Source organism: Lissotriton helveticus, chromosome 12 (assembly GCF_964261635.1).
Source record: "Lissotriton helveticus chromosome 12, aLisHel1.1, whole genome shotgun sequence".
In the NCBI taxonomy this organism is placed as follows: Eukaryota; Metazoa; Chordata; class Amphibia; order Caudata; family Salamandridae; genus Lissotriton; species Lissotriton helveticus.
The window spans coordinates 567901295-568478010 of record NC_136073.1 but is presented as its reverse complement, the minus strand read 5'-3'; the positions used below and the strand labels follow the sequence as shown (position 1 = coordinate 568478010).

At 45.6% G+C, this 576716-nt stretch overlaps 2 protein-coding genes and 1 non-coding gene across 5 annotated transcripts; 1 reads left to right on the top strand and 2 right to left on the bottom strand.

The window, feature by feature from the left end:
• Positions 1-204479: 204479 nt before the first annotated feature.
• Positions 204480-307859, top strand: LOC144799189 (endonuclease/exonuclease/phosphatase family domain-containing protein 1-like). Of its 3 annotated transcripts, none has more exons than XR_013603772.1 (9): positions 204480-204672; positions 218915-219745; positions 295945-295996; positions 297599-297703; positions 298679-298813; positions 301534-301648; positions 302114-302449; positions 303976-305668; positions 305858-307859. XR_013603772.1 is itself a non-coding variant. In XM_078670439.1 (9 exons), the coding sequence occupies exons 3-9, from the start codon at positions 218919-218921 to the stop codon at positions 304089-304091; spliced, it is 1686 nt and encodes a 561-aa protein (XP_078526565.1). In that variant the 5' UTR covers positions 204567-204672; positions 204872-204962; positions 218915-218918; the 3' UTR covers positions 304092-307859. The 3 variants fall into 3 exon arrangements, 2 of the variants coding, with proteins under 2 accessions (XP_078526564.1, XP_078526565.1); XM_078670439.1 differs by adding an exon at positions 204872-204962 and having other exon boundaries at positions 204567-204672; positions 303976-307859; XM_078670438.1 differs by having other exon boundaries at positions 303976-307859.
• Positions 307860-324191: 16332 nt separating this feature from the next.
• Positions 324192-572177, bottom strand: MATCAP1 (microtubule associated tyrosine carboxypeptidase 1). The gene is made up of 7 exons (XM_078669490.1): positions 572092-572177; positions 568393-569054; positions 469848-469991; positions 468985-469117; positions 443534-443839; positions 387833-387930; positions 324192-326451 (listed from the first exon to the last, which is right to left on the bottom strand). Exons 2-7 carry the CDS (start codon positions 568978-568980, stop codon positions 326287-326289), a joined length of 1434 nt encoding a protein of 477 aa, XP_078525616.1. The 5' UTR covers positions 568981-569054; positions 572092-572177; the 3' UTR covers positions 324192-326286.
• Positions 374473-374579, bottom strand: LOC144801100 (U6 spliceosomal RNA). The gene has a single exon (XR_013604976.1). It is a non-coding gene; the product is annotated as a U6 spliceosomal RNA (small nuclear RNA).
• Positions 572178-576716: the final 4539 nt, after the last annotated feature.

Sequence of the window (576716 nt, the reverse complement as noted above, 5' to 3'; positions counted from 1 at the left end):
TCGCCAAAACCACTCTCAAGAAATTAGTATGGAAAACAGTAAAACTCCAATCACCGATCGAAGACAAAGCTGCACTATCGAAGAGAGCTCACGGCTGGGTGACTTTGAATACCTACACTGCTCTGGTCCCCCAATAATACTTCAACTTAGGATACACAAAACCCATCAAAATCCAATTCCTGAAATATCGACTGGGGCAGCTACCGTCCACACAGCATCTCCAGCACTGGCTCAGAGAGCACGGTGGCTCCCTTTATCCCGTACGCTGCACAGCACCAGAGGACATGCTGCACCTCAAATGCACCTGCAAAGATCTTCTGAAGGAACAGAAACAGCTTTTGAAACCTCACTTCAACCAAAGAGGGATCCGGACACGGAGGCAAGCCGTATTGGCAGGTTTCGCACCAGAGGACACACAGCTTAACTGCCGACTGGTAACATTTTTTACACCAGTGGCCAAAAGATACCGGCTCACTGAAAGGGGGGTCCAAGGCAAAAATAACCTACGGCAAACCCAAAGCACTCTTGAGGAAATTATTGAAGCCACGCCCCACTTTTCACACCTCCAAGGGTCCTACAACAACATTAAATAAATCTTCGTGGGAAAAGGGCACCCCACTGATGGACATTCCACTTAGGATGAACAACTTGAAATCAAAACTTGAATTCACACTCATAACGGACTACAACCTATTTAAACAATACTTCATTTTTGTTAATTTCCTTAGAACATTTTAATACACTACATATTATTTGCAAGTTTTAAGTAACTATGCTAATAAAATGAACTTGAAACTCTTTACAAAAAAATAAAATCTAATAGGTATGGTTATGGAAACGATACAGCTAAATAATACTGATAGAGCGCGCAGGTCACCCGACTCACAATTTTACCTTATACGCACTGGGCCCATAAATTCAATCTTCCATATTTATTAATCGGGCAACCTTACACTCTACTACCAGTATCCCTGTTCCTTCCTATTGTATTTCCAATGTACCCGACTTACCACTCCACCGTTACGAGTACCTATGATCTCAATGGATCAGGGAGCTAGCTGTGAAGATAAGGGCAAAACCAATAATACCATATACAGTTGAATAATGTTTTTGTACTCGTAAATAACCACACACTCGGGAAGTTTTCAAAACCTTTATCTATTCATCAGTATCTTCTAGTGTCATGAGCCAAAGGTTAACACCAATCAAGCTATCTATAACGATAATCATAAAAATGGTATAACTTTGTATGAGAGTAAGAAACATTTAGAATCATGAAAATAAAGGAAGGGAAAATAAGGAACACGCTATTTAGATAAACAGAACTTCACAACTTCACTAAAGGCGGGTAAAGAAAGGGAACATACTAATCAGAGTGGACTTCCGAAACTCACTAACGATTCAGAGAAATGATACTCAGACTATATGATTTATCCAGATATGCTTATTCTCTATAGGAAGGGTAAGAATGGAACAACCTTATATGCAAACAGTTTTAGCATTTACTAAAGGTAGGTAAAAGTGGAACACGCTAATAAACCATAAACATGAAAATCTTTATTTGAGGAGAGAAAGGTTAAATGACATATGTAATGTATACTTCGTTCAAGACAATAGGAAAGCGTTTAGAATGACGGACACCCACATGGATTATATTTACCTAGGACAGATTGTAGAACTAACCCTGGCCACGGGTCAGTTGGGAAAAACGGGGACAGGACCCTCAAGGACTTAGGTTGCGGGTAGGCGAACAGGTATGGCTCATGGACAGTCAGGACAGGATAACCCCAGGATTTGGATCAGGACCGGATTCGTCTAAGGGTACGACCAACACCTGCAGCTTCGGATGCAACGCCTGCGCTACTCCCTCTCTGCAAGGAATCTTCCAATAACCCCGATTGGGTTCTCAAATCTCCCAACAAAGTGCTTCGCAAGCACTTAAGGTTTCAAAACCCCGATTGAGTTTGTGGAAATTACGGACAGAGTGCTCCGCAGCCCTCTGTATTTATCACCTATAGAGTTCGTTGGGTCAGTGACAAGTCAGCTATTCGGACAAGTCGGACGATTTCTCTAGCTAAACCTAGGCTAGTTATACTGTTTTCGGGTCAGTGTACCACCCACTAATGTTGCAAGTGAAAGGGTCCCCAAGTTCTGATTGGGCAAAGGAGAGGATTAGGTCACCATTTACCTAAGATTTCGACTTTCCCCAGACTTAATATTCAGTTCTCGTACCCACCCCTCAAGTTCTAGCTTCCCATGACACTAGATTTACAGAATACAATAGAGTATACAGTAGTGAAATACAATTGTAACAGTTTTAGGTACAAGTCGGCTTCTGCAGCTGGGTCGCAGTTCACGTTCCCAGGAGCATCTTGGCTTTGGCTGCCAGCTGGCTGGGTTCCACTGCCTCATGAGGTTCTATCCCGGTAAACAGCCTTTACAACGAAACTTTTACAACGCACTACCATTACAACGCGGTCATTACAACGCAAACCATTACAACGCATTGCGCTGGGGGGCGCTCTAGGATAGGGAATAAGTTTAATTTACTATCCAACACCTTCCCTAGTGTCCACGGGGACTGGAGTTGGAATAGTAAATTAAACTATTCACTATCCAACACCCAAAAGCACTATGCGTTGTAATGGATTGCGATGTAAAAACCGCGTTGTAAAGGCAGGCGTTGTAATAGCCTGCGTTGTAACGTCATACATCCTTCTTTCCCTCATCACGTGACGAGTACCAGACAGACTTTTCAAGATGGAGTCACGAGTGTTCCTCAGGCCCCAAAGGATGCAGTACATGAAAAGTATGCGAAAACAATTTAGAAATACAGAAAAAATGAATACACTGTATACCATGAATAGCTACTCTACACCCCTTACTTTATAATACCTATAGCGTTAGGATGAGTGCGTGACAAACAACTTTGCAATAGCAGCTTTGCATGCACGGAGCATATGTGAAAACAAAGCGGCCATTTTTAGCAGTATTGGGCATGAGCAAACATTTCCCACCAGAACTGCGAGTGCGTCACGTCACGTGATTATGACCGACGCATGCGCAGACTAAATTACCGCGAAGCAGCGGCCATTTTAATGGCAAGCGTTATTACGGTTTAGTAAACACATAGGCAAGTGTCTCTGGGACACCCCGTGTAGTGTAAAAAGTGCAATATTAGTAAGACAAATATTTTTATTAGACTATTAACACTATTCGAGGTTCATGAGTACAAGCAAGTCGCATAACGTGCGAATCCTTGCTCCATCAATCCCCTCTTTGATGATATTTACTATCATCACTATTAATGGAACCAGATGCCAACTTCTCACAGCTTTCCCAATTCTATTTCTTCAAGCATTCGATTCAATTTTTCTTTTACTTCTTTGTTAGGGTGAGAATTCTTCACCCTTTTGTAAATTTGATTATTCATTTCTTCCAATTCTAATTCATCCACATTCCGTTTCACTCCTCTTTTATTCATAACATATTTCTTTTTGTGTTTTCAACATTTGCAGCAGATTACGACAATTAGCACAAATAAACCTATACCTGCTATTGACATCAGTATTTTACTCACAAGATTTTTACCAATGTTAGAAAACCAATGACCTACAGATGAGAGACCATCAGTTAGTCTCTTCCAGGCACTGTCAACCTCCAGTGGTTTGAGCTCTTTTTCCAAATTTGTAATGTTCCTCACATACCCTTTGATTTCAACACTTTTGTCAGGTATGTAAGTGCAACAATGTTGCGCTTTCAACATTCTACAGACTCCGCCCTCTTTTGCTAATAAGGTGTCAAGAGCAAGTCTGTTCTGCAAAACCATAGATCTGATCGCAACCATTTCGGTATTGACCATCAGGAAACCTGCAGCAGTGTCAGTAGATAACCGATCCACTACTGTTGACAATTTGCAAATTCTGTGTGTGTTCAGAGTCACTCCCACTGCTGGTATCAATGCACTAAAGATATCACCTAGTATTTCTCCTACGCTTTCTCTTTTACTACGCACTAATTCATTAGTGTTTTCATTGCTTCCAGCAATTTTATTCACATGGTATATTTTCGGGAAGACAATTCCAAAAGAGCAGCTTCCATACCAGTGATCCGGCAATTTGAAATAAGCCTTGTTTCCACATATGTAATAAATTCCGGGGAACACAGGTTCTGACCCATTTTTGAAACCCCAACCTCCAATTACCTTGTAATTGTGTTCACATTGACTGGAACCAATGAAAATGTTATTATAATAACTAGTCTTTTCTCTGTGAAGACAGAGTTTCCCCTTCTTTTCGAAATCCAGCAACAAAGCAGGATTAGCTCCACCTTTTGAGGTGCTTCCCATGTTTTCAGCCCACTTAGGAGTTTTCTGTCTTTTATCATTCGCCTTTCTTTGGAAACTCTCTCTTCTTTTCTCTGCCATGTTTAGAAATATTTTCTCTTGTTCATGTAATGAACAGGTCAAGTTATCTCTATGTGCTTCACCTAAATCTATGGTACCTATAGTCAGAAAATATTCTCCCATATAACGTGTTACATCACTTTTGGTATGTACAGGGTTCAGATTTCCACGTATAGGAAGTTCAGAAAATATCACGTCTGAGTTAGAGTAATAGTACTGTAACGGTCCTCTTTTATAGAATAAGCTAGCTAAAATACTACAGGAAATTCCATATGTTAGTGGCAAGTGATGGTAGGTCACTCCCTCAGCTACAGAAGTAGGTAGCTTCATGCAAACATAACAGTCTTCTATTTCCATGGCTTCTACATAATGTACTAAAAGGTTTACGAATACATTTAAATGAGTCCTGTTTTTGATTCTGTGATAATGTAGTCCTTCCTCATCTGGTGCTTCTAAGTCCATTTTAGCTTGTTCAATGCTAAGTGCTTTCCCATGTCCTTCTACACTTTGTGGTGTATTTTTCATTTGCAGCTCTTCTGTGTCTTTTGTCACAGTCTTTGTAGAGTCAAAATTAGTATCTTTACTCATTATATAAGGAATAGTAATTGTTAGTCCTATCCATAATATTAATACTAAAGCTACACTACATACACATACTTTGCAGCATGTTTTACAACAATTGCGTCTAGGTCTTCCATTCACATTGGAATCAGACATTTTCGCTCAAGAGAAGCTTTCCAACCCCTCTTTGTAACTTTGCACAGGTTGCTTACACAGGGCAACTTCAGGTTGGTTCTTCTTCTTCGGTAGGCTGGTCAGCAGTCAATTCTTCATCACTTTCGTCACTTATATCAAGATCCCTGAATTCCTCCAACACCAGGTAAGTCCATTCAGGATCCTGATACTTTTCGTTCAGTCTTTTTATTCGGGCACTTCTTCGCTTGGTGTTTTCTCCAGTTGGCTCTGTTTTACTGGAACCTTGCTTCCTTTGCTCAAGTTTCTCTTCTACTGTTTTCAGTCTTAGTCTTAGTCTTTTGATGTACCTTGGTTCTCTATTCTTTTTCTTGAATCTTTTAACTGGCACTGTTGTTTGGCTTTCTTCTAATGCTCTTTTATTTTCGTTCTGTTGTGGCACTTCTGCTTCAACGTCTTCTTCTTCTCTTTCTGTCTGACTAGTCCCAGGTCTTGTTTCAGTTTCTTCTGCCTGGTTGCTAAGCTGGCCCTGTTCAGGTGTATGCTGGGTTTGACTTTTGGATGTTTCAATTTCTGTGTCCTGACCACTTTCGTCTATTTCTATCTGATCCTGTTCAAGCACTTCGAACCTTTGATTTTCTTCTGCTTGAACTTTCGCCCTAATTTCTATCTGTCCCTTTTCAGTCTCAGGAGTTCTTGGAGGTGTGTCGATAGCCTGTTCTGTCCCTATATGACCTTCTTCCTCATCAGATTTTACATGGATTTCGATAATCTGATTATCTCCTTCTATTCTTGTCTCCTCCTCACTATCCCACTCTCTATCTGAGTATGTTTGGCTTCTGGTTCTTATTGGATCGAGGGTCAGGTCGATTACTGGGATCCATTCATCTTGACTGGTGCTCGGTTGTTCGTCATCAGCTACTTCAGGACCAACATCTGGAGACCCCCCAGCTGGACAACCTTCAGCGTCAGTTTCTTTGTCTTCAGTTACCTTTTTCGTATGGCTGGCATGGATCCACTTTGGCACACCGGCACACTTCACTGCTGTTGTGATTACCAGAATCACTTGTCTTGGTTTTCCCCACTTGGGTGCAAGGCAACTTGATCGGGTGTGTTTCTTTAGTACCACCCAATCACCTGGATTCAGATTATGAACTGGAGTTGCTGGCCTGGCGACGGCTTCTTCCCCAATCTGGTGAGAGATAGAACGCACTTGGTCACCCAGTTGCTTGCAGTACTCTAGTACCAAATCATCAGAAATGCTTATCAGTTTGTGTCCTGGCACCCATGCTTGTCGCATTACTCTTCCCATCAGGATCTCATGGGGACTCAGGCCTGTCTGTCGGTCTGAAATACTTCTGATTCCCATTAGGACAAGCGGTAAAGCGTCTATCCAGTTCATGCCAGTAGATTCACACATCTTTCCTAATCTCGACTTGATAGTGCCATTCAGTTGTCCCACCACTCCAGAAGCCTCTGGGCGATATGCACAGTGCAATTTTTGAGTAGTTTTGAATGCTTCACAGATTTGACTCATTATTTCATTCTGAAAATGCCCACCTCTGTCTGATTCAAGTGTGACTGGAAAACCGTACCTAGGTATTAGTTCTCGCAATAACAATTTGGCTACAGTGATAGCATCATTTTTCTTTGCAGGATAAGCCTCTACCCATTTTGAAAATAGGCAAACAATGACAAGGACGTACTTCATTCCTTTACAAGGGGGTAACTGGATAAAGTCAATTTGTAACCTTATAAAAGGACCTTCTGCTTTCCCAATTTTACCCAGTGAAACTACTGTTTTCTTCACGGCATTATACTGCTGACATGTCAAGCACCTCTGGCAGAGTCTCTCTGCTACTTTCCTGAATTTCAAATTGAACCATGTCTGTTTGAAGACACGAACCATGGCATCCCTACCAATGTGCGTATTTCCATGTATTAGCCGGGCCATAGGAGCAAGCAAGCTGTCAGGCAATACAGGCATACCATCAGAGCAAGCAATGACACCATCCTCATTTCTCTGTTGACAACCAAACTTTCTCCATCTTCTCCTTTCCTTTGGTCCTGCTGCATTTTGTAAATGTCTCAGTTCCTCCCATGTTTGTACATTCTCAAACACCATAAGTTGGCAACTGTTTCCGCTTCCCCCCAATTTGATATTGACTGACATTTGATGTCTTGCACAATGTTGGGCCAGTTGGTCAGCATATTGATTACCTGCTGTCACATTGTCATCGCCAGATTTGTGAGCAGCACACTTGACCACTGCCAATTCTTTTGGTAACTGGATTGCTTCCAGTAATTCCTGTACCACTTTTCCATTTCTGATAGGAGTACCTGAAGAGGTCAGGAACTCTCTTTGCAGCCATAATTGGCCGAAGTCATGCACAACCCCGTAACCATGTTGGCTATCAGTAAATATGATTACTCTTTTATTTTTCCCAAATTTACAGGCTTTTGTCAATGCAATCAATTCGGCTACTTGTGCAGACTTTACTCCAAATAGATAGGATGCTTCTACGGCACGTGATATTGTAACTACAGCATAGGCAGCACTTAGGTCTCCATTCTCATGTCTCAGACATGAGCCATCTACAAACAGCTCGAAATCTTTTTTGGCAGGGGCATTTCCTTGGTATCTGGGCGTGGTTTGGTACTAAACTCAGTCAGGTCAATTCAGTCATGCTCGACTTCTCCCTTTGCTTCTGCAATCAGTGAATTTGGTAATAGGGTAGCTGGATTCAGTATGTTACATCGAGTAATGGTTACATTTGCTGCACCCACAAGGATTCTCTCATACTTAGTCAGCCGACTAGGTGTGAGATACTGGGTTTTAGTTCGAGTCAGTAGGATTACAACTCCATGTGGAACATACACAGTTACAGGATGTCCCATAATGATGGATTCACTCTGTTCAAGACTCATGCAAGTTGCAGCTACTGCTTTCAGACATCCAGGTAATCCAGCAGCCACTGGATCCAAAGTAGCAGAGAAATATGCTACTGGACGTCTAGTCAAACCGTGCTCTTGAGTTAGGACTGACAGTGCACAATTGTCTCGGGTATCACAAAACAGTGCAAATTCTTTCGAGTAATCAGGCATTCCTAATGCGGGAGCTGTACACAGACATTCTCGTAATTTTGTAAAAGCTGTCATGCTTTCCTCATTCCATTCCACTGGGTCTTTTGCTCCTTTCTTTGTCATTTTTATCAAAGGTTTTGCTAGGACTGCAAATCCCACAATCCACTGTCTGCAGTATCCTACAACTCCAAGGAACATTCTGATCTCTTTCTGAGTATTGGGTAAATGCATGTTTTGAATTATCCTAATTCTTTCTGACGTAACTTTCCTGATACCTTTTTCTATCTGGTGCCCCAGATATTTTACTGATGAGGTACAAAACTGTAGTTTTTCAGGTGATAATTTATGTCCTCCTTCACCTAAGTGGTTCAGTAAGGCAATGGTGTCAACAACACAGTCTTTCTGACTTTTAGACGCCACCAAGAGGTCGTCTATATATTGCACCAAAACTGATTCTCCAGGTAACACCAAGAATTCAAGGCACTTTTTCAGAATCTGATTAAAGTTTGAGGGGCTTTCTGTATACCCCTGAGGGACGCGATTCCAGACGTACACGTGACTGTCGAATTCAAATGAGAAAAGAAATTTGCTGTCTGGATGCAATGGGATTGAAAAGAATGCGTGACATAAGTCAATGACGGTGAACCATTCAGCATTCCATGGAATTTGATATAAAATCACAGCTGGGTTCGGAACAATAGGACAGCAAGGAACAACGATTTTATTTACCTTGCGCAGGTCCTGCACTACCCTGTACTTACCACTAGGTTTCTTGATGCCAATTATCGGGGAGTTACAAGGACTACTCAACACTTCTTGTATGATGTTTGCTTCTAGCAATCTTTTTATTTCAATGGCAACTCCTGCTTTCACTTCTGCACTCATTTTGTATGGTTTAGTATTTGGGTAAACTGCATCTTCTTTTATGGCTATTTTAATTGGGTCAACATTTGCCATTAATCCTACATCTTTTCCAGTAAAATCCCATACTTCTGGTTTCACTGTCTGTTGGAGCTCTTCAGGTAAGTCTTGTATTGTCAGTCTTTTAATTTGTGAGTCAGGTCTTATTAGCATTAATTTGTATATTCCATCTTCGTCTGGGGTTTAAATTTCGACGCCTTTTGGTGTGCACAAGATGGTACAGTTCATTTTACACAGCAAATCACGTCCTAATAGGTTTACAGGACTGGAATCACAGACAACAAATCTATGCATTTCTTTGAAATTCCCTATTGTAATCTCCATGGGCTCGGTAACTGGGGTACTAATCAATTGATTAGCTACACCCACTACTTGGATTGCTTCTCCCGAGAGGGGTAGGTTTGGAACGTCTGCTGTTCTCACAGTAGAACGGGTGGCCCCAGTGTCCAACAGAAAGGTGACATCATTTCCTTCAACCTTTCCTTCAATGTATGGCCCTGACTGGTCCACCGGCAAGGAGGCGCCAAGCACGCACTCCTTGTCCTCCCCCCTCAGGCACCGTCAGTAAGGTTCATCACAGAGGAAAGTATCATTCAACAAAAATTGCGAAGTTGCTGCATTTCTATCCTCCTTTCCTTCCCAAATCTCGATGTTTTCACCCTGCTGTGCTTTGCCCTTAAAATTCGGTCTAGGTGCACGGGGCAACTGACTCTGTTTTACCTGTTGCTGGGTCTTTCTTGGTTTCTCATTCTGCGTCTGTGGATTTAAATCATTAATTTGGATGTTACCATTTTGTGCATATGGACACTCGTCTCTCCAGTGCCCTATCTGTCCGCACCCGTGACAGGGGAACTTCTTTTTGGCCTCCTCTCGGCTCATTTTTACTCTGGGCTTCCCTCCACCCCCAGAACCTTGGTTTTGGGTATTACTATTCATTTTACTCAACTGCTTTTCTTGTTGTTCAGCTAATTTTACATGTGCCCACATGACCTTTTCCTTAAGGCTTTTCGTTTGTCAGCCATCTCATCTTCACAGTATTTGGCATACCTTAAAACCTCATCAATTTTCTTAGACTGCCAACAGATTTTATTGTCTTTGATCCATTGGCAAATTTCAGGTCTCAAACCTGTTACAAACCTGTAAATGAAATGGGTCATGTCCTTCATCTCAATGTTATCTAGGCCACTGTACGTTTTGAACACCTGTAACAGTCGTTCATAATAGGAATGCACAGTTTCATCTCTATCCTGGGTAGTTCTATCTATTCGGGTCCAATCAGTTTCTTTTGCAGGCACTTTCCCCTTCAAATGTAACATTACTTGATGGTATTTTCTCACTACTTAATCGGAAGGAGCTCCTGTAATAGGGTCCCTCGGGAATTCCTCACTAGGCCAATCAATAGCAATTTTACATTCTGTCCACAAATCTACGGGAACTACGATATCGAAAAACCCATCCAGATCTTTCCACAGGCATTTTTGTACCTTCACAAACCTTTCTACCTGTCTGTACCAATCTACAGGTTTTTCTCGTAATTTTGGGAAGTCATTGGTAAAGGACAAAATATCCTGTCGGGACCATGGAACATGCACATATTTTCCACCTGGCACTTCTCGCATAGGATATAATTTTTCTGCCTTGTCTGCTTCTTTTAAGACATACTCTGAAGCCATCTGTTTTTATCTAATTTCCTCCTTTTTCTTTGCCCATCTGGCTTTCCATTTTTCCAATTCTCCCCGTTTTTGCAACAGGTTCACTAATTCTTTGATCTGTACCTTTTTCCCTGACACATTCATATTTTCCAGATCTTTGTCTGAGACCTCTGCTCTGTAGGGTTTTTGCAACGATTTAGATTTCCCAATATCTATTCCCATACTAGCCGCAGTATCCATTAATTTCTCATGGAACACTCGGGTATTACGGGTGATGCTCTTACAGATAAACAGCAGTTCTTCCTCAGAAAAGGTATTTAGTCTGTCTAACCCCACCTTTCCAGCCATCAGTTCTTCAATTCTATTCTTAATTTGTAAATATCTAATGTTTTCGACGGGGGATTTGGTTTCTCTAATTCTCGACTCCATCTCTCGATTTCTTCAGGAGTCACTACAGTGGCACTTCTAGTACCAGAGGCTGACTCAACCTGCACTTCTCCTGCACTGAAAGGAGTTTTTTTCTTTCTTGAACCCCTTTCTGGGTCCCTTATCGGTAAGTCCATCAAGGAAATCACAGACTCACATTCACTTGCTTGGTCATCTACAATTAGGGGTTCTTTTCTCGGCTGCACTACAGCTGGGGTAATAATTGGAGTCTTTGGACACCCCTGTTTATCCCCATACAGAGGAACCACTGGTCCAATAGTTACTGGAATTGTCAAAGCTTCAGGACTTGTATTTAGTTGTGAAATTTTCTGAATTAATTCTGTTCTCTGTTTAGCTATAGCCTCTCGCTCTCTCTCCTGCAGTACTCTTTCCAGGTTTGTTTCATGTTCTATTTGCGGAGTCAGGGTTGGGGCAGTTGGATGCGTCATACTAGGTCCCTCACCATAATTAGGTTTCAGATATGGATTCCCTGTTGTTAAAGGTCTCGGCTCCTCCTGATAAGGAGGTATTTGACAGCTGTCTCTTACACTTACTGGTCTTGATCCCTCCTGGTAAGGGGGTCTTTGGCAAACATCCCCTACACTTGAGGATCTGGGTCCTTCATTATAAGGAGGTGGATTCTTCATGAACAATTCCTCCAAATAATCGTCATCTGAATCCCCACTGGTCACCCAATGTTTGTTTTTTTCTGTCTTTTTCCCTCCCACAGGGTCTCCTAGTGCCATCATAGGATACAGTCCTTCTACTATCATATTCTGTCTCCATTGTTTCATTCTTTTCTCTCGGGTTTCTTGTTTCACTTTAGGATACCATTTGGTTAACCCTTTATCCATTCTAGGTTTGTCTCGCTCAAAAGCCTCTATCTCCCATTCTTCTAAGGCCTCATATTGCGTTAGTCTGGGTCTGGGATGCAAATCATTCATTCGAGTTCTCAAATTGAACAGAATCCTGCTATTAAATGTACCATCTAACGGAAATGCCAAAATTCCGTCATTCTTTGTGTATTCCACCCAATTTTCCAACCATACACAAGAGTGGTACCCTTTATCAAACATCATAAAAGATGCGGGAGTATTAGGCGGTGGGATGACAACTCCTTCTCTAGTTTTGATAGGCTTGTCTCTCTTGAAATAATTTTTCACTCTGCTTACTAAGGTCATTTTCCTCTTGTTTCCGTACATAATGTCGTATCTACAACTTTTCCACTGATCTTTTCCAAACCCTAGATATCTGGGATCCGGTCTAGTCTCTGGAGTATACGAATGCCACATATACTTTTCCACTAGCGACTTTGTTTACAAAATCACTCCTAATCCAAATGCGTCTTTTATTCTTCAAGAACCAATCAACACGGTGGTTGCAAAATGTTCTGACCAATGGGTGCGCGGCCTTTTCGTGAGACAAGTTCTCACGCTTCTGCGCTCACCCCTCCTTTACAATACCAGCTCCGCTACACACCCGCTGTCTCTACCAATACCAGCGCGGCACAGAGTGACGTCAGAGCAGCTCCGCAACTGACTCCCTCCTTCACAAGGTAACGGAAACTTGATTTCTTTCTTAAAGTGCAAGTGCTTTATTTAATTTACAACGTAAAACATTCGCCACTGTACTCGAGTGTCTAGAAAGGAAAGATTTGTTTCACTGCAAGTAAACCTCTTCTGTCCACTTTTCATACACTACGGATAGATCTCTTCTGCCTACCCTTCACTCAAGCATTAGAGAACCTGCTACTTCTTCGACTCATCCACTCTTTTCGGGATATATACTAAGTCTAAAGTTTCACCAGTGAACTCTTTTGCTATCACTCAAGCTCCGATGAACCTACTACTCCTTTCTCGTGTGACCCTTACTAGGTTATATAACAACTGAAGTTTCATTAGCGAACTCGTTGCTATCATTTATTCAACTGTTCATACAGAAACCCTAATTAGCGCTTCCTGTTCTGCCTAACCATGCACTAATTTTCCTCGAGCCACTGACCTCAGAGCGAAGTGGATTCTCCTCACCACTCGCTATTCTATTCCCCGGGGATTCCAGACAAACATATAACATTCACCAACGAGGTTTGTTAGAACATATATCAATATAGCAGCAAGAAAAACAATTTAAAACATTTCATAATTTTCAAAACAATAAGACATTTGTAATTCGTTCCAACACTTTGACAGTAATATTTTCACAGTTAGCAGCAAATAACCTACCTACCTATCTTAACTAGTCCCTAACCATCCTCTGGCTACCAGAAAAATACTGATAGAGCGCGCAGGTCACCCGACTCACAATTTTACCATATACGCACTGGACCCATAAATTCAATCTTCCATATTTATTAATCGGGCAACCTTACACTCTACTACCAGTATCCCTGTTCCTTCCTATTGTATTTCCAATGTACCCGACTTACCACTCCACCGTTACGGGTACCTATGATCTCAATGGATCAGGGAGCTAGCTGTGAAGATAAGTAGGCAAAACCAATAATACCATATACAGTTGAATAATGTTTTTGTACTCGTAAATAACCACACACTCGGGAAGTTTTCAAAACCTTTATCTATTCATCATTATCTTCTAGTGTCATGAGCCAAAGGTTAACACCAATCAAGCTATCTATCACGATAATCATAAAAATGGTATAACTATGTATGAGAGTAAGAAGCATTTAGAATCATGAAAATAAAGGAAGGGAAAATAAGGAACACGCTATTTAGATAAACAGAACTTCACAACTTCACTAAAGGCGGGTAAAGAAAGGGAACATACTAATCAGAGTGGACTTCCGAAACTGACTAACGATTCAGAGAAATTATACTCAGACTATATGATTTATCCAGATATGCTTATTCTCTATAGGAAGGGTAAGAATGGAACAACCTTATATGCAAACAGTTTTAGCATTTACTAAAGGTAGGTAAAAGTGGAACACGCTAATAAACCATAAACATGAAAATCTTTATTTGAGGAGAGAAAGGTTAAATGACATATGTAATGTATACTTCGTTCAAGACAATAGGAAAGAGTTTAGAATGACGGACACCCACATGGATTATATTTACCTAGGACAGATTGTAGAACTAACCCTGGCCACGGGTCAGTTGCGAAAAACGGGGACAGGACCCTCAAGGACTTAAGTTGTGGGTAGGCGAACAGGTATGGCTCATGGACAGTCAGGACAGGATAACCCCAGGATTTGGATCAGGACCGGATTCATCTAAGGGTACGACCAACACCTGCAGCTTCGGATGCAACGCCTGCGCTACTCCCTCTCTGCAAGGAATCTGCCAATAACCCCGATTGGGTTCTCGAATCTCCCAACAAAGTGCTTCGCCAGCACTTAAGGTTTCAAAACCCCGATTGAGTTTGTGGAAATTACAGACAGAGTGCTCCGCAGCCCTCTGTATTTATCACCTATAGAGTTCGTTGGGTCAGTGACAGGTCAGCTATTCGGACAAGTCGGACGATTTCTCTAGCTAAACCTAGGCTAGTTATACTGTTTTCGGGTCAGTGTACCACCCACTAATGTTGCAAGTGAAAGGGTCCCCAAGTTCTGATTGGACAAAGGAGAGGATTAGGTCACCATTTACCTAAGATTTCGACTTTCCCAGACTTAATATTCAGTTCTCGTACCCACCCCTCAAGTTCTAGCTTCCCATGACACTAGATTTACAGAATACAATAGAGTATACAGTAGTGAAATACAATTGTAACAGTTTTAGGTACAAGTCGGCTTCTGCAGCTGGGTCGCAGTTCACGTTCCCAGGAGCATCTTGGCTTTGGCTGCCAGCTGGCTGGGTTCCACTGCCTCATGAGGTTCTTTCCCTCATCACGTGACGAGTACCAGACAGACTTTTCAAGATGGAGTCACGAGTGTTCCTCAGGCCCCAAAGAATGCAGTACATGAAAAGTAAGCGAAAACAATTTAGAAATACAGAAAAAATGAATACACTGTATACCATGAATAGCTACTCTACACCCCTTACTTTATAATAACTATAGCGTTAGGATGAGTGCGTGACAAACAACTTTGCAATAGCAGCTTTGCAAGCACGGAGCATATGTGAAAACAAAGCGGCCATTTTTAGCAGTATTGCGCATGAGCAAACATTTCCCACCAGAACTGCGAGTGCGTCACGTCACGTGATTATGACCAACGCATGCGCAGACTAAATTCCCGCGAAGCAGCGGCCATTTTAATGGCAAGCGTTATTACGGTTTAGTAAACACATAGGCTAGCGTCTCTGGGACACCCCGTGTAGTTTAAAAAGTGCAATATTAGTAAGACAAACATTTTTATTAGACTATTAACACTATTCGAGGTTCATGAGTACAAGCAAGTCGCGTAACGTGCGAATCCTTGCTCCATCAATACCATGAAGCACACACTAAAGTAAAGTAAAGTAAAGTCCACATTTGTAAAGCGCACAATCACCCGTAAGGGTCTCTAGGCGCTGGGGGCCGTCGGGAAGATTAAGCGAGCTATTGCCCAGAGTCACATGGTGCTGGGCTAACCTGCCGCCGGAGCCGGGGATCGAACCATGGTCCCCAGATTCCAGCGTCAGTCGCCCTGGCCGCGGCGCCACACCTCTCCCTGCACTAATTAACAAACAATTGTGTGATTTTTGTCCCAAATGTTAAGTGCCTGAAGAGAAATGTTATCTGGGGGGGTGGGGGGAGTACTCCCTGGTAGTCATTGACTGGGGTAGAATAAGGCTCATAGCTTCACCTCAGACACTCTGACATCATCCCGTTATTTACTGCACAAAGCAATTTATGTAAAGGTGGTGGGGTAAGGAGGCAAGAACAGCATAAACATGCATAGGTTTTCAAGCAAAGGCAAATAAAATAAAATAGTGTGACCCGCTTTGTGTGAAATCCTAATGCCAAAGGAAACCAAGCGCTAACAAAAGGCAGTACGGTGTGGTATCCCTGCACATAAGCTGCTTGATTACACATTGTACCCATCTTAACCTAGGTGGTTGTCCTCGTCTTTAAATTTGCCCTACATACACATCTCACACAAGATACCACTGGGACACCTTTGCATTGCAGTTCATGGCCTTGCGTTGTGATAAAAAAACTGCTTTTTGCACAGGCTTAGCCAATTACAATATTGTCATGGGCCTATTAATAAACAAGGGACAGCACAAATCTTAACCATTCACGCAATGTAGCACATCTGATTTTCATACAGCGCTGTGTGCATGTTAGTAAATCTGCGTCTTAATTTATCTAATTAATAAAGTTAATTCACTCTACAGCTGTACCTGCTTCATCACTTTAGGAGCACAAGATTGATAGCTTCTGGTATCAAAGCCTAGATTTACTGATATTGAGCTGCTTGGGTGCTACACAAACAGTTAGTAAACAAACCTCTGCCCTGTTACTGGACAATTGCATATAGGTTAAGTAAACTCTGGATATCCCATACCGTGTGCAGGGGCAGAGCTATCACCAGTGCAGCATGTCCAGTGGCACCGTTAACTGGCCAGTGCCACCGAACCCCACTTATGCCTGTATTTTCCTACCCATTCAGGGGACTAGGGACTATTTCCTTGCTCCCGCCATGGCACCTTTATCCGCACCACAAACCGTATGCTTCGGTGGACGCATATTTAGCATAGCTGAGGAAACACACGAGAGGCTCGCAGCCCGTTCTGAACTGCAGCAGAAAGGCGTGCTACATCCGGAACATATGTCGAGCATATGCAGACCATCCGGACGCAAGAAACGACATGCGTGGCAGGGCCGCGCGCAACGAGCGTGGAGAGCTCGTGCACATTCCAAGCGTCCTCAGAATGCCAAAGCTGCGGAGAACTTTACAACGTAACATGGAGGATTGTCCCCTTCCGCGTGACGTGCGCCGGTTCGCTGATATTCTACGAGCCTGCACCCAAAAAAAACATATCTCTCAGTTTTATTCAACCGAGTAACACCCCGCTGGCATTTTTAAGATGTCCAATTAAACACAATATTTTACAAAAAAATATTATATATTTTTGGCAATTTGCCCTTCCCCTAATCTCTGGGATGTTTTGGCTTGCTAGCTTTGCCTGTCAATGCTATGCAGAAACATCACGCTAATTTCTCAGGAATAATGCTGCTCTGGGCTCAGGCGGCCCTTACTTAAGTGACCCAAATATCTGTGCCTGCTATGGTGTTGTTCCCTAGCACCACTTACCCAGCCTCATGCTCCCTGTGCTCTACATGTGTGTGAGGAAAGGTGGCACTAAGGACTGTGCCAAGTGAAGATAACATTTTCTTTGAGAATGTGACTTTTGTCCTAATGCGATTCCCTTACAAACAAGCATTGGAAACGCCATTAGGTCAAGCTGGTCTTTTGAGCCCTGACTAAATAATTGTAAAAAGTCTGCTGCAGCGAAAAACAAAACAATTAATTTTAATCTGTATGCAGTTGATCTACGTCGAGATAGTTAATTTAATGTGTGATGATTCAAAGCCCTTTTGATGCGTAAAATAGTTCCTCATAAATTACAATGCAAGCACTGTCTAGCACCCAGAAGTATATTTAAAACAATTGGTAATAATTGGTTTTGCAGATAGCTATGCTGTCAAGCCAGATCTAGAAAGCATTGGCAATGTCAATAGCTGTAGCTTATGATTGAAAGTGCCTTGTGTGTCATTGGTTGGTTTAGATCACAGTTTTCCAAACTTTTCATGTCGGTGACACACTTTCTAGACATGCATCATTTCGCGACATCAGCAAAAAGAAAAGAAATTAAAGCAAGCGTTGAAGCCAGCAAGGTGACACTTTCCTATGGGACTACCCAAATAGTAACGCCCAATTTAAAACATGATAAGAAGCCCCTAGACAAATGCTGGCATTTTAACTATTGCACGTTTCCTGATCCTGTTTTACTTCTATGAATTGTGATGTCTTTTTCTTTCTGTTTTATTGTAATGCAATGGTTTTAATTAACGTATGCAATCAATTAAATAAATACTAAAATACTTCATCATGGCTACTGTGCAGGTGGCTGAACAAAAGGTGCAGGATTAGTACTGGGAATGTTTTCTTACCAAGCTGATGTCAAAACACAGGCCAAGCTCAAGGTCTGAGCTTCCACTGCCATCTGACAGCTTATGCAGATGTAAGATCTGGGCATACAGTTCTCCTGCTGTTGCACTTAACACTTAACATGCATCGGATCAAATCACGGGGTAGTGTGACAAGCAAGCAGTGAGGTGCTGAAACGTGCAAAACCAGAGTAAGCTAATGCTGCGCTAATTAAAGCACGCACCCACTCTACAGGACATGTTGTTCATATGGATGACAAGATACTTCCCAAGTGCACCCCCTGCGACAAAAGTAAGACCTCTAACAGAGGTGGAGGAGCCAGAGGTCTGTGGACTTGGCAAACGGGCATATGGCTGCAAAGAAAGCTCTGGGAATTGTCTCCTGCTGTTTATTGACAGCCCTGTAGGTATTTAAATGTCCCCCATTTGCATTTCTAAAGACGTCTTTAGAAATGCATTTGGAAGGGCAGCAGCATCACCATCAGCTGCACTGAAGCATTTACTAAATGCAGTGGAATCCTTTGAAGTGCGCGCTGATCGTAGAGGGACCCATGATAGCAATCTCAAACCTTGGCAGCTATGCATCATCCAGCGACACACCCACGCATGGCAGGCGACACAGTACTGTGTCCCGACACAGAGTTTGAAAAGCTCTGGTTTAGATAGTTAATAGGTCATCAAATGTACTCTGTCACTCATCTTTATACTCATGTATTCTTATCTGTATTGTAATGTGCACTATCACCCACAAGGGCATCCTGGCGCCGAGGATGTGTGTGTTCCTAGCCTTTCCTATGGTATGTTAGTTAATTGAAAAGCAAAGTCTTTAGCTTCTTGCGGAATTCAAGAAGAGAGGAGGTGGAGCTGATCTGGAGTAGGGGGTCGTTCCATGCTTTAGGAGCATTGTAAAAGAACACCCATCCTATCTTCAGGTAGGTGGGGCCTACGTTCTGTAGTGCCTTGCATGTGTGTGTGAGGAATTTGAAATGAGCGTGTTTGTGTATTGGCAGCCAGTGGAGGTCCCTGAGGTGTGATGTGAGTTCTGTGTTGGAGGTTGAGGATGAGTCAAGCTGCCAAGTGCTGGATGATTTGTAGTTTTCTGGTGAGTTCCTTGGTGATACTGGCATAGAGGGTGTTCCCGTAGTCCAACTTGCTGGCGACTATGGCATGAGGGACTGTTTTTCTGAGGTTGCTTGGGAGCCATTAGAAGCTCTTCCTCAGCATTTTCAGATTGTGGAAGCAGGAAGCATTGACGCTATTGACTTGTATGGTCATATCCAATTTGCTTTCCCTAATGATTCCGAGGTTCATCATGTGGGTGCATGGTGTGGGTCTGAGTTCAGCCAGCCACTAGTTAGCGTTCAGTGGTGAGGAGTTCTTGCTGAAAATCAGAACTTTTGTCTTGTCAGTTTTGAGCTTGTGACAGTTGGCTTTCATCCAATTAGCGACTTTGATAACACAGGTGGTAAACTTATTTCCTGTGTTGGGGGGGTCTTGTCCGAGAGAGAAAGTATTAGTTGTGCTGTCGTCGGCGTAGGAGGATGTTGTTGTCATGTTGTAGATGTGTAAGAGGGATCAGGTATGCATTGAAGATGGTGGCGCTCAGCGATGAACCTTGAGGCACTCCGCAGATTGTGGGCTTCCAAGGAGTAGCTGACAGCTTGTGTTGTATCCATTAAGAAGGAGCAGATCCAGTGGAGAGCGGGTCTTTGGATGCCAATCTCATGCGGGCGCCAAATGAGGGTGGGGTGTGAGACCATGGCAAATGCCGCAGGGAGGTCCAGGTGAATGAGGAGGTGCTGTGTCTCCTCTGTCAAGGATCATGCGGATGTTGTTTGTGCCGGCAGTGAGTGCTGTGTCAGTACTCTGGTTAGACCTGAATCCAGAATGTGTGGTGTTGAGGATCTGGTGGTAGCTGTGGTGGCAGATGAGGTGTGGGTTTAGTAGTTTCTCTAAGACCTTGGCTTGGTTTGCTAGTTAGAAGATGGGTCTGTAGCTGGAGAATGTGGCTGAGTTAGAGGATGGTTTCTTATGCAGGGGTGTGACGGTGGCGTATTTCCAGGTGTCTAGAGATATGGCTTAGCAGATGGAGGAGTTGAGGCTGGCTGCTAGTGCTTCGCTGATTGGTAGGAATCCTTTGGTGAAGGTGTGGTGGGGCAAGGATCAGATTGGGCGCCTGAGTTGATGGTCATCATGTTAGCGGTGCTTTTGACTGTGGTGATGGTGGGCCATGAGATCAGGGTTCATTCTTTGCCTATGATGGGAAGATATTTATATTTGAAGGTTTTATATAGCCCAAACAAGACAACTGAAAAAGCTCCCTCTTGACCTATAAATACTTTTATCATGGGAGTTACCTCTCAAACACAGGGCATACACCAACAATGTCTACACAAAATGTGAATTTTTTCTCATTTTATTTCATTTTTCAGTAAAAAGGTCTTTTTTTCTTATATGATATTTTTCAAGTGCAACAATTATAAAAATATATACATTCTTCAAAGAGGCTTCATGGAAAAAATATTTTTCAACACAGCAGAGCTATGAATATATATCCTTAGTTATTCAAATTCATATAAAACACAGGATCAATTAAATATGCACAACCAGGTAAAGAGCCACACACACACAACACATACATACTTCCTAAACACCCATCCCATCACAAAAACAACAAAAAAAGGTATCCTATAGCGTTGAATCTGGTGTCCAATTGATGACCAAAGTCATTAGATTTAAAAGGAAGGAGAAAGGTCGACGCGTTTCGGTGGAAAGACAAGCAGTAAGGACCACCTTCATCAGGACCAGTCAGAGACAGTGCGGTATAGGATCTCTAAACCTGGAATGCGAATCTGAAACAATATGCACAAAAGGTAGTAATTTACAAGTATGCCCTATAATACATAGTATATTCTCATTTACATTTGAGACAACGGCATGGACCAACACACACACTCAAATTTCACACAACGTTACACCACCAGGTGAAACCTTATAGCCCACAAGATAAAGTGTGATACCCAGTAGCTAGGAAGAGAAAGAAAGGTCGTTTCTATGCCAAAGATGGTTATGAGGTCCAATGGCAAGATAAAAAAGCCTATTGAATAAGTACCTTTCTGAGGAACGAGGGTACATATAGAGGTACTCCTACAGGATTACGACACACTGTAACACGATCTAATATTGGAAGGACATAAATATTACTCATCCTTACTACGTTTAATATTAACCTCTACATTTGCTGTTTATTAGGTAAACATAGTCACCATTGGTTACCTGGAGGTTTGCCGAGATCCGCGGAACCAGATTTATATTTCTTTTTATTAGAGTGGTTAAGGCAGCTGTATGCTGAAAGGTATAACAATAAAAACAATTGCTGTTCTGCCCTGATCAGAATATAGTACATACAATAAGTATCGGCCTACAAGAAAAACCTTTTACCTGTAAGGTATACAGGAGGGCAGAACGAGGCAGAGAACGACTATTCGCAGTCTCTAAATTTGGCTTATTCTTCATTAAAGGTGTGGAGGGGACGCCACATCTATAAAGGTACAATTAAAGGTGCATAACATACGCATCCTTTCAAAATAGATGTGAGAGCCATTATTAAGAACAGACATAGGCCTACTTAGTTTTAAGTGTTTTTTGGTTGCAGTGTAGAAGTCACATACGTCACCATAGTACAATGTCTCTTTGAAATGCAAGTCCCTGAGAAGAGAGCATTCGTAAAGTAAAAAAGAGGGAACTATCTCTTATGAGACTGCGACACCCACAATAAAGAAAAATCTTATGGTCCCAGGTGCAACGATTTACTGCAGCTCAAATACAATTATTTATAAAAATATATTGCATTCATGTTGCAAAAATAACGGGATGTAAGAAAACCGACCAACATTTCCTCGAGTATATACATAGATACACCTTCACCTGCACCCTCCTTTCACTAACCGACAGCACAAAAGTTTGGACCGACATACTGAATGAGTCTCGCAGTGCGAAGGGGCAAAGCTTACAATAAAGCATATTTGCTCAACCGAGCATAAAAAAGGTTGCACCCTCGTTTAAGTTATTTTATCCCCACCATTTGCAAGGCGATACAACAGTGACTGCCTACAACAGAAATCCGGCACCTGTCCAAACAAGTGGTAAACCTAGACCTCAGCATTCACTTACGTTTCGATTGCACCCTCGTTTAAGTTATTGTCTCCTCACCCTTTGCAAGGCGACACAACGGTTACTGCCTGCAACAAAAATCCGGCAATTGTCCAAACATGTGGTAAACCTAGACCCTAGCATTCACTTACGTTTCGAAGGATACGAAAAGTCCTAGTCCCCATCACAAGCCGCCTCCGCCATCGTCCGCAGTTCGCTCCATACTGAGAAGTAGGTAGCGAACCTCCATCTTAAGTATCCCGCGGAAAGGTTAATAAGACGTTACAGCTGTGTTAACTGCGTATAGTCCTTTCCACGTCATAAAAGACTGCCCTAAGTTGAAAACTAATAATAGACAACTGACTAAACTTGGTGCCACCATCTTAGAGTGGTGTCGGCACAATAATCAAACGCTGTAATCTGTTATATAAGCCTCAATTGACCGACGGGGTACTCGAACAAGCCCCTCGCAGGTATCAGAGCGCTTACATATGTTAAAGATCAGAGACATATACAATCAATATTATAATAGTCGAGAAACACTACAAGATATGGCAGATCCCCAATGATCCTATGAGATGAGTTGCTCCGGACACAGGATCTAGCTGAGGGTTGAAGTTGTTGTATATGGAAGTGATTTTGATACAGATGAATTCCGAGAGTTTGTTGCAAAGGTTTTGCAACTGGGTAATGTTGCTGGAGTCAGCAGGATGAGAGGTAAAATCTTTGATGATGGGAAAGATTTCTTTACCACTGTTTCTGCCAAAGTCAATTCAGTCTACAAAAGCTGCATGCTTGCTAGTCCTTACATGCTGGTGGTAACTTCTCAGGGCAGTTTTGAAGATGTATTTATCCATGGTGTCTTGACTTGTTGTCCATTTCTGTTCCAGTTGCTTACAGTTGCGTTTTGTCAGCCTCAGTACCTCCGTGTACCAGCCGGCCTGTGTTTAGGTTCTTGCATTGAGTTGTGCTTGAAGGAGGCAGGGAATTGGTCATGCAGTAATCCTGTTCTTAAGGTTCTTGTTGGCTTTCAGCAAGTTGCTGGTGTGCTTGGTCCGGTTTGTTGAGAGGGCGGAAGCCCAGTTCTCTTCCGTGATACTCTTCCAAGTGCAGCGGACGGGTCCAGTAGTGGTAGGCCTGTGGTGGTGCAGGATGGGTATGCTGAAACTGACAAGGGAGTGGTCTGTAAAAGTCATAGTTGCTGGATTCTTGACTGTGATATTGCTGATTGACGAGAAAATCGGGTCCAATGGGTGCCCGTCAGAGTGGGTGGGTTTGATAACGTAATGGATGAGGCCGACATTTCCAAGATTTCCTAGAAGGGTCATAGAGTTTGGCTCGGTGTGGTTGTCTAGGTCAAACTTAACGTCTCCTATAAGAATGAAGGTGCTGGCATTGATGATGAGGGGTGCGACGAAGTCCGTGATGTGGCAGGCAAAATTTATGTGGGGGCCTGTATATAAGGGTTTGTGAAGATGGCGACTCAGCCCCCGGGCTTATGCTGGCAGTCTTGCCAGTTGAATGTATAGATGGCGGGTATGTCTGTAGCAATGTCTGGTGCAGATGTTGGGTTTAGCCATGCTTGCGTAAGAAATAGCAGGTCTGGAGTGTGGTTGTGCAGTGCTTTCCTATATCTCTGTGGCATGTTTGTGAAGGAGCGGGTGTTGAGGAACATGCATGCGAGTGTGGCATATTGCGTTGGTGGTGGTTAGTCTGTGTGAGCAAGAGCAGATCGCTGGTTTGTGAGTGTAAATGAGTGTGGTGCTGGGTGTTTGTGCGGGAGTGGTAAGCGTAGGGTGTGGGAAAATGCATGAAAAAGTGCAGGAGGAGCCTGTGAACTCTCCCCCCATGTTGTGTGATGTGGTGTGTCAGTAGTGCAGCGAGCAGCGGCCCGGGTTTAGACCACAGAGGAGCACCGCAGGGTAGCAATGGGTTGGGGGAGGTGGCTAATTACGCCACCATTCAAGGCAATAGTATAGAGCTGAAGTGCAGGAACAACACGAACAAGCAGAAGCCATTTGTGGCACTTGTGTTTTCTGCAATGTTTTTAGGCAAGGTATGTCCTCATGTCAAAAATTGACACAAGGCCCATTTCTTGCTAAAAGATAATGCTAAATGATAGATTTGCATTTTATGTAATTTTGTGTAATGTTCCCCAAATTTCATGAATTTACGCAAAAGCAGAATATGCAAACTACGCACACTCCTACAAAATACCCACCATCAGGCTTTAGCAGAGTGTAATAATGATCCACCCTTAAAATCTAGTCCCTTTAACAAATGCTTTTGACAGTAAGTAAGTCAGGCCTACTTGTTTTGTTGACTCGATTCTGGATCTTTACTCGGTTTTGAAGTAAAACCATAAAAGCACACATAGCAATTCCATAATATATAAAAAATACTTCATCATAGCATCATTGCATCTGTTAAATTAAAAGACTAACAGTAAATGTGGAGTATGACACAATTCATAAATTCATAAAATATTTCAAAGTTCATCGTCAATAAAGTACACAAAGATAGCAGTATAAAAACTGGAGTAATAAAATCACAAGCAATAAATGCAGAGTATGACACAATTCATGAAACGTTTCAAAGCTCATCGTCAATAAAGTGTTTAGAAATAGCAGTATAAAAACTACAGTAGCAGAATGTTATTCCAGCCAGCTCGTCATAAAGTAATAATTCAATGTATTACGTTTAAACCAGTACCATAGTGTCACAAAATGCTATTTGTTTACATTTGTTTATTTATTTATGAGTTTTTAGCGCCTCTAGCTTCAAAGGGATGAGTGCTTTACATGTTATGTAAATACGTTTCATCGAGATACATGTGGGGAAGGGGTTAGGATCAAAGCAGTCATAGAAAAGAGTAGAACAGTGCAGCATTAAGGTATTCAAAAATAATCAGAAAAAAGTATATAACAATACAGCATTAAGGTAATGGTGTGGGAGACAGATTCAAGACTAAATGAGTCAGACAACCATCTCAACAAATCTAGTTGATGTGGGTAAGGTCCATGAGAAACGTAGGTCATCTTGTGCATGTGTAGAAATCGTTGTTGAGCAGTAGAGATTTGAGGTCCCATTTGAAGCAGGAGAAGAAGGGGTTACAGCAGAGATCTTTAGGGAGTGAGTTCCAAATCTTAGGAGCATTCCCTGAAAAAGAGCGCGCCTGCGAGGATTTCTTCTTTAGATTAGGAGGTATGAGTAGAAGAGAGTTGGAGCTTCTCAGTGCCCGGCCTCTTCCTGCTCTCGAATATTTGGTTTCAAGGTTTTTTGGGTTCTTTATGTGAAGGGCTTTGTGGGTGATACAAGCTGTCTTGAAGATGCATCTTCTTTCAGTAGGAAGCTAATTGAGACTCTTGAGGGCAGATGAGATGTGATCAAACCATTTTATTCTTGTGAGGAGCCTGGCAGCCGAATTGATGACTGCTCTTAGGGGGACAAGGTGACTTTTCGGAGTTCCTGTGATGATGGCGTTGCTATAATTGAGTTTCAAGAGGACTAGTGATTGTACTACCATCTTAAGATTGTCAAGGGGGATGAAACGTTTGATTTTCTTGAGGTGTTTTAGTGTGTAGAGTGCTCCTTTGGCTGAGTTGTTGAAGTGCTCCTTCAGTGACATGTTTTTGCCCAGGGTGATACCCATGGACTTTGCAGAGTTAGCTAGTGATAGAGAACAGTTTTGTGCTCCCAAATTCTTGAGCCATTCTTAAATTGGTAAAGGTTGTTTTATTGGGGAGAGGCCCAAAAGCTCTGTTTTGTTGAGGTTCAGCTTTAGGGGGTTGATGTTTAGCCACATTTGTATCCTAATTAGTGTGGCATTCAGAAGCCAGATGTCACTGGATGATTTAATCTTGTAGCAGAGTTGAGTATCGTCAGCATATAGGTAATATTTGACCCCTGCTTGGTTCAGAATAACTGTGAGGTGCTCCATGAAGAGATTGAAGCGGGCTTGCGAGAGGATAGAGTCTTGAGGTACACCTTGTAGAACTGGTGTAGACTTCGAGAGACAGCTGTTGATTTTTATTTATTGCGAGTGGTGTTGCAGATATGATGTGAATCAACTCACAACTGTGCCATATATACCCATGTATTTTTTGAGTGTTTCACGTAAGGCCGGGTGATTTACTGTATCAAAGAGCGCAGATAAGCCAAGTGGGATTAGGAGGCAGGAGTCGCCTTCATCTAAGGATCTGTGAATGTCATCTGCTATATTGAGCATAGCGTTTCTGTGCCACAAGCTTTCCTGAATCCTGATTGGAATGTGTCAAGGAGGTCTGCCCCTGTTTTTTTGAGAATGGATGTAACTTGGCCTTGTTGGAGGGTGTTGTGTGCATGGGCTGATGAGAGAGGCATTTATGATTTTAGTCCAAAACAGGGAGATGTTGGGATAAATCAGACCCCCCAGGATATTGGGAATCTGAAATTGGCACCGAAAAACCCCACAAAATGTGCACTTTTGTAAAAATCTTACCATTTTTTACAAACGTGATACCAAAAATTGGCACTTGAAATAAATTGAGGTTGTTTCTCCTTTTATTGGTTCTGCTGTATGCTGAGCCAATAAAAGGAGGGTGAGCAACAAGTTTGCAGGCATCAGAGGTGTTAGGTTTCTCTGCCACCTGCTTTTAAAATGTATATGGCTCTCCTCCTGGGCTGACAGGCCCACGCCCGTTGTTTCCTGGGATCAGCTGCCCCGAAACCATTCTTTTGTTGTTGTTGCTTTATATAACTTGGCTTTACATGAGCTCCAGTTATATTAAATACGTTGTTTTTTTCTGAGCTGGTGAGGTTTACTAATTTGCCCAGAATCACAGGATGTTTAGCCGATGCTTGGACACACACCTAGTACCCCAGAGGCAAAGTGGTGGCTCTGTCCATAATGCCCCATCTTCTCGTCTAAAATGCCACCTCCTTATGTGGCTTCTCTTTCCCGTGATAAACACCCCTCCCCCTAAAATGCCTGGACCCTCATGGCACCCCTCTTCTCACCCGGGGCGGATTGGCAAGGCGGGCATTCGGGCATGGGCCGAAGGGCCGGTGCCTCAGTGCCCTCTGTGGGCAGGGCCGGACTGGGAACCAAAACCGGCCCTGGCAAAGTGCTTGGCCGCCCCCCCCGCTCCCCGGGCGGGAGGGGGGCGAACGCTTTGCCAGGGCCGCTTTTCAGACGATTTTGTTACAGGGCCGATTTTGCAGCTATTCTGCAAAAACGGCTCTGCAACAAAAACGGCCCCCAGGGCCCAAAACCGGCCCCCACCCTTGCGGCCGACCGGGGAATTGCCCGGTGCCCACAACGGCCAGTCCGGGCCTGTCTGTGGCCCGTTTTTTTCTCCCCTGTCCCAGTCCACAGAGAGTGGACTAGGAAAGGGGAGAAAAAAAACGGCCCACAGAGTGCACGGAGACAGACAGAGAAAATGAAAGCAGCCTCTCTGTGCGGCCGGACAGCGATTGTCAGCTGTGGCCTCTCCTTCACCCCTGCCCTGCCAAGCAATCAAGCTGAGGCTGGGCTGGGGAGGGGTGATTGTTTACAAGAATCGGCCTCCCTGGGGGCAAGGTGTTTCTCAGGCCTTTGAGCCATTTTCACCTCGGCCCCCCTGGGGCCCATGCAGCCCAGAAACGGTGTTAGTCTTAACACCTCGCCCACAGCCCTTCACATTCAGGGCATAGTGGGCGAGGAAGAATGGGTCTTGCTGTGGGGGCCAGGTGATGTTTGGAATTTTTTTATTTTATTTATTTATTTATGCGATTTTATATAGCGCTGACTTTACCCGAAGGTGTCAGAGCGCTTCACACTAGGAACAGTAATAATACATGCGGAGAAAAATTACAAGTGGACAAATTACAAAAGCAAACGCTAAGTTACATGAATCAAAAGTGACAATAGTAAGCAACCAAAATACATGAGGTAGCAATCGGTACATTACAGGAGGAAAAAGTGATATGCGTGCAGGTTACAAAAGCGTACAAAGTACAAGTAGAGGTATAATACTGCAATAAATGGCAGACACTCCAGCACAAGAACAAACGTTACGTAGGCAATGGTGGCACTTGTGCAAGTATCTAAAGCAAACAAAAGTGAGAGGTAGCATACAGTGTGATACCAGAGAAAAGTGACGTGTGCAATATACAAAAGGGTACCATACACAGGTACAAGGGTAATACTACCGTAAATGGTAAACACTCAAACTGCCAGAACACACTGGGAAGGCACTTCCCATGCTCCAGCTTCACCTCAGCCACCCCCCTGGCTACCTGGCTACCTTGGATGACCCAGAAAGCTGTGATTTGTGCTCCCCTGCCACAACATTTTCCCGAGGCCTGGAGGGCTGATTAATTTACTAATTGCAGGGGCCTTACCTCTGTTCATGTGCTCCTGAGCTGAAGGTCTGGGGAGGGCTAAGTAGGTTAGTAATAGCAGGGGCTTTGCTGCTTTTCAGGTGCTCCTGTGCTGGAGGGCTGGAATAATTTTATGACAGAAAGGGGCCTGGCTATTTTTTTTAGTTGCTCAGCATGTAGGCCATTGTCACCTTGGCCCTGTGTCCTGTGCAAGAACAGTATCCTCCCACTTTCATTCCTTGTCTGTGCAAATGGTGTTTCATGAAAGGGCACGCCCCTTGAATGTGTGTCACGCCCCTTAAATTTGGGCCACGCCTCTTGATTGTGGGCCACTTTTTTCGTCAGTGCCCGGGCCGAATTGTGATCCCAATCCGACCCTGCTTCTCACCCCCACTGCCCTCCCATTCTCTCGTCACCAGTATACCTGACACTCCATTTGCCCCCTGCTGCACTGTGCATGCGCCTCAGGAATAGTGGCTCTCCGATGCCAGAAAGAGCAGAGTTTTCAAGTTTAGATCTGCACTCACTGGCATCAGTACTCCTTTTCTGAGGCGCGGTGCGCGTACACACTCTACCAGGTCACAGAAAGTGACATTTCAAAGTCTCCAGTAATGATTGAGTGGTATTTTTGTGACAAGCACATGTTTTGCCTGCTGGAAAAATACTGCAAATTTTGGGGTTTGGGATCGCACATTTTGCTTTCTTGCCGCAAAATTTGCCATCAATGGCCGCAAAATGGTATGTGGTCTGATAAATGGGCCCCATTGAGACTTAGCATCGATAAATACAATTGCCATACTCAATTGAACCCATAAACGTCATACAGACTTCCTTTGTCATAACCTTTCATTTGAAACAGATAACCTCAAAGAATCTAACAAACGTTTACCAGTGAACCAGTAAGGCCCAAAGCCTCTAACATCTCGTGGGCCTAACAAGGATCACCTTAACCCCCCGGGGTGTGTCAGAGTAGGTGACCTGTACCAAAACCATTGCCTTCTATGGTAATCTGTGAGATTACTTGTAAACAAATACCTGTCTACAGCCGGCAACATAGTGTGATAACAATCCACTGGTAGAGGCCTATTGGTTTTAACAAATGCTGTTCCAAATAAATAATCCAGGGTTATGACCTTTGCATTAACGGTTCATAATAGACCAGCCCTGTGGCATCTGGCATAACTTTCTCTGCGCACCAATTAGGCCTGTAGGTGTTATGATTGGCTTTTCACCAAAACAACTCATGTCTACTATACTGAGCCTAAGCTTTCCCACCAGAAGGCAACCATGTAAGCGCTCTGATACCTCCGGGTCTAGCCAGCACTATATAAAACTTTTCAAATACATAAATAACTATAGGGAATATAGTCATAAAATTACAAATCTATACAAAATTTCAGTTGGCAAAACAAAATTCTATCTCTCCTAAAGAGCCTAATCAGGGATTATTGTAGTGCATAACTTCTGTCCCAGGTTTGTTTGGGTTGGTCACCAACACCAAAACCCTTGCCTAATATGGTAATCTGAGAGATAACCATGAAACATAAAACACTTCTACTGGCTTTAACAAAATGTTATTAAAATCCATCCTTAAAAGTGTATTGCCTTTAACAAATGCTTTTCATAATAAGTAAGACAGTCTACTGGCTTTGCCTTAGCTTTGCCTTAATAACAGATTAAAGGTATGGAATTTGGCATACGTTTTCCCCTGTGTATAGATAAAAACGAAAACCTTTACCATTGGGTTTATACCTTAACCAACACTGGCCTATTTAAGAGCACATAAATAGATGACCATCTACACTACACTACAGTTTGCAAAACAATATACATCCTCTTTCAATAGGGTCTAACAAAAATCATCAGAACCCCCATGTGTGTCATAAAGGGTGGCCAATTCCAAAACCCTTGCCTTTTACAGAAATCTGTGAGTTTACATGTAACAAAATACCTGATCATGGTCTTTAACACAGTGTGATAACAACCAACTGAAGTCCCACTAGATTAAAACAAATACTTTTCACCATAACTGTCTTTATCATAATTCTTCATAATAAGCAGATCAGATATATGGCAATGGACATAGTGTTTCCAATTGCTCCATCAGTCCTATAGCCTGTCACCACAACCAACTCAGAACCACTGTTTTAAAAAAAAATATTTTTATTTTTATATCAACAAAGCAACTTGGACAGTTTGCACAGATTCATTTAAATCACATAATCTCGCCTTCTCTGGCACATCGCATTTGCAGTGTACATTAAGCACTAAACATGAAGCATGATACCTTAACATGACATTGCCCCATTCCCGCATCATGACCAAATTTTGTTAATCTAAGTCTTCCTCAACCTCAACAACACGTGGTGGTGCACAAATGTTGCCCCGAAACTTGTTCCAGGCGCCCCAGATTTTATCCCATTTCCCTGGGCAGCCACGGTGAACATATACCGCTTTCTCCGCCACCATCGCCTCATCCATGTCTTTACACCACTTACTGAGTGTCGTTGCAACCGCCGACCCACACAGCATGGCGATGTTGCGCTTTGCTATCAACATGCCCAACGTCACCCAATCTTGTTGCCGGTGGTTAAGATCATTGGGCTCCCACACATTCAGCAGGCAGCGACGTGGTTCCGGCAGCAAGGAAACGTCTAGTGCCTGGGAAATTGTGCGCATTACTGCCGTCCAGTACAATGTCATATATCTACAGTCCCGAATGGAATGGAAGAATGTGCCCTCCTCCCCACAGTTACGTAGGCAGAATTGATGCGAAGCTTTCCCAATTTTGAATAAGGTCGACCTAGTAGGACCACTGTTTTGAGCGTACATTTTCCCACAAGGCAGCCATTGGGTAACAAGTCATAAAATTAGAAAGGTATACAAAATTACAGTAGGCTAAGCAAAGTACAATCTCTCATACGAGGGCCTAACAAGGATTCTCACCAAACAAAACTTTTATATACACATTTGTCACAAGGGGTCACTAACAGCAAACTCCAAGCCTACTATGGTAGTCTGTAAGGTTCCATGTAACAAAATAACAAACTGTAGACTCTAATACAGAGTATTAACAATACACACTTTAATGCCTATTGACTTCAGCATATGTTTTTCACTATGAGGCCTACTGCCTTTTTTGTAACATTTCATAATATACAGATTAGGCCTTTATTAATGATCATTGGTTTACCACCATAATCAACTCAGTCCTGCTGTATTGAGTATAACCTTTGCCACAAGCCAAAGGGTTCAATACAAGCACTCTTTTTAGTGGAAGCACACAACTTTGGCCAAATCAATCCTGTACTCAGGAACCAACATATGAGTGAAGCCTAAGCCCCTCTCTCAGTAGAACTCTGACAGATCTTGTTTGTTGATCACATAAGGTCTGGCGATGTTGTCATCGTCTAGGCAGATCTAAAAATGCAGCTGAGTTAGTCTAGCCCTGAGCATCCCATACTGCTCTCAAAAACACAACAGCACTTTGAAGTCTAAATTTAATGATGGAAAGGGAATCTGTGCTGCCAGTGAAAAACATAACATTAATTATTAAGTGCCATATGTGTGCCTAGAAAGCCAGCCGTGGCCCGTGCAGGTAAGAGTGGTGGGGTGGTGGGGCCGGGTGCGGGGGGAATTTCGACGGACGATGACGAGGAAAAATGAAATAATTAATTTTCCCTTGTCATCATCCGTCGAAATCCCCCACTCCTATCCAGCCCCACCGCTCTTACCTGCACGGGCCGCGGCTGTTGAAAGTTCAAGTTCCATTCCATTGTAAACGTGATAGTTTATGAGTGTTGGTAAGACTTGTCTTAGGAGTCATACTGCTGCTGGCTTATGTAGCTGTCTAAACAAACCAAATAATCACAGCTGCATGGGGGGAAGCACTTTTTCTGTGGAAGCACACAACTTCTGCCCAATCAAAACATACTCCTGTCCAGCAACATGTGGGCCAACCAAAGGCTCCTCTCTGTAATACTCCTGAGAACTCTTTTTTCTGTTTTTCTAATGACAGCTGTGCTGTTAAGCCAGACCTAAAAAGGTATTCTCCAATTTTTAATGTGGAGACTTCACAAATACCAGTTTCACCTACCTTCGTAAAATCTAGTTGTCTTTTTTACTTATTTCTGTGGACTTTTTAAACACTGAGATGTGTTTTGTTGCCTCTAAATGCCTGGAATCCAACATGGAGCTGCCCGATCCATTCTTCAGATACTCACTAAGAACATTTACCTCACAGGAAGCTAGACATTTTTCCAGAGTATTTGTAATAGATAACTATGGGCCAGATGTAGGAGCCAAAATACCGGTCGGTAACGGCCGATTTCGGCCGTTACCGACCGGTATTTAAGAATTGGCATGTAGGGGGCATATTTTACCGATTCGGTAAATTTACCGAATCGGTAAATTTACCGAATCGGTAAAATACCGAATCGGTATTTTTACAGATTTGGAAACTTTCAGATGTAGGTGGGACTCTTCAGAGTCCCAAAGGCCTTACATAATCGGTATTTTACCACCCAATCCAATTGGGTGGTAAAATACCGAATCCAGGTGTGCATGCACATGTGTGCATGCACACCTATGCCATGTGACAGACAGACATGCCCTGAGGGCATGTCTGTGTGCCACATGGCACACATGCCTGTATTCGGGGTGCTAGAGGGTGTCAAAGTGACACCCCCTGCACCCTTGCTGAAATCGGTATTTACCGAATCGGTAAATACCGATTCGGTATTTCCCATTGACTCCTATGGGCTTCACAGCCCATAGGAATCAATAGGAAATACCGATTCGGTATTTACCGAATCGGTAAATACCGAATTTGAAAGAATCTGTAATTCAATTACCGATTCTTCCTACATCTCCCGCCTTCATATTTACCGATTCATAAATACCGAATCTGTAAAATTCGGTATTTATGAATCGGTAAATTCAGATTACCTACATCTAGCCCTTAGTTGTCAGATCCTGGTGCTTCAGGATTAACCTAAGTGAGATCTCTGTTTATTTATTTATTTTATTTATAAAGTTTTATATAGTGCGAACAAGATCCCGAAGGATATCAGAGCGGCTGTTGTCACAGGCCCGAACATATTTGTGTAATAATAGGGATGGTTTTGGGATGTCCAAAGTTAGGGCTTGTAAGTAGTGTGTATGTAAGCAGTAGCCTTACTGCCCAAAGCCTGGCCCTGTTAGATCACTAATCCAATCAATGGTTCTGTAATATAAGCTGTTAGACTGTAAAACCACCTATAACAGAGAGCTGATACAAATTATTTTTAGACAACGCTTAATACTTAGCTGTGCAATTTCTAAGGGCTGTATTTATTAGGAGGTTTTCTCCAATGCAATGGTTTCAGATGTAGAAATACTTTTTTCACAGCTTTACTCTCGATGTGGTGGCAGTTCATGTTGTGTTGCATTTTATCTTTTCTTTGTAGATGGGGGGAACTCATCCGCCACTTCTTTTGGCCTAACTACATGCTTCAGCCAAGTGCTTGAACCACTGAGCTATTTTTTAGGTCTCCCCTAAAACAGAGCCTGCCCTGTTACGTGTAAGGCATTTCCTTAAAAGGGACTTGGAGCTCGCCCATTGCATACCATTTGTTGGCTTCATCATTACTCTCATTTCCCTGATTTTCTTTGGTCAGCACATGCTGGCTTTGCTTTCTCTTTGTGTCTTTATCCCGCCCCTGGAGCATGGCCAAAGTCCTGCTTCCTTGCAGCGCCCTATGTCCTTCCACTGCTTATGCGCTATTGAAGGTACTTTAAATTTCTTTTTTTTGTTGCAACACTCCATAAGTTTGTATGTATTTGCAGGCTGTCTCCCCTCTCCCATCTCGCTCTGCGTTTTGCTTCCCCCTTCTACCTCCCCGTCCCTCTGCATGCTGTACGAAAAGGAGTGTGGAAAAAAGCAGGATGTTAGCCTAACAGAGGCTAATCCCATTTTACGTAAAATAAGCACATCACTTGAGGTCTGTGGCAACTAAGCGTGCGTATTATTTAATTTTGTCATTGTTGTAGTCATATTTAATCATAAGGCGAGGGAGAGAGAAGAGAAGTAGCGATCCATTTTGCTTCCAGGCATAGTACAAAGATCAAAAGGGGAATGGATTACTTGTAACTACGTTGCCAGGGTTATTGGTTCATGGTGCCTTTCATAAAAACCCTCATACACGCACAAGGGTGGTAGGGCGGTATATCTTGATTCTCCGCCTTTACGTAGCGTTAATGCATCATCATAGGGTTTTGTTTTCTGTTATGCTAACCTCCACCTGGAGGTAAACCACTGGATTTGCAGTAGTGTCCAGAGATCAAAATAAAAAAAAACATTAAAGTGCTCAAAGGGAAGTGAGTTAAAATTCTTTAAACATCCTCATTTGCAAGCAATTATTTATTGAAAAATGGGTGTTCAAGAGATTAAAAATAGGGGGTGTGCGCATTTAGATCATGTTACTGGATCTAGTGTACTAAATGAAGTTCAGTTTAAAAGTGAGGGCGACATGCTTCAGCCCCGTTATGCCCCAGCCGGGTCTAAGGGGCTTTCATCGGGACCAGTAAAAAGGTTCTTGCTGGCACTATTTGTGCAGCAATCGTGAATGGTTTGTTATTTGTCCACTCTAACAAAAATAGGTCAGTAGTACCTGTAATCAAAAACACATAAGAAAATTACATATGTGTGTAGCCCTATTATTTGAAGCTTAACTGTCTTATGTTTAACTTTCTTTTATTAAAGTTCATGAGGTCATTATTATAAGATCTCACTTCATCGCGTTTTTTCTCTCAACAGAACACCCTGGAAACTCTAGAGAATATTTCATTCTCAGAACAATGCCAATATAAAACACCAAGACACTTTGTCTTAGAATGCTGCAGACTAGCTTTAACCGAAAATTTCTTTGAGTATAATGGGTCACTGTATGTGCAATGCCACGGAACATCCATGGGCAGCGCCTTCGCGCTATCAGTGGCATGACTCTATGTGAGCAGTTTTGAAAAATAACAGATTCTAAACAACCAAAACCCTTTCTTTTCCAAGATATTGTTCTGGAAAATATATATAGATGATATCACCGTCATCTGGAATGACAACAGTGACAATCTCCCCGAACTTTATCAATTGGTTAAACACAAGAGACGAGTACCTTAAATTCACTTATACGGCAGACACAAAAAAACTGGATATCTTGGACATCACTCTCTATATACAGAATAACTGCATTCAGACAAAGACTTATTACAAGCCAACTGCCAAAAACAGCTTATTATCTTACAAGAGCTTCCACCTGAGACCGTTAAGGGACAATGTACCTTACAGTCAGCTCTTGTGTCTCAGACGGAATTGTAGCAAATTTCAAGACTACAAACTACACGCTAATGCTCTAACTGAAAAATTGGTTAAAAGAGATTATTCAATCTCTTTTAAAAAATAACAAATCATTCACGATTGCTGCTCAAATAGTGCCAGCAAGAACCTTTTTACTGGTCCTGAAAAAAGCCCCTTAGACCCGGCTGGGTATAACGGGCCTGAAACATGTCGACCTCACTTTTAAATTGAACTTCATTTAGTGCATTAGATCCAGTAACATGATCTAAATGCGCACACCCTCTATTTTTAATTTCTTGAACACCCATTTTTCAAAAAATAATTGTGTGCAAATGAGGATGTTTAAAGAATTTTAACTCACTTCACTTCGAGCACTTTAATTTTTGTATTCATTTTGATCTCTGGACACTACACTACTGCGAATCCAGTGATTTACCTCCAGGTGGAGGTTAGCATACCAGAAAACAAAACCCTATGATGATGCATTAACGCTACATAAAGGCAGAGCATCAAGATATACCGCCCTACCACCTACGTGCGTGTATGAGGGTTTTATGAAAGGCACCAAGAACCAATAACCCTGGCAACGTAGTTACAAGTGATCCATTCCCCCTTTAATCTTTGCATTGTTGTAGTCAGACAGAAGAGGAACATTTGCAGTGACTGTGGGCCTGTAGAGGTACCCATGACACCACTAAAGCAACCCACTGGCTCACCACCCGCTATCCCAAAGGTATGATTTTGCAAATTCCAAGACATTCATGTGCCCCTGCCTGAAGCTGCTGTGTTGAGACATAATGTTGTGTGTAGACCCTTGAGACAGAATTGCTTTTTTAATAAACAGTACTTTGTCTCCACAAATGTGGAGCTGATCATTGAAAAGGTACAAGTAAGACTACAAGTCCCACAATACATTGTGCTGCTGATGCATATTGTAAGCAGGCTGATGCTTGCTGGGGTTTGGGCTGAAAAGGCAAACGTGGTATGAGATAAACTCTCCCTGATGTTCTTGAGATGGATAAAGAGCAGGATTCTGCATCTGGGGCAGAATGTATTTAGGAGGAGAAGCAGTTATATATATCTATCTTAATATCACTAGCTTTTATATTATTTCTTCTTCTGTATGGCACATCTGCCATTAACAGGGCCTTGTGGAGCTTTATGTCTCATTGTTCACATTTTACAAGGGAAAGACGTCATCTGTGAATTATTCTGTTTTTGTGGGCTGTCTTTTATCTACAATTCCTTTTGCTTATTTAAAATTATATTTCATGAAAGTTTTTGGAAGAATATTGCTGGGATTATATTTGTTTGTGTAAATAGAGGATCATAAAATCTAAACAAACTTTATAACAAACACCCCTCAGCCACATGAAATGCAAACACCGCCTATGCACACCGCCCAACCAATCAATCAATCAGGATTTGTATAGCGCGGCTTATCACCTGTGAGGGTATCCAGGTGCTGAGAACACTTATGCCGGGTGGGGGGCTTCAGTTGATCAGCCAGGTATTGAGTCCTTGCCTGAATTCAGGGAGGATGAGGTACAGAGGTGAAGTGGAGGTCATTCCTGGACAATGCGGTGAGGTGGCAGAAGGAGCGTCTTCTTCTGTAGCTGAGGTGGATGCAGGGGGTGTGATCGAGGGAGTGAGAGGTGGAACAGAGGTGTCTGGAGGGAAGGTGGAAGTTCAGGCGATGGTTGATGTAATCTGGTTCCTCGTTGTGTAGGGATTTGAAGGCGTGGATTAACATCTTGAACTGACATCTATTCTGAATGGGGAGCCAGTGCAGCATCCTGAGGTGGGAGGTGACATAGCTCTGCCTTGGTAGGTCTGGGAGGAGTCTGGCCCCTGACTTCTGTATGGTCTGTAGTCTCTTGAGGATGTGCGAGGTGATTCCTATGTAGAGTGCGTTTCCATAGTCCAGTCTGCTGGTGGCAAGGGCTTGGGTGACGGTCCGTCTGGTGTTGATGCGTATCCACTTGAAGATCTTTCAGAGCATACGAAGGGTGAGGAAGCGGGCTGATGAGACTGCATTGATCTGTCTTTTCATGGTGAGCTTACTGTCCAGAATGATGCCGAGGTTGCAGGCGTGGTTGGGCAGAGTGGGTGAGGATCCTAGTTCGGAAGAACTACAGGCGTCTTCCACAAAGAGGTGTAGTTCCCGAAGACCAGCACTTCTGTTTTGTCTGTGTTGAGTTTTAGGCAGTTGTCTTTTATCCAGTCGGCGATGCTAGTCATGCACCTGGGGAGTATAAAGGCTAGCTGGCTCAAGTCATTGTATGCGAGTGATCCAGCTGTTTGTCCACCTCCAGACTACTGGTCACAGTTTCAGTCACGCCACCCTGTTTTAAACGGAGCGACCGTCACTTCGTTTTCCTTCCCTGGAACACCCTTTGAGGCAAGAAGGAAAATGTAGAAATGTCCCTGACATGTAGGGAGAAAACTTCCTGCACATCAGAGATGTTTCTCTTTTCCTTTTCAGCAACACTCCGCTCTCAAGCCAATGCCACCCACCCCAGGCCATGATTTGCGGATTTGTTACTGAAAAGCAAAAGAGAATATCGAGCAGGCTAAAAACATGGTAATCAGTTCAGCATTCAAGTGCATTGTAAGTGCATCTATCAAATGAACAGATGCACCTTCATTATAGCTCCTGCACTGTCAGGTGGCCCTCCATACTATAACTACCCCCTGTATTTTTAGGTTGAAGCCTACCAAAGACTTCTTGGAGACTTTCTGAAAGCTGACCTAAGAATACATTCTGCCCATTGCTTACCATTGGATTTGTATTATGTAACTCACATTTGCTTGCTTTCTATTTGCTAATAATTGTTTTAGGCTGTCCAGAATGTCTTTCTCCCTCCTGAGAAGCATAGTCTGTTTACTGTATTCTTCCACAAGTGCTAATTTTCTGCAAACAGGCCTTTACATTTTGTTCTTATCTAGTCTCATTTGAGGTGCATTTAAATAAAGACGTCAAATGTTAGGGCTCTCTAAGACTTTGTTCCAGCTGTAGTGTGAATAGCTAGGCAGCTTGAGCACTGTGCTGGGGGTTCCCTAGATGGTGAAGTGAATGATGGCGTGGTTATGGTGCCTGTCAAATGTTAGGCTCTGTCTTCCGCGGAAGCTTGGTGTTTACTTTTCTTTCTCTTACTTTAAAGTGAGAGTATTTATCTGGCAATCTGGGGGTGTAAACGAAGGCTTTTTTTGCACATGACAACATCTGTAAATGAACTGTGCAAATATTTCAGAATAGATCAGAATTAGGAAAGAACAAATGAAGCACACTTTATTGTTGTTCTGAAGTGTGCTGGAAACAAATATTTGAATACGATCAAAACAAATCAATACACTGGGTGATGCCATTTTTACACATTATTGTTTGTGGACTGTATAGTTTTGTCAATAAAACTGTAAATCTGTGCAAATGTAATAGCCATTTCAACTGAAAAGGTGTTTTTTTATGGCAGTTTACTACCAAACCATGCATACTCCACTCTACACTACTTCAGTGTACGACACTGTGCTGCGCTTTATGCCACTCTACACGCCTCCACTCCATGCAACTCCACTCTACGCCAGTCTAATCTACTCTACTCCTCTACAACACCCCAATCTGACACACTGCTCTACTCCACTTTATGACACCCCACTGTGCGACACTTCCGCCTACCCCACTCCACTCTATCCCACTCCTCTCTATGACACTTCGCCACTCCACTCTATGACACTCTAAGCCACTCTACGACACTATACACGACTCCAAGCCACTCCACTCTATGACACTCTAAGCCACTCTACGACACTATACACGACTCCAAGCCACTCCACTCTATGACACTCTAAGCCACTCTACGACACTATACACGACTCCAAGCCACTCCACTCTATGCCACTACACTCTACGACTCTCTACTCCACTCTGTCCCCCTCCACTCTAACACTGTTCACCACTCTGTGCACTGCACTCTACGACACTTAGCTCCACTCTACGGAACTCCCTCAATGCCACTCCACAGCACAAAGCCCCATGCCACTCCACTCTATCTATCCCTTTCAACTCCGCTCTAAAACACACTGCTCCACTCTACGTCACTCCTAACAATTCAACCCCGCTCAACGGCACTCTATGCCACAACACTCTACCCCACTCTAAGCCCTTCACACTACTTCTCACCGCTCTACCCCACGCTACAACACTCCCCACTACTCCACAGACACTCCACTCTACTCTGTGAGACTCCATGACACTCAACTCACCAACACTCCTCCTCTCCACGACACTCTAAGCCACTCCACTCCACGTCACTAGCTTTTAGTCATGTTGAATATCAGCCATGCTGGTGTACAACATGGCAGGGCCGGCTCTAGGCTCATGGTGGCCCTGGGCAAGGAGCGTAGGTAGGGGGCCCGGAAGAGGGGGTCCGGGCGGGGCGGAGTGCGCAGGCCAGTAAAGAGGGGAGGGGGTCAGGGTGTTTAGAAGTGGAACAGAGCCGGAGGCCGCCAAATACCTGCCAGGGGCCACCACGCAAATATGTATCCATCCTCAGAGGATTAATATATTAAGGATATATATTGGCGTGGTGGCCCCTGGGGTTTGGTGGCCCTGTGCAGGTGCACAGCTTGCACATGCCTAAAGCCGGCCCTGAACATGGCGATATTTATTGGCTTTGCCAGTGCTTGTTTTGCCTTGGCGTTTGGGCACTTCATCTCGTTAAAGAAAATAAACAATAAACATCCGTTCTCTCACAGTTTCGCACTGTGCAAAAATTCTCCGTCATGTGTTGTGCCCACTGGAGCTCACGGTTCACACACGTGCAGGGCTCGACGCGTGGTAATAAGAAGTAAAGGGATGGTCACTCTCGGGTCGCTCGAGGTCAAAGAGCTCGTAATCCCTTTAAGTGAGGCGACAGGGATGCGGCCAGTGCTACCGAGAACGTCTGTTCTCTGTGAGAAGCCTGGCGCTTACTCGACTGTAATGAGATTTCAATGCTGGGCTCTGAAAGCGAAATCAGTCACAGGGGTTGTGCACCGCCTATTGGTCACTTCTGTGAACTACAGGATGTAAAATAGACACAAAGAGTGAGTCAAATTACTTCGGGACTAGCAAACCCCATTGGAAGAGGGAGAGAGAGCTACTGTGGGGCAAGTGTGAGTATCTCGCGTGTTGGGTGTGTCTGAGAGGAAGCGAGTGTGAAATGAATAGTAGGTAGCCATAACTCTGTGCCTCCGAAGATACAAAGCTTTCCCTCAGCTAAGGAGGCGTAGGTGAGAGAGGAGCATGGCCCTATTTCATTGGTATCTTTCCTGTCATTATTGAAGACATAAGTGCAGTCTCTCTCCATGCCCGTCTCAGGAAGCGAGACCAAAATATAGAACTGAATCCTGAATATGGCGTCAGTCGACAACCTGGTACTGTAATTGTATATTCCAACGGTCATACTCAGGGACATTTTAAGGATTTTGGGGGCCCTGGGCTAAACGTATTTTGGGGGGCCCCCACTCAGGACAACTTTGATTTCTGATCCAATTTCAGTTCTTTCATGCCCTCATTGGCCAGGTCACTGACAGTGCACAGGCACACTCATCCAAATTCTAAATGTGTTTACATCTAATATTTAGGGATTGTGAGGCATGTTTTTACTGCTGTAACACAGCAGCAGCCCTCTAATATTACTGCAATAATCTCTGTGACATCTTCCCATTCCTCATATCTGAGGTCCTGTTTTGATCTAAAATAAAAAAATATGGATGATACATGCAACATAAATACAGCATTCCTCTGTAAAATGCCTGTAAAAGACTCTCACACATCACTCACATTAACCAATAAACTAAAGGAAAACGTTTTTCAAAACAATCTGTTTAAGAATTATTCAAGACCATCAGGGCAAGTCTCTGCAGAACAGAGTTGACTCAATATGGGGGGGCCCCTGAAAGGCTGGGGCCCTGGGCCAGAGCCCACTTTGGCCATGCCTTAAAACGTCTCTGGTCATACGTCTTCTGATAATGTAATTCTGTGCCCTATGCAATGGCCTTCTCTTATTCTCTAATGTTTCTTTTAAGGGACCAGGGCTCCCTATTGCCTACAATTTGTAAGGATTTACTGGGAGAAACAATTATGCCCAGACTCAATGTCCATGAGAATAGTTAACAACATTTGTTTAACAAAATGATTTAAAAATGTGTGGGTAAAATCATCAAACATAATGGATAAACAATTATATCAACAAAAATAACTTAGGCAATAATGTGTGTAAAAGTCACTAGGGTGGATAGGATGGTAGAGAGCCCTGTGATCAGGGCTGTGTGCTCATTCGATGGATCTTTCATAGCAAAGAGCTGTGCTCTTGCTCTTTCTTTCTGCAGGAGTGAGGGACCTGAATGGTGCCTGTGGAGGGACTGCACCCTCTCTAGCGTGCAATGGCTGTTTGCCACTGCCCCCCATCTTTAACCTGGGGTGAAAGCTCGCCTGGCCTCTGGTCCCACACACCCTGTCAGTGCCTGCTTCTCTGTATATCTAGCAGACACTATATTGATTATTCTAAAAGAGACTGCAAGATTTTTCGTTTTCTGCATCTGTGCCAGACAGGCCCCAGTGAGAGAGGGGCCACTGAAGTGACCACTGCACAGACTTCAAGTAGATGCCATGACATGGTCAGGTTTGCCAGCAGCTAGTCCAGTTACTATTGGCCAGTGTGTTACCAGCCCACCAGGAGCAGGGAAACCTCCCAGCCCCGCACTCTCAACTGATCCAACAAATCAACAGATCACCTTCAGTACCAAGAGGAGTGTTTGCTGCCAGCGTAGGCCGTGGCGCCACCCAGGGGTGAAACACAGCCCACGCGGCGCAAAGTGGCCCCCAACCCACAAGGGGGCCCCCACTCAGCCCAAGTCCAATGAATATCTTTGAGATATGGAAGACCAGGGGGCTCTTTTTTGATATTCTGCAGGTGAACCCCATCGCTTTGTGTTACACCGCTGACGCCACCGGCGGTAGTGATTTGCTTTGATGGCTGTTTTGTTACTACTTGTGAGCTGCCCATGCCACCTCTCCTCTTATGGCACACTCCAGACGTGCAGTGGAAGAAGAGAGGGAAGGATGTCAAGGGAGACAGGCAGATTTCCTCCATGAGGAGGTGTAGGTGGGGGAGGAGGCTCTGCTGCCAAGACAGGGTGAGGGGCCCCTTCAACAGCAGGAAAAGAGTGGGATCCTATACCTAGACAGCATCTCTCCCCTAACAGAGACTGGCACAACTTTCGGCGTTGGTCCTATTTTACTTTGCAGTCTTTTCTGTAAAGCGCTACATTTATAATAGAAAACTCTAAGCTAGGCTGGCAGAGTGGGTACCAGCATGGGACCAAAGGAATAGGGCATCACGATGGGGACAGCTGTAATGGTGTAGAGAGGGGCATTGGCATGGGGCAGATGTTCTAGAATGGAATAGGATGGGTAAATGGGCACCAGCAAGAAGGCAGAGACTGGGCATCATGAGGACCTTGAAAAACCTTTGATGTTTCTCTCTCGTTTTATCCTTTGAGTGGCCCTCTCATTGCCTTTCATCCTCACCATGCCTCCTTTTTTTAACGTACCCTACAGCAAGTCATTTAACATACCCTACAGCAAGTCACCTGCCTGCCTGCCTACTCTCATAGTATTGCTGCAGCTTCCCACACCTCACTTAACAGATCACAACCTCCCCTTCTTTGAAACCAAATCCTGGCAGGCCAGTGGCGTAGCTATGCCTTATCCCACCCGTGGCGACCCCTGCATTTAAGTATGAATGAATGAACTTTATTGTATGATTAATTAAAATCCTTTACAAAAGCGGAACAAATGAGTACAGATTAAAAAAAATGTAAAGATAAAATAGTTGAAATCAAAAAGGGGAATTAAAATGCCGAAAAAACTATACTATACCAGTACATAATTAACTTTGTGCAAGAAACAGAACATTAAGAGCTAAAGCACATGAAGGATTTGACATGCAGAGGGTATACTAAGCTGCATCACCACAGGGGGCTCAGTCTATTAATTATTCTGTTACTAGTAAAAGTAGGTGTAGACAATAATAGTAATAAAGTGCGCTGCTGAGCAAAAGCGAGTACTGGTAATCCATGAGTCATACTTTACTTAACTGTCAGTTCTCGGGCCGATCGTAGAGACATTCCAGCAGCCGCATAAAACTTCCCAATTCGTGCCAGCTCCATCGGGACTATAGTGGTATAAATGTGCCTTAAGGCCTCCTTGCATGTTCTTACGCTGTGTTGAATGAACATGGTTCTTAAGTACAAGCGCCTTGGGGACAGCAGAGCTGGGCAACAGCAAATGACATGTTCCGCGGATTCTGTGTGGTATTGGCACAATGAACATCCAGTGTCACTTAACGACCAGTTTTACGAGTGAGCTCAATAGTCTTGTTTTGGCAAATTTAAAAGCCTCACCATCATGACTTTTTGTAGAGCTTGCCTTCTGAGTCCTGCTTTTAGGTAGGGCTGGCAGGCAGTAGTTTCATATGAGTTGATGAGACCTGCTGCCCCTGCATTTGCCACCTGCGGCGGCCAAATGAAAGAGCGGGCTGTGCTTATAATTCCTGTGGCCACGACGGCCGCAGGTAAGAGCGGGGGGGGGGTATGTAACTGCCGTCCCCAAAGCTCGTGCCTCCCTAGGTGGGCCACCCCCACCGTGCTACACCAATGTTACAGTCTAACAATAGGTCATTTCCTCTACTCTCTCCTTTCGGTTTATCCCACCAGTCATTACTTCTATGTCCCGTTCATTACTCATGTGGTAAATCCACCTCCCGAGACAAAAAAAAGAACAGGAAACGCTTGAAAAAAGTGCCCCTCCCCTCTAGACACTGTACCCGGCATTCCTCCTAGAATACCAATCTCCCTCCAACGTCTGAAGGTCTCAATAACCGTGAGGGCGGGAGGGACAGATGAACGGGCCGGGGACAAACAGGACCAAGAGTAATGAAGATTACCGGTAAGTACTTATGCCACTTGCTACAATTCACTTAGACCCCACTAATAACCACACATAACTATTAATTTAATGTATTGCAAAGAAACTTGAGTAAATGCAATTAATGGTTACCTTGAGAGCACAAGACTATTCACACTAACCAATGGATTACCTACTAATCTTGGATTTCATATGGCGTGCTACTCACTGTAAAGTGCTTTAACACTTCATATGGGGTTTTAAATGCTATATAAATACGGTTACAATACAATGCAACGATACATAGCATTTACACCGCAGTGTGGCGCACAACACTGCAATATTGTGCAACACACGTATTTTGCTCCTTCTCCATGGAGAACATAATGTAACCACCAACAACCACCACTTCGTCCCGGTGAAACCTGTGCACAGCAAGAGACGAAAGACGCAAAAACTCACTCCCCAGAAGGGCTGAGCAAGTCTGGTAAAACCACAGTTTTATCTAGCATCATGGTCTGAAACTAAGCAGTAGGGAAACCGTGCACGTGCTCCTAACAACTACCCTATCACTACAATCCTTATACATTTAGTCCATTTTTATTAAGCCTTCCAGGCAGCCTCAATCAGGATCATGGGTCAAAACAGCCTATGCCTAACTGGTAATAAATATAAATGCAGGTGCTAAAGATTTCCTTAGGAAACCCACTGCGGTTGTTACCTAATGCAGTGGTAAGGAGTACTTTATTTACACAATCAAGTCCATTAACGTGCCAAGTGAAAGGTACATGCAGAGAAAGTCAGCAATACAATACACAAATCTAGCCATGTTTGTTAGAAAGTAAAAAGCATACAACATTAAAACTGTGTCTTTAAAAAATGTACAGTTTAATAGTTAATTGCAGCACCTTTAGAAGTGAGGGTGTAAGTAACATAACATGATGGTCAATGCAATTACGTGATGAAGCAGTATTCATTTTTTAGACACTTCAATGGTTAGCTAAAAGTACTGCAGTGGTTGTCGAATACCAAGGCTGCTTTGATTCCACGTTGTTCTTCGCGGCCCAACGCTTGGTCTTCAGATCAATCTTTTGGGATGTTTTTGGGATGTTTTTTTTTATCTGGGCTTCTCCCTTTGAGGCTGTTTTCCTCCCATACTATGTTCCATTACAGCCTCCTCTCATAGCCTTATGATGAAAACTAAGCCCTGACCATCTCACCTTCAGGAAACACCTCAAGACCTGGCTATTCGAGCAGTAGCAGCACCCCCCTCCCTTCAGCGCCTTGAGACCCTCACGGGTGAGTAGCGCGCTCTATAAATGCATTGATTAATTGATTGATATTGAGAGCCAGTGCCACCCACCTGCACCGATGGTAGTGCAAACCTGTTTTCAGTATAGAAAGCAATGTACATTCCTCCCAGGCCACAGGCTCGTGACCAACAAAGGTCCCTGTTGGTCACATGTGGGTAGTAAATAACTGCAAACATTCCCTATCAAAGTTTCACTCCTGTAAACACCTGCGGTGCAAACCTGTTCACCTGGTTCATATCCTATCAATAATGTATTGGTGTATTGTCTGAGCACAAGCTGGAATGGAAGCTAAAAGCAACAGTGAAAAATGTTTCAATCACAGCCCCACCTGGCAATGGCAAACAGTGAGTGTAGAGAGTAAGGAAGTCTCTCTCAATGGAAATTTTGGGGAGACTGCCACTCTTTTTTATTTTGTCTTACGTGCAAATGTTTCATTTTACAGCACGATTCTCTAAATACATTTCCTAAAAAGCCACAGGTTTTACTTTCAATTCTGAAAAGAAATTCGTGAATTTTTGTAACAAAGGGAGAAGCCCAGATAAAAGTCAGCCACAAAGCACCTCGGTGGAAGCAACTCACACAGGTGTCTATCAGAAAAAGGCAGGCTGCCCCTCTCTGCTTGGGCTGGACTGGAAACAAAATAAGCCAAGGTAAGAATGTTGAAAGCAGCCCCACATTGCAAGAAGCAGTGACTAAATTGAGGCCATGTGGACTGGCTGTGTGATTGGGCACTGGCAGTCCATCCTGCTCTGAATCCAGCCCTCTGGCCTGAAGCCTACCAGGAAATACCAGAACAGCACACTAGCCAATCCGATCCTGCTGTCGGCTAGTGTCAGATTTCCATTGGATAAGGAGTCATCATCTCATTGAGCCGTAAAATCAGCCCCCTACCACCTGCCTATCGGGTGGGTGGGGGTGGTTCTTTGTTAAGTATGGCCAATGTAGCCCTTTTTAAGGACAGTCACAGTGGTTTCCTACATACTGCCTCCGGGGTGTTTTCAAATGAAGGTTCCTTGACCGACTCCTGAGGTAGCTTCTTAGTAATGAGACCCTGTGGGATGTCTTAAAGCTTAAAGCGCTTGTTTCTTGAAACTACAGTTTATTTTTGTTGGCAGTTGAAGATCCCACTGCCCAGGTTTCTCCAATGAAAAGGCCCAGTGAGTTGTGCTATTTTCTTTTGTCCAGTTACTCTTGAATTACAAGTGTGTGCATACACTACCAGGAGAAGGGTAGCCACGATGCCGGGTCACCCTTTCAACAGATCTAACTGCTGGTGCAAATACACCTATGGGGCACTAAACGCATCCACACTGTGTGCGAAAGCTTGAAAAACCAGAGGCTTGTACAAACCACATTGCCATGGCACCACATGATGCAACAGATAAGACTTCCCAGTTGCCACCACTGCGTTCCAGCTGTCTACTGTGGCTCTCGGCCACCACTTGAAGCGGTGCAAACAGGGGAGAGGATGTAGCCTAACTGCTTGCCGGACGATCTCTAATCTGGGGAACTGGGTTTGAGTCTCGGCAATGATGCTCAACATTCTGTTATTCTGGGCAAATCGCTTAATGGCCCCATGCACACAAAAAAAATTAATGTGTCCTTGTGTAACGCAACTGGTGCTCATGTAAAGTGCTCTGATACCCGATACCTTCAGGTCAAGTTTGCGCTATGTAAAACTAAGAAAGATTAAAAAAACAGTCTCTTAGCACAGACACTGAGTACAGGCCAGTCTGCCTGTGCATCATTCTTGGTCCTAAACTTTCTTACTGCAAGCCTATTTTAGGATAAGCATAGACTGCAGATGGTTTGAAGCAATACAGATGCCTTCACTGATTGCTGCATTTTGGAACCAGCTCTTGCAACTGCTAATTAGCTTAACGAGATGAGCACTGAAATCTCATATCGTATTTAGAAATAATTAGATACATAGAACCTAATTTATCCCATACCGAGTCGGAATTAATTGATTTGATAATGCTTAATCATTATTATTAATTATTACTCACATGCGGTCCTGCAAATTGTTTTCTTAACAGTAGCATGTAACAAATACCAGTCAATTTATGTAAAACTTAATTTACTACAGAATCACTCATCAGTGAAATCAATATGTACAGGTAGTTAAAACACACAGAAGATAGTGCGATGAACGGCACAGGCTTAATCACTGCGAAGGAGGCAATGCAAATCTTCATCCACATTTAATCCATTAGGGTGGAAGGTAGCTAACTGTATGCTGATTTTTTTTTTACTCAAGCTGCTACATTCTGCTCCCAGTTCCCTCTAAATTGGTTAATGTTCCAGCAAAGTTCAACAATGAATAAACTCCATTACGAATTTGATTAACATGCCCAGCAAGTGAACAGCGGGCACCATTTTCAATTAACCTTAATATGTTCAGTAATCAGCTGATTATCCTGATTAGAATAGCAAGTCAAAAAGCCAGAGTTTTACATCCTGGCTTATTCACTCTAAAAATGCCTTTATTCCTGTCAATTAAAAAGTATTTTCAGGCCAAATGCACTAAGACATTTTGCTGTTGCAAAGGGTCAGATGCGAAAAATTGGACCTTTTGCCACTGCAAAATAGTATTTTGGTATGTACCAAACCCAAATTGCGATTCACTAACATGTTTTTCTGCTGACTCTAGCAGACCACCATCTCTGTGATGGCAGCGAGTTGTAGTGGGTCATAAGTTGCGACCTACCTCATTAATACTCATAAGGTAGGTCAATATTAATGAGGTAGGTCAAATTGGTACCCACTAAGATTTGGTATTTTGCAAACTGACCTATTAGTACATAGGTTGGTTCGCAAAATACCACATTGGTCACAAAGATACTGGTTGCAAATTGCAACCAGTATTTTGCAACCAGTGTTTAGTACATCAGGCCCTTCAATTCTTTAGGTAAGTCGTCTTCCGAGCTTGTGTCCAGCCTTTGTCCGAACTGACTGGACTTTTCGGTCTAGCTTGCTTATCATCTGCCACCTTTAAATGCTCTTCTTCTAAAGCACAGGTTCTCTTCAACAGTAATTTGTGGGTGGCAGCTTTGTGCCAAAAGTACTGAATTTGAAGCTGTTACGTGCCTGAAAAAGGGCAAATTGAGGACATTATTTTGTGCCCTTATACTTCGATCAACTAATCAAAATTTTGGCTAATACATTTCTGAGCCCGAAGCCTACTATTAAAAAATCTCAAAATATTTATATGCCAACTTAACCTGTGCCAGTTACCCCCCAAAGATATGCCGATGATTGGGAAACACCTGTTTTAACGCCACCAGAATGTCACTTTTTGCGGCGTTCTTGTGGCGTTAAGTCCTTCACCTTATTTACAAGGCAGCGCTAAGTCACTTATAGTGGCTTAACGCCGCCTTGTAAATAATGACCCTGTTCACGGAGCACTTATTGTGAAAGGGACGTGCAATGGGTGTTACAGTGGGCGTTCCACAGCAACACCCATTGCGTTCTGACACTATCCCTTATTTATAAGGTATGGGGCAACGCCAAAAATATCGCCAGGGAATACCTGGTCCTAAGCAAGCGATATGAGGAGAAACGTTTCATTTCTCCTCGTATTTTGCTCTTTCTATATGTGCTGTATTCTGCAGCACACATAGAAACTGCAAATCGTCTGTAAAGATTGCATATCTGCAGGAAGGTGGACCTTCCTGCACATAAACAATCACCTCTGCAGTGCAGTCACCCTGGCGCAAGGGTGTTTGTGCTGGCACTAGGCTGCTTCTTTAGCGCCAGCGCTAGGGTAAACGCATTCTTGTAAATACAGCCCATCCCTGCATTTTAAAACTGACTGAGAGCTGCATTACTAATTTTGTCATAACACCGCGCTCCGCCAGTTTCTAGTAAATATGCTCCTCAACATCTCAGCATGCGTCAGTTTCCGCTATCTTTGTAAAGGTTATGTAGCGCTTGGGAGCCTGGAACTCAGGACCGTGGCGCTCTCATGATGTCTCATCCCCCAGAAGATGAGCAGCCGCTCCTGGTTGGGATTGCTGCAACAGACCTGATTGAGCACGTGAGTCAGTTCCATCTGTGTTTAACCAGCAGCTCTCTCCCTTGCTTTTGTTTTTAAAGTCCCTAATCCCGCCACGACAAAAGCTTCACAATGCCAGCACCGCTTTACAGGCTTTCAGACTCCAAATAGGGCTGGCCGGCCCGACTGATTATATTCAATCTGGAAAAACCTGCTCTCTGGCTCTCCTGAGGAATCATTTCTATACCTACCCGCCTGGCTTGTGAGGTGTATTAATTACAGTGTGCTTGTAACTCGATTCAGCCTCTCCGCGGTGGGCTCGCCCTCTCTGAAAAGGAAACCCTTTCTGATCTGAGGTAAATAAAGGCTGCTCTCTTTTTCATAGCGCGCCACAGCGATTTCTCGTGAGTCACTTCCGCCCCCGCGGACAGCCACCCCAACAAAACACCTGGGCTGCTCAGAATGTTTTATTCGAAAAATAAATGGTGTGCTCCAGCTCACCACAGGAGCTGGCGCTGAGTCAGGTAGTTTCATCTCAGACGCCTTTGTGATGGTATCGCTCTTGGGCAAGATAGCTCAACCAGACACACGAACACTACGTGAAAGCCGGCGTTGCATCTGCACTTACAAACAGCGCTACGCATTGCTGTACCACCTTACAACACTACCAGACATACGCCAATGCAATAAGAAGCAATGGCGCAGACAGTGCACGAGTAGATGAAATATCGGTTGCACTGGTGGAAAATTAGTGCACTGTACCTGCATCACTTACATCTTCCACAGGAGCCAGGATATTGCACCCACTCCCTTTGTAACAACTCCCAATGTGTGCTACTGTCGGACAAGGGCAGCTGTATACCAAGGGAACCTAATAAGTAAGTTTCCCATTTATACTGATTTTTACAGATAAATGCAGGCAGGCAGCAATGGGGCATATTATCAAGACAGGCGATACAATTATCGCCGCTTTATCGGCAGAAAACTGCCGATAAAGCGGCGATAATGGGCTTGATAATATGCTCTATGTAATTCCAATCGAAGCCCATGTTAGATGTGAAGAAATCTAACATGGGCTTCGATTGGAATTCCATAGAGCATATTATCAAGCCCATTATCGCCGCAACGATAATTGTATCGCCTGTCTTGATAATATGCCCCAATGTTTCTTGCCTGTATTTATTCTTAAAAGCGGAAGAATACTGAAAATTGTACTTTTTTGTGAAAGACTCTCCATGCTGTCTTTCATGAATTCAAGTCAAAAGCTCATCAGATAGAAAGAATGGGGAGTTACAAAACAGGATCAGATTTCCTCAAATACAGGCATATGTTACATATGGTTGTACGGCTTTACAACGCGTGCTTTTACACCGCGTGCCGTTACAACGCGGTTTTTTCAACGCAAGTCGTTACCACGACTTGCGGACTTAGGAATTTTTTAATTTACTATTCTAACACCAGCCTACGTACAGTAGGGAAGGTGTTGGATAGCAAATAAAAAAATTCCTTGTGCTGCAGCGCCCTCCAGCGCAAGTCGTGGTAACGACTTGCGTTGAAAAAAACACGTTGTAACGGCACGCAGTGTAACAGCAGCGTCGTAAAGGCTGTTCCCCGTTACATATAGTTGTACTACAGTACTTGCACCTGTGGGTTTTGTCAGGGCACAAGTCCTAAAAAAAGAAGTGGAGGGACGCTGTCACCGGAAGTGACGTAACGGCAGGAAGTCCAAGGGTTTTAGCACGTCACCGATCTACGATTAGGTGTGCATGTATGCTTCAGCTGTGCGTAGGGCATACCTGCCCCCAGCACTATCACTGCCCAGTGCTAAACATATTGCAATGTATGGAACTGATACTTCTTACGTGTTCAGCAGGTGTAGTGGTCCCAGAGAGGCCAAAGAGTGAAATCCAGCTGTTTGGCAGGGGGGACGGCGTCCACCCGGTAAAATAAGTGGGGGGATTCCTGTCCACCCGCGTGGTACCCCGACTCGAGCCCTGGGTTTAGTGTTTTGTTATATGTGGCTGCTTAATTTGCTGAAACACAAGAGGCATCCACATATGAGTGCACGGATAAGAGGTAAAAAAAAAGTGGAAATGTACCCTTTTACAGCTCCATTTATCTCAAAACACAAAATAAATATGGATAAATAACAATAAGATGGCCAAAGGATAAATAAGGAAAAACATAGACGGAAATGTTTAAAAAAAAAATACCATAAAATCGGGCGCCCTATTAAAAAGGAAACAGATCTTCACGATTTCGGTCTTGGGTCCCCAGGGTATATACACGGAAGAAGACGATGTTTCTGTTTGTCTCTTTTCTCTTTCATGAAGGAAAGGAATACCTGTATGTAATGAGTATAATACACAATTAGTGTCATGGATATGTGTAGCGAAAAGAAATTCTTTGTGTAGTAGTGTGTGCTTTTTGTACTGATAGTGCTCACCAAAGTAAGGAAATTAGAGTGGTTCTTGCCACGCTAAGCAAGTCCAGCTCAAAGGTCCTAGTGAGGTACAAGAGCTGTTGACTCCACAGCTCCCAGAAATGTCAACATAATCAAGGTCCTTAAATCCTGGTCAGGTCAAAGAATCCAAAACTGATGTAAGTCCAAGGAGATGTAAGAAAAGTCCTTCCACCCTGAAAATGTCCAAGGGATCCTCCCAGAAACATGTATTGACTTTATAACAACAATCCAGAGTTTCTTTGGCTGTGTATGTTTTCTCAAGCCTGATCTTATACCCAATCATGTACTGCGCACTAAGTTGATATTTATCTTTCTTTTTGCTGTAGGGTTTCACCACAGGATATCTCCAGGGAGAAGTCAATCCACATAGCCAAGCTACCATGAGTGCTGTCGCATGAACATCGAGCAGCAGATCCAAGGAGTGATGTGGACAAATCACTTCCAATGATGCAAAGGTAAGAGGCGCTTGACCGGGAAGCGCAGCCAATGAGCAGCGAGGCGCCAGGTGTACGGAGCAGAGGTGCACAATTCTCCCTAAAGTGCACAGGTACGAGGAATCAGACCAGGAAGTGTTGTTGCAGCACCGTCGCAATGTCGACAACAGCCGATCCAGAATTAGAGCAGAACAGTCTGCTGGTAAGAGGAAAAACTTACAAGGAGACTAGCACTGCACTGATAAAGGAGACATACTTAGGAAGCCTGTTTTTGAAAAGATTTTTTACATTTGCTGCTTTGCACTGGTTTTTAAAAAGAAAACCACTTTTTACAGTTGGCTGCTTTGCACTGAGAAAGAAGGGGAAAACTGCCATAGAGCAAAGCAGCAGTTACAATAGCATACTCCTCCCATAAAGACATCAGTCAGGTCGGTGCTCTAGTGGTTGAATTACTCCCTGCCTTAAATGACAGCTGGGGCGTGCAGTGGGTGCGCTGCTGGCGCACCGAAGGTGTGCCAAAGGCAAGCCTGTTTGCACCCAACCTTGCCCGAACGGGACCAGGAATCCCGCCCAATGTTCCACAAGTAAGGTAGTATTCACTTCCCAGCAGCTACACACACTCATGACCACCATCCCTTTTACACCTCTGCCCTCCTCTAAACCTAGAAATCTGGGAACTGTTTTGCTCAAAGTGCAACTTTTCCCTGGTTAGAGCGAAGGAAATAAGTCCAGAACTTCTTAGGCAAAACAGTTGCTGGAATATGTTCCTGATTAATTGCAGGTCCCTTCCTAGCCTTTAAATAGAGCCATTCATATTGAGGATAAACTGCCAGACCCAATTTTCCTTATGGAAACCTGGCTTCACGAGAACGCCATACCTGACATTAACCAAACACTCCCCACAGGGTATTATATATACAGGAAAGATCCTATAAATTAAGTGAGCAGCAGCATTGCAATAATCTTAAAAGATTCATACAGATCCATGTCCAACTCCCTTCCCATTCCTGAAAGCTAGAATCTTCTATTCACACTAAATCTGTCGCCCACCTGCACCTTCTTGGGAGTATTGATATACAGACCCCCCCGAGACTCTGTTCCAAGTTCACTGAGGCCCTCCCAGACATTTAGTCTAGCCTGCCACTCAAAACATCAAATATTACCCTTTTGGGTGACATCAATATACATTTTGACAAGATTAACAACCCACTCGCAGCAGGGAGAATACATGGTATGGACACTAGTCAACCCACATAAAGAGTTGAAGGCCCCACACAAAGGACACCGCCTTGATCCATTTTTTAGCAATGACCACAAAATCATTGTAAAAAGTCCCCATCCTATGCTTGGACAGACCAATTTTAATCCCTTTCACACTTGATAAGTGTTCACTCATGACTGGGATTAAATATACTCCAAGAATCAACTGTAGATGGTCTAAATTGAATACAGAGGCATGGACTTCGTCCCTAGACTCGACCAAACCTAATTGGAAGAAAACCCTGATTCTGCCACCATGAAATTCGAAGAATGGCTTCCACAGTCTCTGGACGAAAATATCCCAATAACAAGATCAAAAAAGATCAAAAAAGCACCCTGGTTTACCTCCCATCTTATTTCCTTGAAAAAAAATGGAACAAACTTAAAAGCAAATGGAGAAAAACTCTGAGTTTCACCTTAAAATGACCCATCGAACTGCAATTAGGAACTATCAAAGCATCCTACTTCGAAACCAAAATAAGCCAGGCATTGAACGCTCCTAGGGAACGTTTTAAAGTTGTGAAATCCCTGACCACTCCAAAAACCGGAAACACTCCCCCACCAACTCAATAGCACACTGCAACGAATTGGCAATGTTCTGTCAGAAAAAAATAGCCGCCATTTATCTGTCTGGAAAAGAACATCATTTTAAATACCCTCACATCAGAGAAGATAATTCCCAATAAATCCCACATTGGCGTGCCTCTCTTTCCCCCATCACCGCAGAAGAACTTCCCACTCTTCTCAGGAAGGCCAGTTCAGGGTACCACTTGACCCTACATCCCCACACACACTGTCACGAGGAGCTCCAGCTACCTTCTCCATTATATTGGAACTCTGTACCTTGTGCCTATCCACTGGAATTGTGCCATCTAAGTGGAAACATGTGGTGGTCAAACCCTTGCTAAAAAACCGGACATGCACAGGGAACTGCAGGCCAATCTCCCTGCTTCCAGTCATAGGCAAGGAGCTAGAGAAACATGTCAACCAAACACTGTCTACATTCTTTGAAGAAAATCATCTACCGCACACTTCTCAGATGGGATTCTTTACTCAACACAGTACGAAAACTGCCCTCCTTGAAGTAAAAGAGGAATTCAAAATGCTGCAGGACTAGGGAGAAAAAGCTGCTATCATCCTCCTGGACCTAATTGCAGCGTTTGACACGGTTGACCATGAGACACGCCTGTACAGAATGGGTGAAGCCAAAATAAAGAGCTCCGCTCTTAATTGCTCATCTCCATTTTGAAGGACAGATCTTTACAAATTTGTGAGAATTTGTGCTGCTCTGATATCCTTCCCTTGAAGTGTGGGGTCCCACAGGGTTCAGCCCTCAGCCCCACTCTTTTTAACCTGTGCATGCGCCCATTGACAAAATTGTTCAGGAGTTTGGGCTCTCAATAATATCATATGCCGACAACACGCAATTGGTTGTCTCCCTCGCCCCTGGAAAAGGCTCACAGTACCATCAGATGTGTCCCTGCTTGGAAAAAGTATCCAAGTAGATGGTGAACTGCTGTTTGAAACTGAATGAGGAAAAAACAGAACTTATGATTCTGGAGAACCTTCTTGACCCCCTACCACCTATGGACTGGCCAGAATGTTTGGGCAATCCACCCATCTCCTCCTCCCCCATGAAACGCCTTGTGATGTGGCTGGACAAGTCCCTTTCCAGGGACACACAGGCCAAGAAACATGCGTCAACTTGTTTTGGCATCCTCAGAACACTCCGTAAAATCCTAGACATTATCCTGAGTGTGTCCAGAAGAATTGTGGTCCAATCCCTTGTTCTCTCCCGGTTGGACTACGATAACTCTCTGTACATAGGCCCTCCCACATATGTAATCAAACAGCAAAATGCTGCAGCAAGGATCATATAAATGGTCCCAAAATTTGCCTCAGCAAACAGAGCTCTAGCTTCTCTGCACTGGCTCCCCATTGAGGCAAGGATAAAATGTAAAATACTCGGGCACATAGAGGGCTTAACGCAAAAGAATCCACTATGATAAGGGCAAGCTTGACACTCCTACTCTCCCAGTAGGGGATGAAGATCTTTTACGGGTCAATTCTTTGAAGAACCGCGATAACCCACTTACTGGGTCTCGGCGGCGGGGGAAACCGCCCAAGTCTTCCATACCTTCCATACTTAGTAAAAGGAGACACAGGAGCCTTCGTCTGCAGGAGGAACCCAGATTTATTTCAATAGCCCGGGCTATGGAACAAAGTCCCAAGCTAGTCAGAGACAAGACAGAGGAGGCTGCTACTTCACTCTGTAGCTTACAAGCCTTTTATACATTTTTCATCCCAGTCTTTTGGCTGTCAGACCATTGTTTAATCAGGGCAATGTTTACAGTCGATAACCAGATCCAGGCGATGTTTGTAGTTAGTGACCTGGTCAAGGCTTGGTACACAGATCATTGTTCACTCGGTTTTGATCAAGGCTCAGTTTTTCAGGTCATTGTTCAATTGCCTTGATCAAAGCCCGGTCCTTCAAGTCATTGTTTATTCACCCTGATCAGGGCCCAACAGTCAGACCATTGTCTAGATAACCTATCACGGTGTCAAGGATGTTTACCAAGCTGGGAGCAGGAGATGGAAAACAAGCTTGTTTACACAGGGCGTGGGTGTCTCATGGCTTTCTGTTGAACTGCAAAGAACAGGGGAGTTGGGTGTGCCACAGTTCCTGGGCAAAAATGCAGGCTGCGAGATGGTTTTTGTCGTGTCACTTTAGATTTTCTTCAGGCATCAGCACCCCCTCACATCCACCGGGCCTGACCTTCGTGCTCGTGGAGTCCCTGTTCAGGTGCCATTTGAAGAATCGCGATAACCCACTTACTGGGTCTCGGCGGCGGGGGAAACCGCCCAAGTCTTCCATACCTTCCATACTTAGTAAAAGGAGACACAGGAGCCTTCGTCTGCAGGAGGAACCCAGATTTATTTCAATAGCCCGGGCTATGGAACAGAGTCCCAAGCTAGTCAGAGACAAGACAGAGGAGGCTGCTACTTCACTCTGTAGCTTACAAGCCTTTTATACATTTTTCATCCCAGTCTTTTGGCTGTCAGACCATTGTTTAATCAGGGCAGTGTTTACAGTTGATAACCAGATCTAGACGATGTTTGTAGTTAGTGACCTGGTTCAAGGCTTGGTACACAGATCATTGTTCACTCGGCTTTGATCAAGGCTCAGTTTTTCAGGTCATTGTTCAATTGCCTTGATCAAAGCCCGGTCCTTCAAGTCATTGTTTAATAACCCTGATCAGGGCCCAACAGTCAGACCATTGTCTAGATAACCTGATCACGGTGTCAAGGATGTTTACCAGGCTGGGAGCAGGAGATGGAAAACAAGCTTGTTTACACAGGGCGTGGGTGTCTCATGGCTTTCTGTTGAACTGCAAAGAATAGGGGGGTTGGGTGTGCGACAGTTCCTGGGCAAAAATGCAGGCTGCAAGATAGTTTTTGTCGTGTCAGTTTAGATTTTCCTCAGGCATCAGCAAAAAACGTCCAGGTGGGTCGTGTGGAAGTGTTTGACACAAGATGGCAATAAAAAAGCAATGGAGTCCTGGTACAAATGATGCTGATCAGAAGAACACTTTTCCTCATCTTGAAGGTACATATAATTTACAAGGACAGATGAGGTTGCAGGTCCTTTTCATAGCGCACACTTTGGAACACACTCCCCATTGAATTAAGAAGCCTTAACAATGTATCACTGTTCAGAAAAAGGCTAAAAGCATGGCTATATCCACATAAATAGCCCCCCCCCCTGTGTTTCGGCACTTGTCGCGGAGCAACGCTACTTCTTAGCCAGTGCTGGGAAGCCTACGGGTAGCCATGCGCTTTAGAAATTCACATAGCAAGGGGGACCGTCCCCCTTGCCAACCAGGAAGCCAAGAACCAGTTTGGAAGAACTTGGGACAATGTATAAATACTCACCCCTTCCTCGCTGAATGTCAGTCATGTGATCAGCCCGAAAATCCGCAAGATCTCGATCGGATGAGCTGAAAAAGGCTCAGGGAGCAGGGAGAGTAACGCTGTAACAAGGTATAGTGTGAAAGAATTCCAAACAAAATCCTTCAAGTGGAATCAAGGCACAGAGACATGGCTTATTTGTATAGTCTTGCACAGGGCACATATAGTGCAAACACTGTTAGTGGTAACATACACAAGTCAACCACACATAGGTTGAAGATTCATCAGTTTAATAAGCAAAAGTGCAGGAGAAGAGGACTGCTGCAAAATCTCAACATAAGAAATCTGTTAACAACTGACTATAAGCGACTATTTACATAAAACATCCTTGCTCAAAGAATTCACAAACTACAGACGAAATTCCCAACATACACACACCTTCTCTCGCCCTAATTCCCGCAAGCTCTCATCTTCCCTTACCCCGTATGTCCAATAGTGTCCCTGCTGCTTCATTACCTCTTCTTACCCTTCCACAAAAAGTAACTCCTTTGTATTATCTGTGTGTGTTTCTTTTGCCCCTTTCCATCCATGTGGAATGAGCTGTTGCTCTTCTATCGCTGCTGTTGCCTCTTCCCATCTCCAGTGGTGAATGTCTGTTCGTGTTGCTTCTCCCTTTGATATGCACCCATCTAGATTTGCTGAGGCATTCTCTTACAGTTACATTTGTGTGGCCTTTTTTTCCAGGTGGAGTTGCATACCAATCCTTTGGTACCAAAATTGCTGATCCCTTTCTGTGTGCCTTCAGATTATTACCTTCCTCTCCTCCTCTTTCCATCAGCAGTGGTTGCCTTCAGTCTCAAGTGCATTCCAACATAACCCTGGATTTCACCACTCTCCCTTTCTATTTCTCAGGTGGGTTTGCCATCATATGTGTGTATTCATCCACTTGTTTATTGTGCAGTCCCTCTTTTCCTTGTCTATGTCTTCCTTCAGCACCACACTGCTTCCTTTGTTTCAGGATATATCTATACTTGTGCTAAGCTTCCGTCCCTGACTACAGGTTGCTAGCTCCCTAGGGGTCTTTAAGGGGATGCATCATTTCTTTTCAGATTTATTTATTTTATTTCATTATATTTTATGCAATTTTCAAAAGCGCGAAAATTACCCGAAAGTGTCAGAGCGCTTTACAAAAAAAACAGTTGCGATACATAAGGACTTAGGATTGCATGAGTTACATAAAAGATACAAACAGGAAAACATTTTGCAAATGTACAAGTTGTAAAGTCCCACAGGGAAGAGATACAAATAGAAAACATTGCAAATGTACAAGTTGTAAAGTCACTCAAGGAAGAGATACAAATGGATAAACTCTAAGAATAACATATGAATGGTAGTGAGTACAAAGGTCTACTACATATACTAGTGGTTAGAGTTATCTCTATATACATGTGTATACCAATAGTAGATTTTCTTAGGATTCCATTTTACCAGCGATTCGGCTTGGACAAGTATATATCACATATTTACAGAGTGAAAAGAGAAATAAAAAATACAACAATACAAAAATTAAAATAAAAAGGGGTAGAGAGCGGTATGTGGGGGAGAAGAGTTGGAGGCTGTGATTGGTGAGAAGAGAGAGGGGGACCTGAGGAGGAGAAAGAGATAAGGCAGTCCTGAAGATCAGCAGGATGGAATCCAAGGGACCAAAGGAAAGGACAAGAATCAACAAAATGGCGGACCCGGGTCGTGGGCATCGATGGAAATCATCTCAACATGGCAAGATGCACCCAGGGCAAGAGCGACAACAGGAGAGGGTCGCAAAATGGTGGGGCACACACGAGTTGCAGTCCAAAAGTTACGAGTGCCAAGTCCAAAGAAAACCAGAGAGTCGACCCAACGGAGGAGGAACAAGAGGGGAAAAGGAGCCAGACAGTCCAAAGGAGGAGCATCTTCAGTATTTGCACCTCCTTTCACCACTGCTGCACACACATGATCCCTGGTCTAAATGTCCCCACGCTCCTGTACTTGGCACCACAGTCCACCCGTGTCATTAGCTGGAGGGGTGTTAAAACAAATCCCCAGGTCTCCACCTAGCTTTCATGCTCGACAAAAAGCTGATGTCTATCTTGGCTCTCCCAGGGGGGCGTTAGCGGCTTTGTCATATGTACATTTTCAGAACTCTTTCTTTTATAAGCAACAGTGTTTTTCCTCTACCATTTGCATAATGGGTTCCTTCTGGGTATATTTGAGGTTGTGGGCCTTCCCATTTGAACTTTCTCATTTTTCTGGCCTTTCGCATCTTGGAGGATACTTGTTTATGTTTCACTTTAAACACTCTATACCAAGTCTTCAGCACGCTGGTACTTTAAAGACCTTGCAGAAAATAACCGATCCAGCCATAGACAGGAAAGAAAATAGAAGAAAAACAGAACTCCTCAAGACCTTATGATACAATATGCAGGCGGCAGCTCATCACATTTGCCAAACACAGTCCTATACCAACACCAATTCACCAATGTAAGCAGAATGCTATCCCCTGTCGGACCCACCTATTCCTCACTCCACAAATAAGTGCAATTTCATCAACCTCTTCTTCAGGGAAAAAATACAGAAGATCTGATGGCACATCAACAGCAGCAAGCCTGCGCCATCTCTAATGCTCAACTCTTACCATTGAACCCCACAATGGTCATCCTTCAAAACTCGATCTCTTGCAGTTCTTGTTGACATACTCCACTCCTCTCAAAGCCACTTCTTATGAAGATTATGTTGTACCCTCGTCTTTCTTAAAAACTCACTGGGAACGCTCCATTAAACCTGCTCACCATTGTCAATGCCCCCTCACTCAAGGCATCTTGCCAGAAGCTCTCAAGATAAGCCAGATCCCCTCACTTCTAAAGAAACCTGCAAAAGAATCTGATGATCATGCCACTGCCAGCCAGTCATTCACCTACCATTTACCAGCAAACTCACTGAAAAGCAGTCAATGTTGTTGTTGTAAAAGCTTTTATTCGACACTTTGTCATAAAGCCAACACACACATATAATACATACAACATAATCATCATTAAAAAAAATTTTTTGTTTAAAATTAATAATATATTAGCAACATTCATAATGTGCAAAATGCAATAAGTGCAAGTGCATAAGGTACAGGTCCAGTACCATCATTTCAAAAATTGTGAGGTGATTTATTACTCATATGTTTGTGAAAAATCTACAATCCGGCTATCTTGCAAGACCAAATATTAAGAACAATTAAATACAATTATAAATAATTAAAAATGCCAGCAATAAAAACAGTTATGTCCTAAAATAGCATTTCAAGTTTCTTTCTAGTTATACAAACACCATGGAGATACCTACTCAAACCAAATGTTATTAGCTTAATGGTTGAAGATCTAAGTATACGCTCTGCCTCTTTGAATGATCGTGTGCCCAAGTTTTTACAAAGGGGTATGATCCATTTCTTACGCAGTAATACATATAACGGGCAGAAAAAGAGGATATGTGCCTCATCTTCTTTAAGTTTTAGATCACATAGTTTACAATTTGGATCTTTGTTTGCCCCTCCCCACCGGCAAGTGATTGCATTTATCTGCAAAACTCCATATCTAAATTGGAGGTAGACAGATTTAGCCAGGGGTGGCTCAATTTCGTCCATAAAATGTTCAAACGAGGGGTGATCCTTAAATTGCAAAAATGTATGCGTTAAAGTACCAGTAGCACGTTCATATACGTTAATGTTCACATAATTCCAGTAGGCAGATTTTACTTGTTCCTTACAAGTGTTAGGCGAGGTGATTGACATTGCTGGTGTTTCCCACAAGTGTGATAGGCCTATTTTTATGAACCAATAGGATACATGTCTCAGCCACTTGATTGAATTAAAAGAATCCAGCTCCCTTACTTCCAATAATCCTGCTCTATAATCAGCAAGTTCCGGGGTAGACCATGATCTCACCCAATAAAGTAATGGCCTCAACAAACACAAATGATCTGTACGTTTTAGACTAATGTCTAAGTAGACCGGCACTAGAGGTGTTCTTACTGGCAGTCTTAATAGACGTCTAAAAAACATATTTTCATCGATATCAAATGATTTTTTTGTGTAAGGCCCCCAAATCTCGGCCCCATACAGGGCGGCAGATTGTGCTTTAGCTTTGAACACTTCAATCGCAGGAGTTATAGCTTTTGATGTACTCCCACCATGAATTTTTAGAATAGGAAGGGAGTTCTGCTTTAGTATTAACCTGCTTTTTACTAATTGATTTGTCCAAGACATTCTGCTATCTAGCCTGATACCAAGATAATCAAAGGAGTCCACATAGTCAAGTTTAGTATTATTTAAGGCCAAGTTCTTCTTAAATGTTTTAGGAGGATTAATGGCCATGTACTTAGTTTTAGATGAGTTGATTTCTAACCCCTTTAACTCGCAATAGCTATTAAATTTATTTATTAGATTTTGCAAGCCTTTTGGTGTTTGGGATATTAGGATGGTGTCATCCGCAAATAACAGTGCTTTGACTGCCTCATTGCACAATTTGGGAGAATCGTGGTTACATTGTGCTAGGTAGTGGGGGATATCGTTTACAAATAAGGAAAAAAGGGTTGGGGCCAGTACACACCCTTGCCTTACCCCCCTTTTTACTGGGATGGCTCGGGTAAGTTCACCATTTCTTCCCCACCTTACTTTAGCAAAGTTATCAGTATGGAGTCTTATAAGGTTGACCAACAATTCATCCGGGACACCCATCTTCCTTAAACATTCCCATAGTAAGTAGCGGGGAACAAGATCGAACGCTGAGCGTAGGTCCATAAATGCAACATATATGCTACACTTCTTTATCTTAATGTATTTCCAGCATATACACATAAATCTATACACCTGATCTACAGTGCTTGTCTTGGTTCTGAATCCTGCTTGGAATTTAGAAAGGATTTCTGATTCCTCTATCCAGTTTAAAAGCCGGTTTAAAATATGTCTGGCAAAGATTTTTTGTAAAATGTCAATTAAACTAATTGGTCTGTAATTACCCGGGTTGTAGCGATCCCCTTTTTTATAGATGGTTACTATTTCTGCCCCTTTCCATGTTTCTGGGATCGGGGTTCCCAACAAGATGGAATTACACAAAAAGTTTATATAGGGGCACCATACATCAATGTTATGGGTAAATAAATCACCAGGTAATTTGTCCGGGCCTGGAGCCTTACCTGCCTTTATTGCTTTTATTGCATACAAAGTTTCTTTAATGCTGAATTTCACTGTATTAGAGCACTGGGTAGAAAAGCCAGGATCATTGTGCTCGGAGGGTGACCCTGCCTGGTCATACAGAACCACAAAGTGATCAAACCAGACATTTTCATCCAAAAAGAAATCTCTATTGGAGCTGCCTGTTTTATTATTTTTGGCTATCAAGTTCCAGAAGGTGCATTGGTCGTGCATCCTAGCGGCACTCAAAAGATCTACCCAGATTAAGTCATCCCATTCCCTTTTTGCATTATGCAGAAGTCTTTTATATTCTTGCCTGCATTCTCTAACCCTCAACTGGTCTTTAGATTTCACTGCAATGATTAAGTTAGTTTTAGCTAGATGACACTGTTTATTGTACCATGGTGTCTCTAGTTCCAATTGCCTCCTTGTGTTATCTTTTTTATTTTTACAACTTTTACTCAGAAGGGGAGTTAGTGATTCCACTAAATGATAATGCATTTTCAGGACCTCATGGGATCCCAACCTTAGATTTTCATATAAAGGGATAATATCTGTGAAGATGTTATAAATTCCCAAGAGCGTCTCCTCTTTTGCTAGAATATGAGGCCATTTAATTGCTTTCCTGTTGTTGGAAACAACAACGTCAGCCACCTCCCTCTCACTTTCCATCTTACTATCGTGTGCCAAAAAAGGATCCGATAATAGCCCTAATTGTAGTGGAAAGTGATCACTCTCCGGTTTGTTCACGACCTTAAGTGCCAACAATAAGTACCAGAGGTTAGTTGAAATCAACATAAAGTCGATCAGTGATTTAGACGACCCTTTGCTGAATGTGATATTGGCTGGCTTATCCGGATCTAGTCGCCCATTGCATGCCCTCAAGCCATGGGATACAGTCAGTTCGTATATCTGCATAGCAGCCACTGTACATTTTATCGGCTTTGCATTATCTAGGGGGGGGATGTCAAGCGCTCTATCTTCATTTTCCAATAGATTTACGAGCCCCACTATGGGCTCGAACTGACAGTTGAAATCCCCGCCTATAAATATTTTGGAATCGGGTTCTAAATTACACAAATAAGAGCTAAGTTGTTCTATAACCAAGGATTCCTTGTTTTGCGGGAAAGGTCTATTATAGACATTTATCATGTAAACATCGCCCATGTTTTTCATGGCTAACTTAACACCAAGTAAATCATTGGAAGCAAGATACAAGGGCGATACAACAACATCCAGGGATATACTTATCCAAATTATTAAACCCCCTGAGGGTCTACCTCTCACTGATGCAATTGCCCCACAATAAAATGCTTTATAACCAAGTCTGTGTATGATGTTAATGGCCCATGTTTCCTGCAGAAGTATAATGTCGTGCTCCTCCATAAAGGAGCTCCAATTTCCATCACAAAGGTTTCTAGACAACCCTGCGATGTTCCATGACATTATTTTTAAATCTCGATTAGGCTTACAATGAACTTTATAGGATGGGTGGCAATTACTTGTAATCGATATTTCCCCCTCGTTAAGTAACTCCATGGGTTCTTGTCCACACACCTGATCCTGGGATACTTTGTTAGACAGTGGTGATGAATCATGGGCCTGAGCGCTACTATCATCGATTAAGTTCGGCCCTTGATGGCCAACCAATTTCCTTCCGGGCAGTTTCCCTGCCTGCGTTGGCTTGATAATTTCTATTTCAGGGATCAGTACCCCAGTACATATCGTTGGTGTTTTGCTTGATTCATGCTGGTGCGCACTAGAAATAAGGAAAGACAATCCATTAGGCTCATAGTCCTCATTTGTTTGTCAATGGCCCCACCATGACCAGTTATTATCCGATCCCAAGTTTGTCGGGTGTATTCTTTCAATTGGAGTTGGGAGATCAAAAAATGAATATCTATTGGCCATCGGACCTGGCTGTTGAGGGGCTCTGCTATCTTGCTTCCATTGCATTGGATAAAAGTAGCTAAGATCGCAGGTTCCAATTCCTCGGTTACCTCTTCGTGGTTGTTGGCTATATACAAGTTGTGCTGCAGAGGGATCTTTAAAATTAACCAGAATACAATCCCCTTCAATATCTTTAGACCTAGTGCCCAACCAGCTGACTCTTCGGACTTGAATGACTTGACAATTGACAGAGTAGGGTAGGGGTCTATTTTCCCTTAGCCAGTGTAAGGTCTTATTTTTTAATTCGTCGTAAGACTCTCTTTTGCTGGGTTTCAATGGGGGAACCCCAGTGAGAACTACCACATATGGTTGGCACCCTGGTGGGAGGTGCGCATTTGGGACCTTCTTTAGCGCCTGTAATCCTATGCTGCAGTCAGATGTTTGAACATTAGAGTTATTGTTGTTGATTGAAGGTCCCATTCTAGTAGTTGGTTTTATGGGTACCGATGTTTGAAGAGTAATAGAATTTGGTAATTGTTTTGTTTTACGCGGTGCAGGCTTTGGGGGAGCAACCGGTTGTTTTCCGCCATTGGGCGGTAAATCTTCCGGGGGCTCTGAACTTAATCCTCCCAATACGGTGTTAGTCCTACTTAAATCTGCTGCCCTGTCATTCCTGGGTGGGCAAGATGGTTGCGCAAGTTTGGTGGTCATAGAGCTCTTCTCCATCCTTACAGTGTCTTGGCCGATCTTTGAATGAAGTTTAACTAGCGTTTTTAGGGCAAAGAAATTGTCCAAGGATGTTTGCTCGAATTTGTCCAAGCGGTCTGTTAGCCCTTTCAGTTTGTCAGTTACTGGCAGCAATAAGGATGTCATAAGGGATTGAATACGCTCCATCAGCAATTCTGATGCTGATAATTCTTCAGAATTGTTTGCTGGATCAATGGCCACAGCGGTACCAGAAAAAACATTTGATTGGTCGCACTCCGGAGGTTCACTACATTCTATCACATTGTTCGTGAAGTCATTAACTACTGCTTTACAGTGCGTTCCCACATTCATGTAATTCTTGCGAATTCTTTTTAGGGCCTTTAGTCTATAAGCTTTACGTGGGGTAACTAATCTTTTCCGTTTTACGGCAGCCCTGCCTGTCTTCTGAGGAGGTGATTGAAGAATGTGTTCTGTGGGGATATCGTGTATCGTTATTAGGGGCAAGGCCGGTGGTGCAGGCACTACAAAATTTGTAACGTTTCTAGTTCCAGCGTTAGTTGGTGTTTTGTTTAGAGGTACTGGGTCGGGTACAATTTCAAAAAGATCACTATCCGGTCTCAAATCGACGACACATGGTTGCTGGTCGCTAGGAATAGGGGGGGGTATTTGGTTCCGCTTGAATGATGTTTGGGGGAGATATGGCCTGTGCAAGAGACCCCATAGAGGATCGCTTGTGCGCCAAGTATTCACGTGATAGTCTACGTTCTGCTAAAATGATTTCCTTCTCTACGACAGAAACTGCACGGGTAATGAAATTATCCATGGTCCCCAGCGTAGCGTTTCCCCCTCTCCGTGAGCATCTACCTGAGCGGGTGGCCATTGGGGAATATGTAGACATGTAAAAATGCTTAACAAAGTTAGTTGTGTTACTCTATACTCCTGCGCGATGGTCCTCAGGTTTACCTATGATGTTGGGGGGGTGGCCCGTCCCGGCCCCTGCTGGCCCCGGACGGCCACAGATGGCCCGCCCTTTGCCCGGGCTTCGCCCGGCGTCCCGCTTGCGTCCCGCAAGACGGCCTCACCTCTGATGTTATAGGAAAGCAATAGGGGCGGGGCACGCAGGGGGGCGCTGACCGATGTCACGTGGTCATGCAGGGACTCCTGGGATAGTGAGTCCCTGCCGCGCTTACCCCGGCAGCCTCCTCAGGTGTTCGTCTCCCTCAGCAACCAGGTAGGAGCAGACAGCGTTGGTGGGTTGATTGATCCTCCCACAGGCGAAGCGGCTCCCGCGCAGCGGGAGCGGCGAGCAGTCGTCAACAAGGCAAATGGACAGGCAAGCTCCCACGTCGTTCCCAAACGCGGCAAGAAAAGGGTCACACAGGTGGTTGTTCCAACTTCACTCTTAACGGTTTGCCGGTAGGGGCGGGGCACGCAGGGGGGCGCTGACCGATGTCACGTGGTCATGCAGGGACTCCTGGGATAGTGAGTCCCTGCCGCGCTTACCCCGGCAGCCTCCTCAGGTGTTCGTCTCCCTCGGCAACCAGGTAGGAGCAGACAGCGTTGGTGGGTTGATTGATCCTCCCACAGGCGAAGCGGCTCCCGCGCAGCGGGAGCGGCGAGCAGTCGTCAACAAGGCAAATGGACAGGCAAGCTCCCACGTCGTTCCCAAACGCGGCAAGAAAAGGGTCACACAGGTGGTTGTTCCAACTTCACTCTTAACGGTTTGCCGGTAGGGGCGGGGCACGCAGGGGGGCGCTGACCGATGTCACGTGGTCATGCAGGGACTCCTGGGATAGTGAGTCCCTGCCGCGCTTACCCCGGCAGCCTCCTCAGGTGTTCGTCTCCCTCGGCAACCAGGTAGGAGCAGACAGCGTTGGTGGGTTGATTGATCCTCCCACAGGCGAAGCGGCTCCCGCGCAGCGGGAGCGGCGAGCAGTCGTCAACAAGGCAAATGGACAGGCAAGCTCCCACGTCGTTCCCAAACGCGGCAAGAAAAGGGTCACACAGGTGGTTGTTCCAACTTCACTCTTAACGGTTTGCCGGTAGGGGCGGGGCACGCAGGGGGGCGCTGACCGATGTCACGTGGTCATGCAGGGACTCCTGGTATAGTGAGTCCCTGCTGCGCTTACCCCGGCAGCCTCCTCAGCTGTTCGTCTCCCTCGGCAACCAGGTAGGAGCAGACAGCGTTGGTGGGTTGATTGATCCTCCCACAGGCGAAGCGGCTCCCGCGCAGCGGGAGCGGCGAGCAGTCGTCAACAAGGCAAATGGACAGGCAAGCTCCCACGTCGTTCCCAAACGCGGCAAGAAAAGGGTCACACAGGTGGTTGTTCCAACTTCACTCTTAACGGTTTGCCGGTAGGGGCGGGGCACGCAGGGGGGCGCTGACCGATGTCACGTGGTCATGCAGGGACTCCTGGGATAGTGAGTCCCTGCCGCGCTTACCCCGGCAGCCTCCTCAGGTGTTCGTCTCCCTCGGCAACCAGGTAGGAGCAGACAGCGTTGGTGGGTTGATTGATCCTCCCACAGGCGAGCAGTCGTCAACAAGGCAAATGGACAGGCAAGCTCCCACGTCGTTCCCAAACGCGGCAAGAAAAGGGTCAATGTCCAACTCCAAGATCACATTAATGCTAACCATCTCCTACACCACTACCCTCCTGACTACAGAGGAAGATGTCCTCTGCCTCCTAAGATTGCTGGATCTCTCAGCTGTCTTCAGCACAGTCAACCTTCCTACCCTCATACGAAACCTGGAGTCTAAAGTGGGATTCATCGACAATGCCCTTAAAGGCTTCTGTTTTTTCTTCTACCTTTCCAACCAACTCCAGTTTGTTTAAATTGGCCTTCCAGGTCTATAAAGATTCATCTTACCTGCGGAGTGCCCCAGGGTTCCATACTGGTTCCTTTCATCTTCAACCACCATGAATCCTCTTGGTGCTCTACTCACAGATAACAGCATCAAGATTCAGCGATATGCTGATGATACACAACTCTACCTGAAAGTCTCCTCTGCTTCCGACATCCAACGCCTCAAACATTCCCTGCACAACATGCAGACCTAGATGTCCAACACCTAATTGAACCTCAGTCAAACAAGGTGGCATTCTTGTTATTTGCAAAGATCAAGAAACAGTGCAAACTTGGCTCACTTACATGAACTTAGATGGCTTCGAAGCCCAACATTCACTGAATGCAAAGCCACTTGGATTCACCCTGGACACCAACCTTACCCTTATGGAACATATTGCCAAAAACAAAGACAGCACAGTACAAGCTCTCTCTTCTAAATAAAGTGACTACAGAACTGCTGTTTAAGCCCTCTTACTCTGGCATCTGGATGGCAAAAATGTCCTGCTCCATGGTCTCCCAGAGTCCTCATTGGCATCTCTAAGGGGCATTCTACACGCTGCAGCACGTCTCATCCAGTGCCTGAAGAAATATGATCACATCATCCTCAATCTGATGGAACTGAATCGTACCCTTTTCCAGCCTGCACCATCTTCAAAACCAGCTGCATTCTTTACTAAGCAATTGTGACCAGCAACCTTGTTTATCTTGCAGGCAAACTCACCATCTCTGGTCGTTCTTGTCACACCTTTAGTCAAGGCACCAGAAGACTGCAGATTGAAACATGTAAAAAAGAAAAAACAATGCAGCAGTTCTTTCCATCTGTGCACCCAAGATCTGGAACAAGATCGCATATCAATCAGGACTACCTAGCTCATCAATTCTGCTCGGATTTAGGAAATAGTTGAAGATACACCATTTTAAAGAACACTACATCCCAATGCATTAAACGTCTACTAATCAGCTACCTCCCTTTTATCACTCATGGACTTTCTGCTTGTCTTTGACCTTGTACTGTGCTCGGCTGCCTTGTGTCTATGTTTACGCTATAGAAGTACCACATACATACATACTGAAGAATTTGACCTATACTTTTTCAAAACAGCATATGGATTTATATTTTTCTCTGCTTCTCCCTGTATTCCAGCCGCAATAATGTTTCTTCGGCTTCTCGGTTGTACTGAAATGAACCATGGTATATCTACAGCCTTATGATTGTTATATGTGCCAAGTCTAATTTATTGCCTTCACAGATTTGTTTTTTATCCTCTGCCATATGAATCCTTGCCAGGGAATCTTTCGGCTCATGCCGAGTAGAGCTCAGGTTAGTCCTTACCATCGAGTAAACTATGGCAAAAAATTGCAATGTCTGTAAAGCTTTTGGACTCCAATAAACAGATCCTTCATACTAACCTCATGAAGTGGAATCCCTTGGCATTTGGCCATTCTGTCCTTGAGAGAGCTCTCTGTTTCAAAATGTTTTAGTCCTCCTATTGTGATTGCTTTTTTTTCCTTTAATTGTATGTGCTTCGCTGTCAAGGTTTTTTTTTTGTGATTCGGTCTTTTTAAATTATCGTTGGTCAGTGGATGGCACTCGATGCATGCTACAAGCCTACAGAGATTAGAGGGAACCTCTGCAGCCCTGTCATGTTCTTCAGGGCAATGCATGCCTTGCTGCTCCAGTGCAGGTTTTTCTTTGCATTTTGGGCCTGTAGAGTTGTTTATCTCATTAAAAAAACATAAGGATTAGAAGTCCCAGAATCAAAAGAATAAACCTGAAGCAGGACATCGCCTAGATGTAGGTAATTTCATTTTACCACTTCTTAAATACCGAATGTTACCGATTCGGTATTTAAGAAGTGGTAAAATAGAGGGGGTGATGTAGGTATTACAGAATCGGTAAATACCGAATCGTTAAGATTCGGTATTTACCGATTGTGTAAATTCCGATTCGGTAATGCCCATTGATTCCTATGGGCATTGAAGCCCATAGGAATCAATGGGCATTACCGAATCGGTATTTACCGATTCGGTAAATACCGATTCCAGAAAGGGTTCAGGGGGTGTCACTTTGACACCCTCTGGCACCCCAAATACAGGCATGTGTGCCATGTGGCACACAGACATGCCCTAAGGGCATGTCTGTCTGTCACATGGCATAGGTGTGCATGCACACATGTGCATGCACACCTGGATTCGGTATTTTACCACCCAATTGGATTGGGTGGTAAAATACCGAATCTGAAAGGCCTTTGGGACTCAGAAGAGTCCCACCTACATCTAGAAGTTACCGAATCGGTAAATTTACAGATTCGGTAAAATTGGCCCCCTACATCCCAATAACCCATTTACTGGTCGGTAACGGCCGAAATCGGCCGTTGCCGGCCGGTAAATGGCCACCTACATCTGAGTCACTTATGTACCTCAGAAGCTTGTCAGCTAAACTCATTTTCACTTTGGCTTCTTCCCATACGCCCTCTCCCCCAAACACGGGGTTTTGTCAATTCCTTCATCTCTGAATGTGGTCTAAACCACCAGCGCGCGCTCAAGGCAAGCCCGTCTGCGCCCGTCCGTGACCGAACCGCGTCCAGCGCCAGCCACGCTGCCGGTGAGTTGAGGGTTACTAAGAGGCTAGTTTGGTCCAGCTCGGATCTATTGGCGCTGAACAGAGCCAAACCGTGTCAGGCGATCAGGCTGGACCTGGCCAAATGTGATCTACCGCCATCATGCTTGGTTTGCTGCAAAACACTCTGTGATGGTTTGTCTCAAACAAATTCATATTTAAGAACAAAAATCGAACCTACAGTTAAATCCTCTGCTACTCTCTTTAGGGCTGGACTACTGAATTGCAGATCCCTCCCAAGGCACGCTGATGATATTTGGCTGCTAATGGCGGATTCTGAGTGGGATGCCTTATTTCTCACAGAAACATGGCTTAATACAGACAATATGGCCTCTATTCCTCAAGCTGTCCCACCGGGCTTCAAAATAAGCTTCTCGAACAGAGAGGTGGATAGAAGGGGTGGCGGGGTGGCTATTATTTTTAAGGATAAATACACATTGGCGTCCTCTACACCTACCACTATTTCTGGCTACACTTCTGTCTTCAAATTAATTCCCAACCGTCTCTAGCCAGCCTGATTATTTATAGACCTCCGGACTGCTCCTCAACAAATACCTGTGAACTAATGGACTTTATAGTCCAAAGTTCTTTAGCTCACTCACACTTTATTATAGTAGGTGATTTCAATGTCCACGCAGACAGGCCTGACTGCCCTCAGGCCACTCAACTTATTACTACGCTGAAAGCCGCTAACCTAACTCAAATCATTTCTGGTCCGACGCATAGGGCAGGCCACATGCTGGATCTAATTTTTTCCAACATATTGGACACGACAGCTAATCCTCCGCAGTTATTGCTATGGACGGATCATTTTTTAATCCCCTTTTCAATCTCATTAACATCTCACTGCCAGACAACTGGGAAACGATCTTATGTATGTAGAAAATGGGATAACATATCAGCAGATACCCTATGCCCTGCCCTTGCAGCTGCCCCCCAGCCCTGACTATTGACGTGAACACTGATGCAGTGGCGTTGAATCGCTGGATAGGCAACACGGTGGAAACCATTGCTCCTGCAAAAGTCGCCACGTCTCGTAGAGAATCCCCTTCTGCCCCATGGTTCTCCACAGAGCTGATGGCTGAAAAAAGCAATTGTAAAAGGTTGGAGTGCCTATGGCGGGTAAACTACTGTGAATCAGCAAAAAGTTGCTATAAAAAAGCCCTACGTGGTCTCCACCAATCAATAAAAAAAGCCAAAAAACTATTTATTGCGACCTTCATTCAGCAAGCGGAGCAGTCAAGCAAAGAAGTTTTTAAGATTGTTCAATCTTTTTTTAAACCTAGGGCTATTGAGACTGAAGTTACCCCGTCGGCGAGTCTCTGTGAAGACATCTCGGACTTCTTTGATAAAGAATTTTTGAAAGTCTATGATTCCTTCACGAGGCCTGAGCCCACAGTTATGGCGGACACGGCAAAAAATGAGCCTCCCTCCCTTTCTTTAGCTCAATTCCATCCTATCTCCCTCCCCGAGGCACTGAAGGAAATTAAAAAATGCAAATCAGGGGCCCCTGATGACCCCTGTCCGCCTAAGCTTTGGAAAATGATGTCGAACGCAATTGGATTACCACTCCTACATATATGGACTACGTCCATTGAAACAGGTACGTTTCCTGAATGCTGGAAACATGCCACACTTCTTCCTTTGAAAAAAAAGCCCAATGGCGCCCCCGATGACTTAAGTAACCTCCGCCCAATTTCCCTACTCGCAGCTCCAGGTAAAATGCTCGAAAAGCTGATACAACGACAACTGAACAGCTTTATTGAGAAAAAAGAGATTCTGCATGAAACACAGTCCGGTTTCAGAGCAGGTTTTAGCACCGAGACCGCCCTCATCGAGGTAGCTGAATCGATTAGGTGGTCTTTAGATTCAGGAGCATCAGCTATGTTGGTGCTCCTGGATCTATCAGCCGCATTTGATACGGTGGATCATGGCACATTGCTGCTACGGTTGAAGGACATAGGTCTGGAAGATAAGGCATTGAGCTGGCTCCATTCCTACCTCTCAGATCGTTCCCAGAGAGTGGCATTGGGCACTTTCTCTTCCAAGCCTAAACGCCTTTGGTGCGGCGTCCCCCAGGGGTCGGCACTTAGCCCTCTACTTTTTAATGTTTATTTAGCCCCACTTTTTACCTTGATTGCCAATTGGGGGGTTAAGGTGATTTTGTATGCAGATGATACGCAATTAGTCTTCCCCTATCTGGATGTGTCGGAGGCAGCTTTTAGTAAACTGAAGGGCTGCCTTCGGGATGTGGCTAGTTGGATGAATGCAAAACGGAGGTGTTATTTTTAGGAAAAAACTCTCATCCCCCTCAGACCTGTGGTGGCCTCTTGAAATGGGTCCACCACCATCCCCCGGAACCAATGCGAAGAATCTGGGAGTAAGATGGGACGAGAGTCTCTCCTTCTCCTCTCATATACAGCAGGTCACTACTGGATGTCTTCGCAAACTTCGGAACCTTCGCAAGTTCCTTCTTTTTTTACCAGAAGAGTGTCGCAAAATGGTAGTCCATGCAACAGTCACTTCCAGATTGGACTACGCGAACGGCCTCTATATCGGCGTGCCCAAATACTTGGTGCAACGCCTGCAGATCGTGCAGAATGCGGCTGCGAGACTGATAAAGCACATTCCTTTCAGACAGCATGTCTCTCCGCATCTGCGCGAACTGCATTGGCTCCCAGTGGCAAGCAGAATAAAATTCAAAGTTCTTACCCTGGCGTTTAGAGCGCTAAAGGGGACCTGCCCTAATTATTTAAAACTCAGTCTCCCCCGCTACCATCAGGAGAGGCACCTGCAATCTAACTCCCTGCTTTAGCTACTCGTTCCACGAGTTAGAAAAGCTAGACTTGTGGGCAGGTCTTTTTCTGCTGGCACGGCGAAACTATGGAACGCCTTGCCTTTCGCCATTCAATCTGCTACAACAGAATCTAGCTTTAAGAAGCTACTAAAGACCTGGCTTTTTATGCAAAAACGCTAAGTAATCTCCTTGCCCTCTGCTTGCTTAACTGCTCACCTAGCGCCGGGACACCTCCTCGTGAGGTAGCTGTTCGCGCTTTACAAATATCAGTATTATTTATTATTATTATGATGTAAGCTGCATTCCTCATTGCTACTGCCTCGGATCACACCTGAGCTAAACTTCTCCAAAGGCTTAATAACCTCAATTACATTGTTCGATTGTAGAACTTCCTTTTTTAATTTATTTTATTGAGTAAGATATATCAAATATTAATCCATTACAAAATAAAAAGATGGATGGGGGGCGTGACCTGGGAGCGCATGGAGTGAGATATGCTTCGCTGCAGCTCCGGGCTCGCGAGGCCTTTCACAAGGTGTTATCAGAACCGGAACCTGTCTAAACTAGCCTGGACCCTGTATAGCCTGCCGGACCCGGCTCCTGCTGCCGGGAGAGGCCCGACAATGCCAGGGACATTGTACTGGAGTCACTGCCTCGGGTTGGGGCTCTCTGCGGTAGCGGGGCTGGCGGCGCCATCTTGAAGCTCCACATGGTGGTCCCGACCTAGCCAAGATAACTGGCCGCACTCCCCGCTGTTCTTGGGGGACAACGGAGCCCTCAACTCCTGGAGAGGAAGGTGCAATCGAGGCGGTGCCCTGGCCTCCCCCTGTGCGACTAGCTGCAACGCTGCTCTCCTCCTGCACCGGGGATGCCAGCTTGGGAGGACTGCCATCTTGGGGGCTGAGTAGCCTGCCGCGGAGTGCTGAGGTGTGGCGCTGCCTGTAGTGATGGTGGATGGCCCTTGCTCAGCACCGGCCAGCTGGGCCATGTCCCTGCCTGTGAGGGCTCCCTGACTGCCCCTTGCCACCTGTTGCTACTAGGACCGGTGGGGAGAAATCTGGATGTATGGAGTTGGGGGCGAGGAGTCGGTCCGACTCGGTGATGCTGAGGGCAGCCTGGGCCTGTGTTGGTGAGTCGGCTGGGGGGGGAAGAATACATAGCATGAGTCCCTGCCGCTTGCGGTCTGGGGCGCCCTGTGAGACATACTGGCACCCGTGGATGTGTTTGCTTGAGGCCTTCGGGGCTGTGCACGGGCAGTAGATCAGTGGTTTCCTTAACTTTGGCTGCCAACCAGCCTGGTGAATGGAGGTCGCCATGCCCTGGGGTCTGGACTATTGCTGGCCTGTGACTGGTGTCGAGGGGCGAGTGCCACCCTACACCTGGTGATGATAGTGGCTGACTCCCGTTGGTTCTAGACCCCCTGTGCAGCCTCCCCCACTGTTGACCCCTGCTTGCCCTGGTTCTGAAGAGCACTCTTGTTAACTGGAGCGTTGGGAGGGGGAGGGGGATCCTGGTTGCCGAGCCCCAGTAAAACTGCGCTTACTGGACCCCTGGGACGATGCGGTACTATGGCGGGGCACCACTGTTGGAGCTTGATCTACTCACCCCAGAGACAGCACTGCACTGCCTTCCAGTAATGACTCTCTGTGGCCTGCCGGGCTGCCTACTGGCCCACCTTCCTGAGACAACGCTGAGCCCAGGGAAATTTGCAGGCTCCCTGTTCCTCTTTTGACCCCACCCCAAGAGGCTTAGTCGGGACACCCCTTGTTGCCTGCACCCCCCACTGCACTGTGAGCAGTCGTTATGACACAGGTAAGTTGGCGGGGGACACTCCTATGGGGTCTGCAACAGACAATCCAGTTACTTCACTCTGGAATAGGACACCTGCCCCGGATGCAGATGCTGTCACTCCCCTGGCCTCTGGAGTTGAAGAGGGCACAACGCCAGTGCCAATCTCTCAAGCTTATATGCACCGCATTCTACAGGAAATTTGCAGTGAATTTGGATCCCTTAAGACGGATTTCAAAACCTGCCAGAAAGATATCCGTCACAAGGTCACTGACCTGAGGGCAGAGTGGACAATCTGGAGCACACAGTGGACGCTTGCTCCGAAGATCAGGAAATTCTCTGGCACAGTTAATTCACTTATAGAACGACCTGCTAAATGCGTAGGCACTTTTTTAAAAGCCCTTATCGTTGATATCCCAAGCTATCTCAGGGACACCATGCAGACAATAAACATCCTAGAAGGTATGGCCTTTGACGCTTCCTCTGACACACTTGTTGCTTTACACATCGTAAGTCTCTACACAAACATCCCACAGGATAGTGGCCTGGAGGCAATGGAGTTTTTCCTGGAAACAAGAAATACTCCACATGATGTCCTGATGAACTTTTTGGTTAAACTGGCAGACTTATGTTTGAAATACAACTTTTTCAAATGTAACCAACAATTCTACCTACAAATCAAAGGGACTCGATGGGTTGCCCTTTCACTCCTGAGATGGCCATTGCGTTCATGGCAATGCAATACATAGACGATGTATTCATGATTTGCAGAGGACCAGATGAAAAAATCACAGATTTTCTGGGTTGGCTAAATGGCAGATTCCCAAACATCCAATTGTCCATGACTCTCAACAAACAAGAGATCAACTTTTTGGAAATCATGGTGAAACGTGCCAGGCTTGGGTAGTGAGACGATTACCGCTTCTCGAAGCGTGGGGGGCAATAAGTTATTTTCAAGGGCTTCACTGTAAACCTCAAGTAGATAAGGAACAAGTATGTCTTTTTAATGTTTGTAAAAAACGCCCATAAAACCGTCCAGCCCAGGCGCTGTATTGCCATTTAAGGCGTCTATGGCACAGACTATTTCCTCCTTAGAGAACGGCTCCGCCAAGAACTTCTGCATATGATCCTCAAGACAGACCATGGTAATCTCATCTAAATAGGTTCTGCAGCCGCCCTCATCCTGCTGTATCAGCGTGGTGTATAATGCTGTGTAATATCAAAAAAATTAATCTCTAATCTCAGCTGTGTCTGTGTGAATCTGTCCATCATCCGAGCGAAGAGATGTGACATAAGTCTTCCCTCCACTAGGTCTCAGTAATTGTGCCAACGTGAATCCTGGCCATATCATGGTGAAACATGAAGATAACACCATATATACAATAGTGTATAATAAAGAAGACGGATAGAAACACATTTCTTCATTACTCGAGCTACCCTCAAAGAAACCTGTGCAAAAACTTACCATACAGCCAATTCCTGAGGATTAGAAGGAACTGCTCCAAAAGAGATGATTACTTCACAAATGCATGGGATCTCATGAGCAAACTACAACAATGCAATTAACCGCACAAAAAATACACAAAAGAGCCTTAAAACGAGCATGGTGCATGCCCCAAGACACTCTGTTGGAACCAAAGGACCACAACAGCAACAACGCCATGGTATGCATGACAATGTTCTCTGGGGCCAACGAGGTGAAAAAGTTTATCTGCAAGAACTGGACAACCATTAGCGGCTTGGAGGAACTGAGAAATGTCCCTCTATTCACCCTTAAAAAGAACAAAAACCTTTGTGACAACCTGGTGAGAGCCAACACTGCACAGAAGATTGAACTGGTGTCCCTGAAGACATTGTTTGAGTTACCTCCCATTAAAGGACACACAATTGTGGCAACTGTATGTCCTGTGAAAGCACAATTGAGTGTGAAGAATTTCTCTACCAAGGCGTTAAAATTAAGCACTCCGAATTTACGAACTGCAATACATCAAAAATGATATATTACGTGGTATGCCCGTGTGATTTGGCATATATAGGTAAAACAACACAGGTGATCAGAAAAAGCAGCACACACCACAGATCACGCATAAGATGCAAAGTACAAAATGCACCGATGGTTCGATACTACCCCCAAATAAACCACAAAGTCTCTGAGATCAGATGGACAGTGCTAACATGTGAAAGGCCAAATTGTTGATTTCACCCTCCTTAGGCAAGAGGCAAAACTGATTCTACGCCTCCGTACCACAACCTTTGGGTTAAATTAAACAAACGAGATAGCACCCTTTCTCTCATGAACCCTGGGGGAGAGTAAACAGCATCTCTGCAACACATAAGGCAATAGTTAAAGATATCCAACCACCAAAGGAAAGGGCCAACTACCATCAGGATTACACAACAGAGAGTCAGAATACGTACCCCACATTTACTTATAGTACAGGACACTAGTCTTAATTTTTCACTGAATTATTGCACATATCTTTGATGGGATTGAATATATTATATGTTCAACACTATTTAAGGACAACACAAGGTCACTAATGTTTGTTGTTTGAAGTGACCAATAATATTGTATGTACATGTCTATGCAACTTGTGGTGTTATGTGTATATATATGTCTCATTAACCTCTTCCATGGCCGTCCGACGCCACGGTAGGCATGTGCGTCGGACGGCCGTCCGATCTGCGCACGCATCAAATTCCGCCACACTGCGGTGAAGTGGTTAAGTACCTGTAACTGTTCTTTTGATGACGTTATGTGTTTATATTTGTCGCAGTAATTACATGTAAATGTTCCTTAGCTTACTAATGAAAAAAAATAACATTCTCCTATACACATTAGCCCTTGTTTTCTCTTAATTTTGGGGACTACAGAGCTATATAAGAATTTGACACATGGTGAAATCAGTGTCCAATCTTTAAGATTTATAAAATCCACCAGTAGTCATTGACTGACAATCAGAGAAACAATGTTGATACATTTGATCTGTTGGAAAACACATTTGGATTGATGGTATAGGGGGTACCCTGAGGACATAGCTGGCAGAGAGTGCCGACGCTGGAGGAACAACACATAGAGCTCCAAATGAAGAAGGAGGATCTTGAAAATAGGATCCGACGGAAAAAGATATGCTGCAGGGGGGGTGCCGTAGGGGGTGGAGAGGAGCGATATTATGGCTTTTACAGCGGAGCTCCTACACATGATCTGTGGAGACGACAATACTTCCCCTCTGGCTTTGGATAGAGCGCATCACGAGGCCCCTCCCCGGGGACGCTCAGAATCTATCCTGGACATTCTGACGCGAGTTAATTTTTTCACTTAGAAGGAAGCTATCCTAAAAACAGTGCGGAGCATAGCTGAACTAACATTCCGCGGCTACACTGTTCAACTATTTCAGGACCTCTCCCCGTCATCCTACATCACTGCAGGAACTTTCGCCCAATCACAGATAAACTGTGAGAACTCAATATTTGATACCAATGGGGACACCCCTTTGCCATCATGTTCAGTTAGAAGGGCAAAAGACTATCCATCTACTCGTTGACTGAAGCCAAGCAACTTCTTGGACTACGGTCGGACCCGCCAAGGGCACACCATCACCTCCCTGTCTCCTCCCTAGAGAATCCTTGCACCCCATCTGGTCCCAGGTACCACCCCGCAGTGTGGAAAGAGCTCATAGAATGGCGATGGCCCAGGACACAAAAAGAGACATCATTCAATGCCTCCACGATTTAAACGGGACGTCACCCCAGGCTCTTTCGGTCACGGGCTCTTTGTAATTCTGCACTTCTTGCTGTGACAGCGCTGTGGGGTAATGTTGCATGGAATTTAACTGGCTGGAGAGACCCCTGGCCTTGGTTCTTCTTTCTGGGCTTCTGTGCGATATGCTTGTGAAACCCTCCACTGGGCCTCCTACCAGTGGCTTGTGCAAGGTCTGACGGGTATGTGCTGGCCTACTCGGCTCTACCTGGCGATGATGGTCCATGACTACCAGGCTCACTTGTGCAGGGACTACCTCAAAGAACGGTTCCCACTTTCAATGGCTGAAGGAGTCGGAGGTCAGTGGATGTCACCATGGATGTATCATCTCAACTGTTCCATGTCAGGATGTCCCTCTCTGGCAATGATGGTGGTCACCTCCACTCGATTCATGCCTTTGGAGAATGACCTCTCCGCTGTGGCTGGGGCACACGAGTGCTGGTCGCAACAGGACTCGAATTGAGCTGTTAGTCCTAAGCATGGGCGTAAAATCCGTTCCGCTCGCGGAATTTACGGATTTTCGGTAAATTCGCGATCCGCGAACTCTCGCGAATTTGCCGAAAATTCGTAAATTCGCACGCAGCGGATGTTTTTTGCTTGGTCGCGCTTGACAAATACAATATTGCGGCGCGCGGCGTTCACTTACCGTCATTCAGCGTTTAAAAAGTTGTTTTTCTCCATGTTTGCGTGTGCTGTGCCATTTTGGATCTTGCTGCGTGATCCCGCGGGAGTTTGTCGACCGCGATTACGTCATCGCGCCCGCCACCTTTCACAGCGAGATTTTGTTAACGCGAGAACGTCATAAAGGCTCGCGATCAAGCATCGCGGGAGTAAACAATTGCGAACACGTAGATGCGGCGGGCAGCAACAATCTCGCACTCGCGAAATTGCAAAATTTGCAATTCTGCACAAGAAATCCACCAGCAAGCAGCATAAACCTTCTGAAAATGATGATTTTTATCAGAATAACTCCTATGGTTGACATTTGCCTGCACTTTTTTTTGCAAGGAGTCCATTTTGGGGGGGGGGGGAGGAAGGAAGTGCCCCACAGTCTCCAACTTCCTGTTCCTGTCCAGCAGGCTCCTCCCAGTGCTTTCTTCATGTGCTGGTCACTTTCATTTGGATCTTGACCTGGAAGGATTACTTTTTGTGGATGCTGCTGGATATTTGGATTTGAGGCCTTTTTGACTTTCTTTGGATCACTTTTGGATTAGAAATCAACTTTCACAAGTAAGTTTGTTTGGGGCATTACAGTTGCTGCAACTACAATTTTGGAACTTTTTCAGAACATTAAATAAAATATATTGTGGGTAGCCACAGTATCCAGTAGGACCAGGGTTAGTTATGGGTGCATGATACAACTGTTTTGTTAAATTTAAACATCATTGAGGGCATGGATGGCCTGGGATTGTGCTGAATTTTGTGGGTTTTTTCGATTTTTTTGGGCTGCTGTTGGGGCCTTTTGCCCAGGGGTAGTGAGTGGTGCATGGGCTGAGTCTGTCTGTGGGGTCTCTTTAATGTAAACATCATGGATGGCATTAGATTGTGGTGATTTTTGTGTGTTTTTCGTTTTTTTGGGGGTGTACTGTTGATGGGGACTGGCCATGTGGGTGGTGGCCATTTTGAGTGCTGGTACAGGCAGGCCCTGGCCATTTGTTTGGGGTGCAAGGGGCCACTTTGAAGACAGGCAGTGTTCTGAGGCCTGCACCCATTTTGCCTAGCTTTCATCTATTATGCCCAGGGGTAGTGAGTGGTGCATGGGCCTAGTCTTTCTGTGGGGTGTCTTCTTTAATTTAAACATCATTGAGGGCATGGATGGCCTGGGATTGTGCTGATTTTTGTGTGTTTTTCGATTTTTGGGGCTGCTGTTGAGGCCTTTTGCCCAGGGGTAGTGAGTGGTGCATTGACTGAGTCTGTCTGTGGGGTCTCTTTAATGTAAACATCATGGAGGGCATGGATGGCATTGGATTGTGGTGATTTTTGTGTTTTTTTCGTTTTTTTTGGGTGTACTGTTGATGGGGACTGGCCATGTGGATGGAGGCCATTTTGAGTGCTGGTACAGGCAGGCCCTGGCCATGTGTTTGGGGTACAAGGGGCCATTTTGAAGACAGGCAGTGTTCTGAGGCCTGCACCCATTTTGCCTAGCTTTCATCCATTATGCCCAGGGGTAGTGAGTGGTGCATGGGCCTAGTCTTTCTGTGGGGTGTCTTCTTGAATTTAAACATCATTCAGGGCATGGATGGCCTGGGATTGTGCTGATTTTTGTGTGTTTTTCGACTTTTTGGGGTGTATAACTGATGTTCCTCTGTCTTCCATTGCTTTTAGGTGCACAAGAGAACCACCAGTGCCAGGAAGAAGTCCTGTAGCGGTGTGTGTGCAGCATAACGTCACGCGACGTCACGTGTGGCCACAGACAAGACAACTCTGCAACTCGTGCAACTGCGGCCTGCTGTTCTGACCTCTGAAGAAGATGGCCCCAAAAAAAGTTCCCCGTAGCTCCTCTAGCAAGAAAGTTGGCAGTAAGGAGCCGAAGAAGCAAGTGGTGCCACATACCAAGGAGACTGGTGTGCCGACCGCCACATTTTTTGGGGAAAAAAAAGTGCGCCTGCAGCAGCAGCGGGGTCTGCTGGGGACCAAGCTGCCGGGAGCAGCACCCCCGCTCCATTGGGCTCAGTGCCACCACCACCACTCCAACTTAGGTCCAAGCCCTTGAGTGCTTTAGAGGCCGCCAGTATAGTTGTTCAATCACCATCGACCAGTGATGTTGGCTCATCGCAAGAAAGTAGCAGCAATGTCCCTCAATCAACACAGGTTGTTGTAACTGATCAGACGAGTGTTCAACAAACACAGCCGCAACAACAACCACCTGTGCAAGTAGTACAAGCCCAAGTACATGTGGAAGGAGAGGCAGCGCAAGGAGATGCGCAAGCAGAGGTGCATGGAGCGGCACAAGTGCCCACAATAGTTGTTCCTCCCGAAGTAGGGGCACATCGGGAAATCGACATTCAAGCCGAGGTATCACATGAGGAAGCCACTCCTCCTGATGATTCATTGTCTTCCAGATACCCAACAAGGAAAAGATCAAGGATGGTGTCTACTTCTTCTTCAAGCCCCCATCTTTCTGATGATATGGATGAAAATTGGGAACCACCAGTGCTGCCTGAGAGTGAGACACACCATGATCTGACAAAGGTAGCTAAGCGTAAAAGGAAGGTTCCCGAAAGTCTCAGAGTTATGGAGTGTGAAGATGACGCAGAAGAAGAAGTGGCGTATACTCCTGCTGATGAAGACTCTCCTGACGACGACGCAGTCATCATAGGCGTCACTCCAGCCTCAGCGGGCATGCAGCAAACAGACATTTTTACCCTATCCTGAAATGCTGCTGAGCGTGATGATGGCGACGTGACAACGGGACCACCACAAATGCAGTTAACTAGTACACCGCCACCTACCGCTTCCATATTTTCTCGCCAGAAGGTACCTCCATCCACCTCCACCTCAATTAGTGGTGATGCAAGGGCACAACGTCGTAAAGTTTGGCAACGCACATCCTCCACTTCATCTGGCATTAGCAGCATGACCAGTAGTATCGCCTCCTCCGCCCCCCACAGACATTTCAAGTCCGCAGTTTGGGACTTCTTTAGTGTTTGCCCAAAAAGGGAAAACATAGCCATTTGTAGCATTTGTAAGCTTGCAGTTAGTCGTGGTAAGCTTGGTACCAACTATGGTACCGGAGGCCAGAGAGGTCATCTTAAGAGACAGCACCTTGTCCAATGGCTTGCGCACCTAAAGGAGATCAAGGAAGCCCGAATTGGAAGTCAACAAACTGTATCCGTTGATGTTTCATCTGATGATGACGAGGAGGAAGAAGCGTCAAACATTTCTTCACCTACACCCAGTACCCCTGTCAGCAGCACACCCCCTGTGCGCCACACTAAGATTGTGGGAGAGAATGAGACACCAATGTGAAAAATTTCATCATCACCGAGCGTAACTGGGTCAAAGAAGTCATCATCTTCCCGTAAAAAAATGGTCCAGCCCACAATTAGAAGCATGTTGTTTTCAGATGCGCCATTTGAACGCAACCACCCAATGGTGCGTCTGTATAACACTAAGCTGGCTAAAATGCTAGCGCTGGACCTTCTCCCTTTTTCTTTTGTGGAAGGGGTTGGTTTTCTTGAATTAGTGGCAACGCTCTGCCCTAAATGGAAGGTTCCTAGCCGGTACTATTTTGCCAGAGTTGCGGTTCGAGCACTACATGCAGATGTGCTGGAGGCGATTAGGGCAGCTTTGAAGAAGAGTGCTGTTCACACTATACATCTGACAACAGACATGTGGACCAGTGGCGCAGGCACTGATTACATGTGCATCACTGGACACTGGGTCTCTTTTTCAGGAGTTACAGCAAAGCTAAGGGCAGGTGTTGACACGGACAACGTTTTTAAAGCTGCTCGGAAACATGCAACACTAGCTATGTTTGGCATGGAGACAAGTCATACAGCACAAAACATTTTGCAGGAGTTTAACACAAAGGTCTTGAAATGGCTGTCCCCCAAAAAACGCATGATTGGTTATGTTTCCACGGATAATGGCGCCAATGTAGTTAAGGCCATGGATAAGGGTCACTATTTCAGAGTGCCGTGTTTGGCGCACTGTATAAACCTGGGTGTTAAAAAATTCTTGAGTGAAGAAAGTCCAGTGTGCGGGGTACTGACCACCTGCCGAAGAATGTGCACACATTTCAGCCATTCTTTTAAGGCCCGGAAGCATCTGAGGGGCCTGCTACATGAACGTCGACTGCCAGTGAAAGCACTCATCCAGGAGGTGGCAACACGTTGGAACTCAACCTTCTACATGCTTGAGCATCTGTATGAGCAGTTTATGGTACTCGATCAGTATTTCCTTACACTGGGTACAGCTGCGAAGGACCTGAGGTTACATGCGGAGCAATGGGAGCTAGTTAAAAGTCTGACAGACATGCTTTGTCCTTTTGAGGTCTTCACGCGTGCAGTCAGCAGGGAGAACTGTAGTTTGGGAAAAGCTATCCAATTTTTGCGCATGCTAGAGCACGAACTGAAGGAGGTGTCTTCTACGTTTCAAAAAGATGAAGAAAAGCAAGAAGCTTTTGCTTTGTCGGAGAAATTATTACAGCGACTACTTTGCGATAAACGTCTTCAAAAGATCAACACAGAACAGCATTACATTTGTGCTACTATTCTGTATCCACGCTACAAAAAGGCACTGGCAGCCAGAGCATTGTTTGCTTTTGGTGAGGAAGAAGTTTCAAAGTACAAACGTTGGCTAGGTCTGTCAGCCATGAGGTTTGAAAGAGAACGGCAGGAAATTGAAGGAAAAGGCAGTACATCAGCATCAGAAGGCCATCCGGAGCCCAAAGAATCCACTCCTGCACCTGTGGCTGTGGCAGAAGTGACCTCTCAGCCGTTAAAGACACCAGCAACCGGATCATCTGCACCAGACACAACAGTAACATTGTGTGAAGAAGAAAATTGGCTAACTAAGCTTGGGTTTGCTTCTGAAAAGGTCCCAGCAAAAAGTAAGCAAAGTGGAGGAACCCTGCAGAACCTTAAGTCGATGGTGCAGGACTATCTGAATGACCCAACAGAGGTCTATATTCATGATGACCCATTGGCGTATTGGCATGGGAAAAGAGAATTGTGGCCAGAGATCACCAACCTGGCTATAAATTACTTGTCTTGCCCACTCGCAAGCGTGTCTTCTGAACGTGTTTTCAGTGCTGCTGGTGGCATTGTAACTTGCAAAAGGACCCGCCTCTCGCCGAAAAATGTTGAGAGGTTAACAATGATCAAGATGAATCAGCACCTCATACCACCAGATTACAAAGTACGAGAATACACGCCGGAAGAAGACGAGGAGGACACCAACTTAGATGAGGGAATTTCTTCTCTGTTAGGTGACCTACTCCCGCCTGAATTCGCAGAGTATGAGGACAAACTCTGCTTCCCTGACACCGAGCCCTGAAAATGAGCCAATGAATCAATAACTTTCTTTTTCGTCCTTATTCACTTTTATTCCTGTGTGTATGTCTTTCTTTGTTTTGCAAAGTCAATATAAATAAAACATTCAATCACCTAATCAATCACAACAAGAAGCCCATCAGCAGAATTGTCTCCACTTATTTGCTTATTGATTTGAAGGTGCCGCAGTCTGCATTCCTCAGGTTCACAAGTTCACAAGAACATGCTCCTCTATCCTCCTCCTCCAGACTCCTATTTCCCTCAAAGCAGATGGCTGGATTACGCCCAATGAAGAAAGACTCTGCACTTGTGGGGGTGTTCTACTTCTTTGCGGGTGAGTTGACGGCTCTGGGGCCATTGCTGGGAAGGTCTAATACCGGATAAAAGTGGTTTGGAGAAAATCTGAGCCAAAAAGGTTTTTGCCTTTTTGCTCACTATCATGTTTTCGGTGGCCTGTTTGGGGGGGTTCCTGGTGTTTGTGGGTGGATTTTGTGGTCTGGTAGCAACGCTGGCACAGTCTAATTTTGATTGCATTTGTTTTCCAGGACATCCATGGTGGAAAAGTAGAGTTATGACCTTGCTTTACAGCGCGTTTGGACAGAATTGAAAGAAGGGCGAAAAATATAAGTATGAGATTTTCCATTTTTGCTTTTTGCCTGTTTGGGGGTGTTGTGCTTTTTTGCGGGTGGGTTGGCGGGTCTTGGGGCATTGCTGGGAAGGTGTAATACCGGATAAAAGTGGTTTGGACAAAATCCATGAGGAAAAAGTTTTTGCTTTTTCCGACATTTCGCTCAATGTAGCGTTTTCGGGGGCCGGTTTGGGGGGCTTCCTGGTGTTTGTGGGTGGGTTTCGGGGTCTGGGAGCACTGCTGGGTAGGGATAGTTTTGATAGCAAGAGGTTTGAAGTAAATCCATGGAGGCAGAGGGAAGTTAGGGCCTAGCTGCAGAGCGCGCGCGGAGTGATTTTGAACATTTCCCCTAAAATGACTGTCCCCATTTTTGTACTTTTGCTTTTTGGCTGTTTGGGGGTCTTCTACTTGTTTTCGCCTGGGTTGACGGCTCTGGGGCCATTGCTGGGAAGCTCCAATACCGGATAAAACTGGTTTGGACAAAACCCATGAGGAAAAAGTTTTTGCTTTTTCCGACATTTCGCTCAATGTAGCGTTTTCGGGGGCCTGTTTGGGGGGCTTCCTGGTGTTTGTGGGTGGGTTTCGGGGTCTGGGAGCACTGCTTGGTATGGATAGTTTTGATATCAAGAGGTTTGAAGTAAATCCATGGAGGCGGAGGGGAGTTAGGGCCTAGCTGCAGAGCGCGCACAGAGTTTGAAAATTTCCCCAAAAATGACTAAGTCCCCATTTTTGTACTTTTGCTTTTGGCTGTTTGGGGGTCTTCTACTTGTTTTCGCCTGGGTTGACGGCTCTGGGGCCATTGCTGGGAAGCTCTAATACCGGATAAAACTGGTTTGGACAAAATCGGAGGCGAAAACTTTTTTGCGTTTTTGCTGACTTGCTTGTCTTTGAGGTGCTCTTTGGGGGCGTTCTGGGTGTTTGTGGGTGGGTTTTGTGGTCTGGGAGCACTGCTGGCACAGTCTAATTTTGATTGCATTTGTTTTTCAGGAAATCCATGGTGGGAAACGGGAGTTATGGCCTAGCTGCACAGCGCGTTTGGACAGAATTGAAAGAAGGCCCAAAAATATTGTAAGTATGAGATTTGCCATTTTTGCTTTTTGGCTGTTTGGGGGTGTTGTGCTTTTTTGCGGATGGGTTGGCGGGTCTTGGGGCATTGCTGGGAAGGTCTAATACCGGATAAAAGTGGTTTGGACAAAATCCATGCTGAAAAGCCTTTTGCATTTTTTGTAACTTAGGGTTCGTTAGGGTTAGCACTAGCAGCAGTATTCCATGTGTTTGGGGTGTTCTAGATTTTTGCAACTGGGCTCTGGGGTCTTACAGCACTCGTGGGAATGTGTAATCTTGGTTGCAACTAGTGGTTTGAAGAAAATCCATGGTGGGAAAGGGTGGATTTTGCCTAGTGAAAGAAAGCGTTTGCCACTATTCTTAACTTAGGGCTCGTTAGGGTTAGCACTATTGTATTGCATGTGTTTGGGCGGGGGTTATTTTACGACTGGGTGGGGTCTTGGAAAACTTGTTGTAATGTCTAATCGTTTGAACATAATCCATGGTGGGAAAGGGGGGTTTTGGACATACTTTGTCTGAGTGCGTTTTGACACGATTTGAAATTAGGCCTCTGTGAGGTAGCAGCAGTATTCTGCACGTTTTTGGGAGGGTAATGTGGGGTGTTCTAGATTTTGGGGATTGTCATCTCTGAAAGAGACAGTATAATTTTTGCACTACACAGCGTGCCTTACATATTTTTTTCTCCGAGGTGTCTTTAACACTTACTGTTGTATTTTTCCATCATCAATTACAGGCAGGCTTTTACCCTGTGCCATCGATGTACTACTCAGGCGTACAATTAGCGATCCGCAAATCCGCTTCAGGCAGGCAGTGGACACTGGACTGTTTGTCTGGTCACCAAGATTGATCGACGGAGCATCCGATGGAATGAAGGAGTACCGCGAGTAAGAGGAATGGCTGGATGCATCGACTTCACAAATTCAACGGGGCCACTACAAAAAACAGTAACAGTATCCAAAATTCTCCTTATCTTTTCAATGATATTCTTGTGAACTTGAACTTACTTCTACGAGTGTGACTCTGTGCGTTTGTTTGATCTCTGCTAATTCATCCCTCCAGCTTTTTGATACGTCTTTGCTATGTTTAACACTAATTTAATGTTCTAAGTGTTTATTGTCTGAGGGCAGAGAGGCAAGTGAAATTGCATAATGACTGCAGCCCTGTACTGCCAAGTTTGCTAACTTGTTCCTTCGTAGTTACTAGTAAGTTGCAGTAAGTAGTAGTACTACTTTTCAGTAAGCTAACCATCCATTTACCAGCAAACAACTTCTCGCATGCAGTAGTGCACTTTCTTTATGTCCCTTTAAAGGTTTATCGATATCTTCAAATCCAAAGATTTGTTTATCTTCATTTGTTGTTTTACGGACCATGTTGTGTTTTTTTTCCTCTCTACCAACTTTCCCCCCCAAAAAAACCCATTCCCATCCAATTTTCAAACCCTAACCCTCTTCCCCCGGGCTGTGTGGTATTTCATTGATGTGTGCCTGACAACAACAATTAATTCCACACACTTGCTGGGGAGGATATGGTCAAAGCAACCAGAAGTTCATGTGCGCCATCCTGGATTGATAATAAGAACATCCTCCTCCTACACAACGTGAACAATGTAATGCTCTCAGCCGGTTCTAATTCCGACCCGGCTACCGGGTAGTGTCGAGGTTCTAGCTGATTCGTCTCAGCCGTCCGTGTGATGGTTAATACCAAAGATGCGACACACCATAGGAGTATCCGTGTGAGCGGCAGGTTAAGAAGACGTACTGCTTTCCAGCGTCTCCGCGTGTAAATGCGGAAGTCATTTACAGTTTACACGCGGAGACGCTGTAAAGCTGAGACGGCTGAGACGAATCAGCGAGAACCTCGACACTACCCGGTAGCCGGGGCGGAATTGGAAGCGGTTGAGAGCACCTAGCCATTGTGGCAATAGCTTTGGAACCGCTGCCCGCGGGAGCCCTGATGAAGTCGCGGGCTACTAGGCCTGACGAAACACGTGTTGACTGGGCGTGGTGGATAAAATCTGAATTGAAGAAACACTTCTATCAAGACTACTTCCGCATTGTTTGTCTATTGGTTGTGTTTGATTACCTACAGCCTTAACTCTGTAAAAGGCGACGTGTGCACAGATACCTGTTGTAACAGTATAACATTTTGGCATGTATCTTTCAGCCGTCTTTGTAAGCCTGTGACATTACTGGGAGTTTCAGGAATTCCACAAGCAGCACTATGGGTGTACTCACTACTACTTACATAGTCAGAGAGTACTCAAAAAAGGCCTTTTTTTAAAACTTTTTTTCTTTTGGGTTGCAAAATAAATCACTGGTACGTGAACTTGTGCTCGCCGCCATAATGGCAGCTCACTCTGCTTTCACCCAAGAAATACAGACACAGGCCATGATGATGCAGACTCGCAGTACTTTAAGCAGTACATGCAAGTGGGGATCTGAATGTCTTTAATTTTCTATAGGGGTGGCACTGCCACTGGCCATACTTCTTCCACTCAGCATCTGCTTTACTACATCATACACCTCTGCTATCGACGAGGAGGATAAAGAAGATAACATCCAGGCTTCGAAAGTACGTCTATGATTCTTCTTGATGTCTCAAATGTACCAAAATTAATTTTTTTCAAAAACCAACTAACACCCTTTTCATTATATTTTGGAAAGCGCTGTCTTCTTATGTTGAATTGCATTCAACAAAACCATTTTTTACAGTCATAAATATTAAGACTCGCTCGTCCTTCGTTTCACCCTTCTTTAACTTTTCGTTCTTCACACCCCTAAACTTCATCTGATATGACTTGGCTTCACAAATCACAATAAAAATTGGCCAGCTGAGTTGAAGTGAAATAGGGGGGGCCATTGGTTACCAGAGAAGTACCGCAGCTAATGCTATTAACAGTCAAGGTTGACTGTCTTCTACGTGATAGTCCAAAAAGTAGTTCTAAATTAGTAAATGTTCTTGACAGTACAGTGTACTTATACTAGTGTACTGTGTACTACTGTACAGTACATCATACACTCCTTTGCGAGGCTACTCAAAAATATTTCAATAAGTAAGGAGTATAATAACTTACCACCGTCCGCCGCCGCTGAGTCTTCCCCCCCAGCTCCTCCTGTTGGCGCCGCCCCATCCTGAGTGGACCCCTCCGCACTGCTGGCCCCAGCACTGGTTGTCATCTGTGCCGCGTCAGATGTTGTGACATCTAGGAAAAACATGTCATATTTTCAGATGCCATACACAACCCCCTATTTTGTCTCGTAACGGAAGAAAATGTTACATAACACATTTTTTTTTATAACTGGGATTGAAAAAAAGTAACGGTTTTGGGCAGGGTGTTAACCTTTTATATGCTTATTCCATTAAATGCTACACTTGTTCTTATGACAACTGATGAATGCTTGCTTAACGGGCACCATTTTTCTCATTACAGAAAGAAGATTACATTGCCCTTCTGCCAGACAATTCTCCAACTACTAGTAAGTCATCACCAGCAGTACTGTGTTTTCATTTCTTAATTGAAAATAAAACTTTAAAACTAACAAACACAGTGTGGTTTTTGTTTACAAGTGAGTGAGCGGAAAGGTTTGAACTACTGCACTTGGCAGTCATGTTTCAGTGACTTAGATAGGCCGGGACTCGGAGGTAGTCTCTCTTCTTCTGTTCTTCTGGGTCGTAAAAATCATTGATCAGACATTCTAGATAGTCTGTCAGGGGATTGGGGGTTCAACTTCTGTTCGGACTGAGGTATGTCGAAAGACGAACTGCACCTATCATCTTGTTCATACTTCTTTGTGTGCAGAATAGTCCCTGAAACACTAGCGGTATGGGATGTGCTCCTCTCAAATCAAAAAGGACACTGCTACCGTTTAGTTGGTGTGAACAATTACATTTTGTTGTTGCAAATTGTCAAAGCACATATATTAAGAAGACTGGAATAGACAGCAAGGGCAACCCAGAGGACTACACTCAGTGCCTAGAGCTATTGCTGTATCAGAGTTTTGTTTCACACCGTTTGCCGAATGGGCAAGCTTAGCTACCTACACAGACCTACTCATAATTGTAAATAGTAGTAGCACAGAGAGTGATGGTAGAGGCAGGATAAGAATGTAGAAAGTAGTCTACATTAGAAGAAGATCCAAGACTATTTTGTAAAACATAGAATTATTAGGAACCAGTTTATAATAAATAGGGGCTGTAAAAGTTAGGGAAGTATAAGTATTAAGATAACAATAAGACAACTTACTGGGGCCAGCAGAAGAGCCTGGAAGGGACTGCTCCTGTCCAACTTCTGCCACCGGAGTCTCTGTCGCCGTCGCCTTGCCCCTGGGAGTTTCTGCTGGTGATCATGAAATAAAGAAACACAACATGGATGTTTGTTTTTTGAGAAATATTTGATTTCTTTGTACTCAATCTAAAATTATGTCGGGGAAACAAATTAACATCAATTGCATCTGATCTGGTCAACTAAAAAGGATAGTAGTACAGTATTGCAGGATTCACAGACCGTCTAATAGGAAAGTTATGTAATTCACTAACTACATCAACAACAAAAAGGTTCTACTACGACTGCCATCACTCAGCAGCACGAGACGTCGCGTGACAGACACAGTCCGTCATCCTGATTGCAGACCACTAACAAATGTCCTAGAACAAGTAATAAATAGTATACTCAACGTATCAATCCACACTATCTCTTCAAAGTGGCAGCAGCAGGAGTGCAAAGAAGGACTAGACTTGAGTCTACTGTCATCTCAAATGACTAAAAAGTTGCAAACAAGTAAGCATAGTATCAACGCCAATAACCAGGCGAGCACCTGCAATAACAGAAGCTATTTAAACATTAATTTACCTGCAATGTAATCTAATCAGCAGCATTCGTACTCTTCAGGAAAAAAATAGATTAGCAATATAACAGAGCAGAAGGAAAAAAAGTAGTTATTAAATAGCTACTTACCAAGCCCAGGGATCTCCATACCAAGCAGGTCGACGAGGTCATGCTCCCGGTCCAAGATGTCACTCCACCGGTGCGTCACTTGGTGGTAGGTGCGCCGGACCCCAGACTCCTTAGGCATGCGCCGGCACACCGTGTCCCACAGATGGCGACGCTCCCAGAGGCCGTAACCGAGAAGCAATCCGCCCACCTGCTGCCACGGTCTTAGGGAGGTGGACCTGGACAAAAACCAGCAAGGCGGCCACCTCCACTGCAGAAAAGATCTCCCTGGGTTGTACTTCCTCCCCCCTCCAACGCCCGCAAGGGAGCCGGGTACGTGGGGCTGGGCCCTTCCCCTTGCCCTTGTTGCCTCCCTTAGCCATGGTCCTGGGCACAAGAAGAAGGAAAGAAGAATAGGTGTGAAAAAAAATAAGAGAGAGAGCAAAAGAAATAAAGTAGGTAATAAAGTAACAAAAAGTAAAAAAAACACAAAATATAGATGTAGGAAATTGAAGAGAGAGATAATAGGCAAAAAAAACAAAAAAAGTTCAGAAAAACATAGGATTGCAAAGATGTAAGGTGGATAGAGAGGTAGCATGCCCAAAACCATAGCAGTGAATGAAAAACAAGATGGCCGCGCCCATAGAGGACCGCGTGGGTAAGTTTGCGCAATATTTCCCCCGCGAGCACGCAAAAACGCTCACGAATACGTAATCGCGCGCCGCATACGACGCAAACTCGCAACAAGCGGCCGGAAACGGAAACACGTCACGCAAACAAGATGGCCGCACCCGTACATGACCTCATGGGCAACCTCGGAGTCGGTGCGCTGCAAGCGGGCCGCAAAGAAGCAAAAAAACGCGCGAACACGCAAAAAAAACGAAAACCGCCCGAACATGCCAAAAAAAAGAGAAATCAGCAAATTCGCACGAATTTGCGGATTGCAAGTTCGATTTCGCGTCTCGCAAATCTCGTGAAAGGGAAGAAAAACAAATTTTGGAAAACTGAAAGCACTTAGCAGGTGCAAAAGTTCAAACTAATTTGTAACCATTCCCTGTAGTGCTTCCTGAGGGGCCCCTCCAGAGTTCAGTTGCCTACTTTCAACTATTCTTTGACCCTGCTCTGACCCTCAAAGCAGGGTCAGAGAATAGTTACAAGTATGGCACATTGCTCCTGTAAAAAAAATCACTGCAACAGGAAGGTCTTACAGCTAAGGAAGCAGGTGCCAGACTTGAAGCACAAATTCAGTGACACATTAACCAGCCCCAAATTAAATCATCTCAGTTGAGGCTGGGAAGGTGTGCTTTGCTTTCCCCCCATAATCTAGAGTGGTGAACAAGAGGATGGCAGTGGCAAACCAGAGGGTGGCAGTGATGAACCAGAGGGTGGCAGCCTTGAACCAGAGGGGGACAGTGCTGATCCAGAGGGTGGCAGTGGCAAACCAGAGGGTGGCAGTGATGAACCAAAGGGTGGCAGGGAGGAACCAGAGGATGGCAGCAATCAACCAGAGGGTGGCATTGATGAACCAGAGGGTGGCAGTGATCAACCAGAGGGTGGCAGTGATGAACCAGAGGGTGCTGTGATAAACCAGAGGGGGACAGTGATGATCCAGAGGGTGGCAGTGGCAAGCGAGAGGGTGGCAGTGATGAACCAGAGGGTGGCAGGGATGAACCAGAGGATGGCAGTGATCAACCAGAGGGTGGCAGCCTTGAACCAGAGGGGGACAGTGATGATCCAGAGGGTGGCAGTGGCAAACCAGAGGGTGGCAGTGATGAACCAGAGGGTGGCAGGGATGAACCAGAGAGTGCTGTGATAAACCGGAGGGGGACAGTGATGATCCAGAGGGTGGCAGTGGCAAACGAGAGGGTGGCAGTGATGAACCAGAGGGTGGCAGGGATGAACCAGAGGGTGGCAGTGATGAACCAGAGGGTGCTGTGATAAACCAGAGGGGGACAGTGATGATCCAGAGGGTGGCAGTGGCAAACGAGAGGGTGGCAGTGATGAACCAGAGGGTGGCAGGGATGAACCAGAGGATGGCAGTGATCAACCAGAGGGTGGTAGCCTTGAACCAGAGGGGGACAGTGATGATCCAGAGGATGGCAGTGGCAAACCAGAGGGTGGCAGTGATGAACCAGAGGGTGGCAGGGATGAACCAGAGGGTGCTGTGATAAACCAGAGGGGGACAGTGATGATCCAGAGGGTGGCAGTGGCAAGCGAGAGGGTGGCAGTGATGAACCAGAGGGTGGCAGGGATGAACCAGAGGATGGCAGTGATCAACCAGAGGGTGGTAGCCTTGAACCAGAGGGGGACAGTGATGATCCAGAGGATGGCAGTAGCAAACCAGAGGGTGGCAGTGATGAACCAGAGGGTGGCAGGGATGAACCAGAGGGTGCTGTGATAAACCAGAGGGGGACAGTGATGATCCAGAGGGTGGCAGTGGCAAATGAGAGGGGGGCAGTGATGAACCAGAGGGTGGCAGGGATGAACCAGAGGGTGGCAGTGATGAACCAGAGGGTGCTGTGATAAACCAGAGGGGGACAGTGATGATCCAGAAGGTGGCAGTGGCAAACGAGAGGGGGGCAGTGATTAACCAGAGGGTGGCAGTGATGAACCAGAGGATGGCAGTGATCAACCAGAGGGTGGCAGCCTTGAACCAGAGGGGGACAGTGATGATCCAGAGGGTGGCAGTGGCAAACCTGAGGGTGGCAGTGATGAACCAGAGGGTGGCAGTCATGAACCAAAGGGTGCTGTGATAAACCAGAGGGGGACAGTGATGATCCAGAGGGTGGCAGTGGCAAACGAGAGGGTGGCAGTGATGAACCAGAGGGTGGCAGGGATGAACCAGAGGATGGCAGTGATCAACCAGAGGGTGGTAGCCTTGAACCAGAGGGGGACAGTGATGATCCAGAGGATGGCAGTGGCAAACCAGAGGGTGGCAGGGATGAACCAGAGGGTGGCAGTGATGAACCAGAGGGTGCTGTGATAAACCAGAGGGGGACAGTGATGATCCAGAGGGTGGCAGTGGCAAACGAGAGGGTGGCAGTGATTAACCAGAGGGTGGCAGGGATAAACCAGAGGATGGCAGTGATCAACCAGAGGGTGGCAGCCTTGAACCAGAGGGGGACAGTGATGATCCAGAGGGTGGCAGTGGCAAACCTGAGGGTGGCAGTGATGAACCATAGGGTGGCAGGGATGAACCAGAGGGTGCTGTGATAAACCAGAGGGGGGCAGTGATGATCCAGAGGGTGGCAGTGGCAAACGAGAGGGTGGCAGTGATGAACCAGAGGGTGGCAGGGATGAACCAGAGGATGGCAGTGATCAACCAGAGGGTGGCAGTGATGAACCAGAGGGGGACAGTGATGATCCAGAGGGTGGCAGTGGCAAACCTGAGGGTGGCAGTGATGAACCATAGGGTGGCAGGGATGAACCAGAGGGTGCTGTGATAAACCAGAGGGGGGCAGTGATGATCCAGAGGGTGGCAGTGGCAAACGAGAGGGTGGCAGTGATGAACCAGAGGGTGGCAGGGATGAACCAGAGGATGGCAGTGATCAACCAGAGGGTGGCAGTGATGAACCAGAGGGGGACAGTGATGATCCAGAGGGTGGCAGTGGCAAACCAGAGGGGGACAGTGATGATCCAGAGGGTGGCATTGAAGAACCAAAGGGTGGCAGTGATGAACCGGAGGGTGGCCGCGATGAACCACAGGGTCGCTAACAGGCTGGACACGTAGAAACAACATGGTCGCGACCGTTGCGACCACATAAGTAAGTTCGCGTTCCCGATATTGTACAAAACCCTCGCGAACTGGCAAAAACAGAAAATTCGTAGATTCGCACGAATTCGCGAATTTTGCGGATCGCGAGTTCGCAAATTCGCAATTTCGTAAATTCGCGGACCGCGAGTTTGTAAAATTCGCCCATGTGGTTAGTAGTTCTTTTACCATTTTTTAATGTTTCAGGTAGATTAATATTCAAAGGAGTGCCCCTGCACTGCCCAAGTGTCCACCCACTAGCTGTCTAATGGTCTTTGCCTTTCCTGCCTTCTTTCAAGGTTCCCCCATTCCCAGAGTCCACAACACAGGCACATACCCCTGAGGGAGGTTCTATTATATTGGGCAGTGCCTCTGCTCTCCCTCAACATTCCCACCCACATAGGGCTGCTGCCACCGCTTCTGATTCCTCTTTCCTGCACAATGACCACTCTCCGACAACGAAGTTACGCTCACTTAACGTGAGGGATTGAACTCCCATAACAAGAGGAACCAAATATGGCATAATCTCCTCGTTCATGACCCCAACGTTATTTTCCTCCAGGAGACTCAACTTCTAAAGGGTGACAGTACACGTATGCACCACCAGAAATACCCCCACCACTGTAGCACATATGCATCCACTAGGCCAGCCGGAATGTCCATCCTGTGCAAGGCAGGATTCTGCACCCAGACGGTACGGGATACTAATTGTCGCTACGTGAGACTCACCACGCAACGGGGCACTCGCCTCCTTACGTTATTAAATGTTTATGCCCCCAATCAGGCGCAAAACCTTTTCCTCAGAGACCTGCAGCTAGAACAGTTAGCCTCCGTGAAAGGTAATATTATGGGTGGCGGTTTGAACCTGGTGTGGGATCCACAGATGGACCACGCCCTCACTTCCTTCTAGGGCATGGGTGCGATATCGGCAGTGCCAAAAAAGATATTGCAGATATAGGACTGATGGATGCTTGGAGGGACAGGTACCCAGACGCTCGCGAACATTCATTCTATTCGCACATGCACACATCTTATTCTATAATTGACCACCTCTCCTTCACCCACTCTCTGTTACGAACGCTGGACACTGTCACCATCTCGGACATTTCTGTATCAGATCATGCGCATGTAGAAATCGTTTGGAGCTGGGATGGCCCCTCGCGGCAGTCTCAACTGCGCTGGCAATTCCCCCCCACAACTCCTTAGAGACCCGGTAGATGTGGTTGCAGTTGTGCTCTGGTAGAGATCAGAGGTGCTTTCATTCTCGTCCTGCAGGGTAAGTGTCCACGCTCCCAAAGGGGGGGGGGGGGATTGATTCTGATGCTCTTGAGCTCGATCACTTTGAGGTGACAATACTTCCACTGCATCCTCACTCGATCAATGTGGTCAGGTCGGATGCAGTCCTCATTGCTCCTTCTGACCTATGGGTCAATGCTACTCACAGTTTGCGGGCTCTTGCCCGATCCACACAGCACAAATATTCACGGTAGCCCCTCTTGGCATACAGGGCTGCCATGCCACTGCCACACAAGGCTTTGGCCCTTACTACACAGCAGGCCTTACCACAGTGGCCCTCCCGGCACTCAGGGTCACTGCTATGATGTCACACAGGTGTTGCCCCTTCTCCATTAGGTAGCCTTTTCCATGGCGGCCCCTCCTGACATACAGGGTCGCTGCTACAGGGCCATACACGCTTCTGCCCATACCACACTGCCATCTTTACACGCTATCTTCAAGGCTACCCTCTCCTGGTATACGGGAGTCGACGACTCAGGTCTGCACATAGTCAACGACCCGATTGGTGCAGCAGCTGTCTCCTCATACCTCGAACCGGAAGTCCACTCAATAGGGCTCTCCTTTGGGCCTCACTCCCTCCAATGCTCCCCTATTCCTCACAGGGCACACTGGTCTTGGCAACCTGACAGGCAGTGGTGCGCCAGGCTCCAGAGCTGGTTGTCATGGTTTCCTGGGTGGTGTCACATCACCCAGCAGGGAGACTAGCAGGCCTTAGCGCCCAGTCCTGGTCACAGGCTGAAGTCTTGCAGAGCTTTCCCTCCTCACACAGTCCGTCTGGCTGCTTGGTAGATGACAATTTTTGGAGCCTCATCCACCCCTTCTTATAGTCCATTATTAGACACCAAATGTGATTTAGGTTCTGGATCTTTGAAGATGTATGTTGGGATTCTTCTTCTTTTGAAGTAGACACTTCTCTTTCTCTTGAAAACCTGTCTGTCACAGCAGGAGAGACTCTGAAACTAATAATCTGACAACACTGGCCAAGGGAGTGACTAGCGTTCATACTTGGATGTCAGACACACCGATATGTGCATCAGAAATTTAATCTCGGGCTCCCAGCCACACTCTTTAGGATTCTCTTATCAGCCCCTTCTCCTTCCGAAGATGTGTCCTGGTCCCTTCCTTATGGTCTTTCACTGAATTAAAGCACACTCTTTGAAGTGTACTGGGGAGCCTTGCTCTCTCTCTCTAGTGTGCCCTACCCAGCTCACAGGAATACAGCAACACACAAATCTGTCTGGGGGGATTCTTCTCCTCCTCATGTCTTCACCAGGCAGGCCTGGGCTTCCCAAAATGGAACCCTGGGTCCTCCATGTAATGTACCATTACAAGCACACTTGCACACAGTGAATGTACACAGCGCACACACTGTCCATCACTGTTACCGCCATGTGTTGTGCCATCACAAACACACATTCACTCAGCTCACACATTCAATTTGGATGCACTGCTCAGCACTGTAGCCTTTCTGTACTGCCACTTAAAGGCACACATGCAACCAGCACTCACATTCACCATGTGCGCGCTGCGCAACACTACATCTTTCATGCAAAGTACCCTTTACAAGTACGCATACACCCAGTACATGTGCAGTGGCATAGCAAGGGAGGGGGAGGGCGGTCTGCTCCAGGTGCCATGAGTTTTGGGGGGGGCGGCCTCCCTCCCTGCTCTTACCTGCAGCCAGTGTGGGAATTGGGAGCACTCCCTTCCCGCTCTCACATGCGGCCGATGGGTGGCAGAAAGGCTAGCTACTCCCCTGTACATGTGCTCACCATGCATGCACTGCACAGCACAGCACTGCTCTATCCCTATACTGCACCCATGCCAGGCATTCATACAACCAGTGCAGAGGCAGCTCTCTTGCACTACGCAGCACTTTACGTCTAACTGATGTATGCCAAAGTGCCACCTCAGCGCTTTTGTTACTTAACTCCTGATGAAGGCAGCAACCTTCCACCACTATGACGGAAGCGCTTTGGGCGCCCCTCCCTGTCTAACAAGACACAATCCATAAGACAGATCTATGTCATGGCCCACACATATGATTAGCGTTTACCCCAGACAACAAAAACCAGCATTAGGAATCCAGACAACAGTACAGTTGGGTGGTCAGGGCAGGGGTACACGTCCATTATCATGCTGAGGACTTTTTTAGTCCCAACAGCCTGTAACTTCTAATGGTCCTGGAGGGGCCCCTGGGTCCAAGTCAGCCTGATGGAGAGGGGCACAGTTAACATAACAGTACCCCCTGATTAGGCATGTATTTTACCTCCCAAGCACTGACAGGCGGCCCTTTATTCTGGGTGCATTAGGCCCACCGGCTTTGCATTGGAAACACAGGACTTTTAACAGAGGCAGAGTACTGCAAAGCACCTGGAGGAGCGTTAGGCCATCACACGTACACATTATTTCAAAACTACAATCATTCAAAGCGCGTGCGGTCACTTTTTAAATACATAATACACTCATATGTTTAAGTGTGAACAAATGAGTTGTACTTGGTGCAAAATCCCGCAAAAACAAATAAATTAAGGATACGATACTATTCAGAAATACTGTGAAAAAAATGTGTTTTACCCTGAGAATATCGCCCCTGGCTCTGTGCCTGGACAACAATAACGTGAAACCCCCCCCCCCCCCCCCCCCCCCCCCCGATATGGGATTCCCCTCCCTGTTGTCTCGCTCAGGGAAATCTGCTTATCTGCAGGCTACTATCTCCAGACCTTCGACCTTTCACCTCAAACTACATCTAAACTAAACTGTATCTGTTCCTTATCTCAAGCAGCGCACGCGCTATCAGCGCCGACTCCCTCACACGGCCTGTTTGTTCCCGCGTGGAGACCACACAAGGCTGGGCAAAGGCCTGTCGCGTCACAGTTTGGTGCTGGCTGGTGACTGGGACGGCTTCCTGACCAGCCTCTGTGAGTGACACAGCCTGTCACCGTTCCCTCCTCCCAAGGTTCACCCTCAGCAGGCCAGCTTAAAGGGCCAGGCGCCGGGCATGCTGTCATGTCACGGTCTGTTAATTACACAGTAATGTGCCCGAATGTCAGGTTTAGGCAGCATTGCTGGTTTCTTCTTCACTCTATCCAACTTTTTCCACCTTAAAGTAACATTTACGTTATATAAAGTGTAAATCAATCGAATTGTAGATCAATCGGACTTCATGCCATCGCTGTGGCCTTTCTTGGGCGATGGCGTAAGACGCGGTCCAGCTTGGAAACGATATATGGTTAATAGTGTGTATGTTTATGCTGTGACTTTTATAAGCACAGCCTTCAACACCAGAATTTGATAGATGATGTCATCTTTTGTGACCAACCTTCTGTATCGTGCATGCCCGCCACTTTTTTTTATTTCTGTAATTTTTTATTGAAAATAGATATGAATAATGGCATGCCCGCCACTTTGCGGCCTCCTCGTGCTCTCTGAATTCTGGGCGCGCGTGGCATCATCCAGTTCTGGGATTTCTCATCGACGGAAGTAATGGTGCTCTGCTGCCATGGTGTTTGGTCAGTCATGTTTTTTTTAATGTAAAGACTGGTGATTTTTGGTTCACTGGGATGAATGACATGTGTTTGAGCTTGAAAGGGACAGTTTGCACATTTCCCCTGCGTAACTTTGTGTATGTAACACTCTACCGTTTTTGCATGCAAAGCTTTTTTTCCGTGCAATAATTTTTTTAACACTTTGAAATTGCCATGTTTTTTTCATTATTAGCCCATTTCCTGATTTCTCGGTCGTGGAGTAGAAACGCAAGAGTATTCCTCTGACTGCGTGCTCCTCTGTCTTGAGGAGACTTATCGACACACACAGAGGGGTTGAAAGTTTGTTCAGCGTCAGATCCCTCCAGGGTCACAGTGCACTCTGCAAATCTGCATAAAATAACAAACGCCGGCAGTAACCCTGTACTGGGCTGTTGAATAAAACGCATATATTTAGCCGCAAGGCCGAACAGATGAGGGTTTCCAATTGCATGGAGTCAGAGTTTTTGAACGTCTCTTGTTGCAGTGTATGCTTACCTGAGATTAGTCGCAATTCTGCACCTAGGTTTCATTTACAACGTCATGAGAACCGTGTACATATAAAACGCGTCTCTCCATGGATCATTGAGCACTTTTTTATTGGATTGTGTATCTCCTCATTAAATGATTTTTTTGTAGTGGGTCTTCTTGTTAAATCACACACGTGATTATAGAATAACAATTGTTCTCACCTTAATTGCATCTTTGCTCTAATGAGCCAGTAACTGCGACATGAATCGACATTGTAGGGAGCCGCGGATGTCGATATATATATATATATATTTTATGCCCTGAAATAAACAATCTTTCCGGTACCTGGTGGTGTGGCTTGTCATCCTTTTTCCTGAGTTGAAGAGGAATCCGTGGATATATATATATATATATATATATATATATATATATATATATATATATATATATATATATATATATATATATATATATATATTCACTGAAAAAGCCATAGGTTTCAGGCCTGATATAGTTGGGAATTAGCATTTAAAAAACCTTAGAAATTCACTAAGAAACTAGATTTTAGGGGTGTTATAGTTAGCTGGACATTTCACTCATACAAAACCAATGAAATTCCTCCGATATAATTAGTTGTACTAACTATATCTCGCGCACCCGCAATCCACTGCTGATGATGTCACATATTACATCATTCATGACATGGTCAGTGACATCACTGATGACATCTCAAATGACATCACTGATGACATCATCCAGTGAATGTGGTTTGCTTTGTTATTTAAATATGTATTATATATATATGGCAATTTGCATTGAAGAATGAGTGGATATATAAATATAAATATCTGGATGGAGGATTTAGTAGCAGTGTGATTGACTGTTTACTTGACTAATTTAAAGTATCTCTCTAAATATATTGGATAGTGATTAAACTGTGTGAATATCTGTATCACTTTGTCAGTTGTTGTAAAAACTACTTCTCCAGTTGGTTATTAGCTATTTGAAAGTCTATATTAGTTATTGATTAGTTAACTGAGTATTTGTATGGGAGAGTGAATGTGTGTGTGGTTCGGTGGGAGGTGTGTGACTGCCCAAAGATGTGTGAATAGTTGATTTAGTAGGTATATGACGTTAAGACTACATGTTATAACAGTTGTTTCGGTGAGTGAATATCTTTATGGGTGTGGTGATGAGCAAATATCTCGCTTAATGGTACATGTCCAACAAAGTAGAAAAATAAAAGGCAATGTATTTGTCAGTTGTTGTTTATAAATAAGTATACGTAAGACTCAGTGATTGTATGCATGACTGTATTGATAACTGTATACTTGTAATAGTGATTTTATAACACACTAAGTATAATTTACTATCTATATGAATAGATAAAGTGGTGTTTGTATAAGTGTATAGCTAAGTAAATGTAAGTATGATCCATTGTTTGCATAAGTGAATAGGATGACTTTATAAGTGAATAGGATGTGTGCTGGTGTGTAATGTCGATATAGGTGTTTAAGTATATTTGATAGTGTTCTATTGATCATTGACTGCATGTATGAGTGAATCTGTAGGTAAGTGAATAGATGTGTGTATAGATCTAGGAATCACTGAGTGGATTTTTAGAAACTTGTATTGGTGTGTCAATGGATTTAAATATGGTACTCTGTATTTTACAGTGAGTGATGAAAGGTTATACTAGTGTATGATGAGGTGTATCGTCACATGGATTTTTAAAATGCTAATTCCTAACTATAACGTGGCTGAAACCTATGGTTTTTTCAGTGAATTTCAAAGGTTTTTTAAATGGTAATTCCTAACTATAACGTGGCTGAAACCTATGTTTTTTTTCAGTGAATTTCAATGGTTTGGTAAATGTTAATCTTTAAATGTATTAATTGTTATATTTTATATACTGATTTACTACATTATTTTAAATTATTTATTTTTAGATATTTTATTTTTTAAATTACATTACATATTTTTAATATAAATTGAAAAAAAAATGTTTTTACACCTCTCTGCAACGCAGCCCCGTGGCGTGTTTGCAGAGGGGGAACTAATTCCCCTTGCATACTGGAGGTCTCTGGGGGCCAACTAGCCCACCAGGAACCTCCAGTATGCACCAGGGGGCTGCATTGCAGAGAGGTGTAATGAGGCTACACCCTTTTTTACACCTCTCTGCAGCGCAGCCCCCGGGCGCGTTTGCAGAGGGGGAACTAATTCCCCTTGCATACTAGGGGTCCCTGGGGGCCAACTAGCCCACCTGGAACCTCCACTATGCGCCAGAGGGCTGCATTGCAGAGAGGTGTAATGAGGCTATGCCCCTTTTTACACCTCTCTGCAACGCAGCCCCCTGGTGCGTTTCCAGAAGGGAAACTAATTCCCCTTGCATACTAGGGGTCCCTGGGGGCCAACTAGCCCACCTGGAACCTCCAGTATGCGCCAGGGGGCTGCATTGCAGAGAGGTGTAATGAGGCCACACCCTTTTTTACACCTCTCTGCAACGCCAGGGGGCTGCGTTGCATTGCCCCGGGGGCGGCGGTCCCCGGGGCAGTGTGGGGGGGGATTGGGGCCCCCCCACACTTCTTTATCACTATGCCCCCGCGATTTGGTCCCCCGGGGGGTAATTTGAAAAAAAACAGACTGGGTTTTTAAAAAACATTTTTTTGGCCTTGGGGGTCCTTGTGGGACCACCTGGGCAGGCCTAGCGGGTAAGGGTGTTTCTACCCTGCCCCCTTTTTGTGTTATACATGTTTGTTTTTCTGATTTCTTGTGCCTCGGTCTACCGAGCACAAGATGGCTGCCAACACTTCCTGGTTTGAAGTGTTGAAAGTCAATGAGCATGCAGCTCGTGCTCGGAAAGGTTTAGAACTCAAAAAGGGGGCAGGGTAGAAGCACCCTGACCCCCTAGGCCTGCTCAGGGGGTCCCACAAGGACCCCCAAGGCCCCAAAAAAATTAATATTATATTTCAAAAATCGCGGGTTGCGCGTACGGTACCCGGGGGGTAATTTGAAAAAAAACAGACCGGGTTTTTAAAAAACATTTTTTGGGCCTTGGGGGTCCTTGTGGGACCACCTGAGCAGGCCTAGGGGGTCAGGGTGCTTCTACCCTGCCCCCTTTTTGAGTTCTACACGTTTGTTTTTCTGCTTTCTTGTGCCTCAGTCTATCGAGGCACAAGATGGCTGCCAACAATTTCTGTTTTGGAGTGTTGACAGACAGTGGCAGCCAATCAGCATGCAGCTTGTGCACGCGGAGGTACACGCACCGTACGCGTACAGTACGCGTACGGTACGCGTACGGTGCGCGCTTATAGATATATATATTTTTTCTCTTTTGATTTTCTCAGGAACTACTGGAGGGATTTAAACCATTTAAGTAAAAGCGTGATCTGCGACTCAGACTCTACCATTTTGCCAAATTTCTTGTAATTCCATTCAGCCGTTCGGGCTGTAGCCGTGTCTAAAGGTCCTATGGAAAATGACATGGGGAAAACACGTTTTGGGACCCCCCTTTTTTCTCAGCCCCCACTTGACGAATCCCCCCAAAACTTTCAGGGAAGGAGCGGAGCAGAGCGGGCCATCTTCTTTGAGAAATTCGCGAAGATTCGTCAACCGGCGCCAAAGTTATTCCCAATAGAATGTTGCGGATTTCCTATGGAAACTAGGTTCTAACTATATCTACCTATATATATATATATATATATATATATATATCTATATATATATATATCTATATATATATATATATAGATATAGATATATATATATATAGATATAGATATATATATAGATAGATATAGGTTACTCTTGCTCCCAGGTAGGAATATAGCTTTGTCTTTTCAAAGGATTTAAATCTTTGGAACCCCCGCTTAAAAAACTATCGCCCCATTTAACTTGTTAGCAGGAAATCTACACCCAAAGAAGTGGTATTTTTGTAACGACATTTAGGCCATGATATTTGCGTTACACGATATCTAGGCAACAGTATTCCGATATACAACAGTGACAGGAAGCAGCTCAGCCCAGGGTTGAGGATTTGCCGGCTGGTACATGTGAAAGTGGCAACACCTAAATACTGGTCCTGAATTGTATGATTCACACTCGTCTTGAAATGTATATATAAGGGAATATGGAGCCAGAATTCCCATAAGGCACCCACTTAGAGCACCCCTGTGGCACTCTGGTATTACAGAAGAATAAGTGATGTTACAACGCGATCAAAATGATCGCGGTATGTAACATCGCAGTTTTTACAACGCAAGTCGTTACAACGACATGCACTGGAGGGCGCTGGACTTAGGAGTAGTAAGATTTACTATTCCAACACCAGTCTAAGTACAGTAGGGAAGGTGTTGGAATAGTAGATCTTACTATTCCTTAGCTTATAGCGCCCTCCAGTGCAAGTCGATGTAACGCTTGCGTTGTAATGGCAGCATTCTAAATGCATCACAGTGTAAAGGATTTTTCCCATTACAGAAGGGGCCGCAGACGCTAGTGCGTCCCCTTCTGTGATACTGATAGCGCTGGTGCACATAAAGTGCCACCACTATCTGAAGGGGGCTTCCCCTTATTTGCATGGGGGCGTGCCCCATGCAAATGAGGAAATTCCTTTGCCTCTGCCCCGTATTACCGACGTGATCGCATAGGCAAATAAGACCTCAAAGGTGAATGACTCTCAGTGTGCCCCCTGATGGCAGCCCTCTAATGGGGTAAAAGGGGGTCCCAAGGACCCCCTAGTCACCCCCTTCAGTAACTGCACCCGCCTCCAAGGGGATATCTAATTTCCTTTGAAAGTGCAGGTGGATTGCCACCTGCACAGTGAAAACAGGGAGCGGCATCAAAGCAGCCGCTCAATTTTTCACTTGAATGCCCTGCCCCCCCAGGGCAGCATGAGTTCGCAGCTACCCTGGGGGCAGCGCATTCCCCACAATGCAGTGCACTTTCCTTCATTGCGCCGGGCACACCTTTTTGAAGTTGCGCCTGGTGCAATGAAGGAAAATGCGCCACGTGTGTAATGCGGCCCCTAGTTGGAATTTGGGTGTTTTCCAACGCCAAGAATGACCCTCTCACTGCTGGGGTGCTTGCACATTACTGTTTTAGAACCTTTTTTTAAATAAGTATTATGTTTTTAAATATGTACCTCTTTGGTCTGTGTGTGCATTCATACAAAGTATATGTTTATTCCACGGCACATTAAGCCCTACATGAATATTAAATTGCAACCTGAAGATATAAGGAAAAATTCGAATATATTTTCATTTTTTTTAACAAATGTACTCCATATTTTGTTTAATTTTATCAGATGGACAAACCAAAATCCTGCAACACTAAACAAGGAGTTGTTGCCATGAATATCTGAAGACTAGCCATACCACTATCTGTGCGCTTTCCAAGGAAATTACGACCCTATTCCCAAAGATAAGTTTGCATGTGTAGACACCCTCCCATGTAGATCTACACCTACACCTAGGTATAACTCTAATAATGGATGGAATTCACCATTTCTATATGTAGATATACACCTGGATGTAGACTTCCAAGTCGCCACCCCACTGTTATGACTGAATTTATGACTGCTTGTTTGTGAAGATCTCTAACACCCGGACTGAGATCAGCATTTAGAAAGTAACGAGGAATTTTAGGAAAGTTAATTTTAAATAAAAAAAAAATATTATGTACTTTTAGGTTAAAAAACATTTTCCTAACTCCTGTTCATTTAGGACCAGCGCAGTAATAAGAGGCAACACATCAGCATGCCAAACTTATCATATTACATTTTAACGTAATCACTATTCTTTTTTTAATTTAAATTAAACAGTGATGTCCCCACCCACAACCCTTACAAAATCATTTGTGTTGAAAATGTTACAAACTTGAATCTACTTATATGTTATTTTATTGGTAACATTTTTTTAAATTATAAGTCATCATTCACTATATATATATATATGTGACCAAGGCCGCAGGGACGGCCGAAACGCGTCATGGCTGAGCTGTTTGTTGGGCAATAAACGGTATACTGCAAAGAAGGTCCATGCCTTGTTATTTCACTGGAATGGTGGAGCGCTGCAAGGTATTGCAGATATATATATATATATATATATATATATATATATTTCCACACTCGATCCTGTTGCCGAGGCCCTTGTCCCATAGACGAGTGGCGTGTTAAACCGGGCAGGTCCCCCGGTCAATTATATATCCACCAATTCTTCTTACAGAAGCACTCGCACTCAGAGTAGTACCCAAGTATTTTATTTCGCCGTGACGCGTTTCGTCAAAGAAACTGACTTGATCACACAGAGTATTCCGGCATACAGGAAGTCTTTACATAGGTTCATGACAATAGATGACGTCTTACTACACATTGAGTAATGTCGGTTATACTGACGGCCATATTGGAATGTAGCTTGCATAAGCTTAACTTGTATATTACATGGCATAATATTGGCAAATTCGTAATTATCACATGTAAGGTGTTAACCACAAGTTTTGTATTCAATGGCAGTAGTGTTAACATGTCACAGTATGTTAATTCTTTCAACATTATTTCAAAATTTTGTCACATATATACATTGTTATAAAGTTTCGTCGATAATGCCTTTCCCCACTGAATATCACTAGGGTGCCGTAGTGTGTATAATGCGTCTTACACTATATCGCCGTATATTGGTGCTTTGTACAGCAATTGTTTCACCTCAACAAACTTTATTGAGACCAACAGACAATCCTATGTCCTTGTATGGTAATATCAACTGTGTTCCTCCTAGTGAGAGGTTGTATCAATTATTCTACCTAGCAAAGTGCCTCACTCCTATGTACTTATGTATTGACACCACACGTATTTCTCATAGTGAGATATTATATTGTTTGTGTTACTATATCCGGCTTAGTGCCTTTATAACATGTGCTTGGGTTGACAAAACTCATATGTGTACCAATATGTAGCCCTAGATACTAGTCCTTGCATCATGGACAATTTTCATCATATTACTGGTACAATGACATATTTACTGTAGAAGATTGGTATGAATATCCTATGTGACTTCCTTAGACCAGAGAACGCATAAAGTGCACAACTTGAATGTCAAAACATAGAAAAGTGCAGTGCAGTCCAAGAGAAAATAAGAAGAAAAATAGTGAAGAATAAATCTTATCTTAGCGTGAAGACCCAAGAGATATGGGGAAGAAAAGATGTAGGGTAAACCAAGTGTCTTTTCTATCCTCCTGTGTAAGAAAAAGAAGGAATACAAAATTACCAATAGTGTTTAGATTAAAAGAATATAGTAACATCTATTACATATATAATTTTTTCATCATTTTACGTATAAATACTAGTTTTTTCCTGAACACAAAGCAAAAACAGATAATGTCCATTGATTATCACTGGTATGTTCTCCAGTATTGTACCTGCTAATGCGAACATCCAACATGGTTGTGCTGGAGAGTACAAATCACATCTGTTAAATTACTGTTCTAAACTCATCATTATTCATTATACAGATGGGTACTCAATTCCTCATCCAAGTTGTGGCCTTTTGGACATTTCGTCTCAAGTTCCATAATCCATCTTGATTCACGTTTCCTTAGGAGTAACGTTCTGTTTCCTCCTCTTGGACCAGTATGTACTTGTTCAATCACAAAAAAGCCTAACAGCTTATTGTTGGATGAATGAAAAAGTTCAAAGTGTCTTGCAATAGGGTAGTTGGGATCACGTTTGTTGATAGCACGCATGTGCTCAAGAACTCTCTTTTTGGCCATGCACACCGTGCTCCCTACGTACCATAATTTACACGGACAGAATAAAACATAGGCACAATATACAGTGCTACAAGTTAAGAATTGTTCAATGTTCTTAGGTTTGCTATACCCGGGAACGGCCACTGTCTTCCTGGAGCTGCTGTTTTGACAAGCCTTACAGTGGCCACATGGATAGAAACCTTTTAAGTTCAGATCGTTGGGTGTCCCTTTCGATGTTATATCATTCCGGACTAGAATGTCTCTAAGGTTATGCCCTTTCCTGTATGTTATCTTGGGTCTATGTTGAAAAGATTGACCAATTATAGGATCACTGGTGAGTATCTCCCATTTGTTGGCCAATATCTTCTGTATTTGCCCTGAGTTCTCATTGTAGGTAAGAATAACTCTACTTGTTTCGTCAGTGTTCGTATCAGTTTAATCTACATTGGTCAAGATTTTAGCACGATCAATGAGATTCACCTTGTTAACTGCCTTTTGGAGAACCCATGCTGGATACCCTCTTTCTTTAAATCTTTGTAACATGTTCTCTTTTTCAATTGCAAAGGCAGGTTCAGTACTACAGTTCCTTCTTGCTCTCAATAGCTCACCGTATGGGATACTCCACTTGAGAGTATCCGGGTAGCTACTGAGAGCATGAAGTACGGTGTTCCCTGCAGTCAGTTTGCGAAACAAGCTGGTTTCTAGACTACCTCTTTGGGTTCTATTAGAAGATCTAGAAACTCAATAGCTGTTCTACTCATTTTGCTAGTCAAATTGATATTGAATTCATTTGAGTTGAGTTTATTGACAAATTCCATGGCTGTTTCCTCTGTGTCAGTCCAAATTAAAAACAAGTCATCAATGTAGCGAAGCCAAAGTTTGACTTTGCCAAAAGATGCAGTAAGGGTGGGGTCAGTTCTAAGATCCTCCTCCCACTTGCCCAGGAACAGGTTAGCAAAACTAGGGGCAAAACATGTGCCCATAGCCGTGCCAAGGGTCTGTCTGTAAATAGTCCCATCGAACATAAAAATATTGTTCGTGAGACATAGATGTATCATTTCGAGTATCATTTTAGTATGTTCCATGTATCTTATAGGTCTATTCTTAAGGTAGTGATTGCACGCTGCAATCCCTTGTGTGTGGTCAATAATCGTGTATAATGAGTTGACATCTAATGTAAGCATGAGATCTGTGTTTTCCCATTGGATTTCTTTGAGTTTTATAAGGAAATCCTTACTATCTCTCACATGTGAGGGCAAATTCGTTACATGCTCACGTAAAAAATGATCGACATATTTCGAAACATGTTCCAGGGTACTACCTATCGAAGAAATAATAGGTCTCCCTGGTGGTACAGTGGCATTCTTGTGGATCTTGGGTACAAGGTAAAGGCTAGACAACTTTGGGTAATCACGTTTGAGATAACAATATTCTTCCCATGTTATATATCCCTTATCTTTCCATTCTTTTAGTTTTGTCCAACTATCAAGGATGCTGGTGTTGTACACTTCTGCACTTGTTTTTTCATAGAACTTATGATCACTCAATTGTCTCTGGGCTTCTGCAATATACATCTTGGTGTCCCATAACACAATATTACCTCCCTTATCTGCAGGGCGGATGATAATATTCGGATCACTAGCTAGTTCTTTCAGAAATATTTTTTGTGTTTTGGACAAATTGTACTGGAAATGTTGTTTTGTCTTCCTTTTATGCTTTAATTTTAATAAGGATTGAGTTACTACCTCTTGAAAGGTATCTATGTTGTCATGGGGGAGGTTGGGAAAGAAAACAGATTTAGGTTTGAATTTTGTTCTTTTTATAGATTCAGTTGGTATACCAAAGTCCCATTCACCGTCCTCATCAATTTCTTCTGCTTCAACACCTAAGGCCATACCTTGTATGTCTCTTAGGAGTTCAGCATCTGCGATATTTAGATCAATAGAAACCTGTTCATTTTGGCATTCTTCACTCAACTGATTGTTCTGGTTATGTTTGTAAAGAGCATGCCATTTTTTTAATTTGCATTTCCTCGTGAATATATAGAGATCAATACGAGTATCTGCATAATTGAACATTTCCGTGGGACAAAATGTTAAACCTAGACAAAGAGTACTTTTTTCTGTCAATGTAAGTTCTTTACTACTTAAGTTTACAATGGTTTTATTTACCATATCTGGATCCATTATTGTTTTCCTTTTGAGCCACGTTTCTTGTTTCCCATAGGCTCCTTTTTGTTTGTTTTTTGATTCCCTTTGCTTTCTTCGTTTTCTTCTCTGTTTACTCCTCCCCTCTCTCTACCTCTTCCACGGCCACAACCTCGTGCTGTTCTCCCTCTTCTTGGGGGAGATTGTGTGACTGTTCTTGGTATTTGACGTCCTCTCCTCTGGACTCTGAACTCGTCTAAAAAATTCACCACTTTTGTTGTTATGGGTCGTTCAGATCTGGAACTAACTGTAGAGATTGAGACATCAGTGTCTGATCCACTGTTTTCCGTTGTTTGATTTTCTTTTTCTTTCTCTTTTTCTGGTGTGCCATCTTCTGCTTGGTTATTCATTTCTTGTGGTAAGTTGTCATAAAGATAGTCATATTTTGGGCTATATGTAAGAATACGGCTAGACTCGTAATCCACGCAGTCTCTATGGAGCTTTCTTTGCTTGCATAATTTTATATCTTCCTCATGCTGTAGTAATTTTGTTTTCATGTCTGCAATAGATTTGTTGATAGTTTCTTGGTCATCCATTTTGGACAATTCATCTTCCAAAGCACTTATTTCTAACAAGATACCCTCTCTATCTTCCCATGCGTATTTAATGAGTATATTTAACATATTCCTTGAATTGTTGTCGGAATTTTCTTGCCAATCTTGTAGCATGCGGGTTTTTTTTGATTCATATGAGGGCATGATATAAATACGAAGTCCTCGTGGTACCATAGATTTGTCCACATTGTCTTGTAGCGAGATGGCTTCCCACCATTTGGATGTTTCGCTCTTTTTCGGTTTTTCCAATCGTCTTAGCTTGGCGTTAAGAGAGGTGTCCATGTTATTTGTCGGTTTTGATTTGTTACCTCCAGTACCTGGCGTGCGGGCTAGCAGTGTCACTGCTGCCGCCCTACGTTCTGCTTCTGTATTCATATTATTAGATTGATCTTGGATCAAAAGTACAGTTCTGCACCGTTTTGTTTTTCAATTACTGCAGTATGTCCTCGTGGTCATATTTACTCGGGTACTACTCCCCTCCTAGCAATTGGAGGTTCTCGTTGCCGCCTAAATATAGTCAGTGGATAGAATATACACTTCTTGGGGTTATGTAGATTTCTACAAAGCTTCGCATCCACAATCACAAAGCCAGTAATAAATGCGTCTGGAGTTTGACAATCCTTTCGTATATCTAACTCCAAATAGATTATACTTCAATTAGATTACTCCATGTAGAAAGTTCCAGGCGGGGGACCGTGTCTCCTAAAGCAACGAGATATACAGGGAGGGAGCGTGCCTGCTTCCAAACGCTATCCCACCCCACTCTATCCCGCGCTCCCCCTGTGGGAAAAAGAGAAACTTACCTCCCGTGTCGTTCTCGAAATCTGCTTCGCCCCTTTGTGTGTTGGTAATTTACTGGAAATGGCAACTTGGCGGCCGGCCGTTGGACCTCTCAAAATTGTATTTCCACACTCGATCCTGTTGCCGAGGCCCGTGTCCCATAGACGAGTGGCGAGTTAAACTGGGCAGGTCCCCCGGTAAATTATATATCCACCAATCCTTCTTACAGAAGCACTCGCACTCAGAGTAGTACCCAAGTATTTTATTTCGCCGTGACGCGTTTCGTCAAAGAAACTGACTTGATCACACAGAGTATTCCGGCATACAGGAAGTTTTTACATAGGTTCATGACAATAGATGACGTCTTACTACACATTGAGTAATGTCGGTTATAGTGGCGGCCATATTGGAATGTAGCTTGCATAAGCTTAACTTGTATATTACATTGCATAATATTGGCAAATTCGTAATTATCACATGTAAGGCGTTAACCACAAGTTTTGTATTCAATGGCAGTAGTGTTAACATGTCACAATATGTTAATTCTTTCAACATTATTTCAAAATTTAGTCACATATATACATTTTTATAAAGTTTCGTCGATAATGCCTTTCCCCACTGAATATCACTAGGGTGCCGTAGTGTGTATAATGCGTCTTACACTATATCGCCGTATATTGGTGCTTTGTACAGCAATTGTTTCACCTCAACAAACTTTATTGAGACCAACGGACAATCCTATGTCCTTGTATGGTAATATCAACTGTGTTCCTCCTAGTGAGAGGTTGTATCAATTATTCTACCTAGCAAAGTGCCTCACTCCTATGTACTTATAATATAATACTAAAATGATACTCGAAATGATACATCTATGTCTCACGAACAATATTTTTATGTTCGATGGGACTATTTACAGACAGACCCTTGGCACGGCTATGGGCACATGTTTTGCCCCTAGTTTTGCTAACCTGTTCCTGGGCAAGTGGGAGGAGGAACTTAGAACTGACCCCACCCTTACTGCATCTTCTGGCAAAGTCAAACTTTGGCTTCGCTACATTGATGACTTGTTTTTAATTTGGACTGACACAGAGGAAACAGCCATGGAATTTGTCAATAAACTCAACTCAAATGAATTCAATATCAATTTGACTAGCAAAATGAGTAGAACAGCTATTGAGTTTCTAGATTTTCTAATAGAACCCAAAGAAGGTAGTCTAGAAACCAGCTTGTTTCGCAAAACGACTGCAGGGAACACCGTACTTCATGCTCTCAGTAGCCACCCGGATACTCTCAAGTGGAGTATCCCATACGGTGAGCTATTGAGAGCAAGAAGGAACTGTAGTACTGAACCTGCCTTTGCAATTGAAAAAGAGAACATGTTACAAAGATTTAAAGAAAGAGGGTATCCAGCATGGGTTCTCCAAAAGGCAGTTAACAAGGTGAATCTCATTGATCGTGCTAAAATCTTGACCAATGTAGATGAAACTGATACGAACACTGACGAAACAAGTAGAGTTATTCTTACCTACAATGAGAACTCAGGGCAAATACAGAAGATATTGGCCAACAAATGGGAGATACTCACCAGTGATCCCATAATTGGTCAATCTTTTCACCATAGACCCAAGATAACATACAGGAAAGGGCATAACCTTAGAGACATTCTTGTCCGGAATGATATAACATCGAAAGGGACACCCAACGATCTGAACTTAAGGTTTCTATCCATGTGGCCACTGTAAGGCTTGTCAAAACAGCAGCTCCAGGAAGACAGTGGCCGTTCCCGGGTATAGCAAACCTAAGAACATTGAACAATTCTTAACTTGTAGCACTGTATATTGTGTCTATGTTTTATTCTGTCCGTGTAAATTATGGTACGTAGGGAGCACGGTGTGCATGGCCAAAAAGAGAGTTCTTGAGCGCATGCGTGCCATCAACAAACGTGATCCCAACTACCCTATTGCAAGACACTTTGAACTTTTTCATTCATCCAACAATAAGCTGCTAGGCTTTTTTGTGATTGAACAAGTACATACTGGTCCAAGAGGAGGAAACAGAACGTTACTCCTAAGGAAACGTGAATCAAGATGGATTATGGAACTTGAGACGAAATTTCCAAAAGGCCACAACTTGGATGAGGAATTGAGTACCCATCTGTATAATGAATAATGATGAGTTTAGAACAGTAATTTAACAGATGTGATTTGTATTCTCCAGCACAACCATGTTGGATGTTCGCATTAGCAGGTACAATACTGGAGAACATACCAGTGATAATCAATGGACATTATCTGTTTTTGCTTCGTGTTCAGGAAAAAACTAGTATTTATATGTAAAATGATGAAAAAAGTATATATGTAATAGATGTTACTATATTCTTTTAATCTAAACACTATTGGTAATTTTGTATTCCTTCTTTTTCTTACACAGGAGGATAGAAAAAACACTTGGTTTACCCTACATCTTTTCTTCCCCATATCTCTTGGGTCTTCACGCTAAGATAAGATTTATTCTTCACTATTTTTCTTCTTATTTTCTCTTGGACTGCACTGCACTTTTCTATGTTTTGACATTCAAGTTGTACACTTTATGCGTTCTCTGGTCTAAGGAAGTCACATAGGATATTCATACCAATCTTCTACAGTAAATATGTCATTGTACCAGTAATATGATGAAAACTGTCCATGATGCAAGGACTAGTATCTAGGGCTACATATTGGTACACATATGAGTTTTGTCAACCCAAGCACATGTTATAAAGGCACTAAGCCGGATATAGTAACACAATATAATATCTCACTATGAGAAATACGTGTGGTGTCAATACATAAGTACACAGAAGTGAGGCACTTTGCTAGGTAGAATAATTGATACAACCTCTCACTAGGAGGAACACAGTTGATATTAACATACAAGGACATAGGATTGTCCGTTGGTCTCAATAAAGTTTGTTGAGGTGAAACAATTGCTGTACAAAGCACCAATATACGGCGATATAGTGTAAGACGCATTATACACACTACGGCACCCTAGTGATATTCAGTGGGGAAAGGCATTATCGCGGAAACTTTATAACAATGTATATATGTGACAACATTTTGAAATAATGTTGAAAGAATTAACATACTGTGACATGTTAACACTACTGCCATTGAATACAAAACTTGTGGTTAACGCCTTACATGTGATAATTACGAATTTGCCAATAATATGCAATGTAATATACAAGTTAAGCTTATGCAAGCTACATTCCAATATGGCCGCCACTATAACCGACATTACTCAATGTGTAGTAAGACGTCATCTATTGTCATGAACCTATGTAAAGACTTCCTGGATGCCGGAATACTCTGTGTGATCAAGTCAGTTTCTTTGACGAAACGCGTCTCGGCGAAATAAAATACTTGGGTACTACTCTGAGTGCGAGTGCTTCTGTAAGAAGAATTGGTGATTGGTGGATATATATATATATATATATATATATATATATATATATATATATATATATATATATATATATATATATATATATATATATGTGTGATCAAGAGTACACGTTACTCGAAACGTGTCGCCAGAAAGGTTACAAATAAAAACGAAACATCTTGCCTGAAGCCGTGGGGTCTGTCTCCTCCTTTCGCCACGCGGTGCGGTGTGGAGGTTTGAGGATTTCCTTTGAATATATATATACATATATATATGTGTGTGTATATATATATATACGCCGCAATTTCACCAGATCCTTGAGCTGCCCTACTCACCTGGAGCCTGCACCGATCCGATGATTTTTCCCACTCCCCCACGCCACCAACCCAATGGGCGCTGAAGAAGGCTCTTATGCCGAAATGCATCCGCCGCCGCTGGGACCTGTGAAATAAAGCTGTGCCCTGCTCTGAACTCCCCGTGTGGCCACTGATCTTTTTTCGAAAGGATGTTCCCGTCATATTTTCTGTGCTTGCCTGAAGCACAGCACAGTAGGCCCTGCAGCACGAAGAGATCCGGGATATCACAGGCACCCCGCTGCTTGCAGCATTTTCAAAGACTGAGGAATCAGTAATCCCGGAGCCCGCCAGAAACAATGGGATGAATCGTGAGTGGACTGAGATGTTTCATCTCGAGGGGGCGACCAGTCTCGCATTTGACTGCCCCCACTCTCTGACCAACCCAAAGCGACTGGAAGCTGCAGTATACATGGGGACCAAGGGCGGACGCTGCAATTTCACCAGATCCTTGAGCTGCCCTACTCACCTGGAGCCTGCACCGATCCGATGATTTTTTTTTGTTCTTTTTTTTTTTTGTGCAAAACATTTATTGAGCATTGCCAGGATTACACAGCGTCTCGCCAACAATCCGGAGGCCGGCCGCTATCACTGCAAATTAATAGTACAAGAATCAACAAAGGGGTATTAGTGCGAATACAATCGCGCCATCAATAAAATCCAAGCGACAAATGCATTATCCACATAGCTGAAGTAATGAGTCTTGCATTTTCCAAGTTTTTGTTTTTGTTAAACTTTATGTCAACATGAGCATGTGCAGTGTCTAGGTGAGCCCAGGAAGAAAAAAAGGGGGGGGGGGGGAGGCGCAGGCAACAGAGCTATAAGTCCAACAGCCCAGCATCGGCGGTCACACTACAGAAGTCATGAGGCCGGGGAGCCCCCCTGCTTTGACAAAAGTGCATGAGCAATCCACAGATGCTACAGAACAGGGGAAGTGGGGGGGAAAGAACAAAAGGGGGGGGGCAGCGAATTCACCACACCAGAATTCAGCAGGTTAGACCAAGGCCCTCAGGTCAGGTCCGCAAACAATTCAACATCGTCCTACCTTCCCAATCTCAGGTTCCCTCATCCTCCAGTGGATCAGTTATCAAATAACAGTGCAATGGGGCTCAAATGTCAGTAGGCCTAGAGCTAGGCGGTAGCAGCTCGGAATAAGTATGCAGTTGTTCCTGGCAATATACCATATCAATCATCCAATCCTTAAACTTGGGCGCTCTTCCTCTCCCCCACCTACAGGCCACCCTGCGTTTAGCCAAAAGCATGGCCAGTGCCACATACTTGCGGTGCGCCGCCTGGAGAGGTGCAACATACCCCAGCAGAGCTACCAATGGGGACGGGTCCATCGTCGTGTGTAACATCTTGGACAATGCATGAAACACCTGGGACCAGTAGCGGCCCACCTCAGCACATCCCCATGCAAGGTGAAGGAAGTCAGCCCCAGGAGCCCCACATCTGTCGCACGCATCTGTTGGTCTCAGCTGAAACCTGTGTAGGCGCACTGGAGTGTGGTATAGTCTGTGTAGGAATTTATAATGAATTATCCTATAACGGCTGTTGGAGGAAATACGCTCGGTCTGTTGCAGGCAGAACTCCCATTGTTCATCTGTAAGGGTCAAGGCTAGATCCTGTTCCCACTTGTGTCTAGCGGGCAATGTAGTATAACTCATATTCGCCCGAACAGATTTATAGAGTGTGGAGACTAGCTTGCTGGGATTGTCTTTAAGTAACAGATTCTGTAGTGGAAGAAGCACTGGGGGCTCGCAGGGGAAGTCTGGTGTGATGGCTTGCAGCCCGTGCCTAAGCCGAATATAGTAGAACAGGTCTAGAGGTGTTGGTTGGATGCTCTCATATAACTGATCCTTGGTACGAAAGGTGCCATTACAATACAGGTCCCCCCATGTAGTGACATGAATCTTCTTCAACAATTTTTGGAAGCCAGCCTCTTGTAGGAGCGGGAGTTGCGGGTGGTAGGTCAGTGGCACTAGTGGGGCGTATAAGAAGTGTAAGTCCGTCTTCAGGGTAATGGAATTCCATGCCGTCACAGTACTAGACACCGTGTCAGGGGTCTTGTCTCTGCCCTCAATCTGGGAGTAGAATGCGCCCTCAATGGGGGTAGGGTGGGCCAACCAGTGTTCGGCTGCCAGTTGAGGCATATACCTCTGCTGGTGCACCCAGAAGTAGGCATAGTGAGCCTGAGCCGCCCGGTAATAGAGCTCAAAATCCGGTATTCCGAAGCCTCCCTGTGAGAACGGCCGAACCAGGATCTCCCATTTGAGCCGGGGCGTTTTTTCCGCCCCACACCAGCCGGAGTAACTCCGAGCGTAGTAGCTTAAAGAAATAGGGTCCGGGATGGAAAGGAATGTTCAAAAAAAGGTACAAAAGTTGAGGGAGGATAACCATTTTAACCAGTGAGGCCCGCCCGGCCATGGAGAGGGGGAGCGTGATCCACCTGGAAACATTGTCACTTATCCTGGTCATCACAGTGCCATAATTAGCACGCATCAGCTCTTCTCTGCTTTTCTCTATATGTATACCCAAATATTTAAAATCTCCTTCACACCAGGCAAGCGGAAACTCAAGTGGGAACTGACGCGTCGCGGCAGTAAGAGGGAAAATACAAGACTTATTCCAGTTGATCTGGACACCCGAAAGGGCACCAAACCGTATAAATTCCCTAAGGATGGGGTGCAAATTTTCGCCGGGGTGCCGAACATAAAGGGTGATGTCATCGGCATACATAGAGATAAGTATTTGTCTCTGAAAGCAGCGCAATGCACTATCCCGGTGATGCTGCCGGAGTTTAGCAGCCAGGGGTTCCGTGGCTATGGCAAATAGGAGCGGAGACAGGGGGCATCCCTGCCTCGTCCCTCTGGAGATTTGGAATTCCGGAGATAGTTTCCCATTTATGAGGACTCTGGCTACCGGACGAGTGTACAATAATCGGATCCAGGAAATGAAGATAGGCGGGAACCCCATTCGTTCCAGAACTTGAAACACATAGTCCCACTCGAGCGAGTCAAACGCCTTGGTGGCGTCTAAAAAAATGTCTGCCATAGGGAGGTCTTCGTGGATGGAACTATGGACTGAGAAAAAGGTACGGAGATTGTGCGATGTTGCTCTGCCAGGAACAAACCCGGCCTGGTCTGGAAGAATCAAATTAGGAAGAAGGAGGCTAATGCGCGTTGCAATCAGTTTGGCAAGGATTTTCACGTCACAATTCAATAAAGACAGAGGTCTATAGGAGTCACAGCTAGTGGCGGATTTACCCGGCTTGAGTAGAGAGGTAATAAGAGCCATTCTCATGGATGCAGGGAGATGGCCTACTTCCAGCGCATCTTCATAGACCTCCCGCAGTACTGGCGCCATGAAATCAATAAATGTTTTATAGAATTCAATCGGGATGCCATCGAGCCCGGTGGCTTTACCCGATTTCATATGCATGATAGCATCCCTGACCTCATCCAACTCAAACGGGGCACTTAAAAATGCCTGCTGTGCATCGCTCAACCACCCCAAAGACACATCCGCCAGATAATCGTCCAGCGTAAGTTCAACAGTTCTGTTAGAGGAATATAGTGCTCCATAGTGTCGCACAAATTCGTTCAGGATCTGTGTGGTGTCCCTGAGTACAGTCCCATCAGCAGTCTCAAGTTCCAGTATGACGGTCGGTGAGCGCATCAACTTGACCGTCGCCGCCAGGGCCTTCCCAGGTCTCTCACCCTCTCCATATCGCCTGGCCACCCAGTATTTGTTCCTAAACTTTACCTCTCTAGTGGCTTCCTCAGAGTATTCAGACAGTTTGTCTCGTATGACAGCGAGGGTCGCAGTGTCCGGGTTTACCCTGAGGCAGTTCTCCGCGCTCCGCAAGTCAGACTCTAGAGTACGTAACCTATTTAGTATGCTCTTAAGTACTCCCGCGCCTTTCGAAATACAGAGGCCTCGGAGGGTGGCCTTAAAGGCATCCCATATCGTCTCAACATCTTGGACAGAATTCTTATTACGTTTAAAGAAATCCAGGCATTCATCCCGGAGTTCCTCCTGGAAGACCGAGTCCAGTAACATAGAGGGTTGCATACGCCACGCAGTCACTGGGGGCCCTAATTCAGAGCCGGACAATGTAATTAGGACAGGGGAGTGATCGGAAAATGTCCTGGGGAGGTGTGACGCGTGAACCAGTGAGGTGTATAGATGTGAGGTCAGGAGGAAATAGTCGAGCCGCGCCCACGATGCAGCCTGCGCTGTAAAATGTGTACCTTCCTCCCTAGGTCCGCAGTAGGAACGCCAGGCATCAATAAGGTTGTTACCGGCAATAGTCGTTTTAAGGACGTCCCTACTGTTAGTGTAGTGGTGGGGGGCAGGGCGTGACCTATCCAGGGGGGGGTGCAAGGTGGTATTGAAATCGCCCCCCCATATGAGATGTTGCGGACCCGTCTCCACTATCGCAGCCCACAAAGCCGTGAAGTAGTGCGGATCGTCTATGTTTGGCCCATAACAACACGCTAGTGTCACTGCCATATGTCCCAGTCTACCCCATAGCAAGCAATATCTCCCCTGGGGGTCTGTACTGGAACCCGCCCGCTGAAAAGGAGTGTGTTTTTTCACCAGGATGGCCGTACCCCGCGCATATGAGGAGTAATTAGCAAAAACCGTGTATGAAGCCCATCTACTGCCAAAAGTGTGCACCTTGTGGGGCGCAAAGTGTGTTTCTTGCAGGAAGGCGATATGAACGTTGTGGCGATCTAGGTAGCTGAGTATCTGCCTCCTCTTTCTAAAGTCCCCCAGCCCTCTCACATTCCAAGTAATCACATTTAAGCGAGTATCGCCCATGGAAAAGGTCGTGAATATGTGTGCAGGAGTAAAGTGTGCGGGATGGCCCAGCAAACGCCAAGGAATAGGACATCTTCCAGGCGAGCCAGCACTTTGACCCCCACCAGGAACAGGGAGCCCAACCAACTCGGGAGCATCCACACCACATGTGCAACGGTAAAGTCACAGACCCCGCACCCCCAACCCAACCCGTCCCCCCATCCCCCGGCTAAAACCAAGGCTTTCCCCCCAGGACTTTCAAGTAATTCCAAGACACAAAATGCACATGCTATTAACTGAACCCCAACAGTACCCCTAACCCACCCCCCCAACCGCCACCCTCCCAACAGTCCGAAGAACAGGACCAGGTCTGAAGTAGAAACACATCTCTCTGCTATGAACCTCAAAGGGCAACACTTCACAGCTCTACCAAAGGCAGTCACCCATTGCTCAGCACAGTTTCGGACCGCAAGGCGATCAACCCACCACCCCCCACCCACTGAAGCCACCCCAACTTGCCAGCATTCCGTACCCACCCCCCACCCAAACACCAAAACAAAGCAAGAAAACGACCAACAAATAAGAGTCAAAGTTATTGCTATTGGGGAACACCCAGTAGGGGTCATCCGAGGTGCACGTGCTACCACCCCCATTCCTCCCACTCCGTGTAAGTCCAGCCCCAGAGTCCCCATCTGGAGTAGAGAGGGAGTAAGGGGGTGGGGGCCTGGCATACATTACCTCCTGCAGGTCAACACCCGTCCATGGCATCCCCGGGGCAGCTGCAGCCACTGCAAAGAAGGATGGGACCCCCTGTGCAGAAAGGGGGATCGAGGACGATCCCGGTGGATACGGGAACAAGAACAATATAACGCCATCCGTCGCTTATTCAGGACCTGACGCATTTAAGCCCTCAGCTTCTGCGGGTCGTTTCGGTCGTTTAGGCAAAGTTTTAATGTAGTCCTCGACTTGTTGTGGGTTGAGAAAGAAATGCTGCGTGCCTTGATGTGTGACCCGCAGTTTGGCCGGGTACAAGAGGGCATAGTCAATGTTCAGGTCCCGCAGCTTCCTCTTGACTGCAAGGAATTTTCGCCGTTGCTCTTGAACCACAGGGGTAAAGTCCGGGTAAATAGAAAAGGGCACATCATACGTTAGGTTCTGGTTCGCACGGGCTGCTCGGAGCGCCGCATCACGATCGCGATAGTTGAGCAGGCGCGCAATGATAGGACGCGGCGGGGCTCCAGGTTGGGGTTGAGGTCCAAGGGAGCGATGTGCGCGTTCCACTATAAACTGACTCGAAAGAGCTTCTGCCCCCACCGTCGCCGTAAGTAGTCTCTCTATGTATAACTCCATCTTCCCCGTGTTGGTCGACTCTGGAATGCCCGTGACGCGAACGTTATTCCGCCGACTCCTAGCTTCCAACTCCTCGTTCTTGGCGGCAATTACTCGTAGCACATTGTCCATTCTGGCAAGCCGGGAGTCATGCGCCGCAGTGGTGTCATCATTGTCTGAGATTCGGCGCTCCACCTCAGTTATGCGCTCTTCATGTATATCCATTTTTTGGACAATCCCATCCATCCTTGAGGAGAGCCTGTCCACCTTGTCAACCACTGTCGCAAAGCCCTGGCGCATTTCCTGTAGTATGGTGGCTATATCTGGTGCCAGAGGGGCAGATGTCGAGGCCTCCGTAACCGGGCTCCGGGGCTGTGCTACGTCACCCGCGTGTCGCGTCGACTTCTTCTGCGACGTAGGTTCGAACTGCAGCCTGGGCTGACGGCTGTCTGGCTTCCCCATGTCCACAAAGTAAGATAAAACGTCTCTGTGTCTAGGCGCTTCCCACTCTACAGCAGGAGAGGAGTCAGGGACAGGGGTAGCGAACTCGTGCCACACAGCGCAGTGTAGAAACTTCTCCGCCTCAACTGCGATGGTAGGCAGCAGGGTGTCTTCAGGCTGGTCTCCAAAGGATGGTGCGCAGTGTGGGTGGGCACTGGTAAATAATGCCAAGGTGCAAGAAATGTCAGCTAAGGATGAAGCTCCCCTAGGGTACAGCTAGGAGCTCAGAGCCACAGGAGCTGCCAGTCTGGGTGAAAAGCGGCAAATAGCGGATAATTAGCCTGTGCGCAGCCAGAGTGTGTGCGAGCCGTTTAAAGTCACGGGCATCCCGTAGGGAGAAACCGGCAAAGTAAAATGGCGCCAGAACACATCGCCGATTCAGCAGCAGAGGTGCCGCAGCAGTGCACAGCCGGCGGGAGCACCGCTTCTCCTCTGCCCTCGCGCCTCACACAGCGCTTACCGTGCCGTCGTCCGTCTCCAAACACCGCCGCCGGTCACTCAGCGAGTACAGGGTGCACCGTCCGCCAAGCTCTGTGGGCCTGTCTGCCTCGTGGTAAGCCGGGGGCTTGCACAGTACCTGGAGCCGAGATCAGGCACCGCAGCTTCCAGGCATATGTCGGCCAGGGGGGTTTCGCCAGTTATAACTTCGGCGTCAGATGTGGCAGAGCCTCCAAAGTTGCACCGAGGGTGCAGCGGTGCCAGCTGCCCCTCCGTGGGGATTTTCGGGCGGGTGAGTGCAGGGGAAAGAGGATCAAGAAAGGATTTCCATGCCAGGCTGCTGGAGCCTCACGAAAGAGCGGCCATTCAGCTAGTGCGCCCTCTAGCGCCCCCCGATCCGATGATTTTTCCCACTCCCCCACACCTCCAACCCAATCAACGCCGATACAGTGCCTGTTGGGATTTGAAGTTCGACACACCTCACACGAACTTCCATTGGTGTGCCGACAGCAGTTGGGGGAGGAGACTGTGGTGTGGGCAGGTATTTGACATAGGAGGAGCATAAGAGGGAGGTACTCTTTACAGCGATGGGCGCTGAGGAAGTCTCTTATGCCGAAATGCATCCGCCGCCGCTGGGACCTGTGAAATAAAGCTGTGCCCTGCTCTGAACTCCCCGTGTGGCCACTGATCTTTTTTCGAAAGGATGTTCCCGTCATATATATATATATATATATGTTATAATATTTAAATGTTAAATAATATTTCATTTAAAATGTCCTTTAATTAAATTGATCTTATATGTTTCATTAAGTGTTATCGTTATTCAGGGGCGTTGTGAACCCCCCCCGCTTTGACAGCTACAGCTGGGGTGGGGCACCTTATGGGCCTCTTCTGTCTGCAATTCAGCAGACAAAATCTCCTAATTAACACAATGAAGTAATTCAGCATCAATAGAAGAGCATGGGTGAGCAAGGGGAAACAAAAGATGGTAAATAGGAAGGGGAAAGAAGGACGGAATATTGAATAGAAGGAGGGGTGAAGGGAAGAATGGAGGGATGAGTAGGCGGATGGGTACGTATACATGAGTTAATCAATGGATAGATGGATAGACAGGTGAAAGGATGGCAGAATAAAGGGATGGATGAGTGGGTGAATGGAGGAGCAAATGAATGGCAGAGTGGACGGATCAGTTGAAGGATGGCAGCATGGATGGAATGATGGCAGAGTGAAAGGAAGGATGATGATGGATGGCAGGGTGAATGGATGGATGGATGAATGGCAGAGTGGATGGATGGATGGCAAGATGGATGGCAGAGTGAATGGGTAGCAGAGGGGATGGATGGATCGGTGGATGGCAGAGTCGATTTAGCTATCTATACCACTAATGTGGTGGATGCACTGGTAGGGATAACGGAAGAAGCCAATAACTTTGGGGCCATTTCTGGCTATAAACTAAATATAAACAAAACCCAAGTTATTATGAACTATCAGGCTAACTCTCCAGTGCAAGGACTTTGTCAGGCCGCATTATATTTAGGGGTAAAGATATCTTCTAAGATTACTGAAATAAAGGCATTAAACTATGATCCTTTATTAAAAGAAGTGGCTGCTCTTATGAAAAAATGGCATAAGATTCTGCTCAATCTTCTTGGGCGAATAAACTTGATTAAGATGAACATTTTGCCGAAATTTTTATATCTTTTTCGTTCCATTCCGTTTCGCGTTAATAATCTGTTTTTCAAAAAATTGGACGGCATTTTCAGCAGCTTCATTTGGGGCTACAAGAAGTCTCGAAGGTCCATGTCAATATTAAAACTTACACCCGAAAAGGGGGGTCTGAACTTTCCTGATTTTAGAGCTTACTTTTATGCTTCTTTTGTAGGTAGGCTCCGTAGTCTATTCATTGTTAACAATCAATATTTTTTTCACCAGTTCATGCTTGGTGGAGATTTGAAACAATTCTTGGCAAAAGTACTATTTTAAACATGTAAAATTTAAGACTGCGAGGGATGCAGTATGTATATGGAATTTGATATTGACTAATTGTGATACCTCTTTCTTCCATAATGAGCTGCCACTTTGGGATAATCCAGGGCTTCCCGGCACTTTCAGTGATAAAATCGGGCGTGATTGGGCTAATTATGGTATCGTGACATTAGGAGACCTATATGGCACAGGTGGCATCCTACAATTTGAAACATTGAAACTTTTGTACAAACTGCCTGAAACGATGCGATATAAACACATTCAAATAAGGGATTATTTAGTACGCAAGATGAATTTGAAAGAAATAAGCAGCTCAGACATATGGACTTGTTTCTACTCCGCGAATAGGAAAGCACTAATTTAGTGCGGGATACAAGTGCCTTAGTCAAAATAGGCTGGATGAAGGTCCTAGACTGGCGTTAAAATGGACTACCAGACTAGGATTTAACGTGACGGCCCAGAATATTTCAGCCGCCTTAGCATCAATAATGTGGTTCACTCATCAAGCTTACAGCTCCAATCTTACAAGACTATTAGCCTTCTTTATTATACCCCACTAAAAATTTCTAAATGGTCACAAAATAACTTGGGTAATGATCGTACTAAATGTTCTAAATGCGGTCTGGTGGCAGCAGACCTCATACATATGATCTACTCTTGTCCATCATTAACTAAGTACTGGTCGGCAATAGAAAATATCTTACTTCAAAAACAACTGATCAATTCACCAATATCTGCAGCTTCTGTACTACTGTCTATACATTCCACTAGCATTATTAATAAGGATTTGGTAAATATTCTCTTGGCCTTTGCCAGATTGGTGATAGCGAGAGCTTGGATCTCTCAGAACCCTCCTCATACGATTGAGTGGTGGACTCTTGTTAATGAAATCTATACTATGGAAGGGTCACTTGCCAGGATTAGAGGAACAAAAGCAACTGCTAAGCATGTTAAGATTTGGGGTAATTTTATGTAAAACTTGTATTGATACAGACTACGGATGTTTTGTGTTGATGATGACATTTATTGATTCTTTTGTGTCAGGAATTCTCTCCTTCTTCTTTTTCTTACTCATCCTACCTCTAGTTTTCTGGCCTTTTCCTTCTTTTTTCTGGTTTTCTCTTTCGGATCAAACATAGATTACAGGAAATGTTAAGAGCTCGCTGTTCTTTGTTTTCGTATCTCGATTTGTACCTGTATTATATTCTTGTTAATGGAAATTGTCAATCATCTGGACTTGCTTGTCAATAAAAAAAAATAAAAAAAATAAAAGGATGGCAGAGTCGATGGGTTGATGGAATGGGGAAAGATTGAGTGATGCATGAAAAAATAAATGGATCTATGAATGTAAAGGTGAAATATTGGATATCAGCGGGTGGATGGAAGGGTAAAAGGATGAATGGACGAATGGCTGGATGGAAGAGACAGGGGAGCTCTTCTAGGGAGTGGTCGGCTCACTTGCTTTGTTTGCTTTTTGCCACCAGAGCTTTCATTTCAAAGTGGAGAGTGTGAGAAGTTGGCCTGATATATGATGCTCACTAGTTCTAGTGATCACCTTGTATCAGTCCAAACAACCCTTATGGTGATTGGTTGTAAGTCAACCTTATAGACCAGCTATCCTAATGGTAGCATGGACAAAGCAGTCTTAGGCTAAACTCTTTTGGCATGTGAAGCCAGCTGTTTTACCACAATATAACCCCTTGAATACCAGATGAAAGGACACCACACAGGTTGTTATGAAAATAAACAGTATATATATTAATAACAACACCTCTGAACTCTTTATGAGGTCAGAGGGCTAAGCACATGACAATCTCTTACGAAAAATACGATAAGTTGCACAAAATTACAATGGTGCCCTAGAGGCACGACAAACCATATACTAAGTAAGTGGAATGTGAAAGTCGATAGAAAGAATGGAGCTGTCCAGAGGCTGTAGGATCGATGGGAGCACGCTACACTAACTCTAGGTAAGTAATAGGAGGCCCACGGAACGCGTGTGCAGAGTGTGGACTCACACGCGAGATGCGTAACAACGTCTATGGACAGTGCAGTTCAAGCTAAAGGTGAGTACGGACAATCCTGACTAGGTAGGACTAAAACGACTGTGGAACTGGACACTAGTCACAACACAAGGAGGGAGGTACCCTTGGGACCGTTTAAGGGACCGGGTAGAAAGTATACAAAAACAAGCAAAAGTCCCTACTTGGTGGGGATATACCCTGGGGCGTAGAATAACCTAGCCAAAAGGCTTTAAGGGTTATCTATGCTCACACAACTAGAAATATATCAACATAACATCATTTTATCATACTAATAGCGGCCAATAGTCAGTGTAGGGACCCTATCTATATGAACACACAACAGTTAAAAGACTGTAATCATTACCAGTGAAAAATCAACAGTTTATTAAAAGGTCATACATAATCATTTGCATCACAAAAACATTGCACAATAAAATACACAATTAAAAAAAAAACAAAGGTCGACGCGGCGTTTCGGTGTCTTTTGTTGATGACGACACCTTCTTCAGGACAGGTTTTTTGTTAAAAATATCTAAAAGGTAAAGTTACAGAAAACAAATAATCAATAGGGGCCTATTATACACTGACTGTTAGGCTTAAGCTAGGTGTCACATCTGCTTTATGCGCCAATCCATTATTTAGCATTGTAAGATTATTACATAGCAGTTAACTATCTACTATCCATTCGGACATTTTTAACCTTATGCTTTGTAATTAGCTAATACATATCTACAATCGTTGTACCTTTATACCAACTGTCTTGTACAGAAATGCAGAAATTCTTTTCTATACATTGGTTACTTGTCAACGTAACAGGATACATAACAGTAGTTACAGCATTTGAAGACATTAATTGTAGCTTTTTAAAAAGATAAAAATAAAAAAGACCTACGCTGACTTCCAACTGTTATCCAAGCACTCTTCAGATTTAAGATGTATTTACATTGCATAAAAGGCCTTGTTCCTTTTCTTTTCTTAACAAGGATGTAATCATTCTGTCAACTCACAATCTGTGTTTTAGAATAACCACCTTTTGGATATATGACCTACCTCAACATTTAAGGGAGATATGAAGCATATGTGCTCTCTTAAAGATGCAGATTTATTCTATCTTTATTCTGCCATCTGCGAACTTTTCTTCATTTGCGGAGTTATGTCAAATAGTTAATCCACCTGGAGAGTAAATAGCAAGATTCAAATGTACCCCGCTTTGTTTTAAGACTAATCCTGCTTTAATTATAGATTAGTCTTCCCATCAAAACGCTCATTACCTGAATATAAAATTTCATATATATGGTCTTTGCTGTATCTGGGGCGACCACCGTCTATCTTTTAGGCTTTAACCACACGTAACTGAAAAGGGACAGAAATACATAGCAGTCTTGGTAAACAATACAAAACGATGGAGAACCTCAGCCTTTTATTATAAGGATCAATGAATTTATTGAAGAACCGACTCTACCTTTTATAGTGGCATCTGTACAGCGCTCCAATTATTCATTTGTAGGTAAGGCGTACGTTTTCTACTTTCCGTTTCCGTCTACCAGCTTGTTTTGTCCTTCATTTGGAGGTGTCTTAAGTTGCACTTTTTGTTTTATTTACACCTAAAAGAACAACGGATCATAGGTATACTATTGTCTTCCCTCGTGTATCTGGCATCATACACGACAGTCATAGATGTGGAGCGTATTATTCGCAAAAACTCTCCTCACTGTTATATGCATGCAATTCTTTTCATAATTGGGGCGGCTTGTCCTCACTTATTTTATGGACTATTTTTGGAGACAAGCTAGCAGGTCCTCACCGGGTCTGTAAAAGACAGCATGGAACCCTTAAAACAAACGTTGTTAATCGTCAAATCTTTTCTCTGTTATTATCCGTTTCCTAGTCCCTTCATTAAATTTATCATTTATTGTAAGTCTAGACAGGTTATAAGTTCGAGCCCTCGGTGAACATAACCCATTGGTTCACAACCATTAAGTATATGACATTATTTGTCTAAGTCCAACTTCTCCACATAGATTAAAGTTATATCCCCCCTCCACCAATCAGGAGTTGGTTCTAGGGGCAACGCACTGACCGGACATCCCAATTTTTAACTATCTTAATCCTCTAGCATGCAGTCACGATTTCTCGTTGCGGGGCATTTCTTACCTTTTTGATGAATGTCGGCCTCCCTGTCGCCTTGTTCCGGATACAGCTTCCTCATGGACTGTGATCCGTAACTGACTGGCCTCTTTTATGGGGCCTTTTGGCGCGCTCTTAGTGCTAATTACAAACAGGTGATAATACCTATTACACAATCCTATGCGAATCCTATGGGGAAACGTGGCCGCCATATTTGAATGTGCAGATAGATCATCTAGTATAGCGGCTACCCATATGCTATGTTAAAAACGGCCCTCCTCATATCATTCAAATCATGATCTATACATGATAATTTATTCTTTTGGCACCAGTCTCGTGCATTTAAGTCTCGAACAATATGAATATTTGATCGATTATACGCATATGTTCAAATATACGGGGAAATGCTTCCGCCATCTTTGACTGGTCATTAGTTGCAAACAAGTGATTATACCTATTGCACAATCCTATGGGGAAACGTGTCCGCCATATTCGAATGTGCTGATAGTTCGTCTAGTATAGCGGCTACCCATATATTCTGTTAAAACGGCCCTCCTCATATCACTCAAATCATGATATATTCATGATAATTTATTCTTTTGGCACCGGTTTCGTACATTTGAGTCTCGAACAGTATGAATATTTGTTCGGTTCTACGCATAACTTAAAATAAACGGGGACATGCTTCCGCCATCTTTGACTGGTCAATAATGAGACCGCAATTGGCGGGTAGTACCCTGTCCCAGTCAATACTCTTGGGCTCATTGCCCTACAGCTACACCTTATTTAAAGCCTCCACTTAGCCTCATTTTAAGGGGATATTATGTTGCTTAAGTAAAACAAAAGACAAAAGTCACGTGTTATCTCAATTAGGATGTCACGTGTTTATCAATTTACTATTTTGTCCTTGTGATTCATTTGATGATACCTTGCTCTCATGTTTTTGAATTATACCCTCACGTGCTCAATTTATATACATTGGTTTTTGTTTCCAATCTTCCATGTAGGGCTGTTTACATAATTAGCTATTTGTTGGTGCACAAAAGACTGTCCATCTTTAATGTACACAAACCTATTTATGCCCCCCTGGTTCATTTTGGGCAATTGCATATATTAAAGAGTATATAGTGAGAGTTATATTGCCTACAATAATCCATATATAGCCTCTCCCTACTATCTACTGTGCATGAAGGGGCATCAGGATTCCACTTTTTTCTTCGGGGTTCTGCAGAGCGGAGATTAATCGGGTAGGATACTAGAGTATCCTCTCCCAGTCTTCCTTACTGTTCAGTCCTTGTCGCACAGTGTTAAATTTCGACATATAGAACTGCTCACGTTTCTTGCGCTTGGTATTTACATCTCCTCCCCTTGTGCTCATTTTGATAGATTCCAAGACACACCACCTTAATTCTTGGTTGGTGTGCTTGGCCGATAACCAATGGTCTACAAGCGGTGCAGTACTTTTTTTCGTTCTTATCGCAGACCTGTGTTCATTCAGTCTGATTCTTATTTCCCTTGAGGTTTCTCCTATGTATGTGAGGTTGCAAGGACATTGAATTAAGTAAATGAGATTTTTTGACCTACAATTTTGGAAGTCAGCGAATCGGTGTTTCTTGCCATTTACAGTTACTTCCGTACCTCTTACAATGTCTTTGCAATTGACACATCCACTGCATGGGAAAGTACCTTTGGGAAGAGGATTCGTATCAATTGTCGTTTGCAGTTCATGCCTTGTTTCCCTATATGTTTTCACTAAACTGTTTCTAATTGTTTTATTCCTCCTGTACGCAAACATAGGCTTAGGAAGGGTAGAACCATTTTGGTTGCTGACCAAGTTCCAGTTTCTATTTATTATGTTCTTTATTTTATTATTAATGCTACTGTGATTGGTTACAAAGATCAATGGTTTATCCCTCTCTGCTCTATCTGTTTTATTAAAGAACTCATCCCTGTTGAAGTATTTCGCCCTTTTGTAGGAGTGGCGTATCAGTTTCTTGGGGTATCCCCTTTCAAGGAATTTTTCAATCAAAATTTGGGCATGTTTATCATAGTCGGTGTTCTTGGAGCAGTTTCTTCTCAGTCGAAGAAACTGACCGTATGGTATATTGTTTTTTTGACATACCGGGTGATGGCTGTCGAAGTGTAACATTGTATTCCTGTCAGTGGGTTTCGTATATAATTCTACCAGGAGTTTGCCATCACTCTGTTTAATTACTATATCGAGGAACTCACATTTGTGATTACTAATACTGTGTGTAAATTTTAGGTTGATATCTCCTAAGTTGAGCCAATCTATAAACTCCATCAGGGTACTTTCCTGACCAGTCCAAATAAAAAAGATATCATCAATGTAACGTGTCCATTGTGACACATTCTCGAAAAATGGGGTCATTGAGTTAAAAATGTGTTTATCTTCAAATCTTGATACGTAGAGGCATGCTAGGCTAGGCGCACATGTGGCCCCCATGCTTGTCCCTTTAGTTTGTCTAAAGAAGTTTTTTTCAAATAAAAATATATTATTTTTCAATATTAGTGTTGCACACTCAACAATAAATGTTGCGTGGGAAGTAAGATCCTGGTCGTCAATTTGCAACATCTCTGCGACCATTTGTATGGTGTCATCTTGTGGAATGTTGGTATACAAGGCCTCTATGTCTAGAGAGACCAAGAACTGGGTTTCTAAGTTGAATGGAAGGCCTTCAATCTTACCAATCATGGAGGTAGTATCTTTTATATATGCCCTTTGACTTTTAACTAATGGTTGCAGAAAAGTATCGATATATTTGCTAAGGGGTTCGGTTACTGAGTTCATACTAGACACGATAGGTCTCATAGGGGGGTCTAGTATGTTTTTATGCACTTTCGGGAGGCCATATAGTGCGGGTATGGTCGGGTGCTCGTTTTTTAGGAAGAGATATTCATCCTGACAGATAATACCATCATCCTTGGCCCATTGTAATAGTCTCGTGATCTTCTCTAAGAGTGAATTAAGTTCTTCTCTCGTAGAAGGGCGGTAGTGTTGTTTATTATTAAGCATGGTATACATGCGGGAGTTATAGTCTTCTGTGTCCATTATCACGATACTCCCTCCCTTGTCAGCAGGCTTTACCGTTATCGAGGTGTCTTCTTCTAATGATTTTAGTGACTCCCTTTCCTTCTTGGAGAAATTTTGTTCTACCCATTGTTTTTTGTCTAGGAGCTCAGATATACTCTTCTCTACACAGTGTTCAAACACCTCCACATCTTTTTTAACCATATTAATATTTGGGGTCCATTTTGATCTAGGCCTAAGTCCTGATTTGTTGTCACTCTGTATTTTTGGTTTGCCTTCAAAAAATGCATTTAACCGGACCTTTCTAAAGAAACTTTGTAGGTCCCGTTCGAGACTATACCTATCTATTGGGTTGGCAATAGCAAACCCTAAGCCCTTCTCTAAGACCCTTTTATGATCGTCCAAGATTGGTCTGGACGATAGGTTAATAATCGGTGCCTTACTGTCTAATCCCAGTTTTTCTTGCTCCTCGTATTGTAGTGACGTGGTTGGTATTGATTCTGAGGAATAAATGTTCCCCTCCCTCTTCCTCTGCCTCTCTGCCCTCCAAAGTTCTTCTGGCGGTCTTCTAAAAAAGGAAGGCTTTGTCTTGTATTATTAGTTATTTGACCTACTTCTTTATTTCCATTTTCTTGTGGAGCTTCATTTTCTGATTCTGAGAAGAGTATATCTGAGCTCCTAGACAAAAAACAATGGGTAGAACAAAATTTCTCCAAGAAGGAAAGGGAGTCACTAAAATCATTAGAAGAAGACACCTCGATAACGGTAAAGCCTGCTGACAAGGGAGGGAGTATCGTGATAATGGACACAGAAGACTATAACTCCCGCATGTATACCATGCTTAATAATAAACAACACTACCGCCCTTCTACGAGAGAAGAACTTAATTCACTCTTAGGGAAGATCACGAGACTATTACAATGGGCCAAGGATGATGGTATTATCTGTCAGGATGAATATCTCTTCCTAAAAAACGAGCACCCGACCATACCCGCACTATATGGCCTCCCGAAAGTGCATAAAAACATACTAGACCCCCCTATGAGACCTATCGTGTCTAGTATTAACTCAGTAACCGAACCCCTTAGCAAATATATCGATACTTTTCTGCAACCATTAGTTAAAAGTCAAAGGGCATATATAAAAGATACTACCTCCATGATTGGTAAGATTGAAGGCCTTCCATTCAACTTAGAAACCCAGTTCTTGGTCTCTCTAGACATAGAGGCCTTGTATACCAACATTCCACAAGATGACACCATACAAATGGTCGCAGAGATGTTGCAAATTGACGACCAGGATCTTACTTCCCACGCAACATTTATTGTTGAGTGTGCAACACTAATATTGAAAAATAATATATTTTTATTTGAAAAAAACTTCTTTAGACAAACTAAAGGGACAAGCATGGGGGCCACATGTGCGCCTAGCCTAGCATGCCTCTACGTATCAAGATTTGAAGATAAACACATTTTTAACTCAATGGCCCCATTTTTCGAGAATGTGTCACAATGGACACGTTACATTGATGATATCTTTTTTATTTGGACTGGTCAGGAAAGTACCCTGATGGAGTTTATAGATTGGCTCAACTTAGGAGATATCAACCTAAAATTTACACACAGTATTAGTAATCACAAATGTGAGTTCCTCGATATAGTAATTAAACAGAGTGATGGCAAACTCCTGGTAGAATTATATACGAAACCCACTGACAGGAATACAATGTTACACTTCGACAGCCATCACCCGGTATGTCAAAAAAACAATATACCATACGGTCAGTTTCTTCGACTGAGAAGAAACTGCTCCAAGAACACCGACTATGATAAACATGCCCAAATTTTGATTGAAAAATTCCTTGAAAGGGGATACCCCAAGAAACTGATACGCCACTCCTACAAAAGGGCGAAATACTTCAACAGGGACGAGTTCTTTAATAAAACAGATAGAGCAGAGAGGGATAAACCATTGATCTTTGTAACCAATCACAGTAGCATTAATAATAAAATAAAGAACATAATAAATAGAAACTGGAACTTGGTCAGCAACCAAAATGGTTCTACCCTTCCTAAGCCTATGTTTGCGTACAGGAGGAATAAAACAATTAGAAACAGTTTAGTGAAAACATATAGGGAAACAAGGCATGAACTGCAAACGACAATTGATACGAATCCTCTTCCCAAAGGTACTTTCCCATGCAGTGGATGTGTCAATTGCAAAGACATTGTAAGAGGTACGGAAGTAACTGTAAATGGCAAGAAACACCGATTCGCTGACTTCCAAAATTGTAGGTCAAAAAATCTCATTTACTTAATTCAATGTCCTTGCAACCTCACATACATAGGAGAAACCTCAAGGGAAATAAGAATCAGACTGAATGAACACAGGTCTGCGATAAGAACGAAAAAAAGTACTGCACCGCTTGTAGACCATTGGTTATCGGCCAAGCACACCAACCAAGAATTAAGGTGGTGTGTCTTGGAATCTATCAAAATGAGCACAAGGGGAGGAGATGTAAATACCAAGCGCAAGAAACGTGAGCAGTTCTATATGTCGAAATTTAACACTGTGCGACAAGGACTGAACAGTAAGGAAGACTGGGAGAGGATACTCTAGTATCCTACCCGATTAATCTCCGCTCTGCAGAACCCCGAAGAAAAAAGTGGAATCCTGATGCCCCTTCATGCACAGTAGATAGTAGGGAGAGGCTATATATGGATTATTGTAGGCAATATAACTCTCACTATATACTCTTTAATATATGCAATTGCCCAAAATGAACCAGGGGGGCATAAATAGGTTTGTGTACATTAAAGATGGACGGTCTTTTGTGCACCAACAAATAGCTAATTATGTAAACAGCCCTACATGGAAGATTGGAAACAAAAACCAATGTATATAAATTGAGCACGTGAGGGTATAATTCAAAAACATGAGAGCAAGGTATCATCAAATGAATCACAAGGACAAAATAGTAAATTGATAAACACGTGACATCCTAATTGAGATAACACGTGACTTTTGTCTTTTGTTTTACTTAAGCAACATAATATCCCCTTAAAATAAGGCTAAGTGGAGGCTTTAAATAAGGTGTAGCTGTAGGGCAATGAGCCCAAGAGTATTGACTGGGACAGGGTACTACCCGCCAATTGCGGTCTCATTATTGACCAGTCAAAGATGGCGGAAGCATGTCCCCGTTTATTTTAAGTTATGCGTAGAACCGAACAAATATTCATACTGTTCGAGACTCAAATGTACGAAACCGGTGCCAAAAGAATAAATTATCATGAATATATCATGATTTGAGTGATATGAGGAGGGCCGTTTTAACAGAATATATGGGTAGCCGCTATACTAGACGAACTATCAGCACATTCGAATATGGCGGCCACGTTTCCCCATAGGATTGTGCAATAGGTATAATCACTTGTTTGCAACTAATGACCAGTCAAAGATGGCGGAAGCATTTCCCCGTATATTTGAACATATGCGTATAATCGATCAAATATTCATATTGTTCGAGACTTAAATGCACGAGACTGGTGCCAAAAGAATAAATTATCATGTATAGATCATGATTTGAATGATATGAGGAGGGCCGTTTTTAACATAGCATATGGGTAGCCGCTATACTAGATGATCTATCTGCACATTCAAGTATGGCGGCCACGTTTCCCCATAGGATTCGCATAGGATTGTGTAATAGGTATTATCACCTGTTTGTAATTAGCACTAAGAGCGCGCCAAAAGGCCCCATAAAAGAGGCCAGTCAGTTACGGATCACAGTCCATGAGGAAGCTGTATCCGGAACAAGGCGACAGGGAGGCCGACATTCATCAAAAAGGTAAGAAATGCCCCGCAACGAGAAATCGTGACTGCATGCTAGAGGATTAAGATAGTTAAAAATTGGGATGTCCGGTCAGTGCGTTGCCCCTAGAACCAACTCCTGATTGGTGGAGGGGGGATATAACTTTAATCTATGTGGAGAAGTTGGACTTAGACAAATAATGTCATATACTTAATGGTTGTGAACCAATGGGTTATGTTCACCGAGGGCTCGAACTTATAACCTGTCTAGACTTACAATAAATGATAAATTTAATGAAGGGACTAGGAAACGGATAATAACAGAGAAAAGATTTGACGATTAACAATGTTTGTTTTAAGGGTTCCATGCTGTCTTTTACAGACCCGGTGAGGACCTGCTAGCTTGTCTCCAAAAATAGTCCATAAAATAAGTGAGGACAAGCCGCCCCAATTATGAAAAGAATTGCATGCATATAACAGTGAGGAGAGTTTTTGCGAATAATACGCTCCACATCTATGACTGTCGTGTATGATGCCAGATACACGAGGGAAGACAATAGTATACCTATGATCCGTTGTTCTTTTAGGTGTAAATAAAACAAAAAGTGCAACTTAAGACACCTCCAAATGAAGGACAAAACAAGCTGGTAGACGGAAACGGAAAGTAGAAAACGTACGCCTTACCTACAAATGAATAATTGGAGCGCTGTACAGATGCCACTATAAAAGGTAGAGTCGGTTCTTCAATAAATTCATTGATCCTTATAATAAAAGGCTGAGGTTCTCCATCGTTTTGTATTGTTTACCAAGACTGCTATGTATTTCTGTCCCTTTTCAGTTACGTGTGGTTAAAGCCTAAAAGATAGACGGTGGTCGCCCCAGATACAGCAAAGACCATATATATGAAATTTTATATTCAGGTAATGAGCGTTTTGATGGGAAGACTAATCTATAATTAAATCAGGATTAGTCTTAAAACAAAGCGGGGTACATTTGAATCTTGCTATTTACTCTCCAGGTGGATTAACTATTTGACATAACTCCGCAAATGAAGAAAAGTTCGCAGATGGCAGAATAAAGATAGAATAAATCTGCATCTTTAAGAGAGCACATATGCTTCATATCTCCCTTAAATGTTGAGGTAGGTCATATATCCAAAAGGTGGTTATTCTAAAACACAGATTGTGAGTTGACAGAATGATTACATCCTTGTTAAGAAAAGAAAAGGAACAAGGCCTTTTATGCAATGTAAATACATCTTAAATCTGAAGAGTGCTTGGATAACAGTTGGAAGTCAGCGTAGGTCTTTTTTATTTTTATCTTTTTAAAAAGCTACAATTAATGTCTTCAAATGCTGTAACTACTGTTATGTATCCTGTTACGTTGACAAGTAACCAATGTATAGAAAAGAATTTCTGCATTTCTGTACAAGACAGTTGGTATAAAGGTACAACGATTGTAGATATGTATTAGCTAATTACAAAGCATAAGGTTAAAAATGTCCGAATGGATAGTAGATAGTTAACTGCTATGTAATAATCTTACAATGCTAAATAATGGATTGGCGCATAAAGCAGATGTGACACCTAGCTTAAGCCTAACAGTCAGTGTATAATAGGCCCCTATTGATTATTTGTTTTCTGTAACTTTACCTTTTAGATATTTTTAACAAAAAACCTGTCCTGAAGAAGGTGTCGTCATCAACAAAAGACACCGAAACGCCGCGTCGACCTTTGTTTTTTTTTTTATTGTGTATTTTATTGTGCAATGTTTTTGTGATGCAAATGATTATGTATGACCTTTTAATAAACTGTTGATTTTTCACTGGTAATGATTACAGTCTTTTAACTGTTGTGTGTTCATATAGATAGGGTCCCTACACTGACTATTGGCCGCTATTAGTATGATAAAATGATGTTATGTTGATATATTTCTAGTTGTGTGAGCATAGATAACCCTTAAAGCCTTTTGGCTAGGTTATTCTACGCCCCAGGGTATATCCCCACCAAGTAGGGACTTTTGCTTGTTTTTGTGAACTGGACACTAGGACAGTTAAACTACCCTTGAGCACCGAAATGCTCTTGTTACCTCACCCACGGGCTCCGGGTGCATAAGTGTCAAAGTGTGTCAGGTTCTCGCGTTGAAGTCTATGGAGCCTGGAAGAAATGATGCTGCAGGCGACCAGGAGGAAGATGTCTGGTGCGATCCAAGGGTGGATCGGTGAAGATAGGACCTGAAAGCAGAGGGGACAGTGTTCAAAGTCACTAGCCAGTGACCGGTGTGGAACCAGGAAGGAACCAGATGCTGTCGTCGCGATCAGGTGAAGAGTGGACGCTTGACTCTGCAGCCACGTGGACCAGGGGGTGTCTTCGACGACCAGGATGGAGGCACGAGCTGTCCCACGCAGGCTCTCGCTGTCGGCGGTGTCGGATCCGGGATTGGAGTCAACAGGCCTTGGCAAAGGAAACCCACGCGGTGAGTGAAAAAGGCATCTGGTGCGGACTAGGAGAGCCTGGGGTGCCCCTCATTTGGAAGGGAGCAAGGACCAGTCTGGAGCAACCAGACCAGCAGTGAAGATTCAAAGGTTCGTCGTCTAGGAGGCCACTAGCCAGTCGGCAAGTGACCAGACAACGCGTCGAGCAGAAAACAAGAAGAAGGGCCCCACGCAGATCTCGTGGAAGCTGGACGGCTGATCTTCGGTGCAGGGGCTGCTCGGGGCCGGGGCTTCTCAATCCCCAAAGCACTTGGTCGAGTTTACCTCGAGAGTCGTGCTGGAAGCGAAGTGCAGGTTCTTTCAGGATGGCCGGTCCCACGTGTCTCGTCGCACCCACGGGTCTCAGCTTTGCTGCAGATGTGAGTTGAGGTCGGAGAGGTCTGGGAATCCGGGTCTCATCGGGCTCTGAAGTCTGGATCCTTGAGGGAAGACGACAAAGTGAAGCCGCTGGACGCTTGATGGTGCCTGCAGTTGCAGGGTGGACAAACCTTGTCCACAAGGGAGATTCTTCAGTCTTCTGTGGAGCAGAACGTCGAAGTCCAGAGTTTCTTCTTGTAGAATTGTTCAGGATAATCTAATTTGGAATGGGACCAGCTCCTACCTTTATCCTACTAAAGGGGGCTGCACTATTGACTAGGTCCCTCCCCTGGGTGGGACCAGGAAGGGGGGTGGTTACACCCCCTATCCTTTGTCCGGTTTTCCGCCAGAGCTGGGGCTGGAGTGCCCCAGCAACTGGTTTGAACCGGTGTATGCACAGGGCACCTTGTGTGCCCCAGGCATGTCTCATTCCTTTCAGGCCTGTCCTACCCAATACACAAAATCCTGTCTGGGGTGGTGCTAGCACCTCCCAAGGCAGGAAACCCTTTGTCCAAGCCTCCCTCGCTGGAAGGACTCCCAGCAGCAGGAGGTCAGACTTGTGTCTGTGGTGGCAGCATCCATTTTGTGATGCCAAGGCTCGAGTTAACTTTAACCGGGGTTCACAGTTACATACATGTCGTGTCCCTCTAGAAGGGTGGAATGCTACCCCCGTCGCCAGAATTGGCGAGGGGGTAGTATTCCAATTCGTATGACACCTTACTCGACATGTTTTGATAATGTTATACCAGAGTTAGCATTTAACCGCGAGGTTGATAATGCACTTAAGAGTATATAGTATAGCGTTATCATGGAAACAGCTAAAGGACTTGGTTCCGAAAGCTGTAGACAGGCTCAGCTCATGCTAGAGCACCATATCACATAATTCTAAGCACTCTGCCTTCAGGATTGATAAGGATTGCCATAGGAGTGACTGATAGGAGGATATGTGTCCATTTTTAGGGTTAGATATAGGTATACTATATCTATAGCAAAGGGTGATTACAACACCTTGCCCCAGCTGTCATGCAGCCAGTTGTGTCAGTTTTAGATGGCCAGCCAGGGGTGGCATAATACATGCTTCAGCCCCGGGTAGGCCATGGGTACACCTATGCCCTGGATACCTAAGGTATACTGTACAAGGACTGATAAGGTGACTCAGTATCCAATTAGATATGTACCTAGGGTACATGGAGTCCATTTTAACAGAGAGAGCAGGAAGCCTGGGGTCCTGAATAGCAGGATCCCAGGCCAACTAAGTCAAAAACCAGCAAAACACTAGGCAAAAAGTTGGGGGTAACCATAGTCAGATATCCACCTTCCTACATAACCCCCCCCCCCCCCAAACGAAAGGAGATAAGGCTATCCTTGACCAGGTAAGCCTATATTGCCTGAGTGGCCATATGAGGAGGTACATGCACTGGCATGGTCACCCCCTATCTCATGGTCCACTAAGCAATCCCTCACCCTAAGGGTATCTGAGGGTCTCCACCATCGGGAACCTCTACCTGTGGTGTGTTTTGGCAAAGTAAAAGGCTGGTGCTGGGATGGAGTACTGAAGTGAGGCTTCACTAATGTTGGGCTCAACTTCCTCCAATCACTATCCACCATGTATGCCTTTCTTTCCAGGACTGAGTTGCTGTATGCTCTCAGGGTCAACCTCTAGCTACCTAAAGCTGGAGGCTGGTTCCCTCTGTTTGGCTTACTGGAGGGACAGGTCAGGTTTGGGGCCCTTAGGTCCCAGGTTTGGCTGTGCCCAACAGTGTCCATCTGTGGGAGGTCCCTAACTAATTTTAAGGGGGATCCCTCAGGAGTTTGTTTTATTTTCACTTGGCTAGGACTACTAGCTTCAGTGCCCTTAACCTGCTGATTGGGGGGGTTCTTTTGGACAGGGGGCCCTTTGGGGTCCACCACTGGCCTCCCTGGCCTCCACAGCTCTGGGCTGACTGAGGCAGGGTAGAGAGGGGCAGGTTACCTACTCCAGACTGGGTCCCACCTTGGAAGGGTCCACTGACATCAGGGGTTCTGCCAGGCTAGGCCTGACTACCTCTGGGGCAGTTTCTTCACAAGGGGTAAGATCAGTTCCCTGAGGAGGCCGATCCTTTCCTAATGTCTGGTGAGAGGGAGATTTCTCTTCCTCCTCAATGCTCTCTGTTGTGTGGAGTGATCCATAGTTTCAGGCTTGACAACACAGGATTCAGTTTGAGTTTGGGCTGTGGCCATCACAGCCCCACCAACCTTTTCAGGAAGGGACTCAGTTTGGGTATGGGCTGTTACCATTATAGCCCTGCTAACCATTTCAGGGTAGGAATCTACTTGAGATAGGGCTGAGACTGGCACAGCCCTCCTAACCTGTTCAGGAAGATTTACCATTTTAGAATGGGTTTCTTGTTCTACCTCAGCTCAGGCTGAGATCTCTAAATCATTCCCCAGTAGGCAATCTACAGGCAACTTTGATGACACAGCCACTCTCTTGGGGCCAGTGACACCTCCCCAGCTGAGATTTACCACTGCCATGGGATGATTTTTCTGCACTCCATCAATGTTTGTCACCTGGTATGTGGCACCAGGTATAAGTTGCCTTGAGGGGACTAGGCTCTCAGTCACCATGGTGATGCTAGCCCCTGTGTCTCTATAGCCCTCAACTTTCAGTCCATTGATGAGGGGCTCCTGTCTATATTTGTCCAAAGTGTTGGGACAATCAGTGAAGTTGGCAAACCCCATGCCAGTTTCACAGACAAGAGTATCTGAGTTAGGGGACCTGGTTAGGCCAGAGTCCCCAGGGACTCCCAAAGTAAATCCACCCAAATTCTTGGGGGCACTCCCACCACCTGTGGGATTACTACTAGTAGTAACAGGAGGCTTGGAAGTGTTACTTAGGGGTATGTTCTCCTTATTGTTATTGGCCCTTGGGCAACTGCTGTCAGTTTTCCAATGGCCTACCTGTTTGCAGGTATGGCAGTAAGGTTTCCTCTGGGTATTGGAAGGATTCTGGGACCCACCCCCTTCAGAGGATTTTTGGGGCCCTGATGCGGTTTGATCTGTAGATTTATTCCCACCCTTCTCTTGAGGCTTGGTTGATTCCTTCTTTTGGTCACCACCTTGGTTCTTAGGCCTAATCCTGGTTCTGACCCATTTGTCTGCCCTCTTACCCAATTCTTGTGGAGAGGTCAGATCAGAGTCTACCAGGTGCTGGTGTAATAACTGGTTCTGACAATTATTTAAGACTTGCTCTCTCATAATTAGATTATACAATCCTGTGTAATCAGTAACCTTACTTCCCAGTAGCCAGCCTTCCAAAGCCTTAGTGGCACAATCAACAAAGTCAGTCCAATCTTGAGCCTGAGTTTTCTGGGTGTCTCTGAACATTAACCTGTACTGTTCAGTGGTTAAGCCAAACCCATCAATCAGTGCATTTTTCAAGACTTGGTAATCATTAGCATCCTCATCTCTAACAGTGAAGAGCTTATCTCTACCTTTACCTTCAAAGGAGAGCCACAATATAGCTGCCCACTGACTCTGGGGTACCTGCTGTACTTTGCAGGCTCTCTCCAAAGCAGTTATCCACTTGTGGATATCATCTCCTGTCTTATAGAAGGGCACTATTTTACTCAGGTTTCTAGTATCAAAACCTCTTTCTCTATCCCTAGGGATATTGCTGCCACCAGTGGGGACTACCCCACTCAACTGTTGCTCTCTAGCAAAGGCAAGCTTCTCTTTGGCAAGGGCAAGTTCTCCCCTTTGGATATACAGATTAGCTTCCTTCATCTTAGCTTCATGCTCTCTCCTCTGAGGGGAAGTCATTCTCCTCTGAGCAGATGCATGAGAGTGCACAGATCTATTGGAGTCCCTAGAAGGAGATCTATCTCTCCTAACCCCATAGTTAGGCCTGCTAAGGGTCAGTACTGGGGGTCCCCCAGTTCCTTCCCTATGTAGGTCTAAGTTGGCCCTTGTAAGTCTGCTGACTAAAGGTTGCCTATTGTCTGCCTCATCCCCAGATACTTCTTCTTCTTCTTCCTCATCTACATTCTCTGTTTCAGGGAGGTTAGAGTCTGGATCACCTTCTAAGGGGGGCATGCTCCCATCTGGATTAGAGGGGCCTGCAGTAGCAGCCCTTCTGGCATCATATGTCTCTAAGAGACCTAACAGAAAAGGAGTGGTAGGGTTAGAACCCTGTTTCAATTTCCTGAAGGTACACAATTGTCTCATCTCCTGGAAACTGAGAGCTGCATATCTGGAAAGGACCTGTGGAGGGTCACTAACCACTAGGGGAGTCTCTGAAGACTCTCCATGGGTAGACATGCTTTCTAGTGAGGTGCAAGTGATGCACTTACCTACACTATGGGTTTTCCTACTGATCCCTTGCTAAGAGTTGTAGTCAGGGTGTGCTAGGCCCTTTCTACTACAACAGCTGGTTCAGTAGAACTCAGAGTATTTCTAAGCTTGTTATATGTACCTATAGTACCATATGTGATCTTTCAAATGATATTTCAAGATTATACGTGGTAAAAACAACAGCAAGCTCAAATCCCAACCGCTGCACACCAATGTGAGAAGTTGGCCTGATATATGATGCTCACTAGTTCTAGTGATCACCTTGTATCAGTCCAAACAACCCTTATGGTGATTGGTTGTAAGTCAACCTTATAGACCAGCTATCCTAATGGTAGCATGGACAAAGCAGTCTTAGGCTAAACTCTTTTGGCATGTGAAGCCAGCTGTTTTACCACAATATAACCCTTTGAATACCAGATGAAAGGACACCACACAGGTTGTTATGAAAATAAACAGTATATTTATTAATAACAACACCTCTGAACTCTTTATGAGGTCAGAGGGCTAAGCACATGACAATCTCTTACGAAAAATACGACAAGTTGCACAAAATTACAATGGTGCCCTAGGGGCACGACAAACCATATACTAAGTAAGTGGAATGTGAAAGTCGATAGAAAGAATGGAGCTGTCCAGAGGCTGTAGGATCGATGGGACCACGCTACACTAACTCTAGGTAAGTAATAGGAGGCCCACGGAACGAGTGTGCAGAGTGTGAACTCACACGCAAGATGCGTAACAACGTCTATGGACAGTGCAGTTCAAGTTAAAGGTGAGTACGGACAATCCTGACTAGGTAGGACTAAAACGACTGTGGAACTGGACACTAGGACAGTTAAACTACCCTTGAGCACCGAAATGCTCTCGTTACCTCACCCACGGGCTGCGGGTGCATAGGTGTCAAAGTGTGTCGGGTTCTCGCGTTGAAGTCTATGGAGCCTGGAAGAAAAGATGCTGCAGGCGACCAGGAGGAAGATGTCCGGTGCGATCCAAGGGTGGATCGGTGAAGAAGAGGACCTGAAAGCCGAGGAGACAGTGTTCAAAGTCACTAGCCAGTGACCGGTGTGGAACCAGGAAGGAACCAGATGCTGCCGTCGCGATCAGGTGAAGAGTGGACGCTTGACTCTGCAGCCACGTGTACCAGGAGGTGTCTTCGAAAACCAGGATGGAGGCACGAGCTGTCCCATGCAGGCTCTCGCTGTCGGCGGTGTTGGATCGGGGATTGGAGTCAACAGGCCTTGGCAAAGGCAACCCACGCGGTGAGTGAAAAAGGCGTCTGGTGCGGACTAGGAGAGTCCGGGGTGCCCCTCTTTTGGAAGGGAGCAAGGGCCAGTCTGGAGCAATCAGACCAGCAGTGAAGATTCAAAGGTTCGTCGTCTAGGAGGCCACTAGCCAGCCGGCAAGTGACCAGACAACGCATCGAGCAGAAAACAAGCAGAAGGGCCCCACGCAGATCTCGTGGAAGCTGGAGGGCTGATCTTCGGTGCAGGAGCTGCTCGGGGCTGAGGCTTCTCAATCCCGAAAGCACTTGGTCGAGTTTACCTCGGGAGTCGTGCTGGAAGTGAAGTGCAGGTTCTTTCAAGATGACCGGTCCCACGTGTCTCGTCGCACCCACGGGTCTCAGCTTTGCTGCAGATGTGAGTTGAGCTCGGAGAGGTCTGGGAATCCAGGTCTCGTCGGGCTCTGAAGTCTGGATCCTCGAGGGAAGACGACAAAGTGAAGCCACTGGACGCTTGATGGTGCCTGCAGTTGCAGGGTGGACACTCCTTGTCCACAAGGGAGATTCTTCAGTCTTCTGTGGAGCAGAACGTCGAAGTCCAGAGTTTCTTCTTGTAGAATTGTTCAGGATAATCTAATTTGGAATGGGACCAGCTCCTACCTTTATCCTACTAAAGGGGGCTGCACTACTGACTAGGTCCCTCCCCTGGGTGGGACCAGGAAGGGGGGTGGTTACACCCCCTATCCTTTGTCCAGTTTTCCGACAGAGCTGGGGCTGGAGTGCACCAGCAACTGGTTTGAACCGGTGTATGCACAGGGCACCTTGTGTGCCCCAGGCATGTCTCATTCCTTTCAGGCCTGTCCTACCCAATACACAAAATCCTGTCTGGGGTGGTGCTAGCACCTCCCAAGGCAGGAAACCCTTTGTCCAAGCCTCGCTCGCTGGAAGGACTCCCAGCAGCAGGAGGTCAGACTTGTGTCTGTGGTGGCAGCATCCATTTTGTGATGCCAAGGCTCGAGTTAACTTTAACCGGGGTTCACAGTTACATACATGTTGTGTCCCTCTAGAAGGGTGGAATGCTACCCCCGTCACCAGAATTGGCGAGGGGGTAGTATTCCAATTCGTATGACACCTTACTCGACATGTTTTGATAATGTTATACCAGAGTTAGCATTTAACCGCGAGGTTGATAATGCACTTAAGAGTATATGGTATAGCGTTATCATGGAAACAGCTAAAGGACTTGGTTCCGAAAGCTGTAGACAGGCTCAGCTCATGCTAGAGCACCATCTCACATAATTCCAAGCACTCTGCCTTCAGGATTGATAAGGCCTGCCATAGGATTGACTGATAGGAGGATATGTGTCCATTTTTAGGGTTAGATATAGGTATACTATATCTATAGCAAAGGGTGATTACACCACCTTGCCCCAGCTGTCATGCAGCCAGTTGTGTCAGTTTTAGATGGCCAGCCAGGGGTGGCATAATACATGCTTCAGCCCCTGGTAGGCCCTGGGTACACCTATGCCCTGGATACCTAAGGTATACTGTACAGGGACTGATAAGGTGACTCAGTATCCAATTAGATATGTACCTAGGGTACATGGAGTCCATTTTAACAGAGAGAGCAGGAAGCCTGGCGTCCTGAATAGCAGGATCCCAGGCCAACTAAGTCAAAAACCAGCAAAACACCAGGCAACAAGTTGGGGGTAACCATAGTCAGATATCCACCTTCCTACAGAGAGTACTTCAATTTTCTAGCTACTCCCTTGGCGTTATTGCCCACCTCCATTGATTTCTTTGGGAGTATGTTGCCATAAGAATGTTTGGCCATGTGTGGTGCTTGACTTATGCCCAGCCTGGGCTGGATATATTTAAGTCTATTTTGCCAGCAGTACTACTGTAGTAGATTTAAATGTGTACTTTACAAACTGCAGTGGTCTGATTCTTTTGTGGATGTGTGTTTTCTATTAGCATGTTCATCTCTAAAACCTTCCTTTAATTTCTATTCACCCCACCCATTTTGTACTAAGTTCTCCTGTTTTTAAGCCACTCCTATTACCCTCTCGCATATAATGTTGAATCCTATTCCTACGTGCGTGGAGATTTCTGCACCTGAGTCAGAGATTTTTTACAGAAATATTAAGCGACCCAAAGGAAGCGATCTCAGGCCGTGAGTTTCTGAATTGCAATTTAAAGTACTACTTTATATACTCTAAAATGCCTTTCGTGAATAGGCCCTGTAGTCTGCACATTTTTGTAATATTCGCGCTGTTTGTAATGCATTGTTCATTTGATGACTGATATCATACACAACTTTGTGGAAAGTATAAAAACCATGTATTTTCTAATTCTGTATGACCTAAGAAATCTAGTAGTGCAAGCCAGCTCTCTCCTGCCCTAGTTGACTGGCTGGAAGAACATGATAAAGATTTTTGTTTCCAGATATTTTCAATTTGTGTTCTAAAACAGGATGTATGACATTACAACGCATGCTTTTACCATGCATGCCTTTACAACGCAGTTTTTACAACGCATGCCTTTACAACGCATAGCGCTTAGGGTTGCTGGATAGTGAATAGTTTAATTTACTATTCCAACTCCAGTCCCCGTGGATAGTAGGGAAGGTGTTGGATAGTAAATTAAATCTATTCCCTATCCTAGAGCGCCCCCCAGCGCTATGCGTTGTAATGAAATGCGTTGTAATAGTTGCGTCGTAAAGGCACTGCATGGTAAAAGTTGCGTTGTAAAGGATGTTTCCCTCTAAAACATGGTAGTTCCATCCAGTGTTCCACATGCAAGAACATATCACAACATGGTCTGAAACCCAACTTTGTTCTACTGGGTTCTCTATGGATTCATTGTGCCTGCTGGTGATAAACTTGGTTCAGTGCATTCGGAATGTAACTTAACTTGAAACACTGGTTTTGGGAACCTGTATTTTGGTTACATTATCACCCCTGAAGTGTATGGAAATATACCACAACCACATACATTTCTAATATTGACACATCTTAAGGTTTCTAACGCCCGGTGCTAGACACGCCTCTCTATAGCTCGCTGGCTGGGAGATCGCACTGCTTGCGACATTTGTCATTTTTTTTGCATTTATCTTTTCAACGTGGTAATTCTCCACTGATCCCTTGAGCAGGAACATATCCCAGCTAAGGGTTGATCACCAATGTTGTTTCTTTGGGTCTCCTAGATGTGGTGTGCCAGACATTTATTGATTTTTTTGTGGGTTCAAGGTGCTCACAGGCAATAACATGGGGTTAGTGCATTTTGGAAAATTGGAAAGCAACTGCAAGTAAAATGTTAGTCTTGGGTACTTGTCTTATAGTCCTAGGTGTCACCCCTTGGCCATATGGAAACATACCACAACCTTGAATTTCTAACTTCTACACATCGTAAGGTTTCTTCGGATGGGTGCCAGGTCTCCCTCGCCATGATTGCCTGGCTGGGCAAGATGTTTGTCAGATTTTCAACATTTGTTCACCAAAACACAGTAGTTGCCATCAGATTTCCTCACATAGGAACATCTCTCCACCAATGCTTAACCTATGTCTCTGTTCCACTGGGTCTTTTGACTGTGGGATTACTAGATGTTGGTTTTTTTTATGGGTTTGAGCATGGATCTACGACCCAGGGAATGTTTTTGATGGGGAAAGATTCTACAGGGAACGTCTCCAGTATTTGGCCTCGGATTTATCTGAAACCCAATATAACAGCTTCTTCAATCTTCTGTGACAGAAACTTCAGAACATCAGACAAATGGCAAACGTACTACTATCCAATATTCCCACACTTCTGTTGATAAATTTGGTGCTTCACGTGTGTGGATGGAACGTTGTACAGACAGAAATTGGCCAAACCTGTCACCATCTAGAGACCACATAGACACTACACTTTCCTCACACAGTCACAGGTTTGGCCTGTTTCTGTCAGTTACAATAGTCACACCCACAAATGTAAAATATTGTTTTTATGGGTACAAATGGGAGAACTCATGTTGGTGGGGGTTTTGCTTTCCCCCTCAAATTCTGGACAATTCCCTAACAGAAATATGAGGAACTTTTTTTAACCAGTGTTTGACATCTGTAAGGCATTCTGGGTAAGAAAAAGGGATGGCAGTCCAACAAGCCACAAACTCTCATGTACAATTTTCAGATATGTCTGGGTTTAGTCGGTTTCCCTAGGTCGAGCCAACCCCAAGCCCCAATACTGTCGCTTCACACATCCAAAAAATCAACCTCGTTACAAGAGTCTTTCTTGCACGTTCCACAATTAATGTTCTTGGGCCATTTCTGCCCTAATGGCCAAGTGTTTTCATCAGAGGAAGTGCGGGAATACATGGTAGGACATTTGCTATTTTCTATCGTATTTCTTTATATTTTTGGCTTACTTGTGTAAGTCAGTTTACACAAAAACAGTTTGCAAAAACGTATTCAGAATCCCATGGAATAGATAATTTGAGGTGGTGGGTACAAATGTTCTATAGTGCTAAACTCAGAATGTTGGCTACATTTCTTAAAATGCTTTATTCACCCTGCTCCTAGTCACTTGATTTTTTGTTGTCAAGGCATGAATGTTTAGTACTCAGCCAAAAAACATTGTAGCCAATGCCCGATTGTTGGGTTGGGCATCATGGGCTTTTGAACAAACAACATTTCTACAGGTAGATGTAAATATTAATTTTTAGGATCTGCCTACTGGACAAAAATTAGAGGTAAAAGCCTGTTGACCCATTGCTGTTTTTCACCATGATTCTGTGCCCAAGCAATGAGCAAGGCACCGTTCAGATTTTTTCTTAGCCCACGAAAAATCCAAGCAGCATCTCGATCAATCAATCAATCAATCAATCAAAGCATTTATATAGCGCGCTACTCACCCGGAGGGTCTCAAGGCGCTGGGGGGGGGGGGTCCGCTACTGCTCGAACAGCCAGGTCTTGAGCTGCTTCCTGAAGGCGAGGTGGTCCTGGGTCAGGCGGAGGCGGGTCGGAAGGGAGTTCCAAGTCTTGGCGGCCAGGTAGGAAAAGGACCTTCCTCCTGTGGTGGCTCTTCGGATGCGGGGGACGGCGGCGAGGGCGTGGCTGGTCGATCGAAGCTGGCGTTTGGGAGCGTAGAAGTTGAGGCGGCTGTTGAGGTATCCTAGGCCTTGGTTGTGTAGGGCTTTGTGTGCGTGGGTGAGGAGCCGGAAGGTGATTCTCTTGTTGACCGGGAGCCAGTGCAGGTCTCTCAGGTGTCCGGAGATGTGGCTGCGGCGGGGGATGTCCAGGATGAGTCGTGCTGAGGTGTTCTGGATCCGCTGGAGTCTCTTCTGGAGTTTGGCGGTGGTTCCAGCGTAGAGGGAGTTGCCGTAGTCCAGACGGCTGGTGACGAGGGCCTGGGTGACCGTCTTCCTGGTCTCGGAGGGGATCCATCGGAAGATCTTGCGTAGCATGCGCAGGATGTTGAAGCACGACGAGGAGACGGCGTTGACTTGTCTGGTCATGGAGAGGGAGGAGTCCAGGATGAAGCCCAGGTTGCGTGCGTGGTCTGTTGGTTTGGGTGCGCTGCCCAGGGCGGGGGGCCACCAGGAGTCGTCCCAGGCGGAGGGTGAGGATCCTAGGATGAGGACTTCCGTCTTGTCTGAGTTCAGTTTCAGGCGGCTGTTCGTCATCCATTTGGCCACGTCTGTCATCCCTTCGTGCAGGTTGGCTCTGGCGGTGGTGGGGTCGTTGGTGAGGGAGAGGATCAGCTGGGTGTCGTCGGCGTAGGAGATGATGTTGAGGTTGTGCTGGCGTGTGATGGCTGCGAGGGGGTTCATGTAGACGTTGAAGAGTGTTGGGCTGAGCGAGGAGCCTTGAGGAACGCTGCAGATGACTTCGGTGGCCTCCGATCTGAACGGGGGGAGGCGGACTCTCTGTGTCCTTCCGGCGAGGAAGGAGATGATCCACTCCAGTGCCTTCTCCTGGATTCCGACGTTGCTGAGGCGCTGTACTAGGGTACGGTGGCAGACGGTGTCGAAGGCCGCGGAGAGGTCCAGGAGGATGAGGGCCGCCGTTTCTCCGTTGTCGAGCAGGGCTCGGATGTCATCGGTAACTGCGATCAGGGCGGTCTCGGTGCTGTGGTTGGCCCGGAAGCCAGACTGCGAGAGGTCGAGGGAGCCGTTCGTCTCAAGGAAGGCGGCCAGTTGCTTGTTGACAGTCTTCTCCATGACTTTAGCCGGAAACGGGAGCAGCGAGATGGGGCGGTAGTTCTTGAGGTCGGTGGGGTCGGCTGATGGTTTCTTGAGTAGAGCGCTGAGTTCGGCGTGCTTCCAGCTCTCCGGGAAGGTGGCGGTGTCGAAGGAGGTGTTGATGATGTCCCGCAGGTGGGGTGCGATGACAGTGTCGGCCTTGTTGAAGACGTGGTGAGGGCAGGGGTCTGTCGGAGATCCGGAGTGGATGGAGTTCATCGTGCGGATGGTGTCTTCGGTGCTGATCGGAGTCCAGGCGCGGAGGGTGGTGGTGGGGGGCGGTGGTTCGGTCGTGGCGTGCGTCGGTTGAGTGCTGAAGCTGTTGTGGATGTCCTCGATCTTGTTGTGGAAGTAGGAGGCGAGGGAGTTGCAGAGGTCTTGCGACGGGGTGATGTCGTTGTTTCCGGCGTTGGGGTTGGAGAGCTCTTTCACGATGTTGAAGAGTTCCTTGCTGTTGTGCGCGTTGTTGTCCAGTCGTTCCGTGAATGCGGTTTTCTTGGTGGCGTGGATCAGTTGGTGGTGTTTTCGGGTGGCGAGCTTGAGGGCAGTCATGTTGTCCGGTGTTGGGTCTCTGCGCCAGGTTTTCTCGAGTGCTCTGCAGTTCTTCTTGGAGCTCTTGAGTTCGTCGTTAAACCATGGGGCTTTCTTGCTGCCGGGTCTACTCGGTGGGGTCTTCAGAGGGGCGAGGTCGTCTGCGCAGTCGCTGATCCATTTCGTGAGGTTGGTGGCGGCTTGGCTGGGGTTCGTTGTGCTGGTGGGAGGCTTCTTGCTCAGGGAAGACGCGAGCTGGTAGGCTGTGATCTTGTTCCAGCTTCTGCGGGGGACCTGTTGCTGGTGGTGGTGGATCGTGGTCCTTTTGAAGCTGAAGTGGACGCAGCTGTGGTCCGTCCAGTGGAGTCCCGTGGCGTGGCTGAAGGCGATGTCCTTGCTGGATGAGAAGACGGGGTCGAGTGTGTGTCCGGCGTAGTGGGTGGGGGTGGTTACCAGTTGCTTGAGTCCGAGGTTGGCGAGGTTGTCCAGCAGAGTGGTGGTGTTGCGGTCGTTGTTGTTCTCCAGGTGGAAGTTGAGGTCCCCGAGGAGGATGTAGTCAGCGGAGAGGAGTGCGTGCGGGCTGATGAAGTCGGCGATGTCTTCGCTGAATTGTGTGCGTGGTCCCGGGGGTCTGTAGATGAGGGTGCCTCTGAGGGTTGTCTTGGGGTTGATGTGGATCTGGAAGTGCAGGTGTTCGGCGGGTGCGAGGGTGTCGTCGGTGTTGGTCGTGATGCGGATGGTGTTCCTGTGGATGATGGCGATGCCTCCTCCTGTCTGGTTGACGCGGTCCCTCCAGATGATCTTGTAGCCGTCCGGGATGGCGATGGCGATGTCGGGCGCTGAGGAGGCGTTCATCCAGGTTTCCGTGAGGAAGGCGACGTCTGGGGCTGTGGTGTCGAGCAGGTTCCAGAGCTCGACGGCGTGTCTGTGGACGGAGCGGGTGTTGAGCAGGATGCACCTCAGGTGGGTGCTGCTGGTGTTCGGCTTGGTGGGTGCTGGTGTGGCTTGGGTCCGGTTGCAGGTGAACTTGCAGGAGTGGCAGCTGAAGGGTCCGTGGGTGCGTCTCGGTGTGGCTCGGTAGCAGCCCGGGGTCCTGTCAGTGTTGAGTGCGATGAGTTCGGTGGCGTCGTAGATTCATCAGGTCGGCTTCCGACGGTGGGGGCCAGGGGTCCTGGCACTGGGTGCGGGCCAGGCGCGGACGGGCGCAGACGGGCTTACCTTTGGCGCACCTTCGGCGCTCAGTCGGCGCTCCCGCTGCGCGCGTCCGCTGCGCGGTCGCTGAGGGGGCGTCATAAGTAGGGGCCGTGAGGGAGGGTCGGCCGGGAGGCGGGAGGTCCAATGGTAGAGCAGGGGAGGCGGAGCTACGGGTCAGCGGCGGGAATCACGGAGGTGAGGAGCGGGGGCAGAGGCGGCAAGCTGCGGGCAGAAGGCGAGCCCGAGGAAGAAGCGGAGGGCAGCGGCGTGGGGGAGGTGAGCAGAGGTCTCGGCGATCAGGGAGCGGCCAGGCAGCAGCTGAGACCTCAGGCAGGCGAGCGAGCGGCAGAGCAGCAGGTAGGCAGGCAGGCGAGCAGCAGCAGCGAGGAGGGAGCGACCGCCTGCGAGGGCACTACAATGTTTTAAAAACACAAATCTCATGTTCAGTGTGCTCTACCAGCCAGCCAACAAGGGCTGGTGCACAACACACAGGTCTGTACCCCAACAAGGATTTAGGTACACTCTGGATTTTTCTTGGCCTATGAAGAAATCCAAACAGACTCTGGCTCCATGCTGGGGCATAGCCGCATAGTGCAGTGGGAGGTCCTGGCCAGTTCCTCCTGCCCTCTTTCCAACCTCCGTCCCTTCCGCCAACAGAAACAAATGAATCGACTTTGGGCGTAGCAAGAGAGGAGATGGGGTCAGTAGTAGCTGCCAACAACTCCTCTTGTAGCCCCACCCACCAGCCTGAACATTTTATGAACCTGGAAGGGATTAAGGAACCCCTCTCTTAGGCCCATTTGATATATATGTGACATCATTAAAGATGTGACATGTGTATTAGTGAGGCAGCATGAAAGTGATCACCATGCCGCCTTGTTCAGGATTTTGCTGGTGTCTAGAAGGGACCCAGAACTGGCAAACTCCTTCTCTCCATCTCACCACCCCTCCAGTAAACCGTAGCATGTCGCTCATCAGAGGACAAAATAAATATACTAAATAATGTCCTCTGAGTACACAGGGTGTGACAGGGATGACTTATCTGCTTTGGATAACCAACGTACTGGGAAACCTTGAAACAAGGAAAGGAAACAGAATCAAGAAGGGGAAGAAAGACCAAACAAGGTAGACCTACATAGAAAGGAAAGAACAAGGGGAGAAAGGAAGACAGACTAGAGCAACATAAGCACAGAAGATGGACTATTGAATTTTGAACAGAAGGACACATAGAGAAGCTGAGGGAGTCGGAACATGGAGGATGCTGACAAAGATATTTCCATAGGACACAGGAGCATTGACATCATAAGCAGTTAAACCCAGACGCTGGGAGTACTTCCCTGCAGCCAACAGAGAACCTCACAGCCAACCCAAGGATGACAACAAGAGTGAGGACAGAGAACCAGGTATCACTGGCATAATATCGATGTATACAATATTGAAACACAAAATATAGAAAATTAAATAGCAATAACAAAAATATCGGCTTCCTATACTTAACTATAAAAAAACACAAATATCGAGAACACAAATATCAATGTTAAAAATCTAGATGTTTACCTATATCAAAAGCAAAAATATTAGAAACGAAAATATTGTTACCTTTAAATCAACATATAAAATATCAAAAATATCGATTCACACACTATCAACTACAATATTATCACCAAAATAATTACATGACTTCAGCCATAGATGTATAATCACAGGACCATGCCGGTATCCAAAAGTCCACCTATTGGGTCCCATGTACACTGGCTGCGAGAGTGTCCCCTTTCCACTATTTTCTTTTTGATCTCATAAACATAGACAACTGAGCTCCACTAGTCTGACCAAGTAGGATTTCCTGGAGTACACAAAAGTCTGGTCTCTCTCTACAGTGTCACCCAGAGCTCCAAATATTATCAACTTTGGACTTACCTCCATCACCCATCCAAAGATACTTGCAAGCGTTTTACCCACCAGGAGCCAAAAATGGGTCAGGGCAGAACAGGTAGCAAACATATGGATCGTCGGCATCCAGACTTCCATATCTTTTACACCTAGATTCTCTGTTATCACTAATCTTCGCCAGTTTCTTAGGTGAGCAATAAATCCTGTGAAGAGTAAACAGGTAATTTTTCATGAAAGGGGCGGATTCAACTGTGGAATAAAGTAAGTTAAAAGATACTTGCCAAAGATCCTGCGGTTCCTCTTGCAGCATGAAGTCTTCCCTTACAGTATGCAGGTATCATGGTCTTCTCGGCTGCCTTTGTTAGGTGTGAATACCACTTAGCTACTTCCTTCTTCAAGGCCTTGGTATCATACAACTCCATATCAATGATGTCAAGAAGCTCACAGTTTGTCTAGTCTTTCATCCTTAACCACTTAGCCAACTGATAATACTAGAATCTGGACATGCCCGTTGTTACAACATACACATACCTGAACATTTAACAATTACACATAATGAGGGGTCTTTCCTTTTACATGAAGAGAAACTAATCCTGATATTGTCTACAGCAGACAACTTATTAAAACTTAGTTTATGTCAAACCTGGATGATGGATGGAACCTTCAAAATGTGTCCCAAACCATTCACTCAGATATGCACCATACATGGAAAATATCAAAACACAATTATCCCTTTTATAAATGCCTTGCTACCGAAATAAGCAAGCCACACTTACTATAACCTTTTAAACCATATAGACCATAAAATAAATAACTACTACCCCAAACAAATAATCATAGACTTTGAACAAGCCATGATTTAAACTATTCTAAAAATGTACCCCCACACAGCTATACAAGGCTGTTACTATCATTTCAATCAAAGTATATGGAGACACCGCCAAAAATCTGCACTAAGTGACGTGTATTCTATAAACAGCCGATTTTCCTTTTAGATCGAACAAATGATAGCACTGGCGCATGTCCCTGTACCAATGGAGCAATTTGTTAGCCAAATTTCCCCATAACTTAGCAAACAAAGCAAAAGAATGTACAACATGCTACAGCTGAAAGCCAAACTCTTCATAAATAACAAAGGAGTAGATTACTTAAAAATCATAGCCAAAAGAATATATATATATATTTTTTGGTCCTCATTATCTACCCTGGTCATACCGTTAGAGTCAAAAGGAGAGCGACACACTGCCTCAGATAGCTGGATAGGTAAGCCTGTATTATAACCGGGTCACCTAATCAGTGAAGTCACGATCTCCAGGACCCATAGTCGAAAACCATAAGGGCACTGTTTTGCTGCACAGGTATACCTGCCACTAGATCGAGATCTAACAGGTCAGGTTATGCCAGCAGAGAGAAAAAACGAAGAACACCGAAGGCAGCATAATCATTGGACCAAACGGGGGGGGAAAAAAAAAACCATATGATTTAAGGTTGATTCCATTTCAAAAGGTGCCAAAAGGCTCTCTTGTTTAGGTTCCCTGATCTCAATAGATCGAGTTTTGAGATCAGCAACATCGATGCCTACCAATCGGAAAAAGATGGTGGTATAGAGTCCTTCCATTTTTTACAAATTTCTCTCCTGGCCAAAAGAATAGAGTAAAAAATAAGGTATTTGGGAAGCCCCATAACCCCCTCCATAACTCCAAAAATTACCAGTGCAGGATTTATCGTAATCTGGCGACCCAGGGAGGTTGAAAGTGAAATACATATTGAATCCCAAAATTGAGATAAAAGAGGACATTCGTAAAACATGTGTAAATCGAGGCAGCTATTGCCCCACACCTCGCGCAGGCAATCGGTTGGTCGCTGAAGAATTTTGAAAGCCTTTGTGGCGAATAGTAAGCCCTGTGCAGGAAAAAGACATGGTTTCTTCGAAGCCACGTTGGTTTAACTATATCCCATAATAGCTTAAGAGAGTTGAGCCAAAGACTTCCCACATCGAGGTCTGGAAAGGTGCTCCCCCAGATTTTCTCGGGCAGTTGGAATTCACCGTCGATCTCCTCCAAAATTGAGTGGTACCAGAATGATATCTCCTTTTTAGCCGGGATTTTGTCGAGCAGCTGAGACTCCAGATGGTTACCACACCCTAGTGGGAATCTAGACTTAATGGTAGATTGCGCATGAGCCCAACTTGCTATCTGTAAATATTTAAACCTCGAAAGATTAGGGCCTGTTCTGACGCTCAAGGATTCCCATTATATAAGTACTCCATCCACGAACAAATCACCCCAAACTTTCAACCCAACCTCTCTCAAAGGCAAAGCAAGGCTATCCTTGAGCCAACTGGGGCCCCCAGGTAGATCCCACAAAGGAGCCTTACTTGAGAAGTATCCTAATTTTATGGAGCTGCTAACCTTGGTCCATGTTCTAACCATACCCTGCAAAACCTTCAGTTTTATTTTATTTTTTAATGTGGGGTCACCAAATTTAAACAGAAACCCATCCTGTGCTAATCATGCCCCACTAAGCATGACCCTAAACATGCAACCAATCCCAGTGTTGGTGGGTGTTTTCAATAGCATGCGAGAGTGGGTGAGTTGAAATGCCCATGCATATAATTGAAGATCTGGGGCTGCTAGCCCCCCCCTTCTCTCTTCTGCGCCTCCGTTTTTCCAGGCAATTCTAGGATTACGTTGGGCCCAGATAAATGAATTACTGTCACTCTGTAATTTGACTAAAAATAACGGTTCAAAATAAAGAGGAATAGTGTTAAACAAAAAAGTGATCTTCGGCAATATGGTCATCTTTATAAGGTTAACCCTTGCCAAGATAGACAGTGGCAATGATGGCCAGGAACTCATAAGTCTCCGACAATCTTTCGCTATAGCGGAGAAGTTGGTCTCGACAATTTTGTTAACATTATTGATTAAATGTAACCTCCTCTGGTTTGTAAATTATATCTGCAGTTTAGATACGGCATTTGTCCGTTTAACTCTTTTACTTCAAATTGGTCTGCTGAGAGGGGGGAGCAAATAATGTCCAGCATGCAAAGGGGGAAAAGAATCGCTGGAACATATATTGTTTTTCTATCTCCAGTACAGCAAGGTATGGGCTAAATGGATAGTCCCCCTCCGCAAGAATCAAGATACCAGGAGTCACCAGGTTGCTTTTAGAATATTGAGTACTAGTACACACACTGCCCCTTGAGACCCTCACGGGTGAGTAGTCAAGCTTAACAAATACTGATTGATTGAATGATTTACACACAGGCCCCAGTTCTTTGGCATGGCAACACTTCTTATGTCAATCTGGATAAAACGCTCTACGTGCCAAGAAAATGTGGGAGATGTGGGGTCAACGTGACCCACATCATCTTAGTAAAGAATGAAGGGAAAGGATCTGTGGAACCGATTTTGCGCCTGTTGTTTTACTCTCATTCAAAATTAAGTCCTATATATATAATGTTTATTTTTACTCCTGTACTCTCTTTTATGATAACAGCTGGTCTGTTTTTTTATGAAATTTGTATCATGTTTTATATTTGTTGTACTTTGTTAATCTGTGTAATCGAAATAAAGTATTTTGACTGACATATATATCAAATTAAAATACAATAAAAATATTAATAGAACAAAAAACTTTACATTTTAATTTAAAACATACTTTTTTTAAAATACCCCCACCCTTATCCCTTAGAAACCCAATATCCCGCTACTAAAGTAGTCAACAATTAATTATATAGATAATTACAAGAAAGAATACACATTTCAACAATTGCATAACTTAAACATTATCTTACTAAAAACACATATAAAAAAATAAACATATGCAATTAGTCATTAGAATAAATTATATTCTAATTAACACTTACAAAAGATATTTTATATAATGATATTTTCTACATTGAAATTTTTTACAATGATATTAAAAACAACACTAAAAACAAGATTTTTACCTTTGAAAGCCAGACGTCTCACCATAGTCCAGGAGGGCTTTGGCCACGCCAGGTGCATGATTTAAGCAGAGAGTGGAAGCTTACCACCAAATAATTGAAGGATAAGTAAACTCATTTGAGGTTTGTGACAAAACGTAATATTCTTAATAATCAGCCTTAAAGTATATTTGGTATAGCACCAAAATAGGGTTATTATCCAGGTAACTATTTTCATATACTTATATATAAAGATCAATATTGGAATATTTCATTTCATCGATGTATATACAAAAAGCTTGATTCCAAGTAAATCTCTCCCATAGAACTATATCATTCATACACACAAATGTATACACATAGTCAAATGTAAAGGCCACCACAGCAATAGACTTCTCAGTAAACACATCAATCAGTGGCTAGTTTGAAATCAATCAATGTAGGTTTCAAACCAGCATGGCTTAGGATGGTTGTATATGAGGCAGAGTGGCAATGAGAGTTATATTGGCTATCGTTTTTTTTGTCTGTGTACTTACTGCTATTGACATTGTTGATCTGGTCTGAGACATCTTTTTCTGTGGTGACCTTTACATCTTAATTCATTGTTGCAGCGGGAGTGGACATATATGTGCTGGAGTTATGCCTTGATATTCTTCGCTCGGATTTTGGCTGTTTAAAATGAATGTTATTCATTGAAACATCACTGCAGATTTGCTAGCAATTCCAGTTGAACTACTCTTGCTATCAATGTATTTTGTGGATCCTCATGTAAAGCGCTCTGATACCTCCGGGTCTAGCCAGCGCTATATAAAACTCAAATAAATAAACAAATGTTCTCTGTTTTTTAATGTATCCTGATGAAAGTGGTGTAAAGTATTGTCAACCCATTCTAGCTGGGACTACTGGTCATGACCACACTGTATTTAAGCATATAATAATGGTATGTTTCTATTTAAACTTATATACTTTGAGACTGATTATTAAACATATTAAAGGTCTGATTAGGATGTTGCGGCGGACCAAAACCGCAATTATGATGGTGCGGTTACAGACTCCCATTTCCCTATGGGAGCTTGTGCGGTGGTCAGAAACCGACCACAGCACAAGCTCCCATAGGGAAATGTGAAGTGCCTGCCACGTGGTGGAGGGATTAACAGGGGGCACCATGGGTGCCCCCCTCGTTCCGCAACTGGATTCCGAGGAAGAAAGGGGGCCCTGCTAGGAGTCTCCAAAGTCACTGACTGACAGCCTTTCCATGTCGGAAAGCCTGACATGGAAAGCCTGGTGGAAACCAACATCATAATCACGACGGTGGAAACGCCATCTGTGCGGGGTTATGTGGCAGTTCCAACTGGCCGACTGGCTCCTTGAGCCTGGTGGAAGCCAATCGGATTGTTTGGGCGGTTTCAAATCCGTCCGCTGTCATTGTAATACAATACCAAAGGGGATGATGGACGGAGCATTTGAGCAAATCAAACACTCACCCCCAGTCAACTGATCTGGGTTTAATCCATCATCATTCTTTAGCTCACTCCACCACCCCAGTTCAGACATGGCCATATGCAAATCAGTCTGACCCTGTGCCTCATGGGAACAGTCCGGTCCAGGGAAGACATGGCTTGGCAGTTCGGGCTGGACTGTTCCCATGAGGCACAGGGTCAGACTGATTTGCATATGGCCATGTCTGAACTGGGGTGGTGGAGTGAGCTAAAGAATGATGATGGATTAAACCCAGATCAGTTGACTGGGGGTGAGTACTTGCAATGTTCTTCACTCCGTCCATCATCCCCTTTGGTTCTGCGTCATTGTAATACGGCAATCGGATTTGAAACCTTGGATGTCATTCGGAAAGCCTCAGACCTGCGGTCAGAAGCTTTCTGACCGACATCCAAATTAGGCCCTAATAGGTAAATGATATTTACCGATTCATAAATACCGAATTTTACCGATTCAGTATTTATGAATCGGTAAATATTAAGGGGGGAGATGTAGGTATTTCCAGATGTGGAAATACCGAATCGTTAAAATTCGGTATTTACCGATTCGGTAAATACCGAATCGGTATTTCCTATTGATTCCTATGGGCTGTGAAGCCCATAGGAATCAATGGGAAATACCGATTCGGCAATTACGGAATCGGTAAATACCGATTCCAGCAAGGGTGCAGGGGGTGTCACTTTGACACCCTCTGGCACCCCAAAAATAGGCATGTGCGCCATGTGGCATACAGACATGCCCTAAGGGCATGTCTGTGTGTCACATGGCACACGTGTGCATGCACACATGTGCATGCACACCTGGATTCGGTATTTTACCACCCAATTGGATTGGGTGGTAAAATACCGATTCTTAAAGCCCTGTGGCACTCTGACATGTGCCAGCTACATCTGCATTTACAGAATCGGTATTTTACCGAGTCTGTATTTACTGATTCGGTAATTTTACCGAATCGGTAAATACAGAATCGGTAAAATACCGATTCTGTAAATGCATGCCCTACATCTGAAAACCCTAATACCGGTCGGAAACGGCCAAAATCGGCCGTTTCCGACCGGTATTAGGGCTCCTACATCTGGCCCTAAGTGTATTCACATACCTAATTTGAGTTTTCTTACCCTCAGATTGTTGGTGGTAAGATGTGTTTCTTAATATATTTTACTTAGGTTTCTAGCCACTGTCAGTCTTTTCATCGGCCTCTTATGGGAATATGGATTTATAATCCAAGCAAATGGGGTTCTGGTGCATTTTTCCTGTTGATCCTGCAAAACTCAAGGTGCTTCGATATTACACATGAGATGCATAATCTGCTTTGGGATTGCTAAATGTTACGTTTACACAACCATATAGACCTTCCTCTAGTCAAGCAATTCAAATACATGGTTGTACATACGTATATATAGTTATCCTTCAATAGAATTTGTATAGTTTGGATATTCTAAACTTTACATTTACGTACCTTGATAATAAATATTTATATTTTCAAAGTGCATGGCTATGGCATTAAGCACAGTAAATCTATATTTTTTCTATATATACTTACCTTCACAATGTTTTGGTTGTCGATATTCTGGCTATATTTTTGTATCACAGTATTGTGTGGGGTTAGATGTATTACCTGTTTTAAGTACTATTATTTGCAGCTACCTCCTTCTCCTCACACCCAGAGTGCCAATATTGGAGGGAGAAAATGTAGTTTTGAACAGTATTATGCTTTATTGGGAAGTGATTTGGACAAGTAGGCGGAGTGTCATTGTCAGTTTTTCAACATATGTTTAATTTTTCCTGTGTGGTAACTTCCCAATAAAATAGATGTAGTCCTGTTGCTTTAAATACACAGCACAATTACATGTGTGCTGAATAGTATACAGAAGTGAACGTTTCTATGATTCGTGGAATGGATCAGAAGTTGCTAGAACCTCCTTTCAGACTAACATCTTCCGTTCCTTGAGTTTTTATGATACGTATCACAGGGGCGTTACCTGATCATACTTTACAGAACTAGTAATCAGAGGCATTGCAAAAAAACACAGTTGATGGACAGAATGTAGAACAATGTCATACATTCACCCCAGTACAAGGATCTGGGCCTAAATCCATCGTTTATTTGCACTCCACACCACCCTGGGTTAGACACTGGCTATATGCAAATCAGCTCTGACCCTGTGCCTCATGGGAACAGTCCAGTCCGAACTACCAAGCCATGTATTTCCCAGACCGGAATCAAGCATCCAAGGACCGGTTTCTGGCTATCAGCCTTCCTTCAGCCTGGATAGCTTGACTCCAGTGGTGTGGAGAGCCTGGGACTCACGTCTGAGCATACCCAGCCCACTCGGGGTGAAAATTGCAAAAAACAGTTGATGGACAGAATGTAGAACAATGTCATACATTCACCCCAGTACAAGGATCTGGGCCTAAATCCATCGGTTTTTTGCACTCCACACCACCCTGGGTTAGACACTGGCTATATGCAAATCAGCTCTGACCCTGTGCCTCATGGGAACAGTCCAGTCCGAACTACCAAGCCATGTCTTTCCCAGACCGGAATCAAGCATCCAAGCACCGGTTTCTGGCTATCAGCCTTCATTGAGCCTGGATAGCTTGACTCCAGTGGTGTGGAGAGCCAGGGACTCACGTCTGAGCATACCCAGCCCACTCGGGGTGAAAATTGCAAAAAACACAGTTGATGGACAGAATGTAGAACAATGTCATACATTCACCCCAGTACAAGGATCTGGGCATAAATCCATCTTTTTTTGCACTCCACACCACCCTGGGTTAGACACTGGCTATATGCAAACCAGCTCTGATACCTGTGCCTCATGGGAACAGTCCAGTCCGAACTACCAAGCCATGTCTTTCCCAGACCAGAATCAAGCATCCAAGGACCGGTTTCTGGCTATCAGCCTTCATTCAGCCTGGATAGCTTGACTCCAGTGGTGTGGAGAGCCTGGGACTCACGTCTGAGCATACCCAGCCCACTCGGGGTGAAAATTGCAAAAAACACAGTTGATGGACAGAATGTAGACCAATGTCATACATTCACCCCAGTACAAGGATCTGGGCCTAAATCCCTCGTTTCTTTGCACTCCACACCACCCTGGGTTAGACACTGGCTATATGCAAATCAACTCTGACCCTGTGCCTCATGGGAACAGTCCAGTCCGAACTACCAAGCCATGTCTTTCCCAGACCGGAATCAAGCATCCAAGGACCGGTTTCTGGTTATCAGCCTTCATTCAGCCTGGATAGCTTGACTCCAGTGGTGTGGAGAGCCTGGGACTCACGTCTGAGCATACCAAGCCCACTCGGGGTGAAAATTGCAAAAAACACAGTTGATGGACAGAATGTAGAACAATGTCATACATTCACCCCAGTACAAGGATCTGGGCCTAAATCCATCCGTCTGAAATGGGGTGGCTGAGTGGGCTAAAGAATGGTGATGTATTAAACCCAGATCAGTTGACTGGGGGTGAGTGTTTGATTTGCTCAAACGCTCCGTCCATCATCCCCTTTTGTATTGCTTTGTTCGTCCTAAGTGTGGCAGGGTATGCTCAGACGTGAGTCCCTTGCTCACTTGGCCACTGGATTCAAGATAGCCTGGCTGATGAGGATTATGAATCCGAAACCGGTCCCAGGATGCTTGTTTCCGGTCCATGGAAGACATGGCTTGGCAGTTCGGGCTGGACTGTTCCCATGAGGCACAGGGTCAGACTGATTTGCATATAGCCATGTCTGAAATGGGGTGGCTGAGTGGGCTAAAGAATGGTGATGGATTAAACCCAGATCAGTTGACTGGGGGTGAGTGCTTGATTTGCTCAAACGCTCCGTCCATCATCCCCTTTTGTATTGCTTTGTTCGCCTAAGTGTGGCAGGGTATGCTCAGACGTGAGTCCCTTGCTCACTTGGCCACTGGATTCAAGATAGCCTGGCTGATGAGGATTATGAATCCGAAACCGGTCCCAGGATGCTTGTTTCCGGTCCATGGAAGACATGGCTTGGCAGTTCGGGCTGGACTGTTCCCATGAGGCACAGGGTCAGACTGATTTGCATATAGCCATGTCTGAAATGGGGTGGCTGAGTGGGCTAAAGAATGGTGATGGATTAAACCCAGATCAGTTGACTGGGGGTGAGTGTTTGATTTGCTCAAACGCTCCGTCCATCATCCCCTTTTGTATTGCTTTGTTCGCCCTAAGTATGGCAGGGTATGCTCAGACTTGGGTCCCTTGCTCACTTGGCCACTGGATTCAAGATAGCCTGGCTGATGAGGATTGTGGATCCGAAACCGGTCCCAGGATGCTTGTTTCCGGTCCATGGAAGACATGGCTTGGCAGTTCGGGCTGGACTGTTCCCATGAGGCACAGGGTCAGACTGATTTGCATATAGCCATGTCTGAAATGGGGTGGCTGAGTGGGCTAAAGAATGGTGGTGGATTAAACCCAGATCAGTTGACTGGGGTGAGTGTTTGATTTGCTCAAACGCTCCGTCCATCATCCCCTTTTGTATTGCTTTGTTCGCCCTAATTGTGGCAGGGTATGCTCAGACGTGAGTCCCTTGCTCACTTGGCCACTGGATTCAAGATAGCCTGGCTGATGAGGATTATGAATCCGAAACCGGTCCCAGGATGCTTGTTTCCGGTCCATGGAAGACATGGCTTGGCAGTTCGGGCTGGACTGTTCCCATGAGGCACAGGGTCAGACTGATTTGCATATAGCCATGTCTGAAATGGGGTGGCTGAGTGGGCTAAAGAATGGTGATGGATTAAACCCAGATCAGTTGACTGGGGGTGAGTGTTTGATTTGCTCAAACGCTCCGTCCATCATCCCCTTTTGTATTGCTTTGTTCGCCCTAAGTGTGGCAGGGTATGCTCAGACGTGAGTCCCTTGCTCACTTGGCCACTGGATTCAAGATAGCCTGGCTGATGAGGATTATGAATCCGAAACCGGTCCCAGGATGCTTGTTTCCGGTCCATGGAAGACATGGCTTGGCAGTTCGGGCTGGACTGTTCCCATGAGGCACAGGGTCAGACTGATTTGCATATAGCCATGTCTGAAATGGGGTGGCTGAGTGGGCTAAAGAATGGTGATGGATTAAACCCAGATCAGTTGACTGGGGGTGAGTGTTTGATTTGCTCAAACGCTCCGTCCATCAACCCCTTTTGTATTGCTTAGTAATCAGAGGCTACAATTATGGCGCCACAAAATTAACAATCAACCCCTTGCACAATCTAGTCTGGTAGTGATTATCAGCAGCAAATATAATTTATCATCACCATTAATTTCAATGGCACTGAAAACATTTTCATATTGTTTTTAGTCTTTGAACTGTTCTTCCTTCTTCGTGAAGACAATGGCTCTTTTAGAGTTTGAGAGGCTGTTCTTGAAGGTAGCTTGGCATGATCTGTACCATCTGTGGCCCCCGCTTCAAAGGCTGTCCCCACCGTGAACAGCAAGGTACTTTCCATGATACTCATCTTGGTTGGACTCCCTCTGTCAAATCTGTGTGCACATCTGGACGTCACACCTGTGAGCAACTATCTCTTATACATATCTGTGTGTTCTGCCCTATGAATCTATCAGATGCCAGCCTCTCCTCCTAAGTAGGGATGGTTCATGATTTAACACCAGCTTGCCGGACCCTACTGAAGTGAAGACCATGTACTACCACACCTCAACTTCAATAAACAGTAGTGGTAATTTTATGCAGCGTATGATACCAGAATATAACTGACTTAATATAGTCTGACAAAAATACTGGGCTTTAAATATTGTTTACAAAAATGTCAACCCATTGAAGTTAATAATCCATCATTTTTTAAAGCAATATTTAGGGAACAATATTTATGCAATATACATTTCCTGATTCTTTTCAGGATCAGAGATGTCAATTTCCAGCAGGTCAGCCACCTATACAAAGAATGAGTGCCTCTTCAAGAAAATAGTAGGACGGCTGAATGCATATTAACAAAGGGTATGCTGTTTCTGGTCTTTCATTGCAAATCTTATTCATGTAGGGTCTCTCTGATTACTATGGCGCTGGAGCGTTCCATTATCTTGGATGATATCTGTCACAACTGTAGTCTGTCCTTTCATCCTGAGTCCCCTGCTCTTTCCTAGTTTAACTTACTTGTTGCCCTGTAGTCTGTAAATATAGTGTAATTACATAAGACAGCTTCTGATTTCCTTTCCTACCACAAGAAATTATTATATCCTTGTAGGAAATTGGGTTATTAGTCGTGTGGCCTGTACAAGTAATAGGTCAACAATTGTCCTTTCTGGGAACCAAGCACCCCATAGTAGCTCATAACTCTCTCAGGGTAGCGCTGTAGAGCAGTCCAAGCCCTACTCAGGGAAGATTGTGTGGGCTAGTAATCCCCATTCACTAACATGCAATAATAACACTCAATAAATGATTGTCCACTGAGTACTTTTTGTTTAGAAAAAGGAGAAGTACATTTATTACACAAACACACACACACTATTAAATAATACTCAATCATTTACAAATATGTACACTGGTAGATGGAAGATACCATGTATGATATTGTTTAAATCACCTGTGACCCCCAAATAGGTCACACAAAATATCAAGTGAGTCTAGTGGCTTTGCCATGGCTCAAAAGCAACACACCACATATTAAAATCATCATTGTGTTCCTAGATGCAATTATCAAAAATACTACTCCAGTATGAATGCACTTATAAAGAATAATAAAACATATAATCTGTGAGCAATAAACATGGACATCATTATGGGAAACAATACATCATTTTAAATCCTTATGGTGAACCAGTAAAGCATTTGAAATCATTATGGTGAATTTGAAATTACAAAAACTTGTATCTGTGTGCTTTTTATACATTTTATACCATCAAACTGCATTTATAAAAGCAGCCTCTAGTGGGTGTCACATAGTAACAACACTACATTGAATCCATACATAAGGCCCCTAGAGGTGCACCACTCCCAGCTGTAGAGCACAAGCTTCATTCTTGGGAGTACTTGAAAACCTAAGGAGAATCCAGGGGTGTTGAATGTTTTCGTGTCCTCCCAACTTAGGGCGGGGACTCCTTAAAGTTGTCCTGGTGAAAGCCTGTGCCTCCCTGCGTTCGTTGTGGTGACTATGCCATCCTGGGGCCACCACAAGGGGAGGAACCACTGGAAGTAGGACAAAAAGCACTCCAAATAAGCCAGCCTCACAGGACATTATGGGGCATTCCCTCACAAGTGCGGTGAATATTATATCAGCGGCTCTCCCTCTGCTCCGGGGAGAGCCGCATCAGGTGTCCCTTTTTGGTTTTTTAGTGGGCTTGCGCCGCGTTTCTGGTCTGGAGGTGCCTGGTTCTAACCGGGTCACCCCAAGCACAGTGTTTCTTATGTCGGAGTATAGGTCGGGGAACCCACCCCTGGCTGTCCCCACCAGCTCTCAGCGCGGACAACACTCCAGTGTGCCGTCACTCTCTTCTGGCCTCCCCTCTGTTGAGGGCAGGAGCGTGTGGCTGTTGCGGTAGCTGGTCTTTTGCTCCCGCCAGTCATGGGCACATGGGGCAGGGTGGGCCGGCCATGTGGGGGAGCGCGCGGCGTTCCCCCCCCTGTCCTCCTTACATGGAGTCTCATGGAGGGGTCCTGTGCCCCTCCTGCTTTTGCGGGGATGGGGGAGTTAGTAGTTGGGGTCTGGAGATGGGGTCCTGGTCCCCTAAACAGGAACCCATCCGGGGACCCTATCCCAAGAGGGAACTAGGGAGGGCCACGCATGCCCTCTCTCCCAGAAGTAAAAGGGCTGTTCTTTGCACCAACCAGGCCCTGGTCCACCCCGGGGGAACTCACCCCAAGTGCTCTGCAGCAGGAAAAGGCACACAACTTTCAAAATGCGATAACTCTGACCCTGTTGGGCCGATTTGGACAATCATGGGCTCATTTTACTCCTGGTGGCGACCTACATGCACTAGGGGCTGATACAGCAACCCTTCTCACAGCCAAAGTTTTGCAGTTCTCCAAAAAATAGTTCCCTGCACCACTTCTCCTCCTGATCTTGGTTTTTGGGTGCAGAAAAGTTCAGGGCTTTCTCCCCCACTGGTCCTCTGGGGATGTAAGGGAGCCAGACTGGCTCTTGGGGAGACCCACTGGTCCAGGAATCAACTGGGCAGAGTCCGTGGTCCTGAGTGGGGTTCTCGAGGTTCCTCCTTCCAGTTCTCTATGCCAGTACCACGATCCAGCAGCATGGAAAAATCCACAGGCAAGAGTAGAGTGTCATCCTTGTGCAAGAGTTTTTGAAGGGGAGAAGAAGGTTCCAGAAGTGAGGCACTTCTGGTCAATCATAGGGTGCCATGTCACCTCTCCACCCCTGCCCCAACCCTCCTGCACAGCATGCTGGTACAGTCCAAAATGGTGTCATCCAGGAGTTACTGATCACATCAGCTCCTGGGGTCTCAGCTCTGTCTTTCATTGACATCACTGCCAAGGGTCCTACTCACCCGTAGCTCAAAGTGAGCTCCAGTTGTTTGGGCACTCTCCTTTGTTCAGTGAACTTGTGCAGGACCATTGCTAGTTTAGTGTGACAGCTGAGTTATTGATGCTGATCAGTAAGCCCCACTCCTTTCCTCTTCAGGAGCTGAGAGAAGTACGGTTAATTGCTGCTTTTTTGTGGGGCGGCCTTTGTTCCTGCTGATGGTGAGAAATTAAATTAACTGGGCACAGCAGGGTGACAAAAGGCTTGGGCTCTGATCCTGAGATGAACCAGAAAAATATGAAAACTCTGGATGGCCCATAAGGTGTGCAGATATCATTTTGAAAGTTAAATGATTGATTTTCCTGCACAGGTTACATCCCAGTTCAATAAGTCAATGGTCTCTGTAGTTCAAAGGAGAGTGAAACTGCACTTTAAGGCATTTCTCTCCCTATGTGTATAATGAGTGTCACTATAAACAAAACAGTAACTCACACTGACCTTCCCTATTAGTGTAAACAAACATGATAATGCCTATCCCAGGTGAATATCTAATTCTGCAGAGTCCCTATTGAGCCAGGCTACCTGTGCTTAGTTACCAGGCTGTGCACAGCATTAGCCTCCCACACACATTTGCACATGTGTTCAGGGGTAACTAACCAAGTGCCCCTTACCCTTGCTGCATTTTCTTAAAACGATTCAGGAAAGGGGGTGGTGATGAACAGAGTGTCTGAATTAAGCAGACCACTCTTACCCAGTCCAAAGATCAGGGCTTGATCCATCACCGTTATTTAGCTCACTGCCCCATCCCAGCTCAGAACCTGGCTATATGCAAATTAGTCTGTCCCTGGCCCAGTGCATCATGGGAACAGGGCAGACCAAACTACCAAGCCAATTCTTCACCAGAAAGGAGACAAGCTTCCGGGGACCGGTTTCTGGCATTTCAGCCGTCGTCGGCCCTGCTTGCTTGAATCCTGATGGAGCAGTGAGCAAGGGACTCATGTCTGAGTATACCCTGCCACACCTATAGTGGCCAAAAACGATTCAGAAAAGGGGGTGGTGATGAACAGAGTGTCTGAATTAAGCAGACCACTCTTACCCAGTCCAAAGATCAGGGCTTGATCCATCACCGTTATTTAGCTCACTGCCCCATCCCAGCTCAGAACCTGGCTATATGCAAATTAGTCTGTCCCTGGCCCAGTGCATCATGGGAACAGGGCAGACCAAACTACCAAGCCAATTCTTCACCAGAAAGGAGACAAGCTTCCGGGGACCGGTTTCTGGCATTTCAGCCGTCGTCGGCCCGGCTTGCTTGAATCCTGATGGAGCAGTGAGCAAGGGACTCATGTCTGAGTATACCCTGCTCACCTATAGTGGCCAAAAACGATTCAGAAAAGGGGGTGGTGATGAACAGAGTGTCTGAATTAAGCAGACCACTCTTACCCAGTCCAAAGATCAGGGCTTGATCCATCACCGTTATTTAGCTCACTGCCCCATCCCAGCTCAGAACCTGGCTATATGCAAATTAGTCTGTCCCTGGCCCAGTGCATCATGGGAACAGGGCAGACCAAACTACCAAGCCAATTCTTCACCAGAAAGGAGACAAGCTTCCGGGGACCGGTTTCTGGCATTTCAGCCGTCGTCGGCCCGGCTTGCTTGAATCCTGATGGAGCAGTGAGCAAGGGACTCATGTCTGAGTATACCCTGCCACACCTATAGTGGCCAAAAACGATTCAGAAAAGGGGGTGGTGATGAACAGAGTGTCTGAATTAAGCAGACCACTCTTACCCAGTCCAAAGATCAGGGCTTGATCCATCACCGTTATTTAGCTCACTGCCCCATCCCAGCTCAGAACCTGGCTATATGAAAATTAGTCTGTCCCTGGCCCAGTGCATCATGGGAACAGGACAGACCAAACTACCAAGCCAATTCTTCACCAGAAAGGAGACAAGCTTCCGGGGACCGGTTTCTGGCATTTCAGCCGTCGTCGGCCCGGCTGCTTGAATCCTGATGGAGCAGTGAGCAAGGGACTCATGTCTGAGTATACCCTGCCACACCTATAGTGGCCAAAAACGATTCAGAAAAGGGGGTGGTGATGAACAGAGTGTCTGAATTAAGCAGACCACTCTTACCCAGTCCAAAGATCAGGGCTTGATCCATCACCGTTATTTAGCTCACTGCGCCATCCCAGCTCAGAACCTGGCTATATGCAAATTAGTCTGTCCCCGGAAGCTTGTTTCCTTCCCAGTATAAGAATTGGCTTGGTAGTTTGGTTTGCCCTGTTCCCATCATGCACTGGGACAGGAACAGACTAATTTGCATGTAGCCAGGTTCTGAGCTGGGATGGTGCAGTGAGCTAAAAAACGGTGATGGATCAAGCCCTGATCTTTGGACTGGGTAAGAGTGGTCTGCTTAATTCAGACACTCTGTTCATCACCACCCCCTTTTCTGAAGCATTTTCTTAAAAGGCAGATACTGGTGGTAAACACACACAATCTGTATGCCATGTGATTACCGTGGGTGGGCCAACAGACTCACCCACAGTAAAAAGACCAAAGCCGGCTAATCTTAAAAAGCAAAAAATCTGGGCGTACAGATTTGGTGGAAACCAACTGCAACAATCCTGCACACCATCCACCTTCAGTCTTATTCCACTCCTTCATGCTTTCATGAGCTATCTTTCTTCCTTGTCTGGGAAAAAATAAGAACCTATGGCAACATCAGGTGCACAACACAGATCCAAGCCATTTGGTTGACTAAGTGTTTGTCACTTAGTCAACATTCACACTCACACATGAATCAAAGACACTGTGGGTCAAAGACGCCTCAAAATATAATAACCAACAAACCAGAGCAATAGAGAACCGCACACCAGAAACATTCAAAGTAAAGGCCAATGCTATTTGGCACACACATCTATGCTGCTAGTGCACCAGACGATCAGTAACAGGATCTAGCTTGCCGCTATCCAATATAATCCATCAAACAATACCCAAGAATGTTGTAACCTCGCCAGCATCCATCAAGTATGAGTCATTCCTAAACAATAGGTAACATAAAAGAATAAATTGTCAGCAGTCTGCTTTGTTCTTGTCAATATTACACAAGAGCCGCAAAAGGTATCAGGTTCTGAAAGCACTACAGGAATATACTGGGTATAGCAAAGTACTATACAAATGAACATAAAGGCCCTTCCACTGCTGCACTCTGTCAGACCCCTATTCCACACTTTCCATTCTCTTGTTTCCCGACTTTGTGCATAAAGTAATTTGGAGTATGTGCTATGCTGACTTATAATCCCAATGTTCCTTCTTCTCTCTACGTCCTTCAAAACGGTCCCTCGCTCTATGCTCGAAGCTCGCCTCCAAGCCATTGATATAGGTGGAGTGGCTCTAGATTGGATAGTTTCCTTCTTGAAGAATAGAGGACAGGAAGTATGGGTTCCCCATACTCATTGGGAGCATTCAAGTTGACAGTAGGAGTGCCGCAGGGGTTGCCTTTGAACCCCACTTTATTTAATGCATACCTGACTCCTTTATCAAAATTTTCAGAGGCTGGGGGGGGGGGGGCAAGGTGATCACTTACTCCGATGAACCAAAACTGTTGTTTACCTGTGGGAGGGTATAGGAGATTGGGGAAGAGTCAATTAAAACTCGTGTTTCCTCCGTCTTTCCTTGGATGTTCTTATAGCAATTAAAATGCAATGCAGAAAAGACAGAGATCTTATTATGTGGCCCAAATCCCCCAGACTGGCAGATGCTGTGGCCCAAGGATGTCCTACCCCCTGGGCCTCAGGGCAGAGTTGTTAAAAATCTGGGCATCTGATAATACTTTGTCTTTCCAGCCACAGATCATGTCAGTGGTCACAACATGCTTTGGGAGCCTGCGGACTTTGAAAAAATGCTTACACTATCTTTCCCCGCCCGCAAGAAAGGTAATAATCCGGTCACTCGAAACATCGCGACTGGACTACGGAAATGCCCTATACTTAGACTTCTGGACTATCTGGTAACGTGGTCCAAAACATGGCAGCCTGTATTCTACTTAACTTCCCCCAAGAACATGTGTATTCGCAACTGCGTGAGCTACACTGGCTGCCGATGAAGAAGAGAAGTCTCTTCAAAAAGCTAGTCCTATTACATTGAGCACTGCACCATTCCTCGGCTGGCGATCTTAGAGCTAGATTTAGCTTATATGCCCCCTTAAGAATTCTACCGTCAGCCCTTGGCCACTTGGCAAGGATCCCTGTGATCCGGCGCACAACAATGGGCAGAAGGACTCTTTTGTCTCATGGATCGGTGACCTGGAATAAACTCCCTTAGAGCTACTTTCTGTAGCATTCTTTGACCTGTTTAACAAAAGACTGAAGACATGGGGGCATATTACCAAGGGCCTTATCGCCGCTTTAGCGGGCCCTATTACCTAGCTGTCGCTAACACCAGTTAACGACAGCTAGTATGAGATAGCGATCATCTTGGGGCCCACTTTGCATGTCAGCGATATTTATCGCTAATGACATGCAAAGTGGGCGTGCCAAGATGTTAGCAACTGTAAACAGTCGCTAACATCGCTATCTCCTATTACCTACAAAGGCGTACTTTTGGAAATATTCGCGCTAAGCGCGAATATTTCCAAAAGCTAACGCCTGCCCAGAGCAGTTCTTAGCCATGTTATCCAATGGTAGGTGGATAACATGGCTAAGAGCATCAGCTCAGTAATGCATGAATATCGCTGACTTTTCAGCAATATTCATGCATTACGGCCGATTTTTATCGCTTTTGAGATAAACCTTGATAATAGCAAGGTTTATCTGCGATAAAAATCGGCGGAGCTCGGCCATAATAATATTGCCGCTAACCATGTTAAGCGATAAATATTGCTTAATCTTGGTAATATGCCCCATGGTTCTTTCATCAAGTATAATTGATGGGGTGCATTCTCTGTCAATAGAAAGCGCAGTACCAGGACACTCCTGGGAGTATCCGTGCTCTTTAGAAGTCTCATTTAAATAATTCTTTCATTCTCCAAAGCTTCCTTTGTCACTGCTCTTATAAAGTAGTTTCAGACACCATTTTATCATGGTGATCACAAACATAAAACCACTCTACTGAGGGTGTTTCTCTAACTTACATGAAATGGGCTTTTCTCTTCACCTATTATCCTATATAATGCCCCTACTCCTTTTATGACCAATGTGCCAAGTAGTGTTGTGTGAAGTAGCACAGGTTTTCCTCACCGAAAGTCATGAAGTTTTTTCAAAACTTTGCGTGGTTCTTAAAGTTCATGAATATTTCAAAGTTTTAAAAACATTAGGCCCGGAATCATTCACAAGTATGTTTTGTAGGAAGCGGCGCCTGTAAAACCTATTTTTAAAAGAATAATGATCTTGCAAAAAGGGTTTTCTGAAAACTTCTTCTGCACAATTGTGTTTTGCTGAAATGTTCTCCTATATGTGTAATTTTTTTAAGATAAAAAACTTTGTAAGTTTCTCAAAGTGCAATAAATGGCAACCTTTGTCAATTTTGTAGAACTAAGTGGGCATGCACCTACTTCTTAGTGGCCATGCTTTTGTCCATGAAAGGTATCATGCTGTGCAACCTTACAACAATTAATATATTTGATGATTGATTCAAAGATATCGCTTTTTCAGAATATCATCAACTTTTTATCAACAAGACACTGATAAACACCAGTTCACTTTATTACTCAGCCAAACTTCGTATTTATGGTACTCACACCTAAAAATACTTCGTAGACCTGAAGTTACTGGTAAGGGTTAAAGGGCCATAATCAATGATTCCATGGGCGTCCACAGAAATTTTTCCAGGCGGGGGGCTACCCTGGCAAATGAAGGGGCGTGGCTAATGTTAATCAATAGAGGCAGGGCTAAAACTGCAATCAGGATCGGGTAATGCTCAGGCCAAGAAAAACAAGCATTGGCATGGCCAATAGGTCTCACCTTTGGGACCTTATAAGTATTTAGTTATGCAGCAGGTCCCAAAGGTGAGACCTATTGGCTATGCCAATGCTTGTTGTTATATCTGGGCATGTTGAAAGGCTAAGGGACTGGGTCTCGATGTTGGGTTGGGAGCACAGCAATGGCCAACTCAATTGGAATGAGTAGTTAATACAACCGGAGGCGTGAAATGAAAGGTTCACTACCAGGAATTAACAGAAAGGTAGAAAGTTAGGCTAGTTAGAAAAGTAAGGAGGGGTAGAGGCAGGCATGGTGGTGAGGGGAGAAACAGATGCATGCTAGGAGAGCGCTGTGAGGGAGGGAGGCGAAATGGGAAGAGGCATTGAAAGGTGGGTCGGGTAAAGACCGTAGTGAGGCAAACAGAAGGGTAGCGAGGGTTGAAGGGTAGACAAAGAAGTGAGATGTAGAAGAAAAAGATTCAGGAGCAGAGACAGGTAAATCAAAGATGGAGAGGGGAGAATAATGCAGTCGTAGAACGTGAGAGGGCCAGGTAGAGAGGGTGAGGTGTGTCAGAGACAGGTAGAGACAGCTGAGGAAGAGGGAATAATAAAGACTGAGGTAGAGGTGTGCGTTGATATAAAGAAAGTGCAGAGATGTGTCAGAGAGATGTTACTGAAGAGGAAAAGAATTAGAGGTATTGAGAAAGGAGTAAGGTACTAAAAGAAGTAAGGGGGTAAACAGAGGTAGAACGAGTGGAAGGGGAGAGAACACATAGAAGATGAATGGCAGGGTGTGGGCCTTCGAGTGGGGAATCGAACAGACTCACGGACAACGGTGTTTTGGGTAAAGATGGCTTTATTGTTTTATATAACCGCTTCTTCTGGACTGGCGCTCGGTAATATGGGAGGGGGTTTTCTGTGTCCTCAGTCTGGTACTTTGCAATTCCTAGCCGCCGGGAGTCCCGATGCCTTCTGGGATTTGTAGGCCGCTCCTCCGCCGTTTCGACACGTTGTCCGGTCCACAGCACCAGGAAAGAAAGAAACCAGTATTAGCCTGGTACCTTTGCAGGCGTAAGGAGAAGGGAGTGAGGATACACGCGTGCAGTTACTCGACCCAGGGACAAGTGTCGGTTTAGTGAGGGGGGGGAGTGCACGGTATGCCGAGTGGTTCTCAGGGTGGTTTGGCCCACCTACGTCCTGCCCAACCCGTAAAGCGTGACCGTACCTGCTCTAGCCACACTTCCCGGGAAGTGTGGCTGGGCGATGCTCCTTCCCGTTGGCCTCCTGGCTTGTCGCTGAAGTCTCGGCTCCGTCTCCGTTCTCCCCCGATGGTATGGGCTCCTCTGTCTGCTCCTTCAGTCTCCTCCGCCCTCAGCTCTTCCTCTCTCGCCTCCTCCGACCTCCGCTGTTCACCTCTCGCCTCCTCCGACCTCCGCTGTTCACCTCTCTCCTCCTCCGACCTCCGCTGTTCACCTCTCGCCTCCTCCGACCTCCGCTCTGCTCCGTCCTCTCGCCACTCTCCTTCCTGTCGCCACTCTCCTTCTCTACCCCTGGGTAAAAAACACACCTGGTTGATTTCCGGGCTGGGTTTTACCAGTGATAGGTGGGCGGGTTCAGGGACCAGCTCCGCCCAGTTAAAGAAACACTGATCCTCGGTATCCCGCGCGGGGTTGTATACCATGTCCGTCGTCTTCCAGGAGTTGGTGTGCTGTTCAGAAAGAGGGGACATAGGAACAGGTAAGCCTGGAGGGCCCGAGTCCGTGTCCCCCTCATTACACAGGGTAAAGTGAGTGATCAGGCAGTGAGTGTGAGGAGTGTGATACACAGGGTTGTGTGGCAGTGAGCGCGAGGTGTGGTGTACAGAGGGATATGTTGTGGCAGTGAGCACGAGGTGTGGGGTACAGAGGGATATGTTGTGGCAGTAAGCGCGAGGTGTGGGGTACAGAGGTATATAAGGCAGTGAGCGCAAGGTGTGGGGTACAGAGGGATATAAGGCAGTGAGCGAGAGGTGTGGGGTACAGAGGCATATAAGGCAGTGAGCGAGAGGTGTGGGGTACAGAGGGATATGCGGCAGTGATCGAGAGGTGTGGGGTACAGAGGGATATAAGGTAGTGAGCGAGAGGTGTGGGGTAAAGAGGGATTTTAGGCAGTGAGCGCGGGGAGCCGGGTACAGAGGGAAATAAGGCAGTGAAACACAGGGTCGGGACATCCTGCCAGACATGATAGGGTGCATACTGGCAGATAGATATGTTACTGACACAAGACTGTGTACATTTTAGTGGGATCTGAAATCCGAGCTATGCGGCAATCTACATTTTTGACTTGGTAGGCTAATGCATCGACTCCCCCCGCCCAGAACTTCATTCAGAAGACCCCTTGCTCTCAGGCTACACAGTGTTAAAATGAGGTCTTGGCGTCCAGACCTAGTTTGCCACTTCCCTATAGGATGCAACCTGCACTTTCACCTATGGCTGATTAAGGAAAGGACTGCATGAACCAGAATGCCATTGAGCACGAGTTTGAAGAGGGGGTGGGTGTATTTCCGCACGACCTCTAGCAGTGGTGATGTCAAGTGGCACTCGAGGCAGAACCTGTTCCGTTTCATGGCCTTAGGGAAAAAAGCCCGATCATGGCACACACAACACTGCTCTGTGTCCCCTGGTCTCGGCAGCGCATACCCAACCCGCTGAGCTGCCTCATTGGTTCAGGGTGCAGCTCAAACTAGCTATTGTCATTCTGTATGTGATAATCAGCCACAGACAGAATGCCAATGGGCAGGAGGGGCTGCGAGGAGGCATGCAAGGCGCTCCATCAGGGAGTTGAGGCCTCTGGCAGGGAATAGCTCTGCTCCCTGCAGGGCCCAGAATTACGACAAAAGGCTTCCGTAAAAGCATGGGTGTCTGCAGGTTGGGGCAAGGAGGGGTGGTCTGGGGGGAGGGGGGGGGCAAGCGCCCCTCCTTGCCCCCCTGCGGACGCCCATGAATGTTTCTATAAAACTTAGGACACACTTGAAAGAAGCAACAAGAGTAAGGCAGTGGCGTAGCAAGGGGCGACTGGGGTAGTTTTCTTACCTTCTGCCGCGCGGGGCGGCAAACGCAGGATTTGTTCGCCAGCACCTCCTCCGTTCTTACGGCTGCAATGGGGCAACAAAGGCCGGGATAGCCAGAGGCGGCAAAAGGCCTATCTGCGCCACTGGAGTAAAGTTGAACAATATGTGGACAATGACAAATATAAAGCAGTGGTTATCTTGAAAATCTAAGCATGTTTCTGGTCCTTTTGTACATGTGTTCGACATTCCTGCTCTTTTGCTCGAAATGAGCGTGATTAAACCACGCTGTATTTTTACCATACGTCATCCACATCTTAGTACATCATTTGTTCAACATTTCTAATTATTCAGGGCCATTTGCCGATGGGAGTTTTCACATTTGCTCAGTAAGATATCTGGGTTGGCTTGTTTATCACCAAATGTGTGTAATTTGTCAAACAAACAGAATTGATCATTTTAAATTACTCAATATATAACATATTTCGTATCACCCCGAAACACGTCACATTTCCAAAAGCTGGAGACAACAATTTAATGTTTATTGTCTTTATACTTTGTAACCTTAGATTGGTGTCATCCCTTTCATTTTCTTGTTCTAAATCTTTATGTTTGTGTAATATTTCCTTGCTTTGTACCATCACTTTTATATTCCATATAACCAATAGTCTCTTGTATTCAGCATTAAGTAACTTAGCCTGACTTTTGAAGTCCATATTTTTGTTATCATCAATGTTTGTTGCAAGGTTTTACTAGGCCAATGCTAGTGCCAGTTATGAAAAATCTTATGTTTGATTTTCTAATTCTTTTTATGCATGATAAAAGCCATTATTCAGAAAGTTGTTTGCAACTGTTTGCAGTTCACATTTTGGTTAAAAATATTCTTATTCCCGGCACATCCATCCAACATGTCTGAATTGTTGGGCAGACCAATTCCCGTTGTTCACAGGACCAGCTTTTCCAGTTCATCTTGATTCAGTTTTGGCACACATGCTCCCCTTTTTAATGTGTTTAATGACCTAGGGCCTGATTTAGCTCTCGCGGATAGGTTACTCCATCACAACGGTGACGGATATCCCATACGCCGAAATATAAATCCCATAGAACATAATGGGATTTATATTTGGGTGAATCCGTTATCCGGCACCGTTGTGACAGAGTAACCTGTCCGCCGAGCTCTAAATCAGGCCCCTGGTAAAATGATTTCCTTTATCCACAATAGTTGACCCTGTGCTCTAGAGGGTGAGACATAGTAATTGGGTTTAAGCTTAGTTTTTGTAAGGAGGGCCTTATTAATTTCACAGTTTAATGTTTTATTGTTATCTGGCCTTCATCACCATTCATTATGGCCAGGAAATTCCGACGTGCACTTTACATTCTTTGCATGCCACACAATGATACTAATCTTTAATATTATTGTGGACGTTCTTGACATTTTGTGTGTGCAGAACTTGGGTATTGTGTACGGCTTTGGAGAAATATCATAATTTGTTTGTTGCCTCTACTGAATAACAGTGGTAAAATAAATTCTCCTCCTCGGAAACTAAAGGGAAGACATCTGTTGCCACATAATGTAGATCTATGAAAGCACGCCCTTTAGATCTTAAGGAATACTTCAGACTTAAAACAGAGATTTGTTTCACCACTATTGGATATTGGTCACAAAAAGAGATGAGTTGTCATCCCCTTTTCCAAAACACCGGACTAATTTACTTCCACATCTATGTGATTGTATAAGTACTGGTTCTGGATCACAGTCAAGAAAAGGCGTGGTTGATATCTGTAACCATGTCACAAACACTTGGCACCCTGGCAGTAGATGGCTGTACATATCCTGAAAGGGAGAGACAAATTAAATTAATTCACTGGGTTACTGGTAATTTCAGCTTAGCATCGGATATTCTCCTTCATAGACATTAGTAAACCAGGTTCGGTACTTCCTTTTCTCATGCCAATTTGTCAACTATTGTTTAGTATCTTGATATACAGGAAGTTAAGGCTAACTCCAAATAATGAGTCATGTGTTATTGAGTTTGTGGGAAGAAGGATCAAAGCTAAGAAAGCATTTAAAGCTACCATTCAGTGGCAGAATCATTGAAAAAGCAGTCTCTGTTCAACACCACGATCACATCAGTGCTAACCATCACCTGCAAGATAACCAGTATTGCTTTTACTTCATGCTGCAGCATGGAGACTGCTACCTTACACATTGAAAACAATGCCCTCTTGACCACATATGAAGAGGACCCATGCCTTCTGATATTGTTGGACCTCTCAGCTTCCTTCGACACAGTCGACCATCTTACCCTCATACAAGCCCTGGTGTCTTGAATGAGATTCACTAGTTCTCTTCTACCTTTCCATTTAGCATCTGTTTGTCCACATGGGTGCCTCCACGTCACAAAAGATCACTTTGACCTGGGGACTCCCCAGGGTTCCATAGTGTCTCCTGTCAAGTTCAACCTCTACATGGAGCCGCTTGGTGCTTTGTTCACAGATAACAGCATCAAGATTCACCAGTATCCAGAAGATACACAACCCTCCTTTACACTGCTTGCACATTATCCAGACCCGGATGTACAGTGCCTACTTGAAGTTCAATCCAACCAAAACAGAATTCCTGTTATTTGCCAAGAACAACAAACAAGGAGCAGTGCATACTTGGCTTAATGACATGAACGTTGACTGCTTCAAACCCCCATCTTTCACCAAATACCAAGTCAGTTGCATTCACATGGACACAAAACTCACCCAAAAAGAACACATTGCCAAACAAACGAAGACGGCCTGCTACCATCTTTGTCTTCTAAAGAAAGTCAACACGTTTTTTCCAGGAAGTGACTTCAGAACTGCTGCTCTAGCCCTCATACTCTAGCATCTGCATGATGGTAATGCTCTTTTTCATGGCCTCCCAGACTCCACAATGGCAGCTGTTAGGGGCTTCCTACAAGTGGGAGTACATCTCATCCAGGTCTTGAAGAAACATGATCAAATTACCCCCATCCTACTGGAACTCATTTGGCTCCCCTTTCAGGCCTGCACTATCTTCAAAACCAACTGCATCATGTACAAAGTAATACCAACCAGCAGCCCTGCTTATCTTGCAGACATGCTCACCATCTCTGGTGGTTCTCGGCACACATGCAGCCAGGACACAATCAGACTATAGACTAATAAATGTAAAAAATAAAAAAAACAAGACATCAGACCTTTTCCAGCTATGCACCCAGGATACCTTCGGGTCCAGCTAGCACTATCAAAAACTCGCAAATGAATAAATATGGAATCATGTCCCCATATCCATCAGGACCGTCCCAACGCTACTCTAATTTAGGAAAGAGATGAAGACTCACTTATTTAAAGAACACTAGATCATTAACCATCCACACACCAGCTTCCTTTCCCATTACTTATTGACTTTATGTGTGTCTTACATACATCAAAGCACAATAAAAAGAAAGTAGCCTACTCTCCTCTTTGACTTAATCAATTATGTGTATTCTTCTTATTCTATAATAGATATCTTTGAATTAATCAGTTTACATAAAACATGAACATTAAGATATAATGATTCATTTCTGTAATACATCATATTTGCATCACAATAATTTCATTTTTGTGTCTCAGAATCCATTATACAACAATGTACAAACACTCCACTCTCACGCTTAACACAACTTATCACTAAAAACATGAAGATAAATAATCCTGCCCAGGTCTATAAATAAATATATGATCCCATACGGTGATTTAGAAGACCAGCTAACAAATATAGCCCCAGCTCTCACTAAGTAAGCTCTTAGGTCACACGCGTTTCGGTGCTAACGTTGTGATAAGGAGCACCCTCAGATCCTTACCTGCTTATTTCACAGGCATAAGCCTTGTGGGGCTGTTTCTTCCAGTTTGTTTCAGTGTTCTCTTTAATCCTTGTGCCATCATGGTTAAGGATACCCAGTGCTTAATTTGAGCCAGTGATTGCTGTTGAGGACCACTGGCACCTATTTTTCCTCATCAGATATTGACAGTGAGCAAGAGAGGGAAAAACACGCAAATGGGAAAAAAGGGGGAGGAGAAATCCTGAAAACCGAAATAAAGAGAGAAAGTAGGGTCTGCAGCATCTGGTATTGGAATAAAGAGGTTTTAAGTGAATTGAATACCATGCAGCCTTGGTTATTGGTGCGCCGATTTTTAATAGCACTGCCGCAATAGAGCTTTAGGCACCGCAACTCATTCTTTTACAAATTTAGAACTGATGTATGCCGATAGCACATATGCTCCTCCTGTATGTGGTCAACATGGGGAAGAGGCTGGAAGCATTGTGACCAAGAAGTCCAATATAGTAATCCCATTGCAAGATGTCACCTTCTTAAGCTCCCCAGCTAGGATTTCATGGTATAAAGGGCATCATCAAATACTAGTCCATGCGTGGAAATGTTTCTGGTTTTTCTTCATCACTGCGTGTATTGCCCAGCTCATCTTCTCTATTGATCCCATTCGTTTTACGCTTTTGTGGCTTCTTTATTAATGCGGTTGTTAAGTTGCCTTCTTGTATTTCCTGGTTTGTTCCAGCTTGTCCTGGACTCCTCATTGCCCGTCTTACCTTGCATGTGCTTCTCAGTACCACCAAATTCACTGCAATGGTTAGTTTTGCTTTAGCGCTTCAGTATTCCACTATATTACTTCAGTCCGCTGCAACCAGTCATTTGGACTAAAGGGTTTTTATGCTCATTTGGCTACTTCCTTCTCACCTAGAATTCCCTTTTTGTAGATACTTGAAGGACTCCTGGCTTTACATCAATGAGCCTGCAATATGGCTACTGAAAAGGGTCTCCCTTTACTTGGAACTTCAGGAAAGAGAAAAAGGACCAGCAGTTGTACCCAGTCCCTGACAAAGGCCTTCGCTTTCTATCATTTCTCTCCCGCGCTATACTCTACCAGTCCATTGACACACATAACATCAAGCTTCTATTTGTTGTATAAGCTAATATATTGCTCAATTAAAAAAATGCAATTATTGGTCTATAGCCAACTCTTTTTAATAAAGATCACTGAATAGTGCCTGGTAAACTGAGCAATGTCACCCATGTGCAAATTCAGGGAGACTTTTCCATTATTCACTTCAACTCCAAAATCTATGCAAAGGCTAGAGGCCACAATGGTAGACAAAGGGCTTTGTTGTCAAGCTTCCTCCTAGCTCTGTCCCTACCTCGACAGTGACGAAGAATTGTGTTTCTTTATGTCCTTCCTATATTCTCCCCAAGTTAAGTGAAGTTCAACTCAGGACCTACCACACATTCAACTGCTAAAACCGTGCCTGTTAATCATTGTAAAGACTTCATTTGATGGTGTTGAAATGACCATATTTTTAATGGTATTCCCTCAGATGTTGTCCATAGAACTCTGCACACTTTATTGCTGATACGTGCTAACTAGCAGTAAAGTGCTTGTGCTCCCCTGTAAACGTAATGAGATTGACAACCTTTTGATTCGCATATTTAATTTACTTTTAAGTCCCTAGTTCATGGTACCAGGTGTACCCAGTGCCTCTAAATTAAATGCTGCCAGTGGGCTGCAGCACTCATTTTGCCACCCGTTGCAGTAGCCCTGTAAACCCTGCCTCAAGGTCTAACATTATAGCCTGCCTATTCAGTTTTAAATCTGTATATGCGACCTGTCAAGATAACCCTTATTGACAGGTCTAAACCTACATTTTAAAAATGTATGCTACCCCTAAGTGGGCTTATTACCCATAAGGCAAGGTGGTTGATATTTAAAATTACGACATGTAAAATTTTAACGTTAAACATGTCCTTACAGTGAAAAGGCCCTACAGGCTATTTTCATTGTAGCAGGGTTGGCTGTTTCATCAGAAAGCAGTGGGATATAATACTAAGTTTAATAATCGTAATCTCCAGCTGTGAAACAGCTACAAATTTAATTTGTGGACCTTTTTCTAAATATTTATTACAAGCCTAATTCACTAGAGAAGTTGTATTTGTAATACATATTTTTGAAAGGTGGCTTTTAGAAAGTTACCTTTGCTTTTCTTGAAGTCCCTGGGAGCTAAATCAGCAATTTGCTCTCCTACTTCTGTAAGCCAGTAATAATCTTTTGAAACGGCGTGAATGAGGTGTGAACTAGCTCACAGGAGCAAAAAACAGGCCTGCCTGAAAGGGCAGAGATGACCCACTTGAACCTGACAGAATATGCAGATTGCGTCTGTGGGGATCATTTTGACATTAAACTATCAAATCCTGCTTAAATGTAACCTACTGCTTGGCAGGTCTGCTGAGGTTTTTCATATGACTCTTGGGGCATACTTCAAAAAGGCCTCCATTGTCACAGGCAAATGTTAGCTGATAATTGAGCAGGGTCCTACTTTTGTCCCCCCCAGCCTGACAGTCTCAATCCCAGTGGGCCTCTGTTTGACATTACAGAGTCAAAGCTTGTTTGACAGGTCTGCTGGATTTACATATAACACTTGGGGCACGCTTTAAAGGAAGGAGGAACAATGCCAAAACAATGTGTTTGTATCCACTGTCTGGTTGCTGAAAAATCAGCTTTGTTCACCCAGATTTCTGTCTCTGAAGTTGTTGTGGGTACAGGACCTACCTCAACTGGAGTTTAGTTATAGAAGTGGAAGGACACTAGGAATACCATAGTACATTGCCAACACACACACACACATAACCCTCAGAGCCCAAGTTTAGTATGGCTGAAGACTTCGGCCATCTTGAAAATTCCCAAAGTGGGTAGGTTAGCCCAGGGAACCCATACTCCCTTGGTTAGAGCACGGGCAGGGGCCCTTCCCTCCCGCTAGTTCTTACCAAGCATAAACGTGGCATCTCCAGGCACCCACTTCAGAACACTTTTGGGACCTTTGGAAGAACAGTAAAGTTTTAAAAAAACAGAGCAGAAGACTGGACCTGATCTCCCTCTTATACCTGGAATGGACATATCTGCTGGCCTATGCCTGTCACCCTCTAAGTCTCTAACAGCCTGATTCATGAAGCGAAATAGCGCCCGCAATGGCTGCGAAAACGCAATTGCGGGTGCAAAACGCGGAATCGGCATTCAAGTACGAAATAGCGAAATCGCTAAAAAATAATAGCGATCGGAATAGCGATTACGCTGTAATAGTCGCAGACTCCGGGAAGTCGAGCATTAGCGATACGGAAATAGCGACCAACCACGGAATCTGCGAAATGAATAGCGAAACGCAATATTGTCTCAATCGGCATTCATGAAAGAAATACATTAGCGAAAAAGCGCTAAATCGCACGTTTGCGCGGCGCAATTTAAGGACAACTCAAAGCAGGTGGTAACCATAAAAGCCATGATTAACCAAAATTTGAAAAACTGTTAGCCAATCACCAACAGGTCCAGTCCTGACCAATCACACATAAGGACATTCAGCAGCAGCATTAGGCGTTCCACAATGCCTGGGATGTACATGGTGGTGAGGCGGCGAAGGCTACAGCGAGCAGCACGGAGGAGACGCATGAGGCAGGCAAGGATTTACCGGCAGCGGGTCACCTTGCTGGGCCAAACCAGAGAACAGATTTATGCAAAATACAGGCTGAATGGGGAAATGATCACCTGGCTGATACAAGAACTCGACCCCATCATGCAGCACCCAACAAGGCGAAACAATTCTGTGCCCACACATGTGCAGGTATTGTGCAGCCTGCACCTCCTGGCCTTCGGCAGTTTCCAGGGCATAGTAGCCGCTGCTGGGGGGATATCCCAGCCCACCATGTCACGCTGCCTCCACACTTTTGTTGACGCCATGCTCAGCCAGCTCCACCGGCACATCACATTTCCCACGAGCCAACAGGAATTGGACCTGACAAAACTACAATTTTATAATGTTGCCCATTTTCCCCATGTCCTCGGCTGCATAGACTGTACCCACGTCGCCATCTGCCCACCAGCTGGCACGGAGTATATGTACCGCAACAGGAAGTCCTACCACTCCCTCAACATACAGATGGTCTGCAATGCCAAGACCATCATCACTGACATTGTGGCCCAGTACCCAGGGAGTACCCATGACTCCTTCATCTTCAGGCACAGCGGACTCCACACACGACTGATCAGGGGAGAGTTTGGGGAAGGACACCTACTTGGTAAGTACACTTTGTCGACAATGTCACATTGCTATGAAGTAACTGCGCTGCACAGGCAATCAACATCTGCTCCTCTCATTCAGGTGACAGTGGCTACGCCCTACGGGAATACCTCCTGACCCCTTACCTCAACCCTGCCACACCTCAGCAACGGCGCTACAATGTTGCGCACATCCGGACAAGGAACTGTATTGAAAGGACATTTGGCCTGCTCAAGAGCAGGTTCCGTATACTGCACAAGACAGGTGGGGCCATGTATTACAGTCCTGCAGCGTGCTGCCGCATTGTGGCTGTCTGTGCAATGCTTCATAACATTGCAACCAAGCGCCGGATACCAGTTGACATCTCAGGCAGTGAATCTGAGGGGGACGACCGGCCACCAGCACATGCGCACCATGCACGCGGGGAGAACCCAGCTGAAGGCCACAGACGTCGCAACCACATCACAGCTAACAATTTCTAGCCCACCCCCTTCCCCCACCCCACATATCACAATTGCATGCAAAATGTAATGATTACACAAGGCGAATGTGTGCAGCAAAATAAATGTAATTGTTTGATTCACAAGAAAAAAGGGTCATGGTAACAACTATTTACAAAATGCAGTATTCCTGCATACTGCATGTGAAGGTTCATGGCAGGCTTAGCTTCAGCCTGCGCCTGTGTCCCTGACACAATGTCATTGGCGCCTCCGGCGCACAATTCCCAGGCGCCTGTGAGGCTCTTCCTCATCCTGGGCAGCTGTACCAGGCGTAGCCCTGGTGCTGCGCCTAGGTGGGGGGGCCTGCGTGGCAGAGTGGCTGCTCACACTGGAGGCACCCTCACTCGCATCGTCTCCCCCCACAATGGCCGGTAGCACAGGTGTATGCAGTGCGGTAACGGCGGTGGTCAAGTGCTCCAGCACCCGGGTAATGTCCTCGCAGCACTGGACCAGTTGGTGCTGCTGGGTCAACGAGCGCCGCGACAGCTGGGTGGTGGCATTTGCTGCCACATAATTTGAGCGACTATAGGTGGACAGCCGGCTCAACAGCTGGTGGTGGCGCCTGCTTGCAACACTGCGGTGCTTCACCAGCGCTGCAGTATTGTCCTCCATTGCCGCCGTCATGCGGTCCATGGCCGCCGTCATGCGGTCCATCCGCTCGCCGACTCCCGCCACATTGCGGCAATCTTATGCAGCTGGAGCTGGATGGCTCCTTGCTGCTGCGACTGGCGCTGGTGTATTCGGAGCATGCGGCGCTCCACGCTCATGCAGGCATGGAGATGCCCATTGCCCCTCCTGCTGTGCGGCCGCTGTGTTGCGGATGTGGCTGGCCCAGATCTGGTTGGACGAGCTGCAGGTGGTGTAGCAGCTGGTGTTGCAGGTGCGGCAGGCACTGGAGGCACATTGGTGGGGGCTCTGGTGTTGGCAGCCGGTGGGCCTGCAGATGTTGCAGCAGGTAAGGTGGGGGCTCTGGTCTTGGCAGCCGGTGGGCCTGCAGATGTTGCAGCAGGTAAGGTGGGGGCTCTGGTCTTGGCAGCCGGTGGGCCTGCAGATGTTGCAGCAGGTAAGGTGGGGGCTCTGGTCTTGGTGGCCGGTGGGCCTGCAGATGTTGCAGCAGGTACGGTGGGGGGCCTGGCTGCTGGTGTTTGCGCAGCGGCAGGGGCTGGTGGCTGGGTATCGGGTAGGGATTCCTCCTCCTGGGCCTCCTCATCGATCAGCAGCCTCTCGCTGTCACTGCTATCATCCGCACCTGTGAGGGTAAGTGGATACTCATTAGGTGCATGTGACTGTCAGACGTGCAGATGTTACATGCATGCTGGGTGTCATTCCCTGGATGGCTGTGGATTTGCGCACTTTGGAACCTTTCTGGCCGCATTGTGGTACTACTACATTGTGGACATACTACGTCTCCCACAATGCTTCAGGGCATTTCCTGATGCACAACATAGGCATGACTAAGGGCCAATGAGTGAGCCTATTTGGTCAGGGACGGTCATAGGGGACAGGGTCGCAGGCGCATGCCACTTACCTTGGGTGTCTTGGGTGGGGCGGGAGGAGTCCAGAGGGGTCACGCCAACACACGCCTCCCTCTCCAAGGTGTCCCCTACCTGGTCCTCCAGGGGGGTGTTGGGTGGGACAGTCGGTCCACCACCTCCAGTGCCTGATGCCTCACCAAGGCGCTCCGCCACCCTCTCCTTGGCACGCCCTCGGAGGTCGTACCAGCGCTTTTTCAGCTCCTCCAACGACCTGTCCGCAACGCCCACAGAGTTGACGCTGGAGGCAATCCCCACCCAGATCCTCCGCTTCTCCTGCTCTGGGACCCTCCTTGAGTTGGCTCCAAAGAGCTGGTCGTGGTTGGCCACCACCCCTTCTATAAGGTTCTCCAGCTCCTGCTCGGAGAACTTTAGTTTGCGCTTGCGGCCAGCGCTGGTGCTGGGGCCAGGGAGAGGTTCGTCGGACATGGCGGTCGCAATTTCGGCCGGTTCGGGAGTCGCTAACGGAGGTTTAACGGCAGCTTTCCGTCGTGAACACTCGAATGATAGCGTCACTGTGGTGTTTGGGGGTGGGATTTGGCTGCTTCCTGGTTGTGATGTCATCACGGTGCTCGGAATGCGTCTTCCCGTTTTCCAGATCCCGCGAGAATGCGACTCGCAATCCCGATCGCACGGGATTGCGAGTCGCAATCACGTGCGATCGGGATTGCGAGTCGCAATCCCGTGCGATCGGGATTGCGAGTCGCAATCCCGTGCGATCGGGATTGCGAGTCGCAATCCCGATCGCAGGTAGCCGGAAATAGCGATTTTTCTGCGTTTTTTGTAGGTCGCTAACGGCTTTAGCGCCCGCGTGCGAGTCGCTATTTTTTTCCCGAAAAGTACATGAATGCCGTTTTGCGTTTCCTCAATAGCGAGTCGCTATAAATCGCTATTAGGGACACGCAAAACGGCCCGTACATGAATCAGGCTGTTAGTACCTCCTCTGAGCTCCTGGGGGGCTTAAGAAATTTACTCCTGAGGTGGATTGGGACTTGAAGAACTAAAGTCAGAAGGCAAAATCTTTTACCAGGACGAGCCTGGTTGGAGTATCGGACCGGTGCTTAATCTTGGTCAGCATCAAAATGCTCCTAGGTCCTGGTCTACTGCTACAATTGATTGTCATTAGCACTTTCTGCTTCTTGGCGCTATTTAACTTAAATCTTTAACAAAATTCTTATATCCGGCTCCCCTTTTTGGATTTTTGTCATTTTGGTGTAAATTTGTTTATTTGATTTTATTGTATTTTTCAAATTAATTTTAGAATGTTTATTGTTTTGCATTTCGACTTTATTGCATTGCCTCTAAGTTAAGCATGTCTGCTCTGTGCCACAGCTTCCAGCCGATTGAGCTCAGGTTTATTTAGTGACTTTAGTGGTTCACCATGACAAGTTCTGTGATTACTACTTCAGGTAGGTACTTACCACCCTCAACTAATAAAACAATTTCTTACAGATGTATTTTGGCACTCAATTAAAACCACAAAGTTACTAGTGTTTGTTTTGATTATGTAGATATGTTTCATCGGGACAACACCCCACCCTCCCCCAATAAACGATGTGGTGTTCCAGGATGTGAGCAATTCATGCAATGGAAAAATGAACGCAACTGTACAAGACAAAATGAATAAGTTCAAAAAAGTATCGCCCCATTTTTAAAAAAATGTTGGTATATTTTCATTGAGAAGTACATGTCAGTTTATAAACAATACATTAAAAAAGGAGTACAAACATATCAAAGTATGGCCACACAATAAATTACTATGAAATGCTAACTTCTCAAATTTCTAAATATACAAAAAGATAATACAGATATCAAAAGATACAATAGTTGAGGTACTCATAAAACCTGGAAGGGAAGAAATATGAAAGGTGGACAAGGGAGGAGATGATAAAGATAGTATACAGTATGTAGTAAATCATGTATTATAGATAGTTGGAAGATAGTAGTGATAATATCATACAAATATTATATTTCAAGTGAAGATATTCCCACTAACTCAACAATTTCAAATAGGTGAACAGTAAGTCCTAATTCAAATAACAGTGTTACTGGCTACTAAAGCATCAACAGTCCTAATGATAACATCAACAGCATGAATATAAATAATGATGATAATCAAGTAATAAGGAAATTAAAAAAGAAGTGATTCCCCTATTGTAGTTTCTAATTAGAAGACAAATCTGAAATATTACCAGAAATAGAATATTTATTAACTAGAAAGGGGTTCCAAATTTGGATGAAAGTTCCAACGTTGTCCTGCAATCTATAAATGAGTTTTTCATATGATGCTATTTTATACATTTCAATACGCCATTCATCATGTGTAGGGCATTGTGGTGTTCTCCAATGCCTTAATATGCAAGTTTTTCCTACAGTGAGTGCAATAGCTATCAATCGTCTTGTATGGTTTGTGATATTTGTGAGATCAGTAACATTATGTAATATAACTAATTTTTCAGTTAAAGGAATAGACACTTGTATAGCTCTGTGTAGAGAGGCAGTTATGGAAGACCAATATTCCTTAAAAATTGGGCATCGGAAATAAAATGTGTAGTATATCGCAGTCCTCCTGTGTGCACCTCCAACAGGTAGTGTGGTGTAGTAAACCTGCTGACTTGAGTTTTTGTGGCGACCAGTACCAGTTATGAAGAATTTTGAAAGAGTAAATTTCATTCTGGCCTCTATATCGCCCCATTTTGGACATTCATAAAAGGTGTGGGTGTACCCATGGAAGTTACCGGGGAAATATTAATACTATTTTTCCATTTCATTTGTGATATTGTACATATTTAGGAATGACATAACAATTCCCATTACTTTCTAACTCAGAATCTTAAATGTGCTGTCAGTTGTTGAATGTCATTTCTTTTTTCACTTTTATTCAGCGTGAATTCGACCTAAATATAGTGGAGCATTTTAAATGAACACCATTACACTACTGAAGGACACATTAATTTTTTCCTAGGCATGGGAATATTAAGGGATTTCGTCAAAATCACAAGATGTTGAGCCGACACTGAGATTGGAACTCGGATCCTCACTTTCAAAGTCAGCAGCTCTGGCCATTATGCCACATCCTCTCCTCCGAGTTATTTGTACCTCACGTATAGACATATTCCCCCTTACCACCCAAAAACGGTAACGTTTTGAAAAAAAAAGTGAAGCTACCAGTCCCAGAATGTAAAATGCCGTTACCTAAAAAGCTATTCAATTCGTGCAGCAGGTGCAGTGGCACCGGGTCACAGAGCCCTAAGGGGCCTATTGAACTATGATAATTGCTGTATTTTACTACTCCAACAGCAGTGAAGGTGACCATGTTTTTCTTGCTTGCAGCAGGGCCATGGCATTCTTGATATGTTACTTTTGGCATCAGTACCTGTGTGTAGCAGTTTAAGGTTAAGGAGGCTGGAAAGGCGGGTCTAATGCACACTTTTATTCACCTGGTCATTGTTGAACAAGTCGCTATCAGCATAAGGGTGCCCTCAAGTTCCTCAGGATCATGCGAGCATAGCTCCTCCAGTACAGCTTTATTATTTGCATTCTGGTAATCGTAGTGATGATTTTATAATGTTTTCAATAAAACTACAAATGCTAGAATACAAAGCACAAAACCTGGACTCGTTGAGGTGCTTTGGACTTACTTCTTGTACATGTTGCATTCACTTGTTCTGTCTTAAAATTGTGCCTAGCTATGCAAGGGTTACAGGTACATTTACCAGTCCAAGGATTACAGGTGAGTTTGCCAGAAGGCTCCATATCGTCGTTGATATAGTGCTGATGGACTGGGTGTGCGTTTTACATCCTAATGCATTCTGGGATTTATAGTCCTGGTTCACTTACTTCCATTGATCAAGTTGAAGTAACACGCCTGAAAAACCAGGGGCGTAACACAGGCACTTGTAGCCAGTGCTTTAAATGGGCCGGTACTCTCCGGTATTGAGTACCGGCACTTCCAAATTGTTTTGCCGTCAGTACCGGCACTTCTCTGTAGCCAGGGAGGGTACCGGTACCCTGATCCACAGCACGACAGATGCAGGTTAGGTTTCTCCTCCCAGATTCCGCTCTGCTTCGTAGGAGCATGTAATAATGTGTAGTGTGTTAATCTGATTTATTTCCATAAACGCATTTCTCTTTTGTTTTGATATGTGCTGCAACTGGTACAGAAGTCATTAGGTATGAACATATCTTGCCCTTTGCCCCGCCCCTAGCCCCGCCCACTTGCCACACCTCTATTTTTATGAGTACCTGCACTTATTTTTTCCAATTTAAAGCAGTGCTTGTAGCCCCTGTCATGCGGGGGTCCTCCACCCTTTTTTATGTAAGACCTATGACTATCTGTGACAACAATGTTATGTTAATGGACTCTTGTATAGTGCATGACTCACCCTGGGGCATCTCAGTGCTTACCTAGAAGATAACAAGAAAGAAGTCCGGGAAAGAGCTACATAAAAAGGGAAACAGAATTAAAACAAAAAAGCTTAGAGTTGTTTTCTAAAAACCAGATAGGAGGTGGATTTACATAAGGCCTCTGGTAGCGAGTTCCAATACTTGGGAGCAATATATGAAAAAACTCTGCCACCCATACGGATAAGACGAATGCGGGGGGTCTTCAGGAGGGCTAAGGAACTTGACCTTAGATTGCGCCCAGACACCTGCTTACAGAGCTTTTTTTGCAAATAGCCAGGACCCATTCCGTTAGTTGCTTTAAAAGAGAGGCAGCAGATCTTAAAAAAAGATCTTTTTGTAACTGAAAGCCAGTGAAGCTCTCTGAGCAAGGAGAGTGATGGAGACCCCGGGGAATGGTTTAGGACCATCTTCGCTGCAGTATTTTGGTTACCTTGAAGTTTGGCTAGCATGGTTTCACCCACTTCTGCCAGTAGCGCGTTCCCGTAGTCGAGGCGGCTCATAACCATCGCCTGGACCACCGTTCTGCGATGTTCTAATGGCAGGTAGGGGAGTATCCTACGTAGGAGGCGAAGACTGTAATAACAGGAACCTGTGATGTTCTTGATATTGTCTTTCACAGTCAGCTTGTGATCCAATTGTATTCCCAGGCTTTTTACTGAGGAGGTAGGACTGGGGGCCACTCCCAGCTGGGATGGCCACCAGTCGAACTTCCAGCTGTTAGCGGCTCTTCCAAGGAGCATAAGCTCGGTTTTTCCGGGATTGAGTTGGAGGCAACGTTCAGTCATCCATTGAGCACTTTGCCAGGGCCGGTTGTGGTTCCCTGTTCGGCCCTGCCCCCACCTCTCCATCTCCCCCCTTCCATCTCCCCCCTCTCCATCTCCCCCCCTCTCCACCACCCCCCTCTCTCCACCCACCCCCCTCCCTCCCCCTTTTGGAGTCAGTCTGAAGCTCACAGGCCAGGGTATTTATTTGTATTTATTTTATTTTTCCATTTCCATTTCAAAAGCTTTATTCGACAAGTTACAGTCATAAAAGCATTTGTAAAAATACAGAAGAATTATATACATAAAACAGCTGTTGAAGGAGAAGAATAGCTTAAATAGATAATAAAAAGAAAGGCAGCTCCGATGTCCTTATTTCTACAGTTCATTAGTAAAACCTAAGAAGTAAAATGCACACGCCAAGACAGACCCCTTAGGGGGACTCCTAATTGTATGTCTAAATTGTGCTAAATTTACTTATAATAAAAAAAAATTAAAAGCTCCTTAAAAAGTTACATCGTACAATTAAGATATATACAAAACACACCACATTAAAAATTACAAAAAGCAATTCACACGACCTTCTTACATTTGGTATTTTATGGGGTATAGGCGTTAGTACTTGCTATCAAGACCCACCCTTCTCAGCAATAAGCCGATTAATTCAGAGCGTTTTGATATTTAATCACGCTCTAAGATATCATGCGAGCCCTCAATACCCAAGCCCACCCTAAACATTTAGCCATGGCTATTGCCAAATGCTGAGATGTATCAGTCTGCAAGATACGCTCAGCTTCAGCTGCCCGTCTGGTGCCTAGTAGCTTACAAATTGGAAGCATCCAGACCCGACGCGGGGCAGCATAAGCCGCGCAGACGAAGAGGAGATGGGACAAGGATTCATTACAAGCCCCGCATCCCGGGCAGGTGGTTACTCCATTAGTGGACCATTTTCCAGTAAGTGATCTCACTGGTAGTGAGCCCACCCTAAACTGAAAATACAATTTACGGTCCAGTGGTTTTGTGATTAGATCCCAATAAGGTTCAGAATCGGACAGTCTTTATGTTCCAGGAATCGGCTTGTGAGGGTGAGAGTGTCGGACGGTCAACAGATTCCGGGCAGAAACCGGCTCCTCAGAAGTGTAGACAGTGTCCCCCTCTGTTCCTACGACACAACGCCCCCTGCGGTTAGCAAGCACACACAGGAAGGGCGGTGACGCCAGAAAAGAGAGAGACCTAAAACCCTTAGGTCTCCTAGTGTGAAGACAGGGTACTCGGACGTGGTACACAAAATAGGAAGCCGCAGCCTGCAGGGGAGAGAAGAACACAAGCATACAACACACTGCTTAGTATACTATAATAAACTTCTAGTATCAGCTTTCTGCATTGAGTGTGCTGCAAGGCTCTTACCTGCCCAACGTGTGAAATGCACCCAAAAGGTATCCACATAAAACAAAACATACGAACCAAAAAAAAAAGGAGAGTGGATACTCAGGTCTCTCTTTCTTATGGAATGATTCCACTGAAGAAATGAAGGTGTGCAACACAGTCACGAATATTTCCCAAAACGGAAGAGTCAGGAAGGAAATGTACACCAGGGTCGTGATACTCCTCACAGAATCCTCAAGGCAAACAAAATAAAGTCCTCTCCAGAGGAGTTGTTTCTCGGGCGTTTCTCGCCAAGAAATAGATGCAGGACGCTAACACTCGGCGTCTTTCAAAAAACAAGAAAAGGAAAAACAAAATCCCTCGGCAAGTGTCCTGTCAGGTAACTGACACGCCAGGGAAACCTCTGCGGCTATCCCGGTATCGGGGAAGAGTGAGCAGGGGCCCAGTGGAGGCTCACAGGGTGACGTCGAGGAACGCTGCTTCGTGGATCCACCAGCAGCGGGTAGGAAAGAAGGACACAAACAATCCAGTGTTCACCGCGGCGGGGAAAACTTGCACAAAGCCGCGTGGAGAGTAGAGATGAGTAGACTGCCTGAGCCGACGCGGCCGCGTGCGGCTTCAGCTGCAAGGACGAGGAAAAAAGACACAAACCAGTTCAACGGAGCAAGTACTGCAACTGATGATCCAAGGGTTGGGTCTCGGGCAGGAATCCAATTGAAAACCAAGCACCGCCGATAGGGGAAAGGAGACATAAGAACCTCCCAGTCGGCCTCTGATTGGTGCATGAGGATCATAGTCTTCTGCAAGGCGCCCCAAGGCATTCTGGGACTTGTAGTCCCTGCCAGGCAAAATATACCGTACAACACACTCAATACATGCCCTAAGAGCTCCGGGTCCTAACAGTACCCCCCCCTAAAGGTCTTCTCACGGGCCTAGGCTTGGAGGGATTGAGCGCATGGAACCTACGCACTAGTCTAGAAGCATGTATGTTCTCAGCAGGTTCCCAAGTTCTATCCTCTGGCGGATAACCCACCCAATCAATAAGATACTGGAGTCTGCCTCTGTGTCTACGTGAGTCTAACACACGCCTAACTTCATATTCACTTTCGCCTGCAACCAAAACAGGAGGAGGAGGGGGTTCAGGAAGTATTGGGGCCACATAGGGTTTCAGAAGGGAAGTGTGAAAAACGGGATGTATTTGCATCTCGGGTGGCAGTACCAGTTTGAGGGCAACAGGAGAAATAACTTTCATTACTTCAAAAGGCCCAAGATAGCGGGGTTGTAACTTGCGTGGCCCTTCTATTCTTAGGTTCTTGGACGATAACCAAACCTTGTCGCCCACTGCATAAACGGGAGCAGGTCTTCGATGTTTGTCTGCTTGGGCCTTCATTAGTTCTTTAGCTTGCTTTAGTTCCTTTGTCGCCAGCTCCCATATCTGTGACAGTGTTTGGTGATGGTCAAGAACCGCAGGATTCAGTGTGTCAGAGGGGAGTACCTCAAGAGGTATTATCTTGGGATGGTAACCAGTGGTAAAAAAGAACGGAGAGATCTTGGAGGCGGCATGGGTGGAATTATTGTATGCGAATTCTGCAAGAGGCAGGGCTTGTACCCAATCTTGGCATGTAGTAGTTATCAGACACCTGAGATACTGCTCTAAGGTTTGGTTGGTCCTTTCGGTTTGACCATCGGTCTGGGGATGGTATGAGGAGGACAACCTGTGATCAATGTAAAGAGTCTTACACAACCCTTGCCAAAATCTGGAGATAAACTGGGGACCACGATCTGATACTAACACAGAAGGTAAACCATGCAACCGGACTATGTCTTTGATGAATATGTCCGCTAAATCCACCGCTGAGGGGATCTTTTTCAGGGGGATGAAATGGGCCATCTTGGATAACAGATCCACAACAACCAGGATTGTGGTGTACCCATGAACGTTAGGCAAGTCGGTGATGAAGTCCATACTAAGGGTAGTCCAGGGGCTGTTGGGCACGGGAAGAGGTTGTAATAACCCTGCAGGTACAGTATGGGAGGCCTTCTGACGGGCACAGGTAGAACAGGCCTTGACGTGTTGCCTAACATCATGAGATAGTTGCGGCCACCAAAACCATCGTTGGCAAAGACTTTTTGTCTTATTCTCCCCGGGATGACCAGCTAAGGGCGTGTTATGACACCATTGTAGAACAAGGCGGTGTAATTCTTCATTTGGCAAAAAGATCTTATTGTCGTGATACCACAGATGGTCCACGATGGTATTGTTTGGATCTTGTAACCAAGTGACTTGATCTAGGGGGGCATAAGCCTGTTCTAATAGGTTCATGAAGGTATGTGAATCAGGGATCTGGACTCCTAAGGCCACTATTCTACTCTCGGGAACAAGAGGCAAAGGATTCTCCTGAACCCACTTGTTCTCCTCTCCAAGCCTGGAGAGAGCATCTGCCTTGCCCTGTCGAATTCCTGGTCTAAAGTGTATCAAAAAATCATATTCCCCAAAAAAGGCAACCCACCGTAGTTGTCTGGGTGTAAGGGCTTTCGCGGTGCGAAAATATTGCAGGTTTTGATGATCCGAATAAACAGTAATCACATGGGAGGACCCTAACAGATAGTGACGCCACTCCTGGAAAGCACGTTTGATTGCAAGGAGTTCCCTTTCTCCGATGGTATAATTTTGCTCTGATTGGGTCAGGGTTTTGGAGAAGTACGCCACAGGATGGAGAGTGCCTTTTAGATGATCTCTTTGTGATAACACACCTCCCACCGCATATTGAGAAGCATCTACTTCCAGGAAGTAGGGCTGTGTTTCGTCTGCATGTTTCATGATGGGCGCAGAAGTGAAACGTGCCTTAAGGGCCTGAAAGGCATTTTCTGCTTCCTTGTCCCAATGGAACTCAACCCCCTTCCTGAGCAGGCGAGTGATGGGTGCTACTAGGTCTGAAAAGTGATCCACAAACCTCCTATAGAAGTTTGCGAAACCCAGGAAGGATTGAATGTCCTTCACGGACTTTGGACTGGCCCATTCTAGGATAGCGGTTATTTTGGCCGGATCCATATGTATTCCTTTAGGAGAGATGATGAATCCCAAAAAGGCTACACGGTGGGTGTGGAAGATGCACTTATCGAGTTTAGCAAATAGGTGATGTTCTTGCAGTTTGCTCAATATGGCTCGAACATGAGATACATGGTCAGACTCGTTAGAGGAGTATATCAATATATCATCGATATACACGATGACGAAGAGATCTAAATATTCCCGCAGTATCTCATTTATAAAGAATTGAAACGCTGCGGGAGCGTTACAGAGCCCAAAGGGCATGACGTTATACTCATAAAGCCCGAATTTCGTCCTAAAGGCTGTTTTCCACTCGTCCCCTCTTTTGACTCTGATAAGGTGGTAAGCTCCTCTCAAATCAAGTTTGGTAAAAATGGTGGCCTTCCTAACCTGATCGAGCAGAGTGGTAATGAGGGGGAGCGGGTATTTGTTCTTGATAGTGGCTTTGTTTAACACCCGGTAATCCAGGCAAGCCCGCAATCCCCCTTCCCGTTTGGGAATAAAAAAAATGGGGGAGGACACAGGAGAGGTGGAATGACTGATAAACCCCTTTGCCAACATGTCTTGCAAATATTCTTGTAGATATGTGGTCTCTGTTTCTGTAAGCGCATAAATGCGGCTAACAGGTAAATCCGCACCTGGTATAAGGTCTATCCTACAATCGTAGGGACGATGAGGCGGTAAAGCTACAGCTTTCACATCGTCAAAAACCTCAGAAAATTGCAAATATTCAGAGGGTAACGTAGCCCCATCGATGGTGGTCGCAGAACAATACACCGGAGTGTGCCAGTGGTTGATGTCTCTGTAACAATGGGTAAGACAGTGAGCGGAGCGTAGGGTAACAGTTCTGGCGACCCAATCGATATGGGGGTTATGGGTCTGTAACCAGGGCACTCCTAGTATCGCACCGAAGTTGGGTGTATCAATCAAGTCGAATGATATACTTTCGCTATGTCCGTTGTCACACAACACAATGATCTCAGGGGTGTGGTGTTTTATCATTCCCGAAGACAGGGCAGACCCGTCCACAGCTCTAACGTTTTCAGGGATATCTTTCTTAATAAACTGGATTCCCAAAGATTTAGCTAGGGTAATATCCAAGAAATTTCCCGTGGCTCCTGAATCCAGAAGAATAGACATGGTATGCCTTCCTTGCGAAGGCAACACAAATACAACCGAGATGGTAAAGGGTTTGGGAATGGCTGAATAGACGTTCGCCACATGATTGGAGGTCAGGGACAGCAAAGGACTTGGAAGAGCGACCTCGATACTCCCCAAGTCAACTAGTTTCCCGATGGCATAGATTTAGTGAATTTAGGCACCCCTTCTCTCAAAGAGCCTTTGGGTTTCACCGGGCATTCTCGAGCGAAATGGCCAGCCTTGCCACAGTATAGACAGAGATTCAACTTACGTCTTTTCTCTTTTTCTTCTGGTGTTAGGGGGCCGCGTATTCCTCCTATCTGCATTGGTTCACTTGTGTCTTTGGTTTCTCTTTTTTCAGGTTTGGTTATCAAAAATTTGGGGAGGTCACCGCGAGTTTTTTCACCCTTCCTCTCAGCCAGTCGGTGGTCTAATTTGACCACTAGATCAATGAAATCAGAACAATTTTCAGGGGGGTCCACTATTTGTGACAAGATATCTTTGAGTTCGTCTTTCAACCCTCTGTAAAATAATGAAGTTCTTTTGTCGTCAGGCCAGTTAGTCTCTGTCACCAAGCGGTTGAAGGTGGTGATGTAGGTCAACAGATCCTTTGAACCCTGTCTCAAATTAAGGAGCTCATTATCACTTGCCTGCATATACGTATGCCTAGCAAAAAGGCCTCTCATACGCTCCTTGAATAGGGTGAGATTGTATAAGACAGGATCGTCATTCTCGACCAGTGTTACCGCCCAAGAGGCGGCGTTCCCGCTTAAATACGAAATAATAAAGGCGATCTTTGCCGCATCATCAGGGAAAGCGGAGGCTTTACACAAAAACATTAGGTGACATTGGTTCATAAAAATCTTAAATTTCTGACTATCTCCACTAAACCTTTCTGGCATAGCTAACGGTGTTTGAGGTGGGGTGACTACGGTAACCTGAACAGGAGAGGCGGATGAGGCAGAAGGAGAGGGGTCTTCATGGGTACTACCACTAGGCACCTGAAAATGGGAAGGGTGTATATAATTTCTTCTATGTCTAGCTTGTACCTCATGTGTTCTACTTGCTTCTATCAGTCTAGTGTTTTCTGCGCTTAACCTCTGGTTTTCGTGTCTCATCAATTTCAGTTCAGATTGTAGATTCACCACCGTGGTAGCTAGGTCTCTAAGTGATATCTCATCTGTCTCTCCCTGCATGACCGCGTCGTCCATGACTGTCTACACTCGGGAGGAGAAATAAACGTGGGCTTGGTTTTCTGTCGGACGGTCAACAGATTCCGGGCAGAAACCGGCTCCTCAGAAGTGTAGACAGTGTCCCCCTCTGTTCCTACGACACAACGCCCCCTGCGGTTAGCAAGCACACACAGGAAGGGCGGTGACGCCAGAAAAGAGAGAGACCTAAAACCCTTAGGTCTCCTAGTGTGAAGACAGGGTACTCGGACGTGGTACACAAAATAGGAAGCCGCAGCCTGCAGGGGAGAGAAGAACACAAGCATACAACACACTGCTTAGTATACTATAATAAACTTCTAGTATCAGCTTTCTGCATTGAGTGTGCTGCAAGGCTCTTACCTGCCCAACGTGTGAAATGCACCCAAAAGGTATCCACATAAAACAAAACATACGAACCAAAAAAAAAAAGGAGAGTGGATACTCAGGTCTCTCTTTCTTATGGAATGATTCCACTGAAGAAATGAAGGTGTGCAACACAGTCACGAATATTTCCCAAAACGGAAGAGTCAGGAAGGAAATGTACACCAGGGTCGTGATACTCCTCACAGAATCCTCAAGGCAAACAAAATAAAGTCCTCTCCAGAGGAGTTGTTTCTCGGACGTTTCTCGCCAAGAAATAGATGCAGGACGCTAACACTCGGCGTCTTTCAAAAAACAAGAAAAGGAAAAACAAAATCCCTCGGCAAGTGTCCTGTCAGGTAACTGACACGCCAGGGAAACCTCTGCGGCTATCCCGGTATCGGGGAAGAGTGAGCAGGGGCCCAGTGGAGGCTCACAGGGTGACGTCGAGGAACGCTGCTTTGTGGATCCACCAGCAGCGGGTAGGAAAGAAGGACACAAACAATCCAGTGTTCACCGCGGCGGGGAAAACTTGCACAAAGCCGCGTGGAGAGTAGAGATGAGTAGACTGCCTGAGCCGACGCGGCCGCGTGCGGCTTCAGCTGCAAGGACGAGGAAAAAAGACACAAACCAGTTCAACGGAGCAAGTACTGCAACTGATGATCCAAGGGTTGGGTCTCGGGCAGGAATCCAATTGAAAACCAAGCACCGCCGATAGGGGAAAGGAGACATAAGAACCTCCCAGTCGGCCTCTGATTGGTGCATGAGGATCATAGTCTTCTGCAAGGCGCCCCAAGGCATTCTGGGACTTGTAGTCCCTGCCAGGCAAAATATACTGTACAACACACTCAATACATGCCCTAAGAGCTCCGGGTCCTAACAGAGAGACTCACTTTGACTATTATTGTTCTCCCTGAACCATTCTCAATACTTAGCCTTCAGCACCTCCTTAGTAGGAAAGTTTGCGTTTACGGGATCCACCCACATCCAAGCCAAGCCTATAACGGATAAAAGGTCTCTGACCGCCCAAAGCCATTTAATACGATGTGAAACATCAGCTCTTATTAATTCAAGGAAGCCTTTTGCATAGCCTGAGAGCTTTGGTGTAGACCAGAGTCTCATCCAATAGAGGATGAGACGAAGTTTGGCTACTGCTGCGATCTGTTTCATCCCTAGATCGATTTGTAGGGGGCAGGTAGGAGTGCTCTGTGGCAGTCTAGAGATTTTCCTCAGAAACCTGTTTTCGGAAGTAGTTAGAGTTGCAAGATTTTCACATCCCCAAAGTTCTGAGCCATATAAGGCTGAGCTAACGGCTTTCAATTTATAAATTTCCAAAACAGGACTTAGGGGCTTAGTGTATGATAAATTATGCTCTTTGAACAGGATCCCGGTCATTTGTCTGTGTTTGATGGAAGCTAGTTCCACCTGGTGATCCCACCTCATATTATTTTGTAAGTTCATCCAAAGGCCTATCATACATACAAATGCCCCCTTTGAAGGTCTTGTGAGCATTAAATGCCATTAACTTTGTCTTTGACACGTTGATCTCCAAACCCTGCTGCGAGTAAAAGCCCTCAAAAGTTTTGAGGGCCCACTGGAGTCCGCTAGGGGTCTTGGAAAGGATCAAGGTGTCATCGGCAAACATCACTATAGGCACTTTATCACCAGCTAGTGTAGGGGCGTCAGACGGCAATGCACTCATATAATCAACTATCCCATTAATATATAATGAGAATAGAGTGGGAGCCATAACGCAGCCTTGTCTCACACCTCTTTCTACTGGGAACAATTCAGTAACCTCTCCTTGCCCGCCCCACCTAATTTGCACGCTATTGCCCTCATGTAATCTAATAATCAGAGTCAGGAGCTCAGGGGGGAGTCCTAGCTCTCGTACGGTTAGCCATAACTTTCTACGCGGGACAAGATCAAATGCCGCCCTGAGATCTACAAAGGCAGCATACAGGCTACCCTTGCCTAGAGTCACAATCTTCCAGTGTATCAAAACAAATCGAAACACCTGGTCGATTGTGCTAAGGGACGCACAAAATCCTGCTTGCAGGGGTGACAAGACATCAAACTCCTCAGTCCAATCCTGCACCCTGTTAAGCACAAGCCTCCCAAATATTTTCTGGAGACAATCGATTAGGCTGATGGGCCTGTAGTTCCCTGGGCTTGATTTCTCCCTCTTCTTGTAAACGGGGATAATCTCGGCTTTCTTCCAGGAATCCGGTATGGGAGCTCCCTGCGCAATGGCATTAGACAGCGACAGGATATACCTGCACAATCTATCTTTATCATATAAAAAGATATCCCCTGGTATGCCATCAGGCCCTGGTGCCTTACCGGCTAGTACAGATTTGAGTGCAGTGTCTACTTCAGTATTAGTAAATGTATTATGCTGATAGAGGGCACACGAAACTTCCCCCTCTCCAATTAGTGGGATTGAGGCATATTGGGGTTTGAAATTATTCACCCAGTCGGTTTGGGAGACATGATTTTGGGGGCGGACTGCCTGGCCCCCGTTGGACCATTTATAAACGTTCCAAAAATATTTGGAGGTTTTCATGGCACAGGCGTCCTTTAACTCCTGCCATCTGTTGTCATCCCATGATTTCTTGGCTTTGGACTGTGTACCCTTATAAAAGGACCTTGCTTCGCGAACCTTCTTGGGATCACCCCCTTTAATGGCTTCCCCCAGAGCCTTACGTGCCACCCGGCAATCTGTGTTATACCATTGCCCTTCCTTCACTGCGGGTGCCTTTGTGTTCTTCACTTGCTTAAAAAAAATGGGTGCCTAGATGTTTAAAAAAGGTGTTATGTACACCTATTGGAATATCTAGATCTCTTTTTTCCGCTGCACTACTCTCTAATTCAATTATCGCATGATCCAGGCTCTGCAATATGTTATCTAGTACGACCGGCGACTCTACTAACTTTACCCACTTAAGCCGATTTAGATCGTTAGATGGAACAATCTCACCTATACATTGGCCTTCCCTATCTAGGCAGCCCGTCGTGTGACAGTGCAGGTCCGAAGTGCCACACAGAGGATTGTGGTCACTTTCGATCCTGTCTGTTACCATCATATCCACCACCTAGGGCCATAGACTCAAGCTCACCAGAATATAATCGATTCTACTGGCATGATAGCCATTGTTGAAAGTATTGGCACCATGTCTATCTGCCTTAGTACGCCCATTTAGGGCTCTCAACCCCTGTTCCATACAAATGTTGTTAAGTTGGATGACCACATCTGTCCATCTCCTTACGGGACTTAGCTCTAGTGATGGAACACCACATTTTATTTTTTATTTTATGCATTTTTATATAGCGCAGACTTTACCCGAAGGTGTCAGAGCGCTTCACAATAGGAACAGTAGTGAAACATGAAGAAAAATTACAAGTGAGCATGTTACAAAAGCAAACCTTACGTTACGTAAGGCAATAGTGACAACTGTGCGTGTATCGAGCAAACAAAATACAAGAGGTAGCAAACGATACGTTACAAGAGGAAAAAAGTGACGTGTGTATGTTACAAAAGCCTACAAAGTACAAATAGAGGTATAATACTGCACTAAATGGCAGATACTCAAAACACAAGAACAAACGTTACGTTAATTGAGGCAATGGTGGCAAATGTGCATGTATCAAAAGCAAACAAAATACAAGAGGTAGCAAACGATACATTACAAGAGGGAAAGTGACGTGTGCATGTTACAAAGGAGTACACAATACAAGTAAATGATGGTGAAGGGGCCTCCTGGGGCTCGGGGCCTGTGTTATGTCACTATTTATGTATAAAAAAATAATATGTCTAATCGTTGTGTTATTGGCGACAAGGAGTCTCGGGTATCCTTAGATACAGGGCGGAGCAGGCAGGACTATGCACACACCTGTATTCTCCTGTTTAGTGCCGAGCCTGCGGTCCGCATTGAAATGGCTACAGGTGCGGGTCAGGCAGGACTTTCTCTGTATTCTGCTGTTTTGTTTAGCGATGACACTGTGGCAGCAGCGAACGGGTTACAGGGCTGGGCAGTGGGATCTGGTACACACCTGCAGGCAGGGCAGGACTCTCGGCCATACCCGCGCTCACCTGTGGAGCCTGTGCCTGCCCGGCAGTGAAGCGGTTACAGGGGCAGGGCGGCCGCCCGGGGCGGGGACACACCCTCGCTCGGTGCGGCGACCACTGACGCGGTGTCACACGGCGTGTGCCCGACTGGCACCAACACACCCGGCGGTGCCCCAGAGAGAGCGGGCTGACCCCGAGGCCGCGCCGGGGCTCCTCGGGTCTGGGAGGGGCTCAGGCAGCAGCAGGTCCTTCGGGAAGAGGCGGCTGCAGGTGAGAGCTGGGGTGGGTGGGGGGAGGTGTAATGTCCCCACGTGCACACCAGGCCATGTTTGCGGGTCAGACACCGGTCACAAGGGCACTGGCCGGGGGGGGAGGGCACTGAAGATTTCCTGACAAACCCTCTCCCCCAAAAAGCTGGCACGGCTGGGGCGGACGCTGTTACTTCTGATTGACTGCTTTTTCCCACCAGCCTGGTCACAATTCCTTCAGATTTATTTCGACGCAAATTCACGGAATATATTCCATGCAGAGCGACATTAGAGCGTGATTTGGAAGCGAAGGTGCGTTGTCTTTAACATTATTATAGAGGTCATGCCTGGATTTTGCCTATAGCTTTATTTTTTATATTTAGTTATGCTTTTATGTATTTGTTTATATGTGCCTTTTTATGAAGTTCGGACATAACATTACCAGAAGGTGCTGGAGCCCTTTACTGTAGACGTATGTCGTTACATGGATAATTTATTACAGAGGGTTGAAAATAACCAAATACTCCCAAGAATAGTTGCACGAGCCAGGAGGCGCTCCTTGTAGGGCACGGAGGGTAGTAGGGTTTCTCGGCTCGCTTGATGTTATTTTGAGCCCTCCCTCTGCATTTGATACAGCGCTGGGCTGTGGCCCGACGAGCCCAGCACACCAGGAACCCTTCCTTGCAGTATCGGTGCGTACAATAGACAATGTTACTTGACACGTAGCCGCTGGCCGCCCTCGCTCGTTTCACAGCTTTTATGTGTGCATTGGTTACCATTGTTTCATAGTCCTTTCTCTCTGCAGAGGCCCCAAGCTGTAACTTGCAACCTGTTGCACGTGTGATTGTTGTGTTTGGAACCACGCATTACCTCTTAAACCCAAACTGTACCATTTCACTTTAAAGCATACCACACCACAGGTCATTCTACCAAAGCACATCACACAAGCGCACACCATATAACTCAACACTACACCACAAAACCTCTCAAACCATCATTCGTTACATCACACCAGCACCTTACACCATACACTGTCATGTCATATCACACTACAGTGCAATGTCCACCGATTTACATCGCCTAATGTGAGAGCACACAATACCAAACCAACTTTCAACACAACGTACATCACCATACACCATACAATGATACATAACAACACACCTTCTTGTATCACACAATGCACCATAACACAACACAATATACAATAACTCTCTAGATAACACAATATGGCAACACACCGCGAGTACCTGCACTGCTGCAATCCTTTTTCTTAGGTGAGCACCCTCATTTCAATCAATCAATCAGAAGTGTATATAGCGCGGCTACTCACCCGCAAGGGTCTCAAGGCGGGGGGGGGGGGGGGGGGCTGCTGATCCATCTGGACGCGGAGGTTCAGTCAAAGCAAACAGGTTCTCTGGGATACAGCATACCTGCACCTTTATATTTCCATTTCTAGCACTGTAGTAGTACCCGCAGTAGAATAGGCTGGCAGACTGGTCTAATATCTTGTGTTACTACAAGAACCCAAGGATCATACCACAGCCAGAGGAGTGCCAGCATTCACTGTGGCCCCACAAATGGAATTGAAACTTTCCACTTTGCTATGAGTACACATAGGCAGTCAGCTACATTAGCAACACTGGTCATGAAAATACATTTCAAGTTTCTTGAAAAACTTGCAGCTGAATTGGTTGTTTTTTTAGATATTTTTCTCAACTCTGTTTACGAATTTTCACTGAAAAATGTAGTTTTGGTTTCTATAAAATCGAAAAGTACCACTGGATATCAGTCTTTGCCTGCATTTATTTCTTGGGGGAAATGCTCAAATTCCGCAACACAGTGGTTTAGCTTGCTCACAATAGTTAATATTTTGCAAAATAATCGTGAGACCATATTGTGTCGTTTTGGAGGGCTTACAGCAGCCCTCCAATATATTGTCATGCTGTACATGACCACCTGTTAAGACTACTCATGTAAATATACAGCAGCGGGATGTCAGTTGCTGATTTTTTTTTTTGCATATAAGAATTGCTTGGGCGACATGTTAGTCATTTATTATGTATATTGAATTCAAAAACAACTGTTGTGCTGATCTGTAAATTAGATAACCAGTTCCACCATGTGGCTGACTGTCATAAGAGCCCGTGTTGACCATTACATTGCTGGTGCCAAGCACCGGAAATCACTGGCTCAAATTAAGCACTGGCTCCAAACGTATGGTGGCTGGCTTGTTACAGCACTTAAACATGAAGGTGATTTGGAAAAGTGTGAGAGATTAGGATGTCTGTTGCGCACATATACCATTCCATCTTCTAGAACGTAGAGTTTTGTGGATTGTGAGTTGGGAACAGTCACTTCTTTCCAGTTTCCAGGAATTGTAGATTATAATTATATTTATTTGTGGTGTACAGCGCATTGTTTGTGTATATTGCACATTACTGGGACAGCCTTCTCCACTCTAGGTTGGCAGAACACCGCTGTTGGCACAACTTGAGTTTATGTTGAAGCTCCTTGGATGCCTGTGGGTGTTCATTCAGTGACACACATTCATGTCCACAGTACTTTTGATTGGACCAAACCAAGAAAAAGCGTTCTGCGAAGAACCGGATCCAATGAAACCCTCAAGTTGGCCCTCTCAAATGCAGGGTTAAACCATGGCCAGCAGTGATTCACCTGGGACAAACCATGGTCTCTTCGGGCACGTGAAAGCTGGAGAGACAGCTTGTCCAATGGCGCTGTGTTGTCTTCCCCACTCGAAAATTCAGCAAAGGCACAGTATGACGGGGAACATCCTTTGCAACGAAACTTTTACAACGCAGTGCTTTTACAACGCAGGTTTTACAACGAAAACCATTACAACGCATTCCGCTGGTGGGCGCTCTAGGACAGGGAATAGATTTAATTTACTATCCAACACCTTCCTTAGTGTCCACGGGGACTGGAGTTGGAATGGTAAATTAAACTATTCACTATCCAGCACCCCAGAGCGCTATGCGTTGTAAAGGTTTGCGTTGTAAAAACTGCGTTGTAACAGCATGCGTGGTAAAAGCATGCATTGTAACGTCATACATCCCAGTATGACATATGTTGCATCATGGCTGAAAATGGAGGTGGACTTTGAAATGGAAAACGCTGAAAACACGCCAGCCTGTGGGGCGAAACCCGAGCCGGACAGTGGACGTGTGACATCTCCAGCAGCCAGCTGGGGCTCCAGGCCAGGGACGAGGGCTTGCTTCTCCGAGGTCAGAGGGGTCTGAGAAGACTCACTTATGACTTGCGGTGACTCCATGAGTGATCTTAGGCCTGGAGCTCTGCTGACTGGCTTTAGCCACGAATAAAGTCACCGCAGGGACGTTGATTCACAAACTACCGGGGACAGTGAAAAAGGACAGTGACATATTAGCCGAAAGACGATGGGCTGGATTACTTCTCAAGCGTACGTCAGTGGCTGAGATTCATTGAATAATTCATCCATCACGGTGTTTGTATTTTGTACGTGTAGTTTAATGGTGGGTGTGATGGGAATGCCCAGACATGGCCCCTGTGTTCCCTGTGCGACAGCACTTGAGCTATACCTCACCGATGAGGCTTAAGTAGGCCGAAACCAGTCAGGGGTTGCTTATGTGTCTCGGTGTCCGTCCAGAGCATAAAAGTCTCACGAAACACTGTAATCCCAAAGAGGCTACTTATGAATGAGTATGTGTATGAAACAACATGTTTCAGCCTGCTTTTTGTTCTTAAAGGTCTTCATCGAATCCACCTTTCTCACTTGAAGTACAGTTAGGGAACTTCATCAAAGAAATGATCTTTTTGGGCCCCCGTTTAAAACCTCTCAAGTCGTCAAACTTTGGCTTTTTGGCTTTCACATGGGTCAAGTAAAAGCATATTGTTCCAGAAAATGAGAAATGTGGTACACGAGAGGATACCCTTCCTGTACTCTGTTAAATTCACTGCCCTCAAATTCAAGAGAACAGTTTGTGATTGGTTGTTTGTTTCCAGTTACCTGCTGTCCAGCCTGGCTCTAAGTGTGACAGGCTGCTCAAGTGCACGTTTTTTCTTTGATTTCTGGGATTTGTAGCCTTGTGTACACCATTAGAAAAGCAGGACTACAAGTCCCAGAATGCATTGAAAATGCTTGGGCTGAAGCATCCAGTTCTGCATGGACCTTGAACATTTGACTGCTTTGCACCTTAGAGAGGATTTGAAGATAATTAAACGTATGTATTTAGCCTCTTATACACCTCTTGTTCCCAGCCTGTATCCTTGGCTGCTCCATTGCATTGCAGAAAGTGTTTGGATAACATTCCTGCATTTAGGAGCTATTAAAAATGGCGCAACTGTAAGGGTGAGATTAGGGTAGCACCGAGCTGTTGTACAGTACCATGAAAAGTTCTGGGTTGGGGGGGGGGGGGCTGCTTATCTTGACCCGGGGCAAGGGTCGCTCTGAATGACCTGCATTCTTAAAAATTAGGTCAGATCCAACAATGATTAATTTGAACCGGTTGTTGCAAGTGGTGGGTTCCGGGACTTAATTTTTGGGACGGGGATTCATTTCCCTTCATCTGATTTTGACTGGGAGCAAGAAAAAGGCAGTACAGAGAGAACGGAGAGGGAAAAGCAAAACCGGAAAGCGGTGACAAAGGGAGAAAGTAGCAATGAGAAAGAACCTGCGAGAGTGAGAGGAAGAGACAGGAAGTGGAGATTGGAGAAAGAAAGAAGCATTAGTTGGACTCAAGAATCTTGTCTACCATTCTTGGCGTTCGGTAGCGCCGCTCCTGGGCTCCGAAGAACAACTTTGGGCCTGTGCCCTTTTTTCACAGAATTAAATCACTGGGCACGGGTGTAGTGACGTGACAGCCAGTCTTGCTGACTGTGGCACAATATGTGCGAGCTGAGGCGACCTGAGCAGCGGCTGTCCTCTGGGCCTACCGTGTTGTCGGTTCTTTTGACATTGTGAACAAATATTTGGGTGACAAATGGATGCAAATGTGGACTTTGGAAAGCTGAGTCAAGCAAATCCTACATAATAGGTCACTGTTCACCGCAAATAGGAGCTGGAGCCAATTCTCTCTTGGGGCCAGTGAGGGAAAGGTAATATTCCTGTTTTGCAGTTTTATATAGGCGAACTAGACCTGAAGCGCTTTATGGGAGCACCAGTTACATTACACCTTCATTTTATTTGTAGGCACAGGGAGATTGCGTGATTTGTTCAGAATCACGTGAGGTTGAGCCGACGCTGAGATTCGAACCCAGTTCCGAAGGGCGGCAGCTCTGGCCGTTACGCCACACCTTCTCCCCTAGGCAGAGTAACTGACGGGAAATGGTGTGGAGTTTATTTGGTGTGCTGTGAGTAAGTGGGATTGGATGTTGTGAGTATCCAAGGTCGGATGTAACTGGCATGCCGTGAGAGCACGCGGCATTGGGTAAATCAGTGTGTTTTGTCAGGTCTTTGTAAGTGGGCTCCTGTGAGTGGTCGAAGTGGGAAATAAAAAGTAGGGGAACTGCTCCTGCCCCGTTCCCTGCTCCTGCCCCGTTCCCTGCTCCTGCCCCATTCCCTGCTCCTGCCCTGTTCACTGCTCCTGTCCAGTTCACTGCTCCTGCCCAGTTCACTGCTCCTGCCCGGTTCACTGCTCCTGCCTGGTTCACTGCTCCTGCCCCGTTGACTGCTCCTGTCCGTTCACCGCTCCTGCCCGGTTACCACTCCTGCCCCATTACTTCTAATGCTTTGTCACTTCTCGTGCCCCGTCACCTCTCCTGCCCATCACATCACTGCCCATCACATCACCTGCCTGTCATGTCACGTGCCTGTCACTTCTTGTGCCCAGTCACCTCTCCTGCCCTGTTGCCTCTCCTTCCCAGTCACCTCTCCTGCCCCGTCACTGCTCCTGCCCCATCACTGCTCCTGCCCCATCACTGCTCCTGCCCGTTCACTGCTCCTGCCCCGTTCACTGCTCCTGCCCCGTTCACTGCTCCTGCCCTTTCACCGCTCCTGCCCCGTCACCTCTCCTGCCCCGTCACCTCTCCTGCCCATCAACTCTCCTGCCCATCACCTCTCCTGCCCTGTCATCTCTCCTGCCCGTCACCTCTCCTGCCCCGTCACCTCTCCTGCCCCGTCACTTCTCCTGCCCGGTTACCTCTCCTGCCCAGTTACCTCTCCTGCCCAGTCACCTCTCCTTTCCTGTTGCCTCTTGTGCCCCATCACTGCTCCTGGCCCGTCACTTTTCCTGCCCCGTCACATTTCCTGCCCCGTCACCTCTCCTGCCCGTTCACTGCTCCTGCCCGTTCACTGCTCCTGTCCGGTCAGCACTCCTGCCCGATCACCGCTCCAGCCCCATCACTTCTCTTGTCCCATCACTTCTCCTCCCCCGTTCACTGCTCTTGTCCGTTCACTGCCCCTATCCGTTCACTGCTCCTGCCCATTCCTAATCACCTCTCCTGTCCCATCACTGCTCCTGACACATCACCTCTCCTGCCCCGCCATTCTCCTGCACGTCACTTCTCCTGCCTGTCACTTCTCCTGCCCTGTCACTTCTCCTGCCCAGTCACCTCTCCTGCCCTATTACCTCTGCTTTCCTGTTGCCTCTTCTGTCCCGTCACTGCTCCTCCCCAGTTCACTCTGTGTACAACATTGACAAGATACAGAAGGTGGCAAATTCCCCACAGTACTCTGTTTGGGGAAAGCTCCTCTGTAATCACTAACTCCAATCTCACTGGCACATGACATGCTAAAGGCAGACGGCGGGCGCATTGTCATTCGAAAGGGGGTAATCAGCCTCAATCGGAAACTAAAGCATTTTCAATATTATATAAAACAAAGCCATAGTTGTATGAATGTGGTATATTTATCTTTTCCAACGAACAACCTTTGACAAAGCCAATAGTCCTGGCTTGTTGTAGGTGTAATGTTACTTGTTGTATTATATATGTGGAGGCAATAACAGAAGCAGCAAAATACAAGTCGGGCAGCACATTACGCTGGGCACATATTTTTAGCATAAATGTTTTAAGCCACATCCTTAATTATATCAGCCACGTCCCTTTGAGAGCCCCCCAGTTTTTTCATCCCACTTAAAGCCCTGCCCCAATTGTGCTGTGAGTGATGGAAGGTCATGAAAAGTTGGTCGTATGGGTGTCAAGGGGGATCATATTGTCAGAGCCACTGTAGCGTCACAACGAGAGATTCCCCAGCACACAGGCCCTTTACGAGGAGATACAAAGCTATACTGATCTGCACTGCTTAACGATTTCAATCAGATCTGCAGCCATTGCAGTCTCAGACAAACAAATTCAGCATAGAGGGAATTGAGACAAATAGTTTTTCTCAGTCTCTTTTGATTGTACTGGGTTGCCTTCCTGAGGAACAGTGCAAAAAGGATGTATGACATTACAACGCATGCTTTTACCACGCATGCCTTTACAACGCGGTATTTACAACGAATACCTTTACAACGCATAGTGCTTTGGGGCGCTGGATAGTGAATAGTTTAATTTACTATTCCAACTCCAGTCCCCGTGGATAGTAGGAAGGTGTTGGATAGTAAATTAAATCTATTCCCTATCCCAGAGCGCCCCCCAGCGCAATGCGTTGTAATGGTTTGCATTGTAAATACCGCGTTGTAAAGGCATTGCGTGGTAAAAGTTGCGTTGTAAAGGATGTTTCCCGTGCAAAAAATGTCAGTGCATCAGTGAAAAAAAAATGGATTAACCCTATACACAGAAAAGGCATTATTTTCAGGCCTTCTCACATAACATGACACAATCATTGTATTGTATTGTATTGTAATTGCATTTATATAGTGCTTACTACCCCCAACGAGGCGTCGAAGCGCTCTTTCGGGAAAGCTCCTCTGTAATCACCAACTTTTCTTTCAGCTTTCAGGGGCTGCTCGCACTTCTCTGTTAAACTCCAGAGGCAGCAGCAGCCCCTCCCTGAGCTCTCACAGGCAGACGGCTGGCGCATTGTCATTCGAAAGGGGGTCATCAGCCTTAATCAGAATGACGATGGGCCTGCCATCAGCCTGTGAGAGCTCAGGGAGGGGCTGCTGCTGCCTCTGGAGTTTAACAGAGAAGTGCGAGCAGCCCCTGAAAGCTGAAAGAAAAAAGTTCTAGTTTTTATTAAGTAGAACTATTCTTGCCGCCCCGGGATGCGTTATTGAAAGGAAGAAGTAGGGGAACGGACGGGAATAATTTCTAGAAGTAGGGGCACGCCGTGCCCTTCCGTCCCCGCCCACTTCTACCACTGGCTCCTGTAATCAGTGTAACTAACAAGAGTGTATTGAATTTAGTAACACCGGTGCAACGTGAGGACGTGTAATTGGCCCCATGAGAGCACATAGGGTGATTCTGTATTATGTGGTTAGTTGGCTCTTGTAATTGGTGTGATGCGACTGCAAAGGGTTACATGTCACTGGAGTGATGTGAGTTGTGTTTCCCATTGACTGAGCTCATAGCTGGTAAATCTATGCCTGCAGCACACACTGACTGCCCCCCTCTGTCAAAGCACACCTCTGTCACTCCATTCTTTTAATGCCACGGTGAGCAAAAAACGATGGATTTAGGCCCAGATCTCTGTACTAGGGTGAATGTATGACATGGTTCTGCATCTGTCCATCAACTTTTGTTTTTGCAATTGTCACCCCGAGTGGGATGGGTATGCTCAGACGTGAGTCCCGTGCTCTCCACGCCACTGGAGTCAAGCTATCCTGGCTGATGACGGCTGATAGCCTGAAACCGGTCCTAGGATGCTTGATTCCGGTCCAGGGAAGATATGGCTTAGCAGCTCGGGCTGGACTGTTCCCATGAGGCACAGGGTCAAGGCTGATTTGCATATGGCCATGTCTGAACTGGGTTGGTGTGGTGAGCAAAAAAACGATGGATTTAGGCCCAGATCTCTGTACTGGGATGAATGTATGACATAATTCTGCATTCTGTCCATCAATTGTTGTTTTTGCCTCACTCCATTCTTTGCAGATCTGAAGGGATCCCTCAGCCGCCCCTCCTGTCCCCACCAACACACCAGCACTAAGTCAACCTGGCACTTTGACTTTGTAAGCTGAATCTCTTTCTCCTCAGGGCTCGCTGTACGAGAGATCCCTCACCCTTGCTCTGACAACACTGATACCTCCATCCATACAAGGTGCTTGAGGGTAGGTCCTTCAGGGGTCCCAGAAAGCACTGTCTTGTATCTTCTTCAGTGAGCATCTGATGGGGATGCTGTTGATCCTGTGGGAGTGCCCGCCCAGTGACACCCGTTAAACAGTGTGTCTTTTCCAGGTCAGCCCTGCTCAGGGTTAGAAGGGATTGACTTCTATCAGGTCTATATTGAGTGGAATCAGTGACTGTGGTGGGATGGCCAGTGTCTGAGATCACCATCCCTCAGAATCATTTCTTTTTTATTTTATTTATTTTATTTATTTTACGTCTCTAATGTCTTCAGGTGGTATGTCCAGGGTTACTGGCTGTACTGATCCGCAATTTTACCCTTGTATTTTTAGGGCAAAACCTGATTCACAAATGGTCTGAGACCTGCTTTACATGTTAATTTTTGATACTCGATTTGATATAATGAATAACAAAGGGGCAATACATGTTTTCAAACATTAATTTTGATACTGTATTGCAATTTTGCAATGATTTTAAGTAATTATGCAAATTCATTCATTCATACTGATGAGCAATTCTCAGAATTGAGCGGTATTGAATTTGTTCCAACAAATTCAGTAATTACTAATTTTAAGGGTGATTTCTACGAACCCTTTCAATGATTTATTTCTGATTTGAAGGAATGCTCTACTCTGCAGGCAGTAACCTAGGACATCCTGCCTGCAGTCATCGATTTCACCCAGACTCTGCTCTCCTAAGGCTAAAAGGTTGCTCCTAACAATCATTGATTAACCCAGTGGCGGATAAGACGGATCGGGCAGCGACACCTCTTTTGAGAAAGACCGAGTTCCTGCTGGCACTGCCCAGCATTAAAGCACTTCACCTTCAAAATGTAACACCACTCCCACCAGTGCCGGCTGGTGGCGCCCGGTGCAGCAATGTTTGTTGACGCTCCCCAATAACAACCTCCGTCATGGATTCCCTCACCACCACCCTTTAACAGTGCCCGCAAGTTTCCATAACCACTCTCTATCAGATGCATTTAATTAGTTATAAAGTGCCACTCATACCAGTGTAGGGTGTCGGAGCACTTTACATCACACATACTTCACAGAGACAATCAATCATAAGGGTGTAAATCAGTGTATAGAACATGTTAAGTAAAGCGGAGGACTACAAGGTGTAGGGGTCACACGCCATCCATACTGGCAGACAGGATAGTTTAAGAGTGCATGCTCTGTTGAAGCACAAACTCAGAATTGAAACTTAACACCATGGTTGTTGGTTCTCTCTTATAATAAGAATCAATGTATTCCCAAATGAACCCCTTTTGCAACCTTAATCTATGCTCTGATCCCTAAGTACTCAAAGTACGGCCCGTGGGCCACTTGCGGCCCGGCAGACATTTAGATGCGGCCCCCGTATGGAAAACAGCAGACGCAGTCAGCTGACATTGTTCTGCCTAATATTCATTCCTCAGGACCGCATTGATAGTGAAAAAAAAAGAGGCAATCAAAGGAGCATGATCAAGAAATAAGTGATTCGCCTCCTCCCCTTCTTTCTCAGTGACGTGAGATGCAGGGGCTCTAAGAAGGGGTGAAAATACAACAAAACCTCGTTAACAAGTGAATGGTCTTTTAACGACCTGTGAAGTACTCGGGTGCGGCTGGCAGCTCAAAAACTGTCTGTGTGTTTGCCCGGGAAGCTGTCTCAGCCCACTCGGGCTGACACACACACAACAGGGGATGGGGAGGGATATCAGTGGTGTAACGAAAAGTGAGGGGGCCTCCCTGCACGGTACTTAGGGGGGCCCCCTCTGGGCTCAACCAGGAGCTCTCCCGGCCAGAGTTCAGTGCCGAGGTGGCCCCTTGGAGCTAGGGGCCCCCCCGCACCGCGTGGGCTGCGGGGGGCCTGTGTTACGCCCCTGAGGGATATGAAGCCCTTTGAGCTATATGGGCGTTGTGCGCCTGGAATGCAGGTTGCTGGCCGCCCTTTCCAGTCCAGCATGGACATCAGCACCAGCCACTGCGGGTGTGTGTGGTGCTGATCTTCAACCTCAATAACCAAACAGCTGTAGTCGCAGCCACGAAGGCGGTCCGTCAGCAACATCAGTCAGTCATGTCAGTGCCTTTTCAGCAGCACCAATCTGTGTAAGTTTTGAAGCCTCCCAAGGGAAAGGTGTGCTTTTATCCATGTTACCACGCTACGTCTGTCCAAGAGTTCTCCCTCCTTCACCTCCCAATGGGCACATGTAAGGATAATGCCTTCTGAACAAGACACCTGAAGTTTAAGCTACGAGCCTCCCTGGTACCAAACCGGTTCCCCTCCTTAGAGCTGACGGGCCTCTGTATACATTCCTAGTTACTGTATAAAGCACGCTGTGATTCTGCCTTGTTCTTCAAACAGGTCTCTCAGAGGGATGTACGGCATTACGACGCGTACTTTTACAACGCGTGCCATTACAACGCGTTTTTTTCAACGCAAGTCGTTACCACGACTTGCGTTGGCGGGGGTGCGGACTTAGGAATTTTTTAATTTACTATTCCAACACCAGCCTACGTACAGTAGGGAAGGTGTTGGATAGTAAATAAAAAAATTCCTTGTCCTGCAGCGCCCTCCAGCGCAAGTCGTGGTAACGACTTGCATTGAAAAGACCGCGTTGTAACGGCACGGCGGTGTAACAGCCGCGTCGTAAAGGCTGTTCACCCTCTCAGAGATGTGGTGCGGAGCATGGTGTTCATGGAGGGATCCCAGATGCTCAGTGACATTCAGTGTGATTATATACAATGTCTCTGTAGCGTCACTGTGTCCCCGCTTTACACAATGAGTAGGAATGCGTCGAGGTGTGACCCAGTGAGGACGGAACTGCTGCAGAAATGGAGGCAGAGCTAGCGTAGCATCCTCACGTACCTCTGGAAGTGGTCGCTGCCCTGGATATGTACCGTCTGGAGGGGATGAATGGGAAGGGGGATATGGGCTGAGGGCGCCTGGAGCTGGCTGTAAACATATGTATGTGAAGGTAACCCTATATGAGCAATGGATGCAATTGCAGACTTTCCAAACAAAGGACATTAGAGACTCTGATTCCTGGTAGAATGTGCTGCTATACCCTATAATGCATTGTTACACTTCCAACTATAGGATAATAAAGGTACTTTGTTTAGAGGTTGGGTGGGACGGAGGGGGGCTGTTTACTTTCCTTGAAGCTTAGTGGGATAAGATTCAGCTATGTGATAACCTAACGGTTGTATCCGATTGTTACTTTATAAATAAATAAATAAATAAATAAATGATATTCTTCAACGCTGTAATGTACAAGAAAGAAATAAAGGTTTTTAAAAAAAAGTGTGACCCAGTGACTTGTGCCCAAGTGAGGGCGAAGTTGACTAATAATTGATTCCCGTCCCAGCTGTAGATTGGGGGCAACCATCAGGACCGGACTGGCCATAGCCGGCACCAGGCGTTTCCCCGGTGGGCCGCCAGGGTGGGGGCCCGTTTTGGGCCCCTGGGGGGGCGTTTTTGTTACGGGGGTCCTGCAATATCGGCCCCCAGTGACAAAATCGTCCGCAACCGGCCCTTGGAAACGCTCGGCCGCACCCCCTCAGCCCCCCTCCCCCACAGGGGGCCCGGCCGAGCAGTTTGCCAGTCCTGGTTTCGGTTCCCAGTCCAACCCTGCGAATTAATTAATGAAATGAATGGACGTATATTTATACAAATCGACCAGCAACTCAAAGGGCATCCCTGAACTAGCAAGAGTGGACTCTTACATGTACGATTAACCGACCTAGATTAATCTTGCTTGAAAAAACAAGTTTTTATTTTTTTTCTCATAGGTGCAGATCCAGGGCTTTAATATCCCTGCTACATGCAGTGCTGCTTCCGATCTATACCTAGTTAAATGTGCAGCCCCTGGACTCATCTGTTCCGTATTGCATGCACGGTATAGTGCACTCGCACCCCTGCTCGTACACTACAGCTCTGTGATGCATCAGTGCCTCATACAGCACACTGCTCTTGCACCCCTGCCCCATACACTACATCTCAGCGACCATTGGTGCCTCATGAACCTTACAGCACAGGGCATTAACATACCTGCCCCATACACCACAGCTCTGTGACCATACCCGCCTCATGCACCGTACAGCCAGGGCCCTTGCATTCCTGCCCTGTACACTTAAGATTTGTTTTTACTTTAGTAGCCATGCCCCCATCGCCTCCGCCCGTTCCTCCCGCCCCATCCACAGGCTCATCGGTGCGGCCCTCGACCACTAACCAGACTGTACTTTTGGCCCCTGAGAAAAAGTTTGTGAGTACCCATACTCTAATCTATACTTTGCAGTGTGCATACAATTCTTTGATGACAGTTAATAATTCACTGCACTATATTAGGATTTTAACTTATAAACTGCAAGTAACAAAAGGATCTCTCAGACAAAAGCAGTAACCACTGACCTCTTAACATTATATACACTTTGTGCTCTGCATGGTACAGGTTCTTTGTATCAGCCATATTAAGCCTCTGAGATATTTTATGATCCGTCAAAACCTCAACTAGACAAAACTCCGAGCTCTCTCCAGGAAGAACATTAATCACCAGCGTTATCGTGACATATTTATGGTTACCTGGAAATTGCTGGAGGCAAGGAACGCAGCAGGTGCTTTTGAAACCATAATATACTTACAAAAAACAGTGCCCCCACCCAAAGTCAGCGCCCTGTGTGGTGGCACCAGTCACACCGCGATAGCTATTCTTCAAGTTATAGACGCCATCTTGAAAATGCCAATTGCATACTTTTGACAGACACCATAGAACGTACCAGCACATGATAAACTGCCCTTGAATCCTTGCTATCCAATAAATACCCCTTGAGGCTGAACCATATAGAGGTAACCAGGAACCAGTGGCCATTGACTGTCATTCTTGTTAGAACTGATTCATGACAGAGCATTCATTCCATTGAATTCAATTATATAGTTGTTTTAAGTGAAATAAATCATGTTTGGTTCATGTATCTGTCTTAGCTGTGTTGAGGCATGAGTACATTTGTATTAGACTTTACATGGGCTTCTCAGCTGTAAAGATGGCGCTGTAGAAGCTCAGCACATTTTAGACACAGGCTCACTCCAGCATTAATATGCAATATTATCTGCCTCCTCAGGGCCATGGGACAGAGCCTGCGATGTCACCAGGGAAACCACAAAGGTACGCCACGCTTGCTGAAAAAGAAGAAACGTCCGCTCAGCGCTGCCGGTCCTCCCTCGGAAACCTTACTGGGAAACTGCAACCAGGTGAACCTCAACATGGCGTCTGAGGAGGAACTAATGACCCTCCCAGGTGTCACGCGGGCCATGGCGCACAGCATCACTGTTTATCGCCACCGGATTGGCGGCTTCCGGAAGGTGGAGGACCTCGCCCTTGTTTCTGGGTTTGGGGCGGAGAAGATGCAGCAGCTACGGTCTGAGATCTGCGTGGGCGCCGTCACCAGGCGCCCCATGCAGAGCTCCTGTTTGGACTTGCCTTCATCCACCAAAGTGAACTTGAACACGGCCAGCATGGCGGAGCTCCTGCGCGTGGGATACCTCTCGGAGGAGCTTGTGCAAGCTATCTTGTCCTACCGGACTGGTCACGGGGCCTTTAGGCGCTTGAAAGACTTGGAGAATGTTCATGGTGTGGATGAGGCCCTGTTGAAGCAGATTGAACCCCACCTTACCATCTCCTTACCGCGGCCCGCCACAATCCATGCGGACCTGAACTGGGCTGATTTTTCTCAATTTTGCAGCAAGGACCCAAAAGAGCGGGTGACTCCATCAAACGGTCCCACCACGATCAGTGGCCCGCTTGTAAGCCTGCCCTCCCAGGTCTTCAGCGGTCTCTACGGTGGAAGGCGTGTTGTGCGGGTGGGCAGCTGTATCCTTCAGGGTCTGACGCTGGCGATGGTGGAAGAGAGGAGGCTCCGCGAAGAGCTGTGCCTGGCCCTGCTGGAAAACGGGTGAGTAGAGGGAGGAAGGACAATAAGGGCAAAATGTCTGAATTCGCTCCTAGATCAATCCGCAAATGCAGAGATTTGTCACAATGGTGTGTTTTCTAAAAGTTACAGTTGCTATGTCTACAGTGTTTTTTTTTAGTTTAAGTTTATTGTTTAGTTAATTAAAACCTTAACAATGATAGCATAAATTAATACGGAGCATAGGGAAATGTATCAAATAAGACAATTAACTAACCATTTAGCAGAATTATTTGTGGGGAGAATGGACCAATGTAAGACTGTGTTGTCAAAAAACGAATACATAATGCTAACAAAGGTAAACTTACAAACATCGACCACCATTTGTTCCTATTGCACCTTCTGTACGAGGGTTGTTAATCCATGTACAAAAGATACAATTAACCCATGTGAAAGATGCAGGGGTAACCTGTGATGCAGTAAATGTAATAATAACTAAAATGCCATATATAGTTAATTAGTTACTAGTTCCTTACAGAAGAACCTGATAAACCTTTACGGTCACTTTCAAGCCTTATAAAACCTCGACTGAACCTTTAAAACTGTTTGTTCCTCGTGTTCAGCTCAAGGATAGCCTGGGTTTCCGTGATTGTAAAGTGTATTGTGCTGTCTGAGATTGCCACAAGGGATCAGACGTCCTTTCTTACAAAATGTTCTTAAGGTCTGGCCTTTTATTTTCCTCCTGGGAAGACTTAAGTGCCTCAGTGCATTGTATTATGATTTGGTTACTAATCCCTTGCAGAACCTAGTAAAACTTCACAGTCGATTGTGAGACCTGAGAAACTTAGTTTATCCCTTAAAAGCTATTTGTGCCTCTTGTTCTGTTCATTCATAATGGTCGCTAACTCTTGTGTGACAGCAATGCTGAGAGTCGAATTAAAAGCTGGTGTTGTGCTAAGGTGCCTTGTGCGTTAAATAACTAATCGTGCTGTGCCAAGGATCCTAGTTATTTCGTTTCAATCCCCCTGCAAACCGTGTTAAGAATTCACAATCGATTGTAAAACCTTTATTTAAACAGTAAAACTTGTGTATGCTATTGGAGTAATCCAGTAACCAAAGAGATTACAATACTAATTGTTGTGCCCACTAGTTCTTACGTAAGGGAAGGGCCAAGGCCGCAATTCAAGTCTGTCTTTGTTGCCGCAGAGGCACAGCGGCTTGTGCTTGATGGAGCCGATGTTTCAATGGAGTCCCATCTTTAGCACATCTCCTCAGTGCCGTAGGTGACCTGCTATTAACCCCTTGGCTGCGGGGCACATTCCCCCGCTGTGCTGGGGGGCGGGGGCGCGTACAGCACCCCGGTGCTCATGACGAGGTCAGCTCGTCATGAGCTACGGCGCTCCGGTGCTCATGACCAGCTGAGCTCGTCATGGTCACACCCGTTCCCATGGAACGTTCAGCACAGCAGGGGAATCAGCCCAGCGTGCGAGCGTTCCACGGGACGGGCGCGGTCATGACGAGCTCAGCTCGTCATGAGCACCGGAGCGCCATAGCTCATGACGAGCTGAGCTCGTCATGAGCACCCAAGGGGTTAAAGCAGATCAAGAATGCCTGCGTGCACGGCCGTACTCCCTCTGCCAGAAAAACTGGTTTAAGCAAAAGTCTCAGTTCTAGGTCTAATGCGGGGCAGCAGCACAACGAATATATGACCTTACAACGCATACGATTACAACGCATGCTTTTAAAATGCAGTCTTTACATCGTAACTACCATTACATTGCATGATTTTACAACAAGTGCCATTACAATTCATTTTTAAAAACTACCATTACAATGCATACCATGACAACGCCTACCATTAGAACACATAATACTTTTAGGGCAACAGTAGGCTAAGTGGTGGATAGTGTAGGGGTAAAAATGACTATTCCCACTCCAGTGAGTGCAACAGTAGGGAATGTGTTGGATAGAGTAGAGGTAAAAATCACTATTCCCATGTACCCCAAAACCCATACACACCGAATACTAAAAATATCTCCATTACTTGCCTTATAATGGGTTGTAATGACTTGTGTTGTAATGATATGCATTGTAATGGCATGCTTTGTAGTGACATGCTTTGTAATGACATACATTGTTATGGCATGCAATGTAAAGTCTGCTGCGTTCTAACAGTTGCGTTGTAAAGGTAGGTCGTTGTAATGACTGCGTTGTAATGGATGTTTCCCCAGCACAACTAATGAACCCATGTTTCTTGGCTTTTGTGGCGTAACCTGAAGGCTTTGTTAATGACCAGACCAGGCCATGGGGGATTGAAGTCCCAAATAGGAAGAGCAAGTAATCTCATATAGAGTATCTGAGCTTGAGCCATTGCAGTCATTGAGTCCAAGAAATGGGGCTGTGGTGTCCCCACTTGGTAAGAGTCCTGAAAGGCTGCGATGTCTACCGCCAAGAGTTTGTCTTGGCCAGTGGCTGATACATTTATCATTTAAGTGCTACACAGATGAGCAACAAAACCTGTGATTAACACCAAACTGAATACTTGCGGGACTGGTTTATTGAGCGTGTCTACATGAACAAGGGAGGTTGACTAGTTGGATGTACGTGTAAGTAATTAGGAAACAGAAAGTCAGTGAATACAATAATTGAGCTGGGAAGTGAGCAAGGTACAGAATAATAAGGGTCTCATTTACAAGAGGCCTGCGCCACCGTACCCTCACTTTTTTTTACACTCTGGTGGGGAAGGCCTATCAGTCATATCTATGAGGCGACGCAAAGCCACCGTGCGTGGCTATGCATGGCCTCATAGATATGGAGTAAGTCAAAGCAGCGCAAGTCTTTACCCTACCTTTGCTTCAAGGAGGTGTTTCATTAGCGTTGCGGGGGGGTGTTCCCACGCAACACCCATGAATTTAGCCACTGCCCCAGATTTACAAAATCAAATAAACCCGGGGCAGATTCACAAGCTTACACCTCCCCTTGGGAAGCATAACGAGGAGCAAGAACTTTATTTCTCTATGTTTTCTCCTCTATGTCCTCTATGTGTGCTGCATTCTGCAGCACATATAGAAGAAGGAAAATGCCTCAGTTATTGTTTTTGTGCCGGAAGGGGCACCTTCCTGCACAAAAAAAATCATTCCTACAATGCAGACAACCTTGGGCCATGGTACAAGCGTGCCTGTGTTGGCGCAAGACGGCCAAAATAGCGCAAGTGCAGTGGAAAAGGACAGGAATGCACTGTATCTCGTAGATACAGCATAGTCCTGCCCTTTTCTTTAGACGCAGGGCAGCACAGTAAAGTGACTTGCTGTGCTGCCCTGAGTCAAAAACTTGTAAATTAAGTACTGAGTTTGTTATCTGGGGTTGTTTTCTATCACAAATAGTCTGCCACGGTTCTGGTCTGTTGGCTTTTTGATAAATAGGACTCCCCCACAGTTGGGAAGGGCTGAGATGAGTCAAGTTGCAGCCATGTTTAAGAAAAAGTTGTGTGTAAGTAGTCTTAATTTAAAGTGGGAATACATCACAAAGGCTGGTTGCCCGAATTAAGGGCCATTGACCATCATGAAATTTGTTAACCAAATAATCAAGAAAAGGCAAACACGAGTCACTTGACTCAGATTGTAATATTGCAACATTTTACCACTACTGTTGTGGACGTTTACCTTACTATTGAGCCCAAAACTTGTCACCAAGTCCACCCCTCTAGCACTTGACCCTGGGATTGCGAAGTTGAATAGTCCGAAGCTTAGTCGGGGAGGTGGTGTTGGGGATAAATTAGAACTCAATGAAGTTTATCATATCAGTCAATAAATCCTTCTTGAGGTTGTCCTTTTACTTAAAAGGAAAAGTACTTCTACTAACGCACAACCCAATACTGTACATAAACATCAGAGGAAAACAGTTGGTGCACAGATAACCATGCAATGGTCACTGTAAGGGGGAGCAGCCAGAACAGACTTGGGCTGTTCTTCAGTGGCAAGGAATCCAAATGGCGATGCAGTGCACGCAATATAATTGTTTTTATTTATTTATTTATTTATTTATTTATTTATTTACTTACCTCCATTCGGCCATATGCCGGAGTTTGCTACCCACCGCCCACCGCCCCACAGCACTCCCTCGAGGAGCCGCTACTGGAAAAGGCTGCTATAACATGAAATGCACACAAAGGTACAGACCAATGATTTATTGATAGCTGTGATTCAGGATAAGCTCAACAGCACACTAATACAATGAATACGGTGATAATGTACCAAAATGTCTTAAGCAAAGTACGACCATTGAGTATAATGTCCACAGAACACACCATAGACTTAACTCCTTCGCTGCGGGGTTATTTCCCCGCAGTGCTGGGGGGAGGGGGGCACGCACGGCCCCCGCATGCTCATGACGAGCTGAGCTCGTCATGAGGCACGGCGCTCCTGTGCTCATGACGAGCTCAGCTCGTCACAGGTGCATTGCCTCCCGTGGAAGGCTCTGCACAGGAGGGGAATTCTCCCCGCACCTGAGCGTTCCACGGCTCATGACGAGACCGGAGCGCCGTGGCTCATGACGAGCTCAGCTCGTCATGAGCATGGGAGGGGTTAAACAACCTACCAGTACAAATAAATCATTCACAGTCTGCATTTAAATTTTCTTGATGCATAATTTTAGAATACCTGTCATTTAATTTGTTCCTTCATTACCGCATAATGCCTGTGGTCCAGTTTATAACTTCGTCTTATTTTTAAATACTGTAAGCCTTATCATTAAGGAACTAAGAAAGAACCAATGACACCCTAGAACTTGACTTTAAGCGAACCTGCTAATGACAACAATATAACCGCCTAGGTTACTCATTAACCTACTGTTATCTAAAATCCTGGTTTGGCCAACATGTGTAAATCCCAGTGGCGGATGTAAATCTTAAGGAAATTTATTCCAGAGGGGATTTCTGCATACTACACTATCACATAACCAGTGTTCACAGAATGCTTTTGGATGGATGGGTTAGCAAGATTCAAAATGGTAGAAATTGGGACATTATGGTATTATTATTACCCCTTATAAAACATCATATTGACGAGAAGTCCTGGCTCTTGCCAGCGTCCACTCTGAACAAGTCTACGTTCTGCTACCTGCGATGGAGAAAACACTCTGACTCCGAATACAGTCATTTGGCCCGAATATAGTCATTTGGCCCAAACGGCAAAAGATAAAGGGGAACACCCAGTATCCCAACCAGAAATCTCTTATGGACTAATCGATTAAGCAGTATTTCCTTTGGCGTTATTTGTTAGTAATCAATTCTTCCCTTTAGCCAGTGTGAACCATGTGACTGGGATCAGTGGTATGGTTGATATAAACCGGAAACATTACAATCAATGAAAATTCTCAATATACAGGGCACCTGGAGAGCATTCCACATACATCTGATTTGCAATATACACTATTTACTTTTATTACACTGTAAATTATCTGACCATATATAAATGTCAGATACTATAGCATATAGTGCAGGCTTCAAAGTGTTCTCTGCTCATTGTCATTTCACACAAACTTGTATAATAACAGAGAACTCTAAATGCTACAAACCTCATCTCTTATTTAAGGGTGGTTGCCGGTGAGGTCCTCGAAAAATCATTTTTAAAATGGTAGTTTATGTTTGACTCTAACAATGCCCCTGGAGGAACCATTGTTTTCTTTTTCATCACCTGCAGCATGGCATAGGGAACTTGCATAAGTTAAAGAGATTGTGAGAAGTTTGGGGGGAAATTGATAAGGGCCTTGAGAACCATCAGAGGCGAGGACCCTCCTAAGAAACAATCAAAATGGATCAGATGGTCTGGATAGAGGAAAGAATCCACGTAAGTCACAAAGAGCCGGTGGTCAGGGGAGGTACAAGTAGATCAGTGGACACAAAGACGAAGTGAAAAAAAACAGAGGCACCAAAGCTTGCAAGCAGACAACCAAAACATGAGAGTCCTGCAATGAACGTTAAACCAGTCGTAAAAAATGGACCATGTACGAATAAAGATCTGTTCCGCAGAGGCAATACACCTTCACATAAGCATGAGAAGACATTAAGTTAATCAACCCAAACATTTTTCAAATGCAAAACATGGAGTTGTGCAGGAGTAGCTTGCATTCTATGTATTTTGGGGCTTGTGCTGTGCATCATGCCTCTGCAGTGTTCATCACCTTGCTGCAGCTCTGCTCCAGGCTGCTGAAGTCCAATTTTGGAGTTCCTTTTTGGATGTATTGTCAGAAGAGTTAGGTCCCTCATGCTGCCGGAAAGAGTATACTAAAGTATACAAAAAGTGATAGAGGGAATGCTTAAATTAATCTCCGCCACTGGTAAGCACTCTGGGTCGCATCCCAGTCCATTGTTATTTTTCCCATGTCAGCTCAGTTGGACCCAGCTGTACCCGGCTGATGAGCCCATAACTAGGGTGAAACTGGTCCTGGGTTGCTTCTGTTCTGGTTCAGGGAGGACCTGGCTTGGCTGTTCGGGCTGGACTGTTCCCTCTGGAGCAGGGTCCAGACTGATTTGCATATAGCTGGGTCCAAACTGAGGTGGCATGGTTTACAAAATACCAGTAACTTGGCTCGAGTAGCAAGCATTCCTCCACAGAAATTTGTATGCAATATTATGTATGACAACACCAGCTATGCAACAATACAATTAAAGAAATTAAGACATCGAATGTGGAAATTGGGTTGGGTTAACAAGACAAAAAAACTCTAATAAGCAGCTTGCAATAGAAATAGAAATACAAAAATGCTTGTGGATGCCATAGGAAAAAAAAAAGCTTGCGGGGTTTAGGAGATTTAAACAATTTAAAGCTGTTGCCATAAACATAGCAATCGACTGTTCACCCTGTGTCCTTGGAGGATAGATAAATACCTAAAAATGACAAAGTTCCAGGTGTGATGATTCGGGTCAGTCAAAGATTTTATCTCCAGATTTAGACTCTTTTCTGGAATCAAAACAGTCAATCAGATCAAAGCAGGAGGGTGACGCTGATCCAAATATTCCAATTGCCAGCCATATACAATCATAAGAATAATGGATATAATGGCTCCATCTTTAGAATTTGTCAACACTTTAAACCTTTTGCGGACTAACATAGACAAAGGAAGAGTTTGGGAAGGGCCAACAGTTCTTACTTCTCTGTTAAAATTGTTACACTTAATGTGAGATGGTGACAGTTGGCTTTGCAGTGTCACTCATCCTGAAAAAGAATGACATATAGAAGAATAAAATATGGTGGCAGAAACATTGTATATGTTATAATTAATTCTCCATGGAAGAATTATACCAGCACAAGCATACGTTTCAAAAACAATTTGCACGTTACAGGATGATGTATTCTTCTGAATGAGTTTAAGATTTTGTTTAAAAGCAGACCAGCATTCACACGCTATTAATATAAGATTTGGATAGATGAAGGTGTTACACAGGGGGAGTGAAAAATAATGCACTTAAAGATTGCTAAAGAGACAACATGTGGTGATTTGGTTTATATTAAATCATTTTTTATCGAAATATATGTGTAAAATCTATTGTGCTTTTCCTTTACTACTTGCTTAATGCAGTACTAAAAACTCAACAGCTCATTCGATATAGTTTTTCGGTTGTAATTACTTGAGAAGCATGGCTACATTATAGATGCTAAAATCCAGCTCCCCTGTAATTCCAAGTGGACTAATTAATGTGCTAGTTCTACATCAGTTATGTGCTGTTGGGTCATTTAAAGCCTTCCAGCAGATTAGGACTCGGGTTAGTATTCCCTAGAATACGTTTTATACACACTGATCAATGCAGGCGCATTTCAATAAGAAGCACAAGAGTTTGGTACCCCATTATTTACCACAGATATGTGTATGGGTAGAAGAAAAAAGACCTGATGAAGATTGTGAGGTATTATTATATTTTCATTAAAATAGGAGCAGATCCAATATCCAAGTGAGCAGAAAGGTGGTCAGACTTGCCAGGAGAGTAAATTACCATAGAAATGCTGATCCAGTCTACTGAAACGGGTAGCCAAGCAACCCAAGTTGTTAAATACAAAATCCAGAACTGGTCTGATTTTTTAATTTTGTAATTTATATATGGTTCAGTTGAAGGCATTCGCCGAAACGCGTTGACCGTCCTTTCACGTTTGCACTAATGGTGTTCAAGAAATAAAAGTACCACTAAGAAAATAATTGTGGACTCGCTCTGTGCGTTGGAGACTCAGGTTCGTTGGTGGGGACCGTGCAGGGTTTTGCTGAAGATGTAAATATAATATAGATTGCCAATGTTCACCACTTGCCCAACTATAGGTCCATTTTGGCAGGAAGCGTTTAACAGGATCAGTTCTGCAAGGAGCCAACAGACCAGGCGCGCAATGCCCATAGGGTTTAAAGGCTTCAGCTGTTTCCATTCGTGTGTGTCAGCCCGGGCTGAGACAGCATCTCCATACCCACACACACGCACAGTTCTTGAGCTGCTGTGGGCTGGCTGGTCTGGCGTCTTATCGCAGACGCACCAGAGTATTTCACAGGTCTTTAAAAGACCATTTACTTGATAACAAGGCTTTGTTGTTTTTCCACCCATTCCTAGAGCCCCTGCATCTCCACTCTGCCTATTCTGTAAAGTTGCACATTACTTTTGCTGCCACAATGTAAGAATTCATTTCCTGAAAAGTAACCTTAGGCTTTGTGTTTTTTGCAGTTTTATACAGCGCAAACTCCACCTGAAGGTATTGAGGCACTTTTGCATGAGCACTAGTTACATTATGCAAGGACACATTGCTGGACGTATTATTACCCCCCCCCCCCCCCGAAATTTGGCTCTAGTTGCTCCCCTGAAACAGACCATATTTGACACTATATTAATAACGATGGGATTGAATAGGGCTACAAGATATTTGTTTATATTTCGATCAGTCCTTTCCAAATAGCCCGACCATGGAAGAGTTCAACGCACCCTAGTATTGAGCAATGGGGACAGAAGCACATTTTCAGGCTCATCCTGTGTAAAATTGATTTGGCTGTAGCCGAAGGCGTATTTTCCCAGCTGAAATGGCCCCTAATTTTCTCCCTAACTAAAAAAAAAGCAGTGCTTTTACCGGTGGCTCAATTAAATTTGGAAACCACCAATATTCCATTAGCGACATGTAACGGAGTCGTTTAAGAACAGACACCTGTAAGAACTCCCCAGCACCCACAAACAGGTAGCTTCTTTCTATACACATCCAGATGTGTTTTTTCTGCCAGGTTGTGTTGTGTGCAGTCAAAAAATCCAGCCGGCCCCCATCGAGTTGGTTCATCCCTGCTTGACCTCGGGTGCCAACTGGTGCATGCAGCATCTGTCCGGCCAAAACTCCATGTGATACAATTTTATTTATTTTATACACTTGTATAGCGCGACTGTCACTCCAAGGAGTATCTTGGCGCTTATAGCCCGTAGCCTAGATGACAGGCCGGAAAAGTCAGCTCGCAGCATCCGTCTTGTCCATACTGAACACGCTCTAACTAAACCAATGTCATACAGACCGTATCTGAGAGGTTGAAAATCCAAGTTTTCAGAGCCTTGCGGAAGTCTTTCTCAATGGAGATCAGACGCAAATTGGGTGGGAGTTTATTCCAAGCCTTCGCACCCAAGGTTGCGAGGGATTTACCTCCTCTTGTTGAAAGTCTGAATTTGGGGATCTGTAATAGATTCATATTGGCTGATCTAAGGGAACGTGTAGGTGCGTACAGTTTGAACCAGGGGAGAAAGTATTTGGGTCCTTGTCGATGATAGGCTCTGAAGGTAATCACAAGGATTTTGAACAGTATGCGTTTGTGGATGGGTAGCCAGTGTAAGGCCTTGAGTGCGGCCGAGGCAGATGACCTCCTCGGCCATTTCAGGACCAGACGGGCAGCGGCATTTTGGACAACCTGCAGCCTATGCAGGACAGATCGATTTAGTCCTGCATATAGGCTGTTGCAGTAGTCCAAACGAGATGTTACAAGTGCCACTGTCACCGTCTTCCTGGCAGTCAGAGGCAGAAAGTCAAAAAACTTTCTAAGTCCTCTGATGGTGTTAAAACAAGACCCAGCCACTGCCCCTGCCTGCTGTTTAAAAGATAGGGCACTGTCAAACCTGATCCCTAGGTTACGGGCCGTAGCAATGGTATCTGGAGGGGACTCCACATCCAATGGCCACCAAAGACTGGGGGAAAAGGGGTTTTGGGGGCCGAAAGGAATGATTTCGGTCTTCCCGGTGTTACATTTGAGATGGTTCTCACGCATCCAAATAAAGATGGCAGTGAGGCAGTCTTTTAGATTTTCCTCTGCCTTTCCATTTTCCCCGTCTAGTACCAGGATGAGCTGAGTATCGTCAGCGTAAGAAATGGTACTGATGTTAAAAGACGAGATCAGCTCAATCAAGGGGGTCATATACAGGTTGAACAGTACCGGGCTCAGAGTAGAGCCCTGGGGCACTCCTGTTAGTATACTTTTTTCCTCTGAGCAGTGTTCTCCCAACACCGTGACCTGTCTACGGTGATCAAGGAAGTTCTTCAACCAATCCAACACAGTGCCTGCTATCCCTGCTACTACCAGACGACTGATCAGTATTGAGTGGGACACCGTATCGAAGGCCGCCGATACAATGTTCAGCATCATATCGGTGCAGGGGGCACGGGGGAGACCACAGGCAAGATACAGGGCCGACCTGGATTCACGAAGAATGAGACGCTTCTTAAAGAGACCCTTTAAATCTGCAGGACCGGAGGGTGACCAGAGGGGTCGCTGTGTTCATGTGATACACCTGACCTGTGCGCCCCTCTCCGCCCTCTGACAGGCACTGCATCCGGCTGCCTCGCCCGTGCTGTGGGCGCTGCTCGCCGCGCTGTTCCATCAACAGTCTGTGTTGTCAAGTCTCTTGTTTGTGGTTGGAGTACAGTGTAGTATCTCCTGGGTGTGGACATAACCAGCTGCTGTTTGGTAAAACATTTTAAGAACCAATTCTTGTCTGTCGTTCCACATTTTCTTCCATACAGTGTACATGACTATTCCTTATTTACATGCATACGGGTAGTCAAGGGTGGACTCGGAAGATTATAATGAAATAGGGTATCACGTGTGGTGTTCTAGGATGTGGGTGGCCTAATGGCTAGAGCTGCCGACTTTGGAGCTGGGAATGCAGGTTCGAGGCACAGCGTCGTCTCAACAACCTGTGATTCTGGGCAAATCACTTAATCTCCCCATGCTTAGAAACAGCGCATAGAAACCCTCACGGAAAATGTTTATTCTATAGCATCTTGGTTTCCTTCTGTTAAAGTTCCTTGCCTCTGCTGTCCTATTCATGCCCCTTTAACTGGCAGATCGTTTACAGCCCTTTGCAGGTTCTGCCCTCTCATTGTCCATTTCATTGAAGGTTTCCACGTTATAAACCGCCTTTTAATAGTTTGGGTGGCAACCGGTCCGGGTTTGCAGCAAATCATGGAACCCGAACTTGTCCTTGTCAGTGTTTGTGATGCTGCCCGTCAATATGGCAGTGTTGATTTAAGCATCTTACATTGTAGGCTCTGGTCTGTTACACCTTCGAGAAATTGTACATTCTACCTGCGAAGAATGGGTGTGTGCAGTGCTCAATTCCAAAGTAATTGAGTTGTTATTATTCCCAGGCAGTGCTCTGGCTTCCCCATCCTAACTCTCTGCACCATCAAATTCTGGTTTTAATATAAAAACCACAAACTCCTTATTCCAGGGGTGTGAAGTGCTGGTCTAAAAAGGCTTGTTCCATGCCAGGATTTCAAGAAAAGTGCTACGCAAACAAATGATGGATGGAATGCTGAATAAAGCATACATTCACCCCCAGTCAAGAGATCTGGGTTAAATCCAATAGGCCTCATTTATGAGAAAAGACGCATCGCTGCGTGAAAGCAGCGATGCGTCACTTCTCAGTGCGCACTCCTTGCGACATTCCTGATGCGTCATATTTAATGTATGACGCATCATGTCGCAAGGAGTTACAGATACGTCAGTATTTCTGACGTATCTGTAAGCGCAAAAGTGATGCATTGCTGGAGTGTGTCACAAAAGTGACGCAACTCCAGCAATGCGTCCTTTCACATGGGGCAAGCCCCATGTGAAAGGGCCTGCGTCAGTCTTACGCCTGCTGTGAGGCAGGCGCAAGATTTTGATGCAACGGCGTCCTAAAAGTGGCGCAGTGAAATCTCATAGATTTCACTGCGTCACTTCTACGACCCTTCCTTGCGTCAATACGCCCCCCTTGCATACATTATACCTGGCGCAGGTATAATGTGGTGCAGGGGTTTACAAAGTGACGCATCTACCTAGATGCGTCACTTTGTAAATATGGCGCAACAAGGCGCATTTTTTACGCCACTGGTGCGTCACAAACAATGACGCACCGGCGGTGTAAAAGTGACGCACAGCCTCATAAATGAGGCCCAATGTTCTTTTGCTCACCATGCCACCCCAGTTTAGACCCAGCCATATGCAAATCAGTCTTGACCCTGTGCCTCATGGGAACAGTCCAGACCAAACTGCATTCCGTCCATCTTTTGTTTGCATCGAACTTTGCACCCTAAGTGGGTTGGGCATCCCCAGACGTTGGGCCCCTGCTCACTGTGCCACTGGATTCAAGCTAGCCTGGCTGATGAAGGGTAATACCCAGAAACCGGCCCCAGGATGCTTGTTTCTGGTCCAGGGAGGACCTGGCTTGGCAGTTCAGTCTGGACTAAACAGATAATAAACTCTGAAACCTAAGAATTGTCACAATGTCGCCTGGCTATTAATCCTACCTCATCCACAAACTGGTGTCAGAAGTGGGATTCAAATATGGATGCTGTGATCGATAAGATTGTGAAGGGTCAACAGAAACTTGAGTAGCCCTTGGAGAGATTTTTCCATACCTCCCAGCAGGAAAGGGAAACATTGCAACAAACCTTACACGTACAAATCTAACAGTTTAAACAGGTTCCCCAAAGTCAGGATGCTGCCATAGAGAAATTGGCGGATACACTGGGACAACAAAGCGGACATGTGCCTTCGCTTCAGTGGTATTGCAAGAGAGGACCTGATTCATTTTTCTTTCTGCAACATCTTTGAACTCCTAGCCCAAAGTGCTGCCTGGCCAGAATAAAGAAGAGGACAGTATCTAGCACCACTGCTGACTAAGGATATATAAGCTGCCTATCAGGCTGCAAATCCTAGGATGGTGACTCCATATGATGACATTAAGAAAAACATTCTCAAGGGATTGGGCATGATGATGATTCATATTTAATTATATTCAGACAGGAAAATGCGACATCTGGGGTACCTCTCTGAGCCCTGTTTTTCCAAAATACTGATTTAGCTGACAAATGGTTAAAATCGAAAAAAGCCTCAAAGGGGAGATATTAGAGAAGAGTTGTCTGGAGGAAATTCTAAATGCGGTTAGCCAACAAATACAAAGATGGGTAAAGTGACATAGAAGACTCACGCTAACTACAGCCATTGCGATTACTTTAGCATTCACTGAAGCTCAAGAAAGAAGAACTTAGAAAGAGGACTATTCTGTGAGAGGGAAACTAATGGGATTAGGAAGTGGAGTAAAACCACCAGTAGGGGAAAGACTGGAAAATCCAAATAGGACTGTGTCAAACGAAAACCCAATACTGCAGCAATGTCCTCAACACTTTGATTATTGCAAATGAGGACATATCACATGGTTTTACCCACAAAAATTAGAGGAGGAACCTCTGGAGGTAGGGGTGGTCATATGGTCAATATTCTATAACGGAAAGTCACTATTCCAATACTACTCCTCTGTCTGTGTTAATGGTTCCATAGTGGAAGCCCTACTGTATACTGGGTGTAAACAGACTGTAATTCAGCCACTGCATGTAGATTCAGAAAGGTTCCTTCCAGAGAAAACCATTCAATTAAATGCATAAATGAGAACAAGAGGAGGATCCACTGGCAAGGGTTATTTATTTATTTATTTTAAGAGTTTTATATAGCGCTGACTAGACCCGTATCCAGGAAGGGATGAATAAACCAAAATGTGTTGAGTGGGAGTAGTGGGCTGGTTTACCAGAAGCACTGATATTAAGACAGACTATCCAGAGTTTGAAACATTAAAATAAGGTTAAAAATACTGGATAATTATTGGACAGAAACCCCATATGCTTCTGAAGAGTGGGAGACTCACTTCAGGAAGATTAAGAAGGGTAGAAAGGACGAAGATGGGAAAAGAAATAAAGACCTACATCTTGTCCAGTTCTCTTTACTCATTGGATTTGAGAAAGGGACCACGATTTGTGTCCAGCCTTGCAAGAACGATTGGCTAGTGCTAAGTAAGAAGACTATCCTATGCTGTAGGACTATATTTTTTAAAGCGTACCAGCTTGTTATATAGGAAGGGGAGGTGGGATCAACATTACAGCTGATAGTACAACAACCTTTTAGGGCAAATGTTATGGTTCTGGCCAACACTGCTTTATTGGTGGGACACTTTGGGAGAAAAAAAATGACCAAAATATTCTAAAGACCTTTTGGGCCGGGCACATTTTCAAGTCGATACGAATAGGCCAAGACACTTTTCCCAGTACACACAAATATTGCCAAGAAAGTGGCATTTGTCAAAGACGCAGTAGTTATACCACCTCAAGGGCCACTTTGTGGCAAATCCTGGTATTGGATGAACCCTTTAAAAGTATAGGAATGGATTTAACAGGACCCCCTCCTATTGTATAACAAGAGGCATACTTTTGTGTTCTGTTGATTAGGCAACAAGAGATCTTGAAGCCATCCCATTAAGACAACCCAATACTGTGCAAATCGCTAATGCCATGCTGGATATTTTTTCTAGAGTAGGTTTCACACAGGAAATCCTCACAGATCAGGTTAGTGCCTTCATGTTCAACTTGATGGCCCAAATATGTATGCAATTCGGAATTAAACAGATTCACACCTCTGCATACCTTCCTCAAAAGGATGGCTTGCTAGAGTGGTATAATTCAACCCACAAACCCTCTCTAAAGAAACTACTGGAGTTGGAAAAAAAGAGCTTGGGATAAAATACTCCTGTTGGAATTGTTCACCAAAGATCTCAAGAACAGAAAACCACAGGGTTCCATCTTTTGAACTTTTCTTTGGGTAAAAACCTAGAGCTTACTAGACATGGCCGGAAAGTTATGGTAGAATAAACCAGATACCGTGAAGACTGCTGGAATATATTAGTCAATTGAGAGCCTGTTCAGAAACATTATGGTCTCAGTACCTACGCAAAATACTAAGGACCTGCTGAAAGGCCAATTGGAAGACACCTGAACGGGTATAACTGCCCCCCATCTGAACCGAAGATAGCTCTGTCTTTCCAAAGCTTTTGGAACAGTGGCATAAGCATCCTTTAAATCCATCTTCACCAACTAATCCCATTCCTGCAAAACATATATCAAAAGGTGAATTTGTTCCATCATGAAATGCCTGTATGTCACGTAATAAATGAAATGCTCAAGTTTATCACTGGTCTCCAAAACTTTCTCTTCCTTTTTCACTAAAACAAAAGGTGCTCACGAACATGATCTGATCCCCACTCAGTTTAACTATTGCATCTTTTGACAAAATGTGTTCTATTTCTCCTGTTACAGGTATTCTCTGCTCTTGCAGGAAACTCAACTCTTTTCTTTCTCTTATTTGGAGGGGACTTAAATTCTATCACATAACCTGAAACTGCCCCAATGACTCATGGATTGTTTGTAATGTGTTTGCTTTCCTGTAAAAAAGCATTTAAATCTGCCTCCTACCTTTCCCTGGGTAAAACCAGAAACAATATTCATACTTGCCTTGTCCTGAAGAATTACTTTAACTTCCCTCTTCCTCGCTCATACCTACTTCTGCCTCCTCTTCCTCTTTTAGGAAAGAAACCCAATGTCCCTTGATTTCCTTTGAAAGATCTTCTTGTCCGACCTTACTTGGTCTTGTAATATCCTCAGCTAAAAGTTTGCCCTCTCTTTCTAGCTCTTATATATAAATGATTTCCACTGAATTCCTTCCTCATTGAAGTTTGAGCCTTATCCAAGGTAGTAAAGGTTTGCACACATTTCCTTATGGATTTATTCATCCCGTCACCAAAGAGCAGGTCCCTAACTTCCTCATTAGATTCCTTCTTTGCCAGGTAACCTAGTTTGGGACTGATATTCCTTAACATTGATTTCCACCCCTCAGCTATGGGGCTTGCATTCACATTCCCTAGAAAGTAAATTGCTGTCTGGCTCCAGTCTCTTTATACATTTAGATCTTCATCGCTGTCTCTAATGTAAGTTTCTTCACCCAATCAAAGATTCTCGCTTGAGGTCCCAAAACATCAAGTAACGTATCCTCACACTGTTTTGGAGAACTCTCTAGCCCATTCTTAGGGTCTCTACCTCACTAAGAGGTAGGTAATAAGTTTGGGGTCCAAATTATGAGTCATAGTTGCCTTTTCATCTACAACAGGGCATGAAAATTCCGCCCTCCATACGTTCCTCTGTTTTTCAAAATGCTTTCTAATGCAGAACCTAACATATTCTGACATATGATCAAGGAGCCACCAATCTCAACTTCATGGGTGTCTAATGTCCTTCAGATCAAAAAGATTCTGAACCATATGATCCTTAACCACCTTTTTTAAAAATTAGCCTTCACGTTCTCACTGTATGCAAATGTTTAACCAGTAATTATCATAACTTAGATCCATGATGTATTCATCCATATCGCTCTCAGTACCCTTCAGACATCCGGTATGTTGTAATACTGTAATACCCTCTCTTACGCACAGTTTTCCTGCTCTCTTTGTGTGCTGCTTAGGACACCATTGTCTAGTAAGTTACTTTCTTCAGGCATTCTTGAAGCGTTTGGCTCATTCGTTTGCTTTCTTTTGTTAGTGCGTTTTCCATTTCGAATAGAGAAGAAAGACAGACTAAGAGAAACTTGGAGGCAAAGAAAGACAGACAGAAAGGAAGGACTAAAGAGAGATGCTCTACATAAACAGGAACAGGAGTTATGAAAGGAAGGGCAGGAGACCAAACCCAGAAGGAGAAGAAGGACAGACCACATGTGGAAGGAGTGAATGAACCCATGAGATGCTCAGCTTATCGATAGCTTAAAGGAGGTTGAAGAAAGAGCGGGAGCAGAAGGCCAGCAGAGAAGAGAGAAGACTGATGGGGGGAAGAAACAGATGAGGCGCCAGACCTCTGGTTAGAAGACTGATGGACAGCTCCAGGGACGGCTGATGCAGAAGAGCCTGCCACAACCCACGAGGATTTGGGCCAAGCCAGGTGGGTGTTGGGACCAGGAGAGACGCGGGAGGAGGGCTGGAGTGTAAAGGATGCGGAGTGCAAATTCAAGCCTCCCAGCCCGATGAAGTATCCCTGGCTTAGTATACCGGGCATGAGGACGGTAAACGGCAAATACATCTATGTAGATGGATACGTTGCCAGGGTGGGCTCCCACAACCGCTGATAACCCGGTCTAAAACCGAAAAGCTTGATACAATTTACTTATTTATTCATTTAATTTATTCATTGTTGTTAAAATTTCCCCTACCAAACAAAAGGGATTTAAAATACAAAAGGGCAAAAGAAAGCAACCTTAAAAAGACAAAAGATTTTTTTTCCATCACATTTTTTTTATTTATTTCTTACGCTGTGGAGGAGTGTGGCTCAATGGTTAGAGCGGCAGACCCTGATGCAGAGTTCTGGCCCGGGACCAGGGTTCAATTCCTGCCTCGGCGGGTCTTGGGCTCAATTTCCTCAGACCTGACAATTCTCGCCTCGGTGCCTATTCTAATCATGGGCCCCACGCTGCAACTCTGGGCAATAGCTTGCTTAACCTCCACACCAACCCCAACAGCGCTAGGATTCCTGGCTTCACCCTGGGGGTGCCCAGGAGTGGACACTTCACAGGGAAAGCCAGGAAGGGTTCCACAGCGGTATGAGCAATAAATAGTGCCAGGAAACCGCTTGGTGGCAGTGTGCACTACAAATACCTTGACATTTACATTTACATTTATGCTTGCCTCAAACTATGTTGTGCTTTCCCGAGGGAGCCTGAATGGAGGTGCTTTTGGGCCTTCCTGGAGAAAAAAAAAAGACAAGATTACACAAATAAAGTAAAGTTTTTGTTTTCCTTCTTGTTTCCTTGAGTTTATACCAAACTATACGCTATGACCACATTTCAAATAATACTGAAGCCTAAGAACTGTGAGGACATCACCTGGTTATGAATACCACCCTCCCTCCCTAAACCATTATTTTAACATTGTTTTTAGTACTTGATGCTTGGTCAAAAGTCGGTGAACAGTTAAAAAAAAACCTGAACTTTACTTTCCATAATCTAATAAAAGTTGCAGTGAAAAATACAATTAAAACAACAAGTTAGAAAGGACTGCGCATCCGCACCAGGCCAGCAGTCACCACAACGAAAATACGCCCGGATCAGGTTTCCTCCCTTAAAGAGGCCATGCGCCTCGACTGAGTTCAGGGCTATTCTGGTACATCTCGTCACCACATCCGAGATGGCCTGGCTCTCTGCCTTCAGCCCAAGAACAGCAGCAGCTTCATTACACGCCCTTTCTCTGCACAAGGGTTCCGGGCATGGTTTACAGAAGGAGGAGTATGGGAACTGAACAGAGAAGGAGCCGTGTGGCGATGGTGTCGGAGTAAACAAGAGGCCGGACTTGACCGTCGGCCATTTTTAACGGGTAATAAAAAACCGCCTGGTGAAAAAGGGATACGTTTACCAAGGGCACTTTTCAGTGATAACTGGAGGGGGTTGTTTATGCAACACAATTTTATTTATCACATCCAGAGTCAGGCGTATGTCAGGATATTGCTATAAGGAAAACTCCTCACCAGCAGCTATGCTAGGAGGTCGTAACCCCTGCTATGGAACGAGCCTCTAACTGCGACGCCAAGACAAGGACCACTCACTACGTCATACTCACACGCCACAGAGATGGCAACATAGACAACTGAATGAGACGGCAACGTAGACAAGGGACCACTGAGTGCAAGATATAAAACACCTTCCTTGCTGACAAACAGCCAAAGATAGAACAACGAAGGCAAAAGACTACAGAAAACACCACATACACCAATGAGAACGTTGCATCCCCCACAACACACAAGCTTGATGTTCAACTCAAACGTAAACTATACAACTGCTCTCAACATCATCTTATCTTATAAAACACGAATGCTTACATCACACATATAGTATACCTTATCCTATGCAAACAGGCTTCTGATATAGCTGCAGTACCGAGACAGTGGTAGTCACCGCCTTAGGCGCACTCAGATGTTCCACCGTCATGACCCAGTCAGCTGCACTCGTCTTGCAGAAGCGGTTTGAGGGGTTTGATTCGTGAACCCTTGGATGCTCAGAGCTGCTTGAAGCTTTCAGAATTCATGGCATCGTACTGGCCTTATTTTGAGACTTCATGTATAGTTGAACCTTGAAGGTTGTGTTCCCACTGTTCTGTCAACAACACAGATGTTCACGCAGTGTGTACCTCAGGCCTCCATTTTGTCCCCACTTCCATATGCAATCTATATGCCGTCCCTCCGGATGTCCTACTCAAGACATCCCACGAGCGGATCCCACCAACCCTCACAGCTGCTGGGTGAAGCAAACAAACACATCTATTTTGTTACTCACACAGCATATTGTCAGAACCTTTTTCAGAGGGCCACGGGCCCGCAAGGGTTACTGGGCCCAACCGTGGTGGTTAAGGCCTTTTACTCCTGATGTGCCGGTGCCCGACCTACTATGGATCCTGTGCCACTGGGCCAAGTACCCCTTCTGTACTTGAGACTCAGTGGTAGCTGTAGTCAAGCAGTCCAGGCTTTCTCGGGGGGAGTGTAGATACTGGTTAGGGAACACGACACCTAGCTCAAAGGACACACAGAACAAACAATACATCAATGGCCAGTCAAATATTTGCTTTAACATAAACAGAAGATTTTATTTCTAACTCCAGGCATGCAAAGGTATAAGACATTCAAAAGCAAAAACATAATCCCCCTTGAGGTCGGGGCTCTAGTAGTTGGTAGGCCAATCCAAATCCCACCTTGCTTTGTGTAACGTGTTTGGGGTTATTCCCCATTTACTAGTGGCTGCATCCAGGAAAGGCACACTACTAGCCCATACCCACGAATTTTCCTTTGACTCTTCAGGATTTTAGTCAAAAGTGTCTATGGTGCTGCATAACTGCTAACAGCAAATCCCCTGGGCCCATCTGGCCCAGTTATCTTCTAATGCGCTTTCGCAGCACGCAGTTTGGCATAGCATAGGGTGACCTTGGGGTGAAAACCCATGAGCCCTGCTCAGTTCTGAGAAGTCAGGCTGCTTGTGGCCCACACAGCAGCACTCTGATGAGCAGGCTCACTCTCCTTAGTGGCGCTGCTGGAGTCATTCTCTGTTGTGGAGCAGCTCCCAGCTCGTAAAGACGCTATAAGTTGGCTTTACCCCTTTCTTCACTCGCGACTGTAGACCAGTGAGGGTACGACATCGTCCATGGCGTCTTTGGCAGCCCTCTGATCTGTCATGTGCAGCTCCTTCACAGTGTGGCTCCAACCAATAGAACGTAGCCTCAGTCTCTCCTTCAGGTAATGTTCCGAATCCTTTGACACGTTGGTACCGGCAGCTCCTCCTGGCTGACCAGGTTGCCATGGTATTGGAAACACACAGGTGCCAACTTTCTTGGTATAAACACCCACGCTGAGATGGTCACAGGTCCAAGTGGTTCAGCAGTGATCACTTTACCGGTGGCCCCCTCTGGCATATGGGATCACCGCAGCATGACGGTACGAGCTCCCCCAGGCACGCACAGCGCTTCACTTTTGGCTCCGTCTCCAGCGGCCCTCTCCTTGCATATGGGGGTCACAGAGCCCACACAGCCCATGGGCAATGACCTGATCAGTGCACGGCCTCACACCTCTCTTGGGGAATACTCTCACAGGGCTTTACACTTGACCTCGCACCTTCCAGTGCTCCCCTCTTCCTCACAGGACACACCTGTCTTGGGAAGCAGGAAGGTGCTGGTGTATTCAGGCTCCAGGCAGGTGATCTTGGTGTCTTTGATGATGTACCCACACCAAGCAGGGAGACTAGCAGGCCTTTGCCCCAGTTCTAATCACAGGATGAAATCTTGCAAAACGTTCCCTTCTCACACAGTCTATCTGTCTGCTTGGCAGATGACAACGTTTGGGGCCTCAACCTCCCATTCTTATAGTCCATTCTCAAACACCAAAATGTAATTTAGGGTTTGAGTCTTTGACGTTTTAGGTTGGGATTCTGGTTCTTTTGAAGTTGACACTTCTCCTTTTCTTCTTTCCTAATGAAAGATTGCCATAGCAGGCAAGACTCCGAAGCTGATTGTCCCACAACACAATTAATGGGAGTAGCCAGAGTTCACGCCTGAACTTCAGTCAGAGTAATATGTGCATCAAATGGTTCATCCCAGACCTCCATCCCTACTCTTTATGATTCCCTTATCAGCCCCATCTCCCATCTTGATATGTGAACAGGTCCCTTCCGTAGGATTTATCACAGATTCAAAGAACAGTCTTTTGAAATGTAAAGGAAGTCTCTTCTTTTTTCCCTCCAGTGTGTGTCATACCCATCTCACAGGAATGCAGCAATACACAAATTTGTCTGGGGAGTTTCCTCTACTCCTCATGTCTTTACCAGGCAGCCCTAGGCTTCCCAAAATGGAATCCAGGGCCCTCTATTTAATGTACCATTGCAGGCACACTTACTCAGTGTACATTCACAGCACACTTACTGTTCAGCCCCAATACCTCCATGCATTGTACCCTTACATGTACACCTGCATTCAGCACACACCCACACTCAGTCTGTGTGCACTGTTCAGCATTGAAACTTTTCTATATTTACCCAGGGTTTGCTATTTACAACACACAGACTGCCAGCACACACACTTCCCATGTGCCACTGCACAACTCTTCACTCATCATGTATTGTACTATTGCAACCACACATACACCCAGCACAGGCTCTCATTCCGCACGCACTGCACAGCACTACATCTCTCATGTAATGTATTCCTTAGAGGCATTACACCCAGCACATGCACAAATCACACTTGCACTGGAGAGTACTGCTCTATCACTGTACTGTACCCTTCCCAGGCACACATACAACCAGCACAGAGTCACTACTCTTGGGCTACGCAGCACTCCACATCTACCTGATGTAGGTCAAGGGCGAGTTAAGCACACAGCAGCAGTACTTTTAAAATGGTGAGTGAGCCTGTAGGCCTCACTACAGTGACACAGCATAAAAAGGTCCTTTTTACAACTACTGATCACTAGATGGTATGCTGCCATCATCATTCTTGTGCTACTTAACTGCTGGTGAAGGCAGTAGCCTTCCACCACTATGAGGTCAATGCTCTGGGTGCCCCTCCTGCTCTAACAACACAGCATCCATGAGCTTGGCCTATGTCATGGAGCACACACATGAACCGTGTTTGCCTATGACAAAAAATCAGCATTAGGGATCCAGACAACAGTACAGTTCGGCACTCAGGGCAGGCGTATACTTCTTCACCAGGCGAGTACTTTTCTGTCCCAACACATACCGAAAAGTACTTTTCTTGGAGGAAGCTGCCATCTCCAGAAAACAGAAGTGCATGGAGTTCACACTTGAAACTTACGAAAAACAATTCATGGAAAACATTCCTCTCAAGCACAAAAATCATGTTAGCAAACAACTCATTTATTAGTTTCTAGAGTACAGAAAAGGAGGGATCAGTACTACAAGGAAACAGACTTGTAATTCCTCAATCATTCCAATATATAGTGACAGCAGTTGTAAATGTTGTTGTGTATTTTGTAAAGCGCACAGCTGCCCCAACGGGGCGTCCCGGCGCTGTATAACGCTGTGGAACCCTTCCTGGCTCTCCCTGTGAGATGCCCCTCATGGGCACCCCCAAGGTGAAGCCAGGCACCCCAGTGTTGTAGGGGCCGTTGTGGAGATTAAGCAAGCTATTGCCCAGAGTTGCAGCGTGGGACCCATGATTAGAGTAGGCGCCGAGGCGAGAATTATCGAGTCCGCGGACATTGAGCTCAAGACCCTGCCGCGTCGGGACTTGAACCCTGGTCCCGGGCCCGATCTCTGCTTCAGAGTCTGCCGCTCTAACCAGTGAAAAGAGGATTTGAGCCCACGGGACAGAAGGGTCGGCTGGGCCAATTAAAGCTAAACAAGAAAGATTTGCCTGCCCTTCATATATTTTTAGTTTTGCAGTTACTGAAGCAACAATGATAAACACGTTTCTTCTGTTTATCATGGAAATTTATTTATCATTCCATTCATAATTTTCATTTTTTGAACATATTTGTACGTGAAAAAAGATTACCATTGGCTTTTCAACTTCTACTCACATACCACAATTAATAAATTATGTCTATAAGAAGACAAGTGATTTTCATACAGTGTAAAATTAATCAATGTGTAATTTACATACAGTGAAAATAATAATAGTGCTTGTAAAAACAAGTATGCAAGTTGATGAATCCAACAATACATATACCACTTTTATACCATTAGTACATTATAAACAATAAAGTTTTTTAGACAAAAAGAAAGACCAGCTTGTCGATTTGAAGTGAATACAAATCAATGCGCCTTGTTGTACTACTAGGCTTGTGCCGACGCGTTTCGAGTCCGGGTAATGAATCACCAAACTCTCTTCAGGGCTTTATTATTCTGATCTGAATGAATGGTTTCGTCTTTCAAATTATTCCAATGTATGTCAATGATTTTAGAAGCGTGGTGGCCATCCGACAGAATCCTATGGAGGGCGAGAGTCGTGTAGTACTCCTGGACATTGATTAAATCATGTTGTGGAACGAAACATTTCTAGGGACTTTTTTTCTGGATGAGTTGTTAGTAGCTCGTGGTATCCAACCAGTTAAGCAGTGGTGCGTGGTTTATGCACACAGACTGTGCTTCGATTGCTTTCTGCTAACAAGAAGAAGGTCAAGCACGCTTCTTGGATTGATTGCTGGGCTTAGGTTTCCACATCATCTTCTCCAATGAATAATCTCCCTCCTCACATTGGTTCACTGTAAACCATCAGTCTGCCGGCTGGCTGGGACTCGAACCGCATCCTGCTGGTCTTTCTTTTTGTCTAAAAAACTTTATTGTTTATAATGTACTAATGGTATAAAAGTGGTATATGTATTGTTGGATTCATCAACTTGCATACTTGTTTTGACAAGCACTATTATTATTTTCACTGTATGTAAATTACACATTGATTAATTTTACACTGTATGAAAATCACTTGTCTTCTTATAGACATAATTTATTAATTGTGGTATGTGAGTAGAAGTTGAAAAGCCAATGGTAATCTTTTTTCACGTACAAATATGTTCAAAAAATGAAAATTATGAATGGAATGATAAATAAATTTCCATGATAAACAGAAGAAACGTGTTTATCATTGTTGCTTCAGTAACTGCAAAACTAAAAATATATGAAGGGCAGGCAAATCTTTCTTGTTTAGCTCTAACCAGTGAGCCACACTTCTCCACTAGCAGTAGCAGTAGCCACACTACTCCACCAGCAGTAGCACACCAAGGACATTGTGGCATCATGAACACCAGGATGAGGCTTCAAGAGAATTTGTGGTTCCATGACAAAGACATTTGAGCTTAAAAACATGGTCCATGATTGTCTACAATGGCAAGCCTCAGGAGGGGAGTGGGCACCGATCCCCAGTAATCACTGAGGAAGCATGCAGGATGCGGTTCGAGTCCCAGCCAGCCGGCAGACTGATGGTTTACAGTGGACCCATGTGAGGAGGGAGATTATTCATTGGAGAAGATGATGTGGAAACCTAAGCCCAGCAATCAATCCAAGAAGCGTGCTTGACCTTCTTCTTGTTAGCAGAAAGCAATCGAAGCACAGTCTGTGTGCATAAACCACGCACCACTGCTTAACTGGTTGGATACCACGAGCTACTAACAACTCATCCAGAAAAAAAGTCCCTAGAAATTTTTCGTTCCACAACATGATTTAATCAATGTCCAGGAGTACTACACGACTCTCGCCCTCCATAGGATTCTGTCGGATGGCCACCACGCTTCTAAAATCATTGACATACATTGGAATAATTTGAAAGACAAAACTATTCATTCAGATCAGAATAATAAAGCCCTGAAGAGAGTTTGGTGATTCATTACCCGGACTCGAAACGCGTCGGCACAAGCCTAGTAGTACAACAAGGCGCATTGATTTGTATTCACTTCAAATCGACAAGCTGGTCTTTCTTTTTGTCTAAAAAACTTTATTGTTTATAATGTACTAATGGTATAAAAGTGGTATATGTATTGTTGGATTCATCAACTTGCATACTTGTTTTGACAAGCACTATTATTATTTTCACTGTATGTAAATTACACATTGATTAATTTTACACTGTATGAAAATCACTTGTCTTCTTATAGACATCATTTATTAATTGTGGTATGTGAGTAGAAGTTGAAAAGCCAATGGTAATCTTTTTTCACGTACTAATATGTTCAAAAAATGAAAATTATGAATGGAATGATAAATAAATTTCCATGATAAACAGAAGAAACGTGTTTATCATTGTTGCTTCAGTAACTGCAAAACTAAAAATATATGAAGGGCAGGCAAATCTTTCTTGTTTAGCTCTAACCAGTGAGCCACACTTCTCCACTAGCAGTAGCAGTAGCCACACTACTCCACCAGCAGTAGCACACCAAGGACATTGTGGCATCATGAACACCAGGATGAGGCTTCAAGAGAATTTGTGGTTCCATGACAAAGACATTTGAGCTTGAAAACATGGTCCATGATTGTCTACAATGGCAAGCCTCAGGAGGGGAGTGGGCACCGATCCCCAGTAATCACTGAGGAAGCATGCAGGACACAGTGGACCAAACTGCGATGACTTCAGCCTCCTCCCTGACAGACAACTACTGGTCATCATGAACCTTGCACAAGGTGGATGAAATCGTTCAGTTGACTGTACTCAAATAGATGCCCTGGGCTTCCAGGAGGGCCAATAATTAGGATACATTTCCACCTCTGAAGGAACAGGTAGACAGTTCCTCATTCAATGTGGGGTTGCTCCATTCCCTTTAAAACTGTTTCTGAATTGCTGAGATAATTGGAATTGTGGCATTGATGTTCTGTGAAATTTCTGCAACCACTCTACACCGGTGCATGGCTGCTCCTCATCTGGAGGCAATTGCAGGTTAGAAGACAAATAGGAGATCATAGGATGAAGCTCCTCTTTGTGAATACATGAATGCATTTCCCCCTAAGAGAAGCTGGATCTTTGGGGAAACCTATATGATCTTCATCATGATCCAGGGATGGTGAAGTGGCAGATACGGAAGAAGGTGAAGAAACAGACATGAAGCAGCGCTTTGAGTCGAGAGGTAAATCCTCGTGAGTGGAGGAAATCATATCTCTCTGTCGGCTACATTCATCAGATAGAGACTACACCATTACTTTAACAGATTATTTGGCATTCTAGGTAAAAGGGTAGTCCTACTGTGGCTTCTAACACCATGCCCCTGATTCCTACTGGGAGAAGAACAAAGAAATGTATTATTTTTTTATTGCAAATGTTTCCTCATGACCATAAGTTAATTGAGGAAGTGTCAGATAGAAGAAGGAATAAATAGAACATAAAGGCCCTATAGAGGGAGGCACCAAAAATGCCGGCAACTGTTCTCTCCCTCCTTTGAAACTTTGAGCATCTAAATAAGCCCATAAGAAGTATGAACAAACAATCCTAACGGTGCTCCAAAGAAAGTATTAAAACAATACCATTAACTTATCCTTGCCACCTGTAAAATAGCCTGCACGAGGGGTAACCAATATTCATTTTAGTAACAAAAGGGAACCCGTTGTGTGGGTCTTTTGAAAAAACAGCCCCCCCAAGATGTAGAAGAAGTAACTACACCCTCATTAATCGTTCTCTTCCCGCTACAGGGGAGAACCTTGTGCTTCCTGAGCCTCTATCAGGGAACAGCTAGTAGGCTGCTGTACTACTCCCCCCGGACCGTTTGTATCTGTAACTAAGAATCCGCGAGCCAGTCTGTGCACGCGGGATGCTGCAATGCAGAACTATTGCCAGCAATATTCTTGTTGGAAAGGAAACACAGCAAGCTGGTGCTCTGCTAACTTACCGCAGTCTACATGATTTTAAATTTATGTCACCCCATCATTTTCTCCTGTGCCCGCATGGATTATTTCATTAAATAAAGCAGGCAGGTGCAATGCTTAATTTAAAAGTCCAGGGTCTTTATTTCAAAAACATGAGCCATGGCAGCGCTGTCTTCAGGCAAAATATGACAGTAAGTAAAGTAAAAAATTAATAAATACCTGAGGATGTGTCCACACAACACTCTCCTAAAAGCAGGGATTTAAGTGGGGTGAAAAAAGGGGAGGGTCTCTAAAAGGGGTGTGGCTTATGTAATTAGGGGCGTGTCTTAAACATATAAACGAAGATTGGTAAGGCACGGCGCACAGCCGGGGTTAATGATGGGGTATGGGTTAAAGAATATTTATTATTCAAATAGTTTTCAGGTGCTCCAGCAGGTGACGTAACTGTCCAGGTACGCCAAAAAGACTGTTATGGGGTTGAGTGCATTACCTCAAGTGTAACTGCATCCCTGCATATGGGCACTCTGTCGTGGTTCGTTGTAATTAAACATCCGACTCCAAATAAATGTAATCAAAAAAAGTTTCTTTAATTTCAAATGTCCAAAGTATATTTGCAGGCTTTAAACTGATGGATTCTCAGTTATTAAATGTTCAAACATTTTCATAATTCATAGTTAGTGATGAAACCAAGGTTAGCCATGCGGGCTCCGATGCATTTCGGGCCGGTTGGCCCTTTATCAAGGAGCGCTGCAAAGAAATGCAAAATTACGAGCTCATCAATGAACGAAATACGATAATTTGATAAACATGATGACATAATTTCCACAGTGATGCATGCATGATGGGCAGTGCAATGCTTTAAGAAACAGGGTGGCATGATCGGCAGTGTATCGAGCTTAATGAGGGAGGATTAAGGGTGGTGGTCAAAATAAGGAAAAGGTTGTGAAATACACGCATGGAACGCGTTAAACAAAAACCCTGTGTGCTTTAATGGGACTGGGTTGGTTACTGGGGTGGAAACGTTATGGTTCTGGCGTAAGTGGACGATAATTAGTGCTCGGTATGTTATATCCCAGAGATTAGTGCGACGTGCTTTAAAAAACGGGGATGGAAAAAAACGTATGGGGTTGCCTCGTCCAAACGAGACTCACGTTTCAGGTTGCGCGCCCAAGGTCTGGGAGCCTGAAATCAAAAAGACGTGAAAAAGGTGGTTACAGATAAGGTCTAAAAATGGGAGCGCACTCGCGTGGTGCTCCGGGGAAAGTAGAAAAACTTACAATTCAGGTCAGTTTGCGTCGTCTCAGTGCGAAGTCTTCACGAGGCGTGCGGTTAGGCTGAATGGAGTTTAGACAAACTCCGTAGGATTCAAGCGGAGTGCTCGGAGAGCTTGGGTTAAAAAGGATTGGTTGCCACAACAATGAAAATAGAAAACGGGCTGAGGGATTGTTCGCCGGAGGGGCGGCCATCTTAAAGTGGAGTGGAGTAAAGGGAATTAAAAAAGTGGTGGGTTAGTAGGAGAATATTAAGCATTCAAGCATAGCAGACCGGTGAAGATGACAATGTGTGTGACATGTACCAAAGGGTACTATAAGTAGCTACTTAATTCTAAACGATCATTGAGGCCATTGGGCTTCATGGCTTGAAGTCTGTAAATCCAAGATGTTTCTCTCTGGAGAAGTGTTTTGTTAATGTCTCTTCCTTCCATTTTTGGTACCATCTCTAGGACGAGAAATTTCAACTGTGCGATGTTGTGATTGGCTTCAATAAAGTGAACAGCAATGTTGGATTTAACGTTCTTGGTTCTGATGTTTGATTTGTGTTCGTTTATTCGAGTTTTGATCTTCCTGGTTGTTTTACCTACGTAAATCATGCCGCACGGACATTTCAGCAGATAAATCAAATTGCATGAATCACATGTAGCGTCAACTTTCAGTTTTATGTCGAATCCCCTCATGGGGTGGTTGATGGTGTTCCCTTTTATTATGTTGTTGCAGTTATTGCAATGATGACAGGGGCGGGTGCCATTGTAAGTGCGTTGATCCAAGGTTTTTTTTATAAGGTTTCTTCGATGTTCTCCGCTCGGGTATAAGCGAAGATAGGTGTTTCTTTGAATAAGTCGCAGAAATCCGGTTCTGAGGATAAGATGCGCCAATGTTTCATTATGATCCTTCTGTATGTCTGACTGGACGTGGAGTACCTGCTGACTAGTACTGTTCTCTTATTGTCCTTGTTAACGGTGCCCTTCAGTGCTTCTGCTCGTGGAATGGTAGATGCATGTGCCATAGCTTCATCAATGATCTCTTTGGGGTATCCTCTCTTCAAGAACCTCTTTGCCATGGTTTCCATTTGGAGAATGCTGGTTTCAGAGTCTGATACAATGCATTTAATTCTCAACATTTGACTAAAGGGAAGATGTTTTTTTAGGGAATTCTGGTGAAAGCTGGTATAGTGCAGAGTGTTGTTGCGATCTGTACTTTTGCGGTGTAAATCCGTTTGTAGGCCTTGGTTAGTTGATCTTATGAGTACATCAAGAAAGGTTATTTCCTCACTGCTAATGTTCCAGGTCAGTTGAATCTGGTTGTCTTTACTGTTCAACGCTTTAAGAGCGGTTTCCAAATTTTCGCGTGAGTCTTTCCAGACGAAGAAGAGATCGTCTATGTAACGTACGTAGAGTTTAAGGTTGTCTGTCCAATTGCTGTCAGAATAGATGTGGTTGGATTCAAATTCGCCCATGTAGATGTTGGCGTAGGTCGGTGCTGCGCAATTTCCCATTGCCATCCCGGACATTTGTAAATACCATTGCTGGTCGTGTGAGAAATAACTATGATATAGGGTAAAAATCATCAGTTCCAGGAGGAAGGTTTGGAGTGGTTCCGCAATGTCACTGTATAGTAAGGCTTTCTCCACTGCCTCGATGCCACCGCCATGTGGAATGGAGGTGTAGAGGCTTTTAACGTCAGCTGTGCATAGGATGATTTGTTCGTTTTCACTGATAGATATTTGGGAAAGTTTTGTAAGAAATTCAGTGGTGTCCTTGATGTGGCTCTTGAGGTTGGTGACAATCGGTTGGAGGTATCAATCAATAAATTTGCCAATGGGTTCATGTATTGACCCTCTTGTGGAGACAATCGGGAGAAAAGGTGGATCTCTTAAGTTTTTGTGGATCTTCGGCAACATGGTAATAGTTGGACTTTTTGGGTGTTCCACTAACAGGAATCTTTTCGTTCTGTCATCAATGATGTCATCATCGAAAGCTTTTGTGATCAAGGTCGATAGATTGGCTTTAAATTGGCTGGTGGGGTTCCCACTTAATGGCATGTAAGTGTCCGGATCCATGATGTGTTCCATGACTCTCTTGTCATATAGATCAGTGTTTAAAATAACTAGAGCCCCTCCTTTATCGGCTTTCAGGCATTTGATTGAGGTGTTGTTTGCAATCTTCCTTAAGGTATCCTTGTCTTTGGTGGTCAGGTTTTGTTTGTGTTTTTTCCGAAAGTTTATTTTGGAGATGTCTTGCTTTACCAATGTCTCAAAAGTGTCTATGCTCTTATGGCTACATGGAGGCATGTAGGTGCTCGGTGGTCTTAAGCCTAATAGCAAATCTGGTTTGGTATCAGTTGGAGGTTCCAAAACTTTCTCAAAAAAGTATCTCAAACGTAATTTGCGGGTCAACTTAAATGTGCTCACTTCTAGCTCTAATAAATTAGTGTTGCTGGTTGGGATGAATGACATCCCCTTCTGAAGCACATTGATTTCATGGTCGTTGAGTCGTGTGTCTGAAATGTTGATGACTAACGATTCTTCCTCCCTTTCGCTTTGGTCTTTGAGGATTGTTGGATGTCTGCTGTTTCTTTTTCCTGCCTTTTTGCCCCGCCTGGGTCGTCGGTTGCGTCTGGGCCTAACTCTAAAAAAGGCTCGGAGATGGTGTGTGGGTTTTTGACCTCGTGGTTCTGAAGCGGTGGTTGCTTCCGTTGCTGTTTTCCTCGGTGGGCGGTTTGAAGTGTCACTTCCTGACGAAGAAGTGTCAGTGTTCTGACTGTACGGTTTATTGCGTCTACGTTGAGCGTACACGTCCGCCCACGTGTAGACTTCCCCTAATTTGTAGTCCAATGTATCCCGGCGGAATTTGCGAATCTTGCGAATGAACGCAAGATTCGCAAATTCCTGTACAAAATACTATGTTCGACACAAGGGAAAGCTTTTCCCACTTGGTATGCGTGCTGCACAGTGCAGTACGCATGCAAAGTCTGAAAAGGAAGGAGAAATGAAAGCATTTCTCCTTCCTTGCGCCTAGTTGAAAAGGGCGCAGTTTTCTCACGCTAAATCAAATCTACTGTTTCTAGTGAATTGGGTTTAGCGTGAGAAACTTTGGGTGGTTGCACGGGAACTCCCATGCACCACCCTTGGTACGCCCCCATGGCGCAAAGTAACGTGCAGCAGCGCAATGCGCAATTACTTTTAAACAAGTTTTCCGCTGGAAAGTAAATTACAAAAAAAAAGATTTTATGTCGTTTTGCATCACTTTTGTGACGCAAACACGTTGCAAAAGGTTAGTAAATCTCCCCCTTTGAGTTTTTCAATATAGAACTGCAAAAAAACAAAAGTTACAATAAAAACACAATGAAGTGCTGCAGAGTTAAGATTTTTTTTCCATTCTGAGAGTGAGGGCAAAAATGGAGAGCCCAATAGCGGCCCGTCTCGGCAACTACTTTTAAGAACTGCCGTTGCCGAGCACCGGCAGGACCCGGCCAACTTAAAGCCCTGAAGTAGAGGATCCCTGCATTTCAAAGCATAATCTCGCCCTTCTCTCATAAGAAGACGCCTGCCTTCTAACAAATGCACCTGCCTGTGGTCGATAAATTGAGAGTTCTTGTCACTCTCAGGTGCCACTTCATTGAGTAATGTGAAAGGAACGAGCGTCGCTTTATCAGGCCATGAAACTGCTAAAGAAATGCAAATTAATATGTTGTTTTTACTGTCTGTAACGAAAGAGGGAAATAGAGAAAAGTTTGTTCACGCCTGTATACAAGAAAAAACACAAACAGCCCTATAAAAATACAAGGGCCATTGGAGGACTTCCAGACTGACTGCAGGCAGCAGAAAAAAAAAGATTTGATCATGCCAGCAAAGATGAGCAATAGGGGATGTGAAAGAAGCACTGTCCTGGGGTTACCATCCTTCACACCTCCAATTTTGACAGCAGCACATTTGACAAGTTTTGTGGTAGGTAGGGCGTAGCTTAGATTTACTTCCAAACATACCATAAAGTTTAATGTTTACGAGCAGTACATACTGTTTCCCACGCAGACATTGAATAACTTCAGTTTCATGTCTTGACAACAAACAATATGTTGGCATAATACATAACACGTGTACTATAGTTACATCCTTCTTCCGGATCAGGGCTCCGTCGCCAGGACACATTTGTATAAGTGATACTTAAGTAGGCACGAGGCCTGCAGCTGAGGTATATATTTACAGAACCAGTAACAAGGGAATGGGTGAGCGGGACTGGGTGTGATGGGGAGAGACAGCAAGACAGAGGGTGGGTGAGATGTACAGAGAGCACACAGGGATTGGAGGAAGGGCAAAGAAAACAAGAATTTGCAATGCAATAGGTCTCACATTTACGAGCGTTTGAGCTATTGGCAATCACAATAGCTTAAACTCTTGCAAATGCGAGACCTATTGCATTGCTAATATGTTTGTTTACTAGTGCCCATGCCGCGCTTTCACATTCATGGAGGCATTGCCCCTTTCTTTAGACAATCCATGTCTAAAGAAAGGGGCGTGGCCGACATTAAAGTGAAACCGCAGCATGGGGCGCTTTTACAAAACAAGCATTTACAATGCAATAGGTCTCGCATTTACGCAAGTTTAAGCTATTGGCATTGTAAATGACACTGCCTTTTATTTATGTTTTAAAAACAAAAAAATAAATAAAAGGCATTGTTATTTGCAATGTTAATAGCTCAAACTCGAGTAAATGTGAGACCTATTGCATTGCAAATGGTTGTTTAGGAGTTTCCAGTGTGACTTACTCACTGACATTTTAGTGTACTGCTGTGTAGGCAGTTTGGCCGAAAGGGAAGTCATGCGATAGACCAGAGAATGGGTGCTATCTGCCTGCAGTTCAGTGTGTCACTTCCTGGCTAGGACTCACTTTCGCTATTTCTTCATGCAATATTTTTACAGACCAGAGGACTGGCTCCCCGCGGTTCGCCAGCACTTCTACTAGGGATGGGCACTAAAAAGAGGGAGATGAAAAGGAAAGAGAAAAGAGTAGCCAGGGTTGGGAGGCAGTACAAAGCACAGGAGGAGTTCGATGGAAAAAAAGGAGAATGAAGCTTCTCTACAGCGACCGCACAACAGAAGAAGTGAGACAGGGATCAATAAAAGAGGCAAAACAAATGGAGCAAAAGACGAGAAGTAATCAAGGAAATAATGGGACAAAAGGAGAGAGGAAAACAGAGGAAGGACTTGGATAACAGAGGTAAAAGGAAGACGCAGAGAAATATACGGCACAAAGGAGAGTGAGAGGAACCATGGTGAGAAAAAAGACTGGATCAGACAACAAAACATACAGGCAGAGACCAGTCTGTACGACCCACTTCCATTGCCCTCATAGTCATTGCCCCGCTGGCACGGGAATTGGTGATGATGCTCTCACACTTTGGAATGTAGCGTGGGTCGCTAACGGCACTGCAAGTTCCTGTTTATTACATTGCAGCATAAAAATTTGTGATTACTGTCCCACTTTACCAGCAGCACTACTTGCTGATGTCTGTCAGCCTCTAGAGGTACAGGAAGACAGCAGGGACACGCCTATCACATTCGGAGCACTCGAGTCACAGGTCTTCCATATTGCCGCAGCTCTAATTCCAACACTGCTGACGCCGTGCAGGGTCCCCGGGAGCTTCCAAGATGATCTGGAGCCGACAGGGGAGGGAGGGAAAGTGAAAGCGTGCCATGCGTGCATTACTGCTGAAATGCCGGGAGCCGTACGAATGCACGTGCGTGTGCATGTACGTGTGCACATCTCCTGCCCCCTTCGAAAGAAAAATCGACGACAATAGACTCTCCAAACGAGCATCGCATGCGCTGCATCACTAGGCGAGACCTCAAAAATCATCTGTTTGTCAAGTTGACAGTTTTTTTAAATAAAAGCTCCCATGCCACGCTTTCACTTTAATAGCGTCTGCACACCTTTCTTTAGACGCAGCTTGTGTAAAGAAAGGTGCGTGGCCTCGATGAATGTGAAAGCACCGCATGGGCGCTAGTAAACAAACAAAAAAAAGTAGTAAGCGTGGCCCCTATACTTAAAGTGGACAGCGCTGCTAAAATAAAGAAAGAAAGACACGCAGCCGATATAGTTAAAGCGGACCGCAATAAGTAAATAAAATAAAAGCGGGCGGTGTGCTTTGACGTAGTGGGTGGAATAGGGGCAAATCATTAAACAAAATAGTGCTCACAGAAAAGATAAAGAAGACCGTGTAACAAGACAAGTAAAAGGTCCAGTCAATATGGAAGGTAACAAATGCAGACAAGACGGTAAGAAGGAGGGACTAACCAGCCTAATAATGGTTCGGAAGCCAGAGGCTAGAGAACACTACAGGAACATAGGGCAAGATGGTACCTTGTGGAAAAGAGAGACCAATTTAAATCGGAGAGAAAGGGAGATACAAAGTGCGACCGAACAGAAGGTGTAAAACAGAGGAGAGGGTGTGCTACAGGAGAAAATGAGAGGAACAGGCCACTTAGGTAGGGGTGAGAAAATGTGGGAAATCTAACCAGCCGACTCCAAGCCCATCAACTCACAAGGCCGCGCGCCAACACTCCCAGCTTGGCTTTCTCTGAGCTCCAGTCTCCCATACTCCATGCTTGCGTCTGTAGCGGAACATACAAGCGCATACTCTTGTCTATGAGAATCAGGGTCCTTGTGTCCATCTTCTATCTGATTTTATTAATTAGGAGTTTGTAGTTGGAACAGTTCCAGGAGTCCTACTGAAAACAATGTAACTCCCACAAAATTATATTCATAAATCTAACTTTTACATGCAGGTATTTTCTTAGCACTGGGAACACTGGGTCTTCAGGAGTTTTTTCCGGCATCAAAATGTAAACACTATTAAAAACTGTTTTAACAATGAAAACCTGTTTTCTTATTTTTGCCTGACGGAAAGATGTAATCATAAAAAATAGCATTAAAAACGGTCAGAATTTATAACAAGCATTGGCAAAGCCAATAGGTCTCGCCTATGCAAGAGATATTGGCTTTGCCAATATGTTTCGGCTATGTTGAACACCAGAGTGGCTGCTGTTTAGCATGGCAAAAAGTTAGTAGGGTAAATGCGAGTGGCGTAGAGTGGAGTACTGTAAAGCAAAGTAGAGCGTAGTATTATAGAGTGGTGTAGAGTTCATGGAGTAGCGTACAGTAGAGTTGAGTGGAGAGGAGTAAAGTGGGGTGTCATGGAGTAGTGCACAGTGTTGTGGGGGGAGTAGAGTGTCATAGAGTGGAAGGGAATAGAGTTTAGTGGTGTAGAGTGGAGCACATGGTCAGGTGAGTAGAGTGTTGTGGAGTGGTGTAGAGCAGAGGGGTGTGGCATAGAGGGTGTTGCGCAGAGTGGATTAGAGTGTTGTAGAGTAGAGTGGTATATAGCAGAGTAGATTGTCATAGAAGAGAGTGGGATAGAGTGGAGAAGTGTGTCATACAATAGAGTGGATTAAAGTGACATGGAGTGGCATAGAGGGACTTGCATAGAGCGTTGTAGAGTGGAGTAGTGTCGTAGAATGGCATAGAGTGGAGTAGAGTCCTGTAGAATGGTGTGTCATAGGGTGGAGTGGAGTAGAGTGTCAGTGGAGTAAAGTTTAATGGAGTAGCACATCATAGAGTAGAGTATTGTGGAGTGGTGTGTACTAGAGTGGAGTGGAGGGGCCTAGAGAGAAGTTGCATAAAGTACAGTGGTGCAGAATAGATTGGTGTAGAGTGCAGTGGCATAGAGCGAATTGGTTTTGAGTAAAGTGGTGTACAGTGCATTGGTGTAGAGTACAGTGACGTAGAGTGGAGTGGCATAGAGTGGAGTGGTGTAGAGTAGGATGCAGAGCCCCCCATCTCCCTGGATGAGAGACACTCAGCAATGTTGGTTCTATTGGATCTTTCGGCTGCATTTGACATAATCTCTCACGCAGTGTTAATTAAAAGACTGGGAGAGATTGGTGTTGGTGGGGAGGCTTTGGGTTGGCTGAAGAATTTTCTGAGTGACCACACCCACACCGCGCAGCTAGAGTCCTTTGTCTCTCAAACCATAGCCTTGGACAGGGGAGTGCCACAGGGATCTGCATTAAGTCCCACTCTTCAACATCTACATGGCACCACTGGCTAAAGTGATCAAATTCTATGGTTTCGAGGTCATCTCGTATGCAGATTTTATCACAATGGGACCAAATCTTGAGTCTACTAAAGTAATATTCTGAGAATGCATGAATAATATCGCCACATGGATGCAGCAAAATAGAGATTGTACTGTTTGGTAAGGCTCACTTGGTATGGGCTGAGTAGTGATGGCCTCATAGTTAAGGCGTAGTCCCAACTCTGAAGGTAGTGGTGAGAAACTTGGAAATCATGGTGGATGAGAACCTGTCTATGAAGGAACATGTGAACGCCATCACAGGTTCATGTTTTGGAATTATGTGCCCACACAGAAAAGTATTTTGGTGGCTACCACTCCAATCAAGAAAATTCCTGGTCCAGACCCTTATAATTAGTCACCTAGACACTGGGAATGTGCAAATGGCTTCTATGAATGAAGGACTGTTCGCTAAACTTCAGGTGTCTCAAAATACGGCAGTACGGCTAGTCTGTCACCTTCCACCTCGGTCGGCTCAGAACCCATTCTCAGAAGCCTCCACTGGCTGCCCATAAAAAAGCGATCACTTTTTTGTTTGGTCTACAAATTCCTTTATGGGAATGGACCACAATACCTACAGAAAAATCTAACTGGTATGGCCCCACTAGGAGTCTCAGACCTGCCGGGAAGCTTTTGTTACATTCTTGCTGCACTCGTACTGCGGGATATGGGGCAGATCCTTCTCGTACTTGGCTCCTCAGCACTAGAACCAGCTTCCATCACATCTACGTGCCTGCACTGATTTTAGACAGTTTAAAAAAGCTCTTAAAACATGATTGTTTTAGCCTTGCGATTCAGTTTATAATTCAGAAGACCAGAATTCTGTTACCTTTGAACCTGTGGAAATGTAGCAGCGCCGAAAGACCGTTTTCAGGGTGATTTCGTGCATGCAATAAGTAACAATAACATAACAACATAACATAACAGAAGAGTAGAGTGCAGTGGCTTAGGTGTTCTGGTGTAGGGTGCATTGGTTTTGAGTAAAATGGTGTAGAGTGCGTTGGCGTAGAGTGCAGTGGTTTAGAGTACAGTGGCATAGCGTAGACTGCAGTGAGGTAGATTGAAGTAGAGTGCAGTGGCATACAGTGCAGTGGCGAATAGTAAATTGTTTCAGAGTAGAGTGGCGTGGTGCAGGGAAGAGTATAGTGGTGCAGGGTAGAGCACAGTAGCATAGAGCAGAGTGGTGTAGAGTAGAGTGCCACAGCATTGATTTCAGTGGTGCAGAGTAGAGTGTCACATAAATCAGTGGCAGAAAGTGCATTGCTGCAGAGTTGAGTGTCATAGTGCAGTGGTGTAGAGTGGCATAGAGTGCATTCGTATACAGTTCAGTGGCTTAGAGTGATGTAGAGTAAAGTGACAGAGTGCAGAGGTGTAGTGTGGTGTAGAGTGCAGTGGCGTAGAGTATAGTGGTGTAAAGTGCAGAGTAGATTGGTAAATAGTGCAGTGACCAGAGTGTATTGATTTTTAGTAAATTTATGTAGAAAGCATTGGAGTCGACTGCAGTGGCATAGAGTGCAGCGGCATAACATTGAGTGGTGAGTGTGGAGTGGCATAGACTGGATTGGCGCAAAGTGGAATTGAGGGGCATAGACTGCAGTGGCATAGAGTACATTGTTTCAGAGTAGAGTGAAGTGGCGTAGAGTGCAGTGGTGAAGAATAGATTAGAATGGCTTAGAGTGGATTGGCGTAGAGTACAGTGGCATAGAGTGGAGCGATGCAGAGTACAGTGGCGGAGTGTGCAGCATTGTAGAGTGATGTAGAGTGAAGTGGCATATAGAGGAGTGGTGCAGTGTTGAGTACAGTGGCACAGAGTAGAGTGGTGCAATGGCACAGAGTACTGTACAGTGGCATAGAAGAGTGCAACAGAGTGGCATAGAGTGCAGTGGTTGTAGAGTGCAGTCTTGCAGAATAAAGTGTTGTTGAGTGCAGTGTTGTAGAATGGTGCAGAGTAGAGTGGTGCAGAGAGCACTGATGTAGAGTACAGTAGTGCAGAGTAGAATAGAGTGGCGTAGAGTACAGTGATGTAGTGCACAATGGTGTAGAGTGACGTAGCGTGCAGTGGGAGAGTAGAATGTTGTAGAGTATAGTGGTGTAAAGTACAGTGTTGCAAAGTAGTTGGCATAGGGAGAGTGGGAAGGGTGCATTGGTTTTGAGTAAAGTGCTGTTGAGTGAATTGGCGTAGAGTGCACTGGTTTAAAGAAGAGTGGTGTAGATTGCAGTGGCGTACAGTGGTGCAGCTTAGAGTAAAGTGTCGGAGTGGAGTGGCACATACTGCAGTGATGTAGAGTAAACTGTTTCAGAGTGGAGTGGTGTAGGGTACAGTGAAGTGGCATCAAGCACAGTGGCATCAAGTTGAATGGTGCAGCATTGATTGCAGTGCCATAGAGTGGGGTGGCACAAAGTGGAGTAGAGTGCCACAGCGGAGAGGCATGAATGCAATGGCATAGAGTAGATTGCTTCAGAGTAGAGTGAAGTAGCATAGAGCGGAGTTGTACAGGACAGTGCAGTGGTGTAGAGTGCAGTGTTGCAGAGTGGAGTGGCATTGAGTGGTGTAGAGTGCAGTGGCGAGGAGTACAGTGGTGCATAGTAGAGTGGGGTAGAGTGCACTGGTATAGAGTTGAGTGATTTAGTGTAGAGAGGCGTAGAGTGAAGTGGCGTAGAGTGCAGTGGTGCACAATAGATTTGTGTGCAGAAGAGTGATGTAGAGTAGTGGCAGAGAGTTCAGTGGCAGAGAGTGCAGTGCTGCGGAGTAGAGTAGCATAAAGTGCATTGGTGTAGAGTGCAGTAGCATACAGTAGTGAAGAGTAAAGAAACGTAGAATGCATGGTGTAGAGTAGTGGTTCCCAAACTTTTGACTCCTGAGGACCCCTATTGAGTCACTATTGGAAGCAAAGCACCCCCAAACAATTTGTACGATTTAAATTTCAAACATTAAAACAGTAGGGGGCGGGGGCGTGGCCAGGAAAGCCAGCATGGCGGATGCAGCTTAGCAGCGCTCCGTCCCCGCCAGCAAGTTATCCGTCCACTGATCCTGCTTTCCCCACTCTCAAGCGACCCAGAGGGGGGGAATCCTTTGTCGGACACCAGCGGCACCCCACCGGAGAAGTCCCGGTCGATTTGGGGCACTGGGAGCCTGGCAGAGACGGCCGAGAGCAGAGTGGCCTGTGCAGCCCGCCGCAGCCGGGGATCTCAATTTTCGCGAGTCCCGGCGGGAGGCGCGCGGAGACACAGGGGGCACGGGCAGTGTGGAGCGGGCCCGGATCGGCGGGGGTCTGCATTCTGTACTGGCGATCCTGGTGGTAGCGCCAGAGGCCCCCATTGGCAGCGACGATCCTGAGGTGACCGGTGGACCCCCTGGGTCCAGTGAGGAGAGAGGGCAGCGGGGCCTAGCCCGGGCAGCAAGGCAGAGTGCCCGAGGCTGAGGCGCTCCCCCGGGTTGATCCCGGGCCCCGGCCTGGCGGCGGACCTCCCCAAACAGCGTTGGCCAGACACTAGCGACACTCCACCAGTGAAGTCCCGGTCGCTTTGGAGCACTAGGGGTCGAACAGCAGCAGCGGCGGGGAGTGCAGCCTATACCACCAGCCGCAGCCGGGGACCTCGATTTTCGCAAGTCCCAGCAGTGGGCTCGTGGTGGCACAGGGGACACAGCCATAGCGGAGTGAGCCCAAACCGACAGGGGCCTGCAACGGACACGAGTGGCCCTCGCTGCAGCATCTGAGGCCCCTGCTATCAGCAACGTCTTCGGGGTGACCGGCGGCCCCCTGGTTCCGGCGAGGAGCGGGGCAGCGGGGCAGCGGGGCCTAGCCTGGACAGCGAGGCAGGGAGCTCGAGTTTGGAGCGCTCCCCCGGGGCGGCTCCTGGCCCCCGGCCTGGTGACGGACCTCCCCCAGATGGCGTTGGCCGGACGGCCAGGAAAGTAAGGAGGTGTGCGGCGACCCCCAGACGTGGGGGTGTGGGGAGGCCCTGTGGACAGCGATCCTTGAGGGGGCCTGGGACCAGTCGGGCGGCGGCCGGGTCGGGCCACAGAAAGAGAGAGTGGTGGCCACGTGGGGGGCCCTAGAGCCATTGGACACAGCCCGTGCCGGGTAACTGACAGGAGGCTGCTGTCGTCGGCGGCCGGCTGCTGTGGCCCTGGCCCCGCTTGCATCGTTGGCCGGTAGCGGAGCTGTAGCTTGGAGGGGCCATTATCTGCAGCCCATAAAGAGGGTACCGCCCTGGGATCGGAGGGAGCGGACTGGGGACCCACTTGGCCATCGCGACAGCGAAGGGGCTCCTCGAATGGTACTTCGGCGGCTGGGACGGGCCGCGGTGGGTCCTTGGGTGGTGCTGCCAGCTACGTTCCTGGTGGTTTTGACGACAGGTCTCTGTGAGGTGACATCCAGGCAGCCATGATGCGCGGTGCGGGTGGTGGGGCGCCCCCCAGCATGGCCCGAATGATAAGTTTACGGGGCCCAGTGGAGGCGCGAGGGCCTCGGGTGGACATCAGGATGCCGGGCCAGACAATGCGGCCCTCATGGCGGCCATCACCCAGTCACGGGACATGTTGGAGGCAAAGATAGGGGCAGTGGGATCCGATGTTACACTACTGCGTCAGGATCTACGGAACGCAGTATACCGCATCGCGGAGGCTGAGACATGTATCTCCGGGACAGAAGACGACATTGCGACCCTCAAGCGCAAGGTGGCCAGAATGGAATCCGTCCAGAAGGGCCTGGCGCTCCGTGTGGAGGAATGCGGAGGGGCGCCCCAGGTGCAACAACCTACGCTTTGTCGGCCCGCCGGAGGGCTGCAAAAAAGGTCAACATGGAGGGCTTCCTGACGCAGTGGCTGGAGAGCTGGCTCCCTCCTGACACCTTGTCTAGATGCTTTGTAATTGAGCGGGCGCATCAGGCCCTGATGCAGAAACCGCCGGTGGGGGCACGGCCGCGGCCCGTGATAGCCAAGCTGTTAAAATATCATGATAGGGACATCATCCTACAACAGGCCAGAGCGAAGGAACCACTGCTGTATGACAATCAACGTGTCCTGATTTTCCCAGATTATACTTGTATGGTACAACAACAACGGCAGTCTTTTACAGCGGCCAAGGCTCGGCTGCGCGACCTGAAAATACCATACGCCCTACTCTATCCGGCCCGCCTCCGGGTCGTGTATCAGTCCCGCACTCACTTCTTTGAATCCCCAGAAGAGGTGTTATGTTATGTTATGTTATAAAATGTTTTGTAGCGCGCTCTGCTACTGCAAAGTATCCTGGCACGATATGTGAGATTGACCAGAGAAATCAGTCAAAGGGGGAAATTAAATGCTGAGATTGAATAAGTGGGTTTTGAGCCCTTTTTTGAACCCCGCCAGTGTGGGTGAAGCTCTCAAAGAAAGCGGCAGAGAATTCCATGATCGAGCTGTTTGAACAGAAATGGATTGACCGCCCAATCTTGCCTATCTGACTTTGGGCATTGTCATCAAATGCAGATTAGCCGATCGGAGAGCGCGGCGAGGGGTGTACAAAATGAACCTTTTATGCAGATATTGTGGCCCAAGTTGGATCTATTCGAACAATTGGTGAAACAGGACTTAAACAAAATCAATTACCGAAGAAAAAGCAAAGTTAACAAGCATTTACAATGCAATGGTTTTGCCTTTGTTAAAGTTAGAGCTATTGGCATTGCTCTTGACATTTTTTTTATTTATGTTTTTTTCTAACATAAATAAATGGCATTGTCATTTACAATGCCAATAGCTTAATCTCTCGCAAATGCCACACACAAACACCCACAGAGAGCCCCCACACACACAGAGCCCCCCCACACAGAGCCCCCCCACACAGACACAGAGCCTCACACACAGCCACACAGAGCCCCCCTCACACAGAGCCCCCCCACACACCCACACAGAGCCCCCCCACACACTGCAAGCCCTCCCCACACACTGCGAGCCCCCCCCCACACACTGAAAGCCCCCCACACACACTGGGGATCAACATGAAAATAGGGCAATGACTGAGTTAGACCAAGAAGCAGGGGTAAGTGTATTCTGCACTCCTCAATACGTTGAATAATAGTGGGGATCACCAATCTAATGTCTTTGAATAAGTCAATAGGGACCCCATTTAGGCCCAGCACTTTGTTACCTCCCTTTAGGGTAATTTTGTGCAGTGCCACAGTGTAATCTGGGCACAGGATCTCTGGGGTTCGGTGTGCACCGCCCTGATAGATTTCTCTGCAGTGTCCGGAGTGATCTGTGTGCAGAAGTGCCCGAGCGTGATCTGTGTAGTGTCCGGTGTAACCTGTCTGCAGTGCCAGAGTGTGATTTGTGCACAGCATCCTGGCGGGTCTGTCTGCAGCGTCCGGTGTGACGTGTCCGATGTCAGAGGTGGGTCTGTGTGCAGTGTAAGAAAAACTGAGCGAGGTGTCCGGGTGCTTCTGTGTGTATCATCCGGTGAGGTACGTGTGCAGTGTCCTGGTGTGTCTGTGTGCAGTGCTCTGGTTGGTCTGTGTGCAGTGCCCGGTCGGTCGGTGTGCAGTGCCCTGATGGATCTGTGTGCAGTGCCCTGGTGAGTCTGTGTGCAGTGCCCTGGTGTGTCTGCGTGCAGTGCTCTGGTGAGTCTGTGTGCAGTGCCCTGGTTGGGGGTCTGTGTGCAGTGTCCTGGTGTGTCTGTGTGCAGTGCCCTGGTGTGTCTGCGTGCAGTGCTCTGGTGGGTCTGTGCAGTGCTCTGGTGGGTCTGTGCAGTGCTCTGGTGGGTCTGTGCAGTGCTCTGGTGGGTCTGTGTGCAGTGCACTGGCGGGTCTGTGTGCAGTGCCCTGGCGGGTCTGTGTGCAGTGACGTGGACTCTGCACTGCTCGGGTGGCTCTGCACTGTCCCTAGCCGGCACACCGTCATCTTTGGGTGTAACATTCAGGGTCATCCAGGGATGAGGGCTCTCCTGTCAGAGGGGCAGATCCGCTGTGCAGGGGGGGGGGGGCTCTCGCTGTCAGAGGGACAGATGTCCAGCTGTGCAGGGGGGGCTCTCGCTGTCAGAGGGACAGATGTCCAGCTGTGCAGGGGGGGGGGGTGCTCTCGCTGTCAGAGGGGCAGATATCCAGCTGTGCAGGGGGGGCTCTCGCTGTCAGAGGGGCAGATGTCCAGCTGTGCGGGGAGGCTCTCCTGTCAGAGGGGCAGATGTCTAGCTGTGCAGGGGAGGGGGAGATCGGTTTCAGAAAAACAATACAAGGATGAGCAGGGGGTGTCCCCTGACGGCATGGACCTCCAACACCAAGGCTGAGCTACCACCCTCTGCACTTACACTCTCTCCCTGCAAAGAGGGGGGGGGGCTCGTCGTGTGGCACAGAGCGCAACATAAAGAGATGCCATTTTACACACCCTGCACTTACACCCTCTCCCTGCAAGGTGAGGCAGGTGTCATCATACGGAGGGGAGGAGGGGAGGGGGGTGGGCATCCCGGGGCACAGAGGGCAACATGAAGAGGTGCCATTTTACACACCCTGCATTTACACCCTCTCCCTGCAAGGTGAGGCAGGTGTCATCATACGGAGGGGAGGAGGGGAGGGGGGGGGGGCATCCCGGGGCACAGAGGGCAACATGAAGAGGTACCATTTTACACACCCTGCATTTTTACCCTCTCCCTCCAAGGGGGGGGGCTGTTTTGGGGCACAGGAGCAACATGAAGAGATGTAGTTTTACACACTCTAATATAGAGGCAGACTCCCATATTAGAGAAAGGAGAGGTGGGGGGGGGGCGGATGAGGGTGCAATGCCATTTTACACCCCTGATTTTCATAACTACCTACTTCTCCTCAAAATGTTTCCCAGACTTAATGACCAACCCGGGCCAAAAGCACATCCATCAATGGAAACTTTTGGGGCACCTGAGAGGCCCCGTGTGATTTCCATTTTTTAAAAAAAACAATGACGATCAGCCCGCAGCCAATCAGTGGCTATCTATCCGGACACACGCCGGCTAGATTAGCACGCGGGCTAATGACGCTGCTTAAAGGCACAATGGTCATCTGTTTAGAAACAGGGGTGATACAAGCTCTCCTGCCCCAGTCATCTGCACGTGCGCGCGCACACATCCAGAAATGCACGCGCACGGAAGCCACAAACAGAAGCACACAGATCCTCACACACAGACAAGCACACATAGAAACGCACACATTCGGAATCAAGCACACCTAATAACACAAATTGTATTCATGTGGCGCTTACAAACCGTTGAGGATGCGTTGAAACACACACACACACGGAATCGGGCACACTAAAACATACACATAGAATCACTCACGGAAACACACACCCACATAATCACAATCACGCACATACACAGATGCACACATACAGAGAATCACACACAGAAGTACCTATACACACTCACAGAAACACAGGCACACATAGAAGTACACACACCTACGCGCACACAGACAAAAACACACATTGTAAATTGTAATACACAAGCTTGTACACACAGAAACACACACACGAAACCACAAACACTGAAACACAAAAACTGCACCCACAAAAAAAACAAAATCACGACTACGCACATACAGATAATCACACAGACAGAAACACACACAGAAGCACACATACAGAGAAAGTATCACACACACAGGCGTATATATGCTCAGACAAGCACGCATAAAAACCCTAGCACAGAAAGAAGCACACGCGGAAACACAAAACAAAGACAAAAAAACACACTCTGTACCACACTTGCTCGCACACACAGAAAACGCACAGGTAAAAATGTACCACTCCACAAGGTGTGTGCGACTTTATGTTTTAAAGAGTATTTACTTACATATTGCGTGCAAGTACATTCTGTGCAGCTGGCAGGAGTGCACGGAAGGATGGGTAAAGCTCTGCGAAGCAGCCGTGAATGCGTTGTATTTTACGCATCCCTTTTATCGAGGACGTAAATGTGCTGCTGATTTACATACATTACCACCTAAAAAAAATCTCATCTCCTTACAAATACTAATGTCGGAGCACGCAAAACTACAAATGTTTTTAAAACCCTACCCCAAACTCAGATCCTTCTCGAGTGCTGTGGCCACGAGTTTTTGCAGAATTTCAGAAATGCTCAACTAAAAAAACACCTTTAGACATTTTTACTTTACCGTACGCCACATTATCGATTGTGTGTTTGTTCGGAGACATCTACGTTTCCTTTGCCCCTGCCGTGCTTTCTCACGAACTCGGACGTTTATTTATTGCACTTTCCGCTGAAATCAACAACCTGCATTTTTTTATGGCGGCGGCTGTACGAGAGCTCCCGCTCCTCGGGACTCTCCGGGGCCGCGGAGGGACGTTCTCTTTCCCCGGGGCTCCTCCTGTGCAAGCAGATCGACTCACCTGCACCTTGCGACGGCGGCACTTCTCCGGTCTCCCTTTTCGGCATGGGAGACCGGCAACATCGACGGCGGCAATCTCGCTGGCACTTCTCCGGTCTCCCTCTTTGGCATGGGAGACCGGCAACGTCCTCCGCATCTCCCGGGGCTCCCTCCAGGCCACGGGAGCCCCGCGGGCGCCGCCATACTTCTTGCCGTCTTCCTTCTTCCCCCGGGCTGCGGGGGGCGGGCACTTCCGGCCGGCCGCGCTAGGATTGGCCGGCCGGCCGGTCACTTCCGGGTCGCCGCGGGCAGCGCGGCGGCCCGTCTCTAGCTCAGGCAGGCGGGCGGCGAAGTTTCCCGAGGAGTGGGCTCCCTCGTGGACCAGCAGTGACGTCCACGCAGCTTCACCAATCAGGAGCAGGATAGTCACTGGTGCCGGCAATGCCGGACCAGATTCGGGGGCGTTCCCGGCTTTCGGCTGACGTCGCGTGACGTCGGCAAAAGCCAAAGAATGTCGGGAACGCCCCCGAATCTGGTCCGGCATTGACGGACAGGCCCCTCGTCCAATGGCTAGGCTCCATTTATGGAGCCAGCCAATGAATGACGAGGGCCGAACCAAAGCCACACTACAGTTCTCATCAGGATTTCGCCTGCGCGAAAAAGATGCGCAGAGCGCATCTTTTCGCCAGGCAAAACCTAAAAACCTCACCCAAAAAGAATATGCTATCCTCAGAAACATAGCAAATAACCCCACAATCATCTGTCAGAGAGCGGACAAGGGTGGAGCGTTAGTTATAATGAATAAGGACTACTATGACTCACAAATAACATTGCATTTGCAGGATGAGAATACTTATATGGAACTCAACACCAATCCTACAAAGGAAACACAAGCGATACTCCAAACCATCATATCAGAAGGCCCTTTGAATGGTTGTGTAGATGACAAAATGCAAAAATACCTCACCACAGATTATCCAAAAACTCCTAAATTCTATTTGACACCCAAAATTCATAAAGATCCAGTTAAACCACCTTGTCGCCCTATAGTATCCACTCGTGGAAGTATCCAAGAGCCTGTAGGTAAACTGATCGACAAATACCTTCAACCATATGTCATCACTATGAACTCTTATGTCAAGGACACCACCGATTTCTTAACCAAGCTTGACAACATAACACTTGCACCTAATGAAGATATACTCATGTGTACTATCGACGTTCAAGCGTTATACACGTCTATACCCCACTCATTGGGGCTAGAAGCAGTAGAAAAAGCATTACTCTACATGGAATATGATGAGAACATGAAAATATTTCTGTTAGAACTATTGCATTTTACTTTGATGCACAGTTTTTTCAAGTGTGAAGACAAATGGTACCTCCAGAAGACAGGAACAGCCATGGGAAATCCGGCAGCTCCGTCATACGCCAATATTTTTATGCACCTGTATGAAAATAACCACATTTTGCAAAGAGAACAATGGCAACAAGGACTACGGTTATACCTAAGATACATTGACGATATTTTTATATTGTGGAAGGATACGAAAGAACGGCTAATCACCAATATCCAACAACTTAACCTTGTGGATGAAAGGATACAGTTTACCTACACAATACATGAAAGTCAAATTAACTATCTGGATGTAACTGTCAAAAAAACAGATGACAAATTTGAAACTACGCTGTACACCAAAGCTACAGATCGGAATAATCTATTAGCTTATCAGAGTTTCCACCCTACTCCCCTCAAACAACACCTTCCCTATTCTCAACTCCTTCGAGTAAAAAGAATCGTCTCAGACCCAGAAGAATCTAAGACGCAAACACAAATCATGCTTGATAAATTCAAAAAAAGAGGATATCCACATGAAGTATTACAAGGAGCCTTAGAAAGATCTCATTCTAAAGATAGGAAAACTTTACTCTCAACACAGAAAAGCAGAAAGGCCGACAGAACCACATGCGTAAGCAAATATTCCACAGCAAGCCCGCAGTTTAAGAACATCATTAAAAGACATTGGCGGATGCTACAAATTGAACCTGATTTTAACAATATCTTTTCTGAAGAACCACTATTTGCATTTACTAGAGCCAAAAACATAGGAGAAATCATCAAACAAACAACAGTGACAAAACTCAAAACAACGTTCAAGGGTACAACCCCATGCAGAAATTGCAGTAACTGCAACAACATTATGGAAGGTAATACCATTACCCACCCAATGAGAGGTAATAAAATCAAGCTACACGTTAATGGTACATGTGATACAAAAAATATCGTCTACATGATAAAATGCCCATGTGGTCACGCCTATGTTGGCCAGACAGAACGGAAACTCAAAATCAGGTTAACTGAACATAAGAGCAATATCAGAACTAAAGTGTTAAAATCAGCGCTTGCCAGCCACTTCATTGAACAAAACCATCAAATCAATCAAATGAAAGCCTGCATATTAGAAGTGGTGCAAAAAAACGAAGAGACGGACAACAGAAAGGCCCTACTAAAATGAGAAAACTATTGGATATACCACCTACAGACCTTGCGCCCGCATGGAATTAATGAAAGGACAGAATTTAATTGCTATTTATAAATTGTGTTTTTCAACCAGATTGAAAGTATCATTGTAGTGCTGAGCATGTTTTCATCACGTTATTTTACACCCCCCCTTATTCGTTTCTTGAACACGACACATGTACCGTGATCCCTTAACATCACTTGTAACTCTGGCCCTTTAATGGCAGCGCGCGCAATCTTATAACTCAACCCAGCACACACACGTCACACGCCAACTTTCCAGCAGCGAGATCGGACCCGATTGCTGGCTTGAATCCTGAATACATTGTATCCCGGTAAGAATAACCACCGCGCTGAGTGCATTGCAGCTATAGCTAACCTTTAACCGTGATTTATCCGTCAGTTAGTGCCGCTCATGAAACAGTAAAACGAACTACCGCATTGAATGTTTTTGCTAAACCATAGCTAACTCTTAACTGTAAGCCCTACTAATGAAACGCTAATGCGAGCAGCTACTTTAACGGAAAGCTGTTCATGTTACCACCGGTAGAATTTTATCGCGCTTGAATTCATTATAACCACGGTTCACTTCTGTATGAGATGCACATTTTATAACACCAGGTGTCTGCTTGAATAATTAAAGGTATCACATAAACAATAAGCATACAGTTGATAATTATAAACGGGTACACGAAGGACCATGATTAATATCATCACACCTTAGTAACATGATCACCAACATTTAAAAACTGATGAAGTATGTCATTTATTATGTTAGTTGATTGTTATGCTTTAACATTAAAACACATAGTGATGGATACAATTTTCGTTGTTCCACAGATTTCCCTGATGAAGGCCTTTTGGCCGAAATGCATTGGAATGTAATTCTTGCATATGACAAAAACAAATCGGATGAAAAATGTACATGGTGAATGTATATAATTGCAATATGGAAAAACTTACATCTACTTATGAAAAATTCCACGAGTATGAATAAAATACCTCAGAGAATTGAAAGATAAACCTTGTTGAAAACTTTATTGTTCACAACTTGGCTGACAAATTGAGCACATAATTATCAGTGCCCTAGGAGACACTCGCACCATCCGGTTCCAGTGCAACCATTTGTTATCCTATATACTCTCAAGCGGGGAGTATCCAGAGGAGCAAGATTCACACTTGAACATTGAAAAACTTTAAGCAGTGCACGGCCACTTTCCTACATTGCAAGGCACGATAGGCCAGGACCAGCGATTTAAACGAAATGCGATGGGCCACTGGGAGCCAATGAAGGTCCCGGAGATGGGCACGCACACTGGTTCTTCTCGGGAGATGAAACAGGAGTCGCACAGCCGCGTTCTGTATAATCTGCAACCGTTTTATGAGGTATGCGGGGAGACCACTAAACAGTGCATTGGCATAGTCAAGCCTTGCCAAAATCAGGGCCCGCAGAACAGTCTCTTTCGCCTCCCTAGGGAGAAGCGGAAAGAACCTCTTGAGTGACTTGAGGGTGGCGAAACAGGTCCCTGTAAGTTTTTTTAGGTGGACTTCAAACTTAAGGTCCTGTCCAAACCATACCCCCAGGTTTTTTGCCGGGCCTCCGAAAGAACTGGGACACGGAAGATCAGTCGGCCAAATGAGATCTCTGAAATTGGCCGGGAAATTACCGTAGAATAAAATCTCAGATTTGTCCTTGTTACATTTGAGCTGAGCTAAAGCAAGCCAGCGTAAGACATGGGACAGACAGGTACGGACCATTAAGGCATCCAAACAGTCCTTTGGCCAGGTGAACAACAGCTGCGTGTCATCAGCATACGCCATTATTTTTGCTCCCCACTGCTCGGCCAAATAGATTAACGGGGTCATATAAACGTTGAACAGCAGAGGACTCAATGTAGAGCCCTGCGGCACCCCAGTGGTGAGCTTCTTGGGTAGCGAGGCGTGTGGTGGCATCCATACCTGCTGCGTCCGATCAGACAAGAACGACGAAATCCAGGCAAGGACCGCACCCGTCAGGCCTACCTCTGCCAGCCTCGTCAGGAGCTGAGTATGGGGCACCGTATCGAAGGCGGCAGAGAGGTCCAACAGAACCAGGACCGCCCTGCCGCCCCCGTCCAGGCACTCCCTGATGTGTTCACATGGACAGATGAAATATTGCCGGTGAGAGTGCATACACCTCCAGGGCTGGACTCTGACTCTTCCCATGGTGGGGAACAGGCACGGCCCTCCCGGGGGGTGCGGTGGAAGGATAACTAGAGGTCCAGGTCCAGGCAGCGGTCTACATCGGGCAATGCCTCAGAGAAAGAGCAAACGGCTGCCAGGAGTCAGCAGATGGGCACCTGAAAATTTTGAGGGACATATTGTTGGAATATTGCAATTGCCTTATGTAATAGTGTACCATACCCTCGGGTACAATAGGTCCCCAACAGAGTGGGTGCGAACCATTGCTCGAGTGATTAGATATTTCAGTAAGTGAAATAGGGAGAGGAGTTGGCCTAACGGCTAGGGCGCTCGACCTCGGACCTGGGGATCTGGGTTCGAGTCTCGGTAACGACGCCAAAACCTCCTGTGATTCTGGGCAAATCACTTAATCTCCCTGTGCCTAAAATGAATGTGTGTCCTCATGTAACGAAACTGGTGATATGTAAAGCGCTCTGATACCTGATTCGGTTCGGGTCTAGTTCGCGCTATATAAAATTGCAAAATAAAAAAATAAAAAAGAATCATGGGTTGCCGGGGTGGAGGGAGGGTTAATCACAGGTGGGGGGTCCCCCCAGTTGTGGGTTGGTGGTTGAGGGGGGGGTAGGGTAGATCTATGGGGATCCATTGGTGTGGAGGGTCGCCGGCCTCATGCTGGGGGTGGAGGCCCTGCTACACCGCGACAGGTACTTCATTGTTTTTTGAGGTATGGGGTGGGGAGGGGGGTTGGGGTTTGGGGGGGGCTGTTTGACGTTGGATTGGGGGGGACACACGGTTCTGGCGCAGTTTCAATGGTGGTCGAGTGTGCACCTTCATGGCGCGTATTGTGGCTGTTTGATCCAGGTGGTCCTTGATGTCGTGCCCGGATACTAAGGCCAGTGGGCTCGGGGGCTCTCTTCGTGTCCTCAGCTGGAATGTGAGAAGAGTGTTGGATAAGAGAAAACGGGGGGCGGTCTTAAGGCAGGCAAAGAGGGCAGGGGCGGATATAGTATTGTTGCAGGAAACACACCTCCTGGGCAATAAAACACTATGCCTCCAACGATTTGGCTATAGCCAGGTTTTTCACGCAGTCTTTACCAAGGGCTCCAGGGGGGTGGCTATCTTAGTGCACTGTTCCCTATGTCCATTCCACTCATTGATTAGATACGCAGGGCCGGTATATCTTTGTTCGTGGTACAATAGGGGAGGAGCCCATTGTGCTGGGATGTGTGTATGCCCCACCCCCGTTACAGTGGTCCCTTATTGAGAAGATTTTTGCGCTATGGGCAGACATCCCGAATGTACTCGCAGTGGTGGGTGGTGATTGAAATGATGTCATGGACAGCACTCGGGATCGGTACCGGCCTGGGGGGAGGGGAGTGTAGCAACTAGTCCTACCATATTGAGTGACATGATCAGGAACCTAAATTGGGTGGATTCCTGGAGGCATCTGCACGGCACTCAGCGAGAATATACCTTTCTCTCCGCGGTTCACAAATCCTTCTCCAGGCTGGATTACGTATTCATCCCCAGGGCAGCAATAGGTAGAGTGGAGGCCGCTGACATACTGCCGCGCGGGCTGTCGGATCACTCCCCCACTGCTGTAGACATCTGTTTGGACAGGTGGAGACAGCCATTTCGCTGGCGTCTCTCCGTATGGCATCTGCAACTGGCGGATTATCAAAAACACATGGGTGAGGCCATAGCTCATTATCTGACTGAAAATGTGGGGACGGTGGCGGATAAGACGACGCTCTGGGAGGCTATGAAACCCACGTTGCGGGGAATAGATATCGCATGGTGTGCAGCGGCTCAGGGGAGGCGCAGGGCGGCTTTAGTTCAAGCTGAGGTGGAGATTAGGGAATAGGAGCATCGCGGCAGTGCTGAGGGGGAGGACCGGACGGTTGGGCAGCTATTGCTGGCGCAGCAGTCCTATGCCTCCCTATTGTTGGACGAGGCGCGACAGTTGTGGCTGGCGACCCGTAGTAGAATATACCAATGAGGCGACAAATCGGGGAGTATGTTACACAGTCTGTGTCAGGGCGTATATCAGGCACAGACCCTCCCGAGGATTCGGGATGATAATGGGTCTCCTTTCACGGACCCCAGAGAGCTCGCCGAGAGTTTTGCTGCCTATTACGCAGGCCTATATACCCCGACTGAATGCATTTCCGCGGATTTAGTTGACAAGTTTATCGCAGACCTGCCACCGCGAGCAGTTTCTGATGAGATACGAGACCGCCTTGAACTCCCATTGACAGAGGAAGCGCTAGGTGCCGCCCTGGGTAAGCTGAACACTGGCAAGGATCCCGGTCCCAATGGGTTCCCCAGCGAATTCTTCAAAAAATGTCATCTACAATTTAGGACCCACTTTAGGGCGGTGGTGGAGGAGGCTAGGGAATGAGGCTGCCTTCCTCCGGACTGGAGACACGCTGAGGTAGTGGTGTTCCACAAGCCCGGTCGGCCCCCGTAGCAGCATGCCTCATACTGCCCTATTAAATGTGGAGGCCAAGATATTGGCCAAGGCGTTTGCTAATAGGTTATTGCCGTATATTGCAGATCTCATACACCCTGACCAAGCAGGCTTTATGCCTCAATGATCGACACAGCATAATATCAGGCGGGCTCATGTGGCGGTGGCGGCGGTTCGGTCTGCGGGGGTGCAGGCGGCACTTTTTCTGGCCAATATGGATAGGGCGTTTGATTAGTTAAGCTGGACATACTTGTTCTCGCTCCCGCCCCGGGTAAACTTTGGACCCCAATTTATGTCCTATTTGAGATTGCTATATACTGATTTGACGGCCTCGGTCAGGGTGGCGGGGGTCACGTCCTCGAGCTTTGCTATCGGGAGTGGTACCAGGCAGGGCTGACCCCTCTCGCCCTACCTTTTCGCCTTGGCTATGGAGCCATTGGATGCATGGGTAGGTATGGACGCGCAGATGCGGGGTTTGAATGGGAGCAGGACCTGTCGGATAGAATAGCACTATATGCGGATGATGTCCTGTTCTTTTTGACGGACCTCAATAGGTCGGGGCCCCGTCTCCTGCGCATCCTGCAGATCTTTGGCGAGACTTCAGGGCTGTTTATGAACCCACTTAAATCAACACTTTGGGTGCTGGGGAGTGGTCCGGCGGTGCGAGACTGGGCCTCAGCGCTTCAGGTGGCAGTCGGGGCATTAAATATCTGGGGGTGTTCCTGTCAGAGATCCCTGCGGTTTCTTGGGAACGGAACGTGGCGCCGGTATGGGAGCGGACCCGGACGGATATTAAAACGTGGTCCTGCATTCCCCTGACTATATATGGCAGGCCAGCCATTTTTAAAATGGTAGCCCTGCCTCGGCTGCTCTACCAACTGCAAAATCACCCCTATCATATCGCGCCTCATTGGTTCCGACAAGTGGACTCCGTTTTAGGACAATTATCTTTGGGTGGGTGGTTCAGTCCGGGTGGCGCTACGCACCTGCTTTCGGTCCACGTATAGTGGTGGCCTGGTGACCTCTGATATCCTCTCTTATTATCAAGCTTTGCATCTCTTGGTGTTGAATGAATGGTGGTATGGGGACAGGGGGGACCCGGCCTATGCCCTGGAACGGTTTCTGATGGAGCCCCACGCATTACATACTATTCTATATGCAGCACAGAGGCGAAAGGCGCTGCCACTGGTTACACAGGTAGTGTTTGACATTTGGAAACAAGCCCTGCGTCGAATGGGGTGGTGGAAGACCCTGACCGAAGAAACTCCCCTTTGGCATAATGGCCGCTTACCTGGCCTGGCAACACTACAGGCTTTACGGGGTGGGACACCATAGGGATATCTGAATTGGGGGATGTCATGTAAGGGGTGTCACTTAAGTCATTCCAGGAGCTGAGCACGGAATATAATATACCCCGCACCCAATTTTTTAGATACCTACAGTTCCGCCACACTCTTGCCCCATACTTGGAGGGGTTGACCTACCTCCCCGAGTTTAGCCCCTTAGAAGCTAGGGTTTTCATGGGCGATATAGAGACTAAGAAAATATCACGTATATATCAGCCCCATACCATACATTGCTCCTCCACATTGCAGAAGCTGAGGGAGACTTGGGAGGACGACATTGGAACACTGGAGGAAGAGGACTGGAATGAGGCCCTAGCAAGCCCTAGAGGTGCTTCCATTTCTGTCCGCCTCAGGCTTATCCAATTTAAATACCTACATAGGGTGTATTTTACTAGGCGGAGGCTGTGGCAGGCGGGCCTCATTGCGTCTCCGGATGTACTAGATGTGGCCAGGAGTTAGGGACATTCCTGCACACGGTGTGGAGTTGTAGCCACTTAGACAGATTCTGGAACGGGGTATGGAATGGATTAGATGAGGCACTGGGGTGGGTGCTCCCGCGTACACCACACTTAGGCCTATTGCATATGATGGATGGGGTGGGGGGTAACATCTACAAGAGACACTTACTGCTGCAGGGGCTCACGGATGCCAAGAGAGATATAGCCAGGGTGTGGAAGGACCCGAGGGCCCCGTCACTAGTGCCGTGGAAGAGAGGGCTTGACTTTTGCATGGGGATGGAGAAGCCCATATTTCTTGCCCGGGGATGCCCACGTAAGCACTATAAAATTTGGAAGCGCTGGGCCGACTTCAGGGGCCTATGGCTTGAACCTCCGACAGAATAGGACCCTATACTGGACATTTGAGAGCGCTGTGTGGACGGATGAGTGCGTACTGATTGCCTAAAAGTTAGTAACCGTGCGTGGGGGGAGGGGCGTTTGGTGGGGGGGGGGGTGGAAGTGAGGGATGTTCATTGCATTTACTATGTTCTCTAGTTACCGCTGTAAAAGTCAAGGTGGATTGCGATGTCATTCTTGTATACATTTGACTGGCAGATACCTCTGGGGTACAGAGCTCTGCGATATGTTTGCGATCTGTCAATAAAATTTGTTTTAAAAAAAAACATTAAAACAGTAGTTTGAAAAAAGTAAACACACACTTGTGCACCCCAAACAAATACTCAAATTACTAAAGATTTTAATATTTTATATAGAAAGAATTAGCAAAATCGAAATCTTTTAATGGGATGGTTAGTGCTTCATCTCGGCAACTAACTTTTCAGTATTTCGTTCTATTTCGCAGTATGAGGCTCCTGCCAGGGCCAGACTGGAAACCCAAAGCCGCCCTGGCACATGTTGTCAGACCAGTCCCAGTACTAAGTGCAGTGAGTGAGCCTGGCCACTGCAAAGCAAACTTTGGGGGGCTCTCCCACCAAGGAAATTTGGGAAAAAATGGTGCATTCTGCAACACATTTGTCATTATATATTGAATTGAATTTGCTTTTAAAGCATAGTAAATGATGACCTTATTATGCACCAATACAACAATCTTTTTGGGGCTCTTTTATGAATCCCTCACTATCACTCTCCAACAGTGCCTCTCTTCTCTCAATAGCACCTCTGTCACATGTATTTCATTTTTTTTATAGCATCTCTCATACAAGTGTAGGGTGTAAGAGCACTTTACATCACACACATACAGAGACAATGAATAGTATGTGTGTAAATCGGTGTATAGAAAATGTTATGTTATATAAGGCAAAAGGGACTTCAAGGTGTAGGATTCACATGTTATCCATACTGGTGAGCATTTTTTAACAGTGATTGGTCTGGAGAAGCACACAATCTTGACACAGAATGTAAAATAGAGGTTAGCTTTGACTTTAATTATAAGTTTAATTCTACCCAAACAAACCTTTTTGTCAAAATGAGTATTATGAAAGACTGGGGAAAAAAGATAGCATGCTAACTTGTACTATGCAGTTTGCATGCAGCTGTTTGATGGCAGGTCATAACTTCAGGTGCTAGATTATGATTGTAACTCATAAACTGCACAATAACAAAAAAAACTCGGTGACAAAAGTAGTAACCCACTGAGCTATGCACATACACTACTGTTTTTTTTTAATGCATTGTACACATTCTTTGCAGCAGCCAGATTAACCCTCTCTGCTACCTTAGATGAGTCAAACCTGCTACTGAACAAAACACGCATCCCTCTCCAGCAGGCACATTAATCACTGGATGTTGCCCGAAAACTACAAATTATCCAAGGAACTTTGAAGTGCTTTTAAAACTGTTGCTTGCGGATCCCCAGGGAATGTGTCACGGACCCCTGGGGGTCCGCGGACCACAGTTTGGGAAACACTGGTGTAGAGTATAGTGGCGTACAGTGCAGTGGTACAGAGTAGATTGGCTTAGAGTGCAGTGGCATAGAGTATATTGGTTTTGAGTTAGTTGTGTAGAGTGCAGGGGTGTGGAGTGGCGTAGGCTGGAGTGGCAGAGTATATTGTTTAAGAGTAGAGTGCAGTGGGGTAGAGTAGAGCATTGTAGAATGCAGTGTAGATTCGAGTGGATTGGCATAGAGTTCTGTGACGTAGAGAGGAATAAAGTAGAGTGGCAGAGAGGGTAGTATTGCAGAGTATACTGCCATAGGTTGCAGTGGTGTTTAGTAGAGTGTGTGGAATGCATTGACATAGAGTGCAGTGGCACAGAGTGGAGTGGTGTAGAGTGTAGTAGTGCAGAGGAGATTAGTCCTCTCTGCACCACTGCACTCTACACCACTTCGCTCAACGCCAGAGTGGCGTAGAGTGCAACGATGTAGAGTAGAATAGAGTGAATTCGATCTCAGCTGTGGAGAGTATAGTGGCATAGATCGATTTGGTACAGAGAAGTGGCGTAAAGTGCAGTGGCGTAGAGTGCAGTGGCGTAGAGTGCAGTGTTGCAGAGTTGGGTTGCATAGAGCTGAATGGCATGGAGTAGTGAAGAGTGCAATGGTGCATAGTAGAGCAGTGTAGGGTAGAGTGCATTGGCATAGCGTGGTGTGGAGTGGAGTGGAGTGGTGTGGTGTGGAGTGGTGTGGTGTGGAGTGGTGTGGTGTGGAGTGGTGTGGTGTGGAGTGGTGTAGAGTGGAGTGGTGTAGAGTGGAGTGGTGCAGAATAGAGTGCAGTGGCATGGAGTGGTGCAGAGTAGAGTGGAGTAGGGTAACATGGAGTAAGCATGGTATAGTAGCGTACTACCATTACAGACAGCACATCTTCAATTGAAATGACCATTAGATTTGCACTTACATATAGTGTTACTAATAAAAGTATACAGTGCACAAACGATAATGTATGGAAATGTCATCACCCAATGTATTGATTTAATCGTCAGCACAGTTAATTTACAAGCAGTTACATTTTCTTGTGTGCTAGGAACAGGCGCGCAACAACCATTGGGCTGAAAGGGCTTCAGCCCCCCCCGTCAGGTTCCGTGGGCCGGGCTGAGGCTGCCAGGCAGTAGTCAAGGTTCATCCAGGATATTACTCGATCTGTCCTGAAGCCCTGGCGGTTACAGCTATCCTCTTGTTTATCCTATTTACCCATTTCTTTCTTTTAGTACACTCCCCTGCACGAATGACCCTTTCATTCCTTAATGGCTGTATCTGCATGACAACAGCGGCGAGACTGGCAAAGTTAAAAGTGTTCAAAGGTGTGAAGTAAAGTTAACCTTCCCCTCCCCGTCCGGGAATCAACAGCGTATCCTGCAAACAAAATGGAATACAGCCACATCACGACAGACTTTTGCAAAGAATGTAGCGGAGTGATGATTGTAAAGTGGGCATATCATTCATGATAAACATAGGGTTGCCACATTTTCAGATGCAAATGGGGAGGAGGCTGGTAAGTGAATAGCAACTAAATCTGCTGTTAGCCTTTTTTTTTTTAAATACAATTATTAACTCACAACTCTTAACTTTTTTGCTCAGGCAATTTATTTTAATTTATAATGTCACCAAACTAAAATGACAATGGGGTTGAAAATGAACACAGTACAGAGTGTCACATAAAGTATAGTAGTCTTGAGGAGTTCGCAATGCGCACTCAGATATAATAGACAAAAATAAAACGTCATCTGGAGCACAGTGAACGTGAAGCTGCAATTATTAGATATAATACACGGGGAATCGAAGTCATAAAGTCAGGTCATCAAAAATGTTTAGAGACAATTATTGAACAGCGAAGAGTAAGACTCTGTTAGCTTTAATAATAATTTAGGAATTGTGTATGTTGCTTGGTAATAATTTTGATGCGATATATGCAGGCCACTGAAATTCTGCAGCAGGGGTGAGCCAAATCATGCAGCAAGGTTGAGTGAATTATGTGGCATAATGCTGCACATTTTGTGATAGCATTACTATATGAATTTGTAAATTTGACACTTTTTAACACTGTCTAGACATTGGTTGCATCTCATTAATACTAGTTAAAAACTCAAATATAGAAATAAGCAACAGAAAGGTGACCAGTCACCATTTTCAAAAGTCCTTCCACTGCGTGGCAACCTGTTACTGCATTTTTAGTAACTTTTGAACATTTAAGCTAAAAACATTTTTTTTTCTGTTAACATCTGGAGATTGTGAGGCAGTTTATGTGGCAAATGCAGCAAATATTCAACTATGCGAGAAGAAAAACACAGCCATACAGTTGCATACCTCCAGTGTCTATGGATATATACCTGTATTAACTGCTTGGACCTCGTATTTCAAACAAGACTAACTATGAGCTTTTGCTGAGTTCCAAGGTTTTTTTTAACCAGCTGTTACTTAAAAATATCCGCTATTTAGGTAACAGACTGGCCAGGTGCAATCCGATGGGAAATTACAGCATGGAGGGAAAAATGGATGAAAGTGGGGCAGAACCAGTGAGCAAAAGTAACAGGCTATAGGAAAGAGGGAGGGAGCAGGGGGAAAGGCGAGTGTATGAGGGAACTAATCAGTCAGAAAAAGTAATGCTCCGCAAGAAAGAGGAAGGGTAGACATGCAAGGAAGAAGGTAAGAGACAGGGGAGAGTTGACAGTTGAAGATTAGGGCATGGAGGTAAGGGCTGAACTGCAACTGTGGACACTGCTGACATATTTAACCTATATTGCTCACTATAAAGCATACTCATGCAGCTCTGGTATCAAAGATTGACACAAAGCGGCATAATCGGGCAGTGTGCTAGGTCAGATGACCCCAGCACTGCCAAGAAGTGGGCAGGCGGGACAATTTTCTTCAGGTTCTGCTCCTTGAAGAGGCCATGCAATGTGCTATCAGTGAGACTGTCGGCATGATGTGCAGCATTTTTCACAGGGTGAAGGGTTAGCTGTAATCAGTCATGCTGTGAAACAGACCATGCCCATGCTGTGACAAAAGTCTGGCTTCCAGTTGACAGTTTGTGGTAGGCAAGCATGCCTAGGCAGGTGTTTAGAGCCTCCTATATAAGGCCTTTATTGTTATATATTGAGCAACATCGTGGTGCATTAAACAATAAACAAGAGAGGTTTCTGCACAGTTTGCATCCTGAACAATTATTTCAAGGTGCCTTAACATATAATGATCCTGAAAAAGGAGTCGCAGTGAAGGAAAGCAATTGACCAGGGTCATACAGTTTGAGCATTATAGACAGACAGGTTCTTTGGGTCAGGGCACCACAAAAGCTCCAGGCTGGCCTGGATGGACTATCCACAATTGATGATACACAAGTACTGATTTTCCAGATTACACTCTAATGGTGCAAAAACAGGGGAGAGCATATCTGGAAGTTAAGAAACAACTCCCTTAATTACACTTCAAGTACATGTTTTCATTCCCCAGCGAACCTGAAAGTCTTGTACAATGAGAAATCATACATCTATACTGATACATCAGCAGTATGGAAATTGGCTGAAGCTCTGACAAACTCGGGAAGCCCTATTTATTTGTCATCCCAGAACAGATTGAAATCCAGACCACAGCGTAGGAGATAAACACAAAAGGTTGACAGACCATCCGCTACTCTACACAAGTTGAGAGGGCTGCTGCATCAGTGGAGGCACTCCATGAATCGCTGGACTTGATTATCACCTGTGGCTTAGGAGACAGCACATTGGTGATTAGTGGCACCACAGGTGACCCGGAAACTTTCCTGAATATGGGACTCGTGGCTGATGCTCAGTACGTAAGCGCAATAATAAGGCCCACTTGCTGCTCTTAGTTAACCTGGGCTGGGGTATATTGCCTGTTAGCATTCAATCATGGAAACCTTAGGTGGCAGCGCTCTGAAATGCAACTTTTTGGGTGGCTGTGAGCAAAGCCAATGTGGACTATTGTAGGGAAAGTGGAGGTACATTAGGGAGAGTGCTGACTGAATAATAAGTGTTAAAGCTAATGTTTCGGGTAGTGTGTATCAGCATAGTAATTGGGGCTCAAGTGCGGCTAGAGAGGGAAGTATGCAAGAGAGAGACTGCCATGCATACACCTCTGAGGGATACTGGGGTTGGCATTAAGAGTAATGATAGATTACTAGCATGTAGGGAAAGGTACAAGATGATCAAACATAGATTGAACCCCATTTGCTTTCAAGGAATTCACAGCCAAACGACTCTGAGAGGGTGATAGATCAGGCAGGTTGTTAGCAAACTTTCTTAATTGCTTCATCTGATTGGATGCGCTGCCATGTGAGATATAGGGTGCATTTACTGAAGATTTAAGGACATCAGGCTCTTCACATTTCATCACAAGATCATAGACTTGCTCTGGAGGCACCCCTGGCTGAAACTATTCAAGCTATAGAAGTGATAACTAATGGCCAGAATCCAGGGTCGGATAGCCTGCCAAACAAATTTTACTCAACATACAAAAGACTGATGGCTCCTCAGCTCTTGGATGTCTATAACCAGACTGAAACTTTACTCATGCTTCCGCAAATGACATAGATTCTAGTAGTGATTCTACAATTTGGCTGTGATAGTTTTGATAGGACTTTCAAGCAACCACTCTCTATGATGACTATACAGTATAAAATGCTGGGGAAGGTGCTAGTAAATAGATTGTTGCCCTTGCTCTCTGTCTCATGATCAAAATGGCTTCATTTTGGATAGTTAAAATTCCTTGAACTCTAAGAGAGTGGTCTACTCAATGGCAGCCCTCCTAGATGTTTTACAATTACCAGCAGTGGCATCATTGCCCTTTTCAAATTAATACAATGTAAGTTTCTTCATCAAAACTATCTCACCCCAAGGAAGTTCAGAAAGATATGGACTTTAAAGATTAATCTTTCAGACATGAGGGTCTAAAGATAGATTTGATCATCATCTGTCTGTCTTTAGGAGTGCTGGTATCTATTAGACTACTGGAAACATGACTCAAACAACAGCAAAAGTAGTAGGTGAAAGAATAGACTACTCAGAGGGTGAGCATGATGGCCTTGATGCCTAGAGCCAAAAGAAGGAAGACTTTTCAGGTGTGCAGATTTGACCATAGTGGCAGCAACATGTAGCATAGCTTTGTCATGAAGAGCATCAATAGCACTTAACGAAACAGTTTGAGGCAGACAAAGAAATAGGTGGAGGCAGAATGTACAACAGTGAGAAACTCAGTTATACACATACATGGAGCAGCTAGTGGAAACAATAATGTTGTAAACTGAAAAGTTTTCAGATTATAGGCCACCCTCAATAACTGGTCCTCCCAACTGCATAAAACACTATACTGGTGTGTGATTACCAATTCAATGTAGACACTGGTGTGTGGTTAACAAATAAATATATACTGTATAAGAGTCAGAAGATAATCAAGGGATGACAACACACTGCTCACCGGAAGAGCAGATACACCGCAAAGTTTAATAGGCTCACGACCAGTGAGAGACCCAGTTTACTCGGGGTCCAAATCAGTATCCTATGGTATTGCATAGTTGTGATCACTCATTAAAAACAGGTTAAAGCTGACCCCCAACACATAAAGAGTACATTTTAAAATAACAATGTATGTGCTTTAAGGTGATATTCATATGCACTGTAATAACATGATTGTTTTAAACTTTATAAAATGTTTATTAAAATACCAATTATTTGGTGCAATGTAGCATTGAAGCTACTGCCCTGGAGTGTCTGACCTTTTTTCTATCTGAGAGGGCATAAACAGTTCACATCCCGTATTTTAGTCATGTTTGAGACCTCTCACTTGCAGGATCCCACAGGGCTTTTCTCTGAGCCCTACATTGTTTACTGTTGATCTTATTAAGTTTGCTTTATTTATACAACCCTTTAGTTTCTCTGTGATGTCCTACACAGATGATATCATAGGATCATTTTCTTCTGCAATGATCTGGGGTCTGCCCAAGAGAAATTATGATCTTGCTTTTTCACAGTTGCCTCCTGGATTAAGTCAAATCAAAACTCAATTATGACAACACAGAGGGCTTCATCTTTAGGGAACCTTCAATGAATAGATATGGTCTTCAATTTGGTGGTGGTGGTGGTGGAGTTGGACCCATCGTCCACTCGAGGTTGACTCAGCAAAGAATCCTGGATTAATGTTCTCATTCTTTCAGCAGATCAGTCACATTTTCTCCTTGCATTAACAGCATCCTCATGTTAGGCAAAACCATCTCTTCTCGCGATCACAGGACTGCTATAAATTAAACTATTTTCTCACAACTAGATAATGGAAGTCTATCTTGGGCTTCCTGCTTTCAAATCATTCAAAACCCTCTTGCATGCCTCATCTGAGGACTGCCCCCTTGCTTCACAATCTCTTCTCACTCACTGCTGTATTGTCTATTGCCTTTGAATGTGAAACAATGTGACTTCAAAGTGTTGTTCCTAGATCTTGGCACTCTCCATAAAACAGATTCTCTGCTTCTTCACCATTGTATCATTCTTTATATTCTTTCCAAAATCCTATGCTTTGCAGTAGCCAACTGCCTACATTCCTTACATTAGGCAAGTACCTAAAGAATGCTGATGCTGCTCATTTCTGGCATCAAAACACTGAAACTCTCTGGCTCCCGAGCTCCAAGGACTCCAGTCCTTCACAAAAAAACGTGCCTTTTCTATATTAGTGCAGTCTCCACCTCTCCTTCATTTACTGCTCAGCACCAGGCTGCTTGGTTAGGGCCAAAAGTGCACTTTACATATTATTTTAATCATTCATTTCATTCAGTAGAACAATAACTATAGAAGTGTGCTTAAACTGCACTATTTGCCACCATTTTTCGAACCACTCTGGGAGGTGGGACGATGGAGGTACCCAAATATCTTCTAAAAGTATTTTGAACGGCTAATGGGTTGAAGCTAATACAATTCACCTCAGGTGTTTTACAGTGCATCATATGTCACTAATTGTTGGTAAAACTGTAATTATAAAAATAAATGTCATGTGAGGGTAGGTAAACTCATTAAATGTTTACTAAAATACAACATTTAATATTTGTTCTACTAGAATTCTTTGAAGGAAAGTCCTAAACTTCCTGCAAAACTTGGTAAATACTATTATGAATACATTAATGTTAGAGCCCAACGTGCTTTGAATTGAGCTGTGATGTATCGGCAACAAAATAACCCCCATGCATTATGCCACTACAATGACAGGATGACCCACCAGCAATTTCTAGTCTGACTCTGAATTTGGCTCCGCCTCCAGCATTTGAAGTGTTAGCCCCCCCCCGAAATTTGGTTCTAGTTGCGCCCCTGGCTAGGAAAAAATAACATATGTACAGCCTTCCTCAAGCAGACATCCACTAGCCAGCATGATTGTCACATTAATCCTCTCACTTTAAAGTCGGAAAAAAAACCCCACCAAACTCTCTGGAAGACACAGCTTGACATTTCACCTCTGTCTTTGAATGCACAGCAAATGTGACACAACAAGATTTAAAGGCCTGTTTACAGAAAGGGGGTTTGTGGAAGAATATAGAAATGAGGTTTGGGTAACGGATAAAATAAAGCAGCAAATAAAGGTAGCAAATAGAAAGCCAGAAAATATGAGTTACAAATCACAAACCCAATGGTAAGTAATGGGCAGAATGCATTCCTAGGTCTCATTTCTGAATGTCCCCAAGATCTCTTTAGCAAACCAGACTGGTAGGCTTTGTCCTAAAAAACCTTCGAAATAGCCTCATGAATCAAAATGAAAAAACACTGAAAACAGGAAGGCTTAAACATATCAAGACCTATTGGTTTTGGCACTGCTAATGCTTGTTTATTATGAAGAGCAATAAATTGGCTTTTAGATTGAGAGGGGTGATACCCTTCTCAAGCAACAACCACAATCTTTGCCAGAGTGAACCACAAAAGTCACTAAATTAACCTGTGATTAACCATGTGGTGGCATGTCACAAAAGCATTTACAACAAGGGGTGGTGATGGACAGAGTCTCTGAATTAAGCAGAATACTCTCACCCAGTCAAGAGATCAGGGCTAGATCCAACACCGTTTTTTAGCTCATTGCACCATCCCAGTTTCAGAACCTGGCTGTATGCAAATTAGTCTGTCCCTGGCCCAGTGCATCATGGGAACAGGGCAGACCAGACTACAAAAGCCAATTCTTACACTGGGAAGGAAACAAGCTTCCGGGGACCGGTTTCTGGCATTTCAGCCGTCTTCGGCCCGGCTTGCTTGAATCCTGATGGTGCAATGAGCAAGGGACTCACATCTGAGTATACCCTTCCACGCTTAGGGTGGACAAAAATATTTACAACAAGGGGTGGTGATGGACAGAGTCTCTGAATTAAGCAGAATACTCTCACCCAGTCAAGAGATCAGGGCTAGATCCAACACCGTTTTTTAGCTCATTGCACCATCCCAGTTTTAGAACCTGGCTGTATGCAAATTAGTCTGTCCCTGGCCCAGTGCATCATGGGAACAGGGCAGACCAGACTACAAAAGCCAATTCTTACACTGGGAAGGAAACAAGCTTCCGGGGACCGGTTTCTGGCATTTCAGCCGTCTTCGGCCCAGCTTGCTTGAATCCTGATGGTGCAATGAGCAAGGGACTCACATCTGAGTATACCCTTCCACGCTTAGGGTGGACAAAAATATTTACAACAAGGGGTGGTGATGGACAGAGTCTCTGAATTAAGCAGAATACTCTCACCCAGTCAAGAGATCAGGGCTAGATCCAACACCGTTTTTTAGCTCATTGCCCCATCCCAGTTTCAAAACGGTGTTGGATCTAGCCCTGATCTCTTGACTGGGTGAGAGTATTCTGCTTAATTCAGAGACTCTGTCCCTCACCACCCCTTGTTGTAAATAATTTTGTCCACCCTAAGCGTGGAAGGGTATACTCAGACATGAGTCCCTTGCTCATTGCACCATCAGGATTCAAGCAAGCCGGGCCGAAGACGGCTGTAATGCCAGAAACCGGTCCCCGGAAGCTTGTTTCCTTCCCAGTGTAAGAATTGGCTTTTGTAGTTTGGTTTGCCCTGTTCCCATCATGCACTGGGACAGGAACAGACTAATTTGCATACAGCCAGGTTCTGAAACTGGGATGGTGCAATGAGCTAAAAAACGGTGTTGGATCTAGCCCTGATCTCTTGACTGGGTGAGAGTATTCTGCTTAATTCAGAGACTCTGTCCCTCACCACCCCTTGTTGTAAATAATTTTGTCCACCCTAAGCGTGGAAGGGTATACTCAGACATGAGTCCCTTGCTCATTGCACCATCAGGATTCAAGCAAGCCGGGCCGAAGACGGCTGTAATGCCAGAAACTGGTCCCCGGAAGCTTGTTTCCTTCCCAGTGTAAGAATTGGCTTTTGTAGTTTGGTTTGCCCTGTTCCCATCATGCACTATGACAGGAACAGACTAATTTGCATACAGCCAGGTTCTGAAACTGGGATGGTGCAATGAGCTAAAAAACGGTGTTGGATCTAGCCCTGATCTCTTGACTGGGTGAGACTATTCTGCTTAATTCAGAGACTCTGTCCCTCACCACCCCTTGTTGTAAATAATTTTGTCCACCCTAAGCGTGGAAGGGTATACTCAGACATGAGTCCCTTGCTCATTGCACCATCAGGATTCAAGCAAGCCGGGCCGAAGACGGCTGTAATGCCAGAAACCGGTCCCCGGAAGCTTGTTTCCTTCCCAGTGTAAGAATTGGCTTTTGTAGTTTGGTTTGCCCTGTTCCCATCATGCACTGGGACAGGAACAGACTAATTTGCATACAGCCAGGTTCTGAAACTGGGATGGTGCAATGAGCTAAAAAACGGTGTTGGATCTAGCCCTGATCTCTTGACTGGGTGAGAGTATTCTGCTTAATTCAGAGACTCTGTCCCTCACCACCCCTTGTTGTAAATAATTTTGTCCACCCTAAGCGTGGAAGGGTATACTCAGACATGAGTCCCTTGCTCATTGCACCATCAGGATTCAAGCAAGCCGGGCCGAAGACGGCTGTAATGCCAGAAACCGGTCCCCGGAAGCTTGTTTCCTTCCCAGTGTAAGAATTGGCTTTTGTAGTTTGGTTTGCCCTGTTCCCATCATGCACTGGGACAGGAACAGACTAATTTGCATACAGCCAGGTTCTGAAACTGGGATGGTGCAATGAGCTAAAAAACGGTGTTGGATCTAGCCCTGATCTCTTGACTGGGTGAGAGTATTCTGCTTAATTCAGAGACTCTGTCCCTCACCACCCCTTGTTGTAAATAATTTTGTCCACCCTAAGCGTGGAAGGGTATACTCAGACATGAGTCCCTTGCTCATTGCACCATCAGGATTCAAGCAAGCCGGGCCGAAGACGGCTGTAATGCCAGAAACCGGTCCCCGGAAGCTTGTTTCCTTCCCAGTGTAAGAATTGGCTTTTGTAGTTTGGTTTGCCCTGTTCCCATCATGCACTGGGACAGGAACAGACTAATTTGCATACAGCCAGGTTCTGAAACTGGGATGGTGCAATGAGCTAAAAAACGGTGTTGGATCTAGCCCTGATCTCTTGACTGGGTGAGAGTATTCTGCTTAATTCAGAGACTCTGTCCCTCACCACCCCTTGTTGTAAATAATGTCACAAAAGCAGTCAGGTCTAATGTATAGGCACTGTGTTAAGTATTTATGCAGCACTCCAATAGTAATAAAGTGAAACACACTACATACGAAAACTTTCACACCAGTTTAGAGAATTAAAGCTGAATGTATTAAATAAAATGACACCCAAAAACTTAAATACAATCAGTAGAATTGAAATTATGATTTTTTTTTTTTACTTTTAAGTTGAAAAATAATACCTAAAACAAAAGCAAAGTGCGAACCGCGGGCATCCAGTTGTGCGAAACCGGGGCAAAGTCAAAGGTTATGGCTGACCGAGATGGAGCTCGGTTTTGCTACATGAGGTAGATTGGGCCCAGTCTTGACTTACCTTTGGCGGAAAGTTCCTGAGAAGATAAAGTTAAACGGGGCAAGGCAGCTGGCGGTGTCATAAGAGGACGCGTCATTGTCTGGAAGCCGCTGGACATAGTCGCTGTGAATATTTCTATGTTTGGACTTTGTAACTTTTTTGAAAGTTGAAAATCTTCAGTGGTACGAAGCTGGGGGGGTGTAACCAATGAGTGCTCTGCAAGGCCGGATACAGGGCTGTTTCTAGTTGTTTTGCCGCCCTAGGGGAGAATTGAAAAATGCTGCCCCCTCCCTTGTACTACCATCACTCTCTCCCCCTGTCATCCAGGCTAGAAGAATTAATGCATTAGATATTCCCAAACTAATGATTTTTGCTGCTCGCCGCCTAGTCTTGCCTAATGGTAGAAACGGCCCTGGCCGAATACCCTTTCTGAGAGGTCCTGCTAAACAGGATTTGCTGCTGTAGAGAATAACATATCAGGACACTTTTTAATGAAAATGTTTCCAAGAACCAAGTTGTAGGTTTTGGTTGGAGGAGCAACTTTACACCACTTCCAAGGGTCCAGGACGGGTTGGGCACAACTTGGGGTGGTAAGGGGGGGGAATTTGAGGGGTATCAACTCACTCCATGCGGGGGTCAGGTGCAGGGGTCAAGGTCCCTTGAGTTTATGCCCCTGTAGTTCACTTGGGAGCAGACCCAACTAACCCTTGGAGCAACTCTGGTAGTCCTGGAATCAAGCAGCATGTCAGGCCTCAATCAAGCAGAGGCCCTCTCTCTCTCTACTCCAGAAGCTTACGCCAGCCCATTTTCTTCATTAACACGGCGGATCCCCTCCCCCGTCTTCCCATCAAGTAGGTATTGATACCGAATACATTAGTAGCACACACACCGATTTCTGCCAGCCCTTTAACACCATTTAAGTTGCCTGCAGGTGCTCTTTCCAGTCCTGATGAAGACCCCACTGCAAGGACAACAATCTGTCCTGCCCTGAGTGGTCGAAACGTCGACAAGTATTACATAAAATGGGGATTAGAATACCTACCTCCGTATCCTGTGTCGCTGCGATCCCGCCGATAAGAGGAAATCCTATTGACCTTGTCGTGGTATCCAAAAGGTAACACTATATATTAAATATGGCAGGATTAAGGTCTACAGAGGTATGACTATTTGTACAGCTCCAGTTCCAGATCACTTTTATCTTAGCATGTTGGATATCCATTACGCATCACTTATCTCGCAGTATAGCGTTGCTATCAGGCTGACCGCGAGAATGCCTTTCTTCTTTTCTTTTCTTGGAGATCAATGTCAGTGTTTATCCTGTGGAGGTCTCTCTTTAGAGAATGACGTGGTAAAGTGTTGATCAGTGGTTTGTAACCTTTTGACTTCTGTGGACCACCACTTAATCATAGCTGGTTCCCGGGGACCCCCACTGAATCATTATTGTAATCAGGGGGACCCCCAGTGAGTCCGCACTCGAATCTATGCAAAAAAGGTTTGCTGTTCCTCAACACGGGGATACCTAGGGACTGAACAAGCGGCCGACGCACCACTACCACAGCACTCGAAGCCAGGAACCCTTGCCTAACCAATTTTCATGATTTGAACCGCAAAACAATACTCAAAAATACAGACACAAACATTCATCAAACAAATATAGAAATGATTACATATTTTATTAAAATGACACATAAAAAAAGATCAAAAATGTAATTGAAATGGGAAGGTTGGGCCTTTTCAAAATTTAACTGAAGCCACTTAATTCAATTCAAAGAAGTCTTTATTTCGATATACATATCATAAAAGACTATACATGTTAAAAAAAGAAAAAGACAAACAATACATTGTGAGTGACAGGGCATCACTACCAGAAAATTAAGTCGTCAAGTTAATCCATACAGTATATAATAATTTATCTAAAAACATGATTTAAAACCCTATGTAATATAGAATATAAAACGGTCCATGGTCAAAGATCAATAGGCATCACAGAATAAATTATACACAAGGAATGTATAAATTAAATGAAACAGTTTTAGTTCTGGTGTAGCTTTCTCATCCCTATTGCCCACATCCAGTGTAAAACTGTTGTGACAGCAATTACAATAGGTACTGAACAGTCAGTTTGGAGAATCCTTAGTGCCTCTGCTCCAGTAGTGATAACCTTCAGCAGACAAATGGACTTCAGCCACATGTGCCTGGGATATTTATACTCTGGGCAGATAAACAAGATGTGGGCTATACTTTCCGGCTGGAGTGGGCAGAATGGACAACATATATTGATTTTAGCTTGCCATTTGCCGGTAAAAGAGTTGACAGGAAGGGTACCCACCCTGTCTTGGTGGTACAGTTTCCGGTCTCCGGGAAGTGTGATAAAATCCCAGTAGCCCTCCTAAGCAGTTTCTTGTTTAAGCTCCAGGAAATTTCTTGTGAGTGATGGGCCAGTGCAAGTTCTAAAGTTTCGCCATTGACCAATATAGCTCCCTGAAAGCCTTTCTAGGCGGAAAAGAATTAACAATGGTATTCTCCCACAGTGTGCTCAGACCCATGGCGGTATAAACTGCCTTGACCTCTCTCAGCCATAAAATTCTATTGGCAGTATCTGCGTCTCCGACTTCGAGGAGGGCCTGGGCATACTGGGAGAGTTCAGGTGTAACCCAGAGTCTCCTCCAATAGGCCGCAGGTCTGAAGCGTGCCACATCCTCTATTCGCAGGCAACCCAGATCGTAGAAAAGGGGAAAAAATGGCGTAGATGGTGGAAGGCCAACTAATCCCCTCACAAACTTGTTTTGAGAGCTCGTAAGTTGCGCTAAATTGCTAAAGCCCCATAGTTCTGCCCCATAGAGGATGGATGCGCTTATTTTAGTACTATACATTTTTAGCACTGGGTCAATGGGTTTTGTGACCGAGAGGCAAGTTCCTTTATTAGGGCACCTGCTAACTGAGCATGTTTGGTGGCCAACTGGTTAAGCCACTCACCGTCATACTATATATTGTTTGATGCACTTGCACTGCTCCCCCAAATCACCCTGAGGATATCAACTACATTTCTAGGCTACAATTTAAAATTCTTTCACATTTACGGAATGTTTGACACTATATACACTTTATTCATCTTTTAATATTGTTTAATTTTCTAAGCAGTTGCGGACCCCCAGGGGACTTTGGACCCCAGGTTAAGAACCGCTGGTCCCTAACACTGCTATGTCTGGTAGCATTAGGAGTGTGAATGTGAACTGGGAGGATGATCCTGTTGATAACCATGGTTTGTGTTGTGGGGCACTGCCAGCTGTGGCTATCTTAACTGACTGATAGCCTAGCAATGGGAGGTTGAGCTCCATGGGCTGGGCCTATGTGCCAATGTGTCTAGTGTCACCTAATGGCTGGCCAGGTGAGCAGATCGGCGTGTCTAGAGACTGTCTTGGAATGGTCTTCTAGATAAATAGTGGTTTAAGAGATGCCAAAAGGAGACGGTGCTTCCGGAGAGGCAGGTGTTTTGCACCCCTGTTGAGTGCACACCTGCTAAGCCCCTATCCTTGGGAGGACCCCCGCCGTGATGGCGTGGAACGTGAGTAAGATACCAAAAGTAAGACTTGTCCTAAGCCTATTCTGAGCCAATGGCGAGGGATACCTCTGAGCCGTCTGATCCACTGTACATTCTCAAGGACATAATTGGTATGCTACATAGCACAGAGGGCTCAGTAGGGAAACCATAAGCAGGCCAGAGATACAGGCCAAAGTGAGTGCCACCAAGGCTATTCCCTCTGTCAGTCACTACCATCTGACCTTGACGGGAGCTTTCCCACTCATGACTAGTCTGCCATCTAGCAACCTGGATGGTCTACAGTCAGGGTCACAGGAATTCTGCGATTCTGCATCAGCTATGTTTTCTGCAAAATTATGGATTTTCCACTTAATTCATCATCTGCTGCATAATCTGCTGATTGGAATTAAAAAAACAGCTTCTAGCTCAAACAAATCAAATGTTACTTGAAAGGTAGCGACACATGTTGACGCGCAGTGGAAGGCCCTTTGCAAAGGTTGACTGGTCTCCATTCTGTTACTGATTAGTGAATTTGGTTGTTAAACTGGTACCACTGAAATAAAAATGTTGCCCAGTCAGTAATAACATGTAAAGATGACTAAATCATACTATCACAAAATGTGCTGCATTGAGCTGCGTAATGAGCCTTTTCTTGAGTGTAAGCAAAACAAATTAGGAAAGTTGAGAATAATTATGGACCAAAACAATATATATAATATACATACACCCTCTGGAATTAGGTATCAAAAATATTAGTTTTTGTCTTTTACGATCAATAATGCACTGTAATTACACATTTTGATTAAATGAAAGGGTTATGTTTCCTATCATGAATCCAGACACTATTGTTATACATTTTTCAGTGTCAACAGTACACATTTTTAGGTCTCGTGACCTATCAATGCGCATGCGCATTGAGCGGAGCGAGATATAAAGGGGCTTAAACAGAGCTTACCGAGATCGGGCGATTCTATGCAGTGCCCGTGAAAAGCTCGCTCAATGCGCATGTGCATTGCCATAAAAAGCGCGTGCACAGACACCAGCCTCCCTCCCACAGGCATTCCCCAGCGTGCGCTGTGCCAATAAGCCTTTGAAGTGAAGCTTAGCTTCACTTCAAAGGTATCCGCTACCCCCGCCCCCTGCTTCACACGTTTCTCGCATTTCTCCTCCCTCCCTCGCCTCCCTCGCCCTTCAGCGTGCCTTTTCCTAATGTCCAAAGAGTCTGCGGCTACGTTTCTCCTCAATGTCCTTCCTTCTGTTGTTCACCCTGCTCCCTTTCTTCCTTCGTTCTTTCCTTTCCTTCTTTTGGCCCGTCAGCCTCCATCCTTTCTTTCCCTCTTCCTTGTTTCATCTTTGTTTTCTCACTGTACTGCCTTTTGCCCATCTCTTTCTACTGTCTCTATCTCTTTTTTGCCCTTCCCTTCTGTATGATGCATGTCTCTTTTCTGTATCGCACTTTGTCTGTCCTGCCCCACCCAGTCTCTCCCGTGGGTGCACTTACATTTCGCTATCATTTCTCATTGTCTCCACTTAGTGTCTTTATTGCTCTCTTCCTCTCGTGCGTTGATCTTCGTTTTTCTCATCCACATTGCCTGTCTAATGCATGTCTCTTTCCTACTCTGCCCTTAAAATATTGGAATTCCGAGTTTCCCATTCACTCTCCTAGTCTCTTTATTGCTGTCACTCTATCTCTCGTTGCTATATTTCTCCCAGAGTATTCTATCTCTTGCTTGTGTCTGTTTGTGCACCCATACTTTTATTTTCTGTGTAGCTCTCCTCTCTTGGACTCAAACTTTACACTCCCTCTTGCCTCTCTCTCTCTGTCACTTTTACCCAATGATGCCCTCTTCTTTCTCTTTCGTTCTCCCTGTGTCTCACTGTGCTGCCTTTTGCCCATCTCTTTTTTTCAACTCGTCCATCTACTACCACTATCTCGTCTGTATCACGTACTTCCCAGTCCCTCATTTGCTAGCCACATGCATTCATTTTTCCCCAACTTCTCGTTGTCTCCCTCCAGTTTGTCTTACTGTTTCTCTCCCTTTCATTCATATTGTCTGCTCTCGTCTTTCTCTCTCGCAATCTCTCTGGCCCACTCGTACCTTTTTCAGACTCACTATCTCCTTTTTTCATAGCACCTACAATCTAGCTGCCACTGCCCTTCAGTCTCTCTGTGCCCCTCCTCTCCCCGTGCTCTGCCTGCTCTATGCCTGTGCCTCTCCGCGGCTTGACCTGCTCGGTGGATCGTCGTCTTCCATATCTGCCTTTGCCCCTCCTGTTTCTCACCGCATGATCTCTGTCTGCGGCACTCTTCTTCCTCAAAGCCTGCCATCCTTTCTCTCTTACTCCTTCTTTGTGTCTGTTTCTCAGGCAATTTCTGCCTTCTATCTCCCCTCCTCTCCCTCCTTCCCTCTCGTCCTCCCTCTCCCTCCCTCCCCTCACTCTCTCCGTCTACCTCTCTCCCTTTCCCTCACTTCCCTCTCCCTCTCTCCTCTCGCCTCTCTCACCCTCTCCCTCTCTCTCTCCTCTCCCCCTCTCCCCCTCTCTCTCCTCTCTCCCTCTTTACCTTCCCCCTGCTCTCCTTTTTCTCCCTCTCCCCATCTCCCCCTCTGCCTGCTCTCCTTTTTCTCTCCCTCTCTCCCTCCCCTCTCTCTCCCCTCCGTCCTTCGCTCTCGTCGTTCCCCTCTCTTCTTACCCTCTCCCTCTACCCTCTCTCCCTTTCTCTCTCTCCCTTTCCCTCACTTCCCTCTCCCTCTCTCCATTTCCCTCTCTTCCCTCTCCTCTCTCCCCGTCTCCCTTTCTCTCACTTCCCTCTCCCTCTCTTCTTTTCCCTCTCCTCTCTCCCCGTCTCCGTCTCTCTCCTCTCTCCCCCTCTCTCTCTCATCTCTCTCCTCTCTCTCTCTCTTTACCCTCTCCCTGCTCTCCTTTTTCTCCCTCTCTCCCTCTCCCCATCTCCCACTCAGCACCACCACAGCATCACTCAGCACCACCACAGCATCACTCAGCACCACCACAGCATCACTCAGCACCACTCAGCACCACCACAGCATAATAATAATCCACATTTGTATAGCGCACAATCACCCGTTAGGGTCTCTAGGCGCTGGGGGCCGTCGGGAAGATTAAGCAAGCTACTGCCCAGAGTCGCATGGTGCTGGGCTAACCTGCCGCCGGAGCCGGGGATCGAACCGTGATCCCCAGATTCCAGCGTCAGTCGCCCTGGCCGCGGCGCCACACCTCTCCCAATCACTCAGCACCACCACATCATCACTCAGCACCACCACAGCATCACTCAGCACCACCACAGCATCACTCTGCACCACCACATTATCACTCAGCACCACTCAGCACCACCACAGCATCACTCAGCACCACCACATCATCACTCAGCACCACCAAATCATCACTCAGCACCGCCACAGCATCACTCAGCACCACCACAGCACCACTCAGCACCACCACAGCACCACTCAGCACCACCACAGCACCAATCAGCACCACCACAGCACCAGTCTGCACCACCACAACATCACTCAGCAACACCACAGCATCACTCAGCACCACGACAGCATCACTCTTCACCACCACAGCATCACTCTTCACCACCACAGCATCACTCAGCACCACCACAGCATCACTCAGCACCACCACAGCATCACTCAGCACCACCACAGCATCACTCAGCACCACTGCGCCATCACAGCATCAATCTGTGCAACCATTCAACAACAACTGGTTCAATTATGTTCTCTCAATGTTTCAAGATTTATTACAAATGTCACAAAAAGATGTTAATATTTCACTTCTGTTCTTGGATTTTCGTCACAATAAAATACACTGAACATAATCTTCACAAACGTTTTTTACAAAAGTTTAAGCTATTGCCATTATAAATTACAATCACTTTTATTTAAGTATTAATTACTTACTAAATTAAAAGCCATTGTTATTTGTAATATCAATACATCTAAGTCACGTAAATACAAATCATGTTGCATTACAAATGCTATAGGTGTCACATTTGCGAAAGTTATAACTATTGGCATTGTAAATGACAAAGATATTAATTTAGCTATTTTCAAAACCAAAACCAAAATAAAAAAATTGTCATTTACAAGACCAATAGCTCCAACTTTTCTAATGCGAGACCTATTGCATTTCCAATGCTTGTTATATATACAGATACTTCAAATGGTTTAATATTGATCTAAAGGTATATAAGTTACCTCTTCATTTTGCGTGGAGGACATTCTTTTCTGGCATGGCTCTGGAGATTCTATGTTTTCTCTTTTTAAATTGTACATGAAGAAAATTTTCTATATAAATAATATAAAATAAAACAAAATGTGAAACCTAATTTCAGAGGGTGTATGTATATTATATATGTTGTGTTGGTCCATAATTATTCTCAACTTTCCTAATTTGTTTTGTTCACACTCGATTAACACACCCTGATTTAGGAAATTGTGTCAGGGGTACTCTTATTTTTACAAACATAAACAGCCTTTTCTTGCCACCACATTCAGTCCTCCCCTGCCGCATAGCTGCATAATCCATGTGGCCCTATCTGTGGTAGAGCATCATGGGCAGTCTGATTCATTAGTTCTTTTAGAGACGATAAGGGGAGTACCCTCACATGGATTTATAGGCCAGAACTGCCAGCCCTCCAGGACTGTTACCGTTCCCATAGCTGGTGGGGCGCCCTAGGTATGTGACGGGCACTAGGAGGTTGGTGACGTCTGGATTCCAACGAGAAAGAGCAAACTCAGGGGGTCAGGTTGTATCTTGTTCCAAATGATGGGTTGCATGGGGACTTGGCACTCTTCCTATAAGTTGACCAGGTCTCTTCTGGAAGTGGAGAGACCTTTTACAGTGATGTTGCCTGTTGCAATCTGCTTGTAAAGACCTGCAGGTTAATTGAGTTATTTCTTTCACCATTTCTTGACCAGGATTACGTTACTAGCTGTACAGGAAGTGCAGGAAGAAGCCGCTCTGGAAAAGGTACGGTTGTGTATTGGAATGCTCTCATTGGATGTGGTATGGAGAAGTGCAGAGAGTAGCATCAGGTAGTAACTTTACATTTAAAAAACCATTTAATTTTAAGCTGGTAGGTTTTTCCAGGTGCCGGCTGTTGGGTCTAGTGGGTTAGTGGACTAATGCGTCCACTGTAGGGGCTTGTGTTCGGCCTCATAGTCCCAGGTTCAAATCCCGGTGAGCCCACTCAGCCTTTCATCCTTCTGAGGTCAATAAAATGAGTACCATTGAGTTGAGTAACAATAAACATCTGTTATTCAGCGCCAAGAGGCCTATGGGTGAACATGAGCTTTACAAATACACGTTATGTTATAGGTTGTGGGTTAGTATTAGCAGAATGTTTGTAGGTCTGGCTGTGGGAAACTGAAGTTAATCTGGAGTTTATCCCTAGAGAGGTATAGGCTGGGATTAAGTATGCTGAGTTTATGAATTGGGCCAGCAGCTTATTCCATTAACTAGTTAAGTAGTGACTTTACTAATGAGCGCTAAATGTTTGCTTGTGTGGTGTGAGTGGCTGAACTTCCCATTGGTACTGGTGGTTTAAGAATTGTAGCTCCGGTTCCCATGTGCTACTATAGAATATGCTGAACAGTTTAATGCCAACTACAAAGCAGTACCAGTTAAACTGGTTATGTTACTGGATGTTACATGGTGGTAAGTTGTGTGTTGCTCAGTTTGAGACACGGTTGGGTTGGAACTGTAGTAGATATCCCTCTTGTGTTGTAGATCATGCATTATTTATCATTATTTTATGTTACAAGCCTGAGGGGTCCAAGGCTTATACACCCATGGCGGCCCCTGTCTGAATATAGAGAACGGAAACATCCTTTACAACGTGGTGTTTACACCGCGCGACCTTTACGACGCAGTCATTACAACGCAAGTCGTTACTACGACTTGCGCTGGTGGGCGCTCTTGTTTAAGCAATAGTTTGATTTTCTATTCCAACACCTTTCCTACTGTTACGTGGGCTGGAGTTGGAATAGAAAATTAAATTAATCCACAATCCAGCGCCCTCCAACACAAGTCGTTGTAACGACTTGCGTTGTAATGGCTGCGTCGTAAAGTATCGTGATCAAAATGATCGCGTTGTACTGACGTACATCCTAGAGAACATACAGAAGTAGTTACCCACTTGGGCTGGCTCTCTGTTGGAATAAGGTTGTTGAGGCTATTTTGGAAATATGGGAATGTATATTGAATGTGGGCAAACATAGGTTCCATAGCAGTGTTGCAGAGGGGGCATATAGAGAGTAATGTCTATACTACTGTTAACCTTTGGACAATATGCTGTATACGTGATTCCTGAGTGTGCTAAATGGAACTGCTTTGATTTTGAATCCATGTTCTGTTGTTCACTGAGTTAGTTTGTAAAAGCTGGTGGCTCTTGAGTCATGTAGCTGTTTGGTGGAGGAAATACTTGATGCCCTGGCGTGTCTTCGGAAACACTGTAGTAATAGTGCACTGTCCGGGTTTTGGAATGGTACTTATTGTCATCACTGGAGATGGTGCATGGAGATATTGATCAGCGAATGGTGGCACTTTGATGATCTATCATTCTGCTTGCAGCTCTGCAGAGAGATGGAAACTCCTTCCCTTCCCGCCGTGAGGGACTGGCCAGGTCCACGTGGCAGCTGGAGATACGTCATCCCAGATTGTGAAGATGAAACTCAGGTACTGTTGGCAATCTACTTCATTCCTCAACTGGACCTAGGGTGGCACATAAATGCCTGCTGATGGATGAGTACACACCAAACAGAGGGACAAAAGAGGGAAGAGCCACGGAGAGGGAGGGGTGTAAAGGAATTTCAGTAGACTGTCACCCAACTGTTTGATCAACCAACATCCAGCCCCAAGAGACATCAAACAGTGGATGATAATCCTGGTACCGAACTTTACCACGTTTGTGTAATCCTACTGTCCCTTGGCCCACACCACTAAACTAACCCTCAATTTGGAAGGTGTTACACCCTTTTAACTCTGTTTGCCTCTGCCAATATTTTGTAATGCCTTCAACAGACTTCAGCGGGATCACACTTAAATCCCTCTCCCAAAAATAGTTCACCTCCATTGATTTCAATAGGATTGCCTTATCAAAATATCAGAATTTACCCTAGTTAGAAACCTAACAACTGAATGAAACGCTGTGCCTCAACAGGCACAAAACTAGAACTGTACAAAAAACACAGGCTTCACCCAGAATTCGCAGCTATCTTAATAACTTGGTGTTTACATCTGATATGTGGGAAAGAGAAAATTGAACGAAATTCAAGACGTGGGAGGAGAGAAATTAGAGTCGATGATATATTAAGAACGAGTGAGTCAAGGGAAGCCGTGATTATGAAAACATTAGGCAATTCTCCCTCTGACACCCTTTCTCCTCATTTCCCACATTTTTCTCTCTTTTCTGTCTTCCTCTCTTTTGATCTAGAACAATGTCCGATTGTGAAAAATAAGCACTGCTCACTTACAGCGGGCCCCTCTTCCCGTCACCATCACAAATTAAGCACTGTTTAAAAAACAAAAAAGTTAACTGAAAGCAAGATGGTCCAGGGTATGTGGGTTGGCAGTTAAGAGAAAAAGAAGAACCGGGCAGGAAACATTCAATGTCAACCTAACATCTAAGCCTCGTGTTTGCTTTTTTAACAGGAAGAGAAGCGCGCAGCCTTCCTGTGGGACAGCACTTCCGGGCTGGAGCTAGTCAGCGTGGCCAACGTTGAGATGGGGGAGCCGGGGGCCGAGCAGCATCCACAGGAATGCCAGCCATTACTAGGGCACTTCAAGGTGAGATTAAAATGCTTTCACTTTTTAGCAGTGCCCAATATCTCGTCAGAGGTTCAAAATCCAACCACGTCTGAAAGTGCTCCACCCTGTCTCCCGAGATTGACCCCGAAGATAGCCAAAACACAAACATTTTGTCAACGGAAAAGAACATGATCAATCGTCTGCATCGCCATTGCGCCACCATGTGGCCACTCGTGGAATCATTACTTTTTTTTCAGTTTTATGTAGCGTGTATTGTCGCCAAAGGTATGGGAGTAGTAAGTGTTGTTGGATTTATGTGGGTTTATATGGACCGAGAGCTATTAGGAGCAACAAAGACAGCATATATATATATATATATTTTTGGGGGGACATATTTTATTGAGTTTGAAATGTAACCGTCAAGGCCGTTCCAAAATAATATTATTACAAACGATGAATCAATATCAAAGGATAATACCTGCTCATAATCTGCAATATCCTGGGTTCCGTGAAGTCCGATGCTGTAAGGAAAAACAGGACATCATCAGCGTAGGATGCTATCGTATCTGACTAGTCCTTCACCCCATTTGAAACCCCACACCTGAGCGTCCATCCTGACCCACACTACCATTGGCTCCATGCCCAGAGCAAACAGCAGGGGGAACAGGAGACAACCATGCCGCGTACCCTGCCGCATGGAGAATGATTCCGATCTGGCCCCGGCCACCCGCAGCAATGCCTTTAAATCTGTATATAATAATCAGAAGTAAGCATTGAATCGTGGGCCAAAGTCGAGGTGCTGGAGGAGCAGGAATAAATATTCCCAACTCACGCAATTGAACGATTTGTCGCTCTTCGCCAGAAGATATGTCGCTGGTTCGCTCATCTTTTCTGCCAATTCCATTGCATTATATACATGCTGATGTTGTGGCAGGTCGCCCTGTTGGGTATGAATCCTGCCTGATCTGGGTGGACCAGGTCAGGGATATGGTGTATTAGCCTATTTGCCAATGCCTTGACCTCCGAGTTGAGTAGTGAAATTGGGTGGTAGGAGGAAGGGTCATTCATCGGCCGGTCTGGCTTACTGAAAACCATGATCTCTGCATGGCACCAGTCCTATGGCAGACTGACCTTTGCTGTTGCGGATGCAATTGCCTCCAGCATGTGATTGCAGAGTTTAGGCATGTATGTTTTGAAGAATTCGCAAGGGAACCCTTTGGGCCCTGTCACCGCGAGCAAGAGCTCCTACCTGTGAGTTCAGTGTCCAACTGTCCATGGGCTGCATGGAAAAGATCCCTGAGCAGCAGGGCATATACAAATTCCTCTATCAGCTTCAAGGAACAGAGTGGACACTCGAAGACTTAAAGCATTTCCTTTACTGTTAAATCTTCCTAGGTTAATTGTACACTCTACTTTACCAGTATGATGTCTACTAGGACTATGTTTGCTCTGTGGCAAATTTCTAAATAAAACCAATAGATATTATGAAAGAGTAGCGAGTTCACTGAGGAATCACAGTTCAAAGCACAAGAAGCGGGTGCCAACAAACTACTACTACAAATAACAAGATGATGGGTGGAATGCTTTAATTGATCTCAGCCATTGTCAATCCTCTGATCCGCATTCCAGTCCATTGTTTTTCGCTCACCATGCTACTCTAGGCAGAGGTCCTCTTTATGCATCAGACACTGCTAATCATTGGACCATTCCATCCCGAAATGTCAGACGAGCCCTCCTCTAGATGGGAACACAAATGGCCCTAAATCGGTGTGTGCCTGTTTAGCAATCTTCAGTAGGGTGTATTGCTAGGTAAATCCAGTCTGAGGCGCCATCTATGGGTGCATCCTCTATCTGTAGCAATTACTATGTCCACTTGTTAATAGGACTTCATAGGTGAGAAGTCTGGTCAGTACCACAGCACAGCTACCAGGCACCAACTCTGGGTGCTGCACACAAAATGTCGCACGCGCTGCAGAAATCTGAAGTACCATTCAGCTGAATAATACAGCACCATGTCACATGTCGGCAGCGGCGAACTGCCGTGGTGGTCAATTTTCTTTTTATTTAGAAACTCCACTTCAATAATACTTCTTCTCTGTTTTGAAGACCGGCGTCATACTGATTGTTTTGTCTTTTCTTACGTCTCATCTATCTACTTTCTCATATTGTTTTCGATCTACTTCAGTTGTGATAACTTATATTAACAAGTATATTAGAGAAACAGTTTATAAGGAAACAGTCACTCTCTCTGTCTTTGAGTTCATAAGTACCTGAAACTAAAAGGGTTTGTATGTAGCAAGTTTTATGTCTCTGTAGCTCGATATTTCATTGTTCAGGTAACCTATTGAGTGATTTGGTTAACAATGATTAGACCTAGAGGAAAATGGGGTTTCCTGGCAACAATAAAAGCTGCAAATAAACGTGCATAGTAAGCTGGATGAAAACATATACAGCACGCTCAAAGTAGAAGAAAGAGCATTCACATGAAAACAATTGAAACGCCTTGAGGGCGAATACTGGGGTCAGCAAGATCACAGACCTTAACCTCACGTCCCCACCTAACCTGTACATCTTAGTATGCCCATGGTGCAAATTACTGCACTGCGTGTTGTAAGTGATGGCGAGAAACATTCTAATAGACAAATACACTTCAGCTACATTTTGTCTGAATTAATTGATTTCTGGACTGCTGGTTTTTAGGTGTCAACATCCGTGACCTGTGCTTTTGCAACTCTGAACAATTGTTTTGTCTTCCATAGGTGGAAAAACTGAACTTTAAGCTGTTCAATGTTCCTTTAAAATCCTTAGGGCAGACCCCGGAAGCCTCCTCCCACGGGGCTAATCAGCTAGAGTCACTGCGGTCTCATCTGGAAGGTGAGCAGAAGGGTCTCAGAAAGTTCTACTTTATACGCAACTCCTTTCGCCAGGGGAGCATGATTCTTGAATTTGGGTTTGTGACTTTCACCTGTGGTTGTTAGGATATGGGATTTGTTTTCAAAGGAGGAGAGGGCCTGACAGTGTCCCAGCAGAGGGTGTTTAGACTTGTGTTGTACCCCTCTTCCCTACTGAGTCCCCTCCCAAGGTATGATCTATGATGTAATGTTCTGTTCATTGACATTTGGAGGCTGAATGATCAAGGAAGATATTGTCTCTGCTGATGGTAACTATGCTTTCACTTTCGGTAACCTGTGTACTGTGGTTACTTTAATTAGGGTTGAGGGCTATCCATGATTTCCCTGGAGCGCAATCAACAAAGGCAGAGGTGACCATTGACTCTTGGCAGTGGGTTCCTTGATGTTTGTTGCACAAACCCAGCTACTTCCTGTCTTTTGTTGGCAGATGGCCCGCAGCTGTTGGCGCTGGGAGTTTTCAGAAATGGGTTGGACGTGAAAAGCTTGAGCTTCCTGGAAGATTGTGGGTTCAGTTGCTGCATCCCTTCCAAGATCTTCTCTAAAGACACAGAAGATCCATTGTCACAGAGGAGCGGGCCTACTGAGGTCACATCCACAGAGAAAGGAAGATCTTCCGGCACAAACAGCTCATCAGGAGGGTCCAGGACTCTGGGAGAGACTGTAGGCCAGAACGCTTCACCTAATCACGTCGGCAGTAGAGGCACCTCAGACACTCTGCTGAACAGCGTGTGGTCCAGCAGCACAATTCAAGCCTTAACTACAGGTAATGGAGTGATGATACCTTGGCCGCCGGCCTGTAGGCTCAGTATCTGTGGAAATGTTGAGTTATTTGAAAGGAAACCTGAGGAAGTAAAAGAAAAAAGATCCATAGAACTTCAACAGGGAAATAAGAGGGGGCATCACAGAAAATGTTTCCCACTCTCAATTTTAGTTACCTGTCTTTTATACGTTGGGCTTTTATTGTCCTAGCTTTAATGGATTTAAGAAAACGATGGAATCAGCGTTGGGGAGAAAAAACAAGATAAAGGCGACCATGGTGGGAAAAGGTATAAAGTGTAGGGAAAATACTATCCCCAGATTCATCAAGAACACATTTAGCTATTCCTTAATAGCGAAAAATACCGATTCGCTATTAAGGAATAGCAAAATGCTATGCATCAAGAAATCACTACAAAAATAGCGATTTCTAATAATTCCTTAATTGCGACTCGCAAATTGCGAGTCGCAATTAAGGAATATCTCCCCATTCATTCCTATGGGCCTAGAGGCCCATAGGAATGAATAGGAAGACAATCTCATTTTGCTAATCGCAATTAGCGATTCGCAAATTGAGATTGCGATTTCAAGGGTGTAGGGGTGTCCAAAGGACACCCTGTTGCACCCCTGAAATTGATGTGTGCACATATGTTGCGCACACACATGCCCTTAGGGCATGTGTGTGCGCAACATGAAACTTTGAAAAATGCACTTTAGTGCATTTTTCAAAGTTTTTGCAAATTACCACGAAGATGTACTTCATGGTAATTTGCGTGCCCTAATAGCGAATTCGCTACTTTTTTCACTTTCATGCACTCAATTTGAGATTCCTTAAATGCAAAGAATCGCAATTTAGCGAATTCTTAATTAGCGATTTTTGCATTTGGGATGATGCATCCCAAAAGCAAAAATACCGCTCGCAATTGGCCAGATTCTCAGAATCTGGCCCTTTGTGAGCAGATTTAAGCTTGATGAATCTGGCCCTATGTCAGGCTGAATAATGGTGGTAGATGGAGCACGAGAATAAAAGACCCTTAAAATTGAGATAGTAGGCAGAGCCGTGCTGCAGATGATAGGCTAGAGTCACAGAATAAGAGTAGGAAATGTGATTGGGTTGTCAGTCCTCAAGGACAGGGGTAAGAAGTGGGCAATACCTAGATGAGAAAGGAGAGTAGAAACAATGAGAGTGATTAAGCCACAAATGTGAATGTAGAACAGGGTGTCCACTTTTGGGCAATAGAACTGGGCTATGCCAGAGTATCACTTAGTCTAAATGTTTCCAATTTAGATTCATTGCATGTACATTTATTTCACTTGTCAAGAGAATTTGAATTTGTTCCAGCCCTTGTGGATCGCCCCTAATGTAGATAATAGGTGTGAAGATAGAGGGTGGGAGTTTGGGGGGGACTGGGCAAGAGTGGTAGATCTCTATATCGTAGGTGGAATTTAAAAGGGAAGAGCATCAATATGGAGACAAGATTAGGAAATATGAGGCCATTGCAACTGTTTAACTTCTCTTCTCTTTCATTGCAGGACGTTGGGGGGTCATCCAAAATGGGCTGGAAATCCCTCAATCACTAGGGGAACAGCTACACCACCCAACCATTTCACACAGTGGCCTCCTTTGGGTGGAGCTTTACAAAGGTTGAGCCATTCACAGACAGGTAAAGTGGCAGGACCACCCAAACAACCGGTTTAAGTGGGAAGGCCCATGGACCTGGGATATCCTTCCCTGACGGCTGCAGGGACAAGCGGATGCTTCAGTAACCGGGAGGACGACCTGGAGCTCATTGCATCACCCAGCCAAGGGTTGGCCAAGTGTGTCCACATTTGCTGATGTGCAAAACAAGCAGGTGGCTCCCACCGCCCAGACACAAGAGACTAGAACAAAGTTTTAAAATGAAAATAACCTATTTTTTTAAATTAAATAATGCATATTTTAAAGATGAATACTTTCTATTGAGTGTCCGACCAATACGGATAGAACTAACAAGAAAACCAACAAAGGCTGTGACATAAGACTGTAATGCCAAATAGCAACATCTGTTGGTGGAACAGTGCCCCATTAGACATGCCCTGGTCTGTATATAACAAGGTGCCTTAAGGCGAAGAGTTCCGCTTCATTCATAGAGCAGGCACTGTATAAACATATGTGATGAAGTAAGAGCATGGGTGAAAAACTGAAGTCTCGGATAGATGGAGAAAGGGAGACCCTTCTGTGCAAGAGGAGGAGGCCGTGTGGTCCCTCTATAGAGAAAACAACTGCTCCCTCAGGGGCTCAGAGACAGGTCTTTTCTCCGCTAAAGGAGTTGCAAACATGTGGAAGTAGGGTAGCAGACAAACGGCCAAGGGATCGAGTATACAAAAACCGAGGGATATTAAATGCGAGGGCTGACAGGGTAGGAATGGTGTGTAGCAGTACAGGCCTCAGCCCAGGATTGAGAAATAGGTAGAACATCTGCACAGGCCTTCCATTCCAGGAAAGAGAGCCTCCAGGGCAAAGTCAATTGGTGCAGCACTGAATAAAGCAAGGGAAGTATCTTCAGGGCAGTGACTGTGTGAAAGTCTTTGTTCAGGACTCAAGCCTATGACTGAGAGAAGAAAGGACCTCCATTTCAAAGCCCAACTCGCCTTAGGACTGAGAGAAGAAAGTACCTCCACATCAAAGCCCAACCCGCCTTACGACTGAGATAAGAAAGGACTTCCACATCAAAGCCCAGCCCGCCTTAGGACTGAAAGAAGAAAGGACCTCACATCAAAGCCCAACTCGCCTTAGGACTAAGAGAAGAAAGGACCGCCACATCAAAGCCCAACCTGCCTTAGGAGTGACAGAAGAAAGGACCTCACATCAAAGCCCAACTCGCCTTAGGACTGAGAAAAGAAAGGACCTCCACAACAAAGCCAAACTCGCCTTAGGACTGAGAGAAGAAAGGACCTCCACAACAAAGCCCAACTCGCCTTAGGCCTGAGAGAAGAAAGGCCCTCCACATCAAAGCCCAACTTGCCTTAGGACTAAAAGAAAGGACCTCCACATCAAATCCCAACTCGCCTTAGGGCTAAGAGAAGAAAAGCCCTCCACATCAAAGCCCAACTCGCCTTAGGACTAAGAGAAGAAAGGTCCTCCACATCAAAGCCCAACTCGCCTTAGGACTGAGAGAAGAAAGGACCTCCACAACAAAGCCCAACTCGCCTTAGTACTGAGAGAAGAAAGGACCTCCACATCAAAGCCCAACTCGCCTTAGGACTGAGAGAAGAAAGGACCTCCACAACAAAGCCCAACTCGCCTTAGGACTAAGAGAAGAAATGACCTCCACAACAAAGCCCAACTCGCCTTAGGACTAAGAGAAGAAAGGCCCTCCACATCAAAGCCCAACTCGCCTTAGGACTAAGAGAAGAAAGGTCCTCCACATCAAAGCCCACTCGCCTTAGGACTGAGAGAAGAAAGGACCTCCACAACAAAGCCCAACTCGCCTTAGGACTGAGAGAAGAAATTACCTCCACAACAAAGCCCAACTCGCCTTAGGACTGAGAGAAGAAAGGACCTCCACAACAAAGCCCAACTCGCCTTAGGACTAAGAGAAGAAATGACCTCCACAACAAAGCCCAACTCGCCTTAGGACTAAGAGAAGAAATGACCTCCACAACAAAGCCCAACTCGCCTTAGGACTAAGAGAAGAAATGACCTCCACAACAAAGCCCAACTTGCCTTAGGACTAAGAGAAGAAAGGTCCTCCACATCAAAGCCCACTCGCCTTAGGACTGAGAGAAGAAAGGACCTCCACAACAAAGCCCAACTCGCCTTAGGACTGAGAGAAGAAAGGACCTCCACATCAAAGCCCAACTCGCCTTAGGACTAAGAGAAGAAAGGCCCTACACATCAAAGTCCAACTCGCCTTAGGACTGAGAGAAGAAAGGCCCTCCACATCAAAGCCCAACTTGCCTTAGGACTAAAAGAAAGGACTCAACATCAAAGCCCAACTCGACTTAGGACTGAAAGAAGAAAGGACCTCCACAACAAAGCCTACCTCGCCTTAGGACTGAGAGAAGAAAGTACCTCCACATCAAAGCTCAACTCTCCTCTACTCAGCAGACCCCTTATAATGGAACTTGGGGTGTGATTCCCAACAATTATTACAACGTTTAACCTCTTTAGCAACACCTGGGAGAGGCTCCAGCTTCTGTGCCCTAATGTCCTGTTTTTTAACCTCCTGTACAGTGTGTTTGAACCATTCATGTATCCATGCTTCTCTAGCCCACTCTTCACCTTACAGCTATTCGCTGATATGAAGGGCCGAATGTACAAAGGGATTTTGTGGCTGCAGACACCGAATTGGTAAAATCCAGGGTTTGCAACTGCAGAAACCCTGTTACATATATACTAACCCCATTTTCCAATTCAGAAAAGATTTAGCAGATCACAATTTGGAAGGGGAATGAGTCTATAACTTTTGTATCAATGGTTTGCAACCACAATTCTGACGGCAATCCATTGATCAGTTATCGACCCCAAGTTGGCTTTGTAACTGATTTGAACCTCTTTCTCTTTGGGATTCAAAGTTGCAACTTTGGAGGTTGGTGGGGAATGGGGCTAGGTACTCGGGATCAGGGGGTACTGCAAACTCTCACATTCACTCAAATTGTGTCATATAATGGAAAGCCCCCACAGTAGTTTACAAGATATATATGTGACTACATTACCATAATATGTTAAAATACTATTTTAAAACTGATGGAATTAGAGCTCAGTTCCGGGTACAATTTCAAAGGTTAATATAAATTTAGTTTGAAGTGACTTACCTGGTTACTTTGTCCATGCTCACTATATCACAGAATATTGTCTTGATTTCAACATTTAAAAACTTAAATCATAAGGCACAGGCTTTGCCGAGGTAATCCATGATGCCAAACTTTGCTAATACAGACTCACATCAGAGGAGTTGAACACCACAAGGGAGCACCCATGGAATTGACGAAGAAACGTTCAATACATTGCACTTGGTTTGAACAAAAAGCAAAAAAAACTTTGTTTAATATGTTTTGTGAAAATTAGCAACATTTGTCTAGGGAAATACTAGTTCAAAGATATTAAATTTGGCCAACCTAAGTGAAAACCAAGCTATCGGAAAAAGCAAAGGGTACTTGATTTAGGGTCATAGTATTGTTTTCTTTTTATTATTAAATTTGCAACAGAGAATCAAGTGCATAATTTGAAAATGTGCATCGACGGGAAATAGCCTATTTCATGTGTTGTGGGCACTAGTGGACTACTGGCTATTGACACTTTTGCACTTGAACACCCACTTTAAAACATAATTTTGATATATCATTTGAAAAATAAATGTGTCCACTTTGAGTAGTATCCAACTTTGGTGTTATGTGCAAGGTGTTCCTAGAAAATAAAAATAATTTTCTATGAAGTTTTCACCCTGATCCTTTAAAAAAAAGAAATTAAGAATCAGAAGTAGATGTTTACCCTCCACCATGTTAGTAAAATATTGTAGCATCTATTCAGGATTACTTAAAGTGTATGCATTGGAGAAAGAAAGGAGGGCTTAACTTTGGTAGCTTACTTTTGGAAGGACATGCTGAAACTCTTCCTCCCCTCCTCTGTAGGTAATAAGAGTTGTTTTAATGTGCTGCACTCCTGTAGACTATACGGCTGCTACGCTTGAATAGAGTGCTGCAACAGGTATTTCATATGTTAGATGCGTGTGTGGTGTTTGATTTGAAAGATTCTAGAGGGTCCCCTACCATTTTTTATGCCCTTATATCTGTAAATTTACTCTCACACACTGACCATTCCACGTAAAGTTTTTGAGAGCCATTGGAGGCTGTGACAAGATCAGCTGTAATTTGATAGTGTATATGCAGTGCAAAAATATAACTTGGAATTTTAACATTCAGATGACAATAACCATGCCACAAAATTGGGAGGTGGGTGGAGCAATCTGCAGGAAGATCATTACCATGGGAAAGTAACTTATTCTTGAGATGGATACTTCGACTTGCGGAATCTTCACCTTTCAAATTGATACCACAGCAATTCCCCCCTCTGATGGTATATCAGAGGAAATGGTCAGCAGAAAGTCCTAACATATTGAAGTAACAAAATAGTCATCCTTTCTCTCTTCTGAATCCAAGCAATAATGCTTGGTGAATGTGTGAAGCCCATATCACTGCACAGCAAGTGCCTGTGATGGGCACCCACCTGGCCAAAGCCAAAGAAGTTCCAATGATCTGGTAAAATGAACACTGATGCCTTCTGGTTGTTCGCTCTTGGGCCTAACACATTTTAATACAAAGCGCAATCCACTGGGGTTGGGTCCTCTGATGGACTACTTCACCCTTCCTGTTGCCTGTGTGTCCTACAAAAAAGGTGGCCATTGGATCTCAAATCCTTAGTTCTGTTAACAGTAACTGGACACCCTTTGAGGATCCAGCATTTGTAGCCTCGCCTCCTCCTTGTAGAGACCACCTTCGTAACCTGCTTTTGTTCTCAGTACCAGCTTGTCTACATTAAAACAAGTGAAGGGAGGCAGGACAAGCATCCCTTACAGTTTACTAACACACAGACATGATGGGCACACAGTCTCAAATGTGAAAAGCTGCAACTAGTAGCAATTCACAGACTCAAATGGAGTCCCCTTCAAGATCATTGGAACCATGTTAGGGTCTCACTGAGGTGTAATAAAAGGGGAAGAGAAAACATGTACACAACACCTCATTCAAAACCCTGAGCTAAAAGGGACTCAACATTGAGCATGTTGGTCATGTGTGCAAATAAAAACTGAGAAGGCTGTAACATATCCCTTAACTGTGCCTGTAGCACAACCTTGCTGGGCCAACAAAAGCACAAAGCTCAAAATATTGGAAAGACGAGCATTGGGGGGTGGAGGGGGTCCATACTCTCATTCGCATGCCAGGAGACAATACAGTTCCAATACCTGGCATAAAACGATTTTGTGGTGGGGCAATGTGCTGTCAGGGTGACATTGATCACCCCTCGCAACAGAAGAAAAGAACTCGGCTGCCACTGCTCAATCTCAAGGCATGAAGGTGGGGGCTCTGGAGGTTCGAATGAAGACATGCTCCTCGGACTATGAGAAGCGGTCTGCTCTGGGTGGGAGCTGGTGCGGGAGAAACAAGGAGAATCTCATAAGGTCTGCATACCACATCCTTGTCTATCAATCCGGAGCAACCACAATGGCTTGCCTATTCTTGGTTCAACTTCCTCCACACTCGAGGGATAAAGAGAACCAGGGATAAAGCATAGTGAACCAAATAATTCCACATTAACTGAAATACATCCCCAGGACTCTCTGTAACAGAAACTGGTAGGCACAAGATTATGAGCAATTCACATTTTCGTGAGTGGCAAACAGATGTACCATATGGATGCCCCATAGGACTAAGATGCCATGTACCACTTCCAAGTAATGATGTCACTCATGATCTACAGAATAACGCTGACTCAGGCTGTCCGCTGTCATGTTCAACGACCCTGCCAGATAGTTGGCGACCAGCCTTAAACAGCACCTGAGACCAGGCCCATAGTTTCAGAGCTCTTCAGCAAAGATGAGGTACCTCCCCATCTGATTTGTCCACAAACCACATTGCTTTTGTGTTGCTGTCAGGATCTGGACAGATGGACTTCAAAGAGCGGTCAGGAAGGTCTGGGTGATGTCCACCAGTTCTGGCTCAGAGAAAGACTATGCACGGAAAATTGGGAACTGATATCAAGGTGCTGGTGTGACACTGTGGCTCCAGTGACCCCATATCCAGGCAGTAACCGACGCCACGACGTAGCCAATGCCATCTACTGGTGAAGGAGGGCCATTCCATAACTTTTCAGATCCAGTCTGGAGCCTGGGAATATTTTAAAAGTCTGGTCATGGAAGTAGAAGTAACTATCAGAAAACTTATGACTTGCTGGAGGAATTGGTACCATCAACTTATTCTGTCACCAGGCTTGACTAGTTGGACAAAACTGGTCCCCTAGACTAATGGTGTGATCAGAGTAGTTTCCAATATCCTTAATTAACATAGCAGTGATTTCTGTGTTTGCTTGAGGATTGCTAACAGGCCAAACTACTTCCCTTGTTATAAAAGCCCTCCTTAAACCCAGCTATACTAGCCAGTTACCGACCCATCTCACTACTCCCGGCTGTGGCGAAGGTGTTCGAAAAGGCAGTACACAAACAACTCTCCAAGTTTGTTGAGTCTTCAGGTGCCCTACACCCAGCCCATTCGGGATTCAGGGCCACTTATAGTACGGAGATCGCCCTGGTTGAAATGTCAGAGGCTAGTAGGGAATCTTTAGATTCAGGCGGCAGAGCAGCTCTGATTTTAATAGACATCTCTGCTGCCTTCGACATGATGCCGTATCACCAACTTCTGGCCTGTCTTTCGAAGATTGGAATATCCGGCTTGGTATGGGATTGGATTGAAGTCTTCCTAGATAATAGGACTCAGCAGGTATGGCTGCCCCCGTTTTCCTCAGCATCTAGAAAGGTGACTACGGGATTCTTCCAGGGCTCAACTCTGTGCCCTCTTCTCTTCAACGTTTACATTACCACTTTGATCTATCTGGCGGAGGAGCTGGGTGTTAAGATCATAGCTTATGCAGACGATACCCAGTTCCTCTTCACATGAAAGGAAAATGACCTGTCCCCTGTTTTAGCCAAGAACTGTTTGGCAGCAGTTTTTCCATGGTTGGCGGGAGCTTAGCTTGAATGTAATGAGGATAAGTCTGAGGTCCTTCTCTATGGATCTTTCCCGCCGCACTTCAGGGATGACCTTTGGCCTACGGGCTACCCCATGCCCAAGACAACAGGGAGCCCAGTGAAGAATCTGGGAGTTTGATTCAGCGAGGACCTCAGATTCTCACCACAGATAAAAAAAAATTGGCCGGTGTGTGCTTGGGCACACCAAAATTTTCAGGAAATTCTTACCACTGCTGCCCAGACCAGCGAAAGAAATGGTGACTCGCGCTCTCATCTTGTCACGTTTAGATTACGCCAATGCTTCATACATTGGCCTCATGGTTATCAGCTAAAAAAGTTACAGAACATCCAGAATGCAGCAGCAAGAGTGCTGTTGGGTGTCCCGGGCAGGGCTAGTACAAAGCAGCACCTCTGCATTGGCTCCCAGTGGGTCAGCGTGTTCTATTCAAGGCACTTACCCTTGCCCATGGTGCCTTATATAAATATGGGCCCCCCTACCTAAGGAGACGTTTTGAATTCTATGTGCCTCATAGACATCTATGCTCCACGGGCCAATGCCTCACCACTATTCCACGCTACCTCCTTGTCAGAACTGGGGGTAGCTCCCGCTCATTCAGGGCGTCCAAAGCCTGGAATGCCCTTCCCTATGAATTACGCAGCACCCAAGACCTTAGGCTGTTTAAAAAGCAGCTAAAAACATTGCTTTTTAATTAACATCCAGCCGCATTATATACCCTCCCGTCTCTGTACTACTGGCTTTCGTGCCGGGACACTCCTGAGTATCCGTGCGCGTTAGAATATGTTATGTTATTATGTATTTATATGAGTCTTCTAAAGCGCGTAGCTACTCGAAGGCCTCCCAGCGATATATAGGAGGAAATGTGTCATTATTTGCCTTTATTTGCATTCATGTACTACTATTTTCACTTTTTGACTCAATGATGTTTTCGAATATAAATACTACTGAGCCACCTATTTTGTCCTTTGACGGTGCCAATACACGCAGCAAATAATTTGTTTCTGATGGATGCTTTGATATTCCCCTACCTCAACTTAGAAACACCTTGACAAATGTTACGGAAGTAAATAGGAAGGAAGTAATTGACATAATATAAATTAAGAGACCTGTGGGCTCACTGTTAGACATTTGTCCTGCAAAAATCTTGACAACAATGAGCCCCAAAAAAGTCAAGGACCTGGTCTCCATATTCCGTCTCTCCATTAAACAAGTCTTACTTTAAGTACACGGCCTATCCCTGCTGATGAGGGGTAATACCCCGAAACACGTGTCCAGGGATGGCGAAGACAGCGAAGATAGCAGAAGATCGAAAGATGATGCATCGCGAACACTTTACTACATTGACCAGAGTCCTTAGGGGCGACACCGCCGGTGTGTGAGTAGAGTGCGACCCCACCTCCCTTTGTAAGTCTTACTTTTCAATCGGCTAAAATGGATTAAATATGGAGTTCCTCAAGGATCAGTGCTCTCCCAGTTATTGTTCAACCTGTATATGCTCTCCCCTAGACTCGCCTATTAAAATTGTTTTAGAGTATTACCTAGTTTATTTTTTAATTATTTTTATGCACTTTACACACCAAACACACACAACTACACCTCACGGCCCTACACTTGCACTTCACATTTCGGCTGGGGAACAAAAAGATCTCCGTTAAAGAGCCACTTGAAGGGTGCCCGTCGTGCATTGCAGCCCTGGCCCAATGAGGAGCAAGTCCTATAATAAAGCATGACACCCATTCGGGTTTGTGAGGGCTCTAGTTCCAAAAAGGGCAGACTCCTTTTCTATTCTTTGGATATATACAGCGACCTACCTATAAATTCTGTCTATTGTAAAAGAACTACCTACCTTATTGATATGATAGGAGCTTCCTCCTATAGTGTGGGGCTCATTTTTAATTTTTTTTAACTGTCCCTCACTGCCAGGTTTTACCTGGTGGTGACATTAAAAGGCATCTGCTCCGTCGCGATGGAGTACCCTCGCTGCCAAACCCCAAATCAGCCACTTATTTTTTTACTCTTTAACCCCACCTTCTGCTTCTAATTCCTTATAAATCCGTGGTTGCTTTTACTTCTATAACGCCATGGAAGTTTAGAGAATGTCCTCAGACATATATTTTTTTTAATATTTCTTTTTATTTTCATATAAACATAAAACAAACAAGGCAATAAAAGTCAGTACAGATGGGGAAGCGCTCAGCGAGGGAGGAAGTGCATTACAGTTTGATATGGTTCATCAATGCAGGAGGGAAGGGGAGCAGGGGGGAAATTCAGAATCATAAAACATTAAAGCTGTCCTCAGACATATTTAACATCACACAACATAACATATCATCAAGCATTGGGAAATATTACACATTTTCATTTACTGCTGCTGCATTTTAGTCCATATCTTAATAGTAATGCTGTAAACAATCATTTGACCACATTGAAAAAGAAATTCCCTGTGGCGAGGGGTGGAAATAAATTACAAACGAGAAGTGAGGCTTTCTCACTTCATGATGGCAGATAAGGAGGAAGACAAAGAGGTGGATTTAAAAACAAAGAGATGAACTACAATTGAAGAAAGTGATATGCAGGAATTAAATATGGCAATGAATCTCTACATGCTGGGGCAAATAGTGCGTTTCTATGCAGCTCTGCATTCTGGGGCTACATTAACACTTAAGGAAATAGTGTTCAACATGTTGGGGTAAGGGCAGATGAAGCAATGGTGATTTGAATATAAGGATATTTGGCAATGTCTTAGCTATAAACTGGGTCAATGTGGAATTGAAACTTGAAAATGTCATGGCATTTGGGGCAACATCAATGCTGCTGTAGAGCAGAGGTCTTCAAACTGGGGGGTGGAGGAAGCATCCAGGAGGGGGCTGAATTGTTCTAGGGGTGAGGAGCGCAGGTACTAGACAAGAGGAGCAATTTGGTTGAAATGGTTTGTGCTTTAGTGGAGGAAAAAAAGCTCCCTTTTTGATAAAATATCAATCAAATAATCAATAAGGGTTGGTAAAGTGCAACTACTCACCCGTGAGGGTCTCAAGGAGCTGGGGGCGGCTCTGAGTGCTGGGGTCACACGAAAAGCCAGGTCTTGAGGTCCTTCGTGAGCTGGGGTAATGTGGGAGATTGACGGAGGTGTGGGGGGCGGGGAGGGGAGGGGTGTTCCAGGCTTGAGCTGCGAGGTAGGAGAAGAACTTTCCTCATGTTGTAGTCTTTTTGTTGCGTGGGACGGTGGCCAGTGAGGTCTGGGCTGATCGGAGGTGTCTTTTGGGTGTGTGGAAGGAGAGCAGCTGTTCAGGTATGCAGGTTCGGTGTTGTGAAGGGCCTTGTATGCGTGTGTGAGGAGTTTGAAGGTTATTTTTATTTCGACGGGAAGCCAGTGGAGATTGCGGAGGTGTTGGGTGATGTGACTGTGATGGGGTATGTTGAGGATCAGTCTGGAGTTTGCGAAGGAGTTTCTTGTTGACTCCAGCTTAGAGAGCGTTGCCGTAGTGCAGTCTGCTGCTGAAGAGTTGGCGCACGACAGTTTTTCTGGATTCAGTTGGGATCCATCTGCAAGGTCTTTCAAAGTATGTGGAGGGTGTTGAAGCAGGTTGAGGAGACGGCGTTGATCTGGTGGTTCATTGTAAGCGATGAGTCTAGTATGTCGAGGTTTTATGCGTGGTCCGTCGGGGTGTTTTTTTTTTTTTCGAGAGTGAAGGGCCACAAGGAGTCGTTCCATGCGGAGGGGGTGGAGCCAACGATGAGAACTTCTGTCTTTTCTGAGCGGAGTTTCAGGCAGCTGTTCTTCATCCAGGTGGTGACAGCTTTCCTCCCTTCTTGGAAGTTGTCTCTGGTGATGTTGGATTCATTGGTGAGGAAGAGGATCAGCTGGGTGACATCGACGTATGAGACTATGTTGAGCCTGTGGTTCCTGCCTATGGTTGCGAGGGGGCTCATGTAGACGCTGAAGAGGGTGGGGCTGAGGGAGGAGCCCTGGGGCACTCCACAGATGGTCTCTGTCAGTTCAGAGAAGTAGGGAGGGAATCTGACCCACTGAGTTCTGCCGGTGAGGAAGGAGCGGATCCAGTCGAGGGGCTTGCCGCGGATGCCGGTGTTGTGGAGCTTGGTGGCTAGGGTGCGGTGGGAGACAGTCTCGAATACAGCTGAGAGGTCCAGGAAGATTAGCTGCCGTTTCTCTCTGGTCGAGGAGGGAGTGGATGTCATCAGTGGCAACGAGTAGGGCGGTTTCAGTGCTGTGTTTGCTTCAGTATCCGGATTAGGAGATGTCCAGGACGCTGTTCACTTCAATGAAGTTTGCCAGCTCGGTGTTGACACCCTTTTTGATGACCTTGGCTGCGAAAGGTAGAAGAGAGATGGGCCTGAAGTTCTTGAGTCTGTCAGGTCCGTGGAGGGTTTCAATAGGAGGGGGTTGACTTCGGCGTGTTTGTAGACGTCAGGGAAGGTGGTGGTCTCGAAGGATCAGTTGATTGTCTGACGTAGTTCGAGTGCGATGGCAGAGGCAGCTCTGTGGAAGATGTGGTATGGGCAGGGATTTGAGGGTGCTCCTGAGTGGATGCTTTTCATGGTCTTCAAGTTGTTCTCTGTCGTGGGCATGATCTATTTAAACAGGGTCTGTTGTGTGGCGTCGCATGAGGGGGGAGCTGGAGCAGTGAGGTGGTCTTGGTTGTCGTAGATCTCCTTAATCTTGTGGTGGAAGAAGGTGCTTAGTCTGTTGCAGAGGTCTTGGGAGGGTGGGACGTCTGTTGTTTCGCTGCAGGGTTTGGCAAATAATTTGATGATGGAGGAGAATTCTTTGGTGTAGTGTGGGTTAGTGAGGATTTTGTCTTGGGGGGATTTCTTCCTTGTGGATTTGATGAATTGGTGTTGTGCAGTGGTGGTTGCTTTGTATGCAGCATGTTTTTCTGGGGTTTTATTGTCCCTCAATGGCTTTTTGAGTCGTCTGCAGGAGTGTCTGGATTCTTGGAGTGCAGGGGTGAAACAGCTTGTTTTCTTGATGTGTCTTCTGGTGGCTTTCTTGAGGTGGGTGAGTGTCGATGCTGTTCGTGATCCAGCAGTGGAGGTTGCCCGCTGCAGTGTTTGCATCTGATGTAGAGTGGAGTGGTGTGGCTCACTGGTTAGAGGCAGCAGACCCGGAAGCAGAGGTCGGCCCGGGACCAGGGTTCGATTCCCGACGCGGCAGGGCCGTGGTCAGCGGACTCGATAATTCTCGCCTCGGTGCTCACTCCAACCATGGGTCTCACTCAGCAACTCTGGGCAATAACTTGCTTAATCTCTACTAACGGCCCCATCAGCGCCGGGGATGCTTGTCTTTACCTTGGAGATGCCCAGGAGGGACCATCTCACAGGGAAAGCCAGGATGGGTTCCCCAGCGGTATACAGCGCCGGGACGCCCCTTTGCTGGGGCAGCTGTGCGCTTTACAAGTATACGACATTTAACATTTAACATGTAGTTAGTGGTGTGGTGCTGACAAGGGTGGAGGCAAGCTGGTCTTCAGTGACTTTGTTCCAGCTTCTGCAAGGGAGGCGGTAGGCGTGCTTGTGTACGGTGGGGCTTTTGAAGGAGAAGTGGATGCAGTGGTGATATGTCCAGAGGAGTTCCGTGGTGTGGCTGTAGGAGACGCTGCTTCCTCTGTGAAGACTGGGTTGAGTGTGTCCTACTGTGTGCCTGGAGGTGGTGACTAGTGGTTTCAGTCCAATGTTGGCGAGGTTCTCTAGGAAGGAGGCGGTGTTTGAGGCATCGTGGTTATCCAGGTGGAAGTTTAGGTCTCAGAGTAGGATGTAGTCTGTGGATGCGAGGGCGTGGGGTGCGATGAAGCTGGTGATGGCATCGGTAAAGGGAGCGCGGGCCGGGCGGCCTGTAGATGAGGTTTCCGTGGAGAGTCGTTTTGGGGTTGGTCTGGATCTGGAAGTGGCGGTGCTCCATGAGGGTTGTTGTGTTGTACGGGAGGGTGGTCATGCATAGGGTGCTTTTGTGAATGACGGTGATGCCCCCTCCTGGACTGATGGGGCGGTCCTTGCGCAAGATCTTGTATACATCAGAAATGACTGTGACCATGTCGGGTGAAGAGTTGGTGTTGGTCCAGGTTTATGTGAGGAAGGCGACATTAGGCGAGTAGATGTTGAGAAGTTCCCAGATTTCTATGGCATTCTTGTGTAGGGAACATCCATTGAGGAGGATGCAGCTGAGTGGTTTGTGAGCGGTGATGTCCGGTAGGTTCGGTGATGCTGGTGGGGTACAGAGGTGGGTGAAGGTGCGGCGGCAGTGTAGACAGCAGAAAGGGCCGTGGGGGTGTTGTTCGGCATCGAGAGCTGGCAGTTGTTGCATCCAGGGTTGAGATCGTGGAGGGTGCTGGAGTTGTAGCAGTGGCGGGTCAGAGGGCCAGAGTCCCTGGTGATGGACGTGGTCGGGCTTGCCGTTGTTGCGCCTTGGGTGCGGCCCCACAGCGGCCGCCATTAAGTAGAGATCGGGAGAAGGGCAGGTCAGCTGGGAGGCGGGAAGGACACACTGTAGGGGGTAGGGGCAGTAGAACCAGGAGGAACGGAAGGAAAGAGTGAGAAGTGAAAAAGTGAAAAGTGACAGAAGGCCAAAATGAAGAAAAGAGAAAAAGAGGACACAAAGGGAAAGAGGCAGAACAGCAGAAGAGGAACGTGCTCTCCCACTGGACCACCAGGAAAGAGGCGCAGGCAGGAGCCTGCGGGTGGAGAAGGGCCTCAAACATCCTGCAAACAGAGAGCTCAGGAAGCAGCACTTGGTGATGGTGCGGCACTGGGGGTAAACATACACACAGACCAGGTCAGTGGTTTTGCTCTTTTTGCCACACAGCGGCTGCCATTAAGTGGTGATCGGCGGGAGGGTGGGTCAGTTGGGAGGCGGGGCAGGAAGGACACACTGGAGGGGGTATGGGCCGTGGGGGCAGTAGCAGCGGAAGGAAAACGAAGGAAAGAGTGAGGAGAGTGAGAAGTGAAAAGTGACAGAAGGGCAAAAAGAAGAGTCAAAGAGGGCACAAAAGGAAAGGGTCAAAGAGAGGCAGAGGCAGATCAGCAGAAGAGCAGAGTGCTCTCCCACTTGACCACCAGGGTTGAGGCGCAGGCAGGAGCTCAGGGGGCAGCACTTAGTGGTGGAGCTGCATGGGGCGAGCAGTGACACCGGCCAGGTCTGTGGTCTTTCTATCACACTTTAGAGACTTTAATACATAAGGGAGGCCAGGCTGCCCACAGCATTTTGGCAATCAAGTATTTGATTGTATTTATAAAAGGGATGGCAGAACATAACTGCAATGTATTATTGGTCAAACATGTATAGAGCTGAGTAATAATTAGAATTATTATGTTTATTCCATGAAAATGACTGATTGGAAATGGCGGATATGGACACGATACCCCGAGGCAATGGATAACACGTGGATCCTGGGAACAGCCTCTTGCATGGCAACCATTTCTCCATCTTAAGGGTAGTAAATGTTTTTCAGATAATACACATTCCATCGTGTCTCCTTGATGGCAGTGCATAGAAGTTTCTTTTGGTATCTGTAATACACCACTCTCTCTTAAAACTGATAAAAAACAAACTTCCAGTAGTTTTTGTTATCTTTCATTTTATTTTATGCATATTTGCAATAAATAAAAACTTTTCCCACCAACAAGATGCCAAATATTGCAGAGACCCTCTCATGACAAGTGCAGGAAGTAAAGGAAAACAGTTTGAGGTTCCAAAGGATTTGGGAGGGGGGGTCCCCAAAGTTTATGCAATAGCTTGAAACCATGCTTGGGTCTTACTCCCTTGAAGCCTTATACCCAAGAAGTATAGTCTCACTTTTGGTCAGTTACCTCAGAAGGCCTGATAACTTTTTGATAAGTTAGAACCTGATCAGGTAACACAGACAATAATCCTGTGCGTCCCAAAGTGAGACGATAGCCTTACTGGGGTCTGTGCAAATGTTGGGGAGGTTTGTTTCAATGGCAGAAGAGAGTGGGCTGTAGGGCCAGGAGCTATTGACAGAGACCAGGCAGAGACAGATTTACCTAAGCTGATAAGATCCCCAGAATGCCTAAGCACTGCCAGCCACAGGAACATTAGACTGCTTGATACAGACGTTGAGACAAGTTATGGCAGAGGTCTTTTCATAAGCATGTTGAGTGCTGGGAAACAGTATGTCTTAGGGTCTTAGGACTGGAGAGAAAGCCTATTCCAGTACTACGGGCATAGTTTTCCGTGAGACTTTGATGGAGAGATTGGAGGTTTGTTTGGTATATCGGCACCACAGAAACCTTGTGTCAGAGTTTAATTTGAGGCAGTTGTGTCCAGTGCTTGGCACCGACATTTGATTCTCAATAGCGGCAATAATGTCAGTTCACCACATGGTTCCGCTGTCTAATTTTGAGATAAGCACAACAGTGTTTAATACTTCAATATACATTAAAAATGAATAATACCTGCCACCCACACCATTCTTATAACTTTGGATGGCTTGGAACAGTCTGAATTGTCACATTTGTGGAAGTGCTATGGTTAGTAGTTATGTTAGCAATGTCATTGGCAGCGCTGCCAGGGGCAATCGGTGGTGCAACATGCAGCGGCATTCTGAGAACTGCCCTGACTCGGAGGGCCTTATTTATGAGGCCCTTACGCAGCCGTTGTATCACTTTTTGTGATGCTGCGTCGGCATAAAAAATGTACTATGCTACGCCATATTTACAAAGTGACACATCTAGTCAGATGCATCACTTTGTAAACCCCTGCGCTACATTATACCTGCAATAGGTATAATGTATGCAGTGTGGGTGTTCCAATGCATTAAAGCCACGCAGAAGTGAAGTAGTGAAATCTCGGAGATTTCACAGCAACATTTCTACGGCATCAGTGCGTCCAATCCTTAGGCCTGCTTAAAGCTGACTTAAAGGGTAATGTAGTGCCTTACACATGGGGCTTGCCCCATGTGAAATGACACATTGCTGGAGTTGCGTCTGTGTTCAGACACACTCCCTCAATGTGCCATTTCTGCACCTAAAGGTATATATCTGTAAATACTTGCGACATGGAGCAGCCAACAGTAAATACGGCGTAACTGTGGTGTTGCAAGGATGGCTTTATGAAAAGTGTTGCATCGCTGTTTTCCAGCAGCGATGCAACACTTTTCATAACTGAGGCCTTTAATCTTTTTGACAAACTAAGCACTGCCATGCATAAATAAAGCCAGGGCAGGCTAGAAAAATGAGCTTAGTTCAGCACTCTCAAGCAACCATATAGATATCCAAAGTGTAATGGACAAGTGTAACCAACACAAATTATACAACAAACAAAGTTTTCTAGGAATAAGTTCTAGGTAGACCAATAATTGCCTTTCTCCAATGATAGCTAGTCACAAATAGTCCACAGAATCTTGTTGGTTTTATTTTGTTTTCAGTATTCCCAGCATGGATTTTGCCAACACGTGTTTCGTCTAAACATAGACTTTTTCAAGGCAATTTTATGTCCGCAGTCCAGACTTTTGTAACCTGAATGTTCTCGTAACCACGTCTTATGGAGATGCCAAAAGTAGAATCTCCTAATAGGATCAGTTCAGAAGTATATATATATGCACGGCAAATGCTTTCGAGATCCTGCAGTCGCCCAATACACTGGCAACCTTCCTATTAGTTCTTAATCCATCAATAGACTTTTGACAAGTTTTCCCGTTTCCGAACGCTATACTATGCATCCGATTGTAGCTGTATCTCGCTCGCTGTGTCTATTGTCAATGGCAGCGCCTCTTGAACGCAGTCCAAAAAAAGTTCCTAGTGGCTCGTTTTTCGTACGCCACCAATTTGTGTACAACGGGAAGTAGTTCAACACCACTTGGAAGTGATTCCCGCGTAGTCGTCCGCCGTGATAAGAAATGCCGTTTTACGCTCAAAAGGAAAACCCTGATAAGATCCCTTGCAGAGATGTAGAGTCTTCAAACCGCCCTCACGTCTGCACCGCCTGCACCTGTAGGGTTTGTTGTAGGGCTGCCAGTATGTCCAGTGCTCATCAGGGTCAGTAGATACAATCAATCAATCAATCCGTGTTTTGTAAAGCACACTACTCACCCATTAGGCGCTGTGCACGAGGCGGGGTGCAGCTCCGTTGGGATCATTTGAAGAGCCAAGTCTTGAGGACCTAGAGTGTGTTTCCATCAAGGAGTCTGCCACAGGGCCCACATAAGGTTACTGAAAGAGCAGGGAGTATCACTGCCCCAAGAAAGATATAACAGTGTGGTTTGCAAGGCTTCTAAAGAATATTGTACATATTGTCTTTAGCAAGGCAGATAAAGTGTGTTGCAAAGTTGCTAATAAGTTGGCAAGAAGGTACTGCGGATTAAGTATAAATAGCCTTAACTAACAGGAGTTTGTTATATGGCTTGAGGAAAACCAACTGGTGCCATAGAACACGTTACTTACCTTTGGTAACCCTCTTTCTGGTGGATACCATATCTACCTGCAGGTTCCTCACCTTGTGAATATTCCAAAGTGCTAGTCTAGATCTGAAAATTCAAAAAGTAGTGCGTCTCAACTTAGTAGGCGTGCTGTGTGGCACCGCACCACTGTTGTTCTGCTCCGGAAGTGACGAACGGAGCTGCATATATGCCCCATCCATGAGCGCTGACATTAGTTTTGTTAATAAGTTTATCCAACCCTCAGATGCAGAGCCCAACAGATTGGAGCAACCAGTGCGCAGATTCCTAAATTGGGACCTTTTTAGGTCAAAAAGGAGACCATTCCATACAAGGAGAGGTGGGAGGGTGGTGAGGAATCTGCACTTATAGTATCCACCAAAAAGAGTGTTACCATAGGTAACTTGATACGTCTAACCACAGATTCCTCACCTAGTGAATAGATACCAAAGCAGTACCTCCCAAAGTGATGGGTCCATGGAATGTCTCCGATCAAAAAGTCTTGAAGGACAGAATAGGCAATATACCCTTTAGGACTGACCTAGCTGTCATAAGAGTAGTGCTTGGGAACATGTGCACTGAAGCCCAATTAGCAGCCTGGCAGATATCCAAGATTGTGCGGTGGTAGATGGCTTAGCTTTGGTGGAATGAGCCTCGGCCTTCCTGAGTCTGTTTCTTAGCCAATGCCTAGCAGATCTTAATAGAGAGAACTATCAATCGGCAGATGAAAAGAACAGCAAGGCGATTCAGAAACGAACCACCAGATAACCCCACATAGAGCTGTCTACCCAATGTTCTTTGGTACAATTGATCTAAAAGCCTAGCGCTCTCCTGGGGTCAAAGGGGTGACATCTCTTTTTCTCTTTTGAGGGATGCGGCAGCACAAAGAAGGTCAGAAAAGTGACAACTTGTCTGATGTGAAAAGGAGTCCCCGCCATCTTTGGTAGGAATGCTGTTCGCGTCCGTAACACAAGTTTGTCCAGAAAAAAGGTGGTATAGGAAGGCTGGATCGAGCGAGCTTTAAGCTCACTCCCACCATGTGCTGATGTTATCGCAACCAGAAAAATATTTTCGAAGTGAGGAGGCACAATGGACACTGCACTGGCTTGAAAGCGGTACACGAGAAAAGTGAGGACCAACTTCAAGTCCCACTGTGGCATCACAAAGGGGTTTGGCAGAAACGTATATTGCAAACTTTTTAGAACCGGCATAATAATGGGTGATTTGAACAAGGATTGTTTGCACGGCAAACGTCAAAAAGGCTGAAAAAAAACCTTTAACAGTGCCAACTGCAAGTCCTAGCTGTACCAAAGACAAAACAAACAGCAATACATCCAACCTTTTGGCCCGTCTGGAGGATAATGCACCAAGCCACAAATGCATTCGAGTATCCAGCATACACTGATTTTGTGAACTGACGATTGGCTACCAGGATCACATTAACAACTTCAATAGGAAGGCTGAAGGAGATCAACTACCACCGCTCAATCGCCATGCTTGCAGACTTCATAGGCCTGAGTGTAAGATTCTGCCTTGCTGTGGCGACTGGAGATCCTCCTGAAGTGGCAGCCTGATTTGGAAGATATGCTCAGGCTCTAGAGTACCGGGCACTGCACTCTTGTAGCCCAATCCAGAGCCACAAGGACAACTTGGGTCCAGTCATCACTGATCTTCAGAAATTGGGGCAGAAGAGGCAGCTGCACCAGGCTTACAAGAGTCCTGTGCTCCATTGCATGGAGAATGTGTCTCATAGGTAGAGCATTCATTCTTGGGAACTCCAACATGTAAAAGTGTTGACACTGCATTTTCTCAGCAGAGGCGAAGAGATCAAACCAGTGTTCTCCTCATTGCTTAAATACGCTGTGCACCACCTCCAGGCGTAACCACCCTTTGTGATCTGCTAGGTGCCGTCTGAGCCAGTCTGCTCTTGTGAATCGAATGATTTGCCCGCAGCACCAACAGATTTATGTGGAGGTGGAACTCTGTAGAAGCCCAGAATCCTCTGTTGCCCACCTCTACCAGAACACCTCCACAATCCAATAGTGATGCCTCCGTCACCACCATCAAGTCTGCATTGGGCAGGGAGTGGGGTCTGCTGCTTGTTCCATTGCGGTTGAGCAGTCGCCACTGCAGATCTTTTTCAGTCTCCTCCAATACATGGATGGAATTCCAACAGGTTCCTCGGATATTGGGACCACTCTGCATAAGCAGGTTCTACAGTGGGACTTGAGATCCTACTGCTGAATCCATATATACCATTGGGCATGGTCAGCAAGCAGGTTAAGAAGCCTCAAAACTTCCCCCCCCGAGCCCTAGGATGGAGTTTGAAACATCACGGTCATAGCCCAAATCTCCTAGACTCCCTGGTCCGGAGGAAAGTGCCAAAAGCGCGCCATATCCAGAATGGCTCCGAAGAGGAGAGCCTCTGTGAATGTGTCTGGAGTGGCTTTGGCAGGTTGACTGAAAACCCCAACATCAGGAAGTGTCTAAATATTACGGGGCAACCGAGAATCCCTGGGACTCGGGGTACACAATTATGAGGAAACAACAATTACTTTGGAAGAAGTGTTATGCACAGGATTCTATGGCCAAACAACTGTGTATGATTAAACAGTACTTTAATAGCTGTATGGTCATGATGAGGAAAAAAACATTAGGAGCAGGTCCTCCAATGAAAGGCACAGTGAAAATGCTAAGTGACAGGTGAACATAGTGCGCTGGTGATTATTAAAAGAATGAACAATTCATTATCATGCAGACTATTGCAGTACAACAGCTGCTTTAAAAAGAGTCATTATTTTGGGTACAGTTCAATCACTAAAGTGTTTTGCTAGTCAACACGTTGTTGCGCTGACGTTTTGACCCACTGTGTAATTTAATGCAGGCCCTTCATCAGTACAAGAGGAAGCAACCTCCCAACCCCAGAACCAAACCAATGGATTATCTATTGTACTGTCTGAGAGATGTTTGCACATCTGCTCTCACTGACCATCAGTGGTTCTTGTTTGTATTTGTTCTTCAATATGCACGGAGGTTGAATCCTACAGACTCCGACAAACAGGAACTTCTCTAATCCTCTACTGTCCTGATGAAGACCATGTCTTAAATTACACACTGGGTTGAAACGTCAATGCAATAACATGTTGACTAGCAAACAGTAGTAACTCAACTGCATCTACATTTTAGAGTATTTTTCAAAGAGCTGTTATTCAGCATTTTTAACAGATTTTTAAGTATTACCAGTAAAATCTAATCAGCCATATCCGTGTTCAGGGAGAACCTAGCCTTGCAGTTGAGGCTTGACTGTTCCTATTGGAGCAAGGCCAAGGCTGATTTGCATATAGCTGATCCATACTGATGTGGCAAGGTGGGCAAAACAACAAGGGGTTGGAATCCTACCCCCGAGTGATTGTCTGAGATTAGAAAAAAAGCAAGCATTCCTCCCATCACCTTTTGTGTTTGAGGATATTTAGTGAGCATATTTCACCACCTAAAAGGCTAGACTTCCTCCAGATAACCATATATATTAGTAGGTAGAAACCTCAACTCTAGCCTTGATTACATGAATTTGCTGTAATTCAACCTGACAAAGCACCAAATCTCCTACTTTCGTGTGATGCTGACTATCTTGGTCAAATTGGTAACTGGAAAGAAGAGTTCAGATTCCAATTACCAGACTCTGCAGTCACTCCAGTGAAGACTTGTCAATACCCTTGTCATCGTCGCTTTCAACGCACACTGCCTGCTTGGCCAACAAACCAATTTATGATAAAGAGGCAAAATCTATTGGCAACAAAATACAACACTACTTCCTTCATCCATAAACGGCTGTAAGTTAACAGAACAGGCTGCAGGTCAAAATGAGACAGTCACTTTGTAATTCAACGGACCTGGGCTAAGTCTCAGGGAAAATCTGTACCATTATCAACCTCCTTACCAAGAAAAGACCTTTTGGGTTCATCGTTCACCCTCTCCTCCCATTGCTGATGCACTTTGAGTAGATTTAGTTTACACAGCTTCATTAAACAAGTGCTTGAGTACACATTTAAACATTTGCTAGATGGGGCCCATTATGTCTCTCAGACTTTTCAATTCCTACTTTGATTTGCTAATGAAATGTTGAAGCCTAACTGGACAGTCTAGAATTTGCTATCATGATTGGTCAAAACTGTGTTTTCTAATCTGATACACAAGGTCGTATACAATGACTAACCAGGCAATGTGGCATTTTTCTCATTGGTTAGGGCTTGTTAGATCTCTGTACAATTAAGGCAGGCCTCCGGGGATTTCAGTTCCTATTGCTCAGCTCAAAGTGTTTCCTCGCATGTCTGGTGAGATCATAGATGTTCTTTGTACTTTTTTACGGCATGATCAGTCACAACCAGAGTTGACTATTCTGATAGTCCAGGAGGTAGATGAAAATACAGTACAGAATGGATAATTTCGATCCCTTCTGTACCAGCAAAAAAAAAATGTTACAGTAACTCCTGATTATTTGGAGACCTTTTACTATTACAGACCGCCGGCGATCTGACAGCAGCAGGGATAAACGATGCAGGTGACTTATATCGTCCAGTACTCTGCAGTGATGGTGAAATCCAATGGGTGAGATGACAGGAGCGCCGGCATTTGGAGTGAACAGTGTGATGACTCTTGGTTTGGGCAGAAGTCGAAGTGTGTGGGATCACCTGGCTTGTCATTTTGGGAGCAGAGCGATCAGCTCTTCATCATTCAGCTGATTTACTTCGATGATGTAGTCCAGCTGCTGCTGGTACCGCTCCTGATCCCGCAGGAAATGGGGAATCCGTGGATTATCCAGCACTGCATATTTCTTCAGACGATCCACATCTTCGAATGATACCTGGAAATCGAAAAAGAGAGATTGAGCAAAATGATCCTCACACCCACCATAGATAGTCAGTTCCAACCATTTTAGACAGGTTTAAAGATATTTCAAAGAATAAGTGAATAAGAATGCCAAATGACGCTAATAGGAACAGCGGCAGATGAAAGGCCATCAAGAACAATCCATACAAAGGGTTAAAATGTCATTTACATTTTCTCTATGCATACAAAACAGGGAGCACAGGTTTTTTGTTGCAAATGAATTTCTTTATAGCGCTCCAGTACGCACACATTATGATCCGAGAGTAACTGAACAAGATCTTTACTTTTTGATGGACTTTGCTCAAGACTGGGTCCCAAGTCAACTTGCTGTCAAGCCAGCAATAAATGTTGGACCTCCCTATCCCCCTTGTCTTGAATAGCAACCGAATTCTCAGCTTCATAAGTTGACCACTCACCATTTCTACTAGGAAGCTACCCATTGTATAGCCATGCAGTTCCTTTAGCCCATGACCCTCCGGTGTGCTGCGCTCCGCTCATATAGTTCTTTACTCTCTCACAACCACATCACAGAACTCACTCTATCACCAGCTTAGAGTTAAACTGTAATCGCCTCTCGTAGCTTCAAGCCTAGACCCAAACTTCCATTTGTACCCTCTATTTGGCCAATCAAGCTTTTTTTTTTTTTTTAAACCAGATTTTATTGACATTTTCAAATACGGATTGCGAAAACATTCACAGCGCTCCAGACACTGGAGAGGCTGTAAGCACAGAACCAAGAATCATAATGGCCGCAATCTGCAGTTAACCTACATAGGATGTATTGCTTTTAACCTCCCGGATCCCTCCCTCCAACACCCCAACAACCCCCCACCCGGTTCCCACCCCTGTCCCGTTCACGATGGTCACCAGTAACGAAGAAAACATGAGCTGTACAGAAGCATGTGTTCACTCTCACTCCCGCCCCGGTACACATGGCTGTTGGTCCACTAATGAGTCCTGCTGCAGTGGCGGCTCCAGCCACAGTCCCCTATATTCTGCCCACCTCTTCCATATTTTATAATGTTTTCTGGGGCAGCCCCGGGCCTCAAAGACGGGGCGTTCCAGTCCCATACAATAGTCCAAGCCCCGTTTCCAGACTCCAATCGGGGGCGCCCCCGGATCCTTCCAGGCGCGGGCCACATCCCGCTTAGCAACTGTAAGGCCCAAAAGCAAGAGGTGCCGCTTATAGACGTTGCCGCCCACCTGCTCCAAGACATGTAGAAGGCCCAGCTGCGCCGTGCGCAGGAGCTGCCAGCCCAGAACCTCATCCAAGCAGTCCCAAACACGCTTCCAATAGCGGGCAAGAACCCCATAGGACCATACTGTGTGCAGAAACGTGCCCATCTCCCTTCCACATCTCAAACAGTCAGGGGAGGCAATCAATCCAGCCCGCCACAGCCTCTCTCTCGTGTAATACGCTCTGTGTAAGTATTTAAATTGGATAAAACGCAGCCGCACGGCGACAGCCGCCTCCCTCGGGGCCGCAAGAGCCTCCCTCCACCCGTCCTCATCAATCTCACCAACATCACTCTCCCATTTAGACCGCAGGCCATCTAAGGAGGACGCACAGTGTGTAACAAGGGACTGGTATATGCTCGAAATCTTCTTCTCCGTCAATTCACCCATGAACAGTTTAGCCTCTATAGGACTAAATTCCGGGAGGGAGTCCAACCCCTCCAACGCGGGGGAGATAGCATGACGGAACTGCAGATATCGGAAGAACTGGGTGCTCGGCATTTCAAATTCATCTCTCAGTTCCTGGAAGGACTTCAGGGTCGTGCCCTTCATAACGTGTCCCAACGCCGAGATGCCTATCAGGTCCCAACCTCGAAACCCTGATAGGGTCGACAAGGCCGGCAGGCGGCCATTCTGCCACAGCGGGGTCTCCCCAGTCAGCTTATTCCACCACCCCATACGACCAAGCGCTCGACGCCAGACCTGAAAGACAGTCTGCGTAACTACCGGAAGCTTCTTCCTTTTCCCGGCTGAGTAGAGGAGCGTGTGTAGGGTGTCGGGTTCCATTAAGTACCTCTCCAAGGCGTATGTCGGGTCGCCTCGATCCCCATACCACCACTCATTAAGTATCAGGAGATGGGATGCCTGATAGTAGGATAGAATGTCTGACGACGCCAGGCCACCGCAGTACGTGGACAAGAAGCAGGTGCGCAGTGCCACGCGCACCACACCCCCAGCCCAGAGGAAGCGGCCCAGGGCCGAATTGACCTGGCGGAACCACTGTGGCGAAACAGGATAGGGGTGGTTCTGTAGTTGATAAAGTAAGCGTGGAAGGGCGACCATCTTAAAGATGGCCGAGCGGCCATAGAGATTCAAGGGCATACGGGACCACGTCTTCATGTCCGATCGGACTCGGTCCCAGACCGGAACAACATTACGCTCCCATGATACCCCAGGGATGTCGGTCAGGAACACCCCTAGGTATTTAAGGCCTCCCGTCGCTATTTGGAGAGCCGAGGCCCAGGCACCGGGAGCCATCCCTCCACCTAGGGTCCATAGAACAGACTTCCTCACATTGAGATGCAGCCCAGACACCTCGCCAAACACTCTCATGATCTCCAGGACCCTGGGGCCCGATCTGTTGAGGTCCGTAAGAAAAAACAGGACATCATCCGCGTATAACGCGATGCGGTCCGACGGTCCCGCTTCCCACTCGAAGCCTCTCACTTGCGCATCGATTCTCACCCAAGCCGCAAGGGGTTCCATTGCGAGAGCAAATAAGTACGGCGAGAGCGGGCAGCCCTGCCGGGTGCCCCTGCCGATGGCGAATGCGTCGGAAATTGCGCCTGCCACCCGCACAGACGCCGTCAGATCCGTATACAGTAGTCGCACATACGAAAGGAAGTGAGGTCCAAGATTCAAGCGAGGCAGGAGCGCTTGCAGGTACGACCAGCTCAGGGAATCAAAGGCCCTATCTATGTCGGCTAAGAGGAGCGCCCCCTGGGAGCCAGTGGCGTTCATCATTTCCAGAGCAACTTGGGCCCGCCTAATGTTGTGCCTAGTGGCCCTGTGGGGCATGAAACCAGCCTGGTCCGGGTGGACCAGAGTGGTAATGAGAGGCAGGAGACGATTGGCCAGTGCCTTCGCCAGGATCTTCGCCTCTACATCCAGGAGAGAGATAGGGCGATAAGAGTCGTGTCTATCCGGCGGCCTCCCTGGCTTACAAAACACCAGTCCTGCGGCATCCGACCTCGCTCCCTTGCTGCGTCCAACGCCTTCTTGAAGCGGGGCCCTAACTGGGGGTGGTATTTCCTTACAAACTCGCACGGGAAACCGTTCGGCCCAGGGGCCTTTCCGGCATTCAGCTCGCCCAATGCCCTATCCAGTTCTTCCGCGGACAGAGGGAGCTCCAGATCCACCCGCTCCTCATCGGAGACCCCCCGCGGCGGGAGATCCGCCAGAAATTTGTCTACCTCCGCCGCCAGCAGGGAATCCCTGGGGGCGTACTGCGCCTCATAGTAACGCGCGAAACTGGCAGCCACGGCCCCAGGGTCGGTGATAGGGGTCCCAGCGTCATCCATCAGTGCAGGCATTGTGTGCGCCTGGAGCGCCCCCTGGCATAGCCTGTACAGCATAGAGCTGGATTTATCCCCCCACTGGTATATTCTACTCTGCGTGGCTAGCCATATAGTGCGCGACTCCTCAAGTAACATAGAGGCAGCATCATTCTGCGCCTGCAGGAGCCGTCGCGTATCTTCCTCCGCCCCCGTCTCCGTAGACCGCGCCTCGAGAGTGCGGACGCGATCCTCCGCCTTCTCCAAGTCTTCCTTCCGAGTTTTACGGGCCCTCGCGCACCAGGCTATGTCCACACCTCTGAGCATTGGCTTCATAGCTTCCCACAGGGTCACCGCATCCATGTCGGGACCCTCATTCTCCTCCCAGTAGTGAGCTATAGCTTCACGCATGTGGGATTGATAATCCTCCCGTTGTAAATGCCAGGTGGATAGGCGCCATCGAAACGGCTGGCGCCGCCTGTCTAGAAGGATGTCAACCATAATCGGGGAGTGGTCCGAAAGCCCCCTGGGCAAAATAGCGGTCGATGCCACCCTTCCCATGACGGCGCGCGGGACAAACAGATAATCTAGCCGCGAGAATGAGCGATGTACAGCCGACACGTATGTGAATTCTCTACTGTGAGGGTGTTGGCAGCGCCAGGCATCCATCCATCCCATACCACCGACCATATCACTCAGTTTCGTAGGTGCAGCCGCCAGCGGTCCGCCATCAGGCCTAAAGCGATCCACAGAGCCATCCATTACATCATTCCAGTCTCCGCCAATCACCGACAATACATCCGGCACCTCAGCCCAGACCATAAACAGCTTCTCCACTAGAGACCATTGCAATGGGGGGGGAGCATACACACTACCAAACACCACTTGTTCCTCACCGATCATTCCCTTAATGATGACATACCTCCCTTGGGCGTCAATCCATTGCGAGGAATGGGTATAAGCAACCCTACGATGGACCAAGATCGCCACCCCCCGGGACCCCCGGACAAACCCTGCGTGAAACACCTGGTGATACCCATAGCGTTGCAGACTCAGCGTCTTCGTACCTAGCAGATGGGTTTCCTGTAGTAAAAGGACGTCTGCTTTTTCCCGCTTCCCCTGACGTAGCACAGCCCCACGCTTGATTTTGTCGAGCATGCCCCTCACATTGCAACTTACAACTTTCAACGCAGCCCTAGAGGGCTCCAAAGTACGACCTCTAGCCGCCATGAAAAGCATCTGGGCGCAGCCGCCCGGGCATAGGAGAGCACACCTGCTCAAATGACAAGAATCGAACCTGGCGAACCATCGTGCGTGAACAAGTTACCCCTGTGGACCCAAACATTGTGCATCCCCCCTCCCCCAGCCCCCAGACCCAACCCCAACTCAACATCCCGCATCCCAACCACCCCCCTCCCCCATACCTCAACAACATTGAAGTACCTATCGCGGCGCAGGCGCGCCCCAACCCCCAACGGGGGGTCAGCGGCCACCCACTCCAATGGATCCCCATAAGTCTCTTCCCCCAACTGTCCCAACTACCCACCCAACTAATCGACTCCCCTCCCCAACATCTCCCACTTAAGTAGGAGGCAAAGCCCCTATAGAAGGGCTAACCGAACCCCCCCTACCCCCCACACCGCCACACAACTGTTAGGATATCTAGCAACCAGCAATGACACAGTTCTGGCAGCAAGCAGCTGTTCAAACAGACCTAGGAAAGCCCTACTCCCAGCGGGAGTTTGTAATCAGCACACGTTGAGTCAGTCCCCTGAGGTACCACCGTCCTTGCCAGAGTGGTCCGAGTCTGCAGGCGCGCCTTCCCGCCTCCCACCCCGTGAAGGGGAGCGTTTACGTGACCTTGACCGTCTATTTCTTTTGCCTTTGACGACGGGATCCTCACGCTCCGGCGACGGGCCCCTCGAGTGGCCCGGGTTCAGTCCCGGCTGGTCGTGCGGCCGGACCCTTACTGTCTCATCCGTCCACTTAAAAACATCCTCTGGAGTGTCAAAGAAGTGAGTCCGTGACTGGAATATTACCCGCAGGCGGGCCGGATAAAGAAGAGAGTACTGGATCTTCAGGCCTCGCAGCTTTGCCTTGGCTGCGATAAACGAGTGGCGCTGTTGTTGCACAATCCTGGTATAATCCGGGAAGATCTTTATCTTCTGATTTTCATATAAAAGCGAGTCTTTGGACCGTGCTTCCCGTAGGATAGTGTCCCTGTCGTGGAAGTTTAGGATCCGTGCGATCACTGGTCTGGGCCGCTCCCCCGCCGGTGGTTTCTGCGTCAGGGCCCTATGTGCCCGCTCAATCACAAAACATCGTGACAGCACCTCAGGGGGAAGCCAGGACTCCAGCCATTGGGACAAGAATTGCTCCATGTTGCCCTTCTCGCAGCCTTCCGGGAAGCCCACGAAACGCAGGTTGTTTCTGCGCGCCCGCCCTTCCGCGTCCTCCAAGCGGAGTGCAAGGCCTCGCTGAACGTTTTCCATCGCCGCCATTTTTCGCTTCAGGGTCACGACGTCGTCTTCCACCTCCGATATTCGGGATTCGGCTTCAGTAATGCGCACCACGGCGTTCCTCAAATCCTGACGCAGGAGGGTCACATCCGCGCCAACCGCCCCGATCTTGGCGTCCAGCATGTCTCTGGACTGGGTGATTGCCGTCATCAGAGCCGCGTTGTCAGGGCCCGAGCCATGGCCCCCGCCCGAGGCACCCGATGCCCCACTCGTTCCGGTAAATTTATCCAGGGTCCCTTGCTTAGCGGATCCGCTGCCGCCCCCTCCTCTGGTCATGGCCACAGCACCCCAAGGTCCGACAAATGTCCGAGCAGTTGCGACCAGCCTCTGGGCCCACCTCAGCACCCCGGACCACCGGCACGCACTCACCGCAGGATGGACACCTGGCCCACAAGTCCTCAAGCGCTGTCCGCCACCAGGGGGGGAATAAAGGGCCAGGGGGGAGGAGGGGGCTTTCTTCTTATCGTCACCCGCGCTCCACAAGATCGTCTGGAGAGAACGTGTGCACTGCAGTGCACCGGCCGGGCCCAGCCTCTGCTCCGCCTTACCCCACCGGTACTCCAGACACCAGCGGGGGGTCCCGTGAGGCCACTCCCGTCCACACCGCAAACCACCACCTGTAGTCAGTCGGGGAGCCCCCCCGCTCTGTCGACCAGCAGTCTCGGGCACTCACCGGCGGCTCTCAGGCCCAACCAGGATATTGTCCAGCCAGGCACCCCCACGGTCTTCTCAGGATCGCCCCTGCTGCTGCTCCAGCCGGCCTCGCCGCCTCCGCACAGCCTCTGCTGTTGTTGTTGAAGACCCCGAATATCGAGGCCCCGGTCTCTCGGCCCCGATGTAGGCCGCGTCGCTCTCCAGCTACCTCCTGACGCCAGAACGAAACACCCACCACAGCTGGAGGGTCCGTCCAGCAGCTCCTCGCTCCGCCAGTTAGGAGAGCCCCGCCAGCCCCGAGGAAGCGGGTGTCAGCTGGCCGGCGCGAAGACCCCCCGGCCGGGGAGCGCCAAACTCGAGGTCCCGGCTTTCCCTCGGGGACCAGGCCGCAGACTGCTGCCGCTGCTTTCGGCTCTGCCAACGATCCGGGAGCACCGAAGGGCACACCGGATGACACCTACTGCCCTCCGCAACTCTCACCGGCGGTGTGGGTGACTAAAGGGGTCCGGAAGCCAGGATAATTAATCGGATTAAGAACGGGCCGGTGGGAGCTCTAACAAGCTGCGTCCACCATCTTCGCCCGCGTAGCCACGCCCCAATCAAGCTTTTAACTTCAACAAAGCTTCATTCATTTTGTCTATTCCTGCCTGTGTTATCTTTATATTTTGCAGAAGTTCCATCAATACATGTGTTAAGGGCAAGGAGAACCTAGTGGTCATAATTAAGATTGATAGCTCATGGAAAATCTGATTTTTGTATCCTTAATAACTTGGCTCCATTTGAAAAAACTGCACCATAGTCAGTATGTAAATTCAGAGGAGAGGACTTGTAGGAGTGCCAACGCCGAAGCAGAATGTAATTTTGAAGTTAATAGATGTCCAGAAAACTGACTTTGTAGACTCTTGTTGAGCCCTGTGGGAGGTCCACCAAGGCGTCAATGCCTCTTGCCCTAGGTTAACCAAATCTTGAAAAGGGTTTGTGTGGCTGCATACCCAGCAGTACAAAAACCTTTCATTTTGTACCCGGGAAGGGTCGTGGTCTCTCTTGGGCCCTCCACTTGAGCTAAGGGGTCAGAGGATGTTCCCACAGCATGGTTATGGCTTCTTCATTGTTATTTTTCAGGATGTGGGGAACCAGTCCCCCAGTCCTGTCAGGTCAACAGTAATATTTTTCCTGCAGTTACGTCCTTCCGATTGGAGAGTCTATGGAACAAAAATGATGATGGAAGATAAATCTCCCTTGTCCAATCACCTTTGGTTATTTTTTATGTAAGTGTATAGTCCGCAAAACAGGTTTCGTAGGCCATTGCCTTGGGCTAATAGTCCAGATAACCATTTAACACTTTCAAAACCACCCTACACCTGCATAAACACAAATTTCCCCAGAATAACTGAGCATATTTATCACAATTAGCAAAGACACATACTTGAATAAGTTCTATTTTCATCAAAAGCGTGGTGTAATTCATTTCCGTGTGTTTTTTCTGCATCGGACAGCACGGTTGAAACACATAGGTATTCTTTCGATCTGATACTGTGCAAAATACTTCGTTGAATGAAATCAGAACTAATGTCAATTTATCACAGTAACTCCTGATAATTTAGAAACTTTTAATACCTCCAACCAGTCACCAATTTGGGCTCAGCAGGGGTAAAAAAAGACATTTAAAATATACAAAAAATGGCAAGACCTTGAAAATATGTTACCTATCACTACTTTATTTTGGCTTACCTCTAATGACTACTGTGATGTAATGACTCGCAATTTATAGAAAATAGCTATAATGTAGGGACTTGAAATGTTATGACTTTGAAGTAGTGGGAGTGCACCTTTTAAAGCACTTGCTTCAACTCTGCTGACCAAATACCTTGACTTTCTCCTTTTTTAAAAGAGGACAAATACAAAGGCAATGTCTCCATAATGAGGAAGTTTCACATAGAGGGAATCATCACTGTTCTTGCATGCCATCTAAAACAATTTAGTAGACATGCACATGAAGGCAGGGGGAGCCAAAGGGCTCTGCACAGAGTCCTCCACTGTTCAATCTTTACATGTGCCACCTAGCAGACGTCATCGAGCATCATGGCTTTAACATGATGTCACATGCCGATGACATGCAGCTTATTATTACTCTATTTCAGAAGGAGGGAGCCACTGCGGCTCTGATCAGATCCTGCCTGGATAGGCTGGTGGAATTGATGGACAATAGCTGTCTTAAGCTTAATGCAGGAAAAACTGAAGTACTGGTCCAAGGAAAGCAACCATCTATCTGGTCCACTGCGTGGTGGCCAGACGTTCTTGGACCAAAGCCGACTCTTAAGCCACAAGTGAAAAACCTATTTTTTTGTTTTCAACGCTAATCTATCACTTGACAGCCAGATCTCCAGTTTATCAGGAAAATATTTTGGATTTTTAAAAACATTAAACAAAATATTGGGCCTTCTCCCTGAAGCATCTAACAAAACAATAGTCCAGGCACTTGGTATATCTAGGCTGGACTATTGTAACTTGTTAGATCTTGGAACCTCACAGAGTAGACTGAGAAAGTTTCAGAGGATTCAGAATGCGGCAGCGCATCTGCTACTCAAACTCCCTAGGCACTCATCCATGGGATCTGCCCTTGACAAACTTTATTGGCTCCCTGTGCGCAAGAGTGTGGCTTTCAAAGCTATGTGTTTTTGTCATAAAATTCTGCACAGGAAAGGACCCTGATATTTGGCTTCACTTGTGAAACCTTATCAACCCAGAAGTTGTTGTAGGTCTGCTAGGGGCCTCGCGTATTGAGATACCCCCTGTAAAGAAAGCATGGATGGGAGGGTGTTCCATCAGCTTTATGGATTCTAAAATGTGAAACACGTAGCCTCCGTCCATCACCACCCCCTTTTGTACCGCCTCTAGCTTTATGACAGGAATACTCAGAACTAGCTTCAGTAAAAAACTCAAAACCAGTTTTTTTAGACAAATCTAGTGTCTGTTGATAGTGCGTGTTTGGGCCTCTGTAGCTAGAGAAAGAATCCTCCGTGTGGGGACACTCCGAATGGAGTTACCTGGGCGCCAAACTTTTTAGAGTGTCAGGATGCCAAAACAGGCCTCTGAGATAGCCACCACTGAGGTGAGATGGCGGCCTCTTGGGACACCCCTGAATTGTGTGGGTGTCCCCAGCCTGGCTAAAGGGTTGTCAAAGACCGGGAGAAGTGATGTCCCACTGGCCACCTGTCTCCTTATTAACTGGAAAAACAAAAAAAACTCTGGTGTTTGATACCTGATGTGCTGCGCCGGCTCCTCCTCTGGGCCCGAGACATGGCCTCCCTGTTTCAAATATAAAGATAGCCCACTAGAGATCTTTGTTGTGGATGGAGGTCCTGCACTGACTTGGTACTCGAGAACCCGCTATTTGAACAACTGGTGGGGGGGGGTCTGTGTTCTCTCCTTGGCTTGGGGCCTCTAAGGGATATTAGCTCACCCTCAAAAAGTATAGCATTTGACAACAAGAGACTGCACTTTTCATGCCACTGCAACTATCTTAATTCCAATGTCCTTTGATAGTGGATGTTTGGAAAGCGCCTTTGAGGGCCACAGACATACCGATGGGTATAGACAGCTGCTGTAGCCTCAGACTTTGAACAACCAGTAGCAATGAAGAGACTACTAACACGAAGAGTCCATAATGACTATCCTGAGAAACTACTCACTATAGCGAGAGCCGCTGAAACCTCCTTCCAGCAAAGGAGAGTCTCTAGTGTCTTTGCCCCGTTCCAGTGTGTCTGGCTACGAATCAGACAAAGCCTCTGCCTCGCTAGGGTGGGGTGGTACAAATCCCACTCCAATCGCTATGGTCCTTCCTAAGCAAGACCTCTTTGATAGTGTACAACCTTTAAAAGTTAGTTATGGGAAGAGATAAAGTTTGATCTGTCTATAGGCCTCCAAAGCTGACCTTTGATCACGGTGCATAGATTGAAACCCTCAGTTGGAACATGTCCCAACTGGTACAAGAGTGTGCAGGGGAAAGTGAACTTCTTCAAGAAGCAGAAGTCACTGAATGCTGTTGGAGTGTAAGCGGAGGCTGCACTAATGCGCTTTGTAGAGCTGGAAAACCATTCAAGATGGAATAATATCCATTTCAAAGGTCTAGAGGAAGAAGCGCAGAGCACAGGTCCATTCTTCACTCTCCTTAGAGATAACCAGACAAAGGTATGATTAGAGTATGTCCCTAGGGTGGGGCATTGAAACTAAAGGAAGACAGAGGACCTATAGAGATAATGGCTAAATTCCATAGCTTCAAGGTGAAAAAGATGGTACTTTGAGAGGGAAGAAGCAAAGTCTCAATCATATTCCAGAATTGCAAATGCTCTTCAAATCAAGCTATTATCGCTGCCTCTCTTCAACTTTTTCACCTGATCACTGAGCAGGAAACTACAGAAAGATAAAAATCTGACAATAATGGCCCAGTCTGTTTAGCATCTTTCAAGAAATGGTACTATGAGGAGGTGAAGCGCTGCCTCTACAGAGCTCTCAATGGATGAATGCCTGATTGAAACGTGGGATATGGTGCTAGGACCTGAGACAGGGTCTGCTCTGACAAAGGTTACATTTCTAAGGTCTTCAGCAGCAAAGGGATATAACCCAAGAGAAGAGGGGACTCATCTGCTAAGCTTAAATAAAGTACCAGGCAGCAGCAAAATGACTACCCAGGAGGCCCCATTCCTTTTTTGTCTGGCTGTCCAGCTTGAAGACCCTTGGTAATGGGATGATGGGGTTGCTTCCACTACAGAGACTGGAGTGAGGCCTGCTGGGATTTTCCCTGTGGTCTCCACCATTCGTCTTGTGAAAGGGGAGAGTGGTCTCATTATGGTGCTGGAGCAAGTTTCATATGTTTGATATTCCACCCTTTTTGAGGATATTGTTCAATTGGGTTGCTGGATGAGACTGGGTTTGCTTGTTACCGCCAACAATGAGTCTGCAGCTTGTGTGAAATATGACCTTACCTGTCCATCTCCAATGCCCACACTAAACTTAATTGTGTCATACTCTTCTTTCCCTTATTCCAGCACATTATAACCATAGGCAGTTAAAAGGATAAAGAGGGCAGATATATAAAGGTCCCTGACTGGCTTCGGGGAAGACGGATAATCGTAGTCAAGGTCTATATGTCCAATGCGGGACAAGACAGCTTTTTGAACGCCTTCTTAAGCTTCCTAGCAGATTCTGCTGAAGGACACAGCGGTAACTGGGGATTTCAATGTGTTGACCCAGGTGGGATCTTCTCCCCCTATTAATATGCCTGAAATCTGGTTAGAAAGATATTGGATTTTGGGATCCCTTGAGAATGCTGAACGGATTTAATAGAAATTATAACTTTCTTTCTATTTTCAAATGCACTTACTAAAGAAATGATTAAGACTTGATGAACAACACATTGATGCTGCTGGTGTGGGAAGTCAGATCTCAGACCATGCTCTTGCCTTCTTGTCCCTTAATCTAGGTTCTAAAACTTCACAGCCGGGATGCCAAATATTACATATTTTCATGCTGAGACCCAGAATGGAATGAAGAATTACAGACCCAGATTGATTAATACTTTATTTTGAATGATTCTGGGAAGATTACTAGCCATTGGAGTCAGAGGGGCTTGAAGGCTGGAATGGGAGGTAAATGCATAGGTAGTGTGTCACAACTGAAGAGGTTAAAAGCATGTGGGAAAGAATGCCTTGTGAACAAGCTGGTTAGAGTGGAGCTTGATTATAGGTCTGGCCCATCAAATGCCTACTCTGAAAGTGGAGGACTTCTGTGATTCTAGGTTTCCCTGTATGTAGCTGAAACCCTTTCAGCCGTATCACAATCAACTAATGTACAGTGCACGTCAATGCCCTATCTGACTACTCAATAATCAATTATATTTACCTGAAGCTTCTTGGTATGAAGACAGATCACCCCTTCTTGGTTTTGAATCTCAATAAATATATTATAAAAAGGATGTAATGCAATAAAAAAAATCCAGGGAGACCAGGCCATACAAGGTACTAAATGGGTGCGTCCTCAAGCCTTTTCTGATCTTTGAGTTTTTAACATTTGTAAGGGCTGGGAAATGGAGTTCCAGAGGGAGAAGCCCTATACATAAGGGGGCATGTGGTCAAATATTCTGAGCTTCGGTTGTTGTACATACAGGAGATTTGCAGAGTATGAGCTCAGCCGCCTTGATAGGTGGCAAATCTTAAATAAATTGGACAGATAACTTGGTGCACAGCCATGACCTGCCTGGTGCAAGATGCAGTGTTTTAAAGTGAGATCACCTTTTAAGCGTTTGTCATTTGTGTCTGGTGGTGAGCATTTGGCCTTAGAGGCTGACTTCCATGGTCACCCAGGGATGGAAACCAGACTGGAAATCTCTTTCTAGATCTGTGAAAGGTTCAGAAATGACAACTGCTTCAAGGGCCTTTGGGATTCATGGAAGTCTACAGACAGGTCTGTAGTTAGGCATCACCTTGGAGTTCTCATTAGCTTTTGTTTAGGTGACTAGTTCTTAGCAGTGTGTTGAATTTTGAGGGACTTCACCAGTAGACAGCAATCATAAACAAGGCTGTTATTGACAGAGCATTTCCAAAATCAATGAGTGCTAAGGCTTTTTAAAAAAAAAAGAGATTAGGATATCAGTGATGTTAGGCTTCAATGCCAGGGCGAAGGTGGTAAGTGGCGCTACCTAGAATGATGACAGCTATGTTATGTTATATCTATTTGTATAGTGTACTAATCACCTAAGAGGGCATCCAGGCACTTGGGCAGGTGTGTAGGGTTGTGGTCCCCATGTGCTTATAAGAAGAGCCAGGGCTTCAGTTTCTTGGGGAACTCAAGAAGTGAGTAGGAGGCTCTGATGTGTTGAGGGAGGTTGTTCCATGTCTTGGGTGAAATGTAGGAGAATGAGCGACCTCCAGTTTTGCTTTTGCAGATGCAGGGAATGTGTGCAAGTGAGACGGAGCATAGGTGTCTGGTGTGTTGGTGAAAGTGTATGCGGCTGTTCAGGTATCCTGGTCCTGTGTTGAGTAGGGCTTTGTATGTGTGTGTGAGAAATTTGAATTGAGAAGCTATGAACATGGGACTATGAGCTATACAATTGCTAGAAACAATATGAGGTTAGAATACTATAGATTGTATTGATGTTGGTGTTTTCTTAAAGGTGCCACAGGCTACATTCAAAAAGGTAAAAGTCTTCATGCCCTTTTAAAGGGATTAAAGAGGATCGATGTCCAGGGGACGAGATACAGATCAGGTAGGAGCAGTCATGAGTGTAACTGGTCCCATAGTCAAGGTAAAAGGCAGGGTGCTGACTGGAAGATATTGGGCTACCGCCCAAACTGCAGCCACTGACTCAAGAAACTCATCAAGGATCTTCATTAACCCCTTGGGCTCGGCCGCGATTCTGTGCCTGTGCGGCACATTCCGATCGCGGGTGCGGTCATGACTGCCGGGAGCTGTCATCAGCACACGAGCTCTGTGTGCCATGACGGCTCCCTGCCCTCATCAGCATGGAAGGGGTTAATATTCACATGCTGAACATTTCTGCGTATGTGGGGGTGCCATAGCACTTCAAGAGAGTGAAAAGTTATTTGCAAATATCAAAAATTTCTATGTAAGCCACTTTCCATTGTATCTTCAATGAAGACCTATATATCTCTATAGAGCTCTTGAACAGTGGCATCTGACCAGTTTCATCTTTTTTCTATGAAATATAATCTTGAGGACACTGTTTCTGCTGCATTGGGTTATGTCGTCTCTCACTGAAGATTTTTCAGCAGTTTATTCCAACCTTCTGGGGTGTTTTTTTGGTACGGTTTTATCTCATGGTTAGAGGCTGAGAGGAAAAAACATTTCCTTTAGTGTGTCCGGTCTTTCGCTCTATGTCTGAGTGTTTTTCCCCAGTTCATAATAGGGTCTTCTGATTGCAAATGGATTCTGTGGAATAAATATGGTAAGCTGTAGCAAGGCTTCGTTTTGTGAGACTCTGCTCATCTGTAATGGGGCTGGTGAACAGAAGGAGCCAGGATGTGGGTCTTATTTATGTTATTTATTTATAAAGTTTTATATAGCGCGAATGTGACCCACTAGGGTATCAAAGCGCTTTACAAAAAAAGAACATAAATGGTTAAGGTGGTATACACATATTCAAATTTGTCGATTTGTACAATAGAAATATAAAATATATACATAACAAATATAGAGGACTGAGATTTTGCAGGACGTTGAACAATAGACAGTTAATGAACGTTAGGAGATTGTGCTAGCAAACATACAAATTAGAACTTCTAAAGATTCAAAGTTGATATATAAAATGTATAGATGACCAGGCGGACTCACAGCCAACTAAGCATTAGACAACATACAATTATAGAGCAGAAAGGGCAGTGATATAAGTCTTACATAGGGTAGACTATACCAATCCATCTGAGATAGGCAGTGGTGATAGGATATTAAAGATGACTCAGTGACCTCCTATAATTAAAACTTAGGACATTAATTTGTTCATTAATAGTCTTTTTACTTCCTCTTTAAATGCAGTAAAGAAAGTGATTCTTTTGGTTCCAGATACCAGTCTAGCCGCAGCATTCAGTGCTGCTCTGAGTGGGGCCAACTTGTATTTAGGGAGACCACAGAGGGTGGTGCTTCCGTAGTCTAATCTTGGCAGAACTAGGGCTTGTACTGCAATTTTTAGATCTGCCTGAGGGAGGAAGGGTTTGAGTTTCCTTAATATACTCATCTTGTGATTAACTCCCTTGGTGGTAATAGAGATGTGCGACGGCATATTCAAATGTTTGTCAATGGAGATACCTAGGGATTTTGCTGAGTCAATGATGAGGGGGACACAGTCAAACCAAGGGTCTAGCTATGGAGTGTGGCTCGGAGGTGAGATGAGAATGAATTCAGTTTTTTTGGTATTCAACATCAGATGGTTGTTAGTGAGCCAACTGTGAGTGTTCAGTAGAGTAGTGTTGAGGGCAATGAAGTCATCAGGCGAGGTGATATTCATATACAACTGGGTGTCATCCACGTACAGGTGATATAGAATGTTCACTGATTTCAGTGCATTCGCCAAAGGCTCTATTAGGAGGTTGAAAAGAATGGGTGAAAGGACAGAACGCTGAGGCACACCAAGTGTGACCATGGAGGGTTGCGAGAGTGAATTCTTCATCTTGATTCTTTGTGATCTGTTATTCAAGAAGGAGGAGAACCATTGCAACACTGTGCCTGAGAGGCCCATCCTTCTTTCCAATAGGGACAGAAGGTTGTCATGCTTGACTGTATCGAAGACGGAGGACATTTCAAGAAGTATCAATAGGCATGATTCATTGCGGTCAAGCATTTTTAGTATATCATCCATAATGTGTGTGAGTGCAGATTCTGTGCTGTGTCCTCGGCGGAAGCCAGATTGGTGACAGTCTAATAGGTTGTAGTTCTCAATGTGGTTGCATAATTGAATTTGTACACATTTCTCCAATAGTTTCGCCAAGGTGGGGATGTTGGTTATAGGACGGTAGTTGTTAAGATCAGATGGAGAGGCGTCCGCTTTCTTTAGTATAGGAGTGACCTGCCCTATTTTTAGACAGTCCGAATGACACCTTGAATCAGAGAGGCATTTACAATTTTAGCCCATAATGGTAGGATAGATGTTGTTAAAATCTTGAACAGGGCAGGAGACATGGGGTCCGAGAAATGATTGAAGGGGTTGATTGCTTAAAGAGTGTTTTCAATAGTTTGTTGAGAGAATGTTGAGAAGGTGTGCCAAGAGGCATTGTTTTTTGAGACTTTCCTTGGATTATTAGAATGTACTTGGAATAAAGCGCCCAATTTAGGATCTTGGAACATAGGTTGCGGGAGGGCCAGCTTAGATTGGATGCCTAGCTCGATGATCCTAGTCTTTTTGTGGAAGAAATTGGCAAGCACGTTACAGGTAGGAGTGGCAAGGTCATTCAACTCACTAAAGTCAGTTGTGTTACATGATTGTTGCTTGACGATTTCAAAGAGTTTTTTTGGCCGGTTGATAGCTTGGTTCAACTGAGTTCTGAAAAAGTATGCCTTTGCCTTAAGAATCTTCCTATTGTAAGAATTCCTTAACCTTCTAAGGTGCTCACGGTTAACAGTGTTAAGAGCCGATTTCCAAAAACGTTCAGCAGCTCTTAGATGTCTACGCTCCAAATTCAGGCCATCATTGAACCAAGGCTTGGAAATCTTAGAGGAGACATTTTTTTCCTGTAGGGGCGCTGTAGAGGCCATGATTTCGAGTAACGTGTCATTGTAGAAGGTTGTAAGGTCATGTACATCAGTTATGTCCGTCATGGGGGTCAGAGCGGAGTCGCAATGGTTTACCAAGGAGATGGGATTGATATTTTGTAAGTTCCATTCCCATTGTCTTGATTTTGAGGGTTGGCCCCTTTATGAATAGCTTCGATATTGATGGAGAAGAGGATGCAGTAATGATCAGAACAATCGCATGGGTGATGGATTCTAGTAGGATGATGTTTGATTTTGCAATGATGAGATCCAATGTCTCTCCCTTGTTATGCGTTGGGCTGTCACAGAATTGGCATAGCTCATGTTCTGACAGAAACCCTTCCAGACAACCCACAATATGATCATTTGTGTTGTTCCAATGGAGGTTGAAATCCCCAAAGAAAATATGAGGCACTAGAGAGTTGACATTGGATGCCATGATCTCCATAATTTCGTCGATACAAGACACGTTATCACCTGGGGGTTGGTAAAATATGTGTAACTTGCTGGCGATGCGCTTAGAATCTGAGATATTAATGCATAGATAATCACAAGAGGCTAGCTCAATGGAGTCCGCTTGCATGACAGATATTGAATTACGAAAAATGCAGGCTACACCTCCCCCTAGTTTCCTGATTCTATCAAGTCGGATCAAGTCATGAGGAACCAGTAAGTCGAGAATGGGAGAGGAGGCGCTATTAAGCCAAGTTTCTGTGAGTACCATAATGTCTAAATCATCCTCTAGAATGGGACTGAATATATCAGTAGCATGTTTGCTAGCAGATCTGCAATTTATGAGCCCACACTTTGTTAATCGAGAGGTTTAAGGGAATCTGTTCTAAATTGACATTTTTGAGGTTATCTCTGTTTACAGATCTGTTATTGAGTGTAGGTTCTCTGAAGGGATTGGATACAATGGTTTGATTAGCGTTGCAATGGGACTTACTATTGTCAGAATCCAGGGTATAAGATGTAAGGAGGCCGTCTATGTCGCTGTCTGATAGTTCATCACTTGACCTCCTGGGCCACGTGGGGGAGGGTAAACTACCCAGATTAGTGTTTATAGGGAGTGTGATTTTTGATATGGGTCTACTGGACGTGTGGTTGTGCTGAGTAGTGTTGCCAGTGTGAACATTCATGGGGCTGCAGTTTCTCGTTTGGAGACTGATTTGATTCATAGTGTTGTTAGTGCCTCTGAGTAAACTAAGAAGATCTTTCGTGATAATAGAAAGGTTATGCATTTCAACCTTATGATGGGATAGGCCAGTAGCTAACACATTGATTTGATTGATCAAGACGGAGATGGGAAAGTAGGTTAAACCTTGATCCATGCTACCAATCCCCTACACATTTCTCTGTGGTCCCTCAGAGGCTTTTGAACAGTCTTCACAGATCTATCTAGCATTACATCACTGAGGCTAACTGGAGGTTGAAGATGCCTCAAGATGGAAGGTGCTGCAACATCGATTGTGCTTTGAGGTCGTCGGAGGTCACTAACTGAACATCCTGTGTAGCTCCTGCTTCTCCGCTCCAAGAAGTCTGCTTCGTTGACACAGATTAAGGAGCAATGGTGTGTCACCTCAATGGTACTTTGATTACTACTATGAAGGTATTCCGTGTCTAGTATCCAAGTTTGTAGCAGGTAACTGCTGTGTAACAGAACTGAATTGGAATAGGTTTGCAAATGGTGTTGTGGAGTCACCCAAGACACATTTGCTCAGCCAGGACCATGCTTCCGATACATGCACTTTGTTTGATCATTCCAATTTGACTTGGCACAACTTCCTTCCTACCTAAAAGGGAGACCAAATTAGAGTTTGTGATTTAAAAATGTCTTTTTGCAAAGGATTTAAACGTAGCAGATTTTCAAGTTTTTTTTTTCAATGCTTCTAGCTGTCTATCTTTCTTGATACAGCCTGCCATGATACAGTGGTTTGCTTTTGTTTTCCAGGCTCCAAGACTTTTCTTAAGAAGATCTTGCATAACCCTGCTTCAGGGGCAAAGAATTCATTTATTTTTCATTGTTTGTCAGATATGTTTCCTAACTGAACATGTTGTGTTTACAGAACCTGACTTGTGGAACAAATTAGCATCATACAAACTTAAAGTCTACATCGCTGAATAAGTTCCCGCATTTTTTAAATCTAAACAGCAAAATCCTCCCTGAATGAATGTCTTTCCTCTAAAGAAGGGAAGTAACATTAATGAAGATAGCATTTTACAAGTTTATTGGAGTAGACTTGATTCTGAGACTTGATTCCATCCGTGCCTCTGAGCCCTCAATACATAGACATAGTATCCACAACAATAGTTCCTGACTTATTCTTTTAAGAATATGAAATCCCAAGTAAGTTCAAAAGAAAACTCAGAATGTGAGTGTTCTTGCAGTGCTTTCCTCCATTTCTTGCAATAAAATAAGGACCTGCCCAAATTTTAAACTCAGCCATGAACTCTAAATGGCGGAGTAACAGGTGTGAGGTGCTGGCTGTTGTGCTCACGACTTTGGTTTTCTGCATCCCCATCAGTGCCTAGATGTTCAGATGTATGGCATCTCTTACTTCATCTTGGGTCCACTCAGTGTTTCCTGGAGCCATGGCTGCATATTTGGAAAGTTGGAGACTGACTCTCCCAGGATTGTTGTTTCTTTCTCCCATTTTATTAAACAATGTCCTATTTGTATTATGTAGCAATGATTTAAACTTTAGTTTTATTTTGTCTTCTTTGACTTGATATCTACATTTTGCTCACCAAGCAAATGCTCTAAGGGACCAATGATTTTGGAAGAAATGCATCTGCCCCGGAAAAGAAGTGCCACTTTTTAGAATACAGAAAGGTTCAGGCACTCCTGTTTTTTTCTCCACTTGATATGTGTTTTAAAAAGATTTTCTTACTATCACAGTTCCTCAATAGTTGACAACTTAGAAGTGTGATGCAAAGGCAATTTCAAAACACATTACATATTTAGGTCTACTCTTCAAAAGTACAATTATCCAGATTAGAGTCTAACTATCCTGGGGTCGTTCTTAATTTGTTGTTTAAGATTATGCGTACCAGCAATTGTGCAACTTTTCCTTTTCCATAACTCTAAGTCATATTATAGTCAGATGAAGTACCATGCCACCTGTGTTTTGTTAAGCAGGTCCTGTCTAGAGAAAGCTTCCGCCACCTTGCAAGCCATTTGTCTTTCCAAAAAAATCATTAGAAAAATTCCTATATACATTCTTACAGGGGCTTTCGGTCAGTCCTCTGCATTTGCTGATTTGTTCAAGTGTCATTCACATTTTGCTTGTGCCCAGCACAGCATAGAGCAGAGGGTGAGCCCTCTTCATCCATTGGTGGTCTTGCACTGTCAATGAGAGCGTTTTTGCCTGATCACGTTTCCAGCTTCGTACAGAGGAGTGCACTTCAGTGCCAGGGCTAACGTGCCTGGGGAAGTTCCTCAATTTTTACATTTTTAGGTCTGAAGTTGGCCAAACCTTTCTTTGAGACAACTATTGATGCTATAATGCTTACTTGTAGAGCTTTTCAGTCTGTCTACTTCATCTAGGGGTCTGCTGTTGTGTCATCCATATTTTGTATCCGCACACCATAGCATCCAGCATGGAGACAGAGTCAGCCCACTTCAGCCATTGGGTTACCTGACTGAGTGATGGTATTCTGCTTCTGCACAATGTGCACATCTGTACAATAAGTACTCCTCTTCAGTGTGAGGGACTACTGGTACAATGTGTGCTTTCATATATAATTTTCGCTTTAGGCATTGTTTGTTTTATACAATGCATGCTTTTATACAGAAACATTCACAAATAAAATAAGAAAAAGGTCTGCAGCCAACTTACTTACTGGCTTTGCCAATGCTTGTATTGTTTGCATATATTTGCAGTAAATGAATAAATACATCAATACAAACCACTGCATGCTTACCAAGGGCTGACCTATTAGCTTTGCTGGTGCCTGTTTAAGTATGCCCTCAGCAGTCAGTTGCCCAGTAGGCAACAGCTGTGCCATGACGAGCAAAAGACCTAATGAAGTATTTCTTACACTGAAAGGCAGTGGTCAGGGGACAGTGCATGGCACTCAGTTGGAGTCTTCGGAAGCAACTAGACGGCAAAGTTAAACACATTGAAAATCGCTTAACTCAGCTTGAAGCTGATCTTGCGCGGGGCAATGCCGTACAGCCAGACTTAGATGAGAGCCGATTACAACATCCTACTATATTAGAACAACTGCGGTGTCTAAACTATGCGTCTCATGCCACACGTACCCATGCAGCGGCAGACAGAGGAGGTAGACTACTAGCGCATATGATTCGGCAAAAACGCAGACATACCATGATCCTGCGACTGCAGTCTGCGTCTGGACCATTACTCACCACACAGCGCGACATCCATAATAAATTTACCACACACTACACCAAGGTCTACCAGTCAACACACTGTGAAACACCAAGAGACATAGAATTGTTTCTTACATCCCTGATCCTACACCATATCACGGCTGAGCAGCGAGCTGAGCTCAATGAGCCGATCACATTGCTGGAAGTAAAGGCCTCCTCCATATGTTCACTTGCCACGGGCAAACCACCCGGGCCGGATGGCTATCCGACCGAATAATATAAGACATATCAGCAAACCTTAACACCACGGCTCCTTGCAATATATCAGAATGCGCAAGAAACACGCAGGCTGCCAGACATGCTTCGCGAATCCTTGCTGGTGTCTCTGTCCAAACCTCACAGAGACACAGAACTGATTGACTCCTAACGGCCACTAGTACTGCCTAATACTGATTATAAGGTACTGGCAAAAATTCTCGCAAATAAGCTAGCCCCGTTGGTGCCTCAACTAGTCCATGCTGATCAAAATGGGTTTGTCTCGGCCCACAGCACGTCACTGAATCTGCGCCGGAGTAGCACACTACTCAAAGGACAACTGGCCATGTGCTGGATGCCTGGTATTAGACCTGGAGAAGGCCTTTGACACCCTGGAGTGGGAATTTTTATTCACCTTGTTGCACAAATACGACCTGGGAGATATGTTCCTAGGCCTTGTCAAGCTGCTATACACGAAAACAATGGCCACAGTCAAGACGGGTCACTACATCTCGGACAGGGTTCCCATAGGATGTGGCACACGACAGGGTTGCCTGCTCTCCCCTCTACTATTCGCGCTGGTGGCCGAGCCACTAGCGGAGGCACTCCGCAACACTCAAGCTGACTGGGGGATCCCCTTGGGAGATGGTATCAATGCGGTCTCGCTGTATGCTGATGACCTGCTCATCTTCCTTAGAGATGTTAGACAGTCCTGCGTGGCAATTGAGACCACACTGGTTCGCTTTGCTTTAGTGTCCAGACTGAGAGTGAACTGGGACAAGTCATGCCTTTATCCTTTTGCGAAGACGTTACCCCAGATCCACAGTTTATTATTAGCGGTAAAGCAGTGCACTGGCTAACAACAGCGTTCCAATATCTCAGAGTCCATATCTATCGGGAACAGCGGGATCTCCTTGAAGGCAACTGGATACGTGCCATCACAGCAGTACGGGCTCAAATGGCCTTATGGAAAACCCTGCCGCTGGTGGTCATGGGCAGGACTGCGTTAATAAAAATGGTGGTCCTGCCACATTTACTTTATTACTTCACAATTTTGCCACTCCACATTAGACCACCTTTGTTCAGGGACCTAGAGTCTGACATACAGCAGTTCATCTGGCAAGGATCGCGCAGTAGGGTGGCAATTATAAAAATGTATCCCTCAACCACTCAGGGTGGCCTATCCCTACCCAATATGGAATATTACTATTGGGCGGCGCAGCTTCAGTGGATGGCACATTGGCTCAGTGCACGGTACCTTTGGGACACGGTGACACAGACACCTGGGCATACTCAACCTCAGATAGTGGCGCTTTTCCATCCTAACAGGACTGGGGGCCCTCCCACGCAGCAACTACTTAAGGTGACTTATCAGTGCTATCACCGCTGTCTTCGCCTCACACATCAGCTCACACCGTATGCACAATCTCTACCACTGCTGGGCACCCCCAGAAGACACCAGGTGGTATCTAGTGTAGAACTCGCACAATGGGAGGAAGCGGGAACCCTAACAGTAGGAGATCTATACAACGACGGGCAACTTATCCCCTTCGAAGATCTCATGGAGAGCTCTGGCCTACTGCAAGGCCAGTTCCTCCTTCACGCCGCGGTGACTCGTACTCTTGGCATGCAGTGGGGAAACGTGGCGCAGGAACCTGCCAGGCATTTAACCATACAACACCTACACGAGCTGGGCACTGGTCGACATCTCACCAAATGGTTTGCGGAGTCGCTCAGAATCCACACATTGCTGACAGTACTCTCTCTGCGAGCTCACTGGGATGCAGACCTTCACAAACCCGCTACAGACTGCGAATGGGGCCATATACTTGAAGGCCACACACAGATCCCCCGCAGCGTGAGGTTCTGGCTCATTCAATATTACATCATACACAGGGCCTACCTCACGCCGGCAAAAATAAATAAATATTTTGCTTGCACAGATGCCAAATGCGCCAGATGTAACAAACCAGGGGCGGACCTCCTACATGTGCTGTGGTCCTGCCCTGCCATTCAGGCATATTAGGGAGGGGTCACTAGGAAACTGGCCCATTGCACGGAGTGAACGTTGGACTGGACATGGGAGCTATGCATTTTAGGGCTCTATCACAGATCTAAAAAGCATAAGGTGATCTCTAGATACATAGACCTAGGCCTTATAGTAGCTAAGAGATTACTCATGTTGGACTGGACATGGGAAGTATGCATTTTAGGGCTCTATCACAAATCTAAAAAGCATAAGGTGACCTCTAGATACATAGACCTAGGCCTTATAGTAGCTAAGAGATTACTCATGTTGGACTGGACATGGGAAGTATGCATTTTAGGGCTCTATCACAAATCTAAAAAGCATAAGGTGACCTCTAGATACATAGACCTAGGCCTTATAGTAGCTAAGAGATTACTCATGCGGTGCTGGAAATCCCCCGATCCCCCAGCAGCAACAGCCTTGTATCACTCACTCCTATGTTGGGCAAAGGCGGAGAGCGCAGCACTCCACCGTGAAGATGCGATAGGGCTGCACAAACAGCCACTGGCACCGGCATGGGACGCAATCCTGTCAGATTTCCGCATAGTGGAGCGGGGGTCAGACCCACCCACGGACACGACTGTTAGTGACAAAGAATAAACACCACAGTAGTTGGTGTTCACTTAAACCCTCTTACAGCACACCTGGCAGTTGGCAATCCCTGACACTCAATATTACATATCGGTTCGTTGCGGCCATGAACGAATTGAATAACTTAATGACATGTCAATTGGCCAATAATACATTTAGCTGAGGAACTGAATATTCGAAATAAGTATGATCATGATAAAAGATGAGCCTGTTATTTAATAAGGCTGTACATGTAAGTTCTAGTTATGATTTCTTTTTGTTCTAACCCTTTTCTCCACCCTGCCTTTTATTCTTTTTCTTTCTCCTACCTTTATATTCTTATTCCATTTGTTTTTTATTATTCAGACAGAATGTCAATTTACAGCATACTGAGCTTGCAGTGTTGTAATGTTGATTAATGTGTAAAAATGCCATGGCTGCATAGCCATGTAAAATGATCATCCATGAATGGAGATGTATAAATATGTATATGGGCTGTTCTATACTGTTTAAAATGTCAAAATAACGATTAAAAACAAATGTAAACAAAAAAAAATAGAAGTATTTCTTACACTGAAAACAAAAATATATCTTGGAACACATAACCACTACTAGGAAGGGCGGGGACTTTGAAAGCGCCCGGATTATTAGAGTATATCTGCATCCGGTACCTCAGCCTCGAACTGTGGAAGAACAGGTGGCACCTATATCCTATAACCCCGATAGCTGTCCTCTCCCTATTGGCTCCCCTACCCCATTCGTTATTGTTCCAGCCAAACAGTGCATGAGGGAAAAAAATGCTGGACTCTTGGACGCCACTGATATATCCGTAAGGGATAAATGGGAAAGCGAAGATCTAATGAGGCTGTCATGAGGAACGATTGCCGCAACATTTATTAATTGAGAATGATTTCTCAAAATTGCTGTTTTTAATTTGGTAACAGTTGTGAAAACCAAAACTACATTCTAAAAAAAAAAAGAAGATATCCAGTCACCTCGCCGCTGTTAGTTGTTGAAACATTTGTAAATTGGCTCCCAGATACTTGGATTCACAAAAACAAAGCAATTTTCAAAAAGAATAAACACTAAAAACTTTCCTTGCCTTATCGACCTATTTCTTTTTTTATAAGAGTGTTAAAATGTTCTTAGTTAACAGAGTGATTCAGGTTTTTCTTATTTTGGTACAGTCAGAACAACTAAGCCTTGCCAATTCACAGGGCTGTCCCCTCACAATTACGGTTCTAGATCCTGAAAAGGCAATTTCTTCTTATATATGGTACACACACAAGCAGAGGTAAAAGCCCTTGTCTTGCCTTTACTGACTGTGTGGGGAAACTACCCCCACCATTCTTGGTATCTGTTTTTAATATATTCACCAACACTTTTGTATTTTTTCTGCTCACCAATCTTAGGTATTCTTGTACCATATTTTAAGAATTTAATTTTAGACTTTTATGATTAGTATTATTTAGAATGTCTTAAATATATACATTATTACTGCTTGTGCCTACAAAAATAAAAGTAAATATTGAAATACCAGTGGCCAGAGGCAGTGATGAGCATCTTAACACCTTCGCTGCGGCGGCTATTCTGCCGCAGCGCTAAGGGGGCGGGGGGGGGAGGCGCGCGGCGCGCCTATGCTGGTGACGGTACCGCTCCATCACCAGCCTCGGTTGAGCTGTGCTGATGATGGAGCGGTTCCGTCATGGCCCCGCCCGCTCAATAGAACGCGCCGTGCAGGTGCGAAATCAGAGCCGCGCAGGCGCGTCAGGCGGGCCTTGACGGAACCGCTCTGTCATCAGCACAGCGCTACCCCGGCTGATGACGGAGCGGTTCCGTCATCAGCACGGAAGTGGTTAAAGTTATGTTATGTTATGTTAATTGAATTTGTAGAGCGCAGCGGTTACCCTGGGGTGTCCTGGCGCTATATACTGCCTAGCCGTGGTGGAAAGAGGTTCATTGGGTGAACAACCACGTCTTCAACTCCTTCCTAAAATGAAGGAGATCCGAGGCATTCCTCAGATGATATGGCAGATCATTCCAAGCCTTAGAAGTACAAACAATAAAACTCCTGCCTCCCCAGTTGGTCTTTTTGATCATGGGGGTTAAAACCTTTTTTGCTCCAGTCGATCGAAGAGTTCTAGTGGGAACACACCACTTGAACTTATTCTTCAAGTGGTCAGGGCCTATACCATTAAGAGCCTTAAAAGCTGTACATAAGGCCTTAAAGCGAACCCTTTGCTTCACCGGAAGCCAGTGTAGCCTGATTAGCTCTTTTTTCACTGAAATGGATTTGGAAGTGTCCGACAACAGCCTGGCTTCTGCATTTTGCGCTATCTGAAGCCTATTGATTACCTTTTTTTGGGCATTCAGATAGATACCATTGCAGTAGTCCAGTCTTGACATAACAAGGGATGTGACCACTGTCCTGAAATTTTCTTCTAAGAGGTAAGTTTAATTTTCCTTAAAATTCTTAATATTAGGAAACAGGCAGAGACCACGGTACTGATGTGATCGCTAAATGTCAATTTACTGTCATATGTTACCCCAAGTTCTTAGCTTTCAGTGTCGGTAAAGGGCAGTTACCCAAGTCTGCTGGCCACCAATCCGGTGTCCAAACATGAGGGTTGTTTCCGAAGACAATGATCTTGGTTTTGGTGGAATTTAGTTTTAAACAATTCGATGCCATCCACCCCGCTATCTCCTTCATACAGGCATGAAAACGCACTTCCGTTCAATTATTAATTAAAACCATTAAAATGTTTTAAGGAAGCTTATCTGCCTCTCTATGTGTTAACCAGGTTCTGTCAAGAGCATGTGGGTGAGGTGGTTCATCATGTGTGAGCTTTAGCCAGTAATCTCTTTACATTACACGCTGAACCAGATCACCAGGACAAAGAAGCTTTTCTTGAGGCTGTAACAGGTCCCTCTTCAGAGATCGAAGACGTGAAAGATCCTTATCCAGAAAGGAATCACAAGTCTTCACATTCATTCTCTAGATCTAGAAGGTATATAAGGTATCCTTAGATGCAATGTGTTATTGAAAGACTTGTCCCACTATCTCTACCATCACTTATTGCAATGCTTTGCAGAAAGTGAAAGATCAACTCCATATGCGGCATTTTGAAGATTTTTATGAGAGTTTCTAACTACTATGAGCTCCCAAACCTCCTTTTCAAACTTCACCCTCCTTTTTATGTCTCGCCTGCAGCAGTATGCATGCTCTCGCTTGCGAGAGTTAGTGTATACAAGGGGCTTGGAACCATTTCTTGGCTTCATTGTCACTCGTATTTGCTGCCTTCCAATTGGCCAGCGCGTCCTGGCTTTACTTACTCTTCTTTCATCTGGAACATGGACAAAGTACTGATTGCTCCAGCTTGATTGCTGTCCTTCCACTGATCGTGCTGTGATTGAGCTACTACTTTTATTTAGTTTTTCTTCCCCGTCGTCCTTGTTTAACCTGTGTAGCTATGTCTTGAAAGGCCACACACTTCTAAGTAGCCTTTTCTTCTTTGAAATTGATTTTTATTGTGACAACAGATGTTAACTGCTTCCAAATGTATTTTTCACTAGGACATGGGCATAATTGCATTCTTTATGTGATAGGATTTTTTTGTCAAATTTCATTTTATTTTCACGCATGGGGAGAATAACTGGTTTGCTAAGAATCACAGGGGTGTTGGGCCAAGACCTAACAATCATGAGCAAAGTTAATAGGTTTCGCCTTCGAGACTATTGTCTCTTGTCATTGCGTTTTGTTCATGCTGTACAGCGTGGGCATACCCGACTGTGACAAGGATTTGTAGCCATGCTGTGCAGCACTGCTAAAAAAATAGGAAAAAAAGGACTATGATGTATTTAGAGCTTAAGAACTTTACATTTAAAAAGTACATAAGGCCAGGCTGCATCATAGCAAGTTTTTTAATTTTTAGCCGCACTTCAAAGCATCTGTGCTTCTGTACAGCATGCCTACAAGACATTGCCAAAACCAATAGCTCTCATAGGCGCGACCTATTGGCTTTGCCAATGCTGGTTATCCAACTCAACCAACTAACAGGTGCACTTGCCCAATAACAAGTCACAACTTCCCTTTTCTAAGCCACTTCCATTATTCTATCCCAATTCAAAAAATCTACTACATGCATGAGAATTTAAGAACACAACCTAAGAAGCTTACCACCACTAATCCACAAGGAAAAAAGGACGCACATAGTACTAATATACTAACTACTTAACTGTAATCTTGAGTTCCAGAGTAGGGAGCGACTCGCCGCAAAGCACTTCAACACTCGTCCAGGTAGTAAGCGCCATATAAATGTAATTTACAATTACAACCATCTGCACCAGTTACCCTTATGCTTGGCAGGATAAGGTTTTTTGAAGTTTAGTTTTAAATAACGATATTGTTGGAATTAAAGATGCACCAGCAATTTTGAGACACATTAAGGTTGCAATCCGATCTCCTCCAGAGCGGAGTTTCCAGTTTATTTGGTCTGAAGACAAACTACAAGCAATTGAGTTTTTAAGGGTGAAACTGGATTCTAACCTAGGCAGATTTTGACCATTTTTCACAGCCTTTTGCTTAAGAAACTGGAATATCAAAAAGAGAACGTAAAACACTTTTATTCTCGCTCGTATAAAATGTGCATCTATGTCAGAGGCATCCAACGTGTGTCCAAGGGAGGCTAGAGCCATGTCAGATAATGAGGACAACCTCTGCTCATATAAATGAGCTCTATTTAGATTAAATGAATGTACACATATTTTACGTGGATATACTGAAAAGCTGGCATATATACGATCCTCTTTGATCGGACACCACTGAACTTCGATAGCATGGTAGTGCTTTTGGCATTTTCATACCTATTTTAGCGCAACTTTGTGTTGCTTCAGGTTCAATTTCTTCAAAAATGTTCAAACTTTACTCACCATATCTACTTAAAAAATGAAGAAAGCTTGCCGGGCATGTAACTGGCTTAGGCTCTCATTAAAAGTGGGCCAGATATTTCCGGCCTCCGCACAAACTACTCCCTGCTGAAGGGATTGGTATAAATGGTGCGGAATTTACCATGCCTAGTAATTATCTAATTTTCCCTCCTGGCACTTGCAATTGAGACCGAAGATTTTTTCCTTGAGAGGGACAGTTAGCATTATTAGACTGTTGATGGTACTACTGGGCCATCCTATGGCTACTGCCCAGACTGGGGCCACTTATTACTATTTTTTAAAAATATTTAACCCCCTGGCTGCGGCCGGAATTCCGCACCTGTGTGGGACATTCCGATCGCGGGCGTGGTCATGACAGCTCCCGGCCGTCATCAGCACACGCCCACCGTAACTTATGACGGCCGGGAGCCGTCATCAGCACTGAACGAGTTAAAAGGTACCCTAATGGGGGTGTGGTTTGTGTATCAACCAAAATGGCCACCTCGTTATCCACTCAAAGCCATCCTTCCTATGCACCACTATGCCAAGATTATTCAGGAGACAGCACAGTGAAGCTAGTGCATTGCAATTCAACCAGGGTCCTCATGCATAAACATGCCAGGAACACAGTTCCACTGTGTGGGACACTGCGGCCAGCTTGAGCGCCACAGGAGATGAAGTGTCGGGGAGGCTGCGTACTCTTTGGACCCGACATGGTGGGTTTACAGTCCGAGCGCCATATTAGGATGACGGTGATCAGAGTTAAACCTGCGGGGGACTCCAAACATGGTTCTGATGGGCTCAAGGAGCCCAACGGTCCGCCACAAAGAAAGCATAATCCCTTAATGACGGCGGTTTGGCCGACGGGATTATGTCTGTTTCCGACAGCCATTCCATGTCGACCTTTCCAACATGGAAAGGATGTCGGAAAGCGACATTGGGGGCCCTAGCAGGGCTATCTTCCCCCTGGCACTCCACAATGGTGCATGGGGGGCCCCAGGTGCCCCCTTAAACATCCCTGCACCGTGAGGCAGGCACCGCATGGTGCAGGGATGTTCACAAATATACATTTTTCAATGGAAGCTTTTCCTGCGGGCCTTTTATGCCCGCTGCACAAGCTTCAATTGCAAAACTGATGTTTGTGAATACCCTATGGGTGGTCGCATTGTAATCATGTGGTCTGAACTGCCGACCTACGGTCAGACGGTTCCAAACTGTAACGTGTCGGACGGATGAAAGTCGGCTCAACATCGTAATCAGACCCTTGGACACAGAAGTGATCCAAAATAGTGTAGAGGAGGAGGGAACAGCTCTCCAGTAACCAGCAAGGAGCAGAAAATTGATGATGAGGGAGTGGCCAGACCACAATTGTGAAACCGTGGGAGGCTCTGGGCTGGATACGAGTCATAAGAGGCTCTTCCTCCGTGGAGTAATAAGGTAACATTGGTGAACTGAGAGCTAAGATGACAAGTTTTACAATTCTACCAGCTATAGACTGAATGAGGTCAGGGTTCCGGAGGCTGCTGAAGTACTAGATCAGCCACAGCAAAAAGGAACTGCCACTGCCTCAACAGTGAAATGTGTTGGGTCTTGCTCTTACCTATAAGATAAGCATCCTTGCAAGTTAAGGGAAAAGTTTTGGGCGCCTTGGAAGATAAAGCAGAGCAGCCACTGAAGACATATAGTTATGATATGGGACAGGGACAGGCTTCTCTATCTAACATCTTCACTTCATGTGAGACTACAAGCTTCACATATTGATATTGCAATCAATTTAAAATTTAAAAAAAAAACTGATTTGACACTAAAGCGTGGTCTCTAAGTATCTCCAGCATATTGCGGCCAAGGTGAGCAGAAACATGCAGGTTAAGAAGGAAGCTGCTTACCAGACCAACAAATATCAGATTCGCTCATCGCCAAATATTTGCGTTTGACATTTAAAAAGGCTCATCCAAGTCTAAGGGCTTCCTCTTTGCCTCCCTTTTTGATTGTGTGGAGATTCTCCAACCTACAAAACATACCACTAGTGACATGGAGACCTACCCCGTTAAAATATGCCAGTGTTTTTAATGCTTTAGGAGATGAAGTTTGAACTTGGGGAAAAAGTATTTTAAAGTTTTGCATGAGGGGTTGTTAGAGCCTCACATAGGCCGCAACATGTTCTCTTAGCAAAGCATCAAATCAAGCATTTGGGATAGCCACGTTTAAGTAACTAGTGGGTTAGGATCTCTACCTCCCTGAAGAAATCACTCTTGTGTTCGCAATTCCATCTTAATCTTATAAATTGACTATATGGTAGTGAGTCCCTTAGTGAGCCTGGAAGGTGACTTTTGTATGCCAGGAGTGTGTTACTCTCCATGGGAAACCGAAAAAGGGTGATGCAGAGATGCTCGTTTTCAACACAGACAGAAAGGTCCAGGAAAGCGATTTCTGATTGATGGGATTGCATATTAAATGTGAGGGCATCACAGTTTTGAGGGTCACCCTAGCTAATCATGAAGATGTCATCTATATATCTCTTCCAGACAGAAATATGTGCTCTTTTTCATAAACTCCTTAGAATAAATTGTATTCACCCTTTCGTTCTGTACATCTCTAGTATTGCTATTAGGGACAAGTGCTTTTTTGTTATATTTATTACCCCAGGTACCCAGTGATTCTTGTGTGTCCCTTGTTGAAATGTTATGCGTTCCTGAACATACAGTTGCCTCAATTTTGGAGTAGCGTATCGACCCCTGGTACACAGGCACACCTGATGGGAATCTGTAACAGACATTTGTTTCGGACAGCCCCTACAGGTCAGTAGTTTTGGGGGGAAGACATCCCTGGAACACTAGAAAAACTTCGCGATTCCGAGACAAATTTCTCAGAAAGTCGAGCTCTGGATCTGGGTCTGATGGCGCAGAAAGCAAGGAAAGGACGTCAGCATGCGGGCGTGGTGCCTAAGTAGGCCCCTCAAGTCATTTCTAGAGCAGAACGACATCAGTGTGGGCCGCAAGGCAACACCGTCCAGCACGCATTGGTACTGCTGAAAAGTTTCGGGATCCAGTCCGAAGCCTGGGGAATATTCAAAAGGTGAGGAATATATGGCTAGATGTCTCTGTCAGAATGCCCCAATTCAGCACCAGAAAGAAGATAAACCTAGGGAGCAGAATTCCACAGATAACTAGCTGAAGGCTATTCTACTCTACATGAAAGAGCCTCAGAACAATAGACAACAAAGCAACAAAACTGATTCCCTGACCATTAGGCTGAACCAAATGAAAGACTAGGCAAGCATGTGAGCAGGATAGGCCTTGCGGAACAAAGAATTTCAGAACTGGAAGACAGAACCAACACATCCAAAGAGACCCTACTACGCATAGATAAGGGGCTTGCATTAATTAAGGTAAAAAAGAGGACCTGAGACAAGATCCTACTACAGTAATATACGGATTGCCATAGTTTCAGAAATTGCTGCGATGGGCTGCACAGGTCTTTATAAAAGATTTGCTCATTGAATTTTCTGACAGAGATCACCTCTCTGACATATTGGTCAATGAGAATGCCCACAGATCACGGATTCAGAAACCACCACATGGTGCCCCTTCTAGTCCTATACAGGGGCGGCTGCCCTATTGGGGCGTTGGAGCGTCATCCCACTGCATTTGTTGCCCCCTCGGCTCCAGTAGTAAATCAGTCTAAGATTGATTTAGTTTATGGTTGTTTTATCGGCCGGGTGGCTGCATCCAATGTTTTCATTTCAGGGCAGGTCACAGTGCCAATCAGAATGAGTGAAAGCGCTAGGCGGGCAGGCATGGTTGGGGCTTCAAAGCAGGCTTGGTTTTAAGTAAAGTGCGCATGTCGGGTTGGGCGGGTGCCTTTCTGCGTCTAACCCAACCTGCGCACTTGAGGCTTATCCTATGTGCAATCTTAGTGAGCAATGGGGGTTGCAGCTGCAACGCCCCCAGTCTCCTAAGGAGCACTGGGTGTGCCTGCTCCAGGCAATCCGGGTGCTGCTTCCATGCTGTTTGATAACATAAAAAGCGAGGAAGCAACGTCTGGATTGGCTCAGGAGAGGACGGTAGGCCTCTCTATTGCATCTCATCATGGAGTTCAGCGGCACCCGCAATTTTCTTCCATGCTAATATTAATGAAACTCATTGGACGTATGGACAGAGACAAAACACCAGAGTGGGACCCAAATGGAGCTGTTGGCTACCTTGTCAGAAACGCAGAGGACTGTCTTAGCGTGGCGTTGTTTCTATTGGGAATGGACCAGGTCACTGTTCAGGTTACGGATGGTACGAGTGTAAGAGTGTAGGTTACTAGGTAAGTTGTGCCCAAAATTCTGTGAATATTCATTGTACAAGTGATTTTATGTATGTTTCATGCCATTAGTTAACTCCTTTCTCATGGATTACTGTTCGGCAGATGCTGCAGATCAGAGAACCGAGTCTTGGATAAACTGACTTGCCTAGGTTCACACAACGTGGTGCGGTGGAGACGCCAGGATCGGAATTTTGGTCTCCTACGTTCAGCCTTAGACCAAGTCTTCAGTCTGGAGCATTGGACCTCAGTTGTCACAGGCAAGCTCAATGCTTCGAATCCTCAAGCCTCGATCGCTAGACTGAAGTCTCAATCTTTCAATTCTAGACTAAGCAATATAAACCTGAAATACTGTTTGTACTCAGGAGCCAAGCGCAAAACTGTGCAGCTCGGAGGGTAGTCTCAGGAGTGAGTACCAGCCATATATACTAAAGTAATATACCCTGCAGTATGCAATAAGTCTTGGTTTCCTGTTTGCTCGTGACTCGTGACTGTGCCAATCTTTGCTGCTGCATTCCAAAGGACTTTCTTTGTCCCACATAGCCCTCCGCGGACCCGCCCGCCAGTCTCCCGTCGCTCTCCCGCTTTTGCCATCTTCAGCGGGAGCCGCCGAGCGGAGACAGGCGAGGGCAGAACTACAACACCCAGAAGCCTCCTGGGGTCTGCGTGTGAAGGGAGCGCCAGGAGGCGCATAAAAACGGCGTAACCATCATTGAAAGTGGGTTTCCTGTTTGCTCGTGACTCGTGACTGTGCCAATCTTTGCTGCTGCATTCCAAAGGACTTTCTTTGTCCCACATAGCCCTCCGCGGACCCGCCCGCCAGTCTCCCGTCGCTCTCCCGCTTTTGCCATCTTCAGCGGGAGCCGCCGAGCGGAGACAGGCGAGGGCAGAACTACAACACCCAGAAGCCTCCTGGGGTTTGCTTGTGAAGGGAGCGCCAGGAGGCGCATAAAAACGGCGTAACCACCGTCTCGCGGGACGCCCGGAGCGAAGCCCGGGCAAAGGGCGGGCCCTCTGTGGCCCTCAGGGGACCTAAGGGGACGGGACGGGCCACTCCCCTTTCGTCTTGCATAGCAAAGAATCACCATCCTCAAGACTGCTAGGATTCACGTCTACTTGCAGCTTACCAAAGTATCCTCCTTGTACTTACTGTCGCCTGCTCCGAACCAGGACTATTGGGGAAGCTAAGCAGAGAGGTAACAAGACTATTTGGTGAATCCAATTGACTATATTATCTACAGAGGGAGTAAGCAAATGTTAACTAGTATTCAAATGTCGAAGGCTAAAAATGTTATTGCTCCAGGTAACACCATGGATAATTACTTGGTGCAAGTTGTGGAGAAAATTAATCATGATCGGAGGTCATCATTGGGTCTTGGTACTCCACCGATGTTGTCCCAAAATGAGATCTTAAATATGGATCCATTCTGCCAGGGTGCCTCAAATAACTCATCTCCAGCCTCTCATGGGCTGGATATGGGGTTATCACAAAATGTCACGGCCATGGTACATTCAACTATTAATGCTGAAGTGATAACTGAGGATCTAGACCTAGACCTAGATGTCTCCCTGCACGATCCAGACCCAGACGTGGAGATAGTAGATCCCACCTCTCTCTCACCCCCTGCTCCTGTTCCTGCCCCAAGAGTAACAAAAGCGACTACTAAGATCTCGACAAAAAGGGAAGGGTTAAGGTCTAGCAGGAAAAGACCAGCTACTCCGCTCAACATGAAAACTGTAGATGGGAATGCGGGTAGAGGAGAATTGAATAAAAGCTGGGATGATGATGGTATATTAAAAAAACTTATGGGCATGCTGGACATTAAGTTAAATCAGCTAGTAAAACCCATATTGTCAAAAATTGATCATCTCACAGCTAAAATAAATAAAATGGAGGACTATATAAAAGCAACTAATAATAAAATAGAGGAATTGCCGACTATCCTTGTAGACAAACTGGCTGAAAACACCCGACCAGAAGGCTCATCTCAAGGCGTAATAGAGCTATTACAGAACGAGCAGGTTCGATCTGAGCGTGTCCCAGATCAAGTTCATCTTGCTACTACTGCACCTATACCGCCTGAAGGGAATTGTATATTACAGGGGTCCCACACAGAAAATAACCCTATGGAGTTAATTGTTGAAGCCTCACCTCTCATCCTGGTACTTGCCAATGTTCCCCCTTTAAATATTGGCCAGATAGAACACCCTGAATCTTTACTAAATAAAGCACTCCAATGGCTAAATAACAATATGCATATGTGTCCCGGGGGTAAACATAAGTTGGCAGAAGATCTACTAACCGCAAGACGGGTAAAATGGATAGGGAGCAGTATTAAAAAATTCTCTGGGGATTGTGTGGTCCTGAGTCTTAAAAGCCCTGAAGTTTTACCTGAAATTTTGAATAATCTACTTCCTCCTCAACGCAGAACAGCGGAGTTAATCCCACTCACCCTGGACTTTTTTTATAAGAGGAAAGGCCTAGTGTCAAACTCGAGCATCCTGAGAACCAAATGGTCTACAGTGGCCAGTAGACGCGCAAGGGAGGGTCCATCTAATGTCTGGGGGCTAAATCTAGATAATAGATTCACAGCATTGTCTAATCTAAACGAGTGTGATTGACTCCCAATAGATAAAGGATTATCAGTGAAACTTGAGGTGAGTCATTCCACATGTCAACTAGACAAACTGATGGACCATCACAAAGAAATGTTGGATCCCGATGATAAGGTCCCCCTAAGTTCAAATAGCAATGTACCTATAGTAGGACCAGAGGATTCTATTAATATCAGACAAGCAGCGGGGGATGACCTAAGCCCTGAGCAGGGGGGAATGCCAATTGTGAATGCTAGAAGAAATATGGGGGTGCCATGTACATTAGGCCAAACCCCAGGAGAACGACCATTAACTTTTATATCTTGGAATATAGCAGGTATAGCTAGTAAGTTAGATAACCCAGAATGGCTTGATTATATTGATAGGCATGATATAATCATGATGCAAGAAACCTGGTCAGTCAACCCAGTTTTTCGAATGGGGTATCTAAATTTTTTCAAACCGGCATCTAGAGGTGGAAAAGGACGTCCCTCTGGAGGATTGTTGTTATGGGTTCGCCAAGCATTGACTTGCACTATATCACAAAGGCAAATAACATCTAACGACATTCTAGCACTAAACATCAGATGGCCAAATGGACAAGAAGTAGCTTTGTATAACATCTACGCTAGGGGGGTTGGTGCAGGTGTTCCGTCTGATGTCTTTTCCATCCTAGATCAAGATGTTGAAACTCTTCTCCCTAATTATCATATCATAGTGGGTGGCGATTTTAATTAAACTTTTGAGCCCCTAGGAGAAGAGGATAGGAATCTAACGGAAGAGGAGGATGGTAGATGGGGAATACCGCAACTGGAGATCCCTCCCATAAAAAGATGGAGTGCTACGGCCATTAGAATAAAGAGCCTCTGCCTCTCCAGAGGTTTGAGAGCCACGAATGGGAGAACACAATCCGACTTAAATGGGAATTACACCTTTGATAATGGTCGTGCTACAAGCAGGATCGACTATTTCTTAATTGATGTAAGAGTATGGTCCAAACTATTAGACATGGCAGTTGTATCACGATTAGAGAGTGATCACCACCCCCTGTACATGACATTTTATCCTTATCAAGAGTCTAGAGTACTCACAAATAAAAAGCTGATGGTAACACGAGACGTTGTGTGCTCAAACAATCAAAGACATTTGAAATGGGGAATGCTGCTAGGAGATGTAAGAAAATTAGAACATCTGAAAAAACAGGTAAAAGAGGAAGTGACCAATATCAAAGCGTATTCTGGAAATCTTAATTTCCAGGAATATATGATGGAGGCTCATAAAAATCTATTTTATAAACTGCAAAGTTTTTTTATCAAAACAGTAGACCCAACAGCAGCCAAAAAACATCAAGCCGTTAAAGGCTGGTATGACAAAAGCTGTAGATTGGCAAGGCAAAACTTAAGTCAAAAATTAAAAATTGGAAACCCAACAACTGTTAAAAGGGCAAGGGATTTTTATAGGTTGACACAAAAGCAATCGAAGAGACGCTGGGATGAAGAGGGCTGGAGTGAATTAAAGCAGGCATGTACCAACAAAGATTCCAAGCGGTTTTGGGCCCTGGTTAATGGAATAGGGGTGGGCTAGCTGCCCAACCACAAAACCATGTCCCAAAAGATGGCTGGAATTACTTTTTCCAGCCCCAGTATGCCAGATGTCCGATATATGCATCCATATCTCCCCCCAAGCTGTCTTTTACAGTGATCAGATATTCACGGAAAAAGATGTTAGTTTGGCACTGGACTGTGTCGGGTGGAAAGGCGCCGGGTATGGATGGCATCCCAGCAGACGTTTTTCTATCTGACCGGATCTCTTGGTGCACATATTTTAAAATGTTGTCAAATGCAATAGCCATGGGTGGAGAAGTCCCAGACTCATGGAAGGGGGCTGAAATTATCCCTATATATAAAAAGGGGGACAAAACCCAGGCAAAAAACTACAGACCCATTAGTCTAATTGACACAGCGCAGAAAATAATGGGTCGATTAGTCCAGAATAAACTGCAGCAGTGGATCGAAGACCAAAATATATTGTCGCCATATCAAGCGGGATTCCGCCCCTTGACTAGCAGTGTTGACCAAGTTTTTTATTTTTTCGCCATTTATTGGAGAAATGTCACGCTGCGAAATGGCACATTGTACGCAGTTTTTGTAGATTTGAAAGCTGCGTTTGACCTGGTCCCGAGAGAGAAATTGTGGGAAACCCTGGTTGAGGTGGGACTAAGCCCCGAACTTCTTACCTTGCTGGTGCGCCTTCACGAAAATAATTTTGCAAAAATAAGGTGGGGCAAACAGGGGGAAGTGACGGCCCCTTTCCCAGTAGAACGAGGGGTGAGGCAAGGGTGCGTCCTGGCTCCTACGCTTTTTTCAATCTATATAAATGGAATTGTGGAGCATTTAAATAAATCTCCAAATGATGCTCCAATCATGGCAGGTGTACACGTTCCCGTACTAATGTTCGCGGACGATACGCTTTTATTATCGCGTACGCCCAGTGGACTGCAGAAAGCGGTTGATGCCTTTGGGGTTTTTTGTGATAGTCGGGGCCTGGAATTAAATACCAGCAAAACCAAATTTATGTGTCTAAGTTCCCAAACAGGTTTTAAGGGGGTGATAAAATATAAGGGTGAACCACTGGAAAAAGTAGATGCCTTTACTTATCTAGGAATCACCCTACAACATGATATGAAATGGAAATCACACATCAACATGGCATCTCTAAAATTTAGCCAGCTAGCGGGTGCAGTTACCATTAAACATAATACATCTCTGACAAGACCTATAAATTGTGCACTTGAAGTTTATAGTATGAAAGTAGTAAGCACATGTTTATACGGGTCTGAGCTCTGGGGTTTTTCAAACCTAGGAGATTTAGGGCGGGCGGAAAATAGATTTTTGCGAGGGCTTGTTAGGGCCCCACAAAGTACCCCTATAATCCCACTTAAGATGGACCTAGGTAGGAAAAATATTGAAGATATTGCCCGCCTACGTCCTTTGTTGTATTGGAGGCGGCTAATGGTAACCCCAGAGTTAAGTCATTATGCATCGGCTCTTTTTGATGTTGTGAATTTTGATCGCTTCCACTGCATCGCTTGGTTAAAGGAACTCCGGACAACATTGGTGAAATTGGGCCTGGACCATCTGTGGGGTAATAAGGATGTTGCCCTATTTCCTTCAAAAAAACAACTGAAGGATATCTACTGGGAGTCAGTATACGCAACACTGTATCGTAAAGGTCTACAATCTTTCCTGTCATCACGTTTTTTGGACACTAAACAACTACCTTTATATGAAAAATATTGGGATATAGTTGAACGTCCATTTGACAGGAAACTATATTTCCAATTTCGCGTGGGAACACTTCCAGTGAATGCTTTTACACAACACTGGTCCCTATCACAGGACGCTCATTGTGACCATTGTAAAAACCAAACAGAGGACATTGCACACCTGTTCTTTTCCTGCCCCTTGTATGCTATTCCCCGTCGAAAGTGGCTAAAACCAATTTGTAAGAACATGGGCACCCGCTGTTGCTCACAGGCCTTAAGAATTTTAACATCTGATTCTTCAACACCATTGGTAATAGCCGTAGCAAAATTCCTTGCTTGGGCGTGGGCAATAAGATCACGTGCTCTAAAGTCTATTGATTAATATGAATTATTAATTGTTTGTATAAATCTGCTTGTCTCTTTTTACCATTTTAAATGAATTTTTATAAAATTGTATGTATACATCTTTTAGAATCAATAGCATTTCGACTGTCACTGTTTAATATGTTTTTAATGAATTATTCTTATGCTTAGTATTTATTGTATGATGGTTAGGAGGTATACTTTTATGACTAAAAGTCGAATAAAGCTTTGAAATTGAATTGCAATAAGTCTTGGTTACTAGCAGCACGGACTCAACCATGCACATGAGCAATGCCTGACCTGCAGGGGGTATATATGGAAGTGTGTGCCCATCAGTGTGAATAAGCGTTTGCCACAAAGTATTTACCCAACAATGTGTGGCCTACTGCAAATTGCCAGCAATTTGTATTCAACAGTTTGTACCCAGTCGGTGTTATCAGTAGGCTCTATGAATCTGTGTATATGCATCTGTTTGCTCCAGGCCTGTGTACCAGGTGGTCTACGTTAATCTTTATATACTAACATACCACCGGTGTTTATTTAGGAGTTGAACCCTTTCTCGTATATCTATTAATCCACTAGCAGCATGCAATGGGCAAAGGACATACAGCAGTGTGTAGCACCAGTGTAATGTTACCAATGTACATCATATTTTTCTTTACCAACAGTGGATCTTAAGGTCATTTTGCATGTACTGAGTTGGTGCCTACACAACGTAGAGCAGCTGTAAATATTTGTGAAGATTCCTGTGTGTAAAGTGATGGAATTGCTTCTGTTTAAACCATAAAATGGAAAAAATCAAAACTAGCGATGCCTCATGTAGCTAGTTTTTGAAAACGATATAGAAAGCAAAGCATGCGTAATAATTGGAAATAATTCCTGATCTTAAATCAGCATAAAAGTTGATCATAAAAGAATGCGAGCTGGTGCCGACAGCGCGGCCGGCGCTATTGAATTAGCGTGCCACATGCCAAGGCTATGGGCTTTATGTATCTGGCTGCCGCGTGTTTTAGCGGTGCATAAGTCATTGTTTCCACAAGTATCGAACGGGCTGTGTGTACCCAGAACGTTAAAGCCAGCAGTGGGTATTCGGTAGTAGAAATTGCAGGATTGCAGCGAGCATCACTAATTTTCAAAAACAATTCCTTCTATTTACCTTGAATATTGTTTCTAGAGATGGATACAAATAGTTATACCTTTTCCAGCTCCCTGCAATAACATTTGTGTTGGGTGTCTACCCTGGACACAGTAGGGGCTGCTACTAAACAGGGGTGGTAGGGCAAGGGGGAGGGAAGAGGGGGAATAAAAAATAAAATAAAAGGACTTACCTGGCTGCCGCCTCTTCTGTCGTCTTCTCCACGCCACAACAGAAACCACACAGCCTCCCAGAGTCACCTGACCAATCATGACGCTGCCTTACAGCAGCGTTGTGATTGGTCTGAGTGCCGTGGTTCGATGCTCAGACAGGAAGGCTGTGCATGTTCCTCACCAGGCTGAGTAATGCAGCCTGGTGGGGAACATGCAAAGTGCGCATGACTGTTCGGCTGGCCAAAGAGGCCAGACAAACTGTCCTGCGCCCTTTAGAGTGTGCTTAACACTCCTCCCCCAGGCCCCTGCTCTGGCCAGTCCCGCCTCACTCACCCGCACCTAAGCAGGAAGGAAAACTACAATTATAATCACATCCGTTATTATCATTTTAGTTTTCCTTTTTAAACTGCTCGCAGAGCAGTGGGGTAATGCTCCTCTGCCTTAGCGGAGGAGCTGCCGACGCGTGGGCGTTTCTATTGCAACCCTCCTGTGGTTCATCTGCTTCGCTTCCTGTTCTCTCATAGCTCAACGTGAGACACGCAGGGCAGGCACTTCACCAGCTACACTTCACTTCACCCACAATACATGAATATCACCTGCTCAAAGCACACACCGTCCTCGGGGTGCATGTACATCATTCACAACTCAAACACACACAGCACTGCCAACTCGTGCATTAAAACCACCACATCTTAAGAGCCATATTTTCTGTTCTATGGAGTTGTCTGCACTTTGTTATCCTGGCACTTTTATTAGTTTCTTATAAGGTTAATATTCCGAAATAAAGGTTATCCACTTTTTATTTGGGTCTGATGGATCCCTGCATTTGCAGTGTTCTTCCCAGAGAGTAAGCCTATATGTCAACATTACCAACACCCACTCCAGGCCTGAGGATGTTGTTGGAAAGTGTGGCACTTACCATCAGCATCCTCAGGCTCACAATGGAAGTGCAGCAGGTCAAGGTCTATGGATCTGACGTGCCATAATTAAACGCTGCAGAGGTGTTCGGAACAATTGTCATAGTGGGGTGCTTCGCTGAAATCGTAAGGATTGTGAATCATCTAAAGGTAGCACAAGCGTCACAAATGAGCTACATCTGTTTATCAGGAATGTGGTATGGGTGTAGCATCCAACTGGTGGTCGTGCAGTTTGGGGCACACTGTCTCAAGGCCCTCCCACAACATGTGGCCCAGGATACAAACTGTTACTCACAGCCCAAGGTCCATTTTAGCACTCCAGGGGAAGTCACAAAAACAATGCCTCCTGCCATACCTTCTCACCAATCCCTGAACAAACAATCTATAACACTCTTCTAGCAATCAACCCCTCCAATCACTTCTCTGACCCCCTTCCTCCTGCCTTCTTCAAAATGATAAAATCTTCTATCCTACGACTATGGGCAAAAATTGTAAATGCCTCTCTGAGACAAGGCTCCATACCGGACTGTCTTAAAATGCGGCAGGTCACACCTATACTAAAGAAATCCGACGCCACACCATCTGATCTCAACAACTACCGCCCTATATCCAACATTCCCACCTTGGCGAAACTGTTGGAGAAATGTGTACTAATACAATTATGCAATCATATTGAGAATTTCAACCTCCTAGACAATCACCAATCTGGCTTCCGTCAAGGTCACAGCACAGAAGCTGTACTCACCTACATAATGGATGATATACTAAAAATGCTTGATCACAACGAATCAGGCCTAATGATACTGCTTGACTTGTCCTCCGCCTTCGATACGGTGAAGCACGACAACCTTTTGTCCCTATTGGAAGGAAGGATGGGCCTCTCTGGCACGTTATTACAATGGTTCTCATCCTTCCTAGATAACAGAACACAAAGATTCAAGATGAAGAACTCACTCTCTCAACCCTACGTGGTCACCCTAGGCGTTCCACAGGGCTCCGCCCTATCCCCCATCCTCTTCAACCTACTAACGGAACCCCTGGCGAACGCATTGAAATCAGCAAATATTCTATATCACCTGTATGCGCACAACACCCAACTGTATCTGAAACTATCCACTCCAGAAGACTTCATTTCCCTCAACACTATTCTACAGAACACGCAAAACTGGCTCACTAACAACCACCTCATTTTTAACACCAAAAAACAGAATTCATTCTCATCTCCCCACCCAATCACACACCTAAGATAGACCTATGGCTGAAACACCTAACCTCCTTTGACTGTGCTCCCCTCATCATCGACTCTGCGAAATCCCTGGGAGTCACCTTAGACAAACATTTGAACATGAACATGCACATCATTAATGCCACCAAGGGAGCTAATCATCAAATGAGTATATTAAGGAAACTCAAACCCTTCCACCCTCAGGTCGACCTGAAAATGGCAGCACAAGCCCTAGTGATACCAAGATTAGACCATGGAAGCACCACCCTCTGCGGTCTCCCCAAATACAAGCTAGCTCCACTGAGGGCATCACTTAATGCTGCGGCTAGAGTGGCAGAGTGGGCTAAAGAACGGTGAAGGATTAAACCCAGATCTGTTGACTGGGTGTGAGTGTTTGATTGGTTCAGATGCTCCGTCCATCACCACCCCCTTTTGTACCGGCTAGATTGGTATCAGGAACTAAAAGAAATAGCCACATTTCTCCGACCTTGAGAGCTCTGAACTGGCTGCCATACGAGGCAAGAATACACCTAAAGGTTGCCTGCTTGACCCATAAAGCACTCTATAACAATACACTCAGCTACTTGGCTCTAAAGCTAGAACGTTCAGGAAGATGCAGACAATTACGAAGCGCAAGTTCTTTACTTCTGAAACCACAATCCTTTTGTAAAAAGAGAACTGGTTGCAGAGCGTTCTCAGGGATTGCTCCAAAGATCTGGAACTCCTTACCTCCAGGGGTACGTGGAATCTCGTCTTTTACCGCCTTAAAAAAAAGAGGTAAAAATACTCCTAATGAACAAATTCACGCCCTAAGACTTGATTCTCGGCAGACATCGAGTCACCTATGCGAACTTCGTATCACTGCATACCTCTTGCTGTTGGAAGGATAATATCATTTGTATGTTTATTACCTCACCCACCTAATCTTCAATAACTGTATATAGTGGAATGTTCTATTGCCCTCTGGGAAAATCATGTGTCGTCTACGGGTCACCTATGTTACCCATTTATTATATATCTGTCCGGTACGTAATGACGAATACCTAATGCCTTATACTACCTCATATCTTTATGTTTTATAACTGTTTACTGGAAAGCGCTCTGATACCCTCGTGGGTCACGTTCGCGCTATATAAAACTTTTCCACTGTAACTTTTTCACAATCATGCTGTTCTACTGATATTATAAAGCAATGATTTGCCCACTCTTTAAAAAATAAAAATAAACTTTCTGAACCTCCCTTATGATAGTCAAGCTCACTCGCGACGTAACACTCATTCATGACTGTTAAATCCCACCACTTTCAAATTTCTCAGCTGCCAATGGTCCTATAATTCAAAACTCTTGAATGACAGCATCTGGGATACTCCTCTCAGACTGCCTAGAGAACAAGCATTGGCATAGCCAATAGGTCTCGCCTTTGGGACCTTATAAGTGTTTAGTTATCCAGCACAATATCCTTGGTGCAACAACATCAACTGTTGCATGGCTAAACACTTATATGGTCCCAAAGTTGGCTATGCCAATGCTTGTTTGTGAAGGATTGGAAACTTATTTCCAACAATCTATGTGTTCTGAAACAGTAGGGGAATTTCATATAGATTACTGTACCATTCCATTTCAGGACAGACTCCCTGCTCCGTTGCAGGTTTCACAAGCAGGAATATAATGTATTTCTATAAATGTTTGAAAGTGGGTGTTGAAAGGGGCAACAAAAACTTGTCACTGGCATCCCACAGGCTAAAATCAATATTTGTTTTAATCTCTACATCTTTGATGTGTACAGTTGTACATGAGTCCTTCAGAGATATGACTGCTATACCAGGGTGATGGATACAGGCATTTGGAGATAAAACCACTTTTCCTTTTAAATAGAGCACATGTGTTTGGGCCTGAAAATCAGGCTGCCGCCACATAAGAGGTCACAATATAAAATGCCCAAGGCAAACCAAAATTAGGAGAACACAATAAAAATATGTATATCCTTGCATTTATTATATCTTCATAGATGGAAAGTGGTTTTGTGCGAATTGTAACACCTTCTGCCAGTTTGGTATTTATAATTGCTAAAACTGCACAACACTCTACTCAATCTACAATACTCTACTGTATGATACTCTACTTTACTCCACAACACTCTACTCCACTTTATGTCACTCCACACCACCATATGCCACTCCACCCTAAAACACTCTACGCCACTCCACAACACACTACTCCACTCCACTCTGCTATATGACACTACACTGTACTACTCCACTCTGCGCTACTCTGCTCCCCTCTACTCCCCTCTAAATCACTCTGCTCCACTCTACACCACTCCACCATATGCCATTCCACTCTACTCCATGACACTCTACACTCCTCCACTCGACGAGACTCTATTCCAGTCTATGACACTCCACGCCACTTAACTCCACTTAACGATACTCCATGCTACGACACTCCACTCCATTCTATGCCACTTCACTCTATACCACTCCTCTCTATACCACTCCACTCTATACCACTCCACTCCATTATTCTCCACTCTACTCTACAGCACTCCACTGTACAATACTCTATTCCACTTTATGCCACTCCACGCCACTCCTATCCACAACACTCTACTCTAACACTCCATGCTATGACACTCTACGCCACTCCACTCTCGAGCCCTACTGCATTCTATGCCTCTACACTCTACACCACTCAATGACACACTACGACACTATACGATACTCCATTCTATGACACTCTACTCCTTTTTTTGCCACTCCACGCCACCATATGCCCCTACACTCTACTCCACTATAAGTCACTCCACAACACTCTAAGCCACTCAGCTATACAGCACTCAACGCTGCTCCACTCTACGTAACTCTGCTCCACTCTACCCTATGCCACTCTACTCCATGCCACTCTACGTTACTCCATGCCACTCTACTACACTTTATGCCATTCAACGCCACCATATGCCACTGCATCACCCCATCTAGAGTCTAGAGTACACTAGGAGTGTACAAAGTATAGCTCAGGGGCGGTTCCTCCTCAGTAGCGGAGGAGCATCGCCCGCCTGCTGTGAGCGCAGCAGGCAAACACAAATAAATAAAATGGCTTCCTTCCTTTTCCTGCTCGTGGAAAGCAAACAGAATTGCTGCACCGGTCGTGCTCCGAACTTATGGGTGAATTGTGTAACTTTGCACCTCCCCATTTTTAATTTAAGCAAGCCGCCACTGATATAGCTTAGAATCTGTAAGCAACATAGAGCATAGTGATGTGTATCATATTGTTAGCAAACAAAATAGGTGTGTGCAAAGACTGTTCCATCTATAGAGTATGCCTTCTCCATGACGGCAACCTACTATCACTAAAAACCGCACCATAGTAGAGGTGGGCGAGCGAACAAATTATCAGACATAGCCGAGCTAGAGCTGAGCCAAGTAAATCATACAACAAACACTCTGTAAAACTATGATAAAGTTGCTTAAAAATTTTCAAAAGTGTATTTCTTTAACATGTGGGAACATTTCACTTTAGTACATCAGTTTATATCCCGCTGTATTAAGGGGTATTTATTAAAAGAGATAGTTTTTAACTTGAGTTTAGACATATTCATGTTCGCCCCCCCCCCCCCCCCCCGACGAGGGTGCCATTAATGAGCAAAAATGCAAGAGAAAGAAGAAACCCCCAATGCACAAAGATTAGAATTATTGTCTATGAATATGTTCCTCAATATTGTTTCTATATTTGTTAACTCTCAGCACACATGTGGGAACATTGTAGTGTTTTGAATCAAACGCAAGACGTTTTTGTAGAGCACACATCCTGAATTCACGTATTTGAAAGCGCTCTCTTATGTGTTAATGAAAACAGCAGGTTTGGAGAATTAAAATATTTTCCTAATATACACAGTTTGGTCAACCAGGGAAGCTGAGACTGATCCCTGGTTTTCTACTTTCACTGTGTGCAATTCAGGCACTAGATGGCTATCGAGTTTTCCTGTTTTAAATCACAGTTTAATGCATTTTCTTTCATTCTTGGCCAGGACGTTCCACCATGGGTGGTAGGCAAAAGATACATGAAGGCTCGGCTCGTTTTGGGTTTGAGGGCCCAAGCTGAGCCTCCTACTTGAAGCTTGTAGGCATGCACCTCTTTTAAGAAACACGGTGGAGGGAAATAATAACAAAACCCTCTTCGAAGATGTATTTGCGGCAAATTGTAAAAAAAAATTACCAAAGTATTCGCGGCCGCAATCTGCGAGGATCCGTATCTAAATCGTCGCCAATTGGAATGATGAAGTCACGCAGTGGTAGATCCAAGTATTTATTGAAGTCTAGTAGATGAAACAGGCGAGAGCCAGGCAGTACGCCTTCCACTCCAGGACACCGGCAGTGACTGATGCCCTGGACTGGAATCCACATTGGAACAGCAAGTGCATGCCATGCCTCGCTCTGTGCCACGCTCCAAAGCAATAGTAACTAAACAATAGTAATAGTACAATAAAGCACTCTACGCCATAGTTTGTCTATTGTGGTCTATGAACAGCTAGCAATGAGAACATGAACATTAAGACAAAAAATCACATCGGAATGATGTAGCTAATATACATTTTGGTTTATCGAAACACACAGTACATCAGTTGTGTCGAAAAAATGTTTTTACAGTAACACGTCGATGTCAATATCATTTAATACAATTAAAAAAAATTAAATAAATTAAAGTAAAAATAAATAATAATGTATACTGGGGTTCCATTGTAGATAAAATATTATTAACTGGCAAAATATGGAACGCTTCACGAATTTGCGTGTCATCCTTGCGCACAGTACATCAGTTGTGTCGAAAAAATGTTTTTACAGTAACACGTCGATGTCAATATCATTTAATACAATTTAAAAAAATTAAATAAATTAAAGTAAAAATAAATAATAATGTATACTGGGTTTCAATTGTAGCTAAAATACTATTAAATGGCAAAATATGGAACGCTTCACGAATTTGCGTGTCATCCTTGCGCAGGGGCCATGCTAATCTTCTCTGTATCGTTCCAATTTTAGTATATGTGCTGCCGAAGCGAGCACAAATCAAGAGCTGAGCACGCTGGTATATAAAGGCCAAACATCAGATGTTTTTAAAGTTAGGGTAATTTAGGAATATTGGAAGTTGAAATATATACTTATCGCCTTTGGTACTTTCCACAAGAATGCCCTTTTCAAGGAGTAACAAAACATTCTGCTGCAGAAAATGTTTGCAGTTTCACTTTATGAAAATCGCAGAGCATCACGGGTGTATGCAAATCAAGTCAATGATGTCATCGTCTGCACTGTACGTTCTTTGCCGCATGCAAAGCACGTACACTTTATAGACACAGAGAAAGGACAACTGTGTTCGTGAAATAGGGGCATGACGGTCATCTGGTAAAAGGGCATGTTCTAGCTGCACAGCGGGGCAAATATACTGCAGTCTTGGAATGCATGAGCTACTGGTGCTTCTACCTGGGAAAATGTATGATTTTGCATATATGTTAGCCAGCATTTATACAGCGAGCAAATACTGCTAGAGTGGCACCTTAGATCTCAAACTTGTGAAGTTTTAATGACCACGGACACCATCAGGATGCCCTTTTTGAAACATTATTTGTATTTGCTTTATAGACTAACTCAAACAATTACACATACAGGAGTCATTCTCAAAGTTCAGAGCCCCTATCCTCGGTATAAAATGAACTCGATCAAAATCACTGGGCAGCCCAACCATACAGACCCCTCCTTCAAGGGATCAACCCATGTCAGAAAGCAATATTTGTGCTTAATATTCTCCTGTTGCTACCCGTGGTGGTACTGTATTGCAGTATTTGGATAGTGCTCACTACCCCTATGGGGGCATTGAAACACTTGCCTACGGGGATGTTTACTTGGGCCATTGTTAACAAGAATGGTTGCTGTGGAGATATCACCGCAGATTTAATAAATAAGCCCGAGGGGTTTTGCCTCGTGGCCAGTAAAGCACTATTCATCCTATGTCGGAGTGTGCTTTAATATATTGCCGGGGGGACCTAGCACACGCAAGAGAAGGCCAGCAACTCAACAATTGTGAATATTATTCACCAGGTGGCTGGTTTCAGATCTCCCCTCCTTCAACAGCTGGTAGCACTGTAAACCACACATACAAATGTTTGTAAGTCCTCGTGTGACGAGCAAGACTGAGTTTATATTTGCACCTGTCAGAGATACCTTAAATTCAAAACAGACATCGAAGAAAGACTTAGGGGGAGGAAGTGGTCTCACTGCAAGACTGCCGACTTTTGGAGATGCCAAACCAAGGTTCGAGCCACGGGGTCCGACTACACATCCTGTGATTCTGGGCAAATTACTCAATCTCCCTGTGCCTACCAAATGAAAACTAGGAAAATAAAAAAAAAGCAAATAGGTTGACAGCAAATAATTTCAGGACAAACAACTGACAGTAGCTGCCGGTCACATCTGGGTTTAGCCTGGCAGTAAACACGTTCACCACATAAAGAACGGGCTACCAGAAAGAACAAGCATTGAAAATGCAACAGGTCTCGCCTTTGATTAAGTTAAAGCCATTTGCTTTGCTAATGGTATTGCATAGCAAATGGCTTAAACTTAATGAAAGGCGAGACCTTTTGCATTTTTAATGCTTCTTCTGAATGGTTCTCTAAGGAAAAGAACGCTAAGGTGGTGTAGAAAGTGACTTTGCATTAAGACCGCTATGCACTGTCCATTAAGGAGACTCCAGAAGGACTAGGGGTTCATTCTATAATGACGAAGGATGTTACCGCTTCATTGGCATGTGAAGTTCCTGTTCTGGACCTCTGTTGGACTGCGAAGTGGACATCCGTGAACACGTTCACCAAGCAGTACTGCCTTGATGGCCAGTTCCAACGTAAAGTGCTTTTTGGCTGTTCAGAACTATAGGACTTTCTGTTCTGAATCAACTCCACAGACCCTCCCATTAGGGAGTAACTGCTTTGGTATCTGTTGTGACGGTGGGGAATCTTCAATTAGAAGTATCCATCAGAGGAAGTTACATACTATTGGTGATGCTGTTTCAGGTTGATACTCTTAACAGTGGATTCCTCGCGGACCTACCTCTCTGTTCAGTTGAGCGGCCTCTTATAACATTTACAAAGAAACGTTCCAATCTAGAGATCTGCACATTGGTTTTCCCAATTATGTTGTACTCCGTGTTTGATGGTGGAAAGACTCAGGCTTGTACGGGTGGAGTATATATGTGGTTCGGCTCTGTCACTTCCACGGCGGAACAAAGCCACCATAAGGCACACAGCGTCACTTATCAACGTGTGTAAACACTAGTATGAAACCTTCCAGAACCAGTCTGAAGGTAAATAATCTGTGGTTAGTGTATCTGTTGGACCCGGGCCTTAGGGCTGGTTCACCCCTGAACTTTTTGCCTTATGTGTGACCCTGTGTCAGTGATTTTTGGGTCTCTGCGCACTTTCCCCTGGGTCCCAGAGTGAAAGTGCGTGCGTGTAGTATGGCTGGCCTGCCCTCCCATAGGAATGCATGGGGAATGTGTGTGTCCCTGGTAGTTCCTGATGCGTGGGGAGTGCAGGCTCGAGTTTAGTATGTGTAAACTCGTGAGAGTGAATGCTGCGAGATGGTGTCTGCGGCATGTATGTGTCTAGAAGGGAAGTGCTACTTCTGGACATTGAGATATGTGTGCATGTGCTGTGAGGGTGCTGGAGCGTGATTGGCTGGAGCTGGCTGGCATGCCAGGCTCCAGGAAGTCTAGATGGGTTTGCCCGGTGGTGAGTGGGAGATTAGCATGAGTGATGTGTGGGAGGAGTGTACCTGTGTCCTGGATGGGCTGGGTTTTCCCCACACAATGCTGGCTCCGCCCCCCTGTGGTGTGTCTAACGACCCTAGCCTCCCCAGTGAAAGAAATGGGTGGTTGGGCCATCAAGAGTGCTCCAAAGCCAGCTGAAACTGGTTTTCCCCCCACCCTGCACCTCAGACAAAGGGAAATACTGTATAAAAATGGGGCTGTGTCCCCACTGAAGTTGTTCTCTTCCAGGATCCAGAGGGGGCTGCTGCTGCTGCTGGGGCCAGGAGGACTGCCACTTGGACTGTCTCCCTGCCTGGAGACCCAGTGTGCTGGCTCTGGCCCAGCCTTGCCCCCCTGCCTGCCTCCAGCCCCTGCTGGAGCCTTGTCCTGTCCTCCAGTGCTGGGGAGCACTGAGGATTCCTTGCCTGCAGCCTGAGAGCGCTGCTCTCTGCCCTTCAGCGCTGGGGAGCGCTGAAATCGCCTGCCTAGCGCTTGAAAGTGCTTGATTTTGGCCATAGCGCTGTGAGCGCTGTGTTTTGTCCTGTAGGCGCTTGGGAGCGCCTACCCTTCGTTTCTAGCGCTGCTAGCGCTGGGTGTGCACAGCCGGTGCCCACCCGGCATCTGATTTCCTTGTGTGGCGATTTGGCGGCGCGGGTGCCACCCCGCTCATTGCCGCGTTGTTTTGCCCGTTTTTGTTGATCCACGAGGGAGCCCACTCCTCGGATCACATGGGAGCCCGCCTGCCTGCCTAAAAGCGAGCCGCCGCGCTGCCCGCGGCGACCCGGAAGTGGTGAGGCGGCCAGCCGAACCCCAGCGCGGCCCCAGAGAGGCCGACCGGAAGTCCCGCCCCGCAGCCACGACCCGGAAGTCAGGCAGGCCGGGGGCAAGACAGAGAGGTAACCGGAAGCGGACGGGAGGCCACCCCGCGCTCCGGTGAAGAGAGAAGCCGGCGTCTTCCCTTGCCCTCCCCAGGCTCCCAAAGTGAGGGAGAGCCCAGGGAGAAGTGTCCAGAGAGCCCCGAGGAGCGGGCGCTCTCGAGGAGCAGAGCCTGCCGCGTCTTGCCTGGAGCCCCGGCACGAGAGGAGAGGAGCCCCGCCCGCGGCCCAGCTGATCAGCCGGTGAGTGCGAGGGCGGGTTCGGTGTGTCCTGCGAGCGGCCCCATTGAGGGAGGGCCGCTCCACCGAGAGGAGCCCGTTCTGTGTTCGGTGAGCCCGAGAGGCTCTGGGGGTATTTTCTTGTGTCCTGAGTCCCCCGTGAGGGACTCCCAGACCCCGCAGTTGCTACCGAGCCCCGAGAGGCTCGGGGCCCCCTCCCCCCAGAGGGACCCCCGGCCCAGTAGGCGACAGTCTTGTTTGTGGAGCCCTGAGAGGCTCGAGGCCAGTCCGTGGGTCGTGAGCCTGAGAGGCTCCAGCCTGCATTTGTTCTTTGAGCCCAGAGAGGCTCTGAGGGTGCCATTCCCTCATGTTGGAGCCCAGAGAGGCTCCAGCCCTTTTGCGTTGCGAGCCCCAGAGAGGCTCGAGTGCCCATTCTGTTGAAGAGCCTGAGAGAGGCTCAGGAGGGCCAGTTCTTGTCCAGGAGCCCAGAGAGGCCCCACAGTGCCACAGTGGTGGTTCTTGAGCCAGAGAGGCTCCAACATTGCCCAAACTTTCCCTGCACCAGTTGCCCAGCACTTTGTGGGCAACTGCTACGTTTAGGCCCTGACATTGGGACACAGGGACTGTCACAGGTGGTGACTGATCTAAGTTTTGCGCAATGTTATTGCTACACCTCTGAATGTTAATGCATCATGTGTTTTGTCTTTACACCCCTACAGGTATTGTGACATGTAGGTGGTTGTTTTTCTCCCTAGTACAGGTGGTGCTAGTGAGGTCCTGTTACCAGTGATTACTGGTTGTGTGCTCTATTTTCATATTGTGTGCTACAGTAATTTTTATTTCTACAAAGTTCTAAAAGTGCTGATACCCCCGACAGTGGTCCAGGTGGCCCTGTCCTGTACAATATCCCTTGTAAATTCCGCCCGTGCCTGTTGGCACAGTGTAACAAGATGTGTGTTTTATCTGATGTATATTTATTATAATACAAAGGCTATTTTTATATAACCTTGTGTGGAGTTTCCTTTGTGGTGGGCCTTTGGTTGTTGTTGCTGGGGTGCGTGCGCAAATACTTAGCCTACATCGCCTCCAAGTTTAGCCTTGCTGCTCGCGCCACGTTACCTAGAGGGTGAGTAGGGGTTATCTTGGCGTGTAACTCCCTTGCCCTGACTTGGGGGGGGTGGTCTCTGACTGACTTTGGCGAAAGCCCTGGCCAGCCGGGGATCCCGTTTCCAACAGTATCCACCAGAAAGAGCATGCAGGGATGTTAGTAAATTATTAGATTGGAATTTGGAGTTTGTCTCCTGTCTGACATCAAGTCTCATGTTGGTTTTCAGGGGTCATTTTGTCTGAACTAACTGGTGTGGTGATCCACGTTTGTTATTTTAATTAATGTAATCTGTGATATGCATCCAACTTTAGAGTTAAGTTTGTTGCAGTATCAAACATGCCATGCACAGGTACATTAACCACTATGTGCATGCAAATTTCTTCATTGAGAATATTGCCTAAGAGTAATCGGTGATGACACACACATTTCATGAACAATGCGCGTTGCTTACAAAATTAAGTTGAGGTGCTTATGCGGGTTAACCATCATAGCTCAGATTGCAAGCTGCATGTGAAATCTATACTGCCGAATAAGTAACACCAGTATTTGACATTGTCTGTGATGTGTACTCATTGAAAGGGCGTTGGAAGTCTTCACAAATGGTCCATAATCTGTGATGCTCACACATATAGGCTGTTATGCACGCAAAGAACTCAATGGTCTGTTGAAAGTGATATTTACTCATCACATCAATTTATTTTTCTTAGTCAACAATATTGTGTCAGTGGTCTACTACGATTCTTTTATGGTGTGTATTATATGTCACATATTTTGTGATTGTATAAAAGCTTTTATGTTCTTTCATTATATTATCTGTATTATATTTGTCCATTTTCTTACTGCCATGATATAGAAGGTAACCAAGATATCAGTCTATACATATGGAATACCCTGGGAAATCCAGGAAAAAAATGGAAGAGCTGGCTTTGAGTTTTTGGTATTTATCTTATGGCTATTCTTTGTGTGAAGTACTTACCACAGAGAAACTTTGCTATTTGTTTCTATTATGTGGCCAGTGAGGGCCAACATATATTTATATCTGAGTGGACTCATCTGTGGAAGATGTACTGGTTTGTAATTCAATGCCTGTTCCTCCTTCAGTGTTAAGACACAAACTTTTGCTTCTTGCACATGCAGGACACATTGGGAAAATATTGACCAGGTAGAGGTTGTGTCAGATGTTTTGGTGGCCTAGAATGGCGTCCGAAGTTTACATTCTTGTACAAGGATGTTATGTTTGTATGTCTGCTGATAATTCCCTTAAGTATCATGAAGCATCACTAGTGCCTATAGTTTCCTATGTTACTATAACATACCTTGGGTGTTGACTTGTTAGGTACTTTCACCTGATTTACACCAAAATTTAGATATCAAGTTGTATATTACACAAGGTGGTTTGAATGAAAGTTTGTAGAAGAGGCCAATACTTCCCCCGTGATTGAATTTTTGCTGGTTATTTATGTTGGAAAGATAGGCCCTTTGCTAACAAAAGTGATAATTGTTTCGAATTGAAGTCTTTCAACTTGAAAGCTTTTCTTAGGTATTGTGAGACTTTTCACAAACAAAGTGCCTTGTTCCATCCATATGATAATGCATGGCTATAAGAATACATTTTATTTTAGTGTATCAGTGGTCTATCACCAATAACATTGACATTAGCAACGCATTGAGGTCCAAGACGGGTTCATAGAAACACTCTGCATTCTGTCACCAATATAACTCAATTTTTTCAATGAGGGACATGCGTTCCCAGTCGTCATTGTGTCCATCATGAATGCAGAAGTTTTAGAAGATGTGTGAAGACGGTAATAACATTTGTAGGGATATCAATTCCAAAACAGAATACTGTTGAGCCAGTATAAAAGACACCACGATTACAAATTCTTTATTGTTAATCTTGATGTCAATCCAAGAGATGTGATAAGAATTAGAAAACCTAATTGCCACGTAACATGTTAATCCAGGTTTCAAAGGCAGTTCAAAGTGGTTAAAACTAGGAGAAGTTCTGCATGTTGGGAAGATGGAAGGTAGTGGAATGCTAACCGGGTTTATAAAGTGCCCCCTGATTTGCCTTGTAAATGTAAAGGCATCCCCAAGAATCGCACCTTAAGTGGCCGAGCCACAACTGGGTGGACGACCTCGGGACTGAGGAAGAGGGAAAAGGCAGGCCGGATATGGGACCTGCATCAAGAGTCTACACAACCCCCCAAAGTAGAGTGTGGGTGCGCAGGTAAGCGTGCCAAAAGGTGAACTCCCGGGGGGGAGCAAAGGCAGGAAGTGGCTGGGGAAGACCTACGCCCGGATTGGACGGAAGATTCGGCGACTTTTAAACAGGCAGATCTTGGCCAGATATGGGGGGCAGCAAAGTACACCTCATAGACAAGCCACCTTGCACTGGGGGAAAATTGTTGATCATTTGAATTTTCACTCTTCGTAATTATTATTTTTATTATGTATCTGTTCTAACGCGCAAGCTCTCTCCTATTCTTAGTTGTGACGACCACCATTTCAGTGAGATTCTGTTAAATGCGTAAAATGGAAGACAATGACATGGGACCTGCTTCTGTATAAACAAAATGAGCGAGGTAAAGACACGGAAGGAGAGTTGAGGCTGGCTAGTTGATCATAGACTAGCCAATCTTTTAAAGACACAGGTTTAACCCACTCGTCATTGTGCCTCATCCAGATGCATGAAATGATTCTGGGTTTTTCACTTACTCGTTCCTATCACTGGGGAATAAAGTTTTTTCTGAAGCAGTTTCTTGCGCTGGCTGTTTGATCCACAGCCTCTTCATAAAGCGCTAGTGTGTTGTGGTATGAGTCTGAGATAATGAACGTTCTTATTGCGCTTTGAGACGCACAATATTCTAGTCTTGGCGGCTGTGTGTTTGCACTCGGTTCTCACACTTGCTGGTATTCTTCTGCCTCGCGCCTCCAGTCGGGAGTTCAGATCCCTAATGACACTGTGACACATCTGCTCTCCTGCGACTGTCTCTAACCCCTCATCTGCTCTGGCCTCTGACTCTGTATATCGAGTCTCCTGGGAGGAGATGAGAACGAATTAATAAATACATTGCTGATTTTGAACCCTGGGTCACTCAGTTGTAACCCCGACGAGCGCCCTTGACCAAAATGTGATTGTGGCTACATGTTACAGTGGTGGAATGTGGCGCCAACCGCATCAATGCAGATACAACGCCAGCATTTCAGGACCTTTCAGTACAGTACTGAAATGTTCTCTGTAAAGTGCTGCTCCATTGAGTAACAAGCGGCAGTGAAAGCGATCGCTTTTTCGTTGCTATGACAACGAAAGCATCGCAAGATAGCGTTGGGCTGTCCACAGTCCATAGGGACACGCGCATGCTGTCTGCTATGGACAGAATGCGAGAGCAGTCATCTTTGTCCATGAAGACGCGTGCATGCAAGCGTTGGGGAGAATTGATTCCAAAAGGTCCTCTTGCATGCACTGCTTTCACCAGGCGAGACCTAAAAACATGCATACCGTGTAATAAAGATTTTTTTATATAAACAGAAGAAACACCAATCCATATAATGTATTATCCTCTCAGTAGAAATGAGTAAGCGTTAGCTCCCACTGTGGACTACCTGCAAGCCCTACACCTCAAACAGTCAAACCCATCTTCAATATAACAGTACCATTTTCTATAGTTTTGCCGAGCTTTACAGCATGGGGCCGCTCCACTTACAACTGAATATTTGACATTCTGTTAGGAGTCAGGTAGCCACCCTCTTATGAACTCACTTGTTTTAAGGCGATAATTGAGTGTTGCGATGGTTTATGTTTTTAGTCACGCTGTCTGGGCTTCAGTAGCACCGTCAGGTGCTGTGCGCCCGACCCCCCCCCCCAGTGCTCGAATTACAAGCCAGCACAGGCGCGGGGATCACAGAGGGGGTGGGGGAGAGGGGCAGCGAGGCAGAGAGGAGACAGAGGCAGGGTATGGAGGTGAGTAAAGAATCAAAGGCACGGAGACAGAAAGCACTGGGCTCTGGTCGAGAGTATGACCAAGTGTACACTGGAAAAAAGAACAGCACCAAACTCTGGATGTTCCCCCATATCTTTATAACCATTGGACCTCTGTGCTAGCATATAAATAAAGTGCAGGCTAGTGGATCAGCACACAGATTTCATCTGGCTGCCTCTGCAGAAAAACAGAGTCTGCCGCGATCCCCCTGTCCTCCCAGTGACCCCGTGCGCCTCTCAGCTCCGTGCCTGCTTCACAGCTGTGGTGAAGAATATTCTTATCTGCTTGTTAAAATAAACACGGTACAAAAGGGGGTGGTGATGGACGGAGCATCTGAATCAATCAAACACTCACACCCAGTCAAAAGATTTGGGTTTAATCCATCACCGTTCTTTAGCCCACTCTGCCACCCCAGTTCAGACATGGCTATATGCAAATCAGTCTGACCCTGTGCCTCATGGGAACAGTCCAGCCCGAACTGCCAAGCCATGTCTTCCCTGGACCGGAAACAAGCTTCCGAGGACCGGTTTCTGGCATTCCAGCCGTCTTCAGCCCGGCTTGCTTGAATCCAGTGGCAAAGTGAGCAAGGGACTCACGTCTGAGCATACCCTGCCACACTTATGACGGCCAAAAGCGGTACAAAAGGGGGTGGTGATGGACAGAGCATCTGAATCAATCAAACACTCACACCCAGTCAAAAGATCTGGGTTTAATCCATCACCGTTCTTTAGCCCACTCTGCCACCCCAGTTCAGACATGGCTACATGCAAATCAGTCTGACCCTGTGCCTCATGGGAACAGTCCAGCCCGAACTGCCAAGCTATGTCTTCCCTGGACCGGAAACAAGCTTCTGAGGACCGGTTTCTGGCATTCCAGCCGTCTTCAGCCCGGCTTGCTTGAATCCAGTGGCAAAGTGAGCAAGGGACCCCAACTGCAACACTATAAACAGTTGCTTTGCTGAAATAAGATTAGCATGGGTGTAAGGTGCAAACAGAGAGCTGTTATTGAAACCCCTTAATCTTCAAGAGTATCGGTGCTGATAAGCTTCCCAGCTGATGGCCCTCCAGCCGAGTTTTATAAGGAATACAAAGACTTGAGAGTGCCACACTGATAGGAAATGTATACAGAGGCATTGAAGAATGGGATTTTCCCATCATCTATTGGAGAAGTATAAATCCTGGTCCTTCTAAAACCTAAGAAGGACGAAGGGGACTGTCAGGCAAATGTGCCGCCATTGTTGCTTAACCTGGACAATGAAGATCCTTGCCAGAGTAATAACAGACTCAGCCCTCTAATGATCAGACTAATGTTACCAGCTCAGGCCAGATTCGTACATGGTCGAAACGTCACATAATCTAAGGACCGCTTTCGCTATCCTCCACCAGATTAGACTGGGACAGGAGACAGTAGCAGTATTTCAAAATGCAGACAAGACCCTTGATTCATTGGAACAGGTGAATGTAATGACAGCACTAGACTGAATGGGGCCTGGGCAGATGCATTATTAAACTCGCCATGCTTCTATAAGGTGACCGTAGGAATAGGATGCATATCAATGATTGTATGTGTGATCCATTCCCACTAGATGGAGAATTCAAGAAGCCCTCTCCCAATTTCTCTTCGCTATGGCAATAGAGCTGATGCTTTTATGGCCTTGTGTGCGCAAATAAAGTTTTATGAAATGAAATGCAATAGAGCCATTAGTGTACTGACTACACAAGTTTTATTCAACCAGAGGCATCTCATTCCCTACCGACTGTTTTAATCTATATACGCAGATGACATTCTTTAGTTTGTAAAAAAATCCCAGTAGCAACTTAACCCTGCCCCCAGATTATTTGAAAGAGAATCAGGCTAATACAGCACCTGAAATACAAGAGGACTTCTAATGCAGTGCACAGACAAAATCCGCATAAATGAATTCCAGATATAAACTGATTACATTTAGTTTTTTAAACTGGCTATACTATCCGCCAATCAACCCTAATGTGGATATTAACTGCAGTAGAATGACACAACCCAGAAGTATGGTTCTCCACTTGGTTTGGCAATGCACGGTGATTTTGAACTTTTGGGGACTGTTTAACTTACCCTCCGCTCCCTCCAAACTGTGTTGCTAAACTATGCGCTGGCAAGGATTAGGAAACTCACTATTCTATTACTATTGTTGGCAAACCTAGAACTGCAATGACTTGGATGAGAGACTGTGATGCGGCGCCATCCCGAGCCCCCCTGGGACCGCGTTTCCTCAGACATAGTCGCGGCAGGGAGAACGGAACCGGAGCGTCCTTAGCAACGACTTTGCCAAACCAAACCCCACCCCTTTGTCCTCTGTTCCAGGGGCCAATCAGGAGCGTGTGAGTACCCGAGAACCGCCCCTGTCGCACCTTAAGTGCTGTGTAAATAGCCCCCTTGTTGTGTAGTTAATCACCCGAAAGACACGGTACTGCTAGGTCACTGTAACATATTGTGTAGCACCATTGAGACCTGTATAGCACGTGTGTGTGTGTCGCCCACACGTTTACAGAGACACAACACCCACAATGTATTATTGGCTACCCGGTGCGGCCTGCTGCAACTAATCAGCAGATACCTTTTTGGCACTCTGGCCAAGCAGTCTTTGGGGCCCCTGCGACTTTACTTGCAACAGGGAATGTTGGGTCGCTCCAACCCCCAACAACAAGCCAAAACCTGAACTAACCGTGGTGTTCATGAATGCAGACTTATAAATAGGACTGCTTTAGAATAGCACAAAAGTGGCAATTGACTCGGCATTAGAAGCGATTTTCTACAGCCTGAGGCTAGCTTATAGGTGCTGGTGGGTGGAACTGGTGTGAACTATTATAAAAATATATTATTGCTGTGCCGATTTGATGGTTCGCAAAATATATATATATATATATATATATATATATACACGCACACACATATATATATATATATATATATATATACATACATATATATATAAATAATATGAACATCCAAAAAGCTTTCCTTACATGTAATTATCTACATGTTTTAAACAAAGTGAGAAATACAAAATGAGCTCTAATCCAGATTAGGGTGGATAGATGTTTGGAATTCAATATTCCACTAATCGAATTCTCTTGAGGTCTCTTTAGTTGCTATTTTATGACTGAACTGATAAAAGGAGTATGTTGCCACAAAACCCTAGAACAGGAGTGAGGAACATGTCATCAATCAGGAGGTGGTATGATGTAATAAAGGTTCAGGAGCGGTCATCATAGGGCCTGATGCAGTACAGAGATGTCACTTGGAACATATAAGTTGCTGAAGTAAGAAGGTGTACTATTGAATGGTACCAAAGGGAAAGGCAGTGTTGAAAGAGAGGATTTGTTTTACAAAGATATTGTGAGTACAAAAGCTTTTCTTTTGCCCAGGATAAATAAAATACACCAAGGTGCATACAGAACAGGAGAAGAGTGCACATACAAGCAACTCGGCTTTCACCAAATACCAGACTAACATGTTCACGACTCAAAATATTTTCAGACTTCCCTATACTAACTCCACTCCACCTCCCCCTTACTCATCCCAAACCCCCTCCTACGGCTATAAACTGCCCAACAAAAATAAACATTCTAGTCCCTTCCCTCTTTTATCCCTCCACTATTCATTTTCAATACAAATAATAGACTAACATGTCCAACACTCAAATTAATTGCATATATCCCTATACTAATTCCCACTAATCCTGTTTGGGTTCCGGAGTAGGGTGCTACTCTTCGAAAAGCGCTTCAACATCTTATCAGGGGTAGCAAGCACTATATAAATGCAAACACTTTCCCTCTTATCCCTCCACCATCCTTCTCAATTCAAATAACAGAGTAACATATCCACCGCTCAAATAACTTTCATATTTCACTATACTATTCACCACTAGTCCTTTATGGGTTCCGGAGTGGCGTGCTGCTCGCTGAAAAAGATCTTCAACGCCTCGTCAGGGGTAGTATGCGCTATATAAATGCCATTACAATACAACATGATACAATAAAGTGGATGGTATAGTAAGAAAACATGTTCCATTACTGATCTGACCTTCTACATTGGATAAGATAGAGATATTGATAATATTGAGGTGTTCCTTTGGGGGTTAGAATGTGTGGTAGTAGTACAGTATCCATATTTCCCACCGGGTCAATATACATTGGGTCTGTCCTTAAAATCTCAGTTCTATTACAGGGACATATAATCGCAAGACAGTACCAAAGAATGATAACAAAAATTTTTAAAACATAATTCGGGAGGGATGAGATGAATCATGGAGCTTAACTGGATGATATTAAGGTTAAGGTCGCTATAAAGTCGGTTACCTTTCCCAGTGCCACCAGCATTTGGAAGTCAATAGATCGTCTGTGTCGCAGGAGTCGTAGAATCCCATCCATGTACACCTGGTCTTTACTGAAACATCCTGAAATTTTGGAAAGCAAAGCGACACTCAAAATGTAAACATATTCAGTCACATTTGGAATGTGTATCATTCTGCTTCATGCACACTTGGCTCTGCAAACCCTTCCTCTGCACGGACACCAGCCAACCATTCTTTCCATCTCCGCTAACATTCAGGCTGTTTCTACTCTCATTTCCACTAGTGTGCAGCGCAGTGATTTCTCACTTTCCACTCTCCATGCTTAGCTTAAGCCATAGTTCATCACCTGCATTTCTTAGACTTTGCGAGGTTACACCTACATTCACATTTGGTGCAGAATCATTAGCTCGCTACATATCTAGTACTGAAAAGCCAACCGGCTCTCTACTCATACCTAGCAGTCCATCTTCCACCTACACAGGGACCCAGCACCAACATTCGCTGTAATGTTTTCATTTGTACCTTTAAAATACCAGGCCAATTAAGCTCCCGCTTGAAAGTCAGTGTGAATACGAAAGTTCTCATCATAATACTTTGAGCTGCAGGGGAGTTCTCAAAAACTTCTCTCATGGCCTATGTCTATGGAACATGCTTACTTAAGACAGCAAAAAAGTCATAATTAGAAATGCAGAAAAAACATATTACTTACCTTCAGTAAGGATATTTCGGCTAGATGCATGATCCTCCAACAGACTTCTCACTCTATGAATGCTCTTTTCTGGCTTCAGACTGGTACGGATTTGTTATCCCTCCTAGAAACTATTACATCTCAGCCAGGTAGCACGACACATACTCCGGCCAAAACTCTGACTCTGGATGTAACATCAAAGAGTCTATTAGGTGTCAACCAGCATGCTTGTGTCTGTATCTAAATGTACTGAGAGAGCCACAATAGGGGCAAATATAGGATATAACAAGTTTGGATACCCTGGGATCTTATTTTTCATGGAACTAGCTCATCAGGAAGGACTGAAGGTGGTTGTGAATCTGCTGGAAGAATTCGTATACACCAGAACTATTGTTACCCAAGCGAAGTAACTTTTCCTTCTGATGGATACATCTTCCTGAAGAATACTCATTTTGGAATGAGCCCCAAAGCAGTACCTAAGAGGTGGGACTAAGTGGTAGAAGTTCACCATGAAAAGTACCCGTCACTGCAGTCCTGAGATGTGAGGCAATAGGGCTTTCAAAGGTACGCAAGGACCATACTGCAGATTTCTGCAACAGGGGAGCACCAGAAAAGTCATGGAAGCAACCATGGTCCTAGTAGAAAGAGCGTGAATGCCCTACCGAGGAGCTTTCTTGACCAGGGCATAGCAGAACTCGAAACAGAGTTTGATCAAAAACAAAATGCTGTGCTTTTGGAGGAACTCCGATTCCTACGCGGGCAGGATGTAAAATTTCACTACCCTCACCTGAGTGCAACAGCTGCAAGTTAAACTCAGATTATGAACTGCCACAAAATGCAAGGGAGGAGATTATGGAAGAGTAGTTGTGAGAACTTTTATCACCTCTTGTCCTTGTAAGATTAATATCCATATGGTAATCACTTGTGTATGCTAGGGGAAACATCCTTTACACCGCGGCTGTTTCAACGCGGTGCTGTTACGACGCGTCCTTTACAACGCAAGTCGTAACCACGACTTGCGTTGGAGGGCGCTACAGGATTAAGAATAGTTAATTTACTATTCCAACACCTTCCCTAGTGTCCACGGGGACTGGTGTTAGAATAGTAAATTAAAATATTCTCGATCCGCGCCCCCCCAACGCAAGTCGTTGTCACGACTTGCGTTGTAAAAAATGCGTTGTAACAGCACGCGTTGTGACGGTACGCGTCGTATCGTCGTACATCCGTATGCTAGTCATGCAAATCCTACTTCAGAGGAAGCTGCATTGACATAAAGTGAAAATGGCCCTGTGATTAGATGTACCCAGCAATTGATGGAAAAGGTCAGGTAGGATTAATCTGAAGACTATGCCCTAATCCGGAACGGGGCACACAAAATGTTAAACACAAAATCTTAATGACTCTAAACAGGTGCTTCTTTGAATTCTCCTATTATTCAAGGGCCCTCCCCAAGATAGCTGCAAAATCTCGTGCAAGAGCTGAGATCTCATCAAATGCAAGAAGGCCACCAGATCGCACAAGAACTTTCAGAACTAGCTCTCACCACAACTCAGAACATATCCTTAACTAGCCTTTAACTTCATACATATACACAGTGTGTATGAAACCACAGTGCTTCCTCGGCCTGATCCTCGGCGACCGCAGCAGCCACCACATAGAGACCTGCTGGCCCAGAAGAGGTCAAAGGCCACAACGACATTGTAGAATAAGTCTTTGGGAAAGAGTAGAGTGTCTCAGATATAGTCTTAGGTGGCATCAATAAGGCAAAGGGCACAAACGCCTTTGAGGCACTGTCCTTACAGTGTCAGCATTACTGATTACTTTTATTCCCTACACCGATCATTGTGAGGCTATGTACGATCAAATCAACATCACTAGCTGGAGCTGCCGGGGTTTGGGATAACTCGTGAGTTTAAATCCCTGAATAACCCCCTCCCCCCTCCCACCGGACAACGACTAAACAAAGTCACGACTCAAAGAAAGAAGAATAACTCTCCTAGGACTTACAGGAGAAGAGAGCGACTTCTGTGCAGCTTGCGACCCCTCGCTGGACATCCAGAACCAGAAGGCGACTATCGGAGGAGACGTGGCGTTGAGGAGACGAGGAGTACTGAGGACGCTGAGGTGCTGCGGGACGAAGCCTCGCAGCAACACGCAGATCGCGTGAGAGAGCTGACCCCGGGAGTGCGGCGACGACCATCCGGACCGTGAGGAGACCACGGAGCCCAGAAGTGGCCTCGAGCAGAGACGGGGGGCAGCAACTGAGCCGGGGGAAGGCACACAACGTGACAGGCGCCCGATGATCACGGATCAATATCAGGTCTGAAGGGAGCGGACTCAGTGCGCGTAACATGCAGCAGTCCTTTAATGAAGTAGAAAGAAATCCCTAAAACCGGCGCGCCTGACCTTAAAATGGCGGCCGCTTAAGACGAATGTCGATGTAAATGGAAAGCAGAGACAGTGAAGGAGGACCAACACATCTCTCTTGAGGCAGGGAAAGCTAAAAACAGAGAAGGAGGACTAGCAAGTTTCTCCTGAAACAGGAAAGAAGGAGCCATCCCTGACCCAATTTAACCCACCAACCCTTAAAGAGAGAGAAAGGAAAAAGGGACTAAGACCGGAGGAGAAAGTAAGTCAGGGTGTAGGGCTCGGGAGAGCACCCAAATACGGCAGACATCTTGGAATGTAGCCTGTTGCTTAACACAATATGCCAAGAGCATACTCTAAGGTATATTGAGCAAACTAATGGAAATAAAATACAACCGGAATTTATTATGGAATATCACAATCACCATGACTACCTACTACTAGTACATCAATATTGGTCTACTTACAGAATACTAGTGTCTTAATAGGAAACGAAACGACAAATACTGCTCCTATTAACGTAGGTAAGAGAAATGCAACACCAACTGGAAGGAATTCACGTAGCCTTCAGAGAATAGCATACTCAAGACAAACGAAGAGGAACCAACATGGACGGAAGTTTTACAGAGTCTAATGGCCGGAATGCCCAGACCATAAAATATCCAACTAACATATCCAAAAATGCAGCAAAAAAATACAAACATAACTTCCTGAGAAGCAACCCAGACATGCTGATATCTGACCCCTACCTTAGCATAGATAGAGGCACTGTTATGAAAGATCTGATATTCTTCACGAATAAAACAGCTAAATGGCGCAATGCCTTTACAAGACTGCTTAACACTAAGGCTGTAAAAAATATCCCACATGGAACTAAAATGATGATCGCACCGTCAAAAAGATGCAAAGCGGAACTATGCATCACCATATATAAAACCGGAATAGTGCTGGTTCAGGCAGCCGACAGCGAGCTAAACAAATTCGACAAGATATTTTCGTCCTTAAAGGAAGCTCTTGAGGGCACAAGAGGTCAACAACACCAGACCACACAAGAAGGCACCTCTGACAATGATAATACTATCCACAGAGATGGCAATCAAATCGGAGGACAACAGATCCAAGCCACAAGGGTAGGAGATAACATGGATATAGAATTAGAAGTACCAACATCTGAAAACGAGACAGAAAGGAAAGAGAGGCCCTCAAGATATGTGAAAAGAGTAAAGAACCAACCCCTAAGACAAGAACCGTCGCCGCTCTCGAATGAAGAGACGTCATCAGAAGGTTCAAGATATCAACTAAACCAGACCCCACCAGAAGACAGAATCGACCTAAGAAATGAAGAACAACGGGAGCAAGCCACAAGAACAGGAGACAGAGAAGTGACTAGAGAGACGACATCCAAGAAGAAGTCAGAAAGACCTAAAAAGGTTACAAGACATATAATCAACGAGCAAGACCTATCCCTAAGGGAGGAAAAGACGCCACCTCCTAAACATGAGCCACGGCACTTAACGCAGACATCTCCTGCGAATGAACACGTCAACGATAGCCAGGAAATTAATAAAGTAGAAGATATCATCGACGACCCCCTACTTCGTTCTGTTACCACACAGGAGAAAGAGAGAACCTCACCCACAAAGACAAATCCTACATCACAAAATGCAGACAACACAACTCATACCACAGCCATTGACAATCTTACCAAAGATAAAAAGAAAGGGGCTGCGGTCAAAAGATCTGTTCAGAAACATAAGAAAGCTAAATGCAAATCCTGGACAGAAAGGCTTCTCACCCCTAAGAGATCTCTTCAAAACCAGAAAGACATCAAAAAGATCCAAAATCTAATTGGCAAAATGGCACATGACATGCGCAATACTCGACAAGAAATACTGGAAATGATGGCAGTCACTCAATCCAAGATCTCACATATCCAAAATCTGGTTCACTACGCAAACAGAAAAAGCAACGAGACGGCCATGCCTCTATCACACAGGCACAATAGACCAGCAAGGACAAACGCATGGTCGAAGGAGGAGACCCTTGCCCTGCTCCGATCATATGACCAACCTAACTGCAAGAGAGGGGAGAGAATCAATACAGTACTGACCGATCCCAATAGATCAATTAGACGGAATGAAAGAAAAGCCGACCTTCATAATTTACAACAAATTAAGCTAACTGCCGAAATGAATGACCCGAACTCCAGAATCTCAGGCAAACCTATGAAATGCCTTCTACTCAACGTCCGTTCTGCAACCAAACATGCATCAGATATAGCAGATCTCATCATCAACAAGGAAATTGATTTAGCCATTCTTACAGAAACATGGCTCTCGGAATCATCATCTCCATACATGGATCTCTTAGTACCACCTCGGTACAACATTATAAGACTGGACAGACCGAAAAAGATAGGAGGAGGTCTGGCCTGCATCTACCGATCGGATATTGAGATCAACCAATTGCATTCCGACCCTATAGAATCGTGCGAATATCTAGGTCTTAATATAAGATCAACAGACAACCAAAGATGCAACTTACACGCGCTTTACCACCCACCAGGAGATAACGCCAGGTTCATTGATCAGTTAATGGAGATCATAACGGCCAACTCTAACCCTGGCGGCAATAACATTTTCCTTGGCGATCTCAATCTACACTGGGATGACTGCAATGACAAACTGGTCAACGCGTTCAAGGGCTTCCTCCTGGAACTAAACCTCACTCAAGTATGCACACAACCTACACATGTGAAAGGTGCAACGTTAGACTGGATTATATCTAGAAATGAAGACACATCAATCCTCTCAATAGACCCGTGTGACTGGTCTGACCATCATGCCATAACATTTGTGATTCCCACTTTGAAAAAAAGCAAGACATCTCAACCCACCAGGCACAAAAGATGGATTCGAGAGACTAAAGAGGAGAATATTGAGTTACTAGTACAATGCTGTGAGAGAGACCTACAGCCACCCAGCAACTTGCAGAAGGTAAACGATCTAACAGACCACTACACTACGTCAATAGAGAAAATTATCAATAACACCATGCCGCTAAAATTGAAAAGGACCACAGAGAAGATAAAAAATCCATGGTTTAATGGACTGCTAAACGAAGAAAGACGAAAACTGAGAATGGCCGAAAGAAAATGGAGACAACACCCATCGTCTCCAGAGTTGAAAGCTCTCAGGAATATCAGGAACCAATATAACAAAAAGGTCATCAACTATAAAAAAGAATTTATAAGATCAGAACTTGACAATGCCAAAAACAGACCGAGGAAACTATTCGAAATCTTAAAGCAACAATCAAATAAACTAGCAAAATCTGCCCAAGAGAACACAAATATACTACTTGACTGCGAAGAATTCTCATCATTTTTCACAGAGAAGGCCAAAACTCTTGAGAAAGAGCCCAAGAGGGCTGCAGACAACCTACCCTCTCAACCAGTATCGACAAAAGATACCAGCCTGAAAACAAACTGTAAGGAGGCCAAAAATAAGGCACATTGAGACACCTTCGATTTATATGACCAGAATACCGTCGCCAAAACGCTCTCTGATATCAAACCTAACAACCACTATCAAGACCCGCTTCCGGCGAAATGCCTAAAAGAAATCAGTCATGTTGTGGTACCAATCTGGACCAAAATTATAAATGCATCTCTGACACAAGGGATCCTCCCGGATTGCCTGAAAACAGGACAAGTCGTACCCATAATCAAAAAACCGACAGCGGATGCAACAGATCCTAATAATTTCCGTCCAGTGACCAACATCCCTCTACTCGCCAAACTAATTGAGAAATGCGTGCAAGGCCAACTGAGTCAACACATTACCAACTTTTCCCTGCTGGACGATTACCAATCAGGTTTCAGAGCAGGCCATAGTACAGAAACAGCGATCCTCCATATCGTTGACGACGCCCTACATGCTCTAGATCAAAACCAGGCATGCCTACTGATTCTCCTGGACCTATCTTCCGCGTTTGACACTGTAAATCACGAAGCATTACTGACCAGGCTGCAAGAGAGGATGGGAATATCTGGAAATGTGTTGAAATGGTTTGAATAATTCCTGCATAACCAAACACAAAGATTCCTGGTCAACCAAGCACTATCACTACCATGCCCTAACTCTATCGGAGTTCCTCAAGGATCGACCTTATCCCCAGATCTATTTAACTTGTATGTTGAACCTCTTACAGAAATCCTCCGCAATTCACAGATATCCTATCACATGTACGCGGATGACACGCAAATATACATAAAGATCGTGTCCTTGGAAGACATTGAACGAATGAACGAGACATTAAAAATGACATTGGAATGGCTAACAACCAATCATCTGAAGCTGAATGCAAGCAAAACTGAGTTCCTACTAATCGCACCACCAAGAAACCACACCGAAATGAAGGAATGGACCAAGCTGGTGACTGTGCTAAACTGCACCCCAACCCTAGTCAACTCAGCGAAATCGCTAGGAATAACTTTAGATGAGAACCTCGACATGCAAGCCCACATTAAGTCAATGGCTAGAAATGCGCGTTTCCACTTGAACTACCCGAGGAAACTGAAACCATACATATCAGAGGCGGATCTTAAACTGGCAGTCCAATCTTTAGTTGTTTCAAGAATTGAGTATGGGTGCTCCACCTTGGCTGGTCTACCAAAATTGTCCACTGCACCGCTAAAAGCATGTCTCAACGCAGCGGCAAGACTTATCACTGGATCGAGGAAATTTGATCATATTTCTCCCCATCTGAAAGCACTAAACTGGCTACCATATGAAGCAAGAATTCAATTAAACATTAGGAAGATTCGGAATACAGGAACATTTAAGAAGGAAGTGAAAAGCATCTTGATGAGTAAATACCTACATAGTGGAGGCTGATGACCTCTGACTGGAACTATTGTTCATCCTAATTCACAGCATCAACGTGACTATAAGGGAAAGATGCTGACTTGACCAAAGATAATGCAGAACACTGACTCGGATCAGGAGTCTCTCCCGAGACCTAGCTGTATCCTTACTTGTACCTAGTGCTGATACTTAAACACATAGGTTATATCCTCCTAGTACATCCTGCTATTATGTATACGCTTATTTACCTAATCTACCTCCGATATGTATTATAACTACCTACCTCATAGTTATTCAACGAGTGACCGATATACAATTTATCCTATTTACTAAGCTAACTCTTTATGTAGACGCCCATGCTATGTAAATTTGTATATACTCCCAACCCACAATGGCAGATAAGGTTCTACCTCAGTATTTCACACAAGTATCTACCTCATTTATGGACTATTTTAGAAATGTTACTATCTATGTGAACTATAACCGACCTCATACTGTTAAGCGCTCTGATACCCACGGGTCTTGTTCGCGCTATACAAAACTCTATAATAAATAAATAATAAATAAATAAACATTCCACATTATGAGAGTGAAGGTTGGCAGCCAGGAGAGGTCCACAGGATACCCCACCTGGCCATTCCACTAACAAGAATTAAAATGTTTTCCTTTTTTTTATACTTTGCATACTGACGCAGAGACAATTACTTCTGGCCACCCTGCCTTTCGATGGTATTTTTCCTTGTTTTTGGGTTCTATTAAACATTTTCTTCTCTGAGATTAGTTTTCTTAGCCTAGTTTTGCACTTAATGACATTAAATTAAAAAAAAAATGTATTGCAGTTAACGTTTGCTTATTTATCGTCGTATTAAGGTACGATTTTATTAGAAGTTCTCGGCTGTTTAGAAATTATATCTAATTGACATAGAAGTGTGGTCGCTTCTATCGCATTTACTGTTAGTTACAAATGGCGCTGGCACATACTATATAGCCTTTGCCCGTTTTTCACGTAGGAATTGCTCTTACCTAAAGAAATCAATAATGACGATTTTTTTCGATCTCTCTCGAATGTCATATTAGAAGGGCACTAATAGATATTAAAAAATTGGGGCAACCATGGTACCACATGATCTTTTAAATATTCGATTTTTCAATAAGGTGATGGCCCTGCTCATTACTCTTTTGTCGCAATATGTACTCAGTTTCTTATAATACTTTAAAATTAATGCGTTTTTATCTATACCCATTATTGACAGCTGATAAGATATTTAAACATCCTAGCACTAAATATTTGATGCAGTGAGGGCAGTATTATTTGTCCTGACTGATGTATCTCCTCAGATAGTAGGTATAATATTTCATATAAAATCTAAAATTCTACTGATAGAGAGGTTACGTGAAGAGTATACTGGAAGGATGAACTTTATAAAATCAGCTCTGAGAACGATGATATTATTCTGAATATCTTCAGTGTTAGACGTGTGCCCTTTTCCTTACACTAATGGGTGTTTGATAAAATAGACTCAATTATCAGTCCGAAAAGATACAATACATTTCAAATGTTCAAAACAATTGCAAACCACAGATTAAGGGCACATTTTATATTTTGCTAGTTTTTTCTACAGATTATTGCCAGGACACTATACCTATTTGTGTCTTAGAACTGTTCACTGTTACTAGAATACGAACATATTACGTGTTCATCATTTTGAGGTATGTCATAATATAAATGTAGCGGTGTGATAACTGTGCACTTTAAATGACTCTAAAGATACTATGTCTATTCTGAGATTTTCTCTGTTAATATAATATGATAACAAATTGTGCCTATAATTCTGCAGTATGTTTAATCACAAATGTTTGAGTGTATGTTGAGTGCTTTCACCTTCGTTTCTAATGATCTACTTCTTTTTACAAAAATTCAAAATAACTTGTCATTCTACGATCGACTGTTATGGCCATTTTATTAGAACAATTCTGCAGACTTTCTGATTAGCTAACTCTTTAACAATTCAGTCCGTATGTAAATAACAAATACAGTTATGTTTGTCTGTATACATATATATATATATATATATATATATATATATATATATATATATATATATATATATATATATATGTACAGATTTTAAAAGGTGTGTATATATGTTTCTTTTTAGCCCTGAAGAAGTCTCGTCTGAGACAAAACGTGTTGGCTAAATTAATTTTGAATAGTGGATTTTAACAACTTTATATGTTCATCAATAAAGGAATTTTTTAGATCATAAGAAAATATGGACCTGGCATATTCTTCAGATCATCCTGGATAACTAATGTTTAATGCACTCTAAATAGACATACAATTGATGGTAGCTGAATCTATGTTTTGTGATTGTTTTTGGGGATTACCCTAACAGGAAGAGGAGAGGGGTGCACTTCCTGGTTTCTTTGCGCCATCATCATATTGCCGAATTACCTTAAGTGACAGGTGCGCATCATTGCCTCAACCCTGTTTGTGTGTTTTTGATCTTTATATAAAAAATTCCTATCTCATTACTTTTTTCTCACTTAACAGATTGCAGTGATGTAAACCTATTTGTTCTAACCATAGGCTGGGGCTTTCTTGACCAGAGACACAATATGATAGACTGGATGATATGCATAGTTGATGGAAACCTTCTGCAGAGAAGCCTATCAACTTTTTGATTACAGAAGGACCAATAAAATGGGACTTAAACTTTATGGCTCCTTATAAAGTCAAGGGATATGTAGAAAGCCACACCCAATCTCCAGGAAGATAACAGGAAGAAAGACGTCCATGTTCATCTGCACAAAAGTTTATATCCCTCATGCGCAGTTTTAAGATTTTGTTGTGCACAGCGTAAAGTCCACCAAATCAGATTCCAATGTTTGTGTCCTCTGGACAATGTGGATCTGAAGGGAAGATGGCTGGCAAAGAATGAGGATCGTTACCCATGAAGGCAAAGAAGGGGGAAACCCCAGTAGATGTGTATTTAGCATTAGTATACACAAACTCAACACTATTAATGCAATCCAAGTTAAGAACCTCCAAATTGGAGTAGATGACATAGCAAATACTGTTCCATTGATTGACTGACACGGTCAGACTGCTAATCGGTTTGTGGGTGCTGTGTCGATAGTTTAACAGAAATTCCTAAATGATTACAAAATGCCTTCTAAAATTAGATGAATTATAATTTCGTCCTGAAACAAGGCTGGTTGATAGAATGAACTTATAACACATTGTTTAAAAACAGTGATGCTAATTTGTAAGCACTGGATACGCCTTGACATAAATAAAATGAACTAGTTAAATTGGGTTATTCACCACTATCAGAAGAGTATTATAACCAACAAGAGACAGTAGCTCAGCCACAAAATCCATGGAAATCCACTTCCATTGTTGCCAGAGTAAAGGCATAACAAGCATTGGCATAGCCAATATGTCTCACTTTTTGGACCTTAGAAGTGTGTAGCCTGCAACACATCTTGTGTGCTGTGTCGGCAGGGACTGAAGAGCTATACATTTACTACACACTGTTTTTTTACAGTGTGTGTGTGTCAGGGTGCACTATTCCAGTGTGTTTTGTCTAAGCCTGACATCACTAAGATCACCCTATGAATAATGCATTGTTTACAGGCTGTGTTTGGCTGCACTGGGCTCACAATGCACTATTTACAGGGTGTGTTTTGTGTATGGGGTGAGCACATGATACCAATTGTGCAGGAGTAATTATCCCAGCAGCTAAACCAAGCTGAAAATGCAGATCATCATCATGAAAACAATGAGATATTATTGGCTTTATCAGTAACCAACCTCTCAGTGCAATCGTAAACATAGTATATCAGTGTATCACTAATACTCCACCGACTGACCACTTTGGAACGCTAGAGAGGTATACAGTCTGTAGAAGGGAGAAAATTAAATGTCAGCGTGCAAAATGTTTAAAATACAAGATATCTTGCGAGCGAGCAAGAGGTTGATTTGTGTTACAATGTATAGCACTACAACCAAGCAACCAACGTTCCTTGGTTGTAGTGCTATACACTGTAACACAAACCAACCTAGCACGATTAACCCTCAACAGCGAACATTTTTAATATATTTTAGACGCTCCTTAAGAAATATTCGATGAATTAAAAATATGGACATCACAGTTAATGTCTTTAGCGAGCCAAATAAATGCTCATCGCTGTTATTGTTTTTTTGTACTAGTGGCGCCCGGTTCTTGCAGAACATTTTAAGTCAAATTACTTTAAAATCATCAAATGTGTGAGTTTGGGAGTGATCTGAACCTTTTTTCAAGGCACAGGCCTTCAACAACATGAAACTCCACTCACAACCAGCCGAGAAAGGACGCAATCAAACACAGTGAAGAGGCCTAGCTTACGGCAGCCATTATTAATTCTGTGGTACAAAAGGGGGTGGTGATGGACGGAGCATCTGAACCAATCAAACACTCACACCCAGTCAACAGATCTGGGTTTAATCCATCACCGTTCTTTAGCCCACTCTGCCACCCCAATTCAGATATGGCCATATGCAAATCAGTCTGACTCTGTGCCTCATGGCAAAAGTCCAGCCCGAACTGCCAAGCCATGCCTTCCCTGGAACGGAAACAAGCTTCCTAGGACCGGTTTCTGGCATTTCAGCCGTCTTCAGCCAGGCTTGCTTGAATCCAGTGGCAAAGTGAGCAAGGGATTCACGTCTGAGCATACCCTGCCAACTTATGGCGAACAAAGCGGGACAAAAGGGGGTGGTGATGGACGGAGCATCTGAACCAATCAAACATTCACACCCAGTCAACAGATCTGGGTTTAATCCATCACCATCAACGGGCCTTCAACAACATGAAACTCCACTCACAACCAGCTGAGAAAGGACGCAAACAAACACAGTGAAGAGGCCTAGCTTACGGCAGCCATTATTAATTCTGTGTGGTAGAAAAGCATCTCGAAGTAGGCCGCACTCCTGGATGCACTTGCCAGTCACATTCCTGAAGAAGAGTGGTTTACTTTACCACACTAAAAGGGATATTTCTCTGTCACTATTTACAAGCATGCGATTCCTATGCCCGCCTGAGCACACACTGCATTGTATAGGTTGCAGAGCCGGTGTAGGTGGCACTGCTGATGCTAGCTATCATTTAAAAGAAAATGAGGGGGCCCTCACACCAAGGGGATAGGGCACAACAAAATCAGTGGGGAAAGACTCCCCTTGGAGAAACTGTCTCAATCACTCACAGCACTCAACCATGTCATTCCCATATGCACTATAGATCCTCTTCTCCTCAACAAGTACCACCAAGGTTACGTTATTCAAAGCTTCAATGTCATATATATGCACCCACAATTACATCATATCAACACGGAGCATATTAGAATGTCATGTCCCAATACGGTAAAAACAATTACATATCAGATAAATGTAAAAAGCAATTCACTGCTTAAACCCGCCTACAATACGACAATAGGGCGCAACATAGGACCCACAAATGTACAACAAGCATTTACAATGCAACGGTTTCGCCTTTGGAAAAGTTAGAGCTATTAGCAATGTAAAAGACAATGCCATTTATTTATCTGTTTTCAAAACCAACACATACATACAAATTTTGTCATTTACAATGCCAATAGCTCAAACTTTTCCAAAGGCAAAACCTTTGCATTGTAAATGCTTGTTTTTAGAATGGAACTCTGGTTGTTTTAGTGTGAAATGGAAATAAAAGCATGACCCTGAGGGAAAAGACAACGTCCAGCATTAACCACTTCCTGCGTGAATGGAACTCTGGTTGTTTTAGTGTGAAATGGAAATAAAAGCATGACCCTGAGGGAAAAGACAACGTCCAGCATTAACCACTTCCTGCGTGGGAGGATGACAGGCGGTGAAGCAAGAGCAGGCCTCAAGTGGCTCGTTGCTTTGTCTCTTGCACAGCACTGGACGGTGTAAAATGAGCTGTGTAGAAGTGCCTGTTAGGGACCATCATTTGTCTCTATGGTGATGGGGTAGCCGGAACTGCAGCACTGAAGGAGGCCTGTGCAACACAGTGATAGCAATACATTATTACTTTTAGAGATGCTAATTTGGAGGAATGGGACATGTAAAGAAAATGGGATCTAGCCCGTGAACACTCCCAGGTGTTTGATTGCTGACCTCTGGTATTTTAGCTTCTGATGTGTGGTGAGCCTCTCAAATGGAATGTCACACACTGTAAATTCTGTTTAAATTGGATTAGGAACTGTAACCTGAAGCACTGTCTTTTAATATGTGGTTAGTTGACGGTTATGTAAAGGGGCTCTGGGTATGTATGAAGTGCGCTTGCACACTGTAAATGTTACGTATGTGGGTTATGATGACCATGGAGTGTGGGGACAGGAATCCATTTTGGATCCTCCGTGTATGTATGAAACAAGATGTAGGATTGGCCACTGGAATACACATTATTGTCTATAAAAACGTATGCACCCGCACTCACCGACTGTCTTCTGGCGGGCGGGGCTCTCCTCCTCACACGGGAGCCTTGCTCCCTGCAGCACTCCTCCGGCGGTCGCTTTGGGGCCGCGGGCGGGGTTCCTCTCCTCCTGGGCTCTCCTAGATGCAGCAGGGCTCCCTCGCATCACGGGAGCCCTGCAAACCGGCCGCCATGCTTCTTCTTTCTTCCCCCCGGGCTGCGGGGGCGGGCACTTCCGGCCGGCCGCGCTGGGATTGGCCGGCCGGCCAACCACTTCCGGGTCGCTGCGGGCAGCGCAGCGGCCCTTCTCCTTAGGTAGGCAGGCGGGGGCTGATTTTTACGGGCAAATGCCGGGTGGGCACCGGCTCTAGATAACCATCAATCGGGGCGGGAGTGGACACGGACGGCGGGAGGGGGCGGGAGTGGACACGGACGGCGGGAGGGGGCGGGAGTGGACACGGACGGCGGGAGGGGGCGGGAGAGGACACGGACGGCGGGAGGGGGCGGGAGAGGACACGGACGGCGGGAAACAGTGCACAGGACAGCGAGGGAGGGGCGGAAATGGACAGCGCATCAGTGAAAGGGGAGGGAACGGGAAAAAACGTAACTCCGCCCTGGGAAAAAATCTCGGGAACGCCCCCGAATCTGGTCCGGCCTTGACGGACAGATCTCTGTTCCAATGGCTAGCCTCCATTTATGGAGCTAGCCAATGGGACAGGGGGGCGTATTCCATTCTCCTTACTGGAAATCAAGAGATTTCTCTGGAGGCGGAGCTAAGAGCTCCGCCCTCCAGCGAAACCTAAAAAAGGATTAAAAGATTAAGAAACAGATGGGCCCACCCTACAAAACAGAACTCATATATATTGTGTATGCTGATCCATTATATCAGTCAAAAACAAGTCCCAATGAAGTAGATGTTCTTCATCTATAGTCCCTTGATAACGGATTCTGTGTAATAAATTTGTCGACACGTTCCGGTGGGTTAGGAAAGAATTCAACCACCTTCAGGGCAGTGTAATTAGGTGTAAGTCTCCCCAATAGACAGATAATTCAGTATCACAGTGTAAACAAAACTTTGTGCATAATCATCCTCAGTGGTACTCAAAGGCGAATGCACCCCTTAATCTCTAGACAGCCACTCCACAGTTGGGGACCTGGCCGGGGCTAAAAGTTTTGGGGTAGTGTTTGTTTATCCAAAGAGTTCGAAGCAGGGTCCATTCCTACCCAGGAAGGGCCCATGGAGAGTACGTTTGGGTCCACCCTTTCATTCATGCCACTCCCTTCTGGGCAAGGACACCCCTTGCCCCATCAACTCAGCACACTGTCATGTAAATATGGTATTCCAATTTGAATTCCTTCACAACCTAAAACTCCACGGTCTGTATGCACACCCAGAGGTAAAATCTTCCACTGGTTCTTGGAACATTTCCTATAGAGCAATATAATGCATCCATGTATTCTCAATCATCAACCACGTGTACAATGGGATATTTCCTATCATAAGATACCCTCTCAGTATCATGAAGTATATCCGGAGAAAGAGGGCCTACACCTCTCACAGTAAAAAGTCCTTGCCTGACATAGGGATACTCTATCTCTGATTCCTCAGGCTTCATCCCTGCTGATATTAATAATAGCACCACCTATAAATAATTTTTCACAGTGAGTACTTAGTGCAAAAGGAATGAGATGGAATTATTCCTAGGGGTAACTATTAACATTTGAATATTCCCTTACACTGGTTGCTTACTTCTATGACAATGGGATCTCATAAAGAGTCTCTGATTGTCTGAATAGTAGATATGGCGGATACTTCCTGCAGAAAATACTTTCGGCCTTATTGCAAGTTCTCACTGTGGCGACCTGACCATTGTAGCTGAATCAAACCTAATGCTCCGCATTGGTTTGCATTACCACCAAGTCCCAACGCGATCCCTTGTCTCAGACCAGCTCCCGAACATGGTTTCTATCAAGCGGCCATTGAGCTGGTACACTCCCCTTCATACATGCTGTTCATAACCCCTCCCTTTGTGTGGGGGAACAGGTGCTATCTGCCCCATTGGCGCAATAGTGGCATCCCTCTAGAGTCTGGCCGAGCCACTAACGCTGACCAAGCCACTCATTTTGGGGTCCTATAAATCTTCATGTAGCACACTCGATAGCTCACCCCCAACTTAAATATTACGCAAGGGCGTCCCCTACTTTGGCTCTTACATTGCCAAAAAGCCTGAATCCCAAGCACCTCATCCAACGACCAAAGAGTGGTTGTGTTTGCACCACTGGTTTCAGTAACTCCACCCTCGTACCCACTCCCTTGCCACTGGCTCCCATCCATATCGGGAGGGACCAGAGTAGATGGATAAGGAAGTGCACAGAAAAATACGCTATATTGGGTGTGTCCTATGGCTCACACTCTTTCGTTTCAAACTTATATCGCCCCAAGTCCAAGATTCTTATTACTTCAAACAAATAATATTGTATTCACTCGGAGTCAATAGAACAACCCCGCTGTCTTACTTTCAACCACTGTGTGAGTTACGAATTTATGAAATAATTTTAGACAAAATTGATTGAATTACATACACACTCTGGTTATATGCACAGGGAACTCAAATGGCCAAACCCACAACCTCACAGTTGGTGCCCACCAGTGCGCAATCCCGCAGAGCCTGAGGACAAGGGATTTAATGTATATATTAATGAATAATTATAGGGGGAGGGGGGTTGATCCTCTAAGAAGACCCTCCTGTACATTACATCCTAATTGTAATGTACAGCAAATGACCAAAAGAGAGCTTCCCCCTTGTGTGGGTCAAAGCTTTACATTTCATACAGAACCCCACTAAAAACGCACAAGGGGCAGCCACGCAAAGGGATGAAGGAACTACGCCTCCCTGTTATAGAGGAGAGCATCCTATGTGCCTGTAATGACACAGTTACAATGCTCTCCACTATTGAGACCTTGTCTAATGTTGTTCAATCACGACATATACCATCGTTCTCTCATCTTTCTTTTGGTCTCACTATTGCCCCCTCTCCTACTGCAGTGAATATTTTCTAAAATAAACCATCTGAAATAGGTGTTCCATTGGCCTTTTCAGTGAAATGATCCACCAATGGTTCATTACTTTTAGACGTTCTTGTGGCTGATCTATGCTCACATACTTGTTGTCTTAGTTCTCTACCCGTCTCCCCAATTTAACCAAGTCCACAAGGACCCAGAAGAAGGTAAATAACATCATTGCTCCGGCAATTGAGGGCTGTCACCAAGTGTTTGTCCCCTGATACTCCACAGTCATTGGGACCGAACACTGGTCAAAGATATTACAATTTTCGCAAGTACGGTTCGCTTTATCTTTGTCCCTAGTCAAGGTACTCTGTGTCTCGCTGCTATTCTCCCCATATATTTGTACTAGCATATTCTTCAGATTTTTACTGCGTCTAAAGGCAGAAAGGAATTCAAATTGGACCGCCATTGTTACATAATAGTGTGGCAAGTTGATGGGGCAAGGGGTGTCCTTGCCCAGAAGTGAGTGGTATGGATGAAAGAGTGTGCCCAAACTTTCTCTCCCTGGGCCTCTCCTGGCTAGGTTATCCAGGAACCCATTGGATAAACAAACACTGCCCCAGGGGAAAAAGTTCACACTAAATACACTTTTAGACCCAGTCCCCTACTGTGGAGATACTATCTAGAGAATAAGGGGTGCATTAACATTTGAGTTCACCAAGGATGATTATACACAAAGTTTTGTTTACAGTGATACTCATTTGCTTTTTTAATTTTCTCTTATATGTATGTTTTTTGTAGATATTGAATTAATTGTCTGTCTATTGGGGGAGACTTATACATAATTAAACTGTTCTGAAGAAGGTGGTTGAATTATTTCCTAACTCACCAAAACGTGTCTACATATTGCGTACACAAAATCAGTTCACAACAAGGGACTATAGATGAAGAATATCTACTTCATTGGGACTTGTTTTTAATAGACCTAATGGATCAGCATACACAGCAAATATATAAGTACTGTTTTGTATGGTGCTCCCCTTTGTTTCCTAATCTTATTATCTTCTTTTGTACAGTTGTGGGTCCTCTGTTGCGCTGTATTGGGGGGAGGAGGGGTTTAAGCAATGAAGCACAAGTTACTACTTGTGTAACGATATATCTGTAAGAGACATTAGTTAGTGATAGATTCCTTACCTTAGAATATCCCCAGGCGTCAGACTGGATCCGGAAATGTTTTGCGTAGCAGTACTCTTGCGTGTCGGTAGGCATCGTCTGCGGCTCCGCGTCCGTCGTCGGCGTCGTGGGCGCCGTGATGACGTCATCGGAGTACTTAGACGCCGCCTCCGCGTGCTGACGTCAGTTCTTAGACACAGCTTTTCCGCGCCAGAAGCGCTGAGCCATGTTAAAAACCAACACTGGTGCCATTGAAACTAGGGCCCTGAAAGGGGATAACCCTAACCCTAGATATCGGTTCGCAGAACGGGGAGGATGGGTGGGTCGGTAAGGAATCTATCACTAACTAATGTCTCTTACAGATATATCGTTACACAAGTAGTAACTTGTGCATCTGAAAGAGACACGTTAGTGATAGATTCCTTACCTTAGAATAGATACCCCAGCAATACCAACCCCGGTGGTGGGTCTGCGAACCAATAATCACACCAGAAAGTCCTGGAGGACAGAAAGGCCAAAGAAGCCATCCCTCCGGACTTGGCTGTCCAGGCAGTAGTGTCTTGCAAACGTGTGCAGCGAGGCCAACGTAGCTGCCTGACAGATGTCTTGTAAGGGCACCCCCCGGCCCAGGGCAGTTGTAGTCGCCGTGGCGCGGGTGGAATGAGCCCGCAATCCAACAGGGGGCTCCTTCTTAGCCAAGGAGCAACACGCCTGGATACACAAGATGATCCACCGGGAGATGGTCCTCTTGTGCACCGCTTTCCCCTTCTTAGCACCCACGTAACCAACAAAGAGTTGGTCATCCACCCGGAACTGGCGTGTGCGATCCAAATAAATGAGAGCGCACGTTTTGGGTCCAGACGGTGGAGCCGCTCTTCCTCTTTAGAGGGATGCGGTGGCGGAAAGAAGGTTGGCAAGGTGATAGACTGCCCGATGTGGAAGGCCGTGACAACCTTGGGCAGGAAAGATGGCTTAGTACGCAACACAACCTTGACCGGATGGACAGAAAGGAAAGGAGGAGTACAAGAAAGGGCCTGGATCTCACTCACTCTCCTGGCAGAGGTGATGGCAACCAGGAAAGCAGTCTTCAAAGTAAGAAGGCGGAGAGGACAGTTGTGAAGTGGCTCAAAGGGAGCGCACATCAGAAACGTAAGAACAAGGTTCACGTCCCACTGAGGCATCACTAACGGAAAAGGAGGAAATGTGTGTGTGATGCTGTAATAAATAAAGTTCTTATTTCCAGTATATAAAGCAGGTATTATTTATTGTAGATAAATCCAAGTTAAGTTAACAATAAATTGATCAATAGATGTAATAATAAAAACCCCACCAGGAGCAGTTCTTCTCTTGCTCAGCCTGTCTCTATCAACTGCCTTTACTCAGAGCATTCAGGTACCAAACATTCTAAGGTGTCATTAAACATTCTACAAGATGCAGTGGCTAGGCAATGGGGATATTCAAGCAAGGGATATGTAAAGCATGAGCAAGATGTAACACACATCCCCCTTCTTTATAAAACAATAAATAAATTGATAGAATACATTTCATTGCATTCTTACATATAACAGTTGAAATATAATAAGGATTGTAATTTCAAATATAATGACCAAAGGAACTCATTACAGTGCATTCTTAAATAACAGTTGAAATATAATTAGGACCTTTCAAATATAATGATCCCATCTCTTTCCCTAAAAATTAGACAGATGTTTTTATAATTTACAACTTGGACAAAAGGTCCCTAAACTTAAAAATTTTGTTGTAGTACACAGTTCACACAACTTCCATATCAAATATAAATAATATGTTATATTACATAATATAACAAAATTTACTAGAATGGAAATTATGGATTATATGCATAACTTAATAAAATCCACTAGAATGGAAAGTTTGGATTTGATGTATAACTTTATAAAATCTACTATAATGGAACATTTGGATTTGATGCATAACTTAATAAAATCCACTATAATGGAAAATTTGGATTTGATGCATAACTTAATACATCCACTAGAATGAACATTTTTTGGATTTGATATATAATAACATCCACAAGAATGAAAATGGATGGGTTAGATAAATAAATATATTTGTAAATAGAGCAAACAACGGCTCCTTAAACTTAATAAACTGAACGCCTCTAAAACCTTAGAGCACTTGCGTGGTTCATATAAGCCAGATAGAGTAACCTGCGGCTTTTCATAACATGAAACAATTTGAACTCCTCAGAGTACATATCAAGAAATGGAGCGCTTCAAAATGAGCACTGATGTGGCTCCTCAAACTACACATCTAATAAATCCTAACTCCTCAGAGTTTATATCAAGAAATGGAGCGCCTCAAAATGAGCACTGATGTGGTTCCTCAAACTACACATCCAATAAATCCTAACTCCTCAGAGTTTATTTCAAGAAATGGAGCGCCTCAAAATGAGCACTGATGTGGCTCCTCAAACTACACATCCAATAAATCCTAACTCCTCAGAGTTTATATCAAGAAATGGAGCACCTCAAAATGAGCACAGATGTGACTCCGCAAAATACATATTCAATAAATCTAATACTAGGACAACTAATCCTCTGAAAATAACACCTCAAAATGATTTGAGCACATAGTGGTTCACAACAATAAAAGAAAATGCATGACTCTACTCAGTAACACATGTGAACTCCTCTAATATTTTAGAGCACTAAATAACGTGGTAGATCAAAAGTAAGAAAGAATAACATTGAACACCTCAATGGAAATTGAGTACCTAAATGGTGGTTCAAAATAGCATATCGATATCAAACATATCTGCAAATAATTATGAAAATATTTGCACCTCAAATAATTTGAGCACATAGTGGTTCACAACAATAAAAGAAAATGCATGACTCTACTCAGTAACACATGTGAACTCCTCTAATATTTTAGAGCACTAATTAACCTGGTACATCAAAAGTAAGAAAGAATAACATTGAACACCTCAATGGAAATTGAGCACCTAAATGGTGGTTCAAAATAACATATCGATATCAAACATATCTGCAAATAATTTCGAAAAATAAACAAATTTAGCATCCCAACAAAAGTTGAGCACATACGTGGCTCAATCCAATAAAAGTAAACCCATATAAATTTAGCGTTCCAACCACAGTTGAGTACATAAGTGGCTCAATTCAATAAATGTAAACCACAACACCATTCATAAATAAGAAGTAAAGATACATTAAAATAACATAGACATCACAAACACTGTGAATTATGTTATCACAATTGAATTGGCAAGTTGGTAAATATGAATAGAAAAGCATATTACACAGATTTTCTTTAAAATAAGAAATTAAAATAACAAAAGTAGTCACCGTAGTCTGAATATTGAGATGACAGCAAAGTATCCCAGTGAATTAGACTGTAAATAATACACCGAGTTCTTGTCAAAGCAGATTGTAATTAATGAGACGGAGTACTCAGTCACTTTCTTCATTAATGACCTCAAATGAAAACTTCCTCCAAGCTGACGAAAATTCATGGGTGTGAGTTGTCCATTGTCCTACATACCGTTGCATATCAGCGGTTTCAAAGATTGGTCAAAGTACCTCAATTAAATGTAGAATGTTGATTAAACTCACCCAGGATTTAGTTCCACAACGAGACAATGAGTCAGAAACAGCAATGTGCTCCTGCTAAAATAAACTCGGATTAGTACTTTACTGGAAACAGTCATGACTAAAATAAATTAAATTTGCCGATGACACAATGACGCTACGTTGCGTCGCATACGTCTCTTTGCGCACGCAAGGTTGAAGACATCAGCGGCTCCGTGAACGTAGAGAAGAGGAAAATGGTTAGTGTTGTCATGGAAACAAGCACGCTCAGAAACCGTTGTGAGCGCTCGAGCCATTTCTCACGTAAGTGGTGTGGTTGAAAACGCCCCAAGAATAGAACAGCAAGAAATGTGCCAAAAATCAGCAAAGGGCTTTAGAAAATAACACGGGTTTGAAATGCTCGAAAATCCGTTGCTGAAATCATGGAATACAGCACACGCAGTTCTCCGCTCACAGATGCAAAAATGGAAAACACAGCAGACACAGCACTTTGAGTTTAACACACAAAATCCAGCATTTATCTTGGAGGGGCGAGAGCAAAACATTATGTCCATTCTCACGCTGCTCAATCTCTTTAAATGTCTAATACAACTGAATGTTGCACCTCCATTCATCATAGTAGATGGCAAAGGCATGTTTTCCCAAACATGGCACATCTCTTTCTTTTTAAAAGTTCTTGACAAATCAGGCCAAAACAGTTTAAATCTTAATAGTTTTCTTCACGTTTTCCAATTAAAAGCTTGATATGAGAATGAATCCAAGTTCTCAGTTCAAATCACGCAGACAGAACTCAAACACCCTGGGATAAGAGGCTGTCCATATGACTGGGGACACTGGTGGGGCAAACCAGGGCGTTTCTGTAAATTTACCTTTTCTTTTTCGGCTTAAGTAGTTCCTTGGTTGCAGTAGTACTTCATTAAATCCGTCTTCTTTCCACGCATAGATTCTGTTCTGTACCTCGTCGCCAATTTGTATTAAATAAAGTTCTTATTTCCAGTATATAAAGCAGGTATTATTTATTGTAGATAAATCCAAGTTAAGTTAACAATAAATTGATCAATAGATGTAATAATAAAAACCCCACCAGGAGCAGTTCTTCTCTTGCTCAGCCTGTCTCTATCAACTGCCTTTACTCAGAGCATTCAGGTACCAAACATTCTAAGGTGTCATTAAACATTCTACAAGATGCAGTGGCTAGGCAATGGGGATATTCAAGCAAGGGATATGTAAAGCATAAGCAAGATGTAACAGATGCCCTTTAGAAAACGATTTACAATAGGGGACTTGAACAAAGAGGGTTGATCAGGCAGCCTTAGAAAGGCTGAAAAGGCAGAAAGGTAGCCCTTGATAGTGCCCAGAGCAGATCCCTGCTGGGCAAGAAAAAGAAGGAAGAGAAGAACCTCAGAGAGAGGGGCAGCAAGGGGATCCACAGCCTTTGCTGTGCACCATGCCACAAATCTGTTCCACCTGCAGGCGTATACCGACTTTGTGGAGGGACGCCTGGCTGCCAGAATGACGTTACAGACTTCAGGAGGCAAGTCAAATGGCCTCAACTGTCGCCGCTCAATCGCCAAGCATGGAGGTGGAGACTGGACAGGTTCGGGTGGAGGACCGTCCCCTGCTGCTACGACAGAAGGTCCTCCTGAAGAGGCAGACGAACCGGGGAATCGACTGACATACTGAGTAGCTCTGGATACCAGTACCTTCGTGCCCAGTCCGGAACCACAAGGATGACTTGTGCCCGGTCGCGCTTGATCTTCTTCAGCACACTGGGCAGAAGTGGTATAGGCGGAAAGGCGTACAATAGACCGCAACTCCACTCGCGACGAAAAGCGTCTCCGAGCGAGCGCCGCCTTGGAAATTCCAATGCGCAGAACAGATGACATTGCGCGTTCTCTTCGGTGGCAAATAGATCTAACCAAGGCTCTCCCCATCGCTGAAAGAGGCCTTGAGCCACGTCCGAATTCAGACGCCATTCGTGATCCATCATGCGCCGACGGCTGAGCTCGTCCGTTCTGGCGTTCAGAGAACCTGCCAGGTGTTGAGCCACCAGGGTCACGCCCTGGCGTTCCAGCCACTGCCAGAGGCGCAGAGCCTCCTGGCAAAGGGTTTGTTGCAGTACCACATGGCGGTGGTGTTGTCCGTGAACACCTGCACTACACTCCCCTGGACAGAGGGGAGGAATGCCTTCAGTGCTAGACGAATCGCCCGCAACTCCAAAAGGTTGATGTGGAGCCGGGCCTCCGCCGGAGACCAGAGGCCTCTGATCTCCGCCTCTCCCATGTGGCCTCCCCAGCCCTGGAGGGACGCATCTGTCACGACTACGTGCTCCGGGTGGGGAAGGGAGAGGGATCTGCCGCTGACCCAATCGCGGTCCGTGAGCCACCACTGCAGTTGTCTCGCAGTGCCCTCCGAGATCAGGACGTGGTCGGACAGGTTGCCCTGATGCTGGGCCCACTGAAACTTCAGGTCCCACTGCAGAGCCCGCATCCGCCACCTGGCGTGATGCACCAGTAGGATGCAGGAGGCCATCAGCCCCAGAAGCCGCAGTGACAACCTGACCGAGACCCGGGATAAAGGCTGAAAGAGTGGAATGAGAGCCTGAATATCCCGGACCCGCTGTTCGGGAGGATAAACCCGAAACTGCGCTGAGTCCAGAACCGCTCCGATGAAGAGGAGCTTCTGAGAGGGGCACAGGTGTGACTTCGGCACATTGAGGGAGAACCCCAGCTGGTGCAGGAGGTCTGCCGTTGTCTGGAGGTGGCTGACGACTGTTTGGGGCGAGCCCGCCTTCAACAACCAGTCGTCGAGGTAAGGGAAGACTGAAACCCCTAACCTGCGCAGATGAGCTGCGACCACCGCCATCACCTTTGTGAACACCCGTGGGGCGCTGGTAAGGCCGAAGGGGAGCACGGTAAACTGAAAGTGCTCGTGGCCAACCGTGAACCGCAGGTAGCGCCGGTGGGCCGGCAGGACGGGGATGTGGAAATAAGCGTCCTGCAAGTCCAACGCTACCATCCAGTTTCCTGGGTCCAGGGCAGCTAAGACCTGAGTTAGTGTCAACATTTTGAACTTCTCCTTCCGGAGGAAGCCGTTGACGTTCCTTAGGTCCAAGATAGGGTGTAGGCCCCCTTTGCCCTTCTTGGGTACCAGAAAGTAGTGGGAGTAGCAACCACACCCTACTTCTGGCCCAGGAACGCGCTCGATGGCCCCCTTGGCCAAGAGGGCCGTAACTTCCTCCTGCAGAAGCCGCAAATGATCCCCCGATACTCGGTGGTACTGCGGTGGCATGGCTGGAGGGGTCGCCTCGAAGGGGAGGGAGTAGCCCCTTCGGACGATTTGCAGCACCCACCTGTCTGAAGTGACAGTGCGCCAGTGGAGGAGGTGATGGCGAACCCTGCCCCCCACTGGCGTCACATGGGCCTGAAAGCACGGACTAGGAGGGTTTTGAGGCGGATGCTGCGGGGGAAGGTGTGGACTGACCTCGCCGTTGTCCCCGACCGCCTCCACGGCGGTTTCCACGGCCGCCACCGCGTTGGGTATTACCCTGCGGAGCGTGGCTGGCAGCATGTGTGGGTACACCCCTTCCATGGCCACGAAAGGAGTGAAAGGCAGCCGATTGCTGGTGCGAGGCTGAGAGGCCCAAGGACTTGGCCGTAGCCCTGGAGTCCTTAAAGCGCTCAAGCGCATGGTCTGCCTTGTCGCCAAAAAGGCGACGGCCATCAAACGGCATGTCCATCAGTGTGTTTTGGACATCGGCCGAAAAGTTGGCGGACCTCAACCAGGCGTGACGTCTGACCGCCGCTGTCGTTGCCATCGCTCTACCTAGTGAGTCGGTGGTATCCAGCCCACACGGGATAGAATATCTGGCTGCATCCCGGCCCTCCACAAGGGCTTGGACGAGTTTGGCCCGTACCTCCAACGGACACTCTGGCAGCACTTCCGCAACCGTATCCCACAGAGAGTGGGTGTAGCGGCCCAAGAGGCATGCGGTGTTGGAAGACCGCAGTCCCAGACTAAGGGAGGAGAAGATCTTTTTGCAGTACTGCTGATAGCTCTTGGATTCCCTGTCCGGCGGAGCCGACGGGAATGCGTTCTGGGAATTGGGGGCCTGGATGACCAAGCTCTCGGGGGTGGGTTGGGTGGACAGGAAACATGGGTCACCCGGAGCCGGGCGGTGGTGTCTGGCCACGTTCCTATCTATAGGCGAACCTGTAGCGGGCTTGGACCAAGTGCCCAAAAGAACGTCGGTCAAGGCCTCGTTAACGGCAGCAGAGGCTCAGCTGAGCATGACTGCGGCTTAAGGACCTCAGTGAGGAGGTTAGTCCTCACGGCCACGACGGGGAGCTCAAGGCCCAAGGCCTTGGCTGCCCTTATCAACACCACACTATAGGTTGCCCCCTCCTCCGTAGCCACGGTAGGAGGTGAGACAAAGCCAGTGTCGGGCGAAGTGTCCAGACCACTGGCATCCCCAAGTTCACCTGTCCAGTCCTCCTGGGACTGACATTCACGTGTCAGAGGGTCTTCAGACCCCTCCCAATACTCCTCATCACCCATCTCCTGATACTCAGGGTCAGAAAATGATGGGGCCGGTTCATGGAAAGTAAGCTCTCTGAACGGCGTCTGAAGCGGCGCCCAGCGGCGCCGCTTCGGCGCCGGAACCGGGTCGAGGGAGGCATCGGGGACGGCGCCGCCCGAGGGCGGCGCCGGGGGTGACACCTGGGGGGTGGCGCCGGGGAGGTCGTCAAGTCCACCGGCGGCGACCCGGATCCCGAACCGGATCCAGTGGGGCCCTGCGGCGCCGGGCCCGAAGGCGCCGGCGGCGTCGGAGCCGAAGCACCCGACGGTGTCGGGACCGAAGCCCCCGACCCGCTAGGCCCCCCAGACGGGTCCACTGGGCCCGGATGCGCTGCGGAGCCCGTCGGAGGAGAGAGGGACCTCATGGCCATGAGGAACCGCTCGATCTCCTCCGGCGTCGCGTTAGGCCCAGGGACCGGAGGGTATGAGGCAGGACGCGGCGCCTGCGACTCCGACGGAGCCGCGTGGGCGGTGTCACCAGAACCTCCGGCCGCGTCGTGCGAGCGTCGGGGGGAGTCGGAAGAGCGATGACGTCTCTTCGACTTCTTGTGCTTACCTGACGACTTCGACCCGGAGGAGTGACGTCGACTCCCGGAGCTCGGATGGCTCCTCTCCCGTGACCAGTCCCTTGACCTCCGTGCGGACCGGGACCGTTCTCGGCGCGGGGCCGACTGCCGGAGTTCGAGCCGCTTACGGGACCACTCCCGCCTAGCCTTCGAAGTCAGGGCCAGACAGTCGGAGCAGGTCTTGTCGTCGTGATCGATGCCGAGGCAGTGGAGACACTGACGGTGAGGGTCGGTGACCGACATCAGTCGGTCGCACTCCTCACAGGGCTTGAAACCTGGCATCCCTACCGGCACCGTTCGGAGTCAAAGACTTCGAAAAAGGATGATCAAAATATCAAAAAAGGTTAGTCAAAAAGTGACTAAGGTACCACTTTATCCGGATCTGCGCTGCTGGCGCGGAAAAAAGAAGAACTGACGTCAGCACGCGGAGGCGGCGTCTAAGTACTCCGACGACGTCATCACGGCGCCGACGATGGACGTGGAGCCGCAGACGACACCTACCGACGCGCAAGGATACTGCTACGCAAAAAAAATCCGGATCCAGTCTGACGCCTGGGGATATTCTAAGGTAAGGAATCTATCACTAACGTGTCTCTTTCAGATCTGCTTTTTATGTTTATGTGATATGTAATAGTTTTTACTGTATTGAGATATGAAAGTCTGATATGCTCCATGTTGATTTGATGCAATTGTTGGTGAACATATATGACATTAAAGCTTTGTAGAACTTTTAACCTTGCACATTTTCCACACACAATGTATGGTGACGCACTAAATGAAATTATGTTCATGTTTGATCTGGGGTTTGCTAATAACCTGTGTTCACCCACGGCGCCGTTTAGTCCCACCTTTAATGGCCGAGGCACATTTTCTACTATTGACTATATATTATTTTCTAGTAGATACTCCTCACGTGTTAGTAATTTTAAGACACATGAAATTGCTTTAAGAGACCACTTTCCCCTAAGTATGGACGTAAAGCTGTATAGGCGGTGCATTAATGCTAGAATTAATTCTGCTGACATTGTAGAGAATATTGCTCTGACCAGGCAAAATGGATTTGCACTTAAATGGACATTGTGGATTCCTAGGAATTTATTACCAAAGTTGTGTCAAACTGTAAAAGTATGTTTTTAATGTGTCTAGATGAAAGGTCCCCAGAGAAGAAATTATAGAAAACTTCATGGCTATCTCTAATTATGTGAAAAAAGCACTCACTGTCGAAATAAAAAGGAGGCATGCTAAGAAACAAGGATGGTTTGACACTGAGTGTAGTAGTATGTAGTATACTTGTAAAGCGCACAGCTGCCCCAGCAACGGGGCGTCCCGGCGCTGTATAACTCTGGGGAACCCGTCCTGGCTTTCCCTGTGGGATGGTCCCTGCTGGGAGTCCCCAAGGTGGAGCCAGGCATCCCCGGAATTGGTGGGGCCGTTGTGGAGATTAGGCAAGCTAATGCCCAGAGTTGCCGAGTGTGATCCCTGATTAGAGTAAGCACCGAAGCGAGAATTATCGAGTCCGCTGACCAAGGTCCACGACCCTGCCGCGTCGGGAATCGAACCCTGGTCCCGGGCCGACTTCTGCTCTCGGGTCTGCCGCCTCTAACCAGTGAGCCACACTACTCCACAAAGGCATATTCTAAGCTAAAACATAGTGAAGCTATACACGATAGTGAAAAATAGGGAAGATATAAGAGAGGCAAGAAGAAACTATAGAACAGCTCTAAAAGTAAGAAAGACCGCATTAAAGGAGGAGGCATGGCGCGCTTTGCGCGATGCCTCTGAGTTACGGGATTCTTCTGCCTTTTGGAAGGCGGTGAATGCACCTTTTTTAGCTGAGAAGGATAAGGCCTCTATAGAGATTGCCATTACTGAGCCTGAGTGAATATAGCATTATTCGACGCTGTATAGTAATTCTGCAATAGACCAACATGAGACCGTATTTAATATGGAGCCCCTGGAACAAGACTACCAATGGACTTTACACTTAGTGAAGTTATAGCAGCTATTAACTCAAGTGTGGGTGGTAAGGCTCCAGGGCCTGATGGTATACCTGTAGATCTTTTTAAATCGAATGTAGTTTTATAGGGACCACTTTTAAAACAGGTTTTAAATGCATGTAGTGCACATGGTTTTTTACCTACATGGTACGAATCTATTATCGTGCCAATTTTTAAAAAGGGAGATAGGGCGAACCCAGCCTGCTACTGCCCGATCTCACTGTTGGACTCAACAGTCAAGATCATTGGGCGGATTTTACTAGATAGAATGCAGACATGGGCGGAGGAAAAGAATGTGATAAGTGATCTCCAATACGGGTTCTGTAAGGGCTTGGGTACAGTTGAACAGGGTCTTAATTTACATATTATACTGGATAAATACATTAGGGCCAAAAAGGAAAGATTATTTATGATTGACATGACGGCAGCTTTTGACTGCGTCACACATGATAAATTGTGGTCAATTTTAGTAAGTCTAGGGGTTGATGTTTTAATAATTACTTTTTTAAAGCAGCTCTATTCAGGGGCAAAGGCTAAAATCCGGTATGGGCTGGGTGGAGAATGCACTAGTCACTTTAATGTAAGGAAAGGTGTGAGGCAAGGCTGTGTCCTTCCCCCATTCCTCTTCACCCTGTATATAAACAATCCAGAAACTATTTTAGTTAAAGAGTGCAGGGATCTACAGATGGTAGCGAAGTGTCCAATCCCTGCACTCTTATACGCAGATGATGCAGTTTTAATGGCTCGTACAACTCTTGCACTCCAAAGGGTTGTGAATTTGTTTTCTAATTTTATGACACAGCTTGGGCTCTTGATTAATGGCTCTAAAACATTCACAATGAATTGTGGGGCAGGGGCAAATAAGAGTATTACATCTATCACTATTGATTCTAGGCCTATAGAGTGTACAAACACATTTTCTTATTTAGGAATTGTATTTGACGGGTCTGGCTCTTGGTCAGAGGCAGTGAAGATTAGACGCCTACTGTTTGTTAAGTCATTAATTGCATTATCAAACTTTACCCGTAAACTAGGCAGACGCCCGACGGGGGAATTATTACACATCTGTAGGGCCAAATGTGTGGCAAGAGCCACCTATGGAGCGGCAATATGGGGCTACGCAGAGGTACATACACTGCAAATTGCGGAAAACACATTTTTAAAATGTCTTCTTTCCCTTCCCGAAAGTACCTCAAATTACATCTGCCACCAGGAATTGGGTCTGCCATATTTGGAGGACACGATTAAGATCCAACCGGTCCTCCTTTGGCATAAAATTTGGACATCGGATGAAACTGGTTTTAATCGGGATATATTAACAAATGCGCTGGGGGTGGATGGTGCCAAACAAATGAGAAGGCTAGAATATGAAAAAACATTCCTTTTAAAGTTAGGACATCTGGAATATTTCACAGAGCCACATTTAATGAGCAGTGTCTCAAGAAAATCCCTGAAGGACAGTTGTATGAGTCTTTTGGGCGAATGTAGAGCGACTACTGAATTGAGGAAACCAACGGTACAAGCCCACTAGTTAATTCTGTTGTCCCCAATGATACAGCCATACTTATTAATGGTTGGTGATTTTGATCGTCTTCTGTTGACACGTTTTAGGGTAAATATTTTACATAGATTCTTAAGTTTTCCCAAGGTAAATGATTGGGCAAGAGTTTTGTGTAAGTGCCCATGTGATGACATCTCTGTACAATCTACTATTCACACTTTGCTATTCTGTGGGTATCATGATACACCAAGAAGGAGAAGGATCATCCCCGTCCTACAGAAATTGGGGCTGAAACATTGTCGACCCGCATTATTAGCAACACAATACCTAGAGAATGAATATGTTATTGCATCATTTATTGCGTTTTAATTTTTTTTTTTTTATTTACGGAAAACATTACTATTGTAAATTGTGAATATGAATTCAAATGCCACTGAGACCTCCTCATTTTATGAACTATATTGGGTTTTTATGATTATTATTTGCTACTATTATGTATTTAAGTAGCAAAGAATGGAATGAATGTTATTGTACTTTTATGGTTATTTGTACTATAACCGAATAAAGACATTTGAATTGAATTGAACCTTGGTGGTATTTGTTGAGCGGAAGAGGGTCTATGGTGCATACATGAAGGACTTGGTTGAGTGCTGTAAGTAAGTGAGTTATCATTGGTGCGTGAGACAGTTGCTTCAAGGGAAGTCTTTACACTATTGGCTATCATTTGCCATGATGTCACCGTTACTAGAAATACTGTTTTCTTAAATGGTAATAGCAAATGGTTTCCTTACTTAGTCATAACTTGCACACTTAAGAGACAAAACCGCTCAGCCAGTTGAACACTGTCTCTAAAACTTGCAGGTCACCAGTTGGAATGCAGGCAAGGCCGACCCAGTCTTCTATCCTTCCGAGGTCAATACATTGAGTACCATTACATAGTAACATCTATATCATTATTAACCCTTTTTGTATGATCCCTTTCCAAAAACAGCAAGTGTAACATTAAAAACTTCCAGGTACGCTAAGTACAGTAAACATGTCTTTTTAAAGATGTTTATGCAGTAAACAAGCATAAAGGGTTTACATTTTAATAAAAAGTGGATTCATGTTCCACGTTCTTGCATACGCCCTTTTCACATTTCACCTTTGAGGCCTTGGAAGGAAACACATTTAATTTAAGTTTGAGGAGTGCGCCAATCTTGTGTGCCCTTCATTTCTTAGACGTCTTTTTGCTTCACTAGGCTTTTAAAGTTTATAAAAGTTTTCAGCATTGGCGCTGCTGAAAGCGCAAGTATCGGTCAGCCCAGCCTTTTTAGGTCGAGGACCGTTGCACTGTGTAGCATTGGGCGGAGTCCGAAGATTATATGTTTTTGAGTTAGTGGGGCTTGAACCCGCCCCTCTTCTCCATTGGCTGGCTTCCTAAACGGAGGCCAGCCGTTGGAGGAGAGGGGCGTCACTAGGTTGAAGCCCCATCTTTTTCGAAATCGGGGGTGTGTTTTTTGCGTTCTTTCGACCTGTGACGTCATCCGTCACTCAGAACGCAAAAAACACGCCCCCGATTCCGAAAATTTCGGACGTTTGCGGCCGCCATTGTTGCCCGGAACAGCCTCGCTGCCACTCCAGGTAAGTTTTCTTCTGCCCCTGATTGTGCCGTTTTTCTTCTTTCTGTCGTCTCCTTGTTCTTATTTTTGGTGGTGGAGAGTGACTAATGTGAATACACATGGCCCTGGTCACAAGGATATTTTGAAGTTAGGGTGGGTTCGCTTCGGACCCAGCGCAAAGTTACAATTAAGCTTTTGTTTCGTATTCTCCTTTAAGGGCTAAATTACCCACACGGACCGTGATGACGTCCGCACTTACTGCATACCACAACTCCACACATGCAGCGGTTCTGCAGCATAGGGTTGACGCTTGTGTGTATTTATTTGTGGTGCGCGGTGTTAGATGAGCGAAGTACCTCTGCATACGCTGTGGGCTCGTAAGAGGGCGACAGAACGCCGCCTTCTGATTTAGCTTCCGTGCACACACTGAAAATATTTTATTTAAAACATGGGGTCGCCGCGTTCTTGGTCCGGCGTCGGGGTTACGGTGAGTGTTGGGCACCGTAGCCAGGGTCTCTCCCTTTCGGTCTGCGGGAGTCGGGTCGCCTGGCTGTGGGGTGGGGGCCGTGGATGCCCGCGAGACCGTTGGCCTGGGGTGTGTGGCAGAGGAAGCAGCTTGGTATTGTGCTGCGTGTTGGTGACTGTTTAAAATGCCCGTGTCCCCAGCAGCGCTTTTGTGGCATTTGGTCCTGCCCCAAACGTTGTAGTGGCTCGCCGGGGCTAGTGAGGAGTGGTATGGGGACCCTCGTGTAGTATGCAGGTTTATCGGTATAGCGTTCCGATATCTTTGGTGCTTTAAAAACCTAGACCTGGCCGCAACGTGGTTCGGTGTGTAATTGGTGTAGTGGCCGTAAGGTTGTGGTCTGGACGGGGGAGCGTCGCATGCCCGGTCACCGGGGCACACAGGAATGGTGGTTTTTCTACCGGCGGCGCTATTCGCAATATTTCAAGCCGAGGGTTAGGTCGCAATTGCGGTCATCCTGTATCTGGGAGAGACTGCTGCAGATCTATCTTGGGTCTCCTGGCCGGCTGCTCACTGTGATTAAGGAGGGGGTGTGTACATGGATTTAGGGTATATATTTTGAGCGGTCATATCATTGAGGCGATTTTGTTCTGGATTGGTGCCAGCCTTGTGATATCTTACTAGCCTCTGGACTCTGGACGCTTCGGGAGTTTCGGTTAGCATGGGGGGTGGCAGCCATTTTCTAGGGGTTCCACTACACGTTAGAGGTATTTATTTATTTATACGTTTTCATTAGCGCGGACTTTACCCGATGGTGTCAGAGCGCTTGACAATAGGACAGAACTGAAACATGAGAACATTACAACATTACTGGTGAACAAATTTGGTTTGGTGTGTAATTGGTGTAGTGGCCCTAAGGTTGCGGGCTGGACGGGGAAGCGTCGCATGCCCGGTCACGGGGGCTCACAGGAATGGTGGTTGGTACCGGCGGCGATATTCGTAATATTTTAAGCCGAGGGTTAGGTCGCAGTTGCGGTCATCCTGTATCTGGGAGAGACTGCTGCAGATCTATCTTGGGTCTCCTGGCCGGCTGCTCACTGTGATTTAAGGAGGGGGTGTGTACATGGATTTAGGGTATATATTTTGAGCGGTCATATCATTGAGGCGATTTTGTTCTGGATTGGTGCCAGCCTTGTGATGTCTTACTAGCCTCTAGACTCTGGACGCTTCGGGAGTTTCGGTTAGCATGGGGGGTGGCAGCCATTTTCTAGGGGTTCCTCTACACGTTAGAGGTATTTATTTATTTATGCGTTTTCATTAGCTCGGACTTTACCCGATGGTGTCAGAGCGCTTGACAATAGGACAGAACTGAAACATGAGAACATTACAACATTACTGGTGAACAAATTACAAAAGCAAAAGTTACATTACATGAGGCAAAAGTGACAATCGTGAGCAAACGGTGCATTACAGGACGATAAAGTGGCAAGTGTGCAGGTTACAAAAGCGAACAAAGTACACATAGAGGTATAATACTGCAATAAATGGAGGACACTCAAACACAAGAACAAACGTTACGTAAGCAATGGTGGCACTTGTGCAAGTATCGAAAGCAAACAAAATGTAAGAGGTAGCAAACAGTGTGTTACAAGTTGTCAGTTGTGCTGGCACACGTAGGTCTAGTGTCGCAACAATCGAGGGATGGGTGAGACCGCATCTCGTGGGTTACCGCATCTCGTGGGTAGCAACAACTAATATTTCCCACTGAGCCATTTTCAAAAGATTACTTTTATAACATAACCGATCGGGCTATATTACATGTCACTTCTTGCAACCATAGAACCGATTTAGTAGTAGTAGTGGGGGCAATCATGCATTCCCCGTGACAAAAACAACTGTTGTATCTGGGCATATCAGGGATCCCCATGTGCAATAAGGGAATGTGTTCTGTGTGTGTGGCTCTGTGTGTGTGTGTGTGTGTGTGTGTGGCTCTGTGTGGATAGCTTTTTTTGTAGGTGGCTCTATGTGTGGGTGGCTCTGTCTGTGTGAGGGTGGCTCTGTGTAGGGGTGTAGCTATTGGCATTGTAAATGACAATGCCATTTATTTAACGATTAAGCTATTGGCAATGTAAATGACAATGCCATTTATTTCTGATTTAAAAAAAAAAAAAATGTCATGAGCAATGCCAATATCTCTACCTTTAATGGTGCCGAGACCATTGCATTGTAAATGCTTGTTTAAAGTAAGCCTGCTTGCACTGTGATTGCTGACAGCCACGAGCAACCTTCTACTAATTTCAGCGTAATCTAAGGGCATATTAAAACGAGCAGGCGCCGTGCAGAAAAACAATACCACAGAGAGAGGGAGGAGCAGGGCAAACAGGGAGAGGGAAGACTAACTGTAATGCACTGGTAGGAGTTACCAAAAATAAAATCGATACCTCTGGTATTTATTGTGTCCAACAGTAGCGTTTATACGCTTTCCTCTTTCTAAACAATTTTTTAGATAAACAAAAGCGCATGGACTGGGAAATGAACTACAGGGGACACAGAAAGACATGGGAAGGGAGCAAGCAACAAGGGCGGGGATAGGGAAGGCTGACTGCAAAGTTCTGGTAGAAGTTCTAAAACAAGCGGATGTCATGCAGAAAAAACAAGACCACGGAGGGGTGGGGGCAAAATGGGAGAGGGAAGAATAACTAATGCACTGATAGAGGGTCACAAAGAACAAGATTTACCATATTGCTGATAACATGAAGAACACACGATAATCCAATAACCGCCTATAGGCAATTATGGAGTGTGGTGGCGGGGAGAACTGTCGGGCGGCGAGTAGCCAGTAAGATGTGTGCTTGGCAGCAGAACCATGATCTGGCACTCACCTAAATGCCCTGTAATCATGCAGCTCCAATACCTTGGTGTGGGAGAGCGGGCCGGATATATAGACGAGGAGGCTGGATATAGTGTGCCAGTTGTACAGTTTTTATTCAACAATAAGAGTCAGGGACATAGTCTCGGGTTCCACTGTTTGGTTCCGGTCTTCTCTTCTCTACACATGTCTTCAGGTCTCCTCAGTGTTCAAATGGATGGGGCCTGGCAAGCTGTATGGTCCCTCCCCGGGAGGCTCAGAAGAGAAAAGAAGAATACGGAGCCGTTAGTTCTTTCCAGGGTTCCCTTTCCTGAACTTAGGTTAACGTCACCACACCCAATAGGTGGTATTCCAAAAATAAGGGAGGGGGGAAAGATGGGCTGGTGCTGTGAGGGATAACAGTGTTGGCTAGGTCAACAAAAGTGCACCGTGAACCTAGGCAGTGAATTGGCGATATCAATGGGTATATTAGCAGTTTTAAGCTTGGTGGGGGTTCATGTACAAGCTGACTAATACCAGTAACATACCACCAACAACAAAATAAGTACGAGCAGCTAAGCGCTATGTGGTCGCATACGGTTAAAGAAACAGCTCAGTGACCCTTCCTTAAATCAGGAACCTCCCGTCACCCTCCTGTACACTCCTATACCTCCCGCTACCCTCCTTTCCCACTTCCCAGGCACCCTCCACTCACCGGCTCTGCCGTAACTCTCCTGAGTTACGGCCGCTCTTCAGCCACCTCCTGTGGGGACCACCAGTCCTCGCACCACGTCTCGTCTTCTCCCGCTTCGCCTCCGTTCGCGTCTTCTTCGGCGTTCTCGTTGCTCTGCTCCTCTCGGCGTTCCTTCTTCCTCCTGGTTTCGCGCGCCTCGTCCGTTTCTGTGGGGATTCGGCCGGGGGTTCAAACAAATCCACTGACAAAGGGGTTCGGGGTAGTGCTGGTTTTATTGACTTGTATAGTCTACGTTTGGCTACCGGGACCCGGTAGAAGGGAAGAGGGTTTGCAGCCTCTTCTGCGGCCTCCCGTGCTCCGCTCCTTCTCCTCGTCTCCCGGTGTCTGCTGGGGTTTGAAGTCCGGATGTCCGCCGTGGTCGCGTGGAGTCCGGGGAAGTTAGCCAGATTGCAGAAAAGAAAAGAGAATCAGGATTACTCGGCTATTCTGGCCGAACAGAGGTGAGGGGAGGGGCGTGCAAGTTATCTACCCCGCTATAGGTGAGGGATGGTGCAGGGGAACGTCGGGGATGTCTCGAGAACTGAGCTGCAGAAGGGTCAAGGTGGTTTGCCCAGACTACGTCCCGCCCAGCCCAGGAAACGTGACCGTACCTGTCCGAGCCACACTTCCCGGGAAGCGTGGCTGGGCGATGCGCCTTCTCGTTGGCCTCCTGGCGTGTTGCTGCTGTCTCGCGTCTCCGTGGGGTTGTTTCCGCAGTTCTCCTCTCTCGGTCCGTCCTGGTCTCGCCTCGTCCCGCTGGGGCTTGGGTTGTCGCCTTCCTCCACTCTGTCCTCGGTTTTCTTCCACTCCTCTCCGTCCTGGCTCGTCCTCGGCTCCTCTCCGTCCTCGATTCTCCACCACTCGTCTCCGTCCTCGTTCCAACGCCTCTCCGCTCCGTCCTCGCACTCCAGTCTCCACTCGCCTCCTCCAGGTGTAACACACACCTGTCTCAGTTCTGGGCAGGGTTTTACAGAGCTGCTGTGGGATGGTCCTGGTTCCGTTGCCGCCCACTTAAAGGTGCAGGGGCCCTCACTTTCTGGCACCGGTAGACAGCTGGCAACGTCGGATGGTTTCCACGAGTCTGTATGCTGAAACAACATAGGCAAAACGTCAATAGGTAGGCCAGGGGGGCCCGAGTCCGGGTCCCCCGCGTCACAGTTTCCTTCCTGGTTCTTGTTTCCTGTTCCGGTCCTCTTCCGGGGTTAGTCCCGCCCCCTTTCTCCTCAATGGGGATCAGTTCCGGGCACTGCACAAACAGAGGACATGGGGGCATTACTGCTGATTGTCTCGGTCGGAACCTCGCAGCCACGTCAGGTACGTTGCGATGTTGACAATGGAGTTTTAGCCGCGGTATTTGTCCCGTCAGGCTCGGTAACCCCTCACATCCCCTATCCCTTGCTGTCCTTCTTGTAGGGGGAAGTTCACATGGATATCTAGAAAGATAATCAGCATTTGCCTTTTCTGTTCCCTTGCGGTGTCTGGTTTGAAATCTATAGGGTTGTAATGACAGAAACCAATGTAGTACCCTTTCGTTGTTTCCCGTTACGTACCAACCATTCCAACGGTGCATGGTCCGTATAGAGGGTGAATTCTCTCCCTTCTAGATAATACTTCAGAGAGTCAATAGCCCATTTAATGGCCAACGCTTCTTTCTCTATTACAGCATAGTTCCGCTCCCTGGGAAACAATTTCCGACTTATATACAAGATGGGTCTTTCCTCGCCTTGATGGTCTTTCTGGGAAAGTACCGCCCCCAACCCCTGATCGGAAGCGTCCGTCTGTAGGATGAAGGGCAAGGAGTAATCGGGGCTGGCTAAGACTGTGTCAGAGGTTAGTGAAGCCTTCAGGGTTTCAAATGCTTTAACTATTTCAGGTCTGGGGTCCTTCAACCTATCCTCAGTTTTTAAATTTTTTTGGAGGAGGTCGGTGAGAGGAGCTGCGATTTGTGAAAATTGCAGAATAAATCTACGATAATATCCCAGCAATCCCAGGAAGGCTCGAAGGGCTTTGGCAGTTCGAGGAAAGGGAATCTGGGATATGGCAGACAATTTGTTGCTCTGGGGACGTATCACTTCCTCTCCCAATAGATACCCCAAATATTGCACGTTTTGTGCAGCTAAGTGGCTCTTAGAGGGGTTTATTTTTAGTCCCTGCTCCCCTAAAGCATGAATCACGGAAGTCAAATGGTTCAGATGCTGACCCCAGGTTTCACTATAAATGACTATGTCATCTATATATGCTCCGGCATACTTCTCATAGGGTCGTAGTATGATGTTCATGGCCCTTTGAAAGGTGGCAGGAGCGCCATGTAGACCAAAGGGTAACATCACAAATTGAAATAACCCGTCAGGTGTAGAGAATGCGTTTTTTTCCCGGTCCCGTCCTCTCAAGGGGATCTGCCAATATCCTTTACATAAGTCAAGGGTGCTGATATATTTCGCTCTCCTAATTCTTTCTATCATTTTGTCCACTCTGGGGAAGGGATATGTGTCAAACTCAGAAACCTTATTAACCTCTTGGAAGTCAATGCAAAAACGCACCGAGCCATTCGGCTTCGGCACAAGAACGATTGGGGAATTCCATTCACTCACTAAAGGTTCTATAATACCCATTTGAAGCATCTTTTGGACCTCCTCCCTAATAGTGGCTCGACGAGCCTCGGGTATGCGATATGGTCGAAGTCGCACCTTTTTACCTGGGATTGTCTTAATGGCATGCTCAACCAATGTAGTTTTCCCCGGAGTCAAGGAAAACACGTCTTGTAGAGGCCAAAGAGTATTGACTAGATTGTCTTTCAGAGGTGATGGTAAGTCACTGTCAATACATTGGCTGTACAAAGGTTGGGGGTTTCCAACACTCCCCACCAAAGATGGAAGCGGTCCCTCCCATTTCTTTAACAGATTAATGTGATATATTTGGGAGGGGCCCCGTTTTTTATCCAGCTCGATTCTATACGTGACAGGAGTTACCTTTTCCAATATTATATATGGGCCCTGCCATTGTCCCAGTAATTTATGGTCTGAGGAAGCCATCATTAAAAGTACCGCATCTCCCATCGAAAAGGATCTATCCTTGGTGTTCTTGTCATATTGAGCTTTCTGGGACTCCTGCGCTTTTTCTAGGTTATTCCGAACAATGGTTCTTATTTGTCCTAGATGGGCTTTGAGATTGCTAACATATTCTATCAATGGAGTCGCACTATGAGTTCAGTTTCCCAGGTTTCTCGAAGCATGTCCAACAAAGAACGGGGTTGATAACCATAAAGCAATTCAAAAGGGGAATACCCAGTACTTTTCTGGGTCTGACATCTGATGGCATATAAAGCCAAGGGCAACATATCTTCCCATCGTTTGGTTTCAAGGGCAAGAAGTTTTTTTAGGGTGGCTTTCAAGGTAGCGTTAAATCGTTCGACCAGGCCATCAGTCTGTGGATGGTAAGCCGCCGTTCGTATTTGTTTGATACCTAGCTGTGTGCATACCTGCTTCATCAATGTAGATACGAATGGGATCCCCTGATCCGTTAGTATCTCTTTGGGGAACCCCACCCGAGAGAACACTGTTATCATTGCCTGAGATATACTTGTTGCATCAGGGTGGCGCAAAGCGATGCTTCTGGGAAACGCGTAGCGTAATCCACTAGGACCAATACGTATCGACACCCACTACGTGAAGGTAGTAAGGGTCCTATGATATCCATTCCGATCCTGTAGAATGGTTCCTCAATAACGGGAAGGGGTTGAAAAGGGACTCTAGGGGGTCTGTATCTACTGTTTTTCTGACATACGGGACATTCCTGGCAATATGTCTTTATCTGTCTATGAATCCCGGGCCAATAGAACTGCTTTGTTATCATTTGTTCTGTCTTTTCCTACCCGAAATGCCCACCTAGCAAATGACTATGGGCCAGATATAACACCTTCTCCTGAAATGGGGTAGGGACCAACAATTGAGGGGGCTATTGGGTTCATATTTTCGGTACAACAACTCATTTTTAATAAAGAAATAGGGACATACATGTGTTGGATCTTCGTGACTTAGGGCCTGATTCCAGGCTTCCTGTAAGACCGGGTCCTCTCTCTGTGCAGTATGAAAGTGTTGATCACTCTCCCAGGGATTTTCTACAGGTACTGTGGGGTAAACACCTATGTTTTGTCCTTTTTCTCTCCTTCTTTGGGTTCTGGTTTTCCTTGGTTTGGACGGGGGCCATTCATGCTCCTCCTCTTTTGCAAATGGAGCACTGCCCCACCAATCCTCCTCCAGCGTGGTTTCTTTTAACAGTGCCGGCAACTGTGCACAGTCACTCCCTAAGATGGCTTGATTGGGTAACTTAGGGATGAGTCCAACCTTCAACTCAGACCCTGGGTCAGAAGCGTGTTGTATCCGGACATGGGTAGTAGGATACGTCTTAGTGTCTCCATGGACACATTGGATATTAACGGTATCCTCAATGTTACCTACTTCTGGTCCCAGATCCTGGGGTCTCACTACGCTTTGTCTGCAACCGGTGTCAGCTAGAGCAGTCATGGGGTGGCCGTTTATTGTCACATCACAGCGATAAGCGCGTTGCCGTATAGGTTGAGTGAGACAGCAATAGTTCTTTGTGAGGCCTATCTCCATCGGTTCCTCTTTCTGGGGGCAAAACCGGGCTATATATCCCATACCACCACAGCTATAACATTGTGGTCCGGGGGTCGGCACCCTTAATGCAGGTGGTCCTGGTGTTCGAAAGACCGGAGGTCCAGGTATGACAGTTATGGGGTCAGGTTTCCTTATGGGTAATGGTCGAGGAGGACGCTGACCCCCACTTATATGTGGTTTTCCTGGAGTGTCCCTGCGCACCTTCTGAATATCTTGGGCCCTGTTATAGGCACTAGCTATTTCTACTGCTGTCTCTAGGGTGAGAGGGGCATGTTGTCGAACCCATTTCTAGATAGGTGGATGAAGAGATGACAGATATTGTTCCAGGTACACTTTGGCCTTTATGTCCTCTTTTGTGGTAGTAAGGGGTTTCAACCACCGATCTGCCATGTCTTTCACACGGAAATATAAAGCTTGTGGGGTTTCTTGTGGACTCTCTTTCATCTGTCTAAGTCGTATCCGATATGTTTCATCGTCTATCCCTAAGCGCTCCAGGATGCATTGTTTTATCTCGGCATAGGGGGTTATACCAAGGATGTTGGCAGCTTGGTACGAGACCTGTCATTCTCCCGACAGCAAAGGTCCTAGGTATTGTCCCCATTTGTCAGCGGGCCAGGTGGCAGCCCTTGCCATTCTCTCGAAATTGTTAAAGAAAAACTCAGGGTCTTCCCCCTCTACATATTTCTGTAGGATCACAGACGGTAGGGTACTGGGGCCTCTTTGTTGTCCCGTGACATCAACGAGTTTTCGCACTGCTGTTTCGTGGGATTGGCCTTGTTCGGTAAGTACTTGCTGTAACTTTCCTCGGTCTTCTTCTACTACTGCGAGGAATTTTTCCATAGCCTTCCCTAGACTCTCCTGGTTCTCAGCCATTTTTGCTAGGACAGCCTCCATGTCTCCGGCGTATCCCACTTCTGACACCACTTGTGGGAGAGCGGGCGGGATATATAGACGAGGAGGCTGGATATAGTGTGCCAGTTGTACGGTTTTTATTCAACAATAAGAGTCAGGGATATAGTCTCGGGTTCCACTGTTTGGTTCTGGTCTTCTCTTTTCTACAGATGTCTTCAGGTCTCCTCAGTGTTCAAATAGATGGGGCCTGGCAAGCTGTATGGTCCTTCCCTGGGAGGCTCAGAAGAGAAAAGAAGAATACGGAGCCGTTAGTTCTTTCCAGGGTTCCCTTTTCTGAACTTAGGTTACCGTCACCACACCCAATAGGTGGTATTCCAAAAATAAGGGAGGGGGGAGATGGGCTGGTGCTGTGAGGGATAACAGTGTTGGCTAGGTCGACAAAAGTGCACCGTGAACCTAGGCAGTGAATTGGCGATATCAATGGGTATATTAGCAGTTTTAAGCTTGGTGGGGGTTCATGAACCAGCTGACTAATACCAGTAACATACCACCAACAACAAAATAAGTATGAGCAGCTAAGCGCTATGTGGTCGCATACGGTTAAAGAAACAACTGAGTGACCCTTCCTTAAATCAGGAACCTCCCGCCACCCTCCTGTACACTCCTATACCTCCTGCTACCCTCCTTTCCCACTTACCAGGCACCCTCCACTCACCGGCTCTGCCGTAACTCTCCTGAGTTACGGCCGCTCTTCAGCCACCTCCTGTGGGGACCACCAGTCCTCGCACCACGTCTCGTCTCCTTCTCCCGCTTCGCCTCCGTTCGCGTCTTCTTCTTCGGCGTTCTCGTTGCTCTGCTCCTCTCGGCGTTCCTTCTTCCTCCTGGTTTCGCGCACCTCGTCCGTTTCCTTCCTGGTTCTTGTTTCCTGTTCTGGTCCTCTTCCGGGGTTAGTCCCGCCCCCTTTCTCCTCACTGGGGATCAGTTCCGGGCGCTGCACAAACAGAGGACATGGGGGCATTACTGCTGATTGTCTCGGTCGGAACCTCGCAGCCACGTCAGGTACGTTGCGATGTTGACAATGGGGTTTCAGCCGTGGTATTTGTCCCGTCCGGCTCGGTAACCCCTCACACTTAGTCTCTTGTCTTTATGGCCCGCATATCTCCGTGTTCATTAGCTGCACGGTTGGCCCGATCCTGTCTAGGCGGGGAGGAGCTGGGTTATGTACTGTGGCGCCATGTCGGAAGGAGAGTCACCGGTGCAGTCTCAGCCGTCTTGGCGATTGGGAGGATCATAAGGAATAAAAGAAGGATACAGCAGTTTCCTTACGTGGAGGTAGAAAAAAGTTGCCAATTTCAGGGAAATTAAGAAGAAAATACACCCACAAAAACGAACACATACACACCGAAGCGTATAGATACCAGTACTTGGATGGTGCCCCATGGGAGGAAAGAAAAAACACAAAAAGGAGGGACAAAGAGGAAGGATTCACCACAAGCAATTAAATAGTTTTAAAGGCCAATCGAAGTGACTAATAAAAAGGCTGCAGGAGGTCTGTAAGCCCACAAAGTGTACACAACATGTCTTGAAAAGACAGTGCAAGCGCTGGCTAGACTCTACCCACAAATTAACAAACTTGGTTCGTTTTATGGCCAGTCATACTTTGGAGACCTGTCACGAATTGACAAACAATCCTCAGTATCGTTTGCCACCAAATTGACGTTTGATCTCTATGGTTTTGCAAGCCCTGGATAATATGCTAAATCATGGTCAGAAAACTAAGGCAAATAAGTGGTTTCCAAATCCATGGTAGATAAGTAAATTAGTTTCATAAGGAATTTCATGACGTATGTCTTGCGTTGATTTTTGTGATGCTCAGTTCAGGAGATCTTGTCTTGCATCTTGAGTGAAAAAAAAGAGTTAATAACCCTTCTTGGTTGACAGAAGTTGGAAAATGTTTTGGAAACTTTTTGGTTCTCTAATGAGTTCCCATTCTAGACAAGAAATCAACCTTGTGATTACATGTTCCAGGACGAAAAGCAGTAGTGAACAGCTGCTCACCTAAAAAAAAAATGGAAGTATCAATTATCTTGGTTGATTTCAGATACTCTAAAATACGATGGTCAGTGAATACAGTAGTAACATGTGGACTCCCCTAATAGATAATGCTTCCATTTGATGAAGGCATCACTGATTGTCAACAGCTCCTTAATTGGCATTTGTGCAATTTTCTTTGCAGAGTTTAGAATTCCTGGAATGGTAGGTACCTGTATGTAGTTCTGAAGTCGGGCATCTTACTGGGACAAAATTGCCCCGACCACTGAACAGGAAGCCACTTCTTCAACAACAAAAGGTAGCTGTAATTGTGGGTGTGGCTAGTCAGATACAGTGGTGAAGACAAAAGTAGAGGTTTTAAAAGTCTCTGAGGTCCATTTCAACAGCACTACCTTGTGCAAAAGAGTAATTGAAGTCCCTCACCATAGTTTACATTTTTTTACGAAACACTGCTAAAAGTTTAAAAATCCTAGAAATGTCTGTATATATTTAATTGATTTGTGTGTCGGGACAATCCACCACTTCACATATCTTTGTCAATCCATTCATATTCCCAAAAAAGTTAATATCAGTTAGCTAAATGTTCTTTGATGTACTCTTGAGAAACTCATACTCAGCAGCAGCTAAGGCATATACCCTACTATTAGATATATCAGCCTACAAGAAGTTGACTGAGCAGTCAAATGCATGATGTGCTGAAAAACGTTCTGGCAATTGTATAGTGGGTTATTTGGTGACTGCACCAATATGTGTTTATCCTTCTGTCAAATTTCTGGCGAGAGATTACTCCAAGGTTACATTAATGTACTATTGGAACAATAATATTCTTGATTTTCAAAACAAAAAGCAAGAGCGAAAATGTATGGTCTTAGACCCCCCAAACTGATATGATTAAATATGTAACAGTGTGTTCTTCAGGTTATCCCAGAGGACATAATAAAAGACTGACATCCTCAGCCCTGCCAAGTACCATGCATCAGGCATTAGACTAACGCATTTCAGTGAGGTGGTTCGCATCACCGCACTCAAATGGAAAGTCATGCCTTTAAGGGCCTCCTTTTGCTGTTAACATGCCGGAGCTTTGCAAACTTAGTACACTGCGAGAAAGCTGGCAGCTCGCGGTCCATGCTGCTTGCAGGCTGGCTTGGGGCAGGGGCGGCCTTAGGCATGTGCAAGCTGTGCACCTGCACAGGGCCACCAAACCCCAGGGGCCACCACGACAATATATATCTTTAATATAATAATCCTGTGAGGATGGATAAATATTTGCGTGACGGCCCCTGGCAGGGATTTGGCGGGTTCCGGCTCTGTTCCACTTTCAAACACCCTGACCCACCCCTCTTCACTGGCCTTCGCTCTCCGCCCCGCCAGGACCCCCTCTTCCGGGGCCCCCTACCTACGCTCCCTGCCCAGGGCCGCCATGAGTCTAGACCCACCCTCAGCTTGCTCTGGGCTCGGGCAGGTTACAATGTTACTAATTCATCCGAGTGAGTCACTCACAAACACACTTCCATAATGTGCCGAACCCGTTAACGCAACCCAGGCCGTCAACAAAGTGATAGTGCCACAACAGCCACTGCAGCTGGTAGAGAGTCCAGCAGCACAGAGGCAATGATCAAAATGCCGCGCCTGCGTCAGTCGTCGACTTGAGTTCTGACCTCGGCCACTGCTCACGGTGCAGGGGGAAGATGTTGCAGCAGGCTTGCCCGTACCGTGACGGCGCTGCAGTGCTCGCGCTACTAGCGTCACACCAACTACCTTCTAAATAGCAGTTAGGGTTGTCAATTTATCTAGACGTGATCTATTTATTCAGACAATAGTGCAGGTTTTATCTGTAGTCAGTCAGATTCTCCCCAATAGAGAAGCTGACATTCCTTAAGACAGAAGAGCACTTTAACTTTTTTCCATTTGTTTAAGTGTGCATTGACCATGCTGCAATCATTAGATATATTACTATAATAAAATAACCTCAGCATATACCCAGACCCGCAGTGGTACTTTTTAAATAAAAAGATAATGTTTTATTTGACTATTGTATTTTACAGAGCTTCTCGGCTTATAACATTCTAGTAGTCTCCATATATGACTAACCAACACGTTTGCATTCTTGCATCTGTGCATGTAGTGTACTCTGTAGTGCAATGTCCTTAAAGGGAGAAGAGTCTGTTTAAGTATGTGCTAATTTAATAGCAAAAACCTCGGCAGTGGAGACCTGAACAGGGTCAAAGGCAGAAATATAGTCGGCATGTATTACTGCATTGCGCGGTTCTGTTCTTTAAAAAGGTGCATCTACAACTCTTTCCTAAATTGGAGCAGGGTGAGGAAGTCTTGATGGACACAGGAATGTTCTTCCAGATCCTTGATGAATAGATGCAGAAGGTCTACTGCTGGTTCTATCATTGTTTAGAGTTTTTTGTCGTCAGTCTGATTTGTGCCAGTTTGGCTTAACTATGTTTGCTTGAAAACAAGAGTCTAAAGACCATTTTGTTGCTCATATGGGGGTCATTTCTGATATTTATAGGTTTCCCTTACCTTCACAGCTTAATTTTGCTCGCGAGAAAGTGTCACTCAGTTGTTGAAATGTCACTCTTTTTTTTTTTTTTAACATTTTATTGAACAAAAGCAGAGGTAGTATCAAGTAGGCAGTCATAAAATACACATTTGACATAGAATACGTATGTTACAGCAATGCATCGTCCGCACGATTTCGTGGGGAACCAGGTCTAGCCAATGTCATTTCAGTGGAGGGGAAGTATACAGTTCACCTCTATATGCGTTCCATTGCCCCCATTTTTTATCCCAAACACCAGGGCATCCCCTGATCTTGTGGACTGTTTTTTCAGACAACATACACACATCCATAGAAGCAACCCACCTAATCAAAAGCGGTTTAGATGGTGAGCCCCATTGCATTGCTATTTCCCTTTTCAGTAAGAGGAAGCCCAAAGCTGCCCACTGTTGTTCCAGAGCAGTTAGATCTGTGGGGTCCCATATATTGAGGAGTTCGCACTTAGGAGTCAGAGAGACGGGTTTCCCTAGAGCATCAGTCATTTTGCGAATAGCTCGCTCCCATAGGTCTTGAATCACCGGGCATTCCCAAAGAATATGGTAGAAGAGGTACCAATCAGACCGCAGTTACGGAGACAGAGGTCAGATGTGCGTCTACCAATCTTGGCCAGTAGGGGAGCGGACATGTATGTTCTGTGTAGTATCTTTAATTGTATGAGTCGAAATCTATGGTTAATAGCTGATTCGCGCGGGGACATCAACGCCGCTTGCCAATCTGTCTCGTCTAAATCTCCGATGTCGCTTTGCCATTTGTCTCGTAAGAGTTGGAAGGCATTGGGCATGTTATTACATAGTTTGCGGTAGGTGTACGATATTGCTTTGGCCTGGAGGGGTTCTGACAAGAGTCTATCCTCGAGGAGCGAGGATTGTGGAAGAGAAGAAAGATCAGGGACGTTGGTAAGTATGGCGTGTTTAATTTGGAGATAGTGGAAAGCCTCAGACTGGGCCAAGTCATGTGCCTTCTGGAGCTCCTCAAACGTCAGTAGTTTGCCCTTGTGAAGCATATCACCTAAAGTGGAGATGCCAATTGTGTCCCATCTGTTAAAGCCCTGATAGTGGCAGAGAGAGCCCAGTTTATGTGAGGTCCATAGTGGGGTGGATAGCGTAAAAGTGTTGGCCCACCCAAGTCGTTTGTTAGCGCGGTGCCAGACTGTGATCGTGTGGGACATCGGGCCTATATATCGGGCTCGTGAGTGTTTACCATACAAGGCCTCTAGATAGCCCCCGCGGCCCGTCTGGTATCGTTCTAGGTGAAAAGCCGGGTTCGTGGGTGAACCATAGAGCCATGTGTTAATGGCAGTCAGTTGGGTAGCCCAGTAGTAAAGTTGGATGTTTGGCAAGGCAATACCTCCGTCGTACCACCCCTGTGTAAGTGAGAGGAGAGCAATGCGGGGAGAACCGCCATCCCATAGGAGGAGTCGGAGGTCTCCTTTGAGCGTGTTGAAGTAAGAATCGGCGATGGGAAACGGACAGTTCTGTAAGGCATATAGGAATCGAGGGAGTGCTAACATTTTAAAAAGGGCTGCTCTGCCTGAGAGAGAGAGAGGGAGCGATCTCCAATGAGAAATGTCATCATGAAGTCTTTGTAATGGGCCTTTGAGGTTGCGATCGTAAAATATTTTGGGGTCTGGAGTGACAAAAATTCCGAGGTATTTGAATCCCTCCTGGGCCAGTTCAATTGAGTAGCCTCGTGGGAGGGGAGGTGGTGGGCCGTGTAGTAAGCATAATACCGATTTGGACCAATTAATGGAAAAACCTGAGTATTTGCCAAAGTTAGTGATGACGTGTAGTAGACTATTGATAGAGGATTTGGGGGAGGAGACGTATACGAGGATGTCGTCCGCTTAGAGCGAGATCTTGTCAATCGTGTCGTCATTCCATTGGAGGCCACGGATGGAGTTGTCAGTCCTGACCCAGTGGGCCAAAGGTTCAAGAGTGAGTGCGAACAACAAAGGGGATAGAGGGCACCCCTGTCTCGTGCCTCTATGTAGGGGAAATCGCCTGGCTGTATGTCCATTAACATAGACTTGACCCCAGAGGTCAGTATAGAGCAGTCTGATCCACTGGATGAATTTGGGACCAAAGCCATAGCGATGTAGGACCTCGAAAAGGTATGACCATTCTATAGAATCAAAGGCAAGTGTAGCATCTAGGGAGAGGATAACTGCGTGTTCCTGAAGGTGTGGTATTCTACTCATTACGTTATGAACCCGTTGGAGGTTGAGCGCTGTATTCCGGCCACGCAGGAAGCCAGATTGATCTTCGTGGATCAAGGCGGGGAGGACTGTCATGAGCCTGGTAGCGAGGAGCTTCGCCAGGACCTTCGCCTCTGAGTTAATGAGGGAGATTGGTCGGTAGGAGCCGCAATCGTTAGTTGGTTTATTAGGTTTACGAATGACCACTATTGATGCCAACCGTTGGTCGAGTGGCAGGCATCCTACCTCTCGGCTTTCCTCAAACATTGCCTTAAGGTGCGGGAGGATCTCGCCTGCCATGCCCTTTAGGAACTCAATAGGGACACCGTTGGGGCCCATAGCCTTGCCTGATTGAACGGCAAACAAAGCATTTCCAACCTCTTCCGCGGTGAGGTCTGCCTCCAATTCCTGCACATCAGAGTCGGAGAGAGTGGGGAGTCTCATCTCGTCCAGGAGGAGTCTATACTCTTCGGCGCTATATAGTGCTTTGGCCATGTAGATTCTCTCAAAGTGGCCGGCGAAGGCCTCTGCTATTTCACCTGGGTCTGTGATATGGGATTGGTCTGGTATGATCAACTCTGGGACCCATCTGGATCCCTGGTCGCATTTTTTTCAGCCATGCCAGCAGCTTACCTGCCCTGTCTCCCAGTTCGTAGACACGATGGCGAGTTCTCAGGAGCTTGGCCTGCGCTTTCTCAGAGGCCAGCGCTTTGTATTCCATTTGTTTCGCGCTGAGACGAGCCTCCGTATCGTCCGTGGGATTTGCGTTATGGAGTGATTCTAGGTCGGTCAGGTCTGTTTCCACCTGAGTCAGGTGTTCGCTTTGCTTGTGGAGGTAACCAGTTTTGAGAGATAGTGCCCTACCCTTAAGTACCACCATATAAGACTCCCATATAGTTATGGCGGATTTCACAGAGCCGACATTTTCCGCAAAGTAGTATTCTGTGTGTTCTAGTAAGTTGTCTTTTATGTCAGGGATTTTTAGGATCCACGGTGTTATGATGATAGGACCGCGGGGTCTCTGGCGGTGATGCGTGAATTCTACTGTGAGTGGGGAGTGATCCGAGATTCCTCTGGAAAGCCCTTTAGGGTTATGAAAGAACTCTAGGTCAGTGAGTGGTGAGAACAGATAGTCTCTGCGAGAGCTGCTGTTGTGGGCATTGGAATAGTGTGTGAAATAAGAAGTAGTCGGGTGAGATGAACGCCATAGGTCCTCAAGCCTCATTTTCTGCACGAATTCAGATAGGTCAGAACTCGGTCGGTGTTAATCCCACAACTAAAGTATTTGCAGTTCTCCAACTCCTGAGGTAGATGGCACCACTGATGCAGCAGGAAATGTTAAAAAAAGGAAAGGACTGAAGGTGGAGTGGGTCCCTGAATAACTTTTGATCCAGTTTGTGCTGAAAAAGGAGTGAATTGTGTATGCAAATGCTCAAAACTCGCTTGTACGGTGGCATTCACAGCTCAAAATACAGCTTCATTTAGTTGTACATTTTCTAAAGCTTTAGAGAAGAAGGCCAGCAATGCCAGCAGCGCTTCCATTCTGCCCAGATGTGAGGAATTCTTGGGCTACTCAATCTGTCCAAGACAATATATGTACTTGGGAGCAGAATGGAACCTTTTGTTCCCTTCAAAGTGGCGCAGAAGATGTGAGATACTCTCAGAGGCAAACCACCTCAAAATGTGAGGAGAGGAGGTTAGGGAAAGGCCACCAGGGAGTAGTAGAATTCTTGTTACATTTTGTCCTTGTAGGATCAATATTCATTCGAGAATCATTCAAGAATACTATTGAGCAAACCCCACCCGGTAAGAAGCTGCGTTGACCAACAGCTGAGATGAGCCTGGCAAGGCATTGACCCAGCAGTTGCTGGAAAGGATATGGATGGAATAACCAGAGTAAATTGCCTTAAACTGTAATGGAATATACAAAACAAAACACAGAATCTTAATGATTCTAACAAGTACTACTCTGATTCGTTAATTCTCTTATTCTTATAAGACTCTCAGTGCTCACCTGGATTCTAGTTTCCATGTATTCACAGAACCTGTTCTTCTGACATTCATTAATGTTTTTCTTGACACACGCTTAATTCCTAGAGCATGAAATGTTCCACAGTTTCCCTAGAATCTCAGATTTAATCAGAACTCTGTCCTTTTGAATAAAACACATAGTCTCCTCAGGCTCATGATGAGTTTCTCAAGTTAAAATTAACTAAAAGTTTTATAAGCTTAAAACTACCATGACTTAAAGTCACAGTTTAAGCCCTCAAAAATCCAGAGTGAAAATAAAACCTTTCTTACACCTTTTAACATAAGTGCTGCACCAAACTAATCTCTGCCTGTTTAACTACTTTGTACATATAAAAAATGCCTTGGCCTTGAATCAGGATACTCAATGTGTCAGTTACATATATTTCTTTGCAGCGAGTTATCGCCTTGATTTCTCCTGGAATCTTTAAATGTGCACTAATCGCCACCATGCTGCTCCTCTGGTTATCCTGGTCACTGACTACCAATGAAAAATGGCTGGGCCCCCTTTTATGCAAGAGCCACACCCAAGATGGCCACGAGATCTCGCAAGAGTATCAAGATCCTGCGAGATCCAAGATGGCCACCAGAATCCATGATATCTTGCAAGTACTCGGACTTCTCGCTGCCCCTACAAATCAGGCCCCTATATGTCCTTACCCAGAGCGGAACTATGGCGTATGGTAATAAGAATGAACAGCCAGCTCCAAAAAAAATTCTCTCATGAAGCCATCCCAGTGTCTGGGAGAGCATCATTAAAGAGAAGCAAGGGCTCAGTGGAAGTTATTGAAGAATTCAAGATTTCTGTCAGAATGTTAAACTTCACTTCTGCAGAAGACAAAGTCAGTTCCAAGGCTTCAAAAGCAGCCAAAAGACTGCTGTATTAAATGAAACCTCATTGGAAGCAGGGCAAAAGGATAGGAACTGCCCTCTTCTGGTGAAGTATGTAGGCCACTGGTATTTTGTAGTTTCAAGTTTATGCCAGCACTAGTATTGGAAATTGGCAGGCGAGGATCAACTTCAAAGTAATACTCTTCCGTTCAACTATTGTACTTATCCTACATCGCCAAGGCATCTTAAATGTGAACGGTAAATCTACAAGCAGGAGAACCTTTCGCGATAGGAAAGTGTTCACAATAGGGGTTATCCTTAAAATTAGCCATAGCCTTCACCTTTGTCACATGGATGATACCTTCCCCTATCGACTACTTGGCCGGTGTGGTAGTCAGCTCAGTGGGCTTCAAAATCAGATGCGAAGATGGATCCAAGCGAATGAGTACAGTGCCCCAGCCAGTTACAACTTCTTCAAAGGCTCCACGGCATAGCCTAAGGAAGCAGTGTGTTGGAGCAGCCAGAGACACAAAGTCTGCAAGTCACAGAACGGTGTTGAGACTCTGAATGGTCCCGGGAACAGAACCTCTTCCTTGAGGAATAGTAAGAAGTCTCCTTCCTGTGGTACTTTTTGTGGGATAATATCTTTTGTAAATGTCCTCAATTGTTCACTTGAAGATGATTTACCTTTGGGAAAGGGAGTCCACTTAATAGTCTCTCTATGGACCTTAGCAAAAAATTACTTTGTCTCCTGTGCCTTGATACCCTTGGGTGTATAAAGGCGTAAGAATCACAGGCAATGGTGTTCCAAGCCCAAATGATATACTCCAGTGATGTTGTGCCCGGAGGTGGTGTAGTGGCTGGAGAAACATGGAACCGCCAGGAAAAGCCAAGCAGTGTTTCCTGGATAAAAAAAGTTTCAGCACTAGTCTGAAGCATGGAACAAGAATTAATTAGGGGACAGATCTGCAGGAAGATGTACCTAGTGGAATCTATCTGAACTGGTAAGTACTCTGGGGGCACAAAATATTTGTAAGTATATATGCATGAGGTATTTGTATTTCACAAAACTAGCCAGAGGGCAGTGAGGAATCTAAAGGATATTTGTTTTTTTTTGGCTCTTGTCACAAAAGAGAGTCCAGTCCAAACTAGAAAGCAACATCCTGTTTGCCCAGCATCACTTGTATTCTCATTAGAAAGGCAACAGCTGGAATGGCAGTGGTCTGGTGCATCTGAGGCTGGTTTGTGTAGTATTGCTACTGGTGTGCAACGGCAGAGAAGAGCTACAACGCAATGGAATCAAATGGAATGTATCCAGGATAATTCCAATTGGTTCATATAAATAGAAACGTGTCCACCCATCACTTTTCTGATTTCTAATTTGGTTGTCTTGGGTGAATGGGCATGCCGTGAGGAGGGTCAGATTCAAGGTGAATTTCACTCACCAGGACCAATAAGACAGAAACACACCTGGCGTTACATCACCGTTCGAGCTCCACTGTCACTTCTGGCTAATAATAAATGCCGATTTGCACATAGTCGGTCTCGGATGACATATGATAACAAGCATTTACAATGCAATAGATCTCGCAATGAAATTATTTTGAGCTATTGACATGGCAATGCCTTTCAAAAAATTAAAATGCATTGTTATTTACAATACCAAAAGCAACACCGATTGCATTGCATGGGGCTGTGTCCGTAAAGATGTTGCAGCGCAAATTAAAGTTAAAAAAAAGTGGGTGTTGGGGGCAGAGAGAGAAGAAGAAATGACGAGACATGTGAGATGGGGAAATAAGGCACCGAGAAGAAAGTACGAGGAAAGCATCAGTGCAGTGAGAGACTAATCTTACCTAAGGCCACACCTCAGCTAACAAACGCTGCAGACCCAATCGCGAAGGTACTGGCGCCTAAAACGCTCTACTCAGAAAGAGCATTAAGTGAGTGAGCGTACCTGTGTGTTGCCGAGTATCTGCATGTCTGTGAGTGAGTCTGCCTGTACCTGTGTGCTAGTGTCTGGGAGAGTGTGAGTGAGAGTGAGTGAATGAGTCTGCCTGTCTTAATGAGTGAGTCTGTGTGTATTTGTGTAAATGTTTGTGAGTGTGCATGCGTGTGGGGAGTGTGAGGAGGCACATGTGTGTGGCTGTGAATAAGCTGGTGTGTGAGTGTGCCTGTGGGAGTGTATGTCTGTGTGTGGGTTTGTGGGTTTGGATATGAGTGTGTGTAAATGTGAGGGAGCCTGCGTAAGGGAGTGGATACTGTTCACGTGCCTTCTTGTCACGAAAGCTACCGTGTGTATCTTGCGTTATTGCCGCTGGAATGATAACGCAAGTGCCCATTATATTCCGGTCTAAAAAATACATAGGAAGAGAGTTGTCAGGATTCCCGTGAATTATTTGAAAAGTCGTGCTGACGCCTGGCTGAAAAATCCTACTTGCAGGAAGGTTAGATTTCGAGGCACACTACCCCGCATGATCCTAGTAAAGCTTTTCTTGAGTTTCCAAACGCTATACTCCCTTAGTTCACAAGGAAAGATATATTGTTTAGTTACTCGGGAATAGCTACATGAATTATCTTGTCATTTGTTCTGAAAAGAAATAAATCAAAACCAAAAAGCCAGAACGCCCAAGCCACCCACATGCCAGCTTCTGTGACTTGCCTCTTGCCTTCGAGTGCAACAAGTCAAAGTGTATAAATTGTTTGTGTGTATGTAAGTACATATGTTTTAAAGTAGCATTGTGTCCCGAACATTGCATTCCATCTGAAGAAGTGCTCTCTGGGACTTGGAAAGCTCGGGCTTTAGATCGTTGGCATGTAAAGTTAAGACATATGAGGAGCAGATAAGTGGTGCCGTCAACCACACCATGCGGAGTGAGGACGCGGCACCGGGGATCCTGTCAGCAGGATAGAAGCCAGGAAGGGCCGCGCAACCCCGGTAGGCTGCCTGTAGGCTCCTAACCCAGTCCGCAGGGGCACATCCGCCTTCTGCTCCAGAGTCAGCCCATGGGGACAAGCACTCAAAGCACCCACCAGCAGGGGCTGGGACAAGCCTAGAGACCTGAGGCCGCCGCTCTCCTCTCGGCTGCGTCTCCACCGGAACCAGGCTGCAGTGTTCTATTTTCGATGAGCAGCAACAGTGCCTACCGGATTTTTGGCTGCCTAGAAAACCAAGCGCCTACCTTCCATTTGGGAGAAGCAAAAAAGGGGGCAGCGACAAGAGAAGATATTCAATTTTAAAGGGTTAATATTCTGACCTTCTGAAGTGCTGTACGAAGGGCTAGGAAGCACACCCATCTGATGGGCAAAAAGGCTAGATTCTGCCAGCCTGCAGCCCTTACTCCGTTTGGGACGGCCCATCCGAACTGGATCCTTTGCTTCACGGCTTCTTTAGATAACACGCCTACTTTAGATAAGAAATTGCTGTGAAGCAAGCGATTCAGTCCGGACAGGCCGTCCCAAAAGCCGAAAGAGCGGTGACATAGAAGCTTAATTTTCAATGGAAGGCCACCGTTTACCATAAACAATTACGCCATCCAATGAAAATGAGGAGCGGGGATTTAAGTCCCCTTCTGAAAACTCCTTATCTACAATATATCTCGCCAGAGCGAGCAGCGCATGCGCGCTGCCATGCTAGGCGAGACCTAAAAAACAAGGTATGGAACTGAATGTACTCAGAATAATTAGCAGTGTTTCAGAATAATTTTAGCATTTCTGTCCCTTTTTGTTGTCTAGGAAAATGTTTGCAAAAGTGAACTTATTTAAAAAATATTTCTATCCCCAGCTGGTCAAGAGAAGAGGCAGACATTTAACTATACTGTGAATAGAATGCCCTATAGGCAGAAATAGAAGAGTGAGGGGTTAAAAGGGACATGGAGACTAATTCCACCCTGAATATGCATGAACAGCAGTGGGGCTATGGCCCTTTCTGTAGCAGTAATGCTCTTTGAACCTCACAGCAAGAGGAACCGCCCCTCTAAACTGACTAATTCAGTCAATTACTACTTCCACCTCCTCTTCAACAATGAGTGACTGAGCAATAACACAGACAGCACGCAGTTCATATAACCACCTATATGCAGCAGTGTCTTTGCAATGCCCCTTTCTTACCCGACTGTGACGTGTCCTTCTGTCCTCGTTTGGCCCGCACGCAGTACTCCCAGCGCACCTTGGGGTCTGCGACGAACTGCTGCAGGTCTCGGAAGAGCTGGCAGAAGGGCAGGTGGGCCGCGCGGCACACAGTGTAGTACAGCAGGGCCGCGCGCCACAGGTAGGGGTTCTTGCGGAACAGGACACTGTGCAGGCTGGCAAGGCCTTCCTCCGATGGGTTGGCAGGCTTCAGCCCATACTGCCTGCGCCCGTCTGACGTATGCCAAGGCTGGCGGGCGTTGTTCACCCCGCGGAGGTAATGAGTTCCTGCGAAAGAAAAAGAAATGCATTAAGAGCCCAATGGAGAGTAACCAGAAAAGAATAGTCCTCCGGGAGTACGCGCGCACACACAAACACACACACAACTATATATATCCACAAGGGTAAGACGAGAATATGCCGATATGGGGTTGAACAGAAAGCCCTCAACAATGAAGGGAATTGCGACAGATATGATATATGTGAAACTGGGCAATGGCACTAAAAGGAAGGGACAGCAGGGAAAGTAATTCACGACTAACCAGAGAGTGAACGTCATTTGAGAATCTGTTTTCAAAGTTACTCACTTAATGTCTGGGTTTAGATGCATTGAATTTAAACAGGATTTGGCAATGCCAAATAGCCCAGTTTCGGCAAGGAACGTGCATTTCGGGCCATGGCTTCGGCATTCCTTAAAAATAACCATTAGTGCACTATTGCACTTTCACCCTGTACCCAGTGCCTTCCATAAGTAAGCATGAACGCGATATTATAATCCACTATATACTTCCAATTTTGTAATTAGTGGGCCACTCACACACGTGGAGTACACCTTCAGGGGGGCCGGGTACATGGTACATGGTGTACTGTTAAATATAGGCCTGTTCTCTAACAAAGGTAATGGATTACATTCCCCTCTAGCCGGACACAGGGGGGCGGCCATGGGCATTTCACTTTGTTGGCAACCATTTCTCAAAGGGGGTTTAAGATGGGAGAGTGTACTTATCCTTTCCCCTGTCAGAGGCTTCCTTTATCGGGTCGTATCAATGACATCGACACAAGTAAAGCTGGGGAAAGCATTTAATCTCTGGCGGTTACTTATGAAGAGGTCCCCAAGTAGGGAACTGTGGCTATGCTAGGCACCCTCACGGTAAAGTAATAAAATGATGTGGTGCTAAGCACTCTCAGTTGATAGTCGGTTGGTAATGCAATTAGTGCTAGGCTGGACGCTCTCCTTGAAAGTCGGACTTTAATGATCTTTATGTAATACAACTGATGCTATGCTAGCCTCTCACCTTAAAACGTTACAGCAAGGACCATTCACGGTTAAATTGAGTTTGGACCGGGTCACAAGAAACACGTACTATGTATTCCGTTTAATACCGACTAGAGGGGGGGGGGTTACGCTTAGCATATTACAGTAATAGATTCCAAGGTTTTTGAGGTCGGTACTGCGAGGCACTCGCCTTGGAGAGGTCACTCAAGTGCAGTACCAACACTTACCATGTCAAAAGCAGTACATCCCGGGTCTGGTCTGTCACACCTTCAAGAGTGCCTCTGCACGCATGTGCGGTTGCACACATGGATTAGGGGTATGTGTAAAAAGTAACAAGGCCCCAATTATGGATACACATTTGTTTCAGAAGGGCGTTATGTCACGCAGTGCTATAGCACCGGTCCGCTCATACCCACATGCGTAGTATAATGGTGGAGAAGTGTGGCTCACCGGTTAGAGGAGGCAGACCTGGATGCAGAGATCAGACCCGGGACCAGGGTTCAATTCCCGACGCGGCAGGGTCTTGAGCTCATAATGTGCACAGACTCGATAATTCTCGCCTCGGTGCCCACTCAAATCGTGGGTTCACACTCTGCAACTCTGGGCAATAGCTTGCTTAATCTCCACTACGGCCCCACCGCGATGGGATGCCTGGTCTTCACCTTGGGGATGCCCAGTAGGGGTAATCTCGCAGGGAAAGACCAGGACGGGTTCCCAAAGCAAGCGCCTTGAGACCTCAGGGTGATAAGGCGCTATACAAGAACGTATGATTACGATTAATGGTGGTCTCACATGGTCTCGATACACCCTCGTGCGCATATACATAGGCACAATAGTGTATTGTGCCACACTTTACCTCTGCACCAATGTTTGGGCACCTGTGCAGTCATGTGCTGGGGGTTGGTCACGCAAGGTTTCTGCACCCTGTGTTTGGACACTTAGAAATCGTGATGTCCACGTGGGGACATGCACGACCGACGTCCTGAAGCCTGTACGACTAAGTATCCTACCTAGTGTTGTGTTGCACGGTACCGATTCCCCGGGGGCCATGGGCAAATTGGTTGCTTATGTGTCGGATAATATCTGTGAGCCACCGGGCACATACGATTTGGCAAAGGGTAGAGGTGTAATATAACGCAGTATCGATGCAGCCGTCGCCCGGCATATTAGATGTCTGGGTTGTGTCGCAACAGTACCTATGCACCCTAGGCTGGGGGTGTGAGTGAAAAGAGGGAGTCAGTCTCATGAAGTAGGGCTGGCATGTGAACTGTAACCTTTGTCTGTAAGGCAAAAACACTAATCATTTGTGCTTGTTTTCATTTATGTATGGCCGGATCCATGGCGGATACCTGGGAAGGGCTCCACACCGCAACAACTGCAAGAGGGAGACAGCCAAAGGGACCGGTAGATCTGGAACGTGAGTGGCAAGCGACGGCATCAAGTGTGATGGGCGATCAATCAAGGGCTCAAGAGGTGCCAGCACTGTATTGGTTGTTTATAGGTGTGTTAACCATTGGTTGTGCCAGCCGCAGTAATATAGCAGTACGCTGCTTCACGGGCACCTCAACACCCCTTGTCGGGAAACAGTATTCTGCCGTTACGGCGCCGGTGCTCGCGGGTGCCATTGTAGCAGACACTGTGTGGTTAGGATATTCCATAGTAGGGAGGTAGGCATACGCAGAACATTTCCCAGATCATAGTGGTCAGGTGTAGGTGGTTCACGGACTTCATGATATGCTTATGGGAGATCCTGGGGCCTGTGGTTCCCTGGGAAGCCTTCCAATTACACCAACAATGAGTGTCAGTATCTAGGGTGACGTGTCTTATCGGGCACAGCGTGATGCCATCAATTGAGCCTATATAGTGGCCCCATGGCGGTATGTCACTTTCAATGAGTTAGACAGCCCTAGCATCTCTATCCCGCACTTGGAGGGGGGTGGGGAATGACTGGGTACGCCTGGGTAGAAGGGTGGGTCAAGATGTATGTGCATGGGGTACACCCTGGCGCAGAGACTCCAGAGATTCGAATTTGGGGGAAGCGAGCCTGTGAGGGTATGGAGCACTGGGAAAACATAACTAGTAACAAACTGGTGTGGCTAGCTAGGGCTTGACACGTACAGACTATAGCCCAGGGGGGCATCTGGGGGGAGTTGTGTTTCTTAAAAGACGGCGTCCATTTGTCCACATCGGGGGAAGAGATCGTCGCAGAGAATCTTTTTGCCTAGTTAGTGGTGTATAGGGACAGGGCATGATCTTTCAGTGAGTTTTGGGGGGGGCCTGATAGTCGGACTACAAAATATAATGGTTTGGCTAGTAAAATTTTAAGGACAGGGCATGACCTTTCAGTGTAGTAGGGTGGGGGGGGGCAGATAGTCGGTCAACTACGATGGCCTGTGGCGGTAAGGTCATGATTGGTGAGCAGTAAATTTAAGGTCCTTAGATTCGGATCGGAAATACCTTGTACTAGAATTATGTTAAGGTTAGCCATCTGATATCTGTATAAATCAATTTGTAATCGAATGTCATGGAACGTTTTCTGCGTAATTGTGTTAATATTGTTTATTTCAATTTCAATTTATTTTTATGTTTTAATAAATACGACCGGGGGTTGTGCAACCCCCGCCTCCAAAGAAATCCCTCTCATGTCCTTTTAATAACATTTGTTAATGGAAGGGGGGGTTATCCGGCAGTCCCGGGCCATACCTCCCCTATGCTGTTTCTGAAAGCGAAGAAACAGAATAAGACCCGCAGAGCCAGGTGGTACTTCCCAGCTGCTCTTGCCCGTGATAGGGACTCCTGTACTAAACTAAGGGGGGACCATCACCGAATTCTTTGATATCAATAACCCCGACGACACGTCGGACTTTATCACCTGGGACGCTTTTGAAGCGGTCTTCCGGGGGAAGTGCATCTCCCTTAACTCCGCATTAAATTTACAAAGTGCCAAGGAAAGGGAAACGCTAGAGTCGGAATTTGCTTCCGTGGAACAAACTTATTAACTAAACCCCACCAGGGAGACCCTTCGCAATCTCACAGCATTGAGGGGTAAACTTCGAGCCATCTATAATAATAGGGTAGAACTTACACTTTTGAAATTGGGTCAAGTGTCTTACTCCCAGGGCAATAAGATTGGCAAACACCTCGCTCGGCAACTCAAGGATAAACGAGTACGGGAATATATTGGGGGAATCCGGGGTCCCCAGGACGATCTTATGCATTGCGACGAGACAAAAGCGGAACTTTTTGGGTCCTTTTATAAAGCCTTATACTCTGGCGATTTCTTAGATCCTGAAGCCCAACGTGCACATTTACAATCCCTTCAGCTTCCACATGTCTCCCCGGAGTGGAATGAACTCCTCATGGCACCTATCACATGCAAAGATGTTACCTTGGCGATTAAAGCACTCAAACCTCATAAAGCTCCTGGCCCAGATGGTTTTGCAGCTCTATTTTATAAGACCTTTGCCCCAGATATCATCCCTCACCCTACGCGTCTCTTCAATAGGATGGTGGAGGAGGGTTCTGCTCCTGACTCATTATCGGAAGCAGTAATTACTGTTATTCCAAAACCGGGAAAAGATCCTGAGGCTTGCCCCTCCTACAGGCCTATCGCCCTCCTCAACCTTGATGCAAAGCTGAATTAATCCATCATAGCTAAGCGATTAAATGATCTGATGCCCGATCTTATACATCCAGATCAATCCGGCTTTATTAAAGGGCGCCAAACTCACGACAATACACGCCGCATTGTCCACCTTGTCGAGAAGGCCAATAGATGCCAGATCCCCGCGGTCCTCGTGGGGCAGGACACGGAGAAGGCCTTCGACAGGGTGGATTGGGGGTTCCTGTTCCATACCATGTCAGCTTTCGGCTTTGCTCCCAGGTTCCTCACTATGATCCGGGCTAACTATCTTCATCCTCGATCCAGAGTTCTGGTCAATGGTACACAATCCACCTCATTTCTCCACTCTAGAGGTACCAGACAGGGATGCCCCCTTTCCCCCCTACTTTTTGCCCTTAGCATTGAGCCCCTAGCTGCGGCCATTAGAGCAAACCCTATAATTCAGGGGATTCCTTTCACGGGGGAACAAAATAACATTTCCCTATTTCCTGACAACGTTTTACTATCTCTTGCTGATCCGGCGACATCGTTCCCATCTTTACAAACAGAATTGGCAAAATTCTAAGATGTAGCAGGCGTCAAAGTAAACATGGGTAAATCCTTTATTCTCAACCTCACACTCTCGCCAGCAGCGATGCAGGCTCTCCAGCCCTTCACACCTCTCCAGTGAACCACTTCTGCCATTCAGTTTCTAGGCGTCCAGATTACACCCAAAGTGGGGGGTCTCTACGCTGCCAATTTCCCTCCTATACTGGGGCGTATCCAAGCAGAGCTCAACAAATGGAAACCCCTCTTCTTATCGTGGTTGGGTCGTATCCATGCCATAAAAATGACCCTCCTTTCTAAACTCCTTTGCCTATTTCAGGCTCTACCTATCGAAATAGAGAGGGAATTATTTCAACGTGTCAAGACCATGATCTTGAATTTTATATGGCAGGGAAGACGGGCGCGCTTCTCTTTCACGATACTCCGTCGTCCTAGAGAGGAGGGTGGAGTGGGACTCCCAGATATTCACTTGTATTAGAAGGCTGCCCAACTACGTGTGCTTACAGAATGGCCAAAATATGAGTCCGATAAACACTGGCTGCACATGGATAGTAGTGTGACCGGTCGAACCATATGGGACTTGATATGGCGCCCCAAGTGCGATAGGCCTAATAATGCCTATATTAGCACTCCTTCACGCACAACACTTAAAGTCTGGGATTCTGTGTCAGGCGACGAGAGATGGACCTCCTTTCCCTCCCCCTTTACTCCCCTGCATTTCAATCCTGCATTCCCACCGGGACTCCAGTCAGGCCCATTCGATGCTTGGCGGGAGGGGGATGTTTGGCCCTAACACACCTTTTTCATAATTTTGATCCCCTCACTTTTGATAGCTGCAAAAAGGAGTATAATATACAGAATTCAGAGAGATACCACTACAATCAGCTATTACACTGGGCCCTCACACCACAAGTTCGGGAGGGGGCTACACGTCATTTGACAAAATGTGAAACCTTTCTCACTAAGGCAAGGGCCATGAAGGACACCATCTCCTTTATATATAAATTTCTCCTTACTACCACACTCGCTCCACGCCCACGTTACATGTCAATGTGGGAGGGTATTCTTCAACGGGATATTACAGATGAAGAATGGTCCCACCTGTGGTCTGACATTACAAAGTTCAATCATGCTGCTGATATCAGGGATACAAAATAGGGGGGTCCCAGTGAGAAGGTATCTCAAGTACACAAACAAAAAACGCTTTAAAACACACAATATTAGGAAATCACAGGCTAATGATTCAGCACACTGTTATTTAATCACACTGTGCTTATTCACATTTCTTATGACAAATTCATAACAAAACTGTTAAGGTGCCCCAGGGAGAAGGGAGGGTGAGGGACAGTGTTTGTGTGGGAAAAGGATGTGCAAGGTAGGTCATTGTGACTATAATATCAATATATGATTCTTAAACAATCACTACAACTGGCTTCAAACCACTGAGCCAGCACAATGGACGAGCTATTAATGCTCACAATTGAAAAGAAACAATGATAACGATGCTACTAATTAATAATTGGAAATGGTGGTTGCATCGACTGGTGAGTGGTAATAGCTGTTGACGTTTCAACCCCGAATTTCTGCTGGTAGGTATACGTCACACCTTAGAGTGGGGTCTTCATCAGGACAAAAGAGCCCTGGGAAACACTGGTTTCTCTACGAGAAAATGGAATAAAAATGTGTATTATATTTACAGTGATAGCAAATCGAGGTTAAAACCGGCGCCCAAGGGCGCCCCAACAAGATCTAATGGAACAGAAATGTATTCACCATGGAAAGTTGGGCTAATAAGCTCACAACTTGAACAGGAGAACGGGGAGCGTCACTTAATCCGAATGAGATTGCTGGGATCGATATGTATCAAATCCAATAAATTCTCTTGCGAAGAATCACTTCCAAATGATGTCAGAATGATCATCAAATTGCTAAAAATGAGAAATGGAGGACGTATCAATATAGTGTTCCTTTAATTCAATACTGAGACTGTTAAGAAACTGAGCAGACGCATTTATGAGCTATTACATAAACGGATTCACATATGGCTCAGATAGTAACCAAAGGGTAATTATTCCATTAGAAACTGAACAAACGCACTCTTGAACTATTACATAAATTAGTTCACATGAGGCTCAGATAGTAACCAAATGGGAGGTAATTACTCTCTCATTGGGATTGTGTCTCTACAGAGGAAACTGATATAGAACCAAAAAAGGTCCAGGACCGGTTCTTACCACATCGGGTTCGGCAATATGCTAGTGCAACAGTCATAAGATCATAGTAAGGTGTTTATTACATAGGGGATGCGTACCAAAATATGCCAATACTGGTGCGTCGTCGCTGTGTTTAAAACACTCCAAAATCATAGATACTCCGCTTTTCTTTAAAAACGCTTGCGATGACATCAAAGTTCTATACCAATAGATAAAAACAGATAATTCATTCAGAGACACATGTGTGGATGTCATTGCTACCCAGTTTCTATCGCCGATACATACCTATTGGCGCTGACCACAGCCATCACTCAATATTGGCGGGGGTATCCATTTTTCAAACGGAAAGCACTCACTCTATAAGACCGAAAATGGCGACAGTGAGGGATTTGCTCCACAGAGCACATAATATAACTACAATAGCCCGCCGCAATACTGCTCCAAAGGTAAGAGATTCTAACCTTCAAAACGGCAAACGTTGTTAGGCATCCAACTCATTCAGTCACCCGATCCTTGTCCAAAACACACAACCGACATACGTTTAATCGGAAGACGACGTACGCACTGACGTCAGGATGATGGGAAGAGAGGACGGACTCCGGAAAAAACGGAAGTGTTGGTTAAGCGTTCGTTGTCATGACAATCGAAACGGCTTCTTACTGTGGGATCTTATGGCAGCAGGCAGTTATGTTATAACATCAAAACATGGAATATCGGCATGCAATCTCGATTAGTCATTTGGGTAGAGTGTATTACGATTAAATTACACGCATAACAATATGGTGGTGAGAGTGTTTCGCCTGAATAAATTACACGCATGGCGACATAGTTATTAGGCAAAGTTGTAATGAAGGTGTTCTACTTGGATTAACAAGGTGTGTACTCAGTAATTTTACTATAAATGGAGTGGTCAGATATGGATCCCACATGCAATGACTAAGAAAGGTGTACCTAACTTCTTGATGAACTGTATCACAATTATTCTAGGTGGATATTGGTACCACATCATAGCGTCCTTTTGAAATCACACAGGGGTCATCAAATAAGATAGCATACATAATATTCATGCAAAATTACATTATCTAGGGGCGTCACGCACCTCCTACACAGAGGGGTGTAGGCGACTGCATCCGTCCATGGATCTTGAGCATCATGCACCTCCTACGCAGAGGGGTGTACATGCTTTGACATGTCAAGTCAAATCCACTATTTATAATAAAAACTGCACTATTTGCGTGCACCTCTCACACAGGAGGGTGAAAACGGGAGTTTGCAGCTTTAGAACATGACTTACTGAGTGCCGATGGTTCAGATCAAGGAGTTTAGCGCCCTAATCTTGCTAACTGGGCATGGCTACTCTCTGCCTCATTGAGTCCATTATTGATAGAATCAAGGATAGCCATCCATTTGGATTCTCGTGTATTGAGGATTGTGGATATATCCCCACCTCTAGGGCCCAAGGTGACCTTTTCCAAAACCAGCCATTTCAAAACTTCGGGGGTATGTCCATGTGTCTTGCAATGGTCTACCAAAGGGGCACCCAGAACATTACATCTGATTCTACTCCCATGCTGTAATATTCTGACCTTCACTTTTTGCTGTATTTGTCCCACATATATCTGATTACAAGGACATTGGATCACGTAAATTACATTTACAGTATTACAATTGGTATGCGATTTCAATGCATAATTCCGACCTCTGTGTGTAAATACCTTAGTTTGAATGGTAGTAGGGCAGGCAACACAAGAGCCACATCTAGTGTGCCCAATGATGGGAGCAAGGTTCCACATAGATGAGATTGTTGGTGGTTTTGGGCAATCAAGGAAAGATCTGACCACTAAATCTCTGATATTTTTGGCTCTTCTGAACGAATGTAAAGGGAGGGCATTCTGCTCAATATCATCGGATTCTAAGGTCTAGTGCTTGTTAATGACCTTTTTAATATCATTACTCCGGGTGGAGAATGTGGTTACACAAATGAGACGTTCAAGGTCTTCCTTAGTTCTGTCCTCCAGTGGAAGGAGCACCTCTCGGGGATTGTACCAAGCTCTCTTCCGTGCTCTTTTAATAAGTCTCGCAGGATAGCCTCGATCTAAAAGGCGATTGGACAGTTCCTGTGATTCTTTGATGTAATCATCTTTTTGGGAACAATTCCTGTGAATACGCAGAAACTGTCCCACCGGTAAATTATCCTTGAGACCCCTAGGGTGGTGGCTCCCATATTCCAAAAGAGAGTTCGTATCTGCTGGTTTCCTGTATAGACTCGTTTGCAAAATGTTTTCGTCCTCAAAAATCATAATGTCCAGAAATGCAATTTCCTTCGGACTCGATTGTAAAGTGAACTGGATATCAATGTTTTGTTCATTGAGCCATGTGTGGAATAGTATCAGATCTGTATGAGTCCCATTCCATATACATAGAACGTCGTCTATATATCTGACCCAAAGTGCCAAATGGGCACCAAAGGGATTGTATCATTGAAAATGAACTTATTTTCAAAATCATCCATGAATAATATTGCCAAATTGGGGGCAAATGTAGCCCCCATAGCCACGCCCTTTGTTTGGAGGAAGAATTCCTCCTGAAACTTGAAGAAATTCTTCATCATGGCCATTTTGAGTAATTCCAGGATGAAGTTCGTTGGTACTGGGACAGGCGCAGTTCTTTGGTTAAGGACCCTTTCTATAACTTTGATGGCCTCCAACTGAGGAATACTCGTGTACAGCGACACGATGTCGCATGTAACTAACAGTTCTTTAGTAGGCTCAAAAGGTCTTTGATCTATCAGATTAATTACTTGAGTAGTATCTCGAAGATATGTTCTGGTCTGACTAGCAAGTGGTTTTAAAAAGAAGTCAATATACTGGCACAGTGGCTCAAGCATTAACCCGCAACCGGAAACGATAGGGCGTCCGGGTGGGTTTGCCATATTTTTATGTACGTTGGGTAAGGTATAGATAGTGGCCAAGCGTGGATGGCTTTGATTCAGAAACTTAAATTCTTGATCAGATAGAAAACCTTCCTCTAAACCCCTCTGGGTGACTTGCAGGATTTCTGAGGCCAGATCTTTTGATGGGTCATTACTTATTTTCTTATAGCTTATTCCGTCTGAAAGTTGTCTGCGGATTTCTTCTTTGTAGTTACTAACATCCTGAACTACAATGGCTTCCCCCTTATCCGCTGGCTTGATTACCACTTCTTTGTTATTCTTCAGGTAGATTAGTGCCGAATCGAGGTCAAAACCGGCGCCCAAGGGCGCCCCAACAAGATCTAATGGATCAGAAATGTAGCCCAACTTTCCATGGTGAATACATTTCTGTTCCATTAGATCTTGTTGGGCGCCCTTGGGCGCCGGTTTTAACCTCGATTTGCTATCACTGTAAATATAATACACATTTTTATTCCATTTTCTCGTAGAGAAACCAGTGTTCCTCAGGGCTCTTTTGTCCTGATGAAGACCCCACTCTAAGGTGTGACGTATACCTACCAGCATAAATTAGGGGGTCGAAACGTCGACAGCTATTACCACTCACCAGTCGATGCAACCACCATTTCCAATTATTAATTAGTAGCATCGTTATCATGGTTTCTTTTCAATTGTGAGCATTAATAGCTCGTCCATTGTGCTGGCTCAGTGGTTTGAAGCCAGTTGTAGTGATTGTTTAAGAATCATATATTGATATTATAGTCACAATGACCTACCTTGCACATCCTTTTCCCACAGAAACACTGTCCCTCACCCTCCCTTCTCCCTGGGGCACCTTAACAGTTTTGTTATGAATTTGTCATAAGAAATGTGAATAAGCACAGTGTGATTAAATAACAGTGTGCTGAATCATTAGTCTGTGATTTCCTAATATTGTGTGTTTTAAAGCGTTTTTTGTTTGTGTACTTGAGATACCTTCTCACTGGGACCCCCTATTCTGTATCATATAGCACCCAGGTCCCTAGTGACTTTATTGGGTAAAACCCCCCTTATATAATATATGCTGATATCAGGGAGGCACACCTTAAGACCATGATGGACTGGTACCTTCACCCCTCCAAACTTCGACACATTTTTCCTGGGTCCTCCAATAGGTGCTGGAGGGGATGTGGGTTCTTGGGAGATTTCCAGCATATTTGGTGGGACTGCCCTTATATAAGGCCCTTCTGGGAAGAAATTCTTGCTCATATCAAAGACATGCTTGGTTACCCTATCCCCACTAACATGGCTGAAGTTTTGTTGGGGCTCCGGGATCCCTCCTTAGAACACCAGACGCGGACAGACAAAAGGATCATGTGGCTCTGTATAGGGGCCGCGAAGATTACATTGGCAGCAGCGTTGAAAAGGAGAGAAGCCCCGGCAATCTCCCGCTGGCACGCTAGATTATGGCAGCTACTTAGTTTGGAGCGCATGTCAGATATCTTTAGAGATGATTTTAAAAACTTTGAATTTAACTGGGCCCTCTGGTCACTTTCCTCTCCCGAGGTCTTCCATCCGCGGTTTGTCCTCCCTCCATTAGGGCGCTTCATCTTTTCCAGGTGTGAAGTGCAACTTGCCAAACAATATGTAGCTTACATTTTCCTTTTTGTTTTTAGGCCGCCACCATGTACTGGGAGGGGGGGGTGGGAGTTGGTTACTTACCTTTTTGGTTAATGCTCCATGGTTGGGAGCTACTTTAAATGTGCTTCGGTACTTTCCATACAAGTCCCTTGACTCTGGCGGATTTCAGATAAAGAAACCATACAGTTAGATGGGACTTCTCTAGAACTGTTTGCAACATTATGCGAATAGCCCGTGCCCTATTTTGATAGAAGCTGTTCCCTCTAAATGTGCATTCTAATATGTTGGGGCCGGGGTCTGTCTCCAGCAATTCTCATGACTCTTCACACTGTTAATTTCTGTAGCCAAATTTTAACTTTACCAATGTGAATACTGCGATGGTATTGTATTTTGTTGTACTTTGATACAATCTCTAATAATAATAAAAATAAGTTTGACAAAAAAGAGGCATTCACATCCTCCACAGATGGCACCAGAAAAGTAGAGAGTAATGGGTGCTGTGATCGATCCGATGGTTCTTCAAACTCTAATCCTACCGGAATGTTATTATCCACCAACAAGTTAGTCTGGATTCTGAGGATTTTCTCTTCAAAACAGTCACTCAATCGGGAGCATAGGGACTGAATAGGTTCCAGTGGAGGGGACGTAACTTTAGAATCAGTAAAGTTAGTTACTATTTTAAAAATCTCCCTCCAATCATTCTCAGCCTCCTTAATGCAATGGGATTAGAAGGTGCTGCAAGTCCTCTTAAGGTTTTTATGCTAGGATTTTTTAGCCAATTTATAAGTGACTTTATGAGGATCTAGATACACGTGCCGCCACACTCTTTCTAGTTTCTTGCACGCTACTTTTTCATTAGCTAATTCCTTCGTGAACCAGCGAGCTGACAGTCTTTGTAGGTTTTCTTGAGGCTGAGGTGGGGGCTACAAGATCAGCCGCCCTCCTGAGCCATGAGCTGATCGCCCTGTCGCCTTCTCTAATGGAGTCCGGGATCTCGGGTTTAGAGTCCAGAAGGGTGCTCCTTAACTAATCCAGGGGTACCCAACTCTAGGATCTGTTTTCATATAGTGGCAGTACAGGGCGGAGCTATTTTAGACAATCAAACATCCATGAAAAAGACAAAAGGAATTGATCAGACCATGGTACTGGATAGAGAGACCTCCCCCTTTAGTGTTGCATTAGAGAATATACCAACAACGGTATGGCCAGCTATATTGGTGGGCCCCATAAGGGCTTTCACTAAATTAAAAGAGGCTATAGCTTCCACTAAACACATAAAGTCTCCTCTGCCAACTCTAAGTGAATATTAAAATCACCAAGCATGGTGAAGTTGGCGTGAGAGATGCATTTAGGGGCTAATACTTGATTAAGGGATGAGACAATCTCCTGCATATCCTGGGGGGCGATAGACTAATATCCCAGAAAGGCAATGCGGTCTATCAACGGATAAGATAAAGCCCAGGGTTTGTGCTCCTATAATCCCTTTCGGCTTAAAACTCTTACAGTGATACATCCTTTTGTAAACCATTGCTACCCTATCCCTCTTCTTCCTCCCCTGTCTAAATGTACACACACACACACACATACGTATTGAGATATGCAATTACAATTGTGAATTCTAATGCACATTTATGTAACACAAATTATCGCTTTGCTATTGTAAGTTAGTCGCGCTTATTCTTGCCAATGCAAAATACTTTACTAAATGTGGTCCACAGCAACAATTACACATTGTTGCCTGGGAGCCATGGCAAGCTGGGGTGTATTGTGGGCTGGTTGACCGTTCCAATTTGACTGAATTTACTGAGCACATCTGCAGGCTCACCATTTCAGTCCAGACAATAAATTGCCAGCATCATGTGCTAGCCATTTTAAAATGTGTCACTTCTTGTCACAGGGGTACATTGAGTCACCATGCAGAGTGGCTTCAGGAGGTACCTCTCCTACCAAGAGAGACAGGACTGCTCTTCGAGGGGGCTGCACTGCATGTGCACACACTAGCTCTTACTGTCAGCCCTGCTGCTTCATTACAAGTATCCTACAGGCTTGGGCAGTCTTAATAGACAATCATTTCAGAAGAGGCAGGCAGGATGAATTCATCATGGGGGTATCCCAAAATGAGTGACAGTATATGACGACATAGCCAGACTTATTTCAATTGCTTGTCACTTCCTAAATACCTAATTAAGCTGGTTCCGTTCTAGTCTTGGGGTTGTCTTAAATTGCGATCATTCCTGGGGTATCACTAGCTTTGCTGTGTTATATGCCAAGCAGCTTAAAGAGACAGAGTAAAACAGAATGATGTATTTAAGAGTCATCCATCCCATGTGTTTTTTGCTGCTCACTGTTTCTTGGAAAGCCAGTGCGGCATGCAGTATTTGGTGTGGTTAGAACTTGCACTGGAGTGTCAAATCCAGCTGGAATGTCAAATATACTTGGTAGATCTACTGGGTTTACATATAACACTGGGTCGCACTTGAAAGGACAAGAACAGGTTCCAATACAATTCTTGTGTATCCAAAGTCTGGTTGCCGGAAAATCCTGCTCTTTTTTTTTACAAGACATCTATCTACTTTATTGGGGGTACAGCTGCTTCAAACTGAATTTTTGTTGAAAGATGTGGAAAGACACTAGAATTGCCATAGTATACTCCCCACACAAACAGTACTCAGAGCTCAAGTTTAGTTTGGCGGAAGGCTTTTGCAATCTTGAAAATGCCCAAAGTGGGTAGTGTTGTTGTTCCCGGAGACTTTTACTTTATTGGTTGGGGCGTGCCCAGAACTAAATTTCCATCCACTAGCTTGTGCTTGGCATAAATATGACATCTCCAGGCATCACTTCAGAATACTGCTGGACCGGATGAACAGAAGAGGACTGGACCTACTGTCTATGACCTCGGAGGAGCTCAGAAGGACTGGACGTGCTCCATCCTGTACCCAGGGCACAGACCTGGGCTCCAAGGGTCATAAGGCTGACTCCCTATTCAATTTACAGAGATACAATGAGATACAAGAGGCCTTTCCTTTAACTGCTCAGCTGAACAGTGGCATCTGGAACTGGACTGGATGCTGCTGCTGGCTTATGCTCAACACCTTGTGAATCTCCCGCTAAGAGCCTCACCTGGCATCCAGGGAGGGGTTGGGGGGAAGGGGGGTCTTTAAAAGTGCCCTCATGTGGTGGATTGGGACCTAAAGGACTAAGTCAAAAGGAAAAATATTTGACAAGGACGAACCTGGTTGGTGTAATCGACCACCACTCCATCATGGCCTGCCTCAAATTGCACCTAGGTCCTGGTCTACGGCGACCATTACAACTTTATGCTTCTAGATACTATTCCTACTTAAATATTACACACACAAAAAAATCATATCTCCAGGTGCCCTTATTTCTTTTTCTTCAATTTTTGGTGTTTTGTTTATTCAATCTTATTCTTTTTCTAATTCGGCTTGGGATTTCTCTTGTTGTTCAATTTGACTTATTACTGATGTGGTACTGCATAAACACTTTACACATTGCCCCAAGTTAAGCCTGTCTACTCTATGTCAAAGTTACCAGGGATAGAATTAAGTTTTAATTTAGTGACATTGGTTGTGATTATTCCATGAGGGGGATAGTCACCCACTGCAAATAACAATCCAATTTCTTACATGCACTCTTTTTCATTTGCCAATTCAAGGAAAGTTGAAGGGGCTGATATTTTGTTTGCAGGGTTTAAGGGAAATTTGTTGATCGGCAGTGTGCCCGACTATTTATGAAGTGATAGGGAAGGCACTGGCTTGTGGGATGCTTTTACAAAAGTAAACTCAGTTGGACCTAGTGGTTTAAATCTTTTCAGGGGGGACGTGGCTACGGCGGCGATGTAAGCGGACGCACCTCAAGCGAGCTCCGTCACCCCGTTGCCTTAATAAGCGTTTTTTAGCATTATTCGGGGGTTTCTTCAGTGTCCCTGATCCCCCGCCGGATCCCTGAGAGCGTGGAGACTCACATCGTGGCCGCTCCGGTGCAGAGGTCACTACCGGGGGTAGTTGCTATCTTGGAGGCCCGGCTGACGGACTATCGCGGCCATCTTCCCGCCGCGCCTCGGCCTCGCTTCTCTGGCGGGCGGCGCCCGGAACGAGAGGACGATTGGCGACACAACCGGACCCTCCGAGGCGGACCCCGGCTGGGGTTGACAAGTCGAGGGACCTGCAGCCAGCGGAGGCGGAGCCGTCACAGGCGGAGCGACCCCTAGGCGGGAACGTGGTGTTGACCCGGCTGCTGGCCCTACGGGAGGACCCGGCTTTGGAGTGGCGGCAGGGCCGCGTCGGGGGTGGAGCGGACCCCAGCCACGCGACTGTGGAGCTACTGTCCCCTGAGAGGCCGCCCTGGAAAACTGCACCCAGCGGACCCTTGCTGCCCTGCTGCCTGGCGCTGTGGTGGCGCCCTGAGCTGCTGCGCTGGGAGTTAGCGCGCTGGAGGAGCTGCCCGCCATCTTGTCCTCCCGGGCGGGGGCTCACCCGCCATCTTGACTCTCCCCACTGGCGTCTATGCCCTGAGCGCCCGTCCCAGCAGGCTGTGGAGACCTTCGGTGAGTGCCCGGCGAAGGCGACCCTGCAGGAGCACTTGCGCGGGCCTTAGACCCCGCCCCCCGGCATCTGAACTGTCCCTCGAGCACTTGCTGCCGTCTGGGTGGCCGTAAGGGCGGTTTGGGCGCCTCCCTACCCGCTCGCCGAATGAGTGCTGAGAGAGCGTGTGGCCTGCACCCCCCTTGCTGGTGGGGACTTAACGAGTGGCTGGCTGATCGGCCCGCGCCGCCTGCTGGAGATCATACCCCTGCGGCCTAGAGGACCGGCCTGAGGCGGGGATGAGAGGCCCCTCCAAATCGTGAGTACCCCTCCATCTTTCAGAGGGACCTGGGGCCCAACTGCCTTTTGGGGGAAGCGACGGAGGTGGGGAGGCGGCCCGCACATCAGCCACTCCTAAGAGGCGCCGCCACTGGTGAGGAGGGCGAGCGACGCAGCGTCCCGAACCCGGGGTGAGGTCTGCCCCCATAACACTGAACACTGAACACAAAGGTCACCCTGCGACTCCCTGGAAAGGAGGGCCTACGTATACCACTCTCTGGGGGACACAGGACGGCGTGGGAGGAGGCGCTTGGCACGGGGGAGGTCGATTGGTGGTGTCCTGACCCACGGCCACACTACTGCAGCACCAGGGGGGTGCTGAGCTAACGGCGACGAGCGACGCATTGGGGGGCTGAGTGCCACACTCAAGACGGACCATGACCCGCGGGAGAGGAGGCAGGATGGATCAGACGACGTCTTCCAAGGGCACCTCGGTGGTTGCCATGTGGGGCAAGGCAGGAGCGGCGGCACCGACTGAAGACGTGCCACCATCGGTCGCCGACTCCCCGCCGGTGACACAAGCCTTCATGTCCTCTTTCATGACAGACCTGAAGTCTGAAATAGGGTCCTTAAGATCGGAGGTGCAAACGTGCGTTAAAGAACTGCGTAAGGACGTGACAGAGCTGGGGGACAGGATCGACGGTCTCGAGAAGCTGGTGGACACACGCACTGAAGATTTGGAACAGTTGTGGCAGAGGGTGGCAACCCTGGAGGAGCAGAATATCGAACTCCAGATTAAGCAGGAAGACCTCGAAAATAGGGGGCGCAGCAACAACCTCCGCATCCGGGGTGTGCCACTCGGAGAAGAAGGGACGGACACCATGGCCTATGTGGCGCAGCTCCTGCACGAGGTGAGGGGCAACAAGGAGGCCCCCCTGCCGCTTTTGGACCGGGCTCACCGAATCTTCGGAGCGGGAGGCAAGACGGGTCTCCTTCCAGACATCATCACCCGAGTGCACTATTTCACGGAGAAGGAGACCATTTTGAAAGCGGCGAGGGACCAGCAGGATCTGCGGTATGGAGCCCACAAGATCCAAATTTTCCAGGACCTGGCCCCTAACACGCTGCGCAGACGGAAAGTCTTCCGCCCGGTGACGGAGAAGCTGAGGGCCCTTGAAATCCCTTACCAGTGGGGACATCCCTTTGCTCTCATCTTTCGTTGGGAAGGCAAACGCAAAGCCATCCGCTCCTACAACGAGGCGGCCCAGCTGCTTAAGCTCTCTGAATCCCCGGAACGCAGTCCCGTCCACACCAACCGCCCGGAGAGGCTCCCGGCCCGGCCTGATTGGACCACGGTGAATCGACGCCGCCGATCTCCCCCGATAGACGCAGGCTCCATGTCCCAGGCAAAACAGGACATCATAGAACACATCCGCTCCCTAGAACACGACTGCGAGGATCAAACCTTGGAGCCCCACACTCCGTGAATGGTCTCGTTCTGACCCTTGCCACACTAGCTACGGACCCCCGGCGCCCCGGGCCCAGCGGAGAGAATGTTGTTGCGCTCTATAATGATACAGTGGACAATTTTTGAAACCCTGAACCTCCCTGCGGAGTGCTAGCTGACCCCTGCCCCTGTGCTACTTACCCCCGAATCAACCCTGAGCAACGGGGCGAACGGGCCTCGGGGCACTTGAGACTAATTTCTCTGATAAAGACACCCCCCTGTTTGTCCCCAAGGAAGTGACATTCCTGACACCATCCAAACCCTCGGGTAGAGGATGCCCGGAACCTGGGACATTGTACTATGGCCACGTTGGCCAGTTGTGGTTATATTCTCTCTATGTGTTCCCTTTTCTCTTGCCTGTTCTATCCCTCCTACTTCTCGCTCGACCTTCCCCTTTACCTGGTTCCCCCTCCAGTTGTGCAGAGTGGCGATCTGGGGATTGTCGATGGTGCTTGCAGGGTCATGGTGGGTGGGAGAGACGGGGCCCCCCTGCTTGATGGGGTGGGGGCTACCGGGTGATGAGGCGGCTTTAATCCCCTTAGTTCCATGGCGGTGAGTATCCCTGCACCTCTCAAAGTCCTGACGCTTAATGTCAAAGGACTTAACTCCCCCAACAAGCGGAAACAGGTGTGGCGCTATCTCCTACAACACTCTCCTGACATTGTCTTCCTTCAGGAGACGCACCTTCTGCGGGGAGACACTGGACGCATGGCGCATCCCAGATACCCCACGCAATTCTGGGCGTCAGCCGACACTAAAACGGCGGGGGTGGCCATTTTCTGCAGAGCTGGCTTTAGGCGGGGATCCATAAAACCCTACAAGAGTGGTGACGGACGCTTCCTTCGGGCCACGGTACAGATGGGAGGAACACAGTACACTCTAGGCAATATATATGCACCTAACCAGTCGCAAGATAAGTTTCTCCAGACACTCCTAAGGGAACAGTTTCAAGCTGGCGAGCCGCACACAATCTTAGGCGGGGACTTCAACCTGGTGTGGGACCCAGACATAGATCGTGGGGACAACACATTTAGCGGCGCGGGCGCAATGTCGGCCACACTGAAAGAGCAGATCACGGACCTGGGGCTGGTGGATGCGTGGAGGTACCATAATCCAGGAGTCCGTGACTATACCTTCTACTCGCACTCCCACAGAACGTACTCGCGCAATGACCACCTCTTCACTTCTCTAGCCCTGGCGCGGGACACGCTGAAGGTCACCATCTCAGATATCTCGCTGTCGGACCATGCGCATGTAGAACTGCTGCTGCAGGACCCGCGGGCGTGCGCCCCCCGGGAACGACGATGGACTCTCCCACCGAGCGTCCTCCGAGACCCGGAAGATGTTGATAACATTCGGGAAGCCATAGACTCGTACTTCACTCTCAATGACATCCCGGAGACACCATTTCCGGTAGTGTGGGATGCCTTTAAGGCCACCATACGGGGGCACATCACTTCCCTGGCGATAGCGAGACGAAGGGCGGCCTGTAAGCTGGAGGCCGATCTGGCAGGCGAGATCAAACAGGCGGAGGCGCACGACAGAGAACGGCCCTCGCTGGTGTCCAGAAGGAAACTGGCAAACCTCAGGGGACAACTTCGCCTCATACGCACTAACAAGGCAGAACACTCCCTCTTAGCACTAAAGCAAAAATACTACGAAGGGGGGGATAAAGTAGGTAGACAGCTGGCGGGACGGCTGAGGGCACGGACGGCTAGAGCTCACATCGCTAATCTGCGACATCAAGATGGTACGTGTGCAGTCAACGAGCGAGCCAAGCAGGACGCCTTTGTGGCCTACAATACTTCCTTATACGCGGAGGAGCCTACATCAGCAGAGGCGCGGGCTGCTGTCCTCGCTGACTTCGAGGGGACCCCCCTATCGCCGCCTCAAACGGCGGAGCTGGAAGAGCCCATACTAGAAGATGAGATCTCCTCGGCTCTTAAAGATCTTCCCATGGGGAAAACTCCGGGGCCCGATGGCTTGCCGCTATCCTTCTATCGCACCTTCCAAACCCAGCTTCGCCCCCAGCTGCTGAGACTGTTCCACTCCTTCTCAGACACGGTGGGTCCGTCCCCTGACATGGGAATGGCGGAGATCGCGTTAATACCGAAGCCAGGGAAAGATCCTGCGCTGTGTGCTTCCTATCGGCCCATTGCCCTCCTGAACACCGACCTGAAGATATATACCAAGATCCTGGCTAAGCGACTAGACCCCTACATGCCAGGGTTGGTGAATCCGGATCAAGTGGGATTCATCCGCGACCGGCAGGGAGCCGACAACGTGCGCAGGCTGGCCCACTTGGTGGGCAAAGTGCGACATTGGGATATCCCTGCTTGCCTTCTCTCGCTCGACGCAGAGAAGGCTTTCGACCGGGTGGACTGGACCTTCTTGAAGGAGATTCTCCGGAAGCTAGGCCTGGGTCCCAAAATGATAGCGAGTATTATGGCCCCGTACCTGGGACCACAGGCCAGGATCAGGGTAAATGGCCGGCTCACACCGCCGCTGGCGATACACCGAGGCACGAGGCAGGGGTGTCCCCTCTCGCCACTCCTATTTGCCCTGGCAGTAGAGCCCCTGGCGGCACTGATCAGACGTGACCCCAGAATACATGGAATAGCCCTTGGGGGGAGAGACAATAAGGTGGCGCTCTTTGCGGACGACCTGATCCTCACCCTCACACATCCTCGCACGTCTCTACCAGCGGTCCACGATGTACTCTGTCTATATGAACGGGCGTCGGGCCTCAAAATAAACCACACCAAATCTTGGGCACTCAACCTCACTGTGCCTACTGCGGACGTCCTCTCCTTGAAGGAGACCGTACCCTACCGATGGGCGGAAAGCCATATCAGATACTTGGGCCTCGCCCTTACCCCCCACTTAGATTCCTGGTCCTCGGTAAACTGGGCAGAGTGTCGCAAAGCTGTGCTGGAGGACCTTAGGAAATGGAAACCGCTGATGATATCCTGGCTAGGGCGCCTCAACGCAGTTAAAATGTCGATCCTCCCTCGAATCCTCTATGTATTCCAATGTCTGCCCACCCCTATACCGCTTCACTGTATCCGGGCTCTCCAGCGGGAGATTACGTCCTTTATCTGGGGTGGGAAACGTCCTCGGTTCTCGCAAAAGGTCCTCATGGAACCAAGAGACAGAGGAGGTCTGGCTTGTCCCAATTTGGTGCATTACTACTGGGCGGCACATCTCCGCTTTGTGGTGGAATGGGGCGCACGCGAAAGCGATAAACACTGGTTCCACATGGACCGGGCGGTCACTGGATGTACAATATGGGACCTACCTTGGCTTCCGCGAGCTGCACGCTCTAGAAGCGCATACCTTGCAGTGCCCACGAAAACGGTGCTTGACATCTGGGATAACATAGCCGTGACCAGAGGTCTGACCACGTTCCCGTCTCCACACACCCCGATAGCGGGAAACCCGCAGTTCCCCCCGGCCCACCGGACTCGGGCGTTTGATAAATGGATTCAAGGGGACTGAAGAGTAGCTGGAGACCTTTTTCTTGAGGGCATACCCAAAACCTGGAAAGATTGCAGGGAGGAATTTCGGGTGCCGCCGCAGGCTAGCTTACAACATGTTCAGCTACGCCATTGGAATACCAGCGACGAAATGTACCAAGCGGCTACCCGAGCGTACACGACCTTTGAGAAGTTGGCGCGCTCCCTCGGGGGATTGAAGAGGCTGATCTCCCAAATATATCACATCCTGCAGCATCCTATATTGGCGCCTGCACACCCCTATCAGAGGCAATGGCAATTAGCGACGGGCGTGGACATTGCCCCCTCCCAATGGAAGAGACTGTGGCGGGATATACCCAAGGTATACCGCAGAATTCCACAGAGGGAAAACGCCTACAAACTGCTTACGCAATGGTACTACACCCCTCTCCGCCTTAGTCAGATGTTCCCCACCGCCTCCCCGAAGTGCTGGAGATGTGAGTCTGCGACTGGTGACTTCGTGCATATATGGTGGACGTGTCCGACCCTTGCTGTTTTCTGGAAGGAGGTGCTTAGCCATATCAAAGGGGTGTTGGGGTTCCCACTGCCCGAAGTAGTAAGCGTGATCCTACTTGGCATACGTCCTGCTACGCTTAAGGCACTCACTCGTGGAGACTGGATCCTCACACTTCAAATGCTAGGTGCCGCTAGGCAACTCATTGCCCTGTACTGGAAGCGAGCGGAGGCACCGCCCATAGCCTCCTGGTTTGTGCGCCTTTGGCAGGTCCTAGCGATGGAGCTACTTACAGCGCGTCTACAGGCGCGAGATGTGCGCTTCAAGGCGGTTTGGGAGCCCTTGGTGCGTCATCTCTGTTCTGTGGAATATGCGCGACACATGCCCACTAGACTCCGCGCTTTGCACCTATTCGAGGACGCACTTGTCCCTAGAGACCCGACCAGATTGCATCCCTGATCACCATACACACCACAGCTGCGATTACACACACGCGCGGCCCCCTGCGTCCTACCCTCCGTCATGCTGCCGGTACCCGCCATTCCATCTCCCCCCCCCTCCGCTTTGTCTGCTCTTAGGCCTCTCCGTCTTTCCTACTCTCTCTCTTCCTACTTGCCACCCTGGCACTTATCTCCCCTTGAGATGGTTGTGCCCCGTTGGGCTATTAGAGACAGTTGGGCTATCCGCCCTCCACATATCCTACTTGCCAAAGCGAATACACTCCTGAGTATGGCAAGCCTTTGGCCACGGCACCCCTAAGCCATGCGGCCGGCCCTCCTGGGAGGGTTGTAGGCGAGGCGCTGTGTTAAAGCTTTCTTCCCGACCGCTCTGGCACTGAACTCGAAGAGATACATAATGCGCGGCCGGCCTCGGCAAGAGGTTGTAGGCTTAACGCTGTGTTCAAAATAAAACAGATTTGAATATAAATCTTTTCAGACTTGAGAAAAACAGGGGTGTGAAATATTGAGCAGATTTCATGTTGTTAAGGAAGGAGAAGAGTACACCAAGAGATATGGTGAGTAAGTTGGAAGAGGTAGTTGTCATATTGATCATGCAGAATTGATATTGGGGTACCTTTTTCTCCAGTTGTCGCTGAGCTTTCTCTAGAAAAGACAGTGCACTCATATCAGATGGCCATACCACTGCACTATTTAGTACAGCAAGGGCTTTACAGTTTCTGCCATTCCCAGTTCGTGTTTGTTTAGATAATTTACTTTTTACCGATGTATTTTCTAGAGAATGTAGAGCGGCCAGATGTGCTTTGTCATAAACCATAGTTTCTCCAAGAAGGCACGGTATATTTTTTTACAACAGAATTTCTGTGTACCAGAGAGATTTGATTTTCCTTTCACGAATACAGGGACTAAACATGTGCCTTATTTAGGTTCATTCAAGTGATTTGGGCATTTTGATAGCAATCAGCCACACTAAATTGCCTTAGGAGGCCAGAACCTAGACGATTCTATACTGGATTCCTGACTACTTGATACTCTATAGTGAATTGAGATTGTGCTGTGGACTGTGAAAAAAGATATGCAAGCAGGTCCAAGCAATGGCCTAAATGAGCTTTCGTATGAAATAGTTTTTTAGGATCATTATCAGCTACAAACGCCATCCCCAACGTGGTTAAAGAACAGTATGCGTTGTTGTAATGAGATCATGGTTAGTCTGGAGTTTTATTTTGCATAGATGTTTTCCCAATCCTTATTAAAAAAAAAATCACCCCAAAACAGGGTGTTAGGATTCTAGCAGCCACTGAATTGAGTGAAGGAAATTTCTGTCAATTGATCAAAGTCCCAGATGAGTGATTCACACATTATCAAGAAGCTGGGGTTTTTATGTTTCTATACCCAGATTTAGCGAATGTGTTTTAAAGGGACTGTGTTAGGAATAAGAGAGTTTCATTGCCCATTGCGAACATATGTACACGTGTGACAACTACAGGAAGCAGGTTTCTTTGGGCCCAAACCATCCAGTAATTTACTGTATTGTTCCATGGACCTAGGTCTTTGTGGCAGAAGTCAGTTTGATGTTTGTATATATAAATGGAGTTCAACCACCGCTACAAAATAAAGTAGTGTCTGAACTGTAAGGTTTGATTATTGGCAAGCTTTACTTTTGGTGTCATCTGTGCATGCAGAGGTATAACGTATGCAGGAAATTATAGGGTAACATTTATTTATTTTATTTATTTTTTGAGTTTTATATAGCGCTGGCTAGACCCGGAGGTATCAGAGCGCTTTACAAAGGTTTCCACAAAGTTACAAAAGACCAGGCTGGTCAGAACGTCAGGGAAGACTATACTGGTCAAGCGTACACCTAAAAGAGGCTCAAACTCACTACTCTAATACTTAGTCTGACTGAATTGCAAAGTTAACTCTGCCTATGACTGAAGATGAAATGTGCTGCTTGATGCAAGTGTAGGGATTTCAGTGCAATAGTTGCTGAAAGAACGGAGCATTTTTAGTGGGATTCCCATTTCTGCAAGCTTGCAGTAGAAAAAGAAGCACTGGTTGAACCATCTTTTCTATGCCCCCTACCTTACATGACAAAAGATGACCTAAAAAACCCAATTCTATCTCCTTTCATTTATCATGGGCCAACAAGTAGGGACAACAGCCCCCTAAATGTAGAAAGTACCCCTCACCCCTAAGGGAATCATTATCAGCTAAAAAGTCTTTCCATATTTGTGAGGTGGCCTGACCCAGTAGCACTCGTGCTTCCAGTCAGATTAAGGATGGCAGGAATCTTAATGTGCCCTCTGCACATTATGTAATGCGGGCTGTCATTCTGCATCACGCCACAGATACCACTGCCAATGAGCTGGCCTTCTTCATGGCAGGATTTCATCTACTTTCAGTTAAAGCATTCCCGCCACCTCTTCCCTAGCATCACCCTTCCACCAATATGTGCTGAATAGCTTCTGACCTATCTCATGGCGCAGCATCCCTTCCAGCCAGTACTGGCGAGCGCCTGACAGGTTAATGGTCAAGGTGGGACGACTGTTCTCAACCATCATCACAGCCTGCGAGAGAAGATCCTCTGTGAGCTGCACCACAATCTGCCAAAAGAAGAAAAGCAAGACAGAAAATAAGAACACATCCCATCACCAGCCATGAGCAAGAAATAGCGACAAAGGTTAAAGGTACAGCCTACAACCATAAAGACAGAGAAACAAAGCAGCACGGTTGAGAGGAAGATAGAAGGGAAAAGAATAAGCAGCCACAAGTATAAGCCACTGCAGAAGAGAGGATTAAAGGGTGACAATAAAGATATGTCCCAAGGACACCCATCATGGTGCTCCTGAACAAGCAACTACTCCATGTTTGTGCTGTCACAGCGAAATTAAGAATTCATGAGAATAGAGACTCAGAGAATGAAAAGATCCTTCCAGGGAAGGAAATCAGTATGGTGGTCGCTTAAAAGAATGCTTCCTGGGAAGATGAAAAGCAAATTCTAGCTTTGAGGAGCCACACAGCAGCAAGAGTTAGCATCTTTTGTCCAGTTCCTACTGAGCACCATCAGAACAAATACAAATAATCTGTAAAGTCAGAAGTCTTCACGAACCCTGCAACAAAACTTATAAACGTAAGAGGCCGCAAACATTGACCGACAAATGAGAGCTCAGCTACAAAACACCTTGCAAAGTAAGCGGTGAAGAGGGCAGATGGGACAAGGGAAGTGAACTCACCCTGCCTTCAACAGTCCAATGACTAACCAAATCGATGGAGAAGGCACTCCATTCCCACTAGAGGACATTTTAAAGGCACAGAGGAAGTAAAAGGCCATACCTCGCCAGTACAGCCCTCCTTCAACATGTACTTCCTAATATTGGTCCAGATCTGACACTTGCTCAGTCCGGTCCCTCCCGTGGCGACTTCAAAACTTTCATAAGTTCCATATTTTTGAAGGACTGCATGTAGGATACGGATAGCCTGTGTGGACAAAGCAGAGAGGTCAGACTGAGTGACAAGCAGTGGAAGAGACAGAATGCTCCAGATTTCATACACAAAGTACTTCGCATGAATGTAAACTGATCTGTTAACACTTGCACCGCCCACTCCTCCACAATAAAGGTGATAAAAAAAGATTAGCTTACTATTTCACATGGGACTACATCAGGTCATAGTTTCCATAGCGATGAACATGTAAAATTGCTGTGTTGTCTTTTTATATCAAGTTAAATATTAACACAATAAAGGTCTGAATGTGAAAGTAATTATCACGTTTCATGAACAATGCGCCAGAATCAGTGGTTTCCAACCTGCGGCCCAGGGAACCCTGGGAGACCGCGACACATACTCAGGGGGTCCGCTGCTGCTTAGAAAATTAAATAATATTAATAGCATGCTAAAGTGTACATAAATAGAGAAGTAAAATGTAAACATTTTAAATGTTCTATAAATGTGAAGGAATTTGAAATTGGAGGCTAAAATAAAAGTTGGTATTACCAAATGATTCATGGGAGCAATACAAGTGTATTGAACAGAAAATATAGTATGGGTGATTTTTGCGGATTGTTTTGCTTTTCAAGTCATCAAAATTGCTTATACCGCAATTTCAGGATTCCAATACTGCCTCAGTGCGGGTCCCAGAGTTCCCAGAGTCCCAGAGTTCGAATAATGTTTCAGTGGGGGGTCCCCAGACTCTAGTAATGAATAAATGGGGGGCCACAGAAGTCAAAATGGTAAGAACTATTGCGTACATGTTAAGAAGCAGACTGAAAATCTAAGATAGCAAAATTCTACCTATGAAACAGACTGACTTCACTCACACTGCCCTAGAGACACCAACACATGACAAATGATCTTCAAAAAGTGTAGTACAGTAAATGGCCCAGCGCAACGGAATGCACCTTAAGGACACCAGATACCCACTTGTGTCACTTTTTACATTCTACTAGTCTCACAATCAATTGAAACAGTGACTAAAAAGAAGTTATATATATATATATATATATATATATATATATATATATATATATATATATATATATATTTTATTTTCTTTCACTGAAACAAACATAGGTTTTAGGGACGTTATAGTTAGTTGGACATTTCACTCGTACAAAACCATAGAAATTCCGCCGTTATAGTTAGTTGAGCTAACTATAACTCGCGTCCCCGCAATGCACTGCTGATGACGTCACATATTACATCTTCATGACATGGTCAGTGAAATCACTGATGAATTTCAAAGGTTTTTTAAATGCTAATTTGTAACTATAACATCCCTGAAATGTATGTTTTTTTAGTGAATTTCAAAGGTTTTTAAATGCTAATTTGTAACTATAACATCCCTGAAACCTATGTTTTTTCAGTGAATTTCAAAGGTTTTTTAAATGCTAATTTCTAACTATAACGTCCATGAAACCTATGGTTTTGTCAGTGAATTTCAATGTTTTTTTAAATTCATATTTCTAACTATGCCTACAAAAGGTAGGATATGTGAAGAAAGAGGAAGAAAAGCGCAGAAAGAAGCGAGACAAATACTGAAAGAGTCAACAGAAGTCCAGGAAGACGAACAAAAGTGCAAGAAGAAGCAAGAGATGTGTAGAAAGAACCAACAGAGGAGCAAAAAGTCTTCCTGTGCCCCCAACTTTTTACTGATGGGTACTGGTGGTAACTGACTCTGACTAACCAGGACCGGAGCCAGTGCTTTGCTAAAAGACACTTAGAATACAGTGAAAACACCTATATACACCAGGGAACACTATGTGTTGGGGTACCCCTGTAATTAGCATGACCTCCTCTGTATATGCCTTGAGTTAGTGCCTGGGTCATTGCATGAGTACATGGGTAGTGACTGGATGATTAGAGTGCTTGCCGCTGAGAGAGGGTCGACGAGTTTTTGAACTGTTTCCTGGCTAGGTGTTCCTGCTCCCCAATCCACCTCTTCACCACCTCTTCACCCACTCCTCGCGGCCCCCCCTGCGCGGGAGCCGCTCGAGGCCAACGTCATCGGGGATTCACCGCTTGCGTGAGGAGCTGCCGGAGACGCTTTCCGCCCTTGCGGGACTGCGAGGACCAGCGGGCGTAGCGTCTCTTGACTCGCCGCAGCTGGTCCTCTTCCCGCCCCCCCTCCCGCCTGGATTAAAAGAGCTGCGGGCAGGGTCCTCAGCGCTTGCCGCTGAGAGAGGGTCGACGAGTTTTTGAACTGTTTCCTGGCTAGGTGTTCCTGCTCCCCAATCCACCTCTTCACCACCTCTTCACCCACTCCTCCCAGCCCCCGCTGCGCGGGAGCCGCTCGAGGCCAACGTCATCGGGGATTCACCGCTTGCGTGAGGAGCTGCCGGAAACGCTTTCCGCCCTTGCGGGACTGCGAGGACCAGCGGGCATAGCGTCTCTTGACTCGCCGCAGCTGGTCCTCTTCCCGCCCACCTCCCGTTATAATCACAAAGCGTCCTACGCGCACGCGGGACGCGCGCGGGGCGAAGCCCGGGCAAAGGGCGGGCCGTTTGAGGCCGTTCGAGGACGGCAGAGACCCGGACCAGGCCACCCCCCTTGGATTTTTATACTCCCGGCTCAAGTACACGGGACCCAAAATGTGTACTAGGGAAACAAGGAGCAAATCGACACTGGCTGTGGCAGGAGCAGCTAAAGGTACACTTGATAACTATTTTGTTAAGGTGGGATCACTATTGATAGAGGACATTGAAGGGCTTGAAAGACGTATTTCCCAGGAAATTGATTGGGTACGGAGATCATCGATAGGCCCACTGGCCCTGGCTAAAACACCAGAGGGAGGGCCTCTGGCCAATGAATCCATTAACGGGGCTTCAGGGGCCAACCACTCAAACACTAATTCCGATCTTGATGACATGAGCTTGTTGACCTTCCCAACGGGTCAAACACCACAAGTCACAACCACAACCCCTCGCCTCGATTCGGTTTTAATCACCACTGTTGAGAATGTCCCAGGTCTCACAAGGGGGGCTAAGGAAGGAGCCATTCAAAAAGGGAAGATAGGAGAGTCTACTAAGGGAACTAAGGGAGGGAGAAAGGCAAAAACCCCAAAATCTACTTCCGCAAGGAATACTTTAAGGGTGGGGGATAGTAGTGTGGGCAACCTATGCGAGGATAGACCAGAGGTTCCACTCACTGACACTGCACGACTAGACCAATCACCTAACTTTAATAATACCACACTGCAATCCTCCTCTGATGATATCACATTGGCAGATATAGGTGCACTCATGAGGTCTCTCTTAAGCCCCCTAGAAGCTCGCCTGATAAAAATCGAAGCCAGGCTGGTTAATGTCGAAAAATCCACAGTGCAGTTGGCAGACAGCCTAAAATTAGAAACAAAGAGAGCTAAAGGGGGCCAGAATCAATCTCTAATAAACCCCAGGAGTTAATAACCGCAAACACAACAAAGAAAAAAGGCACATTGACTAGCCAAAACATGAAACAAAACCCCAGTGAAATCAAGATTCCCCAGCTCGTGGCCAAAGAAAATTCAATTAGCCAGCCCACACACACCCAACCGCCCCCACCCCCTGTATTAAATACAACCACCCATCCAAAAAATAATACTAACCCTCCGGAAAACCCACAGAGTGACCAGCAACCCCCAGATAATAGGAAAAACAACACACACAGAACTGTGAACCTACCACCAGAGGCGTCCCCTTACACAGTAATCCTTGTGGGGGTACCTGAGTTAAAACCCACTACTATTGAGACGATGCCCTCCCTTAAAAATAAGGTTATTGATTGGCTATTCAAACATAGACCTCTGCCACCTGGTACATCTAGTGACATTCTCATGGTGAGAAGGGCCACCTGGGTAGGTAACATGAGGAAAACGATCGGCTGGGACTGTGTCCTGGTCAGTTTTCGCGATCCCACGACAGCCTCATACATCTGTAGTTGGCCCCACCATGAACAAGAGAATATCATTCAGTCCCTCCCCCTGTCATTCTTTTATCCTTCAAGCGTATACGCAATTGATGAACAGAGATGGGGGTACCACCTGGAAATGGGGGGGAATGGGAGATTAAAACTGGAGGCAGGAGGGACGCCTACAACAATAGGAGAAGGGGGCATGAACATCCATCCATATATGATGATGAAGAGGCCTGGGAATTTCCCAACAGGAGGGGGAGCAGATGGAGGGGAGAAGTGAGAGAAGTTCCGAGGCCACATCGAAACTACCAGCCAGCTTATTTTCCTACCTTTAATAGGTATAGTAGCCTTGAGACAGTCGATTGACAACCCAGGATGAATAGCATAGGGCAGTTCCAATTAGAATCTATAGAGGACAGTGAGGAGGAAAACAATACCCCTGGACATACCACGCTCCTGCGGGAAAAGCCATCCCCACCGAAGGACCCCGTATATTCACAAGATCAAGCAGATCCTACAGTAGACCAGTCCAACAGCAGTATGATTTTTGAGGCAGGCGAGGGGGAAGTACCAGACCACCTTATGGTAAATTTGGCAATAAATGAGGTGAACCACATCCTTCAACATCCTATAATGCCACCCCCATTGACCCTGATCTCATGGAATGTTGCCGGGCCGGGTAATAAACTGGACTGCGACGAGTGGGTTTCCTTCATTAACTTTAACTCAAAAAATATCTGGCTGTTCCAGGAAACTTGGGCCAGAGAGGAGCACACTTGCCAGGGCTTTGCAGTATTCTCAAAACCCGCAAAATGGGGTGGTCGGGGTCGACCATCCGGAGGACTGGCTATTTGGGTAGCTTCCCACTTGGGCTGCAAGGCCAGCTCCTTAACTGTGGACTCGGACGATATACTGGCGGTTTTGTTGGAATGGCCAAATTCTAACAAAATGGTAATAATAAATGTCTATTCGAGACCAGTACCCATAACAAGGGAATCTACCACGATTGAGGAACTCTCCATCTTTTTGAGCCAAATGCCAAGGGATTCCCATTATTTGGTTGGAGGGGATTTGAACTCCCATTACGAGCCGCTGCCCGGCCTACTTGATGGACCCTCCCTAGAGGAGGATTCAAGATGGTTGGTACCGGCTCCGGAGTCACCCCCACCTAGGGCATGGACCCCCCTCGCCCTACAGATAACCGCCCTCACACTCAACTATGGTCTCAGGGCGTGTAACGGGCGCACCAAATCAGACAATCCAAGTAAATGTACCTTTAATAAGGTAGGAAGTGAATCTCGATTGGATTATGTCTTAGTTCAATTGTCATCCTGGGCACGAGTTATCGATTTTAAGATAATAGATAGAATGGACAGCGACCACAACGCCCTGGAGCTCGAATATGCCATGCTAGGCAATGAGGACATGGGACAGGAAGAACAAAGGGCAAAATCAGGGCTACTTCTTGAGAATAACCGAAGGAGAGTGAAGTGGGGAAATTTGGTCTCGCGTAGCGATAAGTTACCTAGGCTCTATGCTAAAATAATCCCAACGTTGGAAAAGGCCTTTGCCTTAGGGGAAGAATCTAGCAATGGAGAAAATAGAAAACAGCTAGGGTAAATACATGAAGATCTAATTAACACTTTGGAATTGGATCTTTTCCTAAAGGGAGCAGGTAGAACTAGCAGGATACACAAAAAGTCTTGGTACAACGCCACATGTCGAAACTCCAAACAAAATCTTTTGCTCGCTGTCAAGGAGGGCCGAAGTAAGGAGGAAATCCATGCCAGGAGAGGGGCATACAAGAAACTCCTGGTAAACGCCAAGGCCGAATGGGACCAACACTATTAGGAGAAACTCATGGGTGCATTAGCCACCAGAGACTCCCGCAAATTCTGGCGCATAGTTAATCATGGTTCGGAAGATCTCCCCTCGGCAATCGAACCCAACATTGCCCCGAGTGTGTGGCAAAACCACTACCAATCCCTATATGCACCTGAGGACGAGGCCCTGGGATGTATCCCCTTTACCCTACCGAATGCCCCGGAGGGCGAACCCTTCACTGAAAAAGAAGTTCGGGCAGCCATTGGAGGGTTGGCAACGGGCAAAGCTCCTGGCCTCGATGGGGTACCAGGTGACCTTTATAAGCAGGAGCCAGGGATATGGGCCCCCTATCATGCTGGTATTTAATGCGGTTCTGGGTGGAATGTGACCTTTATAAGCAGGAGCCAGGGATATGGGCCCCCTATCATGCTGGTATTTAATGCGGTTCTGGGTGGAATGGAGATTCCGGATACTTGGCAGGGAGCAGAGGTGGTCCCAATATTTAAAAAGGGATCCCCTCTGCTCCCAGCCAACTATCGTCCCATCAGCCTTATCGACGTATCTCAGAAGCTCTTCGGTAGGCTGATGTTGGACCAGCTCCAGAAATGGCTGGAGGACATGGGTACCCTGAGCCCGTACCAGGCGGGTTTCAGGAGGGGGGTCTCCACAGTGGATCAGATATTTAGACTGAATCTCATGTACTGGAGAACTGCACTGGTCGAGGGCGGCGCGCTGTACACGGTTTTCGTGGATCTGCGTGCCGCCTTCGACCTGGTTCCTAGACAGAAACTGTGGAGGGTTATGGCGGAGTTGGGTGTCCCAGAGGACATTCTGGCAGTCCTGATGAAACTACACCATAATAACTTTGCACGTGTCAGGTGCGGGAGAAGCGGTAAACTAACCGAAAGATTCCCCGTTCGCAGGGGGGTGAGGCAGGGTTGTGTGCTTGCACCGACCCTGTTTTGCCTCTTTGTGAACGGGGTGATCGAGCACCTGACAAGGATAGCCAACATCGACGCCCCGAAACTGTGCGGCAGCAGGGTGCCCGCAATAATGTTTGCGGATGACACCCTGCTGCTGTCCAGATCGCCAATGGGCATCCAGCGAGTGTTAGATGGCTTTCTGGACTTCTGCGCTGCAAGGGGTCTCGAAGTAAACCCCCAGAAAACTAAATTTATGATTCTAAACCCCTTGCCCTCCAATCGCCCTAATCCCATGCTAGGCCCGGTAAGCTTGGAAAGGGTGTACACATTTGAGTACCTGGGGATGACATTGAATCAACATCTGACATGGGGGGCACACCAAACAAAAGTTAACATGAAACTATCCCAGAAGGCGGGGGCATTCTAAGAATGGCCAGCAAATCATCCCATCGCCCTCTAGGTCCTGCATTGCAGATCTATAAAGTCCAGGCAAGGGGGGCAGTCACTTATGGGGGTGAGCTCTGGGGTCACCTACAACCACAAAGCCTCCTAATTACAGAAAATAAATTCCTTAGGCAGCTGACAGCTCTCCCCTCAGGCACGCCACTACTACCTCTGAGATTGGATCTGGGCGTGAGGCCTATTACAGAGGAACTTGGCCTCAAACCGCTAACTTTTTGGCGTCGCCTCTGGAGTAGCCAGGATCTTACTATTTACAGAACTGAGGTCCAGGAATTTTTAACATTACCTAATGCTGCCAACATGCCCTGGCTAACCTACATCAGGAGGATCTGTGAAACTCTCAGAATGCCAGAACTGTGGTTAGACCCGGAAAATGCCTGTACAAGAATCTCAAGGAAAATGCTGTCCAGAGCATATTATGACCACATGCTTGCACGGGCTCTGGAGGGCACTTGTGAGGGATCCTTATCATCCCAGTTCATTAAAAACAAAGATTCCTATAATCTGGAAGTTGTTCTGAACGATATAACTCCGCCCCTTACAAGAAAGTTATTTCTACAGTGGAGGTACGGGACTCTTCCCCTCGGGTCCTTCACAAAAACATGGTCCGGCGAGTCTGGAAAAGGGACATGCCCGGTATGTGCCCAGTCTGAGGAGAACGAGGTTCATGTAGTATTCACACGCGGAGCTTACAGGAAAAGTAGAAAATACTGGCTTGTCCCCATCCTTAAAAATCTGGGGTTCAGAACACTGTTACCCGCATATCGAGTTCTAAAAACTGACTTATCCCCATTGATTGTCTTTTCCATGGCAAAATTTTTAACTGCAATGTGGCATGTTCGCACTAGACTGGTAAAGGGAGGTGGAGTCCCTTAATAATTTTTCTTGCCCTTGATTAATTGAAATGGCTCTTAAAGTTGATTTTACCTATCAATGTATTTTAGAATAACATGTTTATCCTTCTTTTCTTTTTTCTCTTTTTTTCCTTTTGTATTTGGGTTTTAAACAATGTGAGATAATTTGTACATCTTTTATGATCAATCGATCGAAATAAAGATTTGAAACTGGAACTGGCTGCAAGGACAGTGCATGGTGAATTTATAAGTGTTTGAGTTTTGGTGGAGTGACTGGATAAGTACATGGTACTGGCTGAGTGATTGAAAGAGTGCTTGGGTACTGACAGGGCGATGGCTGGGCTGCATGGGTAGTGCTCAGAGGATTGTAGCAGTGCATGTGTTAGTGCCTGGTTCATTGCATAAGTGCATGGGTATTGATTGGATGATGAGTACTGCAAGGACAGTGCATGGTGAATTTATAAGTGGCTGTGTTTTGGTGGAGTGATTGGATAGGTACATGGTGCTTGCTGGGTGATTGGAGGAGTGCATGGGTAGTGACAGGGCGATGGCTGGACTGCATGGGTATTGCTCAGGGTATTGTAGCAGTGCATGAGACATTGCATGAAAGCATGGGTAGTAACTGGATGATTAGAGTGCGGCAAGGAAAGTGCATGGTGAATGTACAAGTGTTTGGGTTTTGGCAGAGTCATTGCATAAGTACACACATGTCATAGCAGGCCCGCCCCTCCCTTCACCACTGTGCAAATGCGCCCCCTGGCGGGTTTTAATTTGGGGGATTAATTCCCTTTAAATCCTGACGGTCCCTGGGGGCCAACTAGCCTACCAAGTACCTCCAGTAAGCACCACAGAGCTGCATTGCAGAGAGGTGGTCCGAGGCCACGATCCTTTTTACACCTCTTTTCAACGCAACTCTGTGGCGCTTACTGGACGTACCTGATGGGTTAGTTGGCCCACAGGGACCCTAAGGATTCAAGGGGACTTAATCCCCCAATTTAAAATGCGCCACAGGGCACGTTTGCACACTTGTCACATCAGGCCATGCCCCCTCCCTGCACTACTGTGCAAACACGCCCCCTGGAGCTTTGTAAATTGGGGGATTAAATCCCCTTGAGTCCTGAGGGTCCCTAGGAGCCAACTAACCCACCAGCTACCTCCAGTAAGCACCACAGAGCTGCGTTGCAGAGAGGTGTAAAAAGGAGCATGTATGGCCACTTAACACCTCTATGCAACGCAGCTCCCTGGCGCATACTGGAAGGACTTAATCCCCAAACTTACAATGTGCCAGGGGGTGCGTTTGCACACTTGCTATGTCAGGCCCCGGCCCTTCCCTTCACAACTGTGCGGCATGTTTTAAGTTGGTGGATTAATTCCCCTTGAGTCCTGATTGTCCCTGGGGGCCAACTAGCCCACCAGGTACCTCCAGTAAGCGCCACAGAGCTGCATTGCAGAGTGGTGTAAAAAGGGGGTGTGGTCTTGGAGCACCTCTCTGCAACATAGCTCCCTGGTGCATACTGGAGGTACCTAGTGGGCAAGTTGGATTCAAGGGGACTTAATCCCCCAACTTAAAACACGCCACAGGGCGCGTTTACACACTTGACACATCAGACACCGCCCACTCCCTGCACCACTGTGCAAATGTGCAGAAATAAAAAAAAAATCTTTTTTGGGCCTTGGGGGTCCTTCTGGGACCCCCTGAGCAGGCCTAGGGGGTCAAGGTGTTTCTACCCTGCCCCCTTCTCGTGTTTTATACCTTTGTTTCTCTGTTTTCTGGTGGCTCGCTTCTACCGAGCCACAAGATGGCTGCCACTATAACCACTGTAACTATAACTACCTACTGGCGACCGCCAGTAGGTAATATATATATGAATCCGATGTCAGCTCCGAAGCCGAATCTGACCCTGAAATGCGGGAGGGACGACCCAAGCGCGCAAAGTCCCCACACCCGTTCAAGAATTTTTTTTTTCACAGGAGGACCGTCTAATGAGTCTCAGGCCAAGGCAACCGCGACAGGAGCAGAATCCAAACAAACCAACAAATCAAGGAGCAGAAGGCGGAAAGACAGGAGATGGGGCAAGCACAAATCAAAAGACAGGGAAACAAACATACAGAAAGAACAGACGGCGATGAAAGATACAACCGAAGTAAAAAAAAATTTTTTAAAAAGTAATCAACCTATCTGATATGGCTCTAACACCAAAAGAAGAACAAACGCTTACACTAGGCTTGTCCTACTGTAAAGTAACTAACTTTGATTACACTCAGACACGTATAGATCTGCACCAGTTCATACAGAGACTCAAATTACGAAAGTACTTTTTTAATACACATGACAAAGCCAGCAACTTAAATGATGGTGAAACAACATGCAATACGTCAAACAATTGGAATGTGGCAGACATGGAATTTATCAGGGAAATGGCTGAAATGGACAACTGTGAAGGAACAGAACTCACGAGCACTGGAGAAGCAGATATCCATGCGGGCATAAACATTCAAATGACATCTCAAACTCAATTCAAACCGAGATCAGTATTCTGTCCACTTATGCCCAAAGACAATATCGATATCTTCTCGGACAAAGTAATCAAAGACCTAAAGGAATTGGCTGTGGAAAGTAGCAACAACTTCACCAAAATGAGAACCAGAGAACGGAATACGAAACTGTGTAGAAAAAAATCAAATACCGGAATGACATCATGATACGCTGGTCAGTCAAAGGGGGAAATGTAGTCCTCTGGCCCCTAGAGATGTACAATAGAGAGGCAATGTCCCAGCTAGCAGACAGAAATTGCTATGTAAGAATCAGTGCCACCAACATTGCCAATATCCAAGAACGATATCATAAAAATCTATACGATTGGAAAATAGCAGGGCTCATTGGGAAAAAAAGAGTTTGATTTTTAAAAAACAATTATCCGGTGACACCCCAACTCTACCTAATCCCGAAGATACACAAAAATGAGCAATGTCCACCGTGAAGACCGATCGTATCGGCAATCGGCGGACTTTGAGAATACAAGCAAGTTCATAGACTTTTTCCTCCAGCCACATGTACAAAGTCTCCCAGCGTACATCAAAGACAGTGGTGATTTCCTGGCGAAAATGTATGACTTGAGTTGGCACAATGATTATCTCTTTGTCACCCTTGATGTACAAAGCATGTATACGAGCATTAGGCATAGGGATGGCTTGAATGCTATCAAACATTATCTAGGTACCAGAGATATTGGGCTTTACCAACATACCTTGATGTTGCTGAAAATGACTGAGTGGTGTCTAGAAAATAACACATTCATGTTTCATAAACTCCTGTACAAGCAAACACAGGGCACAGCCATGGGTACTTGCTTCGCCCCAGCTATGCTAATTTGCATATGGGCTGGGGGATGAGCAAGTACTCATGAAGACACACCACACACAAATGTCAGGAAATGTGGCACTATACAGTCGCTACATTGACAACATTTTCGTATTATGGAAGGGCAATGAGGAAAGTGCGAAAGAATTTGCAGTTGAGCTTAACCAGAACGCACTCAATCTCCAGTTCACTTGCACCACCAGCAAATAATCCATTGTCTTCCTAGACTTAGAACTGTACGTCAGCAACAATAAGGTACAATCTAAAACATACAGGAAACCTACTTCTGGTAATACCATTTTGCATGCTGAGAGTTTCCACCCCAGTAGCCTCATTTCAAGTATCCTTTATGCAGAATGCCTCAGAATGAAGCATAACTGCAGTACAAAAGAAAGCCTTTAAACATTCAAGAAAGAGCTCTTTAACAGACTACAAGACAGGGGGTGCAAGAACAAAACCCTGACTAAGGCAGAGCAGAAATGCTCTACTAAAATTAGAGAAGAATTTATTTTTAAACAAAATGAGCAACCTGTGAAAACACCAACAGGTGATACACCGACATTGATCACAATCTACAATGCATTCCACACACAATTACGCAAGATCTTGTACAGACACTGGCCAGTTGTACGTAGCGACCCCACCAAAGGACCTACATGTGCCAAATTACCCCAACTGACATTCAGACGGGCTAAATCAATAAAGCAAGAGTTGGTGTCCAATACGCCACAAAAAGAGAAGAGCACCCTTTGGCTCAAAAGTACAAATGGCTTTCATAAATGCACTAAGTGCAAAGCCTGTAGGCATGGCATCAACACAAGCAAAGTACCACTTACCCTCAGAAAAACTCTTTTAGAGATCAGAGAGAACTTTACCTGCAAGACAGATTGTGCAGTTTATGTTTTGCAATGCACCTGCAACAAAAAATACATAGGGAGCACCATACACCCTGTCCATGTAAGGATATTGCATCACCTGCGTGCAATCAGGAATGACGATCCTGCATAACCGGTAGCACGCCACATCAACACACACCATGGCAGGGGGGCATAAGACCTGAAGTACTTTGTCATAGATAGTGTCAAGAAAAATGCTAGGGGTGGAAACAGACAACTAGCCCTCAGAAGATTAGAATCTAGGTATATCATCTCACTAGACTCCAAGACACCTAACGGTCTGAATGCAGATGAAGCTATGAGTGTGCACCTCTGAACTCCTAACATCCTACACCATTGATGGCCTAACGTCACTGTATTAGCTAACTCTAACTTCCAGTGCTCACCCATCACAAGTTCATCCAACCCCATACTGACCCATAAGACATTTGCAATGAGTTGGCCTACATTACATGGCAAAAACGTGGCCCACACGCCCACTGGGGCCCAATTCCCTTGTGTATCCAAAATTGATACTCACAATCTCACAATCTGAATTACAGGCAAGATCGTGAAGTTAGCCATGGTAAAAAGCCACACTCGCGGGACACGGGTAGGAGTTACATGTACTCTACAGGCGGCTGCCACGAGGTCCAGTTATATAAATATACACACGATCTGCATCACAACCATGATCGTGAAGTTAGCCATGGCAGTGTTGTATATGAATTTAGGACCCTAGTGTAATTTTCCCGATTCATGCCCATATATAGGTATAAATCACCCTATCCTTATATAGGCATAGAAATCATAACCATATTTAGACTTAGCCGATGCAGTCCAAATACAGCATGGCTACTTCCTCTAGTTCCGAAAATCCACAACGATTTCTTGGAAAAACCCGACTTCAGCAAACAGGGACTTTCCCTTGCTTGAATATTGATTTATCCAAGAACTCATGGAGTTTTCAAAGAACTGAGTCTTTGATGACGTTATTATGTCCAACCTTACGTCAAACAAGGCACCTTCAAGGTATAAATATGCCGACACTTGCCCAGACAAACACACAGTGGTTTGGAGCAGTTCGACTATCTACCTACACGACACAGCACGCCGCAGCAAGTGCTGAAGGAAGCCGACCCTCCAGCAGGCGCACTGAGAAAGACGCTGTATTTTCTCTTGCCGAGAAATCCAGCTCCAGTGTTTCCAAGCTACTCTTGCGGGTTGTTGGGAAATCGAGTCCTGAGAGAGAGATACCAGACCTCCTTCGTTCTAAAACCAAGGTACGGAGCTGATTAGCCCCCTAGAGAAATCTTGGATAGGTTCTTGGCAAAATAATACTGGAACTAAGCTACACCTCACTTACTTCTTCCCTTGTACTAGACCTAGGTTAGGTACACCGGTGTAGGCGTATTTTAGAAGCACCAGTTGAGTACTTTTAGTCTTTATTTATTAATGTATGTATTCTATGTTATTTTATGTGGCTTAAAAACCATATCATGCTTTTACAGTATTATTTTATAATACTCTTCGTACTGTATGCATTGTACTTTGCAACCAGTATTAGGATTGTAGCAGTTCATTTCCTCTGCATGAGAAAGAAGACTGTTCAATAAATACTTTTATTGAAAACTCCTGTCTCTCTATTTCTCTGCACCTCTGGTGAAACGAAGCATGCACGATTGACTGAGTGAAATAACTATCTATTGTTTCCACGACTCTGAAGATACGTTTTTATCTCGGGAAACAAAGTTGTCATGTTTTAAACGGTTGTCAGAAACTCATCCCTTCTTGTTTATTCGAGAAAGTTTCTAGTGACCTCTGAGCTAGCTGGCACTCACAATTAAGTCTAATATATTCGATAGAGACCTAGTCGACCTCAGTCCTACGTCTAATCTATAGTATATGTTATTCCAATGCGCAGGGCCTATTGGGAATATAGGAACTACACCACATGGCGCCCAACGTTTGGTTAGGCGATAATTTAATGCTAGATACTAGAGTAACTCAGTCGTGCTTTTCACACAGACCCCTTTTTCCCGTAAAATACTCCAATAGACGTCTGGAGTGGGTAAAAGGATATAATATCCGCCAAAACTGAGTAGGACGAAAATCCTATGTATTAGTTTTTGGTTTGTTCAACGTTGAAGGATACAGTGTTCCAAAAATATTGTGCACCTTATCTTTGTTTCCTTGAAACTTGCTCTGCAAAACTTTCGGTCAACAAAATGACTGAGAGTGACGACAAAAGGGAGAGAGCTGCTGCAGCAGCTCAGGCAGTATTAGACAACACAAGTCTCCAACAGGATGACCCGCATTCTATACTCATCCCTGTAAACTTAAGGAAAACTATAGCTATAAAACGTGTAGAAAATGGTCTATCACCCAGAGGTGGTAGAGTAATATTTGTTATAGAGGCACATGAATATCGGCAGACAGAGGTATTCTATTCATGGAGTATCTTTCTACAAGCAAATCCAACAACACATGTGTTCCACTTCTATAAGATAGAGGAACATCCAGTGGAATATGTTCCTTTCGAGGACGTTGAAATTCCCCTAACTTACCAAGAGCATCAGCTCTGGTTTAAAGGTGCCCTACAACATTAAAATCACATTACCAGGCTCGGTCCACTAGGTAGACCAGGAGCAACATGGCCGGTACTAGCCAGCTATACACCACATCCTGACATTGAGCACAAGGCAGGTCCAGAACTGTTGGCTCAAATAAAAAAGTTAATTAAAATACATAGACAGTTGGTTCAATACGTCATGCGGACTTTAACAGTCCAACCTGCTAGAAGGATTCCACAGCACACCCCTCATCAGGGGAACACAAACAAAATTACACCACAGACTATACAATCAGTTATTGGAAATTTACCCGCAAAACGGGAACAAATTCCATTCTGGTAAGCTCCAAAAATTACTCAAATAGAGGCAGTATTTCCCAATAGTACACCTCATGAGAAACACAGGATTCTAACAATCTGTTTACCAATGGGGATCGCACCATACGTGGAGGACTGTGACACTTGGGGTACAGTCTTTGCTTCAATCTACACAAAAACACATGGTGTTCCATCTATGGCGGTAATACCAGACGTCCTAAGACAGATTCAAAATGAATACGGACCAGAACCTGCCTTAAATCTTGGTATGAAGTTAGTAAAAGATTTCAAACAGGTCTCGGCTATACTATTAGCCAACATAAAAGGTGAAGCAGCATCCGTGGCAATCTGCTAAAAACTAAAAGAAACTGATATAACAGAGCAACCATATGAACTTGCAAGAATTATTGAAAAATCCTATGAAGAACTAGGTAGAGATAGTTTGGGTGGGAAACCAGTAAAACCCCAACTAACTGAAAATCCTGAAAAAGGTTTTATTAAAAATAATCTCACTACTACTAAAAAGAAGTGGGAAAACACTAAACAGACACCTCCTAAAGAGAAGCGTTCTGAGTCAACAGGAGCCCTCTGAAAAGAGGGATAACCTCAGGAATAGGGATAATTTGAAAAAACCTGATAGATATCAAGATACTGATACACGTTCCTCTCGTACCTTTCAGACTTCAACGCAGAAATCCGAAAGAAGAGGACGATCAGAACAAAAGGAAGAACGCGTGAAGTCCAAAGACGAACAGCACGTTCCAAAAAATAAGAAAACTCAATTCACCAAAAAGAAGGTAGCAAGTGTAAAGATCAGACATGCCGAGGATCTTGAGGACACAACTCAAGAACGGGGAGTGGGCCCAGACAATGCTAGACAGCGCAGCAGAAGTGACCATAGCTCGCAAGATCCTGAAGGATCATCTGGAAACAGTGGACTTGAATGAATGCATTCAAGTTGAAACTGCTGACACCAGGGTTAGTGTACCCCATAAGTTATATGAAGTAACACTCCGGATGGAGGGGGACATAGCTTCTCCCAAAAGAGTGCTTTTATTTTTCTAGTTATCTAAGGGTTATGACATTCTTCTAGCTGAACAAGACTGGCCACCTGAATTTGTCAGGGAGTGCCCACATGGCGAAGAGATAATTATGCCAGCCTTTTTAAATCACATTCCACTTCATAAAAAATACACCTATGCCAGAAAATGGGCTGTAGCCCAGGCTCCAGCATTATACAAAAATTACGTAGGATGGGATGAGGATTCTCCTCATCATAAAATCCAGTTAAAAACTCAACCAACAATGCAAAGGCAATATCCTGTTAAACAGGAAGCTAAAAAACAGGTCAGGGAGATTTTAAATCAACTTGAATACCAAGGGGTGTTTAAAACATGCACCTCATCTATGAACAATCCTTTGTTTTGTCTCCAAGCCAGACAATACATATCGTCTAGTTTTGGACTACAGACCCTTAAACTCTTGTTGCAAAACATTTGCAGTACAAAATGCACACAGTGTAGCACTGATGAATAACATTGTGCGGAAAAAATATAAAACCACATTAGATATTTCTAACGGTTTCTTCTGTCAAAACACTGCACCAGAAAGCTGGAACTTGACCACTTTCTCAATTATGGGGACACAGTGACAATGTTGCCGTCTCTCCCAGGGATTCAAGAATAGTCCAGGGTTATTTTCAGCCAGAGTAACAGAGTTACTACAAACGTACGATGATGAGGCATTATCTTATGTCAATGACATCTATCTTACAGACGATGATTTGGACGTGCACTTGAAAAGAGTGAACACCATAATACTTGGGTTCGCTTCTGAAGGGTACAACTTAAATTTTTAGAAATCACGAATTGCTCACCTCAACGTCCTATTTTTAGGATACAAACTTTCAAGTGAAGGCAAAAGCCTAGCAGCAAACTTTCTAGAGAAATGTGCGGTGCTCCAACCTCCAAAAACGCGGAAAAACTTACAGTCAATTCTAGGTTTCCTGAATTTTGGAAGAACTTGTGTTCTAAATTACGCAGAAAGGGTTAAACCTCTCTACGAATTAATAAAACCGGATTTAAAACCAACTAATTGGACTCAAAAACACAGAAATTTTGTGCTCAGTGCAAACAGACATGTTAGCAAAAACACAGTTACAGACACGCGACAATATGCGCAACCTTGTGATTCGAATCATCCCAGGGAGATGCGGATTCACATACCTAACCTTTAATGAAGGTGAAAAGGTTCCAATAGCTTGCAAATCACACTTGTACACACAAGCTGAAATTAAATTAACTTCTACAGAAAAGATTCTGACAGCGGTTCAAACTGCAGTAGCAAAAGAGAGAGCCCTCGCGCAGGGTAAACGCATAATGATTGTTACACCTGTACCTGCCTTAGAGGCAGTGACAAAAGCAAGCATTCCCAATGCTAAGGCTTTACATCCAAGATGGATACAATGGGTTAATTATCTTACTGCAAAAGACGTTGAATACGTTTTTGACCCCTACTTAAAAACACAAGAATTTCTACAATACGAACACGAATGTCCTCTGCCCACTGAGATTCTGCCTCTAGAACATTACAGATGTATAATTTATACAGATGCATCAGCACAGCCCGCAATTGGGGGTAAACAAGCCTATAGTGCTGCGTGCGCGATTGTTAAAGGTCGCTGGCACGAAGGTAAATTTCGACCTATGGTCACAAAAACTCAATCACTCGGAGATTGTACAGCTCAGTGAGCTGAACTACAGGCTTTCAAGATGGCGCTTGAAAATACCGATCGCGAATTCCCCACACTCATAGTGTGCGATTTGTATTACTGCGTCCAGTCTTACAATGAATATCTGCAGAACTGGGTTCAAAACGGTTTCAAAGACCCAAAAGGTGGCACAATTAAGCATAAAATGGTTTGGGAACAAGTAGTTCTATTACAGAAAGAACTACAAAAGACTCACGTGATCCATACACTGAGTCATCAGCGTGATGGCGTTCACGTTGCAGGGAATTCATTGGCTGATGAAGCCGCGAAGGCAGCTGTGCAAACGGCTTCCGTAGCTGCAATCACTCGTTCAAAAACAAAAATAGACAGCGAAATAATGCAAGCTGTCACCGCTTCAGTAAAAGACAGTGGTAAGACACTCCCAAAAGGCTTTCCAGTAAAGTACTCATATATAATGGATGCAAATAATGTTCAGTTTGCTCGAATCCCTGGAGTGGGGGATAGGGCAATTCCAAACATGGAACATAGGTTAGGACTCATCTTAGCAGCACATGAAGGGTTAGCATGTGCACACGCAGGAGTTTCAACCACAGTATCATTATTAAAACAGAGATATTGGTGGCCGCGCATGAGGAAACAAACTAGAAACTATGTTCTAGAATGTGAAATCTGCCCAAAAATGAAAGTTTCAAACGTAAAACGGCCTGCACAGACGCCCCTTCTAATTTCAGATAAACCGTTAGCGTGTGTTTACCTGGACCACTGTGGTCCCTTACAGAGGGATGGCAACTATAAATATATAATGGTCGCAGTGGATTCATGCACAAGATTCATTTATATGTGGCCTCAGCACTCGGCTGACGCCCGAACTGTTATAAAAGATTTGCGAGTCTTTATCGGCACATACGCAATCGGCACGCTACATTCTGACCAGGGTCCTGCGTTTAGCTCTCGAGCTTACAAAGAGGCCATGGCCAGCTTGGTCGTTGCATTGCGGTACTCAAGTCCATTCCATCCTGAGGGAAATGCGGTAGTGGAAAGAAAAAACGTGACATAAAGCAATCTATAACAGCTAGGGTATTAAGCTCGGGTGATGGGTGGGTCAAACATCTAATAAGTGTCCGCCTTAGTCTTAATAATCTGCCAAGAAATTCTCTGGGTGGAATCACACCATATGAATTACTGTTTGGTACTAGAATGATAATCCAGGATCTTGATCGTCACACTTCAGTGGTGGAACAAAAACCTTTTGAAATTAAAGACCGTTTGGCTGCTTTACAGGACTTAAATGAAATAAGAAGAAGTCTAAGCAACACAAGACAAAAGCCAACGACCACTGAAGAAAAAACACCTGTCCCAGCAAGACCTGTCTGGATTCCAAAGATTGGGGATCTAGTCAGGGAAAAGATTGCGGTGAAGATTGGATTACGCCAATGTTCTCCTCCTAGGCGCTAACAAAGGAGAGATAGCACGGCTGCAACGTGTACAAAACTCCGCGGCAAGAGCCCTGGTCGGCCTTCCTCGTAGATGTTCGGCCAGAGCTACTATCCACAAACTACATTGGCTACCTGTTGACTCTAGGATTAGATTCAAAGCCCTCATCATGACTTTTAAAATCCTTAAAATTGACAGTCCTACACCGCTGCGTCCGCTTCTCACCCCTTATGTCCCACCACGCAATCTGCGATCCTCTAACCAACATCTCTTATGCGTCCCTCGCACTAAACTCTGCCGCATGGGCGGCCGCTCCTTTAGAGTTTTAGGAGCCAAGCTATGGAACGATCTACCTTTTAACATTCGCTCTATAGAAAGCTTATCCACCTTCCGGAAAGCTATTAAAACCTACCTATTCCCCTCCCCGTAACTCCCTTCACTTCTGCGCCTATAGGTTAGGGTTGTGATTTCTTTAGCGCCGGGACGCCTCATTGCTGGGGCAGCTGTTTTGCGCTTTATCAAATAAAGAATAGAATAGAATAGAATAGAAAAGAAGGAATTTGGGCCTGTCATATAGCTACTGTATATCTTTATAATGTGTTAAGTTAGCATAGGCTCATTAAATGTTTAAACGCCATTTTTCCTTTTGCTGCTTCTGCACACGACACTTAATTGTTGATTTAGCTTTCAACCTAGTAGTTCGTTGTGGTTTGTATGAGAATAATATGTTATTACTCTGATATCAGCTTTGCTTAATAAACTATGTCTGTACAGAGAGTGCTGAAGCTTCAGGAACAACACGATACAGAATTGTTATGAGGTCTGATCTTCGCGCCTTCATAGACATAACATAAGTGCAGCTTCTGCCAACTTTGAGTTTGAGGCGGGTTTTATATATTGCTTTGCTCGAAGCACAAAAACACACTTGATGCTGTTCGCATGCAGAGAGAGCTGGTGTATGCTGATGTGATCTCTTCATTCTAGGATCCTGAGGTATGGGCCCGCCCTAATTCAACCCAAAGAGACCTTCTTAGCTATTAATATAATATGCGAGTTAGGGAGGGTGAGAAATAAGTGTTGTTAACCCTTATTAATTTACAGCATGGTAACATGCTGTCACCGTTCGCTTTCTATGGACTAGTAACTATGCTTGTAACCTTGTTTCTGATAATATGTTTACTTGTATTATCTAAGATACTGCGCCTGAGAAGACGGCATTAGTAAATAAACATTTCAAATGCTCACGTGTTCTTCTTTACTCCATGTTCTGGTTTGAAATGATTGTATAACGAAAGAGTGCTCATGTGTTCCACGTAACCTGAGGTTTGTAAGTTCATGTTCTGGTTTGTCTAAACATTGGGAGTTGGTTATGACCAATGAGACACTGTTGCTAGCTCGGTAAGGGGTTTGTTGGGTACTAAGGTGAGTTTTGGATCACCCTAATTCGCTGAGGTTTCAATCCTCTGTGCACAGTTCTGTGGGAGAACAGAAACCCTGCTACATGGCGCCCATACGTTGGTGGTCTTATATCATGGCACTCGAGTAGTATATCATTCAAACCTTAACCCCTTCACTGTCGTTTCCGGAAAACGGTGGTGTCGGTGAAACCTACCTGTTTTTTTAAATAGGTCTTTTTCAAGCTTGAATCTTTCTAAACGGTTTCCTTGAATTACTACCCAGTTGTGCTACGAAGTTAACATTGTTTTTCAGTAGTTCTGGTGAAATCATGGCTGTGGCTGTGGCCATTGTGCAGCATAGTCGCATTGCGGTGCGCACCCATCTACAGACATACCAGGTCCCGTTGGAGGGCATGGCTGTGATTTTAGTGGTGTGTGCAGATCCGGCGTACCCATTCGAACTGTTTTACTCATGGGTAACGTTTCCGGCAGTGGACGCAACTTCTGGTTTGTTCCACGCCTACACACCCTCCCCTGTACCGGCTGAATATACACCGTACAGGGCACTGGAGATACCTATTGATCATTGGCAGCATCGCGTTTGGTTTGATGGCGCCCTCCCCCACTCTTTGTCAGCTGCGAGGTTAGGTCCACTTTCCATTCCAGGTACTAATTGGCCTGCTTTGGGTGGATTCACCCCGCACCCGAATCACGGCGCTTGTCCCCTTGTGGATATTCGTAGACTACACGTTGTCTCGATTGCTGTGATTCGTGCATTAGTGCAATACATAGGTCGACATCTCCCGGGAGGTCCCCAGGGGGGTGCGGCCGTTCAAACGGACCGTGGCGGTTTACGCCTGAATCCGGTTATGGTAAATTCGGTTTTTGGTCAGCGTCCCGTTGATAACGATGACTTCCCTTTCTGGCTTGTAGAGAAGTTTGACCAACTGGAGGCTGTGTTTCCAAATTCTACTCCTGCTGATAAACATAGAATGTTGACGATCACTTTACCAAAGGATTTAACTCCTGAGCTCGTTGACTGTGAAAGCTGGGGAAAAACTTTTGCGGCCGTTTATACGAGGTGTTTCGGCACCCCGTCCATGTCCGCACTGCCTGAGATCGTTAAGCGTGTTCAGGATGATCACGGACCGGAGGCAGCGGTTGAATTGGGTTTGCGCCTGTGTGGTTCTTTTGAGATTGTAAGCGATCTCATACTCTCCAATATTAAAGGAGATGCGGTGAACTTTCAGGTGTCGAATGCTTTGGCTGCTCTGCCCGATGCCGATAAACCCCGACAGTTAGCGAAGATAGTTGTGGCTGCATATAAAACTATTGGCCGCACAAGTAGAGGTCTGAAATATTTTCCAGTCAAGGAGAAAAAACAACCACAAGGACAGTCTGCTGCGGCGGATGTCCAACCCAAGTCCAAAAAACAAAATTGGCCTAAAAAACAGACACAGGGGAAGCAACAAAAGCAGACTCAGGATTCTTATCCTGCACCACAAGTTCCTGCGCCGACAGAAAAAGTTTATGATTTGCGCGATCGCGCGATGATTAAATCACCTGATCGATTTCAGGTTTCTGATCAACGCTCTCCTCGTTCCTTTCAGGACTCATCGGCCCCAAAGACCGGTGGAGGAGGAGGCGGTAGGGGACGTGGTGGCCAACAGGGACGTGGCCAGCCCCGCCAGATTGAAGGCGCAGCGAAGCAGGAGGATTCTACGCCGAAAAGACCGCAGTTTGCGAAAAAGAAAGTCGCAGCCTTGACAGCGCATCGATATGCCACAGATAGTGAGAACGCGGCTTCGGAATCTGACGTGGGCTCTAACCTTGCTGGACAGCGCGGCGGAGATTACCATAGTCAGAGAGGCGCTGCGTCCACTACTGAGGGTGACAGCGACTGATGTCTACGTTGTGATTGAAACAGCCGATACGAGACTCGCTCCCCCTGAAAGACTTTATGAAATTGTCCTGTTAATTGAAGGTGACATACAGCGTACCGTGAAAGGGGTGTTTTGGGAAAATCTGTCTTCTACGTATGATATTTTGCTTTCGGAGGCTGACTGGCCCCCACATTTTGTGCTCGCGGCGCCACGAGGAGAGGAGGTAATCCTCCCCAGTTTCGCGAACACTGTCTCGAAAGAGCATGCGCAGCATTTTGCAGAAGAGTGGGCTCGGGCTCTCGCACCGGCTCTGTACCGTAACCAATGTGGTTGGGACAAATTATCCCCTTGCCACGAAATTCCGTTGCGGTCTCAGCCGCAGCCTCAACCTCAATATCCCATTCGGCGTGAAGCCAAAGCTTCCGTCGCGGAAATCCTTGAACAATTAGAATATCAGGGAGTTATTGAAACGTGTGTGTCACCGGTGAATACCCCTCTTTTTACTGTGACCAAGCCTGACGGATCATATTGTTTGGTATTGGATTACCGGCATTTAAACTCGCATTGCCGTAACTGTGCAGTACAGAATACACACGGCTCTGCCCTAGTGGATAGTCTAGTGCGTAAGCGTTTTAAAACAACGCTTGACATTTCCAACGGTTTCTATGCCCATAGATTGGATAGCTTCAGCTCCCAATGGACCAGTTTTACGTGCGCTGGGGTCCAAAAACAATTCCGGCGTCTCCCAATGGGCTATAAGAATAGTCCAGGTATTTTTACCGCACGCATAGTCTCCCTTTTGGAGAGTATCGACACAGATGCTTGTTCGTATGTGGATGACATCTATCTCACAGACGACGAAATTTGGATGCATCTGTGTCGAGTATATTCAATTATTTGTAACTTTGCAGACATGGGTTACAAATTTAACTTTGCAAAATCGCACATTGCTGAGTACACAGTGTTGTTCCTGGGCTATGAGCTCAACAATGAAGGTAGAGGTTTAGCTCCTCACTTCTTGGAGAAATGCGCTCTGTTGCGCGCTCCAACAACACTGAAAAAATTACAGTCTTTACTGGGTTTTCTAAATTTCGGGAGGACATACATTCCGGAATATGCCCAGCGTATCAAGCCTTTGTATGCTCTGATACAACCTACTTTTTCAAAATCATGCTGGCTGCCTGAGCATTCAGCCATCTTGCAGTCCTTGCAGGCTGATCTGCTCGCTTCTAAATTCTTACTGACTCGTGATAACCACACAAACCTGGTGATAAGAATTGTTCCTGGGACAGTGGGTTTCACGTACCTCACTTTTAATGAAGGAGACACAGTACCTATTGCTTACAAGTCACACTTGTACACTTCGGCTGAAATGCGGTTTCCCACTGTGGAAAAGGTTTTAACGGCTGTGCAGATGGCGATTCTTAAGGAACGCGCTCTGTCACAGGGGAAACGCATGTTGGTTGTAACACCCTGTCCTCATTTGGAGGCAGTCACGAAAGCCAGTGTACCAAATTCAAAAGCTTTGCACCCTCGGTGGATTCAATGGGCTGCGTCCTTGACGTCCACAGATGTCACGTTTATTTTTGACGCCACATTACGGTCGCAAGAGTACTTGCAGTATGAGTTTGTTCATCCTGCTCCTCTGGCTATGCGACCTTTCGAGGACTTCCATTGCATCATTTACACTGATGGCTCGGAGCAGGTTGCGCATGGCTCTAAACACGCCTACGTTTTCGCTTGCGCCATTGTGGTCGGTGCTATGTTGAACGATGAGTTCATTTCCAGGGAAGTGCACACGTTGCCACTGGGCGATTGCACCGCACAATTGGCAGAGCTTCGTGCTCTCCTACTAGCGTTGGAGTACGCTGATCCTAGTGTTACTACTCTTATTGTAAGTGATTCTTTCTACTGTGTCCAGTCTTACAATGAAAACTTGTTCTTTTGGATTCAGAATGACTTTCGTGATTCCAAGGGTAGCACAATAAAACACAAGCTGATCTGGGTTCGAGTGGCAGAACTTAAGGCTAAGTTGCCGCTCGTTTATGTGATTCATACTCTCGGCCACCAGCGTGTTGGGGTTCACGCTGTCGGTAACTCGCTTGCTGATGAGGCAGCGAAATCAGCAGTGTCTACATACTTAGTTGCAGCAGTTACTAGGTCCAGCACTAAGATTGATAGTGACATCTTGGCGGCTGTTGCTGCCACTGAGAAGGAGGGAGGTAAATATCCTACGGGATTCCCTTCAAGGTACACATACCACTTAAGTCCCGAAAAGGTTCCTTTTGTAAAAATTCCTGATGTTGGAGAACGTTTGATTCCCAACTCGGATCGCAGGGCTGACTTGATTACAGCGGCACATGAAGGTGTGGCGTCTGCGCATGCGGGCGTCTCGGCCACTGTAACTCAATTACAACAACGCTTCTGGTGGCGGGGACTGTACAAACAGACGCGTGATTATGTCCTTCTTTGTGACATTTGCCAGCAGATTAAACCTTCAACTGCCACGCGTCCGCCACAGACACAGTTGTACATTTCTAATAAACCACTAGGTTGTGTTTATTTAGATCACTGCGGTCCTTTTTCATCTGATACTGCGTATAAGTACATCTTAGTAGCAGTTGATTCATGCACACGCTTTGTGTGGGTATGGCCCCATCGCAGCGCTGATTCACGGACTGTCATTAGAGATTTGCGTGTCTTTGTAGGGATTTTTGCCTGTGGTACCTTCCATTCGGATCAGGGTCCGGCTTTCGCCTCTAAGGCGTATAAGGATGCCATGACCTCGTTGGGGGTCCAAATCAAGTTTTCGTCTCCCTACAGACCTGAGGGTAACAGTGTAGTGGAGCGAATGAACCGTGATTTAAAGCAATCTTTGACAGCTCGAGTTATAGGCACTGGCAGAAACTGGCTGACCCACCTCAATGGCGTGCAGCGTGCGCTTAATAATCTCCCTAGAAGGTCTCTGGGTGGGCGGACCCCATACGAAATGCTCTTTGGCATCAAGATGTACGTCCCTGACCTTGACGGTCTAGACTGTGTGGTTCGCGCCACTTCCTTTGACGCAGATGAACATTGCAATGTTTTACAGAATCTACAAAAGACCAGAGACAGTCTTGCAAAGGAACATTTGCCCTCCACGTCGGATGTTGCGTTGCAGATCCCGGTAGTCGGCTGGCTACCCCAAGTTGGAGAACTGGTTCGTGAGAAGATCGATAACAAGAAAGAATTTGGTCCTTCCTATCGGGCTCCGGTTCCAGTGCTTGGAGTGAGGGGCACTAGAACAGTCGTATTACCACCACTTCCTGGTCGTAAGGAGAACAGGTTTATTTCAATTGACAATGTCAAGATACACAGAGTGGCCGATTCTTCTTAGCATGACACCGGCTGTTTCCTGTCCTTCCATTGTGAGAAATTCAGTTTTGCCCACTGCTTCTAATCATGAAACTGCAGTAGCCATTGAATTACCTGCGATTTCCAGTCCTTTATTAAGTACTTTGCCCGGTACAGTCCATGATGAAATTGACTATACTTACCCCACTGACTTGTCCATGCCTGACCTGCAAGCACGTTTGGCCACAGAATCCAGATTTTCCTTTGACTCTGTTTCCAATGCCTCGAAGGAACCTTCACGTTTTGCAGTTTATGCTACCTTATTTAAAAAACATTTTTTAATTCCCCCTTGGACATATATTTGGCTGGTGCTTTTTTCGATATATCTTTTTATGTCAATTGGTTTTGTATTTTATTTTTTCCGATTGGTAAATGGACACTATGTCGAGGAAAGATCATGCATTCGCCATCTCAATGGAACTTTGGCCCCCCTTTCCTCATCGCATTCTGCACATAGACTGAGAAGAGACTTGACATTTGTTAACATCACTGCTTGGCCTGTCCTTGATGGGATAGTGTGGGATGCCGTTCGATTTCAAATTCATGGCCCTACGGAGGTTGTTAATGTCCCTAACGTCCTTAGAGTTAATATGGGGGATGTGGTGAAACAAAACATACGTTCTGATGATTGGGATGTTCAGGCCGTAGAGTCTTTGTTTTCTGATTTGAAATACTATGCTGCCTTTGATGCTGGAGGTTGTTTCCTGACTCCCGGAAAGCAGACCGCTCTAACGAACGCTGAATGCCCTTCTAGATTTCGTGTGAACTGGGGATTTGTGGCCACAGAGATAGTCCCGTTGACCGTATTGAGGGTGTATGAAAAACCCAGGTGTGCGTTTCATTACACACCTTTGAAATAATCTACCCCTGCCACCGACATTTGATAATTGTGAAGGAGAGCTTGAACTGATTGGCCCACAGGAAGAGGTCTTCTGTATCCCTCAGGGTGGTGCCCCCGTTTCCCCCCCCCCCCGGGGGGGCCACTCTTACTTCTTCTCCCAGTACCCTTGTCCTGATGAAGCCACAAGATACTACTGGCGGAAACGCGACCGCGACTGCGTCGACAGATAACTAATTGTGTTTTTTTCAACCCCCCTGTTTTTCTTTTTGTTTAGGGTACATAGTTGTATATTTTGTATATATTGTAATAACTAGTTTCAATTACTGTATATAGTCTGGTCACCTCCCCTTCTTTGTGATTCAATATCTTGTCCTTCGTTAAAAATCATATCATTTATTGTTGATAAAAAGATTGTAAAAAACAGGTTAATAAATGGTTTCCTGTTTTGAAGTAGCGTTTGCTTAATTCGTCCCTTAGTACCTCTTGTTCTACTTCTTCATCTATGTGATGCTCCTTGCCCAGGTATGGGAGGGTAATTTGGGCAGAACCCCTGTTCATTGCGTAGCCTTTGATGCTGAAGATTTATATTTAGAATCTGCTAATTATGGTGATTTGTTTTGCTTTCAACATTTTGGCAATCACTTCTTGCATAAAACAACATCCAGAAGAAATACTGTAAATTATACACAATGGGAGCATTGCCCAGCTCCTAAACAAGGCAGTTCGAGTACTTTTTTGAAAAAGTACACTTATTTTACTGACGTCAATCAGTCTAATCCCGAGTCCTTTTATTTTAAAATGACACAGAAGCCTATGTCCAAGGTTAGACTTACTGATACCAAATTATTGTATTCGAAGTCCTTTCTTGATCAGCTGGCTGTTGGCGGTTATGAATTATGGAAGGAAACAATTGACCTAAAATCAGTTTGGGGTTCTAGAAACTGGCAGGTACAAGGCGCTGAGGCTTTGCACCGTGCATGTCTCATCCCGAATCAGATTTTGTTTTTGAATTCTACTATTTCACAAACAACATGCTTTGGATTGGCTACTGCTAAAAAACTAAATTTTCCTTCTATCCCCGAGTTAGAGGAATATTCAGGCTGGAGTAATTATACTCAATTTTCGATTAGGGACTTACAGACCCTATTGCTGAATTCTTCCTTTAACATATCCAGTATAGACCCTAAAGGTTGGCTAGTGTGGCACAAGAGTGCTGATTCTTGCCAGCGCTGTTTTCTGGGTTTGTCTGACGGCTTTGCTCAGGTTAAACCAGATTCACGTTTTGAAACTGAGCATTCTGTCACAACTTACTCTGTGGGTAAATTATGTCAAACGTGGCTGAAACATTCTAAATTATCTGCAGTTAAATTACATCTTGCAAAACTAAATGATGATGTAGATTTAAATGATTTCATAAAAGGCCCGGCTAGTGGTAGATCAAAAAGATGGATATATGCTGTTTACAATGAAATCTGGAAGACATCACAGATTGAGGCTGCGACACGCCTTAGAGCTATAGATCAGGCAAATTTAGAAAAGGTGCTTGCTGTGGTAGATAATAGTATTAACATGCTTTCTTCCCGCATTTACACTTTGGATAATATTGTGTCTTCTGTAGTGGATATTGTGCATGATGAAGTGTCTGTGTTGTACCATGGTCAGAATCAATTACGTTCTGTCATGCAATTTGCATGGACCCTTCAAACGTTGAAGGCTGGCAAGGTGCCATGGACCTACATGAATGTTTCTTCTCTCTTTGCACCCTTTAATTTGACTGACAAGCAGCGCTTGCTTTCCATGCGAGATGCTTCATTTTCTATGTTACATATTGAGAAATTGGAGTCCTTGCCTTTCTCTGTGGCAGAGGCCAACGATGCAACGTGGCTTATCCACGGTTTAATAACTTTGCCTTTTGCTCTGTATAAATTTACAAATTGTATGCGATATGTTGCCATAGGTCGCTATGAGCCCTTAGGTAGTGCATTTCTCCATGAAGTCTGGTCCCTTCCTCAAGGGACTCCAGTTCCTGCAATCTCCCCGACTTTTACCTTGCTAGGGAACGGAAGTTATTTACTTTTAAATAATGAAGATTGTTGTGGGTTAATTAAAGGTGTAGCCTATGTGGTAACAGTAAGTGAACGTGTCGTTTGCTGCAGAAATGTCCTGTACCCACCCACACATGAAAATAGGGAGGTTTCCATTTGGCCACGCATACCAACCTTGAAGGCAGAGTTCAACGGCATGACTAGACTGAGGGCTCTATTGTCCCAGAAAGAAGTGGCCTTGAGTTCGGCTCGGGAAACTTTCGTGCTTCACATAGCTAACACCCGGACTGAGGTTCAGTCCCTTTTAAATACTGATTTACCGTTGCATTTTGGCGAAATGATACATTCTATCTTTAACGCGTCCTCGACATCTGGGCTAGCCCATTTTTTTAAAACAGTTAGCAGCGGCCTTGTGACTTCATTTGAAAAGATATTTGGAGTGATCCCTAGTTTCTTTCATTCCATTTTTTCGAGTCTGTTTGGTGGATTCCCGGTTTTACTGGCACTAGCGGCAGGCGTCCTAATTGTGCTTTGCTTCCTTAAATATGGATGCCCCGCATGAGGAAGAAGCCGCCCAGCCCCTGCTGCCGCTGTTTCGCAACCGGATGCTTGAATATTTTGGCACACTGCCGCTTGCGATTTTGAGCACGGCATATGGATTATCGTTTCGATTTTCCTACTTCACCTGTGTCCAACCTGTGTTTCACTGCCTGAGTTGTGATTTTGATTGGGCCATTGATTTGTGTCTCTGCGGACCGGTTTCTCCTGACGTCGATTTTAATCAGCTGATGAGTCCTATCACTACTCACGAGTTGGTTTGTTCTGACGAAAGGATTATGGCCTTAGCAGCGGTGCATGGACTAATGGGTCCCTGGGACTTATTCGCAGCAGCGCAGGATTTCTTGGAACTGAGCTTTCTTGAGAACCCACCGAGTTGTCCTCTGATGGTAATAGAGGCTCCAATACTTGAGGAACACGTATGTTCTTTTCCACTTTTGAATTGGATGGCTGAACTGTTTTCGGATGAAGACGGTGATTTCATGCTGGAGGCTGTTGCTGCATATTTTGCTTATACTGTCTTGTCCTAATAACTTTTCATGGTTTATTTCCAGCCATTTGACTGTCAGCTTACATATTTTTGCGATTTTTAGTACATTGATTAATTTCCCAGACCTATTGACTTGAGCAAAATATTAACATTTTTTAAAGTATTTTCATGGCTCGCAGTTCTTGAACTCTGCTTTCATGAAGTTGCCCTTATCTTATCTTATCCGTCCTCGGATCATGGGGGGTTGTCATATAGCTACTGTATATCTTTATAATGTGTTAAGTTAGCATAGGCTCATTAAATGTTTAAACGCCATTTTTCCTTTTGCTGCTTCTGCACACGACACTTAATTGTTGATTTAGCTTTCAACCTAGTAGTTCGTTGTGGTTTACATGAGAATAATATGTTATTACTCTGATATCAGCTTTGTTTAATAAACTATGTCTGTACAGAGAGTGCTGAAGCTTCAGGAACAACACGATACAGAATTGTTATGAGGTCTGATCTTCGCGCCTTCATAGACATAACATAAGTGCAGCTTCTGCCAACTTTGAGTTTGAGGCGGGTTTTATATATTGCTTTGCTCGAGGCGCAAAAACACACTTGATGTTGTTCGCATGCAGAGAGAGCTGGTGTATGCTGATGTGATCTCTTCATTCTAGGATCCTGAGGTATGGGCCCGCCCTAATTCAACCCAAAGAGACCTTCTTAGCTATTAATATAATATGCGAGTTAGGGAGGGTGAGAAATAAGTGTTGTTAACCCTTATTAATTTACAGCATGGTAACATGCTGTCACCGTTCGCTTTCTATGGACTAGTAACTATGCTTGTAACCTTGTTTCTGATAATATGTTTACTTATATTTTCTAAGATACTGCGCCTGAGAAGACGGCATTAGTAAATAAACATTTCAAATGCTCACGTGTTCTTCTTTGCTCCATGTTCTGGTTTGAAATGATTGTATAACGAAAGAGTGCTCATGTGTTCCACGTAACCTGAGGTTTGTAAGTTCATGTTCTGGTTTGTCTAAACATTGGGAGTTGGTTATGACCAATGAGACACTGTAGCTAGCTCGGTAAGGGGTTTGTTGGGTACTAAGGTGAGTTTTGGGTCACCCTAATTCGCTGAGGTTCCAATCCTCTGTGCACAGTTCTGTGGGAGAACAGAAACCCTGCTACAGGCCTTCTTACAGAAAACCAGTACCTGTCTTAGCAATCCACGGAACAAGATCAGTGTTACTACCTCCACTTGCTGGAAAAAGGGAGAACATAGTCGTGTTCATCGACCTCGTCAAACCACATCATGTGGTCGATAATAAGTAGTAGGCCCAGTGGACTCCCCAAGATGTAGCAGACGACCGAATCTTGCTACAATCCAAGAGGTTCAAACTGAAAGACTTATCACCTTTGATAAACCTGCAGTGAAAAAAAAGGACTATGCAACAAAGTCATGGAACTTGTACCTCTTGAGACCCAAATAACAGTTTGTCAAGAAACACCTGTCTACAATGATATAGCCTCTGACTATACTGATATGACAAAGGAAGAAACAGCTCCAGCGATTCCAAACAATCCTGATGCAATTCCAACAATTGACAGAACTGCCTCTGGCTATTTCATCAACTTTGATACATATTCTGAGGATCCCAGTGAACCTGAAACCACGCCAGCTAATTAAACTTTTAAAGAAAAAATAACAGAACTCTTTCATCAACTTGAAAATACATATCTGGTTTCACCTTGGCTTGAATTTTGGATTGTGTTAGGTGTATTTATTCTCCTACTTTGGCTCATTCTTGTTTTAAGTTTGGGAAAGATGATAGATGGAACATACAGTACAATGGACACAGCAAGTAAGAATATCAACTAGCTCCTGAAACCTCACAAATCATCTCATCGTGAACGAAGAGACCTGTCATCAGCGAACATCACAGCCGTTCCTATACCTGGTGGTATAGCATGGGACACAACTGATTATGACATTTATGGCCCGGTGGAACTATTGAAGATTCCACACCAGTTTAAGGTTTCTTTGAATGACTTTGTCTCACCCAGCACATTTTCTGATGATTGGGACTTTGAAACTGTTAATAATATGATGACAGATTTAGAAATGTCAGCTAAATTCTTGGAAGGTTCATCAGATTATAAACAAATGTATTGTTTTAATCATTATGGTCACCATTATTTGCACAAATCTGCAAACCCTAGAAATGTTTTTACTTATAATCAATGGGAACATTGTTCAACACAGCCAAAAGGCAGTTCAAAAACATTTTATGAAAAGTTTCCATACTTCTCAGGGTTTAATGTCACAAATCCAGAAATTTCAAAAATGTGAATAAGACAGGAATGAAAAACATGTTGACTAATACTAAACAAATGTATTCTGCGAACTTTCATGCTCAGCTGTCTACATTAGGTTTTAGCTTTTGGAAAGACAACATTGAGACAAAAACAGTCTGGGGCACAAAAGACTGGCAGATGCAAGGTTTTGATGCCTTATTAAGAGCCTGATTTATCCCAGAACTAATAATGTTTTTAAATGACACTGTTCAACAAACATCTTGTCTTGGCTTGGCTAAGATAAAAGATTTAAACAAACCGTCCATACCTAAACCCACAACTGACAGTAATAGCACTGCAGATGAGGAGGTAGCCGTAAAACAGATTTTACAACAGAACAGAACTAATCCTGATTGGAAAAAATGGTTAATCTGGCCCACAGACACGAATAACTGTCAAGAAAGATTCCTGAACAAAACACAAGGGTTCACAGTAACTAGGGCAGATCCAAGATATTCCCACAGACAACATCCAGGGATAGTTACAACATACAGTGTAGGTCAACTATGCCTTGAGTGGCTACAGAAATCCACACTTCCAGAAATTAAACAACACTTAACTTTACTTATAGAAGGCGTTGATTAACGACTCTGTCCTCCAGAATATATTCTTTGGACAGCATTCTATCCTCTGCCATTGACAGGGTCACTTGTTGTATGCAAGTATTGTTTCCTAAAAGCAAGACAGGCGGGGAGTCGCCGCTATGGCCTTCACTGAATATCTCTTCTATATGAATTAATACTTTAAGCAGAATGAAAGCCACAAAACTGTGCCACTGACCTCGTCTAGAGAAACGTATAATCTGCAAGTCGCAAGGACTTCTGTGGAGATACATGCCCTATTATCAACGAACTGTCCAATACATTTCGCAGAAATGTTAGGTCGTATCTTAAACATGTCTGATACGAGTGGTAGTGTACATGTATTTAAGACATTTTTTTCGGGACTGTTAGCACCCTTTGAAGCAGGCCTAGGCATTTTTCCAAATTTCGTGCACTCTGTGTTCGGCGGCCTACCTCTCATTTTGGGACTCGTAGCATGAATTCTATTGTTGTTTCTTCTGCTCCGATATGGCAAGTCCAGTCACCAACGATACCCAGACTACCATGGAGAACGCTCTCCTAGCCATGCGGTACCGTGACAGAATTAAACAGATTCTTCGCTTGGCTCGTTTAAGAGATCTGAATACCACATGGTTTCTTTCGTTCAGACCAATCTGGCAAGATTGCATCTTACCTGTTCTACGATGCCTGCTTTGCGGCGAAGAATGCATGTTGGACGTTTGTCTTACACTTCCATCAGCACTCCCAACGGATGTCGACGCTTTGCTAGGTCCGGTAACGGCTCATGCATCGTGTTGCCCCCAACGGCTGCCAATCCTGATGACGGCATTCGTAGAGAGCTCACCAGCAACTACAGCTAATGCTGAGGTACGTGGAACAGGCACACAGGTACCATCTACTGCGAACATTGCTAATGCGAATGATGCTGACGGCGATGCTTCTCATCTGTGCACAATTGATCTACTTAATGAAGTAGTTCCACTTTCACTTACTACTTATAGACGATTTCTTTTGCCAGCTTAGACGATTTGATGTTTTCTCCTGACACAGAGAATAACTTTTGAAATTTGCACACGGCGTTCCATGAACTCTGAATTCGACCTTCGCTCATCAAAACAAAACTTCTAATTCTGGAACTCTATTTTCTCCACTATTTTTGATATGACTTTTTTACCAAAATTGAACTTTTTTTGGCACTAAGTAATCTGCTTAAAGTAGAACTATTCTTAGAGAACAAGAAGTCTTTGAATACTTCCTAGAGACAATATTTGACCTTATCCTCAAAGCAAAACAGTATATTATTTCTGCAATGGGATGGTCTCGAATTTTTTTCTGTAATAAGAGCCATTTTATAAATGTACATTTCATTATTCATTTAGTTAGTATTAATACTTTGATGCTATATACTTCTTATGTAAACACTATTCTTAAATACGTACAGTCACATGCTCATTTTTCGTGTGCAACCTTATCAAATGCATTTTGTGTATTTTGGGTGGGATTGTAAACACATGCTTTAGATATGTTTTAGTGCATATAATTTATTAATGTTAAACATAATAAAGTGGAGTGGTGTTGTATATGAATTTAGGACCCTAGTGTAATTTTCCCGATTCATGCCCATATATAGGTATAAATCACCCTATCCTTATATAGGCATAGAAATCATAACCATATTTAGACTTAGCCTATGTAGTCCAAATACGGCATGGCTACTTCCATTAGTTCCGAAAATCCACAACGATTTCTTGGAAAAACCCACCTTCAGCAGACGGGGAGTCCCCTTGCTTGAATATTGATTTATCCAAGAACTCATGGAGGTTTCAAAGAACTGAGTCTTTGATGACGTTATTCTGTCCAACCTTACGTCAAACAAGGCACCTTCAAGGTATAAATATGCCCACACTTGTCCACACAAACACACTGTGGTTTGGAGCAGTTCGACTATCTACCTACACGACACAGCTCGCCGCAGCAAGTGCCGAAGGAAGCCGACCCGCCAGCAGATGCACTGGGAGAGACGCTGTCTTTTCTCTTGCCGAGGAATCCAGCTCCAGTGTTTCCAAGCTACCCTTGCGGGTTGTTGGGAAATCGAGTCCTGAGAGAGAGATACCAGACCTCCTTCATTCTAAAACCAAGGTACGGAGCTGATTAGACCCTTAGAGAAATCTTGGATAGGTTCTTGGCAAAGAATACTGAAACTAAGCTACACCTCACTTACTTCTTCCCTTGTACTAGACCTAGGTTAGGTACACCGGGGTAGGCGTATTTTAGAAGCACCAGTTGAGTACTTTTAGTCTTTATTTATTAATGTATGTATTCTATGTTATTTTATATGGCTTAAAAACCATATCATGCTCTTACAGTATTATTTTATAATACTCTTCGTACTGTACGCATTGTACGTTGCAACCAGTATTACGATTGTAGCAGTTCATTTCCTCTGCATGAGAAAGAAGACTATTCAATAAATACTTTTATTGAAAACGCCTGTCTCTCTATTTCTCTGCACCTCTGGTTAAACGAAACATGCACGATTGACTGAGAGAAATCACTATCTATTGTTTCCGCGACTCTGAAGATACGTTTTTATATCGGGAAACAAAGATGCCATGTTTTAAGCGGTTGTCAGAAACGAATCCCTTCTTGTTTATTCGAGAAAGTTTCTAGTGACCTCTGAGCTAGCTGGCACTCACAATTAAGTCTAATATATGCGATAGAGACCTAGTCGACCTCAGTCCTACGTCTAATCTATAGTATATGTTATTCCAATGCGCAGAGCCTATTGGGAATATAGGAACTACACAACAGCAGCACACTGGCGGGACACGGGAAACAACAACACATGCACTATAGGAATGTGCCATGAGATCCTGAGATATTAGAACTCTTTGCAGGCAAACACAGGCACGCAGATTACCAAGCATAACCATCAATGCCACCGTCTGGGCCAAAGCAAATAATGGGGGGGACGCACTGCCCAAACTCAACGTGACATTTCTTGATTGTAAATGTATACATTGCACGCAAATTCGCACCATGTTTTACTGTTTTATACTATTATTTCTTCAACTGAGGTACAGAATTGTCACACAACAATTTTGGCTTCATGAACAACATTTACCTAGCCATTAGGTTATAATTTACAATCAAATATTTATAAATGTTTTTTAAATAATGGTGGTAAAAGAAATACTGCAAGCCTTACCATGACTAATCACTAGTCAAAGAGCACACCTCTTCTATGTCCTTCACATTGGGGAAAGTATCCATGACAACCCACGTATGCGGTTACCAAGCACGTCACATGTATATAATGCACTATTTCAATGTGGACAGATGTTGTGAACAAGGCGGTTCTGCCACCGAAACGCGTCAAAGTCTACCGTATGGAATACATTTCTCTTTGATATGTTGATCCCACGGAGTCAGCGCCTGTTTTTACACGAAAACGATTCAGGATTGGAATATATATATATATATATATATATATATATATATGAAACACGAAAGTCCCAGCAGTGCGACCAACCTTCACAGCGGCGCCGAACCAGGAAACAGACTCCACAGGCAAGACTTATTGCTTAAGAGTGTTTAATTATAGCATCAGATGTCCAAATGACGCGTTTCGGGCGCCAGACATGCAGCCTTGATCACATAGCGCTAGTAATGGTGAGAAGGTGAATTTATATACATTGTGAAGGAGAGGCAGTATTTTTACTATGTTCATCAAAGTGATAATGCAGTTTTACAATGCGTTGTAAGGCAACATGTGTGACATCACGATTTTACTACATAAGACATGTAGTAAGGCAGAATAGACATGGCAAAAGGACTATAAAGCCTAAGCATGATACTTTAGACCAGTGATTGCCATGCACAAGCAGGGAAAGATGAACAGGTGAGTGGTGTGGAGTTCATATGTGTGTGTGTGTATATATATATATATATATATATACACACACACACACACACACACATATACAAATACACATATATAAGACTACACAACCACATAGGATCACAAGAGTTGGTGTGAAGCCCTGAGTAGAACCATCATTTTGTAAATTGAGTGCGAGGCCAAGTCGCAGTAAACGAGAATAAGGATTTCTGGACCAAGGTACATAACACTTTCAATCTCACTCGCTTTGTCCATTGGTTGATGTCACCATGAGCAATAATCTTATGCCCAAAAACTTAGATTAATGACAGAATGTTTCATCTCTTAAATTTGTGTACACCCAGCGTGACCAACATTACTTTTGAAAAAAACAGATCTTGTACCTTTTTCATATAGAGCTATAAGTGATAGGCAGACAGATTATTTGAACCTCCAAGTGATGTAATCCAAAGTTTGTGTAGGTCAAATTCAGAGACATAAAAATCAGTGTCCCGGAGTTCAGAGAGAAGAGTAATAGGTTTTGGAAGGGAGGTTATTTGACCATTGACTGTGTGTTTTAGATACAAGTAGAGTCGTTACCTTTTTGTGAGTTCCAAATAGTTAAGGTAATGCCACATTGCTTCATATCGTCACGCAGTGTGTATTTTCGATATATTTATATAGTTTCAGTAGAAGTAAGTGAAACACCATCTCCCCAACAGGTAGTCAAAAAGAAACAAAAAAACACAAAAGAGAAGAGACTAGGGAGTGAGCCTTCTCTGATTTCCCGCACAAAATCATCTGAACTCACAAAAAGAGAAGGACTACAAAATTCACCATTGACCTTGCTGCAATGAGCTGCCCCCGTGTCTCTATCCTAAAAGAATAGATAGAAGGAATTGGTTGAAAAAGAAGGATAGAAGGGAAAATCAACACATTTTATAATACTACCCTCACCCACTATATAGTGGTATGCTTCACCATAGGACCGCTGTCAACGCCTAGGTGCACACCAACACACTAGGCGGAGCGCTGATTTATTTGTGAGGTGAAAGAAAGAGAACGAAAAACAAACAAGAGGGAAGAGTTTCCCCAATGAGGGACCACTAGTGCAGAAGGAAAGCGAGATAAAACTGCCTAAGGAGGGACCATCTGTACTCCTTTATTATTGGTCCCCCTTGACAGGATTAAACATCAATCGAACAGAGGGTGTACAGTTACCGCTGCTTTACCCCATCTGCCATTACCAACATGTTTCAGCCATTTTATATTGCCCTACTGGGTCATTGGCTTTCTTTAGGGTATAGATCGCTCCTGAGATTGGTCTTTGCCAAAGTCTGCCCGATTAAGCAAAGAGGTTAAATTACTTGTTCATCGGAACACATTTGCCAATAGCATCAGAGTTTCATAACTTAGTCTCTGAACACGGGACCGTTGTGGGGACACCGCCCTGTTGTCACACATTCATCAAGGGTCGATGTTTCTTGGATATGCCACTCCATGTCCACTGACAAGAATTTTGTAATCCTTCTCTTTTTGTGAGTTCAGAGTCAAAAACAAACACCAGGACTAAAAGCATTGTGGTGAACTAGTAATGGAGAAACTGGCAAGAATAGTTTCAACCTGAAATATCATTGGTCACTGTAGTGTCTAGGCTCCCCCATGTGCTAAACCAACTCCGCTTCTGGCTAGGCCTCCCAAACCTTCTTATGTACTGTCCAGGTCCTCATCCGCTGCACACCAAAGGGTTGCCATTGATGGAGCGGGATAGAAAACAGAAATCTGTTTAAACCCGTGAAGTCACATTTCCATAAATAAATTAATAATGCTAACAATTTGTGCTGTGTGTATAATAATTCAACCTAGTTTAAAGTTGCATTTTCACAGAACACGCGGGAAACTAACATGTGTGCTCATAAATGTGCATTATGTTGCATTCTTATGTATGTGGAAAATAATAAATTAATCTTGTCTATTGTCATGTCATAACTAATAGCAGCTGTTTTTAAAATAATGGCATGTGCTTATTTTGCTTCCCTTGTCTATGTGATGTCATTTCTACTATTCTAGGTGCACATAAGGTTTTATGGATTTATGAAGACTGGTAAATATAAAATGCTGCTTTATTTGTGCTTTACTGCTAGGTAATTTAGACTAATGGGTTAATTATTAGCAATGATGGGAGGCAACAGAACAAACTGTATTTCTTTCATTAATTATTCTTTGTGTTTGTTTATATAATAGTTTTACAAGTGAAGCTTAGAGATGGCTGCAGGAAAATAGTACCCTTTTAAAAGTGGCGCAGGGACAGTGGCGCAGAAAATTGACGCTTTCTGAAAGAGGCCTAATGATGAAAATGGCTCAAGTGAAAATAATTCTGAGAAGGATGGAAAAGGCCTCTGAGCTTTTAATTTGAAAGGTTTTGGATTGAACTGCTAAAAAGATGACTTTTTGGAGAAATTTGCTAACGTTTGCTAACGTGCCACGGGAGTTCAGAGCTGACTAGCTCAAGGTTAAAAGGAAGCTGTCGCTACAAAATGTAGCAGCCTAAGGAAGAACTGCCAAGACTTCTAAATGAACAATGGACTAGTGAATTTGCCCGGACATGTAAGAAGGAGGTGTCACAGTTTACTGTGGTACGAGGTGGCTCAGCCAATGAAGAACTAGAATTCGTCTGCTGGAATGTGAAAAATAGTTAGCTCAGCTAAAATTAGGGTATAAGAATAGGTTCAGAGAACACATAGTTGGCTTACGCTCGAGAAATCTGGAGGACGATGTTATGCTGATGGACTTTACACGTGAGGACAGGAGTTTTTTATTAATTACTTTATTACTAGGTGATGAGGGTAGAGACAGAGATATAGTTAGGATTTTGGGAAATGCTTAATTTTACTTATTCCTGCTAATGAATAATAATTCTTGATTTATGCTCTTTTTATTAATACTGAATAAATCTTTCTTTATGACAATTTCTAATGCTTGTTTAATAAAATACCAAAACCTAAGTTTTTCTAGATGTATTAAAATAAACTTTCTAAAATGACAAGCTGGTCTTGATTATTGCAGATGGTTTAAACAACTATATTTAGATCTTATCGCCTCATGATTCAAGCGCTCTATTGTTGTTATGGGCCTAGTGTTGTAGTGTAAGTTTTGTGGTAGTAGATAGTGTCATTTGTGCAATATTTTGGTGAGAGCGCTGGATCAATTTCTGGTAGCCATCGGACGGTTTATATATGTTGTTTTTGACATACATGTTACATGCATGATACATATATGTTGGTAAAATCATAGGATTAAGTTTTAACACATGTTGAGTTTGTTTTATTTTGTGATATGTGTGTACCGGTACAAAAACTGTGTGATGAGAAGGTAGTCATGCAGAATATCTGATCTGTTTCTGTGATATCGCCGAGTATCACTGTTGGTATCGCCGTGTACCAGAAGTATTGTCGCCGTGCAATACAGTGTTGTCGCCGTGCAACACAGTTTTAGGGCTAGGTGTGAATCTTGTAATAGTGAGGGTTTTCTAAGAAATTAGAGCAGCATGAGAATAGGGACAAAGCGCCTTCCATAAAACTCACTGTGATAAGAGTATTAGTTATATTCGAGCTTGAGTGAAGGGTAGGGTAATGTCGGTGCATGATTATCTATAAACAGGTGAGAGTCCTGTACGGGTACATGTTTTATATCTATAAACAGGTGAGAGCCCTGTACGGATAACGGTGTTATTTTGCTAACGGTGCATGATTTCTATAAACAGGTGAGAGTCCTGTACGGATTTCATGTGTGAGTGAAGTTAGGGAATTTTCAGTGTGAAAGTGCGTGATTGTTTTGTAAGGTATGTTCAAGTGGAACTCTTAGATACTGTCACTTCGCGGTGCGTTCAGAGGAAAATGAGTTCATATTCTTACGTGTTAGAAGGGTAGGGTAAGAGTTGCTCTACTGGCAAATGGAAATTATCCTTAGTGTGAATAGCGCCGACTATTCCGAAGTGTGGATACTTGAATGTATGTAAACTATCCTAATTAGAGAAGCAGACAGATGAGTTTCGTTTTATATATTCACTAAAATGTACCAAAAGTAATTCTAAGGTACTTAGGAAAGTTCAGGATAAAGTCTGTACCATTCTAAGACTTTTATGAAGTTGTGCAGTGTTTAAATACATTTAAAAGCTCTGCACGTTAATAAAATTCAAATCAAAAGTGTTCAGCATAGTTGAAAAGTATAAAAAGGTGAACTGTGCTATTTTAAAACATTCAGGAGCATTTTAGAATGTTCTGTGTTAATTAGGCTATAATTAAGGTATTTCACGTTGATAAACATTTTTTAAGCAAGTAAAAAGCGATTAGTATTCATTTTATAATCATTCCTCACTTTAATTATAATAATAAATTGTTCTCCCTAGTTTAAAACGATTAAAATGTGCCCCGATCGAAAATTGTAAGGGAGGGGCTGGTTTTGCGAGTGAAACAGCGCGTAGGGAGAGACAGAAGCTGCAGCAGCTGCCTACGTCAGAATTGCCGCGCTCGGATTGGCTAGAGCGTCAGCATTGTTAATGAAAAGCTGCTCTCTGATTGGTTGTTGCTCGATGTTAGATTAAAATAACCACTGTCTGCCGAGAAAGTGTCTCACTACTCCCAAATTTCCCTCAATACATTAGCTATATGGTTTAAAACAGGGCTGATATGTGTGGCAAGAAATTATAATAATATTCTATAGAGGAAGGGCTGTTTACTGTATGAGAGCGCAAAAGGGGAGAGCCTGCAGCCACAGCTCCTGCATGCGTCAGAGCTTGCCGCGCTCTGATTGGTTAATATGTCTGAAAGGATAAAGCAAAGCAGTGTTCTTATTGGCTGAGGCAAAGTGAAAGGCTGCGTTGTGATTCGCTGTCGGCGCTCCTGTGTTTTTAGTGGTTGCCTGCCGAACATTTTATGTACATTTTATAAGTGTCCCCAAGTTTATAATACACACACAAATATAGTAATAAGTCCCCGTTTAGTTTCCTTGTTGGAGGCGCTGTTGTAGAAAGGAGAAGTGTGTCGCGCGAGCATTTTGTGAAGGAGGGGCTGCTGCCTGGGGAGAGCTGCCAGCTGCAGCGACTGACTACGTCAGCCGCCGCGCTGTTATTGGCTAAAACGCCGTCGCGTCATTGTCAGAGCTTCGCTTTCATTGGGCGAGGCTCCGTGAGCTGTGCTCTGATTGGGTAAGGATCGTGACTGTGTTTTCATTAAGTAAAGCCTGCCTTTGTGTGGTAATAGCGCGTGAGGGAAATGCGCTTCTAATTGTGGGGGTCCATATCTTATTAGGCCGTGTTATTGAGGACCAGCGCACTGATTATAGCTAAGTGCTGCAGGAGCTGTGCCCTGATTGGTTGGTGACGCGTAGCGTCATAGCAGGGTCGCATCCTGATTGGTTGAAGGGCCGTGGCATCACGGCAGAGCTGCGCTGTGATTCGTTGTGGCTCGCCTACTGAATTACTTATAATTGTCCCCGTTTAGTTTTAGTTTCTCGCTACAACTGTGCTCATTACAGTTGACGCGTTTAGAGATAGCTGGTTATTCACTGTGTTGAGGACTTGTTAGCAGAGGAGGGGCTGTTTGGAGCGTGAGAGCTCAAGAGAAGAGAGACTTTAGCAGCGACACACGCTGTGATTGGCCGAGCGTTTCAGCCGCTGTGCTGTGATTGGCTGATGTACCGCTGCATTATAATTGGTTGAAGCAGCGTAAACAGTGCTGTAATTGGCTATAACTAGCTAGCAGCGCTGTGATTGGTTGAGGTGTTGTTTACTTTTTGCCGATAGTATTGAGGCTTTAATTTCCATAATATTAGTTCCCTGAACTTCGTTCGTGAATACATGTCCCTCGTTTAAATTGATAGCACTGAACATTAAAGGCTGTAATTGTTTAAATTTCTGATGTTGTACTAATATTTTATCGCTCTGATTCATTAATATGTCCGGAGCGTTATGACAAGGCTGCACTCCTGATTATAACACAGCTAATGTGGGCCAGAGACTGCGCACTGTATTAAAATACTTCCTAGAACAAAGTGCGAGGGGAGAGAGATTACAGCAGCAACAGCATACATTAGCATCAGTTGCTGTGTTGTGATTGGCTGATGCGATGTGTTGTGATTGGCCGATGAGCTGTTGATGAGTGTTGAAGCCGAGTAGTTACTTTAAAGGGGAGATTAAAACGCTGTCATCGCGCTAGTGTGAGGTGATGTTTGTGGGGGCATTGAAAGGCTGTGGAGGCATTTAAAGGGCTGTAGATATTGGAATGAATGCTGGTGAGCGCTAAACAAAGTGCAGTAGTGGTGAGGTGGAGGAAGGCAGATTCACAAGCTGGAGATTGTAGGGAGTGGTTTGAAGTTTTACAGTAGTATCATTTATATAAAATAAAAGGAAAAACGAAAATTCTCAAAATTAATGTATAAATGTATTAAAATTATGCCCAGTCACATTTAAAGTGTTGAATAAATGTTTTATATTGCTGTTTTGCAAATACAGAATTTTTTTCAGGTTTATTAAAATTAAGATACAGAAAATTAAGGCAAAATAGATTAGGTTTTCTTTTTCCACAGGTATATGTTGCAGAAGGTGTGTAAGTGAAAATTAAGTACATTTAAAACACATGTGATTATATGTTGATATTTACTGTTATAAATAAAAATTTTGCGTTGCTACTGTTTTTGCAAATTAATATTTTTCTTTACAGGTTAATTATAATTAGTGATACAGGCAAATTAGAAGATATATTAGATTGACTAAATTATAAGGCTTTCTATACCTGATAGTGTTAAATTAATTAATTAATTAATTGATCAGCGAACATTGCTAGGAAAATTTAAAAAGTATATTTATCAAATTAATTAAAGAAAATGTCTTCCTTATATAAGAAAATGAAAAAGGTTGTTGCCAAATGCGAGAATAAATTAAAGATTCCCAAATTAGCGAAAATAAATAATAAAAGTGTCAGAGTAGAAAATATAGATCAGTGTACAATTGATATTGTAAATATGGATCAGAACAGAAATTCAAGAAGACCCCCAGAGCAGATTGATGTAACGCCAAAAGTCCAAGATCAGATTGACATAGTCTCAGTTCAAACTTCTTCTAAAAATGATGCAACAGAAAAGCATGATGAAATGCTTGGTACATCTGGAATTAATATTCCTGATTATGTAAATTCATCAAATGATTTAAAGGAGTCCATGAAAATTATGGAAACAGAGATAGTCCATGTGCTGGGAAAAGATGAAATTAGTTCCGCAGTTTTAAAGGTCCCATTAACTGAAAAGGTTTATTCTATTGTATTTGAAATTGAATTAGTAGGGATTGCAACTCAGCAAGAAACAGAGATGACTTCAGTTCTGGTAAGTGAGAAGTCTGACATTGACCTAATTGAATTGACACAGTCAGACGAGTCAAAATTCTGGTCAATTAAAAAGGAGATTGAGATAAATGAGCTGAATGAGCAGTTACAAATACAGCGACAGGTAATGGTTCAGCAGAATGACATGGCTTCACTGCCATTACACATTTTTGTTAATGAACAGTCAGACAAAACAGATACAGGATTAATTAAAGAACAAGAAAACAGACCACAAAGAATAAATATACTTCCAGAATATTGGTATAAAAATGATGTTCTTTTGAGTGAAGACATCAAAGTAAAGGACACAATTGATAAACAGATTAAAACTTTGACTTCTGCAGGTTCACTTTTCAGAAATGCAAATTTAGTTAAAAGATTGATTGATGATATTCAATTGGCAGAAAGGTTTGCTGTCGTGATATGTGCAGCATATAAAATGAATGATGAACATGCTTTGAGTTCACTAATACTAACATCTGTAGTTGAAACATGGCAAGTAGTCAAAGGCTTACAAGATGAAGCAACTCATGAGGAGAAAAACACATGGTTGAGAAACACATGGTTGAGTACAGATTTTAGACAGCGAGATGAGGATGAGATTTTGTCACACAAAGATGGTAGAGTAGTTTTACCAAATAGCATGATTACTGACATGGACAGAATGTACTATAAAATTGCAGAATTTCTTTACCAGAGGTGTCTGGCTTATCAGCAAGTGAACACAATTAAGAGAATAGTTGTGGGAATGGGAACAGAATTACAGGAGAGTGGTTCATTGACCAGATTACAAATGGATTTCTGTGAGATGTCACTGTATGACAAACTGTGCTACATTTTTGTGATTTTTTGTTTGATTACAAAATGGGTTGAAACATTTCAGATGCGACATGATGATGAAATTACTGTTGCAAAGTTATCAGATGGCAAAAGACATATTGGAAACAGATTGCTCCATTGTACAGATAGAATAGAAATTTCAGGTGTTGAGGAGCATGAGAATATTACTATAAAAGTCAGAGATGTAAAAATGTGTCTAGCTGCAGGTACAAAGTGGACAGATGTCCTTCCACTTGTTTTGATGTTTTTGAGAAGTACTACTGATAAAAAGACAGATTTAAGTCCACGTGATATTATGATGGACAAGGTCATGAGACAGACATTTATACCAGAGAAAAGAATGATGACTATCAATGATAACATCAAATTGGAGAAATGCAGGAATTTATCAGATGAAATGATCTCTGTGTTTGATGAAGATGAAACTGAAGTGCAAACAAGAGAAAAAGAGCAAGTACTTGATCTGTTACCAGGAAAAAGAATAAGGAAAAAGGTTCGTCTAAAAAGAAATTCTCTAGTGCCAAGGTGGCAGAAAAGGAGGCTAGTCAGTCTTGTCACAGCAAATGCAGAGAAGTGCAAAAGACTGAAGAGGTGGATTGACACTGGCCATACTTTTCGTGTAACTACACCTGAAAATCCTGATGAGGATAGTGTCACAATTGATGATTCAGATTCTGAAGAAGAGCCTGAAGAGAATCCAGATCTTGAAGATCGACAAGTTGGTCGACATCTGGAGAACACAAAAAGAAAACAAGCCTTGATTGAAGAAGACTTGAAAGTTGTGACTGAAGACTCAGAAAATGATGGAAATCTGCCAGAAAAAGAAGCAGAAGAAGAATGTGATCAGATTGTGATTCAAGACCAGGAGAGTATTGAAAAGCAGAAGAGTAGCTCTGAAAGCAGGAACAGGAATTCTGAAACTGGGAAGTTGAAGGTAATTGAAGAAGAAGATGAATTGCCAAGTACCAGCTACAAAGATGATGTTCCTAACGGAGTGAAGCTGCCGAGTAAAGAAGTACCTGAGTCCAGAATGGAAATGTCTAACACTGAAACTGATGAGAATGATGAAGATTCTGAAATAAGAAAATTCAGAAAAGGAGCTTGGAGAACAGAATGTAATGTGACCAAGCAAAAGAAGAAATTACTAAGAAAAAGTGATAACTGGCCAGAAGAAAATGAAGGCCTAAAATTCAAATTGAGATACAGATCAAAGAAACAGATTGATGAAAAATCAAGTCAAAAAGATTCTGTAAAGAAAAGTGAGGCAGGAAAGAAAATAGAAGTGATACCTGTAATAGAGGTGAATAATCATAGTCAAAAAGAGATTGAAAACAAAAGTGACAATGATTGAAGTACAAACCTGTTGAATTTTTAGGTTTCTGTTTTTGGCATAAGGCTGAAGAAATGTTGTTAGATGACACAAGGTCGAAGAAATTCTGTTAGCTGAAAAATTAATTTGTGACATTAGGTCGAAGAAAAACTGTTAGAAGGTAAAAAAAAAAAAAAAATTTGAAAAAGGGGGGTGTTAGAAATTTTTAGAAAATTTAGGTAACATTTTTTAAAATTTTTGTTTTATTTTTCTTTTCAAGCTTAATGCAAATATAATTCTGCTTTGGTTAATTTAGGTTATTTTTTTTTTTAGAAATTAACAAGGAGAAGTTTAAAGTTAATATGACAAGCAAGATACAGACATTTTATTAGTGATATTTTTTGCAACACTTTTTTTTGAAGCTTAGTTATATGTTACACAAGAGAAAGAAATAGAACTAGAGGGGTTTCTTAAAACTCAATATGAGAATTGTAGATAAACTGATGAGATAAGTCTTTAGAAATACTAACACAGGTGAAATTGAATCATGTTCATCTTAGATAAAATCTTTGCTAAAATTTTGGGTGGTGGTGTGGTGATTTGTTAATCACCAGATGAGGGAGTTGATGGAGCGGGATAGAAAACAGAAATCTGTTTAAACCCGTGAAGTCACATTTCCATAAATAAATTAATAATGCTAACAATTTGTGCTGTGTGTATAATAATTCAACCTAGTTTAAAGTTGCATTTTCACAGAACACGCGGGAAACTAACATGTGTGCTCATAAATGTGCATTATGTTGCATTCTTATGTATGTGGAAAATAATAAATTAATCTTGTCTATTGTCATGTCATAACTAATAGCAGCTGTTTTTAAAATAATGGCATGTGCTTATTTTGCTTCCCTTGTCTATGTGATGTCATTTCTACTATTCTAGGTGCACATAAGGTTTTATGGATTTATGAAGACTGGTAAATATAAAATGCTGCTTTATTTGTGCTTTACTGCTAGGTAATTTAGACTAATGGGTTAATTATTAGCAATGATGGGAGGCAACAGAACAAACTGTATTTCTTTCATTAATTATTCTTTGTGTTTGTTTATATAATAGTTTTACAAGTGAAGCTTAGAGATGGCTGCAGGAAAATAGTACCCTTTTAAAAGTGGCGCAGGGACAGTGGCGCAGAAAATTGACGCTTTCTGAAAGAGGCCTAATGATGAAAATGGCTCAAGTGAAAATAATTCTGAGAAGGATGGAAAAGGCCTCTGAGCTTTTAATTTGAAAGGTTTTGGATTGAACTGCTAAAAAGATGACTTTTTGGAGAAATTTGCTAACGTTTGCTAACGTGCCACGGGAGTTCAGAGCTGACTAGCTCAAGGTTAAAAGGAAGCTGTCGCTACAAAATGTAGCAGCCTAAGGAAGAACTGCCAAGACTTCTAAATGAACAATGGACTAGTGAATTTGCCCGGACATGTAAGAAGGAGGTGTCACAGTTTACTGTGGTACGAGGTGGCTCAGCCAATGAAGAACTAGAATTCGTCTGCTGGAATGTGAAAAATAGTTAGCTCAGCTAAAATTAGGGTATAAGAATAGGTTCAGAGAACACATAGTTGGCTTACGCTCGAGAAATCTGGAGGACGATGTTATGCTGATGGACTTTACACGTGAGGACAGGAGTTTTTTATTAATTACTTTATTACTAGGTGATGAGGGTAGAGACAGAGATATAGTTAGGATTTTGGGAAATGCTTAATTTTACTTATTCCTGCTAATGAATAATAATTCTTGATTTATGCTCTTTTTATTAATACTGAATAAATCTTTCTTTATGACAATTTCTAATGCTTGTTTAATAAAATACCAAAACCTAAGTTTTTCTAGATGTATTAAAATAAACTTTCTAAAATGACAAGCTGGTCTTGATTATTGCAGATGGTTTAAACAACTATATTTAGATCTTATCGCCTCATGATTCAAGCGCTCTATTGTTGTTATGGGCCTAGTGTTGTAGTGTAAGTTTTGTGGTAGTAGATAGTGTCATTTGTGCAATATTTTGGTGAGAGCGCTGGATCACCATGACTCCCCATTTTGGTCAGTCTCTCAAAATACTCCTATAGTTTATGGGTCCATCCCTTGATTACGGTTGTAACTCCCCTGGCAAGACTATCAGACCACTGGATGGCTCAGAAATATAATCTGCTACCCAGTCTACACCTGTGTACATTTCCCGTCATAATCATCACAATAAATCACTTCCTAGCCAAGCTTCAGCATAATAGCCTTTGTCTAATTGATGTTCAAGATTCGCGCAAACAACAATGTAATATTAACCCCTACATTTCTCTTCTAACACACTTCTCACAATTACCTAATTCAGCTCTGCAATCCATTTTCCTATACTCTTATCCAATCGCCCGCTTCCATGCTGACTCCTCAGTCTACACTTTTGACTTGCTTACCTCACTCCCTGTCTCACTTCTCCCTTTAAATACTCTTAGTTCTCTAACTCCACCCAAAGCCCTACCTCTGCTAACCCATGTTTCATATCCAAGCTTTCTCTACTGTATGAACCCCTCTTCACTCAACACCTTCAGGCCTCACTAAAATCCAACTTGTTGACCTCGCTACCCCCTCACCTATCCCTCTGAACAGTCTCACTTCTTTGACTCAACTGCACACCCCACCCTCGCTTACCCCCACCCACCTGCACTCTATTCCCTACACACCATTTTGAGCTACCTCCTTCTAGTATAAAGTGTAAACCATTAGCAATCACAAAAGCACCTCCTCAACTACTACCTTCCTCCTTCACTTATGGAAGCCCCAACCACAATATCTATCATAGACTGAAATACAAACTATCAATCGAGCTCTCGTGGTCAGTTAAGACATTTTATTCAACTCACATTCACACCCTCCCCTATCGACCCTACTAATAATCCTTTAATCTGTTTCTTCTACCCATACTTTCTCTTCCAATCTCTCCCCTATTAACTCCTCTCATTGCTATCCCACAGTATAGCTATCACCTTTTCCACTAAATCCAGTAAAGTAATTATCAAATTATTAGAACAACTTCATGAACCTTGTGACAGATCATGCTAACCGCATCTGCTGGCTCGCTGGCCAGTGCAGAAACATACAAGAGCAACAGGAACTGTAATATGAAATACAATCTGAGCTACACCAGGAACTATAAGCTAAACTACAACATGAACAATTTAATGTGTCAAAAGGGGTATATATACCTTTAACGGCGCCTGTGCCCTAAGTACTACCACAGGACTACACAAGTATAAATCTGAGAAATTTTAAACCGTAATATTTACATACAGGGAACAAAAGTGCCCTAAACAAAACATCCATAATTAGGTCAATAGCTGCTCATAGAAGACCAGTGAAGCAGGGTAGCTGGACAGGGCAACCCTGCATAAAAATACAAAAAACAGAATCCAGATCCCTCAAAAGGCTTGATGAAAACCCTCAATCCATGACAAAAAGCAGCTAAAAGACAATACAGAATCTACAAAACCACCATCAAAATTACCAAGAGGTTCCACTTTGCGTAACACACCTCTAAGGCATATATGAGGTTAGATGTCCAACCAAAGAACGATTCAGAAGTCCACAAACACATACGCAGTGTGAAAGTAGAAGTCTCCCCGCTCTGCATGCAAATGGCCACTCACGGCCATTGGATGCAGTGGTGGTCGTAGGACTAACCACGCCTGGAGCCCCAGGTTATTAATTATCTCGGCTGTTGTAAGCCAGACACTCTCATTAACATCACGCACAAGGGGTAGGCAGCCACGCTCCCCCTGTTCCATCTTATCGATCTGTTTCAGTCAATTACGGATGTCCTAGCCAAGGTGATTTTACAAGGGGACTTTCATTTTCTCCAGTATCTATGCCCAGATTAATCTGTGATTAGTCATATACAGAATAAAAAGGACTATATCTAAGGTAGTGTTTAATTATCAGCAGAGCTTAGATTTGGTAGATCCTTGGAGAAATACGTTTCAAAATCAAAGGGCATATTCTTGTGTCTGTAAGGTAAAAGTAAGCAGCGAAGCTGGATATCTTTCTACTATCTGCAGATCTTGTTCTGAAGTAATATAAAAATCATCCAAATGGTTTCTTGGATCATTCTATGATGGAAATGCAGATTGCAGGTATTCGGAAGCCCCAGATAGATTTTAGATTGTAGTTTGAGAAGGAACTTTGGGTGTCTGAAATCGGAACAGATATTTCTCTTTTTTTCTGAAGAATGAGAATTTGGCAAATATTGAGATGGCGTGGGATGTATTTAAGCCCACCATAAGAGCTATGATAATGTCCAACGATACTGCCGACAGGAGAATATTGTGACAGATAAGGGATAATATGGAAGAATAATTAAAATTGGCTCAAAATAGATTTCTGCAATATAAGACCAATACTAATCGTCAATGTCTCCCTCATGCGAAACAAGAAAAGGAGGAATATTATTCTAAGGACATATAGGCTTATATGCAGAAAGTATATGAGGCTTGTGAGAACTCAGGTTGGGTATTAGCCTGGCTTCTGGCAGGACCGAAAAAGGATAGCTAAAAACAAGATTAAGTCACTTTTATATGCTGAAACCAACACCTGGATAACAGATTTTAAAAATATTCAGGATAAGATTTTTCAACATTACATGAATATTTATGGCTGTCAACAAGAGATATAGTAAGATGATACTGTCTCTAACACTATTGAAAGTGACTCTTCTTAGGACATAACCCCTCACCCACCCTTAGGTGGCATGCTTCATCATAGGGTTCCTCTTCACAACACAACAACCTGCTGTGGTGTGGGCTATAGCTCCTGAACACAGGAGGAGCTCTTTTACCTCATTTTTCTCCCTCGACAGGTATGCTCCGACGCTGGATCTCCATCACTATTCTTATGACCACCGGTTGTAATCTTCATAGTACTACTTACACTAATAACAGAAGTAGAATGACTTCTTGTCGATCCTGACATATACCCCCTCACATCATTTAGGGTAACACTAGGGCAGAAACATGATGACTAGATTTCTGCTTTGGAGTTGAATTTCCTCCTGTTATATCTTGTTGTTTTTAGTCCTATCTTTAGGGACAAGATAAAATAGTTGAGTTTCACCACAAGATAGATTTAGCTGCTTTTCAATTAAAACTGCATTCTGCACTACCAACCACACCTTATACTCATAGGGGTTTTACATCTAAAAGGGATTTTACATCTAAAAAATCCCCTCTTGTGTTCAGGAGTTATTGCCCTTATTTGTTTATTTATTTGGGAAGTTTTATATAGCGCTGGCTAGATCCGGAGGTATCAGAGCGCTTTACATAAGGATTTGTGAGGTTACATGGTTACAAACAGTTACTGGAGCATGGTGATGCATACTCAAAAAAAGACAAACAAACAGCAATGTTACAAAGGTACATGATACAAGACGAATGTGGCATGGGAGGAAGAGGGGTGAGGTAAGGGATCAGAGGTAGGGGTAGACACGACGAGAACTATGTCCAAGGTCCGGCTGGGTAGGTGACGGCCAAGGGGGTGACCCAGAGTCGATCTCTTCTATAGCTGTCTAGGCAGCTCCACCGGACATTGGCCCTGTTGATCAGTCTCTTTGCGCTTAGGAATTCGTGTAAAATTTAGTTTGTGGGGGAGGCTCAGCCTCACTTAATTCTTGCATTCTCTGCCATGTGATTGGGTAGTGAGTTGATTATTCAAAGTTCGCCAAGGGCACTTGGCTGATCCCCATATTCGGTTATGCATTCGGCGGGGGTAGGCTTCCATTTTAGGGGCAGGCATCATCCTTCCTGGACCCGGTGTGCTACTGCTATTGGGCAATAGCCTGGCTGGCTGGTGACTGCCGCACTCCAGAAGCCACAAGGCCATGTCAGATCGCCTCAAGGTGTCCCTTCCTTGCCCTCTGGGAGGGTCGTAATCTGCCTTCGGCGGGGGGTCAGTTACCATTTTAGGATCAGGTTCGATCCTTTCGTGACCTGTATACTACTGCTTTTAGGTCTAAAACAAGAGATAGCTCCACGTGTCAGATGTCCCCAGTGGCGGCCATCTTAGGGTCAGGCATTGGGTATAGTACAATATTCTCTTCGCGACTGGTCTTCACTCTGTTCCTTTGAGGACCCAGAGACCTCCAGCCTTTGACCTCCCACTTATCTGGTGCCTCCTGGGCCTCTGTGATTTGGGGTTTGTCCGCCTTGGTGCCGCGGCCGCCATGATGGGATCAGGCGCGCCGAAAGAGGGAATCTGCTCCACGCTTGATGTTGCCTCCTTGTCTGTGGCTGGGACTAACTGGCCTTGGAGAGCGCAGGTAAGTGCGCCCCAGCTGAAGCGCCGCATACACAACTCCTCCGGCTCACTCAGTGCCGCGCCATCCATGGAAACCAAGAGCCCTGGGGTACTCAATTCACCGGACCCAGCCCGCGACCGCACTGCTGTGTGTTTGGTAGCTACTTCTGCTGATGGACTCTTTAAAGCCCTGTGCTCCTCTGATGCTGCCACTGCTCTGTTCTCAGCAGTGCCCTGTCTGTCTCATCAGTCGCCCTAAGAAATGGTACTTTCAGTACTGTTAGAGACAGGATCATCCATCACTGTGTGACAACAAATGTCATAAGTGTACAAACCACAGTATATTTTTGTGGTCTTTTCTAACTTTAAGATTGCATATTAGCGGGAGGTGTGGCCAACCGCTGTAGGTAATGGCCACTTCTTGAGGCGGCTCCATCCGAGCGCGCCCGTTCCTTCCAACATCCGCTGATCCACTATCTGCATGAATGCCAAAATCCACGTCGGAGCATAGCGCAACCCTCGGGGCACGGGGGGCCCGATTTTGGCCTGATCTAACCGGCGGTCCCAAAGATTGGACCGCCGACGCCTAACGCGACCGTTCAAACCAGAGCTGGTGAGCTTACATCGCGGCCGGCGCCCAGCCCGCCACCAGAGGACCTCGCCAGCTGTAATAACGTTGCCTGCTGCCTGAGGAGCGGAATTGCCGACTCGCCCTCCCCTTTGTTTCAGTCTGGGCCGCAGGTGAGGAGACTTGCCAGAGACGGGGCCTGGGCTCGAGTGAGGCGGCTGGTCGTGTGTGGAGCGCCGCTCCTGAAGGGGGAGATCAGAACCCTGCCTGACACTGCCTGCATTGCACCCCGGTACCGTGCCGCTCTGCGCCACAGCTCTGAATTTTTTCAATGCCACACTTGCTGAGAAGGGCCCACTGAGAGACTGCGTAGCTGGACCTGTGAGTTGAGGCCTACACTGCGGGCTAGTCGAGGCCTGCTGGTGGCTGGGAGTAGGGTTTGGTGGCCATACTGCAAGCGTGGCAACTATCAACGCCGCGCTGTTGGAGTGCGACAGACCCCGTTGTTTGGGTGGCCTGGCTACATTGGTAGAGTAGAAAGAGGAGGTTATCCCTTGGTACTAGCTGGAGTGGGGATTTTCTTAATACCCCAACCTGAGCTACTGGGTTCTTCACACTTGAGTGTATCCACAGGAAATGGTAATTTTGGTGACAGATATACATTTTTTATTTTAAAATAACAGACAATATAAATCTTAGTACATGTACAAATGTTAAAATCAGCGACATCACAAATGTCTCCACGTTAAAAAACCTATTACATATTTCTAGACATCATCATCATATTTAAAAAACAAGCTATGTTAAAATACAATTTATACTTCCACAGGTATCACATCAATTTGGAACGATTTTACAAAAAAGAAGAAATAAAGGGGGGAGAGACGAACACAGACATTTACTATTGGTCATTTGCGTGTGCACATCTCGGGACCTGGGTTTATACAAAATCAAAAGCCTGGACTTCTTGTTACTTATTTAGTCTGCAGGTAGATTTTTGGTCTTTCAATTGTGCAAATAGTTGCGTCGACGCGTTTCGATAGCTTTTACAGATATACCGCCATCTTTGTCAAGACAATTGTTATCAGTCTCTCCAATATTCTTGGCACTGGTTGGTTGCCGTTTTGATTATCCTTTCCTTGTTACATGGACGTTCACATCTCTGTGTGGGTCTGCTTATTCAATCAGTTGCCCAGTGATTTCTGCACCATGTTCGCCTTTTAGAGACATTAGGATCTCTTCGAGTTCGCCCTTATCCTTGCTCTTCTGTTTATCTTTTGATTATGCTACGTACGGTATGGTCTGTTTTGAGTTCTTTCACTGGCATTAAGCCTTCCGGGCAAGCTCTACTCAGGTCTCTCTTGTCTATTTCTTTGTAGCCGCGCTGTCCTAGTCAGGGTCCCAAAGACAGGGTGGATAACCATGGGGTCCCTGGGGCTGATGTGATCTCAGCGGATAATCGCGCCTCGCTTTCCACTCCCGTGTGCAGCCGGTGTTCACTCGCAGTATCTCGGTTTCACGGCCAATCCAAGAAGATTGGTAGAGAACTGACGTGCAGGGCCCTTCGTTTCTGTCTGCTGGGGGCCGAATCTTGCCACTGGTGCTGGGCTCAGGTGGAGAGACCTCGTCATACAAGGCCACGTTGTGAGGGATCCGCACAAGGCAGTCTGGTTCCATTGGGGCCAAACCCTCTAGCCTTCTGACAGGACCCGCATACAGCATGACAAGGGGCTGCAGCTCAAAAGCAGTCCCTCAGACCAAATTGACGAAATATACATGGGGAGGCGGCCTTGGGACGAGCCCCAAGGATGCTGCGGCCAAGTCAGACAAGCCGGAGACAGGTGGGAAACAGATGAAGCCGACGCTGCATGATATCCTTAACGCCATCACTACTGTCCGCACCTCATTAGAATCACGCATGGACACGGTGTCTACTGAACTGTCCCTTATTGGAGCAGATATGCGCTCGATGAATTCGTGGTTGAAGGACGTAAAAAATCAAGGCGACCTGCCTAGTTGAGGACACGTCCGCATAACAGAGGAAGATGGAAGACACGGCGCAAAACTGGAGGCACAGCTGGATGACTACAAGGGGCCCGCCAGACGTAACAACATCCACATAATTGGGGTGCCGGAGCGAGCAGAAGGGCCATCGGCTGAACTTTACGTGGAAGAACTGATCACCACCTACCTTAAGCTGAAGGGGCTCTCCAACTTTTTCTCAGTGGAACGAGCGTACCGAGTGCCGGGAGGCCGACCAGCACCTGGAGCTCCCCCGTGACCACTTCTTGCCAGGATCTTCAACTTCAGTGACAGGGATGATTGTCCTGCAGTGTGCTCGCTCAGCCCCGCCAGTGGAGTATCAGAACAGTCGCATCACTTTCTTCCCTGACTTCACCCACATGGTACAGAGACAGTGAAGCAGTTTCCGGGAGGTGAAGGTGCTCCGTGACAAGGAATTGAAATATGCTATGATGCTCCCGGCCAAGTTGAGGGTGGAATCGGAGAGGAAATCTTAGTTCTTTACCACCCCGGAGGAGGTCTGGGACTGGCTGGACGGATGGCACATGGCGGGCCACCACAACACCCACAACCGGGGCGGGAGGACGGACGGAGACACCCGGGCCCCTGGTAGCGGCTCGCCCTCACAGGACTTGAATGAGGCGGTGGATGGTGTTGAATATTTGGTCTGTATGACTTTTCCGTTGGGGTTGGGCGAATTCCTCATCGTTGTAGGGTTGCGACCATAGTGTTGACTCCTCCAGCTACATCAGACTTTTGTTGTCTTAAGTCAGACTGTTAAAGATAACCTGGTTGGACTGGTAGCTTTAAGATTTGCTTGCTCCTCTGCTGCATATGTGTGTACTCTTAGTGTATATTGGGTCCTTGTTGCTGACCTTAGCATATCTTTTGTCATGTTATCATGGCTAATGTCTGAAAGAATTTTTCTCAGGAATGGGTGCTCGGTTTGGCTATACAAACCCGTAAGTTTTTGGGAGGGTGGGCGATAGGCACTCTGCTAGTTTGGGGGGCAAGAGGTTTTATCAACGCTGTGCAGGGAGGGGGGTCAGGGGAATGTTTCCCAAAGTGAAACAGATGACCTGACCAAACCCAGGTTTTCCTCAAAACAAAGGTCAGATTCACTCAGCACCTCCTCCCTGACGGAGGGGGTCGTGAGATACCATGGGTTAATCTGTGCCACACGGCCGACCGTGGGTTCCCCCACTTCCACCCTGCACATCAGAAGGTGAGATGTCATGCTTTGGCTGTATAACCATTGCCCAGCTAAATAGAAACTGAATACCAATCAGCTGAGACGTGGTAGCCTTGGAGAAAAAGTTTAAAGGAAAATGTAATGAACTGTTAACTCTGTTTTCTTGGCGTGCCTCCCAGGCCTGTAAAGGGCCTCCGGATGTGATGTGCCTGCTACTGCGTTGAATGTCTGCACTATGTTTACGTGCATTTCTGTGAGGGTTGGAGGAAGCGGTGGGGCTGGCATTTTCCAGCCAAAGAGATCAAAAAAAGAAGTCCTCCAGAAGGACGAAACTCGTTGGCTAATGTGGTGTTGTTGAAAGAAAAAGAAATCAAAATAAAGTGACTTGTAGAACAAGGAAAATTTGTTGGAAATATCTTTTTATTGTATACCTTTCTTGAGTGCTGGTCAACTCCTGTATGTTTATGTTTGTTGTGGGAATGTTTCTCACAACTTAAGGAAACTAAGAGGTCTTGTTTCCAATGACCCTTGCACCGGGACTTGACTTCATTTTCCCGAGCCATATAATAGGTGCGGCAGTATATTTTTGGCCTCTTTGTAAATCTCTCATTAACATATAATGCCTGGAACAAGGTTGATAAAGACTTGCTTCACTGTCAATTGAATAGGTCGCAACCACTTCTTAATATGCCCCCAGACCTAGCAGTTCGCAAATATATATGATTTGGCTAAACTAGGCCACTAGGGCTACAGTACCCACCTGTAAAATTTCAGGGAACCGTAATTCTCCATCGGCCCCCTTGTTTACAGAGGCCCTACATCAGGAAAAACAAAAATGTTGCAGACTTGAAAGATGCTGGAGAACTAAATATGATATCGCAGACCAAAACATCTACAAATCTGCATTAATTCAATACAAAACCTTGTTGATTGCAGAAAAAAGGCCTGCTTTTCCAGGCAGAATGAGAAAGCCAAGAATTTGTCTAAAGAACTGTTTGGGGTAGTAGAGAAGCTTTCCTCTCTACCTAAGAAAAAATGCCCCAAGCACAATGACAGTTTTTGTGAGGTCATTGCAAAGGCTTTCAGAAATAAAGTCAAAGACATCTATGACTCTTTTAAAGTCATTTCTTCCTGAGCTATTAATGAGTTATTACCTTGTGCATACCACAGTGGTAAGATTTTTCACTGCTTCTCACAGGTTACTACTGAACTAGTGGAAAAACACAAAGATACTAAATCTGGATCCCCACGGGATCCATGTCCACCTGCATTCCTGAAATAGCAAAGGAGGTGAGCCCAGGACTCACAGAAATGTTTAATAGTATGTTCAAGTCTGGTATTTTTACTGCTCATTGGAAGGACGCGTCATTCTTGCCACTGACAAAAAAAAACCTGGATGACTCCAATCCCAACAACGATCGCCCAATAGCCAGGCTGCCGCTCCCAGGCAAGATAGTAGAGAAAATTATGAACAAACAGCTAGCTCAGTTCAAACAGGAAAATTACGTACTTGACCCCTCCCAATTTGGATTTCGACCAGAACACAGCACAGAAACAGCACTAATCAAGGCCACTGAAGAGATCAGGAGGATGATGGACGGAGGGGGCACTGCCGCCATCATCCTCCTTGATCGGGTGGTGGCTTTGACACTATGGATCACAACCTACTGCAACGGCAGCTGGAAACGTTAGGTGTTAAGGGCCTGGCACTGGCCTGGGTATCCGCCTTTCTGTAGGATAGAAGACAAACCGTGATGTTGGGCCAGTTTAATTCAACACCCTATGTCCTTGTCACTTAGCCCAACACTTTTTAACGTTTACATATCAGAACTCTCCCCTTTGATCCAAGACTTCGGCTTTAGTCTCACCTCATACACCGATGACACCCAGATTGTGGTGGCAGCATATAAAGATCAAGTCTCCCCATCCTTGCAGTTTCAAAACAGTATGATGAAAATAAACAGATGGATGGGAAAGCACTGTCTCAAATTAAACTCCGAGAAAAAAATCGAAGTGATGATCTTTGGGAATATGTAACCCAGCAGGGACAACCTTTGGTGGCCGGCAGAAATGGGGAAACTGCCAAAACCAGTTCTTAAGGTAAAAAATATCGGGGTGTTAATTGATAATAAGCTCACTCTATCTCAGCAAAACAATGCTATTGGGTCCACCTCCCATTTCCTGATCAAGAAATTGAAGAAGATCGTACCTTATATTCCCGTAGACTCCCAAAGAACGGTAGTGACCGTGCTTGTGCAGTCTAAGTTAGATTACCGCAACGGACTACCTGAATATGCAGAAACAGTGCCTTAAAAACTACAGATGGTACAAAATGCTGCCGCAAGACTAATCCTGAATATCCCTCGTGAAGGGAATTTGTAGACTCCACTGACTTCCGGTAGCGCATCGCATTAAGTTCAAGACCTTATGCTTAGCTGACAAGGCTTGAACAATACCGGACCAGTGTTTTTTAGAAAACATTTTTTTCTTGATACCATCCGGTCAGCTTTGCTACATGGACACTAAACTTATGAGGGTTCCAAGCATTTGAACGACATGTTGGGGAGGCCGAAATATCTCCTATGGTACAGCAAAGCTATGGAACATGCTTCCAATTGATATCAGAAATGCTAGTTCACTGACCTCTTTCAGAAAGGGTCTTAAAACTTGGCTATTTTAGAATTCGACCTTTTCGGGCTTACCTCTTTCCCAGCGCCAAGACACCTCCGGGGTTCGTGAGCTCAATACATTTTATTAATATCACATAACTGTATATTTATGCAGTACAACTAACTGCCAGTTACTATGACCTAGGGAGAATTGACACAGGCTTAGAAGAGCACACCCTTTTAGCGTTTCGGAAGGTATTAAGGGAACAACTAGAAAGTTTATCACCTAGCCCAGATGTAGAAGCTAATGTAATGCTGGTCATTAGGCATGGGTGAGGGAGGCTTTTATCCTTGCCTTACAGATTGATAGTCACATAAAACCCAATCTGTACACATCAAACCTCCAAGAGGATTTATATTAATTTAGAAAGCTGTGTTTGCTGTGAAGTGCTGACTTGCTGTTTTAGTGGGAGCTCTGCGACCGGTGAATACGTCCCTCCTCAACCTGCTGGATTTAAGTTTTGAGCATATTCTTCACAGTGAACCCAGACAACCCCAACAAGACCAGGATTGATGAAAAGCTTTAAAATCCTAGCAGTTATTTCTTAAGTTTAAGATGAGCAATCTTGTAAACTATTTTCTCAGAAACTGAGACAGTTGTAAAGAAGTAATGTATATCACTGGTGAACAGAGAATTGTTAAAGATTCTTCTTCCAGAGCATCCTACATTACCTGAAATATGACTGAAGGACAGTTTTCAGATTATGGGAGGTTGCTGTAAACAGATGAGAACAGGGATTAACAAATGATCAGACTAATCAACTTTGATCAAATCTAATCAGAATAGCCATCACTAACTCGAGATCTTTTCCTTTGACATACATTGGATGATTATGCAAAGAAAAGATCTTTGAAAATCCACTTCACCTGAAGTAACATCTGCATGTACTCATATTGAAGAGGTAAACAGAATACCTTCACTGAGCCCAGAGAGTAATGAGCAGTGTATTTCACACAATGAACAATATAACGCCAGAATGGAATGAGCAGTACTGCACTCTGGCATGGTGACTGCCTGGAATAAACAACATGATCCCAGACATTCGGAGAAATAACGAATGTGATGACCAGTACTGGTTTCACACAGTAATGAGAATTAATGACCCCAGATGTAATGGGCAAGTGTGGGCTCAAGTAATAACAATCACTAATGGCCTTATTGTCTGATCAGTACTGGCCTTGCAATATATGGGCAATACGGATCCCTTGCAGTAATACGCACTGTTGGCATTGCAAAGAAAGTAATGAAGATCAATGACCACGGACAGGCTATTCATTACTGTAAATGTAAGAAACCATACTCGGATCATGTATCTTGACCCAACAGGCTCTTACTTGACATACGACTAAGCACCCAGTTCTCAGGACAGTTTTCCCAGCAAGTTGTAATGAATATTGGAGTTGCTATCTCAGTGCTGTGTTGGTCTGCTGAAGCAGCCACAGTAGTGAACATCAGGATGGCTGATCACCCCCTCCTCGACTTAAAGTAGGTCTTGGTCTTATTCACTTGCTGCCTCACATGTACATCATTGGATGATGGACACATGATGAAATAAGTGGTTCAAGTCACTACCAACCACTTACCGGGTAGCATACGGTTCTTTTTGCCTTTTTATAGACACACCCTAGTGATCGGAGAAGTGAGCAGTGATGGGATGTGAGCAGGGATGCAGGAGAGGGACAACAAGTATTGTCAGGTCACAGGAAAGATGTGCCATGACGTTATAAAGAGCTGTAGCAGAAGAGAAGGCCAAAAGAGATATTGAGAGCATTGAGAAAATAGGAAGGGCTCAAAGAATACGGAAGGGCTCAAATGATACGAAGGTCTTCGATAGCAATCATCTACCCTGTATGCTGCAGTATAGTTCCTTCTGTGATATCACTGAAATGTACAGAAGTTACTACACCTCACATACTCCATCCAGTATTTTGCAAACAAATCAAAACCTCCCTGAATAAGCTTCAAAATATTTGCAATCCCACTAAAAAGTACAGTATTCTAAAATGTTCTGGAAACATTTTATACCCCCGCAGCTCACAGAAAACTACACCAAGTCCCCAGAAAAAAATCTATGTTTCAACCTCACCTCACCTGTCCTGTTTAGGGCTCGCGCCCGCGTAGCAGTGCGGAGCACTGCTCGCGCAACGAGAGCCCTTTTGTATGGGGTTCTTAAAGCAGCTCACACGCTTGTGCGTGTGATCAGGCTTTCACTGGCTGCCATTGGGTTTAGCGTGTTTTTTTAATAAAAATAATGCACGCAGTTGGGCAAAGGCGGGCGCATGTCCAGCCTTTGCTCCGCCCATTCCCAGTAGTGGCCAGCAGGCACAGCAGCGCGCGTTCGCCTCCTCTCGCCCTCCGCTCCTCTGTGTTTTCTTGGTTTTCCATTCACACAGCAATAGCACAGGCACCATGAACAGGGAAACCTCTGAGATTCCAAAGATCACATCAATCAGCAGGCGAATATAAAGCATAATTCGGGGTCAAACAGACCCAGTGAACTACAACCACTCCCCAATGATCCAGGGAGTGGTGGCAAGTCCCTACAAGCATCCGCGTGCCCTCAGATGCCAAAGGCTTCCAAACAGCGCCCGCAGCTGGGTCCAGTGCATGGAGAACCAACATCTAGGGCCGGTCCTCTCCACTTATTTGGGAGTGTCACCGAGAGAAAGCGACAGGAGCTGAGAAGCCCGAGCGGGGGCCGGTGCGCACCGCTCAAGCGCAAACAGACTCTCTAGCACCAACCAGCACAGGCACCAGGAGGCAGTCCCAGGTGCTAGCAGCAAAGATGAGCTGCACCAGGCAGCTGCAAGGATGTCCCACTGGGCTGGGGAGCTCATTCAGACCCCCCTGCAGAAGATCTGGATTCCGCACACCAGCAACCGGCTGACCCAGCGCCGAAAGTGTAAGTGGGGGTTTTTGGGGCGTGGCAAGGGCGGGATGGCCCCAGGCGCTTTCCACTGCGCCTGCATCTGGTGTAAGGGATAGACTGACTGCAAGCATAGTGTGTGCAGCTGTGTACGTGGACAGTGTACTCCCATTGGTGTGTGCAACTTTGCAGTGAGGACACTGTGCTCCCGTTAGTGTGTGCATGAGGGCAGTCAGTGGGCATGCACGCTGGTGAGCTCAAGCTAGGGTCACACACGCGGGTCTGTGAGTCTGTTCATCCATGGAGCAGTGCACTCACAAGAGGTGTGTGTTTGTGTCATTGTTTGTGCGGGTTTGTCAATTATTCGAGTAGATTTGGCAACGTCGTGCCTGGGTGTCTGACTGCATGTAGTGATTGTAGGGGTGACGTCTGTATGGGTCTGTGGGTCAGTGTGTCTGGGTGAGTCTTTGGTAGGTCGGTGAGTTTGTGGCACAGCAGTGTGTCTAGAATGGTCTGTGATAGGTCGGTGTGTCTGGAGGGGTCTGCGATAGGTATGTGAGTCTGTGGCATGCCGGTGCAAGTCTCTGGTAGGTCGGTGTGTTTGGATGTGGCTTGCTGTGCCCGGTTGTGACCGAGTGCCCTCCGGGGCGTCGGTGTGTTTGAATGTGTCAGTTTGTAAGACCAGTTGCTGGGATGCATTTGCCGATGTGAGTGTCATGTGTGTGCAATGCCTGGCTGTGCGTGTGCTCGCCTGCCTGTGACTGTGTGTGTGTGCGGAGCAGCGTGTGAGAGCCCTGGCTGTGCCACGCTGTAGGTGTGTCTGTGTGTGTTTGAGTGTGTGTAGAACCATGAGTTTGTGTGTGTGTGCAAAATGTAGGTGTGTCAGTGTATGTGCAAGCATGAGTCAGTGTGTGAAGTTCTGGGTGCATGCATAAGCGGTCAGTGTGTGTGTATGTGCCCTTTGATCCCAATTGAGAACTCAGAACACGTGTCCTCATTTTAGCCTGGTAAAGTACTAACAATAATTTCCCCCTTATGTTGTTCATTTATAAAGAAAATGCTTTAGATTTTACAGTTTTGATCCCATCGAGATGGCTTTCTGTGTGCCACCATTTTGTCATTAGTACAGAATGATAGCATTCTAGTTGTTCATCAGAACACTGTGGGAAAGGAGGTTGCAATGACACAGACACAGACAATGGGGGTGTATACAGATGCAGCAAACTGACCAAGGCGGGAGGGGTGGTAGTAGCACAACGGACCATGGAGGAGAGGTGAGAGGGGCAGTGGCAAAACATCAAACCATGGAGGGCAGTGGGAGGGTAGGCACAGCAGTGGGAGGGTAAGCAAAGTGAGGAAGCCAACCAGGCAGGACAGGCGAGAGAGACTGTAGTAGTACACCAAACCATGAAGGGCAGGATGGAGGGGCAGTGACATCACAACAGAGCAGGAGGGATGTGGTAGAGGCATCAAGCTACCCACACAGGGCAGGGAGCATGGTAGTGGTAGCACAATAAACCACAAAGGGCAGAAGGGAAGCCAGTAGAAGCACAACGGCTCACGGAGGGCAAGAGAAAGGGGCAGGGGCACACACACGGACAATAAAGGTCAGGGGTGGTGGGAAAGGAGCAGCAAGCTGACAATGCAGAACCGGTGATGGAGCCAGCAGCAGAACAACAGATCATGGAGAGCCTGGAAGGTGGGTGCAGGGGAATGCACATGGACAACCGAGGGCAGGGGAGAGAGGCAATGGCAGCAGGATAATCACACAGGGCAGGATGGAGGGGCAGTGACATCACAACAGAGCAAGAGGTATGTGGTGGGCTCATCAAGCTACCCACACAGGGCAGGGAGCAGGGTAGTGGTAGCACAATAGACCACAAAGGGAAGAAGGGAGGGAGTAGAAGCACAACGGCTCACGGAAGTCAAGAGAAAGGGACAGGGGCACGCACACGGACAATAAAGGTCAGGGGTGGTGGGAAAGGAGCAGCAAGCTGACAATGCAGAACCAGTGATGGAGCCAACAGCAGAACAACAGATCATGGAGAGCCTGGAAGGTGGGTGCAGGGGAATGCACATGGACAACCGAGGGCAGGGGAGAGAGGCAATGGCAGCAGGATAATCACACAGGGCAGGATGGAGGGGCAGTGACATCACAACAGAGCAAGAGGTATGTGGTGGGCTCATCAAGCTACCCACACAGGGCAGGGAGCAGGGTAGTGGTAGCACAATAGACCACAAAGGGAAGAAGGGGAGGGAGTAGAAGCACAACGGCTCACGGAAGTCAAGAGAAAGGGACAGGGGCACGCACACGGACAATAAAGGTCAGGGGTGGTGGGAAAGGAGCAGCAAGCTGACAATGCAGAACCAGTGATGGAGCCAGCAGCAGCACAACAGATCATGGAGAGCTTGGAAGGTGGGTGAAGGGGAATGCACATGGACAACCGAGGGCAGGGAAGAGAGGCAATGGCAGCAGGATAACCACACAGGGCAGGCGGGAGGGAGGGTCAGTGGCAGCACTAGGGACAATGGAAGGCAGTAGGAAGGAGACCGGCCATGCCAAGTGACAATGTAGGCCAGGGGAGAGGGGGCAAGGGGCAACAAACGGATCACGCAGGGTAGGCAGGAAGGGTAACTATTTATCTCAGCTTTTACCATTACAATTTCTAGCTGTATTTGTGCTTCTTCCTCCCCCTGCCTTATCCTCTCTGTATGATTTTTCTCCAGCGTTGCTAACCTTTCAAACAACCCCCTGATCTCAATCTCTTGCGGCTTCCTGCTCTGTGCCACAAAAATGATAATCTCCCCCCTCAATCCTGCTATGAAAGCATCCCAGACCACACTTTGCGAAGCACTATACCTGTTTGCAACAATTCAACGCCTCATGTGCTCAATAAACAAATTATTAGAACATAATTTCCTATCATGAGCCATTTGGCCTAACCGTTAAAGCTCCCCTGGACTACAATGTCCAATACCAGGGAATTATGATCTGACGAAAGCAGTGGCAATTTCTTAATTCCTACTTTATCCAATATTCCTGCAGAAACCAAAAAATAGGCAAATCTGACATTTTTTTTGTATGGACAAGAAAAATACCTATACCTTGGAACGGAAGCTTTCTTGACACCACACATCCACCAAACGATGACTGGCCATAAGTGAAGCCAGAGATCTATGAACATGGGGTTTTCATCGCTGATATTTATTCAATTGACTCAGCCAACCTCTTGGTGTGTATTTAAATACCCACAAATTATCAGTGGGTCTGGCTAGGATGCCAGTTTCACCTACAGCTCTTCCGATACCTTTGGAACATCCTGATTTGAGGCGTAAATGGTGCAGACCGTCAACTCTACAGCGAGTTCAACCACATCCACCCGCCACACTTATCCACCACTTTATGCTTTGCGAGCCCAATATTGTTATAATGGTAGAGCTCTGAGGCAAACATGCCAATAAAGTATATCCTGTGATTGTCCGCAACTCCCTCTTGCCCCATGGAATATGTGTTTTTTGTTGATATATTATATTAGGACCCACAGATCTTAGTATCTCTCCTACCCTCAACCACTTATCCTTATCATTCAAACCTCTTACATTTGCCGAACATAGATATTTTACCCATTTAATATCCATGGAAGTACCATTCTACTTATTCTCCGCATAATTAATCTCCAACATTCAGAAAATCTTTCTTGCTCTCTCTGGTTTTTTTCCAGTATGCATCCCCCTCCCCTCGAACCCCCGCCACAAACCCCTCTCCTCCCCCAACCACTCCACCCCAACCCTCCCAACTCCCCTGCCCTCCCTGATCCCACCCCCACCCTCCGAGCCCTGGAGGATCGTAGAAGGATTCCAAGCATATAAGAATGAAAGATATGAATATGGAGAGTCGTAGCGGAGACTCTTAGCATTACGCATAAGGCAGAAGGTAGCTAGGAATAATATTGCAATAATTAAAAGGAAAGATGGGTTACTAGTAACTTATCCTTATGACATTCTTTGAGTATTTGAGGAATCCACAGAGAATTATATCACAAGGATTTCTAACGTTCCATTAGTGGTGGGGGGGGGGGTTCAGGAAGGGTCGATCCAGCAGTTAATTAGGAGCAAGAGACAGACTGCAGACATCACAGACATTCAAAGGAAGCCATAAATGCACTGCATCTGTTGGCGTCAGGAAAGCTTGCAGGCCTTGAGAAAATTCCCCTTGAATTGTACAAGGCACTACAGCCAGAATTAGCTATGCTTCTGTTAGCTCCATTTCTAAGAGTACAGCAGAATGGGTTGCCCCCTCAATCTTGGCCAGGCACGGACATTGTAATTTTTCCAAAGAAAGGAAACCTCCAGATAATCCAGCTTCATGCCGACCAATTTACCTAATAAACTCTGATGCAAAGCTCTACTCTAAAATCCTGGCGATCCGGGAGGATCATAGCTCATCTTGTCACACCACGGCAATATGGATTCATACCTGGTAGGAGAACTACTGATCATGTTAGGCATGCTATATCCCTATTTGATATTGCAGAAGTAACTGGCGGCCGGGTGGCTATAATCCTCCTCGATGTGGAAAAAGCATTTGCCTGAGTGTCATGGAGGTATTTATGGGGAATTTTGGAGCAAAAGGGATTTGGTCCACATTTGATTACTGCTATCAGGTCAATGTATTCTAAACAGTATGCCAGACTCCAAATGATTGGTAAAGACTCTGTAAGAATAGAGGTGGCTAGAGGGACAAGCCAATTCGATTTGCCTTTTATATCGACCCATTTATCGAACAAATACTGTAAAGTAAGGTAATAAAGCCAGCTCAAATCAATGGCTATTATACAAAGGTATTGGCATATGCAGACAGCATCGCTATAGTGACTTCTGACCCTGGGAGTAGGATGACGGAGGTTGAAACATTCGCAGGAGAATATGGGAGGAAGTCAGGGTATTTATTGAACAGGGAGAAAACACATATCGTCTGCACTGAGAACATCTTTTTTCCAGACACTCGGAGGACTGATACTGCTACATATCTTGGGATTAGGGTAAACCCTAAGGTAGCTACTATATGCCAAATCAATGGGAATATCTTCAGGCAAAGGAATGTTTTTTTTAACCAATTTAGGCTTATTTTCCCTGGAAAAAATTCCCCTGTCAGATGTAATACCTCGGTCTATTTGGAGGATAAGACATTTATAAAATTCTACTGGATATAATACCAGACAACCTTGAGAAGGACAAGGCTAAAGGGGCCAGGAAGTTAGGAGAGGGAGACATGGCTTTATTCATGTCAGTCGAATTAGGAATGAAGATCCTTCTTTCATCGAATTTGAGGGTCCAGCACTATGAAGTGATCTTCAACTTATAAATTACCCCAGCAAAGTTATTCGTTGGGGGCAGAGGAGATTTCAATAAGTGTCCTAGGTGCGGGGAGGGCCCAGCTGAAGTGGTTCACATGTTTTATGACAGTGGAAAATTATAACCTCTGTAGAAATGTATGGAGACTTTTAGGCAGCATTTGTTGTTTGGGAGAGAGGTGTGTATTAGCCCACTCACTATGCTTCTTGGGTACGATAATTGTGGTGAACAGGATATAACTCAGATAAACTTTATTTTTATTTTGGTTGCAGTAGCTCAGTTATTCAAAGCAACAAGATGGAAAGACCCAGAGCCGCCTACGTTCCAGGAATGGTTGGGACGATTAATGGGTCTATATAACCAAGAAAGAGCCCTATATACCTGTAAGGGTAGCCGAGCTAAGAAGTGGGGTGGAAAGATATGGTCTCCGTGACTAATTGGTTGACTGGTGGCCTAGGCTTTAAGAACTGGCTTGCCCCCGACTACTAGCGGAGGGAAGGTGTAGCTTGGACTGGGGGCTTTTCCCCTTTTTTTTACCACAGTCCAGGTTTCAGTACGCTCATGTTTTTTGGGAGTTGTATTATGTGCCTTATATCAAAGGGCTTGGCCGACTCCTTGTTTTACAATGTCATAAGACCAAGCAAACTGGGAGGATCGTTGTCTTTTATTCTCCGCTGCTTTTTGTATTCTGAATTTATATACTGAATATGATTATGAATATCCTTTTTAAATAAATGAAGTTAATATATTCTCTATATTATGGTTATATATTGTTGAAATGAAACATGTTTGTAGGCAGTAACTCTCTGGGATATAAAAAGAAGGCAGGAAGGGAAGTGACAGTACTGCTGACCATGGAGGGCAGGAGGGAAGGGCAGTGACAACAAGACTGACTATGGAGGGCAGAGGGAAGGCAATAGGGGTAGCAGGCTGACCACAGAGAGCAGGTGGGAGAGGCAGTGTCAGCACAACATAACATGAAGTGCAGGTGGGAAGGGCGTTGACAATGGCAATGGCAATACAATGGGCAATGGAGAGCATGCGGGAGGGGGCGAGCATGCAAACAGACAACAGAGGCCAGGGAGAGGGAGACAAGGGCAGCAAGCTGACCACGCAGGGCAGGCGGGCTGGGCAGCAGCAGAACAGACCATGCAGGGTAGGAGGGAGGGGCCAGGTGAACACAAATGGACAATAGAGGGCAGGGGCAAAAGCAGCAAACTGATCATGAAGGGCAGGCACGAGGGGCAGTGGAAGCACAACACAGGATGGAGGGCAGAAGGGAGGGGATAGGGACATGGACAATGGAAGGCAGGTGGGAAGGGGTCAGGGGAATGGACTCTGACAACAGAGGGCTGGGGGAGGTAGGGGTAGGGACAGCAAGATAAACACAGAGGGTAAAAGGGATTACCAGTGCAGCACCAAAGACCACACAGGGCTAGAGGGAAGGGTCATGACACAGGCTCTGACACAACTAGTGTAGTAACCAGATTAAGCAGTCAAGATCATATTAATTATAACAAAATGGACCTGCAGAGCAATTCAAACCTACCAGCATACAGAGAACCATAAAACTGCATTTCTATTACACGCACTTCATGATCCATCACACTGCTATGAGCTGTGTCCCATAACACGATAATCGCACCTCGGTGGTCATCACACACAACTTGGAAACACTTCCCACATAGGATCAAACATCCTTCCAACCACAAACCCTAAACAGTGTAACATGCTACCCATCTAGGCAAGCGCTTCAGTACCCCACACAAGGGGTAGTAAGCACTATGTAAATTATTGTAAATGCAACAGTGCATTACAACTGAGAGCAGGGAGGAGGGAGGCAGTGGAAGCAGGTTGAACACGGAGGAAAGGCCTACATGAGCAGCACACTGGACCATGGGGGGCGAAAGGGAGAGAGCAGGGGCAAGAACCGAGAAACTGAAGGGTAGGGAGGAGGGGGCAGGAGAAGGGGGCAGCAATCTGAACACATAGGGCAGGTTGGCATAGGCATTAAGCTATGTACGGAGAGCTGGCAGGCTGGGGCAGGAGCATATAACATAACGTGTGCATTTGTAAAGCGCACGTTCACCCATAGGCATCTTGGCACTGAATACCAGAGGTTTTATTGTTACTAAACTCAATGGTACACATTTTATCAACCTCAGATGGATGAAAGGCTGATTGGACCCGCCGGGATTTGAAACAGACCATGAGTTTTAAGGCAGGCCCCTGCAGTGGACACAGTCCACTGAGCCACCAGACCAGGCTTTAGGAACACGGTGACAGTGGGCGCAGGGGCAGCAATATAATAACGGTGGGCAGGAAAAGCGCATTGGACCAAGGGGGGGGCAGGGTCCGCAAACTGGCCACAGAGAGCAGGAAGTAGGGGCAAGGATATGCAGGAGGAAATCAGAGGGCAGGCAGGAGGGGAGTAGGGGCAGCAAGCTGGCTGTGGTGGGTTGGCCACCAGCAGTGAGTTGGCCTGTGCTAGCTCCCTCCCCCACCCCCCACCTGCCGTAGCAAATGCCTGAAGGTGCTGACTGGATATGTTCAAGAAGTCCTAGAAATTCATTAAGAAAACGTAAGGTTAAAGTAACATTAAAGTTAGGTGTTGAAGTGAGTTACAGACTAATGCTTAAAAAACAAAAAGCACTGAAATTAGCCAGTTATAGTTCAGCAACCTAACTATAATTTGCAACCCCGTCACACAACCAACCACATTAGGTGGCAAAACCCTTAGGGCACACAGTCTTGGCTCTGTGCAGCTCTCTTAACAGAAGTGCCACACTCTCCAAACACCCGAGCCTCTTTGGGAGGCCAAGCATGTTGCTGAAAATTTTCACTTATTAGCAGTACCAAAGATATAGAAAAACTGATGCAGATAAGGCTTAGTAAATACTTTTCAGCGTGATAAGAGTATAGCAAAGACTCACACCTGTTGGATGATGTCATAAGCTGTGTCATTTGAGATGCCATCAGTGATGTCATAAGTGATGTAATATGTGAGGTCAAAAGCAATGCATGCAGGGGTGCAACTTATAGTTAGCTCGCGGAAATAAAACTGGCCAAGTAAAGTCTTGTTTTTCTTTTTATGTGTTAGCTTTTAACTCATTTCAACACCTAACTATAATGTTACTTTAGCCTTTGTTTTTATAGAATATACATATAAATATAAATATATAAATAACTGTGACTCAACCAAAATAAGCAATTAGTACATATAATGACTTGTGCTACATCCACAAGGTGTCATTACAGGAACTAAGAACAAACAAACAATTTCTATTTTAAGTTTATATAGCACATTGCTACCCACCTAGGGTTTCCCAGCACTAGAGGACGTAACAAGGCCATTCCCAACAGCACTCCTTAGCCAAATTAGAACCACCAAGTCTTCAGTTGTTTGTGGAATTCAGCCTCCGTCATACTTCAAAATGGGTGGAAACACCACAAAACAATGCTAAAAAATAACAGCAATGCTCAATTATACCATAAATTTCACTAAACAGCTATGCAAGTATGTTCACTTTTCTGTGAGCTCAAACAGTTACGTCATTAGTTCACATGGACACCTCCAGATACCAAAAGATCCCTATCACGCTCAAAGTCCCCCTGGGTTCCATATTCTTCCCGTTCATCTTCAACCTTTACATGAAGCCCCCGGTGCTCTACTCAAAGATAACAAAATTCACCCACACCTCTCCTTGAAGGTCTCCTCCATTACAAACATCTAACGCCTCAAAACCTGCAGGCACCTCATCCATATCTGGGCGCTTAGCAACCACTTGAATCTCAATCCCACCAAGACAGATTTCTAGTTATTTGCCAAGAACAGACAAGAAAGAAATGATACACACCAGGCTCAATGCCACGATATGACCCTTGATGGCTTTTAACCCAACTGTCATTGAATGGCAAATTACTTTAATTTACCCTGGACATCAACCTTACCCTCAAGGTTGCCAGAAACGACTGCCTGGTACCAGCTCTCTCTTCTAAAGAAAGCAGCACAGTTTCTTCCAGGAAGCAACTTTAGAACTGCAGTTAAAGCCCTTGCATCTGAATGGTGGTAACACCCTACCCCATAACCTCTCGGACTCCTGGTTAGCCACCTCTGACCAGTATTCTACAAGCTACAGCAAGTCTCCTCCAGCTTCTGAAGAAATATGATCACATGATTCCCATCCTGATGGAGCTCGATTAGCTCCGCTTGCCAACCCGCACCATCTTCATCACCGGCTGGACCATTTGCAAAGCAACCACAAACAGCCTTCCTGCTTATCTTGCAGACAAGCTCACCTTTCTAGGTGTCTCTCAGCACACCTGTACCAGTACACAAATAGACTGTAAACTAAGAAGTGTAAAACCAAAAAACAAGCACTAGAAAAAACAATAGGCCTCACCTTTGGACCTATTATCTTTGCAAAATACATTTAGCCATGTTGTAGAACATTGAAATACTGTGCAGGATGGTGAAAAGCTTTAAAAAAAAGTGCAATGACGCCTGTGCCAATTGTTTTTCTTTTATTTACTGAACCAAGATGGATCACTAAATCAAATAGAAGTAGGGAAAAAGAACTTTTAAGGCAGAAGGGCCGGCAGCAATTTGGGGGAAGCACACAAGGGTGAGAGCAACATGGAAGGTGCTGGAGAGGCACACAGGTAGGTGAGAGAATAACACAGAACAGCAGACGGGGGAAGAGAAGTACACAAGGGAGACAGCTGAAAAACACATGCACTGTCAATGAGTGCTTAACCAAAAACAAAACAGTAGTGAATGAAAAGTAAGCAGTGCAAGTACACAAGTAGAGACTAAGCTCCAGAGACAAACAAAAAGAGGAAGGAAACCCCACACAAGCTAACAAATACAAAGCAAGCAAACAAACAGGCATTAAGGGCAACCAATGGTAAGCAATGGGTGGGCTATAAGCGGACAATAGGTCTCTTCGCAAACAGTAAGCTTGCGCTGCCTGGTAGGCGAGGCCTAAGATTGCAGCAGGACGTTTCCCTCTATGTACCTGGGATCTAGAACAACATCCTTGTATCCATCAGAATCAGCTCAACGCTGCTGTAATTTAGAAAAGAGTTGAGGAAGCCCTTTTCTAAAGAAAATTATATCACAATGCCATAACAGTACACTTCTGCTCCCAGAGCCCAGCTGCCTCTTCGTGTCTCTGGCTGACTGTATGGATGCCTATGGGCCTGGGTACCACCCTACTCCCTTTTGAACACCTTGTGAAGAGGTGTGGTGCAGCGGCCAGGGCAACTGACATCGGAGCACAGGTTTCACGGTTCGATCTCCGGCTCCGGGGGCAGTTCAGCTCAACACCATGGGACTCTGGGCAATAGCTCACTTAATTTCCACGACAGCCCCCAGCGCCTTGAGACCCGTAAGGGTGAGTAGTTTGCGCTTTACAAATACGGATTTACCTTTATTTACTATACAAAGAACACACATACGCACATACCCAACACTTTAAGCATTGCAATATAAACCCCATCCACCCAATCAATGTGCTCTGTTCATTAGAGAGCAATAGTCATCTCTAGCACTGGAGAGATTTGGTGACATCTAAAACAAGCTCAACCTCGCCTGTGCATTAATCTCCCAAGAATGGAACACCTATCTTTTTTGCACACCATTTTAACTAACATAACAAGAAAAACATTTTGCACCAATAAAATTTGTGGAGATCGTTCAATGATAGACAATTTATATCAAAACATATTGAAAGCTCTATAAATATTAGAAATTAAGATAGCATGCCTCATGTTTCCATGCTTACAAAGAACTATTTTCAATTTTTTTCACCTCACGATTCTGCAACTCAGGAATTGTTTTGCAAGTCAAGAACTAATTCAACAGATGCTGCATATACAATGCCCTTGTCCAGGTCCCTGGATCTCCAATCTCCAGTTGTATCCAACAGTCCGTGTACTCATGCGACAATGAGTTCTGTTGGGGAGGGTGTTCTCCCATTTACCACACCAATTTACACTACAAAATACATAAAATCCACTTTACTACAGAATATTGCCCATAACCATAGCACATCACGGAGGATCAAATGAAAATGATGATGCATCAAGAGATTTCCAAAGCTTCTTATGGGATGTGCGCCATGGGGAGGAATGCAGCGCAGGGTTGTCAGCTCCTCTTAAAAAAGGATAACCATTCTTGCCATATTTTAAAGGACACCTCAGAGGCGCTCTTCCATTTACCTAAAACCACTTTACAGGCCAGGGTGAGCAGTAGGTCAAGCAATTGGAGGTCATATGCATTAACTAGGTTCAGGTCCAGGACACCCAGTAGGACATAAACGAATTTGTTTGCAGGTTTGAAACTGAGAATATGTTCTATGCAATCAAAGATTTTCTCCCAGTATACTACAGTTAAAAAAGCATGTGGGCCAAATCCCCTACAGCTGAGTTACAGTTCCAGCATTTAGGGCTATCTCTCAGATTGAGTTTAAAAAGCCTATCCGGTGTCCAGTACATTCTGTTTAGTAGCATGTATTTGGTTTGGGACAGTATTGGAGAGATTTTGTTCGAGAAAGAAGTGGTATGAATATTTTCCCAGTCAAACATCAATCCCGTAGAGTTGGGTTCCGACTCCATTTAATCTCATTCTGCCAGTGGGCCTTCCTAGGTAGAGGGAGGAGGAGTTTATATGCTTTCGAGACAAAATGACCGGCCGCCATGATACGTGGTATATGAGTCATAATCCAGGGGTCATAGGGTTTAAGGGAGCGTGTCGATAGGAGGATTTTCAGTTTCAAAAAGTCATAAAAATCTATCGGTGCGAGATTATGTAGGGACTGGAGCGAGGAGAACGGTAGAGGGTGTGTCCCATCATATAGGACAGTCACTAAATTGATGCCTCTCTTGGACCAATATTCCCATTGGAGAGGTTTCCCTTCAATCTTAAGTGAGGGGTTCCGCCACAAGGCTACCAAGGTAGTTTTTTTGATTTTCAAGTCGGTTTTTTGGGACTGATCGTGCCTTAAGAGAGCACGTCTTGTGTTTAGTGAAATTTATTTAGAGTGAGGAAGGTGGGAGAGATCCATAGTGAGTAGGGCATGAAGGGGAACATTATCGATGAGGGATTTCTCGATTTCCAACCACAGCGGGGTGTAGGCCGAGTCTTCAATCAGCAAGTGTGTGCCGTGTTTGCATAGGAACGCAGTTTGATAATTTCTGAAGCTGGGGAGACCTAGGCCGCCTTTCTCTTTAGATAGCTGTAGCTTCGTCATTGATATCCTGGGCTTCTTACCCTGCCACAGGAAAGTACTAAAAGCTTGTCAACCCTGGTTAAAAAGTCATCCGAAAAAGTCTTCGGTAGCATACTCGCCAGGTAATTTACCAGTGGAGTCACAATCATTTTCAGGGTTTCGGCCCTACCCCACCATGAGAGGTACTTAGGAGACCACCCATCTAGCAGTGTGGATATTTTTTTTAGTGGCAAGTTTTCGTTAATGCGTAATGTAGAAATTAATTCCTTCAAAGTCCAACCCCAGATACCTGAAGCAGTTCGGCTGCCAAGTTAAACCAGAGTCCCCCAATACATCCTTATTGCCCAGATTATTTAACAATTTAACCTCCGTGTTATCTTTGTTTAATTTATATACCCCGATACCCGCGAGAACTCGCTAATAGTAGACATGAGGGCAGGTATAGCCTCCTCAGCTTTTTCCGAGACAACCAGAACGTCATCCGCATAGACAGTTAGTTATATCATACAGTCATTAAAGGGGATTCCCGAGGTACCCTCATTATTTCGTATGTGGTGAAGGAATGGTTCGATTGCCAATAGGAATAATGAAGGGGTGAGGGGGCACCCCTGTCTGGTTCCTTGCTGTGGTCGGAATGATGTGGAGAACGAGCCCCGCGCTCTAACTCCAGCCGAGGTGCAGGAATAAAGGGACATTACCATACTCTTGAAGGACGTTCCTAGATTCAATTTATTTAGCACTGCCTCCAGATATTTCCAATCTACTTTATCGAAAGCCTTTTCGGCATCGAGCGTGATTGCTACTGTGGGGGTGGTAATGAGCTTCGACTTTTCGAGTACATGTGCTAATGTCCTGGTATTGTCACTGGATATACACAACACGAGAGGTACCAGAAGTCTATACGTGGGAGCCTATGCAGTACTCACTCTGTGAAGAGACAAAACCAACAGGTCAATGTACAGATTATCCACGATTGAAATATAATAACAGGAGAAGAGAAGAGAAAAACCTGAAGGGAAAGAAGAGCCCCAGAGGTCCTTGTAGATGCTGACAACAACACCGGACTAAGGGTGAAATCCACCTTCATGCCCTTGCTCCAACAGGTTCCACCCAAGGTTGGAGCTTTTGAGGCCGCAGTGCTGGAGGACATGAAAGCTTTGGATTTCTCTAGTCACATAGGCTATCAGAATCTGTCCAAGAAAGAGAGATCTGCACTTGAGACTCTGTCCAATGATTCTGGTATTACGATCAAACCAGCAGACAAGGGTGGGGCCATTGTCATCCAGGACACCACAGCATACCGCATGGAATGTCTGAGGCAACTGGGCAACACCCAGTTCTATGCACTACTCGATCTGGATCCAACAGCCAGGATCACCAATGAGATTAAACATCTAATAGAGGAGGCTAGCGCAGAAGGCTGGATTACCTCCCAAGAGGCGACTTATCTGGTGGCTAAATCCCCCACTGTCCCGTACTTTTACACACTACCCAAGGTGCATAAACCAACCAGACCACCTCCGGGTCGGCCAATCATCTCTGGCATTGGTTCTCTTCTAGAACCGCTGTCATCATTTGTTGATGTCTTCCTACAACCATTGGTAAAACGGATGCCGTCATACCTTCAGGACACGAAGGATGTCCTCCGTTTGCTACCAGGAATTGACTTCAATACGGATACCGACATCTTAGCGAGCTTTGATGTAGAATCATTGTATACTTGCATACCCCAGAGGGAGACTCTGCAAACTGTACAGGAACTCTTGGAAGAGTCTCCCCCAGTCTGTGTGACACCTGTCCATTTCATAATTGAACTGGCCAGGATCGCAATGACCGAAAACTTTTTTGCTTTTGAGGATTCCTTATATTTACAAACATCTGGGACCTCGATGGGTAGCAAGTTTGCGCCGAGTCTGGCGAACCTCTACATGCATAACTTTGAAAGCCAGCATGTATTGAGTACCACCAATCCACATCACCAGCATTTGGTGGTGTGGAAAAGGTATATAGACGACATCTTGGTGGTGTGGCGCGGCGATGAACATTCTTTACTAGCTTTCCACGTCTGGCTCAATGGCCTTAACCCATTTTTGAGGTTCACTCAGGAACATAGTAGAGACCAATTACCATTCTTGGATTTGGTGGTCTTTCCACTAGACGGTCATCTAGCCAGCTCACTGTACAGAAAACCGATGGCACGGAACTCACTTTTAAGGTTTGATAGTCATCATCCACGCTCACTGAGGGAGAACCTCCCCTTTGGGCAGTTTTTAAGAGTGAGGAGAAACTGTTCAGAGATAAGAGATTTTCGAGTGCAGGCCAGGGACCTCTCCACAAGACTGAAGATGCGACAGTACCCTAGCCGGCTGATCAAGACGTCATGTAAACGGGCCACGAATAACCATCGTGAGTCATTACTAGAGGCACCGGTGGACAAGCCACCCCTGGGGCAAATGGTTTGTGTTACAACGTTTAACACCTCTTCGTCTAAACTTCAGAAGATTGTTAGACAGAAATGGAAGATTCTGAACAGTTCTGGTGACAAGATTCCCCTTCCTCTTTTTGCGTTTAAAAGAGGCACAAATCTAAAGGATGAACTGGTCCATACCAGACCACGCAGAGTGGGAGATGTTTCCACGTCCACTCTGTGGAACCTTCCACCCGTGCAGGGCCATCATCCCTGTGGGAATTGTTCGGTTTGTCCCCAGACCAGGAAGACCACATCAGTGGACATAGGCACCTCTCGACCGTGGATACTCAAACGCCACACAAATTGTAATTGCGAAAGAGTTATTTACCAAATCACATGTCCATGCATGCTGAGATATATTGGGATGACAACGAGGAAAATTAAACTACGCGTCCAAGAACACAAGAGTACGATCAGACGCAATAAACAAGCAACTCGCCTCACATCCCATTTTATACAAGCGAAGCATACGGCAAATGACCTACAGTGGGTGGTCCTGGAACAACCTTACATACCTGACCACATAACAGATATCTCACAGTTCTTACTGAGAAGGGAACAAAAGTGGGTGTATAAATTACGGAGTGACACGGAGGGGTTGAATGATGATATCCCGTGGTTACAACTTTAAGGCTCTGTTTTTCAATTACACCATTGGTATCAGTTTTTCATGAATTTTTCATGGTCCCTCGATCTGTTCCACCTTTAAATAAAGCGGTCTTTTCCTTTTGGCTCTTTGTACTCGTGCTGGCCTATACCATCTGACAGTTTGTGATGTGAGCGTGTGTACACCCTCTCACGCTTTTTCCTAACGTTGGTTCATGCCTCCATTAAAGGGCGAGCCCACACCATCATGGGGCATTGAGGGAGGACATTGGATTATATGTAACTGCCCTTGCAACAGCGTCACTTGGATTGATTGTGTGTGAGCTTGTTCTAGTCTGCATTGCATTAGAACAGATGGCCTTCTGTGAATGGTTTATATCTATCCAATGCCTGGACATGATAGACGCGATATTTGATCAACAGCCTACTTCCAGCGAGGGTTAGAGAACTGAGCGCTGTAAGTGGTCCGTTTCTAAGTATGATCAGCTTATTCTCTGGGACTTCTAGTTCTATTTGTCCCTGCAGAGAAATATTAAGTATTCTGCCCTTTGCATGGCGTTTTGCCGCATTCGCGATGTGCAGATGCGGTCTGTGTATATTTCACCTAACACGGACAAGCAAAACTCCATTGGTCTACATTTTGATCCAATCGCGTTACAGCTTTTAAACTACACATTCAACTTTTCTGTGCGCGGTATGGATTGGTCCAGAATCGGACCAATAGCGGGGCTCGTTCGCTTCTGAGCAGCCACCCGGGACTGTACGCATATGTAATGAAGTCCGCCTTGGCTCTTTCGCATTTGATTGGCCGCCAAAGGAGACGGCTTCGTTCTCTTGCAGGTCCGCAGTCTGACTACTTTACCGTGCGGTTTTCCTGATGTCCTCACCTCCCCCTCGACTCACAGTTTTGAGCGAGGTAACGACGGAGAGGTGAGCACTTGGGGCCTGTCACGGGGGCTGCCTTTTTTCTACAATCACTTGCTGGGTAGATCTTTTTCTACAATCACTTGCTGGGTAGATCTTTGTAATACTTGGTGGGTATCAGGCGCTATTATTGGCCCACTGGCGACCTTCCTTTGAGCTTTTACAGTTATATAAGACACCAAAAGTGTAAGGAGTTGTCCTTTTTGTCAATATTTGAATGGGACCTACTCGTGTAGCCTTTATTCAGTTCTGCTCAGTCTTCTGGCCCTCTGGGGTTGATGGGCCATTTTAAACTTGGTGTGCGGCCTCGTGTAGGGCATGCCAAACCCTCTAGAGGCCCGTGTGTCAGAGTTGTTATCATGACTCAAGGACTCCCTATTAAAACCATTGGGGGTGTTGATCTTCACTAAACTCATTTAATGATACGTATGCTTTTGTATTTTCTTCTTTTTCTTCTTAGTGCGTGGCCTCCTTCACTGTGAGCAAGTGCCAGGTGAGGTGAGGTTTTTCCTCCCTGCAATTCGGGTGAGTTGATGTATGCAGGAGTCTAGAGTGTACTTCACACTTAGATGTTTCCTTTGCTGACAATAAGAATCATGTTTGTCGTTTTGTATTCTGATTGTTTCATATACAGGAGAAGACTTCTGACTCCTTACTTTTGGAGGACAGATTCACTTATTGAGGCTTTCACCCAGTAAGTTCATTCACGTTTTTTCTTTATTGCAGTAGTACATCATAGGTCCTGAAGAAAGCCTTTTTAAGGCTGAAACATGTCGACCATTTAAGACACATGATTAATAGCAATTTCTTGCATGCTATTGGCACTCTGCTTTTAACCATACCACCTTGATGGTCAGACCCAATAAAGTTTTTTTATGACATCAAGGTAGGTATTTTTAACAACACTTGGATTATGAACCTTGTTTCTTTTCCTTTCCACACATTCTTTTGAGCACTGCAATTCAATCCTTTTCAGTCCGTGTCTCTGTTGGTTGAGGGTCAACGCAATGGTCCTAAGTTGTTGCTAGCCTTGGGTGCTTCCTAAGGAAGGGCATCATGGACATTGCCTTTGTCAACCATTCTACCCAGATGACGACATTCCGCTATTGAGCGGGCTGATGGGAATTTTTTCAAGGACCTCTGGGGCTCTTCTTTCCCTTCAGGTTTTTCTCTTCTCTTCTCCTGTTATTATATTTCAATCGTGGATAATCTGTACATTGACCTGTTGGTTTTGTCTCTTCACAGAGTGAGTACTGCATAGGCTCCCACGTATAGACTTCTGGTACCTCTCGTGTTGTGTATGACTTAGTTGGGGGACAAGGTACCGTTAAGTCTTTAAACACTTCTCCCCTTAGGCCCTCCCCTACCCAGTTTGGTTTGTTATTGTCACTGGATAACCTATATTTCAAAAAACCTGCCTGAGAGGGGTGGATAAGTTTGGGTAGAACTTTCTGGAGGCGGTTGGCCAGGATCATGGCTAAAAGCTTACAGTCGAGGTTGATAAGGCAAATAGGCCTATAGTTTTTAGGGAGTGTTGGATCTTTCCCTTCCTTAGACAGGACGGCACTGAGAGCTTCAGATAGTGTGCCTTTCACTTCCCCTGTGTCGTTGAGTTCCTGAAACAGGTGTAGGAGTGGATGTGATAAGAGAGAAGAGAAGCACTTATAGAATTTAGCACTGAACCCGTCTGGGCTGGGGGCCTTTCTGCATTTTAACGATTTGATAGCTTTTTCTATCTCAAAGATCGAGATTGGATTATTAAGGTCGACTTGGTCATCAAGGGAGAGAGACGGTAGGTCGCATTTCCCTAAGTAATCCTGGATTTTGGTTTCCTCCACCTCTTTATTCTTTGCATAAAGACGCTCATAAAAGGCTTTAAATATATCTGCGATCTTGACAGGATCTGAGTGGGCCACTCCAGTTTGATCTTGAATGGAGTTAATCGGGTTTTTCTGCACCTTAAATTTGAGATATGCAGCCAGGCTCTTGCCCGTCTTGTTCGATTCACATAGTTTAAATTGTTTCCTCCTATTCAGCCAGACCCCTGCTCTTTCACTTACTATTTTATTGTATTCATATTTCTTGGTGGCCAACTTATTCAGTGTAGCCTCACTCCTATCAAGCAGGTGTCTGTTCTCTAGGGCAGATGTTTCTCTTTCTAATTCTTCTAGGGCCTTATTATGATCCTTGTTCATGGCTGATCTGATTTTAATAATAACCCCTCTGACAGTACTTTTTTTTTTTGTAAAACGTGTTTTTATTCAAAGGTTTTCAGAAAGGGGAGAGGGGAGGGAAAGAAAGGGGGACAAGAAAGGGTAAAGAAATAGGCGACAAATCCGCCACAAATCCCGCACAGGGGAATCCGTAAAGTTTATTGGGGAAGAAAGCAATGAGCAACTAAGGAGGTTGGAAGGTCCAACAGCTAGCCCAACTGCAAGTCCAGAGACCATTCGATAGTTCGCAGGGTACGCCCAAAAGTAGTCCATGGGCCGTAGAAGCGGGGCGCAGAGCGAATCAAAAGCTCGGAATCCCCCAGGGCTGAGCATTGTCGCAACAAGTAACACCAAAAACACCAAACAGACCCCAACTGTTACCCACCCCACCCCCCACCCTCCCCCCGTGGTGACGACAACACATTCACACATCTCAGCAACCGGGCAGTCGTGCAGTCAGATCAAACTTGAAACAGGTGTAAGGCACGTAGTGTGGGTGGGCACACCGCAGAGGGCAGCCCAGATGACAAGAAACGGACAAGAGGCCCCCAGCGGAATAAGAAGTTTTTAAAATCACCCAGGAAGATGTCCACCATTCTCTCCATGCTCAATAGCTCCCACAGTCTTGCGTGCCACAATGATATAGCCGGGGCATGTGATTTCTTCCACGCCGCCGCCAGCGTAAGCTTAGCCGCTCCCAAGCATAGCCATAGAATGCGCTTGTCCGCCTTAGTTTGATGTTCCAGCAGTGGGTCCCGGAGACCCAGTAACACATGGGCCACCGAGTCCGAGATCGGATACCCAAGTATCTCCTTGATGTGGGCGAGGATCTCCGTCCAGAAAGGCCGAATGATCGGGCAGTCCCACCAAATGTGGTGGAAATCTCCCAGTAGGCCGCACCCTCTCCAGCATCTATCCGACGTAGCAGGGAATATACGATGAAGCTTGACTGGATATAAATACCAGTCATACATAGTCTTTAATTGGGCTTCCCTAAGGCGCACGGAGTGGTTGTGCGTGGCCATATCCCTCCAGAGGTACTTCCATTCTGTATCAGTGATGTCACGATCCAAAAGCACCTCCCACTGTCCCATGTACCGAGGCCGCGGGGAGACCGTGGTAGTCAGAAGCAGGCCGTATAGGAAGGAGATCGTCCCCCGCATCGTAGACGTACGTAGTAAAAAGGACTCGAAAGTGGAAGGCGGACGCGTAGCGGCCTCGCCGACTCCTGGCGATGTCGCCCAATGGAGAAGCTGGGCGTGGTGGTAACGCTCAGCGACCGGGAGTCCATAGTCGCGCATGCAGTTGTGAAAGGTGAGGGGGGCCCTCCCGTGAAACAAATGCGTAAGGGCCCTACATCCCCCCTCTCGCCACTGCCGAAAGGGTCCCTCCTGCGAGGCCGGTGGAAAGGCAGGGTTAAAGTGAATGGGGGTGAAGGGAGACGGAAATGTGGTCCAGCGGTCGTCGCCAGCGACCAAGTCCCACACCTTCAGAACCGTGCTAGTGGGAGTGCTAATGTAAGCATTCCGCGGGCGGTCCCTTTTGGGCTTCCAGATTAAGTCCCAGATGGACCTCCCCGCCACGGCCCTGTCCATATGCAGCCAGTGTTTCTCTGAGAGCTGCTGGGACCATCCCACTATCACCCGCAACTAAGCGGCCTTATAGTATAGGAGCAGGTCAGGGAGCCCCACGCCTCCCTCCCCCCTCGGCCGGCGCAGCGTCGTAAAGGGAATACGAGCCCGACCCCCCTGCCAGACAAATTTCAGTATCAGCGTCCTCAGTTTGCGAAAGAAGGCCAGATCAATAGGTATAGGGAGGGCCTGAAAAAGATATAAAAATTTAGGTAGGAGAACCATTTTGACCGCATGGATCCTGCCGAGCCATGAAAGGAATTTTGGCTTCCAGCGATCCAGGTCACCTCGTATCGAAGCCAGCGGGGGGGGAAGTTGGCCTCAAATAGGGATCCCACCGTAGGTGTGAGGCGTACTCCCAGATATATCAGGGAAGTGGAAGCCCATGGCAGGGGCGTCAGTAAACGCACCTGGCCGACCTCCGCAGCGGACAGGGTCAGGTTCAGGATGTGTGACTTGTTAAGGTTGACTCTGAAGCCCGCCACCTCTTCAAACCGGGAGAGCTCCTCTTGAATAGCCGGTAGAGACTGGAGTGGATCCCCAAGGGACAGCAGGACGTCGTCCGCAAAAAGAGAAATTTTGTGCTGTTCCCCAGTGAAAGGGAGTCCCGTGATGCGGTCATTCTCTCGTATTGCCAGGGCCAGGGGTTCAATACTTAAGGCAAAGAGGAGGGGGGAAAGGGGACATCCCTGTCTCGTACCTCTGGAATGAGGAAAGCTGGCGGAGCGATGACCATTAACCAGTACTCTCGAGGTAGGGCGATTATAGTTCGCACGAATCATCGTGAGGAAGTGGTGTGAAAAGCCAAAGGCGGATAGGGTGCGGAACATAAACCCCCAGTCCACCCGGTCGAAAGCTTTTTCGGCATCTAGACCCACCAGTACGGCTGGAATGCGGAATCTGGAGGCCTTCTCCACCAAGTGCAGCACCCTCCGCAAGTTGTCATGGGTTTGCCGACCCTTAATAAAACCTGACTGGTCCGGGTGAATAATGGCCGGCATCAGGTCTTGCAACCGGCGGGCGATGATAGAGGAGTACAATTTAGCGTCCACATTCAACAGGGCTATGGGGCGGTATGAGGCGCAGCTGGAGGGATCCTTCCCCTGTTTGGGGATCACGGTGATCATAGCCTCCGCCATAGTGCCAGAGGTCTCCCCCGTGGCCGCCATTTCGTTAAAGAGCGAGACCAGGTAGTCAACCAGCTCAGAGGCAAACGACTGGTAGACCTAGGCGGTGTATCCATCCGGCCCGGGAGCCTTATTAGTCTTCAAAGCCTTGATAGCCTCAAGGACCTCTTCCCTAGTGAAGCTAGCCGTCAGTTGTTCGTTGCTACTAACAGAAACCTGCGGTAAGGAGAGGCCCGATAAAAAGGTGTCTTGCGCACTAGGGTCAAGCGAGTCACCAGCATATAGTGCCGCATAGAACCGGCCAAAGATATCCGCCTTATCACCATCTCGGTGACGCACCGAGCCTCCCAGGTCCTGAATCCCCCCTACATATTCCTTCTCCCTCTTCTCTCGAAGTTGGCGTGCCAGGTGTCGGCCTACTTTGTTCCCTTGAGCGTACGAACCTCGACGTAGTCGTAGGAGAGTGAGCTCAGATCGATTGTTATAATGCGCCTTCAGCTTCCCCCTGACAGCCGAAAGCGGGCGAAGTGTCGCGCGGGAAGGGTTCAGTTTGTGAGCCCGTTGCAGACCCTCGAGTTCCGCCTCCAGCCTCTCCCGCTCAACCCTCCGCAGGCGATTAAGGGCCGCAGTAAGACCTATGCAGGTGCCCCTCAGGGAGGCCTTACAAGCGTCCCAAGTGTTGAACACAGAGGTGTCCGAGCTCGGGTTAAGCGCCAAGAACTCCCGAATGGCCTTCCTAAGTTCCCTACAGGAGGCGTCGTCCCGTACAAGCGCCGCTGGGAAGTACCACTTCCGATATCCATCCCCCCTCGGTGACCATTGCAGCAGAAGTACCAACAGGCTGTGATCCGAGACAGAGAGCGGGAAGATTCTTGAATCGCGGACATTTCCCCTGAGGGCCTGGCTCAAAAACACATAATCTATGCGGGAATAAGTATGGTGTACGTGGGAGAAAAAGGTATAATCCCTAGTTTGTGTGTGAACAGCGCGCCAGGCATCTATAAGTCCCAGCTCCCCCACCTTGTCTTTAGTCGCGGTGGAAAAAGTACCAGAGTCCGTCCTCTGGGCCCGGGAACAGTCTAGGGCGAGGTCCCACCCCATATTAAAGTCCCCCATGGCAACCAGATGGCCTTCAACAAAGCTCCCCAACCTATCTAATAAGCCCTGGACATAATTATTTTGCTGGGCATTGGGCACATAGACAACCACAAATGTACACAGTCGGCCACAAAGCATCCCCTTGACCATCAACCACCTGCCTTCTTTGTCACCACACACTCCCATAGGCTGAAATTGAACGGAAGCCCGAAACAGCAGAGCCACCCCCCTGTGCTTAGTAGAGGCAGAGGACCTATAGATGAGAGGATATTGTTTATGACGGAGCCGGAGCTCATCCTTACGGGCCAGGTGGGTCTCCTGGAGGCCCACGACATCTAAGTGATGGTCCAGCAAATATTTCCACATTTTCTGGCGTTTCTGCGGGGAGTTAAGACCTTTTACGTTCCAGGTGCCTATACTAAGAGGCATAAGGATATGTCAGGCCCCCCCGCTCCGCCGCCGCTAGATCCATAATTCCCTGCATTCCCCAGGTCGCGCACCTCACACATTCTCTCACGACAGGCGTTCCTCCCAGCTCACCCCGGGACAAGTCTTCCCCACACTGCCACCCTCCCCAGCTCCAAGAGACCAGCGGCCAAGTCCTCCAGAGACAGAGGCTAAGAGGTCTCCCTGAAGTACAATACGGATGGACACCCGCCATCCAGAACCTGCAAAACACATCCCGCAACCCATCCTTCCGGACAGTAAGCAGCCAACCGTCGCCACCACCAACAACCCCTCCAAAACCCCCACCCCAGTCATACCACCCCTCCGTCCCCCCCTCCCTCCCCACCCCTCCCCAACCCCCCAACTCCCCAAAACCCCAGGTCAAAAACAAACAGAGTCCTGAAAGAAACATACCCTGACGTGAACCCCCCTGGGGGCGTGGGCGGGGATCAGACATCGGATCTCCCAAGGCCAAAGGGCGGGGTGTCTTCTCGAAAAGTACATACATAACCCCGGTACCTGAATGTGCGTGCCCCTCCGGCACCAAGGTGAGCTGCCCGAAGATCAGGCTGCCCCAGAACTCTGCTGCGACGGCGCCAACGTGGCAGAGGCCACTGATGCTACTGCACTCCCACGCTCCTGCAGGCTAGTCGTGTGGTCAGGCCTCCTGCGGTTCGCCTCCGGTCCCACTCTGTGCCAAGACGAGGAGCGGTGTCGTCTCCGTGGCGAAGTACTGCGATGTTCCGGCGCCGGAGTCTCCTCCTCGATCCCCAGGAGTTCCTTCGCTTCCCGAAGGGATCGAATCTGCGCCAGTCTATTCTGCCAATGGAAGATTATGCGGAAGGGGTGGCCCCACGAGTAGGAGATGTTATGCTCTCTCAGATAGGTAGTGACCGGACGAAACTCGCGCCTCTTCTGGAGCGTCGACGCGGCCAAGTCCCGATAAAGCTGAGGACGATGGTCCCGGAATTGCAGGGAGGGGACGTCCCGCGCCTTTCTAAGGATTCGTTCCTTGAGTTGGAAATCATGTACACATACTAGTATGTCAGGGGGAGGGCCCCCATTCCGCCTGGGCAGCCCCACTCTATGGACTCTATCCATTCTGATGTCCTGCAAGTCTTCCTCGTCCAAAATCTGAAGAAAGAGCGCCTGCACATATCCTCTGAGATCTCCCGCTTCGCCATCCCAAGGGACCGCTCGAATGCGGATGTTATTCCGGCGGGAACGATTCTCCAGGGAGGCCGGGGGCTGGGAGCCCTTAGCTGAGCCATCCTTGCCAGGCTTCCCCTTTCGCAAGGAGGTGGCCATCACTGTCGCAGTCCACCGCCGGCGGCAGGCCGAAAGAGCGGTGGGTAGGGGAGCAGAGTTCACCAGAGCTTGCCACAAGAACCAGGCGGAGACACCACCCAACGATCTCCAGCCGCCCCTCGGCGCCCCAATGTCAAAGATGAATCAGGCGCCCCCAATCTGTAGTCCTCGACGTCCCAGCACACAGGAGTTGTACCCCCGGAAGGCAGGCGCGTGGCGGTGTGTTGATAGCAGTTCTGCCAGGGGCCGCAGTGCCAGCCAGGCCCCCTGGGTGTATGAGCCGATCGGGGCGCCCCCCCACGCGACGCAGATCCGCCACTAGGCCCGGTCGAGGGGAAGCCACAACCCCCCTTCAGGAGTCCCGGCCACCAGGGAGATCCGCAAAGGGCCCCAAAGCCGCACCAGCCCGACACTGCGGTTCTGCACCAGAGCCCCGGTCGATCCGCGCACCGGCAGCCTTCCCCATGTCTGTCCTGTAGCAGGGCTCACCGCTGATGGGCCGAGTGCTCGCAGCGCCCTGTGCCACCTCCCAGTCACCAGCAGCCGGACCAAGCAGATGGGGCCCACTCTGGTTCAAGCAGGGGCCTCGGAGCGCACCCTCCCGCAACTGCCTCTGCTCACCACTGCAGGTGCCTATCTTCTCCCCTCGGGTCGTCTCAATGTCCAGGTTTGCACTCGGAGGGTCGGCTCCCAGAGCAGCGTAGACCGCCTCGCGGACCAGGCCTTAGACCCCGATCTCAATTAGGCCGCCGGCCGCGCCGCAGGGCCCGCCGTCCGCGGGTGATAAGCTCCGCCCCCTCCCGGGGTGCAAGGTCACGGCACCAACCGGGTCCGTCCTCGCCGCCGCTCAGCCCCTGTAGTGCCCCGCAGCAACGATCAGGCGCCTCCACTGTTCACCGGTCAGCAACAGAGCTCCTCGCAGCTCCGTCCGGCGCTTCAGCGCTCAGCGCCGCAGGGCCTCGAGGACCGCTGCCAGCTCCGCTCCCACGACCTCGGGCACCAGGAGCGTCGAGGGTTACACCGCAGCCGGCCACCGCTCACAGAAGGCTCCGGAGCGACTCACAGCCCGGAGGAGTCCCTGGGGTCAACGCTGGACAAGGCTATGCAAGGCCCGGCGCCGGAGGGGACAAGAAGCACGTCCTACTCCGTCGCCATCTTGGCCACGCCCCCCCCTGACAGTACTTTTTAAGGCTTCCCAGCGGGTCAGGTCGATGGTGTCTCCCCTCTTGTTATGCTCCAGGTATATTTTGATGGCTGATTCAATGGCAGACCGATATTGCTCCTTCTCAAGTACCTCCTCATTGAGCCGCCAAATAGATTGACGGGTAGACAGTTACACATTGGAGATGGACAGTGAGATGCACGAGTGGTCAGATAGAACCCTTGGTTCTATTGTTGTCTCCTCTATTCTGGGAATGCCATTTTTTGTGATAAATAGATAATCGATACGGGCGTACGAATCGTGTGGAGGTGAGTAAAATTTGTAGTCTCTCCCATCGGGGTTTTGCAACCGCCATGAGTCTACTAAGTTAAAACGAGTACAGAGGTTAGTAAAGGCTTTGTGAGACTTAATGCCGCGGAAGGTACATCGGGAATCCCTATCAAGAGTTGGGTCACGGGGTAGATTGAAATCACCTGCGAGAATATGTACAGCTGAGTCAGGAATAGTTTCAATTTGTTTAGTAAGGTCTGACCAGAAACTTAAATCACAGGTGTTAGGAGCATAAACACTCGTAACATAAAATTCAGTGTCATCTTTGAGCAACTTAGTTGTGACCCACCTCCCATTAGTATCAACGTGGAGGAGAGCAAGTCAACATTAGATTTTTTTGCTATCAGTGTTAAAAAGCCATTTTTCTTGCCTATTGCCTCAGACCCTGACACTTCGACGTAGAATTTGTTCCTAAGTGTATTAAATTGTTTTGCATCGATTTTAGATTCCTGCAGTAGGACAATATCCCCTCTTTGTCTATGGAGGTAATCTAGGATCTTCTGACGCTTAACAGGTGGATTAAGACCTTTGACATTAAGTGAGAGTATTTTCAAGTTGTCCACCCTTACGCCAAGCGATGTGTCAATCGTGGGGAGTGACATAGAGAAATAACAGAAGATCAAATCCAGTCATACACAAGAACTTGCCCGTCATATCGGACCCAATAATAATACATGTCCAGGGCAATGACAGGACAATCAGGAGACAGGAAGCCCAGTGGGCTACAACTATGGACCCTCCCAATGGCGATGGATAGTCAGAGTAACCATAGGACCTGCGGTAAATACAGAGCAAAATGTAGCGGTGTTTGTACAATGCAAATAACAAAACATGAACCTGCAAAAGCAAAATATCAGCAGGCATGAGATAAATATTGCTTGTCGAGCAATAGAAAGCGCCTTTTGGGTTTTGATAATGTGGACAGTCGGACCTTGGTATGCAGCAAATAAAGTTGACATACATAAGAAACAAAAGAAAACTCAAACTCTTACCCCGCCCCACCCTCCCCCACAACCCTCCCCAACCCCCCTCCCCTCCCAACCCACCCATCCCACCCCGAATGAAAGTAGTAGGCATGGTGACGAGGGAAAACAGCCTCCCTCCCATGGCAATGAACAGAAACCATAGTGAAAATTGGAAACTGGATCAGCAAGTAAAATATTGTAAAACAGTGGTTGCCGGAAGTAGTGTGTCACGGGGTCCCTCTCGGCCCGGGCTCGGGCGAAGACCCTAACTCATGTCACTTTCCGTTCTGCGCACAGGATTCCTACGGCCCCTTTAATGCTGCATGGGCTTTCCCGGAACTTGGAGACTCGGCGGTGACGTCATCGCTCCTCGGCCAATCGGAGACAAGGAAGGAGATTATAGCGCTCTACCCGGAAGGCGGTGGCGCGTCTTTGGAAGCCGGATCGAGAGTGGGAGAGGAGTCAACCAGCGTTCCAGTCGAGCTGCCCAGGGGTAACGAGGACAAAGACTCGAGAGACGCTCCAGCGACGGGGTCCGGAACGTCAGGAGGCCACAGAGGACACGAGTCGCCCCGCCGCACTTCAGGAGAAGTGTGGCTACACAAGGTACGGGACCGGTTCAGAGGTCTCGTCTTTTCACGGGGAGGGAGCGGGTAGGGGTGGTTGAGGGAGGTCACGGGACGGGGTGTGGCTGTTTTACCTCTACCCCGAGCACTCGCCTCGACGCCTATTTGCTCTATTGGTGAAAGTCCCTGGTGATCCCTCACTCCCCGCCCCCCTCTGTCAGACCTAGAATACAGGAGACAATCGTAACCCTGGTTCTTGTTCTTTTCTTTTATGTCTTCACGGGAGCACTCGTATGGACCCCTGAATGCAAGGTGGTAACGACAATATCAAGAGACATATCTAGAAGGACTCCCTCATCAGACATCAAGACCCGTGAAACTGCTTTCTTTCAAATGTTTCTTATGACTGTTGTACTCCTGAAATAAAGAAGTACCGTTAAACACAGCATTGGACACGTGCATCCTCCTTCAAGTAACCCCCCCTCTTCCACACGTGACATAGTGCATTCATAAACCATTACACTTTGGTGAAATTCACTCGTGATGTAAGTACGGCAATTTGTGGCACACTTGAGACAGTGTGTTTTCTTTACTACAATCTTCTATAATTCCATCTCTGAACACAGACCCATAGGCTAATAAGCATAATGACAATAAGCTATGCCATTTACATTTAGTCCAGATAAAGATGAAGGTGTGGTCAAAAGTTAATGCATTCTAACGAGAGTAACATGGTACAGGTGAGGTACGGGATGAGCACAGCAATTCGTGGCACACATGCGAAAGCGTACTTTCTCTAATACAGTCTTCTATTACTTTCCTCTGAACACAACCCCGCAGGCTAGTAAATATAATAACAACAAGCTATGTCATAGCTATCTGGATAGGCTACGCCATTAATATTTAGTTCAGATTAAGGTGTGATCATAGATCAGTGAACTCTGCCGGAAATACCATGGTACCAGTGAGGCAGGGCATCCCCCCACCCCCACGTCATCGTTAGTCAAGAACCCGTGAGTCAGGGCCTATGTCCTTAGGACCTATATCAGTAACAGAATGACTTAATAACAGAGTAGTGTTCATAGTATTTATGTGAAACATAACGTAGACAGTAGGCAGGTGGAGCGTAGATAAACTCTTTTTGACACATGAGATTAGGAACCTGTATAAGGAAAAGGATACTCATTTAGGAGCAGCTGCGGAATCCGGCGTTGTCATGTCCATATGGAGATCATCTGGGCCATCTAAGAGTGTTTTGAGTCTCTGCGGATCCGTGAAGATCTGAGGAGCACCCTGAATGACCACACAAAACTTTGCTGGACCTATGAATCCAAATTGGTGGCCCAGCGACCGCAGCTTCGGACGAAGAGCAAGAAAGGCCTTCCTCACATCAACAGTCTCCTTGCTGTAATCCTGTGAAATGAAGATCTTGATGGATTTCCACAGAATGTGGTTATTTTTGCGTACAAGGTATCAAATTTGTTCCACATGCTGATATCTTAGGGGTTTACAAACCATGGGCCTGGGACCTTTTTGGCTCGGAGTGATTCTGCTGGGAACTCTGTGCGGCCTGTCGAATTCGAGCGGCTGGTGAAAAGTGAGGTTAGTTGCTTGCGAGAACCATGACTCCAAGAAGGAAACACAGGAGCTGAAGGCTTCCTCTGAGCCTTCCGGTATGCGTAGGTTCCCCCTTCGATTCCTATCTTCCAACTCGGATAACCTCCTTGTCATTTGATCTGAGGAAACAGAAAGGTTCTTAAAAGTTTTGCAGATTTTTGTCTCAGAATCTTCTGGGCGGCTGATTCGTGTTTCCGTTTCAGTGAGTCTGGAATTGGTGTCTCGAATATCTTGTCTCATGGCAACGATTTCCTCCTTTGTGGATTTCGCTAGGTCATGCACTTCTGCAAGCTTATTTAAAATGGTATCCATTGTGTCATTGATGTCCTTCCTGCCCTTGACAGGTGAAACTGGTGCCGGTGGTTCGGCCTTAAGCCTCTTAAGATTTTTTGCTTCCTTCTCACTCATGGTGTCATTTGTACGATGCTTTGATACTGCGGCTCCCCTACTTCACTTTCTGAGAGGGAGGCCCAATAGGCAAGCCCGAGGGCTGATGAGATTGTGGAGGATAAACAGTGCTCCGGGGTAATCACCTGTAATTTAGTGTGTGTCACTGAGGGCGTATGTTTGATGAGAGCTCAAGTCATAGAAGGTGTGATTGTGCCAGCAGTGAGTTAAGGAAAGGCCCAATTACAGCGACATTCCCAGTCAGGTGCCGATTGCCAAGCGGTGTCGGGTAACCTGTGTCAGGTGATAGCCGCAGCATAGATCAAGAGGCCAGGTGAACCAAAGTTGTAGTTTGCCTTGTCTGCTCTGCTGTGCTTGCATGTGTTGCACTGTTTGCTACTTTTAGCTTGCTTTCATCAGATCGCCTTATTTTGCTGTGCTTTCCTTTGTTTAGCTCGTTCTGGTTTAGATTTGCCTATTTTGCTTAGTTCATCCTGTTTGTACGGTTGTGCCTGCTCGCTATTTTCACTTTACTTGTTTTGCTGTGTTCTGAACTCTGGTGTAATGTTTTCTTGCTGTTAGCCTGCTGTTAGTCTGTTGTTAGTCTTGAGGGCATGAGCAGTTGTATTCAGTTTTCTGTCACATGCATGTTATCTGGGCATGCTTGTTTCCTGCTTGTTGTATTATTGTTGTATTAAGTTCATGAGTTTGAGTTCATTTGTACTCCAGTGTGCTTGGTCATTGGCACTCCTGTGTCATGAAGACCCCTTTTTAAAGTGTTTTTTAAAGTGCCTGTTGCTTGTTGCCTTTTGCAAGCCTTCTCTTGACCGCTGCCTTCTGTACTGCTTCACATGCTGCATGGGATTGCATGTGATTGTACTTACGTGCTGCATGCACTGGGGAGCACCTTGGAGCATGCAATGGGTGTTTTTACAGCCAGATCAGTACTGTGGGCTATTGTGTTTGTGTTCCATCAGACTTCGCACCCAGTGCCTGAAAATAGCAGACAAATGCCCCTTCCAAGCGCTACCATCCATCACCAATATTCCATCGGTGGATCCGAATTGCAGTCTGTTAGCGCGCCCGCCATTTTCTGATTTCACAAGGACCTCCGTACACGTATTCGTGAAACCGCACCGGGGACACAGGGAAGCCTCAGTGTGGAGCCAGGTGGCAGCGCGGGAACCTGATCATTAGCGCAGATTAAGCGATCGGTTTTGAGCAGCTTGTGGGTCCTTTATATACACTGTGAGGCCCAGTTGCTTGCCTATGTTCTGGGCGCGCCCGCCATTTTGTGTGGAACGATCGCGGGTAATGTCGGATCTCGTTAGGTAGGGCGAGCGGTGGAAAGCAGTAAACGGCGCGCTCCTCAGACCCCCACTTACTGACTTTATGGTAGTTTGGGAGGTCCACTGCGTAGCGGGTGCCTGTGGGCCCAGTTAGGCGTTCAGCTACTCGGGCTCAGCCTCTGCGGGAACCCCGCCGATCTCTCATTGCCAGCAGTGCTCCTCCCTGAGTCGGAGCTCTCTCAACGTACTCCGCACTGGAGCCCGATAGGACTGTCAAAATCAGCCACGAGTGAATCCAAACCTTCCGACCACCGAATCCGTCTCTAATGATGATGGTGCTTCGGTTTATGCGTTCCAAATGCATAAAGATCTGGTCGCCACGGGAGGAGGTGAAGCTCTAAGCCGCCATTTCCTCCGGCGTTTCAGTTGTATGTCTTTTGCCATGGGTAATTCTTTTCTTTCACGTTTCGAGGTTGGATCTGCAGAGACCCACTTTCTGATCTTAGGTCAGCGCTCACAATTTGATGGGGTCAAGTAAAATGTTCAATAGGACTTCTCAAAGAAAACAATTACAATACTTCATTCTCATTTCTATTTTCTTATAGATTTCATTAAAAAAGAAACCATATAAACTTCCTATCCTAAAATAATGCAAAAATAATGAATCTCTCCATTTATTTCAGTCACACAATACTTATGAAAACCCAAACAGCAGATGATAAAGATGCATTGAATCATTCCATAATAAAAATTATACATTTAAATGTGATAAAACAATATTCTTTTTGAAAATATGACAATTGCACCGAGACTACAGTTCTGATCGCAATTGCATATCAAACTCTTCAGTCTACTAAGAAACATGCCGTAATTGAAAATGGTGAGTTAGCACGGCTCAAGACCTGAAAAAAGAAGGGGGGGGGCGACTCACCAAGATAGGCAGAATGGGTGTGACATTACTGTGCTGGACATCCCTGCATGTGGCATCACAGTAAGTGACATCACCAAGTGTGACATCACATGTGGTATCATAGGAAGTGGCATCACAGCCCTTGACCATACAGGAAGTGACATCCGATCTTAAGACCCTCACTTAGGTTTAACAAGTCTATAATGAGTTCATTTGAACTTGTTACAATATTTAACAAATTAGATTTTGCTTTGGGTTTGTGCCAAAATATTGAGAGACCAGGCGAAAAATCTGGGCCTCAACTTTTTTTAATCTGCTACAAAGAAATTAGCAATAAGGAGAAATGTGGCAGTAAATCGGTCCTGCTTAATTGGTTGCAATGTCTATTGTTGTAGGAAACTAATCCTATCGTGTTTGGTATCAAACGTGTTGGAATCGTACCTCTACACTGTGGGAGGTATGATTTCAAGCACTGGAATGGGCCTCTGTTAGGCTCTCAGTGCTCCTGGTGCCAGTCTTCTAGACCCAAGCGGTACAAAAGGGGGTGGTGATGGACGGAGCATATGAACCAATCAAACACTCACACCCAGTCCACAGATCTGGGTTTAATCCATCACCGTTCTTTAGCCCACTCTGCCACCCCAGTTCAAACATGGCCATATGCAAATCAGTCTGACCCTGCGCCTCATGGGAACAGTCCAGCCCGAACTGCCAAGCCATGCCTTCCCTGGACCAGAAACAAGCTTCCTAGGACCGGTTTCTGGCATTCCAGCCGTCTTCAGCCAGGCTTGCTTGAATCCAGTGGCAAAGTGAGCAAGGGACTCACGTCTGAGCATACCCTGCCAACTTATGGCGAACAAAGCGGTACAAAAGGGGGTGGTGATGGACGGAGCATCTGAAGCAATCAAACACTCACACCCAGTCAACAGATCTGGGTTTAATCCATCACCGTTCTTTAGCCCACTCTGCCACCCCAGTTCAGACATGGCCATATGCAAATCATTCTGACCCTGAGCCTCATGGGAACAGTCCAGCCCGAACTGCCAAGCCATGCCTTCCCTGGACCAGAAACAAGCTTCCTAGGACCGGTTTCTGGGATTCCAGCCGTCTTCAGCCAGGCCTGCTTGAATCCAGTGGCAAAGTGAGCAAGGGACTCACGTCTGAGCATACACTGCCAACTTATGGCGAACAAAGCGGTACAAAAGGGGTTGGTGATGGACGGAGCATCTGAACCAATCAAACACTCACACCCAGTCAACAGATCTGGGTTTAATCCATCACCGTTCTTCAGCCCACTCTGCCACCCCAGTTCAGACATGGCCATATGCAAATCAGTCTGACCCTGTGCCTCATGGGAACAGTCCAGCCCGAACTGCCAAGACTAGACCCAGGCAGCACAACAAGGCTGCTGCCGACCAGAGAAACAATTCTGCCCTCCTGCTGCTGAGCCAAGCTCAAGCAGGGGAAGGCAGAACACTAGGTGTCCTGTCACAGGGAGGTGTGACCACCTCCCAGACAGGATGTAGTGTATTGGGGCCGGGTGGGTGCACTTCCCAGCGCCACTCAGTGTGCATGAGGGGTACATTTGGTGCCTCCATGCATAGTCCAGTTCAAACCAGCTCTGGGAGCCGTTGGCTCCTGCTCTGGCGTGAAACTGGACAAAGGACATGGGAGTAACCTCCCCCCAGACCAAACCTTCCCCTGGGAGGGTTCCCTGAATCGTTCCAAACCTTTCCTTAGGGTACTTAAGGGCTTATCTGAGGGTAGGTCCCTAGATTCGTCTTGGAACAAGATTCAATTCAGACACCACTCCAACTTCTACCGTCTGGGCACTTTGGACTTCGCTGGACTTCGTTTGGGCTCGACTTCGTCCCCCTATCAGTCTGCTGCATTGTCCGTGCCTGTGCACCTTACAGGACCCTTCCAAGGCCTGTGGGCATCCAAGACACCAGAAGAAATCTCCCTTGAAGTGAAGGAGTCCCTTTGCTGCATCTGCAGGCACTGCAACTAAGCTGACCAGTCTGCTGATCCTGAGCTCCTACTGACTCTGAAAGGTTCAACAACACATGTGGAGGTTCTCCACAGCTCTCCAGGCCTGCCCTCTCACCAAGTTTGAGGACCGTATCCCTCGTGGGAGCCACAGGAGCCAAACCCCTGAGCACCACGTCGACTTGCCATTGCAAAGGTTTGTTGGCTTCCTTCCACCAAGATCTTCGGGCTCCAAGTAGCCCCAACCACAAGTATCTCCAGTGACCAAAGTCTTTGTCCACATTGCATCGTTTGCACCATGGCCTGCATCTTTTAGTGAGCTGCTAGAGATCCTCTTGCGACTCCAGTGCCCCCAGCCTGTGGGTCCTGTTGAGGGTCACCTTTGTTTCTTTTGGGCTCCCCTGATTGCTTGGGCCTGCCCTGACTCCCCTGCTTGTGGTGAGTCTCCATAACCTTGCTGGTCCAGACATTGCACCTTCTTCGACTTCTACGTTGTTTACAGTTGCCAAGGCTTGTTGGTGCTTCAGACGGACACCGACCTCTCAATTCTCGACATCCAACGTGGGACAGCTTGTGCATGGCTCCTGGTCTTCCTCAGTGTCGCTTAGTCCTCACAGCTGCAGAGTCAAGGTCACGGTCAACTCTCCTGTAACACCCGACATCGTCGGCATTCGTTTTCCAGATCTCTTGGTCACTCCTGTGTGACATAGACTGTCCCCTCTGCTTGCAGGTACTTCTGATCCTGAATCCACCTTCGGATTCCACCGGACACTTTCTCCTTCTCCAGCAGCGGCATTTTCCTGAAGTCCTCCACTGAGTTTGGCGGCGGTTTCCGACACCACTTCACATCTATGCACCCGGCTTCTCTGGTGTAGGTAACGCGAGTACTAAGGTATCCACGGGTGGGGTGGCTCTCCAACCTTCTGTCTTCCACAGGGTTTCTTCATGGTTCACTGGGAAGTGTCCTTAATTTTTAAAATTGCAATCGCGACTTACACATTGATTTGTACAGAGAACGAGGTTGTGTTCCCACACTGCGCACGAACTCCGTGGGGCTCACTCATCTTGGGTGGTTCCTTGGGTCTCCAGCACGTCTACGTCCTCTCGACATGGTCTTGACCTGAGTCGTGGTTCTTATACCACTAGCACTTTCTTAGAATATGGTTTGGACCCCCCCTCCCCTCCCCCCTCCGGGTCCACTGTGTATTTCGTGCTATTATGTGAGATCTTTGTGTGCCAGCTAAATCTCAGAGAATAATAATGGTAACATAACTCTGGAGGCTACCGTATTTTCTGGAGATCTGTGTTTTGCCTAGTTGTAATTTGGAATCAAAGTAGCATAGAGGATTAATATGTTTCCTGCAAAGCACATTTTGTAACACGCAGATGACAGATTTTTATTTTATGTAAATTGGCAAGAGGGTTACTGCTTTTAAGAAAGAGATCATTTTGTTACTTGCAGCTCAAATTTTAATCCTTCAAATATAGCACAGTGAGTTCTGAAGGCCATGTGCCTCCAACACCTTGTAACCCTCACTGTCTTATGTAACACATCCTTTATATTGATGTACACACATGATGTATTGTCAATAAATAATCTGTATGTGTGATGTAAAGTGCTCTGACATCCTGCACTGGGATGAGTAGTGCTAAAGTGCTCTAAAAGAAATAAAACAAAATAGTGCTATTTAAATTGTTTTTGTGCAAATATTGGGGAAACCAACACATCTGACATTCTTACAGTGTTTGTTCACTCCCTGTGTGTAAGAGATAAACAAAGTCAAAAGCATTTCTCTGTGAAGTACCTGTGCAGTGATAAGTTGTGAGTCCACTGCTTCTAGGTGTGAGGCTACTGATAGCTTCCAGCTAGGATACTCCAACAAAAAGAGGCCTGATGGCCTGTTAACTTTGGCTTTAGTTATGGGCGAAGTGGGAATCTGATAAGCCCCTTCCCCGCTTGCATGTTCTGCTCAGAACAAAAGCAGACAAAGTGCAGGTGCTGCTGAAGGTGTCCCGGGACGACTTCAGCATATCTCCGTGGGGCCCAACCTCTTGGCAGGGTAGACGGTCAACCCTCTGAAAATAGTTTATAAATGGCATCTACCCACGACTCAAGCCCTTTTAGGGCTAAGGACAGGTTGGTGATGAGGGAAGCACGTGCTAGAACTTTGATTTTTTTTTCTACATTTAATCATAATTATGCTGCTGTGCCCCAAACTCATTCAATCTCTTATATATACACTGAGATACTACGATTTTTATTTCCCAAGTACCACCTTCCCCACAAAGATCAGTCACTCACAACAGTGCTCAACCACATGGACTCAGCATCGACTAGCAAAAACAACATGCCTGCATCAACACACTGAATACTGGTGTGATACTGCACTCATAGAGCTGCTCCTTTTTTAAGTGGCACAAGACCACTCCAGCTAAATGAAAGGAGGGTTCAGAGAGCAGCCAAATGCAAGTAAAACCCATAGGACAAGGCTCTTAAAACCAACTTGAGAACGTATCCAACTTCCCAAAAATATGGAACCACATAATCAAGGTCTCCAAACCTGATTCCAACACTATGAGCAGGCTTCCTGTTCAAGGCTTAGCTCTCAGAGGACCCAAAAACGGAGGCCATCCTCTTCTAGAAATACCTTCTAACCCATCCAGCACACCCTACTACAAAATATGAGAGCTAGAACTGGTATTTCTGGTCATGATCAGAAGCCCTGCTTGGCCAAGACCTACCACCTGAAAGTAAACTGATGTAATCACACACTAAATGAGGAGGGAGGTGTATACTGTTCACTTGAAGCAGACAAAGGAGTACCCGTGAGTTTCTTCATAGCGGAGTTAAAGTGCATTATTATGCAGACTAACCCCTCAAAATACACGGTTAAACTATTCCTCATGTACAGTCAGCTGGGAGGAACCCGGCGTCATTACCTGAATTATGAACTTCTCTGATGCATGGCTGTACTTTGCCAGTACTCCAGTTGGGATTGGTTCTTGATACTGGAATTGAGGATTATAAGTGTAGTTAGATTGGAAGAATTTTTCCTTCTCCTGGTCCACATTCGTTGGTCTCAAGGCCACCAAAAGGCAAGGGCTCTTCGTGCCATTGCAAACCTCCCGACTGTTGGATTTAGAGATATGTGGAACAGAGGTGGCAGTACACATCCGCCCACTGCCGCCTCCACCACTGCTGCTGCTGGTGTTGACAGTGCAGGAGCTCTCACTGCGGCGCATCCATGTGCAGTGTCCCATGTACCCAGGACAACCTGGGGGCTTCCAGACCTCGGACTTCATTGATTGCGATTTTGTGCAGTTGGCCTTAGATGGTGTTTTTGTTCTGTTGGGAGGTGCAGAAGAGGAGGTAGAGCGCAAGGAGGGTGTGGGGGCAAGAGAGCTATGCAGTCGAGGTCCACACTGCTCTGGCCTTTTCTTCCCCACTGCATCTTGGCTAGAGCCAGAGGCCAAGCTCGGCATACTTGGAGTCTTTCTGTGTGTCTGGGAAACTGAACCCAGCACCATTGTCCCCGATGGGGAAAATGCTGACAGCGCGAAATAAAGGTACAGCAATCCAGTCTGCCAAATTCCTGCGTCACCTAGCAAGACAAAAAGACATGATGAAAAGGAGGATAGGGCAAAACCTCAACAAATTAAAACAACAAGTCCCTAAAGTCTTACCTGCAACATACAACAGCTTGCATATGCCCATATAACTAGATCCTAAATAAAGTAAGCTTTACCCAGTGCTGGCTGTCACCTTGGGGAGAATAGCATTAAAAACCCAGTAGACTGCTTTGCATGCAATTTCAGTCATTCATCCAGAGGTTAAACTGTTCTTGTGCTGATCCTCAGTAAGCTTTGAGCCCTGCCATGTCTAAAGACTGCCTGGTGCAGACAGCCCTCCCAGGGACTCAAGCACGATAACAGCCACTGCATCATTCCAGCTGGAAAGCTCGGAGCCCACCACCATCCTCACTGCGTGTGTACCACCACTGTGCACGAGGCCCTGAAAATCTGAGTTGCCTCCATCTGCCTATCATGCAAAGACTGCAAGAACTTTGCAGTTTACTTCTGATTCACCAAGGAGGTCAGAGGGAACATATTACCTTAGTACCCTTGGAGGTTGTGGGGCTAGGGAGCCAGGTTATCCAAGTGATACACTGGTGTATTTACCCATCGCATTATTTGGAGGGTCACTGCTTTTCAGATTGTTCTTCTGCATCTGTACATTACTTCTGGATTACTGTCTGCTCTTAGGACAACGCTATATTCTAAGGTTGCCAGCCTTACGTCTCTGGTCATTCAATTCACCCAGGCTGCCTTTTCTTTTGGGGGTATGGCCAAGCCTGATGCACCATTATCAGTCCCCCATCTGCAGCAGTTTCCCCTTATTTCATCTGCCACTGCAAGGATCTGCTCAAGTCCAACAACTTTGTCTAGCCTCATAAGAAGCCACTATTTTCTTCAAATGCCCAAAATGCATGTCAGTAAGTTGCATTAGAGCCCACACCAACGTAGAAGCGAACTAAATAGCCCCGTAAAGTGACACTGTACACAGTTATCACTTGCGCACTTACTTACCCTTTCTTTCTCTCAGCACAGTGGTTATAGAAGTATTGTATTCATGCAATGTGTATAGCCAGGCCTGCACCCACTTCTTCCTTTGTAAGTGCTATACAAGTCACTGCTTCACCCTGTTGCCTCGGAGGTCGTGAACCCAAAACCAAGAAACCCTCCAACAACTCAATCGATTCTCCCCATTCCTTGAGGGTGAGGGAAATGCATGCACTTTCCTGTAATCTCTCTTCATTCTAAGTCCCCTTGCCTTTTCCCCACTTGTGAGGACAAGGAGCTATGCCTTCTGTGTAACATCTGCATCCCAGCTAAGTAATTGAAAATCTGCTCCAAAATGAGCGCCTCCCTTTCTGCAAATGTCCCTAATTAGCCACAGCCTTTGGTACAGTGAGCATCGTCTTCCATGCAATACATGTTACTTCCACAGAAGTTAGTCGTACTCCACCTCGGGATGGGCAATTAAAGCTTTTTGTAGGTAATTAGCCCCACTTACCTCACTTTGAGAGTTAGAGTCATTGTAATTGTATAGCGCTTCTTACAGAGGCAACAGCATGCTATTGGACAGAGAACGTGATATACTATGAGGAAGTGCTTCATCTGAAGGTGGTTGTATTGCAAAGAGCTTTATAAATGAAGCATTTTCGTGTCATATGTGATAGATGAGAACTGTGTTCTTTGCTTGTCTTGGAACTTAAAGCTTAAAAGTATTGTGGTGAGCAAACAGGGACAGTGAGAGCACATGCAATTTACATAAACCAAATGATGAGCAATTTAGTAGCAATTTTGTTTCATGTACACAATCATTAAACCCCTTTCCCATGTGTGCAATTAGACCTTCTCTTTTTGCTCATGCACAGAAAAAAGATCCAACCCTAGCTGCTATTAGTGCTGGAAATAATGGAGATCCATCTGGATCCTTGATCCAGCAGCTATTATTGAGCCAGATCTGGGACCCGGGCCAGCCAAGTGAAATGTGCTGACTTTTCCCTGGTGCAACGGGACACACTCAGCGGCGCTGGCACTTTGTGTGCTTTGAATTCAACTGATCAACATTCAGGGAGTGACAGAAGCCTCTAAATGTCTGTGACAGCTGGGCCCAAAACAAATGCACCACTGACAGTGCCATGGGAATCTCCTCCTGACTGGGAGCTATAGCTGGAGCTTAACACCTTGATGCCAAGAAACAAAGATAATAAGCTGATCACTTCACAAGTGCTCAAGGGATAAGCTATGATTTGCATGTCAGAGATATGCATGCACTCTAAGCATGTGAGAAGCATCTGTCTATATGTGTAACTGTGGTAATAACCATGTATACATCTATACCCAAAGCAACTTGTTTAGCAAAATTATTATTTAAAAAAAAAAGGGAGGAAAAGGGAGTATAATGCTAAACTTATGCTTTGCAATTTGCATGCAGCTCCTTGATGCCAGTTTATAACTCACTAAGCTATAATACAAGCATACCAGGATTTCGCAGTTCAAGTCTTAACCTCTTGACTTATCTATGTAAAATATACATCTGTGATCTGGCTGATACATGTTGCGTTTTACGGTGGGCACATGAACTCTCAATGTTATTTTATGAGCCAACACTGTGAACAAGACTACATCATAAGATCCCGAGTAAGTGCACTGACCATCACAGCTATCAAACTTTTCTGCAGCATTTGCATTAAACCTCACGTTACTTTAAAACGCAGCCTGTTTGAGAAAAGTAAGTCTGATCACAATTACATTAACACTTGCCCAGCTGCGAAATTCTTTGCCTCAATATTAAAAAATATATAATAGGCATACGAGTTGCCTGTCACATTTCTCTCGTGATTCCGCCCACTAGCTGATGTCACGCCTCCACCTCCAAATTGTAGGACCCCGGAATAATTATTTTCCCTATTTCTAGCACTGGCCACCTCTTCTCTGCTATTGGAAAAAATATATGTTCCTTTGCCAAACGAAATGCACAGTTTTAATCTCCGCCCTCCCAGTGATTACACTGTGCCTCCAAGCAGCAGAATATTTGCGTCTAGGCACTAGTCTCACCCCGTTCGAACTCACCCTTCTTCGCAGCGAAGGCCGCACACCGTCAAGTCACTTTGATGTCATGACGCTCTCCCAGATTCCCCAGCCGCGGCTACTACAGGTACATCAGAAGCCGCGGAACCCCTGCAAAAGCCCCGCCTTTTAAAGGGGCAGTGCAGCACAGCCTCTCCGCCCAATGCGCATGCGCCCTGGTGATGTTGCGGTCTGATGGCCATTTCTCTGAGGATGGGTGTAAAGTCAACGCGTGTCACAATGCGACAAATGACATCGCGGGTCCTGGTCACTCACTGGCGCGCTGTATAACAGAGAGAAACGCCACTCTCGCTCAAAGTGAACCGAGCGCCGTTCTGGATTGTATTTCAGTGGTGCTGTAACTGCGGTAAAAACTGCGGAGGAAGGCTCAGGACCGGCGTTTTAAGTATCCCTCTTTGAGAGTGTGTCTCATCTCTTGCAGAACCAGCCTCACCAATGAACGGTGTCCGTGGACGGTGACATTAATAGATCATCTATGCCCAGCTGTTTTTTTTTTTGTGTCTGCCTTCGGAGAACTTTGACTCGTGTATCGTATTTCATAGGTGAAAAAACAACAACATTCAAGGGTACTTATTTATTTAATGCAGTTTTATATAGCGCAGACTTTACCCAAAGGTGTCAGAGCGCTTTACAATAGAACCAAGTACGTTACATAAGGACATTTGTACAGTAGCAAGTTACAAATACAAGCAGGATAATTAAAAAAAGTAAAAAATAAGATAAGATGGCAAAATTAGGTTAATACAGGTATAGAATACATATTTACAACGTTGTGCTTAAGTGAATGCCAAGTGGCTTGAGGGTCATGAAAAAGGGGTGAATTATTCCTGGAAGTGTCTTTGGAAGAGAAGCAATTTAGATCTGTTTAGAATGTCCGACTAGAGGCAGTGGTTTGGATGATTGGAGGAAGCGGGTTCCAAATTCTAGCCGCATTGGCATAAATCTTTCCTTTTTAGGTCTCGCCTGTCGATGCGCATGCGCATCGAGCTTGCGAGCCTATTGCGGCTTAAACAACCTTTAACTAAGAAGCAAGGAATCGTGGCGATTCCTTGCAGTGCCCGTGACTTTTAAGCTCAGTGCGCATGTGCATTGAGCTTAAAAGCGCGTGCACATCAGTTCCCTCAGCCGCAATCGCCGTCTGTTCGCTCAGCCGCATTCCTCCGACACCTTTTGAAGTGAAGCTTAGCTTCACTTCAAAGGCCCGGCTTCTTCACACCCACATGCCGCTCTCCCCGCTCCGCCCCCTCCCCTGCCCGCCGTGTGCATTTCTCCTCCACCCCCTCCCCACAGCAATGCCCTCCGTCTTGTTTTTTTTACCCGCGACTCTACTTTAGCTTAAAAACATGTTCCGATAGGAAGTGCATCACATTGGTAATTTACAAAGATTTGCTCTGTTTTCCTGTGGATAAACCATGCAGTAGTCGAACACACGATTTGATCAATGTATTGCTGTTTAGAGTACATTCCTTTTGCAGGTCTTTTTGTCATCATCGTGAAAACCGTGACAATGTCAAGTCTGCATACATGCGCGAAGGCAGGCCTTTTTTATAAGCGCTCGTCTCAGTGCTTGGTTGCCGGGCTGTCTGACATTGCCAGCCTCCCAATTACAGCCATTTCGACAGGCTGTAATCAATAACATTTGAAATGACCGTGTGAGTCGCCTGTCTTTTTTTTCCACATGCTGGAAGCTGCTGCGACAGCGCTCAGAAATGGCTTTAATTCACAGCCAATATTGTCTTTTTTTCCACACAGTGTCTCCGCAAACAACCACAGCGATAGCTCGCATGAAATGGGAAAATGGTTGGAAGGGGTTAACAATTCAGTAAATACAGCTGATAAGTTCCCGATGCTTCTACACAGCGCGCACACCACCTTTCCCTGAAGCCTTTTCTCAAATTCACCCGTTTATCAAGCCACAGTAAAAGCATGGTGTGGATCTTTGCGAAACTCCCTTTACAGATTCCGCCGTGTCGCATTTCTCCTCCCCCCTCCCCTTATCTGCCTTTCCCTCCGTCTTGTTTTTTTTTTTACCCGCTCCGCCCCCTCCCCTGCCCGCCGTGTCGCCTAATCTAACTAAATCCTTGGCCGATCACAGCAGTGTATGCTAAACCGTGCACTAAATTAATAAATCTTGCATTAGTATTCTGATAACAGTAAGAATGTTCAAATGTGTTTTTCATGATTGGGCGATGAATTTAGACTAAAATGATACATGTAGGGCGTTAGAGGAATGAGTTAAATTCATTTGCGGTCCATTCTTCAAGCAACTTCCATTGCTAAAAACAGTTCAAACCTCGAAGTTGGTTCAAAACCAGATTCATTCTTTATGAACGAAGTGCCTCCTCCTTGCTTTGTGGCAAATAGTCTTGCTCAAGTGAATCGATGTGTGACCAAATGTAGAAAAAAAAATGCCCTAAAACGAATCGAGCTTCGAATCTACTTTAGCTAAATAACATGTTCCGATAGGAAGTGCATCACATTGGTAATTTACAAAGATTTGCTCTGTTTTCCTGTGGATAAACCATGCACTAGTCGAACACACGATTTGATCAATGTATTGCTGTTTAGAGTACACCCTCAACCCCTCACCCTCACTCACCCTCACTCACCCTCACCCTCACTCACCCTCACTCACCCTCACCCTCACTCACCCTCACCCTTACTCACCCTCACTCACCCTCACCCACACTCACCCTCACCCTCACTCACCCTCAATGCCTCACCCTCACTCACCCTCAACCCCTCACCCTCACTCACCCTCAACCCCTCACCCTCACCCACCCTCAACCCTTCACCCTCAACCCCTCACTCACCCTCAAACCCTCAGCCTCACCCTCACCCTCACTCACCCTCAACCCCTCACCCTCACTCACCCTCACCCTCACTCACCCTCAACCCCTCACACTCACTCCCCCTCACCCTCACCCACCCTCACCCACCCCCACCCACCCTCACCCTCACTCACCCTCAACCCCTCACCCTCACTCACCCTCAACCCCTCACCCTCACTCACCCTCACTCACCCTCACTCACCCTAAACCCCTCACCCTCACTCACCCTCACTCACCCTCACTCACCCTCACTCACCCTCACTCACCCTCACTCACCCTCACCCTCACCCTCACTCACCCTCACTCACCCTCACCCTCACTCACCCACACTCACCCTCACCCTCACTCACCCTCAACCCCTCACCCTCACCCACCCTCAACCCTTCACCCTCAACCCCTCACTCACCCTCACTCTCACTCACCCTCAACCCCTCACCCTCACCCACCCCCACCCACCCTCACCCTCACTCACCCTCAACCCCTCACTCACCCTCACCCTCACTCACCCTCAACCCCTCACACTCACTCACCCTCACCCTCACTCACCCTCAACCCCTCACCCTCACCCACCCTCACCCACCCCCACCCACCCTCACCCTCACTCACCCTCAACCCCTCACCCTCACCCTCACTCACCCTCAACCCCTCACTCACCCTCAACCCCTCACCCTCACTCACCCTCACTCACCCTCACTCACCCTCACTCACCCTCACCCTCACTCACCCTCCCTCACCCTCACTCACCCTCACTCACCCTCACTCACCCTCACCCACACTCACCCGCACCCTCACTCACCCTCAACCCCTCACCCTCACCCACCCTCAACCCCTCACTCACCCTCACTCTCACTCACCCTCACTCACCCTCAACCCCTCAGCCTCACCCTCACCCTCACCCTCACTCACCCTCAACCCCTCACCCTCACTCACCCTCAACCCCTCACACTCACTCACCCTCACCCTCACTCACCCTCAACCCCTCACCCTCACTCACCCTCAACACCTCACCCTCACTCACCCTCAACCCCTCACCCTCAACCCCTCACCCTCACCCTCACTCACCCTCAACCCCTCACCCTCAACCCCTCACCCTCACTCACCCTCACAACACATATTGTGTTACAATAGGTGTCACATTTGCGAAAGATAAAACTATCTAGAGATGTAGCATAACCACCAGAGCTGCCATATAAGTCACGTAAATACAAAACATGTTGCATTCCAAATGCTATAGGTGTCACTCATCCATTTGCAAAATGAAAAATGTCAAACTCTTCTATTGCGAGACCTATTGCATTTTCAATGCTTGTTGAAAGTAGGGGGCTTGAGCAGTAAGTTTTCAGCATTGCTGAAAAGGGTACTTTGAACGGGAATGTAATTGTACTTATAAAGCGCTTACGACCCCTGACGAGGCGTTAAAGTGATTTTCGTTGAGAAGCACGCTACTCTAGGACCCAAAATTGACTTGTATAGGGAAATATAAGTTAATTCGAGCGGTGGACACGTGAATTTGTTAGCTGGATTTAATAGGATAAAATGAAAAATAATCACCATCCAACCTATTTTACTATCTGTGTAGCACCTTTCGTGCATTCTTGTGCTCATTTATACACCCAAGGCCACATTTGTGCTCTACAGTACGCCGAATTTAAAGGACAAAGAATGAACACATTTATAAGGGAAGATAAGGCATTGTCCCTATTGCACCTACTTGAGAAAAGGGGAGGTTGGTGGAAGGTCATTAGGGAAAAGATGTGCAATTTTTGGGTTCGCGTG

Coding starts and splice junctions, on each gene's coding strand:
- LOC144799189 (XM_078670438.1), top strand. CDS start 218,919: ATGGGACAGAGCCTGCGATGTCACCAGGGAAACCACAAAGGTACGCCA. Junction 219,746..295,944: donor CTGGCCCTGCTGGAAAACGG/GTGAGTAGAGGG, acceptor TTTCTTGACCAG/GATTACGTTACTAGCTGTAC. Junction 297,704..298,678: donor ATTGTGAAGATGAAACTCAG/GTACTGTTGGCA, acceptor CTTTTTTAACAG/GAAGAGAAGCGCGCAGCCTT.
- MATCAP1 (XM_078669490.1), bottom strand. CDS start 568,980: ATGGTGCTGGGTTCAGTTTCCCAGACACACAGAAAGACTCCAAGTATG. Junction 469,992..568,392: donor CAGAGAAGTTCATAATTCAG/GTAATGACGCCG, acceptor TTGTCCACACAG/GCTATCCGTATCCTACATGC. Junction 443,840..468,984: donor GATGCTGCGCCATGAGATAG/GTCAGAAGCTAT, acceptor TTTCTTTCGCAG/GAACTCATTACCTCCGCGGG.